The sequence below is a fragment of the Mastigoproctus giganteus genome, chromosome 9 (genome assembly GCF_048544385.1).
Source record: "Mastigoproctus giganteus isolate SK-2022 chromosome 9, ASM4854438v1, whole genome shotgun sequence".
Lineage (NCBI taxonomy): Eukaryota > Metazoa > Arthropoda > Arachnida > Uropygi > Thelyphonidae > Mastigoproctus > Mastigoproctus giganteus.
The window spans coordinates 39,611,232-40,098,818 of NC_143583.1; the positions used below are offsets into that span (position 1 = coordinate 39,611,232).

At 37.8% G+C, this 487,587-nt stretch overlaps 1 protein-coding gene and 1 pseudogene across 1 annotated transcript; both read right to left on the bottom strand.

Moving 5' to 3' along the window:
- Positions 1 to 139,842: 139,842 nt before the first annotated feature.
- LOC150080159 (kin of IRRE-like protein 3) lies at positions 139,843 to 487,356 on the bottom strand. The gene is made up of 14 exons (XM_090381111.1): positions 486,963 to 487,356; positions 299,454 to 299,792; positions 267,489 to 267,599; positions 262,125 to 262,328; positions 222,806 to 223,102; positions 222,012 to 222,302; positions 213,566 to 213,853; positions 182,418 to 182,720; positions 172,000 to 172,128; positions 165,859 to 165,886; positions 163,274 to 163,365; positions 154,791 to 154,927; positions 145,914 to 146,140; positions 139,843 to 140,584 (listed from the first exon to the last, which is right to left on the bottom strand). The coding sequence occupies exons 1-13, from the start codon at positions 487,063 to 487,065 to the stop codon at positions 145,934 to 145,936; spliced, it is 2,529 nt and encodes an 842-aa protein (XP_090237237.1). The 5' UTR covers positions 487,066 to 487,356; the 3' UTR covers positions 139,843 to 140,584; positions 145,914 to 145,933.
- Positions 401,246 to 402,100, bottom strand: LOC150080160 (phosphatidylinositol transfer protein alpha isoform pseudogene; annotated as a pseudogene).
- Positions 487,357 to 487,587: the final 231 nt, after the last annotated feature.

Here is a 487,587-nt window from a genome sequence, read left to right on the forward strand (position 1 = left end):
TATAGGAGCTGTCGAAGTAAAGTTCGTGTGCTTATAAAAGCAGTAATTGTTCCTTTTCACTTGATTATATTAGGTGATTTTTTTTTTTCATGAAAGCTACTTATGAAAGAAAAACATATGGAAAATAACGGGTTGGGTGTGGGTATATACAATAAAATATTAAAAAAAATCAGTTTCCTTTCCCTTCAGTTTACTTCACAGATTTGTTTAACAACCATCTGTTCGTTCCTCTACATATAACAAAACATGGATGACTGTACAATATATGAAATCCCCTAAAAATATTCAAGTTATGAAGTATTGGAATAAGTTGATGATAGTGAAACTAGCGAACTCTAGTGCTGAAAACGTCGCAGTATACCTTAAGAAAATAACTGCGCTTAGAATAAAATCTTTAAAAATAGAAATAGCATATATTTTTTTAATTTTCTTAAAAGGACAAGAGAGTAATAAACATTTTATTGAATTATTTCGAATCACGTGGAAAGCTGTATAATTTTTGACTGCCTAAGCGCCAGAAAAACTAAGAATATGAGGTGTCAGTATATTGTGTGTATTCTGTAGTCGATTTGCCTTTGCTAATGAAAAATCTGAATTTTCTGTTCTTTTTCTGTCGCCTGAGACCGATTAACTCAGCCATGTTGTAAACATAGACCATAAAATTTCCTCGCATCAAGTACAGAATTCCAACTCGGTTTTTTTCCACCAGGTGTGGGAGTACGGTATTTGTAACCGACGTGGTACCCTATATATAAGTTCGTATGTAGCGATATTGAACTAAATTAAGAGAAGACATGCAGAAAGGCCAAACCAAGTAAGATACGAATACAAAAGAAAATCCGTCGTGGGCTGCACAGTTATCAGAATCGCCGTCCTCCCACACCAGTGGAAAATACCTGAGTTCGAATCCCGTCTATCACGCGAGGAATTTTTATGGGCCTTTTTCAAAACGTGGATGATTTAGTCTGTCAGGCGAGGACTGCATGGTTTTATCTCCCGGAAACTCAGGTTTTCCCTTCAGCAAACAGAAAATCGACCACAAAATAAATGCAATTTACAGACAGTATATACGGGGCAATATGGTCTTAGCCGCTGATGCTCCTAAAACCCTACTACAACAACAACACAGTGGAAATCCCAAAATGGCACTCATCACTATATACAGAACCGAAAACTTACCACAACAACAACGTGACCATAATGTAAAATAAACCAACTAACGATCCATCCCTCCACCTCGTCTGAGATCCACAAGCCCTACAATCGTCGGAGATTCACTGTATTTCGAACGTAAAACAAATCAACGAATTGACACAATTGATAAATAATCAACGTGCCGATACAACAGATTTGTATAACGGTGTCCCTTATTTTAATTTAGATTTAAAATTAAGTTATATTTCAAATTTAATTTTAAACTTTTAATTTAAACTTAATTTAGACTTAGTTTTGCATCAGACACCTATTAATTCATCGTAAGGCCATAATTTTCCCGTAATGCAAACATGCCCGGCCCTCTTGGAATGGCTCGACTAGGTGTTGGAAAATGTCCTATAGTAGTACTACTAATACGTTATACAAAGTGCCCAGTAATACCTGCACATTGTCAGGAGGTGGTCATAGCATCGAATATCCTTTTCCAGTAGGTCCCAAACATACTCAACTGGGTTAAGATCGATTAAGTTTGGCGGCCATGGGAGGATGAAAAAATCATTGTCATGTTCCTGAATCCAGTTGACTCTACCGGGCCTTGTAGCATGGTGCGTTGTCTTGTACATGGACGCTGTCTGCGCGGTAGCAAAGTGGTATCGTCACCGTCCTCTCCACACCGGGTGGAAAAGTCCCGGGTTCGAATCCCATCGATGACGCGAGGAAATTTAATGGGCTTTTTTCATTCCGTGGCTAAGTTAGTCGATCTCATGGATAGATAACAAGGATTTTTTCCTCCAGAAACTGGGGTTTTTTTTTTGTCCAGCAAAACAGGCAAATCGACCAGAGAACATACGCAATTTACAGACACAATTACGGATTAATGTAATCAATTATGGGTAACCCTAATATAATAATTTGTACATGTACGCCGGAGTTGTCTGGACACACTGTGATCATGAAGGCGCGTACTTGGTGGGTGACAATAGAAAGGTAGGCTTTTCCAACGAACTGTTGATTAAAATTGATCAGAGAATCCGGGGCATGCCACAAAAACAGTCTCGAAAGCATGACACCACCGCCTGCAGCCTTTCAGACATTAACAGTGCGTCCACGTGCCATGGCCTCATGTTGATATCTCTAAATGCGGATACGCCCATCAGTATGATAGAGTTGTAAGCAGGATCCATCAGACCTGGCAACAGATTTCCTCATATCAGTGGTCCAATTTTGGTGTGGACCTGTTCATGCAAGATACAGTTTCTTGTGTCTAACGATGAGCATAGGTACCGATGGCGACCGTCAACTGCCATAGCCTATACTAGCTAATTTCCGGTGCATAGCTTAAGTGGATATTGGTCTTACTCTTCCTAGGTTGTACTGGGTGGTTAGCCTGACCATTGTGCTGCGTCGCTGTTACGAGAGAGACACGACGGGCGTCGATCACACGTGGCTGTGCCACATTTGACCTTTGTCTGTTTGTTCCACCGCTCACAATTGGCTCTTCACACCACAGAACGGGAGTGCTTAACCATGCTGGCTGTTGTCGAGATACTGGCACCTACACGACTTGCCCCCACAACCATTCCACGTTCGAAGTCGGAAAGATCTCGACGCCAACCCATTCTTCCTTGCGGACATTTAAAAACTGATCGCCACTTTCTACAATCTCATATCAGCCGTTCCCAACTTATGAATCCTATGAGATTTTCTATTTCATTTATTTATTTTTAATTTTATATATTTGTTTTTCATAAATTTTATAAAATTATATGCAATTCAACTGAAATTTTCTCATATTTTTTAATTCAAATTTTAAAAGAATTTAATTTTAGTTTATTATATTTTTTTTTATTATTTAAAGTATTACTACTTCGGAAATTATTAAATAGGGTTGAACGAATAAAATAAAATTAAAGATTTTGTTCTACTTTCAGTCTGTATAATGTATTCTGATATAATGCCTTTAGTTAGCCGGATTCTTCAAACTATGTCTTGGAGTAACTACAAAATTCATTAAGATAATTGTAACCGACGTAAAAATATATTAATTTTTAAAAAATAACTGTTTGTTTAAAATACTTTAAGCTCTCTGCCTTAAAATCACCTCTTCACTGCTATTTGTTCTAATTATACCGCATCTAAGTGAAATAATTACGACAGTGTAGAGTTACTGCAACGAAAATTTACAAGATTGTGAGTTACATTTGTCCTAAATGTTTCATTAATCTTGGTTCCAGACCGCAAACTAATTGTTTTAGTTGCAGCACTGTTAACCCTAGAAATTGTTGCTCTGGGAACATTCCTAAGCATAATCTTAATTTAAAATACATCGCTGAGTAGTTGTAACTTGCAGACAAGTTTAATGGTTACATATTAATATTCATACGGGTGCAAACAGAGAAACACAACACCTGTATTCTAAACGAAAGTACTATTTACCACCATTTTCATCGTTTAGTGTGAATCAAAGGGCGACCTCTATAGGCGAGCTTGAGAAATTATTCTAAAAAATCGCATAAATCTCTTTCTCAAATAAATAATTTTATTATGCCGAAGTATGAAAAATTAAGCGACATCTATCGGTTGATCTAGAGTTTATAAGTAAGATTTTCGATTTGACTTTTCGTTAAAGTTTTATATACCATTTAAATAAGCAAATAGAATTGTTTTAAATAGAAACTATCGAATGCGTATATAATTAAATAAATGAATACTCATATCATCTGCGATATAGCTCTTTGTCCAAACATTAATGAGTTCCTGATGAGATTGAAATCAATTTGCAGGATTTTAGAAAGCGACTTTGTATTGTCTGGTCCATTATAAACAAAATACATTCAACATATGGGCGCTGGTTGTTTGCTCCATTTGCCTGTTTGCTATTTGAGACGCTTTCATTCATAGGCGGCGTTGCTGTCGACGGAATAATACTGCTCTCTTTCTCCTCCTTTCTTCGACCAAAAGGGGTCGTTAACTTCGTGCGCAGCGACATTGAAAGGTCGAAAAGGTAACAGCTGCCGATTAGAAATCCACATAATGGATTTGCGTCCGGACTGTCGCTCTGCATATAATGTTCCATAAAAATCCCTAAAATAGCTGAGGGATTTTCTAGGGGATTACCACGGCAGCGACTCTCCAAACAGCATGCAATGGCTGAGAGAATCTCCATATCTACCCATGATTCTTTCTTTCTTTAGAGAGAAGAGCAACATAATGTGTTTCTTGAACGTATTGCATGACTTGGTTAAAACTACTAATGAAAGCTGTTTATTAAGAAATGTATCATCTATCTGGGATATAAACTCTAAGACCAAAGCCTTCGTTGTCTTGGCGCTGATGTAAGTTAGGCTAGGAAAATCTCAACTCAATTTACCATTCATGTAATCTATGTAACGATACTGCCCTCTTTAAGCAAGTATTAATCTGACAGAAGAAAACATAAGATTCATCTGGTTATTCCGATAAGACATTTTTCTTAAGACATTACAAACATTAAGATAAATGTAATAACATGGATTACCCTTTTACACTCTATTATATTTTCACTAATAGATCAAGGTGAACTTCAGAATGAGGAAATAAATGTTTTGTAGTCTGACAAAAAGAGAAAACTCCAGACAGAATTGAACTCCGGCCTTTACCAAACTAGGTGCAGATCAGCGATCGTAGTCAGTATGCTATCAATAAATGCGATTTCTTCTTCATTAAATATGAACAGAAAATATATTTTTAAAGATGTAAAAATCAGTTTATATTCTATATTCTATATTCAAAATTGGCAGACAATGAAATAAAGGTAATTCAAATATAGGAATAAACACATTGGAACATTTACGCACTCCATTCAGAGTGCATTGCAATTGTACAGTTTTTTTTCTCAAGGTATAACTTTATCTGCTTTCGTTTTACGCCTCATATACAATGAAAAATAATAAAAGATAATAACAGAACATAAAGGCATTTTGGACAATGAAATGGAAGCGTTGCATTTATGAAGTATCGTATTTGATAGTGGAGAGGCGATCTGAGTTTTCCCTTTTTTTTTTTTTTTTTTTGAAATGGGTGAAACTTTCTATAGATGGTAGAGTTCGAGTAGGATTTTGCTCTGCAGTTTCTCTTCTTAGATGCCGCAGGACGTCTTGGGCTGAGCTGTCAAGAGGAAGCACTACAACCCTGCTTCTCATTTAAGTTGAAGCTGCCTGTGTCAGCGTGAAGCAGGTACCACTATTCCTCCTGGGTGTATGAGTTGTTGCAGATGAGCAGTGCGGCTTCCAAAGTTTATTTTATCAGTTTGCTGTTCTCAGGACAGGCTAAGTACGTGTTCCAGAGTTATTGGGGCAGCACAAAAGTGGCAGACTTTTGAGGCATGTAATTTTAAACTTGTGTACAGCAATATTGAGATTGGGAGGATATTGCGCAATGTTGCGAAATATTTCAAATGCGATGCGTACATCTATCGTGCATTCAGTGGAGACTGGATGTCCACATCGGATTTGGAACATTTTGTTCTATACGGAAGATTCCACCAGGAGTTTCATTGTGACTCTTGATGTACGCCCTCCGTAGTCGAGTGGTCAAGAACAGGTCAATAGCTTACGATTATGCAAATAACAGACGTTATTGCATAATCGTAAGTTATTGCCACAGCGCCACTACTCAGCTCTACTGTACTGTATAAAAGCAAAGCAGTCTCTTCAAAATCATACAGTAGATGTTTGCCTGCACTACAGCAGCAATGCCAACAACGTTGCAGAAAAAGGCGCTATTAGTGAAGCGATACTATCAGAACAGCAACAATGCAGATGCGGCTATCAGAGAATTCCGGCGTCAGAAGCGCATAAGGCCCACGTGGACCTATGACTGTTTGTGCTGTCCGCAAATCGATTGCGAAATTTGAAGCGACGGGACATCTTGGTGTTCAACAGGTAGAGGTCGAAAACGAGTGGACTCCTCTCGTGTTGAAGATGTGGCTTTGGCTGTCGTGAATTTATCGAGTCAATCTCCATGGGTAGCACAAGTGTGCCAGCTGTTTCTCGTGAAGTGGACATGCCGTATTCCACTGTAAGGCTAGTAATGCGTCAGCTGTTGCGGTACTCTCCTTACAAGATGTACATGCTACAGCAGCTAAAGCATGGTGATGCGGATATTCGTTTCACATACGCACTTCAGTTTCTAGCGCGAATGACAGTGGAATCACTTGGCCGTGGAACATCCTTTGGAGTGATGAAACCCACTTCTGCTTAAATGGATAACTGAATACGCAGAACTGCCGCACAGAAAACTCTCGAGTTATCCAAGAGGTCCCGTTGCATTCTCCAAAAGTGACACTGTGGTGTGGATTTACGGCTACATTCATGATTGGGCCATATTTTTTTGAACAGGTAACGCCGACTGTACCCCGCACCTGTTCCGTCGCTGGACAGCGATATTACGAAATTTTGGCAAATATCGCAATACCAGAGATGCAACAACGTGGGTGCCTTCAGGATACCATATTCATGCAAGATGATGCGCCACCTCACATCCACCGTTGTGTCCAAAGATTGCTAAGGCAACACTTTACAGACGAACGGGTCATCATCCATTGTTTCCAGACATCTTGGCCACCCCGATCACTAGACCTCGCCCCATGCGACTTTTAGTTGTGGGCTTTTTTGAAGAACCAGGTGTTTCGGGAAGGATGTCAAACTCTGCAGATCTGAAGGATAGCATTAGACGTCATTTTCTGGCTATTCCAGTTGACATGTTACGTTCTGCTGTAGAAAACGCTGTTCTTCGAATGGAAACTGTTGTTGACCAAAAGGGAGGACACATTGAACAATTGTAGCACTGTTCAAGTGATTTGTATTGCTACAGCGCCATATAGTGACAAAGTTTTAACTAATTTTTTCCCCAATAAATGGCGAGCGCATTCTTTATTGTACCTGTTGTCCAAATTTCTCTTCAGTACGAGAATTAGAATTCGCTCCAGAGCCCTCTACATAGGGATACCTTAATTTTAACAATCCTGTACATTGTAATTTTGTCCTCTTTTTGAGGATTAAGTATTCGTTGCTGATAACTATGTCATTGTTACTGCTAAATGCGGAGATTACATAATTGTTAAATAGATTTTATTTATTTGTGAAACAAGACGGAGTTCAACTGAAGTCCTAGGAGCCGCTCTATCCTAAAACATGCTTACTTACTTATCCCTAGTACTATTGAAGCGACTCAACAATTCGGACCAGTTCTTTTGAGAGAAGAGAACTGGACATTTGTGTCTCTCGCTGGACCATGTACACTTGACGGGGGAAATTCAGTTATGGCTTTCCAACTGCCAATCTATAAGACACTGATCTTACAGTGGTTTAGTTTTGTGCCTGATGCTAGAGCATAGAGATCACGAGCCTTTTGGATGTCTTCAAATTCACTCTTGTTGCGTATAAAAGTTGTGACATCATCTACATATGCTGAATGGATTAATTTTAGGCGAATCTCTGGTAACAGCATTCGTCGGACTGGTGTCTTTTTTTTTTGGAATGATTCTATGGCTGGTGTGTAAAATTGTCCAGACAGTGGGCCGTTTTTCTTTTATCCCTCTGAAGTATGGCGGAAAGGTGCTAGTGAGCTGATTTGTATAACAGATGGATTGTTTGAACAATGTTGATTCCATATTCGAACGCTTTCAGAGTTTCAAAAAAGGTAGTTGTGCTCTACTCAGTCGAAAGCCGTTTCCTGATCAAGGCTGTTTAGGGCTGAGTATCCCCGCTGACTGTTTGCAATGGAGATGTGGTCACGGATCGATTAAGGTTTTCGTGTATCAATCGTCCTGGCACAGAGTATGTTTGTTGGTAATCAACATAATATGTAGACATGTATAGTATCTTATGTAAGGAGGAACCTCAGTCAATTCCGTTCAACTCAGTTTGACTCTGGCATGTTACACTGTATTGATTACAGAAGGCCAGAAGGAAAAAGGCCAGAAATGCGTGTAGTGTTATGTTTGTGTAGTATTTCTGTGTGTGTGTGTGTGTGTGTGTGTGTGTGTGTGTGTGTGTGTGTGTGTGTGTGTGTGTGTGTGTGTGTGTGTGTGTGTGTGTGTGTGCGCGCGCGCGCGCGCTGTTGCGTTGTTTAGTTGTTACTGTCCACTTTTTAACCAGGAAGGTGATTACCTGGAAAGCCTGCCTAGTGTCCGTCTATACCACGAGGAGGTGGGCCATAACTAAGCGTGAATCGTTGCAGTCCGTAACTATCCCTTAACTCTGGGATTATTCACAAATTAAAAAAATAATAATAATAAAATAAAATTAATTAATTAAAATTATGATAAAAATAAAATAAATAAAGTCCCGTATTCACTGGTGGAATGCAAGACCATGGATACTGTTCCTCCAGGAAGGAAGAGAGAAAGGGGGAAAAGAGAAAAAAAGAGAGGGAATTAGGGAGAGGAAAAAAAGAATAACTCGGTGGATAATGTCTGTTTCAGCATCATCATCTGCGAACTATGGTTATGAATTCCCCCGCATAGGCTGATCCATGAGAACCAATTCGGTTGTAGTTGGATCAAAGCATCAACAGTCGCCAGTAAGGCGGTTGTCTAGATGCGAGCAGTTGTTTTCGGCGAAGGAAGGCCTTTACAGCAAAGTTCTCCTTGGAGCTTAGCAGAGTTTCTTAAAGGGTTATTTAAAGTTAAAGGATCTTTAGTGTAAGGAATTTCGCTTTTCACCTCCTTCTTTTCTGAAGCATCTGAATCATGGGAATCATGATTAGTCTCTTCTACAGCTTCCAGAAATTCCAGTTCTTCTTCATTTATAGAGTTGCCATTAATGTCTAACTGCTGATTTATTTCCATGTTGGCTGATGTGATGGATGTAATTAAGATCTGGCTGTATGATTTCTGTGGTGTTCTATACTTATTTTCGCCCATGCTGTTGTTCTTGTTAATGATTTGCTCTTTTCCCACCAGTATGTTCGTTGTCTTCTTGTGTCTTGAGGGTTGATTTCGAGGTTCTTGTTTTGGTTGGTATGCCTTCTGAAGAGTCCATTCTGGTCTCTTGTTGTCTTTGATTTATCTTTTTTCTGGCGCCTTTGGTGTGGGAAGGATCTCAGACTGTTCGGGTGTTTCTTCTGTATCCCCATTATCTCCAGCAGTTTGTATATCCGGTCTAACCCCGGAGGGTGTTGCCTGAATTTCAGTATCAGTTCCAGAAGAGTTAGTGATTTGCGGTCAATTATTCTTTATGGCAGAAGAAACATTGAGATGATATATAGAGATATAAAAGGTGTATGTGATTTCATTTAAGTCGACGTTGATGAGTTTAGGGATATTGTTTGCTGCATCGTTATTAGAGAAGTGCATAAATTCTTACCTGCGAAAGCTTTTTGTATGCGAAAATTCCGGTTTTGTGTTTGCTGCAAAGAATGTGTGTATTTTCCTAGTAAAAGATCCGTATTTTAATAAAATTACTCTGAGGAACTGATGAGGAATCTCAGGCGGGAAGTTTTTGATATAGTTTCTTTTGTTGGCGCTAAGGCAGTTGGTGCATTTCAGGTGACGATTACCAATGTCCATCCCCCTTTTGCAGGACAGTGTGCCCACGAAGGATTCCTAAAATATACCTACACGATTCCTGCTGCACAAGAGGCACGAGAAATATGTTTTTGGTGGTATCTTCTCTTCAATCGCTTTTAAGTATGTTCTGAAGGGGTATTTTCCTTGGAGCAAAAATTATATCCGTTTTCAAGGGAAGGTATAGCTGCTGCTTTATTCGATCGTTTGTTTTCTATTGGTGGGGCAAAAGTGTAATTTTTGCAGATGGCAGGCAATAGGGAAGGGCTATTTTTTGGGGTGAGACAAGATAAATAAGGGCGTACTGAAGCAGGCATACTTACAGTGATGTTACTAATCAATAGCTCTCAAGAAGAGGAATCGAACAATATAAGTTTTGACTGTGATTCTCTTGGAAAAAAACGCGAAAGTTAAGGTAAAAGCAGAAGCACATAAACAAGCGGATAGATAAAGAGAGAGAGAGAGAGAGAGAGAGAGAGAGAGAGAGAGAGTGAGAGTATCTTAATATGTATAAAACATTTCCTTTCGTGTGCAATATCTTTTCGGTATACGCCCAAAATGTACTTTTCGTTTATTTTTTTCTTCAAATAACCATATGAAACCGAAATGCCTTAAAAGTGAAGAGTTTTTGTTTTTAGGCGTGCATCCAATCAGAAAACAGCTGCCAGCTGCCGATACACATTTGCAAGATCCCGTGCCCAAATACTTGTATATTTCTGATTGCGCAAACCTGCATCTTTCATCTTTGAGGAGAACTATCCAGACGCCGTCTTCTTCTGAGTGGTTGCACGGAATCGATTTAGTATCTTAAGCTACCTGGGATTGAATGCTTCCTCTCTCTCTCTCTCTCTCTGATGTACGAAAGAAACGAATATTTGTTTCCTCTTAGAGTTGTTGTTGACAAGTCAAAAATAATTAAGTAATGTGTTAATAATACACCAACTACACGATAACACTGTTCAAATTTTGTTGTTACAAATCATGAATTATTACTTGTTGCAAACGATCCCGAAATTTAATTCATTGCGTATATTAACTAACATTTTTTTCGAACTGCATTATAAACCCCGGATAAATTTAATATTATTCTGAGCTGTTATTGATACATTTAAAAAAACAAAGAGGTACTGTAATATTTTCGAGAAGTGGTTGAAACATTTAATTGAATCCTAACCATCAAGATTACAGACTTGCTCTTAAAGAACGCACTCAGCAGGAATTCTGAGTATTTTCAGAAAATTATTGCTGTCGATGCCCTGATGGAATGTTAAGAAGATGCTTGAAACATCTGCCGAACCTAATCTTTTGTATTAGTTTGATAATAATAGATATTCATTATGTTCCCAAAGAAGTACCTAAACGTGTTTATCTATAGAAAGATAAAAGTTCAACTTCCAGTTGATTGGTTGCATAATAACCAGAAGTAGAAAATTCAATTTCGTATAAATAACTTCGGATGAACATGATGAATAAAGGTGCATTCGAACAGGGTAGTTACAGCGATTCAATAAAGTTGAATATCAGAAAAGTTCGAGGATTTGTGGCACAAATATAAATTCATTCATTTCTCTATTGGTACTGCGTGGAGATGCGTTCACACGAAAAACTATTTACTCTTACCGACTCGGGAAGAATTCACAGTTAGGGATCGTTGGGAAATGACGTTTGCTGTATGTAGCGGGCGACCCGCAGCGTGTACCAGTGACATTTCCCGTTTGAGAACCGCACAACGGTTTACACCTTTTGAAGTTTCGAAGTAATTTCCCAGCGAAGGATGAACTGGATGTCGTTGAAAAGGTCTGTGGCTTGTCGTTTTCTGGAATAAATCTTTTTTTAAAAACGAATTATTCTTGCGTTTACGATTTCCATTTCGATTTCTGATTTTGGTATCTTTCAAAACGATAAACGAATTTCTTTGGCAATTTCCATAATCAATTAATAAGGATTGAATTTGTATTGAAGTAAACGTTTTAATAGTATCAGCGTAAGGGATTATTTATTAATTTCAATATTCATCAATTTCGGGTACTTACGATAACAGCAGCGAGTGTGTTAGACATAACTGAGTGGCTTCGGCCTATCTGCAGCTGACGTGAATATATCTTCAATGAGAAGAACAGATTTCCGATATTGTCAGAGCCAAATTCAGTTCGCTGATACGAGCCTTGAAAGACGCAGCCATTCAAAGATAAATACCGCTGTCAAGAATCATTGCCGAGCTGTATAACAGAAGAATTCCGTTTTGTTGTCATAGCTGATAGGACAAAAAATTCTTTAACTATACCCTAGCACCTAGTAGCACTTACTCTTGATTAAACAGGATTGTCAGCGATTTCAGCAATATCTTTCATATAATAAGGAATACGCATGACTAGCTGTTCTTTCTTTTTCATTCCTTCCGCACAGAGTTGCTCAAATGGTGAAAGTTAAAATATTTCCGTTTATTTGAAATGTAAGAACTACCGTGTGGGACTTGTTTCTTTCTAAGGTTGTCGTGCAGTTCCTCTTTTCTAATCTCTCTCTCTCTCTCTCTCTCTCTCTCTCTCTCTCTCTCTCTCTCTCTCTCTCTCTCTGTTCCATTTGCCTCACTTCTTTCCATTTCTTTTTCTGGTTCTCCATTTTGAGCCTTATCGTGAAGCACAATGTCTCTCCCAAGAAAACTCGGGTTTTTCATTCAAACCAAGTAGGCAAATCACAGTAGCCACAATAGCACAGTTGGTAAACTCGCAGACCTACCCACACCGGGAGGAAAAGACCTGAGTTTGAGTCCTGTTGGTGATGTGAGGAATTATTATGGACCTTTTTACAACGTGGCCGAGTTAGTCGGTCTCAGGCGATGGTAGCATGGTTTTTCTCCAGGGTTTTTCATCCAGCAAACAGAAATTTGACCACAGAACTCACAAAACTTACAGACAATAGATACGGAGCAATATGGTCTTAGTCAATGATGCTCCTAAAACACTATTATTACTACAGCCATACAACGTGAGTAATTTATAGACAGTTCCTTCTGATGCTTCGTATACTTACATCCTTTATCACAAAAACACAACAGATAAAGAAAGAAACAACACTTTACACGTCTCTTTCTATTTATTTTTCTTTTCTCCTTCTTTCTTCATCTCTTTCCACCTCACTTTCTTCTCTTTTTCTTCATTTTCTTTCTCCCCATCTCTCTTTGTTCGCCTCTCTTTCAAACCGTCTTTCTTTATCTTTTTTATTTTTTATCTTTCTCTCTTTTTCTATATATATATATATATATACACTGCCCTACCATTATTATCTGGACACCTGCCTTTACACAAAAAAAATAACTTTTATTGTTATTGTATCAGTTAATATTTTGTGCTGAAACCTTTTGCTTTAATGACGACCTTCAATCTTCGCGGCATACCTCAATCAGCTTTTCATAAATGTCAGGTTATATGTTCCTCCACTCGGCCTTTAACGCAGCCACCAGTTCGGCCTTGTTCTTTGGGCGATATCGACCTGCACGTACCCAACGATCCGATACATCCCAAAGATGCTCGATAGGGTTCAGATCAGTACTCTAGGCTGACCAATCCAACTTTTCCACATCCATGTCATCAAACCACTCTGTTACGACCCGAGCAGTATGGCATGGCGCTTTCTCTTGCTGATACCGGTATGGACCTTCCCCCAAGTATTGCCATAACGTTGGAAGTGCATAATTGTCCAGGCTGTCCCGGTATTGCATAACATTCATGGTTTTGTCGATAACGACTAATGGGCCCAAGCCAAACCATGAAAGGAGCCCCATACCGTGACCACTAAACTTCATTGTTGGGAGGATACAATCAGAAGGGAAGGAACTCTTCCCCTGGAATTCGCCACACTCAGGAATGGCCATCAGACTAGTAGTGTGCGAACTCCATTCGTCTATCCATAGAACTGTTTTCCGCTGCTCTATAGTCCAGGATTCGCGCTTCTTACAATCTTAATCGGCGTCTAGCATTTGTTGAGGTGCTCAATTCTGTTTAACTGTTGAGGTAATTCTGTTGAACGTGTCATCTTGCATACCCACTTTTGCAATTGTCTGTTGGAAGCCCACTGTGCATATTTATAGCAGGTTCTGTGACGTGTTGCATGCATAGGATCTGTCTCCCCATCCATGGAGGGGTGTCCGGATATTAATGCAGTCTTCCTCTCTTCATTCTACTTTCCGTCCGTTCCTTCTTTTCTTATCTTCACTCTCCCCAATCTCATTTCGCTTGTTTTATTTCTTACACCCTAGACGCATTACATCTCCCTTTGTATTCGTAGTAAAAAAAGAAAAGGAATTGGTACAACAACAGAAATTTCATCTCTTTGATATTTTTAAGGAATTGGAAAGATTTTTAAAATACCCCACTGGGATACTTCAATCCACAGTAAAAATGGGCCTCGTGGCATGGATTCGATCGGCGAATTACGTTAACACTGTTTACTCAGACATTAATGTTTAATCAGTTGTTAATGTTATTTAAGTAAATAACGTAAATATTTGACTTAATTAGACAACATCGCTGTAATTGCTATCCTGGAAAAACCAGCGTGTCTGTTTTAAGTAACAAAAACAGTCTTGGATATTAAATTACAATGGATTAACTTATGGCAAACACACAGGAAAAGAATTGTTTCTTAAAAAAGCGTAAAGTATTTCCTACTGTAGAAAAATTCTCAAATTATAAGCGTTAAGTTCTAAGGATATAAAGAATACTCTTTGCTTAAAGACAAATAAAGCGGAATAGATCTGCGTGGAAAAATGTGTGGGTGGAACCATTCTTTAAAGACAAGAATGTCCGTTGAACATTCAACTGGTGTTTGGATTCGAAATTGATTTCGATTAAATTTAAGTTGTGGTAATGTTGCCGAAAATTGTTTTCGTGTTACGAATAAAAGGCTCTTCTGTGAATAACAGGAAGCAGAATATTAGGAACTAATAGCGGGAGATTTGGGATTTCAAAAATAATGATTGGTGACCGTTCTCTAGAAAATCTGATTTTCTGTTTTACTCTTTGATAAATGTAACCTTCCGATGGCGTAGCGGAAAGTAATTATAATGTTGATCGAACTCCCCCATAACTCTCTGCAACGACAGATTCCAGGTAATGGATTTCGGATTTCATTAAACCATTAGCTCCGCAGGAGTTTCGCATTCTCTCTCTCTCTCTCTCTCTCTCTCTCTAACATTTTTACGTTTATCTTTGCATTCTTTCTTTCTTTCTTTCGCTCTCTCTGACTTTCTGGTTCGTTCTCTCCCTCTCTCTCTCTCTCGATTTCTCCTTTTACCTTCCCTCTAATATTTTCTAGGACGATCTAATTTTTGTTTCCTATTTTGTTTATTCCTTTTTGATGAATGATAACACGGATGATTATCCGTGTAAATATCGCTGTGCTGATGAAGTTGACCTCAATAGACGTTTCTTAAGAAAAATATATTAAATCGTTGTGTATTTTATTACGCTCAAGTTTATAAAAGTATGCAGTACAAATATTTGACTAAATTCAGTCAAATGGACTGCGTGATGATTCTGTTCGCAGGCTGCTCAGGAAGGAGATGAAGTGGTATAGACAACACGTCTGTGGTAATAGTCCTTGACCAAATTCTGGGGTTATCTCGGTATCGCGAAAGAAATAAACATAAAAAGGACTTGACTCTCAAGAATGGTGCGTCTGGTGGTGGTGCTTTTCAATATCACGTCAAAGCGGCTAAGTTGCAGTGATAGCACCAAAGCAACAAAGGCTATAAGGCGACAGTACATTGTCTTTAAATTGTGTGTATTTTTTGGTCGATTTATCTGTTTTCGTGGACGAAAAAGAAAGGGCTTTTGGCAGAAAAAAACATGCAACCTCGACGGAGACCAACTAACTCAGCGAAGTTGTGAAAAAAGCCTATAAAACTTCCTCCCATCATTGGATAGGATACGAACCCGGGTGTTTTTCACCCGGCGTTGGGAGGACGGTGAAGGTCCATGAGTTATGTGACCCTGACAAGAAACAGAAGAGCCACAAACCTAAATGAGCGAAACGTAAAAGATAATTTTCTTCAAAACATTTGCTTGATTTCAACAGGATGAGTGTTGCAATGCCAGCACTCATCAATTTTGCTGCAATGCCAGACGTTAGCTCTAACTGAAGCCACACTCGCGATCTGACATCACCAGATTCCTCCTAGTGGTGGATGTTCAACTGCAGTAATCTGAAGCTAGAATGGGGAAAACAATTGATCTCTCAGATTTTGAAAAAGGTCTTATTGTGGGTGCACGCTTATCAGGAGCCATCATTCAAAAAAAAAACGAAAGACATAACTGGTTTCTCAAAAGCATCCAGCTCAATTGTCTTTAATGACTGGAAAGCAAGCTGTTCTTCACAAAGGCGTACATATGGCAGAAAAATAATATTTCAAGAGCAAAGCGGTTGCACTCTCAGAAGGACTGTACGGAAATATAAGACATCCAGTGTGAAGCAAATAGCTGCCTTATGTCAACCGCACCATGAATTAAAGAAAAATTGGGTATTGGCAGTCGCCTGCCTATTCAGAAGCCACTTTATGCAGATAAAAACAGAAAAATCGACTTGCAGTGATGCCGAGAACGTCGTGATTGGACAGTGTGTGTGGACAGAGAGTGTGGCGAAACTCTCACGAAGCGATGGATCTTGTTTGCCTTATTAAGACAACCCAGGCATCTGGAGGTGGTATTATTATGGGGAAGCGATGGATCTTGTTTGCTTTATTAAGACAACTCAGGCATCTGGAGGTGGTATTATTATGGGGAATGTTTTGTTGGCACAGATTGGGTTGGTTGATACCGGCGGAAGGCCAAATGTCATCCATGGATTACCTGAATTTTGAATGAGATCATTGCAGCCTGCAGTGTTACACATTTGAAGTTGATGGCCACGTTATGTATGACAATGCTACAGCGCATCGTGCAAGAATGGTTCAGAGAACATGATAAAGATTTACGCCATCTCTCTTGGCCCCCACATTCACCTGATCTTAGTCCTGTTGAGAATGTGGAGATATGCTGGAGAGAGCTATTCGGCAAAGTAGTCCTATTCCTTCAATTTTGTCGCAGCTACGCGATATTTTGTTGGATTACACTTAGTCCAAAACGGACTAAAACACCTTATGAACACACAATAAAGGTTCGTAATTTTTTTTTGGCCAGTGTGTGTATATTTCGATTTATAAACGCTCCACTTCCAATAGCCTCAGTTTAGCTAGCACACCTTTAATTTCATTCAGTCAGGAAAGTGGCTGTCCAGTCCAATTTGCTAATATAACTCAAATCGTCATATAGGATTAGCCGGGAAGAGAAAACGCCATTAATTTGAATGTCTGTTGTTCCATGGCGGGTGGAGAGTACGTCTCATTTTCCTACTGGGAAATTCGTCTGGAATGCCTGGCGTTGTATTCCAAAATTTTCACTGGCTCCCATATCGTTTGTGATGGCTAATTCAAAAGGAGAATTATACAACAACTCCAGAACTTCAGTATGCTTCATGTTGTTTCCCATGTATAATTGTTAAAAACCATGAAACAGTTTAATTTTCTACTAGTGTAAGGAAGGTGGGGGGGGGGGGGTCCATCCATACTTTAATGACTGAGCCCAATTTTCGTTTTTAGTGGTCCTGTTACAAATGAGTTTATTCACTTTCTCCGTATTCTTCTCTTTTTTTCGCTCTTTATTCAAACATCTCCTTCCCTACAGAAATCATTTTCTATTTTTAATTCCGATCCGTTCATCTCCCCTTCCTTTTCCCCTGCTCCACTTGCGCAGTGTATCCTATCAGGGTCAAACGAACGAGCAAACAGAGTCTCCGTTTCCCAGTGATACTGCGAATAGGTAATGTGACTATTAATGCATCTTAACTTGGCTTACATGGCTAAATGGTGTACTTTAAGTGTGCTACTGCGGAGTAAGAACGCGTCATTAAAGAAAGAGAGATACTTATCTGGACCACCCACATCCCAAACATCTCTTCTGACATGCCCAACACGAGTAATGAAAATGAATGTCGGGGTACAGTCATCCATCACTTTTGTCTCCAGAGGTATGGATATCATAGGGAGAAGCGAAGTCCTCTTCATACGCTGCGTTTTAAGAAATACTTTTTTTTTTTTTTTTTTTTTTATGAAACGTCTCTCTACAATGCGCTTAAATAATAATCGAGAACCAGAGGACAGGAAATCTATAGGATAGAAATATTCAATCTATATTATGAAATAAAAGAAATGTTACACACAATGAAAAAAAAAAAAACTAAATCCCAGTCCCGATTATCCGAACCCCTGTAATCCGGCATACATTGGTTTGGTCAATTCGGTTTGAAGATTTTAAGTATTTATTATTTTTATCTTTAACAATGTCTGGATTAGTGTACGTTAACAGATAATTTACCCACATTACTCCAACTTAAGGCAGACTATATACAACTTTTACAAAAGTGCCAGTTAGTCAAGATAAATGAAATTAAACAGAATCCTGTACAGATTTAGCTACACTGATATATAACTCGGAGAAAGAACACTTAAAGTACACCGTAACATTGTTCATAACCGTGAACGCTGTAACGTTTTGTGCTCACGCCCGCTACTTACTCTACCGAATCAACGTTAGTCACTGAGTTAGCATCATTAGCGTCATTTAGGAAGTGACGTCATTTCTGTTTCGCATTTTCGTTACCAATCGGTTTTACTTCAGTCCGAAAAATTTAGGTTCCCTTTTTTTTTCTATTTCTTATTCGTTTATCATATTTTAGCTTATTTAATTATATCCTGTCTGTAAGAAGCGGTAATTCCTCATGCATAATTAGTTGCGGTTTTTATCAGAAAATTCGTAAGTGGTAAAAAAGTCTTAATCTAAATTAGGGTAATCATTAGTTTATCCTGTTTATCTTGTATAATTTCATTTAATTAGCTCGGTTTCGCTTATTGCACACGTTGATAACCTTGTTATCAATATTTTGTAAGAGCGTTGTGTCGATCGGCCGTGTTTTGTAGTAGTTTCAGTTTTTTTCGGATTATGGCGCCTCAATCGTATTCTAAAACGAATGGAAAATTAATAGAGCGGAGAACTGTAATTTAGTTTAGAGCAAAGAGCCGTGTTTAATTTTTGCTAAATTAAACGACTGCGACACTGACATTTCCAACAGCTGAAGTAGTTTCATGTCCATGTTGCAATAGCGAGATGAAGTATTTTTGTAGCTGCAAACTGGTTTATAGAAGGAAAAGTGGATGACAGATGGCAAACGCTCCGAGCACCTACCAAGTTCCAAAGCAAACAACGACAACGCGAGAGAAAGTTGGTTCGCTTTGTACGACATTTGACCAGCAGAATGATAGTAACAGAGTCGAACTTAAACAAAGAGACTGTTAGGCTGATCTTAACTGAAAATCTTGACATGAGAAATGTATGAAACGTCTGCTAGACAAAATCATCACAAAAGATTAAGACCTGGTTCATCTCTTCAGAAAATTTCTTCATTTTCCTTTTCTTGAAAAGCACATACAACCAAATTCAAATTATTTCTTTATATTTGGTACTGTGATTTGGTCAGTTAAATTAATTTTGGTTATATTTGGTTACTGAATTAATTTTAGTTAGATTTTGTTATTAAATTAATTTTGGTTAGATTTGATTAGCTTTGTTTCTATTTCATTGAACTAGATTCAGTCAGCTTGTAAACTGTCAAATTTAAAGTAAGGTAAGGTAGCCTAAAATCGTCCCACCTTGTAGTTTTATGCCTCTTTGGAGAAAAGAAAGAATATTTTTGAAATCTGACACTTGAAATCTGTTTTCCAACACTTAAATCGTAATATGGTTATTCTATATGGTTATTCTATTTTTATTATAAATATAAAAATCATTGAATCATTTCTGATTTTGAAATCATTGGACCGTTTTTGATTTGAAATCATTGGGCCATTTTTATTTAAAATCATTGGACCATTTTTATTTGAAAAGGGAATATTCAGATATTCAAATTTTTACAGCTGAAAGAAACTGATTCATTTAATCACTTTCCTGGAGCGAATTTTGAGAGCACTCTGACTGAATGGATTTTGACAAAGACTTTCTTAAATCTTATCAGAGGTTGCGTAAATCGGACTTCAATGCTATTAAAATGGAATCGGGCTTCAATCCTATGAAGAGTGAACATGATTTCAAAGACATTTTTAGACATAAAACCTTCAAGGAGTGCATATTAAACAAAATCAAACAAAAGAATGACAAATTTTAAATAATTCCTCTAACTAGAATTTACCAAATTAACAAAGATCACAAACAAGATTTTTCTCACTTTCCTTTTTACTGAATCCAACGCATTTCTGATGCACTCAGTTTATACATAAGACCACATTGTTACTATCCATCTGTAGAAGGTGACCGCAAGACCATATTTAGAATAATGTGTTCGGACCTAGAGGCAACACTGAAGAAACACATTACTTCTGAGAGGATTCAAATAAGGGCAACCAGATTGGTGAAGGTTACTAATCGATGTCTATATGAAGACTGTTTTAGAATATGTGTACAACTAAACACCTTGGAGGGTAGGGGAAGGGACCTGATTGGTATATAAGGCACTGAACGGAAGGTGAAATGAACAGTGATGGCATACATTTACCAATAGGAAAAACAAAGACTATAGGTTCAACAAGTGTAAAATCTTAGGATGGATCTCATGAAGCTTTCCCACAGCCTACACGCCAAACATGGGAATACTTTCTAACTCAATAAGAATTAGAATGTAGTCAGATTCTTTTAGCACCAGTGCAATTTAGAGAACTTTCCTTTATTACTTTAAATTAGTTACGTGTACTTTGCTTTGGTGCCTACTGTATATATACGGTGTTATAAGACTCTATTACACGTTCGCTGGATGTAGCTCACAAGTGTACCATGACAAACTTTCTCCATTTGCTATGATTTCGAGGAAGACTGTCTTATGAGAGTATTTCGTCGATTTTTGCAGTAGAAAGTGGGTCCAAGACTTTTGATGACAGTTTGTCACATGTTACTGGTGTGGTATATTGAGGATCAATTCATGTTACCCACCCCTCCCCCGTCGTCGAGAAGTACCAGAAATTTTCATTCCGCCCATCATAAGCACGACAGATTGGAGCAGCACTGCGTATGTAAGCTTTTCTAGAGGCAATCACTCGATTTAATGGATCGACCGTTGTGTGTAGTTTTCCTTTCTCTGAAACTAAATATAATCCAAGTCTAGTCAATGATTTCTATGAAACCCATTTTGCTTTGGCTGTTCCCACTGTTTCTGGGCCCCAAATTTTTGTGAAATATTGCGTTACCTCCTTTGGTATATTACTCTCCTGCTCTCTACAACGAATTCCTTATAAACGAAGAGAAAAGTCAATAATCAACAAACCGTATTTGTTTGCTCTCTCTGGAGTTTCGGGCAATCATTCCTAGTGCGATTACAATATTTTATTGAAAGTTCAGTCGCTGGAGTTTGTACGCTCTTCTGATTCGTCTGCTTGGGGTAATGGTTAGGTTTTCTGTCTGGGGACGGCAGCGAATATCGAGCACAATTTTCGGTACCGATAGTCAATATTTCAAATATACTTTTCGCCAAAGAGCGGTGCACCTTCCCTCCATCACTAAAGATCCGTCCAACGTCATTTGCGTGTATTGAACGTAGAGACGGTGAACTGGCAAGACAGCTGCTTGGGACTGCTTTTATTTAAGGCCATGCTGGTCCAGACGATCGCACCACACTTTGTCACAACGTGTTTAGATATTCATACATCATGCGCTCCAAGTTCCCAACACACTTTAGTTGCTCGTTTTTTGTTCCCCTTCTTCGCTCTTTTTTCCTTGTATTTTATTTTTTTTTTTTTCACTTTCTATCTGGCCTGGTTTATGATAATGTTTCTGTGTTCAATTACAATCCTTCATTTTCTTTTTTTATTAGCTTTCTTTATCGGTTTGTTTAATTTTTAATCTTTATTTTTTATATCTTTCTCTATCTTTTTTCTGTATTTTAATCCCCCTTTTCCTTTCCTCTGTTCTCTTTACCTACAACTTAATTCCTATTTCAGAAATCCGAGAAAGAATTATGAACTCCTACACTTACACAAATCCACTAGGGGATCTTCAGTGCCGTTGAAATTTCACGCCCACAACAATTGCTTATGTGGCAATCTATTACCATTCCTCGCTGGAAGTATGTTAACTCCATCGATCGCGGCATCTCACATTCACAATCGTACTGCTACTCCTCTAAAGCCTAAGAGCATATTTATAGTTGTGTCAGGTGGTGTTTGGATAAAACATAACCGACTATCAACAAAGGGGTGTCCAGATTTTAATGGTAGGGTAATGTATGCCCACACATGCATATATATGAGGATGTGCAGCCACTCTTTAAAAATTTCAGACTTGTGACTATAGTATATATAATATTGTTCTTTTATTTGTGTCCAAGAAATAGGAGCAAAAGGTATTTTGCAACAAAAAACCTTAATAATCATAGATTAAAAATCTTCCTATTTCTTTCCGCATTAAGCTTGCAGCTTACTGCATCCTTTCAGTTTTCCAATATTTGCATCCTTCCACCATAATCTGGATCTTCTTAGACCTCTTTTGCCTTTTGTTGTCCACTCCCTTTTTTTTATAATTTTGTTTCCATTCAGTTGATTTGTTCATTCCATTTTAGTCTTATATTTTTCTTTCATCCAATTATGGGTTCAATTTCATATTCATCTCTCATCGCAGAGCTCCTAATTTTGTCCCTTAATAATTTTTATGTAATTTTACGCAGTACCTTCATTTCTGCAGTCTCATTTATTTTCTTAGTCTGTGTGTTATTAAAAATAGTTTAGACATCCCTATCCTTTATGATATTTTGTGCTTTGCATATTTATGTCAAAGAAGTCTTACAAATTTATATATTCTTTTCTTAGGTTTTTATAGTTTCGAATATATTTAAAATATATTCAAACATCCCCTATTTTGTTGCCAAACTTCGCAAACCTTTATGAACTAGTCTTCTATTCTACTGATGCTACTCTTAATTTATATACTCAAATATTTAAATTTCATTATATGTTCCGTGATTTTTTTTTCTTCTCTCACATTTCTAACAAAGAAATTGTTAATGACTTTGTTTTATTTACTGAAATACTTCACATTACATTTTGCTGCAATTTGTTTAAATGTGCACAGCAATATTCGTAAATCAACTTCTGTTTTTGCGAGGAGTACTGCGTCATCTGCATAAATGATCCTTTTTTAATTCTTTGTTTCCTATTTTAACACCTTTCTTAACTTCTAAGTTTATTTCTCTAATAATTTCGTCCATAATATGAGTGAAAAGGGCTGTATTTGAAGAATTACCTTTTATATTTTGTACTTCTTTAGATAATACATTTTTAACTTTAATTAGTGTTTCATTTTCTGTATAAATTATTTCTCTATTCTAATACTGTTCTTATTTGTATTTCATCTTTCTGACGTGTTTAATACAGCTTCAAACCTTAATCTATCAAATTTTCAGTTAGACAAAACAGGAATATTGGGACATTAAATTCAATTACCTTTTCTATAATATTTTTCAGTATAAATATTGCATCGGTACACGCTCTTCCCTTTCGAAACCCTTTTTGTTGTGAATCCTTGCACATCTTCAAATTCCAAGTTATTCATAAAATATTCTAACGCCATTTTTATGTATAATTTAAATGTAGTATAAAATAAATTTATTCCTTTAAAAATTTCTGGCTTATTTTATCTCCTCTTTCCAGAATAATTCTTGTGATACTTGAGGTCATCGTCGTTTAAATTTGAGATGGTGGGCGGCTGGATGACTTGAAGCCAAGCCGTCGCAAACGGAGGTGGCACGTTGGCTTAATGAGTCACGCAGTGTCGTCTCGGCACTATCAAGCAGTTTCACGAGAAAGAAACCATTACAAGAAGAGCTGTTCAAAGTCACACGAGGGCTACGTCAAACAGAACTGACCGCTATCTGGTTCTAACAGCAAGATGGATCCCTACGATGTCATATCATCAACAGTCTCTTGAGGTTGTTGCAGCCACAGGTGAAAACATTTCTTACCGGACTACGTTAAGAAGGCTCCATTCAAGTGGCCTTCATACAATGTGACTTGGATCCTTGAAAAATGGGTTACAGTTCTGTTCTCTGATGAGTCCCGTTTTAGAATACAAACTAACGGTGAAAGCAGTGTTCACGTGTGTGGAGGAATAATGATCAACGGCCGCACCCCTCTTCATGTTTTTTTATAAGGGTATCCTAACTACGCAGATGTACCGAGAACAGATCCTTGAACATTATGTGCGACTTTTTAAGGGTACAGTTGGCCTAGATTTTAATTTCGTGCAGACTGCACATAGAGTTCAAGTGGGGGAGGAATACCTTGAAACTGAAGATATCCAAAGACTGCCTTGGCCAGCACGATCACCAGACTTAAATTTGATCGAACATGTGTGGGACGCCCTTGGGCGTCTCATTGCACGCTGACAGCCAATCCTCAGTCACTTACTGAACTAAGGTCTACGCTGGTGGAAGAATGGAATTTGCTGCCACAGAATCTTGTAGATAACCTTAATGAGTCACGCAGTGTCTCTCGGCACTATCAAGCATTTTCACGAGAAAGAAACCATTACAAGAAGAGCTGTTCGAGCATGGTTCACCACTGTTAGGCTTGTTTAGCCATTGAAGGGGATCATATGCCTTACTGTGACCATATATCATATGATTCATGTGATCCACGTTTTCGAGCATCTTGTATCGACTTGTGTAATGTGTGTCCTTTTTGGTAATTCTTTTACAACTCCCATAAATGTCCTTGGTACCGTTCCGAAGTTTCTTGCTGTCTCCTTATTTCGTCGTTATTCTATGATACACCGTTATACGAATTTTTTTCCGTCTTCATCGCATGTTGCACGAGTTACACCGCGTTTTCTACGTGTTCTGTTAATTTTGTAGAGCAGCATGAACTGCTCTGCCATCCCCAATATGAACATTCTGCAAAATACACGATGATTTGATTTTGCTAACCATTTTTAAAGATATTCCTCACACTGAGAGATTACTTTATTATATGAACAAGTTTTTGATATAAACAAGGTGGGTTGGTACGAAAGGAAGGTGTATGTGAATGGGAACACAAAATGTTCAAGTGATTTTGAACTTTACTTGGTAGTCTGCGTAAGGAACTCTTATGGCTTTTTTTTTTTCAATCCGTGCCTCATTTAATCGGTCTGAGGCAGGACAGCAAGGTCCCCACAAAAATTTGGGTTTTTGTTGAGCAAAACATGTAAACCGACAAGGGTACACACGTAATTTATGGACATAATACCAATGGGTAGATAAGGTTATTCTCAAGTGACCCTAATATGACAGTTTTTCAATTTATTTCAGTCTGTGCAGTTCGGAAACTGGTCCTATTGAGGATTTTCTCTTACGACTGTGTCTTGAGTGTGTGGAAATTGGACCAGTAACCGAAAAAATCCAGCCAGCGGGATCTCGTTGAAACATCTCGTTGATGCATGAGGCGAACGAAGGCTGATATGACTTGTGTAGACAATGAATAAACTTTCGAACAATAAGTAACCTTTTATTGCCTTTGAATTCAATATAATGGTGCTAAACAACGAAACATTTCAGAAAGCACAATTCGTTATTCCTAATTAAGGATGAGTTATTGTAGCCGACGGCCGAAATGGGTTCCACTCCTGTGAGCCAAAATCAAGAAGGTATAGTAACAGTGGACTCATAAACACCAACAATTGACAATGAAATATTGGAGAATAAACCTAGCCTGGTCTAACGAATCCCAGTTCCTGGTGTTTGATGCTGATGTGAGGACAAAATATGCTGAAAAACAACATGAATCGCATCCATCCTGTAAGATGTAACGTTAACTGCTTGTGGTGGAATGGTATGGGGAGTGTGTTTTCATGGTGCTGTTTGATACCAGTGGAGCAATATTTGGATGTCAAAGATTACCTGTAATTTGTAATTTGTTTCCGACCTAACGCCTCCCTTCTTGGGTGCCGTGGATGTTTCTACAAATGTATCACAGTGTTATAAGACCAGAAATGCACAGAACCGGTCCCAGAAACATCTGACTACTGCAGTGGCGTCTGCAGTCACCAAATCTCAATCCAATCAAGCACCTTTGGGACGAGATCTTCAACAATCCAATTTGCAAAAACAATGGAAATCAATTGGCCATGCTATCGACACCTCGTCGATTCCATGCGACGAAGAATTCAGGCTGTTCTGAGGGCTAAGAAGGGGCCAGCGAAGGACCTACTCGCTGTTAGGTAAGTGTACCTAATAAATGGGTTGCTCAATGTAACTCATATGCAAAAGCTGCGATTGAAATTCATCCAGGATGTTTTACTTACGTAGTCAGCTAGAGAAAAGCTGGCCTAGATATTCATTCAAAGTGGACGTGTGGTAAAATTCTCAGCTGAAAGATGAGAATACTTATCCTGTGGCATTTTTAAGCCAATTCAAGAAATAAAATGTACACATAGAAACTGCGTTCGGACTTTGGAGAATTAGATTTCAGGAATAAACTGTGCTTACATATTGCGTCAGGGAGACATTGATGTGTAATGGCTCGGGAGGTATGTAGGTGAACTGAAATTTGGAGGCTTCCTGTAATTTTAGTTTAGTTACGAAAGATTGGATAGGCTAGCTAAAAGGTTGAATGGCACATGAATTTAGTGGGAAAACACTATTGAAAAATAAAGGAACAGGCTCTGGATGGGCATGGTGCAGATTATTTATATATGGCGATGAATGTAGAAGAATACATGGTGGATTGTAGTTCCTTCACCACACATTTCATGGTTTTGAGAATTTGGACGATATAATACAATTGGTTTATGATGCAGCTCCTTATGCTGCACAATGTTGGATAAAATACTACATTCCTAATTCGTTTAATTTGGAATCATTGATTACTCAGGCCAATCGGAGTTATATACTCAGTATGGACTGGGATCAACTTATATATGATGATATATATTATACCAGTCTCTACGATTCATAATATAAATGTGTAATACAAAATAGGGCATTGCTGGGTACAGTAATGTACATAAACACGTGGCAGGTTTGCCATAGTCTGGCTTGGGACTCTCCTAACTTAATAAATAAATAAAAAACTCTTTGTGCATTGAAAACTGGCAAATTACTTTGGACAGATGGCTAACGATTAAAAGTGCTCCATCTGTATTAATGCGATTTCCAGTTAGCTTCCAAATATTTACTTTAATGAAGACTACATTTTCTCGTCTTATGTTTACAACTTTGTTTCCCAAAATGATACTTTTGTATCTACAAGAAGGTAGAACTGACGGACAACATACATCCAAACAAGCACAGTGTAGAATTTTCTTATTTACAGGGTGATTCCGACTTGCACGTAAAAATTCTAAAGCGGATTCCTAGCAAACCAAACGAACCGAAAATATTCTTAAGAGTATTTTTTCTTAGATGGTGTTGTTTATTTTTTTAAACAATCTTATTTTGATGGCGTCACTCCAATGTCAGCGAAGCGCAAGCAAAATATGATTATATTAGAATACACTGAATAACGTAAAACAAACACGCACACACGTGACACAACGTGCATTCAGAAAACAAAGTTTATTATAAAAAACACAAGAAGTGCCCATCGCAATCACCTCTCTTTCTGCAAGTAGAAAGATATCTTAAGAATTGAAATTGTCATGTATTTTAATGAAGATATTATTTTATTACATAGAACAACTCAGCTACACGACAACGGAAATTGAAAGAATTAAGGCAAGCCCTCCCCCAAAACAGTGCACTTTTTTTCTAATTTGAATAATCAACAGACCAGCATAATGACTGCATTCCACTGTGATTAATTCATTTCCACATCATCGTGCAGATCAAATATGGAAGTGGTAACCTGTAAATCGACAGGTATTTCGTGTTGCTCCCATTTCATAGAGTAGAATTTCTATGAAGCATTTCCAAACACATGACAATATGAGGATGGGCAAATGTTCGTACCTTAAAGCCCAGATCGCTGGATACGTTTTTGTTTTAGTGATTTCAAAATGATGGAGGAAGGCAAGACATTCTTCCCAATTGAGTTCAAGATCAAAATAATGAGTGATGGTAGCAAAGCTTCATTATTGAGAAATTTATACTTTTCAAATTGAGAAAATTGTTGATAGGTTGCTGAATCGTTTGAGATAACAGGAAGGTCATTCGAGTAAACAAAGAATATCACGTGGTCAGCATAGGTTAGAAAAATTCGAGATGCCAGAAGGAGACTCGTCAAATATCTAAAACGATGTTCGGTGTGCTTTTTTTTACTATTACATGTATTTTGAATCTGGAACAGCGTTTCCATAAGGTTGGTGACAGCGGATGGGCAATGGTGTACGGCATATCTTAGCTTATGAGGGAAAACAGTGATTTACTAGGATGGGCAAGATAGCATTTACTGCATTCCAGTTGGACATGTATTGTGTCTTATGAAGGCCTGAACGTTACTTTAGCTTCGCCCAGGGTGCGCTTTGATGATATATTACTTTCAGCGCGTGTGTCTTGTGTTGTTTAGTTGTTTCTGGCCATAGCCAATCCACTGTCACTTTGCTACCAGCAAGGTAATCCCTACTCTATACGGAAATGTAGGCGACAGCAAAATCTTGTCCACCTTTAAGGGGCCAGCTAACAAAAAAATAAAATAATAATAATAATAAATAGCAAATAATGAAACCTTAGAGATTTACAGATAATCATGCCGTTCTTCATTTATTCCTCTGACACTGGAAGTGACACAAAAAATCGGCAGGCGTTAAAAACGTTTAAATTTTCAGATATTAATAAAATTCACGGATAATAATATAACAATGTTTTTATTTTATTAATAATAATTACATATCGGTTACTGAAAATATTGGTCTGTGATGGCTAAAGTAGGATAATTTTTACATTTAAGAGTTCACGACTAAATACACCATCTGTAGTTGTTCCATTACGTGTAGTATTTATCGAAATATCTGATGACCTGTCCAAGTTGAAGAATGTTTTCATAAATGTGCACAACTCTTTTCCAGCCTCAAGAGTTTAATTGTAAAGAAAAAAATTACATTCAATCTGAAAACAACAGGTGGCTTGAAACCAGATGCGTTTTCGAATTAACGCATTTCCGAAAAGTTTTTTTGTATCTTGAAACCTTAATATTTCTGTTTCTAAATTCCTTAGCTTTCCAACGATATGCTATACGTCCACGTCATTGCGTTTATTACGGGAGAAAATTTCCTTGATCACATGTTTATATTTTCCACTATCCTGGAAAAACGACTGCAATTTTAAAAGGTTTGAAATTGCTAAAATGAACCTCCGTGCAAAATTTCATTTAATAGTAAGATCTGAATATTATTTTTTAATTTCTGGAAAAATTTTATGGTTTTTTGAATTCCGTTTGGAATGTACTAATATTTCATCCTTTTCACCCTTTAAAAAAAAAAAAAAAACATCAACAAGTATGTTTGCAACAATACAAGTTACAATAATTCGCTTCTGGCCGAAGCTGGAAATGACGTCACTTCCGTAACGCTTTTCGCATGACGGTTTTTTGTTACAAATCTTTTGGAATAACGCCAGTAAATTCGCTTTTAGCGTCGAAAAAAACAACAAAACTTAGAATGATGGCACCTATATCCCCTATCGATCACGGGTTCTTGTTAACTCGCTTCGTACACAAAATTCTCTCGAATGTCAGTCAAAGATCATAACAGTACTTTGATCAAATGGAATTTTCAATTTAGCGAATCTTTAACTCTCGTCACTGGATCCTTTTATGATCAAACAATGGCCTTGGAGCGCAGACACTCTATATTCTCAGTTGCTACTCTTTCTCTTTCCCAACCCACATCTGCATTCGGTACACTCAAATTCGCTACTGATCATCCATCTTTCCAAAATCCGCTCTGCGAAATTCTTCTGCAATCAGCTGAAAGCTACACTTTGGAGGATTTCAAATCCATGTGAGAATTTCTTTTTCAACTTCTTCAGTTTTTGACGTGTCACACAACACTGCTCGTCACATGTCTTGCGTCAAACAGATGTCAGAAAACTCCTTCGCTAATTGGTTCTTGTATGCTCCAGACTAGAAATCCAACAAGTAGCAACCATTAGAGAGAGAGAGAAAGGAGGGAAAAAAATGAATTTGGGCCCGCCGATACGATTTCAGCTTGTTGCTATGGTAACCCACATTACGACATGTGCTGTTGCAGATCAACAAAGAAACACACTAAGAAAAGCTGTTTTCGCTGTTCTTCAAGCCCTTTTCTTACTTCTTTCTTCTTTTTTACTTTCTTTCGTTGAAATAGATTCTTCGATTGGATGAACGAAACTCGAAATTGAAAAGCTGATGAGACCCTGCAAGTTTCTATTAAGGTTTGCACGTTTCGTGTGACCTAATGAATCAAACTTGTGGGAGAAACTCGAGCAGATATTTCAAATACCGAAATTTTATTAACAGAAGCTCCGAGTTAATTTTTGAAGATAATTAAATTTCATTAATGAATTTCTTTTTTGTTTGGATTCCGTTCGTGAGCCGTCGTGGATGAGATATTATTGAAGGAAACACCCAGTTCGAATAAAGATAGACCCTTCAATTTATTAATGCCGACAGCCTCTCAGTATGTGGGCGGGTGGGCATTAATATAACACAGACGAACATAAACTCTAAAAGTACATCCGAAGTCCCTTTCATTTTATTTTTTTTTTCTGAAGAAATACTTAATCTGAAGCATTCTAATGTCTGGAGAACATCGATTTTTTTGTGTATTAACATCCATTAAGTTGTACTTTGACGAAGGAGAAAAAAATAGAACATTAATGAACATCATCTATCCAAAAGGAAATGTATATACACTAACCGCCAAAAGTATTCGAAGTACCTTTTTTTAAAAGGCCCAAATAATCATGACAACCTGTCCATTGACAGTCGAACTGTCACATGCGAACGGACAGACATGGTAACGACGTCATTTGGAAAACACGGATTTTAATGAACAAAGAAATATGTCCTCAGTGAGAGCGCCACCATCATCATCACCAGGACCATGGCAAGCAATGGGTTCATCAAAAGGAAAGCTTGTGCTGCTTTCACAATGTTCGAGGATATCGTTTAAAATTATATAATCAATAATACTTATTGATTTTTAAATTATCAACAAAAAATGTTAATTTTAACTCGGTAATTCTTTAAAATCATTGATATATAATTAATCTAAATCAAAAATAAGAAAGGGTCCAAAGGTGAGCCCCGTGGTTCTCCAATTTCTGGTTTAAAAAAAATAATAGGCAATAATAATAAAATAAATAATATCTTTAAAAATAATACGTCCTCCCTTCGAAATAATTTTGAAGTCCAGTCCCAGCCTCCATTTCCACGCTGATCCAATTTTCCCGGTAATTTCTGATTAACTACTTCATCAAAGTCAAAACCTTAAGTCAAGGAAGACAAAGTCAATTTCGCCTCCTTCGTTAACATCAGAAATATCTCTTTTTAGATATCAGATACAAAATGAAGTAGTGCGTCCGTGTATTCAAAATGTCTTTCAATATAACCGCGAATAAAATCCTACAAATTTTCTTTTTAAAATGAAATTAATCACCATATTAATCTAGCATTATTTGACAAGGATGAATCTGTTTTTTTATATATAAATTCAGGAGATAATTCAAAAGTAATAAGAGTATTAATAAATTTATTTTTGATGAAATATAAACGAAATCAGGATCTGACGTTTTACAAAATGTTTAAAAAAAAAAAAACATTATGAGATGTCCTAATTAGATAATTAGCCTAAGTTAATGCTTTACAAAGTCGATGAATCAAATAAAGCCTTTTAATTAGCGATCAAATTTTCATTTTATGGTTAACTGAATAATCCTGAAGTTTGGCATTATGCATGGAAATACCAATTATCCTCTCGCTAAGGTCAGTGAAGATTAGCTTTTTTATGTTGTTTCATGTTCATGGTGCGTATTAAGTTATTTAATAATTAGCAAATGAGTTCCCATCAAGCAAGAAATAAACGTAGGAAATAGCATACGGAAAATATGGAAAAATGTACAGTTGAATGGAAGGGAGATCAAAGATGGCTTCAGCAAACGTACCATAACATAGTCGAATATTTTATGCGAAAAATCAATGTTGGAATTAATTTCTCAATAGAGAAAATCATCCTAGGATGAATATGAATCTAATAGAATATAATTCCTTTTTTGTTTTCTCTTCCACGCGAATTATTTGAAGATAACTGGATCCTTGGAACTATCAGCAAGGTTCTAAACTATGCGAGGCTGTGTTTCATTGGTTTGAAACTATACTTTAATTAAGAAAAGAAACTTTTCTTCGATATTTGGACTAATAGTAAACAATACTTCGCCATGGGAACTACATACTTGTCTTAATAGGCCATTAACATCAGTAAAAGTAGATGAAGGAAAAAAATCTTCATTCATAAATAACTACAACTTTTCCAAATTGAGATAATTAGAATTAGATCGGTTGAAGGCTTAGTAAAGTTAAGCACTAAGACCTAACTAGATAGAAAATTAACAATTCATTGTACCTTATTTAATCAAATTACGATCGCATACTAAAGCATTACAACTGTAATTTCGTGAAGTTGCTAAGTGTCCAATAAATAAATAAATAAATAAATAAATGAGGAAATAGCATTACTTTGTAGAATCTTTAGGTCATGACGCTGTAGGAAGTAATTGGAGGTTAACCGAAAAATCCCTATGCTCACACCACTGTTAAATAGACCCATTGTACCATCGTGCTCGTGAACTATATTTCCATCATCAGCGCCAGAATTTTCGTGGTGTTTATACAGTATTGTGGAGGGGGAAGGATATCTGAACGTTCGAATTTGGACACTTTATGTACACTAACTGTACACTTTATTAGGACCATGCCCTAATAGCGTGTTGGACATATTTTGCGGTTTATTGCTCTGACACAACTTCTATAGATCCTAGAGTTTCTTGAGGGTGTCAGGGAAATACTATAGAAGGTAGTCAGCAAACATTTTGCAACTGCTACAGGGACATAGCTAGTTTCATTGGTGGGATGAGCTGGATCGATGTTCACAGACATCCCACATCCAGCTAATCTCACAGATGCTCAATTAGATCGAGACCTGGTTGCTGTACGGTTCTGGGAAGATGTGTGACGTGTAAAGCTCCCTCTCATATTCCTGAAACCATCTTGAAATATCTAACTCCGTCAATATGAAGGTGTACTTTTCCAGATGCATTTGATCTGTGATGGTGATGACTAAGAACAATGTTCTGTCCATTACGCTGTTGGCTAAGAGACCAAGGATATGCTGTACCTGTCAGACACCCACCTTTAGCATACACTTCTCCTATTAGTACACAGCAGACTGGGTCTATTAATCCATTTGGTTTCCTCTGTATTTGAACTCTTCCACTATCTCTGAATATTCCGAATCAGATTTATTAGACTGTATGACTTCGTATGAGTCCACTCTTTTCTCCCCCGACACATCACAGTTGGTATAATCACCGTCCTCCCCACACCGGATGGCAAAGATCTGAGTTCGAATCTATGATGCGAGGAATTTTAATTGTTTTTTTTTCACAACGTGGCTGAGTTAGTCGTCTCAAGCGAAAGTAGCATGACCCCCTCCTGGAAACTCGGGTTTTCGTCCGGCAAAACATCAAATCGAACACAGAACACACGCAATTTACAGACATAATATATATGGCGCAATGGCCTAGTTGTTGACGCGCCTAAAATCCAACAACACATTTGTCTTCTTTTTTAAGGTTTAATTCCGAAATCAAGAGAATGAAAAGTGGGCTCCTACTACCTTAGTCCATTCTCTGCAAAGTTCTCTGCGTGACGCGAGTGCTAATGGACTTCCAGTTTCCTTAACTGTAGAAATCAGTAAATTCTGCTGTCTTTCAACGACGATCTCTTTAAGAATTCGTTGAAAACGCAGCACATCACTTTCCTTGATGTTTGTTCAAATACTCAAATAACACTCGTATCAAATTCGTATAACACCGTCGGATAGACGCCCACCATTATCGATCATACCTCATTTTGAATCAATAAGATCATTTTCTTTCCATACTAGTATTGGTGGAAATAATGTCGTAGTTTTACCCCACACATTTTTATCTTGCGTACTTCGAATTCTATATAAAATTTATGATTAACTCTTAATTAATACATATCGTTGATAATAAAGTTATGGTACCATTATCTATATTTCTTATTCAATCACGAAATATATCGGAAAATTTGGTTACATTGCATACATCGGATTCTTTAAAAGATTCCTTAAAATATTGTTGCATAGTAAAAACGTGTAGCTTTTTCTACTGGCACCATTCGGATTGTTTTAATGGATACTTGGAGGTCAGAACATTCGTCTTTCAAGACAAGACGTTGTTAAAGGAATTAGCTGGCAGGCACATAGGAATGCTACAAAAGCCGGTTCAAAGGCTTCGATATCTTTTGATACACAATCTTTCAAGAGAAAAATACGAGAAATCGAAAAGTCTTTGCCTTGAGGAAATAATACAAATCCTTTAAAAGAGACAGTTTTCTGACGCCACTAGAAATATATATATATATAGAAAGGATGTTTACAATTTCCTGAACGTTCCTAAACAAAAAAAGAACAGAGAAACTTCATTTATATACTGATAATAAAGTTAGACTTAACGAATCACTTGCAATGAAAGTAGTTGAAATCGAGTAAATCAGCATTCGTATTCAGTTGGGAATTGCAGACCCGTTTCTCTTTGCACAGATCATTTAACAGAATTATTAACAAAGCAACATCTTCGTTAGAAAATGAGGTCAGACCGAAGCTGAATTGCTCATACAGAAGATCAAGGTTATAGGCAATAGATTTTGGAGCTGTAGTTGAAACACAATCCGCCTGTCTGTTCGTGTGTGTGTGTGCTCACGACCGGAACCATCAATGATAATGTCGTTCCCCCCCTTCAACATCCGGTAAGAAATACTAATTAGATGTATCACCCTTCCTGGTCTCTGCCCCAGTGGAAATGACTAGCAGAAATCTGGATCTGTTAGTGATACGGCAGCTGTATGTCATGTTAGCGTCAAATGATGGGCCTTCCCATCTGACACCCCCTCCATTGCTAATTACAGCTATTTGATTAGATGAGAGAGGTGAAGCTAATTGGATAATTACGGAAAAGACATTGGTGTAGCGGTGATATTCGTCAATAAACTCTATTTCGGAGAAGTTTATAAAGGAGAATTTATTTTCCAGCATTTGATATCATTAATGTCCTTTGATCGATAAATTTCCTATCAAAATATCACGGCTCGATCTCCTGACGAGACCCCATTATCTTTTAGTCACGTTTCCGTATGAGATAAGATGGAATATTTGCCGCTTTCAAACAAATTAAATGATTGGCTCCCTCAGGATGTATGTTCAACAGAGTTTGGATGAACAGTAAAAATGTCGTGATGGTATTTCAAGTTTATTCCAGTGAACAAAATTGCTTATATATTCCTGTTCGATTCTTGAACCTATCCGATTAGCCATTCGAGGCTGGCTTTAAAATCTTCATTCAGTTTAGGGCTGATGCTGATATATTTTGCCTTTTTCCTCAATATTCTACCAACAAGATATTTTTCTTCTATTGCTTGTATCACTCAAGCAAAGCACTTTCAATTACCTCTTAATTTCTATTAATTTTTTGCAATATGATAAAAGTATTAAAACATTTTGAGCTTTTAAAAGACTAGTTTTTGTTTTGTTATTCCAATTGGTATTTTTTGTGTTTATTTCCACTTTTCGAATTTCATGCGCGCTTAGTCAGTTTCTGAAAGATGGTTTGTGTTGGGTTGCTTAGTACATGCGCAACGGAAGCAAAATCAAGTAATATATCTGTGTTATTTGATTTTGGGTGGCACCTAGACATACATCCAACTCCACTTTGTACATCTGTGATGGAAGTGTAATGTTCGTGTTTGCGTAATAAGTGTAAGTGTATTGTTAGTGTTCTTTCAGGCCTCTTAGTTACCAGGAAGCAGCAAACACCAGGGCGACTGCTGCCTTCCCTAGCCAACGAGGAGGGGTGCCTACTATCTGCGCATAAAAGCACGAAATCCAGCGTCCACTGCAGGTTGTTAAATACCAGCAAAATCCCGTACCCGGGCTGCTCATACCTAGGTACCAGCAAAAAAAAAAAAAACAGAGAGAGAGAGAGAGAGAGAGGCATATATACAGGATAATTAGGCATCTTCATTGAAGATCATATGAGGACTAATGATACCACATAGTCAAACTTGATTAGAATTCTCATTCAAAAGATGATCAACAAATCCCGTCAAAGTCCAAACATGTGCCGAGAATAGTCCATCGTCTCCAATATGCTAATGAGCAAATCTAAAACCAATATTTTTCATTCCAGTTGATAATAATTGCTTTCTTATATTGAAGACCTCCGAAGAAAATTGTTCCAAGCGTGAAAATTTGTCACATTTTGAAGTAGGATATTGTCATGTCCTTCACACAGAGATGGAATATTTCTTTGAGCATCATAAAATTGTCAATGAATGAGTATGTGTGACTATGATTCTTTAGAGCTGCAATGACATAAAGGACTATCCTCAAGGCCAAGTTGGGATAATTTGGTCCTTAAAGAACCATGGCCAGTTACGACGTGCGATGTTGTCATCGATGGGAAGAACCATTTAGTAGTTGAAGCTGACATGGCAAATAAAAACATCAGGAATGAATTTTCTTGTAACGATTTCCTTATGAAAAGGGTTCCCTCGAGATTGTCGTGTTTTGAAATTCAGTTCAAGTTTTTTTCGGCCTGTAGGCTATGCCACGGAAGGTTATATAGAGATCGAGAGGAAGTTCTCCGGTAATAACTTGTAAAGCGTTCGTATAAACTGTGCCGCAGATTCTGTACATTGCAAGAAGCATAATTCTTTGTAAGGAGAGTAACTTTGCCTGAATTTTGGCATTGGTGATTCTGTAGTACTAGACTCCAGAAGCATATGATACAAAGGGAAGGAATATAATATGGGCCGTTTTCTTGTTTAAGCACTAATCGGAGCGATATTCTAATTATTCAGGAGGTAAAATTCTTGGTCCTAATGGACAAATTGCCAGCGTGCAGTTGGAAACTGTCTGTTATCTAGGATTATGTCGAAATATTTGGCCTTAGACACACAAAAGGCATTTGTGGATTTTAGGTGGTCGGTCATAGTTCAGTTTGCCATTGTACGCCATCATCGTTGGTTTTTGAAGAAGAGATTTTTAACTTATTAATATTAGCCCAGAGGTTAAATCATTCAAGATAACTTCAGCACAATCTTGAAGGACTTTTCTAGGCCTGCCGGAAATGTAAATAACAAGATCGTCGGCATAAGCTATGCTGAGACAACGTTCAAAAATGTTTGCTGGCAGTTGTTGAAAAGGATCTACTTGTTCAAACAGTAAGAAGAGCGCATTTTGTCTGCGCATGCACACGTAACATCCGAATCGAAATGAAAGCAAAGAATGGAGATTTAGATAAATATAAAGGTGAGAAGCGTAATTCACTTTCTGTATTCAAAGGACAACAACCACAAATTTATCAGGAGCGTATTGCGATGTATGGGAAACGTTATGAGCAGGGGACAAGTTTCCTTGTGATGCATGGTATTCCAATCCAGATGTGTTGATCAGAATGGTAACAATGCTGGCGTGTGTGGATGGGAGGTGTTGTAATACTCGGCGCACAGTTTCGACTTGGCATGCTCGGACAGCCATTTGTTTGATCATGTATCTTTTTCTCTTTTTTTGCCTTTTCACTCTCTTTATTTTCTTTTTCTCTTTCTCTCTATTTATGTCTCTATCTTTCTGGTGTTCTCCTGTTTTCTCCTTCTCTCTTCTCTTCTCTCCTTTTTCCGTCTCTTCTCTCTTTTTTATACTTGTTTTCATTTTGTTTCTCTTTCTCTCGCTTTCTCTCTCTCTATCCCTGTCTCCTTCATCACTGACTTTCTTAAATCATCTCATTCTCTTTCTCACACACACGGTCATTACTTCTTAATCTGATGAAGCGTATCTAATCACCTTACAAAAACGGAACCCCCTAAATGGTGGTTTTAGTTTTCTCATTCAAGCATCACATCAGACAACGCTTGCTATTGAGTGGAACGATGAATTTTCCCTCTTCCTTCAACAGGATCTTAGTGCGGTCACTACAAACACCGATACTTACCTACGGATGATGGAGAACTTTCGAAGTGTTTTTGTACCTACTAGTGGAGGAATTTTAGTGTCAATTGTTGAAGGAGATGCAACTACTTGTTAAAACAGCGAGAAGAGCACATTTTGTCTGTGAATGCACACGGGACATCAGCATCAAAATGGAAGCAAAGACTGGAGAGCTGGATAAATATAGAGGTGAGAAGTCTAATTCGCTTTCTGTATGCAAAGGCAACAACCACAAAATTTTGGATTCCCTAAATCATATATAACGTACGTGTATGTAAAGTATCATTCTGCTTTCAAGGGCTTGGACAACCAGTTAAAGAATGAAGTATGAATGAATATTCGAGATGCAATTGGAAGGACATTCTGATGTGTTAGAATAAATTGTCAAATCTCATGCAAAATGGGATGAGACAGTTTTTTCCTAATAATAAACACATTATTCAATTCCTTTCATACTTGTTTGACTGACTAATACCATCCAACACTTGTCCTTTTAATATATATTTTATTTTAGAAAAATAAGCAAGCACAGAATGTCAAAATTCCTTATCGTCACGAAATATTTGCCACCAGCTCCAATGGAATAATATCATACAAAGCATCCTAGTTATCAGTTTCCTATGAGGCACGTTTCGTTCGATACGAACTCGGGATCGTTTCGCGAATCTTAAAAGTAGCATTGCTGATTTAGTGGTATACCCTTTGGCAAGAATGCGTGATGAAAAACACCATCAGAATCGTCAGGTCATACTAACATTTCTATCTTACAGACAAAGCATTTTATACACGCTGTCAAGAAGGCCCTAGTTCTAATCTACTATTCATGCAACAGATCAGTTTCTACTACAATTCAAAGCAACTAATTCTCCTCATCTTTGATTATTGTGGCAATTTCCCAGTCTCAAGTATTTAATAAACATGTCTGCCATCGTACTGACTACTTTAGAATCCCACATCATATAGCAGACAGATGTGAGTTCGAATAGACTAAAGAGATTTCGCTCAAGAAAAATATCACGATTGTTAACGGAAGCTATTAGGATTGACGGAATTAACACGATTCCAGCACTGACTGACAACAGGGTGGCACATAAACAATCAGTCTATATGTCACATTTCAATGGCAGTGCAGATCCTTAAGTTGACGACTGGATAATTTTCAAACGGAAGCGTAACCTGAAACTGTCACGAGAACTTAGGAAGATATTCCGAAGCTGATGGAACGTAACAAAAGAATCCTGTATTGCCTGCTAGGGATGCAGGTCGACGATGTCACAGCACAAACAGGCCCTCAGTGAGATGGGTAGGACACATGTCAGCGCCAGTACAGTTCAAGGGATGCATGATATGGGTTAACACAGTCGTGCAAGCCACCAATCACTGATAGATCCTTCTAATTTGGTCTAATGCCCCCGTTCTTGAACAGTAGACCAATGGAAAGCTGCTGTGCAGTGGAGTGATGAGTCGGGATATGGTCTAATAGTCTGAGGGTCATGCCTGAGTGTGGCGGGTGTGCGGAGAAAGTTAGCTGTTGGATTGTATCGGTCCGAAAATGAAGTTTGGCGGAGGCAGCATGTTGGTGTGGGGATGTTTTCATGGTTTGGCTTGGGACCATTCTTTCTTTTGAAAAAAACCATGAAACAGGTCTATTCAGGTGTACTGGACAATAATTCGTTACCTAAGTTGTGGCAGCAAGTTAGAGAACCCTCATACCTGTTTTAGCAAGACGATGCGCCATGCCATACTGCTAGTGCTGTAACGTTGACGTAAAAAAGTTGCACTGGACAGCCCACAGCCTAATCTCAGTCCTATAGAGAATCTCTGTGATGAATTGAATCTTCGGGTGCGTGTGAGGAAAGAATGCTCAAGAATAGAGATGAACTGGTCGCTGCTTTGAAGAGAGAATGGCTGAAAATATTGGACGACATTTACAGAGGACTGGTGAAGTGTTCCATGGAGACGGGAGGCTGTCATAAAGGAAAAAAGTTTCAGAATATGTTTGTAGTTTTCCTATAAATAAAAATTATTTGTCTATATCCTGATGTGCGGGTATTAATGGCAGTACAGTTTATGCATTTCTTTTCTACAGCTGAATGTTCGCGGACCGATTTCCATATTGTATGCGAGCTGAAAAATCTGTGAAACCATACTTCCTACCCCCGAGGCTTTCGTGGGTAGCATAGTAAGTAGAATGGCAGTCCTCCATACACCGGGTGGAAAAGACCTGAGTTCGAATCCCATCGATGTGGGGAATTTTTATCGGCCTTTTTTTCCAACGTAGATGTGTTATTTGGTCTCAGGCTAGAGTAGCATGGTATTTCTCCTGGAAATTCGGGTTTTTCGTCCAGAAAACAGAAAATCGACAACAGAACACACGCAATTTAGAGACATATTATATACTGAGCAATAAATCATTAGTCTCTATTGCTCCTAAAACCCTACCACAGCAACAAAAAGTACCCCTGACATGGGTTGATTGCAGTCTGGAATGAAGGGGAATTTAAAATATCCTCCAGTCCTAGAAGGGGCTGGAACCCAGACCTCTCGAAACGAGATGGAAGACAGGATGTATTGTGCCAACGGGTAACCCTAGAGGTAGCTCAATACACCCCCAATTGTAATCCGAGTATAAATTGCGTAACCTGAGTATAAATCCCGAATTTCTGGCAGAAAACCTTGTATAAAAAGCATACTTTAATTTAAAGGAAGGATAATTTATCGTTGAAACTATATCCGATATTATCAGCCATCAGCTTGGCCTCAAAACAGTTATTTCCCACGTCACGAAATTACCACGTGACAAATAAACGTTATTACTTGAAAGTTTATAATCGATTATTCTAAATTGTTACTAAATTTTGTTTACTCGACGATAAACTTTCGTCGGATATTTTTAAAAACCCAAACACGGAGATTCACTCCACGCGAAACGAGGGTAGACCATATTCGAGTTTGCCTTCTTAATTTACGTGGGAGTTTTCACCCATTTCAGATACGCGTTAGAGTGTAAAGAGATGATTAAATTTGCTCTTTGGAAATTGACTCGACGCCTGAATTAATAGTTGGTAAGTGAAAAGTAAATGGATTGAAACTGGTAAGCGTGGTATAAGACAAACCCCCCTCTCCCCCTTCGCACTTCTTGGTTACTTGATGCAGTTGGTTGCACTTTGTTCGTAAGTTCGGTCTACATTAGGCGATAATGATAAGCAAAACCGATTACCGGATGCAGGGGAGTAAAATATTCACTTATGCAGCGAGGTGAATGAAATTTATATTGTCACACCCTAAATTGGATGAGGGAAATTGTGTGTAAAGTTTCATACGGCGTCCATAGCCCACAGAGGGAATGCGCTTCAAAGAGATCGCCGGTTTTCCATTTTTAATGAAGGTATTGCTGGAAATACTAATCGAACGTGTTTTGGCTACAAAAGTGATCGGATCATCAAGTACGGTGTTAATTATATGAACATGTTTTCAGCAGCGAGATGTAATAAACTTGGCGTCTTACAAGATTGCTTTCAGCAGAATCAAGTGCTGCGGAAAGAGAACGTGCCTTCGGAGCTAAATGGTATTGAATAAGGGCAAAGCTACTCTTGGATGTAAACTCTAAAGGTTTGTGAGCCGTGTTGTTTGGTCGGTAAGGCTTAGCGCCCCTATGCGCATCAGATCTGCAGAGTTCTCATCAGAGAACTGAGCTGTGTTGTCTGACGTCAATTGTAACTTCTGTTTGATTTATTAACGCGTGGCATACTTCCAGCATTGCAGAAGCAAGCGGCGGAATGAACTTTAAATCTGTATATTCGCAGCAAACAGAGATGAATTCTTGGCACATCGATCCTAGAGTATGTGGTCTACTTATCCACATCTGGACTTGTAAACAACTGGGTTTCTGCGCACACATAAACGAATATTGGCAGCAGAGTGCGATTAGATGGCACAGAGACAATCCTAAATTCGTATTTGAATCAAATGTTAGCATATCCTCCCAGACAGTATATGAACCCGTACTCATGACTCTTTAATTCAATCTCAAAATTTGACATCAATTTCCGTGATTGGAATTTTATTTCAGGTTTTATGTTTATTTTGTTCCAAATGCAAACATAATAAGAGTAATCCGGTTAGAATATCTGCAGATGTCGAGCAATACGATATAAATCCAATGCAGGCAAAACATCGAACTAAAAAGAGAACGGGGATAGAAGTTTCATATTTTAGTTTACGCTAAACTTAGTTATAAACATACGATGTAATATATGTAATTGAAATATATATATAAAGACCTGGATTACGTGATGTGTATGAGAAAGCACAGACATGATATCTGCTTAGCTATTAGCAGATAGCAGTAATGAAGCAGATGTTCCTTTTCAAACGACTGTGTGCAGAGGCTTGTTGATGTGTAAACATCTTTGGCGGCGCCTACTAAATTTCGACGGCAGTAAAATCAATTTGTCACGATTTTGCGACGCGGAAATTACGTCATTTAACGTCATTTCCGTTTCATAACAAAGAAAACGCAGTCGGGAGAGGTGATCGCGCAAATGATCATGGAAGGCGATCTTGGATGTGCTCAGAGTCGGCATAAACCAGCTGGTCGCGGAAAAACGTTTATGATTCGGGGCATACCACGTAGTTGGCTTTGGGCTAACCATTGCCACCAGTGGCAAAAACCTTTTGGTAACCAGAGAAATGGATATCTTGAGAGCAGTAACCTTGGATGTGCTCAGAGCTGGCATAAACCAGCTCTAAGCACATCCAAGATCATTGCATTACATGCGCTTCAGCCTAACCAGTTGAAGCGCATGTACGGTAGGAGTTGCAATACCCGTCAGTATTACTGAAGCGGTTGTATATTTCCCTCAAGAGGCCAATCATAAACGTTTTTCCGCAACCAGCTGGGCCGGTCAAGAATATTTGAATCGGTCCGCGATTGGGAGATAACAAACTCCAAATTATACGTATGAGTATAATAATTCGCTTGTCATTGGTCATTCTCATTAAGTTTCAGAAGTCCTTGTTGGTCATCTTCGCATTTTTTTGCAATTGCGCTGAGTCGGGTGAGTGTGTCAAGCTACTGATCCTCATTCATCTTGCTGTTTGGATGATTGTAAAACTTTTCTCTTTTAGCAAAAGCAATCACTGTCATACTACTCAGTCTATAGTGATTTCATTTGAAAACATGAGCATATAAAAGCTTCATTGGCCTGCCGATCTTGACCCCATCATGAACTGACAAGTTATTGAACATTATATCAACAGAAGGTTATTTGAAACATGCAGATGCCTGGTTACTTTTCACAATATAGTGTACATCCGTAAAGAAATTTATAAATTCGTCTCTGGACAAGTGAATTCATTGGACTGTATTGAATTCCTGAGAATTTTAAAAAAATAAAAAAACACTAGCTTCATTATAAATAAGTCTATAGAAAATTTGACGTTACCGAGAACTAATTCTATCAACATCAAATATGAATTTCTTCCATAGCCAGATAGCGCCATCGCATAATAATGGTGGAAACCATGGAAGCTTATATTTGCCAATAAGAAATATTGGCTTTTCTCGAGAACATATGTCCAATACTCAAAACATCTTTATACCATAAAGAAACAAGAATCAAAACAAAAACAAGTAGACTGACAGCGAAACATTTGATCTATCCGATTATAAGTCAAAAGTTCACGAAACCCCTGAAAGTAATTCTTTTCGAATTGGAAATTGCGAACAACTTTAAAAGCCTTATACACGCGAAGGAGATCAAACGAATAATTCTTTAAAATACCAAACAGATAACATTACACAATGAGGAAGGATAAATGTGCACTGTAGAGCCCGAGGTTGTCGAATCATGAATACAGATGCAATGTATATATACAATATGGATGGGCTCCAACAAAAGACAAGGTAAGATGATTCAGGTGTCCATCAAAGACCAACATCGTCTACTGGATCTTGATAACACCACAGAAAAGCTAAAAATACACCACTTGTTTGAAATATTTTATCCTCTTTGAGCCAGGTCTGTTCTTTGTCCTGTTTTCGAAGCAGAAAGAGGGTGGTATAGCTGTTCTTGTAAGATTTGTAACTACTCTTTCTGTACTCAGTTAATAAAAGCATCTAACAAAAGAACTATGACAAAAACAATTAAAAACTAAAAGTTTCAATTAAATAATCGTTGATATTATAGGTTTTGTTTTTAAACTTGATTGTATATTGATTGTTCTTGTCTGGTTAACAATCAATTAAACTATAGGCTGTGCAAGGAATATTTAATAACTCTTAATCCTTTGAGTCCGTTCATAACTCGCAATTTGTTCTTTTTTGACATACTGAAGTTTACTTCCTATATCTTCTGTTTTATAGCTGGAGGCTTGACAACGTTTAATTAACTAAGAGAATCGACTACAGTTAAAAAATAAGAAAGTTTCTGGACAGCAAACTTCTAGAATGATAAACAGATCACCCTTAGGCAAACATGTACACTACTAAGATGAAATAAAAGCTTTCAGTGCTCATTTTTCCATCGCATTATGAACCCTAGTGAAACGTATGGGACTGCAATTCTTTCTTATTGAGAAATAAATCAGTCTTGGAAACGCAAACGCACAACAATTCTTATTGTAACCCAATGATAAATGGTTAAATGTAGTGAAAGTGTCAGCTATGTTTGCGTAAAATATTGCTTTAGTTCGAATTATTTCGGGTGTAACAGAATGGCCTTGTAAGGTATATGGGTAGCTTAGGATCAGGCAAACAGCTTGGAAAATCTGGTGACCTAATAACGGAAGCAAAATCACATCATAAACTCAAGGTACGAATATTTTTTTCTTCTTCCCATTTTTATTTCTTTCTCATATGATTCTCCTTTGGATATTTTCTCGTAGTGGCTGTGTGAAAATATTTTTCTGTCTTTACCCTTCTGGATATGATTTATCTGCTCCTTCTCTTCTTGTCTTTCTCAATCACCTTCAATACTTCACTATGTTCTGTTTCTTACACTCTCTCTTTCTTTTCTTCCTTCAACTGTCACTTGAATAAATTCTTATTGGTGTATTGGATATATTAGAGAGAAAATATAACATTCGCCCCTTCATACATGGTGTTGTTTGAGATACACAACTGCCAATTCAAACGCTGCATTTCGAAATATTCATTCTCTTTCTTATCTGAAGATTTTATTGTCTGCAAGTGTTCCTACTTCCAGATAGCACTTCAGATGACATAAAGTACGTTGTCAGTCCCTGTTGCGAGAGTTATTATCGCTTTATTTCATCTTTCTCTCCGATATTAGGCATCACCATAGCAACCCAAACATTCGACACACTCTCTCAAGCAAGTGTACAATGAATAAACTCCAGTCTCCATCTGATCTCGGAGATCGTGCTTTTATGGATCATTTTCGTGTCGTTCTTTCTTCAACCTTCATTAAAGTCTCCGGAGTATAGCGAATATCATTTACAACTCTTGACACGAGCAGATCTACCACCAATACTTTAATTGAGTTGTCTAACAGATATATTGCAATCTTTTCCGATTTCCTGCTGCCGAATTTCTTCAATCTCCAGACGAAACACTTGTTCAATGTCCTTTATCCAATGCCTCCATTCGGCAAGAAATGGCGCCAATAGAGGTCATATATCTCGAACAACGGAACACGATTGTCAGCAAGTGATTATGTAGCGTTTCCTGAGAGAATTTTAACGATCGGACCACCTTTGCTTGGTCTTTGTGTGTCGTGTGGACACATAAAACAAGAGTGAAAGATTTAATACAACATCAATATACGGTAAAGCTGTTGTGGCAATAAAGCGGTTTTGAACCGCACACCATAAACGTTTCTAATTGTGAAATATATTACAGCGCCACCTGTTGGAATTGTTACCTACTTTATATTAGGAATTTTAAAAACAACATTATTCAAGACACTCTCACTATAAACACTATAATATTTTGTATATTGCTGTATAATAGTAATAAAATTAATTTTATACAATTAGGTTATAAAATAAGACATTTAAATTTCTTCGAGATCCTTTTTTTAAACTTTATTTAAATAACTTCAAATAATGTGATTAAATTCTGTTCTATTTAATTATAAATTAATAAAAACATTAATCTTCCGTTAAAATAAATTTATTGAATTAAATTAATTATTAAAAATAATGAATTAATTAAAATATTTAAAACATTAATTAAAGTTATTTTAATATAAAACTTGCTTAAATTTTCGATATATCTTCTTTTTTTTTCGTTTTATATTGCATTGTTTATTCAATATATTTTTAATTTTCTTTTGTCCTATATTACTAAATTATTAATAAATTTTGATTAAGTAATAATTATGTAATTGTGCCCACGCTGGTGCCCGCAGATTATAATCACTGCTTTCACACAAGAGCTGGAAAAGGCTTGAGATCGAATCCCGTCAATGAAACGAGAAATGTTTATTGGGAAGATCCTACGCTGAATCAGAGGCTGGCTAAAAAATGTAGATCAGTGAAAGAAGCGAAACCCCGCAGTGGTCGAAGTTGGGCCACTCCTTTTCATAAAGGATATTAACAAGAGTATCCAAGGGAAGCTGTCAAGTTTGCTGATGATCTTAAGGTAGAAAGGGTAGTTAACAATTCGAGCTAGATCATGCTGCTTCAAAAAGTAGCATAGTTGGTATAATCGCCGTTCTCCCATACCAGGTGGAAAATACCTGAGTTCAAATATCGTCAATGGTGCGAGAAATTAAATTTTTATGGGCCTTTTTCAGAACGTGGCTGAGTTAGTTATCAGGCGAGGACAGCATGGTTATTTCTCCCGAAAACTCGGGTTTTTCATATAGCAGACAGGCAAATCGACAATAGAATATACATAATATATACGGCGCAATGTGGCCTTAGCTGTGTGCCTAAAATACAACAAAAGAACAACTTCAAAAAGACTTGGATCGTTTCCATGTATGGTAAGAGAAATGGCAACTAAAATTATGCTTATAAATGCAAAGTTATGCATTTGTGGAAAATAAATCCTGGAGTCGCTTATTAGCTAGAAGAAAGAGATCTAAAAGTGGTCAAGAAGAAAAGACTTAGGTGTTACTATTCAACTCGACACGGAATTTTCCTGGCATTTCAAACTGGTGACTATAAAGGCGCATGGTATCCTGTCCATGATTTATGGATCCTTTGCTATTAGGGACTCTATACAAGGCGATGGTTAGATCGTATTTGGAATGTTGTTTTCAAATCTGGAGGCCGCACTAAAAAAGCATAGAACTCCTCGAGTGGGTTCAAAGAAGAGCGACAAGTGTAAATCGATGCACATAAGAAGATGGGCTTAAAAAGCCAATCATCTTCTGTGCATCGAATTGCACTTGTATTTCTGGCAACCAACGGTCTAAGAGGACAGATAATTGAAAGGATTTGATCAATGAATAAGGAAGATATGTTCTCCATCGTACATGATACAAGAACCACCCGGCACAATTATCAAATCTCAGAGAACAAGAGAGAGAGAGAGAGAGAGAGAGACTGGAGCTCATGAAGTTCATTTTTAGGCAGTGGATTCTCGAACGCTGGAATAAATTTCTTCTAAGCTAAGTTGAAATCAAATTCGACGTGAGACGAGGGATGAATGGGATGTAGAATTCCCATTCCCACAATGGAATGGGAATGGTATGATTATTCTGTTTTGTAAAGGATCTGATACTATTAGTGCCCCATGTGTTCTTATATTATTAGTGCCCATGTGCTCTTATGTTGTTGTTGTTGTTGTTGCGGGGTTTCAGTGACATCAGCAAGTTAGGCCATATTGCGTGTGTTCTGTGATCGATTTGCTGTTTCCTGGACGAAGAACTCGAGTTTTCAGGAGACAAAACCATGCTTTTCTCACCTGAGACTCATAAGCTCAGCCACGTTGTGAAAAAAACCCTTAAAAATTATAACAACTGTGGTATAATCACCCACGAGGGCTCATGTACCGTTTAAGATGTGCTGGGATAAGTAGCAATCATCCAATTTGTTAAAGAAACTGTTACCATATAGTGTAATTCAGACTACATTTTCAGTCTATAACAGGCAGGCAGAAGTCGTAACATCGTGCTTACCAATCCATTTATTCTGCCTAAAGCGTTTTTGTTAGACTCCTCAGAGTCATTTAACCTGTATCAAACCCCAGATATCATCTTCCTATTACCGCAAGTTCATAGCGCACTGGTACTCAACATCTACCTTATCATAACCTGACTTTAGAATAATCCTAGGAATATGCTTACCTTCTTCAGACAGTTTTTGATCAGAAGCATCATTTACCCGCCTTGGGGTCTGCTAATTTACCGAAATGACATGGAAACCGAAATTCCATCTGGTATATTTGAAAGGCACCATGTCTCAGTAAGCCCAGCTAAATCAGCATTAGTTGGATTGATCAAAAGCTCATATTCATATAATTTGTTTACCTTTGCTGTATAGACAAATTAAGTTTCATATTTTATTCCTTTTGATAGCTCTTTTAGTTCATTGAAAGTGATTTCCCATGTGGTTCTAGTGCTGGTGGATATTACTTCTATTACAGATTCCCTTTCAACGTTTCGGGTAATTAATGGAGGTACGCAAAAGCTCTCAGAGTGGTTGAAAGTGCAATAAAAAATTGCTGATGCCAGCCTTGCTGAGAAAAGCTCTTCTCTTCATCCGGTATTCCTTTTTTTTGTTTTTACTGAATGTGCTTGAACGTCTCCTTGGACTCCTCCAAGGAGAATGGAAGTGAGGCTTCCATTCCTTTTACAGTACCGCATGGAATCCCACAAGTCTTAGGTCCATCTATTTATACCATTTTTAATAACAATCATTTGTTTGTGTTCCATGATATCTTGAAGTAAAAAAATCATGCATCTAATCAGAGACATAATATTAGAGGCGCGTTATACCTCACGGGACCCAAGGCAAAATGGAATTTGAGGGCTCTATCTAAAGAAAAAGGGGCCCCCATCAACATTAAATATTGAGTGACAGAAGAACATGGAGAGCTGAACTTAGTTCAGTTCTCCATATTCTGTAATTTGATGCCTTGGATTCTCTAAGCTGAGATCTCGGCTTTGGTCAGCCCATAATCTGAAGCAGCTAATTGACGCATTATGTGAGATTATGCAACATTCTACAAATCTCACCTTCCGTGTACAACCAATTGATTGTCGGTGTTAGCGACAGGTCATCGGATGTAATTAGGATAACAAGAGATTAATTTCTCCGTTATGAAGATTATCGTAATTCTTTAATTGTAACCTGTCTCTTTCATAAACAAAATTAATCCTTAATTTTATTACCTTATTCTTGATTATTTTTTAAATGAAATGTGAAGCATACGAAAAGGGCCACAACAAAAAATAAATTAATAACATAAAAATATAAACATTATATGTTTGTTAAAATTATTAAATTTTAATGAATTTAATAATATAATTTCTAAAATTTAATATTAAATATTTAAAATATTAATTAATCAAAGAAATGAATTAATATCAGTGCATTGGTTAGTAATAGCTTTGTTTATTAAACGAAGTAAGTTCTGATAGAAAAATAAGAAACCAATTCTTTTTTTTTTCAGAAGGAAGATAAAAATCATTTTCTGAAGTTCCGGCTTTCATGAAGTTTCTCGCGCTAAATCTGAAGGAAGGAAGATCGGCTCTCATTTAGCCTTGATCATATCCGTGCTGACGTTACAGCAAGCACTCCTCTTAAGAGGATTTCGGTTTACCTCCCAGTTTTATTAGTTGTCGAGTGAACAGAGCACGTGTGAGGATGGTCAAAAGCCCCCGACACGTTATCTGCGTCCATCGAATGTCCCCTCCTCTTGTCTTTCTAAATAACAGTAACCATTTTCTCATTAAGTCTGCACACGGAGAAGGGTGTGGTGCAATGACAGTGCGATAGTGGCTAAACGGAAGGCAAAGCGGGCAGATATTAGTCAGAATCAAGTCGCCTTTCGTATCCTAGCAACCGACAGCAGATACCGATATGATTTCCTCTGGGACGAACAACCCATTTGAAAAAATCTGATATTTCGCGGGAGGACAGCACGTAGTTCAGTGTGAGGAAATTGCAAAGTGGTGGTGGGGGATGGGTGGGGGGTTAGAACTGTGGTGAGGTATTATCGCAAGAAATAAATAACGGCTCGGTGGTTGGGGGATTGTTAAACAAATTTGGCTTTGATAACAGAAACGCATTAGCCTCGACATGTAGACTTTTACACAGGAAATCTCTCTTGGAATCGCTTTAACAGCGGGACGTCGTCAGAACAGTTCGAACAGAAAGATTACATTATCTCTCGTGAGTGATGTTCGAATTGCTTGCCATGCCAACTCCATATTAACTTTTTTTAAGCTGACCAACTGATTCAGTCACAGGCGTGTTCGTTCAGTCTGCATTACCTGCTAAGCTACAAGCATGAACTACTTCCCACTCTGTTACTACATCGTTCCATTCTTTCCCTCTTACTCTTTCATTCTCCTATCGTATTATATCTGTCAGTCTCTCTTTCTTTGGCAACAAGTTCCAGGGTGACTACATAAAAAAACAAAAAAAAACATGAAAGCTGCAAGGGCTGTTTTAAAAGTAAGGCTACAGCTTCCCTACTTGAACCGCTAACTGAGGACATCTTTGTAGTCATCTGTAAAAAAAAAAAAAAAAAACAGGAGGATTGCAAATAGGTTAACCCATTTCCTTGCAACTGAGTTAAAGCCACTAAAGCTGCCAGACAAGCCTCACTTCGTGGCTGCCCATATCCTGATAAGATTTTGGTAAACACTTCTTGAGAACAGATAGATGCTTTCACCCCCTGAGATAAGTTTTAGTATTAGTATTTAGTATTTAGTATTAGTATTAGTAACGGCCGCATGGTGCAAGAAAGCCTATGGCTTATGCTGCACCAGCCAAAAAAAAAAAAAAAATAATAATAATAAAAAAAAAAAATAAAAAAAATAAATCCGAACAAAACAATGATAAAAACAAAAAAATAAAAATAAATAACTAAATAATAATAATTAATAAAATAAAAAATAAATAAAAAGGAAATTAAACCTATCATCCTATGTGCTTCCCTTACCCGAAAGTACTATCCAGATGACCTTTGAATTTCCCCAAACTGTCGGCCTCTACCACCCATGAAGGCAACTTATTCCAGTAATTTATAACTCACTGGCTAAAATAGAACTTCCTGCAATCCAATCTAAACATTTCCCCCCGTAACTTGAATTTATGTCCCCTAGTTCTAGCATCATTTATAATCTTGAAAATTTTGTCCTCATTCATTTTACTGATGCCTCTCAGAGCCTTAAACACCTCAATCAAATCTCCTCTAAGGTGTCTAGTTTCCAAACTCTGCAACCCACATATTCGAAGTCTTTCTTCATAAGGACGCCCTTTTGCCGATCTCACCAGGCGAGTTACCCTTCTTTGCACCCTTTCAAGAAGCTCGATGTCTTTCTTCAGGTGCGGTCTCCATACTTGAACACAGTATTCCAAGTGTGGTCTAACATAAGCCTTATATAATGGGATTATCACGTCCCTATCTCTACTTGCAAAAGTTCGATAGATCATTGATAGGACACCATGGGACTTCCTTGCAACCTGTTTACAATGCTCAGAGAATTTCATGTCTGACCGTATCGTAACACCCAAGTCCCTTTCCTCCAGTACTGGCTTTAGTTGAACTCCACCAAGTGAATAAGTTTTTTTGGGATTACTGTTTCCCAGGTGTAATACCTTACACTTTGTTGGATTAAAGCACAGCTGCCATTTTTCTGACCATTCCTGAAGTCTATCTAGGTCTCTCTGAAGAAGCTCAGCTTGACAGTGATTATTAACTACTCTCCCAATTTTAACATCATCTGCAAATTTAGACATCACGCCCTCTATCCCTTCATCAATGTCGTTTATGAAAATTAAAAACAACAGTGGTCCTAATACTGATCCTTGGGGAACCCCACTTCTTACATCAACCCAATCTGAGGAATAGCCATTTATCACAACCCTCTGCCTCCTGCCCTGAAGCCATCCTTCTATCCATCTAAGGATTTTCCCAGTGATTCCAACCTGTTCCAGCTTATAAAGCAACCGCTCATGTGGGACTGAGTCAAAAGCTTTGCTGAAATCTAAATAAACAATGTCGAAATTATTCCCTAAATCCAGCTCGTGAGTGACCCTTTCGAAATAGCGAACCAGATTTGTTAAACATGATTTTCCCTTTACAAAACCATGCTGAGTATCCTTGAGAATTTCAATTCGATCCAAATGATCCTGAATTCCACCCTTGATCATTGCCTCCATGATTTTCCCTACTACTGAAGTCAGACTGACAGGTCGATAATTTCCAACTTCACTTTTAGAGCCACCCTTATGTATGGGAGATACATTTGCACTTTTCCAATCCAAGGGAATCTCCCCAGAGTCTAATGATGCTCGCATAATTAGCCTCAATGGTTCAATGCACTCGCTTGCCGCCTCTCTTAAGATTATAGGGTATATTCCATCAACTCCAGGAGCCTTACTGCTCTGTAGGCTCGAAAGTTTTTTCATTAAATAATCTTGCGAAATTTCAATATCATTAATTACATATTTTTTAACTTCGCTCCCACAATTTCCCATTGCCACAAAAGGCTTTTCATTTGTAAATATCGATGCAAAATAACTGTTGAGTTCATCTGCAACGGCAGCTGGTGTATTTATTACTATCCCCTTTCCCTTACGTAAAGGTCCGATCTGGTTTGTCCTGCTCTTCTTCGCATTTATATATGTGAAGAATTCTTTATCCCCCCTCTTTGCTCTGTTTGCTAGTGATTTCTCATAAATTGCCTTTGCCTGTCGAACCTTTTCTGTGGCTCTATTACACACCACCTTGTAGCTGTTATAGGCTTCAGTACTTTTTATTGCTCTGTAACCTTTCCATGCCACCTTTTTCTGCTCAAGTAATGTGGCAACTTCACTATTCATCCAACTTGGAACCCTTCTCGTGGAGTATTTTTTTAATGGTATATACGCATTCAAGGCATCTGTGATTAATGTTTTAAAAGCGTACCACAGTTCAATTGTATTCATTCTCTGCGCGATATCTACCCAGTTAATAGAGGCCATGTAGTACCTTAAGGCATCGTAATTTCCTTTTCTGAAATTAAACCCCATTCCTTTGCCTTTTACTTCTGCTACCTCTCTCGTCATCATCCACCGTAGAACTCCGTGATCACTTCCTGCTACTGGTTCCTCTAATGTCAGCCCTGTTATGTCATCTGATTCATGTGTGATGATGAGGTCTAGGATATTCTTTTCTCTAGTATTTTCCCTGACATGTTGATACAAATAACAGTCATCTAGTTGATTTAAAAATTTTGTTCCCCATGTCGAGTTTCCTTCCCATTTACTCCAATCAATTAGAGGCAGATTGAAATCACCCATAATAAGGCATTGACGCTTACTTGCCCATTCCATTTGCATGTAGAGGCTTTTGTCATAATCTTCACAATCACCTGGTCTGTAGATTACTCGTAGTATCATAAAATCTGTAGATTTTATGATAATCGAAGACCTCTGAAATATAGTTTGCGTACAGTTATATATCTAATTGAGGGAATGGAACATATCATATCTTTTTCAAAGGAAACACCCCCTAAAAAGCCTCTGGCTTAAGTTTTCTCCTTCCCTTCTTGCTGTTATCTCCCAACAAGTGTAACACAAAATAGGGATAAATTAATTATCAATTGTCAATATCTGCCACGATGGTCCAGTGCAGGTTGGCAGAACCCCTGACTGTTAAATACGGTCGATCTGTCAACCCGCACTGGATCACCGTGGCCCATTCCCTCAACGTGACTCGTCGAGGAGGCTTCCATCCTGCAGTGTATGGACAATGGCTGAAGATTTATATTTTTTATATCTTATTGGAAGTTTTAAGAGTCTTAGTGTATAAATTTCAAAATATTTAAGCATTAAACTCCCTTTAAAATTGGCAAAAGTAATTTTAAAGACTTTTTTCTGCTGTCATATACACAAAGACACCTAATATTATGTTCAGCTGTCTCCATTTATCATTAATCTCTAAAATAACTTAACTTGGACCGGCTTGTCGGTCTCGATTGTGGTAGGGTCGTTGCTCTTCCATTTTCGCAGCTCGACTGGCTGATTATGTACGCATTCAGAAGGGACGATGCCTCTTCTTCGCTTTCCCCAAGCCACAGAAATAAGCTAAGTAGTAAAATGCTCACAGAGATCCGAAATTAATGAATTCCTTTAAGATCATTTTTATCAGTCCTGCATTTTTCCGACACAGACTGTACATCTCTTTTCTTTGGTCTGGATTCTCTCTCTCCTTCTTTCTTTCGTCGTCATTAAAGTTTCTTTCCCCTAAAGATGCAGTTGCAGCTCGGGAAAAGGTCACGGAATAGAGTTGGTAAATGTCATTTCCTTTCCTTAAAATATTGATTGCGTTTTGATATAGAAAATCTAATATAGAAGTATTTCCCCAGTTCCCTGATCGAGGAACAATGGAAATGTGTTGTTGCCAATTGGTCTTCGGCAACCCAAGTTTTCCTTCTTATTTATTTCCATTATAGTCTGACACAATCAGGCCCATTAAGCATTTAACGCTACAATTAATGTATCCTCTAGGATTACCTTCCATTATGATTAAGAAGTCATTCAGAATACCTGGAATTATCACACAACTTCCCTTATTATTGTCATATTTTATTAAGTTCATATTTATTTGTTCTTTGTTATTAATTTTCTTATATGATTCATCAGAAATATTAACAGTTTTAAATTATAGATCAAATTACTGCTTTCTAGTGTAATTCACAGGATATGACAACAAATCTCTTGTACAACGCTTTCAATTGTGCTTATATTTTAAAAAAATGTTTTGCAGTATGAAAGAATCCTTCAAATTTAATGACACGAGTTACAAGTGCCATTTTTAAAGGATTCTGTCATACTGCATTTATGAAAGAATCCTTGAATTCAAAGAGAAATTTCTGCAATTATAACCCAGACGTAGATAAAAATATATAATTACAGAATTCCTGATTGTAAGACTTTACAATCAGAATTATTCTGAAAGGACAAGATGATCATTATGAATGCTTACAGATGTAAATAAGTTCAGCTGTTTGTGCTTAGTATCCGTTGAAATGTAATCCAGTAAAACGACTTAACCACAAGATGTATAAATCCTCTAAAATCTCGAAAATTTTAAAATCCGGCACTTGCGAATCCTCGAGAGGCCCGGATTTTATTTTAAAAACTAATTGACTAAGCCCTAGCTTTACTAAGAATACGACAACCAAATTGCACATGAATTTCAATTGCAGAAGATTATAGTTCCATCATGTAATTCGTAAGCGAAGTTAGCAAAATCGTTCCTATATTTATGATAACGAGTTTGAATTCAGTAATGAATAATGTGAGGTGAGCAACGTAGTCCATTTTGTTTCTGTTATAATTAATGTACCTTTTGGGTGAGCAGTAAGAACTTTTTATTTTTAATAACCTAAAGAAATTGTACATGGTTCTTATTTATCACATTCATGCTGATCTAGTTTTTTTAACCACTATAAACCGATAATAACTCATATAATTATATAACTATCGTTCATAAGAAGAGGATCCAAAGACTTTGGAACCTCTTCCTCGCAAAAACATCTTAGTGAATTAGAATAATACTCGGCATTGATAGTGGCGCGTCGTTCCAGGAAATCAACCGTGATCACTCATTCTTAATCCTAGGAGATGGATGCTATGGCTTTCCCAGCCGACCTCTGCACTCGAAACATTTTAGGTGATGGAGAAGAGAGATTAACCATTAGAAGGATTCAAACCTCCATTAGCTTCGAAATTCTGCACAATCTCGTGACAGCACCTCACTCTTTCCCCCTTCTGATCCACATTCAGTGCTTTAGGTACCCACTTCGAAAAGACATTCTTCATTCCTTAAAACATTCCACCACAGTGTCGTGGGCTCGCTCAAGGGAGAGGTTGAATGTTGTCTTAATGTGCTTCAATATTATTCTGCTGTCTTGCATGATCAGATCATGAATGGCATCCACATTTGCATGTGTCAACACGGTAACAGGACACCCAATGCAGGGTGCACGGTCTTGTCCACGCTTAAATTCTGCAACGAAGTTTTGACAGTAGTGTATGAAGGACAAGATTTCCCTAATTCTTCATGAATTTCTTTCTGCGACATTCCCTTTAAATGAAGGCACTCAATGACCGCATGGTGCTTGATTCTCTCTATAGTCACCATCTTCATTCACCATCCGCATTTCAACGGCATCTGTAAAGGAAAAGAATATAGTTACAAACACTTGAAATTTTCTGTGAACACACAAGAAGAGTCACAGCACAGATGGTCAATACTGTCTTTCACAAAAACCTTTGCAATCTTTATTGTCAAAAACGTTTTCAACCCCCGATGGTATGTTTATTGAGGTACAGTAATCGGATCACTGAATGGACAATATTTTTGAGATGTGCGTGAATTCGCCGAAAAGAAAAGTTATAGATTTTGGTACTGCGCATATGAAAGCCGTTGCGTTTGAACAGCTCGTTTATTTGTTATCAGTTCACTAAATATACATAATTAAACAAATAAATAATGAATTACTATTTTGCTTATTTTGTTAATAACAGAATATTCACGAAATATTCATTCCATTTCAAGTTTTAATAAAATCCAGGCGCAAATAATCAAAGCACACTGCAAAAGTTCCGTAAATATTCGCCTACTATTTATGTATCAATAGGTAATTAATTATTAAAAAATAAATCGCTTTTACTTTTCACTTCCAGGTCTTAGTAACAAATAAATTGATTTTGCTTTTCACGAACTGTTTTTTTTTTTTTTCTTTCTTTTTCACATTGTCTGTGATTAACAGAAAATGTGAAAAAGAATCATTTAATTTAGGAAAAAAACCGAGCGCGCCTTAAATGAATCATCGGTAACAGTGATGTCACATCCATCCGATCTTTTTAATTTAGTAAGGAGTTGACGAATCCATATTTTATAAACCATCTTAACTCTTTTTCAAAAAAAAATGGTGAATTACTGACAAATCTCCCACGAAAAAGCGTGAGCGATTGAACAAAGTAAACTAAAATGGCTCAAATTTTGACTAAGATATCGTTTTAATAACATTATTATGTATAATAACTTTTAACTTCAATAATGAAATATTCAATGTCTTATTTAACTCTCTCTGTTTTTTTATATTTTTAATTATTAATTACAAATTTATTAAGAAACTTTTTTTTATTTTTTTTATAAGATAGCGCTATTAAAAAGACACTTTAATCCACTTTGTTATCCTGGTCGGTGTTCACCATTTTTCGGCATACATCAAAATGATTTGTAATAGATTATACAGAAAGATTGCATTTTTTTCAATCAACGCAAACAGCCATGAAGTGTTTGAGCCTCAATGGCAAAACAGCAACATATACTCATGAGCCAGAACATTATGACCAACCAGCGTGTAGGAATAACGTCACCAACCGGCACAGCATACATAGTGACGGCACGGTAATGCCTGTTATTTCATCAGTATTAAATAACAGGGATTACCGTATGGGATGAAGACAAGGACCTGACAGAGTTTAAGGGGGAAGGATCTGCAGTCCTAGGAAGGCGGGACCAGCAGCTCAGCAACCGTCAGGCATTTTCAGCTGTTCGAAAGTCGCCGCATTGAAGGTGTGGCGGGAATTATCTGAAGAGGGACACATAATCATCCAAAGTGCTGGAAGGAAAGACAGCCACTGTTTGTCAGTCGTGAGCCGTTGTTGTTCGGGACGTGCTGTTCCGGATAACAACGGCTCACGATCTCTCAATTAACGACAGACTACAACCAGGACGCACAAAGAAATGTTTTCGAGGACATCACACATCGGACGTTCTTGCGGATAGCACTACGAAGTAGGCTACCTCTTCATGTGCCCATATTTACTGACCGTCATCAATACCTCCACCTGCAGCGAGCAGGGGAGCACAGTTCTTGGACAGTGGACGACTGGAAAAGAGCCACCTAGTGTGATGAATCAAGGTTCCAACTCCATCATGCCAATGAGGAACGAATGCGTATTCGAATAGGTGCAGGTGAACAAATGCAACCAGATTGTACAGTGGACGCAAACAAACGGTAGCGGGCTATCATAATAAGGGAGATGTTTTCATTAGCATCACTGGATCCCCTCATCTCCATTAGTTCTTAGAAGGGACACCCGATGGAGCCACTATCTGCCTAAGCCTTCATTTCTACCTTGGGGAGGTAGGTCGGCTGAAGTGACTTTGGCGATTTATTATTATTATCATTTCTTCCCGATTGGGGGTTCCACCTCGTGACGGGTATTGCTACCAAGTACACAGGGTAGTTGTTGTTATATATGGTTAAGGGCCAAACTATTTGAAAGAGGATTAGAACCTGACCCCTACTGTTCGTGCGGTGAGGTTGAATCTTGGAGACATGTCATCCTTGAATGCGGACTGTATACTTCAGACAGGCAGGAATTACTAAATAGGTTACAAAACCTCACGGAGAATAATTTACCTCGCTTGGTTCAGAGATGGGACATCTTTGCTTTGCTTCAGGAATTCTCGGCCAAAGTTTTCAAAAGAAGACAGGAGTTAAGAAATCTATTGCAGGATACCAATTAAGGGAAGTGATGCACATTTGACGACAGAATGCTTCGTGTATCGTGTACTGTCATCTTTATAGGATGTTTCTGGTTTACAGTGCGAGTTGATCTTCCGCTCCTGCATACCCAAATGCAGGCTTGCATTTGTGGATGGACTCTAAGTGGAGATAATGTTAATCTAAGTGTTAATGTTAATGTTTCTAAGTGTTATTGTTAAGTTAATGTCATTCTAAGTGTATGTATTTGCTATTTACATGTAAATAATTGTATAATGTTGCTTTTGTTTCAACAAGTATACATTGTTCTTAGTTGGAATTTTTATTTTTTTTATTATTATTATTTATTTTTTATTTATTTTTATTTATTTATTTTTTTCGCTGGCCTCCAAGTTTGGGCAGCCTTGGGGGCAGGATTGTTGGCACCTATCAGTATAGCACTACTTCCGGTAGGTGCAGGATTTGTGCATTACAGCACACACACAGAGAATAGTTGATCCAGGTGTTGGTTTATCTCTGGTGGCGAAATGGCCTGACATAACGCTCTTTTTTCAGGCTTGTTTTGCAGAAGTTCTGAGCTTTCACAAGAGTAAAAGGTGGAGATGGGCTTATGTCTAGGAGCCACCCTTCATATCAGGACACACACAATCAATGTACAGAAAGACTACAGTATATATAAGAGTATGTATATAAAATCTGTATATAAATATTGTATATAAATTGATTAATATATCTTGAGAATTTATATACAGTTGTGTGTTAATAAATAAAAAATAAAAATATATCTGGTTACTGATGGTCGAGGAACTCTCTGACTACTCTACAGCTGTTCAGGATTGCGACTTTCTGGAGTTCCTTTGTAGGTGTTCGCTGGGAGACCTATTGCTGGTAGGCTGTTATGAAGGGTCTTTGACACCATACCTGTCGTTGACACAATGATCGGGATGGTCGTAACTTGTTGCATATGCCATATCGCTTTGATCTCCTGTCTTAGGTTATGTCCCGTCTGTTGTGCAGAATTCTCTTTTCCGTAATATGGCGCTGTCCCATAAGGGACAGCGCCATAATAACTAGACACCCTAACCCATAAAGGTTAGGGTGTCTAGTACTGTCTGGGGTTCGTACCTGTAATACAGTACACTTTCTTTGATCAACTGCTATTTCTTTCTAGTGAGCCCAATTATAGTTGGGCTCACTAGAAATTTGTAGTTGGGCCCGCCTCCTCGTGGCGTGGAAGGTACTGGGAAGCAACCGTCCTGGTAGCAAAGCGGCCAGAAGCAGCTAACAACACACACACACACACTAGACTCATTTCTGGCCCATTGTACAGAGTCTTGTTATCATCACAAAGAACCATGGCGGAGATGAACTAATGTTTAGGGGTCGCCTTGCGTAAGACACAACACACGTCCACACATGGTATTTCCTTGCTAGCTTCTGGTGTATTATGTGACTGGTCGTCTCTACTAGTGTACTCAGTCTGAGTGATCATCTTCCATCCGCAGTTATGTGATGGATCGTTTCTAAGGTCAGATGGCATCGTCGACATGTGTCAACTGCACTACGGACTCCTTGGCGATGTATTTTCTATACTTTTAGCTGTTGATTACCTGGTCTTCGATGGTGAACATGATCAGTCTCGGGGAAGATCGTTCCGCTCATAAGCCATGTATTGTAAGCTATTTTATCCTTGTGATCTTCATGGAGGTTATTGTAGTGTCTGCCATGGAGTGTCTTCTTTGTACATCTTTCTAGTTTCGTTCTTTCCGTCTGGACGGAAGGGAACTCCTCGCTTAGGTGGAGTAGAATGGAGCGTAGAGTGTATTTAGTGTCAAACGGCACCAGGGGTTCGCCCATCTCCGCGTTGCTTTCATTGTGGGTGTACCAGTTCACTAGGAAGGCCAAAGATTTAAAAGTGTGTGGATCTTTTAAGTATAGTGTTGTGTATTGTTGTTCCTCTGGCCATTTACCCGCTGATCCCCTCCTCAGGCCCAACGTTGCCCACCGTTGCCTGCACTTAGCCCCGTGGAGGCAAACCAGGTACCCAGCAGTTTAGACATTATTTACTCAGGCAGGTCCTGCCACCTAGTTTCCTAAGATTTGAGTGGCGATGACTTAAAACAAAATAAAAAAATATAAATAAATAAATAAAAATAATAATAATAATAATTGGGTAAGCAGCTTGTTTATCTTCTGTGTGTTCCTAGAACTACTGTGGATACATTTATGCTGTGATGTTGTGCCTATTTCAGTTCCCGGATTTTTATCTTATTACTTGTGTTTCAGGCCATCCCCCCTTGTACAAGTATGTCACCCTAGTAAAGAATTCTGTGGTGAGTTAAAAGAAATATTTTTCAGTGTCTAAGAGTGAGGGGAGAGCGCATAGCAAACGACTTAAATATCCAAATTCGTAGCGATAAAACTATCATCGTTACCATTAGAAAATGGACGCCAGTTGTTGTTGTTCCCTTCACTTTTAGAAATAATATTTTGAGTATGGCCTTTGACCCTCTAGTGCGGGGTGGTCAGAGGTTTTAAAGTGTTCTGTTTGTCAAGGGTGGTTTCTGGCAGCACAGAGGATTAAAAGGAATTGTTTATTGTGCATATTAACCTACAGGAAAAGAAAAACTAAATTATTTAGTTATGTTGAGACTTCAATTTTATTTTTCTTGGGTGCCATATTGCCTTCTTCTTCGTAGGATGATCCAATAGGAGAAAAGGTCAAAGTATCGGCGGGATTTCTTGGCGGAATTATTAGAAATAGAACGCTGCCATTTTACTTTATTGGCTCCCTCTACTGGAAGCTGACATTTTATAAAGAAAAATAAATTTCCTCTTACAATACTGTATAGGGGATAGTCTATCTTATAGTGCTAAGCCTAATTACTGATGTAATAGTGTTACTATGGCAACGTATTACAGTTACTCCTCATTGCCAAGGGGTTTGTAGATATCTTACTTATAGATATCTTAACTGTAGTAAGCTGTTAATAACTTTGTTTCTAGTGAACCTAATTTTTTGCCACTTGGTGTGGATACCCCAAGTGACACAACGACCCTCCTCTGCAAATTTGGTGAGTTTTGGTCAATTAGGGCTGGAGTTATAGCCCTTTGTTCTCCCAGTTCTCAAACAGCCCTTCAACTTTCATTTTGGGCTGGTTTGGGCTAAAACTTTTTCACAAACTTTCCTTAATATCTCGAGTTCTACTGGGCCAAATTAGCCCAAATTTGGTATTCTGACAATACTCAAAATTACTTATTTTTTCAAATTTTATCAGCGCCCCTGGCGGTTTTTAAAGATTTTCATTTTTCTTCCATATCAAGAGCTTTGATTGGAGGAGATACTTGATAGAGTGATAATAACATTTCTTTTGACTTAAGAAACTCCAGAAACTAAATAATCTAAACAATGGATGACAATTCTTTATCTTCATCTAAGTCTGTTCCATCAGAAACAGATCTTTCACCCTTACCAGACCCTTCAACTTTTGTAAATAGTGAACTTCTTAAAGGAAATACTTCGGAGCCTCAAGCTCAAATGACTCAACTGTTGGAGAATTTGCCTCCAAGCCTTCCAATGTCTCAACGTTTATCTTCATCACATCTGGATGATTCTACTTCCTTGGTAGAATATGAAGAAACCTTTGACCAGGTACACGTATTAAGAAACAATTTATTGGATTCATTAAAAATGGCTCCCTTGGATTCAAACATAATAATAGACATAACAAAAATTTGGGTTGCAATGGAAAAGATTATCACTGATCTTACGGTACAAAATGAAAAACTTAAGACAAGGCTGGAATGTCAGCGCGTCTCTACACCTCCAACACTTACTTTTGCACAAGTTGCAGCTCAACAAGCACAGGCAACTGCAGAAATAATTAAGACAAAAGTTCCTGTCCCCACAGGTGCCCACTCTAGACACGTAATTATTGTAAAGGCGGATGCTGACAGTAATTTAAAAACTAGTGAAGAGATAAAACAGCTGGTCTCAAATGATTTTAAAGCGGATTTTAAAAAGATCAAAGTAAAATCTGTACGCAAGATAAGAGACAGAGGCATATTAATCGAGACGGCAACCCAGGATGATCTAGAGATGTTGTCCTCTTGTAAAAAAATTTCGGAAAGAAACCTAAAGGTCGAAAGACCAAAGAAACAAAACCCTTCGTTAGTATTATACGATGTAAATAAAGATACAACAGATGCTTCTTTTCTGGAAGACCTTTGGGAAAAAAACCTTAGCGACCAAAATGTTTCAGCTGAGGAATTTAATGATTCTGTAAAAATTAGATTTAAGTTCAAGTCTAAAAATAAGAACAATGTACATATAGTTTATAGTGTTTCTCCTAAAATTAGGAATATATTACTAAGAAATGATTGTAGGGTTTTCTTAGGCTGGACGTCCCACACAACTAAAGATTTTATAATTGTCACAAGATGTTATAAATGCTTAGGGTTTGGACACTCAGCAAAAAATTGTACTCAAACAGAAAATACTTGTGGCCATTGTGGCATACGTGGGCATCGTTTCGAGGATTGTCCAAATAAGTCTGATCCTTCCTGCTGTCCTAATTGTAAGTTGAAAAAGTTAAATTCTTCTCATTCCTATCGTGATCCAAACTGTCCTGAATTCTCCCGCGCCCAGGAGCTTGCCAAAACACGAATTAATTACCTTCAATAGAAAAAAAACAACAATTTCAGAGATAAAAACAATACAATTAAACTGTCAACGCTCGGCTTCTGTTTCAGGAGAATTGTCTAAATTAATTATTGAAAAACAAATCTCCTTATTGGGGTTGCAGGAACCTTATTCCTATAAAGGAAAGGTTAAAGGCTTTCCTTCTAATTGCAGAATAATACAATCGAATACTCATTTTTCAGGTCATGGTGGTGCTGCGGCTGCAAGGGTTTGGGCAGCTCTTGTAGTTGCTTCCCCTAACTTAGTTATAACAAGGATAAACTCTCTGTGCACCGAACATGCTGTCTGTGCCTGCTTGGAGGGAGACTTTGGACAATTCTATGTCATCTCCCTCTATATGCAGTGTTCCCAGGATACCCAACGTATTGATCCTTTCATCGACTTCTTGGAGCTCGCCCTCCACACCTTATCTGGGAAAAAACTTCTAGTACTCATGGATGCTAATGCCTCTTCTTCCCTTTGGTCACATTCTCCCTCGACTCCAAAAGGAGTTCTCTTGGAAGAGTTTATTATATCAAATGCTCTTAAGGTGTGGAATTCCATTTCTGATATTCCAACTTTTGTGTCCCCAATGGGCACCTCGGATATTGATGTTACAATTACTAACTGCACTTTTGGTTCTTGCATTGATTCTTGGACAATACATCCCTCGTGGAGTGGTAGCGATCATAATGTCATCTCCTTCTCACTACGGTTTTCGCACAGCAATATTAGACCTAAAAATATTGCAGGCTTCCCTCGATTCAAAACCTCCAATATTGACTGGACCAATTTCGATAAAAAATTTAAAGAATGTTTTCCCCCTCCTAGTATTGAATATCTTTCTTCATTACACACTCAAACTTTTTTAACAAAATTCTATGAGATTCTCTCTAAGGTCTCGGAAAGTACCTTGCAAAAACGCAAAAGGCATCCGTTTTCTGTTCCTTGGTGGTCCCAGGATCTGTATCCTTTGAGGAAAACAATGAGTAAAACTAGACGTGACTATCTCAATGCAAAGAGATTTCGCAGACCTGCTGCTGAAATTCAACAGTTATATTATATTTACAAGACTTCCAGAAACAGATATTATAATCGCATCTACAAGAATAAAAAAGATTCTTGGGACAGACTTATACAGCAAAATCTAAGCAAAGACCCTTGGGGCCTTGTTTACCGAATTATAGCGGAAAAAATTCATCCTGGCTCAATCTCATTTTCAGTCTTAGGGCCAAATAACCAAGAATCACTTTCTTGGACAGAAACGACGAATATCATACTTAATGAAATCATAAAAGAAGATGTTACAGTTCCTGAAAGTCCTGATCACACTGAGCTCCGCTTGAAACATCTCTGTTATTCCAGTCTTTCTTTTGAAGATCCTTTTTCTTCTGATGAAATCTCTTCTGCAATAAACTCCCTGAACTCCGGTAAGTGTCCAGGTTTGGACTTACTGGAGGTCTCAGTCATAAAGCGAATCTGGAATGTAAATTCTGAAATTCTTAAAACACTTTTCAATTCTTGTCTTTCTAATGGCGTTTCTCCATGTTCTTGGAAGTCAGCAAATCTTAAAATTCTGATTAAAGGACCTAATAAACCTCCACATCTTCCCTCTTCATACCGTCCTATAGCCCTTCTTCCTGGTCTCGGTAAGGTTTTGGAGAAATTGATTATAGCTCGAGTTCTGCCTCTCTATCAAAGTAAATCTCTTTCTGCTTCTACCCAATTTGGGTTTAAAAAGGGCTTCTCCACCGTGGATGCTTTAAGGTACACAGTGGAGAAGATTGCTGCCTCTGAAAGCAAATACATCCTTGGCCTTATGGTCGACTTCAAAGGGGCCTTTGAAACCGTTTGGTGGCAAAGTGTCCTGGAGAGGTTCCGTAGGGCTGGGGTTTCCATACCAATATATAAGTTGATTTCCAGCTATTTTACTGATCGTAACCTTTTAGTCTCTTCTGGCTTAACAGCTGTTCAGAGACAAGTTACAAGAGGCTGTCCTCAAGGTTCCGTTCTTGGTCCCTTTTGTTGGACGATGGTCCTTGATGAGTGGCTTCTACAAGAGCATAACAATATTGATAAGATAGCATATGCCGACGATTTGGTAGTTCTTATCCATGGTGGATCCAGGCTGGTCCTGGAAGAACGCGCCAATGAGGTATTGTCTGATCTCAACTGCTGGTGTCAGTTACATAAGCTTGAGATCTCTACGGAAAAAACTTATCAATTGCTTTTTAAGGGGCGGCTTAATCTTACTAGACCTCCAACTATCAAAATTGCTGAACAATCTATAAAATTAGTAAGAGTACATAAGTACTTAGGAATCATGCTTGATGACAAACTTACTTTTACACAGCATGCAAATTATATATTAAATAAAATTAAAGTTCTTGCAGGTAAGCTTGTGCACATCTCTAAATGTTCATTAGGTATTAAACCATCAACGTTCAAGTTATATTACAAATGTCTCTTTCTCCCCATAGTTTGCTATGCTGCTGGTGTGTGGGGAAAGAACATATATAAAACACTGGTCTTGAAATGGATTTGTCAAGCCCAACGCTATTTTCTTCTTACTATTTCCAGGGCCTGTAGAACAGTCTCCTCCTCTGCTCTGCAGGTTATTACAGGTTCTCTTCCAGTAAAGTATAACATTATTCAAAGTTACTTAATGTATAACAAGAGTAGAGGGATTGCCAAAACAATCGGGCAATTTTCCAACGATTTGGATTTAACGTTTAAGGATGGAAAAACTAGGCTTCATAATGAATTCCTTCTCGCTTGGCAGGCCGAGTGGGATTTGGAAACAACAGGTAGAATAACACATCTTTTCTTACCTAAAGTAGCAATTTTTGATAAAACTCTATGTCCCTGGTTCTTTCCAAGACTTTACACAACCTTCTTATGTACTGGACATGGAAGTATAAACTATAACTTACACAGACTTGGTCTTTCAAATACTCCTTATTGTTCCTGCGGTGCTTTAGAGACAATTCAACATATAATTCTCGTTTGTCCTTATTATTCAGACTTAAGACTCAACTTGCAATTAGTTACAGATGTCTTTCGGGAGAATGAGTTTCTCCTGTTTTTCTCAACAAAAGAAAATTATTTAGCTTTTGCAGAATTTGCTGATAAGGTTTTTAAACGTAGAAAATCTCTAGTCTTTCAGAGACGAACTTAATTTGGTTTTATATGATCTGTTTAAAGTTTTCCAAATTTTACTTGTTCTTCCCTTCTGTCTCTGCAGGACTGGTTATTGTAAATAATTACAATTAAACCCATTTTTTGTTCTTAGTGTTCTTTCAAGTTGAAATGTAAACCATATTACTGTACAGTATTAAGTTGTATCATTGTACATCTATTTGGTCTCAAGGGTTTGAGACTTCTTGTTGTTGACCCTTGGGTTTTTTTTTTTTTTTTTTTGTTGCAGCATTTTCTTTCTAGTATGATTAATTAATATTACTTCTGGCTTGGTCTTAAGGGTTAAGATTCAAGTCTATGTTGTACTTCAAGTTAGGATTTCTTGAAGAACTGTGGATAAGGAAAGAATCCTTAACAATTTGTAAATAACTTAATGACTTCTAAAATGCAAATATAATTTTAGAAGTGCATTTTTAGAGGAAGTGCTGCAATTTTAAATATTGTACATAATTAAGATAAAAACACATCCTTGTAGTTAATAATAGTGTTTACAGGAATGTTCAATAGTATAAATAAGTATTTAGTCTAGTTTGAATTGATGCACAAAATACTTATGGTGCCCATTGTAAGTTTATGACTAGATACTGTTCTAATATCAGAATTGTCGTGTTTGTACTTTGTAAGTTCATGTATATATATCCTGTTGATAAAGTAATGTTTTATAGTGTAAATAACAATCCGGTTTTGCCTGTTGAGGCTTATGTATATGTACATAGTGTTTTGTTCTGACTAATGCTCAGAACTATTAACTTATTTGTTTATAACCTTTTTTTTTTTACTGTATCCACAGTAATCTATTTACTTTTATTCTAATTTTTCCTTTTGAGTCCATAGTAGTTCCTGGCCGCCTCCCCGTGGCTAGGGACGGGAGCCCTGGGGTAGGAACGTTTTTTCCTACTCCAGGGCTGCTAAGTGCCAGGGCCGGCAAACAACACTCAACGATACATACACTACACACACTTAAAGAAACATGCATTTCGTTAGTTGATTTTTTTTTTTTTTTAAATTGCCGGCTTCAGCATATTTGCAATTAGAAGACACAGCGGTGTATAAGGGAAACCTTGGAACCCGCATTATTAAACAAACAATACTTTGAATACTTTGTGTGTTCCTAGAGGTTGTGCTGTCTTTTGATTTATGTCATTAGTCAAGTTAGACTTTTGTAATTGTTTGTTGTTTTGTTAAAGATTGATTGACCAAGGTTATTAACAAATAAAACAGTTATGATTGTAAGTGGCAGATGAGCTACGGCTCAGGTGGCCATTTGGTTTAGCTTGATTAAATGTGTGTTCCTAGAAGTAGAGGTTTTCCGGTAGAGGGCCAGTCTAGTTAGCTGAGTGATTTTTGTCCTCTGCCATTTTATCTAAAACAGTGATTTATCGGAATCTACCAAACTGTCAATGTTCTTCAGCAGTAGTCCAGAGTCCTGAGAAGCTAACAAGATGTTTTTGGATACAAGGCTCCAGAGATAAGTATTTTAATTTAATTTTTTTTTCTAACTCTCGCATGCATAATATAAACTCACTGTGTCGCTTCGACTACTATCTGCCGTCGCAACAAGGTGATCGCTGACCACTGGTCTCTTTGACTGTCTAAGGGCTTTCAAGTATCCTAGAATCTAGACTATTGTTCTCCTCCTGCTATAAAGTGATTTCCTCCCTGTTACCCCTAGCCTTTCGTTTCCAATCCCCGGGAGACACAAAGAAAGCAAAAGCTGACGTTCTTCGCCCAGGAGAAAACAATAAAACCGTATTTCTTGACCTGAATTTTAACTCACAAAAAATGCACTGCCTAAATAAGAACGACAAGTGTGCACGTCATTTTGTTTCTTGCAGTTGGTAAAAAGGAAAACTGAAATCTGCCCGCTTATCCGAAGTGCCTGTAAATCCGTACTTGTACATTTATCAAAACTGACAATCTCCACCATGTCAAACAGCGAACCGGAAAATGAGGAAAGAACATTAACTGTCCCCCTAACAAGAACCCGGGGCCTCTCTACACTAAATGAATCTGTGGATGATCAAGAAGAAAATAGGCCTGACCTTGCCTGCAAGAAACGCAATAGGGAAACTGCAGCCAAAGCGGATGGCGTTCCCACAATGCCATTAGAGAATAGCGTTTCCACAGATATGATAGCCATATCAAATACCGATCAAACTTACCAATACAATCGTGAATCTGAACACCTGTACGCAGAAACTGTAACTGACGAAGTCTTTTCCCTTAGATCCGGTTTGGAAGCTCTCATGGCCAAGCCGACAAGACCCTGGAAGTATATCATCACAACCAGAAACATCTTAACTCTGGCAAAGCTACTAACGGAGAGAATAGATGCGCCGAAAGTGGGAAACGTGATCACTCGCCCCCGGATGATACGACCGAGAATAAAGAGGGAAGAACCAAGTCTCAAGTGCCAACTGACTCAATTGGACTCTCTGGGGAGATTTTTCCCAGCAAATACTGTGAATTATTTTAATAATTTAAATATAGATCCAGAGAAACTATGTACAGACAAAATGTATAGGACAGAAATCTTTGGTAATGTGTATCGGCAAGTATAAATATAATAAGAAGACTAATTTAATAATTTATATAATAATATTTAGCATTTAACAACCATTTGCAATTAATTAAACCCAACTTAACAATTAATTCATTAACCACATATTCTGTGTTTTTTCATCTCCAAATTTTGTAAATAAGTTCATGTAAACATGCTTGTAAATACTATAATGTAACCACACCCTCTAGCCACGTGCTGTCTATGGGTGTCTCGAAAGAGAAATAAACAGATAATAATAATAATAAAACCGGATTACGTCTGCTACTCGCGGAGATATAATAAAGATATGGAGCCAGATGGAACGCATCCTTTTTGATCTTCACGTCAACAACGAGCTGCTCAAAGCCAAAGTGGAAACCTATCGGGAAGAGCGTGGAAATGAAATGCTACAGCGCACCCGCTCTTATCCAGATGCGCTGAGGAATCCTTCAAAAAAGATTACTGAGGCACCCAAGCCAATCCAGATAAAGAAAACGATATTAAAGGAGCAACATCTGATTGTATTAAAACCAACAGAAGACAGCCCCATGGAATCGAGTGAAGCCGTCAAGACGGCCGTTGTACAAAATTTAGCAAGCGACTTAAAGAACACCCGTATCAAATCAATAAGAAAAACCAGGAACATCGGAGTAATAATTGAAACTGCAACGCGACACGAAGCACAGACAATACTGGACAACCCAAAAATTTCCACCATGGGACTCACAGCTGAGACACCCAAAAAGAAAGGCCCAGCAATTATTGTTTTCGGCATCAATAAAAACCTCAAACCGGAACAAGTGGCTGAAGAAATCTATTGTAGAAACCTTCAAGGTGAAAGCGAATTTACCAGCATAGAAGAGGCGATACAACCAAAGGAAAATCCTCCCAAAATTTAAACTGGGTCATTGACCTCTCGGCACAAGCTTGGCAAGTAATTAAGCAGCAGGACAGGGTGGACCTGCCATAGGTTCAAAGAACACATAGCCGTCCCAAAGTGCTTTCGCTGTTGCAAGTTCGGCCAGACTACACAGACATGTACACAGGTCGATTCCACGTGTGGGCACTGTGTCCAGAAAGGGCATAACTTTAACATCTGCCCTAACAAAACTGAAGAACCGGCTTGCGCCAACTGTAAACTAGCAAAAATGGATTACAAGCATTCGATAAGGGATAACAAGTGCCCGGTTTATCTGAAAGCAAGAAGCACACATCAACAAAGAGTCAACTGTGGATCCATATAAGACATATAACTGCAACATCATGAAATTTATGCAGCTAAATGCTCAGCGAGCGCGTGCTGTCGTGGATCAAATAAGAATAAAGGCTGACGAAGACAATACAGACGTCCTGTTCATCCACGAGCCCTATACAAATGCAAGAAAAGTCAGGGGATATCCGCTTACGTACAGAATTATACAATCAGAAGAAGACACTCCGTGGGCGGTTATCCTTGTTAGGAACCCGCACATAACTGCTACCAAAATCCACACCCTCTGTACCCCATGGGCGGTGTGCTCCCAGCTTATAGGACCTATGGGATCGTTCCACCTCGTCTCATTGTATTGTCGTCCAGGCAAAGATATAGCCCCTGCCATCAGGTATCTGCAAGCAGTCCAAGCCCTCCTTTCAGACGGGAAGATTATTCTCTGTGCCAACGTTAATTGCCGTTCTGTAATGTGGCACAGCAACTCGGAAGATTGCCCGGGCAATCACAACGGCCGGCAACTCGAGAACCTTCTCGCTACATCCTCTCTTGTAATCCTTAACAAACATAACAACATGCCTACCTTCAGTAATACCCTATGGGAGTCCACAATAGACATCTCAGCAGCCACAAGATCCATTGCCACTAAGATCACTGACTGGAAATTCCGCGAGGCTTGGACAACTTCCGACCATAGGGTGATTACTTTTACCCTTAAACGCTCAATAGAATAAGCACCTCCGCCTAGAAACAATATCATCCGTTATTTAATATATTTTCTTTTTCACCACGGGGAATTATTATAATTATTTATTTGTTTATTATTATTATTTTATTTTTTATTTTTTTTTTTTTTGCACCACGGGAAATATTTTGTTTTTGTTTTATTTAATTTTTAATTTTTATTTTATTTATTTATTTTTTCCCCTCTCTGGAGTGGGCCCCCAGAGAAATCTGGCCCACCTTTTGGCAACATCAGGTGGTTCAGAGTCTCGTATCGAGACAGTACGTGCTCCATTGGGACTGGCCCACCTTTCCGTGGTGTGGACGAGTACCCAGAATCATCTGTCCAGGTGACTGATGCTTCTGGGTAGCCAAGAGGCCAGAACAGAACAACAGAACACACACACAATACACACAAACCGACGTCACACACATCTGGCCCATTTGTAGTGATACTGTTCTTCACAGAGATACGAGGCGGAGTTGAACTCACGTTCTAGGAGCCGCCCTTTACAAAAACACATGTCCACATGTCCACATCATCCGTTATGCAATTAACAAAGCCGACTGGAACCTCTTTAATTTAACGGTCCAAGCTTCCCTTCAAATTCCTGGAAACACCAATCTCACCAACCTCAACCACAACCAGCATCAGAGGAAAATAACATCAATCATAACCAATGTCTGTGACAAAACAATCAAGAAGAAACACCCTTTCCCGAGTGCTGTCCCATGGTGGTGCAACCAACTGGATCATCTCCGCCATCAGGTTCATACAGCACAGAAATCATTTCAACGTGCTCGTCGTACCTGGCCCCCTCATGAAGTTGATGCCCTACTCAATAACTATCGTAGGCTAAGAAATGATTACATTAGTTTAATTAGAACCAAGAAGAAAGTCTTGGGAGCACCTGGTCTCCACGACTGGAAACAGCACCCCCTGGGGAGTTGTGTATCGCATTGTTACGAACAAGCTCCCCAGGGGTGAGGTCATCTCCTCTACAGTCACCCCGCAGGGCACCACAACCCTCACATGGGAAGAGTCAGTAAGCAACATCTTGGACACCCTGTTCCCGCTAAACACAGATCCTCAATCCAGCCAGCAACAAGAAATCTGTACTGAAAACGCATCCTATAGCACCACTTCTATAGAACAGCCTTTCAACTTAGATGAATTAAAACTTTCCATTGGCAAAACAAAAAACAAAAAAAGCCCAGGGTTAGACTTCATTGGAGCAGAAGTAATTAAGAAGCTTGCAGAGACGCAATCAAATCTCCTTCTCAGCCTGTACAACCATTGTCTGGAAGTTGGACTCTTCCCAGATGACTGGAAAGAGGCCAATCTACGCCTCATTTTGAAGAATCCAAGTAAACCACCAGAGCAGCCAAGGTCATACAGACCCATAGCACTCCTTCCCGTTTTAAGCAAAATATTTGAACGTCTTCTGTTATCCAGATTGGAAAAACACTATAAAAATGCAAATCTCCAGTCCCCAAACCAGTTCGGTTTTCGGGCAGGCCGTTCAGCAGAAGATGCTCTTCGACAGCTCACAGATTCAGTCAAAAATTCAGCCACCAAATACTTCTTAGTAATATCAGTGGATTTCGTCGGGGCCTTTGACTTGCTGTGGTGGCCAAGTATACTACGAAGACTCAAAGAAGCTAGCGTTCCAGCAAATCTTTACAGCTGCATACAGGACTATTTTCACAACAGAAGTGTTACAGTCAGAAATGCCTATCGACAAGTCTCCAGAAATGTCTACAGAGGATGCCCCCAGGGCTCTGTCCTTGGTCCTTTCCTATGGAATGTGGTCATGGACGAGTTCCTGAACCTAGACCTTGGGGATGTTTCCACCCAAGCCTTCGCAGACGACTTGATACTGACAGTAACTGGAAACTCCAGAGCTTCCCTGGAAACAACAGCCAACGGAGCCCTTCCAAAGCTACAAGAATGGGCCAGCCTCCATAAACTCCATATATCTCCTGAGAAAACTACTTCAATTCTACTCAGAGGAACCTTTCAAATAAGCAGGCCCCGCAGATTAAAATTGCTGGTAGAACTATCAAACTGACAACTGAGTTGAAGTACCTTGGAGTAATTCTCGACCCCAAGCTCACGTTTTACCCCATATAGACTACTTTTATCCCAAAGTCAGGAACTACACGGCAATGGTAGTGAGGATCAGCAGGTCTGACTGGGGCCTAAATAGCCGCTCACTGCATATGCTATACAAAGCTGTACTTATTCGCACTATAACCTACTGTGCAGGTGTCTGGTATCATCGTGCACTCATTGTTCATAACCAAAGGAAGCTCACCTCCATCCAGCGTGATATCCTTCTCACTATCACCCGTGCCTGCTGCACAATAAGCAACCCAGCGCTCCAAGTCTTGGCAGGAGTTCTCCCTCTAGACCTGCAGATAATTCGCAAAGGCGTGCACTACCGGCTCGCAAAGGGACTCTCTACCACCATCCTGGATTTCACTACAAACCCAGCAAACACCATCAAAGAAGAAAAAAAAGCGCCTTGCAGTCTACCTTCTTAACGCCTGGCAAAACAGATGGAATACCACCCCCAAAGGTTCCATCACTAAAAAATTCTTACCTGAAATAGCCCAGATCTACCCTAAAGCTCCAGCATAGCACAGCCCAGAGTTATATACCACTTTCCTGATTACAGGCCATGGATCCATAAATCACAAACTTGCCTCTATGAACATCGTGGATGACCCTCGCTGTCTTTGTGGTGAAAACGAAGACTGGGATCACCTATTCTATGTTTGCCCGCTCTACGAGGACCTGCGAACGTTGCTCATATCAATAATACATGCCTTGCCTCGAGGAAATGAACATTTTCTGATCAATGAGGAAGACCAGTACCACGCTTTCTCTGCCTTCGCCCATGATCTCTTCACCAGAAGAAGATCACTGGTACAACATCCTGGAACTGATGCACATTGATCAACACCCTTTTATCATATACTAAACATCTTCACCTAGATTGTGACCCCTTCTAGCTACTGGACTTGACACTCAGGTCGCTTGAATTGTTTCATCCGTGTTTCTCTTGATACGTGATTGTCTTCCCACCCTCTCGAGGGCCCTCTTCTTCCACTTCCGCTTTGGTGAGAGAATTCCCACCCAACCTGTGGAGGATGCCTTCCCTTACATCCTCCGTCGCTCTGTCTATACCTCCTTTCCTTTACCCTCTCCAGTACATCCTGTACTCCCTGAACCCTATTATTATTATTATTATTATTTATTTTTTATTTATTTTTATTTTTACTTTGTCTCTTTCCAGGAAGCTCGGGTGACCTGGAGGAGACTAGCCAGAGAATTATGGGCAGCCTGGCTACCTCCTAGTGGTGTGTGCGGGCAACGTGGGGTCCCATCAGAGGCCCTGCGGCCAAAAGCCAGGACACCCAACAGAACCCAGCATAATACTTCATTTACAACACAAAACATTTTTCTGGCTTTCACAGTGATACTGTTTGTCTCCACAGAGTATACATGGTGCAGATTTGGGAAACCACCGGAGGTGCCTTTCCCCCAACAAGTTCCTAGAAGTAATCTTTCAGGTTAACTATCGCTGTCTTCTGTTGCTCGATGAAGTCTATCGCGCCCCTTCCTCCTTCTTTCCAGGCAAAATGTCAGTTTCTCCACGGCTGATTTTGGGTGGTGTTGGCGGCTCTTGGTCATCATTGTCCTTGTGTTTCTCAGGATATCCTGCAGCTCTGTGGTAGTCCAATCTATGTCCCCATGTGAAGCTGAACGGAGGGAACACAGTTAAAGCCATAGGTGTTTATGGCTTTAACTGTGTTCCCTCCGTTCAGCTTTGCTTTCAGCAGGCTTCTGAGTCTCTGATGGTATTTTTCGGTCAGGAAGGCCTTGATTCCCTTGTACTGTAATTTCTGAGCCTGCATCATCCTCAGGTATTTTTATGTCTCTCCCTCTGTCATGGCTTCGATCTCTTTATCAGTCTGCAGCTGATAGTTTGGACCGACTAATTTCCCTTGATGCAATCCGTGCGTCTTGCGTTAGTCTAGACCAAATTTCCATCCTGATGTCATTGCTGAATTCTTCGGTGATCCGGAGTAGTTGCTGGAGTTGCTTCTCGATTTGCCGCGTAGAGCTTGATGTCATCCATGTACATCAGGTGGGTGAGGGTGTACAGTTTCTTTCTTCTTTGAGACTATATCCGTACTTGCTATATCCAACACAACAACAACAACAACAACAACAACCAGAATGGTTGTTGTTGTTGTTGTTGTGTTGGGATTTAACGATACAGGCTGCTAGGGCCATATAGTGGGCTCAGAGCTCAATCTGGTTATATAGCCCCCTGAAAGATTCCTCTCTGATGGGGATCGATCTGGTTGTGATGTTCTCGACTTATTATTATTATTTGTTGTTGTTGTTGTTGTATAAGAGGCAATATTGGGAATATAAAAAGTAATGCGACCCCTCAGTGGAAATCCCTGGATAGTAGATCAGTAACAATAAATACGTAATCAAACCAGCGTGAAATAAAAATTATATTTGTATTGGTATAACAAAAACAGGACACGTATAAAGCACTTTAACAAAATTCATATGCGGGAAGAGATATTCTCCTCATGTTTTACAAATACGAAGGAGAATATCACTGTCACAGTTCCTTTAGCCTCTCTCTCTCTCTCTCTCTCTCTCTCTCTCATTCCTCATATCCTGAAAAAAAAAAAGTCACTGTTTGAAAATAAAACCATGAAATATTATTATTCTCTGGTGAGTAACCCACAAGCATCATAAATGACCTTGAGTTCGTAGACATTCACAGAGCAATATCCAAAGATGAAATTCTAAACTTGGCAATCCGCCAAAGACAGTAGCCGGACTTTTCTAGCAATCGGACAAGATCGATACCACATGGTGATCCAGAAGTGAAGGAAACACCTCATAAATTTCGGGCTATTCTAAGTAATTTTTCACACATCTAATACATATTATTTACTGTATTACAGATTAGGCAATTTTGTTATAAATCAAGATTTACAGTTATACCAAAATTATAATTATACTCTCCATATGAATATCCATTTTTTTTTTAAGGTCAGCCTTTCAATAATTAAAGCGAATATCCTTAATTGAAAAATAAAATTTAAATATGTTTCGTTTATTATCATTAAGAACAAAACGTATTTTATTATAAATAGTAATGTCTCATTTTGAGCCGCAAAAAAATAGCTGATTGTTCAGAGTCTATAATCAAATAATGTTTACAAGTAAACATCGAAAAAAACCTGATCAAAAACAAAACAAAAGCTACCCTGCCTAGATTTGTATCATCACAAAACTTAGAAATTAAGCCTGATAAACCTTCATCAATATCGTTAATAAATATTTAAAACTAAGAGGACCATTGATAACCATTCTTTTGACTCCATTATTTTTTCCCCGAAACAGAAATCAAGCTTAATTAAACACTTCACCCACCCCATTCGTGAAAAGAACAGACATTTGTACGTCACTAATCATAAGTACATTCTCTGAATCCATGAATTTTTTCATAATGATGGCTAAAGGTTGCTGATCTCTCTTCCTGCATCTTTTAATATACCGTACCTGGAAAGATTTCATCACTCCAAATTTATTTCTTGCTTTCAGTTATTATAAAATAATTTAGCCCCAGTTTACTTACGTATACATTTTTAATGCATTTCTGCGTTCAGTTTGTTTTAGGGACTTGAACTTTACGCACATATCAGAGATGACAACTTATCCAAAAGTCCCCTAAATGCTAGCGTTAAAATATCAGTTTAAAAAAATTTTCCTAATGAATTTTCATGGATAAACTCTTTTAGTATGACATTTTATCTAACGTGTAGCGAGTACTTAGACTTAAATAAGTAAGAAATGTTAAGGAAAGGGTGAGAAACGCATCGTAGGAAAAAATTAATAATAAGGAATGCGCTAAGTAATTTCAGAGAAATTTGTTTGTTCCAATGGAGCCATTGTTAATTCTATAAAATTATTCTTCTGTTGAATGGCGAAAAATGTATTCCAGATAAACAGCCCTGAGAACCTTTCTTTCAAAAACGCACTGTCTATTTGAATTGACGATAAAATTGAAACAAATCAAATTTCCTACTTGAATATTTTGCATATCTTACTGGAAGAAAGTTTATTCAGTCTCGTTTCTGACAATCATCTCAGAATCATTGCAGAAAAATCTTTCTGGTATGAATAGAACAATACACAAAGAAACGTTCTTCTGTACTTATTTAGCAAACTGTAGCTACAGGCAACAGCATCGAACAGATTGCGAACATTTTTAAACGAATTAAATGGAGAGATCGCATTGCTGTAATTTCATCTTATTTGGTCTCATCCATTTGTTCATTTTTAGTCTAGTCAGCAGTGGAAAATTCGCGAAATTTAATTTCCTGATAAATTCTTTAAATTCGTAAGGATGTGCCAAATAAAATCAGAGACTCTTCACTGTTTCGGCGCTGATGTAGTGGCCGTGGTGGTTTGGCAGCGAACGAGTTCTGCTATTGTAATCGAAAGTGAAATCTTTAGAGCCGGGTACAAAAAAGAAAATGTTTTTCTTCGTAGGCTAAAACTTGGCATTCCATAGGAAATGATTCTTTTCCGAACTGCTTGAGTATACAGCAGAGATATCCACTTTCCTCTGATCCGCTTGATTTCAATTTTGGGTTTGCGTTCTCTGTTCTTTCGGGGCCTATTTTATTTATTTATTTATTTTTTATTGGAAATCATTCTGCTCATGTGTAATTGGATTCGTTGCTACCCGGCTTTATTTAGAGGAATAAAAGAAATTGTAAAACGGATTATTTTCCCTTTTTTTTTCCACCGAAGATGAGGGAGGGGAGTGGAATACGGATGGGCCAGTGGAAGAATAAAGATCTATTACTTTTACTCTGGTATAGGGCATCTTCCTCCCTCCCTCTTTTATTCTAAATTGCTTTATGCATGCTGGGAAATATAGAAATTATCCATATTGGATTACTTATTGTGAGCGTCGAAATCTGTGCATCTTATTTGTTTTCTTGAATCTCTTAAAACATTTCTCATATTTCTACATTCGATCTTGATTTTAGATGCGATTTCTAGAAATCCGATGGTACCTAGTTACTTTCCATTTTAATATCAAAGCACCCAGTCGAACGTATAGCAATTTATGTAGAATAGACATATTAAATCAATTTGCCTCGGGGTATTACGGATTTTCATTCATTTCTTAAATATTGAAGAAATTATGATTTTTGAAGATGCATTGAACCCTAAATTATATCACAAAAGCTCTTTTAAAAGAATATACGGATAGTAAAACAGATGTTTAACATTCTTTGGATACGTATTTAAATATTATTCTTTGTTCAGGTGCACAGAGGTGGATGAAAGAGGATTTTATTCAGATATTTCACTTAAAAAGCTGAATTTTTAAATTGTTCGATTATGGTTTCATTTTTTGTGTCGATAAATGTTGTTTTTATGTATCAATTTTTCTCGTTTAAACTCTAAGGTTGTGTTTACCTCTGTTCTTTCTAATACTTTCAGTGTTTCCAATGAAGTTTTTAGTTTTATGTTACTTTTTTTTTCTATTTTGTTCTTGCATGTGATAAAAATTTACGTTGTTTTCTCTTTCGATTCGAAGATTGATTACATTTTAATAATGGAAGTTGGTCAGTATTTTATATTTTAGTTTTATTCATTTAAATATATTAAAATATTAATAACGTTTTTGTCTTTTGAAATGTTATCTTAATTTAGGACTTTTTTTACAAAGTATGTAGACTATCCTCTAAAAAGTAATGAACCCACGTTGATTTTGCATTGACATCCTGCCACTTCAATATCTTGTCAGTCCCAACTGAGGGTAGAGCATATCATAGAGGCCAACTCTATGCCATATTCACCCTCCTAGTTAGACTTTTGGTGACCCCGCGTTTTACTAAACCATTGATCGTAAAACAAAAACAACACTAGTCATTGGCCACTACTCTGTGGACCTTCTGTATAACCATATTTAGAGTGAACAATCGGAAAAATTGTTGCGGACAGCTCTTGAAAATGGCATCCATACAAAAAGACAGAATCCATAAGTTCTCTTTCGCGATTACTGGCTAATACTGTGTTTCTTCGTCCCCTCCCCCCTTCCTAAGAAGTTTTCAGCAAGGACAAAAGATAATAAAATGTATTTCCTATTTCTGTAGTATAAAACAAATCCCTAAATTTGTTTTTACAGAGCATGGAAAATACGAAAGAAAAATTGGGGACGGATTTTAGAAACGAAATCATAATCTACATCCATTATTTGTGAAAATTCTTCAATGAAACCTTTGCTAATACGTTTTAATTCATCTCCGTTTTTTTTTTTCAGCTGAAGATACGATTTCCATTCTCCATTCTACCGATGTCCAAAACGCAATTGTGGATTTTCGATTTTCTCCACACGTTTTCTCCTGTCATAGTGAGCAACCACTTACACTTCCTCTCTTTTCATCAGTGCAAGACAACAGATTGGTATTCTTCATTCTTTTTAAACGGCATATAAAATCTTCTTGTAGCAAGTTGGGCTTATCATTAGAAAAACAAGTCAAGTTCAATTTTCAGATATCATCCGAAAATTGAACTTGACCGTATATAAGAGTACAATGAAAGAGTCTAGTCATTTGTACATTCAATTTCTTTTTCGATAAAACCAGCAATATAGCATGAGGAACTTTCCTATTGAAATATGCATAAGTCTGTATCAAAGAACTGCCAACATCTCAGGGAGCATAGAATTTCGAAAATCTTAAGGTAGGCCTTCATTGTTCCCCGTACAACCACCAACGATTCTAGCCCATACAATGATAAACAGCACATTATGATAATGCCGCACATTATAACTCTGTCTCCTACGAGCTTTATCATTGGCACAGTGTACTCTGGCAAAAAACGTTATCCACGAATCCCCCTACACGCACGCATACCCACCCACCCATCTGATCTGAAAAGAATGTAACGGGCGAGAGTTGCCACTCCATATAAACCCTTTCCACTGCTGTGTGGACCAATTACAGAACTCGTCTTGCACCATGCAAGACGAGTTGTCTGATTGCGTTTGGTGATATTTGGCATACGAACCACCGCTCTCACATGAAAATCGAGGATGTGTGGTTTCGTACATTGTGCTATGTTTAAAGTACTGACCTAAAAACCCCATTGATGCTTTTGGTTCATGTTTAGCAATGTCTGGGGAGACTAACGCACTGCTCTTATTCATACCCTATGATCAAGAGGAGTGAACTTCTATTGTATTCCTGTGCATTGCTAGACGATGATGGTACATCACCAAAAATCGACTTTGGAGAGTTTACACAACTGCATGGATCGACAAGCCAGCAAGGGTAGACAATAATCCACTTCTCGAAATCAGCCAGCTCGGCTGTACTTGCCATGACTAAAACACTTAACTTGTGTGACTCACACGCCTTCCTTATATATTTATCTGAGTCATTTGTTTATCCGGTCCCCTGATTTTAAAGGTGTGTCCATATACTTTTTGGAGGACTGTGCATGAATTCTTAAATTTTATGCTTACAGTTCGATCTAAAAAAATTTATACTTTTGGTTTGGATCGGACATTGTGCCTAACAGCATTGGATTTTATTTCATTCCTTTTAAAATGAGATTTAAGCCACTCAAATTATTAACTCTATCTGTTAAGGATTCTCATATTTACCAATTTTAACTTTAAATTTAACCAATTTGGTTCCTGTAAATGAATAATCCTTAGGTGGTCATTTTTATTTTAAATTGGTAATTTTATTTCAGTTTTACTTAATTTACCATTTCAAACAGTAGAAATGGAATTATTGTTCTCTGTTCAACGACAGTAAAGTGTATCTTCTTTTTCATTGCCATCTCTATAAAGCAGGAAACATATGTATATGTTAAAATATCTCCAGTATGTTCATCTCTGTTAGGGATGAAACGCTAGAGTCTTCAAGAAATAAAAGTATGTTTCACATTTTCTCTTCAAAATGTTGTAATCATTTTTCCTTTAGCTATAAAAGTAGTCTAGAAGAGAATTATCTTCAAAAGTATTCCATAGTGAAAGAAAGTTTATCTACCTCTATATATTTGCATATCATACAAAAGTCTTTAATGTTCTGTTTCTCTGTATGGGGAACGAGATTGATTGAACTAAAATAAGCGATCACTTGGAAGCAACTGATGTCAGTCAAACGTTAGGACATAAACACAAATGTTTATACATCTTTAAATACCATTCAAAATCTGTACGCTACTTACCGGCAGTTCAAAAGAAAACAAACAACCCATTCTGTGCGTGCACTGATGGAATCCTCTTGGGAAATTTCACTGGATCAAAGAAATTTTATTTCTTCCGGGATATCAGGTAGAAAATTTAGAAATCTTAGCCATCTAGGGAATATTACACTTGTCCGAAAACTATTTATGTGTAGGTGAAAAAAGAATTATATATTTATTTACATTTCCAAGCAGTTTCCTGGTGACATAGTTGTTTTGACTGTTGCAGCTTACAGACTGCTTGTTTCGCGTCAGTGCTGATACTAATACGTCAGAAACAGAATGCCATATTATCCGCTTCAAATCCTGCTGTTAATCCTTATAACGGAAGTAATAATCGGATCTCAAATATTATCCTTTGTTCAATAATCCTATTTTGAGTAGAACTGCTGCTAGAGATATAGTTTCGCAAGTGGTATTATGCTTAAAGTAGTTTGAAACCCATCTCAGGAACAAATACCTTTTTAAATCCCTTTCCAGCAAAAATATTAGAAGAGGAGGACTCCATGATTTTCCACTCCCCAATGATTTGGAAGAAGACATCTTTGGAAGCTCTAAAAATTCTTCCAGAGGTGGGAGACTTGCATAGATATCACAGTGGTTACAATTATCGTCATCCTCACACCGGATTGAAAAGGCTTGGGTTCGAATCCCGTCAACGACGCGAGGAATCTGGACTTTCATTTCGTGGTGGCTGAATTAATGGGTTTCAAGCGTAAAAGCAAGATGTTCCTCCCTGGAAACCGTTTTTTTTTCAACCACCAATATAGACAAATCGACCAGATAACACACGAAATTTATGGACAGAATACACTTCGGCAAATGGTCATAAACACATGTGCATAATACCTAAGAACGGTTATGTTTATATCCACTCTACTACCCGTGAGGGTCGTAGAGAGCGGATATAAACTAGAAATAAAATAGTTGATTAAAATAACGCTTTAATTCGTTTCATCTTGTAGTATTTCGCAAATGTCATCAGCATTCAGATTTTGCGGCAAGAGTTAAAATAGCTTTCGTGTGTTATCAAATTTGCCTAAAATCGCTCATTATGTGAAATATAACTAGGAACAGGACTAGGACATTTTTCTACTAAAACAATCGAAGCGCACGAATGCCAATATTAAAATATTACAGAACAAATTTGAGGCGTTGATGTTTTTTCTCCCCTAATGTGATACGATCATCGATTTTCAAGAAGAAATCTAATTTTGATTTCAGTATTACCTAGCAGTCGCAGATTTAAAGAATTTTCAGGGGATTTTTAACAAGTATTGCAATGAATGGTTTAAAAATATAGTGAATTAATTGAATTATTTTCGTTTTCTCTTCTTTTGTACTGATCAAGAGCCATGATTAGTTAACTCCCTCGACACCATGGGAACAGCGAATGCAGCGATACTTTACATTTATTTAATTAAGTAATCATTGCATGAATAATGCACTGAATTAATGCACTATAACGTGACATTTTAAAAATGCGCGCAACTGCAATTGATGCATGGTTTTACTGATATATAACAACGTTAACTCATATATTTAAAACTCCAATTTTTTGACTCGTCTGGCAGATTTGCTTTATATATCTGTCTAACGTGCAGAAAGCTAATTAGATGGAAGGTGAGGTGGTAATAATATAGAAACCGCCGGAAACTAACCATAAAAACAAGATCTAAAAAGATCCTGACTCCAGAACTTCTCAGTCAGAATCCAACTAATTGACAGATGGACAAAAATCCATTTGCGTGAAAATTGAAATATGAAATATCTTGGGTAAATCAGCGTTAAAGAAACGTGCCAACTGTGCACCTTATTTCTATTGAAAAAAAAATCTTTTTCAATGTCTCGTGTGTCACCTTATTTGATCTATTCAGATATAGTGGTATTTCGCATTTTGTTTTTTTTTTTTTTTTTTTGGTTCCTGAGCATTATTGAAAATTAGCGCTAAACAGGGTAGCGATTAATGAGATTCCACCCTATTTGAATTCAATGGAGAATCTATATTTGAAAACACGAATCCGTGTTCAACAATAACTATTGCTAAAATAGAAAATTTGTCAATAACTGCAGTACCCCATATTTTGGTAAGTTAGTGTCTTATTTATTATTTATTTATTCTTATTATTTTTTTTAACTTATACGCTGTTACACAAGTATGCAGTACAAATTGTAGCTGTTTAAAAATCCTCAGCAGTGTACGGTTTTACAGCAAGAGTGTTCAACCATCTTCCTTGCGAGCGCCATTTTTGTTGATTCCAATTCAAGTGCGCCAATTGGACATAGAAATAAGCAATTCAAAACACCATCGTAATTTATAATTATGATCAAATACATAATTAATTATCATAAAACAATTTAAAATAAATATTGAATATTTGCTTTCTATGAACCGAATAGTTTTTAACGCTTTTTATTTCATTTTTGTTTTGTTTTTTCTACTAGTGTGCCTTGCGCTGTTCCAACATTTATTTTGCATCACATCATAAAGAACTACGAATACATACATTTTCAATGCCTCTTTAAATCTCTATTTCATCTTTTATTCACACCAATGCTTTTACATTCTTTAAATGCGATTGCTGACTGTTCCATCCTCTTATTAAAACATCAATCCTCTTAACTGGAAAATTAAATGATCCCTTCCATACGATTCTTATCCATCGAGAAGCTGCACTTCCTGTTTCTTCACACCGACGCCTTATCCAACTTCTCTTATCTCCACTGCACAGTTCAAACCGAGTATATTTACCAAAAATAACTTACCTCCAATCAGCGATCATATACTTTCACTACTGAACTTAACTCCAATAATCAATCATCTCCTTTCGCCGCTTAGATGAGCATTTGTTGACAGTTGGCAGATAAAAGAAGGGAATCCTTGCGTTCACCGATTCTTGCTTCACCCATTTTGAGCCACACACACACACACACACACACACACACACACACACACACACACACACACACACACACACACACACACACACACACACAGACACCACGCTCACAACGTGCTTGGTGTACTGACTTGTCTTCTTTGCCAGAGTTTAGAGTTGAGGAACTGACATTTTTCTTGCACCGTATCAAAAGAGTCTAGACATCGCTCTAATTACCACATGGCATTACTCTACCATAAAACATTAGGATCAATAATTCAACTGCTGAGTGCCTCACGTGATTATATTCACATTCTGCAATTCACCAAAAATAATCTTCAAGAAGCGTCTCTTAATCTGTATTATTTTAAATCAGATTTAGATAGTAATGAACTAATTTTATGTTTAATTTTATAGTTTATACAAAATTGGATTGCAAAACTCATATTGTAATTTCTGCACTGCTACCAAGTTTAAAATAAATATGTATGTACTATTCTACCAAAAGTATCGGGTACCATCAAATTTAGAAAAACGCGAATTTTAATGAAGAAATTCAGATGTGGGCTCGCTTATGGCCCCAAATGTTTTGGTCTACCCATCCACACATCAGCTACAATTGCCTTCGATGATTCAAATATGTGGCTATCTCATGGAATAACAAATTCTGATATGCCATCCTACGAGGGGATGTTCGTACACTTTTCACTACATTGAGAGTGGTTGTCCGCATACTTTTAGCAGCGCAGTGTATCTTATGTATATTTTAAGTCCTTCAGGATAATCTATACAAGTTTAATTAGCGTGCATTTTAAATTTTATGAATTTTAGATGCTGATATAACCATATTAAATCTTTAACCATATTAATTTAAAAATACTAGGGATATTTGTTTTGATTTCAGATTAAATATGATAAAATATTCATTAAATGTCAAAGGAATATATGCTATAGACAGAGCAAGTAATATATAAATATAATTTAGATGCATATTTTAGAGATTTGTATTTCTCAAAACTTCACAAAGTTTTAGAAATCACAAAGTTGGTGATTTCTAAAACAACTCTGCCAAATTCTGAATTTGTGATTTTATTGATGATATCGTGATTGATTAAGTGACATGCAGGTAATAATAGTGCTCACGTTTATGGTGTATACAGGATGCGAACCTGCCATCACACGTTCCCTGCTGCCGGCCGAAAGAAAGGACAAAAATAAATTCGATTAGACACGAACTCGGGTTAAAAATAAAACTTTCTCACGATGCATCCACATTCGTGATCATTAGATTCTTGAAGATGGTAAGGGCCTCCGTTAGAAAATTATTTCTTTTATAGTAATATTTATTTCATGCCATAGAATTCACGTGGCGTATAATACTTGCAGTAATCATCTTCCGGATACTCTTTTGTTTCTCTTTCAAGTGATTTAAATTTTTTGAAACGACCATCTACATTTTAACTTTGTATTTCAAAGTTTTCTATTTTACGAGGTTTATCATCCTGTCAGCACCACAACGCACACACCTGCAGTAAAGAAAATAACATTCTCTCTCTCTCTCTCTCTCTCTCTCTCTCTACTTCTCTTTTTTTTTTTGTTTCCGTTTAAATAAAAAAAAAGTTGTTTGTGCTGTTTTGTCATTTCTAATCTTTCTTCAGATGTTTTGTAGAGTGTCAGCTTGTTTTGTCTTCCATTTCCTCTGTTTTTCTGTAGCATCGTGGTGTGATATCATGATTATTTCTTCTCAGTAGGATGCTCTAGTACCTGCAGCAAGCTTTCGATCTTTGTTGGGCTTTCAGCGTCTTTTTTCTGTACCATTGCGCAGACATATTTCTTCTTATATTATGGACAAGGTATTTGGTTTTTTTTATGGGATATTACCGCACAGTTGCAAAGAACTATCACGTGCAAACATTTTCCTTATTTATGACATAACTGTAGCATCTTATTTAAAGATATTCCAAAACGTTTTCACTAAAAAAAGTAGGTATCATCAATTTATAAAGAAACACAGCTTTTCGCTCAAAACTTTCCCTTTTATTTACACCTAGAAAATTATAATGGATACCTAGCAGAGAGTTTTTTTTTACTAAATAAGTCATTGAAATGATTTACTAAATTCTACCTCAAAAACATCCTTATAAATAAAATATTAACTAACAGCTAACTAATGGTCAACTATCTAAGAGGCACTGAAACTCATTCAATGAAAAAGCGACATTTGAAGAATATTTTGTATCATGGATGCAAATCTTTGGGCTTCCCATTCCCTGTGAAAACAAAGGTTCAACCAACTACTTAACTAGTAACGCTTCGGTTTTCTTAAAGGACCCTCCTACGATCAATTTCTAGTACAATCTTTAATGTAAAAATAGGAGAAAAAAAAGGGGATTACCTCGAATTAGATTGTATTCTTCATCGCTTCGGTACCTTCTTCGTCTAATTCGACTCCGTACGATTTATTTCTGTTTTCTGGGATTAACGGACATCTCTGCGAAGGCCATGAGTCGAATGCTAAGCATAATAACCCAGTGCTTTCAAACGGTTTTCTAAATCGGTCTTCTATTCGGTGTCCAAAAAAAAGGCAGTCAATGTGAAGAATTGGGTATTATTTAAACTCGGAAAGTGTGTAAATTTTAGTTTTGTCACATCAGTAGTTTCTACTCAAGACTATCGGTCCTATTCCTTTGCGAACGTCTTATTGATTTTATTATAGTTTGGTCGTCCACGAGAGGTAGCGAGGTTATTTTTTATAGATAATAATTTTTATTGACAATAGACTATAATTGGTTATAAATAATAGCGAACAGGATTTTTCAACCGTATGGTTGGGATTGAGAAATCCTTGATCATCGTGAACTTCGGAAAAGGGATGATTGTCGGGTACCAGTTAAAAGGTGACAATATTACGTAAACCAATAATCGTGTGGGCTGTTCGCAGAGTGCTGCAGTTAAGGTGTTTCAAGAGCGGAAGGACAGTGGGCAGAGCAGCGGTTGCCGGCCCAATGGCGGGCAACCACACCTCATTGAGTGTAGTGGTGGACGTAGGCTGTTCTGCCTTATGTGAGCCGTAGAGAAACGACTGGGTGGAAAAGTTCCGTCCGGAAGCCCTCTCATGGACTTCCGGACTAAGCGCCCCGTCAACATACCCATGCTTATTACTGCCCATCACCAACGACGCCTAAAGTTTGAATTTGGATGACGTCGTTGGACCATTGACAACCCGAAAAAACATTTGTGGCAGTATGTTGGTGTTGGGGATAGTTTACTGTGAATCGTTTGAAGCTCTTATACCTTTAGGCCTCTCTCTGAATGCTAAAATCTACCTATCTATTGTGGCTGACCAGGTACACACCTTATGATAATTGTCTTCCGTGCTACATTGCCGGTATTGTTAGAGAGTGGCTTGCCGAACACGGAAGTGATTTCCATGCTACTTTGGCCACGGAATTCAATGGGAATCAACTGATGTTCTATGAATACCATAGAACATCCGTTGGATTACGCGGATATACTGATCTTTCATTTGGGTCCTCCACCACGGACTATCGCAGATCTACGGCACGCAATCCTAGCGACATGACACAATATATATCCAGAGGCCTTATACGGTCCATTTTTCTCCGCTTGACTGAGGTACTGGCGAAAGATGTCCTCTATTAGGTAGGTAGTTATAATGCTTTGACTGGACAGTGTATATATATCCTGATGGTACACTTTCATCAACGAACTTCCCAAAAAAATCTGTCCTTCGAACAGATGGGTTTTATTATTCATCGTTAAAAGTTTTAAATACTTTCATTGTTCACTCAATATATCTTTTATAACATATTCTACAAAAAGGCACTTTCCCAATGAGGTATGGTTTGGAACTGGCTCGACGTGGTAATGTTAAGGGATTTCACGCCAATCTCACTCACCTCAAAAATTCTGAAAAGGTAATCCCCTAGAATTTGCTCAGCATTACTTCTGACACAGACCCTCTCACATAGGTACAGTACTTCACAGGAGAAATCTACAAGTAACTGATCTTCTAGATACCATGTTTCGAATCCGTAATACTCCTAATAGAAGGTCAAAGCTGGATCTACTATATCTTGCCATAAAGGCTGCTTTTTGATAGTATATCCACACCAGCCTTACTGCTAAAACATGCCTGTACAGACGTGTTCACCGGAAAATTTGCATATTTTGAAGGCTGCAAAACCGTAATAACTGAAGTGAAAATCCCAACTCCCTTCGCTCGAGATCGGCTCCCAACTGGTGCCAAATTGAAGAGACCTTTACTAATTCCTCCATTCTCTGAATCCCATCAGAGAATATAGAAATTCGCCGAATGCACATTAGCCAGTGGTCAAGCGTGAGGATACAGGAGTAAACATGTTTTTAGTAACCACGGTCCATCTCTGCATAACTAGTAAATAATGTAATGTCCTTGTACCTTTCTAATTATGAACTCCTCTGACCTTATGTGGTCGCCGAGGGGTATAAATAGAAAATTTCTTTTAAGCACTGTCTCACTGTGCAATAAGTTGCAAATTGACCTTGGCCTACTTTATATGGGTAACAGAAGCAGAACTCATCATACTTTCTGAAACATATCCGCAACCCCAATCTCGGACTTCATCTCAATTTGTGTATATTGTGTTGATACCTTTTTCTCGGTGCAAATTACCCTATTTCTATTCCAGCCTTGGTCGCCACTGGAGGCAGCGTATGATGACCCTGCTATGAAATTCAGTGGTCGTATTCTTCCGGTCTAAGCAATTACCAAGAGCTTTCTTTTGAAGTTCATTACCCACAATAGTGATAGCGAACCTTTTCTTGCTGGCTTTCCAAAATCAAGCTGAAACAAAAATAAATACAATGTTTGTGTCGTAGGATAAAAACTGACTAAGATTAGTCAATAGTCTCTTTAAAGATATTTGTTGTATTTTTATAAAAAGCTAACAACACTTGAAGTGACTGAAGAAGTTTTGACACCATTATAGATATACGGCTTTTAATGTTAGATTTTTTTTTTTTTTTATGAAAACCCCAAACACGAGAGGTATTAGACGCTATAGTACTTAGTACCGTGCTTGGGTTGGAGGTTGAGAAGACGAAACAAGATATTTGTTGACATTGGACTTGAACTTCTGTAGACTGTAATTTTCAGGAAATACGTATGAAGGAAGGTTGTTCCAGAAAACGGCGGTTGAATGAATAAATGGGGAAGATGAAAAGTTGGTTCTGTGGGTTTGAAGTTGGACAGTAAATGGATGTTGGCTGGTGGCGGAATGTGTGCGGATAGAAGCCAATTCAGAAGAACAGTGCCCATGGAAATATTTGTAGAAGAGGCATGCAGCAGAAACAGTACGTCTATGAGACAGCGAGTGGAGAGACTCTGTTAGAGATGAATCATTAATTAACCTAACTGCCCTCTTCTGAATGAATCAAGAAGCTTGAGAGAGGTTTTGGGGGCACCACCGCAGATGTGGGAACAATATTCCATGGCAGGGCGGATTTGCGATTTATACAGAGTGAGCAGCTGTTTGGAAGAAAAGTAACGCCGAGAGCGAAAGAGAAAACCAAGTTTTTTAGATGCAGAGCAAGCAATATTTGTAATGTGCTTGTGCCAAGAGAGATTAGAAGTCAGGGTAATCCCCAAAAGAGATATATCATTTTGCCTAGAAATCGGAGTTCCACCAAAGATAAGCATAGGAGCAGAAGAATCCTTTTTGCGAGATATAAGACAAGACTGAGTTTTAAAAGGATTGAAATCAACTAAATTGTCTTTGCCCCACTGCAGAATTACATGGAGATCCGCATTTAAGGAATCGGTAGCGGATATTCGAGAAGTGCAACAGCCATGAGCAGTAATACAGAAAGACAAATGATACTGAAACTGAAGAATAGCGATGATATACTTATAAATAGCAGAGAAGGCACAATTCAAATAGCAGAAGACTACTATAGAGAATTATACAAGCAGCGAGGGAATGATGCCAGCAGTGGGGAAGATGGATCGCAAATTAGTAACACATACGACTTACCCGATATCCTTCCTGATGAGGTAGAAGATGCGTTGAAGAAAATGAAGAATCAGAAAGCCCCGGGGGCAGATGAAGTTACTGTACAGTTGTTAAAAATTGGGAGGAAGAGACATGACACAGAAACCGGAAAGACTCTTCACAAAATACATTAGGAAAGACGTGACACCGTAGGAGTGGAATAATGCAATCATAATTTTGCTGCATAAAAAGAGAGATAAATTGGAAATTATAGACCAATTAGCTTGTTATCCCATATCTACAAGTTGTTCACAAGGGTCGTTACTAACAGAGTAGAAAGAATATTTGATGAGAATCAACAGAAAGAGCAAGCTGGCTTTAGGACAGTATTCTCAACTATGGATCACCTTCACGTAATATCACAGCTAATGGAGAAAGCAAATGAATATAAAACACCATTATGCCTGGCATTTGTGGATTATGAAAAGGCATTTGACTCCATACAGCATAAGGCAATGTTTCGGGCACTGGAAAGACAAGGCATAGGTACTCCATATATTATGATTTTGAAGAAAATATATGAGAGTGCTACCTCCTTTATTAGACTAGACAAAGACAGTAGCAAATTTAAAATCGAGAAAGGAGTTCGACAAGGAGACACAATATCTCCGAAGCTGTTTACTGTTGCCCTTGAGGGAGCTTTCAGAAGATTATGACTGGTCGCAGAAAGGAGTCAATGTGAACGGAGAGTACCTAAACCATTTACGATTTGCAGATGACATTGTGGTCATAAGCCACGATCCCAAAGAATTAGAGGAAAATCTTAATCAGTTATGCACAGTTAGTAAGAATTTTGGACTAAAGATGAATATGGTTAAAAGAAAAGTAATGATGAAAAAATATGCCACAGAAAGGAAAATAATGATTGAAGGAGCAGTAATTGAAAAGGTGGAGTCATATACTTATCTGGGACAAGTTATTAGCTGTAATAATGATAAATAGCTGGAAGTCAAGAGAAGAATAAATTTAGGATGGATAGCATTCAGGAAATATAGTCACATACTGAAGAGCAATATCCCAGTTTGTCTGAAACGTAAAATAACGAACCAATGTATACTCCCCACCATGACTTATGGAAGTGAAACTTGGGCACTCACCAAAAGAATGGAAGAGAAGCTGAGAACAACACAGAGAAGAATGGAACGAATTATATTGGGAATCAGACTGTTAGATAAGAAGAGAAACACATGGATTGGGCAGCAGACTCAAGTAAGGGACATTTTTATCAAAACTAAAGAACTAAAATGTTCTTGGGCAGGACACATAGGTCGAAGAGATCATGACAAGTGGACTGAAAGAATAACAGAATGGTGTCCAAGAGGAGCTAGAAGAAAACCTGGAAGACAACAACGAAGATGGGCAGATGAAATTCATGATTTTGTGGGTAGTGAATGAATGGCCATTGTACAAAACAGAAGGAAACGGAAAATTGCTGGAGAGGCCTTCATCCTATAGTGAACTGAAAAATGGCTGATGATGGTGATGATGATTCGAGACGTTGAAGCTGATTGAGCAGGACAAGGTTTCTCAAAATGGAAAGTGGAATGCAATGTGCTATCATTGGCAAATCTAGGGATAGGATTTCCAGTCAATGGAAGAAGGTCATTAATATACAAGAGGAAAAGAGTGGGGGAAAGAACTGAACCTTGGCGGACACCAGCATTTGTGGGAAGAAGTTAGAAGACAGAGATCCACCTACCATCACCCTCACTGAGCGTAAAGTGCCTGCCTGGCAACCCAAAGGTCACGGGTTCGAATCTCGCCTCGGGTTTGGATCAAAGTACTGCAAAAACCTTGGGAGGTGTATTATGGCCACAGAAGCCAATGTGCCAACAACTAAAAAAAAAAAAAAACACTGAGCGATCAGAGCGAAAACTGCATAACCAATTACAAAAATCAGTTGGCAAACCATAATATAGAAGCGTGTTTAGAAGACCTTTATGCCAAACACGAAGCCTTTGAAATGTCAAGAGCAACTGCTTGGGTTTCACCGAACCTTTTCGTTGAATTTGTCCATGGATGGGTAAAATAAGCCAGAATATCACCAGTGGATCGACAGTGACGGAATCCATACTGGTGATCGTTGATCAGACGGAAGGTTCCGGGGTAGTTTAAGAGTTGGCGGTTAATTGATTTCTCCATTACTTTAGAAAGAGTAGAAGTAATTGCAATGGGACGATAATTGGATGGGAGGGATTTGTCACCCTTTTTAGGAACTGGCTGGATATGAGCAAATTTCTCAAGCAGAAGGAAAAACACCTTTGGAATAAGAAAGTGAAAAAAGGCCGCAGAGAACAACAGTAAGCTTAGGAGCACAGATTTTGAGAACAAGCGGAGAAATACCATCATGACCCGGAGATTTCTTAGCATCAAGACTCGTCAAAATCCTTCTAACATCCTATTGACGGAAGACCACAGGAGGCATTGAATGGAGCGTGTTGGGAATGGTGGGAGGTGTTTTACCAAAATCATTAATACATGAGTTTGAAGAAAAATGGGATGCTAGCAGGTCAGCTTTATCCTTGGCTGACGTGATAAGAGAACCATCTGATTTTGACAGAGGTGGGAGCAGGGATGGGCAAAGTTGCGACCAAAAGCTTTGGCAAGAGACTAGAATCCTCGGCTATCATTAGGGCAAGAAGCAAGTTTTCTACTTTTAGCCTATTAAAATCTAGTTTGTACTGATTAATGACTGCTTTACAATTGTTGCAAGCTTTGGTGTAGGCAGAAAATGAAAGTGAAGAATTGGAGACAAGCCAATTACGATATGCAACGTTCTTCTCTTGAACAGCCTTAGCACATTTATTGGAAAACCAAGGTTTAGATAAAGGACGAGATGTTAAAGTGGAGTGTGGAATAATGGATAATTCCTAAAAGAATATTATTATTTCCGCCGCTAGAGGACTAAGAGTAAGCATGTCTGCTGTATTAGCGCTCCTAGAGTAAATTGGAAATCTTTGCCATTTGTAAGTTGTTAAATTCTTTCTTTTATTGTTGTTGTGTTAAAACTAACTCTACTCCAAAGATTTGTAAAGAAGAGTCACGATATATGCAAAAAATGTAACCTACCGCTGCACGTGCTACAGGTGGTATGTCATGGCTGCAAAAATGGTATCATTATCGATGCTCATTGAAAGAAGCAACTTATAAAGGGATGGCGAAACAAAAGAAACAGCAGTGGAGGTGATGTATATTGTGGTGCGGTATATTGTGCAGGAAAGAAGAGAAGGAAGAAAAGAGTGATGTTTCCTACTCGGCAGAAGAATATCACGATTTGCTGCATTCATCAACTGTAGTAAAAGAAAACTTAGAGGTTACACAAAAGCAGGCGAACACCCTAAATATAGAGGACATACTAAGGAAGCTATCCAGGAAAATCCATCTGCTGGATTTACTAATAGAAATTGTACCAATAAAGAAGCAAACGGAAGATCTGAAGACAGAAGCAGAAGATATCAATTTCATTTGTCTCGGATTCCTTTGACAAAATGCAAAAAATCATAACTGCAGGACTCCAACGCTGCAATCAGCAAAAGAATTGTGGATCTGGAAGCTTCATTCAAGCAAAATGAGGAAAATTCCAACTTACTTAACTTAAGGATTGATTCGATAGAACAACAATTGTTAGCAAATAATGTAGAAATAATAGGTTTAACTGGATTAGCAGGCCAAGATCTAGAGCTTGTTATACAGCAGCTAGGGCTTGCATTGAAGCTACAGCACAATAAAGAAGAAGTAGCACACTATTACATACCTAACAATAAGAAAAAAAACGACAAGCCTACACTAATTGTGAAATTTTCAAATCACGTGGTAAAGGAAAAATGGATTAGAAAGGCAAAGGAGATCCGACTGACAGCAAATGATGCATATCAGAACAATAGAAATATCCCAATCTACATAAATGACCACTTAACAACTCATCTCAAGCAGTTCTTTTGGGAAACAAAACTATTAGTAAAAACTCACAGTTACAAATTTTTATGGTTGAAACATGGAAGGATTTATGTGGAGGGAAACATGGAAGGAAGAATGAATCATCAAGAGCCATAAGAATTTTGAGCTCAAAAGATCTGCAGAATATAAAATAGACTCTTTTATTTTGCATTTTGCATAATTGAAATTTCTTGACATCTAGAACTAAGGTAAAATTAAGACATCAGGTATCAGGAGTCACAGGTTTTTAATTCACCATTACATTTTTTTAAATAATCCGAATGTTCAAGCTCTTATAATTGATAAAAAAACAGTTCTTTCTGGTAGCTCTAAATATCAGGTCGTTAAGAAAAATTTGGTTTAACTTCTTGCAATATATAAATGCAATGAAAGATTATATTTCATGTATAGTTTTAACAGAGGTTAACATAAAAGGTGATGAAATTTCTAATTATAACATACAAGGTTATGACAAGGTCTATATGTTGAGAGATTTGAAAAGGGGTGGAGGAATAATAATATGCTTTAAGGCAATACAGGTCAACCACTTAACTCAGTCTTGTGAAAACTGCTGCGTCAAATTATGGGGAGATAATCCAGAAAACACATTCATGATTTGCGCTTTTTATAGGCCACCATCAGATTCCATAAACAACTTCCTAATAGAATTAGATAACATAATTTTGCAATGGAATGACATACAGACTGATAAGACCATACTAGTAGGAGATTTTAATATTAATTTACTAACAGATGAAACTGATAATGTGTTACTCGAATACTCTGCAATCTTAAATAATTATGGATTTGAATATACCTTATTTGGAATAACTAGGCAACAAATGATGGAGGGTAATAGAACAGTCAGCTCTTGTTTGGATCACCTTATAACAAATATAAAGTTGAAGTATGCTAATTCTTGCATTCTATTAAATCAATTTTCAGATCGCAGAACATGTATACTAATAGTGGATATGTACTCAAAACAACATCCATGAGAAGATATAAAATTAACAAATGTTACGAAGAAAAATTATTTATCGACAGGTAAACTGAAACGGAACATGGAAAACTTGTTAATACAAGAGCAAGCATCATACACAACAAATGTAAATGTTTTTTCAAATAAGATAATACAAATGATATAAACCATTCCAGATTTAATACAGAGAGAAAAGTAAATCAATCCGCTTGCAACATAAATTCTAGGAGTAGCAGGATTAAGCTTAAGAAACCTTGGATGACTAACGAAATAGAAGAATTAATGGTACTTCAGGCAGTATATAAATTGTCCATCAAAGATAGAACATTATCGCAATTATAAAACACTCAGAAATAAATTGACAGGTATGATTAGAAAACAAAAAAAAAAACACTTATTACAATCAACTTTTTATGGATAAGCAGATAACTCAAAAGGATAAATTGAACATTATAAATAACCTGTTAAGTACAAGGAAGAAATTAACAAGGGGAAATCAAATTAAAACACTATTAGAATAGATTTCTGGTACGAACAAACAATATGAGGCTGCAAATATGTTTGCCAAAGCTGTATTAGATCTCAACAAATATTATATTCATTATTGCCAAAATTCCTTTAATCAACAAAATAGTCTTCCTCAGATAGTGAACTCTTGTGTAGTCTTTAACTTCACAATATACTTAGATTCTTAAGATTATAGAACAGTTAAACAACAAGAAATCTTATGGACTGGATTGTATTACAGTAACCGAAGTAAAGAGAAATAAAGAACAGTTCTATGTTCTCTTGGTGGAGCTTATAGCACGGATGTTAGAGTCGGGAAGCTATCCTACAAATTTACTTTCATTTAAGGTAATTCCTATATAAAAAAAGGATCGCCAGATGACTTTTGATTATAGACCAATAACAATGCAGTCAGTTATAAACAAAATAATAGAAAATTATATTTTTCCCATATAAGCAAATATTTACATCAATATGGACTATTAAACAACTCTCTATTCTCATATCAGAAGGGCAAGAGCACACAGACATTATTAGAGAATTTAGTAGACTCTTTTAACTTACATTTAAACGACGATAACTTCATAATGATTTTATTTATAGATTTTACCAAAGCATATGACTTAATTGATATCCCAATATTGCGACATAAATTACTGAAATATGGAATAAGGGGAAGAATCAATCAACTCTTAGCATCTTATTTAACCAAATGAAAAATAACGGTTGAAGTAGAAAATATAAAGGAAAAATCTTATAATGTAAAGAAGGGAGTACCTCAGGGTACACATGCAGGGCCACTCATGTTCAACATCTATATAAATGACATATTCGAAGTAATAAAGAACTCCTTTTTAAAAATCTATGCAGATGATATAATCTTATATACAATTGGAAAGAACCTGACAAAAATGGCTAAAGATTCACAGCAGGATGTAAAAACAAAATTTTTGGTAATTAGACCTCCTCATCTTCCATTAAACTAAAATAATAAGAAAAAAATAAATAATAATAAAATAAAATAATAAAAATAATAATAATAAAATTATGATAATGAAAAAATAGACACGGGGGGATGAACAATCCAACAACCCCATGTCCTACAAACACAAAAAATAATAATAATAAATAAAATACAATACAATTTTATTTTATCAAGAGAATTTGTTCACAATAATAATAATAAATTAAAGATTAAAAAAAAAAGAATTCATATACTGGGAGAAGTATTCAACAACCCCTTGTCCAAATAAACAAACAAACAAAACACATACAGTGAGTAACAACCTGTTAGTAACAAATAAATAACAACCCTAATTTGTAAGCATTAGTCTAACCCAATGTCGTCTTCGTTGGAAAACGGTTACACAAAATTCCTGTAATGCATCAAATTTTATCTGGTTGACAATATAATCACTTTCATTGCCACTACTTAAATTATTAATCTTTAATTTTAGCCTATCTCTATGTTAAGTATATAAACAACAATCATATAATTGATTCCAAGTTTCTAGTTGACCACAAGTGCACAAAGGAGAACTTACCGGGCCAAAATACTCTAATTTATAATTCAATGACCCGTGGCCAGTTAAAATGTACGACATTTCCACAACAGGAAAAAACAATTTGTTACGCTTATTATCAAAATTAAATGTGACCTTAGAGATAAATAATCTAGTCACTTCTCCAGTTGCACTGCTATCCCATCTCTGTTACCAGATATGAACCAGTTCATCAGCATGTTTTTCTCGGCTTTAGCCATACCAATAGTCAATAGTAAGAGCTGGAGTAATGTTCAAGGAGGCAACGTTTTCATCTTTTTTAATATAACAGCGAAGTGCCCGATACACAATATAAAAGTCTAATGGCGAGTGGCCAACCAATACCTGCATGGCATTGGTCGAAACTGTTCTGCATAAATTAGCAACAACGTAAAGCAATGAATGCTGTATAGACAACAATTTCTGCTTAAATTTAACATTTGTAACTCTAAAATACCATATTGATGCCCATTAAGCAACTATGGGTAAAAAGACGGCTTTATAGCAAAAGTTTAAAACCCTCCTTTTTAATCCCCAATCTGATCTGGTCAACTAGCTGAACTGAATTTTTTGACTTTTTCATACAGAAAAAATTAACAGACATAAGACACACAGCATGGCAGATAAATTTAATTATTCGGGTATCCTAAATATAATAGTTTTTTTTTTTTTTTTGGCGCAACTCGCGGTAATTGGAATGCTGGTGACGGGAGTAATGTGTTACAACACAATCGACCTCTGCTGAAAATGGGGTTGCGTAACCGCAGGCCGCTCCAAGTGCACATGCTAACCACGGTTCACTAGCGACAGTGCCTACAATGGGCACGCGAGCATCGAAACTGAACCTTTAATAATTGGAAGACGGTCGTCTGGTCCGATGAATCACGTTTCTTGTTGCACCATGTGGACGGCCCGGTACGTGTGCGTCGTTTACATGAGGAAGTGATGGCGCCTGGATGCACCGTGGAACGAAAACAAGCCGGTGTCGGCGGTGGCATGCTTTGGGCGATATTCATTTGGGATACCCTGGGTCCAGTCATCCATGTGCCGGAAAGTCTGACATCTACCATCTACCTAAACATCAAAGTCAAACTGAACGCACTGGGCATCACAGAAGACTCTGGCTGTACCTGCGGAGAACAGGAAACACGGCAGCATATTATGCATGAGTACGAGTTGTATGACGACCTTAGAAGCCTCCTAATCACAAGGATCTAATGCGTACCGAACAATGAAGAACACCACCTACTAGAAACGCCCGAGGAGTTCATAGCCCTCAGCCGCTATGCACAAGAACTCTTCTCCAGAAGGAAGACATTAATAGGCATCTACAAAGATGGACCAAACTGAAAAACTCCAGGCTAAAATGACAAATAGCGGAGACATATCCAGACAAGTACAACACGAAAACTCAATGACCAAAGATGGGACAAACCCCCCACAAGAAAGAACACCGGACCGACACCATAACACCATGTTACGAAGGAAGAAGTAACAACCACACTTGGAGGGAGACCTGGACTTGTGCGTGTTGTGGTAAGTCAGACCCAACAAGTCAACAGAGACACTGCCGTCACGTAACGATTTGTCACACCCACTGGACTGAGCTCTACTCCAGGAATGAAGCCATCCAGAAACGGGCAACTACAACTACACCAGACTAAACAAATTCAGTGACGCTACAAAGGCGCCATATGACGACCTGTACCGCGGACTAGCGCGGTGCCTTTCCTTCCACACTCCCTGACGGGGGAAGGGAAAGCCCTCCGACCCTCCCCCTCACTACCCTCCTTTCCCTCTGGTGGGGCACGGGCATGCACCACTGCCAACTCTGGGGTCGCCTTCCCTATTGATGCCATATTTCTGTCTTTTCTCCCCAGCCTTCAGTCTCTCTCCCCTACTCTGCCTAAACAGCGTACGCCCCACCTAGCTATCAAAATTTATAAGTACAAATTTACTGCGTTAATATTAACCTATCGGCTTCCATTTTATCCAGCAATTGCCCAATTTCTTTTTTTTTTATATATATATCTTAGCCACTGAAATCTCAGGAAATTAGGTGACAGGACCTGCCAGAGTGAAACTAAAACTACTGGGTTCCTGGTCTGCCTCCACGGAGCGAAGGTGGGGCAACGTTGGGCCACAACAGAGGTCCAGCGGCTAAACGACCAGATGAATAACGGTACACGACACTTCACAAATACACTTTAAATCTCTGGCATTTCAAGTGAACTGGTACACCCACAATGAAAACTATGCGGAGATAGGGGAAACTTCAGGTACCGTCTGACACTAAATACACCTCTCATCTTACCTTACCTAAACATCATTGCTGACCAGGTACACCCTTTCATAGCAACGGCCTTCCTCTCTGGCGGTGCCGTCTTTCAACAGGATAATGCGCCATGCCACATCGCCCGGATTGTTCGAGACTGGTTCGTGGAACATGAGGAAACTTCCAGGTATTGCCCTGGCCTCCAAATTCCCAAGACATCAATCTCATTGAGCATCTGTGATTTGTGTTGGAACAGCAACTCCGATCTACGGCATCTCAACAACGGACCTTTCATGAGTTAAAAGATCTGCTGGTTACGTGTTGGTATCAGATACCACAAGAAATCTTGTGGTATCTGGTAGAAATCTTGTAGCATCCATACCTCACCGGGTACGAGCTATTTTGGCTGTAGGTGGCGGACCAACGTCATATTAGGTAGGTGGTCATAATGTTTTGGCACATCGGTGTATAACGCAGCTTGTCTACTGACCTTCTCATTTTTTTTTTTTTTTTTGCATCATTTGCTGTGTTAAGCTGAATGCCAGCGACCGTGCAAGGGGTCCATTTTCTTAGTTTATGGTGTAATCCGCTCTTGATGACTTCGAGGTGAATGGAGCATACCGCCAGCCAGGATCTGGAAAGCCGGAGAGTTTACGGTGCAGAGAGCATAGAACATTGGATAGAATCTCCAGTTTTTTGCGATTTCTGTCAAGGACAACTCTGTGACACCACACTGCTGCACCATAGCAAACTATTGAAAGAAAGATAACTCTGTAGATGACAGAGAACGCCCCCCCTATTTAAGCCCCCAGTCCGCCCGGCTGATGCGCGTAGTCATGGGTGTGTATTTCATTATCTTAGAGACTAGGTATCGCAAGTGAGGAAAAATGTTAGCTTTGTGCTATCAAGATTCTGAGGCCTCCGGATATTGAGGATGCCCTTAATCAAGAGCACATTGGTTTTTGAAGAAGAGATGGTCAATTTATGAATCTCCGCCAGTGAGACACTAAGGGCCGCCAGGGCAGATTTAGCCTGTGCCTCCAGGGCGGACCGGGTGGGGTCCTCTACCAAAAGAACAAGATAATCAGCGAAGGAGAATATAGTAGTCTGGGAAAAACTATTGGAGAGTCACTCATCCAACACCACGTTCTACAAAGCAGGGCCTAAGATAGATCCTTGGCAACAGCCTCTTGAAATTGGTCTAGTTATCCTGTGAAAAGACATCTTGATGGTTATATTTTCCACTTAATAAAGTAGATGATGACACTCTTGCAGACGTCTGGAGAGCAGCTGGCCTGCATACCCGGCCTGATGACATGGGCCTTACACAACTCAAATCTACTCCACCAGCTTTCAAATATATGTGAAAGCTTTCATAACTTATTCATAACTTATAACATAACGCTCCGTATATATATTATACCTGTAAACTGCATATTCTGTCGACTTGCTTTTTTGATAGACAAAGAACCCGAGCTTCGGGGAGAAAAACCATGCTACCCTTGACTGAGACCGACTAATTGCGACTAGTTGTGAAAAAAAAAAAAAAACTTAAAAATTTCTCACCTCTCCTCATTGATGAGATTCGAACTCAAGTCTTTTCCACCCGCTGTAGTTAGGAAGGTGTCTGTATGCACTGTGCTACTTGTGAGACCCGATTATACATAGAATACTGCATATGGGATATTACGGCGAAACTTTTTCTCCACATCATTGACTGTTCAAAATATAGTGATCCATAACTGAACTAATCTCTGGAGTGCTTCGCAAGAAATGCCCGAATGGAAATTGCTGAGTGTGCAGGGACAATATGCAAATACAATTCCTTTAATCTCACTCTTTTTTTTTTCTTTTTCATCGAAAAGCATCTCACAATCGTCGTCGAACTGTTTTATGGTATTCCTGGTTCACTATTTGACCATACACGAAAAATTCAAAATGAACAATACCTTGTGAGTCAAAAAATACGATAGGCATTATATTCACATTTGATAGAGACTATCTTGCTTTTTTGGGCGTTTAAGAAGATGAAGTCTTCCATTGAGCGGAACGAGTCTTTGCTTCTAGGCCATAGCCATATATTGAATCATTAATTTTTTTAAGTTGAAAGCCACCAGAGGAGAATCCTCTTCGATGGACAAGGGGTCCTCTTTAAACTTTGTGAACTTACTACTTAAACTTTGTGAACTACTACGTGTTTGAATTGTCAAAAATTACATAAGTTTAACTTAAGCAAATAATAAAAATAAAATATAAAGTTAAGTTTATACTTTATTTCATACATTTCTTAATGAACCCTTTTAATATTTTCTTTTATCCGACTCTCCTGCGAGTCCCTGAATATTCACCGGGAAATTATCAGTGACACAGAAAGTCAGCCCAAATGCGAATAAGGAAATCAAGGTAAACACAATTACGTAAACTGACTTCTAACATTGCTAATTTGTTTGCTTAATTTTGACAAAGAATTAATATTTTCATCTCTGGATGTTTTAGTAGCTAATTAGTACTCAAGCCTTGTTTGCACTTAATTTATGTAGAATTAACAGTTTAATATTTCTTGACAGAAAGTCTTATAGCTGACAAGAACGTTTGTTTGGTGTGTCAATTAAAAGTGCTTATGTTCTCCTGAAACATTTTTGACCCTTTAGCGACCCCTAAACGCTCCTTTCAGCTTTCGTTCCTCCCTTAATGCAAGACTACAGTCATTTACATTAACGTCATTGTTTTCTCAGTAATATATATAAAAAAAAGAATTTTAAGTTAATATCCAGCTCAGCGTAATCTGTACAGCAGGTGTCGCTGTCTACTACACGAGCGTGAAACAATGAACCTCAATGGAAGCTGATTACAACACATTTCGAAATAGCAACAAACATTATAAATGCATTTGCAGTCGCTTTGATCAGATAATGGATAATCTAGAAACTGAGACACGTTTCTTTTGATTGAATATAATAAGTCTATCTGTGACATGTTCCCCCATTTTTATGACTCATTTACAAAAACTTGCACCTATAAAATGTGATTTATAGGTAATATCGGCTTATCTGCATTGGGCGTTGGTTATCGGGGTTACCATTAATAGCGATATGTAATTTGAAAGGTTATTTTGTAAGAAATTAGACAATGAAACGTGATCCTGCTCTGTCTGCTTTCTCTCTTTTTTTTTCCGTTTCGAATTATAAAAGAAAAACAAGTGCCATTTCTTTCCTTTTTAAAAAAAAAAACTGAATTTATGGCATGCACACAATCATGTCTAAAGAAAAACTTGAAAATTTGTGTGGGGACCTCCGTTAGACAGAATAAATGTAATATTTTGTCAAATTTATTTATCCGTGCGGTAGGTAATGAGAGACTCATGCCTTTGTTTTTTAAAGGAGTAAAAAGTTCATACGGGAATGGTGGTCTACTCAGAACAAGTCCAGAACAAGCACAGAGGGCCATTAACAAAACGTAGACTATGAATAGGAGTATTTTCACTACAACCCAGAGACCAAACACATGAATCAGCAATAGAATCATTCAAATTCAAATTCTGCCCCACTAAAAAAGATTCAATCTATACATATTTCAGGGAAGGTAATATCAACGTTTTTTTTTCAAAAATATTGCCTCACAACAACTTAGAACAGGAGTCAACAACCTTATTGAGCCCCTTCTCAAATTAGAAGCAAACTGATAGAGTACTGATGGTTTTATGTGATTAATTAATTAAAAAATTAAGAATATCTTGGATAGATTCATAGATAAGCTATCTGAGACTTCTGCTAATGTAGTTTGTCTAGAGAATGCTGAAATTCATCAGTGAAATCTGAAATATTAACGCATTCTTACTAATCCTCATCAAATAAAACTTCCACAAATACATTATTCCAGAAAATATATCATTTGTCACTAACTTACTCCCTACAACGAATAGAACTCTGGTGTCTGAGCCATTGATGAAATGACAATCACATATCTGGACATTCGTTGTCACATATTGTTGGTGTGGACTCTGATTAAACTGCAAGAATATAAAACTGTTTTTTGGATGTGCTGTTTTAGTTTCTACAATTCCGAATCTTTTATTGTATACACTGTGCCTACTTTTTTTGGAAGTATTATCTATTTTTATCTAATTCGAAAATGGTGTCCTTTCTAAGAAAGAAGAAAGGTGTTAAAGTTTAAGGACTTCAGATATTAAGAAAATAGATGCGAAAAGAGACGACTGCACTGGAATACAATAATGTGGGCGAGAAAGTCCAAATACTCGTTACTACCAAGACATATGAATGATACGTTGCACAACTCCATATAGCATGCGTGCTGTGCCTTACCCACGTATGGTTGTGGATTTTGTGAAGTGAATTTCTTATAAAGCAGGCTTCGTCTGTTCACAAGATTATGGCAAGAAACATGAGATCATATAAAGACTTCTGTAAGATTCTTACATTGCAATTTCATTACATTTCAGGCCCTTATCAAATAGTATTAATTCATGATTTATTTTTTTTAAAAATGTGCAAAAAGCAACGGCTTTATGAGCTAATCCAGATAATTTCGTTTTTGTGAATGCGCAGAAAAGTTTTGATTTTTATTGTTCGATTTTAAAATTGGACAATAAAAATAGGACATTTAAAATTGTCGGATGTATCCGATTTTAATTAAATTTGGAATCGCTCGACAGATCTTTCTATAAGGCCTAAATATAAAATTTTCACGAAAATCTGTCAGCTGCGAGTCGAGTTGTTACATGCGGACGGACGGACGAAGGTGAAGATAATAGGTGCATTATGCATATAGGCTAACGAGCCTAAAAAGCTTTTATTTTTAATAAAAAACACTACCTTAGTACGTTTATTTTATTATCATTTTATATAGAATTTCCTTTGCTTCAAAGATAGATTAAATATTCCTAAGTTTAGGAACAATTAATGCTATTTAATCTTTCTTTAATCGAGGTAATTAATATGTCGAGCTGCCCTGTATTGAACTATACCGTAGTTACCTCGGTATTTAATATTTAGATAAGCAAATGGCATTTATTGCACGCGAATGCAATTTTTTTTTTTGCATTGGAAATGAATAAAAAAACATAATTTTTTTTCTGTAATTTCTTTCAACCCAAAGGGTGGTCCCTCCGCCTCTAATGCATAAATTGCTTTCCATATTCAAGAGACATTTTCTCGACATTGAACTACTGGAAATCTATAGATTCCTGATATGAAATACCCACCGCTTTTATAATAGGTTACCTCATTATTATCCTACTTCGAATGCTGAGAGAAAGAGCAAGAAGTATGGTTTATTCAAAGGATTTATTTTTCTTTTCTAACTTCTTTTCTAAAATATTTCTTTTCTAACTTCTGTTAGAAGTTAGAAAAGAAATATTTTCGGAATGGCATGGATCCCTCATTATGAATACTATTTTGTTTCAATGGGTTACGTTAGTAATGCTCTTCTTCAAATACTGAGACAGGACACGACCTATTCTTGTAGTGCGTGACCTTTTGTAATTTTTAAACATTTCAAAAGGAAATTTAGTGCTCTCTAAACCTCTTAAAATAATTACCATTAGCAACAGAAGTAGATTCTTTTTCTACGTTGTCTTGGCTGTTTCTTGCTGATTACTTACCAACCTTAGAAAAAAAGCGTTAGATTACTTTAATTCAATAATTGAATCAGAGAACTGTTATTTTTTAAGTATCAATTTATATATTGTAACTTAAAGAGAAAATCTTAGAGAAAATTTATAAAATTCTGTATTGCGTATTTCGGTGTTTCCCAATCTGTGGTCCGCGCTGGATTTAATAATAAAACAGAGAAATTGTTCTTCTATAAGGGCCAATCCCATTAACATGATGGGAGATACAAATATACCGATAATAGCCATAACTAATAATACACATTATTGTATTTAGAAAAGGTTATTAATATAATTGCAAGTATAGCTTAATATTTTTGTGGGCCTCTATCTCAAATATAAACGTTCTCCTGCAGGAAACAATCCAAAGGATTTGAAGAGATTGCAACTTTGCACACAAATATTACCCCTTTCTATAATTCAGAACTTTGGTGTATTTCAGTTTGACCTTCTTTCCGGTGCGAAAGGAAGGTGGCTCGTGAATATAAGCAGAAATTCATTTGGACATTTTAAAAGGGTTCAACACGGGATCTGCCAGACTGAATCCAATATTAAAAATATACACTAGGTAGCCACTTTCTTAGATACATTTACCTAATATCCAGTATAACAAGCCCCACTTAAACCCTCTGAATAGCCTAGATTTGTGACAGTATTCAGAAAGGTGTCTAAAGAGTGTCACGGAGATGCTGAACCTTGTTGACTGAATTGCTTCCCACGGCGATTCAATTTGCAAATTAGAGCAACTTGCAACAGCAGTTGAGCTTGTTCTGCTTTATCCCACAGGTATTCGACTTAACTGTAATCTAGACTAGACCACTGCAGTAGACCGAATTCACTATTATATTCGAGGAACCGGTTTTGCACAATTCTTTTCTTGTAACATGGAGCATTATTCTGTTTGAATACCTATTCTCAGAGGATTCAATGCAGCTCCATGAAGGGCGTAGACGTACAATGGGCAGAACACAGAATCTCCTTTTGGGCGGATGTTATTTGGTTATTGGCCCCATCTCGATACATCCAAGGAACGGTCATATGAAAACCTCAGTAGAGCTGCAGTTTCCGAAATTGTCTTACCGACTTGTCTGGCATCGACTACCATACCACGTTCAAAGTCACTTAAATCTTTCACTTTGCCCATTTTTGGACTAAATTGCGCATTCATACCATTCATCCAGCAGTAGAAAATAGCCCCAAAATAATAGTAACTTTCAACATCTGGTTATTTCTGGAAGATTTCATGTCCATCTTTAGAATATAGCTGACCGAAAGGATGACCCATCTTCCTTTAGGAGAATTATCTTTGCGAGTCAACCGTTAACCGCTGAATTCTTCTGTATGTACAGCGAAAAAGTGTCAGATCAAAGCAAACTTGTGAAACTCTTTCTTATAACTTTTATTCAAGACTACAGATGGACACCACAAAATAAAGTTACCAAATACAGTTATCGGTGTGGTGTATTTACCTTTCCTTTTACACTCTATCAATAACTTCCCATTCATTGTTGACCAGCATCGATACTGTCAGATATATTCGAGTTAGTTCCTTTTGACATTTCATATTACCGCTTCGAGAGGAGGTAAAAACTCAACGCTGACCTTAAGCTATATACTTTAACTCAACAGAGTACTACTTGACGTACATAACCATATTTCATTCCCCATACCAATTCACACACGTGCGCATAAAAAAGAGACCAGATTTTTTATAACTCTCAAATTCCTTTAGATGATTTTCAACACACCCTGACGGTTTCGATATTTGACAATGAATTAATACGAACTCGCGGTGGAAACTGGTAAATATTTCACCAAAAGTCTTAGAGTTACTGAATCAAATCTGTGTGTGATATTTACTTCTTACATTATAGGCTATCTGTGCTACCCAGCGATTTTCGACATCCCATATTCCAAACGGAAGCGCATAAAACTTTCTAAGCACATATTCTATCTTAACGGAAAGGGAAATCACATCTTTTTGGTAAGTTTACTTAAAAACATTTCATGGAGGTATGACAAGAAATCATATCCATAAATCTCATGCTTGTATCTTTTTATCTGGCATTGCAGTGCATTGTAACAGTGGTAGATAAATAAAACGAAGTATTGCGTGTGTTTTATGTTTACTCTTCGGTATTTGACTTAGCAATAACGAAGTAGTGTCGAGGGCTAGGTGAAAGACAAAAACAAAAGCAAAGTAAAGTAGTTAAAAGTAAAGGTACGGGTTTTAATTTCAGAAATGGTGGCCATGAAAGATTAAGGCACTACATGGCATCTATCAATTGGGGGGACTTGCGAGAGATACAAGTTCTTCGGTAATTATACACACAGATAAGGTTGAGTACCACAGATAAACCACAGACTGATTTTGAAAAAGCACTGGCTAAAAGAGCAAAGGTAGGAACAAGACGTTTTTCATGTTACAAAGAAGAAGATTCGTTGGTTGGTTGGTTTAGAGATTTATTAAGCTCATCGGCAACTATGGCCCTAGTGCCCCACAAAGAAAAAGAAAAGAAACAGATCGTGCCCTTGTTTACTGGGTGTAGGAAACTCTCTGAAAACCTAGGTGATGTTGCTGATGAATTGAATAGGTACTTTGAATCGGTCTTTACTGACGAATAACCCTTCACGTTAAGGAGAATCCATGCGAGTAAAGCTGGAAAGCATGAAATTGACGATACTGAAATTTCAGATTACTTATCAGAAAAGCTTTCCAGCCTAAAGGCAAGTCAGGTTGCTAGAGTTGATCGCATACATCGCATATAAGTTTGAGGTAAAATTGAGGTCTCTGGTAATTTTGAGGGTGGCAACTAAGCAATGCACTGAACCATTGGAGAATGTACTAAACCATTGAACTATTGGAGAGTGTACCAAACCATTGAACCATTAATTACGAGGACACCGTTGTGCTCCGGAAAGATTCCTTTGGATTGGGGGAGTGCCAAAGTATTTCCAATACATAAAGGCGGTGCTAAGAGTTCTAAGAGTGAAGTTGGCAGCTACAACCCATTAAGCCTGATTTCAATGGTAGGGAACATCTTGGAGGCAATGATTAAGAGCACAATCTAGGGACACTCAGACAGAAATAGCTGGTTGGTTTGTTGTGAGGCTTTTTAGGCGGATCAGCAACTTAGGCCATATTGCGCATTATATGATGTCTGTAAATTGCGTGCATTCTGTGGTTTATGTGCTGGATGAAAAACAAGTTTCCTGGAGAAAAACCATAATACTCTAGTCTGAGACCAACTAATTGAGCCATGTTTGGAAAAAGATTCATAAAAATTCTTCGCGTCATTGATGGGATTCGAACTCCGGTGTTTTCCACAGATGTGGAAAAGACCTGAGTGAGTGCTACCCACGAGGGCATAGAAATGGAATTTCTATATCCGCTATATCATCAGTATTCAAATGTCGATTCGGTTTTATGGCATAGGACCTTGTTTCAAAAGAACAGTGCACCATTGACAAATCTCGTTCTATGATAGTTGGTTTGGATGGCACCATGACCTATAGCGTATACAAATAGTAATTAGAGGAGCAATGATACTTGGGAGGAGGCATGTTATTTTAACAGCAGTGGATGTTCGTGAGATATGATTGACGCGAAGGATATCCATGAGCAAATAGAAGACATAATTCGGTAGCAAACGAGATGCTCTACCAAGACAAAATGAACTGTATTAGCATACACTGGCTACCTACAAACCATGTTTCTTTATTTATCGTCTCTCTCTCTCTCTCTCTCTCTCTCTCTCTTGAACTGAGGGAAATAAAGCAAACATTTCACGTTTTCCACTTATTAGAGTAGAGGCACGCAACTGACAACAAGTCACGAAATGCAAAAAATCTAAAGCTGCCACCGCCAAGTGTTATTTTATCCTTAGCGTGATAATGGGTTACGAAATATCACGCGAAGCCCTCGTATAGCGTATTAAATTGAACATACTGCATGTTAGGACTGCAAAAGGTCTTGAGAAGGGGGTGATGAGTTTTTATAGACAGATCGCTCTTCAGATTCGGAAATCGTTGACACGTGTGACTGAAATTCACGTCTGATTTCTGCGCGTTGACTTCCAGAAAATGCTTCGTGTTTCATTAAACGTACGCAGCACGAGGTTTAATAAATGCCTTGTGTAATCGCAAATCCATTCACAGGGGTGTAATTCTGAACGCTTTGCTAATGGACAAATATTCGACATTTTATCTTATTAGGAGCTAGTGTGTGACGTTCTGGTATCTTATTAGAAGCCAGTGAGTGACATTCTAGTATCGTGTTCTGGTCTTGTATAAACGGCTCTCTGTTCTTGGAAATCATGAAGAATACGATTGACTACATGGATGTAACTAACCTATAATTACTGAAAAACAAGAAGTTTTCTGGAATCGATGGTATTCCTTCTTCGACGTGTATTTCATCTGGCAAATGAGACAAACCAGCAGTACACTGCAGACAACATGTACTGATGCCTAATTGTCTTAGTTATCGATGATTTAGTGAGATTCATATAGTATCGTAGTGATAGGTAATGCTAAGAGGTAATCTCGTAATAAGACAAACTAGCCTTCAGAGCAACACAATTTATAAAACATAGTTGACTAGCACCTCATGAACTAAATTTCCTTAACCCTAGCATTGCTTTTTTCCTCGGTTTTCAGACATCACAACAATCAAACCGACCTTATGGCCTTTGTTTCCTTGGAGCAAAAACAAAAATATACAAAAAAACCCCATTAATCCCAAAATAGCGAAAAAAAAAGAAACAGTTGTTTGTTCAGGAACGTTCCTTGAAAATGGAGGTGACAAACTCAGTCCAATTAGCGACTGGCATGTTTGGCCAGTTGAGCTGTTGTAAAAACATGTCATTTCCTCACCACGTATCCATCAGCACAGTACACCTCAGTAGCAATTAGTCATGTAAAGTGTTTGAGGGAAGCTGATTAACGCTGGAAGGTCATAAATCATAACCTGCTTATCAAATTCCTCTATTATATCTAACGTCTGCCTGCAAGGATCCTGGACTCTTCTATCAATGCCCAGTAAATACTAACAGATCAAACGCTTAAGCAAACTCACAGAAAAAACCATCCTCATAATTGAAACATCTTCGTAGCAGTCAAATCTCTCTGTTTCTATTCGATATTTATATCTTTAGATCTTTAAAACAAGGCATCGAAAGCGATATCAATTTTTGCGATTGGTTTCATCAACAATCGAAGAAATTTCGCCAGATAGGTTGACCTCTCTTGGAGACATAATGGTCTGAATGTCTTTATGTTAAAGAATCTCTTTTCACTTTGCGTCAAATTGCCTTATCTGATCATACAAGTTCCATCAAACAGTTTCTATTGAACCTACCTGATATTTAAAATTAACATTCCGAGCTTCTATTACAAATTATTTAAACGTTTATATACTTAGCATCAGGTTTACCTTTCAGATTCCTTTCATAGCTATTCGAATATTACTAATCGCAAACTAAATTACCACGTGCTAACACAGTTATTATGGTAGCCTAAATTTTCATTTACAGGCAACCCACCCCATTTTATTTTATTACAATTTTAGAAATTACAAACAATGGACAAAAAATATATTAGTCGCCTGTGTAATTGATTGATTAATAATGTTTAACCCCTTCATTACCACAAACCACTTCACGAATTTTCCTTGGTGGGATTCAGCTCGACACCTAAGATAGTTTATATACTCCATTCTGGAAATAATTGAACCCTTAATTAGCCACGTTGTGAAAAAGGCCCATAAAAATTCTTTCAGATTTCCTGGATGCTGTTGCTGTGTTTTTACTTTCTGTTCTAGATGATCCCATATGTTCTCCATAGGATTTAAATCTGGTGTGGCTTGGCTGGCCAATGCCCTACCATTCTTTCGTGTTCCTCGTGCCAGTTTAAAACAGTAGGGGCCCTATGAAGGGGACAGTTGTCATACAAGAGTATCGAAATCTTGAGTATCCCTCAAATATTCAGAAAAAAAACGCAACTTGATCATCTAGAACATTTGTACAGGTAGACTGATTCATTCTGATTGGCATTTCGCATAGGCAGTCCGTTTCATAATAGTTAAAACATTGCGAAAGAATCACTGACTCTTCACCACCAGCATGTATAGCACCTGACACATTGGATAAATAGCCGCCTTGTTCTTCCTGGTAACTCGGTGACTGGCATTATTACAGTATAGACAAAATTTATATTCGTCAGATCTCAGCTTACCAATCGTTGAATTTTTATATGCAGCTCTTAATATCTCTTTCGGTGGAACCATACTCCAGATATCCATATTATGCAATTCTCTTCATAATGTTCTCTCAGAAATCTGCTGATAAAGCCCTTGGTTAACGTTTTTGAAGTGGTTCTTGTCTTGGTTTAAATGTGTTTTTGTTTAACAGACGCGATATTCGTCATCAATCACAATCACAGAGCACAGAAGCCCTCGCGGCTAGCCCAGTGATTATAAACATCGTCCTTCCCACATCGGTTGGAAAAGGCAGGAATCCAAATCCCGTCGATGACTGTAGCTTTTTAGGCGCATCAGCAACTTAGGCCGTATTTGCTCCCTATATGATATATCCGTAAATTGCGTGTATTCTGTGATCGATTCGCTGTTTGTTGGACAGAAAAACCAAGTTTCCGGGTGATAAAAAACCATGCGGTCCTCGCTTGAGACCCAATAACTCAGCCACGGCGTAAAAAAGACCCATAAAAAGTTCTCTCGCGTCATTGACGGGTTTTGAACTTAGGTCTTTTCCATGCGGTGTGTGGAAGATGGTGATTATACGAAATGTAATACCTACGAGGACGAATCTTTATGGGCTTTTTTGATAACGAGGCTGCATTAGTCGGTCCCAGGCGAGGATTTCATGGCTCAGAATCTCAACCACAATTCTGCTTCCGATTTCTAGTTGGTTTCTATTCACACTTTTCCTTAAGAACTTTTATTACTGTTCCTTTTGACACATCAATAAATTCAGTTACTTCTTTAACAGGATGTCCTTGAACCTGTGAAATACTATCACTCCTTTATGCCACTCACTACCACCTTTTCTGCCCTTGTCCCTCCCCCATCTTTCGACTACGAAATCCTTGCTTTTTCACTTACAGCTGGTATACCTGTAAATTGAGAAATGGGCTAAGCTTATTCTGTAATTTAAGCGGTATAAATAAACAAGCGTAGAATATAAACATGCGCAATGTATTGTATGCCCTAAATACCTCAAGTGACTGATTTTTTGTCCGGTGTCTGTATATCACAATTTTATAAGACAAATAAGAGAGCAATGAGTATTTCAAGTAAGCTGCTACTGAACTGTACGAGTTGATCTTGTTCTGATTTTTGTTAAACCATCTTATTATAATAAGTACCATTAAAATTACTCTTTTGGGAGAACACCGAAATTTTCAATTGTATGAAACTTTTCGATTGGCCAACCAAGTCGATAGTTCAGTTCAGGCAACCTTCCCCTATATAAAATAGATTAGGAATCCATATGATACCATTCTATTGACTAATGCCTCTTTGATTATAAATATATTGAATTAATTCCACAGAAACAAAATTTATACATGGATTAGGACACCGATTTTTAACCTAAATATACATAGCCATATTTCATCAATAAGTAAAGTTAGAAAGCCACGTTCTCCCGAAAGAATTTTACTATAGTTTGGAAACTTTTCGCCAAGCCAGTAAAGTGACTGGATTCATAACAATGAAATGAGTCTACCTTCAAGAAATCAGGAATGGATAAGAAAAAAAATAGAGTAGAGACTAGTCGAGTATTAAATTGCCTGTTCGTGAGTATTCCTCCTCCACACACACACATACGCTCAGTTTATTTATTGTTTATATTTGCAACGAAGAGCCTGATATAAAATCGATATCTTGTCAAACAAAGATGGGATGGATTGCTGAAAATTCACTTAGGCTATGGAATTTCACATTTTACGACTTTTGTTTTCCAGTTTTTTTTTGTCTTCTCAGGTAGGTAAGAAAGGGAAGGGTGTGGGTAGCGAGTTCCAGCTGCCAGGAAATGGAAGACGTTACAGGTATTACAAGAAACATAGAAAATACATCATACCTCCTGAGCGATGCAATATATTGTCTGCTGGGGTGCCAAATCGGGAGTTACGCCTGTCGTGGAAAAAAAGAAGAATCACGCAAACATCTGCTAGAGTTGATGGTGGAGAATATCGTCAGTCTGCCCTATCAGCTTTAAGTTGTAATGAAGAAAGAAAAGCACTAAATCACTTTGTTCTATAGAAGGCTCGAGGATAAGTGACAGCAGGTTTGACAGCAGAGAGAAAACAGTGGAATTTCTATCGGCAATAGAAGAATTACTTAGTGGATCTATGGGGGAAACACCGCGGGGTGTCTACAGCGTTCTGTGCACTTGCCCACTATAAATAGAAGCGGCAGTGGTCACCAAGGGAGGGACAGTTTAATTCAGTTTGAATAAAACACTCTGCGTCTATACTTTTAGCGAAAATATTTCAACACGTGTGACTTCTGATAGTTTGCATTTTAAGAATTGTTTTTGTGTTTTTGAATTCGTGTAAAACTCAGTATCGTAAAATAAAAGATAACTCTAACAAAAGATAAAAAGTGTATACAGGAGCATCGATTTAATAACTTGTTCCCGAGTATCCATACTTTGCTCTCCAAAAACAGTAAACATAAAACAGAAATTTCCAAAGTTAGCTGGATTCAAATATAAAGGGTTTTTATATGATGACTTATAATTATATTTATTTATAAATTATAATTATGTTTATTTTATTTTATTTTTTTCCATTTTTTTTTTAAATTAGACAATGTTTTCTGCATCTTTTGGATAAAATTCGCAATTTGTATTAAAATATGTACCAATAAAGTTATATTGGTATTTTAGCAGCATTATTAGGAATGGGAATATCTCAGAAAGAATTGTTTCTCCTCCACTACTATGTAACCAAGAATTATTAAATCAACGTTGATTTCTCCAAGGTCCTTTATATCTTTATATTTTGTCCTGGTCATTTTCCCCAAGTCCATCTCAACTATTTCTGATCTGCCAAGAATATTCTACGTAACACGTTTCTTCTATCTACCTCAGTCCATAGGGTATGACCATACATAGTAATGGTTCTTTTGCGTGCAATATCACTGACGTTTCCACAGCATCCATGATCTATACTGCGGAACAGTTACCACTAAGTTTGATTCCAATTGTTCTTATAACCTGAATCTTTCGTGCAGAATCTTTAGAGTTCTTGGTTATACGTTTTGCGATATTACTTTATTCCTGCTGTTCTAAATATTTACTTCATTGACCGATCATGGACGCCTGTGCAGTATTAGTACACTCACTGACCAAAAAATTATAAGCCTTTTAAAACTATAAACAAACCAACAAATCCTTAAAAACAAAATTCTTTGAATTTTGTTTTAAGGATTTGCCTTTGCAGTCACGGAAGAACTGGTAAGAAAATACCACAAAACGTTTGATTCCATGACGTACATATTTCCAATTCGGAAATAAACATGATTATTCAAACTTAGGTTTAAGTGCTTTATTACCATCAAATAATTGAAAACAATTTTTAAGACTATATGCGAAATTATTTGAATACATTATGGAGTTGCGAAAAGCCTAAAGCGAGCTTTTCAATCTAAAAGCTAAATCGGTAATAAAAATAAAATTAAGGAATGGAGAATTAAAATAATACAGAGAGATAACTAATGACCAGAGAAAATCATCCATCATATTGGACATTTCAGAGTGGAGCAATATTGATACTTAACGATTTCCTTTGACAATAATTCCATAAAACTAAACTAACTGAAAATGCTGGAAAATTTCGATTAGAACACAGATAATTACGTGACTGACTGAATTGGTCACTAAGGCAGTCAACTATTGCTTATCCATCACTTATGGGAATATGATGAATGACATTTTTTTTAAACCTCGAACAGGTGACTCATGTTGAATTCCATTAAATCAAAAGATTTAAACTGATAATCCAGTCTAATGGTCAAATTAAATGCACATCCTGACCGAGGAAAGTTTAGGGTTGGTTTATGTTTTTAAAAAAAAAATCAGTTTTTAGAAAGTTGCAAAGTTCAAAGACATTATCAGAAAGAAGGAAGGCCTCTAATAAAGCGACCAGAGCTGTGTGTGTCCCCAGAGCAGTCTTGAGTAAAATGAGGTGGGGAAAATCAATCAGGACAGCTCGCTTCACTGTTTATTGTCGGAAGAGGCAAACGTTAATTTTCTCTTATCGATCAGCCAGCAGTGGGGACCAAAGGAAAGCAGTTAATTGCATCAAGCGCAGCTTACAGAAGGTGATTTTTACTCGAACTCCGAGAAAATGCGTAGGAACGATGTAATAAATAGCACACAAAGGTGCTCATCCAAATTAGGTAGCTTTCGATGCGGATCATTAACTTAACAAATAGTGATTTTCTTTGTGCAGTAAGATGCATGTCTGTGAAATAAAATTCTATTCGCATACCCTTATTTTAGTGTCTGGAATCAAATTGACAGAGGAAAACGGATTGTTCATAGGGTTATAAAGTGGGTGTCAAATGTCTTGGGTCCTTTTGGAAACTTGAAGATATTTGTTCGTTTCGGTGGGCGTAACAAAAGGACAATCGCAACTGACAGAAAACGTGACACCATTTTCAAGTTTGAAATCGGAATAAAACGAATTTATTTTGTCATACTCTTTTATCTTTAATTTTAAAATCAGAACCAGTATCGACCGTCACGCCCCCTCCAACCAATATAATATTTTCACCGAAAGAAATAATTTATAGTATTTATTCCACTACAAATACACCAATATAATATTTTCACCCTGAGGAATAAATAATTTTTAGTATATAAAAAAATAAAGGTTTATTAATACTTTTCTCCATTGTAATGTACTTTTTAAAATCTGGATTAAAAGTAATTTAATTATTTCATTAATTATTATTTCGTTAGTTAAATTATTTAATTAATTGTATAGTTGCAACTTTTTATTTTATTTATATAATAGCAATCTATTTAAATAGGTATCTTCAACATTAAAATGATAAGTCTTCCATTGCGTCAGTTCTTTTTGACATTGAAACTTTGAAATATTTTAGCGTTGTTACTGTAAATTGAAAATGTCACTTTCAAATATAGTAATGTAGAATCAAATAAATCAAATTTCAAAAAAATAAAATGAAGTTTTTTTAATGTTATAAATACAGATAATTTACAAATTGCTTTTCGCTGTAGAAACTAAAGAACACATAATGATAAGATGACCTGAGCTCACTCTGGTTCTGCAAAACACTCAACAAACTATCCACCATACTCAGCAACGGCAAGAACGGATATACCCTCAAAGAAGGAAGGAAGGAACAACCTGTACATCCTCTCTCAACGACTCCAACAGCTACTCCACATCACGGAAGAATTCAGCAATAATATCTAGATGGAATTTGGATTAGAAAAATGCAAGGCCTACGAATTGCATCAGGGAAACCAGTCTACCGAAACTGCCAACTGCAGAACAGTAGAGATATCGAAGTCATGAGAGGGGGAGCACTATAAAAAAGCTTGATCTCCTTGTTCTCTAACAATTGCAGCAGTTAGAGCACAAGGAGATCAAGGTCTAACCAATAGGTTACAGCACAGTGAGTGATGTGAAGACACCAAAGTTTTGTTATTCTTTATTGTGTTTGACGGAGTATAAGTGCAACAGAGATTATGCGAAAAGCCAGAGGCTTGCAGAATCGAGTATTTCAACAAAACTGCAATTTTCAAGTGGTACAGGCCATTAAATAAATCTCGAATCTACGATCCAGCGTTCTTTTCCGGGAGTTCTTCTAAGAGTGGGTTAATTGATGGTGCAAGCGCATACATTTCGAAGCAAGTTTTTTCGAAAAGGAAAGAACATTGGCAGACCTCAGCGATGAATATTAAAATACGGTAGGCCCATTCTGCGAATGAAATGATCAGCCTGTGTATATTATATTTTGCGCATCCAGGATGGCGATTTTGAAGACATAATTAACGAATATTCGTCCTCTCCCCGCTGCCTTTCCAGTTGATAGGCGTTATGCAATATCTCAAACTATATTTATTATTATTATAACCCCAGGAAACTCTGGGCCACCCCGGGACGGCAATGTGCCAGGAGAGTGTGAAATTAACATTCTAAGCTTCGAGGAACCACACGTACAATGCACAAGAGTACGTGCGTGCTCGACCTGACAGAGATGAACTTACAAGAGCTCGAAATAAAAACAAAATTTGCACTAAACAGGAAGAGAAATGCAGCAAGTAAAAAAGTCCAAGTGTAGGTGAGCGTCATAGATTAAATAGCTGGTAACAGTTCTTAAGTATTTCCTTTGTGTAGAGCTTGTCCTCACAGAACTTATCAGAGTGGATGCCTAATTTATTGTAGATCTGAAGGCAATTGGCCGGGAACATGTCCCTAAGGGAATCAATGTTTGTAAGGTTAAGTCGCAGAGGGAGGCAGAAGTCGGGGTGTTCTCCTCTGTCTTCTTTGGCCCAGAGATTAATGGGGATATAGAAGGAGCATCAATTCGACCTGTGATAAGTCGAGCCGTCGTGAGTGCATTTCTTTTCTTGATGAGAAGTCTCCAGGGAGTAGTGCATAGATTAACTTGGAGGATGGATCTCGAGATAGTAAAATGGTGGTGGGCCACCATTTTACTATCTCGAGATCATTGAGGTCCTTTTTAGTGTAAATAAGTGTGTTTAGGGTCAAGCGGCACCAGGAGTTCCCCCCACCCATCTCCGCGTAGTTTACATTGTGGAGTGTTACAGTACGCTGTAAATGCCAGAGATTTAAAAGTGTGTGGGTCTTGGATCGTTTAGTGTCGTGTACCGTTGTTCTTCTGGTCGTTTAGCCGCTGAACTCCAGTTGGGGCCCAACGTTGCCCCACCTACGCCCCGTGGAGGAAAACCAGGAACCCAGTAGCTTATATATACTCTGGCAGGTCCTGCCACCTAATTTCCTGAGATTTCGGTGGCTAGGGCCTTAAAAAAAAAAAAAAAAAACGGGGGACACTTAAGTTTAGAAAAGCCAGAAGAGGTTAATGTGGTTCAGGTTTCAATTTAGAAATCGTTAATTTTGATTAGTTGTGTGGGGTATTAGTCAGAGTAGGGGAAAGAGACTGAAGACTGGGGGGATACAGAAGTATGGGGTCGATAGGGAAGGTAACCCCAGGTGGTCAGTAAGGCATGCCCATGCCTTACCAGGCGAAATATATGGGGTGGCAGGGGAGAGAGGAGACAGAAACACCATCTCTTCCTCCCCCTGCCGGGGAGAGGCAAAAAGGTACCAGGCAAGGGAGCTGGTACAGATTGTCATTTGGCTACATGGCAGTGAGGCTGCATCAGTCGTAGTGTATTCATAAGATCATATCCGGTAGTAGAGTGTCCCGTCCAAGTTGAATGTCTTTGTTTTTGGTTCTCTATCTTCAGTTAGTACATTTGTCAGTTTCACTTAGGTCTCATATTTGTTGGTACATAGGCAGGGTTTCTTGGTTCCAGTGTTCTTCGTATCACTGTAGGAAGTGCACCGTCACTATTCCTAGGCAAGACAGCTGGTACCTTCCACATAATTATCATTCCGGGGTGTGTTCGAAAGGATGTTTGGACTACTACGACGAAGTCCATTAACTTTGCGTTAAAGGGGCCGTATCCAGTTAGCAAGTATGTTGTTTGCAACCCCAGAAAGAACCAAGTAGGCGATTTTGGATAAATTTTTTCAAGTTTCAGCAAGAACTTTTGGTTGTTTCTGCCCACCTGTCCTACCACACCTGAAATAGGTGAGACTGAAGCCGGATCTTTTCTGCCTTATGGTTGTTTGTTGGGTCTATTGTAAATTCCAGAAAAGTGGTGGTTATTCCCTTAGATAAGTAGTAGAGGAGTCCTGTTCTTGAGAGTACAGGACTCCTCTACTTGCAAGTCTAAATCTTGTAGTTGGATTTCAAGATCAAGTGGAAGTACTGCTGCTATCACCTGCAGCGCTGGGTTACTCACCGTTCTGCAGGCGCGGCTGGTAGTGAGCAGGACGGTGCACTGATTTGCATCTAGGATTCTCTTATTTACGACCAAGGTAGTTTTGTCGTACCAGATTGCTGAAGCGTATGTAATTATTGAGAGGAAGGTTGTCTTGCAGTATAGTGCTAATGCTTTTTGAGACCCCAGGCTCGCCCTGTGACCCTAGCTACCATGGCAGAGTAATTCTGATCTTTTGTCTTAGGAATTTGAGATGTAGTTGGAAGGATAAGTTGTTGTCTAGTATGACACCCAGGTATTTTAGTTGACTGGCGAACTTGATAGTTGTCCCATCAATCTTAATCTGGGGTGGTCGTCTCAGTTGCAGGGTTCCTTTAAGCAGCGCCGACGATGTCTTTGTCGATGACATTGTTAAGAAATTCTTCTTGGCCCACTGTTGGAGTATCTGGTAGGGCCTGATTAGCTAGGATTTCCAACTGGGCTCTGGAGTTTGCTTGCACTCTCAAAATCAGGTCATCTGCGAAGGTCTGCACCCCCACCGCTCCTAGGTCCATTCTCAAGAACTCATCAAATACCAAGTTCCAGAGGATCGGGCCCAATACAGACCCCTGTGGACATCCTCTGTGTACTGTTCTTGCAATCTTTTTGTATGGAGTGTTTATCTCAATTTTTCTTTGTGAGAGATAGGTTTCTATGACTTTATAGAGGTTAATGGGCACTTTAGCTTCCCTGAGTCTGCCCAAGACGCTCGGCCACAAGAGTGAGTCGAACGCCCCGGAAAAGTCAATCGATATTACGAGGAAATACTTATTGTCACATTCTTTGACCTTGTTATTAAGTTTCTGAGGGCTTCTGTTGTGGAGGATCCCGGTTTAAATCCAAACTGATTCCCAGCTAAGAGGCCAGCTGCTTCGTAGTGTTGGAAGATTCGTTTGTACAGTAGCTTTTCAAACAATTTGTTAACTACTGAAAGAAGTGCGATAGGCCTGTAGGATTTCGGGCACTCTGACTTCTTAGTCGGACTCTTGATGATAAGTTTGATGTTGGCCATTTTCCGTTTTTTTGGGAATTTCCATACCTCTAGGCACCTGTTGAGCGGGGTCAATAGAGGTTGCGGTGTATATTCTATTACTTTTTTAAGTATTTCGGGTTCTATCATGTCTAGGCTGGGATATTTTCTCTTTCTTATCCGCGCGGCAGCAGCACTGAGCTTCTCCATGGTGAAGGGGGGGGGGGGGCTCCGTGATTTGCGTATTGTAGTTTCGGTTTTCCTGACAGAGATTATTTTGTTCCTGTAGAGTTGGGACAGCCGGTTCCTTGAATATGACATCCAAGATATCCACCGATTGTTCCCAAGTTGTTGCCATTTGCCCTTGTGGGGTTCATGTGGTAGTCACTACCTCCCCCTAGGGAGTTTGTTGATAATAACCCTGTAGAATGTTCCCAAAGGGTACATCATTTCCAGTTGTTGTCACTAAGCGTTCCCAAGTTCGTTCCTTACTCTTCCGGATGGCGTCCGTGTATTGGTTTCTGGCTTCACTATAATGTTGCCTGAGGGCTTCCGGCGCCTCTGTAGCCAGGTGGGAAGGAGCAGCAGTGCGTAGCACACGCTTCTTGATTAGACCGGGGTTCGAACCCATCACCACCAAATATGGAGGATGCGGAAAGGTCAAGGGAATGATCACCGCATATTTGTGGAGCAATATGGCCTTAGTTGCTAATGCTCCTAAAAAACCAAATAACAACAACAACAAAAACCAAAAACCAAAAGGCTTCCACTTCAGCTTCTGGCCACGTCCTGCGCGCTCGTTGAAACTCCTTTCTTCTTTAGGTTACACATTGTGGAGGGCACTGATTTCTGGAGTCCACCAGGGGATAGCTCCAGGTTTCGGGTTCTTCTTTTTGATAACTTTGTTGCTTGTATCTGTGATTATTTCAGTTGTCTTATCCTGCAGTACGTCTGGGTCGGCTTGCGGTTCTAAACTTCCTGGATTGCGTTCCACCGCTTCATTCAGTAGGTTTCTGAAGAGCTCCCAGTTGGCACTGGTGATGGCGTATCTGTTTATCATCTGCTTGGCTGGTGGTGTTCTTGTTAGGACTCTTGTTATCTTGTAGGTTATGGCCCGGTGGTCCGAAGTGGTCCACGAATCTTCGACCTTCTAATCAGTCACGAACCCAGCAAGATTTATTGATGCCAGAGAGATGTCGATCGTGGCCTCCCACAGGGTATTATAATAGGTTGGCAGATGATGTGGCTGGTTTAGAACAATAAATTGGGAGCCCATGAGGAAGTCCTCCAGACGTTGGCCGTTTCTGGTGCCTCTTCTGTCTGGTATAGTACTATGCCATGCTGGCGAACGGCATTTGACATCCGCGCCGATGATAATTTTTTGGTTAGGCAGTGTATTCAAAAGTCGTTGTAAGTAGTTTATTGCAAAGGTTATTTCTTCTCCTAGTCGGCAGTATAGCGCCATCACGTAGAAGGCGCCCAGGGCTGTGATAAGGTGTGCGCATGCGACCCAGGTCGTGCATAACTGCGTGATCCCGGTGGCCGTGATGTTCTGATTTCTAATCAATATGGCCACCCACGGGGTATCCTCATCTGTCTAAATAAGTGCAGTGAATAGTCCCTGACCAGGTCCTTTTTAGGTGGAAAGCAGGAGCAGATGACCAAATTTCAGCTGCATAGAGAGGGACAGGGGTAATGCACCTCAGGATGTGCCGAACAAGCAGAGCTGGATGACGCACACCAACAAGCTCCTGACGCACACCAACAAGCTCCTGACGCACACCAACAAGCTCCTGACGCACTGCCAAAAGGGCTGCTTACATCTTCTGTCTCATCCTGTGAAAGTGAGGCAGGAAGGTAAGTCCAACATCTCAGGTGAGGTCTGGTGAGGTCTATATGGGAAGTTACCCTTTGCACCCTTTCACCGCTAACGAAGATTTGAACATCATTTTGACTCTTTTTTTTGGTTATCGGTAGCTGAGCAGATTTGGATGGGTTCAGATGCAGCCCAATTGTAGCTAGATAGTTTTCCAGTTTCGTTATCTGTGTAGAGGCATGTTTGTTAGTATCAAAAATCTGATGAGGATGATTTGAACTCACGTAGAACTTCAGATCGTCGGAATAAGAAACAAAGTTAGAACTACATGCTAGGAAAAGTTCCAAAACAGATGCGAAGAGGATAGTTGAAAGACCCCCTCCCCCTGCGGGATGCCTTGTGTGACATCCAAAGTTACCTGGATGTCATTGACGGTAACAGACAGATGTCTAGGAAGTAGAATTGACTTCAAAAGATTTGTAGCAAGGTATCTGCCAGACCGAAGTAGTGCTTCAGAATAGTAAAGAGAGCTGGAAGGTATATTCTATCGTATGCTGATTTAATGTCCAGGAAGATGATGTCAATCTGGGATTTGTTGTTGATGGCCTGTTGGATTCTGAAGAGGGTATCTAGAAGATTGGTGGTTGTTGATCTCTTGTGCAAAACAGTATGAAGGTACTCTGGCCTGTGACCAAAGTAGTGCTGGGCAATTGCTGGCTGAATCGCTTTTTCAAAGATTTTAAGTAAAGAGAAACTTATGGAGATTGGTCGCAAATCTTTCGGAGATTTAGGTTCCCTAATCTTCGGAATGAGCTTGACATGATAGGATCTCCAAATTGATGGAACAATTCCAGATTGTAGGATTCGTTTGAAAATGTGAAGTATAAGGTCAACTAAGTATGTGCTGCATAGTTTTACAATGAATAGTGGGAAAGTGTCTGGTCCTACAGTAGCTTTATTGGGCAATTTGTTAATGACATCAATCAGGGTCTCTCTAGATATTTCTATGTCATTCAACCGCGCCGTAAGTAACCAGTCCTCTTGTGAGAGACAGGAACCTGGATCGGGACAATCTGCCTGCAGGAAGCTGCACGGTGCTCATTCCTGTACGAGCTTTTGATCAATGACATAATGATTTGTATAATGTGAAAGCATCCTTCTACCCCTTTTCAACTGATCGAAAACAAGGTTTACAGCTTGACTTTTCTTTTTCAAGAAGTAAGTTCTTTCTTTCTTAAAGGTGGAAAGTTGTGATTTCTGCTATTTCCAGTAGGCCTTCTGCTTCCTGATGAAGGCCAGCTTAGTTTCCTTATTAAAACACCGATTCGAAATGGTACATTCGAATTCGTGTCTTGGCTGCACCACGGAGTGCAATTAACTTCAATTGTTTGGACAAGACCGTGATGACATCCTCTATGGACTCAGAATATAGGTGTCCCCAATCAAATCCGTTCAAGCACTGTAAAACGATGTCCGGCTTCAGATATTTAGTAGAGAAGGCAAACCTAGGCAATTCAGCTGCATACTCATCTGGTAACTCAGGGAAATTTCCCTGTATGGATAATTCACATGCAATTGGCAGGTGATCCGATTGGAATTGGAAATTGCTAGGCAGGAGCTGAATGCCTGGTAGGTCAAGTGCTTGACCTCCTCTAGTAGCCGGCGCCAAGAACCGTGTAAGATCAAAGGTCCGAAGGGTGACCTCAAGGCCCACAAGAGCATCCTCATGCTTAGGCATCGGCAAGTTGAAATCACCCGCGACTACAGTTGGTTGAAGTTCTAGGCGCTAAATTTGTTGCCAGCCAGGCTCAGATCTAGTGTCTTCATCGTGATCTGGGGGGATGTAAACAAGGCAGCATCGGATTTGGATAAGGGGACTCCACAGCGTTTTACGGATTGCATTGTTCGACTGACTTACTCTTGTCCTTATTGGCTGGAAACGACTGCTAAAAAAATATTTCTACACCGCCACCACCACCCAGTCTGCTGTTCCGAGGATTTCCAATGTGCTTGTAGGAGGTGTTAAGAAGCACAAGATTGAGCTGTCTATCCACCGATAGTTATGTGTCAGTAAGATAAATGATATCAAACTCGTCAAGAAGAAACTCGTTATATTCCCCCTGTCCTAAAATTAAAACCCTCTGCTTACTTTTTAACAACTGAAACCTCACTATTCATCATCCACTTGGCATGCGATGGTTAAACCAGTCATCTCGTTAAGGGCAATCGAACTCTAAATCTCATGATACTATCTGGATCATGGGTAATGATCAGATTCCGAACATACGTCCCTAGTACATTTCCTAACACGCTAGCGTACGGTATATAGCAACCAACTAGTTTACGTAAAAACCTTGTCCCTCATGGTGTTTCCCTCCAAATTACTCCAATCAATAAGCTTAGAACAGATTTAAAATGTGTCTTCAAGGACGCAACCGCATTTATTTGCCCATTTCATTTGCATATAGAGAGATTCTGATCATATTCTTCGCAGTCTTCTGTAGCTTATTTTACCCACTTCTATATTTCTTTTCCTTCTTACTACCTCACTCCAAACAGACAAAATGGTAAATTTATATGCTTGTTCTGAATCTGGAATGCTCTCGCACACAGGATGCTTTTTACAAGTATTTATATGAAGTCCATCCCTCCGATTTTACTTATAAAATAAATGGTGAGGTTTCAAACTCACCCCTCTTAACATTGCTATAAACGCAAGCTAAACTAAGTCATTTTGTATCTTACTACCCTAATACATCCCTTAATAATGTTATTCTAACACTAACTTAACGTTGATCTAAAAGATTACTGTCCTCCATACATCCTTCCGACATCTGGAGACTTGGTGGTTTACTTAAATATCATCCATAATCATCCGTACTACCAATAAAACATATATCTACATTGTCCTTCTCGCCATTCACGAGTTTCCTTGAAACCTTAATAAGGTCTTCAATGATATCAGTAAAAAACATATTCCGTTTCTACGCAGAAAACGTGATGTAACTGGTGCAGCTTGTGATGAACAGGGACAAACCGAAGCCTATCTAATTCGTACTGAAGCAGACGGTAACCACTCCCCCAATCTCTAGATTACATGAATTAGGATTATCTCCAAGAGTGGTCTTGGAAAACATGTCACACGCTATTCAGGCGAAGTTAATGACTAATGGAGAAATCACCACATCCATCCCTGACTGAATCATACTCTAGTATTATAGTATTCATTCGACTCACTCGTTTATTAACCATTATTAAAATAATAATACCCCTGTAAGTAGTATCAATGAATATCAAAATGTTACTGATGCCTGTACTTCACAATATAATATTCGCTAAACGTTTTGTAAAGTACTTTACTTATATCCTCCTGGATTTAAAAAAAATAATAATAAATATACCGCATATTTAATAAAAATCAATAACAAAAACAAACTATTGAAGAGTAGATGCGCTGTACCTGAACCTAGAATTTTTCTTTCATTATATCTACCATATTGCTCATGGAATCATGAAGTTAAAAATTTAATCCCTAAATTAATAGGGATACACCTCAATCACATTTCCTCAGGTGTCTGGTTCTCAAACTTTGCATTTTGCCTAACAACAGTGTAATTTCTTCTACATTAAGAAAATCTCACCTTTAAATTGTTGTTGTTTTTTCGCTCAGTGGCCTAATACTTTTGACTGAATGGTATATATTGCACACAGGTATGTGGGAAATGTTTTTAAAGTTTTCAGCATATATCGTATAAATTTGATCAACCGATTTATCGAACTCGATTAAATTAATATTTTCCATGATGTAATTTTATATGAGAACCGAAAGAAGAAGGAAAAGTTGGTGAACGAATATTGCGTGTCTGTCCTAATATGTTACATTCTTTGAAAAGCTAGTGAAGGTTTTGTTGTTCAAGTCATTGCGGAAACGATAGAGGAAGTGTCTATATCTTTCGCTGTAGGCGATATTTTAACGTGTTTTCGGGGTTGGCTTTTTGAAGAGTCTTCTGTTTTTGGTTTAGTGAAACGGAAGTAAAAGCGTCGATAAGCTCTGTCGCTGCTACAGGGTTGTAATAGTTCTTACTCTGGTGCTTTTCACAGACGTACTGTCAAAAGCATTACAGTTCCAGAAAGATCGCAGCAAAGGCATTTTTCAAAGAGAATTCAAATACGACAAAAGGGACGGACTGTGAGGCCACGATTCTGCTCGCTCCATTAAATCTACAGTGAATCTAGTCTGATAGGTTTTGTTTTGTACAGATAATTCCAAACCTACCAACCTTCAAATGTGGGTTGCGTAATAGTTATGAGAAATTTATTTTACAAAAAGCACTTTTCATATTTGTGTTGCTTTGCTTTTTCTATATGGGAGGGAAAAAATTCACAAGGGTATTACTGAAAGAAAGTGAAAGCGTGGACAACAAAAATCTTCTAAATTCTTGGGACAATTTTGTGCTGTAACTACTGAAACGGCCTTGGTTGCATATTTCCTTCATGGAATTGTGCCGTAGGTTTTCCCAAGGATTTCTCTATCCCTCTACGTCGAGAAGTGCAACGGATTGTTGAAAGTTTGGAGAAGAAAACAAGAAACGGTGCTTTGTTTATGGACATTTTATTATGAATTGTGAAACATAAATCATTATTGCGTGAAGGAAAGAAGACATATCTTTGCAATTTGGAAAGTTAGAATGGTTTTAAGCTTCTCCCATTCGATGTACTCGTTTCATCAAGTTTGGTGATGCATCGGCCATGCTTAATTTTGTTTTTAATTCATCAGACATATTATTAATCAGTTTATTTGCAGAATTTTAGTTTGTGCAGTTTTTAACCGTGAATTCATAATTTTCACGCAATGTTACAAAATAATAGCAGCTTTGTAAACAGATATAGATCAGAATGAAGAGTAGATCCAAGAGATACAGAATAAAAACAAGGATGCACATGAGTGCATCATCCCACTCAAGATGTTAATGATATCATCGTTACTCAGTGAAGATCCTTTCCGTAGACTGGAGAAGCGCTAACATCTCCCCATCCATAATGGAGGTGCGAAAGACGTGGTGGCCAATTACAGACCACTTACTGTGATTTTAGTGGTGGGTGAGACAAAACGACCATCTCGACTCTATAGGAACAGTATCCTTAATGGGTCATAGTATGGGTTCATAAGGGAGACGTCTTGCATGACCAATTTAGTTAATTATTATGATGACGTCATAAAACTGTTGGTTGCAAGAAACAGCTTTTACATTACTTTGATTCAGAAAAGCTGTTGATACGGTTACCCATGAAAGGCTATCATATAAACTAAAGAAAATTGTTATTAAGGGAAAGATCCTTCGTTAGATCAAGGTAGAATACACACACAGAGTAGTTGTAAATGGCATATTCAGGGTGGATCAATGCAGAAAGTGGAGTCCCTTACGGATCAGTTGAAGGAAAACGGCCTGGTTCTGATCGTTAAAAGTAGGAAGGGTTGTTAACGATCAGAACTAAGTAAACTTGCTTAAAAAATGACTTAGATTCTTTGCACAAATGGTCTGAAAAATGGCAACTGAAGTTTAAAATTCGGAGTAGGGGAAGGATGGTGACAGCATTTAGAATATTGGGTTTAGATCTGGAGGTCACACTTCAAAAAATACGTGGAACCTCTAGAAAGGGACAACCTGCTTTTTGAGGGGTGCTAATCGATGTCCATATAAAGAACGGCTTTAAAATTTCAGAGAATACAAAGCTTGGCAAGAAGACATCTTAGTGAAGGGTCTTAATAGAGGTTATATATCTCTATATTCCCTTTAGATTCCCTTTAGATCCTTATATAGGCTCTAAAGAGAATCAATAAAATGAAAGAGGGATGTGTATTTTCACTGAGATATTAAAGGATAACCAGTGGGACAAATGCAAAATTTTGGGAGTAATAGAAGACTGGATTTCATGAAGTTTATGCAGCCTGATTCCTTGCGGGTAGCATGATATTTATAATGACCGTCTTCCCTACACCAGGTGAAAAAGGAGAGGGTTCAATTCCCATCAATGACGTGTGCAACTTTTATGGTCTTTTTTCACTCCGTGGCTAAATTGTTGTTGTTGTAATACGGTTTTAGGAGCATCAGCGTCGTAGGCCATATTGCTCCATATATACTATCTGTAAATTCCGTGTGTTGTATGGTCGATGTTCTGTTTGATAGACGCGAAAAACCCGAGTTTCCGAGAGAAAAATCCATGTTACCCTCGCGTAAGACCAACTAACTCAGCCACATTGTGAAAAGGCCCATAATAATTCCCCACTTCTTCGACAGGACTCGAACTCAGGTCTTTTCCACCCGGTGTGGGAAGAATGGTGATTCTACTAACTGTGCTGCCCAAGAGCTACCCATGCTACCAATGGCTTAATTAGTCGGTCTCAGCAAGATTTTCCCCTCCGAAATCAAGATTTTTTTCCGTCCAGCAAACAGTAAAACGACCAGAGAATACCCTCAAATTACGCACATAATTCACAATGGCAGATGAACTAATTTTCGAGTAGCCTTAATATAACACTTTTTTTTTCATCCAATCTACTTACAAAGTTTCTTTCTGTCTGTAAATGTAGCAGGATTTTCCTTTGTCAATTGGATTTTTTGGTTCCAGCTAGGAGGCCAAAGAGGCAATTTTATTAGCGGCTCATCAGACAGCTGATATGCCGAAAATTATGTTCATATTTAGATTTATGCATCAACTTATTATTTGTTTAATGAACAAATTGCTGAATTTGTGATCCGAATGACATCACGTAGGAGATAAGAAAGAGTGAAAATGAAGAAGGCACTCTCAACTACGTGTGGGGTATTTATTATAGCAATGGAAGACTGGTGTTAATACAAGGAAACTTTTCATGAGGATTCCTGGGCTCACAAATAAACTGAGAAGTATCAAGAATTACCTGACTCTGGCGTTTCGTGGATTCCACAACTGTCTTACTTCTTCGGAGATGAATGCAGATATATACATTGAACCCCAGCTATGACTCTTTCGAAGAAGCCGATCCCAAAGAGCTCTATAAGTGGAATCCCTGCTTCACAGGATTTATCATGGGACTAGAAGAAAACAGCACTAAAAGCGGAACAGTGCTGTAAGCTGAAGAATTACAATGAGAGTTTACTGTCTATAAACACAGTTTTTAAATACATATACATATTAACATTACAAAGTGTCATGGTAGCAGAAGTCTATAAAGTCTTCATGACAAAATATTGAAGATAACAGCTGGAAGTAAACAGTTCAACTTTCTCCGAACATCACATTTGTTACACTGAAGAGTAACCATTTATGACAACCTTCTGTCTCCTGTCTTAGCCAGCCAGTGATCGTCGTAGGATCTTACCAGTAAGTGCATCTTCTTCCAGTTTACATAACAGCTTTCCATGAGGAACTTTTCTAAAATCAGCACATTTAATCAAAATTGTTACTTAATGCAACTGTTTAATGAAATCATAATTTGCCAGATGAGTTGGGAATGATCTCCCCTTAAAGAAGCGATGCTAGGATTAATTCAAAATATAATTCTTGTCGTGATCCTTAACCATAGACTCCATGATCATCCCTATCAGAGAAGTTACACTCGTTGGCTTAGAAATACCCAATTTCTCTTTAAGGATCTTTGCGGATTCCTTTGGGGATTAAGGAACCATTAACACTTCTTCAGTCCAAAGGAATCCTCCGGAACCCAATAGAGCTCTCATTAACATCTCCAACGATGTAATACACTCATATGTAGCCATTTAAATTATAAACTGAATATACATTTTTCTCCTATAGAGCCTTGCCTTCTTTTAAATTCTCTAACATTTCTCTAACGATTCTCTAAGATCATTTTATCCTGATTTTACAATAAACTGGCTCCTAACAATTCCGAAAGATTTTAATAGCGTTTTCTTGTAACTATCTTTCGCTCCCATTTTTCAACATATTCTCTTATAGAGCTCACACAAATCGGGGACCCTCGTGGATAGCACAGTTCGTAGAATCGCTGTCCTCCTCACACCGAGTGGAAAAGACCTGAGTTCGAGTCCCGTCAATGACGTGAGGAATTTTTATGGACTCTTTTCGCAACGTGGTTGAATTAGCCGGTCTCAGGCGATGGTACCATGGCTTTTTCTCCAGGAAACTCGGGTTTTTCATCCAGCAAACAAAAAATCGACCTTAGGACACATGCAATTTACAGACAATATATACAGAGCAATATGGCCTTAGTCACTGATGCTCCTTAAATTCTAACAACAACAAAGAAATCGGAAGCACGTAATTTTCTGTCACCGTCCCATAAGTGTTTATTTTGCTCAATTAAACTCATAGCCACACCTGTCATTCATTTTGGCACCTTACGTTTCCAGAACGGGACCATATGTATAAGTTTTAGCTTCGAGGATGAATCCTTTGAATATCTTCCATAGCATATCTGTATCTGATAAGGTACTATAGTCACTCCAGTTAATTGAGCCCAAATAATATTAAATTCCATTATAGCCCCCTCCTATTGAAATTACAGTCTTTACCTTTGGTCACATTTTCTTTAGGTACAGCCAGTCAGAATCAGATATAGGTTATTAAAAATTCCCATCCTTGTACTCTCTCTGGGACAAGTTGGGATAAGTAGCCATCATCCGGTGTGTTCGAAAAACTGTTATCTTATAGTGCATGTCAGTACAAATATTACAGTCTACAAGAGGTAGTTTGAAGTCGCCCATAAGATAACCGTACTTACCAGCCCATACAATCTACCTGAAGAGATTTTTGTCATACTTCTCAAATTCATTTGACCTGTAATACATCCGCAGTGATCTTACCTTTACCGAAAGTCATTTCACACTGACTGAACATTCGCCTTACTTGATCTGACTTCATAACATTCTTGCCACTTTGAGGCCGTATTTGATACGAAGCATCACTCCCCTAACCCTCCGTTTCCGCCGTCTGTCTCACCTGAATACACAATATTCACCGAAATGAAATCCCTGATTTCGTTCTCTGCATGGAACCACGTCTCGATGTTGTTGTATTTTAAGCGCATCAGGGACTCAAGCCATATTGCGCTGTATATAATACAAGGCGCGGATAAAAAGAAAGGAGAAATATTTTTAAATCATTTATTATTTTAAATACAAAAATTTCGATGTTTATCCTCTTCAAAATGCTCTTCAACCGCGCCTATATAGTGATCCATTCGCGATTTCCACGATCTAAGATAGCAGCAGAAGTCCTCTGAAGGTACCGCCTTTAATTGCTGAGTTTTGTTCTTCTGAATGTCTGCTAAGTCTCCAAATCGTTTTCCTTTGAGGTGGATTTTAATTTCGGGAACAGAAAAAAGGCGCCAGATCTAACACTGCGCGTTGCGCCCATAGCTTTCTCACACCCAACAAATTGCACAGCCAATCGTGAGATTGGCTGTGCAATTGTGTATTACAGAAGTATCATACAAATACGATTTATTCTATGTCAAAACTTACTTGAAGTAATATAATCTTTCCTGTTTTAAGATGATTACTAACATCTAGGTCGAAAAGGGAACTTTAAGGAGTACATCTAGTGTTGCTATCAAGAATTCGATTTCTCTCACATTAAAGATTTGATTTCCAGCGGCGTGTAGAAAAAAAGAGTTGTCCATCACAAATAATAATATTCATCGTTATTGGAAAACAAAATGATATCACATTGAATAATATTGGTGTCGGTTTGTTTTATGTCAGTTAGAATCGAGTTTTCTTGCAACAGACATGAAGTTTCACTGGAGAATGAATTTCCAGGCAGTAAACTTAACTCATCAGATCTTATAAAAGAGACAAATTACAAATTTTCTTTTAACTAAAGATTTCAGATTATATCTTTTGAAGATAATCGTTATGTCCTGTCTTTATATTCCTTATTTCTGTATTTCTGAATGAGATAATTCGGACTGAGATGACCGCATAAAGGATCCAAGTCTAAAATATGGAACGTTGGCGCAAAATAAAAAGTTTAAGAGAATAACAGATCTGTAGTTAGTATAATTATCCTTAAGACGTGTTTTTATGAAGTAGCAAAATCAAGATAATTGTTGGAAAATAACTTGCGCTAAAATTAGCATTAGCATTAGCAGAGGCATATGATGCAAGAAAGCAAGCTTATTCAGCATCAGCCAAAAAAAACAAAAAAAAAAAAAAAAACCCACTCCCATTTTACCCCTCCGTTCGTTCGAAATACCTGTCCAGTTGAGCTTTAAATTTGTTTAGGCTATCAACTTCAACAACCAGTGATGGAAGTCGGTTCCACCAACCAACCACCCGCTGGCCAAAGGCAAATTTCCGCACATCTATCCGACATCCGTCCTTCCTCAATTTGAATTTATGCCCTCTGAGGTGATTATTCTGAGAAAGATGAAGGATCCCATTGGCATTGAGCATGCTCAAACCATTCAAAGCCTTATACACCTCTATCAGATCACCTCGCCGGTGCCTAGTCTCCAGACTCTGTAATTTGCAAAACTTAAGCCTTTCTTCGTAAGAGCAACCCTTTGTTCCATTTACTAATCTTGTTGCCCTTCTCTGTACCCGTTCCAGCAGCTCTACATCCTTCTTGAAATGAGGCCTCCAGACCTGTATACAGTACTCAAGATGTGGCCTTACCATTGCCTTATACAAGGGAATAATCACCTCCTTATCCCTGCTAGAAAATTTCCTGTATATCATTGACAAGACACCATGAGCTACTCTTGCAGCTCGTCTGCACTGCTCAGAGAACTTCATATCTGCCTGCACAATTACCCCCAGGTCCTTTTCATTCTCCACCACTGTCAGTGTAGTACCGCAGAGTTGATACGTTGCTCTGGGGTTACTGTTTCCCATATGCAGCACTTTACATTTGTCGATGTTAAACCTCATTTGCCACCTCTCAGCCCATCTGTTCAACCTGTCCAGATCCTGTTGCAGCAGCATAGCGTCAGTATTGTCCTTAACGACCCTGCCAACCTTTGTATCATCTGCAAACTTGGACATTAAACTTGATATCCCATCATCAATATCATTCATAAACACCGAATACAACAACGGACCCAACACTGAACCTTGAGGAACTCCACTAATAACATTAGTCCACGTTGAGCAGTGTCCATTGATTACCACTCTCTGTCTTCTGCCACTCAACCATCCCCTTATCCATAGCAGCAATTTGCCTCCAATGCCACACTGCTCCAATTTGTGCAGCAGTCTTCCATGTGCAACAGTATCAAAAGCCTTTCTAAGATCCAAATATATAATATCAAAGTTATTCCCTGCATCCAGTTCTTTTGTGACTACATCATAGTATCCAATCAAATTGGTCAGGCAAGACCTGCCCTTAACAAAACCATGCTGCGTCTGAGCTATAACTGAATTCTTGTCTAGATGATCCTGCAGTGCTTCTTTAACCAGTGCCTCCATTAATTTACCTGGAACAGAAGTTAAACTAACAGGTCTATAATTACTTGTGTCAGCCTTTGAACCTCCTTTGTGAATTGGGGTCACATTTGCACATCTCCAGTCCATAGGTACCTCCCCTGAGTCCAAGGAAGCTCTCATAATTATGGCTAAGGGTTTGCTTACTTCCTTTGCTGCCTCCTTTAATATAACTGGATAGATCCCATCCACCCCAGGTGCCTTTTTTATGTTTATCCTCAACAATCTCTCCTCCACTTTCCTCTCAGTTATTACAAAATCATCCAGCTCACTGCCAATGTTTACTTTACCTACATCATTCTCCTTCCTGAATAACTCCTCATGCGTGAATGTAGATGCAAAATACTCGTTTAGATTGTTAGCCACCTGAGCAGGATCCTCAACTGTTGAACCATCAATATCCAGTGGACCAATCTGATTCATCCCTTTCCTTTTCGAGTTCAAGTATGTAAAGAACTCTTTTCTGTTTTTCTTTGCATCCTTTGCCAAGGATTTTTCATAGTCTGCCTTTGCCTGCCTAATCTCCTTTGTGACTTGGTTACAGACCAACTTATATCTATCATAGGCTTCCATGTCACCCATTAATTTGTATGTATCCCATGCATTTTTCTTCTCTGCCACATGTCTCATTAGTTCATCTGACAACCATTTAGGCCTAAACCTTGAACAATATTTCTTAGTTGGTATGTAAAGCCTGGTAGCCTCCAAGATTAGTTCCTTGAATGCTTCCCATTTTGAGTTTGCTGTTGGTAACATCATCAGTTGGTCCCACTGTATAGAATTTAAATACTGTCTCAGACCATCATAGTCGCCTTTACGAAAACAAAAGCCCTTCCATTTACCTCAGATAGTAGTTACCTCCTTGAGTAAATCCCACTTCAACACACTGTGATCACTGCCACCTAGTGGTTCATTTATCTGCAGGTTCTTAATGCATGAAGAATCACTACTGATAATCAGATCAAGAGTATTGCTCCCTCTTGTTGCCTCACGAACATGCTGATGTAGAAAACAATCATCCAATAAATCCACAAAAGCCCTGCTAGTGTGCGAGTGACCAACCCACAAATTCCAGTCAATATCTGGGAAATTAAAGTCCCCCATTATAAGACTCTCTGATTTACTGGCCCACTCTATTTCCCTGTACAGTTTCTTATTATACTCATCAGAGTCATTAGGCCTATAGCACACTCCTACTCTCAATTTTGATTTCCCTATGCTTATGTCACACCAAACTGACTCGACGCTGCCCTGTCCATCGATGTCGACTGGCTTCACTTCCTTGGACTTTATGTGTTTCTTAATTAATAGCATGACCCCTCCTCCCCTCCTGTCCCGTCTATCCTTTCTTTAGTTTTTTCCAAACGAAAAATGGGATTCCATCGGTACCCTTAGGGCAATTTTTTAAGATGCTGAAGTACAGAATCAAAATCTGCTTTGGTTATGCAAATTGTCGAAATCAGATCTGGAAAAAAGAAAGGCGAGATGTAATCTGGGTATTGCAATATGTCCCACCTGTACTGTACTGTTGAAATGTGTGAAATTTCGGGTTGTCATGATGAAACACAGTGTTACCATTGAGCTACCCATCCTCTTTATAGAAGCTGCAACCACTCCATTATTTCTCTGTGGAAATCGACATTGATTGTGGCACCAAGTGGCAAGCAAAGTTCCGTATCGATCAAAGAAAATAATGTTAGCATCACCTTCCATGCGATGCGTACAGAGTCAATCATTTTGGTAGGGATTGCTTCTATTGATGACTCATGCTAGTACACCATACGTTACACACAAAACTCACGCGTAGCATGCGTTGTTCCGCTACTCAAATATTTCCTCACCCACATAGTATAGTGGGGACACTCGACACTTATGGTGAGCTTTCTGGCGATCTCCTGCACGTTATATGATGATTAGCCAGTGCAGAGTGAAAAAAAAAACCAATAAAATTCCTGGTCGTTGACCTGATTCAAAACCAGGACTTTTCTATCCGATGAGGAGAGGATGGTGATTATAACTAATATACTACCCGCTAAGACTCTTCCAAATTAAAAAAAACTGTCACGTTAGGGCTACCCGAGAACCAATTCATCTGCCCATGTATAATATGTCCATAAACTGCGTGTGTTCTCTGGTGGGTCTGCCTGTGTTGCTGGAAGAAAAACTCGAGTTTCCGTGGGGGAAACCTTGTCCATGCCTGAGACCTACTAACTCAGCCACTGCGCAAAAAAGCTGATAAACGTTCCTCGCGTTATTAACCGATTCGAACCTGGGCTTTTACCACCGTATGTGTGGAGGACAGTGATTATAAAAACTGTGTAACCCTCGAAGATAATGATGTGACAAGTTGCAATTCGCTCCAACACCACAATTTCAAAATGCAAATTCTGAACTTTTTTATCACACTTCTTAGTGGTATTATCCCCTTCGCTTCGAAACGATTTAAAAAATAAACATTTGCAAAGTTAGCTGGGTATTGCGACTTTCTTCATACTACGTGTCGTAGTAAACTAATTTATAGAACTAATAATAAATTAATAGAAACGACAGACAAATAAATAAACAGAAAAAAAGAGTACGTACGATCATATATCTAGATTAGCGGCCACGAATAGATCTAGCTGATTAATAAATTTATGAATCACGAGCATATGAAGCTCTCCAATGTAATGCTGTGGTACGTTCGTTTCCTTAGAATGCTTTGGAAACATTTCTGTAGGTAATCGATAACTCCTTGGAATTTTTATTAAATTTATACACCGAGCGTATGTTGTGAGACTTCTCTAGCCAAGGTGTATAACGCTTATCAACGGATGCTTCGCTGTCACGAATTGTAAGGCAGCGAATCGATCACATGGTTGCTGGGAGCGTCCAGCACACACACACACACACACACACACACACACACACACACACACACACACACACACACACACAATCTCGCAAGAGTCTGAATATAACAGATGGTGAGAAGCTCAGCCCTGGAAAATGATTTTAGAAATGTAGAAGAGGTCAGATAGTGCGTCTAGCGAACCGATCATATCTTAGAGTTCATTATAATGGGTAGAAATAGAAGGGGTTAGAGTTAATTCCTTTTACCCATAATGCCTTTGAAAAAGAAGTATGCGAAATTAGCATTTCTTGAGGTGAGGTCCATAAAACATTCATACTTTGCTAACAAGAAATATTATTTCTCCACGAATTCATCCTCGCTAACATGAATAACAAAAAAAAAAGGGCGACCTTTTCAGATTATTTTAGTCATGTACGGGGGGGAATAGTCTGTTAGGGAAGGGGGGTTACTTGTGCCAATTTTCGAAACGGAAAATTCATGCACATATACAAGTAGTAATTTCGGAAAGCTCAAATAAGGTTCCCTATTGGATGGATTAAAATACTGGTTGAGAATATATTACCAGCCTTGTTCCGGTAATCTGTTAAAAAGGCGAAGGCATATATCCGGGCTCGAAGTTTGACTTGGAATAAGTATTTTGCAGCTACAAAGAACAATTTATTAAAGAAGGTTATACATTAACTTAATACCAGAAAGTGTCGAGATCAAAGCGTCGCATATTTAAAGATAGCGTTAACACGGCCAAAAAATTCGCTCGAGACATTATAATTAAATTAATGGAAGTAGATCGCGGACCTCGATGTAGCATATAAAAAATAAGAAAATGATTTTTCTTAACCTCCCCTTTATTCTTTTCTTTTCTATCTCTGTATGTCTTTATTCTTTCTTTTCCTCCCTGTCGAATTGTGTTGCGCCATTCATTTTTACACATCCTGCGCCTATCTACGATTAACTCTGTCCTTCTATCCATCTACGCGTATTAATTGATTTATCTGTCAATTCATACGCATCTGGAAATCTATCAACCCAGGAGTGTTTCTAACTGAAATTTATATAACAACTCCACGTTATCTTTGCACTAAAAGAGGACCATTTTTTCGTAAAAATATCTGCCTGTTTTATCTCGTGTTTTCATCCTTAACCTTATTTTATATTGAGATCCATTTATCCAATTACGTGCGAATTTCCGATATTTTGTTCATATAGATTTCCATGTTTTCGTTAGTGGTGTTTCTTTGAAGATTTTCCTCTTCTATGCGACTTTTTGTGGATACTTTCCACTGAATGTTCTCTGAGCACTTAAAACTTTATTAGGATACAAGGTATTAAATACTTACTGAATCTCAAATACCGCTGCTGTTACAATGAAACTGCCATCTGTCTAAAAATATCTCAGCCTATATCCAATGACATCATATGCTCTGTAATTTCAATAACCGTATAAGGGTTGTTTTGCTTTTCATTGGTAACTGTTAACTAAAATTTACTAATCCTTTCTCTCTTTCCCCTGGATACCCATGACATGAAAAGAAAACGCCACTCTATGAGATTTATCTTCAGGGATAAAATCTCATTGGACGATATTTCCTATTCGCAATTTCTGATGAGAAATGAATATCCTAAGATCTCAGATATTCGAGAGACGTTATCAAAGTTTGTTTGTTTGTTTGTTTTTTTAATCTCTGCTCCCTTCGTAATTATTAGCAGGCCAACGAATTTCCAGATCGGGCACTCAATTCTCTACGCAGACAATTTTACATGTATTACAGACGGTGAGGTCTCATCCCCTGCATACCCAATTATCTTAGACTTAGCAACCCTTAGTTATAATCCAGTATGTAAACAGGATTATATTGCGGTGATAAGAAAATGGCATCCAATTATTCAGCACAGACTTCAGTCCACGACGTAAAATGTAAGGTTGAGATCCAAGAAGTGATGCTCAAACTTTCAGCCATTGGGAAAACTTTCGAATCATAAGATATTTAATAACGATGCTCTGTTGCAGTTAATTCACCGAAATGGGCATAGAAGCGGGCATTGCCATACAGTATTAATGTGTTAAGTTGAAGCGGTAGGATAAACAGCCATTTCATTTGATTGTAGCCAATAAAATTTTATAAATGTTGTGCACATGTCTTCTCGTGGGCATAAGAAAACGTTCATGTCATCTTGAGAAACAAGGTGGTAAGTACTTGACGAAGCTAAAAAAAGAAACACTCTTTCGAAGAAGACTTGCAAACTGCCCTCTTCTTCGCAACTCTAAGAATCAAGGAATGATACGTACGTACTCATTTAAGACATCTCTGTGATTTTCTTCATCCTCATATGCGGTCCTTCCATTCGATTTGAACTGACCTGAATATTTAGTATACTGATTAAATTATGAGTTTTCATAATTTAATTAAAATAACTTTAATTAAAAATTTAAATAAAATTAAAATAACTTTAAAAAATGGGTACAACTTGTATGAACTGTAGGACATACAGAGATTATTCAAAATGATGTCACTGACATCATTTTGAATTTGATATCTTTCGATAATTTATAGCTCGAAATCGTGTCTGTAAAAAAACTTTAATAAAATTTAAATATTTAACATTTTTGTACATTTTGTGTCGTCAGTATTTTGTGATATTATACACACATACAATAAATGGCACATAGTTCAGAAAGAGAGACTTTTGCTCTGTTTAATTCGCTCAAAGAATATTACATTTATATACATACCTACAACATTATGATCACATAATTCACTGCAACAAGCAGAAGTAAAAATTAATTATTATTTATTTATTTTTTTTGAATTTTGGTTTGGCTTCATAAAAGTCTTATTTAGATGAAGTAATCAGGAGTCTTTGTTTCTATAGAAAAATTATCTACGAACAGAATATAGTTAGGTCTGGAACGAATATCATTACATGTGATCATTTATTCTATTAAATCTACTCCTATCCTCTTTGATGGAAAAGAAAACTCAGTCTCCGAAATTAATATAAAAGTAGTATACAGAAAAACTCATAAATAAATATTTCTACACAACCAAGTTCATCAAGGCTTTCTCTGCAGTTATGCTCATTGTTTATCAATCCCATCAGTGATACACCCAACGAATCTTTGAAGTCCAAAACTCATAATTAGTATTCTTGATTAGATTTTAATTTTAACTGACCAAAAGATGCAGTGAACAACTTTTGTTGTGTAGAAATATTTATTTTAGTATAAAAGTTTAGTTTACAGTCTGAGGATGCTAAATTGTCAGTAACCTTTTCCAACACATTACACACGCCCATAATTTTATTTACATTATTTCTGTTTATATATTAAAAACAGACAAAACTCTTTGTCAACCCTATAAAACCCGTCCAAAAATTATATCTACAAACCTTAAAGCTCTTTCCTGAAAACCAAACTATATTCTGAAACATAGATTTTTATTGATAAATTTTCGATTTATTATTTATTAACTGATAATAGGAAAAGCCCTTTTTTTTTAATTCTATCTAAACACTGAGACTTGTGAACAAGATCTAGTAGGAGACAACTTACAAATTAATACAAATAACCCACTTCCCAATTTCAAAATTCCAAATAAATACAATTTTGAATGGTTAATACTCAATTGTAGACCTTCAGGTAGCGCTAGTAGGCGTTTAGCAGTTCCCCAGTAGGTCGGAAGAGGGGCTTTTTATCAGATGGTGTATATATATATATATTTATATTTCTTTCTTGATTTTATAGCTAAATATGTAAAGACCTGACATTGCTTTTAATAGTTTCACACAAACGTTATTACAAATGGACAATACAGTTCCTTAGAAAAAAGAGAGGTTTTTCTCTTATGACAATAATTAATCTTATAACACGGTTAGATATCAACAACTATCTCCTGCGTACCCAACTGATGGAAATGACCATGACTCGTTTGTACAAAATGATAAGATGACGTTTTATATTTGTTTTTGTCTTTTTTTTTAATGGGCGTGCATAGATAAAAATGACTATAAAAGTTGTGCTTGAAATAATGTAAACCTGTGAGTTTGAATTTGATGACATCCACAATATTTCTCCCACTGTGAACTCCAAATGTAAAACATGCATTTTTGGTTTAGTTTTTTTTCTTTATTTAAGAACCAGTGGAGAAAAGCTGATGACTTTGAGGTACACACAGACGCTCACAATGCCGTAAAATGACTAGTGTGTATGTGTCGGAGCCTTCCACTTCGTAGGTGGGGGGATGCTTCGTCACTGCCTGTCATACAGTAGCAGCAACCAGACGCAAACGGCTGTGAGGAGAGAAAACGGTAACTATTAGTAACATTATCCAACATCGCCTTGCTCACTTATCATTATACAGTTCACACACACACACACACACTCATACATACAATCACCATGCAGGGGAGAATCAGAGGGTTTCCACCCGGCTAAACATATGATGGAGTGGTGATGGTGAAGTAATTAGTACACTTCAGTTGTCCCACAAGGGGAGAGGAGGGAAACTGTAGGGTTACAATAGGTCGTTCAGCATAATGATTTTTTTGGAGGGAAGAGGAGTGGAGAAATAAGTGGATGTTATGTTCAATGCAGCTTAATGTCAGCAGTCCCTCTATTAATGAACACAACAATAGATTTATTTTTTCCAGTTTGGTATTGAAAAACAAATTTATTGGTATTGAAAGAGAATGCCAACTTGGTAATAGCATTATCAAAAGGGTGGTCGTTTTGAAATCTTGTGGACAATATCAAAATGACTTACGTAAACTGATTTATTTGTTTATTAGCATAGAGATGGTCAGAATGTGTTGTTTAGATTAATCAAGGCGTTAGCCATGATCAGTAATGGAACTAGATGTACATTAAGTACTTGGCATGTATGAACAACCATCCTCCTCCCCATCCCACGATATGCATCATTTCTAAATTATGTACAATCGTAGGATCAAATTTTCAATCTTAATAGGTAGAAACGGAACCTTACAACTTTCTCTCTAAGAGTGACTAATTCAGCAATAGATAGATGAAAAACTCCAGGGTAAAATTTCTTCGATCACCCAGATATCCGTTAAACCAAAGGAGAAGATAACAAGTTTCCTGTTGTCCGAATTATTTAATCGCTAAGTATGTAAAATTATGCAAGTATTTGCAACTGTCCTAAGATTTGTCTTTACAAAAATAGCCCCTTATTTTCTAAAATAAACCGAAGTCGAATATCAAAATAAAGCCCTGTAGTTGGAATCAAATGCGAATATGATAATTCGAAATATTCCACGTAGAACTGAGAATAAGGGCTGATGTCTTGACAGATTATGACAGTTTCATAACATCATCACACCCATACCCTTGTCCACCCGACTGGAACCAGCGGACTTCTGTGATTCATCACTCCACATTACAGATTTTCTCCTATCTATGACCGATATTTAATGTTCCTTGCATCAGGTCAGCTTTCAACTTTGTTGATTGGGGTGATTAATGGCTTTTAGGTTTGCAGAAACGGACGTGAAGATCATACCGAAGTTCCCTACTCACAGTACAGCCGATAGGATTTATCGGATCATTTCCTCTTTTTTTGAGCCTTACACTAGATTCTTATGCTATATTCAGCAGTTCTGAACATTCGTCTAAACCTCAAGGGACTTTTATAGGGTCTGGGAGGGTCGGGGTAAGAAATCACTACCTCTATCACACACACCTTCAGATTTATTATATATTCTTTTAGTTTATTTAGACCAAACCTAGTCAACTCATGGACCTCGTTTTTGGTAAAATGCAACAAAGAATCAATGTTTTTTTTTTTTTTTTGGATTACTCAGGCCTCATTTAGAACAACGATTTAATATTTTTCATTTAGATATTATAAAAGCGTAAATTCCAAGATAAAACAGCATTTTAGTCAATTCAAAGTTATCAAAAAATTGATTGTAACGTAAAGAATATATATAACCATATATATTCTTTACGTTAACTACTATAGTTTTATAACCTGCATGATAAAGAGGAAATAAAATAAAAGTTTTATGGTTTTCTTAAAAACGAAGTGTAGAAAAAAGTGGAGAATCATTGTTGTATATATTAACGTTTTGTAGTTAATGTACTACATTCGTTGGCTGGCCAAAAACTTAGACCCCTTTTGCAACTGGTCAACACTTGTTGTGGGGTTTTAGGCGCATCAGCAATTTAGGCCGCGTATTGCGTCATATATTATGTCTGTAAACTGCGTGTGTTTTGTGGCCCATTTGCCTGTTTGCTGTTGACGAAAACCCAAATTCCGGGAGCAAAAACCATGCTACCCTCGCCGGAAAAAGGCCATAAAAAGTACTTAAGTTATTGACAGGATTTGAACTTTGGCAATTCTACCAACCCACGAGGGCTGGCGTCAACATATAATTAAATTTATGGTATGCAGATATAACTTGTCACATGGTATGATCATAAGTTACTTGGTATCACATAAATACTGTGTTCTTTCCTGGAACTTCTTAGTAACTGGTCAAAGGGAAAATACTTCATCTTTTGTTAAGAAAGGTGTTATTGTTGGAGCACGTTTAACAGATGTACAATTGAGAAAACAAAGCAAATCACTCGTGTGTCGAAAGTAAACATTTCTAAAGTATACAATGAGTGGAAGATGAAAGAAGAATTCAGCTCTAAAAGGAAATAATACAGCAGAAAGTAGATACTCTAAGAACGAGACTGCAGGAATTTAAAGCCAATTGTGCGTCAGAATAGAAGGTCTAGTGAACAGCACATGACCGAAAAATTCAATTTAAGCAAAGATAGATCCATTTCCAACAGAATGTGGTGGTAGTCTAAGAAACTGGAGTATAGTTGTCGTGCGCCCATATGAAAGCCATTTCTTTCTCCAAAAAATCTAGAGATTTGACTGGAATGGTGCCACAAACACCAAGCATGGACTGTGGAACAATGGCATAAAAAATCATTTTATCTGAGAAGTCTCAATTTCTTTGAAGCCACACATCCAGAATGTTTCGTGTCCACGACTCAAGCGGCTGGAGGTGGTATCATAGTATGGAATATGTTCTGGTGGTACGGATACGTCCGATCAAACTGTTAGAAGGTATTGTTTCCTCCAATGAATATCTTCCGATTGTATCAGACCAACTTCACGCTGCAATGTCTCATTTTACTCGGATTGCGATGGAATCTTACAACACGACAACACAGATATCGCGAGTTGTCGTGTGAATGATTCGAGAAACATAACCAAGATTTCCCAACATCTACTCCGATCGCCTAATTCTTCAGATCTGAATGCAACTCAGAATGTCAGGTATATGTTGGAAAGAGCAGTTCGACCTCGCTACAGACGACAATACGGCAGCTAACAAATATCCTGATGGAAGAACGGTCAAATATGGAGCTGGACTTTCTCAGACATCTAGTGAAATCCATGCCAAGACGTGTATGGGCTGTAATTCGAGCAAAAGATGGCCCTACTGGATATTTAATAAAGGTTTCTATTTTTTTCGGAGGTGACTGTATGAAACTTTCAACACTCAGTAAAACGTATTTATGTTTTTATTTTAATGTGATATTATAAAAGTTATAAATATATTATTACTTAAAAATTATTTTTCAATTAATTTTAGTGATAAAAGTGTCCTATATTTAATTAATATTGAGATAAACTTTTTTTTGGAGTCTGTTATAGCGAAATTTGGACAGAAAAGAAAAGATAGTAGGGATCATCTTGTTGTATTCAATCTAACTTATGTGTCTCATAGCGAAGGCTGAAACACTCATCGGAAATGTCTTCTGACAGTCTCTCTACCCACTTTGACTAAAAATATGGGTTTAAATAGCTGCTGAAAAACCGGTCCCAGTAAGATTTGTTCAGAGAGCATCACTGCCTAGAGGGTTATTATGGACATCGCCTATCCGACACAAAGATAATATAACAAATTCTCACAGCCTTCCAACTCTTGTTATTGATCTCAACGGGGAAACTACGACAATTCAGACAAGTATCCCCTAGGAAAAAAGGGGAGAAAACCTTAACATGATTATGAATTATAGTCTCTCTCTTGAGGATGCATTCGCAGTATCGACTTACAATGTAACCGCGTGCAGTACAGTTGAAACATGAAAGATGATCCTATTTTTGGTGTTTATATCTTCCTAAGGATAGAAAAAGAAAAACACTTAACCTCGTTTGTTGTTAAGAGCCGAGCCTTTTTTTTAACTGGAGCTGATAACATTGTTCATTTGAAATAATGAAATAAATCACTTTCTAGAGGAAGCTGGAAAGAGATTACCACTGCAGTGCTGACTCTCAAGCACATAGACGATAAAGAAAAGGTACAATTCCATACCACCAGAACATTAAAAGGCTAAAGTTTGGTTCGTGAAAATTATTTGAAACTTGCTAATGAAGGCTTAAATTAAAAGATATTAGTAATCAGAAATCTGTATTGTACAAGGATGGATTATTTAGTGAACTGAATTTCGTTTCATTTCGTGGGGATTCGATGTGGAAGTATCTGTTATTTGTTTATCACCAGATGACAGTACAGATCTAGTCTTGTTGCATGATCCTTGAGGTGGCACTGTGGATAGCGTGATTGCTGTCTCCCACAAGCACATGTAGTTTCATCCAGTAATAAGAGAGGATTCGAACTCTGACCTTTTAACATGGTTCAATGAAGACGACGATTATTACAGCTGTGATGGGATGATGAGGCCATAAGGAAAAGTATGCGAAGAAATATTCAGTTCGCTTGAAATGTGTAATAGTTTTTATTCTCTGAAAAGGAAAACAGCGAGGTCTCTCCTCGGATAGCGAAGCCCCAAGCCAGGCCTAATTTTGCCTAAAATCAACACTGCCTCGAAAAACTTGGGTTTTCCTTCCTGCAAAAGAAACAAATGGACCAAACTATACATGCAATTTAACCCAGTCGTTTGGCAACTGTCTGAAAAAAAGGCAACGTAACTTACAGTGTGTATGAGGAAAAAGATGCAAGTGTTGTTCGAGCTCTACGGACCACAATTTCAAACCTAATGAAATTCATCGCCAGTTAGAAGTTTGTATCGGGACATCGTGGCAAAATGTCGTTTACAAGTGGCGTCATAAGTTTAAAGCAAGCCGAACATCAGCGATAAATGCTGTTGCTCCCTTCAAACGGCTGTTAGTGATGCGAACATCAAAGCTGATGACGTGAAAATCAAATATGATAGACGGATGACGTTCCATCAAGTTGTAGAATGTAACGCTTGATAGGTCAGCTTGCATCATTGTCCACGAGAATTTGTGATACAGGAAATTGTCAGACGGGTTTACATTGCAGGACACAAACTTCTGTTACAAAGACATAACCAGTCTCCTAGTGACCTCGATAGGACCGTTGAAAATTGAATGTTGGTATACACTTTGGATCGTTTTATTGCAATCAAGGAATAAATTTATGAAATATAAATAAATTGTGGTAGTTAATGTTCCCTTCTAGTATTAATTAAAGTACGAAAGAGTAATTTAAGATAATTAAAACTAAAATATTTAACAATTTTACTTGTAATTGTACTTCGTCAAGCTCGCGTTAATTGAAATCATTGGCGCGTTAATTAATACTTGTTTATAACTGTTGTCTTACTTACCAAAGCTATTCTCTATTATTTCATACATCTGTTTGTCTATTCTTTAATTTATTTGTAGCTTTAGGCAATGTCCATTCTCCCCGCCTAGAAGTTGGAGAATATTGAGCTACTGAGATTTGTTGAGGAAAATATTCGTTCAATGTAGCCATTTGTCGTATAGTTTCTTCAGGCAACTGTGGAACCGTCGGAGAAGGCACGTGTTTGGGGACCGACCTGGTATGGTTACTCTAAAAAGGAGAAAAGAAATAGAAGGAAGAAAATCAAAACCAAACATACAAGATGTTTGTATATTATTACTTCTATAACATATGAATTGTTTGAACAGTTTGTATAACATCCTGGCAATAACCGCACCCCATTTAAATACCTAAGATGACAATCTTAGGTCAAGTCCATCTTGAACTTGACAATCCAAGCACATCTATCCTATTGTATTTCACCAACCACCATTTTTGCAGTGGTTCTCCAAGTGATACATTCAGGAATATTGCAGTGAATCAAAAATCGTTCAACACTGATTCAGAAAAATAAGAGAATGCTCGACAAGTTTTTATTCCCAAGTTACGTAGATGGCATTTGTCGCTTCAGATCTAATTTGCATGTTGTTATGCTGATTTTGTGTTTTTATCATTCTTCTGGATAAATATTTGTTTCAGTATAAAAAGGAAATGAATTGAAAATAAAGAAAAATGCAGGAAAAATATTAGTTCTTCGTTTTATTATAGCTTATTGACTACTGTAAAGAAGGTGGACTGAATCCTTGCTTTTCTCATTTCGTATTTCTATCAACTGTTTTCATAGAATGGCCGCTAGCTCAATAGATAAACACAATCAGTACCGTGTTCGCTTTAGCTGTTTGCTATTCCAGTGGATAACCAAGTCGGAAAACAACACCTAATATTGTATCCTCACGCAATAAGCCTACTTGCTAACATGGAGACTCTTTAATGAAGTCTTTAGGACCGTGTATCAGATTGGAAGCAGAGCTGGCCGAAATGCATGCAGTGAAGATCCGTATGTTTACTCTTATCTTTATTATCATAAGAAAAACATGTTTTGATTGCACTGCCAATGAATATCCTTTTAAAATAAGGAAAAAAGGCATTTGTTATCTAGTAAACAAGTTACCATCATCTAAATGTACTTCGTCAAGTTTCTATTTGTGTGTGTGTGTTCGTGCATTTTCCGATAACAGGAAACAGAGCTGTAATTTCTATTGTTAGAACAAAATGGAACTTCCAGTGTAAATAGATACTCCAGTGCCAAATTGATAAGCTTTTTAGTCACTATGACAACGGACACAACGAGAGGAACCGCGCATTATTTACAATTGAAGTAGCCCACTGCATGTTAAAGAAAGAAAGTGGATGTTTTATGGCACATAATAAAGTGTTGAACAGAGAAGAATATCTAGTAAGTAATCTATCTGCATACTTTTTTCACGAAAATAAAAATAAATAAAATCTTTAAACACACCAACGGTAGGAAAATATTCTAACGTTAGAATTAAGACATTTTAAGTGCAAAATGGTATTAACAGAAGACAAATGTTGGCAAAAATAGTAACTATTATCAAGATGTAACGAGAATTATTTTCGAGTAAATGGTTGGTTGGTTGGTTGCCTGGTAGGGTTTTAAACTCATCAGAGACTATGACCATATTAGGCCAATTTGCATACATATACAATGTGTCTATAAACTGAGTATTTTCTATGGTCAATTTGCTGTTTTCTGGAAGAAAAGCCCTAGTTTCCGTGAGAAACAAACCATACTACCCTTCGGCTGAGACCAACTAACTCAGTGACGCTGTGAAAAAGACCCATAAAAATTCCTCGCGTCATTAACAGGATTCGATCTTAGCTCTTTTCCACTCGGTTTGGGCAGAATGGCTATTATGACAATTGTGCTGACCACGAGGCTTTCAGGAATATATGTTCCTCTTAAATGAGCAGTTAATTAATATATTTTAAAGGTTTAATTAAGAATACAGTTTAATGAAGTTTAATACAGCAAAAGATTGTTTAAATGAATGGCAAATACCCGAAATTGGGGTGGCCTGAATATATTATTCAGGCTTTTATACAGAGTGCATGTTAGGCAATAATACTAGTTGATTAATAGTTAGACAATAATACTAGCTAGAAGAAACCCTGGAAGACAAAGGCGGAGATGAATAGATGAAATTCATGAGTTTGGGGGTAGTAAATGGATGGGCAGTGCTCGAAACAGAAGCAACTGGAAAGTTGCTGGAGAGGCCTTCATCCTGCACTAGATTGAAAATGGCTGATGATGACTAGTAATTCTATGGTGTTCTGTTCTATGGTAGTCTTACGGCCACCATAGAACAGAAACACATATGAGATGAGATGAAACGTATGGAACCCTCTCCTCACCCCTGATCATCGTCGAATGCGAATACTCTGGTATCAAAAACTCGCCGGTTTAACGTTGGAGGGCTGGAAACGACTGTGCTGGTCAGATGTGTCTCAATATTTGTGCAACTCGCCGAAAGACGCCTTCGTGTGCGTCACAAGCAACAAGAGTCCGCGGACCCTTCGTGTATAGTATCCAGGGAGGTGGCGGTTATTGCTTAACGTGAAGCATGTTTTGCTGGCAAGAAATAGGATTCCTGGTGCGCATGGATCACCGTTTCACTGGTGATGTATTGGTGTTGTCTGCGTGGGTAGCACAGTGGTGTCGTCACCGTCCTCCCCACACCGGGTGTAAAGGGACTGGGTTCGAATCCCGTCAATGACGCGAGGAACTTTAATGGGCTTTTTTCACTCCGTGGCTGAGTAGTCGGTCTCAGGAGTAGATAGCAAGGTTTCCCCCCCCCCAAGAATCTGGGATTTTTCGTTCAGCAAAAAGACAAATCGACCATAGAACACACGCAATTAACAGACATTATGACACATAGCATGGCAGATGAATTTAATTATTCGGGTGGCCTAAAATTAATATTTAAAAATAAAAATAGTGTTTGGCGTTTCCTACCTTGCGGCTCCGGGAACTTCTCCCAACTCCGCAAAGTAACTTCGTGATGCAATACAATCTTTGTAAAGGCCTGATAATGTGCATATGTTTTGCAATGTATTGCGTTAATTATTATTATTATTAGTTTATAAACACCCCTGTACAGAAATTATCTAGGAGGGTAGCTCATACATGCATCCAACAACACTTATTAGAGAGTAACATAGAATAAAATCTCACAAAATACATAAAATTAATAAATAAAAAGGAAAACTTTTCTTTTTTATTTATTCAGAAATCAAGGCATACATAGCAAATTATAAAATTACATAGTCATTTACCCTAAGAATTGAATCTGATAGTCATTCTGTTGACCAAAAACGAATATCGTCATTCCTATAAGAGTCTTTTGAAGACCTATAAGGCGTTCAGTACAGATTTTTATGAGTTCATGGGCACTTGAAGTCTTTTGCTATGGAGTACTCTTCTTTCTTGAATTACGTTCTTCATTATAATTGAAGTTTAGTAAGCAGATCCGCTGCAATGAGCTTCCTATAAGTTCTCTCATTACAGAACCTGACCGGATCTATTTTGAAGTCTCTAGAGAGCTCCAGAATATTAGCAGGAAACAGCCGCCTCAATCCGACCGTGTTATTTAAAGCGCAACGGAAACAACGAGAGTAGTGGAGGAGGGCTCCAGGGCGGGGCCTGACCACAAGATTTTCAATTTGAGGGGCATCTAAACTCCCAGTCAGAAGTTGTGCTAGAGTGCAGATGTTACGTAAAGTGGCCATCTGAATCCACATATCTACGTTTAAGTTTGTATATATTATGACTTTTGAAATTGTAAATGGCTTCCCAACAATCCTCTTCAACCACCGAATCACCCAGTATTCCAGGCTGAGAAACTTCCTAATATAAGTATTTGGTGCAGAGGACCAAATTACTGAAGCATAAAGGGATACAGACACAATACCTTTTTTGATGTATTGGGTCACTAGTTGCTGGTTTCGAATCTCAGTTATCTCCTGTCTTACAACCCATATGACTGCAAGAGTTTTTGATCTGGCATTCTGAAAATGCCTTTGAGGCCCTCGTCCCAGGTCACTCCTAGTTCGGTGTATAAGCTGACTTTCTTAACCTGTGGTCTGTTAATAGATAATTCGATTTGATTCTTTATCTTCTTATTAGTTATTTTCAGTTGTGCTCTAATAATGTTATTCTGGCCTGTTGTCCATTTGGCCTTTTAGCCGTGGGCTTAAAGGCCTAAAAGGTCCTCTCTCCGTTGCCCTTCCACACCCATGAGGAGGTGGGCCAGGAAGTACAGTTCAGTGGTCCGGTTGAGGCGAACCCGGGCGTCGCCGAAGTGCCAGGGAGTGGCCCTTCTAAAAAATAGTTATTATAAGGGAGCTCGGGGGAGACAGTTAAATCTGGGATAAAAGATGAAGGCAAAGAAGGTGAATAATAGCAAGAGAACCACCAGGAATTTGAAGTTAAGGAGATAGAGGGGAGCCTCCTGTAAAGGTAACCCATCCTTAATAGTTCTCCCCCATTGGGGGGAAGAACTATTAAGATAGCACACTTGTGTGCAAAACTTAAGAACCAGCACTATTTCTAAAGGTTACAACCACAAAATCAAACGAAACAGCCTGTGGCGATTTGCATAATTGTGGCCGTTCTGTAGAAAGCTGGTGCACATGCAAAAATTTGAATCGTGATGAGAGGGCTCACATAAACGGATAAAAGCAACAGTTATGTGCAAATTACCGAATGGTGCACCTGTTACAGACGTTCTACTGGTTTGATACAGTGCTACAGACAACGAAAAGGCTAGTAGACAACAGCGGGATGATTTTATCAGTGGTCGAATAATTGGGAAGCTCGAGGAAGATCGAAGTGCTAGGAGTGTGGCTGCAGAGTTCGGTATCGCCCATAGCATCGTCTCAGTGCGTGGTCGGCCTTCAGAACGACAGGTACAGTTGTTCGAAGGACCAGTAGTGGTCGTCCACGAAAAACAACGCCCAATGATGACCGCTATATTATACTCCTACAAGCTAAGAGGGACCGACACCTGACAGCTAGGGCGCCTCCGTAGCCAGGTGGGCAGGAGCAGTAGTGCGTAACACACGCTTCTTGATTAGACCAGGGTTCGCGCCAGTTACTACCAAATACGGAGGATGAGGAAAGGTCAGGGATGACCACCGCATATCCCCGGAGCAATATGGCCTTAGTTGATAATACTCCTAAAACCAAATAACAAACAACTGACAGCGGGATCCATTGCAAACCAGCTGCACAGGAGCAGAGGACGCAGGATATCGCGGTTTACTGTGGCCAGGCGACTCTACAAAGGTGGGCTGTTTGCCTGAGGGCCAGTATGCTGTGTCCCTTTAACACCTGCCCATCGGAGACACTGTTTACAGTGATGCATCGAACACAAGGACTGGAAGCAGCGCAATGGGGTAAAGTACTCTTTACTGATGAGAGTACATTCAGTCTTAGCAGCGATTCTGGATGTCAGCTAATCTGGCGAGAGGTTGGAACACGGTATCACCTCGCAAACATCACTGAAAGGGATCGATATGGCGGTCGTGGTGTTCTTGTCTGGGAAGGCGTTATCGGGTTATCTTGGATGGTCATACACAACTCCAGATACTGGAAGGCGCTACTGTAACGGGTGCACGCTACTGTACTGAGGTAATCCTTCCCCATATGCGTCTGTTCCGAGTTGCCATTGGCCCAGAGTTCGTGTTTATGGATGATAATGCCACACCCCGTCGCACTGCAACCGTTGATATGATTTCGGAAAGTGAGGACATTGTTCGTATAGATTTGCCCGCCCGTCCCCCCATCTAAATCCCATTAAACACATATGGGACGCTCTGACGTGACACCTTGCGACAAGTCCATACCCACCAGAAAATGTTCACCACCTGGAGATGGCGCTGACAGAGGAATGAACGACGTTATCGCAAGAAATTATCAACAACACTGTTCTAAGTATGGACAGGCTGTGCAAAACCTGCATCGACATTAGGGGTGGCCATATCTCCTACTGAGGACCACTCTTCCCTTTGTTCCATCTTTGGCAATGATGCATCTGTATCATGGCAGCCAGTGTTATGTTGTCAATTTTGAATGAAGTCCCTCTGTACGTTTTAGCATTAGCATTAGCATTAGCATTAGTAGAGGCATTTGATGCAAGAAAGCAAGCTTATGCAGCATCAGCCAAAAAAAAAAAAAAAACCACTTCCACTTCACCTCTCTGTTCGTTCAAAATACCTGTCCAGCTGAGCCTTAAACTTATTTAGGCTATCAACCTCCACGACAAGGGATGGAAGTCTGTTCCACCAACCAACCACCCGCTGGCTAAAGGCAAATTTCCGCACGTCTATCCTACATCTGTCTTTCCTCAATTTGAATTTATGCCCTCTCAGGTGATTATTCTGAGCAAGAGGAAGAATCCCATCAGCATTGAGCATGCTCAAACAATTATACACCTCTATCAGATCACCTCGCTGGTGCCTAGTCTCCAGACACTGTAATTTGCAAAACTTAAGCCTTTCTTCGTAAGAGCACCCCTTTGTTCCATTCACTAATCTTGTTGCCCTTCTCTGTACTCGTTCCAGCAGCTCTACATCCTTCTTGAAATGAGGCCTCCAGACCTGTATACAGTACTCTAGGTGTGGCCTGACCATTGCCTTTGTTTCCGTTGCTGTGTCGGTGTTGTTTCCTTCATCATTTCTGTACCTCAAGAGGTTCCTTTGGTATGCTTTTCTCATATCCAGGCCACTCCTATGAAAATCTGACTGGTCCTTAAGTTTTGCACACCAGTGTATAAAATGTTTAGGGTGGCAGAGCCCACCAGGCGAGGTCCTGGGAGAGAGAGAGGTGGGAGAATGGATGGGTAAGGCCCGGGTTAGATAGGGATTAAAGTCTTAGAGTCAGAGTGCCCTAAGTGGGTGAACTTAAAAATATTTCTTGATCCATCCAAATTTCATTGAAATCTGACCATTAAAATTCCAACAATTATTATTTCTTTGTCCGTCCGGCCACATCTAATAACTCGCCTCCTCCAGTGATTTTCATGAAATTTTATATTTGGGCCTTTTAGAAAGTTTTGTCTCTCCTTCCTAAATTTCATTAAAATCGGACTAATAGAAATCCGGAAATTACTATTTATTTTTCACACATATCACATAGGTTTTCTCATGTACTGTATATTATAGCTAAAACACTGAATATTACGTTTGTTGCCATGCGCTGACTATAAGCATAATAGTTGGAAGAATGAATGGCCAATGTGGAGGATGCGCAGAAATAAGTTTTCTTATTTAGCGCATAAAAGTTTTTTTTTTTGCTCTTTCTTGTTATAAATCATGAATTATTATTATTGACTCGCCTGAAATATAATGCACACTACGTACATTAATTAAATAACTTGTTTTAGATTATTTTTTAACTAATAGGTCAGAAACTAAGTTGTATTTCTTTTTTTCAGCTGGAAGAGGTGGAGCTTTCTGATTTGAAAATAAAAAAGAATTTGCATTCACTGTTAATTTTTCCTGCAGATACTGCATTCAAATTTTAAGTAATGAAATTCAAACACTGCGCTAATAATAAGAAGAATACGAATACATTTTTAAGTTAACTTTAAAATACAGTTCAGTTCTACTAGAGCTGCGTAATCCAATCGATAAGTGCTATGTTTTCTTACATTAAATTTAGAAGATTAAGTGTTCGGCGGTGAAGCATATCCTGGGGAATGTGGGAAAAGAACTCGTTAATGATAGTGCCCTTTGTTCCTTAATTGAATGGGGATTGTTCTTAAATTTTAGCTCTTTAATATATCCCAACAAAATAAATCAGAAAGGTAATGTCTGGTGATCTTGGTATTCACTTACGGACCACGTAATTTCCAAACAGATTTCATAGTCCACAAAAGTGTGCATATGTCCACGCACATTACGCCGACATTTTTAATCAAATCTCATACGTTGGACTACTTGGTAACTCGTGTATCTTGAAAAATCCAACATCTTTAATGCACGAGTGACTCCGCATGCGAGCCGTGCGTTTCCATCTGTTACCAAGCTTCTGATCTACACGAGAACCAAATAATGTTGTTCCCACAAGTATAACCAGAGATGCAGTTGTATAGGTTTCGCGAATTTAAAAATGCCTTGCAGTTTATATCATCGTTAGTATACAGATGCCCACAATTTTGATCTGTAAATCAAGGTGCGGATCTGCTGATAGACCTTTCAGTGGTTGTGGCTGTTTAAGGTTGTTCTTTTATGGAGACCAACCTCGGTAAAGATAAAAACCTAAATCTTTATAGCAGCTAATAGTATATATCTGAATTTCTACGATGGAAGTATGAAGAACAGCAGGCTTAAACTTAAGATAAAAAGTCATAATTCCAGCTGGCTAGTCAGTAAAGTGACAGCAAATTAGCTACAGTACTTCCAAAAATGTGCGTATATTCTAATTATACGTGTGTAGGGTGCTCAGAAACACAGTACCTGTACGAATCTTCATGTAAGCGCATCCGAAAAATCCAGAAATTGACTCAGCGCGCATAACCCAAACTAATCATTACCTACGTTTATCTTTACATATCTGCCTCCCCCCCCCCCACACACACAAATATTATTTTCTGCATCCCTGTAGTGATGGAGGAGTCTTTTGCGTTCATTCTCTGTTTGTTCTGCCTCTATGTAACCTTAATAATTCTCAATAAATATTCTTTATCGAACAAAATGCATAATGTTATATTAGATATACATGCATAAATGTATAATGTATTATAAAATACATAAAATTGAATGCAGAAGACACTTAGTCGAAATAGGAAATGCAAATACCACTCTACATCATTTAGAAATTTTTAAATCTGCTTACACATGTAACTCCCTTGTATTCAAGGATAGTACAACTTGGAACAGTCGCCGCACTGACTAGTGTTGTTTCTAACATCGCTTCCTCGTTGTGCTCCTGCTTCGCTCTGTCCGCTGTCGATTCGCCTGTCATTTCCACCCCTGAAATAAACGAGATGTTAAGGACTAAATGGTCAGAATTCTACGCAAAGTTAAAATATCACACACAAAAGCTAATGAATAATCTAAATTAGATTCTTCAAAATTATCTCCTTCGTTCTGATTGTCACTTGCATAGCGTGTTTAGCCACCTCTTGTTATTGTGACATTAATGCAGTCTGTCGTTCTTATGACAGGTTTGGTTTCCATAAAGTGGTGTATTGTGTTGTCACGTGATCTCATCCATCTGTGACGAGCGACTGAAACGAACGTTTCGTTCATTTTCCTCGCCACATGCAACCGGGTTATGTCGTATAGTAAAAAGGGGCACTCAAAACCACCAATGCCTAAATGAACACGCAACAACATAACAAGCGAGTTTAAGTGTCACAGTGTCTCTACCAGCCCTAAAGTCAGTTCATCTGACATTATATTGGTAGAGACACTAAAGATAAACTTTGAGAACTTTCATACGCAAATACTCCATCCAGGCATTATCAACAAATGGAAGTATCCAACTTGAAAATTTTCAGATTATTTCTTTTTTCAACTAGAGTACAAAGCGCTTTTCAGATTATCCATAATGAAGGGTAAACTGGATGGAATGACTTCCGTTTGCATCGAAAGCTAATGGATGAAAACAAGCTTAAATAATGGGCATGCTTTTGAGAAAACTCTGTATCAAGATCAAATGGAATCAAATAATGGATTTCCTCTAAAATATATAAACAGGGTACCTTTTCAAGGTATCCTTCGTGTCAGATTGGCATTATATAATATTAAAATTTCCAAAACGGATACTTATATCAGTAATAAACAGCCTTTGCAGACAATTTGCAATTACAGACAATATAATGACGCCTCATAGTTTTAGTTTCCTTGGGGGAATTTTTCAAACAACACAAGGCGTAAGTTTAGAGGTGTTTGGGCCAGATTACCATGATTATATTGCGCCAGTTTATATGATTTATCGCGTATTATATCTGTACAGTTCATCTTTTTGTTGTGTGGGATGAAAAACTCCGAATAACTCGAGGTGTACCATCTTCCCTTCGCAAGAGATCTGCTGAATACAACTCCGATTAAAGAAGCCTAAAGAATTTCTCCAGTCTTTGGACCAGATCTCAAAAAATTAGAACGCTGTAGTGACAAGGAAACTAAGGCAATTTCACAATGAATTATATAGGCTCCCTTTATGTTTGTAAGCTTTAGGTACCCTATCTGTTTTAGGGGTAACTCGAAATATACATTTTCGCTTTTTTTTTTTTTTTTTGACTGATAATGTCTGCTTTATAGTTCGTTCCATTCTACACTCCCACCTCAAAGTCTCCAATGTCCAGACTTCAAATATCCTCTATAAAAGAAATATCCAATATTGACAAAAAGACTTAACCATGGCCTTAGCGTTATCACCAGCCGACACCTGATCCCTAACGGCCACAGTGGATACACACAAGGTAACGGGAGAATGGTGATAAATAAACATGGCCGCCTCGTTCTCTCTCTCTCTCTCTACTGTACGTGTGGTTGAAAGAAAATCCTCACTGAAGAAAAAGATATTGTCAAGAAAACAAAAGAAATTTATTTTATGTGTTTTTTTTTTATCTGTGTGTGTAAAAATTTAAAAATTGACTGACAGCAGAGAAGATTAATGAGCAGTACTCTAATTTTAAACATCAGATTAGATAAGAATCAAACTCATTAAAAATACTCAGGCTAATCACTATTAAGTGTAGCTGAAGATACAGAATTGCAGTTGCCTGATTTTTGTATGATGCATACAAAAAAAAATCTTAATTTCGAAGAATTAAGGCTATTACAGGCAAAGGTAGTTGCCTTTGAGGGCGATTTTACAATTATTGCTCTCCTTGTGCTTGGTTTTAGTAGGATACTAATTCTCCTACGAACATATTTCTTATATGAGCAAGAAAACGGTGTGTTTACTTCAGTACAAATAAGTGTAAAAATATTAATTATAAAAAATAATTTTTTAATTGGTGTAGCTGAAAATGCAGAATTGCAGTTGCCTGATTTTTGTATGATGAATACAAAAAAAATTTAATTTCGAAGAATTAAGGCTATTAGAGGCAAAAGTAGTTGCCTTTGAAGGGGATTTTACAATTATTGCTCTCTTTGTGCTTGGTTTTACTATGATACCAATTCTCCTAGGAACACATTTTTTATATGAGCAAGAAAATGGTGTGTTTACTTCAGTACAAATAAGTGTAAAAATTTCAATCATAAAAAAAAACATATCTTTAATTGATTTTAATTAGTAAAGCTGAAAATACAGAATTACAATTGCCTCATTTTTGTATGATGCATACAAAAAAAAAAATCTTAATTTCGAAGAATTAAGGCTATTACAGGCAAAAGTAGGGGATTTTACAATTATTGCTCTCCTTGTGCTTGGTTTTACTATGATACCAATTCTCCTACGAACTTATTTCTTATATGAGCAAGAAAATGGTGTTTAATTCAGTAGAAATAAGTATAAACATTTTAATTATAAAAAAATATTTCTTTAATTCATTTTAATTTTATTTATATCTTAAAATAATTGTATATCGTTTTTTTTAAAGTTTCTTAAAAGAAACTTGATGTCTTTTTATGCCTTGTTATTTCTTTTATGTTGCAGGAGAATACTCGAGTGTAATTTCTTCTTTAGAAGGAAAGGCTAAAAAAGAAAAAAACTTCGGGCAATGTTTACCTGACGAATGAGTCTATAAATGAACATGCTGCGAACAGCAGTTCTTTCTTTTCACGCTAAGCATTGCAATCAGACACGGCTGAAGAGTTTTTTAACAGTTAGCCCGATACATATTGGTTCAATATTGCTTCGAATCACTTCAGGTGCCAAGTTCACCTTGCAGGCACGAACTTAACAACAAAAGGTATAGGTAATAGCGCTCGTGTAAACACCACGAGATGAACTTCGATGGTATTGGTTAGTGATATGAAGAGGTAACAAAGCGAACAGATATTTAGATACATGGGCCAGCGACTGTTTGGAATATTTCACCACAAGCTGCAAACCCTGTCCTTAGGCGATTTCCTACCTTGTAAAGTATCACGAACACCTGATAGGAGCTATAAAATAGATAATAGCGACGTAGAAAGAGCAAAATAACTTTTTTTTCTGCAAACAGAAAAATAACGATGGTATTAAAACACTTAAGCGAATATGGAAAAAGAATTTGCCTATTAAAATCACACAGAATGGAAAGGACTGTTAAATACTTAACTGGATATAATTTATAACTTTATCTCATCTGTGGCTCGATCTTTTTTCGAAAAATTCTCCTATATCCCACATACGAGTGATATCGTTCAAGAAAGAAATATATTGAAAGTTTAATATGTTCTGCTTTTTTTTATTTTGATAGAATGTGATTGTGATAAACAAAAATTCCTGAATGTTTTAGCCGACATTATGTGATAGTTGACACTTAGAATACTCAAATAATAAAATAAAATGAAGTAATGGACTACAGGACGTTCAGCATTAATTCAGACATTTTAAACTTGATGTCTAAGATTGCTGATGACACAAAAGCGGATAGGCTAATGAGGCTAATCAGCATATGCTACTTAGGAAGATCCAGATATACAAGGGAGATGGGCAATTAAGGATCAATTGTGATAAATGCACGATTTAGGTAGCACTCATCCCAGAATAACATGTCATTTTGGTGGTACCAAACTCAAGATAAGGAAAACGATCTAACATAAATTTTGCAGTCCAACATGGAGTCCTATGAGTATGTTATAGGCCTAATGACTCTGATGAGTAAAACCAACGAACAGTTGTGCAGAGAAATAGAATGGGCCAATAAATCAGAATTTCTTATAATGGGGGATTTTAACTTTCCAGATATTGACTGGAACGCGTCGATTGGTCACTCGCACGCTAGCAAAACTTTTGTGGATTTATTGAAGGACTGTTTTCTACAGCAACATGTTCGAGGGGCAACCGGAGGGAGTAATACCCTTCATCCGGTTATCAGCAGTGATCATTCGTGTATTAAGAATTTGCAGATAAAGGAACCACTAGGTGACAGTGGTCACAGTATACTCATGTGGGATTTACTTAAAGATGTAACTACCAGAAAAGCTAAAGGGAAGGGTTTTTGTTTTCGTATAGGTAACTACAGTGGTCTCAGACAGTTTTAAAATTCTGTACAGTGGGATCAGCTGGTGATGTTACCAACGTTGAATTCTAAATGGGAAGCCTTCGGGGACTTAATTTTTGGGGCTACCAAGCTTTTAAAAGAACTAAGAAATACTGTTCAAGGTTCAGGCCTAAATGGATGTCAGATGAACTAATGAGGCTTATGGCAGAGAATAAAAATGCATGGGATGCATATAAATTATCAGGCGACACAGAAGCCTATGCCAGATATAGGCTAGTCTGTAATCAAGTCACAAAGGAGGTTAGGCAGGTGAAGGCATATTACAAGAAATCTTTGGCAAAGGACGCAAAGAAAAACAACAAAGAGTTCTTTACTTATGTAAACTCTAGAAGGAAGGGGCTGAATCTGATTGGTCCACTTAACATAGACGGTTCGACTATTGATGATCCTGCTGAAGTAGCTCATAAACTGGATGAGTATTTTGCATCAACATTCACACATGAGGAGTTATTCAATGAGGGGAATACCAGAAGTTTATCAAACTCTAACAGGGAGTTAAGTGATTTTGTAATAACTGAGAGCAAAGTGGAGGAGAACTTTTTGAAGTTAAACATAGAAAAGGCACCGGGGACAGATGGAATCTATCCACTTATAATGAAGGAGGCAGCAAGGGAAGTAAACAAACCCTTAGCCATAATTATGAGAGCATCCTTGGACTCAGGGGAGGTTCCCACGGACTGGAGAAGTGCAAATGTATCCCCAATTCACAAAGGGAGTTCAAAGGATGTCACAAATAATTATAGACCTGTTAGTTTAACTTCTGTTCCAGGGAAAATAATGGAGTCACTGGTTAAAGAGGTGATACAAGATCACCTAGAGAAGACAGCAGTAACAGCTCAGACACAGCACGGGTTTGTTAATGGGAAGTCTTGTCTGACAAATTTCATTGAATACTACGATGTGGTCACAAAGGAACTGGACGAAAAAAATAATTTTGATATCATATACTTGGGTTTCAGGAAAGTTTTTGATACTGTTAAACATGGAAGCCTGCTGTACAAATTGGAGCGGTATGGCATTAAGGACAAGTCAATGCAATGTATAAAGGGATGGTTGAGTGAGAGACGGGAAGGAGTGGTAATAAATGACACTGCTCTACGTGGACTAATGTTATTAGCGAAGTCCTCTAAGGGTTCATTCCTGGGCCCATTATTGTTTTGTGTATTTATCAATGATATCGATGAAGGTATATCAGGCTTAATGTCCAAGTTTGCAGATGATACAAAGGTTGTCAGGGTTGTTAATGACAAAAAGACTTAACCATGGACTTAGCGTTATCACCAGCCGACACCTGATCCCTAACGGCCACAGTGGATACACACTGCAACAGGATCTAGAAAAGTTAGGCAGATGGGCTGAGAAGTGGCAACTGAAATTTAACATTGATAAATGCAAAGTACTCCAAATGGATAGCAGTAAGCCAAGAGAAACGTACCAGTTGTGTGGTACTACACTCGGGGGTGGTGGAGAGTGAAAAAGACCTGGGAGTAATTGTGCAGTCAGACATTAAGTGCTCTTAGCAGTGCATACGGGTTGTCAGAGCAGGTCATGGAGCTTTTGGAGATTATAGGAATTTTTTTTGCAGAAACAAGGAAGTGATTATCCCTTTGTATAAGGTAATCGTCAGGCCACACCTTGAGTACTGCGTACAGGTCTGGAGGCCTCATTTTAGGAAGGATGTTGCGTTGCTATAACGAGTACAGAGATGGGCAACAGGATTGGTGAGAGGAACGAAGGAGTGCGCTTACGAAGAATGGCTTAAGTTCTGCAAGCTGCAGCATCTGGAGAGTAGGCACCTACAAGGTGATCTGACCAAGGTGCATAAGACCTTCAATGGTTTGAGCAGGCTCAAGGCTGACGAGATATTTCCGCTTGTTTAGATTACGAACCTGAGGGGGGGCATAGATTCGAATTGAGGAAAGACAGTTGTAGAATAGATGTGCGGAAGTTTGCCTTTAGCCAGCGGGTAGTTGATTTTTGGACCAGACTATCTGTTGTTGTGGAAGTTGATAGCTTAAATAAATTTAAGGCTGAAATAGACAAACATTTGGAGTGACCGGATGGGTGAAATGGGAAGGGTTTTTTTTTTTTTTTTTTTTTGGGCTGATGCTGTGTAAGCTTGTTTTCTTGCATTATATGTCTCAACTAATGCTAATGCTAATATCACATGCAGTTTTGGATCCCTCATTTTCAGAAGAACAGAAGTGGAATATTTATTGCAAGGGTGCTGCAAGAGAAGCGTAGGGAGAAAGTTTGTTTGTTTATTTGGTTTTTAGCAGCATTAGCAACTAAGGCCATATTGCTCCGGGATATGCGGTGGTCATTCTCTGACCTTTCCGCATCGTCCGTATTTGGTGGTGACGGGCTCGTATCCAGGTCTAATCAAGAAGCGTGTGCTACGCACTAGGTAAAAAGAAAAAGCTCCCCACTTAGCTTTCATAGACCTAGAAAAGGCATGCGACAGAGAATCTAGGAGTCTTCTGTGGAAGTGTCTGAGGAAGAGGTGTGTTCCTTAGAGCAATGTCAAGCTTATCCAGGATATGTACCAAGATAGTTGAACTGTAGTACGTAGTTCAGCTGGAGTTAGTGATTCCTTCACTGTTAATGTCGGCTTACACCAGGGCTCTGCCCTTAGCCCGTTTCTATTCATCATCATAGTGGACACTAACCAGAGACATTCAGAACAATGCCTCTAACAGTTTATTCTTGGAAGATGACGTCATGCTTAGTGGCGAGTCGCGAGAGAGAGTACAGGAGAAGCTAGAGAGATGGGTAACAGTTCTAGAGCGGGAACGTCTAAAAGTCAAGAGGAACAAGACAGAATACATGGAGCGCTTTGGCAACCGAGGCAGCTCTCTGCTTTGACAACCGAGGCCTCTCTCAAGACACAATACATGGAGCGCTTTGACAACTGAGGCAGCTCTCTCAGCATTGGAAATGTACAACTTAATAGGGTACAAGTACCTTGAGTCAGTGTTAGACACAAATGGCAGACGTCCGAAGTCGAATAAAATCTGGATGGGCCAAGTTGCGGGAAATGTTTGGTATTTTGAAAGACAAGACGATGAGAAGTAAACTGAAATCAAAAATTTACAAACAGGTGGTAAGGCCATGTATGTTATATGGCTCGGAGTGCCGGGCTGTCAAAAGAAAAGAAGAACGAGCTTTAATGTCAGCAGAAATGAGAATGCTAAGGTGGAGTTTGGGAATAACCCTGAGAGACAGAAGGCGGAATGTAGATGTGAGACATGAGATGAAAACTGCACCCATCAACTTGAAGATTAGGGAAAACAGATTTAGATGGTGGGGACATGTCCAGCGCCGCGAGTTTATCTGCCAAATTCCAGATCGAAGGAGGAGAGGCAGGCCGAAGATGACAATCGAGGGCAGAGTGCTGCGAGATATTCAGGAACTAGGGCTCACTCACTCCAGCTGACTGTGCCAACCGTACTAATTGGAAGTGTTCCATCCATGTTACTGACCCCTAACCGGGACAAACAGTGCGGATAACGTAAGTATTTTAAGAAGAACAGAGATCTGTTGGAAAGGGCGCAAAGAAGATCAACACTATTTGTTGGAGGAACAAAAGGGTTATTCTTACCAGGAAATACTGGAGTTTTGTAAAATGCAGCCTCTGGAAACAAATATCTTTGTGGTGCGGTGGTGAGGTTGTCGGACGTTCCCCTACCACCAAAGAGAGTCGACCAAAATGGTAAAAATATTAAAAAAAAATAACAAGTAATTTTCTCTAGGTCAAAGCCGCTGCCCTAATTCTCAACTTCCAAAAAAAAATCATGGGTGAGTTAATGGAGTGGAAACTGAATGCTGATGGTGTCTTTACTCTTTTTCAGACCACAGTTCAACTATCTTGGTACATATCCTGGTAAGGGGAGATAAATTTAAATTGAAAATGGATGGTTGCAGGATAGATTTGCCTTCAGTCAGGACGTAATTGATTTTCGGAACAAACTCACCTGATTTTATGGAAATGGGTAGTTTGAATAAATTTAAGGACAGGGTGGACAAATTATTACAAGAAATGGAAAATTAATAGCATAAAGGGTTTTTTTTTTTTTGATGGTACTGTAAAAGCTTGCTTGTTTGCATTATTTTGTGCCAATATGCAACTTTAGGAGCTGTTTAAATTAGAACATACCTGGTATGAGATCCGGACATTTATCTTCTCCCTCCGTAACGGTTGTCGTGTCTCTTCTGTCATCTGTGTCATGACGAAGTGGTGTCATTGATCTGAAAGAAATAAAACGATATTACTCACTTCTCAAAAGATTTGTAACAAAATTCGAAACTAATTAACTATATCTATATTATTAATATACAGGCATATAGGTATGTTGTATGAATAGAATACCCATCCACATATCGTCACTGTGACTCTGATGTATCAAATAAATGAGTTTTATGAAATCCAAAAACACGAAAGGTACTAGAACCTCGTATAGTAACGTGCATGAGTTGTAGGTTGAGAGGAGAGAAAGTATTTATTGACATTAGACTTGAATTTCTCTATCTTCGGCAATGAGGCAGGTATTTGATATTATTATTTTAATATGTAAAATATATGCTAAGAAAATTCGTTGAAAATATGGCCAATACATTTTTCGTTTTTTTTTTATTTCGAAGACAAGTTTAACTAGTAAATTGGCACTATGATATACCCAATTTTTCATACACGCTTACAATGACTGTGATCCGACTAATTATGTACCCTTTAGTACATGAGTTCAGATATGGAATCCATTTTTCTCCATCACATATCGATTTTTCGCAAAACATCATACTCTTTATATTTCTGAAATTAAATTTACAAAACTAATGTCATTCAGGAAGTTCTGAAAATGACAGCGCAGTAAGATATTGGTATATAATTGGACACCAGACAACATGAAGCTGTCTGCTATCAAATTATTCTCTGTAGGAGTAATTCTGCACGAAAGAACTTTAAAAATTCACTCTGCTAATTAACATAGTTATTACGTACCGTGATTTGCATATTAAAGTTTACACATACTTGTACATCGCGTTATCAGTTTTCGAGGGTTGTTTATTTTTATTCTCCCAACCTTAAAGAGATATATTTTTGTTTTTAAAACACCCAAAGAGATTGATTTGAAGTTGTATAGTAAAATTCAGGCATACTCACAATATACTGCTTGAAGTTCCTGCATATCCCTTTTAATTTGTTTGTTTTTATGTATTATAAATTCGTTATAAACATATCTGTGCATAGATAGCATAAGATGTGTATAAATATACCGTGTAATTTGTCTCCTTTCCATTTCACTATTTTTAAAAGACAACGTGTTTACATAAAAGGGAGGAATAACTTTGGGCGAACTTTTTCCCTTAAAATTAATAACGTTTCTTTGAAAACTTGAACAAAAGTTTCTACTGACGAAGCGATTAATCTTGGAGTCAGTAAGTGAATGCAGTAGCCGATGTAAACAGTCAGAAATTTCGCGCATCATTAAACCAACATCGTACAGACAACACAGGAGCCTATTAGCAACATGTGTTATTGGAACAAAGTCGGAAAATTCGAAGAAGCGAATGAGCCAAGGATGATGAAAGACTGCTATGGTTAAGTTTATAGATAACTACGAATAACCTACGGATATCCATTCTTCCCCTTTTAGTTGAAGTGGAAAAAAACATCATGAAATAAATCTGTGTATGCCCATAGACAATACAACAAACTCTGCAAAATCCGACACTCTACAGTTCGAATTCTCTAAAATCTAGCACATTTTACAAATTAAATAAACGTTTTACAATTAAAAAAATGTCTTTAAGGATCTAGGAAAAACAGAGTGACAGTTCTTTCTTTATAAAATGTTTGAATGACTATCTTATCTTTTAACCTGAACTGCATAAATAATTAAATTGTCTTAATTGTCACAACACAACGAACTTTACTTTGCAAAGAGTTGCCTTGGTATTGCACTACTTTCAAACATATGGCCCCTCCAAGGTTAATTGGTCATTTTTTAAAATATGACTCCTCTGAAAGCTGCTTCAAGATTAATTGAAATTCAAGGGGAAATATATAGGATGCGGCAATATTTCAAAGAAATATTCGTAGGCACGTCTCACTGCAGCATGCAAGGAATGCGCAGGAGCATTATCGTGGAGCAGGCGCATACCTTTTGAGAGCTTTCCCCGTCTTTGTTTTGGGTGTTTGCCCTTGCAGAAAGAGGAACCAAATTACTAAACTGTATTTCACTTTATCCGTTGTGAACCTTCACTTCATTCAGCTTTATAAAGGAAAAAGAATAATTATCAGATCGAAACCAAAATGTGTGCTTTCTATAGAGATTTCAAGGTAACAAACAAAAAAATTGAATCTTTCTATCACAACTACTACTTCTGGGCGAACGTTTTCTGAACACCCCTCTTAGTTTTAAAGATGTTGTTGGATGTGCGCGACATGTTTGTTTTGCTCAGAGAATCATAACCATTCCACTGCCCATGAAGTTTAATTCCTGCTGGAAGCAGAATCAAATGAAAGGATAATATAATCATTACAAATGTTTACAAATATAAATAAGTTCAGTTATTTGTGCTTAATACCCATTGAAATGTGCTCGTCTGAAACCTCCTTGAGATCCGATACCTCTAAATCTCCGAGGTACCGGATTTTAAATTTCACTGTATAAGAATTTCAATGCAAATTGATATACGAAATTTTGTAATTCTTAATAAGTTTGCAAATATATTACTTACTTATCATTTCCGTGTTTCTTGTGGACTGCTAAAATTAAAAAAAATATATATATTTATTGTAAAAGTAATGATAAATGAAAATTTAAATTACTGATTGATTTATACCAAAAATTTACAAATGTAATTCCAGATTGCAAACACACCATTATTATTAACCACGCTGTTTTCTCAATATAAACTTTGCATACATTTTAGTTCTAGTTTTGTATTGATTAATACTGTTTTGTATTGATTCTGTAACTCTCAGCGTTCTAACCATTAGTTAGGGTCTGTTGGTGAGAGGTCTGTGTATAAATATATAAACAAATAAAAAAAACAAATATTTGCTTTAATATAGATTCCATGCTGCATTTAATTTAATACTATATTCTTCATATTTGCGATATTAACATATTTTAAATTGCAATTTTTACTCTGGTCAGAATGTGTTTACCATAATGTCATCATGTAATTTGCATAATTATGTTATCACTATTGCCAAGCTGAGATTGCTGTTCTTAAGAAAAACATTACATTACCTTTTCATCTTATAATAAACTAGGTTCATTATTCAACTCATATAAAGACACACAAAATTACCACATTAGTGACATGAATAATATTGTGTACCTAATAAAATGTCAACATAACTGTAATGCTACATTGGTAGCACCACCACAAAATACGGTTCTATCAAAACATCAAACACACGTGGGTACTACCACTACAATAGCTTCAGGACGGGACAGTCCAATACCGAATTAGCAACACTGTTCAATCCCACAACCATACCCCCTTAGTAGATTCAGCCATTCCTATTATCAAATTAAAATCCAGTTTTAAAATTTTCCAATACGAAGCCCTATTTATAGAATGGTTTCGCCGCCATTCCACTCTCCAAGTATTAAATTTCAAACTACCCTATAACATAGCACCGGTCTGGAATCTCATGCACCTGAGATTCCCACGTGTATTCAGGAGCATCACGGGAACTTAGTCTTCTTAAATACACGCATTCACTCTCATTCTACCATTGCCAACTGAAGACGTGTAAAACAGAAGCCATTTATTATGGCTATTGGCCTTCTGTTTTCAACCATAGAACTTCACTTGTTCCAATTTCAACATTAACAACCAAGGACGAAGACGTGCACTTCTACTTCCTTGCGAATATTTTAATTCTGTTTTTAAATCCTAACTTATTCACGCTAACTTAAATTTAAAATTATCATCCATTTTATTCTGACATCAATGCAGATTATAAAAAAATGAGTACTATTGAAATGAAAAAATTATAATTCCTCAGAGCGGTTAATACTAGAATATACACATAGAGAATGGTTAGTATATAAAAAAAGAGCTTTCGGCTGAGTAGACAGCCTTCTTCAGTTAAATATATTAAATGACAGTTAGAATGGAGATGTGCACTGCCAAGTTGGTGCGTGAGGCGCGTGGCTAATTGTTTGAGGTTGAAGTTTGTGGCAGTGACGTATGGTGGTGACGCGGCCAGCGTTTGTCTATGGACAGAATCATTGCTTCTGTGATGGGGTTAACTTGACAACCACTGTTCCTGTTCAAAGAGATATCCGAGCATTTTATGTTTAACGATTCCAACCAGGTGCGCCGTAGGTAATGGTGGGACCTGTCCACAACCACGACATCGCGGTGTGGGTCAATGTCGTGGTGGGTTGTCCAGACATGCTCGGCAATAGCTGAGTGTTCCACATCTGCCAAACGGATCGCCCTTTTATGTTCTGAGAGACGTTTCTCGAGCCGACGTCCAGTCTCTCCAAAGTAGCAGCTCGTGCAGTCACGGCAAGAGATGCGATAGACCAAACCGCTCTGCAGAAGGGTGCGGACAGGTGTTTTCACGTTGGAAATGAGAGAACGCAGTTTCTTGCCTGGGAGTTGGATGCACTTTATCCCATGTGATTTTAGGATTCTACCGATCTGTTGTGACAGGTTGGGGTAATATGGGATAAATGCCCTCGTGGATGACTCACCACTGTTGACGTTACTGTTGGTCGCTACGTTGTTGCGTGCCTGTAGGTCACACCTGTCAACGATGTCGATGGGATAGCCACACCTCGCAAGGTCCACCCTGGTTGACCCTGGTGATCTCTGTGCGTCTTTCACCTGCAGAGCTAGAGTGTGTCTAGGCGCGAGTTAGCAAGGTTCGGGCAGTGGTGAGGAGGTGACCCCGTGCGTGTGCTGACCGGAAGTTAGTAAATTGGTCAGCACACATAGGTATATGATAAACTGTCGTCTTCAAGCATGTGTCTTCGCGCCGGACGAGGGTATCTAGGTATGGTATGGTGTTGTTCGACTCCAGCTCAATCGTGAATTTTATGAAGGGCGATAGTGAGTTGAGGTGGGTTAGGATTCGCTGACCTGAGTCTCTAGGGATAACTACGAACACGTCGTCTACATAACGACAACCAAAAGGCGATGCGATCTGGTGCGTGTGTAAACGCACGTCCCTCTAACTCCTCCATCACGATGTTTGCCGTGACCGAACTGACATGGGAACCCATGGCTGTGCCATGCACCTGCTGGTAAATTGAGTCGCTAAACATGATTGCACCCCCTGTTAAGCACAGTCTGAGGGCGGTGGAAATGTCATCAGGTGTCAGTCTGGTTCTGTCGCTAAGGGTTTCGTCATTGTCCAAGAGTTGTTTTGCACAAGAGATGGCAAGTTCCACTGGGATGGAGGTAAAGAGTGATATTACATCGAAAGATGCCATGACTTGATCTTGTGAGATGGATATAGTGCGGATCCTTTTTATGAACTCAATACTGTTGGAGACGGTGTAGGTGGTCTTGTCAACTAGAGGAGAAAGAAGCCTCGAGCACTATATCCACTTCACAAGATCAAGTCATGGCATCGTTCAATGTAATATCACTCTTTACCTCCATCCCAGTGGAACTTGCCATCTCTTGTGCAAAACAACTCTTGGACAATGATGAAACCCTTAGCGACAGAACCAGACTGACACCCGATGACATTTCCACCGCCCTCAGACTGTGCTTAATAGAGGGTGCAATCATGTTTAGCGACTCAATTTACCAGCAGGTGCATGGCACAGCCATGGGTTCCCCTGTCAGTTCGGTCACGGCAAACATCGTGATGGAGGAGTTAGAGGGACGTGCGTTTACACACGCACCAGATCACATCGCCTTTTGGTTGTCGTTATGTAGACGATGTGTTCGTAGTTATCCCTAGAGACTCAGGTCAGCGAATCCTAACCCACTTCAACTCACTATCGCCCTCCATAAAATTCACGATTGAGCTGGAGTCGAACAACACCATACCATACCTAGATACCCTCGTCCGGCGCGAAGACACATGCTTGAAGACGACAGTTTATCGTAAACCTATGTGTGCTGGCCAATTTACCAACTTCCGGTCAGCACACGCACGGGGTAACCTCCGCGCCACTGCCCGAACCTTGCTAACTCGCGCCTGGACACACTCTAGCTCTGCAGGTGAAAGACGCACAGAGATCACCAGGGTCAAAGTGGACCTTGCGAGGTGTGGCTATCCCATCGACATCCTTGACAGGTGTGACCTACAGGCACGCGACAACGTAGCGACCAATAGTAACGTCAACAGTGGTGAGTCATCCACGAGGGCATTTATCCCATATTACCCCAACCTGTCACAACAGATCGGTAGAATCCTAAAATCACATGGGATAAAGTGCATCCAACTCCCAGGCAAGAAACTGCGTTCTCTCATTTCCAACGTGAAAACACCTGTCCGCACCCTTCTGCAGAGCGGTTTGGTCTATCGCATCTCTTGCCGTGACTGCACGAGCTGCTACTTTGGAGAGACTGGACGTCGGCTCGAGAAACGTCTCTCAGAACATAAAAGGGCGATCCGTTTGGCAGATGTGGAACACTCAGCTATTGCCGAGCATGTCTGGACAACACACCACGACATTGACCCACACCGCGATGTCGTGGTTGTGGACAGGTCCCACCATTACCTACGGCGCACCTAGTTGGAATCGTTAAACATAAAATGCTCGGATACCTCTTTGAACAGGAACAGTGGTTGTCAAGTTAACCCCATCACAGAAGCAATAATTCTGTCCATAGACAAATGCTGGCCGCGTCACCACCATACGTCACAGCCACAAACTTCAACCTCAAACAATTAGCCACGCGCCTCAGGCACCAACTTGGCAGTGCACATCTCCATTCTAACTGTCATTTAATATGTCTAACTGAAGAAGGCTGTCTACTCAGCCGAAAGCTCTTTTTTTTATATATATACTAACCGTTCTCTATGTGTATATTCTAGTATTAACCGCTCTGAGGAATTATAATTTTTTCATTTCAATAATATGAATCCGGAGCGCATAGGCCTCTTTCACCAAAAATGAGTACCATAATAAATTAAATTAAGCTACGCTATTATATTGTTTCAGTTATAAATGGTACTTTAAGAGATCTACAATTTTCGAATTGAAAAAAAATTAGGTGATATGCTACATTACAATTCAGGAGCATTTAGTTTTCTTTCTTAAACCCAATTCTCATCTTCTCTGATTAATAGAAGCGAAATATGAATAACGTTTTTGAAATAGCAGTGATATACTTAACAAATTGTTAATAAAAACACGAGGTTTTCAAAAATAAACGAGTGTCATATGCGCATTACATAAACCGAGAACTTTCCTTTTCTGCGCATCCGCCATATTGTCCATTTATCCTCCAATACGCGCATGGCAATAAAAATAATATCCAGTGCTTCAGTTACAAAATATTTGTACAATATATAGATACATTTATATATATAGATTAAAAAATATTTTTCCCCTATTTGTTTCCACATATTCTCTATCTGGTCTCTCCACTTCTTCTTGGGTCTTCCTCTATGCCTCTTCTTGTCCATTTTCATCCCAAGCATTGTTCTTGGTAATCTGTCCAAGTTCATTCTCTTCAAGTATCGAAATCATCTCAAACGTGATATAATCATCTTCTTCCTGAGGTTTTCTATTCCCAAATTCATTCTTATATAGTATTTCTTATTTTATCTCTTCTAGTTTTAGCTAGTGGTCCTAAGCATCTTAATTTCCATTGCTGGGACTCTGCTAGAATCCCTAGAATTTTTATTTCAGAATAAGTGGCTTTATAAAATCGAATATGCATGAAAAAAAAATCAATAATAATTGCCAGATTTATATTTGTCTGATTTTAATGAAATTTGGTAGAGTTTGACGACGAATCATTCTAAAAGATTCAGATAAATTATCGTGAAAATTCGTCCACTGGGAATCGGGTTGTTACATGCGGTCAGACAGACGGATGATGGAGACAGCAGCCATTTTACGCATATGCGAATATCCCTTAAAAATTAACTAACCAGATTTATTTAGAAACTTTATTATGTCTTGTTTTCTAAACGCAAACCAGAGAAGGGTCACATGATTTCACGTCATCACAACTACATTAAGAGCAGAGTATAAAATTTATTTTTTCATGTCCTAAAATTCCTTTCAAATTCATATAATTTCATCGAATTACTTTTCTAATTAACAATAACAAAACTATAAACTCTTTGCGTTTAATGTACATAATAATATATATCTGCAGTTTTATAAATTTTGCCTCTGTGCTCCTTAGTTACGTAATGAATCCTTGATTAATGCTTAGTTTATAATAAAACAGCATCGCAACTAAATTGGATTACACTTAAATCATTCGATATTTCATAATTTCCATTAATTACTTTTGCTTTCACTTAAGGTATTTTTGTTACATTCCAAATGTGCTTAAAATGTCTGTTATAATTAGAAGCAATTATCAACCGTGAGTTATTATAAAGCGTGTGGCAATTAGAAATAAAATTTCAAGCTGTGGAATTAGTTATTTAAATAACTACGAATTAACCCTCGAGATAAATTCAGTTCGAAAAATACTCGGTTACACGTTAAAATTGAATTATTTGTTTCTTCATTTTCTTCGGTAATTTTCAATGTTCTTTATGTGAAACTTATTTTGCAGTTTCTATATATATTTAACCATTTTCACTTGGATTTAAAAGGATTAATATACAGCAATTATTAAAGTTTTTAATAATAACCAAATCTGCTCATATTTTACAAAAGTTAAAATGAAGGAAATAAAAATTGTAGTATCAGAAATTCAACTTGCCTTTTTGAGTTTCTATTCTGCTTCTAGCTTTCATTACTAGAACTATGGTTACTGCTACGGATACGAGTCCCACAACAACACATATTAGCACTATCAACATTGGACTAAAGGTTACTTGCCACACATCCTCTATAACAAAAAAACTGAAAATTAAAAATATACTAACAACACTCCTAATCACATGTAAAACTAATTAAAAATAATAATATTAACTGGAAGTTCAATTCTGGCAAAGAAAGAACCATTTCCAACCGAACTATGCGATGGGAATTGAAGAATCTAGTAGTGGTGGAGGATCTAGGAAGATTACACCGCACTGAATCCTCTGAAGCCATTCATCCAGATTGTCTCGTGTCCAATAGAGGTGGTATCATGGTATGGGTGTCTTCTGTTGGTACGGACTGGGTCCGCTCATACCATTAGACGTTCAGGTAGCGTTGGCACCAATGAACATCTTTCTGTCATATTTGATCAACTTTACCGTGCAATTATTAATTTTTATTCCGATTGCGATAGATTATTTCAAGACCACAATGCAGCTATTCCCCGTGCAAAAATTGCATCTGAATGGTTCGGGGTTGTGGGAAGGTCTGTGACTATATCTGTTATTCGGAATCTGAACTAGGAACAGTTTTCTTTGCTGGTTATTTTTTAATATTCTCTTCACCTCCTTATCCTCCTTTTTACCTCCTTATCGTTACCAAATCTGTCTCCTTTTAGTTTTACAGTAGAGGGGAGATTCGGGGGCAATATAACCAAAAGTAGTCGATAGAACCTGTAGAAACTTTTCTGAATACTCCAGTGATACGAATTATATCTGCAGGGTCGAACAATATTCGCAAATGATATCTATAAGAATAGAATTACTCAATTAGATGACGCTTCAATATTAAATTTAAATCTATTTGCCCTTTTGATTGCTAGCAGAAACGGATCAAGAAATCGAAGTATTCATATTATAAAAAACATAACTCCTTTTATTACAAGATCAAAGAATGCTCCATAAAAATGTTCCAGAAAGCGACTTTATATGGAATAAAAATTTGGCTTCAAAATATCCCTTTGATTTTAGTTGATAAGTCCTTCCTGACCTTCTCTCTCTGAGCTGAAATTCGCACAATGAAAGCGTTCAGCAGACACACCCTTCCAAAAGGATATTTTTTGTGTATGTTAACTTGTCTTTTATGTGTAAAAAATCATCAAAAGAAAGAAAGAAAGATTAATTGCTTTCAACGCATTCCTAAAATTAAAAAGAATTTGGGTACTGTTAAGTGTCCAGCCATCGTTTTTGCAATAAATGAAGGCGCCATCACTGTCGGTTTAACTCTTTTTTTTGTTTTTATTGCTTATGGACTACTTTGGTCACATGAGCAAATTTATATGCCTTCTGGTGTATTATTTTTGTATAAGTTGTGCGGGATGAAAATCTGAAATAACTCGTTTTGACAGAAGGAGTAGGAAATCCTATTCTTTCCGTCTGGGGTCAGCCAACTGCAGAACCAATGGAGAATGCCTTTAAGAATGCCTTTAATCTCTAATGGGATTCTAACCCAGATCTTTTACTGGAAATTATTCGAATTTTCGTGGGTTCTCATTTAAAATGATCGCCTTACAGTTCCTACCTGCTAATCGATAACTGAGCAATGGCTGAAGAATCGCCCATTTTAGTGGCCTTCCTCCAAAGTGTGCTTTGCTGAACAATGGTAGTACTGTCATGTTTCCATTCCATAATAACATCACCAACAGTTGACTTTAATGTTGCAGACTGATAGAAACTGCACGAATCGAGAAGCCACCAATGCGACATTCAACAACAGCTCAAAATTAAGACCCTTAATTCCGACCAATGTCTTAATTTGTTTCTTAAAAAAATGCAGTCGTTCTAAATCGGAAATAAAAGAACGTCTGTAGAATTCCATCTTTTCTTTTCTAGTAAGAATATCAAACAAACGAATCCTTCTATTATTTAATGCGTTTAATTAATTTCGATAAGGATTTCAAATAATTAAAATCATCTCAGGAGGATGAGATGTTTACAGTATAACGCTATTAAAATCGCATTGAGTATTTCAGTACATACTCGTCTTCTAAAATGAAAACATGAAAAGTACAGCTGCCAAGAGCTGGCTCTGAAAAATTCTTAGAACAATAACTACCCGAATGAAGGAGTGCAGAGCTTAAAAAAAAAAGCACTAAACCGACAGAAATCTCCAAAACACTCGCATACCGAGACGAAAGGGAGGATTTCGAAGAAAATACATCAGAACATCGTTTCTGAAAAACTCCAAGAAACAAACAATCTCGCAGAATGCAACCAACCCTATTAAGTAAGAGGATTATTATATCAGAAAACATTAAACGAAGTTGAAGATAATGGACTCGCTTTTTAGTGTGCATCTGTCGATGGTGTATAGTATAAATCTGAAATAGCACATATGGAGTTTCCTCATTCTTCTGTTGAACCTGAAGTAAGTTTAATGGAAGTTTTTCCTTCTACTTCTCTCCTGCGGGGGCTTAACAGGCAAAAAGAAAAAAACTAATCTTTCTGCCTGTTAACTTGAGTTGAGCAATTTCTTACCATTTTTCATCCGGAAAGGTATGTCATTGGTTTTGGTAGCGAGACGACCAATCATTTTTTGCTATTAATTCTTCATCATTTTGTTCGTTTCTATAGTCACCATCTGTGCGATGTCTTGTCGTTAACCTACACTCTGGATTCAGAGTTTTTCTGACCTAAATACAATCGTAACGAAGTGTTCCCTTAACTCATCCCATTATTATGAAGGACATTTTTTTCTGCTCCAAACGGACGGGTCCATTATGGTTTCCTAACAGCCACTTGCTTCCCTTCTGACACAAAACTTTGAAGGAGATAAATTCGTTGACTTTTCAAAAACGTGCCGTCTCCATGAGAACATGGGTATACAAATAGCAATGATGGCAAAGTTACTGTAGATAGCTTTTCCCCCCACCCCTTACTGCTATAGCCAGATTTTATTTATAGAATAATTTTCTGGAATCTAACATCAAATACTATTCTAAAAATATTAAAAAAAATTGAGAAAACCACAGCAGATTCATTGAACTGAAAAAAAAAAATTAAACAGGTATGAGTCCTTCAAAAGTGAAAGATACTCTTAAAAATTTTATAGAACGTAAAAGATCCTTTGTTTCTTTAAGTATATATTTTATCTCGCTCAAATATGGTAATGGTATTTCAAAATATCTTTTAAAATTAGTACTGTTTGATGAGATAAAATGTTACGTGCCGTATAATTATATCTAATTCTGAGATGTATGTTACTGGACCGAAATACCTCCACGCCATTATGAAAAAGGTCTAGTTCGAATCCTGTCTTTGAGGGAGGCACTTTTATGACTCTATCTTTAATCTTAAAATCGTAGCACTCTTAACAGACTACATCCATTAAACCTATGATCGGTCTATTGAACTTTAACTGTGGATAGAATGACTTCAGTCCACCTACATTCCTGAAACCTTTGAGCGATTTTTTAAAGACAGACAAATGTTGATTCTTTGCCAAATGTTCGAATCCTGTCTTTGAGGGAGGCACTTTTATGACTCTATCTTTAATCTTAAAATCGTAGCACTCTTAACAGACTACATCCATTAAACCTATGATCGGTCTATTGAACTTTAACTGTGGATAGAATGACTTCAGTCCACCTACATTCCTGAAACCTTTGAGCGATTTTTTAAAGACAGACAAATGTTGATTCTTTGCCACCCATTTTAAAATGTTCCTAGTCCGATCTATTATTTATATATCGAACTAGAAACGTAATATACTTTGTTCTTATTTTATGCTCTTTCAATAGGTTTGTCTAGCTTAGTGTAAGTCTGTGTTCTTGGCGCAGATAGCATGCCTCAGTTATTGACTTCTGCACCTTCCTCTGCGTACTAATGGAAGTACAAAATTATATTTATACTATCAGAATGAATATTTTCTATTTTTTTTTCAATGAAATCATGAAGATTTACGGAGAAAGGTACACGCACTGGTACAAAATCGCCTTTTAATCCTAAAGCTCCTCTGCGAACCAAAGAAGTCACAGGTTGCCTGAGATAGATTAACTCCGTGACATCTCTTGATGGTATGGTTAAACGAAGTGTATCGTTTCTCTGAAGGATCCACATAATTCTTTTCGAAGAGATTGATAGAAAAGGTGATATAGGCGAACTTACTTCTGTTCGACATCTTATAATTGTAACCAACCTCACCAGATGAAGCAGTTAAAAGACAGAAAAAGTGACAGGAAGTGATTCATCCAGAATAGACATAAACAGAAAGAAAACGAATTTAAAAATAAATACACAAAGGTTCTGTTTAATCTGCGAGAAACCCATGCAATGCCAGAAGAGCTTAATATGAAATATAATAAATTAATTATGAAATAGATGTTGTATGAGCAGAAGGTGAGGAGGAGGGACTATAAGACAAATTGGGTTATTCCATGGCGTTGTCCTTTTTGAGGCGACACGCTTTCAAATTATGGCTAGAAATTCTACCATTTCTATAAATACTTTTCTGGTAACTCTGCCTTTTTGTTGGATCTTTAAAATGTTATTTAACTTCTTCGTTTTAAGTTTTAGTTTAAGAAACAAAAAAAGAAAAGATTGGGAGTTTGATTGGCAGGACGTGTTTACTTATCTTAGCTCGCACTAAGATAACTAGAAAGGCCTGCATTAATTTTCTTTTTTAATGAGAAAACTTCAGTTTGCTAAGCCTACTCCTAGAAAAGGACATAAATCGTGTTGTTTAGTATTAATATCAGATCAGAAAAGGAAGGCTAATCCCAAAATGGCTCTCGTGTTATTGGAGCTCTTTGCATCCCGCACAAGCTGGCCATGGTTTCTTAGCAACGACCACCAATTTATGTTGGTTTCTTTATTAAAACGGTTTACCATGGCACATAGCGACACCAAGATAGTCGTTAATTATTTTGGGAAATCCCTGACGAGGTTGCAGGGACACGCGCTAATCTTGGCGTACATGGATAAAGATGGCGGAAGCTCTTAATTAGGACATATCCGGTTCTTCTCTGTCTTTTCTGAACAGGTCGTTTACTCGGAATACCGGGTCCGTTTTAGAAATATTATGGAGAATGCCTTGGGCACTCTCCACAATATTTCTAAAACTGGAGGGCTGTCGGTAAAGTAGGGGAAAAGAAGGAAGTAAACCTTTATCGCAGTAAGAAATCTGAGTGATGAATTAAATGGTTTTCATTGAAAAGGACTAATATTTCAGGGTCAACTGCTAACATTACCACAGATTGAGTTCAGAATTTAAGGAATTTCTGGGAAGAATGAAGAGAATTGTTGGGGGCATGGAACCAAACATACATATATAGCCCATTCTACAGATAAACATCACGGCATTAAAAAATAATTAAACTTCCAGAAATTATAGAAATTGTAGAATATTAAACTATAATTATAGAATATAAAATTCTAAAAAAAATTAGCAAAATGCTTTAAAATAACTATAAAAAGATGTAAATGTCGTAAGCTACATTGTCAATAACCTGGAGCTGAACAAAACTTAGTCAAAATAGCAGTTTTATCAAGAATGGTGATAGTTTCCATACACTTTGATTGTTTTAATATCTGCTTGAATAAATCACCTTTTTCTCTGCGAGCAGATTAATGTCTTGTCGTCAAAAGCCCATCGATCCCTTGCGACAAGTTTCATGACTGCCTATTTACTTTCTTGCTGACTAGCAGATAAGATTCTGAGGTATCAATAACCTCACTTAGCTGAATTCATCGCTTAGCGGACGATCAGCCATTGACCTAAAGCAAGCGATATCAACAGGCCCGTGATCGATGCTTGACACTCTAAGAACAAAGCTCAGATGACAAAGACTCTAAGGTATTGAAAGTGGCTACTTATTGAGAAACCACGATGTCAACAACGCTCTAAGCTACCAAGTGCTTTACTGATTTGCTGCACAACCAACAAAAAACAAGCCATTCGAGAACTTTCAAGGTCTAAACAGATGGCCCGGAGTGGAATATGATCGATGACATATAACTTCGCTTTTAGAATTGATCCATCAATATAGATAATGCTTCAACTATTAATCATTGTGAAGTAATCCACTTTCTAACCCCCCTCTCCGATATTTACTATATTGCCAAAAGTGCAAAAGGAAGATAGTGCGATATCACGAGGTAAAGAGATGGTAAACGGAGAATGGTTAATGGCTATAGAGCCTTGTTTCCTCAAAGTTCCACGATTGGTTTCATATAAAAGAATACAAAATGGTATTTTTTTAGTTTTACATTGTTTATGAGTTCTCATACAGCGCTAGAACCAGTTTAACCAGTTGACTCATAACTGATTCTGCCAATAGCACATCAAGAGCGAAACATTACTTCCAATTATCGTGACTCCCCGCCTCCAATTAATCATCAACCTCTGACGCCTACTTAATTCCTCCTCGCCAAAATGTGACAATGCTTATCCAACAGGAATTACCAATGGATGGTACCATACTCCATCGAAAAACAAATCTAACATGCCATCCATCTTACTAAAAATCGTGGTGATCTCTCTACGTTTCAGCTTCTCTAGGAAAATGCTAGTACCATATGGAATACATTTTACACTAGTGAACATCGTTTCTGTCCGGATTTTTGAATTTTCTGAAGATCATGAAGAGGAGACATGGCTGGATCGTCACTAGATATTTTTTGGAGCTCCTCTTTTATATCTTCCAATTTTTAAAAACAACTGGTCTAGATTCTATCAGTTTTTAAAAGGAATTTGTCTTCATCGCGATGTCAAGCCCTTCGAGTACTTCATAGATTTCGAAGCGATCTCTGCCAAGTTCAAAAGTCAGTCAACCCGCATCATATGACTGTGTTAAATGTTCCCCCAACTTCAAGATTTCACCCAGGAGGCAGGTATGCAACTGAATTCAATATTCAAGTCCAGCTTCCCACTGTCACAGTCGTCTTTGGACACTTTATTTCTCCTCAGCTCGATTGCTTTAAGGTTCTCATTCTCCTCATATTCATCATCAACCATCGCCGAATATGCGATCAACCCTGTTCTTGACTTTACAATTTTATGTTTCTGTAGCTCTGGAGATTTAAATGCATCAGCGCCATAAATATTATTGTGTGTTCTGTGGTCGATTTCCTGCTTGCTGGATGAAAAACCCTAGTTTCCAGAAGAAAACGAAAACAGAAAAACAGTGAAATCATCGCCAGATACCAACTAACTCAGCCGCGTTATGACAAAATCCCATAAAAATTCGTTTCGTCATTGATGCGATTCAAACTCGATGGAATCGCATCGATGATTCTTCCACCCGGTGAGGGGAGGACGATGCATAATACGCAATGTGCTACTGCAAGGACTTTTAATGCTCTCTCGTTTTATTCTTATCCCTTGTTTAATTTATTTAACAAGATTCTTTTAATATAAATTGATATCCTGGTATTTTAATGTTAGCAGCTGTCCAAAAAACCCATGATGGAATATCTCAGCATGAAAATTTCAATTAAAAATATTTATTTATTCGCTGACTTCACAAATACATCCTAGAAATATATAAAAACTATTTTTGTAACAATGATCACATTAACAGGATTACAGGATCATAATGCTTACAGAATATTGTACATAAGCCTGCCATTTCCGTAAAAATAAAAAAGAAAAAAACGTTTTTTGATATCTTTTTTCAATTGATTAACATAAACAATATATCGTAGTAATTTATTCCGTTTCCACTTCAGGTATTTCTGTGAACTTACGTTACATCCAGCGATAAAAGAAATCAGATATTTTCATTCTCATGATGACGCCAGACATTTAACTACGTTACCAGTTCGGAAGTTACAAATTTCTCTTTAAGAATAATTGATTAAAAACGTACCTTCTTTGCAATGTTATGATCGAAGTTCCATGTTAAAAAAACAACAACAGGAACATATTTGTTGACAACAGCACTTTAAAAAATCCAAGGCAATTAGCCGAATTAGGAAAAATATTAGAATGGGAAAAAATCGATAATAAAAACAAAAATTAGAGTGCACAAACATTATAGCAGGACGTATCTCAAAACCTGCATTAACAGAAATGTATACAGATTCACAGTTTATCCTTGGAGTTGCTATTAACTTAAAAGATTGTTATAATAGCAATAGCATTAAGCGTCTCTGATTATGTTCTAGCATTTGACATCGTAAAAAAGCAGTAAAATGATATTAATGGATCTAATAAATTGGCACCATAGTGTATGCAAATGTTCATAGATATCTGCAGAACTGGTTTGTTTTTACCATCCTATTAAAATCAAACGGTACGACAATGAGTTTTTTGAAAGTTAGCATAAAACTTAATGGAAAAGTTAATATCTTCCTGGACATTGGTTCAGTTATAGCCTGCAAGTCGTCGCCAAGAACAACCAATCATTTATGTGTAGTGAACGAATTATTAGCCATTAATCGCAAAAAGCCTATATGAGTCAAAATTTGCAAGGAATTGCTTTTCTTCTTGGGCCAGAAAGAAAGGAAGCAAAGAGTACCAACATTATGGTCCCAAAATCACTCTTCCGTAAATTTTGCAGTGATTTAGCAATCAGTATTTCTCCAGGTGCGCCTGTTAAATGGTAAACAATGTTGTGGTATTGTGATGGAGTTCAGCTAGTAATGTTTTACATCGTTTCGGTATTTCTCAGGTTTTAAAATTGTCAGAAGTTTAGCTTTCTTTCAACTGGAAGTGTATTTTATGCCCAGACGAAGGTAAATGGGACCTTGTCAATGATATACATGAAATTTGCTAGCAAGGACGAGATGTTATCCCTTTGTATAAGGCAATGGTCAAACCAAACCGTGAGTACTGCATACACATCTGAAGGCCTCATTTTAGAAAGGATGTAGAGCTGCTGGAACGAGTACAGAGAAAGGCAATGAGACTGGTGAGGGGAACAAAGGGATACTCTTACGAAGAAAGACTTACGTCCTGCAAATTACAGCGTCTGGACTAGGCGCCTGCGAGATGATATGATTGAGGTGTTTAAAGCCTTGAATGGTTTGAGCATGCTCAATGCTGATGGGATTCTTCCTCTTGCTCGATTACAGACTTGAGGGGACATAAATTAAAATTGAGGAAAGACGGTTGCAGAATAAATATGCGTAAATTTGCCTTTAGCCAGCGTCTGGTTGATTGCTTGAACAAACTTCCATCTGTCGTTGTGGAAATTGATAGCTTAAATAGATTCAAAGAAGAACTGGACAAACTTTTATAGTGAAATGGAAATTTTTTTTCTTTTTTATTTCTGTCTAATGCTGTATAAGTTTGTCATATGCCACTACTAATACCAGTGCTAATTTCTTCGGACAATAATTTTTTTTTCTTAGCATTATATTAAAATATAATTCATACTTTAGTTATATCATGTGTAACAAACTATATTATAAATATGTATACCTTTTTTTAGATTTCTTTCACAACAACCAGAGAAAACATTATTGCATTTTGCAATCTTTTTAATAAAAATATACGCCGCATGTCAATAATTGTATTAAGGATTGCGTATGAAGACTTTATATATGAAATAAATGAATTTTATTAAAGTAAATCTCTATGGATATAAGCCAATACAGTAAACAAGTAATTATGAAAATTAGCAGTATATCATAATCAACTATGAAAGTAAATCAACTTGTTCAGAGGACCTGGAGGATGCATTCTTTAAACACTGTTGTTTGCATTAATGATGATACTTTTCAAAGCTGATTCTCTAGATTCTCTAGAGGAAACTGCAAATAATATTATTCATACGAATAGATTTTTACGTGTATAAATTTTACGGTACACTTCACTAAGAAAAATTTTAATGTAGTCTAAAGGTATGAAGACAAAGATAGGAGTTGAGCTGAAAAATTGATTGTAGTTAGAGAACAAATTAGCGCATGAGGACAAACAAATCTGATTAGGTATCTCACCCGGGAGCGTTTCCTTATGGGAGACATTTTTAAAATGAAAATTCATTATCAGTGCAGGTTGCTAATTATGAAATAAGCAATCAAGAGCCTTAACAATCTCCAGATGAGAGTATAAAAGACCACATTACACATGGTTAGTTAATACATAAAGAAATCATTTACCTTTACACAGTCTTTAACACGTAGGCCTAATTATTTTAAGAAATTATGAATTAGATAAGAGAACAGGTTAAGAGACTGCTGGCGGTCCCTAACCCTGTCTATTGTGTGCGAATAATTTTTTGCTCCGAAGTTTATAATGAAACTTGAATAAGCAGTCTAATCAACATGTAATTACATTCATGCCAGAAATAATTCATATTCTGAATGATCACCTTACGGTTGTTAGCACTGCTAAATTCTAATTAGAAGCGAATTGTCAGAATTCTGTACTTACCTCTTTGAGTGAGGCTCTCAGGGAGTGATAAGGTACTTGTCCTTAAAACTGTCTCCTTGCTACGCCCTTTGGAATTAGCAGAATAGAGTACCACATCGAAACTGGTGCTAGGAGGCAAATTCTGAGCAACTAGAACGGGCATCTCACTTGACATGTTACTCACTATTCGGCTATCCTCTGACACGTACACTTCCATAACGAAATGCTGAATCAAGCCACCATCGTATCCTTCGACACATTTCACCACAAAGGACTCTTCTGTATGATTACTAACAGAACAATTCTGTACAGAGTCTGGTGGACCTGTAGGAAAAAGAAACAGATGTAGAAAATAAAACGCACGGATAGAGAGGAAGTTAAAAATATTGTTTGATGGATTGTCAGTTGAGAGAGAGAGAGAGAGAGAGAGAGAGAGAGAGAGAGAGAGAGAGAGAGAGATGTACAATACACTCACAGAAAACCTGACGGATAAAGAAATGGAAATAGACAAACGAATATTATAGTATAAGTTAATTATTTATTAGTATTATATCGGATTGGAAATAATGGCGCTTTTTATTCCCATTGTACTTTTATTAAAATGTAAATCAAAATGGATGAATCAAAAAGTCAAGGTAATATAAGGACACCGGACAGAAAATTAGTCATTAGGGCATATACAAAGTATTAAACATCTGAACTTCTAAGCTGGTTTCTTACAGCGCCAAAATTTGAGTATAAGGTTAACTTGTTTTCTCTGATCGGAAACGAATATTGCCTCTAGTAAACGAAAAACGATTTAACGATTTCAAACACAAGAGCTGCCGCAAGTAGTTAACCAAGGACCTCATCAGCCGATTTCTGAGAACACTGTGAAGAGAATTGCATTACACAGATATCTGGTACATCCGAAATAGACCAATGTTAACAGCTGCACATAAAAGATCCCTTGTTAATATGGATTAAAAAGCATAAACACTGGGCTGCCAAAGCCGTGGTGTGATCAGACGAATTCAAATTTTGCCAATATTCTAATGAAGTTATCCAGTTCATAGGAGAAGCAATGAAGCATTTCATCCAGACTGTGTGCAAGGTATCGTACAAGCTGGTAGCTCTCCAGTGATGCTTTTGGGATGTTCTAATTATAATAAAATGGATCTCCTATTTGAATGTCAACCAAGGTGACTCAAGCTGGCTGTAGAAATATTCTGGATAATCAGGTTGCACCTTTTGCTGAACATCTAAGACACACTAAAAATTTCGATATAGTAAAGTGTACTCCAGGAGGACAACGATCTTCTACCGTTCTAAATTCGCAGGACTTTTACTGTTTTAAACTGGAATGAGGAACACCACGGAATTGTAGCGCATTTAAATTGGCTAGCCAAGTCAGCAGATTTAAATGCTACGGAGAACCTATGAGATTAACCTGAACAGAAAGTGAAAACACAACAGCATTCAAGAAACCTGAATGAATTAGGCTCAATTGTTTTTAAAATGGCCTAATAATGATATAAACTATTTAAGGAGTCTAGCTGACTCTGTACCAAGGAGAATCCGTGAAGTTTTTCATGCTAAAGGAGAGGTTACACTTACTAAATTAAAATTACACACGTGACTATTTTTTTGTCTGAGATGATAAGTCAAAACACGCTTCCAGGATCATCGTACATACTATTGGTAGACAATTCTATACGTTTGTTGCCAGTTGCGTAAACTCTGTCTGTTTTGTACAGTCGAGGTCTGGTCATGAGTATTGTTTAACGTTGTTTAAGTTGTCGGATGGCCTTAACAATCTTTGTCAATCCCACTTGTTCTGTCACTCTGAATCTATCAAATCGCTCGTATTCCTTTCTTTGAATAAGAAACGTGTACGAATAGGTGGAAGTGGGTGGAAATATCAAGGAAGCTGTACTCAAGAGTATAACCTTTCTCCATCACTACGCTCCATCTTTTCACCACATTTTGGATACTGTGATAGAAAAGTAATTCAACCGACTTTGGAGCAATCAACAATTGTAAATCAGCTGTCATTTAAATGTCAACCAGGATGAATTAAATTGACTGTACAAATATTCTGAATAATCAGTCTGCGCCTTTTGCTGAATAATTTAGACACTCAAAAGTGTTTTGAGATTATTACAATTCTTACGATCCGGGTAGTGTCGAAAAGATATGAAAGGTGTCTTTAAACCTTTCTTAAAGGATGGCTTTAGTGACTCAGTTATAGAGCGTTTCATTTGGCAATGACAATGTCATTTACCCTTCATTATTCCTTAATATCTCACCTTTCAGGGTGGAATGGTTTTATTCAAGTTAGATAATAAGGCCTGTAACTGATCTCTACCTTTTGAGATGAATCTTCAACTATACCTCTTCTCGTCGTTTACGATAATTCACTCCAAAAATTGCCATTCGCTTACCTTGTCACCCTCCACTTCCAACATCAAATTGGGAAGCGTTTCCAAATTCATTGAGGCTAGTGGAAACACTAGTATGCATTGTATTGAATCTTTGGGCAATTTCCGAGTTAATCCTGGGATATGCTTCCACCAAAATTTGCAGATCTTCAATAACTTGATCTCAATCGGCCTACCAGAACGAGAAGAATTGGACAGACTATCATTCCGAATCAGAACCTTGGATACTATTACTAACAACTCAAGGCATCACCATAAAAGTTACTTATGGTTTTTTGATACATCAATAATTCCTGAACTCAGAGTAGGCAGTGCTGTATATGGACTTCATCTGCCTTCATCATTTATGCTTAATTAATGCAAATTCTGGGAATTTTCCTGGATTTAACAAAAACAGCCCAATGGACCGCATGTGTTCATATCAATTGCAACTACAGTAATTTAGAAATCAGATGCACCATTGAGAAGACCGACTGAAAAGGAATGTGGTGGTTCTCAATACTGGTACGATTGGGTCGATATGTTTGAATTGAAAAACAAATTTTATTATTTGCAGTTTTAGTTTTATAGCTTTATAAAAAAACCACGCTTACATTTAAAAGAGAGAGAGAGAGATAAAGAAAGAGATGGCTAGAAAATTACGCATATGTAGATATGGATAGATAAATAGGCAAATAAAGAGAGCGATGTATTCTACGACTAATACGACTGCTTGAAGTGCCAGTGTAGGATCTTGGACGTAATGAGCAGAGTGGCTTCCATCCGTACCATAATGAATTGGACTAAGTTTACCGTAATGACCAAAAATTAACGGTCATAACAGTGCGACAAGCGTGAAACAAACTTGCCACCGAATGGAAACAGTTTGGTCCCTGGAGTACATCCCATTCAGATTACGTCATACACGTGCCGACACCATAATACCGAAAACGACGACATGTCATCGATATGTCATCTGTCCCCGCACATATTCTCAACCTCGCCGTGCGACGATGCAAATTGTTCGCCAAACATTCGACTGGCTGCCAGATAACTCCCGCCGCTATCCATTTATTTCCGCTGAATCTGTTAATTAATTCTCCCGTACGAGCAGCCTGCATTACTTTATATAAGTAGGGTGGGTTTGTCGAGAAGAGATGCAGGGATCAACGGATGCAGAGCTGCAACTAAGTAGCATCATATCTCCTGTCGGATATTAACCGAAGCGCTAGACAATAAGACCAATCATAATACTCCCGGTTTTCCCTGCATTTTGAAATAATTGCTTCTAATGATGTAAAATCAAACGTCCTCTTTATCTGTCTACCATCCCTATCGTGTTTGTTACGTTTTCAATTCATTTTGTTAAAATTCCAACCGAATGCAAATCCTGGCCATTTATTATTTTATCCCTCCCAAAATAAGCCAGCAAATTGATGAACAACAGAGCTCTTAGAAAAGACAAAAACTCAGTGAAGTGGTTAAGGTCTTTTTGTGTACTTCAAAGCTAGAATGTCTCTTAGTATAGTTAAGTGGTCTTCCAGATACCATTTCAATAACAGAAAAACAATTAATGAATTTTTAGAGTACGACTACAGATACTTAAAGTTGTTCTTTCTTCAAAAATAAAAACCTGCTAAGTCGAAGAAAATATAACCTGTTAAATGACTTTCTAAAAAAAACGACTATTGTCGTAGGATTTTTTTCTTTCTTGCAATTAGAATCTCTCACATTAATTAAGAACCGCCTTCTCGGTTCATCTTAAAAAGATCTGAGTAAAAAAAAAGGTTTTTATAGTTCGCAGTAACTGTAAAAAACACTTTTTTAAAACTTGTGTGGTTAGCTGTTTTTACCGAAGTCTTGTAACGATAAATCATTAATATTTAAGAGATGTGGGGAGTTAAAAAAACAATGGAAAAAGGATGAGAAGTAATTTTATTCAATTTTAGGATATTCGGTTTCATATATCTACGATTTTTCTCCACTAAATTTCCAGAATCATGATATCAAACTCTTTGATGTTTGAACATGTACTACGTGTTTTGCCTACCGTGGCATTTGGTAGATTGGAAGAAAGAAGATGCAACCAGACACAGTTCTGTTATGCGTGCATTCACCGTATGAATTGTATTCTCTGGTGACTCGATCAAAGTACATTTCCATGTCGGATGTTTTCAGAAATACAGAGAACTTTGTGTCTAGTTTCAGTGTTGCGTACAGTGTCCATAGGATGGTGACATGGTAGGTACATTAATATAACCGAAACACCAAACTTGTTCTGGGGAATAAATGTACACCTTGCAGGAAGGAAATCCAAAAAAAAAAAGCCATGTTGATGACTATGATGGGGAAAAAAACAGAGAGAAATCTGATGCCGTTCGTATGACACGTAAGTCATTATTAATATGGATTTCATAACATCAAGAGAAGGTTTAATTTACAAGAAGGCATCGGCAAATTTCAAAATATGCAAACGTTCCTTCAGGATCCTCTCTTTGTCAATTTTACTATATGCATAAATTACAAATATAAGCGCACTCATAATTAAATACAAGTATATATATCAAATATATGCTTGTACAAAAATTATATTACCAAAATATTGGTAACACTATAAACTTCAATTATGTAACGTTTGGTTATTCAAACATTGCAAAGAACAGTGGAGTAGCACAGAGTCAGAAATTAGGTTATTATTAGTTTTATAATGGCTAAAATGATGCAAGGAAATGAGCTTTGCTGCATCTGCTAAAACAAGAATAAAAAATTCAATCGATCGTACCGTAATGGTGTCTGTCAAATTCCTCTTCAAACTTTGCCAAACTCTCCGCCTCAGCTACTTGGCAGGCAATTTAGTTGAGTGATCTTCATGACATCCAGCCTCCCCAAAATTTAATATTTTTGATCCTTCTCCTACTAACGAAAATATATCACCCTCGTTCATATACCACGGGGCCTTCGTAGACTTATATATCTCAATGAGGTTCCACCTAATGTGTTTAAAGATTTATGCCACACTCCTCAGAATCGTTTGTCCTGTGAATACCACGACTGTCATCTTCTCTTTACCGAAAGTCATCTTGCACCACACAGACTCAATGTCTATCTGACCTCAATCTAATTCAAAGCCTTTGCTACCGTGTTGGGAGAGCTATGTTCACACAGATAGCAGCCGCTATTCGCCTAGGCATTGACTCCACTAAACGTGTGAAGAGGTCCTTGGATATCTGCAGCCATTCAGCCTGCAAGACTTTCCACAGTGTAGGAACGGGAAAAGATTGCGCCCATACGCCTCACTTCCCATTCCAAAACATTCCACAGGTGTTCAATTGGATTGAGATTAGACGAATTTGGAGGTCAATCAAGATGGGTGATATCTTCACTGTATTGCTCGAATCCTTTGTGTACAGCACGGGCCCTATGACACGGTGCATGATCGTCTTGGAAGATCTCATTTCTGTCTGGGAAAAAAATGCAACGTGGTAAGATGTACAAGGTCTCCTAAGAGATGCCGGTATACCTCACAAGTGTCTGCGCGGGTAGAACAGTGGTATCGTCACCGTCCTCCCCACACCGGGTGGAAAAGCCCCGGGTTCGAATCCCTTCGATGATGCCAGGGACTTTAATGGGCTTTTTTTTCACTCCGTGGCTGAGTTAGTCTCAGGCGTAGATATCAAGGTTCCTACCCCAGAAACTGGGGTTTTAGTCCAACAAAACAGACAAATCAACCATAGAACACACAAAATTAACAGACATAAGACAGCAGGTAGATGAATTTAATTATTCGGGTGGCCTAAAAATAATAGTTTTTTTTTTGGTCTAGACCTCACAAGAGAAACGTTGACCCATATGCACTAGGGGGTACTAGTACTTGCCAGCAAAACAGCCTCATATTAAGCAATCACCACCACCTGCCTGGTTAGTGGACATCATGCACGATGGGTCCATGGACTCTTGTTTCTGGTGTCACACCACGAAGGCGTCCGTCGGCGTGTTGCAGCAGGTATTTGGACTCATCCGTTCATGTTGTTGACACCATAGCATTCGCAAAAGACGATGATCACCAGTGAGGAGAGGGTGTTTCTTGACCCGCCTGCTGTGGAAGTCTGAGTGTGTGACGCATTGTCATTTAGTTAGTCAGTCTTAGGCGAGGGTAGCTTGGTTTTTCTCTCAGAAACTCGGGTTTTTCGTTCACCAAATAGAAAATCGACCACAGAACACACGTACAACAACGTCGTAATTTGGGATGTTTTTCTTGAATTTCACATATTGTATTGTGATGTCAATTGCGACACAATAATCTGCCGTTGAGCCTGCACCCTTCGCGCATCATGAAGATCCACCTTGCCAAATCCTTTACAGTTCTGTCGGCGGCAGGTCGTTTGATCAGTTCGACACCAATCTTTGTACACCTTAACCACAGTGCGGCGTGAGCAACCGACAAGAAGTGCCGTTTACGATATGGAAGCACCCGACAGACGAGCTTCCACAATCATGCCCTTTTGAAACTCTGAAATCTTTACTACGTTCCACAACTCTACTTTATCACTTTGACTTGCACGACCAAATGCAAATTACAACTGCGCTAGCATAGAAAGCTGTTCGGCTTTTTTAACTACGAGCTATGCGGTATAGTCCATTAGGGATCGGGTGGTCATAATTCAGTGATCACTGTTTATTGATAAATTTTAAAAGACTGGCTTTTTTCAAGCCTGATGATTTTTCCTGAGATGTGACTTCTTGAATTTTTGCGCTTATTTCAATGTTTTTTCGATGCATAAAACAATTGCAGGTCAGCCATTAGAACTGTCAGGGAGGGCATAATTGTGAAGTTGTAGAGGTGTCATTTAAAATCGGAATGAAACACAAAACCAGCTGGGATATGCAAGGTCTGAAGTACAGCGGATTTTGGAGACCATATACAAGTGTCACAAAAACTATCATATATCAGGGCCACCCGAGGATTACCTCATATACGCGTATATATTATGTTCAATCCGATTTCAACAGACCCCTTAAATTCAGTTCAACTTACCAAATATCAACTGATTGATGCAATAAATAGTTTAGCACCTAAGGCCGCATCCGGCGCTGACGGGATTCATCAGTTTATGCTGAAATGCCTGGGTGCATTTATTGTTGATCCCATTCTCTCATTATTCAACAAAATCCTTCATCAAAAATTCTTCCCTCCTATGTGGCATGTCTATCTAGTAAAACCGCTGCCAAAAATACGCTCTGCTTCTCAGCCCAGTCACTTCCGTCCTATTTCTTCTGCATCAAGCCTATTAAAGATATTTGAGAAATCTCTTCTGAAAACGTTAACCACCCAAATAATGCCACATCACCCACCGCAGATCCACTATGCCACCCGGTCAAGATCCACCGCTACAAATCTAGTCACCACCACTACCAAGATCTTCGAGGCATTTGCGCACGATTCGGAAATCAACGTTACTTATATCGACGTCCAGGCAGCATTTGATTCCGTGTCCGTTCACGCGTTGGCAATGCTACTTGAGTATTACTTCATTGGAGGAGACGTGGTCTGGTTTATTCAGACAATGCTTGAGAACGGGACCATTATTTCTCGCGATGGCAATCTGCGCTACACCGGGACTATTACAGCTGGAGTCCCACAAGGCGGGGTCCTCTCTGCTATCTTGTTCTCAGTTGTTCTTCTGCCTTTCCTGACGGGCCGAACTGATATTATCACCTTCTCTGATGATATAAAGCCGTTCACAGAAAATCCAGAACCTCGAGGTCTTCCTATCCGGTTTCGGCCTTCACATCAATCCTGAGAAGTCGAAACAGTTGACCTTCTCGCTCAAGCGCAACCCAACAATGGTGCAACCCAATATAAGAGGATCTGCGATTTCTGCTGTTCAGCAACACACCCATCTGGGCGTTATTTTTGACCAGAAGCTCTCCTTTCTACCACACATAGACCATTTGCAAATAAAGTTCTGTCGACTCCGGTGGATACTTAAGCAACAACTTATGCATGTCCACGACCAGGCCGTTGGGTGCAGATATATTAAGACATGTATCTATCCGGTCATACTTTACGGGCAGAAGTCTGGACCTCAACTGCCACAACGCATCTGAGACGGATTTTTGCGGGCGAATTTTGGCTATTGAAGTGGGCCGTATGGAAATTTCGTCTTTCCCCCTGCACTAAGGACCACCCAGATGGCGACAGCTCTAAACATCAGACGTCTTCCTGCCATTATCCATTAGAGAAGACTCGTCTTTGCTGTAAAAATGATGGTTGGCATTATTTCGGAACCAGACTTCTGGGCTAACTGCGGATGGAAAATCCCAGTACCAAGCCTTCGGGCCAATCCAGTCCTCCAGGCCACCCCAAACCAGTTAAAGTTATCTGACCGTTTCTTTCCTGTGCAAATGCTGCAGTACATACACTCCTTGGATGGTGACCTCTATAAGTTCGCATTGGATAAAAAATACAGGCAGAACTTAATCCATCCACTTCCTTCTCAGGACCGCGTCATAGAACATTAAGAACCTGCTCCCAAGGACCTGTCCATCACTGCCATGGATCCATCACCAGTGTTCCAACTTTCTGCGCCTGCTCAGATGACTCCAGCACTGTAAAAGGACTGCTCCCTGGAGAAAAATTTAACTTGATAACATGATGTTGTGTAAATATTTTCATATGTAAATTTTTCAATTTTTTTCCAGTATTACATTGTATTAGCCTTTACTGTAAACCCCTGTCTTGTAGCCGTGAAGGGTATTGTGTATGGCGTGTGCCTTTTGTATGCAATAAAGAGTTCTTCTTCTTCATGAATTGCATATGATCTCTGGTCAGTTTGCCTGGATAAAAACCAAAATTTCTGCAGGGGGAACCTTGCTACCCTCGACTGAGACACGACTAACTAAATTGCGGAGCGACAACAAGTCCCCTAAAAAGTTCCTCGCGCCATTGACGGGATTGGAACCTGGACCTTTTCCACCCGGTCTAAGGAGAATGATTAGTATAACCATTGTGCCACTGGCAAAACCACATGTAAAATATATATATATATATATAATCTTTATGGTGTACAAAAGGATGTATACAATTTACCCTTCACGGCAGGAATGCCAGGGGCTTCACATTGGCTGGTGGACAAAGGCCTTGAGGACGGGGCCCACATCGAAGTTCGGGGTTCATCCCCCAGGGCCAACAATATAATAAGTTTTAGTTAAATTATTCACAATATTCATAAAAATATTATACAGTATTTTTGACATTATATACAATATTATACAGACATACTTTTTAAATTTATTATACTGCGACATTACTGTGCAGTTTGCCTGGTTGAGTTTACGTCATCAAGGATCCCCCTCCGGTATTTGCGATCCTTGACAAATTTGTAGAGGTCGCCTTCGATTGCTTGGACTGTGATAAACATCTGCTTGGGGAGAAAGCGGTCTCTAAGGGCTAGTCTACTATGGTTGGCTATAAGTGTTGGAGCTGACCTCAGTCCGGGTTGACGGATTCTCCAGCTGCACAGTTCCCATATGTTTGGCTCCAAGATTATTCCAGTGATCATTTTGACAGTTAGGGTGAGGCGTCTTTCCATTATAAGATTTGGCAGTCGGGCAAAGTTAAGTGCGGTTGCCATCGCAGTTGTTCTTTGCTGGGGTGGATGATGAGGTTTATGTGTGATCCAACGAAGGAGACAGTCTTCGAAGGAGTACACTCGCTTGATATTCGTGGGGGGCTACAGATGCCTATATTTCTGACGACGGAGTATACAGAGGTGTATCCGTACCGCCGAGTCACATCCAGATCCTTAACGTGAAGTAGTTGTTGTTTGGTAATCCACCGTATTTTGCAGAATTTTGTTATGAGCTTGTCAATGTGGGGCTTGAAGGTCAGTTTGCAATCGAAAACTACCCCCAAGTCTGTATGTGTATTTACCACTTGAAGGAGAATGTCATCTAGAGAAGCTTGGACTTCAGTGGGTTGGTGCCTCAACGAAAAGACAATTTGGGCTGATTTTGCAGGATTAATAAGTAGTCCAAATTGATGGAGATAGGATTCTAAGTCGTGTAGCTTTCGAGTGATGTTTTCATTAATTTTTGAGATATGTTCGCCCGAGTTAATCTGGGTGTCTAGCTTAATATCGTCAGCATAGCAGATTATGTCTTCTCTCTCTTGAATAAATGGAATAATGACTGCTGTAAATAATGCTCCGGAGAGGACTCCGCCTTGGGGGACCCCCCGCAGTGATTTGTCTTGAGATTATATCTTGATCTGTTGTAAGAACAATGATTCTGTCAGATAGCAGGGTTGTGATAAACCACAACAATTTATTGTAAACTCTACTGACATGGTTGTCGTGCCGGAGTATAAACAGAAAATTTATTTAAGTCAACTTTTATATGGAAGTAATTTTCTAGGAAGTGAACGAGCGAGGGAATGCTGATTGAGTCGAAGGCAGCTTCCAGGTCAACATACGTAACGGCAAGTTCTGCTTTAGCTTCTAGTGCACTGAGAATGCTGCTGGTTATGGATGTTAAATTGGAGACTGTGGATCTTCCGGGAATAGCATAGTGAATTTGTGGGGAAATAGTAGCAAAGTCAATGATCGACCGGTAAGACCGCGCATTTTGGTCGTTTTTTTCCAGAAACAGCTGCAGACAGATTCCAAAGAATCACCCTCTTGGGCAATTCTTTATTAACGCTGCATCTTCAGAGATTCTGCCAACAGACAGTGATATCCAGAAGAGGGAATATCGCAACGTAGGCCCAGTTCTTATGGCGTGAACTTGGACTGTTAATTGTAGTACAAAAAAATTTTAATATCCTCGTAGACTGGCATTTTATTATAAAACACATTTTATTTTTCATTATTGGTCATCGTCATACTTTTGAGAGGAGAGTACATGAATACAACACGATGACTTTTAACGTCCTGAAGTGCATTTAACGATTTTAATAACTGGAATTAACCTAACAATTTTGCAGCAAATGAGATGAACTATAGTATTTGCGTCTCTAATCCTCGTAAAAGAATCCACTCAATAAACTATTCCACTTCAAATAATATTAACAGAGTTAATGAAACCCTTCTTGTTGGCGTGACTTTCATTTTCTGTTACCTTTTTGTTCCTCATGTGATATCCACAGCGTGCTCTGTCCTTTGGTTTATTAAACTTTAGACAAATATTTTAAACACTGCATAATTATAATTTTTATTAATCTTCTACTCTTTTCATTCTTTTATTCTTATCCTTGAAGTATGCCTCCATTGAGCAGAATTCAGACAAAAATTTAAAATAGTGAAAACTGCATCCTGCATAATACAAACTTTTCTTTTGCCAAAACCATCTACAAAACTTCGCGTGAAGCCGACTAACTCAGTCACATTATGAAAAGGCCCGTAAAAATTCCTCGCGAGAGAATCCGAGGAATTTTTATGACCTGTGTTGGAATCCTGCTTTGATGGGATTCGAACTCAGGTCTTTTCCACCCGCTGTGGAGAGGTCGGTGATTATACCAACTGTGCTGCACACGAGGGCCAGACAGACAGAATGTGAGGTAGAAAGAGAAGACAGACAGAGAGATAGAGGGGAGAATGAGAAAGAAGCAGGCAGATAAAGAACAAGAGGGACAAAGATAAAGATAAATAGACAATAGAACGAAATAAAAACAAAAACAGAGAGAGGTCATCTTTTATACATTAACGGATCGAAAATTGCCAGTTTTTGGGTTTAAAATCCTATGCTTACCATCTGAGACCGACAAACTCCATACATAAGAAAAATGATCCTTGTAAATTAAAAGGGCAAAAGAGTGAGTCCGATCATTTTACCATAGCGGCAGTTTTATTTAAGGGGGAACATCTTTAAATTGGACATCTTTAAATGGCTTTGATAGCAGGCTTATTATATATTCTATAGTCTTTCAGTCTGGAAAGTTCACTGAAAACATTCCAGCTGGCCCCTTTCAAATGCACGAGATTAGTTCTGACCTAACCGCCTTTGGCTACTGTCAGAATCTCAGCATTTACCATAACGATGCCTATTGAGCCACCGCCATCAAATCCTATAACTTGATTGAGTTCCAACACAACCGCGGAATCGCCAATGGAAACTAATTTACATACCTCGCTCAACTTTCTGAACTTTCTCTCTTTTTTTGTGCGGCAACAAATGAAAGACATTCAGAATACAAAGTTCCAATAGGATTCTACAAACTTAGCAGTTTAGGCTTAGTCGGAAGAGACATTTTGTCACATGAATCTACATTAGCAGTCCGCCTCGCTCCCTAAACCGTTATGGGTAACGATATTTTGTGCATCCAAAGGCTCGATGCGGATGCGTCAAATGCCAGAGCATCATTCCTGGAGTTGCTATAGCAACCAGCCTACGGCGCGATTACCGGACTTTTGACTGAACTCTTGTAAACAGCTTATCTTTCCGGAGACAATGTCAGATTCTTTCAAAGTTTTGTAATCGCGAAGTTTTTCTCTGCATGTACAGATTGCAGCTATGGGGACTTCCCCCAAGTACTTCTGACAGCGTAAGCCGATGTTAACCCTTACCGCGTGATGCTACGTTTCCACTTTTAGCCATTAAAATGCTCTCTGTCTGCCTTCAGCAAAGAAGAGGTGAGAATGCTCTAATGAAAATAGTCAGCGCGTATTTTTTTTAAAACTCAGTCGCTGCCTGAACAGTGAACTCCAATGTTATCACTGACTCAACGTAGTAAAATGCAGTTGCATCGTACATATTTGATACTTATAAAAAATACAAAATTTGTTTGCAATTTTTTATAAATACAAACATCTTTGTTCGTGTGGTCGTGCTCCAAATGAACACTGCCTAAATGTCACCCCTCTATTATCCCAAAGAAGCCAAAATTGATAAGACCAACCAATTGCATTAACAGATAAGTGAAAGATCAGGCTGTGAGCTCTTTGTTCATTTTTTCTGTGTACCTCACACGCCATGGCATTGTCGTCAGGGTTTTCAGCGATGAGGATATTGGAGAGGAAAATCGCTGCAAGATCTATACTTTTCAGTGATGAGTCATGATTCTGTTTAGATAAAGGCCGGTTTCTCGTATAATATAGTAAGCAAATAGTAATAATTCATAATTTATGTATTTAGTAAACTGTTAACAAAAAACTAACTCTTTTAGATGCATGCTACTTAAAAGGAAAACATTCCTCTTCTGCGAATCTGACATATTGCTCATTCATTCCTTCAATCAGCGCATAAAAGCAAACAATATCAAATGCTTCAACTGAAATATGTATCAAAAAATAAATAATAATTACCTGATTTCTATTGGTTCGATTTTAATGAAATTTTGGATGGCTCGATAGACATTCTAAAAGAGGAAAATATAAACTTTCGTGGGAATCCATTTACTGGGAGTCCAGTTGTTGGATGTGGACTGACAGACTAATAGATGGACATGATCAATACAACAGGCGTTTCGTGCATATATGTAGATGCGTCATAAAAAAAAGAAATCAACGGCTTCTAAGTGAGTTGCAAAAAATGTCAACTACTGTCATATTGTACGAGTATATATGATAAATTTTATACTACGAATTTTACATTTATAAAGTATAAATAAACTATTCCCTGCATATTTGAAAAGCAGATATTTCGGAAGGAACGAAACTACTTAAATATTTACTTTTAATTATAACTGAAAATTCAGAACTTGTTCGCAATGCTGATTGATGTAGTAGTAATTAAAGAATTTAATCCAAGACAGAAAGCATGAATGTGTGTGGGATTTTTGGTGGTGGATGATTGATCGAATCCTTCGGTTGTGTTTAGAACATCGATAAATTGTTGTACAGCCAGGGAAATCGTGACTTACGTAGCGTGAATCTCTCTCTCTCTCTCTCTCTCTCTCTCTCTCTCTCTCTCTCTCTCTCTCTCTCTCTCTCTCTCTCTGTCCTTTACTACTTTAGTAATTCTCGCTGTTCTACCTAATCGCGGCATCAGGTGAGGCAGAAATGTACGTGCAGGCAGCCATGAACTATTATGAATTGTGAATAGGGACAAATTATTAACATTTTACCCATATATAAATGGAATTTCAAAGGGGAAATAAATTACTCCTCATCTCTAGTCCTCTATAATATATAGAGGAATAGAGAGATGTGGAGTTGGAGAAGTCCTGACAAGTTCTTGTACATGTCTAAATATGTTCAGTGAAGTTATCAAATAGTAGGCCCTATTAAGATGATTATCACAAGTTGGAGGTGATGATGATGATGCACGACGTCCACCCTCTTAGTCTCATTCAAAAGTGTCCACCTAAAAAACTAAGGATTTCAATGATTTAAGTTAAGTAGACGAATGCAGCTCTGCATGCAGTTTTTTAAGTTTTCTGCCATTTGTTTTTACTCACGTTTCGTCATTGACTATAATGGCTTTTCTTTAAAAAAGATATTTACACATCGATCCATTACAAAACTTCTAAAAGAAAGACACTTTTTTTCCTAACAAAAGGCCAAAGTTGGGCTTTAGCATCGCAATTTGGTAGCTTTTGGTCAGTCAGTACCAAGCAAATAATGCATGTTAGCTACTGCCAAAAAAATGGCGTCCTATATGGAAAATGCCATTAGCTCGCAATTAAAACGTTGGCCAATTAGCCTTAATGGAAACTGCTAATTACCCCAGTGCAATTCGAAACAAATTATAATGCTATTGCAACTTAATTATCGGGGCAAAAAAAAATGAGCAGTCTCGTGTGCAAATAAAATGGTGGAAAACGGTTTCCTTCACTTGAATATGTAACAAAAGAAGATGCTGCATATATAAATGCAGAAATGTTTCTATTACTAATCGCGAATAATAATAATCAGGAGTAGATTGTTAAAAAGTGAAATATAAACCCATAAAACCCGTGGATATCAATATCCAGAGTAAACTCGGGATATTGATATCCACGAATTGCTATTAAGAGGAAAATCCAAATAACAACTTTTTTCTTATTTTTACCATATACTCAAAAAATAACCTCAGTCCGCATTACGAAAGAATCGGCATCTAGATTAATCCCTAAACCGCAAAATACTGAGAGGAGTACTCCAGTCCATTATTCTAATTTGCAACTCTGCCCAAAATTGCAGCCATACACTTCGTGGCATGGATTTCACTAGGTGACTAACTGAGTTCAGTTGCATATTTAACCATTCTCCCCTCGGGATATATCAGTAGAGAATATGGAGCCTAACTTCCCTGTTATAGATATCTCATTCTCAATTGGATTTAAATCTAAAGAATTAGGTGGACGGAGTAGATGTTGGAAATTTTGAGTCTGTTCCACGTACCACTGATATACAATTTTTGCAATGAGGACTGTTGTGTCGTAGTCTTGAAAGAACTCATTGCGACCCGTTGGTCCGATACTATATTCGTTGTGTATAATAGATATAGCTGCAACTTCTCTGTCCATCTTTGTCTACTTAATTCATCCTGAAGGAACGCTGCTTGGCACTACTCATTAACAAACCTACCAATCTTTACGTCGTTTGCAAATTTTGACATCATTCCCATCCTTTCGTCGATGACATTTATGAAAATGAGAAACAACGGTGGTCCAAGAACCGATCCTTCAGGGACCCGACTCCTAACTTTACACCAATATGAAGAATATAATCACAATCCTCTGCCTTCTGCCCTTCAGCCACCCAGCAATCCATCTTAGAATCGTATCAGTAATCCCAACCTGTTCCAGCTTATACAGAAATGGGCCTTTCTTTGCCTAAATTGAATTTTTCATTTACTGCACACCTATCTTTTTTATTCTGATGCACAATTCATTTTAAGTTTCTGTGGTCTCGTTCTTGGAGTACGGCCTTTCTATCACATTTCTAGAGTTGCATTCTTCTTTTGTCTACCTTCATTGTATACATTTGAGATGGTTTCTTTCAAAACATCAGTGGTTTTCTTTCTTTTTCTCAACCATGGCTCCTGCTAAACGTGCTCCAATAGTAACATCTTTCTGAAAATCGAAAAGCTCATCTGTCATGACCAGGTCCATTAAGAAGCTTCAGGAAAGCGTACACTATTTATCTAATACCAAGGACCCTGTGATCTTACCATGTGAAAACTTACATTTGCATTGCGTACATTTAATAATCTGATTACCTTTTACCTACCTCTCGATAATTCAGATATAGCGGTTGCTTGATAAACACTACCTTACCGTATTATTTAACAGGAGAAACATAAGGGAAAAAATTTGACTCAAACTTCCAAGACGTCAGTTTGCTCCAAAATATTAAATTATGAAAAACGACTTATTGCAAACTGCATGTACGATACTGGAATATATAATGTTATTTCAAATCCCTGCAGTAAGATCATGATTAATAATTCAAAGTATATGCAAAAAAAATTTTTGTTGGAAAATGTGGTTTCATTTCTACAGGGAGAAGATGGCTGCTTATTGTAGTTTCAGGCGCATCAGCAACTTAGGCTATATTGCACAACGTATAAAACGTCTATAATTTGCGTGTGTTCTGTGGTCGATTTTCTGAACAAAAAACCACGCTGTCCTCGCCAGAGACCGACTAACTAAGCCAATTTTTGAAAAGGGCCCATAAAAATAGCCCACGTCATTGACGGGATTCGAACCTGAGTGTTTTCCACGCGGTATAGAGGAAGAACAGCGCTTTTACCAATTGAGCTGACCCCGAGTGCACAGGAGGAGCATTTACACGTTTTTTTATTCACTTAAGAAGGATTACACTGAACAACAAATTTTGGGTCATATCTTGCTACAGGCATGAAATTATAGATTTTAAAGCACTATTTCCGTGCTAAACACGGAAATAGTGCTTTAAAATGGCAGATTGGCTATTGTTTTCGGAAAAAGTATTTTTTTAATATTTATAGAAGGTATTTTTTATTTATTTATTCAGTTTAGAAACACCCCTAGAACAGCATGCAAGCTAGAAAGCTGCAAAAAAGGAACCAACAGAAAATACATTTCTACAGATCAGTATTGATCTGTAGAAGTATGTACAATTGATATTTGACATTTACATAAATATAAGGAACTGGACAAACTGGACTTTAGATAGGAGAGTTCACTGATTCCTCGGATAAAGGGAAAAACCACAGTTGGTTCTTTCATACTAGACATCTCCAAGGGGTTAAGGCGTGGCTCATGCTGGAAATATATTGTTCAGGAAGGAAAGGTTGTTGAATTTCATTCTTAATGGAAACTGAGAATTCTGTCTTCTGTATCGGGATCTGGGCCCACTTGGACAATGGACTCTTTTCCTTTCGAGAGGCAACCGCTAGAGGTCAGCAGCTGACATCCGGTACATAGCATTCCTTGTATGATTAATTGGTCTGGACCTTTCTTTTACCAATATCCATCTGGTAGGTGTTGGGCAGGATGGTGTACACGCGATGCACAATCTCAGTCTGGTAGTTCTTTTCTTTATGAAATCGGTCACAGTCAATGTCCAGGGTGAGGAACATATCTATGGTATTGAAAGGTAGCTACGAACATACCTGTATCAAACATGGGACCTTTCGCTTGTATTCAGCTTCGGGAGCATCCCTTTTCACCATCCAACAATAATCAGCTAACATGGCGACACTCCATTTGCTTTTGTATCTTTGTTCCATCGCTGAGATGTCTTAATGGAAGCGCTCACCGTTTTCGTCGCTGACGGCACCACAGTTAGGTGGGAAGAAATACAGGTGTGAGTGCAAGAAATGCATCTTCATTGACATGTCGCATCCCAGTTTTTGTAAGAAGTATAGTGTTAAGAAGTAATGAGATCTACAAGTTGCCTGTAATTGCCGGCTTTAATATTTCCTAGAACATTTCGAAAGACTTTCCACACTGATTTCTCGCTATCACTAAGAACACATTTAAAAAGTTGCTTTATTTGTGGGGCAATGAAAATGCCTGCCTTAATCTTCTCTGCACTATGTACTAAGTCTTGGGAATTTCTCCTGCAAGTATGTGAATACAGGATCGTTCACTTCCTTCACGGACCTTCAGGAGCGTTCAATGACGTCAGGAAATTTTTCATGAGCCCCAGTTTAATGTGGAATGGTGGAAGCAAAACTTTATTTGGATCTACTAGAGGTTCAAATGCTACATTCTTCATTCCAGTTAATGATTTTCGCTGAGGACAACTCCCCTTCTTGTAGCGCTTATCCTTGGCACGACTCTCCCACTCGCAGAGAAAGCAACAATACTTAGTGTAACCCTTTTGTAGTCCTATGGAAATGGCGCTTACTTTGAAATCACCACATATCTGCCATTCAAAGTTCTGATAGTGTACACCTAAGAGGATGTTCTCCATGTTTGCGTATTTTTTTTTTTTTGACAGCATACGCAAGAGGTATTGAAGGCAGCATGTTTCCATTGTGTAATAACACAGCCTTAAGGCTAACCTTAGAAGCGTCTATAAATAGTCGCCATTCTTCGGGAACGTGCCTGATGTTCATTGCTGCCATTAGACCATCAGCATCCTTACAAACAGTGAGTTCACCTTGTGCTTGATAGAATTTATCATGTTCTTTAGCATTAGCCTTACTTGAGGCATATGATGCAAGGAAGCAAGCTTATGCAGCATCAGCCAAACAAAGAAAAAAAAAAACCCTTCCCATTTCACTCATCCGGTCACTCCAGATGTTTGTCTAGTTTAGCTTTAAATTTATTTAAGCTATCAACTTCCAGAACAACAGATGGAAGTCTGTTCCAGCAATCAATTACCCGCTGGCTAAAGGCAAATTTCCGCATATTTCGAGTACCAAATGTTGTCGCTTTCACAGAACGATCTAGAAGATTCCATTGTTGTAGTCTCGAGGCCAAAAGTTCTGCCTTAATCTTCAGCAGTTTGAGATCTCTGATGAAGTCATTAAGCTCACTTTCTGTGATCTTATGTGGTTCAAAAGGATAAAGGATTGGAAAAATGGTGGATCCCTTGACGTAGACGACTGCTGTACTTCTCCGAGTATATTAAATTCATGTTCATTAGTGTCTTCGTCTTCATCAGTGTTCACAGTGAAGACATTGATGTTCGTCAGTGTCTTCACCGTGAGGCACGGGACAAATTGCACATGATATATTTTGGTACGTCACGGTACACTTTTTCTTCATTGTCATCCCGTTTCTAATAGGAGGTACCCTACAGAAGTAACAATCTGTGACGTGATTTGTTGGCTTCCTCCATATCATGAGCAGTGCAAAAGGCATAAAACGTCCCTATCGATTTACCCTGCCCACGTGACGCTGATTTTTGATGAACAGGTACTGCAGCATATCTGTGGAGCCCAGTTCTTGTCCTGGTTGCCTACTTTGCACCCAGCATACAAGCTGTAGGGCCGACCGGGCTAGCCGGGTGGGTAAAATGGTAACCCAAAGGTCGCGGGTTAGAATCCCGCCTCGGGCTTGGATCAAAGTACCGCAAAAACCTTGGGAGGTGCATTATGGCCATAGAAGCCGATGCGCCAACAACTACCAAAAAAAAAAAAAAAACAAGATGTAGGCCAATTTTATAGTTAAGGAACCTTTCTTGAAGATAACGTGACTTCTCCACATACGCAACAGAAGTCATCCAGACTATTCACGCAATTATGGGGCATATTAACCTTATTAACCTTACGCGACACAAATACTGCGCAAAATGTAGGAATCTCAAAGAGAACAAATCACCCAGTACTCCGTATTCGAGGATTATTATAACAGATTTGAAGGCAGCAACAACTTATCACGTGATGAAGAGCGAGGAGACAGTTGCCGATCAAGTGAGAGAGCGTGGTGGTACTGAAACTGCGGCGTTGCCATGCGTTTTGCCGAGAGCCGTAGTTGATAATGTAGAGTAACTCGCTATCATGAGACTCTGTAATTCGAACATAAGTGCCAATCGACAAACTGTAATGTGATTTCACTCTCCTTCCATATTTTGATACCAACAATATATTGCAGAGAGTACCAAAATGGATTCAAAATATCTAATGGGTAAATCAGAAAGTAAAAGGCTTTTTTTATTAAATGAAAAAAAGTAAAATATGCAAAAATTTTAGTTCTACTTTTTCCACGTAGTTCCCTTTATTCCCGAAATAGATAATCTTCTTAATGCCGTCTTCATAAGTGTAAACAGACCATAATGTATTGAATCGTACAATTTTTAGTTAAAATGGATTTATTTCAGCTTTATCGAGTCTGAACAGAAGTTCATGAAGCCACTACAATGGCAGATAAGTGCACTATTCACATCAGACCCTTTTTTTAAATGTTTATAGAAATGTAATTTTTTTTCTCTCTTGAATTCAGTTTATTGCGATAATGTGGACTTCAGTTTTCTTCTTTTTATGCTAACTAGTCTTCTTTAATTTGAATTATAAATCCCTCAGTGCACACCCCTGGGTTTCATAACCTTGCTGTCAATCTATCGGGAGAACTTACCTTATAAATTCGTTTCTTTAAGTTAAATACTTTTGAGAAAATCTTGTTCGCACTGATAAACAAATAACCACTATCCGCGCTACACGCATTTTGTACAGGCCGACAATATTTCGCGTCCGCCCTTTATAGAGAACGTCGAAGAAAATAGCTTTCCGCAATGTAGCGGAGTTGTGCAGGGTAGCATCCTTCACAGGGGTAGCAATTTTCGCTACGTTGAAGATGGTATCTTATTACATGGGAGAACTGATTGCAGTAACCGCCTACAAAACCAGTCACCATGATATGAAATTTTGGGATGCTCTCGAGATAAGGGCACTTGATGATGCAATAAAATCCACGAGATTCTCCACATTGTTCATTTGCTACAAACAAAGCGAAGAAAACTTCATTTTCTTTCCATTCCTTCCTTAAGGTGATACAATTCGATAATTGACTCTTATGCTTGGAATACAGCAATGGAAAACTATTGTGGAAAAACTAGTGCAATTCTCTAGCTCGTGAACATTTACCCCTTACCGCCTTCTCTGGTATAATGTACTTCTTAAGCTTTATAGCACCGGGAAGGAATTTATATAAGAGGTGGGGGGGAAACAGTTTACACGGCTCGCATCGACTTAAAATGCCTTTGTCGACTTTGTAAAGGTCATCGCTTCGCTGGTGCCGAGCCTAAAAGGAACGCAGGGTATTTTCGCTCTATGAATTACGCAATGCGAGACAGTAATCTACAGTTCATCATTTAAATTCACTCTAAGACTCCACTCATCTCTTACTTATTTCTTTTCTATCGGTGTTTCCTTCTTTGTAGAAAATTCCTGACTTTTGAGATGCAATAATTTGAAATATGGAAATGTAGGAGGTTTTGCAGTGCTGAGTGCTAACACCCGATGTCTTTTTGCAACTTGCTTTTATTATTTATGTACGTTTCATTTTGGCCACGTTTTTAAAAATAATCATTTTTCCTTCCTCTCTTTCTTGTGGACAAGAAAAAAAAATGCTGTTCTGGAGATGAATTGTGAGAAGTGTAGATAGACGATGCCCTAGGGTAGTCGGGATTTCATGCAGTTGTTTACCTAATCTATGAGATAATCACTCTTCGGAAATAACTCTATAGAAGAATTTCGCATTCTGGAAGTATCGATAGAGGGGTTAAATTTCTTTAAAAAAAATTAGCCTCTAACAGAAATGAATACTGTAAAAAAAGAAGCAATTAATTTGTTTGTGCAAGGATTATTATGTGAAAATACTTCAGAAGCACATCGTCCTGGCTGTTTTGTGCCAACCATCAAATATGGAGGAAGATTAACATTGGTTTGGGCAGCACTATCTTGATATTCTTTAGGTGCTATTATCACCCATAACAGAGGAATTACTTACACTGATTAGAACATATGCAAGGGACTTTTGGAAACCATTAAGCCCGATAGTCCCGAGAATTTGCTGATATGATGATCTTTATAAATCTTCAAAGTAGTTTCCCTCATATTCAATATGCCTTTTCCAATGTTGGTCAACTTTCCAACCATCGAACTGAATTGATGCATCCAGGATCATCTCGAGAATATTCAAAGACACAATATTAAGCTCAGTATGATCCAAAGCGGAGAAGTTGGGCGCAGCAATATCTGTTGAATAGCGTGGACTGCCCATTTCTTCAGTCATAACTCGCGCAACTTGCAAGGGATCAATAAGAGCACCTTGTGATGTAGAATCTATCTTAATTTTTATTATTAAGAAAAAAACATCGCTTTTCTGGTGAATACTTCACGTGACAGAAATGTAAGCTTCTGAATAGTAATTGAGGTTGTAAGTGAAAGATAGGGGAACTGATATTGATGCTTTAAGGAGAGGGAAATAAGGAAATAATACGAATGCAAAAACCTCAAATAAATTAAAGAATATAATCTAGAATGAAAAGTTCCTAAAGTCAATACTGAAAACCACGGATGATTTGCTTTCTAACTTCACTGTAGTCCTAAACTTCCTAACTGTACTCCTCCCTCGATACTAATTAATCACTTGATCTCAGTGCTTAGAATTTTAGGTAAAGCAACAGAAAAATGGCGTTCAAGAATCAGAATTAGTGCGTCGTTCAAGTGTGCTACCTTTACTTTACGCCTCACTGGGCCAATTACTAATATTTTGGGCAAATCATCGCTGCCAATGAAAGGTCAGAAAAAGAAGTTTGCCTTTCTCTGAAGAAGGTAATAAACCACTCAACTGCCTCGTCGATTCGCTAATTATGTTGTCTAGAATAAAATCATATCGATCTGGAAATTTTCCATTTACGGCTTTCCTTGGAAAATAAATTAAATTTCCACTTCAGCTCACTCCCCTTCCAGCACATATTTCTCATTAAATCATTCATTTCTAATTATCCGCTGCCCAAATAATAAAAGAATCCAAAAAAATCTGAAACTGCTCACAATTAATTCATTCGTGAAACTTTTGCGTTCCAATACCAGTGCCGGTATATTCCACCAACGCCACTTCTCTTTGATTCTGTTATTTCTATTAACACCTCTCTCTCTCTCTCTCTCTCTCTCTCTCTCTCTCTCTCTCTCTCTCTCTCTCTCTCTCTCATATATAAAGGTAACAATCATCATTTAGTAATATACGGAGGTGAATTTAATTACATGTAAGTGGAAATGCATAACCTTGATCATTAATGTTTTTCTGGTATGATCATTAATGCTTTTCCATGGTAAAAACCGGCATTTGCCAGTCTAGAGCATCCTTTAGAGTTAGGATGACGTATGTATCGCTACAGACGGTCTTTAGAAATCGCTAAAAGACAGAAAATCCAGATGCGACTTGTAAGACAGAATGTTCTCCTCATTCGAGATTCCTTCTCATTCCTGTACTCCTCATTCGAGACTTGTTCCCATGCTCTAAGAAAATAATCTGACCATAGTACTACGTAAAATTACGGACCCCTTTAACTCAAGGAAAAGGTTATACGTGCACAGCAGGGTGGATGTCCATACAGCTGTACTACATTTCGTAAGCATCTTCTTGTCTTGAGTGGAAGAAAGATTACTTCGCTGTTGGTTGTAACCGGCAAGAGTGGTCCTTGAAGCAGACGAAAAAAAGTGTAAAAGTGTGCTCCTAACAGGTATGTGTGTGGAAAAAATACACGGAGCAATGATGCAAGAAAACTCGAGCCCTTTGGTGGCGGGATTCTGATGTGGGCAATGATTTTGTGACACAGTACTGCTTTTCTCGTTGTACATGAGAGCTTCATCAAACCCTGGGCTGCTTGCATTGTTGATGTTGCATCTAGGCAATGAGGGGATGTTTGCCAAACGCACTCCCATTGCACACAGAGAAAGCTTTGTGCAGGATGGTCGGTTGAAGCGCACTAAAAATACTTATAGCACCTTTCTTTAGACCGAAAGTCATCTCGTTCGAAGCAAATCAACGTTTGGGTCATTCGAAAAGAAAGATATTCTAATGTCCATCCAAGGATACCTTTGCAGAAATCCAATGGCGTCTTCGAGAGGGGGGAAATCCTATTCGCCTGTTACTTCTAATTAGAAAAGAACCAGAAACTCTCTGAACACCTGCTTAGAAGAACAGATGGAGGACACGATCGAGGAGAAGTGGCACAAGAAATGTAGCAGCAGCAGCATTAGGTGTTTTCATTTAACTGTAGAGAAAATTCTTAGTCAACAACTCTATCCATATCACATGCAGCGAGGGCAGGCCCTCTCCCAAAATAATTGTCATCCACCAACCGTGTTTCTTTGCAGAAATGTATTGCACATTGTTTTCTCTGCTGTCTACTTTTCACAGATAAATCAAAATTCATAAGGTATGCCTTTATGGGTTTTAAAACACCGCTAATAAACTTCTAATACTAATTTTGGTAATTATACGAGTGTTTAATTTAATAAAATTTTGTTTAAGAAATATTTTAACAAAAATTTACTAATCAAAACACTCACATTACGTTTAAAATAAAGTATCCAGGCACTATAACCTGGATACTTTATTTTAAAGAAAAGTGTATACAATTTAGCCTACTCATTGGCAATCCTATTTCTCCTCTCATGATGAACATTTTCATGGAGATTTCTTTATCGGCGTCACTGGAATACGAATATTTCGGATATTAAACAGAAGAATATGGAAACCTCTATGAACATAACGTGGGAAAAGATAAGAATAAAACTTCTTAAATTGTAGAACGGGCTTATGTATTTGTGAAAAGCCTTTTCTATAAAAATAATTTCGCTGTCATCGGGAATGAAGTAGAACCGAACATTCGTATTCGTTTTTGTGTTAACTTGATACCAAAATGAATTTTATCACTTTTAAAATGAGAGATTTAAACTTCCGGAAGATCATAAAAATGAGAAAAATAGCAGCTGTTTTAATGAAAATTCGGGTCTTGAACTTGGGTAATAATAACTCCATAATAATTCAAAAACTAGTAGAAATTGAACAAAAGACTGGAGGGAAAAAAAGATTTGAAGGTCAACGTCTAGACAGACCTGAAGTTCTCCATGCAGTGTAGACAGATAGTAATAAGAACCAATGTTCTATTGGTGATTTATCAAACATTTACTTGCAGAGATTTGGAGGCCACAATCATTGAATAAGCAAATTGTAAGATTTGAAATGCTGTGTCCAAGTAGGAGACCGCACCTAACAAAAAATTCGAGCTTCTCAAAAATATTAAAAGACAGGCAACTTGCTTGGTGAGATCAAAAAAATGAGCCCACAAGAAGAAAGACCGAATATGGGCTGCAGAGATGATACTAGGTACCTGGTTGAGGTCTATAAGGCTTTGAGAAGAGAACAGTAAAATTAATGGAGGGGAACTGTTCATGGTTATAAATTATACTAGAACTAGGGAGGGGGACATGAATTCAAATTAGAGAAATTCTACTTTTGGTCAGCAATTTGTTAATTACTTGAATGAGTTAGCTGGATGGATAGTTGAGGGCAACAACATGAAGAAATTCAAAGTTCGAGTGGGCAATGTACAAATAAACACAGAGATAGGCATTGTACAAACTGCTATGGGTCTATGACTGGTAGCTTATCTATTGAACATGGTTGAAATATATCGTATCAAAATCAAGAAACTGTTTTTTTTTTCAGCACACTCCAACAAAGAGACAATATTCGTAGAATCAAAGTTAGAACTATCCATAATGTGCCGTTATGCTGGATTTAGTAATTATTATTCGGACAGAACTTGCCGCTTTCTGATACGACAAGAAATTTAGGACACATAAGTTATAAATATTTGTATTTATTCAACTTTAATTCCAAATTCTACAAGATGTGTCTCTGGCTCCCTTATGGTACTGAGAATTTGGGTTAAATATGGCTTATTGTTCGCACTAAAGACCTATTTGAAGTTGTGCCATGATGTGATGATGCCATATATTGTGCCTAATTATATGATCACAAATACATAAAAGATTTCTTTCAATAACCAACAGACACGAGAAGTTTCTGGTCGTTCAAGGAAATCTTTATATCATGCTCCCCGATGCCCAAGCCATCTTTTTTTTTCTAATTATGGCAAATATTTGGTAATAAATTTCAGTGTGTAAATAATTTAAATATCTCTTACCAATCGGTGCTTACAATTAGCTATTCTGAGTTACATGTTCATACGACATAAAAGGTCTTGAAATTTGTTAGGTTGGACTTAAATCTGCTATAGAGCTGTCCTTCTAGAAGCTGCTGTCCTGAAACGTGTATATATGCAAAGTGAAATAAATTAACCCAAATAGCGCGGATGAGGAAGGAGGAACAGACTGAGCCATGTAGCTTTATACCCTGTTAATAACACAGTTACGATGAGAGAAAATACCATTAAAGTCCTTCTCATCTAGATTGAATTCGAACTCGGGTCTTTTCTACATCCCGTGTAAAATGAAAAGAATTGCAATTTACAGAAGGAATACATACTGGTGCCTCATTGCTTTAGTTACAGTGACACAAATAACTATACTAACTGTGCTGTACGATAAGTTTCAGTTTTCTTTTACCTTTTTTCCCCTCTAACTCTCTGTGCCTTTCTGTCTTTTCGATAGTTAATTTCCCAAAACGATACAAGCCATGGTGTAGTGATAAAAATAAATTTAAATAAGGATCACAAAATAGAATTTTATATGAGCAATGGAACCTTTCAAATATGATAAGAAATTCCACTCAGCCTAGCACCAAATGTCAACACTAAAGACAGATCTCTGATCGAATAAAATGGAGGTCTGGGATTAATCTATCCATTTTCTTGCAGGCGAAAGGCAAGTACATGAATTGCGAAGAGAATCTCACGTTTGGAAAGACCTATTTTTAGCAAAAATGGATAATCAACCCACGTTCTTTACAGCGCTGGATCTGATCCAAACCCATTTGATTATGCCAGCATCGGAAAAAAAAAACATTCCTTGGAGATTACAGTGAACAAAAATCGATTTCTTAAATAAAAAAATCACTAAGAAAATGTTTGTGTGAGAAATATCCAAAATGAAACATTACCACGTTTTAACTGATGTACGCAGAGCCTTGATAAGATTTCCAGAAAACTATTATCATTCATGCCATCCCCAGTTATGAATGTTTCAAAACACATCGCGAGTAAAATGTATTTCAGATGCGTCGTCAACAATCCAATGATATGTTACTGCACAACTTTGGTATTTCATTTTATTTTTGAGTACCCCTAGTCATCCATCGAAAATAAATCTGTCTCCTACATGTTTACAAAGTCGTACATCAACGGCAGCAATACATAACATTTAGTCTAAAAGTCATCATAGTTTGCTTTGATCGTCAACATGAGAGAAGACTGTTTACCATCATCAAAGAGCTTTAAAGGATCACATACGGGAATCATGCTACAGTATTAAAGGATAGAGAGACAGATGGATTTTTGCCTTTAGCGATAGTACTGACAAGACTTACCGAAAGCTAATCATCTCCACTAGAGGTTAATGTACCTAATAAAAGAGAGGAGAAGGCTGTGTGTTTATAGCAAACCTAGCTGGCGCACGCATATATACACATCATTTATAATCTTATATGTTTTAACTGGAAAGGAAGGTATATTGGTTAATTTTCTTCTGAGTTTTCAGTTCAGAGGATGCAGTAATGTTATTTTTTGCGGTAATCTAAAGATAAATAGCATCTATTAACCAAAGAATTTTAAATCCCTCCAAGCTTTGCCTAATAAATTAATTCCTTTGGTATAAAGCTTGGGAAAAAGAAATCTAACTTAACGTGTGTACATAGTCGAGCAGTACTTCAGAATCGTATGTGAACGTGAAGGCCGAATTTTGATAAAGAAAATATCCCGATTTATCAGTACCAAATAAATCAACAATTCCTCAAATCTGTTTTCGTGAATAGCTAATGAGAAGAAAAAGAAAATAATTCAATGCCCTTCATCATTAAGCGAATAAAAACTTGAAGATGTTAATTAACGTCTATTGCTCTTGCCCAAAAAATCACAGAGAACACTTGAGTCACAGACGGGTATGTCTTATTCAAGCATAAAAGAGGTTGCTAAAAAAGTGAGACTTCCATCCCGATTGTATTCAAGTAATGTACAAACTTGGAGAACTTCAAAAGAAGGTCGAAGTTGCTTTTTTTCGCGCCTCTATTGATTCGAATAGAATTGGCATTCTGGACGGTGTTTTCTTCAGTGATCAAGTTTGGTTCCACTTGCGTCGCTACGTCAATAGTCAAAACAGCAGGATATAGAGTAATGAAACAGCTCGTGGTTTTTAGTGGTCTCTTCTTTCAGAACGCAGTTGACCAATAATAACGTTCTCCAGGGACTGGTATTCTTGGTTTGACAAGACTTGCTACACTTCCAGTGAAACAGTAACAATGCTGAGAGATTATTAGTGATCGTCTCATTTTTAAAAATCTGTTGTCCCCTCCTTCAAGATTCCAAGATCGTTTATTATTATTTGTGAAGATGCAGAATATCCAGAATAAAATACACAGAAGAAAACTGAAAACAAAAACACAGATGTGCAAACATTACAAAAGGTGCCATCGAATATGATATTTAAAAGAGTTCGCGTATGTGTTCAAGAAGGAGGCAAACATTTTCCATATTTATAATAATTACTTATTATCATTTTATATTTATTATAATTACTTATTGAATAATCTGATAGAAGAAGAATTAATGAATTTTAAATTAGCGATATTTGGTTTTACGGATGATTCAAAGCATCCTGTAATTAATGCAATAGGATTAATACAATGCGATGGTTCCTCTTTAGGTAGGTATCTCTGGAACATGCTGAAGGTGTGGCAGGGATGGGTGAAGGAAAATGCCCACGAACTGTGGATGAGATAAATTGCAGCACCCCCCCTTACGATATATCTTGTAGTAGAGGATTGTCCTATTGCAAGAGTGGCAGCTATTTCGAGCAGCTTGCAAATAATTTCTTGTATGCATGCCTCTCACGTCACTCTTATACCTGTAGCATTCAGGCTCGTCCATAAGGGACTTACTTTTCACCCTGAATAACGTAGCAGACAAATATTTTGCTAGCTGCAAAATAATAATGACAACATAATGCAAAAAGGTATGCAGCTTCTGTAACGCCATTTCCAATTTCTTTTAGGTATTTTATGAAAATAAAAAGATATTCACGTAATTTCAACTATGTAAATATCCTTTTCTTTACATCCCTAAAAATATAAATATTATCTTTATTTATTTGATTGAAAAAGATAAGATATTTGTTTATTTATAAAGTTAATGAAAAATAAAGATGATATTTATCTTTAAGAAATATTTACCTTTTCTTAAAGATAATTAATATCTTTTTATTGATTAAATATTGTTGATATTTAAAATTAATAAATAAACATGCAATCCTTCCATCCCATCTCGAACGTCTTCACTTTCTATTTGCAGTTTTTAATTTTAACGAAGTGCGTATTAAGCTTATAAAAAAATTATTTAGCAGAAATATCAATCTTTTTTTTTCTTTTCTGAAACATAGAATAAGGATAGGAACATAATGAGGAACATAATCAGTAAAATTATCAAAGTTAAACGATTATTAAAAAAGCTAAACAGTAGTTTGAATGGAATCCCCAACTATTCTGTAACCTAAAAGGTGTAACCTTAATATCAAGACCTTTTTGATACCTATTAATACGTAGCTATTAATTTTAGAAGGGAACTATGTGCTCAGGTTACTTGCAGTTTATAATGAAGGATATTTCCCACCTAATCAGGAAGAAATAGGACAGAACTTCAAATATTTCAAATTTTGTAACCCAAAATCGGATGTACTGTTTTTTTTACATATTTAAAATAAACAAGAAGTATTATAATATGATTAAATATGATTGTTATCTGCTCTTAGATTTGCTAATCGGAGTAGTGAATGTTTTTGGAGAAATATACACGCACAGTCACTGGCCAAAAAATTAGAGCCTTGTATTCACTCTTCATAAGGCACCTTTTTCCCAAATTACAGCCAATCACATCTTGGCATGGTCCACTTAGTGTCTTAGCGACTAAAGCTCCAGATTTGACCATTATTCCATCAGATGATTTTTAGATGCCGTAATGTGGTTGGTAGAGTACTATGAAGCCGAACTATCCTTTCAACATAACCCAGACATCGTTAATTGAACTCAAAGCTAGAGAATTAAACGGCCAGGGTAGATATTGAAAATCCTGGGTAATTCCTCGAACCATTAAGTTTAAAATTTTTCCATGGTATGGTTGCGTTGTCGTCTTGAAAGAATCCATCGCAATTCTGATAAATAAATAAATATGAAGAATAGCAGGGGGGAAATAAATTGGCGCGATACTACAAAAAGATATTCATTGGAATTCAATGGTATGAGCGGATCCAGTCTGCATCGACAGAATAAACCGCATACAAATACTACCTCCAGAGCTTGAATGGTGGATTGTTCAATCTGGAAGCATGGCTTCATGTGGTTTACTCCACACTTTAAAAGGTTTCTTATATTTTGGCCAGTGAGTATACATAACCAGCAGGTCATTTTTAAAGTTAATTATAACTCAACAAAAGAGCAATGTAACAACCCACAGAATTTCCACTACAGTAGTACATGCTTAGTTAATTTCACTCGAAGGGTGTGCGAAATTGGAGATTTATTTAAAATGAAAGTAAATTAGCAGATTCCGAAAACTTCTCTTTCGTTTATGAACTATGGAAAACATTTTCCACCACTAATACGATAGCGTTGCGATAAGAGGGGCATTAGAGTGGTTTAGGGGAAAGTGCATTACAGCTAATGACAGGCGGCATGAGTGCTGTCCAACAATACCATTGGCCCAAAACATTTACAGTGACGCACCCGAATAATACCTGCTGGAATGACGGTGAATACGCATGGTTCCTTTTGTATGCCGACGCTATTTCGAGCCCAGCAGAGCAAGCTTCCGTAATCATACTCCGTGCGAGGGATGTAGGTGGCGGTACTGGTGTTGCTGTCGCTCACAAAGGAGACAAGCTCCAAGCTCTCAGCTGTGTTGTTGAACTTCCACGAGAACATCACTTCTTGAGGATCTGCTTCAACTTCGCATTTCACTTTCACTGGTTCGTGCCTGGCGACCCCGTATAGGAATTTCTGCTCAGCTCGGCAAATTGGAGAATCTGAAATGAATGAAATATGTTTTTTTTTTCCTTCATTTTTTTCAAAAATGATATTCTTAAGCTAATACTAAGAATGTTTGCAAATAAGATTTGGTGAAACAGTGTGATTTTCAAATAAATATCATTACGACAAGTATATTTATTCTTTTTTACATAAAACATAAGTATTTGTAATGTGTTATAGATGTTATTATCATTTTTTTAATGTTTTCTTTTTCTTTTCAGATCCGTAATTCATGATGAATGTTCAAGAACGATTTTTTGTTGCAACATCCCGCATCAAAGGAGTGAACTTTTGTGAAATCAGGGAATGATTTTAAAGGAGATTTTATAGTCTTCATCCTACAGACAATGCGATTCGTGCACTGGTGTATAAGTTTAAAAGAAATGAGTCCGTGTGTGACGAGGAGAGATGTTGACGCCCAAGGACAGCACGGGAAAGCGTTGAATCATTTTGAAAAATGTTCGAAGAGGACCCAAAATTATCAGTTAGGGAGCAATCTCGAAGACTGTAAATACTCAAGACATTAGTTCACAGATTTTTGACTTCGTCACCCCAAGCCACACATTTACTTTAGGGAGTCCGTTTGTCATTCTGTGACCTCAGATGTTTTTTGGGAAGTCCAGATACAGCAATTGTGGTTATCGATTTTACATCAATTACGCTGTTATATTGGATTTGATCGACAAGTTCTGCATACATTGCTGCTTGATGTGGAAAATCTTCTTCATGTAGGTCTGCAGGCCTTGGATGTAGTAGTGCTTTTCATCAGCGTCTAACGCAAAAATGGCAAATAAAACCTTCCAAGAAACTTCTCCATTGAATCAAAGGAATTTCAAATCAGTGTTCTGTATTTAATGATCACATAATATCTTTTGGATCTTGAGTACCAAAGGCGTGTGATAATTATTTGTCGATGGATTGGCATTATCTCAGCGCTTACTGCTGCAACCTTCTAACAACAGGGAATTCATCCACGGAGAGTGGAACACGAGAATTATTCGGAATGTATGAAACTGCAACGACATGCTTTCTCAATTGCATCCAGAAGATAACTGGAGTTCCAAATATCATTATCGACCGTGTACAAATCATAAAAGTAGCGTGTTTGTTATTGTGCATTAATATTTGTCATCCCCGGTTATCCCTGGGGGGCAGTCAGCCCATATTGCCGTAAATTATTTACTTCCTACAAACGCTGTTACACGCAGTTCATATCAAAGTTATTGACCCTACTTCCTGCAGTTTGCTCACTGCTAAAGGGCGAATTCTAGAATGGCAATAAAGGAATAAAACCGAACATTGCACACAATAATTTCTAGCAATGAAAGCAAGTGCCTTTTAAAGATCAAGTCGGTAACTTAATTATCTTAACTTCATACAGAAACAAAATTACACTTTTAAAATTCCTAATTATGACGAAATTGGATTTTAGTTAGGTATTATAGCATGCCAGATGATGTTCATGTTTTCACGCGAGCAGTTTATGATATCATATTTATTCTTAGAAAGAGTCACAGATTTCTATTGGCTTTGTAGTAACGTGGATTGTTAATCCACGTAACTATCACAGTCTACTAGATACGATTCATAAGAGAATGGTTCAAAACTTTTCAATTATCGGCTTTAAATATTTCGTTAAAATACACTATTTGGTCAAAAGTATTTCGACACATACATAGTTTCAAAACGAACAAAAGAACTTTTAATTTAAAACTGAATACGCAATAGGGACACCTTTCGCTTACATGCCAGCATCAACCCTGCTGGTCACATTTTATACCAATTTCCAGTAGGTGATTGCTAGAATTCTCTACTGTTTCTTTTTTCTGAAAAGTAGCTGCCAGAGCCGTTTTGGAAAAATACTGTTTTGGTCGCAGCCAAATACGGTAGTCCAATTCTTCCTACAGATGTTCAATAGAGTTGAGGCTGGACTCTGAGTCAGCCAGTCCAATGTTTCGCCTGCCCAAGCAGTTCTCCATCATGATTCTCATTAGCTATGAAGAGCCCTATATAATGTCATATTGACGGATGCTGCGATGGCATCTTGGACCTTCTCCCTGATGTGTTCAGCAGATAGCATCTGTGAGGCACGAGGTACTGTCTCTATGGTTCGTTGAATGTTCCCTGAGTTTGTGAGGTTGTCCATACTTTTTTTTATTTTCCTTTGAGGTATCGCCTAAGGTCTTTCAGCTTTGAAAAACATCCGCCACAGCACATTTTGTGAGGTTCATCCTGGTCTGAATTGAGCACACAGAACGGTTACTGATGTGTGCGACATCAGTAACTTTTTCTGGAACTTTGGGGGCGCGAAAATTTATGAAAAATTTTAAGAGAGGTTCAAAATATAAAAGTTTGGGAACCTCTCTCATATACCCTATATCTTCTAAAGATTGAATACCAAAATTTCATTCCTAGTATCTTTTACACACACACTTGAACGAGAAGTTTTTTCACGAGGTCTTTTCCCTAGTGACTTCTAAGCGATCATGTAGTACTTACTCCGAATGAAGGAAGACCTTAGGGGACGGAAAATTTCTTGTGAACCAGACGACATATCTTCTGCGAATAATTTCCTTTGAGCCCAAGGATAACACTTTTTTTTCCTGAGATTTAAAATAAAATTGTATATACATGATCTTTCGTACTATCCATATTACGAAAATTTCTTTTTTGACCCGCGTACATATATATATATTATAGTTTGGAAACAGGACTTCTGTTAAACAACAAAATAAACCAAAAAGCCACATAAAACCTAACTTTCAAAGAAGAAAAACAAATGCCCGAACTGTAACATAATACTTACAGTAAGGGAAAATACAAAATGACTTCAGAACATGTAAATAGAGAAAATCTAAATGCAAAAGAAGTAGTATTTTCTAGAGAAATGAATTCTCCTGTGACTTATAACTCTTTATTTCCGCATCTACGATGTCACAAACACATCGAGAGAAAGTGAAGATGACTATAGTAAAGTATGAATGACCGAGCGACACACTTGAAGAGCTGAAATGGGAAAACTGAAGAGAAATATGTAGCATCCCTTAGTGCGGGCAATGACCCTTTTCGCTAGAGAAAATAGACGAAACAAACTTGACAGGTTTCTCTTTACCTAAAGATAAAGATTCATTTTTCAGTTGCTCCGTGTTTGGCTCGCAACCTGAAAATGTATTTTATTAAAAAGAAGGAATACACGAAACTTGTACGTTACATTTCTCAAACACCTTTTTAAAAATGTATAAGATTCGCTTTTAAGCCTGGATAAAATATTCGATGCCTTTGTAATCATTTTTTTTTGCTTAGAATTTATTTTTTTTTATTCTTTTTCCCTGCTACAAGATGCTTACTCAACAGCGAGATATAGATCACTTCGATTTCGCTTTTCCTTTACATTTATAATTAAAAAATATGAGCGGATATTCTTAGGTTGAAAACTTCTGATATTATTAATGCCAATAAATGACTTTATAGCAACCATTTGTGTCCAGAGGGCGCCACGTATGTTAGTTTAAGAGGCCTTGCGAACACGAGAGCAACAGTATGAGAGGGAAGACTCTCAGACAGAAAAATCCCAGTGAAAAGCCAAGTGGGGTTATGATGTGACGTAATTTCTACAAACATGCAAAGCCTTTTATTATTTATTTTTAACAGGTCCAAACAGGTTAATCAACTAGCCAACGTCCATCCACTATTAATCTTTAAATTTACCGAACCAGTTAAGTTTTCCCGTTTATTTGGAATTAAAGTTTTTTTTTTTTGTTTTTGGAATAACCTCTTTCTTCTTCTGTATGTATGACGAAGACTTATTAGCCAAAAGTTATGAGATTATATTTTAAAACAAAGCTATACTACAACTCAAATACTATTACTGTCACAATGAAACTGTCTTCTGCCACCGTATTTGCATTTACTCTTAAGTTTGGTACAAGACAACAGTTGTAGTGATGTTTTTGTGTACTGAATAACCTATTTGAAATTATTTAAATATTTTTTGCAGTTTCAAAACAAGTTGGATTCGTCGGTTGGACATTTCGAAATCCTCATGCACTTCAAGAAGATATTTCGATAAAGAATTAGTGGAATTAATGACAAAAAATCTTGCTATCAAGCAACTATCCTATACACGAGATAAAAGTGAATGGGTTAACTATCCACTTTTATCTCGTGTGTAGGATAGCTGCTGCTAACATCCACAATTGTAAAAATATAAAAACTCTCGTTTATATCTCAATCAACAAACAACAGCAATTAATCTGCGAAGATTCGGTGCATGTGCGTTTATTTCTCGAATTCCCCAAGCATCAAATCTCAACTCATTCAATTATTTCCCGTTTTTCCTCCCTCTTTATTGGGCTCTAACCACCTAAACACAGTCAATAATAATGCTAATTGCATAATCCGATCGTTAGCCGCTGACAGATTGCGTTTAACCCGATCTCTGCATAAAGAAAGGTGCAGACGGTTTTGAAATGCGATAAAGTCTGCAATCAGAGCTATTGATTGATCGCATCGTTTCTGCCTGCTTTCAAGTTCATCACATTAAGCGTATAATGGAGACCTTTAATCAGCCCTTGGCAGTTATCAAACTCGCAGGAAAGATCGGAATTCTGAATGAACCGTGTTCATCGCGGATTTCGGTTAACCTCTCCGCTATTCAAGTAGTGATCCAATACGTGCAAGTTATTAGGCCTCTCGTGCACATGCTACATACTCGGCAGTATATAGTTGGAGGTGAATTAATGTTCGATGAAATATTATCCTGCTTTCATAGACAATGACTTGACAAAAGCATTCAGCTTGCTCCTCCTTTTATTTCAATAATTTTACCCTTTTCGCATGCTCTAAATAATAATGTTATTCTACATTTCTTAGATGAAACAATCACAGTTTCCTCTGCATCTAATAAATTGGTTTTTCTTTCCACAATATGTGGAAAGAAAAACCAATCAAATGTTTCCTTTGAAAAGGTCTGTTATTTTTGTCCTTTATCCAGTTATTCACTTCGTAACGTCACGTTTGATCTCTGGGTCAAAGTGGTAAACTCATAACTGTTTGTGAATATACCAGGCATGACAGATGGAAGGGCTAGAACAACTGGCTTGCGCAAAACTTATGATGCGAAACCGATAGAAGATGACCAGCATGAGAAATGTCTGCAGTGGCTTGTGCAGACCAACAGGGAGGTCACAGTGGCGAAAATGACCGAGGGACAGTCCAGAGCACTTTGCAGTAGGCCTGTTCTACATCCCTCCATAGGTCAATATATCTGAGGAAACGACCCAACATCTTCTTCTCAGTACCGCGAACACCGGGGTTGGACAACGGATGACCAGAAGATGTTAGGATCAGAGATCAAACGTTTTCTTTTGCAACACGAAAACAAGAGACAATGAATTCCTACGTGCGTAGTACGGATAGTGAAGGCTGGTGGTTGCAGTGCCTTGGTTTGGATAATAAATAAATAAATAATCGTAATTGTACAAGGGTATATAAGGGTGAATGTTTTGATGGGTTACCGTAGGTCCCCTGATACATGAGTAAGGAGATTCGACGGAAAAGACCAGTTCCACCATAATTTCTGACCACGTTCTTGCTGTTTCCTTTAGGCGATTGATTCTTCCAGCAGATAATTCACGGTAATGCTAGGTCAAATGTGTATAAAAATGGTATAATGAACACTCTGAAGACTTCACTCTCCTCTATGGACTTCCATACTTGAACGACAAGAAACATCAGTGGGATCGAACGTGTAATATGCTATGTGAGACTATCATGAAACACTCTACAGATAGCATAGCGATTCACATCTCCAGATATCTTCAAGAACATTGTAACTTTCATGCCACAATTTTTGTAAGCCGTTTTGCGAGCCACTGGGGGCCTCAATTTTATATTAGGTAGGTGGTTCTATCACTGATATACTAACACCAATAGGTGTTAGTATATCAGTGTCAATAAAATGATAAAAAGAAGAAAGTTTATACAGTATCAACCAAAAAAATAAAAAGAAACACTTCCCACATCACCTGTCCATCTCCTCAAAAAATTTGTCTAGTTCTTCCTTTAATTTATTCACACTACCCACTTCCCACAGATGGGAGTTTATTCCAGCAATCACTTATGCTAGCTGCTGGAAAATTTCTGCACACCTATCCTGCAATTTCCCATTTCCATTTCAAATTTATGTCTCCTTGTGGAGCCATAAGCATTTAGTTGACTCAATTCCATTTAAAGCCTTAAATCCATGTGCACATCTTTCTTAAAACGAAGCTTCTTCCCCCCCGTATGCAGTAATCAGGATGTGGCCTAACCATTACCTTATACACCAAGATAATCACCTCCTTGTCCTTGCTGGAAAAATTTCTGACCTTCGCAAACACACCATTATTATTAGACTTTATTTTAGAATTCACCCATCTGATAATAAACAAATTTTACTCATTTAGCAAAAGGAACTGAACACATCGTGGCTACATATTTTCATAATGTCGGGTACTAACCTCTACAAACACCCATATTGTTGAAACACATTAAAATCTTCACCAAAAAAAGTTAATGATTTTGAAGGAAAACCTTAAAAATAATGAAATGGTTTTTGAGAAGAACGTTCACGTGGTAATTTAAACGACTCTTTTAATATTCCAATCAGCGAAAAGATCCAAAACAAAGCCAAGAAAGAAAAAAATCTTTAAAAAAACTTTGTCGCGCGTCAATAGCTTGGAAAGGGACCGAAGTGAATGAGTTATTACGCATCCGCCAAGAAAGAAAGAAGAGAAAACATTGCTGCCAAGTTGTAAATCAATGATTTTATCGCACACTGAAATGGTCTTTTCGCTTCATGGCGACACGACTCAAACGTGCCTGGCAATGACCACGTTAGGCCTAAAGGCGATCAAAGCGAGGTGAAGAATTTTTCTCATAAAATGTCCGTTTTACTGTGGGCTTAAATGCCAACTGGAACGTCAGGGAACTGCCGTCCAAGCTACCCAGGACACTTCAAAGATCTTTACAAGAAAAGCCTTAAGTAAGTGCAATGTCGAAAGTTAGAAAAAGGACAAGTAGCAATCTCTGAGATCTTCATTTTATTTCTCACTTAAGTTAGGTAACATTTCAATGAAAACTTCGACCAATTCTCTATAGCAGGTTGTCTTTTTCCAACAAGGTTGCAGGTGTGGGCATCGCTTAACCAACAAGCAGATGGATCGCTCGTAGTGGTTTCATCTTTACAATAAGTAAAGATAATTTTCGTACAATCAGCTTCATGACACAGTTCGATTAAGATCTCTCTAATAAATGTAAATTAAACAAGTAGGCTCGTATTTCACACAGAAGGTTTGATCAAAAAGTTCGGTGAATGTTGAAAAACATTAATTTTATTCACTGATAAACGTTTATACTGATAAGTGTGATTTTAACTGCCATGCCTTGGTGACTACTGGAAGATTTGAACCACCCATGTCCCAACAATACACCCAATCAAGGCTCAATCCAAGAGCAAATCACCTGTTATAATTTTTAAAGATGTTTTATTTTATGTGAAAACATCCTTAGGATACGTACACTTGAGATTGTATTTTCAACACCTCTAACAATTTCATAGTAGACGACGAAAACCCCTGGCATTTACTGCCGTGAAGGAAATTTGTCACTCACCATTGTGACACTTTATTTAGTATGGTAGGATAAATAAAGAAAGAAAATCAAAACCGTTTAAATTTTTAAAATCGAACGGCTAGAACCGAAGCTACGAAAGATGTAACGTTTTATGCTCACGTCCGAGTACACGTTAGTGACTGAGTTAGTGTCACCTAGGAAGTGGCGCCATTGCGTCATTTCCGTCTCGAATTTTCGTTACCAATCAGTTTTACTTCAGTCCGAAAATTTAGTAGGTTTCGCCAAAGATGTTTCCACATCAAAAAAGGGTTCTCTCAAAACAGCACTAGACTGACGAGTAACAAATTAAAATATGGTGTACGCATGCTCAACAGATGTCATTTTAAATATGTATATCGATATAAATATAGGGTGTACACAATATTTTATCTACCTCTGTGCGTTTAAGAATTACAAGATTATTCACCGAACTTTTTGATCAAACCTATTATGTAATTTATTCATACAAAATCCTTATTTTCTTCTAGAATTAATTCTTACACTGCACGCGAAGATAGAAAGGGCTGCTCTCTCCATGACCCTCTGTATTGCTTGCAGTACAGGTATATTTTCCCCTATGGATACGTTGTACCTTCTGAAGTACCAGCGACTGATTACTCACTATGATGCCTGATGACGTATTTGTATGGATTTCACGTCCCTCGAACTTCCAGCCAATTTCGGTGACCCAGGGATTCGCTTGAATGTCACACTCAAAATAGACGTCATTTCCTTCTTGGATATGCGAGTGGCGTAACTTACTTCCCAGTCTTAGAGTAAGGTGAGGGATGTCTGAAAAGAGAAAAGATAAAAAGGGTATTTGGAATCGTCAGAAAAATGCAAAGAATAAAAATGGTAAATTCATAAAATAATAATCTATAAATATTGTATTAAAAATCTTAGAACGTGACTTAATTGAGTCGTTAGGACTCTAGCGAGAAAAATGTTTTCCATCATTCGATCTATTTGAATTCATACGCTTTTGAAAAGTGCAATGTTACATAATTTTAGTGCGCATGTGCTAAGCTAAGGCAGAGGAAATGCTTCAGAAAGTACATCTGCATTTGAAATAACATTAAGAGAATTATCTTCCAGTCAAAAACATCCTGTCATCTCCTATTTCCTTTATCTCTCTCTCTCTCTCTCTCTCTCTCTCGCCATGCATCCTATTACAATAACGGCAAAGTCGTTACCTTGTTGATGGCACGCTGAGAAAGTACTTGTCAGAAGGGTGACTGTAAATGCACGTGACTACGGAATTTTTAAGCATGCACGAAGAGAGCGAAGGTACTTACAATAGACAGTCAGCTTCCAGCCGTCCTCAATGGCGTTTCCGTTCACTGCAGGATTCTCCGCTCGACACGATATGTATTTTCCAGCGTCGTCTATAGACGGGACAAAGGTCAACTTACTGGTGGTGATGTTGCCTTCGGAAGAAATCTTTTCTTTCGTCCTTTTCAGCTTCGTGTTTCCTTTCCACCAAGAAATGACGGCTGGAGGACGCGACCCCCCAGAATGACACAACAACTCAGCGGGCTTGTTGGCCGAAAGGGGCCGGTGCTTCTCTTCTATCTGCACTTCCAGAGGAACCACTGGAAATAAAAGTAAACGCAATTTTGATGGTGACCGTGACATGAAATGCAATTTTTATTTTAAAAAAAAAAAACTCTGCGTCATTCTTTAGGCCTAGCGATATCTAATGCACTCTTGCATTAATCCACAGAAATTAATTAATAAAATTACTAACTGAATCTTGAATGAATTGTTATTTTTGATGAAAAGAAAAGATTATTTTGACGCCAGTCACAAATTAAATAACGCATGGAGGAGGGTCGGATAAATATTAAGATGTCTTACAGACAGGAAAGAGTATTGTACGAATCTTATATAACAATATTTCATTTTTTTTTCATATAATTATCAAATTCCTTCTCAAAATTTGATTTGAAAACTTTTATGTACACGATGCTCATAAACAAAAATATTTTACATTTGAACGCTAGTTTTATGGCATCTGAATGAACTCATAACATATTACATAAAAATAGAGAAAAAATAAAAGAAAAAAATACACAGGGTATCCAATCCACCTTTATAAAATAAAAACTTTATTGAGTTAATAGGGAACATTATAAAACCTGAAACCACTTTTAGGTGATTGATAGAGGATATCTTCAAGTTTTTATTCAGCAACAGGGAAATGTACAAGCTGCAGAAGGTGACAGCATAATTGGAGAACTGTAATCATAGTGGAATTTACTAACCCCTATAAAAGAAGAAGAAATGGGGAAAGAATTAAAAAGCAGACAAAAGATAAAAGAGGAAAATAGGAGAAAAGTAGAAAAGATAAAAAGAAAAATATAGGAAAAAAGATAGAAAAGGAAAGAAGTATAAAGACGGCGAGTTAATGTACCAGTCCGTTACATTTTGATTTTTTTTTCTTAAATTATTTGAATTTTTGTTCGTTTTCTGTGATTAATAGAAGAGAAAAGTAAATGTAGTTACTTCCTTATCAATTAATTATTCAGGTTATAACTTTATAGAACATTAAATAAACTCTATAATTTTACTCTCTCTAAACTTAGCCGTTTAGTTTAATTATTCTCTGTATAATCTTTATTACTGTTTTTCCCTGCACTCTGTTTTTAAGTTTCTAAAGGGATAAAAACGGATATATATAAATATATATAGTTTGGAATGGCTAGACAAATATTTTTATAAAGCTCGAATATAAAATGTCATGAAAATCCGTCCACTTGGAGTCTAGTTTTTACATGCGGACGGACGGACTGACATACAGACGTAGGGACATGCCGAAGATGATAGGAGCGCATTCATACCAAAAATATGAAATAAATAATGTCGGTATAAGTTAAAAGAAAAAGACAAGAAAAACTAAACAACAAAACAGAAATGGAAAGAAGAAAAAGAAAGTGAAGAAAAGGAAATAAAAATAGAGAATAAGAAAAGAGAAAGCAAAATGTACTGGGATAAAAGCGATTAGGGATAATATTAATGGTTATTTAACAGATGGGGAAAGGCAAGCAGCCAAGTGGAAGTGAACTGGCGATAACCCCATTAAATGAAAAAGAAAAAAGTTGAGATGAAGAAAAACCAGAATAATAAAGAATATTGAGCAAATTAGGGGAAAAGGCAGAGTTAAAGAACAGTTTCTTTTCAACTGTTCGAAAATCATTACTGCAGTGCGTCGTTATCAAAGAGTCCTTGAGACAACATGGAACAAATTGAACACAGATCAAACGCGAGGTAAAGGATCGGAGGGAAAAACAGAATCCTAATCTCTTGTTACAAGAAGTTGTAAAGTTAAGCTATAGCGCGAGCGAGTCACCCCCGAAAGGGTGATGGAGTTTGCTGTTATTAAACGAAATGGTAGCTCGCGCAGAGAGGCGAAGAAAAATTACAACGACTCCAAGACTCCACGAACCATAAGAAATCAATGAGAAGAGACTTTGAAGAGCTACCAAAGGTAAAGAAGAAGTTAGTTAAATCTCGGATAGGCACGTAGAAAAATTACCGAAGGAACTTAAGGTCACAACTTCGTCTACTTCAAAACAGACGAGAAGCTCAGTGAGAGAAATAAGCTTCGAATTTCAAGTCAGGCAAGAGTGATTAGGGGAAAGAGATACGATTCAAAAAGGCACTCAGCACGAGAGAAGTGTCCACGCCGAGAAAACAGACTCCCAAAGGTGCAACTTTATTCTTTTTCTGATTCACTGGGATCACAAAAAAAAACGATCTTTCAAATACAAAACTTGGTTTCAAAAATGTTTAGCAGAACAGCAACACAATGTTCAATTTTCAAACAGCAAAAAATAGTTTTTTTTTTTTTTAATTTTAAAAATATATATAGTGTACAGCAAAAATATGGATACACGCATATAGAAATGCATAAAATGTTTTATATCATGTATGCATATTTATCAGGATTGATTGATTGAAAAAAAAGAGCGAGAGAATGAGGATGAAAATTAAGACTATTGATTTTACTAGATGGAAAGACGACAGAGAAAAGAGAGGAAGAAATAAATTTGTATGACAAGTACAATAATTCTGGTGCGATATACCAATCAAAAAATGTGTATATTGCACCAGATTAACTCTGGATTTTTACAGTGAACAAGGCAAACAGACAGTACAATATATGCAAATCACAGTCTCCCCCAGAACTCTTTATTTGGTACAAAAACTGCCATGGGCACTGGTGGAAAAGCCTCACTGGACCAGAGTACTTTTCCATGTAGGGGACTTGGACATCAATCCGACCCCTACACAATCTCTAGGAAGTTTACTAGCCTACTATTAACTTCTTAAAATAAGGACTATAGCGCAGTTTGAAAACCGAACGTGAGAAGATGTACATTACCCTCCTGCATCGTTTAATGATCTCTACTTTTGGTCTCTGGAACAACTCCACCCCCATATGTATTTCCTACAAATGTAACTTACAGAAGTGAAAGTAGATAGATACTTTTTTTAATTAAACATGAACGGTAGATACATTTTAAGTATAATAATCTATTTAAATCCATGTACAATTAACTTTGGAGAGAACATTTCCACTTAGGGAAATTAAGACGGTTACTTGGAATTTGATCAGTCTCTTCTTAAGGTCACACGTTGATGGTAATGGACTCTTTAGGGTGATGGTGTAGGTAACCCGCACTGTTTCGTTCTCTATTTAGATGAATGAAAACTTCGTGTCTGCAATGGTGGAATTCGAGCAGAATTCTTTTTCTGCAACTTTCTCCCTAAGTTCCATTTCAGATGGTGTGCTGATATGTTAACAGGAGGAAAGTCGTCCCTGCTTCTTGTGTATTTTAAGTAAAAGTTGTAAATGATGGCCCTTCGCAGCAATGAATAAGAACTTACACGTGGTATCTGTGGTGATCTGTTCAGAGTGAAGCAGATACCAATAGTCCTCCTGGGTGTGGGTGTGGTTGCAGGCGAATCTTGTAGCATCCAGTGTGTACTCGATCATTTTGTTGTTCACAGGAGAGGCCAGGTACCTGAGGTGGCGCAGAAGAGGGAATAGTTTGATGTAAGTAATCCTAAACGGTGTTGCGCGACTGGGATGGGAAGGATGCTGTCTCACAGCCTCCACTGGATGTCTGCATCCAATTTGGAACATTTAGCCCTGAACCGAAGGTTCCACTGGAAGTTATATGGCGGCTCGTCGTGTGTGGAGGACGGTGCACGAAGAACTTTGAAAGCGGACGACGGAAAATTCGTGACTGCGTTGCGTGACATAATTAGCTGATATACTTTTTTTAGGGTGTAGGCGAAAAATGTACCATGGCTTCTAGTGATGTGATAAAAAGGTTTCTGAGGACAGACAGAGAGAGAATTAGAGAGGGGGAAATTTTTCAATTCCTAAAAGAAAATTTCCGATTGCATTTGCAGAAGTTTTTTTGGAGCTGTATATTTCTTGATAGAATCTGGTTACTTCTGAGAATATTTCCTTCGGATAACATTTCACAGTGGTTTCCATCTTGCAGCTGAAGGATGGTGATGGTGGTTGCTTTGTGATATCTACGTTATAGTAGGAAAAGAACTTGATCGGGGGGGGTCAGTTAGGTCTATATGAGTGTGTCTCGATTTCAGTAGGGCTCCTTTTATAGAATGTTCTAACTGAATTCGTGTGGCCTGTAATATTGACTGAAGAGCCTGGCTATCAGGTGGAAGATGCTTTAGATTTTGTTCAAGTTGATGGAGGTGAACACACTTTTGTTGACTCTTCTGATGACTGCAGATTTGCGAGAAGGATTTCAGTCGACTTTGGGCCACCATGATATCTTTGGATTGGGTGAGATTGGATATTCAGTCTTATAGCTTTGAGATATATTCCCTGTCTTGTAGAAATCAATTGCTGAGAGAGAGCGCGATAGAGACTTGTTCTTTTTGTTGTTTTAATAGGGTTTTAGGGGCATCAGTGGCTAAGGCCATATTGCTCCGTTGTCTGTAAATTACGTGCGTCCTGTAGTCGATTTTCTGTTTGCTGGAGGAAAAGCAAGAGTTTCCAGGAGAAAAAAATCATGCTGTCCTCGCCTGAGACCGACTAACTCAGCCACGTTGTGAAAATGGCACATAAAAATTCCTCACGTCATCGACGGGACTCGAATTCAGGTCTTCTACATCCAGTGTAGGAAGAAAGCGATCCTACCAACTGTGCTACCCGTGAGGAAGAGAGAAAAAATATGAAAAAAGTGAGAAAGAGAGAGAGAATTAAAGAGAGCGGTTAAATTTCAATTTTGCGTTTTTTTACTTTATTTGAGTTCCACCTTTTGACATCATGTTGCTGAATAACAATGTTAGCAACAGAAGGAGAGAGAGAAAGAGATATTGTGTGTGCGTGAGAGAAAGAGAGAGAGATAATTAATGACAGCTGAGGAGTGAAGATGAATGAAAAGGTATTTTGCATTCGTTACCTTATTTCAGTTCCACCTCTGACACCATGTTACAGAATAACGACGTTCGCATAATTATTAGGATAACTATTAGCATACAATTATCCCATTCATCAAATTAAGCGCATACCCTGCAGAAGCACGTGATACTGGCAAGCAGTAGGAAAGTGGTCGATAGTAAAATGAACAGCCTCGATTTCCACGCTTCGTTCCCAAGTGGAGGCGCTCCAATTGGACACTTACAGCAACCCCCACCGTCAATACGATACCACCACAGAAACCTCCACCGCTCAAAAATGAGGCTGAAAACTCATATCAGAGAAATACTTACCATGGACAGATCATTGAAAGTAATTATTCTTTAACTGGAAGTGAGCGGGCTCGCGCTTGTTTTTTTGCATCTGTCTATGAGCTCCTAAACACTAATGGGATCCAACTTCAAGGTGGGAATGCGTGCAGGTGTTTGCGGGCATTCATTAAAGAAAAAATGTGAGTGCTGTATTGCGTGCTTGGCGTTCACAAAGAAATGGAACATACGCGGGATTAAAATATTTAGCCCCGAGCATCTTCGTGTTCCGTGAATGGTGAGATATCCTTCTCTTTAAGACATTTCATCTTTGCCTTTTTTTTTTTCTGAGAACGTCTCGCAATAAGTAATACGCCATCGACACTACATTTAGCAGATCTCATTGTTTGGTTTCAAATGTAGAATGCAATTACGTGGAGGTTGCGTCACTGGGAAGAACTCTGGTTACCATGACGACGCCTACAATGGCTTAACTGGTAGATTATTGAATCCGAAATTTTTCCCAGTGCTAAATTTCAATATAATTTTTTTTTGCCTGTTTTTTTTTTTTAAATCGATAAACATTTAATTTCTATAGAGCAAACGTTAATTATAACATTAAGCAGCGAGCGAAGTAATCCGTATTAATGGGCCTTCATTATTTCTGTAATTAAGGATTCCTCTAAATGGGAAACTACTCCGATTCAAACCTTTATTCGGAGGTTGCATTTTAAAGTACAACTTGGTAGGGAAACTTTAATCACAGTGCTCATTACTACAATTATGGTGTGCAGTGGTTAGTGTCGCTGTAATTCTAATTCTCCAAGAGAAACGAAATAACTTGTATTCAATTAATCTTAGATGCAAAGTGTCTGCCACGGAAGAGCGCTTTTAAAGACTTTCTCTGCCATATTGTGCCAAATTCAGCGGAACTGCTCAAACAGGGGAAAACTGTGCATGATTTCCCATATCATTTATGCATTGTTTGAACCTGGTGTGTTGCGACACGCGTTTGATCCTGAGGTTAAAAGCAGTGTGCCATTCTGTAAGCTCTTTTACGAAGGCTGTCGCTGGTGGATGCAAATGCTATGGTATAATTGCATTCCCAACAACTTCGTTACGCTAATAAGGAAAATTGCAGATTACCGGATAAAAATGGACGACTCTAGTACTGTATTGCAATTAGAAATTTAACTCCTTCGATAAGGGGGGGAGCAGGTTAAGAGTTTAAGAATTACAAACACTTTCATGAGAAGGACAGGTCTTCACCACCACCACCATTAACTCATCCACCCACAAATTGTTTAATTAAATTTCAACCATCTTATGCTGTTAATGTTGTCACAGTTGAAATTTCTAACCCAAAAACTACTAGGAGGGGTAAAATCATGATGGATACCATTATTCTCAGTTTTCTTTATGAAATAAAGATAAGCAAGGCCGAATAATCCTTTCAAAGCCTTCTCTAGGTCAAACAGTGTGGACGAACCTAAGTTTCTGGACTCAGTTTACCTTGTCGACAATCGATATAATCACCGTCCTCGTAACACCGGGTGGAAAAGACCCGAGTTTGAATTCCATCAATGATGCCAGTAATTTTATGGGCTTTTTCACAAGGTGTCTGAGGTAGTCGATCTTAGGCAAGGGTACAAAAAACCAAGTGAAGGCATATTTCTTTCTCTCAGAAACTCGGAATGCGATTTTCTTCAGAAAAACGACCACAGAACACACGAAATTCATGGAAATAATATATACGGTGCAATATGGTCTAAGCTGTTGATAAATTCCAAACCGAACAGCAACCTTGATTCAGTCAATTTTAAGAAAACTAGATGTTAGAATGAAAAAAATACGATTTTAATATTTTTCAAAGTAATCAACTTGAGCAGATACACTATTATAAGATCGTTCGTACAGCTGCTGGAAAAATTTCTGAACGCATTTCAACTGACCACTTCCTTTGACATATTTCTGTTGTCCTCTGCACAGTAAAATCGGCATTCTTACAGTGAGTATTTGATTTTGTGGAACAAGAGATAATCCGGGGAAGATAAATCAGGAGAACTAGAAGGAAGTTTGCTCCATAAAACCACACTCTTCATAATTAGTGCAGAATGAAGCCTGGCGTTGTCGTTAACAGACACCACCTCCCTTTTCCTCGAATCGGTGGCCTGTTTCGAGGCCACCAATTGCGGCCCCGAATTGTGGCACCGATTAAGGCAATCCACAACTTTTGCATAATCCTCCTTATTCACTTTCTTACCTGGTCGAGCAAATTTCTTATGATTCCCTTGCTGGAGATGAAAGTGATCAACACCACTTTGGCTTTTGATTTTTGAGAACGAAAGGTTTTGTGACTTAGAGCGCACGCTGATGGCCATTCCATGCTTTCTCTTCTAGTTTATGGATCGTATTCGAAACGCCATGCCGCGTAACTTGTCACGATTGAATCGGGCAAGAATGAACCATCGTCAACTTGAATGGATTCTTCGCATGCTTCTGGTCTAAGCAGGTTTCCTTCATCCGCTAAATAGTAGAGACTGAAATGGCGTAGGTTTTTCATCTTCTGTGTTCGAATTCTCACCTGAAACCTTCTAAACCAGTGTAACGCACATTGTTACCGTGCGCCTATTTTACCAATTGGTAGATTTCGATAGCGCTCTTCCTCAACTTCAAACAAAATTTAATGCTCGCTCTTTGTTCCATCACTTAACACTATGATGATGCCTTTAACAGATCTAACATGATGTGCGAATAACATACGATACGTATTTGACCTTGCAGAGGGATGCAGTCACATAGATCAGCTGCAATGGTGCTATATCATGGGTCTGCGTACTTCGACCCATTTCTGAAACCTAATTATCAAACCTCGTATTCTACGTGATTTTCAAACCTTCATTGAGGTAGATAAATATTATAAAAACATATATGCGAACATTGCTCAAGTTCTTAAGAAGAAAAATTTCTGACAGCAGCTCAGTTGTAAATAGAAAATGACCACAAGGACTTAAGTTAGCGATCGTTGAGAGGAAAAATAATCTCGACACAATCACAATAGCCACTTACCACATCCGTGACATTTAGAAAACGAATTTTCAATTTCGTGACATTCCGTCCTCTCTGGAGATCTTTGTAAACATCAACGGGTAAGACTTGATACAGCCAGGATCAACATAATGCCTTCAGCGATAGGAAGACGAGCAGAACGCTGATCCATGTAGTAATAATTAGCCAAGTCGATATGAAAGCTGGTGATGCATTATAAAAGGAGAGTAGCGTCAGTTGTAGCCTAAAGCATCTTTAATAAACAGTGCATCCGCTATAATCCAAGTAATGGAAATGCGTAACAGGATAAAGCATAAGTTATTCAAGAAAGTTCCCTATTTACTCCCCATGCAACCAAATCTCCCTTTAGTCTTGCATTTTAAAGGAGGAAACGCTTCAAATAATGCAATAAGAGCCCAAAAAAGCTTGTACGCCAACAACCGAAATGATTTTCAGTGAAAATGTCATAAAACTCAGTTTAAATGACACTTAAGTTAGCATTTTTGACCACATCCTAATGCATTGTTAAAAAAGTAACTTTATAATAATACATGGAACCTATTATGGAATATTTTCGAATAAATTGGTGCTGTAAATGTAATGATCTTTACGAGAATGCTAATGGAAAACATCAGCGTGAGCCAGATAAAATAAGTAATTTGGAAAAAGCCCGTCTGAATCAACTGAAATAATAAAATATAAATAGTGTAGTACACGGTAGTATCAGTGTGATATGATTTTAATTTAATAAATTTAAATTAATATTAATGAATAAATTTTAATGAATAAAAAAATACAACTTTAACGTAACTTATAGTGAACATAACTTTAAAAGTTTCACATTTAAATGTTACGCTGCATTTTAGTTAGAATAAGGACACTAATTATAATATATGAAACCCTCCGTAATACAAGCAAACAAACAAGTAATCAGTATAATACTCCCGCATGAAGAGTTATGACAAATGTAAAATATTTATTGAGGAACTATGATAGATGAATTGAGAGGTAAAGATGGATATGGAGAGATGAGGAGGAGGAAAGATGGATATGGAGAGATGAAGAGGAGGAAAGATGGATATGGAGAAATGAAAAGGAGGACTAAGGAGGAGAAGTAGTTGTTAAGTTTGGTGCTTGGACCTACCCTTAGCAGATCACTTATAATGATTATGGACCTGTATAATAAAGTTTACTCAATAAATAAATAAAAAGTCCATCTATTTTTTTTTTTTTTTTTTTTTTTTTTTTTTTTTACTTTTATTAAAGATTTTCTGTTAGTTTCCTGTGGCAATGGATACCACGGACTAATTATGGAGAAAATACTTCAGTTGATTAAAGAAATCCATTTAATAGCATTATCCATTTAATCCACATTAAGAGGCGTTTCTGGAATAAATTCGTTTCTTCCTTGTTGTGGAATATTTCAAATTCACATCAGTATGATTACGCAAATTCTGTAATTTATGGCACAGTTTCAATTTTCGTAACGTAGTGTTAAATATAAATCTATGAAATATAATCATTACGCATTATATTCGCAGTTATTTTATGTATTCAGATATAAAAGTGTATCGGAAACTCAAGAGCAATCAGTAGCAGCGATCAATCAAAAAGCCTATCACACATTAAAATCTGATCAGAATAAAAGTAAAATTTAGTAGTAGGCGCGCAGACATAAACATAGGTTACCAAAGGTTATTATACCTTTCTCTTGTGTATTTATGTAGACTTGAAGACTTTGCTATAGCGTGTAATGGACCTTAATGTTTTAACTCATGCGAAAATGCAGACAAGAGTTGAGTTTGGTAGCTCACACCATGATGAGCTATGAATCGGAAATAACTGAGTTCAGATGTTTATTATGAAATTGCGGAGCGCAGTCTATGTACGGTTAAATGTCTTGAAAAGCAGAAAATACATTACCACTCATTAAAAATATCACCAGACATTAAATTCCGTAGTCTACCACTAATGGCTATGGGTCCCATTTAAACACGCTGCAAACTCAACAGAAGTGTACACCAGCCGAAACCATGATGATGATGTTAAAATATATACTAAGATAAATGCACCGATGATATTAAAATATACACAAAGATCTTTTATTAATGATTGTACATTATTAAATAATAAATAAATATCAATTTACTTCGCGACTAAGGTGTCGAAACTGCATTGAAACTGTTTTATTGTAGCCGATATACAAGCGCAGCACTTAACTACGTCTTGACTTCATAAAGTGCATGCCGATGTCTACGTAAGTTATGCCCAGTACCTAACTCTTTTCCACATTTAACTAGTCACTCCATTTAAACAATATATTTGTTATTTTAATGATTCTATCAATAATATTATTTTTAAAAAGAGCAGTAGAAGTTAAAGATTCAGAGGTTATCTTCAAGTCTTCTGGTAATTGTTGAACCTTATTTTTAACATTTATAAACAACCTCCGTGACATTCTGCGATCCACTCAGACCACAAATATCACAGTTATACGTTTATTATTCTATTTAAATATCATTATGAGAGACAATGCTTTAAATCGTACCCAGTTATTTCATCTTGTTTTGATATAATAATAAATTCAATGAAACTGCAGTTGCAATTTCCTTTAATTTAGAGAAGATGATTTTATTAATGAATTAATGTTATTTTATCAATATCAACATATCAATATGTTGGTCGTTGATTATTTATCTAATATTGCGATATTTAATAACAGATTGGACTGTCTTTCAACGGTCCAATATGTTATTAAAATAAAAGCTTCGAAATACACAGAATATGATAGTTTATTTGCAAACTAATGCAAGTTACACCGATGTTTTAAAGCTATTTTATCTTGCTATTTCTCCTTCGTAGAACCCATTCCATTCACGTAAACAACTAATGTAAGGCACTCATGAAATGCGTGTTCCCAGCTTAAAATCTATATTCTTCGTTTTCTCAAATGGAAACTCCTGGGTCATTTTCATTGCATTGTATTCTTGTGCCTCTTCGATATTTGTCTAATCAAACGTTTGCCAGTATTTTCCTCCAGGGACATCATTTTTAATGAAAAGCAGAATTCATTTTCTTTGATATTATTCCGTGTCATTCGAAAGAAACTCCCCTTGGAGATGGGAAATTTCTTCTTTAATCGTTGACGCCAATAACATAACTGATGCAAGTACAGTTTCTCTAACGTCTCCTGCGTAACCATAGCAACGAGAGGCAACTTAGAATTATTGTCATTCACAGTAGCACATGCCTCTGACAGTATTTACAAAAGGAATCCTTCAAGGCAGAAAATTAATCAAACGCGCATAATGTTTAAATTGGAGAAACAATCAATTTTATCTATTTTAAACATTAAAAATGTATTTTAATATTTCAAAATTGAATACTTAATTATATTTTATCAATCTTATTCCCGAAATAGAACTGAATAAAACGCAAAATAAAGCATTAATTGTATTTATTGTTTTTTTTTTAACTATAAATTATCAAATGAAATATATGCATTACAATAAATTATAATGATTATATTTCAAAAAATTATTATGCAGTTCTATTAAAATTAAGAAAATTAGAATAAATTAATAATTTTAAATAGTATTAGCGAGTAGAAACATATCAAACGTTTACTAATAAAAGGTGGAATGAAAAGTATTTAAAATTAAAAGGAGATGTAAAATTAATCGTTCTACTCAATATGTTTAATTTTGTTCTCTCTCTCTCTCTCTCTCTCTCTCTCTCTCGCACGAGGCGAAATCAACAATCATAGAATCATAGCACGAGAAGAAACAAACAATCATAGCATAGCACGAAGCAAAATGAACAATCACAACAGCACGAGGTGAAAGAATCATAGCATAGCACGAGGAGAAATCAATAATCATAGAAGCATAGCACGAGGATAAACAAACAATCATAGCATAGCATAGCGCGAGGCGAAATGAACAATCACAGCAGCACGGCACGAGGTGAAATGAACCATCACGACAGCACAGCACGAGGCAAAACAAGCAATCATTGTATAGCACGAGGCAAAACGAGCAATCATAGTATAGCACGAGATAAAACAAACAATCATATCATAGCAATAGGCGAAATGAATAATCATAGCGTGAGATGAACGAACGATGCCATAGAAGCAGTACAATATGAAAGGAACAAAAATGAAAAACACGAAATGAAACTAACAGCACGTACAGCTCAACAAAGTGGAAGAGTAGCAATTATAAACATCAATGGCTGAAAATCATTAAACTGACAATGACTGTAATAAAAAATAGACGTTAGCAGACTGAATAAAGGCTCTGGTAGTGGGGGCACTGAATGTGGTTGAAATAAGCCCTGTTTAAACGACAGCTACAGGATTTCACTTTGCCGTCCACATTCACAAAGGATTTCGTTTCTTCTAAGAAGCAAAGATTGCTCTGGTGATAAAGTGAATCCAACCTCTGGGTATCACAAATGCTTAGCCTTTAATGCTGCCGCAGCGACTTTCTTACCGCTAACAAGCAAAAACCTGACTCAACGGCTCATAAATCAAGACAGCCAAGATAAAAGGGAGCTGGTCGTTTCATCACAAACTTTGATAGCACCTCACGCTTGCCGGAAGAGTAAATATGAAAAACATGTAAATAAGTGCGACTGTGTCTGAGACTAGCTGGCGATTAAAATCGATTATATCAAGGCTGGGAACTTATCTAAAGGAACACAGAGTCTGCAGCAAAGAAGAGAAGAGACAGTGAGCGAAGGAGAGCTCAGTGAGAATTCACATGGCAGACGATCATTAGAGATAAAACAATAGCTGAAGTTGTGAAAACAAGTCAACATCCTTGAAAGTGATCCTAGGGGATAAATTCGCTGGAAATAAGAGAAAATTCAGAGTATTATCAAATATACAATAGCTTTTGTTAAACTGGTGCAGCGAATATCATATAATTCGAATAAAAACCAACAAAATAAAATAAAATCGGTTTTGAATATGAAAAGGTACGAATAAGCAGATTAGTAATTGTGTTCTAATATTCACTTTTACTTAAAAAATTAATTGAAGACGGAATACTCTATGAAATATATTGTTTTATTTGTTTATTTCGTTAAATATCGGTAATTAATATTATAAATAAAACTAGAATTAAGTATAAAACTAAACTGAGCAGGCTTGTTATTAATTAAATGGACAAAATAAATTTTAATTTAATTAAAACATAAGTTATACGAAATTATTAAAATACCTAAAAGACAATAATAAATCTACAGCTCTTAGCGATTTTAAAGAAAAATTAATTGTGGTTCGGCGTCGAAAATTCGAGTTTGACTGACTCGCATCGTTTGCATCAGTAGACGCCAGTTTAAAACTGTGTAGGATTTTCCGTCCAATAATTAGCATCAGAGACATCCTGGAATGCGATAGAGAAAGACGTTTATAGCACAGTTGTCGAAATTACTGCGAAAAGTGCGGTCTATTGCCAGTTTGCTGGCACATAAGCCCTTTAAAGCAGCTGGTGTATCGAGGATTTGAAAAGTAAAGGAATTATAGTGAGAAGCCTGTGGTAGCGTGTTTCATGGGATTGCGACAAATTTCCAAGAATTCGGGGCAGGGTTCGTGAGAATATACACGCATAAAGATAATTTTCTTAAATGGAAGTGTAGGTTTCTACTAACTTTACCACTTAAAACTACGGAGAAACTTCATAAAGTCTCAAAGCACAACATCACACACTCTACAGCATCACTGTAAAAAAATGGGATGGGTAGCCTGAATTAGAAAAGAAGAATTGGAACTGGAAGCTCTATTTCTTATTTATCTTTTCTTGTTTACTTCCATGTTTTTCATTTATATTTTCAGCTACGAAACTATTCAAAATTTCATACAGAATCAAAACTGTTTTGCTGGACGAACAACCCGAGTTTCTAGAAGAAAGAACCTTGCCATCTTCGTTTCAGAATGACTAACTCAGCTCATAAAAAAGTCCAAGTAGTAGACAATTATTATATTATCAGCGCAACGCATGCGCTGATAATTGCAAACTATTTACATTTTTAATTCAAATATTATCTGAACTAGACTTACCAAATTGTGCAAGATGAAATGACAATAAAGTTGTTTAATTACAACTCTGAGTATTGGTTCGTATATAAATATAAACCAGAAAATGGAAAAGGACGGCCAAAAATTGTGAGCATCTTTTGTTTACTTAGTTGTCCTTAATGACAAAGTAGAATGTGGAAAGTCTTCTGTCAGCCGCTGGGTGTTTTGAAATAGAACGACATCGAGTACATACCTCGTAGAATCAATCAGTATTTATGTTTATACAGGTCGTCAGTAATCTTTGTTGTATATCTGAACAGAAAGGATGGTCGTAATACAGCTTCATCCAATTCATGTCCACCTGTCAATATATCAGCCTTTTCACTGCTTATCTGCTCACGACAGAACTTGTAGCGTTCTCTGAAAGGACCGATCTTCGTAAAACCACCCTGATAACACGACTTCTCCTGCTCTCTTGACAGCACCGAATCACAAGAAACATCTCTCGGCCACTACGAAACGTATTGAGATAGCGTGTTTGTGTGGGACTATGTGGGAAACTCGTGATAAGGGAGAGGCGAAGATAAATGCAGTGGGCTCCTTCAACAAATAGCTTGTCCGTCCGAATGTTTGAGACAAATGTCAAAAAGTTCTCTTTTCTTTGTAATACGATTCTCTCTGTCCAGCTCGCTCTCTCTCTCTCTCTCTCTCTCTCTCTCTCTCTCTCTCTCACACACACACACACACACACACACACACACACACACACACACACACACACACACACACACGCACACTCTCTCTCTCTCTTTCTCTTCTTATTTTTGTTTTCATTCATCTCTTCGCTCTCTTTTTCAGTTTTTTTTCTCACTCTTCTTTTTCTCTTTATTTTTCCGATTTTTTTTATTTCTATGGTATACTTTTAAATTACGTTAAAATTAAGGTACACTTTTATACCTTAATTTTACCCTAAATTTTAATTTCTTCATTCTAAACTTAAATCTAAGGTTTCTTTCTTGTTCAGTTTGTTCTCCTATATCTATAACTGTATGGGTTGCAAACTAATCCATTTTTTATTAACTCGTATTTAAAATAGTTTTGAATTTTTGTTTCTTTTATTTAATATAAAATATCTGCTTTTGCCAGACAGCGCATTGAAACTGTATGATGTGTTTTGAGAACACATATGTTTATGGAAATAATTTTCTAAGCAACTACTATTTAGTAGTGGCAACAATGCAAGGAAGCAAGTTCATACAGCATCAGCCAACAAAAAAAAAACACTTCCGATATCATCTGTCGATCCCCTCTAACAGCGCGTCTAGTTTTTCCTTCAGTCTATTCAAACTAAACCACCCCTACAACACAACATGGAAGTTTGTTCCATCGATCCTGCAACCCTCCTTCCTCAATTTTAATTTAGCCTCCCCCCCCCCTCATGTGGTGGTGTGAGCAAGAGGAAGGATTCCATCATCATAGCGCTTACTCAATCCATTCAAGACCTTAAACACCTCAATCAATATCTTCGCAGGTGCCCAGTCTCCAGGCGCTGCATTTTGCAGAACTGACACTTTTCTTGGTAAGAGCACCCTTTTGTTCCTTCACCAATCTCGTTGCCCTTCTTTGAATCCGTTCCAGGAGATCCACATCCTTCCTAAAATGACGCCTCCAGACCTGTATCAATACTCAAGATATGTCTTAACCATTTCATTATACAACGGGATAATCACTTCCTTGTCCCTGCTGGCAAAATTTCTCAGACATCAGACCTCATATACCTTCATTAACATAATTGCGTATTTCTATGTTCATAAACCTGCTCAAGGGACACGTGTGATGACTTTTATTATTGTAATGAACAAAAATGTCACCCACAAGAATAAAGGTTGCCGACTTCAGTTCCACAAGACTGTTCCTGTTGTAATAGTGTTTTAGGAGCATCAGCGACTAAGGCCATATTGCTTCGTGTATATTGTCTGTAAACTGCGTGTGTTCTGTGGTCGATATTCTGTTTGCTGGACCAAAAAACCCGAGTTTTCAGGAGCAAAAACCATGGTACTCTCGCCTGAAACCATCCAACTCAGCTACGTTGTAAAAAAGGCCCACAAAAATTAATCACGTCATCAATGGGACTCGAACTCGGGTCTTTTCCACCCGTTGTGGGGAGATGGCGATCCTACCAACTGTGCTACCCACGAGGGCTCCACAAGATTCAAAACAGACAAGGAGACATGCAAACAAATACAAGTGAGATAAATAAATCGCTTTCGTTGTCCAAATACCAATTAAGATTTCAGTGAAGCAATTCAAAATGGCACTGTGAAGTCGGATACGACCAGCATTTTTTCCTTAGTCAACCATATGGGTGAACCTAGCCAACTGACAGCTCTTAAGTTCAAAATATCTCTGTTTCTCCTTCTTTGGTTTGCCTCGCCGATCGATTTCTTCGATTCAAGTCCTTAACGCTTCTAATTAATATAATGCTACTTACATCTGCTTTTTTTTCCTCCGGACTACTCAAGAGTGAAATATTGTTAATTGCTTGGATGTGGCGACTCCAACAAAACAGAAAAACAATCCTGGAATGAGTCTCACTCTCCAGGACGCAATGGCGTCATTGAAATAAGACGAACCACGAATATTACCTCCGTTTGGCTAAGTGCCAACACTTCCATTCAGCGTCGGAGTACAATAGGAAGAGATTTCTCTCGCAACAGGTTTTCATACGAGAGATATTACAGTGGTCGATTGACAAAATGTACAGAGACATGCGCGTTTCTGTATCCTCCTCTTCCGCACCTCACTTTAATTGAGCCAATACTAATTTCGGTGATCAGTTTAGCTCCGATTTAAGTGCAGATTAGATGGCAAAAGCATAAACGTCACCCATTCGTTGAAGGGGTTATGGAAATATAGAGATGTTGCCATTTCTAAAGCATGAAAAAGACTGACGCATGAGCTTGATGGAGTTTATTTTCCTTTAAAAGTGCCATTTCATCTAAATTATCTGAAAGTGTTAATTGAAGTACCTTGCTTATCATTTATCTGTATATCTGCGTATATAGAAAGTAGAGCATAGTGGAAATTTCCATTTTATGAAGGGGTGTCTAGATTGTATCTCTTTTGCAGGAAAAAATTAAATTTCTCATCTATTATTATCAATAAAGTATACATTTTTATAATTTACTGCTTATAAAGTAAATCTGGATTCAATATGTTTACCAATGATTTAAAAATTCATTTGTTCTGGTGATTAGGTACACCTACCCTTTTCATGAAGTGTAACATGCCTTCAGTAACAGCATCATGTGTTCGTACCATGTGCATAAAAATCAGGTGTTCAGATATGTGTGTGTGTGTGTGTGTGTGTGTGTGTGTGTGTGTGTGTGTGTGTGTGTGTGTGAGAGAGAGAGAGAGAGAGAGAGAGAATGGACAAGATAAAAGATTTTTGTGTCTTTGAAGGTGCCATCGTAGTTGGTACTGACTGGTAATCCCGAAAACTGCAGTTCTTCCTTGAGTTTTCATTTCTCAGATGTATCGAGATTGGTAAAATAACTGGATAATATCCAGCCAACAGATCATCCCGTGCTCAGATACAGCTATTTGATGCGAGAGGACAACAGAGAACAACCAAGTACAGCAGTTGTAACCAAAGAAGCATTTTAGAACACACAACTGGTTGTACCTTGTTACGAATGCAGTATCGCAGCAGATAACTGAAATCATATTTCACCGTGTCAACTAAAAACAAGATGGTGGGTTACAGTGGGCTCTGTTTGCTATCTGACGAGTCCCAATTCCTGGTATTTCAAGCTAATGGAAGAACAAAAATATGGAGGAAACAGCATAAATCCATGGACCTATTCTGTAAAGTGTCAGTAATTCAGGCAGGTGTTCCTGCTTTCGCATTATCCACGGTGCATTATCCTGCCGTCAAGAGGATAATGCACCATATCACAAGATCAGTATTGTACAGAACTGGTTCCAGGAATATTAGAGTGAATTCAAACTATTGAAGTGGCCTTCCTATTCATAGATCTCGATCCAATTGAGTACATGTGGCATGTGTGGAACAAGCTATCCGAAGTGGAGATCTGCAATCCAAATTGCATCAACCGTGAGAAGTAATCAATAAACAATGGCCAGCATCACTGCGGCACACTTTTGATGCCTCGTGGAGTCCAGGCTGTTTTGAGGACTAAAGGGGGAGAGACCTCCTTACCACTTTGTAGGTGCACTAATAAAGTGGCCGATTAATGAATGATTTATACGCACCGAGAACTAAAAGGTCTTCTTTCAGAATCTGTAGAAGAGATTCATTCATAAAGTAGTGGTAACATGGCTGTTAAAAATAATGAATTTATTTACACCCATCCAGGATAATCGGGTTGGTTGTAAAATAAGTTTTCCTGGATAATCCGCATAATGAAAAAAAAAAACTCATAAATATCACAAAAATGTATTTACATATATACTGCATTCATATTTATAAATGCACAGCGTGAAAAGATTTGACATAGAATTGCTTTTTTCCCTTGGTTTACCTTCTTTTGAATGCATTCCATAAACTTCGAAGCATAATCTTGTCAGGAGAGGGCTGTGTCTCTATCCTTGTTGTTTCATGTAGTCAGGTACAGACTCATTAAACTTGACACCTTAGCACCTTTTCATGTTTATTGATGAACTGGAGTTTTTGTTGAATAAAATCAACAGCCCTTTCTCATTTTAACAGAGGGCACAACTCGAAAAAAAAACATTAAAATTGCACGTACAGTAGTAAACAGGATTGCTTAAATAAGTCTAGAGCGAATTAATAAAGTACACTAAGGCATAAACTAAAGGTGGGGGATTCAGTTTTTGAAAAATGCAAGGGCTCATTATAAAATCAAAAAACAACACCCCTAATGGATTTCATGTATTTCCGAATGTTATTCGACTTCGAGACTTAGATTATCGCTGCTATAGGGACTCCGGTTAATCAGCAATGAGAATAATACGCTCCCGGATAAAGAGTCTACCGTATTCAACAGTTACCGTTTCTCAGAGTAAATTCCTGGGGTAAACTAATTCTCATTACCACCGCTGCAGTAACGCCTTAACCCGACCACCATTCCATTTCAAAAAAACTGTACCATCTGGACATGTTATGCAGGTGTTCTGCCACTTTTTCAACAACCCCCGCACATAATATATAGCCTTGAATTACGGAATAGTGTAAAAAATAAAAACGAGACAAAGATCCATAAATTATTGTTGTTATTAGTATTCTGGGACTGCTTCACCATAGAGATGTGTGCATTCGAAACACGTTGAGTAATTTTCCAAGCCAAAAATTAAAAAAACGTATCTTTTTGTGCATTTATTTTTGGATCAACTTTCAATTATGCCATTAACTGAGAAATTGCGAATAAAAACAACGCTGGAAGCCCAGCTAGATTAAATGGCAAAAGCGACCCCTTAATACCTCGAGAAAAAGAAGCGTAACCTTCGGTACCGAACTAGAAAAAAGATCTCTATTAAATTACCGGGTTGGATAGAAAGTAGCTTCAAAGCGATGTTTTCGGAAATCTATAAAATGCTATTAACTGTCTATGGAATAGGCTAATTACCTGCGAGCTAAACGTTCTCCACGAAAAGAATGAATTTACACCTAGAAAGTACACTAGACACACAATTAATCATCCTTACGCTTTATATTGCATAATGCTGCGGACTTTAACATGTTTTTGTCCGATATTTACCTTAAACAGAAGGTACAATCATTAAGGCAATGAGAAGGCGTAGTCTATAGAAAATTCCTTTCTTCGGGGAAACCAGAAAAACGCTTTTTTCATTACAGAAGAAAGCAATTTCGACACATCGCGTGTTCATTGTAGGCAAAATACACTCACCCTTGATGAGAAATTTACCAAATAAATTAAAATGACAAGATTGCACCGAAAATTACAATATTGGCAATACCAGCATAGTATTTCCAGCATATCCATGAATAATGGATAACGTCCATGGATAAATGTATCAGAATATTTAATGAAATATCTTGTATGTTAACCCTTTATGCTCTGAAGTTCCACTAGGTTCTTCTCTGACCCGGTAGGTAAACGTGTTTTTGAATGATTTATTTGCACTGAATGACGATGATATTGACATCTCCAGTTCAATTTCCTCCCTGGAAAAAAGATGTCCATCACTGATTGCATCTTCAACAAGGACTAATTTCACTTCAAGCGAAATTTCTCGAAATGTGCTATGGAAATCAACGTGGACAAATCTTAAATCTATAGCTTCCACGCAAAACTTTCTTCTATATCTATGTCTACTTTTGTTTTTCCCAGCTTCGGAATATGGGAGCAGTATTAAGGTATTCTGTTTTCGTCTGTTTCTGTCACCTCCAAATATACCTCCAAACTTGTAAATTTAATCACAAGGTTTTGGAACAATTTAACTCTGATGATTCAGTGCTATAGCAACTTACCAATCCGGTTGTTGAATATTTGATGTTGTTTAGACTTCTCAACAAAAAGTACCCCTTCAAGTCAGGGATACGCTCAAAACGTTGGTTCCATTTTATGTTCTCATAATCCTTCGACAGATTTACACAGGCTCTCTTCACCAGTTCTCATCTCTTCTCATTGAAAACGAGACAGTTGTACCAAGGAATTCTGCTCATCGTTGTTATTAGTTATGCATTTATTACCACCAAAAGGATTATTGCTATGTAAATGGAATAAATTTAAAACAAATGCCTTTCGACCACTAATTAAATCCAATCTGTAATTTAGGAGCGTAGAGGTGCGATCCTACAAATGTATTAAAATCTCATTTCTAATATTTTGCCCGAATAATGCAATACATTTTAAGAACTTAAAAAATAAGCGCTTCTGTGTGTCCTTTTGCTGATTCTGATCAGAATATTAAATCATACGGTTTAAGACTCCCAAAGGACATGGCAGACACGTGTTAAAGATGGTTGCTTGGCAGCTTCTTGGGAATTTTCTCATATACAAAACTGATTATTTTTCGAGTCAATCTATTTTAATTATTATTATTAAAATCAGTTTATTTCCCAAGAAACCTTGGGTCACCCCGGGACGGCTCTGTGCCAGAAGGGTGTGAGTACAGACTAAGGTGCGAGGAACACAATGTACAATAAACAAGGGTACATTCGTGCTCGACCCGAGACTTTTACAGGGTTAAATAAACAATAATGTACAAAATATACAGTAATATACATGATTACATGAAAACAGAAAGTCTTTGCCATATACAAATAGGCAAGTTAAAAATAAAAAAAATAAAAAAATAAAAAAAAAGTCTGTCCAGGAGAAGGGGAGTATTATAAGTTCATAATCTGGTAACAGTTCTTGAGGATTTCCTTCCTGTAGGGCTTGTCTTCACAGAACCTATCAGGGTGGATCCTAAATTTATTGAAGATCCGAAGACAATTGGCTGGAAACATGTTCCTCAGGGAATCAATGTTTGACAGAGTAAGACGTAGAGGGAGACAGGAGTCGGGGTGCTTCCCTCTTGCCCTCCTCGGGCCAGAGATTAATGCGGATATTGATGGAGCATCAATTCGCCTCGTTATAAGCCGTGCAAGCGTGAGAACATTTTTTGTCATGATGATATGTCTCCAGGGAGTGGTGCCTAGATTTGCTTGTAGGATAGATCTGGAGATAGTTAGGGGGGGTGGCCTACCACCCTGTTCATCCATCTAAGCAACCAGTACTCTAAACTAAGATACTTCTGAAGGTATGAGGCAGGGGCAGATGACCAAATTTCCGAAGCATAGAGAGGAATCGGCGTAATACACCTCAGGATGTGCCGAACAAGCAGCGCTGGCTGATGCACACCAACGAGCTCTTGACGCACTGCCCAAAGAGCAGCGTACGTCTTCTGCCTCATCCTGGCAAAGTGAGGCTGAAATGTGAGCCCAACGTCCCAGGTGAGGCCAAGATCAGTATGAGAGGTCACCTTTTGCACCGGTTCCCCACTCACAAAGATTTGGATATCATTTTTGGCTCTCTTCTTGGTTATTGTCAGTTGTGCTGATTTGGAAGGGCTCAGATGCAGCCCTATTGTGGCAAGATAACTTTCCAAGCTCAATATCTGCCTAGAAGCTTGCTGGTTGATATCATGAATCTGATGATTATGATCTGAGCTCACGTAGAACTTCAGATCGTCGGTATAGGAAACAAAGTTCGGATTCTGAGCAAGGAAAGGCTCCAAAACTGCTGAAAACAGTATAGCTGACAGTACACTTCCTTGTGGGATGCCTCTTGAGACGTCAATAGTTTCTTGAAAGTCATTGTGGGTCACAGACAGATGTCTAGGAAGTAAAATAGACTTCAAAATTTGAAGTAAGGTTTCCGCCAGGCCGAAGTAGTGTTTCAGAATGGTAAAAAGAGCTGGGAGGTGTATTCTGTCATAAGCCGATTTTATGTCGAGGAATATGATATCAATCTGTGATTTGTTGTTAAGGGTGTGCTGAATTCTGAAGAGGGTATCAAGAAGATTGGTAGTTGTCGATCTCCTTTGTAGAACGGTATGGAGGTACTCGGGCCTGTGTGCAAAGCAATGCTGGGCAATGCAAAAAAGCAATGCAAAGCAAAGCAATTGTTGGCTGAATTACTTTTTCGAAAATTTTGAGTAAAGAACAGCTGATGGATATTGGTCTCAGGTCTTTAGGAGATTTGGGTTTCTTGATCTTTGGAATGGGCTTAACATGGTAAGTTTTCCAAATTGAAGGAACTATTCCAGATTGCAGGATTTGTCTGAAAAGGTGAAGGAGAAGGTCGACTATATATGGGCTGCAAATTTTGATAATAAAGAGTGGGAAACCATCCGGACCTACAGTGGCTTTGTTGGGTAGTTTATTGATGACATCAATTAGGGTCTCTCTAGTTATTTCTATTTCAGACAAGTGTGCCCTAGGTAACCAGTTCTCCTGCGAGAGAAAGGAATCAGAGTCAGGAAAATCTGCCTGCTGTAAGCTGAACTGTGCCCATTCCTGGACAAGCTTTTTGTCAATGGCTAGGTGATGATGATGATGATTCGAGAGGATCCTTCTACCACTCTTCAACCTGTTGAGAACAGCTTGGTTAAGGACCAGCCTTTTTTTTTTCAAGAAGCAAGCTCTTTCTTTCTTAAAGATGGAATGGTCTGAGGGAAGTTGAGTTTTCTGCCATTTCCGGTAGGCCTTCTGCTTCTTGATGAAAGCCATCTTAGTTTCCTTATTGAAACCCCGATTCGACCTGTTACCACTCCTGGTGATTCTGGCTGCACCATGTAGTGCAATTAACTTCAGTTGTTCCGACAAGAGCATAATGGCATCCTCCAACGGCTCAGAATAGAGACGCCCCCAGTCAAACCCAATCAAGCATTGGAGAATGATCTCTGGCTTATGATATTTGGTAGAGAAGGCTATCCTAGGTAATTCAGCAGAGTACTCGTCAGGTAACCCAAGGAAATTGTTCTGTAAGGATAGTTTACATGTAATTGGCGAGTGATCAGATTGGAATCGAAAGTTGCCAGGTAGGAGTTTGATATCTTTTAAGTTGTGGAAGATTAGGTCCAGTGCTTGACACGCTCTAGTTGGTTGCGTCACTAACCGTGTAAGGTTAAAGGCTCGGAGAGTGGCCTGAAGGCCCTCAAGAGCATTCCCATGCCTGGGCAGTGGCAAGTTAAAGTCACCTGCTACAACAGTTGGAATTTTAGGCATTAAGTTGGTTGCTAACCACGTGAGCAGCTCCGCTCTAGAGTCATCATTGTGGTCCGGAGGAAGGTAAACCAGGCAGCATTGGATTTGAAGAAGAGGACTCCTCAGCGTCAGGGAGACTGCCTCAAAGTTGTTAGACTGGCTCACTCGTGTCCTTATTGGCCGGAAGCGATCGTTGAACAGGATTTCAACACCTCCGCCTCGCCCGTTAATTCTGTGATTTCCAATGTGTTTGTAAGGGGTGTTAAAATGGGTAAGATCAAGCTGTCTATCTGCCGCTAACCATGTTTCTGTAAGGCATATGATATCAAACTCATTAAGCAATAGGAGAGTCTGGAGACAATGAAGCTTGTTTTTTAGGCTGCGAACATTCTGCATAAACCAAAGAATCTCTCCTTCGTTTGAACCTGGTAGCAAGTCATCCTTTTGTAGCTATGGCTGTTTATCTCGCCTGGATCCGCTATAAGCGATCGATCTGCTCCTCTCTTGGAACGGCTTTGTAAGGGTGCCTACCGGCCAGCAGCTAGGATCCAAGACGATATGCTTTGCATTCGCAGGGCAGGAGACGATAAAGGAAGAATAGGTCGGGTGTCTGGTTTTGATCGCTTTTGCGTCTAAGTTGATCCCATGTTCTTGGGCAAAGAGTGCCCTGATACTTTCCACTTTTGTTGCTGGTCCTAGTCTGGAAACAAAAATTCTCTCTCGGGTCTGGACAGCTGAAATATTATATATCTCCTCAAGTCTCCGCGACAGAGGGACCGAGGCAGGTTCAGTAGGAACCGACATATTAGGCTCCTCGCATGGAGTTTTCTTACCTTGTGTTTTCACAGTCAAAACACTTTGAGCGCAAGCCATTTGTGGCTTATGCCTGGGAAATTGCGCAAGATGGTTAATTTGGTCAGAGAGACAGAAGGCATCCGCTTGAGCATAGATCCGCTCCTCCCTGTTTTGGCGTGGTGTTTCTCTCATCTCCATCCTCTTGTAACTGCGCTGGGCCTGGTTCAGAACCTGGCCACCAGGCTTCTCGTGACGTCTTTTGCAAGGTTGGTGCAGATTAGATTCACCAGGAATAATACACTTGTCCTGTATAAAAGGGCTGTCTAATGGCTATTTAAAGCCATTAGAAAGAATCGCTTACATTCCATTTAAAGACAATGTAATAATTTCTTCTGTAATGGGAAAAGATTTGCTATGAATAATAATTAGGTGTACATATTTATATTGTCAGATATTACTCAAGCTCACTAATTGTATATATAATTTAATATGTATATATTATATATCAAACGAATCGATTAAAACCCGAACGATTTAGTAATTTGAATATCCTTTGGAAATAGTCTGATCTCTAGACTTCTTACACTGCCAACGTCATCGCAGGATTAATTTAATTTTAGGCGTGCAATGAGAAAACTGTGTTGATTCTTACACTAATTATCATCTCCCAATCACTGTAAATACTGTCACATGTTGCGTGGCAATTTTATCCAGTGAAATATTCCCAGCAAACAAGAATTTATGGAACTCCAATCCTTTCTTTCTCTCCTTGTTCCTCTAAAAAAAAACTTGGAAAACTTTATCGGAAATCTTTTGTTATTCTTATTCCAATAAATAACCAATTTTCTAGGCGGATATTCGGTTATATGTAAATACACGTTGACAGTTCGAGTGCGCAAGCTTCCTCCTCAGCCTCCCCTCCATCACCACCGCCTTTGGATAGGTGAGAAACAGAGAAAAATCCATCGATTGTGTTTGTTTTGTGTGTTGTATGTACAAGAAAGTTTGCTTTGTTTGAAATGTAGTTCAAAGTTGTAAACAGGCGAAGGAATAAATTCTGATTTTGACCGATTGAAGTTCAGACAGATGTCACTATTCCAGATCGCAGTAAGCAGCTCCATGGCTATCCCCAAAGAGAGAGAGAGAGAGAGAGAGTCTTAGAAGTTTTAATTTTAAAAATATAATTTTACATTAACAAAAGCTAACGATGCCTTATCTTTGAAATTATTTGAAGCCAACTGTAGAAAAAAATAATGTAATTACGTTCATCCACCTGTGCCAATTAACTCGTACCGCGGTTTATCGCTGATTACTCTGCTGGTTACCCAAATAATGGTTATCCAATAAATGTTACCATTGTGTGCCCCTTCGAATGCTACTTCACTGTGTTGCACTACAGTATGCCTGGGGTGCGTGTTAAACAAAAACTGTGTTCAGGAATAAACTCGTTATAAAAATCATGGCACTTTCAATAGAACAGCCTTGTTCTTATTAAAGGGTATTGAGCTGCTTTAATGTCTTACTTTATTTTGTCAAACTCATAACATTATTGTGTATTAGTTCTTAGTTTTCATAACGTATCATTCGACCATATAATCAACTTGATATATGCCCTCATGGTTTTTGATATACATACACCTTTATTCGTTTTATTAGATAAACCAAACGAGATTGTTCAAGGTTTATCCAGTGCTCAGCCTAACTGCAATCATTTATCTTCAATGTTTATTATTTAAACAGTGGTATAAACATTGCATATCATCAAAAAAGCTACCAAAATCTATACAACTATAACATAACTGTTGCGTGACCAAACAAAAGCTTCCGCGCGCGCACAAAACACACACACACACATACACACAGAGAACAAATAGTTCTATCAGTGCTGTTTTCCTTTTGTCTCGAAAAATCTTTTCTTGTAAATACAAAATGTCATAAATCATTGCTGTTTGCTCTCAGATAGAAATTTATCATTTGTTTCCTTTCTTATTTACTGCCTTGGTTAACACAAAATAGCTGGTTTCAAGAAAGAAAATCGTTATACGGTGGTACCGGTTTGAGAGAATCCCACTTAAACCCTTCAGATTGTTGTCTTCTCCTGGAAAATGCTCCAAAATTTAAACAGATTTTGATTCCTTTAAGTTACTTCACTCACATTAATTTACTGCTTATGAAGTTCCGTTTTGGATAGCTATATAACCGACATGTTACCAGCATAACATGTCGGTAACATGTCAATTTTATCACTTTATCTGGAACCAATGCCCTCTTCCATGTACTTAAGTCCTATTATTTGTATTTTCATAACATTGTTGATTTTCTTTATAAATACGAGTCTAAAACGTCCAATGAACAGAAAAATTACACCTCATAAATAAATATTATTTATATTTTTGGCATTTATAAGGAGGTAGCAATCATACGGATTTCAATTTGGTTCACACTATTCGTATTACAGCGCCGCTCATCTTGCTAAAATAATTTTATGGAAACGTAGCCTATAATTAATCATAAAATGTGGCACTTAGATTGGCTAATATGTTTCATTGCATGCGGGTGTAATCTTGATGAGAGTGAAATTTTATTTCTATCATTCATCCTGAATTTTTCTCTAAAGAAATGAAACCATGCTGATGAGATCATCACGGTATTAATTTTTGCTCATTAAAAAGTAATATTCTACACAGACTAATACACAAGGTGCCACGTTCATCTACTATATGTATTGCCATGGCAGATCCCCATTGCGACTAGAAGGGATTACATTTGTTGTCGACGAGATCTAGTGATATTAACTTCCAGATTGTAATTAAATCGACAGATTCTTACTCAAATAACACATATATATATCAAGGCTTCGATCAATATTATTTTAGACATTACAAAGATATTTTATTAAAAAGATATTCTGTTTGCACAAAAATATCATTTACACTAAAAGGATTTAATGTATTTACCTATACACAAAATATCTTTTCGATAGATATTTTGCAGTGTAGTTATATGTAGCATCGGTAATATCTGGATTAAGTTCCAACAACGAGGATACCTTTATTGCCGAAATTTAATCTGATTTGATAAGCCAGGATTCTAGCGAGCAAATTTCCGGTAACATCGCATGGCAACGTCGTAAATGGAATCATGGAATGAAGCACATACGGCCACACAAACAAGCTCTTTCCCACCCTTTATAGTGTTTTCTACATTCTTAACACTATCATTGGGAGATCCGCGTGAAACTAGTCGTAAATATAAAATATATTTTATTATATACCAGAAGCAGTCTTTGAACCAGCAAAAAGCAGTTGATTGTGGAAACATCCCATCATCATAAGCCTCTCGAAGTTTAATCATACATAAAACTTCGAAATGAAGTGTCCTGAAAAGCATGACATACACAATATATATCTATATAAATCCTAATAGGTAAAAAAGGCACAGACATCTATTTTAATACATAGTTTATTTCAATAGCTACTCTTAAGAATTGCATGAGGAACAAACAACAACGAAATATGCGTTGTAGTTCATTTTCCTAACTTGCATTTATTAGATTTTGAGAACTTCTGAATAGGATATCTATCGCAACGATATATCCATTACAATTTATTACCTTTGGAAGCAGAAAAAAGCATATACGGGGAGTAAAGGCTATTAAACTATACATAAAATTAACCAGAGGATATTTATTATCGTAAGAGGCTCTTTTCAGAGAAAGGGATATCTCTTGCGAAGCCTTAAAACCAACCACGGCCATTATGCTGCAGAGTACATAGCATTAGACATGGGTGGAAAAAAAACTAACTGCCAAATTATATTGTGATAACGACAAAATATAGCACGCCATCAAGTGAAGAAAAATACGAGCTGCATAACTTTGATAGGTGTAATCAATCACTGGACAAGAGCAAATCTATTTACAATATTGTGCACCATAAAATTACACTGTCCAAGATACATGGACGTCAGCTGCACACTACACAACACCAAACATATTAAAATGGTTTCAAAAATAGCTTTTCTTAAAGTCACTAACAGAAGGGAATAGATTACAATTTCTTAGGTCGTCATTCTTGAAATTCTAAAAACAAAATGTTGTTAGACAGGGGGGGGGGGGTACTTTCGATCTAGTACGACCATTATTACAACAAAAAAATGCTAAATCTATGCATAAATTGCCACCTGTGGTTACAATAAACAATTTGAGCGAATGCTTTTGGTGTTTCATCATATTTATACTTATTTTCTTCCACATAAAACTAAGATTTTTATGTGGTAACAATGAGCATTTATTAGCATTAGTATAAGCACTAGTAGTGGCAAATAATACGAGATTGCAAGCTATATATATCATCAGCATCAGCCAATATATATATATACAGCATCAGCCAAAAAAATAAAAATTCTTCCCATTTCACTTATCCATTCCCTCCAATAGTTTGTCTAACTGTTCCTTGAATTTAATTAAGCTATCAACTTACACAACAGATAGACGTTGTTCCAGCAATCAACCATCCACTGACCAAAGGTAAACTTCCACACATCTAATCTGAAAACACCTTCCTCAGTTTGAATTTGCGTCCCCTCATGCATGTAGTCTGACCAGGAGGAAGAATCCTATCAGCATTGAGCTTGCTGAATCCAAAGCCTTAAAGTCTCAATAAGATCACCTCGCATGTGACATCTCCAGACTGCAATTTGCAGAAGTTAAGCCTTTCTTGGTAAGAGCACCCCTTTGTCCCCTTCACCAGTCTCGTTGCCCTTCTCTGTATTCCTTCCAGCCGCTCCACATTCTTCCTAAAATGAGGCCTCCAAATTGGTATGCAGTACAGTACTCAAGGTCTGGCCTGACCATTATTTTATACAATGGGATAACCACCTTATCCCTGCAAGAAAAAATTCCTATATATCATTGACAAAACCCCATGAGCTATCCTGGCAGGCTATCTGCATTGCTTAAAGACCTTCATATCTGACTGTACAATTACCCCCAGGTCTTTTTCATTTTCCACTACTTGAATGTAGTACTATACGTTACTCAAGGGTTACGTACCAACTGTGTGGTACTACATTCAAGATAGTGGAAAATGAAAAAAAAAGATCTGGGGGTGATTAACTATCATTAATTAACCCTTATCTAAGGGTAAATAACTAATTAATTACCCTCAGATAGATTAACGAAGTATTAATGATACGATATGGTAATAATAGGTAAATCTTAAAAGATTTTCAAAATGTATGCGATTTTTCATCACTTAACTAATTGGGTACTACCAATTATAGGCCTTCGCCTACTATCCTTTATCAAGAAAGATTTTTTTTAATGTTTAGGACAAGGCTTTTGATAACAAGACGGTATTTTAATAGCTTCTCCATTAAAGAAATAGTAAAGATTTTGATACTCCTAAGCTTACCATTCCATCAGTAATTTTACTTGTACCAGACTGAAAGAAGAGAACAAGGAACACGAACCGGTAGGAAGAAAAATTGTAAAATGCTCAGTGAAAGAACAGCTTTGAAGAATTGATACAGGTTCATGAATGAATGTATAAAACTGTCCCGGAATACTGAATTTATTTATTTATTTTAAAACTGTTTCCAGAAAGAATATAAATTTGTCATATGCAAAATTTAATCATATATATAGTTCGAATCAAACTAAACGTGCTTTTATTTTATTTTATATTACGCTGTTTATCATTTTTAACAAAGATAATTCATAAAATATTGAAAAAATGTAGACCTCGACTATTTTCCGAACTTTTCTCATGTGCTCTTAGAAAAATTGTATTTATTAAAGAATGGCCTATTTTTGTTAGAAAAATAAACCGTAATTTATAAAATTATTCGCATATTTCGAAAAAACTATTTTAAATAAACCAGTGGTGTTAGTTTCTAGAGGGATCTGAGATTCTTCTACGATGTTTCACAAGGAGAAACAATCAAGAAGTATTGTTCTTGATGACTCCTCAAGCACCTCTTTAGTCCATTTCTGACTTAATATTTTTAAAAATTACTTTTCTGGTGCCAATTTATTGCCACTCTAGTCTCTTCAGCCTTCTCTTATCCAGCTGCGATGTTAATGTACCACTTAATGAGAGACATTCGTGCATTGCATCTATTTTACGTGGCATCAATAGGAGAGTTTAAATTGGTGCTTTGATTGCAGCGCATATCAGATATGTGGCAATAAGATGCAGTCGAGGAATTTATTTTTCTCTAGCTGACCCACAAATAGGAGACTACAATATTATTCTTATAATGGCGGGTTCTTAATATGAACACAATGGCTTGGAACATAATACAAATATCAAAGGTCGATTTGATAGTCAAAAGAACATTTTCCTCCAGCAGTGTGTACGCGTAAGTTCACACAGCCAAAATGGTTCACCGAGAACTGTATCGATCGGGCATTTTGGCATGGAAGTGTTGCTTTAAGTACTGTCGGATTTTCTCGATTCAAGCAGGACGCGGTGAAAGGGACTCCCTTTACCCAATAGTCGTCCGCACGGGAGTGAGCAGCTGCTGTAACATCTACGGTTTGTAAAAATTATGAAAACCACTCCGAAGCATTTTTAAAAAGAGGCATCCTGCGGTGTAGTGAGGATGCGGAGTGCTGTTAGCATCACACGACAAGGGGTGGGAGAAAACGGGAGAACTAACAAACTTTACTGTTTACTGGGAACATCGATTTTTTTTCCCCGCGTGTGCGTTCTGTTGAACACTGTCGCAATCTCCGAGTGAACACGCTGAACGGTAGTTCCGCTTCCGGGTAGGGTGGAGAAGGGAGGAAGAGAGGACTAAAGGAAGAGGCTATTTAAAGTCACATTCCGTGCACTTGCAAATCTACGCAAGATTTGCCGCAGTAATAATCTACAAGAGTTAAATAGTTGGACAGAAACTGCATTCTTAACAACACGCATTGGAGTTAACCTTTTGGTGTTCTAGTGAGAATGGGAAATGTAATTTATTAAAAAGAAAAAAACTTCATTGTACTCTCGTTTTCAGGTTCGTTTCGTTGTCCTCCGAATTCTTATAAATATGACGAAGTGTTTATTTTAATAAGAGTTTTAAATACTTCTCTGTAATCCGATACTAATCTGGATTTTCATGTATAAAACTTGAGTTGTTTTGTTCCTTATTCCTTCTACTAAGATCTTCATCAAGAAAAACCAATCTTGATAACCGATTTCTCTCCTGGAAATGAAAATGAGATTGTTTCAAATCAACAAAGTTTCACTGCCTTCGAAAACTTTTCCAAAAAGCTGTTTGATCGATTCCATCATTTTCATGGCTGGCTCAATCCTTCGATAACCACAAGTCTGGAAATTCAATTATATAAATAATTCTACATAACCTACTGTCTGCATTCTTTCTGTCTTGGTCCTATTTGGGCCCCTTCTGATGAACGCAGGACCCACCGCTCTTCAAGCAAGCGTATTTTTTCACAACCATACCTTCAGGATTATGAGCATAATGTCTTTTGATTTCGCCTACACACCACATTGGTGTGGGACTACTGGTGTCAAATATCTGTTTGGTGTGGGATCATTTTGGCGAAATGGGTAGAACTACCGTTCAGCAGCCACCCTACATAAGATACAATACATATATATGATTTACCTTTGATCTCCACCTGATTCTTCGAAAATGACATCCTGATTTTTGAATAATGAAATTAAATTTGTTTTCGCGTATTTTCCAATTATATTCTTAATTTGTTAGTAATTAGAAAATTATTCAGGCGCCATTTTATTGGGAGTTTCGGTTCGTGTTACCAACTGAAACTAAGCTGTAGATTGTGATCAGTAGTTCCAATTATTCCACGATATTGAATGAAGTCAGAGGAATTGCATCTTGAAGAAAGGATACGTAAAGTTCCTTAACACGAAATTTTTATGGTTTTTTTTTTTCTTGGTAAAGATTTTTGGGATTTTCTTTTACTTATGTTTAACATTCGTTGTTTATAAACTGATGAATGGATTATGTCCAAACAACCAGGATTAGTTTTATTTATTTTTTAGATATTCCAGTTTAAGTTAACTGTAATGATAAAATATACACAAATGTAAAATAACTGTGTACCCAATGATTTCATTAAAGTGTTGATATATTACGCCACTATCAATAACAGATATTCTTTCTTCTGTTTTTCTTCAATCAGTTCCTTAAAGACCACAGTTGAAGAGGAACAATAAAACCAGTGTTTACATTAAAGTATTCAGTCAACAGGACTTGTACACAAAACAAAAAACATATATTTTAATTATTTTCAACGCTGATGATAAAATACAAAAAAGAAGTCTGTAAAAAGGATTATATATTTAAAAAAAAAAGATTTTTTTTACTTAATTCACACAGTTAATTATTTTAATTGACTTTTGCTTTTGGTACAGCTCTGTGAGAAAAACAGCTAGTATTTGCCAAATAAAAGAAACTGTAAATTATTGGTGAGCTGTTTTTTTATGTCGTATTTGATAAAAAAAATTTTTTTCGATTTCTTTAACCTTGCTTGTTTTTTATCTTATGTAACTTAATCTTAAATTACTATTAATGCAAATGCCACATTTATTTGCACTGTTAGACACAATGCGTTTATAATAAAGATTATGAAATGAGTTAATACGCCTACTTTAAAACTTATAAGACATTCTGATCCTTGATTCCGATCTGATTGAGTATTAAAAGAGAATATGGGAGAAAGCTGATTACGAGAAAGCACTGGCAAAGAACGAGGATGGGAATTCTTTGAATTAGTGGTCCTTTAAATGGTTGCAGTGGAAGACACATAAAAAGCCAAACAGAATTAACAAGATTTTCAATGATACAGTCAAAAGCGAGCTCGAATCTCTGGAGAATGTCAAGAAGTCGAGTCAAATTTCTCACAGGATTGCAAAGCTACAGGGGAGGATGTTATGTATTCAATTATTCTTGAAAAGGCTGCATATGAGTGTGTCAAACTGTTGTGAATGTTAATGAGCGTGTCACTGGTCTCCAAGAAGATTCCCCAGGACCGGGAGCTGTGCTGTTTCCCACTCCCTAAAGGTTGGGGCTAAAGGAATTGGATAACTATAAGACATTGAGTCTTACTCTGTGGTAAGTCATGGAGTCTATACTGAAGGACACGATTCAGGATCATCTCGGTAAGAATGATATCTTGAATAGATCCGCTGGGATATTCTGTGGATTAACTCAAGACGTGAGGGAATCTGCAAGGTTCTAGAGTTAAATATTTATCAGCGAGGTGGGCACTTGTAGGTAGAAGGAATCTATTTTGTGGAGATGGCATTCATTTGGACAAAAGTGGTGCAAGGAGTTTTGCTAGTATCATTGAGGATACCTTAGGGATTCAGGGAAACTGGCAGTTAGGGAGGAGAAGGATAATTTAGATCCACTTTTATCTGATGATGTGTGTTAAAGTAATGCATGCACTCGCATCAAGAATTTTTTTTGTTACCACAACAGCTGATGTTGACAAGATGTTCTAAGTGTCTCAACGTTTCAAATGCGCGGGTGTGAAAGACAGAGAAACAAGCCTAAATAACTTACTTTAAAGGATGTATTAGAGTAGTAAACTATAGAAGTATGCTTAGTCTTAACTGTGTCTACAGTTATGTCAGGAGTGGTGTCAATAAAATGATTGAGTTTGAACTCCTGGTTAGGACATGTAATGCTGGCATAGCGGGATTAACAGAAACACCCGGAAACTGGGGATGCCGAGTTCCACTATAGTATGTATAACGTATTTGCGAAATACAGGGCAGATAGGAGGTGTAGTGGTATCATTCTTCTTATTAAAATCAGCCTGAGGGCGAAAAGTGCTTTTTCTGAGTGTGAGGTTACGTTTGCCAGCATAAAACCTGTGTGGTGTGAGTCAATTGGAAGCAAAAGTATAATGAGAATAGGAATAATCTAGAAGGATGTTGTTATTAGGTTTTAGGAGCATCGGCGACTAAGGCCATGTTGTTCCGTTTATATTGTCGGTAAATTGCATGTGTTCTGAAGTCGAATTTCTGTTTTCTGTAGGAAAAGCACAAGTTTCCGGGAGAAAAACCACTCTACCTTTGCTTGAGACAGACTAACTCAGCTACGTTGTGAAAAGGACCCATAAAAATTCCTCCCGTCATCGACAGAACTCGAATTCCGGTTTTTCCACCCGGTGTGGAGAGGATGGCCATCCTACTAACTGTGCTACCACAAGGGCATGACGAGAGTCTTTACATGCAAATGGAATTGGGGGGCAAGCAAGTGCGAATGTCTTATTAGGGGTAACTTCAGTCTGCCCCAGATTTATTGGAATAAGTGGCAGGGGAAACTCACCTTGGGGAATTTTTTTTCTAAATAAACTAGATGATTATTATTTGTACAAGTATGTCAGAGAAAATAATAGGGGTGAGAACATTCTTGACCACTTCATTAGTCACGAAATAGATGATATCAAAGGGCTATTATCAGGTAGTGATCATGCAGTCGTCCGTTGTAAGATGAAGAAAGATGTTGCAGTAGTTAAAGGTAATAACTACTACTTTTAAGGGGTTTTAATTTCAGAAGAGTGGACTTTGAGAGTTTAAGGCACTATATGGTATCTCTTAATTGTGCGGATTGCAGAGTGAGGGTGAATACACTTGAATTATGGAATACCTTTAAAGCAATAATCACAGAAGCCATGAACACATACATACCATTAAGAAAATGTTTCCCGTCGATGAGCGAGGAACTTTAATGGGCTTTTTTCGCTCCGTGGCTGAGTTAGTCGGTCTCAGGTGTAAATAGCAAGGTTTTCCCCCGGAAAATCTGTGGTTTTTCTTCCAGCAAAACAGGCAAATCGACCAGAAAACACGCACAAGTTACAAACACAATACAGAAGGATAGTAACAGAAATATATGCTCAGGTAGCTCCAGATTGTTGCAGATCGTGAGTTTATAAATACTTTTATTTAAAAACTTTATTTATAAACACACAATTAACACAGGTATTAGGATAGTAACTTAGCCTGGATATTCATTTTAAGTTAGTTTAACGTAACTTAACATGGACGTTCAAAAATGCAAACCGCTGGTGCCAGTTGCTGATGACTGTGGACACCATTTGTCATCGAATAAGATGATGGATATGATAACTGAACCATTGAATATACGAGTCTATTTTGTGGAGTGATGATAAGCTCCTTGGCCAGATACCACAGTTGACGATTGCATTTAAATCTGGCATGGAGCCAAAAAAAAAAAAGTCTGAATGCAAAATAAAATCTATTCCATCACCTTTTAACGACTGTGCTGGAGGATATTTTGCGAAGTATCTCTGATCCTGTCTGTCACGAGTCCTGGCCGCTAACATAGTGGAAAAGATTTGAATTTCATTCCCAACTAGGCGACAATAAATCTTATTGGCTATTTCTGGTCGAAACAAAATTATCGGGCCTCAAAATAGGGATTACAAATTCGTTTGCGTTTTAACTTGGATAACCCTGTATGTCCCCTTACTTTTGATAGGTATTGTACCTAAATTTGGCCACCGAAAAGTTTCCCCCATTAAGCATCAACCCATATACAAGAAAATGCCGTGTGAATGTTGTAATTGCTTGTACGAAAGGTTTATCAAAGTCTCACAGATCGAGCATCCCAAACATGAAATATACCCATTAAGGAAAATTAATTTCATTGTGGGTTGATTAATATGAACTCGTTCGTGATTAACAGTAAAATTATATAACTCACTGCGCTACTGCTGTGGCCTCAGGTATTACCTGCGAAGTAAATCCAGTATCATAAACAGTTTTATTTATGACATCGCTAAGCTTAAAACGCTTTCATTCATCAATAACTTTGATAAATGAATGGAGTCATTGGGAAGTGACACTCGTAATGGACGGAGGTTTCTCAGTCTATTAAGAGGAAAACATGAAATCTTAATGAGAGAAAGGCTGCGCAGCTATCGAACAACTCTGCTGAGAGTTGTTTTTTGCATGGATCAGAAAATCTGTCGAACATCAAGTAGGATAATAAATAGATTATATCTTATCTTCCTCATAAAGTCTTCTTCGTTTGTCTCTCTTTTTTCCCCTACCGTCTGGAAGGTTTTTCTGGTGAGCACTGAGTTAGTGGGCTAATAACGATAAATTCCAGTGTATCTGAAATAAAATTAAGCTTAAAACACGATAATTGTAAACCGCCATGCTTTTCTCATCTTGTTCATCGATCCATTTTGCTAAAGATTTCGTTTCAGAGTATGATAATTTAATAAATCTTTCTTTCTTTCAGAATCTCGTTTCATTCTCGGCAGTTGCAACCGACGTTTGCAAATCGACTCGTGCAGCATCATATCTATTGTCGGCGTTTAAGTCTTATCTGTGGTTTTTAACTGAAGTTGCAATTAATTGTAATCCTTGCCAAGTGGCACTGTTTGATGATCGGTATCTCTACAAATTATGTTAATGAATTACTTCCTGGTCACGTCAATCGTTTCCTATGGCGACTACATTTTACATTGCTACGTACTTTAATTGTTGCATCTGTTTCGTCTTAGTGTACAGCTCTTCATGTTTACAAATTTAAACGTTTATTCTGATTTTGATCTATCGATTCTTTTCGCTGAATCTGATATTTTCATGTATTTTCACTTCAGCATTTTCTACTTGCGTATGAAGATTCCTCTGTAAATCTAACACAAAGTGGATAGCGTTATCTTTCCCCCCCCCCTTTAATCTTTGTTTTCCTTTCTGTCTTTCTTAATTGCTAACACTTTCTCTTTTTCTCTGTCTCCCTTTTTCTCTTAAACTTTGATATTCTCTCTCATAATCTCCATTTTTCTTTCTTTCTCTCTCTCTCTGTAGCTTTCTTCTAATGTATTTGCGTTTTATTTATTTTTCTCTGTATCTCTGTCTATACTTTCTTGTTCTTTGCTTCTCTCTCCGAACCTATACAATGTTCAATGTTGGTTTTTTTTATACTAATCTGGGTCCCTCTTCCACCTAATGAGGAGTGGTAGAGTGATAGATGTATCATCGTTTTAATAATGCTAAAAACAGATTCATCCTGCGATAAAAATGAGAAATATCTGAAAAAATACGAAGCCTTTTGTTACAATGAGTGTTTTAAACTTCAGCAAAAGTGTAATTTTTCTGGCAAATGATTTAATTTTCAGTAAAATGTTTAATTTTCCCCATCTTGTTTAAATAAGATATCGAAATAACTTTTACAATTCTTCCCATTTTGCAATTCAGTAGCCCACATTAATTATTGTAATCGTAGGCATGTGGGTTGCCTCACGAGTGAACTTGGAAAATAATTATTATAATTGTAGATATCACTCTTGATCGAGGCACTCTCTTACTATCCTACAGGTGTTGAGGATCGGAAATGCCTGCAGTTCCATGTAAGTGTTCTCTGAGATATCTATTGCTGCCAGATTCTTAAGCTCTTTGGCACCATGCCGGTGGTCAACACGACAATCGGGGTAGTCATTACTTGTTACATATGCCACATATCTTTGACTTCCTGTCTTAGGTCTGAGTACTTCCTGATCTTCCTGACCACCTCTATGTCCATCAGTTAGGCCATTTCCATCTTGTTGATGACGGGTATGGCTGGTCTGTTGTGTGGAATCGTCTTGTCTGTTATTATGGCATAGTCCCAGTATAATTTTTGAATAGGGTTCTTTAGTATGGACTGGGGTTCGTACTCGTAACATAGTAAACTTTCTCTGATCAGCTGATATTTTTGCACTAGCTTCTGCTGTATTATCCTGGTCATGTCTGTGGGCGTAATCTGTCTGGTTGATTACATTGCATCCTGCAGTGACGTGCCAGATTGTTTCTTGGGCCATGTTCCATCGTCGTTATGTGTCATCTGTTACTCCAGGGTCCTTGGCGATGTATATCGTGTAGTCATTGATGTTGATTACTTGGAAAGCGAGCATGAATCCTGCGGTCTCGGGGAAGAGCCTTCCGTTCGTAAGCCAAGCGCTAGAAGCCATTACTATTATTATTAGTAGTAGTAGTCATAGTAGTATAGAAATTAAAGTTAGCAGGCTACTCAACAGAATTTCTGTTTTCTTTATTTATGGACATTTTATCCTTTAATTTCTTATAACGACAATCCGTTATAACAAGTTAACAAGTATTTCATTCTTCTCAGTTCTCTTTTCTTTTTTCTTTATTTTAAATTTTATGTTTATTTTTACATATTTATTATTTAATTTTTATTTGCGTTTCCGTACTAAGAATGTTGACCTCTAGAGTTAATCGCCTCTGCGTTAAATTACACGCGCAATGTAAAACGCTTTCAGTTACCAATAGCATCAAGCGATATCAAAAGGAAAGAAAAAAATACTCACGGTGAAGGTCTACAGTAATGGAAGTGGCTGCCGGAGCGGAGATGTTGTTATTGGATGCCTGGCAAGTGTACATCGCTAACAAGTCCTTCCTCTCTAGTGCCGAAATGTAGAGTTCGTTGCGCACCACCCCGTGTGGGGTCATGTCGTAAGTATCGTCGAGTAGCACCGAGTCTTTCACCCACGTCACCGATGGCAAAGGTTTCCCTGTAAGAACACAAAAGGCATTGAATGATGATGTCACAGGCTGTAGCTCATGAGAGGCTGCTCTAGTGTTCAAGTAGGAGTTTGCGTCTATCTCAGATTCTGCTTGTGTCAACTATTTAAGTTCGTCCTAATGTTGCTGTTATACGAGCAAAATAAAAGTCCACTTAAATCAATTTATCGGATAAGTTGAGCTTTCGTGAACGTATGATTTTCATAAATAATTTCTAATTCTTTATGATCTGTCTTAGTTAAGTTTTATTGGAAATAAATATCCACTTTTCTACCATGACTTCTGTAAGCATACAAAGCGAATTCCGTTTGTTCTTGTAAAATATGATTAAATTTAGAAACTGTTCATATGCCAGTTCTGCGGATTTCATATATATGTTAAACTTACCTTATACAAAATGTATCTAGAAAAATCGAAGTGGGAAGAAAATCATACAACTGATATGAAGTGATGTATCGCGACTTGTATCTGATACAAGTTCCGATAAATGTATCCAGAAATAGCTTAAAAGACAGAGAAGTTAAGGGCAATGAAGTAGGTTATTGTTATTTAGGAGCATTAGGAACAAAGGCCATATTGCTCCGGGGATATGCGGTGGTCATTTCCTGACCTTTCCGCATCATCCGTATTTAGTGGTCATGGGCTCGAATCCCGGTCTAATCAAGAAGCATGTGCTACGCACTGCTGCTCCAGCCCACCTGGCTACGGAGGCGCCAATGAAGTAGGTAGAATGCGCATGTAAACTACTCGTGTTTGAAAGGTCTGTCTGATTTTCAGGAAGAAAGTTCGATCATCTTCTGTAAAACAAACTTCGATTTTAAAAATTTCGCGAATTACTAAAACCGAATTTTTAAAGCTGGTTGGTTGTTATTAGGTTTTACGAGCATCGGCAACTAATGCCATGTTGTTCCGTGTATACTGTCTGTACATTGCGCGTGTTCTGAGGTCCATATTCTGTTTGCTGGATGAAAAACCCATGCTACCCTCATCCTCCCGTCATCGACGGGATTCGAACTCAGGTCTTTTCCACCAGGTGTGGGGAGGACGGCGGTCCTACCAACTGTGCTATCCACGAGGACAGAAAATGAAGCACCTTAAACATTTCGATGTTGTACTGAAATAAAAAGTTCTGCTTAAAAGTAAGAATACATATTTTCTGCATCAATTTTTCGGGTTCTCGAATTTCTACTACTTCATTGTATTAAATTTCCAGAAATAACCGGATGCCTACAATATTTAATAACGATCCATTCCTCCTATCCAGCGATCCATCCAGCTACTGATTAAGACCATGCTTGTATGGCTTGAAGAAAATTCCAATTCATCCCAAAGGATTTCAAATGGCTTATGGGTCGTTGTTTTGTACAGTCAAATTAAACTTTGGATTTCCAAGTCATTACACAGCATGGCATTCAATGTGTCAGGAAAAACGCTTAGTGAGAGTGACTAAACCAAAAGAGAGACAACCCCAGACGCACCTTCACTAAATATATTTCAGACGACATACATACTCTGATATATATCATTTTCCTGGCATTCATCAGACCCAAACACGACCCTCTGATTGAAAAACCGTGTACCGTGAATCGTTTACTCCATAATACATCTTTCAAACTTTTCGGGGACCAATTACAATGAGTTATGCAACAAGCAAGTGGACGCTGCGCATTGGGAACTGTGGTATTCGGTTTGTTTGCTACAGGCCTTCCATAAAATCCGATGCAATTCAGCTCCCTACATATCATCCTTGCACTCACACCAGTCATTTTAACCTCCCTGAAATCCTGGTTTAAAATATTGAATAAGGACTACAGAACCTATGTACCAATCTTGTAAGCGCTATCCGATCTCTTTTCGTCAGTTCGTTCTACCCAAAAGTTTCCATTCCATTGATCTTTCTCAAGGATGCACTGTTGTTTTCGTTACTAGTTCGTCTAAATTTGTAACTTTGGAATCTTGTTCTAAAGAAGATGGTAATGCTATTGTTGTTGTTATTTGGTTTTTAGGAGAATTAGCAACTAAGGCCATTTTGCTCCGGGGATATGCGGTGGTCATTCCCTGACCTTTCCGTATCCTCCGTATTTGGTGATGGTAATGCACGGCAAGTTATTGAGACATTCAAAACTCGCCAATTACATTTATAACAAACTGCTCGACATATTGTAAATGTTTTAATAAAACTATTGTACTTCCATTTTTATGCATAGTGTGTCTGGCGTATTTAAATAAGCACTTACTAAAAACTGGATTTTCCGAAAATTGTATAACAGAAGAACATGAGTTACGTGTACCACACGATCGAAATGCTTAAATTATGCATTGAATTTTTTTAAAATTAAATGCTTGCAAAATTTAAACTCCACAAATTGTGAAGGAATTATATCATTTAAAGATAAACGACTTTTAAATCAAATTAAAATTCGTATTCTATATTTGCGTTCGACTTCGATCATGAGCAGACTTTATACTCTCACTGAAGAATGAACACCGATCTTCATTGCCTGGACTCATAATTAATTTAAAAACAAATTCCTTCATCCACATTTCCACATAAACTGCTAATATCTTGTTTAAATTGTGTAGCGTTATCTGAACAGATGAATCCGCTATACATTTAAAAATCTGAGACATCACCACGACAGATGTTTTCCATTTTGAGATCAACTCCAAGTCTCAAAAATGCCTCCTCACAGAGGTGATAGTTGTTGTAGTAACAGGGTTTTTAGGAGCATCAGTAACTTAGTCCATATTGCTCCGTGTATATTGTCTGTAAACTGTGTATGTTCTGAGGTTAATTTTCTGTTTGCTGGACGAAAAACCCAAGTTTCCTGAGGAAAAAACCATTCTACCCTCTCTCCTGAGACCGACTAACTGGGCCACATTATGAAAAAGATCCATAAAAATTCTACGCGCCATTGACGTTATTCGAATTCAGATCTTTTCCACCCGATGTGCCGGGTGATTTTATACCAACTGTGCTACCCACGAGAGCTGTTGGGTAAAAGTTTTATATGGCTTGGCCTATGTGTATCCGAATCAAAATATCGTGATACTTTGTACTGGATATCGGCATAAAAGCTGGCACATCTATTTTTTTACAAGAGAGATTCCAATAAAAGCTAGATGATGGCTATCGGTATTCAATGAAAGACAGGCCCTAGCTTTGTAGATGGATGATTCGGAGATTAGTATTAGTATTAGAAATGGCCACATTGTGCAAGGAAGCCTATGGCTTATGGTGGCTGGCTTACCAGTTATTTTTGCAGCCTTGCTGTCAAGATTTCTTCTGACAAGACCGGTAAAGCTTTCAACAGCAGGTATAGTGTCAAAGCAATGGTACAAAAGTGAAGATGGTGAGCAACTGCAGGATCCGTTGTTCTCTTATTATAAGTGGACTCACATATAATACGGTAGTGTTTCCACCACTTTTTGAACAACTTGTGGACATAGGCTAACAGAGAGAGAGAGAGAGAGAGAGAGAGAGAGAGAGAGAAAGTCAAAAAAGATTTAAACACTAGAGCTATTAAAAGAGAAGACTGACTTCAAAGCTGAAGGAAAAAAATAAAGATAAAGTGCAAGAGAGTAAGTTAAAATAAACATTACATGAAGTTGAACGAAAGAGATACCTGGAAAGAAAGAAAGAAAGAAAGAAAATCACAGAGAGAAGAAAACAAAAGAGAAAAATTAAGTTAGAAAAAAATAAATTCGACAAAGACAAAGAAATTAAAGAATGCAAGGGGGAAGAAGAGAAAGAGAAGAAGTGATGCAATATCATATGGATAGTGCTAAATAAACAACTAAAGATAGAAGGGAAGAGAAAAGTGTATCGCTTCATTAGCGGGATGAAGGAGAAGACAAAGCAGATCCTAACGCATAAGTACAAAAGAATGAAAGGAATGGATTTTACACAACATTTTTATCGGCCGGAGCTCTACTCGACTATTCGTGTTTGGTGTTTATTTTATTTAAATGAATCTCGGCTGGTAAAAGGACAAGCAACAACAAGAAGGAACGTGGATGTGAAATATGAAAGTGTCATCTTTATCGCATGCCTCTATCAAAATGCTCTCCTCCTTCGTTACAAAACTCGCACCAGTTCCGCGTGCTGCGTAAACACCTCCGGCTAGTTTATGGTCCTATTAGTTGATCCTCGTGTTTTCGCGGTTAATTATGTCCCACAAGATAATGGTAGGGAGGCCATCTTCATTTTTCACCAGCGCATCTAATGGAAAATTCACCTCACAGACCCGATCTTTATTCACCTAGCGGACTTACGACAGTTCACAGTGGGACGTCTCCGACACCTCAGGGTGTCTTTGACGTTGTCCCCTTATCAACGGAGAACTGTAATTACCCCACTTCATTGTGTGTACACTCCAGGGAGCCGAAAATCCGCTGGGATCACAGAGTCTGTTAAAGAAACCACTTTAGCTCTCCCCCAAGATGGCTTTTCTATATTGCCTGTGTACATTCTCGATGTGTTTGTTTATGTCAGCAGATTAATAAAAATTATAAAATATCAGACAGCCATTTTAATTCTCAGGATTCTTGGACATCGTGCAAAGCCAGTATGTATATTTAAGGCGCGAATTTCCAGAATTATAACATTTTATAGATATATATAATAGCAACGAAATATTTCAACGTGGAAGTCGAATCAAATAAAGTTGAGAAAGATTACTGGGTTGAATGTTTATTGGTAAGTGCATCCTCCCTGGACTGGGAGAGTTTTAAATGGAAGTTTTGCATCAACACATTAATTGGCTGTTCACTTTTGCTCGGTTCATCCGATCCTTGATCAAGGAATCGGGTTCATCCGACCAGGGAACGGAAAGGAAGAATATTTTCAGATTTTAAGAGTTAAGGGAAGGGGAAAACAAATTCTCAAATTTCACAAGAGTGGGCATAGCTAGTTTTTATTATCTGTTAAAACTTATGCAAGCAAGATAAGGAAACAAAATACATACTTCGGGGAGAGCATCCCTAGAAGGGTATACAGGAATATTTCCATTAAAGGAATGTAGGATTAATGTAATTAAGATGTTCTCAGATGCAACAGTTAGAAATTCGTATCTGTAACTTTACAATAAGTTACAAGTTACTTATTGGAAACTTTACAGTAAGTTACAAGTTTTAATTCCACTACTTACCTCCTTCAACTTCGCATATGAGATGTAGCCTGTCTCCTTCATTGTGAGGTCCACTAACCTTTTGAAGGATTTCTCCATTGCCATCCATAATAATTGGCTTTTTGGGCGGAACTACATAAAACAGAAAGAAATATCATAAAGACTTCGTACTTATAAACTGAGACGGCATAAAATAATTTTACAAGACACTATTCGTGGAAATTTAAGCTAAGGTATCAAACGCATTTAAGCTTGGGGTTACGAGAAAAAATATAAATAAAAATAGGGATGCTCGGGTCACCGAAGTTTGATCATCGCTCTTTTGGATATCAGAAAGCATTCATATAACTAACTGAAAACAATAAAAATTTGACCTCCATGGTCTAATTGACATAGATCTCTCTCTCTCCAATCCATCGCAGAGATACTCAATTGAGGTTAAGATTGAACATCATTAGCACGGTTAAAATTGAAGCTCTGAACAGGCCATTTCCAATGGCTTCTACATCATTAGCACAACCAATATTTTACATATTGCATTGTCTCTGTATGTTCCTCCGTGCACACAGTTCCTCCTAATCTGGCTGGTCGCTAGCGATATAAAAAATTCAGTTTCTAAAATCGGTTGCATTTTGTGCACCACAGCATAGAGTTTAATTAGATTGTAAAAATAAACATTGACCTGAACAATGACCTGGATGACACCGAAATGATCATGAGAAGAGGCTGATATTCGGAAGTTGATTTAGTTCAGGGTTCTGAGGTTACATTGCACGGAATAACAACTGAAATTCCCTTGATAGTCTTAACACATTCGGATTCTGTTCACTCTTTATTACCCCTCGAATAGGAGCACAGCAGACCTTCCTTCATGCATCCACTGGTAGCTTTGATAGCGGTGGAGACAGGCAGATATAAATGTACATTGTTCCATCCTTCGGCACATCTTAGGATAAAAAATCAGCGTGGGTACCTCAATATCGCCTTCCGGTTTTTCAACGGTCTCTTCCCCCTGCTATTTTTTTTCTGTGTTCTTGCGCTCTATCGAGTGCTGCTTCTAAGGAGGGGAGGTGAATCTCCGACGTTTCTTTAAGGAGTTAATATCAGTCGATGGAGCAACCACGACAACATCTGATTACTTCCTCATGTCTCCCAGCTGTCAGCCACATCGAATTCGCGTTGAAGGGAGGAAATGGACGCAGGATGTTGGGGGAGATGGGGGAGAGAAACGTGCTGCATAAAATACCGGCAATATTGTTGCGTAGATCACCTGCATAGAAGATGAAGAGACTTCCCAACTGCCGGTGATTTGTATCATGGCAGCAATGAGAAACGACTTGGTGAGATTAACTGGAACGTTGGCCACTACAGGAGTTTAGAATTTTGCTTGATGCACGAAAACAGTCTAAGATTGAAGAAGGCAACTGGTGGATATTTAATAGCTTGTACTATTATGACATATGCGCATGCAATAATGCTACATATTCGGGTTCTCTGTCCATATGATTCATTGTCTACTATTAAAATTGATAGCAATTCATCTGGATGAAGTTTCATAAAAATATTTGAATAATAAAAATTATTACTAATATTCTTTAACTTGTTATTTGACATCATAATTTCATGATTTTTATCATAATTTTATGCTGTTTTCTAAGTGCAAAATGGGATGGTAATGAAATGATAAGAGGTATTCACGATTGCTAATTTCCAACTGTGATGTCTGATTTGATAAAATATACTGCTGATCTTTCACCGAAATTAAATCATAAAAACTTAAATTTGGCATTAAAAAACATAGTTAAATAAAACACAAAATTAAAGATATAATCTCTTATGTATTCATATTCTTGCCGAAACATTTGGACTTAAAAATATTAAGTCCAAATGTTTTGACAAGAATGAAGCTAGCAAATAATTTCATAAATACTGTTTTCCTGCATTTTCCAACTCAAATCCCAATTACATCCAATCAGTTTTAAACAGTTATGTATTTTTCTTCATTCTCAATGACTTTCTGCCACTTCCTACCAGCATTTCAACTCTATGTTCGAAAAATGTCTTTTGGTTTTAAGGATAAAAGCAGAACAAGAAATATGCAGTAGAAACAGAACATCTCTTTGTAAGAGATGGGTAATTAATTAATCTGCTCTATTTCAATTGGAGTCTAGAAACCAGGGAGAGGTTATGGGGACACCGCCTCAGATGTGGGAACAATGTTCCATGGTAGGGTGGATCTGAGGTTTGTATAGAGTGAGTAGCTGTTTAGAAGAAAAGTAACGTCTGGAGGGAAAGAGAAAACCCAGTTTGTTAGATGCAGAGAAAGCAATATTTATGATGTGCTTATGCCAAGAGAGATTAGAAATCAGGTTAATCCCTAATAGAGATATTTGATCTTGTCTAGAAATCTGAGTGCCATCGAAGATAAGCATTGAAGAAGAAGAATTTTTTGTGAGACATAAGACAGGACTGTGTTTTACAAGGATTTAAATTAACTAAATTATTTTTGCCACATTTGAGAATTACCTGGAGATTAGCATTCAGTGAATTAGTAGTGGATATTCGAGACGTTGAAGCTGTTGGTGAAAGGCATGTCAAACTGGAAGATGGAATGCAATGTGATATCTTCAACAAAACTATGGATAGGATTTCCGGTCGAGGGAGGAAGATAACTACTATACAAGAGGAAAAGAGTGGAAGAAAGAATTGAACCTTGGGGAACACGAGCAAAGTGGAGAACTTAGAAGACACAGAGCCGTCTCCCACAACCGCAAGGAACAGCCAGAGAGAGAGAGAGAGAGAAAACTGGATACCCAATTATAGAAAACAGTTAAATATTCGTAGGATTGAAGCTTATTAAGAAGACCTTTATGCCAAATCGGATTAAATGTTGTTGAAATACCAAGTGCAAGTTCTTGTTTTGCCAAACTTTTCCAATGAATTTTTTCATGGATAATAAACCAGTGAATCGACAGTGATGAAATCCATATGGCGATCATTTATTAGATGGAGAGTTTCGAGATGTAGTAGTAAGTAGAAATGGCAAATGACTTATACAGCATTAGCCATATAAACAAAAAAAGTTCACCCATCCGTACCCTCCAATAATTTGTCTAGTTCTCCCTTGAATTTATTCAACCAATTCACTTCCACAACAACAGATGGAAGCGTGTTCCAACAATCAACTACCCGCTGGCTGAAAGCACGCTTCCGCACACATATCCTACAACCATCCTTCCTCACCCGAATTCATGCCCCTCTTGTGTGTAGTCTCAGCAAGTGGAAGAATACCATTAACATTCAGTTACTCAATCCAGCAAAGCTTTAAACACCTCAATAAGATCTCTCCGAAGGTGCTTGGTCTCGCGAAGCTGTGATTTGCAGAACTGAAGCCTTTATAGGTAAGAGCACCTTTTTATTCCCTTCATTAATCTGGTTCTCCTCCTTTGTATCCTTCCTAAAGTGAGACCTCCAGACCTGTATACAGAATTCAAGATGCGGCCTAACCATAGCCTTATATGAAGGGATAATCACCTCCCTGCTAACAAATTTTCTGTATATGTTTACCAAAACCCCATGAGCTGTCCTGGAAGCATGTCTAAACTGCTCAGAGAATTTCATGTCTCACTGCATAATCACCCCAGGACGTTTTCATTCTTCAATGCCCTGAGCTGATGCTTAACTACCACACATGAGTTACTACACTACCACACAGTTGATGAGTTACTGTGGGGTTGCTGCTACCCATGTGCAGTACAAATGCCCTGAGCTCAATGCTTAACTACCACACATGAGTTACTACACTACCACACAGTTGATGAGTTACTGTGGGGTTGCTGCTACCCATGTGCAGTACAAATTATCTTGCATTTGTCAATGTTAAATTTCAACTGCCATTTCTCAGTCCATCGACCCAATTTTCCTAGATCTAATTCTGTAGCTCACCCTTAATTGACTGTCGTTGACCGCCCTGCTAACTTATCATCCGAAAATTTAGACATTAAGCTTGATATACCTTCATAAATATCATTGATAAATATTAAAAAAAAAATAGTGCCCAGCACTGAACCCTGGGGTACTCCATTAATAACATTAGTCCACGAAGAGCAGTGCCCATTAATAACTACTCTCTGTCTTCTTCCACTTAACCATCCCTTCAACCATAGCAGTAACTTGCCCTTAATACTACATTTCTCCAGTTTGTATAACAGTCTTTTATGTGCGACAGTGTCGAAAGCCCTCCTGAAATCCAAATATATGATATCAAACTTATTTTGTACATCCAGTTCCTTGGTCACTGCATCATAGTGACCTATCAGATTGGTTACACAAGACCGCCCCTTGACAAATCCATGCTGTGATTGCAGTATAATTGTATGTCTGTCCAGATGGTCCTGCATTATTTCTTAAACCAGTGATTCCATTATTTTCACTTGTAATAGACGTTCCAGATGTTTAGGAGTTGGCAGTTAATGGATTTCTCCATTACTTTAGAAATACTAGAAGTAAGTGCAATGGGGAGATAATTGGATGGGAGGCATTTGTCATCCTAAGACTGATCTTATGCCGCATTTTGCTAGTAGTAATTTTACCAAAGTAAATATAAAATAAATCATTTTTCAAAAGAAGTGAAATATTCAAAAAAACCAAAACGTTAGGAATAATGTATGCAACAGTGTTTTACATTCGATTCGAAGCGAGTTTGATTTTTAACTACATGTTTTTCTTTTCTATGATTAATATAAAAAGGTAAAAAAAAAGAATTATCTCGTTGCCAATTAATTAACTAATAATATATAAAAATAAGGAACGGAAAGTTGCTGGAGAGGCCTTCATCCTGCAGTGGATTGAAAATGGCTGATGATGATGATATAAAAATAAACAGTTTCACTTCATTGCTCATACCCAACAACGTAATACTAAATTTAGCATTAGATAAATTACCTTAATAAAATAAACAAATAGAAACAGGAACTTAAATTGTAGAATGCAGTCAACATTTTTGTAATATACTTTACTTATTTCCTGCTAGATTTTAATTGCAGCTTAAAATATCCAAACACTAGCAAAGCTTATAACCGGACGCATGGATGATATTATCCGGACACCCATGATAGAAATAAGTAACCAGGCTAACTGACGATTATCTCTTAAAGCTGGTCTATATAACCTAGCTTGTCTAAGTAGCATGTTTCACAAATTAGCTTGTCAAAGAGACTAGCAATTGACCTAGAGAAGTTCTGTGAATCAAAACCTCATAGATCGAAAAAACTCGAGGAAACTGGATTGATGTAACTATGAGATCCGCTACTCGAGGAACGAACACAAGAGGTCCAGTATATGTCAATGAATTGAATGATTTCAGCTTCTTGATTTATTCTATGTCAAAACTGATTCTTGTATATTTTAGAAGATTATACAGAATGGAAATAACCGGTTGTAAAACGAATCATCCTACTGGATGAATGACTCTGTAAAGGAGTGCATATCGTAATACTGGTTAAACAAATAAATAATAATAATAAACTATTATTATTATATAATTTATTATATAATAAAATCAAAGGCGCGATTAGTCCAGCGATTGTGACGCGGAATCACCAAAGTCATTAACCCAAGTTAGAATCGCGTCTCGAGAAGTATTTTCCAAATAATTATTATGCAATGTGTAGCCATGAGATGGAATTTGTGTTTCAATTCTTTCCTGTGCGAGGAAGAGGAGATATGAGTTCATAGGTTATCCTACACAAAGGTGCCAAGTATATTCTACTAAAAAAGGTCCCGATATGGTAAAAAGGTCCTAAGAATATTCCATACCATTCCTGGGACTTTTAAAAACGTTGGAGCTGCTGTTCTAAATTTATCGCAATGCTTTTGTTGGTGGTATTGGAATCTTATGGAATTATGGTTATGGAATTGGAATCTTCCTCGAAACAAAAAAATAATGAGCTGAACGTTTGGTGTTGATCCTATCTTCTTTCTGGAATAATTCTCGAACATCCGAAACTAATGTAGATTTCTATATTGAGGACCTGGGGGTCCTTTTGAATCAGAATTCCACGGACTAACACAACATATGCTGAAAATTTGGTATCTGATTCTAACTTATCGAATAATGTCTAAACATCCAGAGATAACTGGGAATGTTATTTTCCGAATTTCTGTTTGTCCGATTTTATTGATGGAAGGGGAAGGCGACGACAATATGGCTTTACACAATATGAACACACCATTAAAAACAGTTTTGTTGCATATAGAAGTTTGTACGGAAAAATCAAAACAGCTATATGAATTTTTGGGCATGCGTGTTGGAGGTGAATCCCTTTCTCCATATTTTATGCGTATCAATAAAAACATTATACCAATATATGGACGTTCGAATGTATGTTGCCGGTGACAACAACAACTACTATCAGTAATGTAAATGCAACCGCGCTACATCGATGAGCCGGGAAGATGTGTGATTTGGATTGATCACTCGCTAAAGATACCCCACTAATGTATGGATATGTTGACGTATCCGTGAGATAAGCTTGATTCAGAATTCCTATTATACCCATGGCAACTGGTTAGCAACTGTCCATTTCTGCACTGTGATACGACTAGAAGGATTTAACCGTCTTAATTAAATTTCCACGTTCTAGTGATGACTGTTAATTGGATGTAGGCGGGTTATCTGATGGTCAATGGCATCTACGGTTGCGCACCAAGTTTTTGAATCTTAGATGAATAATATTAATTCCCTGCTTCTGCCAAATTTCATCAGTAGTACAACCCAGTGAAAAATAGGATTTTTGATAGAATGAAAGTGTTTGCTAAATGTTTCCCTTATAAGAAATGAAAGATTTTTAATTTCCTCTTTAAAATAAGTAAATTTCCCATTTTTATTTTGTGCACGGTGAAGATTTCTTATCAAAATTTTATTTTTATGCAAATAACAGAAAGGTAATTTTCAATCTGTTTTGTCGTTTTAAATTTCGGATAGAGTAGTGTGGGTTTCATATATTCGTTATTCTCTCTTTCTCTCCATTTTGTCAGTTGTCAACCCTTTTCGGATACTGCGTTTCTGTTTGGAAGGATTCATTATTTATGAAGGAAATTTTGCAAAACCTCAGATGTTATATTATTAATATTTAAAATGTTGAAATCAATAAAAGCTGTAGGAAATGGTAAGACGAGAGCGCAGTTAGGAAAATATGGAAATGTTCCAGAAAAGTAGACACAAAATTTGGAATTAAAAATAAAAGGAAATGCAGAGTAAATAAACCAGGGGTCAACATACCCTGTTGATGTTTCCACTACTGGTAAATCGTACGGAATAAATTCACTTTATAACTATCAACGTTATTTAATTAGTATCATTGGCAGAGAAAAAAACATGCATGGGGATACAGATAAATTAACAGGTGACACAGAAACCTATGGTAGATATAAGCTGGCCTGTAATGAAGTCACAAAGCAGCTTAGGTAGGCAAAGGCAGATTACGAGAAATCTTCGGCAAAGGATGCAAAGAGTTCTTTACTTATGTAAATTCTAGAAGGAAGAGATTTGAAGCAGATTGGTACCACTTGATATCGATGGTTCAACTATTGGTGATCCTGCTCAGGTAGCTAACAAACTAAATGAATATTTTGCATCTACATTCACAAAAGGAGTTGTTAAGGTTTGAAAATGCCAGAAGGTTCTCACACTGTAACAGAGTGCATAATGATTTTGTAATAACCGAGAGCAAAGTGGAGGAGAAATTGTTTATGTTAAACATAAGAAAAGCACCTGGCGGATGGAATCTATCCAGTTATATGAAGGAAGGCAGCAAAGGAAGTAAGCAAACCCTTATCCATAATTAGGAGAGTTTTCTTGTACTCAGGGGAGGTCCCCAATGAACTGGAGATGTGTACATATCACCCCAATTCGCAAAGGAAGATCAAAAGGCGAAACAAGTAATTACAGACCTGTTAGTTTAACTTCTGTTCTGAGGACATTAATGGAAGTGCTTGTTAAAGAAGCATTGCAGGATCATTTAGACAAGACATCAATTATAGTTCAATTATAGACAAGACTTCAATTACAGCATGGTTTTGTTAAGGGGAAGTCTCGCCTGACCAATTTGATTGGATAGTATGATGTGGTCAAAAAGGAACTGGATTCAAAACTTAGTTTTGATATCATATACTGGGATCTTAGGAAAGCTTTTGATACTGTTGCACATGGAAGACTACTGTAAAATTGGAGCAGTATGGCATTAAGGGCAAATTGCTTCTATGGATAAAGGGATGGATGAGTGGAAGAAGACAGAGAGTATTAAGCAATGGACACTGCTCGTCGAGGACTAATGTTATTAGTAGAATCCCGAGTGTTCAATGTTGGGTCCATTGTTGTCTTCTGTATTTATTAATTATATTGATGAAGATATAGCAGGTTAATGTCCAAGTTTGAAGATAATACGAAGGTTGGCATGGTTGTTAATGACACTAATGACAGCATGCTACTGGAATAGGACCTAGAAAATTTGACCATATTATTGGCTGAGATATTGCAACTAAAATTTAACATAGACAGATGTAAAGTGCTGCATATGAGTAGCAGTGTAACCCATTTATGGACAAATTCAATGGAAAAATTCGGGGAAACGCAAGCAGTTGCTCTTGACATCTCAAAGGCATTCGATCCGATCATGTTTGGCATAAAGGTCTTCTAAACAAGCTTCCATCTTATGGTTTGTCAACTGTTTTTGTAATTGGTTATCCAATTTTCACTCTGATCGCTCACTGAGGGTGATATAGATGGCTCTCTGTCTTCTAACTTCTCCACTAATGCTGGTGTCCCCCAAGGGTCAATTTTTCCCCACTCTTTTCCTCTTGTATATTAATGACCTTCTTCCATTGACTGAAATTCTATCCTTAGTTTTGGTGATGATAGCACATTGCATTCTAATTTCCATTTTGAGAAACCTTGTCCTGCAAAATCATCTTAAATTTCTGGAATATTTGCTACCAATTCCTTAAATGCCGATCTCCAGCTAATCCTCCAGTGGGGCAAAGACAATTTAGTTGATTTCAATCCTTCTAAAACTCAGTCTTGTCTTATATCTCGCAAAAAGGAATCTTCTGCTCCTATGCTTATCTTTAGTGACACTCCAATTTCTAGGCAAGTTGATATATCCATTTTGGTTATTATCCTGACTTCTAATCTCTCTTAGCACCAGCACATTACAAATATTGCTTCCTCTGCATCTAAAAAACTTGGTTTTCTCTTTCGCTCTCGGCGTTAGTTTTCGTCCAAACAGTTCACTCTGTACAAATCGCAAATCCACCCTACCATGAAATATTGTTCCCACATCTGGGGTGGTTCCCCCAAAACCCCTCTCAGGCTTCTACATTGCATTCAGGAGAGGGCAATTAGGTTAATTAATGACTCCTCTCTAACAGAGTCTCTCCACTCGCTGTCTCATAGACGTACTGTTTATGTTGTATGCCTTTTCTACAAATACTTCCATGGGCACTGTTTTTCTGAATTGGCTTCTATAATTCCCTCTCTCTCTCTCTCTCTCTCTCAAAACAGTCCGAACACGTGCAGCCACCAGCCAACGTCCATTTACTGTCCAATTTCAAACTCACAGAACCAACTTTTCATCTTCCTCATTTATTCATTCAACTGCCGTTTTCTGGAACAACCTTCCTTCATACGTATTTCCTGAAAATTACAGTCTACAGAAGTTCAAGTCTAATGTCAACAAATATCTTCTTTCATCTTCTCAACCTCTAACCCAAGCACGGTACTAAGTACTACAGATTCTAATACCTCTCGTGTTTGGGATTTATATAAAAAAAAGTGACCTCAGAGTAATGTGTGAACTGGGTGGTACTACACTCAAGGTGGTAGAGAATGAAAAGGACCTGGCAGTAATTGTGAAATCAGATATGAAATTTTCTGAGCAATGCAGACAGTGCAAGAGTAGCTCATGGTGTCTTGTCAATGATATACAGGAATTTTTCTAGCAGGGATAAGGATGTGATTACCCCCTTGTATAATGTAATGGTCAGGCCACACCTTGAGTAATGCGCACAGGTCTGGAAGCCTCATTTTAGGAAGGATGTAGAGTTGGTAGAACGAGTACAGAGGAGGGAAAAAAGACTGATGAGGGGAATGAAGGGTTGCTCTTACAAATAAAGGCTTAAGTTCTGCAAATTACAGTGTCTGGAGACAAGGCAGCTGCGAGGTAATCTGATTGAGGAGGTAAGGCCTTAAATAATTTGAGCAAGTTCAATGCTGTTGGGATTCTTCCTCTTCCAGAGATTAATCGCCTGAGTGGACATAAATTTAAATTGAGGAAAACAGTTGTATAATAGATGTGCGGAAATTTGCCTTTAGCCAGAGAGTGGCTGATTGCTGGAACAAACTTCCCATCTTTCGTTGTAGAAGTTCACAGCTTAAATAAATTCAAGGCAGAAGTAGATAAACATTTGGAGCGAACGGATGGGTGAAATGGGAAGGGTTTTTTTTTATTTTTTTGGGTGATGCTGTATAAGCTTGCTTTCTGGCATGATATGCCTATGCTAATGCTAATAATGCTTACTTCTGCTTATTTAAGAACAACCACGTAAGATCCTTCGACCAACACATTAATATATTAAAATCTTAACTTACTGTCCAAATTCACTATTCAAAAATTTAGAACCTTTATTCAATATCTAGTAGAGCCAGCTTTTGTCCGAATTACAGTCCATATACCGTACATCGTGGAATGAATTCTACCACGGTGGTCAGATTTGACCATTCTTCCATCAGGATATTTATCAGCTACTGTATTGTGGTCATTAGATAACTGCAAAGCCGAATTTCTCTTTCCAACATATCTTACATATTCTCGATTTGATTGAGATCTGGTGAATTAGGCGGCCAAAATAGATGTTGGAAATCTTGGGAATGTACCTGGAACCATTCAGATACCATTTTTGCACGGTGGATAGTCACGTTGTCGTCTTGAAAGAATCCATTGCAATCCGATAAAAAATGAATCACTGAAAGTTATAGTTGATGGTAACGCAACCCCCTCGTCCGTACCAACAGAACATACCCCTAAACACGATACCACTTCCAACCATTTGAATGGTGGACACGAATGTCTGTATATATGGCTTCAGGAGGCTTAAGCCACACTTTCACCCTATTGTTGGCATAAAAATATATAAATCGAGACTCATCAGACCACCTGTTTTATATCCGATGTTCACGATCCACTACTGCCATTGGCAACACCACTCTAGTCGAATATTTCGACTTTTTTTACAGAAAGAAGTACCCTTCATTAGGCATACAACTACCAAGTCCGAAATTCATAAACTCCCGCTGCATAGTTCTGTTGGAAATGGTCTTTTTTATCTGAATTGAATTTTTCAGTCGTTTCTGAACACTGGACCTTCTATTCTGGCACAGAATTCGTTTCAAATTGCTGCGGCCTTATTCTAGGAACAAGGTAAACCGATTTTCTGCTGCATTTTCTCCTTTTAGAACTGCATTTCGTTTTTCGTCTTACACTCACACACCAGTGATTTTTTTTAACTGTGGCTTCTGCTAAATGCGCTCCAACAAGAACACCTTTCTGCAAATCGGAAAGATTGGCTGTCTTCACCATGACTGGATCTACAACAGAATTCCCAGGAAACTGTACAGTATTTATCCAATTTCAAGGAACTTGTGTTTAACAATTTACATTTTAATACCGTACATTTAGTTATCTATTGATGTCAATTGGAATTTTTAGTCTATGCGCAAATGAAAAGCTTACAATACAAGTAAATAAATAAGTAAAACAGATAGGCTTTCGACAGGGCATAATGACGATTACCAAAGGAGAAGAAGCTCAAACAGAAAGACAGATTTTAGTTACTAAAACATTGCGTCTTTCCCTGTATACGCACATAACCTTTTGAAGTTATTTATAATATCATCTTCGAAAGAAAGAAAGAAAAGATGAGTAAAAAATTTGCGTTTACAAACCATTAAATTTAATGAAACAAAATTACATTGTGAATATTCAAGATTAAGTTTAAGAAAGCTAACTTTGTTTAGAAGAAAAAAAAATCATAAAACTTGCAGCAATTTTTCTTATTAAAAACTCTTTTTACATTAACATTGATGGAATTTGCAAGGCAACAGCTGGGTCCTGATCACATTTGGTCATAATGAGAGAGGGATTTTTTGTAATGAGGTGAGAATATCTATTGGTAATTCGTCTTCCTCTTCGTTTCCTTCCGCATCCAATATGTACCTAAGGAGTACTTAACTAGGAGTCTCTTAGTGTTACCTTTCGCAAGGAATATAAAAAGCGTCTACGAAAATAAAAAAAACTTTGGACATTCCACTCAAAGAGCTGTCTATCACTCATTCAGTTAATTCGTGATTTTATTTCTTTAAAAAGAAAAAAATTGACATAATTTCGATCGATATTTTAAACTAGACAGCGCAGCAAATTAACGACGCACATTAGAATCTGTCATATAATTGGAATCTCTCAATCACCTAATGATGAGGACCTCCTCATCATTACCACCTCTTTAATATATATACCACGGAATACACAACGCATGCACCTTTTTATTGTTTCCAAGGTATATATTGTATCTGAAAACATATGAAAACAGCTGGGAAGATGTAGTTTCCCTATTCTAAATTCTGAAGGTATTTTGTGGATGCTGAAACTAGACATCGTAAGCTTACTCCAGTTCCATCATCATGGAACCATGAGAACCCTTGACCATTGGAACAAAAACGTCGAATTCAACTGGACATCTTTTCGCAACTGGAGCAATCTGTACGCTTCAACATTCGAGTCGGTTCATGTTATATCCATGAAACTACATTTATTAGTTGCATACTAAATTAGTTGCATACTGTATTGTCTGCGCGGGCAGCGCAGGGTCCTTGGGCCATTTCCACCGATACCCGGTGACACGGCCCAGATTCGAATCCCGTCAATGATGCAAGGAACTTTTAAGGCCTTTTTTCACTCCGTGGATGAATTATTTGGTCTCAGACGTGGACAGCAAAGGTTCCTCCTTCCCAGAAACTCAGGCTTTTTGTATTGTAATAAGAAGTGCAAGTGCGTGTTACAGGTGCCCCGAGTTACGTTATTTTTTTCTGAAATACGAAATCATACTAAATGAAACTTGAGCTCGATCATGTGAGACCGAACTCAAACGCCAGTACAATTTAAAAAAAATCAACAAGAACCACGGACTACGAAAGCGATGCTAATTAATGCATACGTTTTTAGATGGCATCACTGTGTGTCGTGCTGTTCCACGCGCTACAAAAAGACGGGAGTCTTTTGACTTTGATTTGTTTCGCAAGATGAAGGAGCCACTCAGTGGTAGACGCTTTCAGACAACATCGAGGAATTTTTAAAGACTTTTTTCACAAAGTGGCTGAGTTATTCTGTGTCAGGAGAGAGTTGTGTTATTTTTTTTCTGGAAACGCATCTTCTTCGTTCAGCAAACGGACCAAATAATATAAGCATTATAAACACAATAAAAATGACACTTCAAAGCCACAGTTTCGTTGTCTGTTTTAGCTGCCAGCCTTCAAAAAACCGAGCAGCTGATAGTATCAGATATGACTCGTATGATTGGGATTCAGTTATCAAAGAATTAAAAATAAAGTTCTTTTTTTTTAACAACAGTCGTTGGCTACTACTTCTTGAACAGCCATTTTATCTATTTACGTCTTGTCCAACAATTTTGGTATATAAAATAATGGGTAATAACATGGATAAATTGCACTGCTCTATGATCCGAGATTTTCAAATAATTCATAATCAAAGAGATTAATAATTTTATAGTTTTCTCTGCGATGTAGATTGCTACTGGTTATTCTATGTCCATACACGAGGATTTTATTCACTTCCAAAATCCGAACTACATTTTCAAAATCATCAATGCCCAGTCGTGCACCAACATCCTGACTAATTTCATGGTGCCTTGACTCTGCTAGTTCTACGGAAATTGGCCCTTCCTGTTCCAGCATGACAATGCTTCATCCAAACAATGCAAAATCCTAGTCAACAATTCACTTAGCAGACCCAGAATCTCAATTTGACACGAATCCCATCGACTACCTTTGAAATGAACTGGGACTCCAGATCAGCGCGCAGCCAGTTCGTCTCTCTTCCAAAATAGAACCGAAGACCACACTGAAGGAATGGACACGAATTCCAGCTGCCTGCTGCAATGAACTAACCTAAGAGTAGTTTATCATTTTCAAACTTGATACGCTACCCTACAAAAAAAAAAAAAAGAAATACGAATTCTCAGTAAATTTATAAAACATAATATTCGTTGATGTTAAGTTTATTAAGGGGCATAACACTTAAGACCAAGGCATGCAGGAAACAAATTAAAGGAAAAAAAAAACACGTTTAAAATATTTATCTTATGGGAAAGCTAATACAGGTTAGCTATTACAGAGTTGAGATTGCTACGTTATGCTGTAGAACTGAATAATAATAATTTTAAACGAACTATAATGGTTGATGGACACAGTTAATTTCCGCCTCATCCCATGATAGTCAAGGGTTCACTGCCAAGCTCTCCTGAGTAATACTCGTGTCGTAGGAAGTTTCTCAAATGCAATGTTGTCATCTATCAAGAGAGTCAAGTAATTTTAGCGAAAATTAGTACCCGTCAAAGCTGATTAACGAAGAGAATGAAAAGCATGAAAAGCATTATTTCTTAATGATTTTAAAAAATAATAAATATTTATACATTTTTAAAAATACACAGTACCATTATCATGCTTAAAGTAAACCTTTCTATCCCCCCTGTTTATTCCATAAATATAATTCTGGGTGTTTAGTAAGCAACTAAGACTAGGAGATGTCAGTATATGATGTGTATTCTCTGGTTAGTTTGCTGATGTTCGAATTAGGGCCTCTTCCACCTAGTATTTAATGCTAATGATTATAACCACAGTGCTATCCATAAGGGGACCGGTGTCATAGTGTGTATTAACACTTTAAATTGATGTACATCTTAGATACCATGATTATTTTTTAACTAAGACATGTTTGGCATTTTTATACGTGATGCGTCTGAAACCTAATGAGAAAAAAATTGTAAAAAAAAAGCGGAAAAAGAATTTATTGCGAAAATCATTAAAAACAGTCTCGTTGGGACGCTACACGTCTTACTCTCTCTTTTAATCGTTCTAAGCATTCTTGAAATTCCGCCAAATTTATCCCCTTTCATCTTCATCTTCAGAAAGCGTAAGAAGTCAGCGTGAGCCAAATCAGACAAACAGGTGGGGAGGGAAGTTGTTCTCAGTAAACGCATTTTGTTAAAGAAATCTTCAAACAATTAACAGGGAATGAGCAGGTGCATTGTCGTGCTAAAAATTACAGTACGACCGATTCGACCAGTCTGGTCTGATACGTCAAATTCTTTGCGACAATCGTGCCATAACTTCTGAATACGATGTTCACAAGTGATCAAAATTACCTACAAACAGTCATTAAAAAGTTAACAAAGCGATGTCTTGTGAACTGAATATGAGTCAATAAGGCGTTCCTCGAATTTCAAAGTTCCATATCGACTATTGTGAGCTCAGGCTGATAATCTTGTCAATCGATCGACCAGGAATGATAGGAAGGAATTTATATTTAAATTTGCCCTCTTATCTTGCCTGGGTACAATTCTACAATCACAAATTGCCATTTTGTTTTTGACATCCCTCCCCCCATAACTTCGAACTAAAACTTCACACTGCCTACGATTAATAACATGTATACGAATATCACGTTTTGTTCCTTTTAAAAGAAACCGACTGTTCTACTCATTTACTTTCTCTCCTGGTAGAAACACCCAAGTTCTATTGTACCTATCCTTATTACAGTTGTCCTAATTATTCGCTTCAAAGATGACACTTGTCCAAGTGTCTGCTCTGATATTCCCTGTCATAGATTGAGTAGTTTAGAATCTCCTCTTTCCGATCTTCTCTTGCTTAAAAGTTCTATACCCCATTCTGTCAAATTCATCTACTGCCTCTGTTGTTCTCCCATCTCTAACAATCAATTGGAATTCATTGACTTGCATTCTTTGAAACTTTACTTTCTCGAGTCCAACTTTCCTAACAATGAGGTAAATTTTCGTTGGCGATTTTAATGTTCACAGCTACAGCTGGCTTCCATTTTCTAGTCACACGGACCAGCTGGATAAGATGTTGAGGCTTTTGCAATTACTAATGACATCTCACAGATTGTTTATTTACCTATCAGAACACAAGACAATCCCAAACACACAGACAACATTATTGGTCTTTTTCTCACAAACAATCCTTCCAGATCCACGGTCGAGGTAAAGTAGTTCTCTAGGCACCTCAGATCACAACAATTTGGTGACGGTCTCTACTCCAATGGAGCCTTTCTATCATAGCATTCTCGGCCTCGTGTTGTTAACCACTTCCTATCATTCCCAGTACATTCCACTCAATGGCTCCTGTGGTCTTCAGCGTCAATAGCATGTCAGAAGAATTTTTAACAATCTTGATAGTAAGAAGGTGCCTCACTTCATCGAGGGAACTCGAACTCAGGTCTTTTCCACCCGGTATGAGGAGGACGGCGATTCTATCAATTGTGCTACCCACGAGGGCGTTCTGTTTCTGCTGCATGCCGTAGCCGAGTTGTCAGGCACGAGTGTACATAAGTACGCGTGCTTTGAGTGACCGACGTTCATAAACCGACCTTCACTAATTGGTTCTCTGATTTAATTTATTCTTGGACATTAACTCTTTTCTTCAGGAATCCAGTCGTCCTCCTGCACTACTGTGACCTTCTGGAAGTAACTCCACCTACTTTCTAAAATCAGTACAAAGAATAGATCTTACACAGGGGGAATGAATCACCTGCAGAAATCCTCAATCAGCAGTACTAACCTTGGTCATGGTATTCTAATAAGATCAAATTTAATATTCTTTACTTCAAGGTCTCGAAACATTCTGTAAAGATATTATAAAAATCCTGTGTACTCACGACTACAAAAGACACAAAATACAGTTGTTTCTTCTTCGTCCTCCTCCTCCTCCTCATTTGTCATTGCAAATGATGGCTATCCAAGATCACTTATCCGATTCCATCTTGGATGGAATCTTTGGTAATACACTTAGCTTGACACACAGTTGCTGCGTCTTAGTTGAAAAGAGAAACAGGTTTTATTAGCGTGAAACCTATTATAGAATAAACAAATTTACAGGCTCAATATATCGGTGCTTCTGGACCTCAATTGCATTGGTACTTATTCTAAACGATGCACAATCTTCAGATATATGACATTCGTTCAAATGTACTTGGATGCGATAGAAGTTGGTTTATTTTATTTTATAATTATATGATAAATGTCTTATTATCCATCCTATCAAAATCTACACACTTTTATGAATATTATAATTTTTGTATAATTTTATTTCAAATGTATCATCCACAAATAGAAATTTTAGCAAATATTATTATCAACATTATATAATTATAAACAAGTATTAGCCTTTGTAAACAAATTAATACGTGCGGTAATTATTATCCAATAGATATAAGAATATTTTTGGATTTTTGTATGTCTCTGCTTTTATATTATGTACATAAACATACGCTTAGAATTTTTCTTCCATTATGTATTTTAGAAAAAGCAGATAGATAGATGCGAATACCATTCAGTCGAACGTTAGAGGGAGAGAGAAATCAAACATTCTTTCGCAGATCCTGCCATTGGGAATCAGTGCTCTTTCTAGAAAACTTAAGGCGATTTAATATCATTTTTCCTAATAATCCGTCTGCAGATTCTGTGCTTAGCGTGCTGATGTTTTTATCCATTGATTCTTTAGAGAAATATATTAACTAATACAGATCTCAAGCTCATTCATAAACCTCTCGGCTGAATTCAAGAATTCTTCATTTTTCGTTTAAAAGAAAGTACATTACCTCGCACTTCTGAGCGCGTTTATAATCCAGAGAGCAAAAACAGCGAAACTTCTATGAAAAATGCGATTAAAAAAATTTAGCATTCGCCCTCGAATTAAATATACGGTTCCTTGGAAGATTTGATTAAGATTCTAATACCACCGGCAGATAAAGTACACACAGATCTGGTGAAAGGTTCTCAAGAAAAATTCCGGCCAGCATCGTCAGATTATTCTGGCACGAAGCCAACATATGGTCTCCGTCTGGCTGTATCGTGTGTTGCCCTCTTCTTTCTTGGTACATTAGACACGTCCCTTAAATCTTCTTTCCCATCTCTCTGCAGTTCTTTTGAGGCCAAACTTTACTTAGATTTCCTTCTTATAAACAACAGAAAGTGGTGTGTAATTATTCTCACCTGATAGGAATAATAAATCGTAGAATTGAGAATTGTTATTGCAAAAATTATATCGAATCCGACATGCAGTAAAAATGAGTATATAATTTAAACTTATATTAGTGAAAAACGAAAATTATTCCCAGTAAAGAATAATCAAATTGATTGTTCAAGGTGTGGCGGTCTACTTCACCTCACTACACGATTAAAAGAGGTGACCTTTAAGTGCCTTTTTCAGAGGAGTGGAGCATGTGGTAGTCTCAGTTTCACAGATCAGGGCTGCAGGATGGGTGTTGCAACCCTTCCTACGTATGCTGCAGTCCAGCGCTTGGATGTTAAGGGGTGCGTTAGATTTCAAGTTGTTGTAAAGCAGTACTGTGTCAGGCCTAAGTTTCCCACCCCCTCTTTGCTTTTATGGCCTTCCTTAACTATTTCACTGTTGTTGTTGCATATCATATGCATATTTTAAAGCAGATTAAGTAAATATTAACTTTTTGTTGGTAAATAGACAAATGCAAGTGCTGCCTATTAAAGGGGAGTTCGATAATGTTGGTTTCCATAGTTTTAAATCACCAGAGTTCCTTGTTTTGAGTACATCACTGACAAACTTTTATGCGAGTGTGCGCTGAGGCCAATGATCTGGATCTATTACCATACCTTTTTGTTCACATAGTAAACAAAATGACAGTTAAGTGACATAGCGTGACTTCACTCTTCGTACGTTAATAGCAATATTGAATTTCTATACGGAAAAAAATGAGATTTTCCTTCGTTATGTCAGACGTTAAACCCCTAACAAAAATTTTATATTGAGCTCAGCAAAATTTCAAAAAGTGGCTTTCAGATGGATCTTCGTTATCTGAAGGCAAATATGAGAAACGATTTTCCAAAGCCATTTCAACAAAAACTAAATCCGTTGTAGATGTTGAAAGGAAAGAAGGAAGATATTTTTGTTCCTTTGAAAGTTAGACGACAATGAGCTGAGGATTGCTTTTTGGCATTTTTGATTGCACTAAATAGAAATATTTTTCATAGGCAGATAATGAGACATATGTCAGATAATATGACGTCTAGACAGAGTATGATTTGCAAGATTAAGTTCTTCGTATCTGCTTAAAATCCTTTCACAAAATGCTCTTTTAGTTAATGCAATAAAATAATCAAAGAAAAAAACAGGAAAACCGCCAGTTAATTAATGATTTGCACAATCGATTTTATATCAGAATTAACTTGTACAAAATAAACACACTAAGGAAGGGGAGTACACGAAATCTACGTTAAACCAAACACCAATGGGATTTCTCTAACAAACTGTTAACACCTTGAACTCACACTTCGAGACTGACAACTAAATATAAGAGAAACACATTCGCTCTTTACCACACTACCTGTTCTCCCATGTGGCACGATAGAGCATTTCACTGTAGCGATGGTCATTTACTGTGGCACTACAAGGCAACCAGACAATCATTAGTGTCGATCAAAACAGGATGTTAGCAAAACCTTCCCTACTCTGGTTCGGAATTAATTTTTGGGAAGGACTAGAATTCGACCCTGGAAACTAACTTAATTGCCCAAAAAGTTTCGGTGGGTGCCGGCAGATTTCTCTAATTGCCCATACTGGAAATCGTTGTCATACAACGATCTTCTTCAAGATGGAAGAAGATTACTGTATGACGATCTTCGAATATATATATGGTTGAGTGTTCCATCTTCTTCGAGGTGGAAGGAAATAATAAATAGCCTTCAACAAAATATCAGAAAAGAATAAAGAAAAAGTATCAACTCGAGTAGTATTCTCCAGCGGTTGAATTATAACACATGGGTTGGCAGCAGCGAATACTCAAGCACGCAATCGAACCAAGGAAGAAGTCTTTTAGAAATTTATCATCTCGCTAAGAATTTCATGTCCGTGTTAAAAGCGGACGTCAATTGAACGGCTTCTGTTTCACTTTCCAAGGAAATAAACGAATGATTGACAGGAGAAGTCATCTCAGACACTTTCGTTTACGACGGCAAGTGTCAAACGCAGATTACATACGAGCATTTGTTTCGGCATAAAGAGGCGTTTGTTGGTCGGAGTTGTCTCTTTGCTGCGCCATAAACACATACGAAGGAACCATGAGGGTGACTTGTCACTCCCGAGCACTGGAATCGCACGAAGAAGACAGGTGCCTCTGTTGGTGTCGGAACGCAGCACGTACTCCTGTTCATGGGTTATGGATTCCGTACGTGACCTGAGCTCTTATTGTCACATGACTTCGGCTTGAGCAGCGACGTGAAATTTTGCAAGGTATTGAAGCGGTGGCTGCTTCTGCGAGTTAAAGATAAAAGTGGACAGAAGTCTGATAGCGAGATGAGTATAAAGGGATTTTTGCATAAGGAGAAGGGAAGGAAAGAGAAAGAGAGAGAATGAAGGAAAATAGAAAAAGAATAAAACGATTCAGTGAGCGAGAGAGAAAGAGAAGGAAATGATTGAATAGAAGAGATGAAAAAGAAAGACGTTGAGTGAAAGATTTACCAAAAAACAATCGGAGATTAAATAATCAGCTATAGCAGAACGATAGATTAAAATAGAGAGAGTGAGCGATGGAATAATAATAATAATGCAATACTGTTTTTTAATAAAACTTTTATTTATATAGAAAATATTTAATAATAACTTTTTAATAATAAAACCAAAGAAAGAGACATAGAAAGAAAGATGAAATAATAATCACAGTTGCACGTGAGAGAGAGAGAGACTAATAAGGAAAAAAAGAGTGATATAACAAGAAAAAGACAGACCGAGAGAAAGATGGTCTAATAAGGAAGAAAAAACAATAATACAGTATAACAAGACAGAAAGAGAGAGAGAGAGAGAGAGAGAGAGTGATAATATAGAAAAACCTAATTTAACGGACTGCGTGGGGTAGGGCCTGTCCGTTAAACTGAAGATAAACACATACTGTCTTCGAAGTTATAAGAAATTGCTCTACTATGAAAGATGACATACTGTGATGTTGTGTACACTGCAAGATTGAAATTGCAAGAGCTTGAAATTTTTCTTAAAGTTTCTTTAACAGTAGAAATTGTAAATACGACTTAGGTACGCCATTCCAACAAGTTTCTTCAATGGTTCACTAACATGTTCACTAAAGAGAACAAAAATGCTACGTAAAGTGCTTTTATTGAGTATACACTGAATAGCCACTTTATTAGGCTTTCTGAGGATAAAGAAGGACTTACCTGATAGTAGGTCTTCCTTTAGCCCTCAGAACAGTCTAGATTCGTTGTGGCATGCGCTCATCGAGCGTGCCAAACGGATGCTGGTACAAGTTGACAACTGCTTCCCATAATTGTTGTAAATTTGGTGGGTGCGAATCTCTACCTTGTCCCATAGATGCACAACAGAATTAAGATCTGGTGGCTAGGAAGGACACTCTTTTTCGGCACATTCTGGCCTTCCTATCAGCGTGAAATAGCAGGAACCGGGATTCGTCAAACCAGGTAATATTTTTCCAAATCTCCACAGTCCAATATTAATGTACCTGAGCCCACCATAACCACATCTTCTTGCTTTTTACTAATAGGCATGGAGCCTGGTTCGGTCGTAGACGGCAATATTCCATCTGTACATTCTGAAATGGCTCTTTGGTTGCCACTGTTGTACTGGGTTGATACTTAACTGACCTTACCCTGCACAAGTCCTGTTGATCTCCGTTGGTCTTTCACATCAACGTCATGTTTTCGACCACTGGATGTTATTAGTTTATTGGACCAATGTCGATGCGTCCGAGACACAGTCGCACGTGAACAATACTTTCCGAGATACTCATACTAGTGTGTATGCCAACTACCATCTTAAATCTTCGTCTTGCCACTTGTTAAAATAAATTGCACTCGTACAGCATCCTGCTTGCCATTCTGCTTTAACATGACATATTACAAACAGGTGTGATATGTATTCCTAATAAAATGGCCACTCAGTGTATTTATTTTTCCCTCAGAAAAGTAACTATTCTTGTGAATCAGTATTTAAACGTGGGTGCCCTCTTAATCATTTATTACATTGTATGAAAAACGTAGATCCAAATGCAAACAGACAGATAGAAACAAAAAGACGAAGACAGTGAAAGAGGTCAAAAAAATACAAGAAAAATGTTATCAAGTAAGATAGAAATATAAATAACACAAAAGAAACGGAGAACAGAAAATAGACAGGAAAAAAAATCCAGCAAAACGGATATTCTTCACTAAAATAACAAATATCGAAGAAAGGAAAGTGCGACATGCACGAGAAATTGATTGCTTATTGACTACCTTGGGGAAGTTGGTTCCCTTCACAAGCGATGTCCGCAATCGGTTACCGAAGTGTGGTCGAAGAACAGGTGCAAGTTCCGTGTGATTGATGATAACCCTCGCAGCTGATGTTGCAACCTGACCTTGACGACACGCGACTCATCAGCGCATCCCTGAACACCTCGCGATCAACAAAAATGCACGTTTCGCTTTGGTTCTTCCCTGGTCAACCACCGGTCAAACCGTTGTCGACACTGAATAACACGGCTGACGGGTAGACAATGGACTCTTTGTAGTGGCAGGAGTGCTCCATCAAATATCAGTTTCCTCCAAAGCGAAGTGTGTACACAGAAGCAGACATTTCTCATGACCCGATCATCATAAAAAGGCCATGAAGAGACCATAACTCAAGTGGTAAAACAACAAACGTATTTCGATTATATTGGAGCAAACCGGAAATTTTATTACTGAATATATTATGCATTAAAAATATAAACTTCCACAGTGCTTTTATTGGCTGACGGTTGCTTGGACAACGAATGACAGTCTAACCAAACATTATCAAGTTTACAATAGATGACTTTTATTGCCTTACTATAATTCACGCAATTATTGCCGTGTCAACATCACCATCTGAACGCTGACTTTGCAAGAAAAACAGAATGGTAGATAGTGATTGAAGGAGAGAAATTTACGAGGGCATCCAAAAAGAATTTTGTAACTGAATACCCTGCCTTACCATTAATATCCGGACGCCCTCCGTTGATAGTTGGCGACGCCCTACCCAAAGCACCACGCGTCAGACACAACCATAAATATGCTTGTAGTGCTTCGAAGAGACATTGCCGCGATCAATGGAGTTAACAAACATCCAGCGCTGAATGATAATAATTCTCCATAAGCAATCAGTCTGTATGTGACATCTCAATGACACTGAAGATCCCCAGATTGACAACTGGTGATGTGATCGCCAAACCTGTAGCACCAGGACAACGCTCCAATCATAGTGTTTGCATTGTAACCGACTGGTTTGAGGGCATAAGCTTCAAAAAGTTGGACTGGCCTGAATCCTGATCATAGAAAGCCACTGTGATGAACTGATAGTCAGGTGCGTGAGTGGAGAGGCTATCCTAGAAAGAAAACTGAACTGCGCCACTTTGAGAAGGTTGAATAGCTGAAAATATCGGACTACTTTTTCACTTTATTAGTTTTCCTGTAAATAAAAGTTAGGAGGGGCGGTATGAAAGTAATGCCTCCTATTTTTTTTCTCAAAAAATTTAATTCCTACAACTATATATTTTACATGAATTAATTAGTCCTCAATCGTTAATAAACACACTGTTATTTTTCCAAAAAAGTCACCATCATTTTCTATGCACTTCTGCCATCTCTGAGTCAGACGCTGTATTCCAATTCTGAACTGCATTCTTCGACGAGCTGAAGAGAGAGTCGGAAGGTGGAAGATCTGGCTATGAGAAGGGTGAGGAAGAACAATGCACCCCAGTTTTGCAATAGCCTCCATCGTGCGTAGATTGGTGTGGGGTCGTGCGTTGTCATGGAGAAGAAAAGAAGAACCTCATTAAGGGTTTTGTCCTGTCGAAACTCTACGGATGCGGGCTTTGCAACATTTTCAAAGTTTCCACTACATATCGATCTGAGTTGGTTGTTGTGCCACGCTCCAAGTCCACAAGCAAGATCCAATCTTTGTCCCAAAACAATATCGCCATGACTTTACCAACAGAATTTCTTCTTGAATTTTGATGGTGCCACTCCATTGACTGTCTTCTTTGTTTTAGGGCCATAATGGTGGACCCAGGTTTCGTCACCTATGACTATGCGTGAAAGAAAAACCTCTCCTTCACTCTCGTAGCGCTCGAGAAGTATATCTGTAACATCCATCATTTTGAACGTGTGCTACACTGAAGAGACCGATCACAGCGCCACTCAGTATGGTGAAACCAGAGACCTCTAGTGACCACTCAGTGACACGCGAAATGATCTACAGCGCCACTTTAGAAAGCAAAAAAGTAATAAATTAGTGATTTTACTGGAACCTTTTGTATTATAAGAGTTGTATTGATTAAGTCTCTTTGCTTGCTGAGATGTTTTACTCGTAATTGTCAGAAGAAGGATCCTAGAATAACCTGTCCGAAACGTCGAAAAAAGAACCGAATCGAACAGTAAGTAAACAATATGATTATAGCTCGAAGAAGTTCGTGGAAGAGTCCATAAAGATGAAGCTTCCGATCTTCAGCGTGTACACACTCTGATCCAATGTAAGCAATGTCACACGTAAGATCGCCACGAACGCTGCAGAAACAACGAGCATGCACAGTCGAGACCCTACGCTACCGATGCTCGTTACTCTTAATATCTTAGCAACTTGCAGCGATGACCGGCCTCTGCGGTGTCGACAGAACGGACTACGACGTGGGGAGTGGAAAGATAATGGCTGGAAGTAGAGGGTGTAGCGCAAAATATTAAATCGTCTCCAGGGGGAGGTTAAGGCTTCGTGCGATCAACTAACGTTACAGACGACGTAAAATTGTAAACACGAAGGGAAACTGAGTGCGTACGCGAACATAAAATGTGTACGTGCTTATATGTGTGTGCTGATGAGATTATGTTCATTGTGTTGTGCTACCAGCACCATACTTTTAAGGGACGGACAAATAGAGTAATAACCTTGCGCTAGCGAAGGTAGTCTAGTGAAGAGTGTATAAATGTACGCAATATCTGGATTCCATCTTCTGGAAAATAAATAAATAAATCAGACATATTAACTGGTTTACAAAATAATTTAAATAAAACAAATAGAATAAATCAAATATTTTTTACGTTATTTGTTCCTGTCGTATACGCAAAATCATCAAAATCAGAAATTGCAATACCGCTGTATTGTTTTTTGTTATTGTAGAAGTTCCCTCTCGGATTTAAAGATAGAAAAGCAACCTCCTTCCAATTGCATTCTCCATAAAGTACGCCATTTGCAAGCATGGTGTGTGTGTGGGTACGTGAGCGAGGTTTTATAAAGAGAAAGAAAGGTGGTGGAGAGAAAGAGAGAATAGCGAAAGAATAGTTTCTCTGTGAACAATCAAGCAATTCAACTAATGGTTTTTCCGAGCTCTGTGTCCCGGAAGCAAAGAATGAGGGCAAAAGAAGTCTCCGATATTGCCTTGTCTTAAATGACTCGTAGTAATTAAAAGCACAACTCCACACCGAAATCATAAAAGAAAACAGAAGATGAACTTAAATGAAATTCCAGATAGACAGAAAGAAGTGAAGAAAAAAAGAGCGGAGAAAAGGTTTTATGAACTACTAAGGCTAATAGCCAAGTGAATTACTTTGTGAACAAATATAGGTTTAGTACATATATCACGTGTCGCAATTATTAGAAGCGATCTCTGTAACCAATTGTAGTTCAAGGTACTGCCTTTTGGTGTCTGTCGCAGTCCCAAATAATGTTAACTTCTAGATGGAGCGTGATAAGCGATAAATATTGATGATACTAATGGAATTTTTCAATACCTTTCGAAAATAACGTCCATTAGGGCGCCATTGTTGTATTTTAATTATTGGAACTGTTGAATTTTCGTTCCATCGGATCCAATCTTCTGTGCCGTGATTTTTGTTCCCAGCCTATCTTATTTTCTTAAAGACATGTCGAAAAATGTTACGCTTATCCTTAGCGAATGGTGTTGACAAGGTGTCACATTGAATTCTGTTCGCTGGCCTTTCGTACAAGGGCGCTTCGATGAACTTGTTTTTTCAATTATCAACGATGCACAATTCTGAAGATGTTACCACTGACTCGCTTAAGGTATGGGCCTTCCAAGCTTCTAATTTCGTTCATATTTTACTAAAATGACAGCCATTGAAAAATTATCATTTATTTTACGTAAGAGCCTTGAGAGGAAAACGTTTTTCCCAGTTCTTCTGCTCTTTGTGTTTAATAACTTTTAACTATAAGTGACAAGAAACTATTGGATTTCTAGCAAAGGCAGTGTAAGCTGCTTGCTTGTTGGTTATCACCTTGACAAGCTCAATATTGAAGAAGGGCAAAATGTACAAATTAATTACATGGAATATTGGAAGCACGCATAAGGGCGATGCAGAAATGGGAACTTGGTAAGGCAAGCAGGATCGATCCAATATAAAAGTTCTCTCGTATTTTTCCATCCTTCTCTTTACTTAACGCCGATAATTGATCGTGGTCAGCCTTCCAATTAGACCTACTAAATTAATGCCACGCAGATTTACAACTCATAAATAATGCATCGAATTATACGTGGCAACATTCATAATTACCAGCCATGACAACAGTTATCATCCTGGAACTCTTGTAGCAACCGTTGCCTTTTACGTTGGCTATCAGAAGTGATTATTGCTCGATCAAAAATATCCTCTTTCGTTAGGTTGACATTCATTTGTATTAGCTTCATAACTGCGCAGATATTAGATGGAATTCGTTCCATCAGAGCCACGTGGCAAACTGGCACTTTATGGTATAAGTTAGTTTCACTTCTACCCCCCTCTTTCATATATCTGGTTTATTGCGTGGGAGGAAATGTCATTTACCATATGTCGATTAGCACAGCTGAATGAAGGATATTTCAATTATGAACTTCGCACTAAGTAAACATTAATAATTTGTTGAAGGGGGCTGCTTATAATCACAAGCAGACTATACCAATTACGTAAAATCAAAGGATTAAATCACTACACTAACTGAAAGAGCAATTTGTTACCTGAAGACCTGCTTACATAGAACTGAAATGACTTTTATTCGCTAATCCCGTCTGTATTCCTCAAATATTATAATAAATTCCGACGTTATCCGGAAGATGCTGATAGTGATAAGAGTTATAACATTCTACTGGGCCATCTTTTGCTTTTAAAACAGCTTCTGTTCTATGTGGAATAAATTCAAATCTTTAACTATCTTAAGATGGATATTGGACTATTTTTCATCGTCCAGTATCTGTTGTAAAAAAATTTAAACTCTATCTGATTTTGGAAAAGGTGTGAATATTTCCAGTTCTTTGAGCGATGAAGGTGGAGGAAATTTGCCTCTCACTCTCCTCTCCTCTCCTCTCCAAATATGCCCACAGTGGCCCAATAACTTTTACATCTGGTGATTGCGCAGGCCATGGGAGATGCTTAACCTCAGTATCATGCTCCTCAAACCAAGAGTGAACACATCTGGCTGTGTATATTGAAGCACACTATCATCTTGAAACATACCATCGTTTGTGGGAAAACCTTTTCACTATGGACAAACCTGGTCACTCAGAACACCAAGGTAATTCGTCTAGGTAATTCGCCCTTTCAGGGTTATGATAAGACCTAAATTATACAAAGATATTGCTGGCCAAACCATTGCTGATCTTCGTCCATGTTTTTCGGTTCGCACAAGACAGTCAGAGTGATGCGTTTCCTTTGACAAATTTAACAGAGTAAAATGTTTTTTCATGAATATTTTATTGTGAACAGTGTTGCCGAAGGAATGCAAATTCCGATTATCCAATAGAATTCGATCTACCATCTTACAGAGCTGCACATTAGGAAAATTATTGATGTCTATAAAAACAACGGTTGGGACTAGATAACTTCATTCCCGTTTTTTTTTTTTTTTTTTTTTTGGGCTTGCTCAGTGGGATAGCCACATCTCAATACTCAGGATGGCAAGCCATCGTCGTTTAAGTGATTCTTTGAGATGGCAGGCCGTTGGATGACTTGAAGCCGGGGCGGTCGCAAGTGGAGGTGGCACATTGGCTTAATGTGTCACGCAGTGTCGTCTCGGTACTATGGACGAGTTTCAGTTTCAGGAGATAGGAATCATTACAAGAAGAGCGCCAAGGTAGACCGAGGGCTACATCAACTAGAAAAGATCGCTATCTGGCTCTAACAGCAAGACGGAACCCAAAAGTCCTGTTATCGACTGTCATTTGAGATTGCTGCGGCCAAAGGTGACATTTCCAATCGGACTGTATTAAGAAGGCTGAATTCAAGTGGGCACTACGCAAAGAAGCCAGTGGTTTGTATCCCATTAACCCCAAACCACCGCAGAGCTCGTCAAAACTGATACCATGAACATGTGACTTGAAGCCCTGACAAATGAGGTACAATTCCATTCTCCGATGAGTTCCGTTTCAGCCTACAAACAGATTCTATACAACGATGAATGCGATACCATTTTCTTCCAACATCAGAGAATGGAACACCTATGGCGGAGGCGATGTTCTCCTGTGGGGTGGAACAATGATCAACGCCCGCCCCCTCTTCATGTTTTTGATAGGGGTATTGTAACTGCGCAGAGGTAGCGAGAACAGATCCTCGACCCTGTACGTGCAACTTTTTAGGGGTGCGGTTGAACAAGATTTTCTTTTCATGCTCGACAACGCTACTGCACATGGAGCTCAAGTGGTGGAGGAATATCTTGAAACTGAATATATCCAACGACTGACGTGGCTAGCACGATCAGCAGAGGAGTTAAATCCGATGGAACATGGGTGGAACACTCTTTGGCGTCGCATTGTACGCCGACAGCCAACTCCTCGGTCACTTGGTGAACTAAGGTCTGTGCTGGTGGAAGGATGGGATTTGTTGCCACAGAATCTTATAGACACCATTATATCAAGCATGGCTCACCGCTGTGAGGCCTGTTTAGCCGTTTGAGGGAATCATACGCCGTACTGATGTCATGACCATATTTTCGAGCATCTTGTATCGACTTCTGTAATGCGACCTTTTGGTAATTCTTATATCCCTTATACCTCGCTGTCTCTTCATTTCATAGTTATTCTATGGTACACAGCCATACCAATTTTTGTCCCACTTCGTCGCAAGCTGCACGAGTTACACCACGTTTTCTACGTGTTGTGTTTGGTTGAGCAATATGACGTTTCTAATCATCACACGTCCAGTTATTGTGCTTTACACCACTACATCCTCTTTCTAGCATTATCATCAATAACGAGTGACTTTGCTATAAATTTCAACTATAAATTGCACGTTAAGTTCTACTATTATTTTTGAGTCAGTATATTTATTTTTCGGCTGTAGTCCTTTTAAGTGTCTTACGGTCTCTTTCAATAATTCGCCCGTTCAGACTTTGTTTTTCCATACTTGGTGAATTCAGACATCACTTTCGATGTAGTTTCTCTGGATTGATTAAAGCAATCAGCAGTTTTAGTCACCAATGCCCCTGCTAATTCTAATACTAATACCTTGATATTGAACTCTCTCGAAACAAAATAGAAATTGCAAAGAGACCGCTATGACAGCCTGTTTCGAAATTTACTGGACCCTCATTAAATAGTGATACGTCCTACCTAAACAATAAACAAAAAAGCCTTTTTTAGATATCATCAATCATCTAAATCAATTTATTCGTACATATTTTTCTGCAGTGTTTCCTTCGAGATAATGTATATGTTCCAATATAATTCAAACAGAAAAAAAATTAAGTTTCTTTTCCAGTTCTTTACATTTTTCTCTCAAAACGGTGTCAGTGAGTTGGCACAACTTCTTATTGATATGGAATGTCCTAAAGAAAGCCTATAGTCGATAGATAGGTGTAGCTGTAATCACAGATAGTGTGGTAATAGAGTGGACTGGGGTGGGGAGGATGTCGTAAGATGTCACGCTATTTCTTGTGCAGTATAATCGACAACTCCTCGGAATGTATTCGTCTGTACCTGACGGGATAACAGAGTCTCGATGAAATGTCCGCTGTATTGTCAATGTACGAAGGGGAGGGAAGGAAATGATAGGGTGGTTGGTCTTGGCAAAGTCGTTTCTCTCGCTCTGTGCAAGTCCATTATTATGCCTCAAAGACTCCATGCGTGACCCGCTGGAGTAAAAGACTCCTCCGGGAAATATATGGCTTTAGACGATCCGAGTCTCAGGGACCACGGTACATGATCTTTCAGATAAGCTGCAGATTTCTGAAGATATGTTTGTATGGAGTGACGAAGTGTTAAGCGCAATCTTAAAGTCAAGTGGCGTCTCACCGTTCAGTCACCATGGGAACAAAATATTTTCCATAAAGAGAAAAACAGAAAATACTGAATGCTCGAGATAAAAATACGATGCAACTGAAAGTTAATTTACTTTTAACGGTCGTATTTTTTATAAATGAATCGTTGACGGTAAGATCGATTTTTCTTTAAAACAAAAATATAAAAATTAATTAATGCAATATAGAAATTCACAAATATAATATATACGAGGGTTGGCAATAAAGTTCCCGCACAGGTTCAATAAAAAGAACGCAAAACGAAGGAGATCAAAAATGGTTTTATTTTTATTCAATATAATCGCCACCCACCTGATTTATTATTATACCGTTCTAAAAGTTTCTGAAAAGAGTTAGCGAAAGCGTCCAAAGAGATGATGTTCAATTCGACGGTTAAGTTTCTCTTTATCTCCTCAATAACCTGAAATCTTATTCCTTTGAGGGCAGCTGTCACCTTCGGGAAGAAGAAAAAATCCTTTGGTGCTAGATGGGGAGAGCAGGGTAGATGGTTGATCTGTAACACTGTCATGTTTCGTCAGAAATGCCTTCACAACAAGCGTGTAATGGGAGGGGACATTTTCATCAACAAGCCACCAACTGCCTTTTTCTGGAAACTGCGACCTCATCCGGGAAATGCGTTTCAATAGTCTTTAAAGCACCTGTAAGTAAAACGCAGCACACTCACTCTCTCTCTCTCCCCCTTCAGGTTCAAATTTCTTGTGAATCACACCCTGTTTGTCGAAAAACATGATCAGCATTGTCTTGATCCTGGACTTCTGTAAACGAAAACGTTTTGGCCATTGGTGATGATTGTGGAGTCCACTGCAATCGCTAACGCTTCAGACGATACGATCGAGGAAATTAGAATTGTCTTGACAAGTCTGAACTAAGCCTTCGCATTATGCCACTTATCGTTGATTCCTCATCCGCAAGACTGCGTGGCACAAATTTTGCACTGACCTTCCTTTTCCCTAAATCTTCATGAAGAATTTGACGATCGTCTCCTTATTCATACCCAACTCATCAACCATCATTCCAAGAGTCAAATGACGATCTCTTGCCACAATTTCCCCAACGTTTTCAACCTGTCAGCCTACTGGACAATCTCTATACCACCATCTGTTGGAGGAAGTTTGAACTAAAACATACCACTTCCATATATTTTCAAACTCGTCGAGTATGACAGCAACAGAGACCGGGAACTTTATTTCCACACCTGCTATAATAATAAAAGCGTAAGATAATAGTAGCGTTTGCATACAATTTTTTTTAGAGTAAAGTTATACAAAACATCTAGATTACTGATGTTAACACAGAGGCAGTGCAGAATGCCTTCTCTTACTTACTTATGATCTCAAGAATCACCAAGGAATTCCTGGATCGGGCTTTTCTAAAGTCGACTCGACACCTGTACTCTCCTTCGTCATCTGCCGTCAAATGATCGAGCTGTAGAATCGCCGGTCGGTCTAAGGTAGTTAAATGAGCTCTTCGTGTGACTTCTTCCCCAGCTGCGTGCCGAGCTTGACTCAGATCTCCTCGTCGCGCATCCAAACTGTACAGAGGTGTTGTTGAGTCGTCCTTGTACCATAATACCAAAGCTACAGCATCGTCAGCAGAGGGAGGGGTGATGTTGCACGGTAACGATGCTTTTCCTCCTTCTACAGCCAGTGCAGTGTCTGTTACTTCTATAACAGAATGAAAAATTAAAATAAGAGGCAATTATATACAAATTATGATGTGAATATGCAATAAACATTAACAGCATGGTTAGTATAAATTATGGTCCCCCCCCATTTTTCTTTTTCATATAAGTGATAATTTATAAATTATTTCTGCATATTAATATACACAAATACTGTAAATTTATAGTACTGACATGCAATCCATTTTTACACTCTTTATAATTTAATATTTTTCCCATGCACTTACTATTGTACTCTGCTTTATTTCAACTTGTGGCCCATTTGAAATAGAACTTGTTATATTATAAATATTGGCCAATATCGTTTCTTCTCTTGTATTCTACTCATTTTCAGAATCTTATTAAAAAAAAACACACCCTTCGATTGTTTCCTTCAGTACTTCTATTAGAAAAGTAGCGACCTGGAGCGAGGGATGTTGGGGGTTTTAGGGACGGATGTCAGTCATCGTGAAACAGGTGGGTATATGGGATGTGTTAGAGTGGCTGGGAATAGGAATAGGTGCATGTATACTTGCATGTATACCAATGCTAGAAGTATAGTAAATAAATTTGATGAATTTGAAGTGTTGGTCAAGATATCAAAGGCGGATATTGTTGGGATATCAGAGACGTGGTGTCACACAGATATAAGGAATGCTGAACTGGAATTTGGGGAGTACAATGTGTATAGAAGGATAGACAGGACAGGACAGAAAGGGAAGAGGTGTTATGCTGTTAATTAAGAAAAACATAAAATCAAAAGAAGTGCATCCAGTTGATATAGATGAACAGTGCACTGTTGAGTCAGTTTGGTGTGACATAAGCACTGCGAAAGCAAAAATAAGAGTAGGAGTGTGTTATAGGCCGAAGGACTCGAATGAGTACAATGAACAATTGTACAGAGAAATAGAGTGGGCTAGTAAATCGGAGTGTCTTATAATGGGGGATATTAACTTCCCAGATATTGACTGGAACTTCTGGGCTGGGCACTCACACACTACTCAGACTTTTGTGGATTTATTGGATGATTGTTTTCTGCAGCAGCATGTTCAGGAGGCAACCAGAGAAAGTAATACTCTTGATCTGGTTATCAGCAGTGATCATTCATGTATTAGGAATTTGCAGATAAAAGAACAACTAGGTGGCAGTGATCACAGTGTACTGACGTGGGATTTACTTAAAGATTTAATTACCATCAGGGGTAACGGAAAGGGTTTTTGCTTCCGTAAAGGTGAGTACAGTGGTCTCCGACAGTTTTTAAATTCTGTACAGTGGGATCAACTGACGATGTTACCAACAGTAAATTCTAAGTGGGAATCAATCAAGGAATTAATCATGGAAGCTACTAAAAGTTTCATACCTATTAAGAAATATTATTCAAGGTTGAGGCCTAAAGGGTTATCAAATGAACTAATGAGACTCGTAACAGAGAAGAAAAATGCATGGGATGCATATAAATTATCAAATGACTCAGAAGCCTATGGCAGATATACGTTAATCTGTAATCAGGTCGCAAAAGAGGTTCGGAGGGCGAAGGCAGATTACGAGAAATCCTTGGCAAAATATGCTAAGAAAAACAGCAAGGATTTCTTTACTTATATAAATTCTAAAAGGAAGGAGATCAATCTCATTGGTCCACTTGACATCGACGGTTCGACTGTTGATGATCCTGCTCAGATAGCAAACAAACTGAATGAGTATTTTGCATCTACATTCACACATGAGGAGTTATTAAGGTTTGAAAATGGCAGATGGTTATCAAATTGTAGCAGGGTGCTTAATGATCTTGTAATAATTGAGAGCAAAGTGGAAGAGAAATTGTTGAAGTTAAACGTAAGAAAAGCACCTGGAGTGGATGGGATCTATCCAGTTATATTAAAGGAGGCGGCAAAGCAACTAAGCAAACCCTTAGCCATAATTATGAGAGCATCCTTGGACTCAGGGGAGGTTCCCACTGACTGGAGATGTGCAAATGTATCCCCAATTCACAAAGGGGGATCGAAGGGTGACACGAATAATTACAGACCAGTTAGTTTAACTTCTGTTCCGGTTAAATAATGGAGTCGCTGGTTAAAGATGCATTGCAGGATCATCTAGACAAGACTGCAGCAATAATTCAGAAACAGCATGGGTTTGTTAAGGGAAAGTCTTGTCTGACAAATTTGATCGGATATTATGATGTGATTACAAAGGAACTGGATGCAAAAAATAATTTTGATATCATATATTTGGATTTCAGGAAAGCTTTTGACACTGTTGCGCATGGAAGACTATTGTACAAATTGGAGCAGAATGGTATTAAGGGTAAGTTGCTACAATGGATAAAAGGATGGTTAAGTGGGAGAAGACAGAGGGTGGTAATCAACGGGTCTGCTCTTCGTGGACTAATCAACGGGTCTGCTCTTCGTGGACACGCTTCTTCATTGTATATTTATCAATGATATTGATGAAGGAATATCAGGCTTAATGTCGAAGTTTGCAGATGATACAAAGGTTGGCAGGGTTGTTAATGACAGTAATGGCAGTGTGCTACTGCAACAGGATCTAGATAATTTGGGCAGATGGGCTAAGAAGTGGCAACTGAAGTTTAACCTTGACAAATGCAAAGTACTGCATATGGGTAGAAGTAACCCCAGAGAAACGTACCAGCTGTATGGTACTACACTTAAGGTGGTAGAAAATGAAAAAGACCTGGGAGTAATTGTGCAGTCAGATATGAAGTTCTCTGAGCAATGTAGACAGGCTGCCAGGGCAGGTCATGGGGTTTTGCCAATGATGTATAGGAATTTTGCTAGCAGGGAAAAGGAGGTGATTATCCCTCTGTATAAGGCAATGGTCAGGCCACGCCTTGAGTACTGCGTACAGGTCTGGAGGCCTCATTTTAGGAAGGATATAGATTTACTTGAGCGTGTACAGAGAAGGGCAACAAGATTGGTGAGGGGAATGAAGGGATCCTCTTACCAAGAGAGACTTAAGTTCTGCAAATTGCAGTGGCTGGAGACTAGGCACCTGCGCGGTGATCTGATTGAGGTATACAAAGCCTTGAATGGGTTGAGCACACTGAATTCTGATGGGATCCTTCCACTTGTTCAGATTACGAACCTAAGGGGGCATAAATTCAAATTAAGAAAAGACAGATGTAGAATAGATGTGCGGAAATTTGCCTTTAGCCAGCGGGTGGTTAATTGCTGGAACAAACTTCCAACTGTCGTTGTGGAAGTTGATAGGTTGAATAAATTTAAGGAGGAACTGGACAGGCATTTGGAGGGAATGGTGTGATTTTTTTTTTTTTGGCTGATGCTGCATAAGCTTATACATTTGCTTTCTTGCATCACATGCCACTACTACTACTACAAACGTTTCGTTCTGAAAATAGTTGGAAATTTCATAAAATTATATTATTAATACAACTAAATTTCCCCACACAGAGGGAATAGGAGGATTTGCCTAAAAATGTGCATACATAATGGTGAAGTATATGGACATAAATGGTTAGTATGTCAAGCTAATCGGAGCAGTAGAACATCTATTGTGGTATTAAAAACTCCTTCTAGGTGAGGTAATTTCAATAACGAACGTTTAATTTATAACATAATACGCTATAACCTTATGATATTTGCAGAACTTTAGATTCAAAATATTACAAGTTATTAACACAAACTCCATCTGTATAAGCGCATGCACTAAACAAAATGTACCACGCACTATATCAAAATTCAGTACAGAAGTACCACAAAAATTCCAGGATATTAACCGTAAAGACCACTGCACCATCAGAAAGATAATAAAAAGTACCTGCTGGATCATGATCACTCAAAAATTGATAAACTCCTCAATGACCACGTTCTCAACGTGGCGCCTCCGTATCCAGGTGAGAAGGAGCAGCAGTGCGTAGCACACGCTTCTTGATTAGACCCGGGTTCAAGCCCATCACCACCAAATACGGAGGATGCGGAAAGGTCAGGGAATGACCACCGTATATCCCGGAGCAATATGGCCTTAGTTGCTAATGCTCCAAAAAAACAACAACAACGTCCAAAACACTAATAATGACTTAGCGATGACCAAAGTGCATACCCCACTTGTAAAGACCCATTACTTCCATGAATTGCCAAAAGGTTCACAAAACCTCAGTGCTTAATTTAGTGAGCCTTCCAGATCATGGAGGTTATGCTACTGGAGTGGTCTGTTTCATTTTCTGTTAGAATAATCTGTCAATAATAACACGGTGACCATTTTTACAATAATCCAATTCACTGAGCTGGCAAACCAACCAGTAATAGATAATACAAGCCCCAATAAAAAAAAAATGAGAAATTGTTCCGAAAAATAAAAATAAATTCGAAAATAATCAACGCCATCTCTCAGTGATAAAGATTAAACTTCAACTCATTTAAAAATCCAATTTTTACAAAGAACTTCAAGTATTTTTATTGATTACTTTTGGCGTTGGAAAATTATTTTTACACGTCTATGCAGTGGAAGAGAGTAAACACACAATCGTCGACTCCTTGTCTTAAAGTTGATATATAAGTTTAAGTGATGGATATGCATTATTAAATCAATCACTTTAGTGACGAAGCCCAAAAAGTAGCGCAAAACATCCGGATGTATCCTCTACAGACAAGAATATTGGTGCACAAGCCCAGCAGCCAAGTTAACGTGTTCCTCTTCTACCAAGGCACTACCTATATTAAAACATCAATCACCAACACTTGGCAGAGGCCGTCCGCGAGTCGACACCATAAAAAAGGCATGTGTTGTAGCCATGTTTCTTGTCCAGTCATCGCATAGCTTCCTAATCAAATCGGCTTTCTCTCCCACAGGTCTACATTTTGACAGAGAGGACGCTTTTTGCGACGACTTCCTATAAATATTTCATAAAATCTGTAGGAGGAGTGTACTGAGGTAATGTGCACCATCTTAATTCTGTCAACATGCATAAGGCAGTAGCTACATTTTACCAAAACTGCTTCAAAATTTTGGAGGGCATAAGAACAGTAGATTTTTTTTTCTTTCGTTAATAGACTTTGTATAAATCTTAACACGGTGGAACCTCCTCTAAATTCTTCTTACAGGAATTTATATTTTATAGTATGTGTACATAAACATAAAATGTACACGCCAAAAAATCTTCTCGTGATTTAAAAGGAAAAAGAAATACACTGGCGCTCGAAAGATAAGGAACAAACACAAACATCAATAAATCAAAACCTTTTTTTATGAAATCATGACTAAAGTTTAGTGGTAAATTCGTTTTAATGTGTCATATTGAATTATTATGACACATTACTGCTGCGGCCCTTTGAAGATGCGTCGAACTGCAATCCCGGACAAAGGGCTGACAACTCCAATCAGTAGACCAATAACCGTTTGTTTTCGTCCATGAAGCTTTATCCTAAATTTACTTAACTATATAACTCTTTCACCTGCTGCACCATCTCGCATCTCACATGCTGTGGATATATCCTGCCACCGGGTTGTTTAAGTCCCCATAGTGCCTACCCAGCGAGACCACATACAGGATCGAAACCGGTGATCTGGATAGTGACTCAATACCAAAGCAACTCGTGGCGAAGTGCCTCCACAATATGAGATCGATACACTAAACAACAAATTTCATTTTCTCGTTCGTTTCTGCATAGAATGGAACTATGCCTACAACGTTTTATAGTTCTCGTGGCATAAAGCTTTTGCCCTAAATTTATCTGAATGGTTTGTAGACAGCAGGAATGCAGACAGATAAAATAATACTACTATTACTGCGTCAGTAGTTGAACTGTTGGAGTAGCAGTAGTATGTGAAAAGGTGGTAATAAAAGAATTAACAATATAGTTCATTTTGTTAATGGTCCACCTCACTGGATCGTTGCTGAGAAATAAGGAGTTTTTATTTTTTATAAGGAAATAACTTTCACTATACAAGTACATTAGCACAAACTTAAAAAATATATAATAGAGGCTTCATTATTTTACTAAATTTCAACGTGATTAATATCCAATCAAAGTCAGAGCCTTGAAATTCTACTAGGAGTGCCCATTATGGTATGGGGATTATCAAAACGGCGAGTAATTTTTCAGCTTGTGTCCTGATGTGTTGATTTCGTCGCTGGCATATGATAATTAAAATCCATTGCTTACACCGAATGATGCGTGGCCGTTAGTCATTTGTTAAGTAACAAATAAAATTCGCCATCTACTGGTCCATTAGCAAACCAAAGTGCAGTAACATTTAATCTACCCTAGTCTTTCCCTAACAAAGCCTGTGGGAATACGCATCATTAGATGGGATCAGCGGAGTAGCTGATCGCAGTAGTTCAATGCAAGGGATGCCACTAGGTTAGAAATGACCTCATTATCGGTATTTGTGATTGATAAACATCACAAAGGATGGCGACAGTGGATTTCGTTAATGATTATGCTGGGAGAACCCCGACTGCGAATGTTTCCCAACGAGGACCACACGCGTGCGGTGGAAATACACCATTTTATGAAAGCCAGACCTAGGGTGAGTAGGAACCCCTTATTCAATGAGTCATAAATGCAGGATATAGAAAAATCAATGAGAAACTTTAAACATCCATTTGGCTCTCAATTAACTCTAGAATCGACCAAGCATCGCATTTCCAGCTATAAAAGAGTCTCCAAATGTTAGTCTACACAACAAATACAGATGAATATTTCTGTGGTTGGAAAAGGCATACATTCAGATATATTCTCAATTTCTGTTTCTCCTACAAGTTTCTTTTAAAGAAATGAAAATACCTGCTTTGAAACATTCACACGATACTAGAATAACACAAGTTCCGTGGATGTTTACTCAACTGCACAGCAAGGGGACAGTGCGAACGTACTCTTATGATCGCGTTTATCTTTCTTGACAAGCGGAGGTACCTGTTACGGTTGGGTAGACTGTAGTTCCATCTTCCACTAAATGGTGCGAGAAATCCGCTCGCCTTTGGGAATTACAAGCCACAATCTTTTAGGGAACAGAGAATATCTCAAGCACCGTTCCGGGATTACTTTTCGAGAAACATTCAATAAAACTGCATCTGTGTACTGAGTATGAAATTCGGTGCTCTGTAATGTGGGGAGTATTTCGTTCCTGGGAAATCCATTGAGGATTTTTGTATAATGATGATCTGCTGAACTGTACGGACCAAACATGTAAACATACACTTGGTAAACTCAGATCTCTTGATAATATCAAATGAATATGTTCTTCGGGTTATTAGCTATGCCACACTGGTAAAGAGTAACAATATAAAGCAAAAATATCGAAATGTAATCATTAAAATGTTGTCATTAATATTTTAATGATTACATCTCGGGGGATGTGAATCTATACAAATATTCATTTGAATCTAGTATGCTATGCTAAAACCAAACAGATATGCTTGATCACAGAAATTAAAAAAAAGAAGAGTCATTCTATCTATCTATCTGAAACCATATCTGAAACATTTAAAATCGACTGTGGACTATATCAGAAGAACAATATTAGCGGAACCTTCAACCAAGCGCAAGCGCCCAAACCCAACCCAGACTATTCAGAGCTATCTCGGCGTCCAAGCATGTCGATCACAACTGATGTCAGCCCAAGGAACCACCGAAACGGCTCGAGCAATTCTCGTTATCAATCAGTGCAAACCCTGCCCAACGACGAAACTAACGCCCTCTATCATGGCGATATTCTGGGATGCTAGACTCCGGTGATAATCTTACAGCGCATAACACACTCACACATGTAATGAGAAGCCAGACATCGCCCAACTAGAATAAGGGTATCGACTTCTCCCATCATTCGAGTGATCTTTCAGAATAGCGTTAGAACAAAGAGAGGAATTTCCGGTTATATACCAGGAAAACCACGATGGATATTCAGGTGAGGAGCCAAGAGCACTTCTGTACAAGGGAACACTTGTCTTAAAGGACGGTAGAAAGATAACTATCTGTCCACAGTCCTTTAAGACAATTATCTTAAATCTTCAACCAAGAAATCAACACTAGAAAGAGCTCTCAACGCGCTCAAATTAAAACCTCCAGTCACACAAGGACTGGAGAGTCATTTAGTGATCACATCGACCTGATACAATCTAAGTTCACTTGTATACAATAGATTTCCAAGCAACAACTCCTCTATGTTATTGACTTAAAGAAGGTAAGAATACATGCTGAATGCAGTTCAGTCTCAAATAGATCATCGCTACGGAATTGTGGCTTTAGAAATGAGTCAACGCCGAGCTGCACCTTCCTCGATCTTCGAACAACAGAATTAGCCAATGCTCTAGCAATATGGATGCACTCGCAGGTAGCACAACGGATACAATCATCGCCTTCTCCACATTCTGCCGAAAAGAACCTGGGTTCGAATCCCGTCAATAACGCAAGGAACTTTTATGTCCTTTTTTCACTGAATTAGTTGGTTTCAGGTGACAGTTGATTGGTTTTTACTCCCTGAAACTGAATTTTCGTCCAGTAAACAGGCAACTCGACTATAAAATACATTCAATTTACAGAAACAATATATTAACGCCTCATAGCCTTATTTACTTTGGCGATCAGCGATCACACGCATACACACAATACTATCGGAGAAAGGAGACTTCTTTTCACAATCAAGATGGCAAACTCGTGCGAAAACTAAGCCAAACTTTTGGGAGACGTACTCCCAGCACTGCTTATAAACATCGCAACAACTATTAGCACATCTCTAACGGTCGCCACCTACAGATTCCTGCAAAAGGAATCTGTCGGAGAGGGTATGAAGCAGATGTTTCACATCCTCGAAAAGATCGACGAGACCTCCAAGAAGTGGTGAGAAATAAGACGTGCAAACTGCAAATACGTGCAACACTAAATATATGAAATACCGTATCCCTGAAGTGTGCCTCTTATCACCAATCATCAAAGCTACTTCGATCCACACAGCCCGCAGGCAGTTATAATTAGTTAATAATTAATTTAGTCAATTAATTATTAATTAACCGTTATCAGTTTTTAAGAAAAATACCCTTAGGGAAAATATTGACTAGCACTTTTTTTTTATTAAGTTTGCTTAAAGTAAACTATTCAGAATTGAAGATAATTTATGTAAATAACTGGGGCTTAATTAATGCACAATTATCCCCAATTTCGAGTAGTTTAATGACGAGAAACTATCTATGATAAGTGCAGTTTTCCTTAATTACCACAAATATCCCTAATTACCAATGCTTAATTACTCTTAGGTGAATAAAAGAAAATTAGTAGGAAACTTAGCGGATTTCATCGGGCGCCCAAACATTACTCGCCTCCACAGAAAGATGCTCTCGCTCTCTGAAATTAAACGTTATACTAACAAAGAATGTCTTTAGGTCTTATTTAAATAAACAATTTAAATAAACTAATAAAAAGTGCTTTGTAGAACCTAATGCAAAATGCTGATTTTAATACTGATTTGATTATCCCAATGATTTACTCAAATGGATCCACTAGAGAAATTTTTAGGGTTAACTACGTTTCTTTAATTTCGGGAAAATCCCTAAAATTATGATTTATATAAAATTTCATACTTATAAGTTTATGTGATTCAATTACTAGCCCTAAACGTTACCCCATTTGAAATACAGGGACACGATATCTTACAACATTACACTTCAGTAGATTCCATGGAGTGAGTTGATAAGTTTCCCATCTGGGAGAATACAATGAACGCAGAAAATTAAAGATCATTAATTAGTTGCATGAAGCTTTGTGGGTGTAATGAATATAAAGTACTGTTTCCACAGGAAAATTGGTTCACTGCACGCTTTTTAATTTCCCTTAGTATATAATATATATATCCCTTATCAAGAACAAAATCAGATAACAATTCGCTTCAATTCCCCAGCAAATAAACTGTGTGTGTGCAAACCAATGTTATTTGTTCTGTTTTGTGGTTGCTACACTATAATTGCACTGCAGACAAAAGAGCAAATTAAATATTTTATTCTTCTCTTTAATGTCAGATGTTTATTCTCCAAAGAGAATTCTCCAAAACAACTTATTGAAAGAGGAATTGATATGGTACATAGTTTTACTTGGTTATTTCCAAAGAGTTGAAACATCAATATGAAAATTAAAATAATTAAAATTAAATTCAAATAGATTGGATCATTTAGTGCCAAAATTACAAAAGACAAACTATAAACAAGCAAAATTGTAATTTTTTTAAATAAAAGTACGTCAAGTGATGTTATTTATTATATGTAAAATTCAAGAGTTGGAAAATTATTCTAAACATAAACATAAAAACAAATAAACAAACAATAAATACAAAAACAAATAATAAACATAAATATAAATCAAACATACATTAGCGAATGAAGACAATATTGAATAAGTCAACTGCTTAATTACCAAATAAGAATAATTTCTATATCGTATCTATTTAAACTTAGAAGTGGTGTTGTTTGATAAATCTATAATTGTTTGTAAAGTTTTATATTTGCTTTCAAAGTAAACAGTAATAAATATGTTGTAAGTATTGCAATAAAACTTTAAAGATTTAGTTCATACAAATGTATTCCTATCTGAAAGATTCAAACAAACCGAACAACCATCTGATTCATTCTTTTAACTTATCTACATTCACTGCAGTGCGAGACGAGTAACGACACTAATGCCACCTAACGGTCTCTTTGTGACAAACTCTCCCTCTCTCTCTCTCTCTTTGCGTTTGATCGATTTATGAAACTAGCATGGAGTGTATCTGTCAGGAGGTTGAAGAGGCGGGGGGAAAGGGATGGGGGGCTTGGTCGAGATTGTTTCCTGAAACTATTCGGTAGCAATATTGACATGTGTTTCAATGAAGATCGGATCGAACTTGCCAATCAAGATATAGAACGAAAAGAGATCGCCAACAAAATATTGCAGATTCCTGTACTCAAGTCGTTTATTGACTGGCCGAAGGCATTCACTGGCCAAACAAAGGCTGCTGGGAAAACATCCCAACGCTCGTTCCACTTTAGAGGAATGTCGACTGATATAGGAAGTAATCAGGTGACGAAGTGATCAATCTCGATTGACAAAAGAATCCAACGAGCATAAGATTTCGGATTCCTATTTGAACATCCAGCAAAGTCATTTAAGTTGTGACTTTTCTCGCTTTCTAAGGATAACAAAGTTGACATTTAATGGTTCTCATGAATTCTGTATATATATATATATATATATAAAACAACATGCCGCCCAATAAATAATCTTATCTCTTACTCTCTCTTAATTATTTATACAGATAACCAAGAATCCCTTATTCGCTTGGGAACGTGCGCTAGATTTGAAGTTAATTTAATTTTATTTTCTATTTGTTAAATGTTTCTCTTCATTTTTTTTTAATCATTCGCGGAACATAATTGTTCTTTTCCCATAGGTCTTGTCCTCGCGGGTAACACCGTTGATATAATCGCTGTCCTCCCCAAACCGGGTGGAAAAGACCTCAATTCGATGACGTGAGAAATTTTTTGAGTCTTTTTCACAACGTGGCCAAATTAGTTGGTCTCAAGAGAGGATAGCGTGGTTTTTTTCTCCCGGAAACTCGGGTGTTTCGCAATTTACGCAAATAATACACGAGGTGTGACAATAAAATTCCTGTACTGGTGCCGTTGCGATCATGTTCGATGATTTGGAAAATAACTGGAAGTAGTATATGTTATAGTTCGAATTTCCTCCAACAGATGGTGGTACAGAGATTATCCAGTAGGCTGATAGGTTGCAAGTCCAGTAACAACCAGTTTCATTAGTATCGTTAACGTTCTGTGTCATGATTTAGCAAGAGGACAACAAATGATTATCAAAGTTTTCTTTAAACTGGGAAAATCTTCAACAGAAACGTATGAAATGCTAAAAACTGTTTATGGTGATGAACCGTTTATTCGTACCAGTGTGTTTCAATGACATAAGCAGTTCAAAGAAGGTTCAGTTTTGCAATGATTTTGCAATTACTGAATGGAAAGTGGAAGAGAAATTGTTGAAGTTAAACATAAGAAAGGTACATAAGGTGGATGGGATCTATTCGATTATATTAAAGGAGGCAGCAAAGGAGGTAATCAAACCCTTAGCCCTAATTATGAGAGAATCCTATGTAAAATGGGAAGTTTTTTTTTTTGCTGATGCTGTATAAGCCTGCTTTCATGCGTTTTTAATAATTAAATCTCCAAGTTGAATTATACAATACTTAACAGTTTAGTCATCGTCATAAAAATATCAAACAACAGTATAAAATAATAAATACAAATACCTGTAGCTATACAAAATGACCAGCGAAAAATGTAATATTGTCTTTTTTTTAATGTTTCAAGGGTATAATTTATTTAACTGTATTAATTATTTACAGATTAAAATATTATATTATAATTCTTTAAATAAATAACGCACGCAGTATTTTATTTTAATATGAGTTTAAATATGACTTTTTAATGATTCGATGGAAAATTTACAGTTCTTTCCATGTAAAAACATCCTGTTAACATTCAAAGAAGGTTGTTATTATGTCTAATTCTAGTTGATAACAGTAAATTTGTAAATTTACTCTTTATCAGTCTTAAAACTCCTCTCAAGACCGTTTTTCGAAAAAAAAAGGGAATATTTTGCACCATAACAGAGGCTGGAATTATCGATCATGCCGAAGCTATTTCGGGACAAGGTCTGAATGCTGTTCCTCATTTCAAGTGATATCCTAGAGTCACTTTACGATGCCCGCAATAAAGTGGAGTGGAATGCAGTAAGTGTAATGGATAAATAGAAAGAAAATATACATCGGTGACTGAGATTTGATGGTTTTCTTGAAATCTGTGTCCACACTCGCTCTCATCTAACATGCATGGTCTATTGATCGACTATTAATGTGGGACATATCATGCATGAAAAATTTTAACTGCTATTTTCAATTGAGAAATAAAAAAATTAATCGCAAAAGCTTAAGAGAGAGAGAAAGGCGAAATTTAAGACCCTTTATAAAATATCTATTTATAAATTTCTGTCCAGGTTTTAACAACCGATATGTAAATGAAAGGAAGTTATGTTTAGGGTTGAAAATGAACCTATAGTTTCATTTTCTCAATGAACTCTTAAAACTTACACAATTTACCAATTTTTCAATGTATTTCCTTGATGCTTGCTCAAAACATTTGAAGGCGAACTACGAATGGATGGTGACTGGTTGCTAACATACTACAAGGTTTCAGTTTTAGTTCGTTAAAACTGAAGAGGTTTTCTTTTTCTCCATTGATGGGCTAGATGATATTCTAAAAATTTTGGTTATTCAGTACGAAGTTTTTCAAGAGCTATAAATACTTCATTTTTTTCGTATAGTGCAGCATAAGTATTTTTTTAAGGAAATCGTACTTGCGATATAGTTTAAACTTGAATAATTTCGCTTATGATCACATCACTGAAACTATCCTTAGAGGATAGTTCCAGTGATGTGATCAGAGCAAGTGTCAGGATAAAGTTATATGAAACAGTAATGTAACCGATATAAAAAAGAAACAGAAATTCCATTTAGCATAATGACCTGCAGCACCAGAGACTCTGCATTTCCTCTGTGGACCATAAGCGTCAAAGTTTCATCTTTAGTGAGATTCCAATACAACAAATATCGCAAAGTTGATTCCTTCCATCTTGAAGATATACCTAGAGATATACTAACTGATCTGCCACCATGAATATCAGTTCCATCAGAATTTCAAAATGTTGAATGCAACCAGAATGGACATCGCAACATGAAGAGTTCTGCGGTCATCATCTCAAGGAAGTAGATGTATAGATCGGTTTTAGAATTTAATTAAGAAGTTGTTTTGGTTATTTGGGTTTTAATTGCGTCAGTGACTATATTGCACCGTATATATTATGTCTGTGTATGTTCTGTGGTCAATTGGCCTGTTTATTTGACGAAAAATCCGAGTTTCCGAGAGGAAACCATGGAATCATGGTTATTTCCTCCATGTAGAAGTAGTAACATTAGTAGTCAATGACGGGAGGAATTGTTATGAGCTTTTTTCTCAGAACAGTGCAGAGTAGCACCAAGGAATGCCCTGGTGTCTTGCCGATGATTTATTGAACAGTTTCTTGTATTATTATTAGTAGTAGTAATGGCAAATGATGCAAGAAAGCAAGCTTATACAGCATCGGACAGGGAAAAAAAACAGTTCACTCATCCGTACCCTCCAAGAATTTGTCTAGTTCTGCCTTGAATTTATTCAACCCACCACTTCCAAAAAGCCTTGAATGTATTGAGTAAGCTGAATATTAATGGTATTCTTCCACTTTCTGAGACTACCCATATGAGAGGAGCATAAATTAAAGTTGAAAGTTGAGGAAAGGTGGTTGCAGGATAAATATGTCGAAGTTTGCCTTTAGCCAGCCGGTGGTTGATTGTTGAAACAGGCGTCCATCTGTTATTGTGGAATTGGATGGATTGAATAAATTCAAAGGAGAACTAGACAAATTCTTGAAGGGTACGATGGGTGAAATTTTTTTTTTAATCTCTTTCTTTCCCTCTTTTTAATTCAACTCTTCTAAGCTAAGTGTACACGTTAATATAAGGAATATGTTGAGATATTTTATTGTCTTTCAATTTAATTTTGTCTACCGGTAAATACGATTTCAACAAATAGCTGAAGATAGTGTGACTCAAGGCGGAATTTCCATTTATGACTCACCGGCGAGTCAAGGAACTTAATGGTCTCTCATCAGATAACAGCTGTTCATAATTCAACTTTTCTAAGTTAAACAGAATATTCATATTATATTTATCATCACAAGTGGCCTATTCGTACTTGCTTAACTGAAAATATTTTACAATGGGCCATTAATATTTGCAACATATTGTGGAATAACAGTTCCGAATTTGAACCAAACTCGCATTCCGCAGTGGGTACAAACATTAAGCTCCAATATCTGGATGCAAAATTTTCAAACTACTGCTCTAATAATTGGTCAAACCCTAGTAGGAATAATTACTTTCCTTGAGAAGGCTACAGCTGAATTTGCTAAACACTTCAATCCACAGTTACAGTCATCGCTTGTAGTTGTAGTTTAGCGAGGAAAACTTACTTTGTTCTTGGAGTATTATTCAAGAACACATACAAGCACAGCAACATGGGATTATATGCCTTACAGAAGCAGTACATATCATTTTAAGAAAATAGATATATTGAGAAGGGCGCAGAGTGAAACTACAAACTACCTCCAAGTTACAGTGAGAGGATTTAAATATAAACTAGGCAAACGGCTGCTCATGCCCCAGAATTTAGCAGCCCTCTCCTAAATTATGTTATAAAAGTATATAAGGTACAGTGCCAAAGCCAGTATTCCTCAGACATTCGCTTTTAATTTATTTAAAATCAATTAGTTGATTATAATTAAATTACAGAAATGCAACGCATATCATTGCCAACGCAAATAAAACAAAGCTATTCTGGTTCACGATACTCAATACATTCTTGCAATCAAAGTTCGCCCAAGTTTCACACAAACAGAAGTCTGAACGTTAACAAACACACTTTCAGCGCATGAATAAGTTAGAAGAGACAGCAGAACTGAAAGTATGACAGATTACAAGTATTTCAAAAACAGTTGCGTCATTAAAAGGAATAAAAACACTTTACGTTTTGGAATTTCTACCTAATATTCATAAGCTGAATCACTGGCTCTATCATTAGCTGTAATCTTTATTCTTAAAATATTTAACTGTTTTAAAATAAATTGACAGTACATCACCTTGCATGTAGGTAGATCTGCCAGTCTATTAACTTAATCTGATCGGATAATCGAAGTTCGGATAACAGGCGTCGCGTCACCAAATGAATCTCAAAAATTCATTCTCGCTCGTCTGTTAACCATATTTTATTATCTGAATAACAGTTTCTTCAAGATTTTCCTTTTCTTAATTAAAAATTATACATTTTTATATAATTATTTTCATAAAGTTAAGGCTGAAATACACAAAATCGGATATAAGAATACTTCTCACTGATGAATATCTGGAAGTTGGTCTTACAATTTCAGTGAAACTATATTAGCACATCTATTAAAGTAGAAACAGCCAAATTTTCACACGAACACTTTTAATTTCGAAATAGGTGCAAGTTTCTTTTTTTTTTTTTACAACAGAATTCGGATTGTGGATCGCTTACTGTATTTTGAGCTGGATTTGACCACCGAAGACCCTACCACCCTTAAGACTCCACACATTTCGACCACTTAAGGCTCAGTACTTATCGAAGCTTTGGTTTTCGCGGAACCTACAGCGCATTGGGTTCAACGGCGTTTCACGTTAATCGTCTATCCTTTTGTGATCGGAGAGAGACAAGCGAAGTTAAATTTTATAAATGGTGCGACCTTGGGCCTCTAATGCAGCTTAAAAGCAGCCCTCGCTCTTAAAAGGTTGAAGACCCCTGGTCTAAGTGAAAGAGAGAAACACTTCATCTTATCTCTTTAGATACGTCCTCTTAAAGAAGATTAAAATTCTCAACCTCTTTAACAGAAGAAAAATCGGTGTTATACCAACAGTTCCCCCAGAGTGTTCCCCTGTTCCTTTACGGGGAAATTATTTTTGGGGAAAAAAGTAATAACCGAGAACTATTTAAAAAAAAAAAACCTTTCAAATGTATTATCTAAAGAGAGGGCAAAACACTTGATATTCAATATTACAACATAGCAGATTCCTTGTGAAAGGTTCTAGTGGTGTTGTTTCTTGGTTTTGTTAACGCTAGAATTCATAAGCCACTGTTGAGGTGGCTGTGGATGGATCATATTTTAAATCTCCCTTTTCATTCTTTAGAATACTTTACGTCCTTCAAGAAGGGTTGCTTAGTGAACAGTGCTCTTCAAACTTCTGAATTTGTACATGTAACTAGAACTGCATTAATAATATTGAACAGAGATTGAAACCAAAGCATGTCTACCAGATTCTAAAATCTCAAATTCATCAATTATTTCGTAATGGATGTATTTTGCGATTTATTTATTGAACAGTCATAATTCTAGTTTCGATAAATCCATTGATATTCTTCTCCACGCACACCATTTCTGTGCACGAAATGACGAGACTCTCTGAATTATTGGAAAACGTAAGTTTTCATTTGTATGCTAGGAGAAGATTCTACAGCTGCTGGCAACCGAGCTTCTGGGGGGACATCCTTTGATTTAGGAAATGCTAATGATGCGATGCTCTTACATCAATAAGAGCTAACACAGCAGCTATTCTAAGTCAACGGCTGGTTTATTATACGGTTGGCTGACAAATAGCGTCATGGAAACAACTGACACCAGAATTATGAATTGGTGGATGGAGGGAGTTTCGCAACTAATGTGCGAGACATATTCCGGGCACATAAGACTCAGAGTGTCTAGCGTGTAGATCGCGATTGGCCGGTTAGTCGTGAGAAATTCATATTAAAGATAGAACATAATTAAGATTATTGAATAAAGGTAAGTTACTAATACAGTAATTTAGCGTAATAGTAAAAATTGCTTTTTTTTAGCCATATCCGGTCCTGCGCAAGGTTTTACCAATGCATCCAGGACATTGCCAATTCAATTTCCCAACCAGCTCACTACAACAAACAAAATATCCAGTGCTTCAGCTACAATATACGGTATATTAATAGCGTATATGATATGCACGAAAAAAATAAAAAATCGAGTTGTTACATGCGGATGGACTGACGGACATGGTGAAAACAATTGGCGCTTTACACATGTATGTTAAAGAGGGTAATAAAAGGATGCTTTTACTAATGAAAATCTGGACATATTTGAAGCACTATACAAAGCTACGTTTCATTACTGCAGTTTATAAAGATTTACAAGAACATATACAGATATTGGCATAAAACGATTAATATTAATTAATTATAATGTATCGGTGCTTGAAATCATTTGAATGATGTCAGCGGTTTCTTAGTGGTTTTCTTATCAATAAAACTTAAAGGATAGCTTACATTAATCAGAATAAAACGAGAGGCTTTGAGAGACGTTTATAACAACGAAAAGTAAAATTACTTAAAACATTTATCAGTAAACCGATCAATATTTCAAAAAACGTTTCTGTCGTTCGTATCGATACAGCACCAGGGAAAGGCAGCAAGGCGTTCGACTATTGTGTCTGTAAATTGCGTATATTCAATGGCAGCCAAGATAAAACTATTCTTCAGAGTAACCTATTTCAGAAGAAATCCTGATCAGAATTGCTGCGTTTCCAAAAAAATGGAAAATATCACGTTCCAAACAAAAAAATATTCTGGGGCAGCTCTCTATATATTTTTTTTTATTAAAAACTGAATTTTTACTATCCTTAGTTTACTTTCTTTTCGTATTTCCTTTTCAGCCCTCAGTATCTGTTAATAACACGGCAACGCAATTTAGTATAAAGGTTCATCATTTGTGTCCAAGATTGCACAAAAGATTTATTTCAGCTTCTGTAAGAAACAGCGCTATCATTCACTTAAACCACTCGCCATTTTGTATAATTCAGCCATTAGTTTTGCTATGATTGGTAAAATTTGCGAGCCCCGTTTGATTTTAGGCTCTATTTGTTACGAAGATACCCACCAAAATAGACGTGAAACACGAAAGAGAATAATTTAGCATTAAAATAAAAGTTTGCCTTTTCAAAATCCAGTCGCTTCCCTCTAGTTACGTTAAGTTGGGAAGTTTTCAACTTTTTCCCCCTAATGTGCACCTCAGAGATAAATGGTTATAGCTGTACAGTTGGTAAAACTATTCATGACTTGGATGGCGAAACTATTCATGAAAGAACCAAAAAACCAAGGCTTAGGATAATATTTCGCTAAATTTCTTTCTCATAGAGTAGAAAATGTGTTGAATATTTTAAAACCTAATGCATGTTCGCGTTTTAGATTTGCGATCCAACACGCCATAAGGGAAAGATACAGCGAGAACTATTTTATGATATGAATCGTAGATTTAAAATATCCCTAAAAATGTTGGAGGTCAGATAAGAGAAAATTACAGGACTACAGACAAGGTTTGCATGATGGCAATGCACAAAGTTGTGTTTAGTATTCTAAAATGGTAAACGTAAGATTGATGGAGAATCCCTATGGATAGGCGGGTGCTTCAATTAAGAATTCCTTATCCACCTTCTATCCTCTCTCTCTCTCTTACGTGAATAGGATGTTTTGCTTTTACTATGACTAGACTTCTAAGCGAAGATCAAAATTCACTGTGTATGGATACTTTTCAAAAGAAAGGATTGCAGACAGAATAGCAAGCGAAAAGATTACATAACATAGAAGTATTCATCCTACACAATACACTTCTCTTTGGCTACATTTCAAAAATCGATGGAAAATTTCGGATCCAAATAAGAGAAAATGATCTCATTTGAAGCAGGATGAGATGAGAAAAACATTGGAAAAGATTTGAAGATAACGACTTTATAAGTCTCCATTTTTCGTGCCTGGCTCTCCCCGAAGTGATTAATCGAAAAAAATGAATTTTACCCCCTTCGTAATATTAAAAGAGAACGTAATACAGACGCAGCTTCGTGGAATGTGATCCGTATGACAGGTGAAGGTTACTTAAAATTCAATTTGTAAGTAGAGAAGGAAGAATCGGTAAGGAGTTTAAAAAAATGAAAAAAAAAAAAGGGATCAACGTTGCGCGCAATTTAGAACTGTTTTAGAAGAGAACACGTTTATGGTGGGTGCTTTATTCGGAAATGGAAAGTGAGAAGGTGATGAGGGACTTGGAGATAAAAAAAATAAAAAAAGGGGACGTTTTGGTGTAATTGAAAATCAAATATGGACGTCGATAAGTACCATTTTATGAAATACGAAGCTAAAATCGGTGGGGGTTTAAAAAAATCGCTTAAATACTAAACGCGCTAACGCTCCTAATAAAAATCTGATTTTACGCCCAATTTTACACCTAACACCACCAAAAATGTGCGGTATTATGAAATATGAATATAAACTATATGTAATTTCAGTTTAAGATACTCATAAGTTAATTTGGGTTGTTATACACGTTGCAACCGCATAATAATAGACACGCGAAGTCGATACAAGATGCTTTCAAATGTGGTGACATGTCAGCACGGCGTGTGATCCCCTCCAACGGCTAAACAGACCTAATAGCGATGAACCGTGCTCAATATAAAGGTGCTATAAGATTCTGTGGCAACAAATCCCATTCTTCCATCAGCGTACACCTTAGTTAACCAAGTGACCGAATAGTTGGCTATCGGCGTGCAATGAGACGCCAAAGGGATTCCTATACATGTTCGATCGGATTTAAGTCTGTGATCGTGCTGGCCAAGGCAGTCATTGGATATCTTCAGTTTCAAGATATTCCTCCAGCACTTGAGCTCTATGTGCAGCGGCGTTGTCGTGCATGAAAAGAAAATCTGGGCCAAGTGCACATCTAAAAAGTCGCACATAACGTTCGAGGATCTGTTCTCGGTATCTCTGCGCAGTTACGGTACCCCTATCAAAAACATGAAGAGGGGAGAAGACCGTCTCCACCATAAGTGTCTCTTTCTTTGATGTTGGAAGTATGGTACCGCATTCTTCGTTGTTTCCAGATGAAATAAAGTCAATAATCTGTTTGTAGGCTAAAAGGGACTCATCAGAGAACAGAACTACTTCACGAGTTACACCACGTTTTCTACGTGTTTCATATTTTACTGATAAGTTGAATTTTGTGCCCAACAGAAAGAAAATTTCGTCACATAAAGTTTAAAGGTTCCGTTTTAGCATGATGTATACAAATTTGGTTTGTTTATTTGTAGTGCAATAGTCAATTTGTTTATTTGTAGTGCGACAGCTCGTGGAATGTTTCATGTGAGAAATCCATCATGTCATTTGGGGGGAATTCACTGAATTTCATGTATAAAAATAAACAGTATAAAAATAAATAACGTGACAGTTTTGAACCCTGTAAGAAAGAAAGAAAAATTCTCTATTATTAGTTCTGACAGACCTATCGTGAAGGAAATATAAAATATTAGATTTCCGCTTTTCTGTGGGGTTTCTAAACTAGCTAATATTATGTTCGTATTTTCATTTTTAATAATTAACTATCCAAGAGGAGCGACAGATATGTATAACTGATTGTGTTAGAATTGAATGATTATAGACAAAACAAAAACTCATAAAAAATAATATCGATAAAAATCATATTGATAAAATAGGGGGAAAAGATTGGAGTGGTTTGGCATGTAAAGAGAATAGATGATGACAGACTGCCCAGAGGAGCCATGGAGAAAGAATGGCTTCTCGAAGTTAAGTTTAGGATAATCGTTGTGATAACGCAATAAATCCTAAGAAGAAGAAGAAAATAATCGCCATTTATGAACGAGATTAACCATATTAATGAAGTATATATTTTTCCAGCTGTACCCACACTGAGCTTAAAGTGAAATCAGCTGGTGACCTGGATCACACAAGTGTGTTTGATTTGCCACACAGCTGTAATTTGAAGAGCAGTTTCGCTAAGTTACAAAACTTACTGATATATTTTCCGAAATACAAGAGACTTACATCAATGGGTGTGTGATATCTCTTATTAGGAAGGCTTTGGAAAGGCAACTTTATGAATGAAATATGGCGTAAAGTTTTTCTTACTACAAACACACACAAGTGCTTGAATACATAATCTACGAACGTACAATATATAACGCTAGTCCGCGCTAGCACAGTGGTTATAATAATCGTTCTACCACGTGGAATGGAAAAGGCCTGATTTCGAATCCCGTCAGTGAGACAAGGAATTTTTATGGGCTGTTTCCCCAATGTGGCTGATTCAGTCGATTTGCATAGTGTTTCTCCCTTAAATTTTCCGTTTTCTCGCAATAAAGCCTAGAAGACAACAAATCTGCCAAAGAATACACAGTTACAGGCACAATATCCCGATGCCTCATAGCGTTATTTCCTTTGGCGTTTAACATACACCTCGCCAACCTTCTCGTCATAAATTTGACTATCTTTCTCTCCGTTTCTCCCAATAATGAGTGAAATGCGAGGTCACTAACACGGTAGCGATGATGACTCAGAAAAATATCTTAAAAAATAATACTTCGAAATGTCACAAACCTTTAAAACTGATTATAATACTCAATTCAAAAAAATTTAATACGTTTTAAAAATATAGTGAAAAGGGCATCATATGCACAGGTGTATGTAGTATATCTAGTTAAATATATTTGTTTCATCTGGCAATTTTGGTCGGTGCTTACAACCCCCTCCATTGCCGTTTATTAAAAAAAATAGCCTGTTCTGAAAAGCTGTTTCCACTCTTAATATTAAATTAATATTTTTAAAGTGCATTTAAAAAATTATCTTTTTTTAAATTGCCAAGCACAATTTAAATTGCCAAGCACAGAAAGTTTGCCACTTGTCGCCTTTGGTTTAGCTGTTGGTTTAGCATTTTATAAGACCTATAAAGAGAGGGAAATTACACTAAAACACGAAGTCAAATATAGAATGGGGGGAGGGGGGTGGATCCTGTTCAGCGAGAGAATAGGCACCGGCACCTTAAAAACATAAATTGAAGACATAAATCACTTTGAGCGGGGTATGACAGTCGGCGCTTAGAAATATCACGGAATTTCACAATTCCAACTTGAGACAGTGCAGGATGAGGAGGGCCCATGTCAATTGGTTGTATGACAGTTCGAGACAATTTGATGAATGACAATTCGATGTATCACATAGAGATCAGAAATTAACAAAATCGATGAAATAAAAAGGTTAGGAAACAAGAGAAATTTTGGAGACTTAGAAATGATATATTTTTATCCATTTATTTTGTATAAAACGATTCACGCAAATGTTTGTCATAGGTAGGTTGGAAACTGAGCACGTGCCTATTTCAGCGTGGCTCCATCCATAATGTAATACCTTTAATCAAGATAAGATTATTTATTTTAACATACCTACTCACTTGAATCCTATTCTTTTCCCAAGCATGAATTGGTTTTGGGTTGGGAAGTTAAAAGAAACTCATTTAAACAGAAGCCATAGGAAAGGAAAGTTTAATGAAGATGGGTTCCTTTTTCTTTTAAGGAGAACTCGGAAGCCTACTCTATTCTAGCAACCTGGTAACTTTGTTTTTTTTAACTACCATCCTTCATACTAAGTGTCTTTTGGTGTACCATCACTTAGTCAGAAGTGTCGAGGACCGTCATGGAACCCTGGTAAAAACGCCTCACTGGATCAGAGTGCTTTTCTACCTAGGGCATTCAGAGTGCAATGCCGACCCCTACACAATCTCCAGGGAAACTTACCCACATACCCTTAACCCATCCACAGTACTAACCTACTATTTAATAAAGACTGTAGCGCGGGTTGCAAACTGAACTTCAGAAGATGCGCATTATCCAGTCGGCATCCACTAATGATCTCTACTTTTCGTCGCTGGAACAGCACCCCCACCCCCATTGTGTATTTCCTAAAAAATCCAACTGACAGAAGTGAAAGTAAATCTTTAACCTGTCCGTGGCACTTTTCTATTAGGACCTCCTTAAAAAAAGGAAAATGTACATTAAAAACCGAAAGTGAACAGTACGCTCCACGAAAAATATAAAATATCAAGAAAGGTATTGTGATCGTTAAATTCACCATTTATAGAACTGCATGTTGAAAAATTTGCATTTCGTCTTGCTTTGCCAACACCGAATTCTCCAAAAGAATTCACTGAATCGTCGTAACCACCAATTATCTTTCACCAAATTGTCATATTCCAAGTTGTCACACACGAAATATCATTCACCAAGTTGAGACAACTTGGTGAGAATTGCCAAGCACCGAATTGTAGCACGGAAATGTCGTACAGCGAATTTTCTTTAAAGGAATTGACGAGATCCCCAGAATGAGACCGAGTCTGTGCAACCAACATCTCCATGGAACACTTTCGACAACTCATGGATCCATTCACCAAAGACTTGAGGTCTTTACGAGAGCTAAAAGAGACACTACTAGCTATTAGTTCGGTATTTGTTTACCTAATAAACTCACCACTCAGCGTATACGCGATGCCTCCAGGCTAAAGGGGAAAAAATTAGTTCATATTAAGGTTGCCCAATAGAAAACCTAACCTCATCCATCCATACATATTACATCCATAATTTGCGTGTGTTCTCTGAATGAAAAACCTCAAAGAAAATCTTGTTTTCATTGCCGGAAACTAACTCAGCCACAGGGTGCAAAAAAGCCCAAAAAAAAGTAGCTCGTTTCATTGACGGGATTCGAACCCGGACTTTGTCCACCCGGTGTGAGGAAAACGGTAATTATAACAATGCAGCTACCAGCGAAAACGTTAGTCTAAGGAACCAGGAGCACCAAACTTTGGGACAGAATTGTACATTCTCTTCTATCATCTATCCATCGACACTTTTGGACGCTTAGGCCTTCCTGACCTCGGTGTTTAATCTGATCCTGTCGATTTACGTTTTCTCAAAGATCTGAAAATCGTCAGATGTGATAAATCAGTTTATATGACACCTTATATGAAATTCTGCGCATACGTCGTGAGCACTAAATCCAGAAATGCAGTAGCAGAACTATCTGCGTTTAATTTAAGTCATCTTTCTGAAGAGCTAGATACATGTCATAAGACTTTTGGGACATTCTATATAAAAATGAACAATACTGAATCTATTCATTAAATATGGAAATAGCTTCGCAACATCACGATATTCCGTTTATCAAAATACATGTTTTCTACAAAACTAGTCTATCCCATCTTAAATTCCCCATCACACGTTTTCATAAATATTAAATAACAATTATTCGAATATCCATGGTAACTTTCATTTAAATATTCAATCTAAGTGACAAAGAGTGACAAACCAGTCTTGTGACTGTTTGCGTATTTTAAATGAGAGGTGCCTTGTGGGATAGAAGTATCTCCGTAATCTGACATATCATAACAAAGATTGATCACTTTGCGGTTTCATTTTCAAAAGAAGTCAACATCTGGCGTGATCCAGTATCCATCTTCAGATTAAATGCGTTATCATTCCATAAAATATGACAGCTGCGGGGATCCCAATAGACACAAACCCATAAATTGCTGATCGTCACCCTTCCTCCATTGTTAACGTAATCATTACCCTTGACAACTTCCACCACTTTTAAAACTAAAACGTCACACATTCATGCATACAAACAAGCTTTTGGACACGCACATATACACGCTTTCGAAATTAAGTAAAGTTTTCTACACAGGCACCCATGACAACAGCCTTTAGAATTCCTCGTTCCATAAATCTGGGCTTAATACAGCGCTGCTAGTTAATACGTAATGAAGTGCCGTAGTTAAATGACATCAGCTCGTGCCGGTTAAAAATATGACAAAAATAATTTTCACACTAGACTCTACTACACTGCTTTTTACGATTACAGTAAAATGTCGCTTTAACGGGTCCTGAATTTAAGATACTACGAAGCCATTGAAATAACTTGTTAATGAATATTGTACCAAAGTCAAGTGAGTCGCATTTAGGTACCCACTGTTATGAATAGATAGTAAAAGATATCAAATTCGTTGGGCTTATAACGTGTGGAGATATCTAGTACATGTGAAACTCGTGCAGAAGACAAATTTTGCTCTGATCTGTACTTGGCTGGTTTCTTATATTCAACTAGATGGAACAAAATCCTCAGTGACAAGGATTTTAGACGTAAAGGGGTTCGATACTTACAGGAGGCGAGTACTCAAAGAGTGCTCAAGAGCTTTTGAAACTAAATATGCTTTATTCAGAGTAACCATAATGCGACATGGAAAAGTTTCAAACTCTTCTACTTCACACAACTAGTAAGAGAAATAAAATACTGTATGACAACCATTTTTGTTCGTAGTCGCACTGGGACTCTTGATATCAGTGGAAAAATATTTGGATGTCACGCATCCTAACATGATATTGACAAAGCCATAAATGTACAGAACTGATTCCAGTAACATGGGTGTGAATTCAACCTCCCCTGTCATCAGATCTCAAACCAATTGAGCGCCTATGAGATGAAGTGGAACGAGCTCATTGGAATAGAAATCCACAACCATCCAGTTTGCAGCAACTATTGGAAGCAATTGAGTCAGCATTGACCAGTGTTTCTGTGACACGCTTTTGACAATACATTGAGTCCATGCCACAATGAATCCAGGTTGTCCTCAAGGCTTGTCTGCTCGCTATCAGGCAGGTGTATCTAATCACCGTGTAGATAAACGATGGAAAAAAACTCTGTACTGATCAACCAAAAGCAATCAGTTGAAGAAATGAACCACGGATTTCATTTGAGCATCCACTCAAATGAAATCCGTGTTTTTTTTTTTACTTTCTTCGTTACGCGCATGCAGCAAAATATTAACACAGATAATACTAAACTGTCTCTTGACTTCATTCTAATTTATAGTTGGTGCGATTTCTGGTTTCACTAAGCCATTATCCACGCCATTATAAATTAAATATTTATGGGGACACTCGCAGACTCCTACTGTTTAAAGGAAAAAAAAATACATTTCGTATATTCTTCTCTACCAGAAGTCGCCATTTTGTTGTTTACATTGCATGCACGCCTTCTTCCGGCATAACTTATTACTAATCATTAATATTTCTTACGCTTTCAAATTCAAAAATGAAGCTAATTTTAATACAACCTCTGTCTGAAAAATTTTTCATGGAATGTCACTACATTCCATGAAAAAAAAAATTGGATCGAATTAAAACTTATTTTTTTTTATAAAAAAAAAATAATAATAAGTTGCAGATGCTGTTGAAACGCCTGCAGAGACTTTTCCGGCCAACATTTAAGACGAGAATTCAAGACATCCCACAATAAAGAGGACAACAACCTCGGTCAGTTGTTATTACGTGAAACTCGACGTCTTCTGAAGAGATGCGTGTTTTTTCTTTTGCCCATTTTTTTTTATCCCTTTGCTTTTTCCCTAGAGAATAAAACGAGAGATTTCTTTGCGCCACCAAACATGGGAGCCATGTTACCTGTTGGCGTCCTATTATGTCTCTCGGCATCGACAAAACCTGTGAACAAATCACAACGCTGGCGTAGCCTTTAATTTGAACTCATTCCTACACACAAGGAGTGGGAAACTTGCTTTACTTTTTTTTGCCACAGGTAATTACTAGAAATAATTGCAGCCAAAGCTATATTTAAGTTGCATTGGTGTAATTCTAGTCTTGGGTCTGTCATTAGAACTAATGCCTGTCGACCACTCGTTGAAAACTTTGAGTAGTTAGAAATTGCCAAAAATAAACCTCCTGATGTTTTATATCACGAAATTTCTTCTTTTAGAGAAAGAAGATTATCTAATTAATTTAGACTCCACTTTAATTAGTGTAAATCATCTCTGGAATACGTTGAAATCGCCTTAATACAGCGTGTATCGAGTGGCTGAGTTAATAAATAAATATTGCAGTTCTTTAGGCTGGTGATAAAGAGCGAATTGTACGTTGAATGGTCTAACGTCAGCCAATTGAGTTTTGTTATTTTTCTCCTGTTCTACGTAGACAGCACTATATATCTCTGATGTTAAGATTACAACACTATCTACAATGTCTATCCATTTGCCACCCGCTATAATTTCCATTATCTGGAATTCAATAATGGCTGGCCAAAACACAAAATAATTTTCGTGTCTGATACTGACTGTGATTAATATAAAAGCGATAAAAGCTTCATAGCGTTGGAGGTAAGTGGTTAGAGAGTTGTTCTTTATGTGGTAATATTTTGCTTCTTTGTTCTGCTTTAATTGATATGAAATGTGGAGGAAAATATACAACGCAAGAACGTGGTGTATAATACGGCAAAACTTGATCACACTTGATCATTAGGCCTAATACACATACAGAAGTAATTAATTTTTATATATTTCGGGAAATGATGGCAGAAAACAGCAAACATCTTTACAATTGTGTTTTAAATGTGATTAACCATAGTCGAAAGATTTTCATCAACAACTCCGCAATTATTATCTTGTCCTCATTATCGCTATGAAATAGAACCAAATCATTTTGATATTTGTTAGCTAAGAAGTTATCTGGTCGCAGTTTTAAAGCGTCGAAAACCCTGGTACACTGAAAGGACAGAATTCATGGGATACCTCGTTCCTGGGCAACGCGACGCTGTCACCCCTCTCGCTAGTGGACGAACCCAAAGCTTGGCAGGTATATAGGTACACGTAGACGGTAATTCGATGTCAGTAGGGATAAATGTCGTGAGTTAACCGATTTTGAATACGGGATGATAGTGGGTGCCCGACGCATGGGGTCACTCTATCGCGGAGGCGGTACAGAAATTGCACTATTCCCGTTTGGCAGTATCAAGAGTGTATCGGGAATACGCCATTTCCGTATAACGTCTCATTGGGGCAGCGCTGTGGGCGGAGATAGGTGGTGGATGAACGTGGCCGTCGACGTCTGTCTCGCATTGCTTCATCCAACCGGAGAGCAACAGTGGCACAAATCACCGCCGACTTCAACGAGGAAGATGCCAGAAACGTCTCGACCAATACGATCAGGCGATCATTAGCCACAATAGGTTATGGGAGCCACCGACCCACGCATTGCTAACACCACGACACAAAACTTTACGCATCAACTGGGCAAAAGAACACCGGCACTGGACCTTGGGTGATTGGCGACGGGTCACTTGGTCCGATGAGTCCCATTTCCAGTTATTTTGAGAGGACGGGAGGGTGCGTATTTGACGCGCACGAAGCTATGCACCCGTCATGTCCACAAGGAACTATTCAGGCAGGTGGACGATCGGTAGTGGTCTCGGGCGTGTTCAATCGGCACACGTTGGGGCCTCTGGTACGTCTAGACGTATCTCTGAACGGTCCAGGTTACGTGTCCATCCTTGCAGACCATCTGCATCCCTTCAGGGTCATCGTGCAAACACAGGGCAATGGACTCTTCTAGCAGGACAATGCGCCTCTCCACAGCGCCACGTTGACTAGAACATGGGTCGAAGAGCATTCCGCAGATTTTAACACCATGAAATGGCCTTCCCGTTCACAAGTCATGAACCCTGTGGAGTATCTTTGGGATGCTGTGGTAAGGTCCGTTCCAGCTTTGGATCCTCCACCCAGGAATGCAACGGAATTATGGACAGCGGCGCAGCAAGCATGGATGGAAATACCTGTGGAACGCTTTCGTAAATTAGTGGACTCAAAGCCTCGCCGTGTGACTGCCCTTATCCCGACGAAAGGGCCTATCCGTTACTAGCTAGGTACCCCATTATTCCTGTCCACTCAGTGTAGATATCAAAAAAGTAGACCAGGATACACACTAATCTGCAAAAGTCAGGAGTCACTTGTAGTTATGAACAAAATATGTATTTATTCAAAGAAATTTAATATATTAAAAAAAAAGTTAGCATTTTATGGAAACTTGGTAGTACCTAGGCTTAGTTTTACCGCTGAACTTCCATTCTTCATCATGTTGCCAGTTGTTCGATCGATTTGGAAATGTTTAATTTCAGCGAATGAATTCCGGGCTATCCGATGATCACCTTAAAAAGATGTTCGACATCTTGATCGCGAGTACAGAGAAAATAGTCCCATTTAAAAAACCGATAAGGCTAAGTTATACTGTCATATTCCAAGAAACTCCCTGGTATGTCAGCTTCTTTCAAAATAGACCAAATGCCTTCCTTTTTGTGAAGAATATTTCGAACACATCTTTTTTTATTGAAAATAGACTTCGTTTTCTTATTCCTGCATAACAGGTTTTTGACCTGAGGACGACGCTATTTTGTTCTGGATAAACACGCTTATTGCATACAGTGGAAAGTGGAACATCTTTGTTGGATTGAATCCAAAATGGTTTTGCGTGAATAACATGCAAATCAAATATGTTTGCCACTTTCAAACAGCTGTTATGTCAACTTGTACATTATGAGTTGCGCGTATTCCACTGCATAAGTTGAATTTGTAGACGAGTAGCATTTGGAATAGTTTTGCTCACAAAACAATTTTTTTTTTTTCAATCACAAAAAGTGAATCTATTCGTTTTTGTTCAGTCGCCAAGGTGGCTGGTGTAGCAAAAAAAAAAAAAAAAAAAGTTGAGCATTACACCATCTCCAGGCCTGGATACTTCCTCCAGAATTTTAATTAAAGTCAATACGACACAATGAGTGACGCCTTCGAATTGCTTTGCAAGTTTCCTGTTCGCCATCAGAGTGAGTGGGTCCTAAATTCGACAATAGCAGCTGGCGTTCAAGTATGCCCTCACAATGTTGGAGAATGTGTTCCTCTGGTTAGCTTAATGGAATTTTTTTCTACGTCTAATAATGTCTTAACAGCGGTAGCCCTTCAGCTCGTGCACACCTCCGCATAGACACTCCAATATGCAACGTAATCGATACCTATACCACATTCTGACCAGCGAAATATATATTTGATGCATTTTAGAAATGGTTCGCATCTTAGGTACTTATATAAAGCTATATTTAGAGTCTGCTACTTAAGTACGCCCTCTGTCTGCAGTCACCAGAAATATGATTTTCATTAGGAATATTTTTGACAAAAAAAAGGGATCGAATAAGAAGAAATGGCAAAGGATAAGTAAGAAATAATGAAGATTGTGGAATTATAACGCATTTCCTAACTTCGGACAGGTGATGGTTATATGCGCGTTCTACTGACAGAATCAATAGAAAAACTGAAGATCGACGGGTTGTTCTATGCGCTTCAATAATAAATTCCTGGAAAGCAGAAAGTGAAAGCCTTCGGTGAGTACGAAAAGTGACAATCCTTTATCTTGGATTTTCAGACTTTTTATTTTACTTCTGACAGTTCTGACACCTCGGAGATAAGGAGCAAATATTTAGAACCACTCTCGAAAGATTTTTACCAGTGTTTGAGTCGCTAGGTGAGCCTCATTCAGTTAGAAAGCATTATTCCATAAACGCGTTTTTGTTTTCGAGACATTAAAAATCGTAAAAGTTCTCTTTAAAAACTTACAGCGTTGGAAATCGAAATGGAATAATGTATATTCGGAAAAATGGTCCTAATACAAGATTCAAAAAAGTCGTTGTGCTTCGTTTCCCTTTCAGAGATTCTAATTTAAGATTCGGAAATGTTCGGCAAAATTTCAATGTCTACAATTTCCGATTTGGCTATTTGAAGTGGTAAATGGGTTTCGTGTAAAATTTTGACTCGAAATCAGTCCCCTCTGGCGCTTTGATGACAACTGACAATTTGTTCTGCTCTCCTTTTGCTGTATTACAATGGGTTCATTGATTTGATCTGCGCATGGGCTGTGGATTACAACCATCCACACTTACCCTACATGAAGACTGCTTAAAATGTCAGGATGTTTATCTGTCCGCATTTTATATGTTTCTGAATGAAAATAATCACAAAGAAGGATGAAAACAGAGGCTGGATTTACCACTAGGCAAAAGGGGCACAGTGTCCAAACTTTTTGGCACGAGAAAATCTCAAATGACTCGATAATGAGAAAAATAAAAGAAAATAAAAGAAAAATAGACAAAGCCGAAAAAGTTGAGGAGAGAGAAACAGGGAGGGAAAAAAGCAAGGAAAAACGAAAAAAATGAAAAAAAAGGAAAAAATTGCCAAAGATCGAAAAAAAAAAGAGAGAAAATGAAAAGCAATCAAAAGAGAAAAATAGAAAAGAGAGAAAAGATAAACAAAACAAATAAATGAAGAAAAAACAGAAATAGAAAAGGAAAGAAAGAAAAAATAAAGGAGAGAGTAAAGGGAGAAGTAAAGGACACAGTGAATGGAGAAGTAAAGGACAACTGAAGGGAGAAATAAAGGTAAAATAGAGAAAGAGATAGATAGACAGACAAAGCGAGAGAGAGAGAGAGAGAGAGAGAGAGAGAGAGAAAAGACAAAATAGAGAGAGAGAGAGAGAAGAGAGAGAGAGAGAGAGAGAGAGAGAGAGAGAGAGAGAGAGAGAGAGAGAGAGAGAGGAGGGAGAAAGGATGGAAGAGAGAAAGTAAAACGGAGAAAGAAAAAAATTACCACACAGAAAAAATAAATACGAAAGAAGAAAGAGATATAAAACAGAGAGAGAGAGAGAGAGAGAGAGAGAGAGAGAGCAAAAATAAATAAATAAAATAAAAATAGAGAAAGCCGAAAAATTTGAGGAAAAGAAACAAGGAGGAAAATAGAAAGGGAAAAAAAGGAAATAATTAGAAAAAGAAAAAGGAAAAAAATAGAAAAGAAAGAAAAAATAAACAAAACAAATAAAAAAAACGGGAAATAAAGACAAACACAGAAAAGAAAAGAAAGAAAGAAATAAAAAACAGAGTGCAGGGAGAAGTAAAGAATAACTTAAGGGAGAAATAAAAGATAGAGAAAGATAAATAAAGGACAAAATAGAGAGAGAGAGAGAGAGAGAGAGAGAATGAAATAGAGAAAGACGAAACGAAGAAAGCAAAAAATACCAAACAGAAAAATAAAGACGAAAGAAGAAAAAACAAATATAAAATAAATAATTAAATAAAAGAAAAATAGAGAAAATCAAAAAAAATTGAGGAAAAAGAAATAGGGACGAAATTAAGAAGGAAAAAGGAAAAAGCTGCCAAAGACGAAAAAAGAAAGAAAACGAAACAAATGAAAAGAGAATAAGATAAAATAAATACAGATAAATAAACAAAACGGAAAATAAAGACTAAAACAGAAATGATAGAAAGAAGAAAGAAAGAATAGAATGAAGGACAACCTGAGGGGAGAAATAAAGGGCAAAGAGCGAGAGAGAGAAAGTACAAAATGGAGTGAGAAAGACGAAACGGAGAAAGAAAAAGAATATCAAACAAAAAAAATAAAGACGAAAAAAGAAGAAAGAAATAAATATAAAACAGAGGAGGAAAAATAGAATGAAGGATAAAACAGAGGACAAATAAAAATTAAAAAGAAGATAAAACAAAAATACAAAAGAAAGAAGGTGGAAATGAAGAAATACGAAACGGAGAAAAAAGGGAGATATAAAGAAATAAAATGGGAAAAATAAATAAAAGAATAAAAAGAAAATAAAGAGAAAAGAGAAACAACAAAAATGCCAACGTGAGATACACACAGGAAAACCCAGAAGCGAAAAAACACACAAAAAAAACTTATTTAAAATAAAAGTAAAGAATATAAAATGACAAAGAGAAACAGAAAATAAAAAGTGAGAAAAACAAAAATGAAAGAAAAAGAAATGAAGAAAGGGGAACAAAAGTAGAGAAAAAACGAAAAGGGGAAGGGAGGAGGAGGGCAGAGAAAGAGAGATGTGGTGACGTGCCAAGCGGTGCAAAATTAAACAATACGAGAACCTCTCGCCACCCTGTTTAAATGACCTTGACTACGTCTCGTGTAATAACTCTTCACGCACCGAAGATTTCGTTCTGATGCCGGGATTTGCCACCAGATGGCTGCCAAAGATAACTTTCATCCGCGTACTCTCATAAGCAAACTTACTTAAGAACAGAATCTTCGAAGCCTTTAAGTTCCTTCCCCAGGCAGGTATTAAGAATGCGTAGACACATTTTGTGGTCGTAAGTCCAAAAACTACTCCGCTACCGCTTCGAACCGAATTAACGACCTTTCCACGGAGAACTACTTTACCTTACATCCTTTTGTACTTCTGCTTTTGCTTTTTGTTTTCTTCGTGGAAAAAATGGAGAAAAGTCAATAAAATTGATTTTATTATAAAAAAGATGCGCGCTTGCCTTCCGCTAGAGAAGTGTATTAAGCCAAAATCGATAACAACCCAAAATTGAAAACCCGGCTTATAAACCACTCTCGGCAAGGCGATGCGAGCTGAGGACAATTTCTACGGCACAGGTCAAAATACGGCTACGTTTTTCTGTAACATTAAACCGAACATTCCGCGCTTTAGAAAAAGGACGCATTAATACGACAACCCCCGTGAATATGCTCGAATGGCGTAATAATAATTTCAAAACCTGTCCGGAGGCTCGAAACTAACACCAGTTATTACATTAACGCGATCAAAGAGAAATCAAATACACACCACCCTCCAAAAGTTAAGTTACAACAATGCATCGTGTTTTTAAATAATTATTAAAGATTTAAATGAGTAATATTTAAGAATGCTATAAGTGAGTCTTCACAATAACTGGTCTGGTCTTGCACTACTTCAAACACTCTTCTTTATGTTAATACAGAGGAACTGATCTATGTATAGTATTCTTAAATATTACTGGTTTACATCTTTAAAAAGGGATTTTTTAAGAATAAGCTGCGCAGTATGAAAAATCTGTCAGTTTACATAGATTTTTCTAAAAGAAATCTTATTTTACTTATCTAAAGTAAGACAATGTCGAGGCAACTTTGCTGCGAGGGTGTAAAATGGAAAAAATCGATCGATATACACTGCCCTATCATTAATATCTGGACACCCTTCTGTTGATAGTTGGTCACGTCCTACCAAAACATCACGTGTCAGACAACTATAAATACAGCCCTACGAGGAAACAGTAATACGATTTTGAATGCACGAAGCCGCGATCGAGAATTAACAGACTTCCAGCGCGGAATGATAATAGGTTGTCGCATAAGCAATCGATGTGCACGTGACACTTCAAGGGCATTGATGATTTTTAGGTCGATCATTCGATATATGATCTGCAAATGGAAGCGAACTGGTGCTCAAACCGTCACAAAATGAACTGTAATACAGAATGTGACTGAAGAGCCCTGCAAAGAATCACCCGCTCAGAAAGCACGTCGATGCTGTCGCAACATACACACCCAAGCACTGAGATACATGTCAGCACCAGTAGAGCGCGCAGGACGCTACATGATATGGATTACCACATGCAGCCGTCCACAAGCTACTAACCAATCCGCCTAATGCCAGACACCGGTCAGCTTGGTTTAAAGCAGGCCGTTCTTGGACCGTAGACCAATGGAAAGCTGTGCTTTGAAGCGGCGAGTCACGATACATGGTCTAGCAGTCTGAATTACCAAAAAAGGTTACATTACAGAAGTCGATACAAGATTCTGGAAAATATGGTCACATGGTTCGTAAACGTCAGGTCCCTTCTGGGGCCTGGCGGCTAACAAGCCAGAGGAACAAGCGGCACAATATATTACACAACACATGACCCACACACTTTTAAACCTCTGGCCTTGACAGCGTACTGTCCTCGATACAAAAAACATACGCGAAGATGGGGATATATCCCTGGCGCCGTTAAACCCGAAAATACTCTGTACCTTGTACGCTGTACATGGCATCAGTACGGCGTATGATCCCCTCAATGGCGAAACAGCCTGACAGCGGAGCTCGATGTAAGGGTGTCTATAAGATTCTATAATAACAAATCCCATTCTTCCACCAGCACAGACCTTAACCCTCCCCCCAAGTGACTGAGCAGTTGACTACCGGAGTACAACGCCTACATGTACGATCGGATTTAAGTCTGGTGATCGTGTTGGCCTCGGCAGTCGTTGCATATCTTCAGTTTCAAAATATTCCTCAACCACTTGAACTCTATATAAAATGGCACCAGTTTCGACAAGCTCTGTGGTGGTTCCAGGTTAATGGGATACAGACCACTGGTTTCCTTGCGTAGAGTCCACTTGAATTGAGCCTTCTTAACACAGTCCAGTTGCAAATGTTTTCACCTGTGGCCATAGCAACCTCAAAAGACAGGACATCGTAGGGTTCCTTCTTGCTGTTAGAGCCAGGCAGCGCTCTGTTCTGGTTGATGTAGCCCTCGTGTAATGTTTGTTTGTTTTGGTTTTCTATGGCGCAAAAACATCCCTCGTGTGACCGTGGCCAGCTCTTCCTGTTTCCTGAAACCGCTTCCATAATACCGAGACGACACTGCGTGACACATTAAGCCAATATGCCACCTCCCCCGGAGACTGCCCGGCTTCAAGTCTTCCAAAGGGTCGCCATCTCAAAGAATCATCTAAACGACGACGACTTGCCATCCCACTGAGCAAGCCATAAAGCGGGAATTAGCTGATGTGGTTGCAACCTGTATTTTTATAAGCATGAATAATTTGCATAATGTGCGACTCTGTAAGGTTGTAGATCGATTTCTATAGGATACTCGGCATTTGCATTCTAGTATCCCTATTATATCAAATATTCGCCATCGGGACTTGTTCCCAATAAAATATTCTTGAAAAACGTTTTGTTCTGTTATTTTTGTCGAGCAGTGTATAAGTTACACGGGTGCTCAAAAGCTATGAAACTAACATAGAAACGTGACACTCGAATGAGAAAAATTTTTTTGAGCCCGGTTTCTTCTTTTCTGTTTTTGAAGAGAAATAAAATCCTAACGGCAACTGATGAATCAGTAAGTACTTACTTCTCTTCTAATTTTGTACGAAATGCTCAATGGAAATGAACACCATTTATTTAAAGATGAAATCAAACCATTTTTATTCTTCACCTGTCGAAGACCACGAAAGTTAATTTTGGTTCTTGTTTTTCACTCAATCATTTCATCGGTGTTATATCGCCGATATCAATTGTCAGGCACTTAGGTTTATGAGAAATGGCTGCAAATAATGGTGGAAGACCTCAATAGAAAAACGACAGTGGTTGTAAGGGACAGTTATCCCCATCTCTCTGATTAACCGAAATTTATCAGTGTTAGAATACGGTCTTCTTCTATAGAACGATGGGTTCTTTCGTGCACAGATCTAATGGAGCAGTCAGAAAAAGCTCGTTTCATTTCTTTTAGCACAGATCTCACTGTGTTTAAGGATGACAGCTCGAAAATAACACCTGGCCAAATAAAATACTCATCCAGTTAAGTACAGTCATCTTACAGCGAACAACAGTAAGGGGTGGTCGTTGATCACTTCTCTTTTAAACAAGGTGCTTGATCAATTACACTAACATACAGAGGAAATAAGTAAAAAAGAAACAAGTGGAGACAAACATACGGGGGGAAAGAGAGAGGTGGAGGGAAGAGCCATTAGATACCCAGAAAAACTGGTGAGATTGCGCCTTTGAGGAAGAGAGAAATAAGAAAGAAATTAGAGAATAAAGAGTGAAAGAGAAATTTCAGGCAGGATAGAGAATTTAAAGAGAAGAAAAGAAACAGAAATTGGAGAGAGACAGAGAAATTACAAAGGAAAAAAGTCAAAGAGAAATTGGGAGACATAGGAACAGGGAAATAACCTCATTTCACCCATCCACTCGCTCCAAATGTTTGTTTAGTTCTGCCTTGAATCTATTTAAGCTATCAACTTTTACAACGAGAGATGGAAGTTTGTTCCAGCAATCAACCACCCGCTGACAAAAGGCAAACTTCCGCACACCTATCCTACAACAGTCTTTCCTCAATTTGAATTTATGTCCCCTCAGGCGATTAATCTGGGCAAGAAGAATCCCATCAGCACTGAGCTTGCTCAAACCATTCAAGGCCTTATACACTTCAATCAGATCACTTCGCAGGTGCCTAGTCTCCAGACACTGTAATTTGCAAAACTGAAGCCTCTGTAAGTTTCCTGACACTGTAATTTGCAAAACTTAAGCCTTTCTTCGCAAGTGCAACCCTTCGTTTCATTCAGTAATCTTGTTGCCCTTCTCTGTACTCGTTCCAGAAGCTCTGCATCCTTCTTAAAATGAGGCCTCCAGACCTGTATACATTACTCAAGGTGTGGCCTGACCATTGCATTATACAAGGGGATAATCACCTCCTCATCCCTGCTAGAAAAATTCCTGTATATCATTAACAAGACACCATGACCTTCCCTAGCAGTCCAACTGCACTGCGTAGCGAACTTCATATTTGATTGCACAATTACCCCCAGGTCTTTTTCACTTTCCACTTCCCTGAGAGTAGTACCACAAAGTTGGTACGTTTCTCTTCGATTATTGCTACTCATATGCAGTGCTTTGCATTTGTAAATGTTAAACTTCAGTTGCCACTTCTCAGCCCATTTTCCCAACTTATCTAGATCCAGTTGAAGTAGCATACTGTCTTTGCCATCGTTAACACCCCTGCCAACCTTTGTATCATCTGCAAACTTGGATATTAAACCTGATATACCTTTATCAATATCATTGATAAATATACAAAACAACGAGCCCAACACTGAACCCTGGGAGACTCCACTAATAACATTAGTCCACGAAGACCAGTGTCCATTGATTACCACTCTGTCTTCTGCTACTCAGCCGTCCCTTTATCCATAGCAGCAATTTGCTTCCAATGCCACACTGCTCCAATTTGCGCAGCAGTCTACTATGTGCAAACAGTACCAAAAGCCTGTCTAAGGTCCAAATATATGATATCAAATTTATTACCTGCATCCAGTTCCTTTGTGACCACATCATAGTATCCAATCAAATTGGTCAGACAAGACAAGATCATCTAGACAAGAAATGAAGTCTTGTCCAGATGATCCTACATTGCTTCTTTAACCAGTGTCTCCATTAATTTCCCTGGAACAGAAGTCAAACTAACAGGTCTGTAATTACTTGTGTCGCCCTTTGATCCTCCTTTGTGAATTGGGGTAATTTGCACATTTCCACTCCACGGGTACCTCCCCTGAGTCCAAGGAATCTCTCATAATTATGGTTAAGGGGTTTCTTACTTTCTTGCTTGCATCCTTTAATATAACTGGATAGATCCCATCTACCCCAGGTGCCTTTCTTATGTGTATCTTCAACAATTTTTCCTCCACTTTCCTCTCAGTTATTACAAAATCATCTAGTTCACTGGCAGAGTTTAATTCACCTCTGGCATTACCCTCCTCGAATAACTCCTCATGTGTGAATGTAGATGCAAAATCCTCGTTTAGTTTGTTAGCCACCTGAGCAGGTCCATCAAAAGTTGAACCATCAATATCCAGTGGACCAATCTGATTCATACTTTTCCTTCTAGAGTATACATAGGTAAAGAACTGTTTTATGTTTTTCTTTGCATCCTTTGCCAAGGATTTCTCATAACCTGCCTTTGCCTGCCTAACTTTGTGACTTGGTTACAGACCAGCTTATATCTATCATTGGCTTCTGTGTCACGTATTAATTTGTATGTATCCCATGCATTTTTCTTCTATGCCATGTGTCTCATTAGTTAATCTGACATCCATTTAGGCCTAAATCTTGAACAATATTTCTTGGTTGGTATGAAAAGCCTAGTAGCTTCCAACATTAATTCTTTGAATGCTTCCCATTTTGAATTTGCTGTTGGTAACATCATCAGTTAGTCCCACTGTATAGAATTTAAAAACTGTCTCAGACCTCCGTAGTCACCTTTACGAAAGCAAAAACCCTTCCGTTTACCCCTGATGGTAGTTACTTCTTTGAGTAAATCCCACATCAGCACACTGTGATAGCTGCCACCTAGTGGTTCATTTATCTGCAGATTCTTAATGCATGAAGAATCACTACTGATAATCAGATCAAGAGTATTACTCCGTCTGGTTGACTCTCGAACATATTGCTGTAAAACCACTCATCCAATAAATCCACAAAAGCCTTGCTAGTGTGTGAGTGACCAACCCACAAATGCGTACAGTTTTTCATTATATTATGAATATATTTCATAATATAATGAACAACTTCAATGAATATATTGTTCATTGAATGCACAGCTCAATAGCTTCAACTTCTCGAAAATCTGCTACCAATTTCTTAAATGTCCATCCAGGTAATTCTCCAGTGGGGCAAAGACAACTTAGTTGATTTCAACCCTTCTAAAACTCAGTCTTCTCTTATATCTTGCAAAAAAGGATTCTTCTGCTCCTAAGCTTATCTTTAGTGACACTCCGATTTCTAGGCAAAATGATATATCTCTTTTGGGGATTACCCTGACTTCTAATCTCTCTTGGCACAAGCAAATTACAAATATTGCTTCCTCTGAATCTAAAAACTTGGTTTTTCCTTTCGCTCTCGGCGTTACTTTTCTCCCAAACAGCTGCTCACTCTGTATAAATCGCAAATCCGCCCTGCCATGGAATATTGTTCCCACATCTGGGGTGGTGCCCCCAAAACCTCTCTCAGGCTTCTTGATTCCTTTCAGAAGAGGACAATTAGGTTGATTAATGATTCATCTCCAATAGAGTCTTTCCACTCGCTGTGTCATAGACGTACTGTTTCTGCTGCATGCCTCTTCTACAGATACTTCCATGGGCACTGTTCTTCTGAATTGGCTTCTATAAGTCCCGCTCTCCCTTTAAAAACAGTCCGAACACGTTTCGCCACCAGTCAACATCCATTTATTGTCCAACTTACTTCAAACCCACAGAACCAACTTTTCATCTTCCTCATTTATTCATTCAACTGCCGTTTTCTGGAACAACCTTCCTTCGTACGTATTTCCTGAAAATTACAATCTACAGAAGCTCAAGTCCAATGTCAACAAATATCTCCAAGCATGGTACTAAGTAGTACAGGTTCTAATACCTCTCGTGTTTGATGTTTTCACACACACACACACACACACACACACACACACACACACACACACACACACACACACACACACACACACACACACAATTGCGAATGAAACTGGAGAGAGAGAGAGAAAAAAAAACTGGAGAGGAAAACAACGAAAGAGAAATTGGAGAGAGGGAAAATAGGGAGAGAGAAATTAGAAGTGGGGAAGTGAAAGAAATTGGGTGGCAGAGACAGAAAAACGGACAGACATACAGACAGACAAAGAGTGAAATTGGAAAGAGACACACACACACACACACACACACACACACACACACACACACACACACACACACACACACACACAGAGAGGGAGAAATTAGAAAGGGTAAAAAGTGAAACAAATTCGGGGGCAAAGACCGAGCAAAAGAGACGGACAGACATAAAGAACAACAAACAGTGAAATTAGAAAGAGAGAGACAGATAGACAAACAGTGGAATTGTTGAGAGAGGGGGGGGACTATGAAATTGTAAAAAGAGAGAGAAAGCCAGTGGAAAGAGACAGTGAAATTGGGAAGAGAGCGAGAGACAGACAAACATCGAAATTGGAGAAAGAGAGAGAGAGAGAGACAAACTATGAAATAAAAAGAGAGGCAGGCAGACAATGAAATGGTTAAGAGAGAGAGGGAGAACTATGAAATTGGAAAGAGAGAAAAATACAGTGGAAAGACAGTGAAATTGAGAAGAGAGAGAGAAAGCCAACGAAAGTGGAAAAAGAGAGAAGAAGACAGTGAAATTGGAAAAAGAGAAAGAGAGAACAGCAGTTAGCTAGTTACATACACACAGACAACTGTGATTGAGAGAAACTGGAGAGACAAAGAGAGCGAAAGAGAAGTTAGAGAGAAAAAGAGAGAAAGAGAAATTGTAAAGAAGAGAGATAAGAGGAAGAGAGAAATTAAAGAGGAGAAAAGAAATAGAAATTAGAGAGAGAGAGACAAATTAGAAAGGAAAAGGAACGAAAGAGGAACTGAAGAGAGAGATGATTAGTGAGAGACAAATTAGAGAGGAAAGAAGCAAAAGAAAAATTAGTGAGAGAGAAACAGAAATAGCCAGTCTAAATCTCCAATTACTTTACAAATGGATGCTGCTTTCAAAACGCAGAGTGTAAAGTATTGATGTGTTCGCCTAAGTCATCTTGTTAGGCGTACTCAAGAAAATTCACAGCCGAGCACGATGACGAATAATTTATGTTCGCTTCCTATTTTACGGCAGCGTGATATTCAAGTGACCTTCCTACCACTCCTACTATCACTCTATTTATTGTTGTAGTTTACCTCGCTGACGTAGCCATAGGAACCCACAAAAACGTCATTATAATAATAATACTGTTTCCGAGTTACAGCAACCCCATTTGCCTCCCCTCCTCTTTGGGCAATTTCTCAACACGTGTTTGCGTCCCCATCAACAGAGTGTCCACTTTTCTGTACTGCACATTAACTTCCTCCTCAATCTAATTGTAATGAAAATTCACTGCACATTGATTATCCTATTCAGTGTCACGGTTTTCCTCCTTAGAAAAGGCCTTACGTCTCTCTCTCTCTCTCTCTCTCTCTCTCTCTCTCTCTCTCTCTCTCTCTCTCTCTCTCTCTCTCTCTCCTCTTTTCCACTTTTATGATATATTTCACAGATTCCCGTTTGGACCTTGGCGCTCTGCTATGCCGCATTTGTTTTAATAGCATTTCGAAAAATTATATCACTATTATAGAAGCTAAGAGAAAAAGAATAAACGTACTCTTCTTTGGTTGACTCCTAAAAGATTTAACAGAAAGGCAATTAGCCTTCAGGTACATTCTTCAAATTAGTAATTGTACGGTTTTATATCGGAGGCACTGCTATAAATCCATGCCTCGATCATCACGACTGCCATTGACCTTCCTGAGAATCTAACTCGAAAAATTACGAGTTCTAAAGACATTTGAGAAATCCAATATCAGTTACTGGTTGAATCAATGGGGGATTTAAACAGAAATTACATAAGTAGCTGATAGCAGTCACTATAGTATTAGTATTATAACGCTAAATGATGCACAGAAGAGGGCTTTTTCTGCATCTGCCAAAAAAAAGGAAAAAATTTCTTTCATTAGTACTTTTGCCATTGCGAAAAAGCCGTCCGTTTCCGCTTGTAACTTTTATCAAATTATCCACCACAGCAAGAAATTCATTTCAATGACCAACAACGCTTCCCGAAAATAAACTTTATATCTAGCCTTATGTTTCTTTGTCCCCTGGTTCTTCCACCTTCTACCAATGCAAATATATCGCCCTATTTCATTTTTCCCAAAATGACTACTTGTCTTGAAAAGGGTCACTATGCAATAGCACTGTTTCTAGACCTATCAAAAGCTTTTGATTGCATAAATCATAATATCCTACTCAACAAGCTCGACAATCTTGGCTTGAGATGAAAAATTAGCCTTCTCCTTGAAGACTACCTTACTGATAGGCCATTTGTCGTTAAAACAAGACAGTCTTTTTTCAGACATTTCTTATTTCTCCAGGATAGTACCTCAAGGCTCACTTCTCGGACCTATTCTATTTGTTCTTTACATTAATGAATTTCTCTCTCATCTTCCATCTTTCCACCTAGTAGCATATGCCGATGACATTTCCATTCTAATTACTGATAAAGACCCTAACCAGCTTCAATGCAAGATCTCTGCCCTGCTCTCTGAAATGCATAGTTGGCTACAAAAGAATCAGGTTATACTAAACCCAGCAAAATCCAAATTTATGGTGTTTAGAACGAAAAATAAACCATTAAATATTGATTTCGAAATAACATACAAAGGAAAACAACTCGAAAGAGTGAATGATACCAAGTTTCTAGGAATCTGGCTAGATGACAAGCTGAGTTGGGATAAACAAATAATCACCTTACGAAAGAAGACTTCGTCACTAGCAGGAATAGTCGCCCGAGCCTCTGCCTGGGTACCTCCTTCCCTTCTCAGACTAGTATTCCTTTCCTTAATACAGCCTCACTTCACATATGGATCATCTCATGGGGTACGACCAGTCAAGATAACCTTACGAGAATCAATTCGATTGTCAATCGATGTGTTCGTTCAATTTTGGGCCTTCCCTGGAATGCATCGGTGACTTCGAGATATAAGGAAGCGAGACTCTTAAGCATCTACCAACTGATACAAAAATGAAGCGAACCTGAAGTTCGCTTCATTTTTGTATCAGTTGGTAGATGCTTTCATTTGTATCAGTTGGTTCGCTTTTTAGAAAAGCCATATGTCAGAAAAATATAAAATAGAGGCGCAAAAACCTGGAATAATCTTCCTGAAAATATCAAAAATGCCATTTCACTAAACAGATTCAAGAAGCTCCTAACTGAACACATCACCAGGGATGTATGATCTAAATCACCTTCCACTCAACTCCTGAACTTTCCACAATGCATACCAGTTGGAAATTATGGAAACAAGTTGAAGGAATCGCTGTCAAAAAGCTTGTAACACTCTACGCAATTATTTCATAATTTTTTATTTCATACTTGTTATTGTAAAAGTGCTCACAATGTAATTATAAGTACTGTACTGTTGTTAATCACGCGACATGTGTGGTTGGTTTACTAAGTCTCTGTAATGGAATGTAGAAACATGTCCGATTTATGATGTATCTGTTAAATAACACCTGCGTAATTTCAGGTCTGGTTTTATTGTTATCTTTTTTCAAGGGGAACACCCCTAAAAAGCCTCTGGCTTATGTGTTCTCCCTCCCTTCTTGTTGTTATCTCCCAACAATTGTAACACAAAATAGGGATAAATAAATTATCAATATCAATATCAATGTCAAGATTTACAGTGCCCACAGTTGGTAGAATCGCCGTCCTTCCAACACTGGGTGGAAAAGACCTGAGTTCGAGTCCCATCTGATGAACTGAGGAATTTTTATGGGCCTTTTTCACAATGTGGTTAAATTAGTCGGTTAAATTAGAGGGTGGAATGGTTTTTTCTCCCGGAAAATCGGATTTTTCATCCAGCAAACAGAAAATCGAGCACAGAACACACGCAATTTGCAGACAGCATACACCGAACAATATGGCCTTAGTTGTCGATGCTCTTATGAAAACAAGAACCCATCTTCTAAGTGATTATTAAATTTTATAGCGAATTAATCTATTAATAAATAAGATATCCAATAAGTTCTATATAAATAGGTGTCTAAAACATAATCTATAATAAAGGTTGTATTTTAACACCAAAAAAGTATCGGGGACCGAAATTACAAGATCCATTACTGGATAGAGTAGTGGTTGTACTGTACTTGGACTTTTGATCACTTTGGTTCTCTTTTGAGCAACATCATATTACAAATTCAGAAGTTCGCTGCACTTGCAAAGCTAAAATTCCTGGTAAAAGTTTAAAATTCAAATTTCCAAAACCCAGTTCTTTAGCGTGAGTGCACACCGAGTAGCTACACTTTTTCCTTAATGCACTTTCTAAACACAACTTTCTGCTGTTTACATAATTAGGAAGTCACTTATCTGGCAGATCATTATTCTTCTAGTCTGAAGACTTTTTTTTTGCATAATTGTAAAAGCGAAGTTATAAAAAAATGAGGAAAAACGCGTTATGTGCGAATAATTGAAAGATTTCTTTCTGTAGCAAAATTCAACTTTCCACTATGACGTTCGTAACTCCTAGAAAACGTATTTCAGCTAATGATAATGTTTGTTCAATATCATAAAGCACTTTTCTACCTTGGTGGACTAATTAAATAGTTGATGATTGTCAACCCCGTGGGATATTTCTTCAGAGAAATGATGTTCGAGAGAAGCCTGGAAACCTAATGATGCAGTCGCTGGGGACTTCTCCACACATATAAAAATAAATCATAGATGGCACTGCTCTACTGATAATGCTCGAAAGGTTTACCACAGATGAACATTGGATACTGAATCACAATTTAAAATATCTGCTTAAAATTTCTTAAAATTATTTAAATATGTTATGAAAATATCATTAGTTATTCTCCACTAAAGATGCGTGATCCTATCAAGAAATCTGAGCATCATCGAAGATAAGCAAGACAGCAGAAATGTTTTGTGAGAAAAATAATCTAAAAATGCATCCACTGCACCCATAACATCACTGTCGGTGGGGAAATGGATGCCATCCAGGTATTTTCACAGGAGCGTACTGTGCAAGCATTGTGAGCCGTTCGCATGAAAACATCAAAGACAAACATCGATGAAATCTCAGAAAAGGAACCTTGTTCCAGCAAGACAACGTGCCTGCTAACAAGTCTGTCATTGCAATGCCCGCACTGCATCAGGGGGATTCTTTTGAAATCTTGGACTGTCTGCCTTTTCTGACGGTAAACCGCTGGAAGAACTCTATCAGCATTCCAAAAAACCAATGCCATTATCTTGCCAGACAGCAGAAGATATCGATTTGGCTTTCTTTGGAGTTAAAAACCTGTTTCCATTATTTGGATCATTGTCTCTGGTTGAAAGTGATGGCCCATGTCTTATCTATGATATTTCCGCATTAATATATGCATTAATAATTACTCTTATTTCAAGATAAATGCAGCCGTAAGAAAAGAGATCAATTATACACAGAGCCTATAAATTCCTAAATAAAACTCGTATTTTGGTATAATTGCTGAAAAATAAGAAGAGTCAGTTGGATTTTCATTACAAACGATTCTAGAAAGAATGCTACATTAATTTAAAAACCTCCATATACTTGGTCATGTTATTCAAAAGAAGAATGATGCCAAAGTTGCCACAGGAATCCAGGAACATGCAGGACAATTTATCAAAATATTGGAACATCATAAGAGTTGAAAATTATGACATAGTGAAAGTATTTCGAACAACACGAAGATAACCAAATGAAGAAACTTGCCTACCTTCTGGAGGATCAGCTGGATAAAAGCAACAAATTTCCCCCAACAACAGAATTAAAATGTTGACGTGTTAGTGCTTGCATATAAGAGAACAAAATGGCGACAGTAAACAGGAATTAACTGTGAAACTTACAGTTTCAAGACAACTGGTAGATGTACTCAGGAGCGGGAAACTTACTGACATTTAGTTGCTTCAGACACTCTATTTCTATGGAAAGTGCGAATAATGCAGTAAGATAATACGAATATAAGAACTGCAAGATGTTAAGACACGGAAATGAATTTAAATAGAGATGAAACAAACTTCCACCATTAAAACAGGTGGAAGTAAAGGACAGAAAATGCATCAAACAGCTTTAGCGTTAGGTTAAGTTGTTTTAAAATATTCATCAAATAAGACCATGAGGTGCATGGCTTCAGCAAGGAACCAAAAAGTCGAACTTACCATTAAAACAAGAGGAAACTTTCAAATTCTTTATTTATTAAAACTTCTTTGAAGTTCTTGTTAGCTTTAGAGTTATTAATATTAAATACCTCGTGGTCAGATATCTTGTAAAGGGTAGGATTAGCATTCGTATTAAGTCATTCGAGAATGGAAATGCAGTATTTGGTAGTTGGTTTGGTATAATTGGAAAAGAGATGCAAGTTAGAATTATGAACATTACAGTTACCAAAATATACTTCTTCATTGTTAGGGACTGGGTTGTTTTAAAGTAGTCGTGTTTGGAATCTCAGACAATTGCTTTCTTTTGCACACTCGTGTCATAAGAGTGACACACGTGTGCAATTCAATTAATTGAACAGAAAAATTACATATCAGTACATCCTGATGACAAATGTAAATGATGAAACGAGCTATAAGTTGGAAGTAAAAACAAGCGGGATACCGAACCCTTGGAGTGATCAGTGAGATGCATGCTCTTTTTAGTTGCAAAAGAAATCCAATATTTCGGTTTGTCGAGAAGAATTTTAACATTTCCAGATCGTGAGTTTGGTATTAATGCTTCTGCTTAATAACATGAACCGCTGACTGTCCTATGCACGGAAAGTAATGCGCAACAGCAAAGAGTATGGCGGACCAGTATGTTCAAGCTATCTCAATGCACAATTATTCAGTCTCTGATAGTTGGCTTGTAGCCGTGAAGGAAGTGGTGTACAGCAATGTGACTTCTGTATACAATAACGAGTTCTTCTTCAAATGTACAGATGCCGTGCCCTCGTGGGTAGCACAGTTGGTAGGATCGCCGTCCTCCTCACACCAGGTGGAAAAGATCTGACTTTGAATCCCGTCGATGACGGGAGGAATTTTTATGGGTCTTTCTCAGACGAGGATAGCATGGTTTTGATCCCAGAAAATCGGGTTTTTCGTCCAGCAAACAGAAAATCGACCTCACAACACACAGAACATAGGCTAAGTTGCCGTTGCTCCAAAAACCCAACCAACAACAACAACAACAGATGTCATAAGTGCGACAATTGTGGTGGAGATTTTTTATTACGTTTTATTCACGCCATGACCAAATTAGGCGGTCTCCGGCGAGGGTCACGAAAGGGTTTACTTAAGCACGTTCATACTCTTCATACTGCAGGCGCCAGATGTCGAAATCTGAAACTGTCTACCGTCCCCCAACGTACACAAACTCACTGAGGGCGCATACCCAAATCAATTGTTAACTAGATAGATCCGTACATGCCCATTCATAAATATGCACACAGGCACTATGCCCTTTGGCAAATATCTTTATTCAGCCTTAATTATAGAACTGTAATATAGTTTCCTCAAGCTTAACCGTAATAAGATGCTTCAATTCAAACGTGTCTTAAGCATAAGTGATTGGGCATTCTATAAATTACATTTTAGTGAACTTGGGATGAAAATGTTTGTGAGCAGAAGTAAATAATTTTGCACTGCCTCAGCTGCGGCCGTTCAGATCGAAGTGTTCACACACACGCGCATCAGACGTGACAAACAGAAACCGATATCAGGATGTAGTGTAACATTCCAAGGAGATGCAGATCATCAATAAAATCAAGTCGGCTTCGTGCTCAATTGCAAGTACAGTCTGTGGACCTTGTCTTGAGGCTTATTTGCATTTTAGTTGGGAATTTAGTCCGGAGAACATCTCAGTCACACACTTCTGCGATGTGTATTCATCTTGCATTTATCAAATATTTTCTCTGTTCGAGAATTAGCTCCTTTTCTCGGCTGACGCTACTTTTATAGTTTTCTCAGAGACACACACAAATGATGAATGATGGGAAAATTCGATTAGCTGTGATTGCCCATCGCGCCCACTCGCGAGTATCGGATCCTCTTGCATTTCATTCTCTCCCCTCCCTCCCCTTAAGATAAATTCGGGAATAGATTAGGTTAGCACGATGCATTTGCAGGGTTCAGTAAATAAATAACAACGTAGCCGTTAAACGCGAGTGATGGAGGCGGATGTGATATTGTCATTTTAATACAATCAGATGTAGGTACATGGAAAAGCGGAACTGTGTCTTCGCCCACCAGGAAAAGGAGAAAGATACGTGGAGGGAATAGTGGAAAGGAAAAATGAAGACACGAGTGAAAAAAAAAAGAGAGAAGAAACAATAAAAGAGAAACAATGAGTAGAGAGCAAAAAGAGGACAGGAGAGGAACAAAGAAATTGAAAACTACTCATAAAATAGGAAAAAATAAGATGAGAATAAAAGGAAAAGAAAAAAAACCGTAAAAATATAAAAAACAGACAGAAATTTGAGAAATAATTACAGATGTGAAAAGTAGGAATAAATAGATAGATAGAGAGAGAGAGCCAGATGAGATAATAATGAATACAGACAGACAAAAACAGGGAGCAAAGAAGAATGAAATAGAAAAAGGAAAGATGAAAACAGAAATGACAGAGGAGAAAATTCAGAGAAAAGAAAAGAAAAATGAAAAGAAAGAGAGCAAGAAAAAACAAACACTAGGAGAGGAAGATGGAACTGAACAGGGAGCAAGAGAAGAAAAAGAATTACGGGAAGAGAGAGAGAGAGATATATAAGGAAGCGACACGGAAACAGCAAGAAAAAGAAAAAGAACCTTAGCTGCTGCGACAACGTCTACCTGAGTTCCAAGCGGGAGATTGTTTTCAGGGATCTCATCACCTTTCGTTGACCTAAGGAAAATCAGTGCAGTTGAAATGTCACATATAGACCGCAGTATCTTGCATTCATAATCGTACTACTGTCTTCTTGAAAGCCTACGATTATATGTATTTATTTATCTGTTTATTGCAAATCACTCAGGTACAGCCTTACAGGCTAGGAGTGTAGATCATAAATACAATTTCTTGTTTATACCATTTTATACTTTAGGTAAATTTCAAACAAATTAAAATGCTTACGATTTTTTTCTTTTAGTACTTGTTTACAAAAGGCAGACTTACTGCTATTCCTTTCCTTCTGCATTACAGTTGTTTATACATTACAGTTCTGGTATTGATCCCATTTAATTTCTGTAATTTTTACGTTTTTCTGTAATTCCTTTACTTTTAGACCTTTGGAAGTCCTTCAAACTTAGTGTCCACATTTTTCGGCCCCTCACAGATAAGACTTGAAGTCAAGGGGCCTGACATAGTCGAGTGATCAATGGCACGCGCTCTTTGAGTGGACCGGGGTTCAAGTCCGTGACTGCTAAACACTATTAATGTTTGTGTTGATTATTTACTGTAAACTCCACTTAAATTGGTTTACTAAACTAAGTATTTGCGGGAACATTCTCACCAGCGCATTCATTCCTTTAAATTCTATTCCAGTTTCTTTATTATTTCTTATGTTATGTTCTCTGGACATCTGATTCCCTGTTATTTACCATTCACTCAGGTTTGGTGAGTCAATTTGTCCGTTGCTAAGTTTTGCAAGAGTACTTAGCTTTACTTTTTGTACTCATGTTTTGGGCTTAAAGTTGAGGTTGATGTCATGAGATTTATATTTGTGTCTGACATGTGGTGGTTGAGTAGGACGTGACCAACTCAAAGGTGGGTGTCCCGATATTAATGGTGGGGGAGCGTAGGAGTAAAGTAAAGGAGACAGAAAGGTGGAAATAAAAAGAAATAACAAAAGAAAGAATGAATAGACCAGGAAAGAGGTCTTTGTTTAGTAGCACAGTTGTTAGAATTGCTATTCTCCCCACACCGGGTGGAAAAGACCTCAGTTCGAATCCCGTTGATGAAGTGTGGAATTTTATGGGCCTTTTTCATAACGTGGATGAGTTAGTCGATTTCAGGCGAGGGTAGCATGGCTTTTCCTCCCGGAAACTCGGGTTTTTCGTCCATCCAGCAGAAAATTGACCTCAGAACACACGCAATTTACAAACAATGTGGTCTTAGTCGCTGATGCTCCTAAATCCTATTGCAAAAACAACTCAGGAAATAAAAATATGAAAATGAGAGGGACAGCAGAAAAGTGAGCAACACGGAAGTATAAAAAGGGAAAAAGGAACATGAAAACAAAGAGATACATAGGAAGAAAAAGAAATTGATGGAGGGAAAAATGTAAAATTAAAATCGGTAATATATATATATATATATATATATATATATATATATAAATAAATAAACGGTAGCAGCCACTTTTCATCACCTACATGTGTAGTTTCCGCATCCTTCAACATCTGTGTGTGTGTATCCAAAGGCTGGTTTGCCTGTTTGCAATGAAATAATGAACAAAAGCCGGGAGGAAAAATCTCTGTCTGAGGTTGGCTAACTTAATTTGGTTCTTTTTAGGGAAAAAAAATGGCCGCAATATTTTCCTGCCATCATCGACAGAAATCTGTACATCTTCGTGTTTATAATTTTAATGTGCGAAACATCTTAGGAGGAGGAGAAATATCTTTTTTCAGGGCCGCATCCAAACAAGGAGCTACCACGTTTGGCGTTTCCAGTCGAGTATTCTGGGCACGAAAACCATTTTATGAAACGCCGCACATAATTCTTCCCCGAGTGAACGCTTGGCTGTTTCTTACTCACTGTTTATCGAAGTGTTAAGCAAAACATTCAAATATTGTATCTACAAGAGCCTTGTAGTTTGACTACAAGACAAAGTGCCATTCTTCTGGTCGAAATTTCAACGCCAACTTTTAATACAGATAAATTTAATATGATATAAAACGAAGGGTTTGCACAAAGCGTGTATTTATTAACCTGGTGTATCAATAAATGCGAAATGTCCACGTGGATAAACATAGATCGCTAAAAGAATTCAAAATTTAAATGGGATTGGATTGAAATTATCTGAAATATGGTGAGAGTGAAATTTAAATGAAAAATTCTTTTATTAAAACTGAAATTAAAGTTAAAACAAAAAAAAAAATCGAAGGTAAAAAAATTAGACGTTTTTTTTAATTGATTTCTTACAATACTCGCTGTATAAATTCAAATAATCAACAGACGTTTCTCATTTCAGAAAAAGTTTAATTTACCTAAAATTAATTGCGCAATTTCGTGATTTTTCTGAAAATATCTGTTCACTAAGAAAGCATCCTCTTAAGCACGTTTTCTCCCACTTGAAAGTAAATAGAAGCTATTAAAACTTTTATAATAATTTGTTCCACAAAAAAACGTAAATTACTTCAAATACTTTTTATATTTTATCCTCAACAGCACTTACAAACAAGGGACGGAGCTATTTAAAACTTTAATAATGAAAATGAGAAACATGAGCTAAAGCAACAATTAACAATCTAGTACATTTCGTGCGCGTGACTCGTGCAATTATGTTAGTTTCGCGAAATTGCAACTCCACATTTGAGCATGCGTCATCGATTTTTCATTGCCAAACGATTCATGAATCGTTTGGCAATGAAAAATTCGGAGAAAAACGTTGATTTTTATCAAGAAAATGTATACAAACAGCAAAAATAGTTTGAAATATCTTAATAAAACTATTAAGATAATAAATTATTTAAAATGCTGATTCTATTTAATTTACTTTTCTTTCGTTGTTTGTTTCTACATTTTTTTATTTTTTTATTTTATTTGTTTCTTCTATCTTGTCGTCTATTTTTTTCATTTTTTGTCATTTGTTTTCTTTTGATAAATTATAGCTTAGTTTTGAAAAATAATATTCGTGACCTCAGAAGCTTTTAGCTTCGATTAAGATACAATCGCTAATTTTATACTTCGAATTATTACTATTGAGAATAAATTCGAATGGTCATTTATTTCGGTTGTATGTCCTAATGATACATAATACCTACGTTTCTGACTCTTGATTTTATAAATGATCTTTTAATGTTTGGTATACATGATTGATGGGCATGCTAGTAGTGTTTTGAAGCTATACTCGAAATTATAATTCTCCACTTTTATCAAAGTAAAACAAAAGAAGTTCATTAAGGCCCATTACGTATAGTTTCCTATGAAATGAATACTGTTTTCAAGCCCAACACAAATGTCCAATATTTTTTTGTATAGAACGATCACTCCAGTAGCTAAATACGATGCTGAAGAACTCAATATCCTTAATCGTTGGCCCGAGGAGACAAATATAAGCCTAAAATAAAATAAAAAGTCAAAATTAAAAAATAAAATAAAATAAAAAGTCAAAATTAAAAATAAAATTAAAAAAGCTAAAATGAAATAAACCAAAATAATACAAAATAAATAAAAAGCTAAAATAAAATAAAGCCTAATAATTAATAGCGTAATAAGTCTGCTTAATGATAAAACGAAGGGTGAATATGGATTCACAATTAGTGACGAAGCAACTAAGGATAGGAGGTGTTGGAATATCAAACCTGGACTTTTTTCTACACGGTGTGGCAGAATTGCAAAATTAGCCACTGTTAGTCACCAAGGTGTAATACAATCGAACAATTCTTTACTGCGTGGCACGGGCCGTTCTCAAGGATTTAATATATTCGCTATATAAAAATATAATGTCTGTTCTTACCAACAGCAATGTTCTTGATAGATGTAATTTGGAATTCTCTAAATCCCTCTTCGATAATTCTTTCTTAGAACATCGTGTCAAGGATTTCTTTAGTTTCTATGTAGAATTAAAACGTCACATGGAGCCATATTAGAAAAATATGGAGGTCTGCAGTGATAAAAACAGGCTAGCGCATTGTCGTGGTGAAAAACCCAAGTGTCGCATCCAACTGATGTGCATACTACATTGTACTTCTTAGTCACACTATCAGCACAATTTGTGGATGCTGGTCCTTATTTTTAAACCGACTAACCCCTTCAAAATATTTTACGGTTCATAATATCACAGTTAAATGTATTTCAAGTGATTCAAATATTCCATTGTCATTTTTCCGATTTCATTAAAAATATTGACACCAGACACATAAAATTTGGAATAGCATGAGCTCTAAACTTGTCCAGCTTGTAGAAACCGTTAAAGAATCGTTTAGGGGGCATAAACCTTTAGAATAAAACAAACAAATAACTTAAAAATAAAACGCTATGCATATAAAATTGAATTGTTTCTATTATCTTTGACTGGAGTTGTATACAAGTATTATCCATCTCTCTCTCTCTCTCTCCAAGTACTAGCCAAAGCTTCATTTACTTTCCATTATCGCTGTAGGCTTGCAACTTTCTTATTTTATGACTGAGCGTAGCCATTTTTCTATCAAACATTGGCAATTACGCCAAGCACTGGCAAAAATTTCTATGCAAATTAATTGAACGGTGTTCAATTTATTTGCTCCTGTCCCCCGAACGAAATTTCAAAGATCAAAAGTGCGATCTTACATTTAATATCCATATTTACATAACCAATTAGCATACTAAACACATTTCTTCGCAGCCTGCGTGCCTTTTTTCTTTTTATTTGTTTGTTTGGTCATAGGTGCTGGAGTGCATCGGTGCGTTTTTATTTGCGAAACACCCGCTGTGCATTTCTACTCTTTTTTTTTCTTTTTCTCTTAAATGCGAAGGAGTCGAAACACACATACAAGACAGCGTGTTTGAAATACAACATGGGTTTTGTAAAAGCGAATCAAAACATGACAAACAATCCCTTCGAAATTTGGTTTTAAAATAGAAAACTTTATCTACCCTTGCAAAGCTGTTTGGATCAGTTTCCCAGCAAATGTTTGAACTTGGCTGAAAGCAATATCCTCGACGTCTTGGATTTCTTACGAGTGAATAAAAGTAGTTAAAATCCTGGATACACTATGATACATAAGAAGAAATCTTTACGTCTCTTAGGTCGTCAATTAGACCTATAGAATTTTTCGGTATCTCATTTACGTTAGGCAAATCCCTTTCTATATCTCTTCCGATTTGCATTTTATGTCCGATGTCTTCCCTGTTAAGATTGAGTACAGAGCTACTTTGCTTTACATGTTTTTCTTTAACCCTCTTCTTTACATTCCGATGAAAATGCCACGTATATCTATTGCAAGCGAGATTCACCATTCCCAATAAACTTGAGGGCTTATTTCTTTTTCTCAGAATTCAATTTCTACATGACTTTGCATATTACTTCACATGATACGCAGGGTACTTTGACAACTCATAAAAATGCGAATAATATCGAGCAAAAGAGTGCTAGAGACATGAAATTTACAAGTAATATTCTTTAATCTATGCATGGCGCTTCCATCTATCGACAACCTCAAATTATGAACTTGTCCATGTAATAAATTAACATGACTCTCGGCATAAAAGAGTGTTTATGGTGAAAAATATTACCTGAAAGCAGATTAGACGGTACCATCAAAATCTAGGCTATGCAAGCTTGTGAAAATGTCCACGGAAACTGAGGATGTGAACGTTGATGATTTATATTCGCACATCGATTGTTGTACCTGAGGAATGTTTAGCACTTGTTAAGGAAAACCTGACAGTCCATATAAATCACCACAAAGGCAACATTATACGGGGGTTTACATGATGCATCGAGGAAATTAAAATAGTCTCCCTTCAAACTGCATACTATGCATTGCGGAAAACGAAGCCATTGTTGTAGATGATTACTGGATAAAGTGGATGAAGATCCTTGCATATTAGAATGGACTTTTTGCCGATAAGGCCAGGTCTCATCTGACTGAGTTTGTAAACTCCCAACTTTTATGGCACCTCGCTGAGGAGGAGATTGTTAAAGCGTGGTTTCAGTACAATAGCTCAACAAGTCATTCTTCACTTCGGTCAGTGGCCCAGCTGTCCCTCTTGTTCGAAGAACGCATAATTTCAAAAGGATTATGGCGCCACACTTGCCAGATTAATCGCCATAAGACTTCTTTTTGCAGGACTATGTCAAAGGTATTGCCCAATCATATTGTGATCAAGATGGTAATAATTTTCAATATTTTTGTGACAAATTGAACATGAAGACTATCACTAGTAAATTTCATATCTCTAGCCCTCTTTTACTCGAAGTTATTCGCATTTTCATGAGTTCACATTTAAAATAATCACGCTATAGAATACGTCACGGACAACAACAGTTTTCAGCAAAAAACTGAATTTAATCTGCTCTAAAACTGTTTAGTTAATTTTCAATAATCTTAAATAACAGTGAGAGACGTTTCGTTAAGAATTGAATGAACTTCATCAGGATTTTATAAATAATTATAAATAGAGGAAGACAAAAATTTTGTTTCTGAATTGGATCAAATGACTTGGTTCTGTTTATGGTGCAAGAAGCAATGTTAAAATAAATTGATAGAGGATTGCTTTTTTGACATCCAGAGATTTTCTTTAAATCCTGCTGGATCGGCGCCTCCGTAGCCAGGTGGGAAGGAGCAGCAGCAGTGTGTAGCACACGCTTCTTGATTAGACCGGGGTTCGAGCCCGTCACCACCAAATATGAAGGATGCGGAAAGGTCAGGGAATGACCACCGCATATCCCGGAGCAATATGGCCTTAGTTGCTAATGCTCCTAAAAACCAAATAACAATCAACAACCTGTTGGATCGTTTTGATGGATTGAACGAACTATGACGTTGGTATTACCTACTCGAATTGGAATCTTTTCACAGAACATGTCACACTGAGACTACATGCAAGCAAATCTGAAGGAGGTAGATATAAGCAGACATCTTCCCCAACTAGTGGATAGCATCTTGGAAGCAATCGTAGAAGGGAATGTAGCATATTTTTTATAGCGATTGGTCATTTTCAGATAAAGTAGCACATCACTATGGAAACGTGAATTTGTTCAAAAGTAAAAAATTGGAGATAGACGCCGCGTTTTTACTATTCAATTTTAAATGGTTTATTTAGTTACTAAAGCAGAAAAACTTACACCTATATCCTACCAATAGACATGTTCAATATCCTAAATAATAGTACACTCTTGTCAACGTTTCGATCCAGCTTTATGTATCGGTTATCAAGAAAAATCCAAGAGAAAGAAAAGAGCCCAAAATAAGTAAATTAAATAAACAAACAACTCCAGGATGCTGCACCTATAGTTAATTGCGAGGGGTGTTCAAAAAGATTTGTATTTGCCCAGAAGTAGTTGTGATAAAAGATGATATTTTGTTTTGTTTAATGCCTTGAAATCCCCATAGCAACCACACAATGGTTAATATCTAATAATTCATTTTTTTTCCTTTGCATCGCTGAATGATGTGAAGTGTCACAATGGATAAAAGGGAATTCAGCTGAGTGATTTGGTTCCTTTTTCTGCAAGGGAAAACATCCAAAACAATCTACAAAGAAAGGGTCACCGTTTATGGATAAGACTGTCCAGATTACAGAGTCGATGCACATTGGTAGAAACAATTCAAATGTGGAAGAACCTCAGTGCATTATGAAGAAATCCCTGGACGCCCATCAGCTGCTGTAAACAGAAGCGAGTATTGTAAAAATTTAAACATTGATCCAGGAAGATCGCCATATTAGCGTCATAAAGCTAGCTGGAGAGCTCCAAAGTAGTGTAGGATCTGTGGAGAACATCATTCATCGACGGTTATATATGAGTAAAGTGTCTGCTAGATGGGTTCCTTCCCAGACCATCTGATCCCTTACTACAATAAGGAAAAGGCACAATGTGCACATGGAATGTTGTCGATGTGCCAAGAAAAGCAAGAGGAATTTTTTTAAGGTTATTCACCATGGATGAAACTTAGATCCATTACTATGAACCGGAAACTAAACAAATGTTAAAACAATCAAAGTAAGCAGAATCATCATACCTCCACCCCAGAAAAAAAAAAGGTAAAGGTGCAACCAAATGCTGGCAGGGTGATGTTTTCAGTTTTTTCGAATCAGCATGGTGTATCACTAAGGGATTACCTACAATAGGGCTGTATTGTGTCTGCGGAGTGTTATTTTAACCTTCTCATAAAGCTACGTGCTTCTATAAAAGAAAAAGATGGGGAAAGCTGTCAAAATGTGTGCACCTGCTCCACGATAATACCCCTTTCATTCTTCGCATGCTGCAGTGAGGTGAGCTCACGAATGTGGATTTGAAATATTGCCGCATCCTGCTTATTCTCCCACCTTGTACCCTTCGATTTCATTTCTTCCTCTTTCCTGCCCTGAAAGCAGGAAAGAGTAAAACACTTTGCTGCTGATGTGATTAACTAATGTATAACAAATAAACCCAATTTGTGCAAATTTTGGAAATTCATTACAGAAAAATGAATGCATTACAAATCCATAGACATAGTTGAGTTAACTAATTAGCAATATGTGCACACCCTTGAATTTTTTCTTAGTTTAATTATTTTGTGTCAGTTTCTTTCCTTTAATTTTCTCTTGACAACGGATTCCCAAAATTGGATCCGAAACGTAGATAAAAAATGCAACATAATTTAATAAATTGAACGTATCTATCGGTAAGGTTTTTTCTACTTTTAGGACTCAGTAAACTATTTAGAATTGCATAAAAAGGGAGTTAAGTGTATAATTTTTAAAACGTTTGACCAAAAAAGTTAATTTTTACCTTTCATTATACTGAAACTTGACTAGAGAGAACTTGTAATTTCAATTCCGAAGTAAAAAAATTTCAAATCAGTTACAGATGTTATAATGGTTAAAGAACTTGACAGAAAGAAAGTCGTTTAGCATTATTCATAATTTGAAATCGTAATGAAGTTCAAAACATGATTTGGAAGAAGCAGCACTATAAATGATTAAAATCATGATTGAATGGAGTTACGAATGTCGTCTGTGCTTCCATCTTGTATACTCAACATAGTTTATAGGTTAGTGTACGTTATTTGCTGGCGGGCATCAATCCCAAAAGACGTAAAATGAGATAACATGGTGCTCTCTCTCTCTCTCGTTTACGCTCTGCTAGGTACAACACACTGTATAAAGCTATTATAAGTCGTATTAGCTCGCCTGTCAACATAGAAACTCAATATCCACAAATGCGGCGCTGATACATTTGTAACCATCCAGCACACACACATCAAGCAATTCCATCGTCGCCTAAGTCTCTACTACCCCATTCTTTTATTGACTTTCTTCTAGCTTTATTCCAGTACGTATTCACGTAAATAAGGTCTTCTCTTGTCCCGCCCCTAATCTAATCTTAATATACAATGTTGCCGGCAGAAAAATCATCCGATAGCGTGCACGAATAGTGAAAAGTGGAATAGGTAAAATGTTGCTGTGGACTTATGGGATTGCTGAGTGCTTTAAAAACACGTTTTACCTCCCATGTCACGACACGGGTCCCGCATACAAGAGTGGAATAATTAATGAGCTTCCTTCTCCATTTCAGCTTATGAACAATTCATTACCAGCGCAATAAAGGCTGGGGGAAAAAACTTGTTTACGAGCAGATAATCTCCAATTGAGTTCGGTACTGGAATTAAAATTACGAAAACATTTTATGGTGCTTCTTGCTCTTTCCACGGCTGACTAGGTAATGTATGCATTTGTGGGAAGGGCTGACCTTATTGATGGGCGCCCTGTTATACTTAATAACGCTAAAGTGGTAAGAGATGGTGGGTAATCTTTTTTACAGAATTTTCGTATAACTTTTTTAGGCTTAATAATCAACAGGCACTCAGATTTCGTGTACGCTGGTAGCAGGAAACATAGTACACTTAAAGGAACAAGCTAATTTAGGCACATCATAAAGAGAACAGCTTATTTTACACGCACTGATTAATCCCACACACGCCTGTTCGCCATTGAAAAATAGAAATTCTATTCAGACCATTACTTTTAAATTATTATTATTATTAATATCAATTTATTTCCAAAGAAATGCCCCTTTACAGTTATAAATAGAGGACACGGGTACGTGATAATAATAAATAAATATTGCCATACTATTTACAATCTATGTACAGAGAATTCAAACTTAAAATGAGTTGATACAATACGTGGCCTAAAACAGCATCTGATTACATAAATACATGATCTAGAAACATAAATACAACAATAAGTGGATAATATAGCATCACCGAAGTTATATGACATACAGTTTGATCAGGGCAAACATATCTGCTAGAGAGGTAGATCTGTAAGTTTTGTCCTTGCACAGCTTCTGAAAGTCAATGGATAACTTATTAAATATTCCCATGGAATTAAATGGAAACATGTTATCCAGAGGGGTCATGCTAAACAGCTTGGATCTGTATGGCAGTGCGATCTTATTTAGCCATTTTAAAATCCAATATTCCAGGGACAGGAACCGGGTTTGGGAGATGGAGGTGCCGAGGACCATATAGTTGAGGGATACAATTGAATTGGGATTATGCAACGGAGAATATAGTTGATGATAAGAGGCGGGTTATGGAAGTGGGAGATCTCCTGTTTCACTGCCCATATAGCTGAATTAGAGGAAAATCTTAATCAGTTATGCACAGCTAGTAAGGATTTTGGACTAAAGATGAATATGGCTAAAACAAAAGTAATGATAAACAAGTATGCCACAGAAAGAGAAATAATGATTGAAGGAGCAGTAATTGAAAAGGTGGAGTCATATATTTATCTGGGGCAAGTTATTAGCTGTAATAATAATAAATGGCTGGACGTGAAGAGAAGATTAAATTTTGGATGGATAGCATTCAGGAAATATAGTCACATACTGAAGAGCAATATCCCAGTTTGTCTGAAACGTAAAATAACGAACCAATGTATACTCTTCACCATGACTTATGGAAGTGAAACTTGGGCACTCACCAAAAGAATGGAAGAGAAGCTGAGAACTACACAGCGAAGAATGGAACGAATTATATTGGGAATCAGACTGTTAGATAAGAAGAGAAACACATGGATTAGGCAGCAAACTCAAATAAAGCGCATTCTTATCAAAACTAAACAACTAAAATGGTTTTGGGTAGGACACATAGCTCGAAGACATGATGGACTAAGAAAATAACAGAATGGTACCCAAGAGGAGCTAGAAGAAAACCTGGAAGACAAAGGCGGAGATGGATAGATGAAATGCACGAGTTTGTGGGTAGTAAATGGATGGCCAGTGCTCAAAACAGAAGGAACTGGAAAGTTGCTGGAGAGACCTTCATCCTGCAGTGGATTAAAAATGGCTGATGATGACGATGATGATAGCTGCATATGTTTTCTTCCGAGTGGTATTAAAATGAGGCAAGAACGTAAGGTGTTTGTCCCAGGTGAGGCTTAAATCTTTATGCTGGATGATCTTTTTTTTAACTAGGGAGTTCCCAATCATGATGTTCAACATCTTTTATATTGCTCTTTTTGGTGATAATAAGTTGAGCAGTTTTGCTTTGTTTATGGAGAGCCCAATCGCGTGAAGGTAATTTTCAAGTTCTTGTAACTGTCGGCTGAAGATCACTATGGTAGACTGGAGAGACTAATGCCATTTTGTAACAAAGAACTTTATATCATCGGCATACGTGGTAAAGTTAGCATGACTTGCGAGGAAGGATTCTAGATATGCAGAAAAGAAGGCGGCACAGAGAACAACCCCTTGGGGGAGACCTCTGGAGCAGATAATTCGATGATTATGGTTATGATCTATTTCATCAGCCACGTAGACCATATAGAGATTTCGAAAATGGTCCTAAGACAGGAATTTCTAACTTAAAAATGTACAGAAAAGCAAGATGTCTATCTGTATACAGAAAATAATAATAATAATAATAATAATAATAATGAAATAAATGAACTATTATTCGTGTTTATTTTTGATTAAACAGTTTCCAGCCAACATAGAGAAGATTAAGAGAACTGGATACGAAAATTACCTAAAAGACGAGAAATACAAAGATCGTCTATAAATTATTAAAAATTTGAATAATGAAATTTCTCTTTAAAGAGAAAATTTTACAGATGTTTTGAGTGGTATGAGCATGATCCTTGACTTGCAAAAACAGCTTCGGCTTCTCAAATATCCACTACCAATTCCTTAAATGCCGATCTCCAGGTAATTCCCCAGAGTGGCAAAGACAACCTAGTTGATTTCAACTCTTCTAAAACACAGTCCTGTCTTATATCTCGCAAAAAGGATTCTTCTGCTCCTATGCTTATCTTTGGTGGAACTCCGATTTCTAGGCAAAATGATATCTCTCTTTTGGGGATTACCCTGACTTCTAATCTCTCTTGGCACAAACACATTACAAATATTGCTTCCTCTGCATCTAAAAAACTTGGTTTTCTCTTTGCTCTCGGCGTTACTTTTCTTCCAAACAGCTGCTCACTCTGTATAAATCGCAAATCCGCCCTGCCATGGAATATTGTTCCCACATCTGGGGTGGTGCCCCCAAAACCTCTCTCAGGCTTCTTGATTCCATTCAGAAGAGGGCAGTTAGGTTAATTAATGATTCATCTCTGACAGAGTCTCTCCACTCGCTTTCTCATAGACGTACTGTTTCTGCTGCATGCCTCTTCTACAGATACTTCCATGGGCACTGTTCTTCTGAATTGGCTTCTATAAATCCCGCTCTCTCTTTCAAAACAGTCTGAACACGTGCCGCCACCAGCCAACGTCCATTTACTGTCCAACTTCAAACTCACAAAACCTACTTTTCTTCTTCATTTATCCCTTCCATTTCCCTTTTTTGGAACAACCTAAGTACTATAGGTTCTAACACCTTTCATGTTTGAAATTTTTGCAAAAATAAATAAAAATAAAAATAATATGCACCTATTTATTGAAGTCGGGAGAACATAATGATCGTCTTTAAGCAGATTTTACAAGTACCGTTAAAAATTAAAAAATCTCTATAAAGTTTTTTATCCAAATTAATTTTGTAATCATAATTTTTTAAAACTAATGGGGATTTTTTTAAACATAATCTTTGAAGTATGTTTAAGGACCTCGTGCATTTCGTTATAATAAATTGAAAAACCAAACAGCTTTTGATGCCAGAAGGACTGCGAGTGAATGCAAATATTTCGTTATTTTTGTGTGAGTGTAATCCGGAGCGTAATTGCCCTCGAGGAAAACGCATTCGGTGTTTTGGTGAAAAGAGTGCGGTCTAATTGGCTGAAAATACTTTAGCGAATGTGTGTTTAGAGCACACACACCCCACTCGCAGCTGTGTCAATCCGCGATAGCAACGGGCCAAGGAAAGTCAATACGACATGTAGACAGCGAAGAAAATCAACACCGCGGGTCGCTTGAAGTGCTCGAGAGGTGTTTAGCTCATTGGACTGAAGTGGGAGGCATCACAAATAAGAGCGTCTCCTTTGCTGCGAAGGTTCTCCGCGGAAAGTGCGCACAATGCGAAATTGACATCGTCTGTATGCGGCACCACGCGCTGTGTCAGTGAGACGTGAATGTAACTCGGTTAATTTGCAACGTGGTAAATGGACACCGGTCTATTAATAGTTTGTACAATGGAGAAGAAACCTGTGTGGTGAACACTATCTCGGCAGGAGATCACATGTCACCAGCTTCGGTACTCTCTCTCTCTCTCTCTCTCTCTCTCTCCTTTTGTTCTTTCTCCTCTATAACCTCTTTTCTCTTTAATCTCTTCCTTTCCCTCCTCTCTCTCTTTCTTTCCTTTTTCTTTTCTCTCGTTCCTTCCTCCCTTCATCTTTCTTTATCGCTGCTTTCTTCGTCTTTCTGTCTCTTCTTTCCTCCTTTCTATTTGGTACCGCTGTGTTTTTTCCCCTGTGTTTCTTCCGCTGTGTTTCTTCCCCTCCGTCTTTCTTTCATTGTTTCCTTCTCTTTCCTCTTTCTTTTCGCCTCTCTTTCTTTCCGTCCACTTCTCTCGTTTCTTTTTGTCTCTCTCTCTCTCTCTCTCTCTCTCTCTCTCTCTCTCTCTCTCATTTCTCTCCTTTTCTTCCTCTCTCTCTCCTCGCTACTCTTTCTTTCCTCTCCTTCTTTCGCCCTTTTCCACTTCCCTTTGTCTTTTTAATTTCTCTCTCCCTCCCCTCCTCTCCCCCTTTTTTCTCTTTCTTAATTTTCTTCCTTCCTCCCTCCCTTCGTTTCATTCTTTCGTTCTTTCTTCGTCATTTCTTTTCGTCTCTCTCTCTCTCTCCTCTTTCTTACCTCCCCTTCATCTTTCTATCTTTCTTAATTCCCTTTATCTCTCTTAATTTCTCTTTCTCCCCTCCTCCTCCTTTGATCTTCGTCTCCCTCTCTCTCTTTCTGATCGCTATTCTTTATTTTCTCCCACTCCTTTCCTCTTCTCTCTCCCTCCTTTTGTCATTCTATCTTCCTCTTTTCGTCTCTCTCTCTCTCTCTCTCTCTCTCCTCTTTATTTCCTCTCTCTCTTCATCTTTTTTAATCCTCTTTTTCCCCTTTCTCTGTCTGTATGTTTCTCTACATCATTCTCTCTTTCTTAATTTTTCACATCTTCCTTCCTCCCTCCCTCGCTCCCTCCCTTCGTCCAATTTCTTTTTTTCTCTCCCCTTTCTCTTTCTCTCTTTCTATATTTCAGTCGTAATTTTTTTCTGTCTTTCGTTTTAGGTGCGTTGACAAATGCATAAACACCAACATGTCTGACTGCACAATTACCTCCCAGGTCCTTTTTCATTTTCCACTACCTTGTGTGTAGTAACACACACTGTATCAGCACATCTGTCTGTTCCCAGGTAGAAACTCAACTCCCCATGAACAGGTTTTAGCGGAAATTTAAATCAGGCCTTAAAAAAAAAAAAAAAAAACATCTGTTCTGCTTTAATCAAGTATTTGAACGAGTAGTTCGGAGGGGGGGGGGGGTTTCATAAAAATTGCCACAAAGCTCGAGGCTCCAATAAAGGTGAGGTAACGTATTGCTGAATAATAAATGATTTTATCGTGGTGTACAGTGTTGTTAATTTATAACTCTTTATTTTCTGAGCCCGTCCAAATTTCATTAAAATCAGACCGACAAAAATCTGACAATTTTTTTTAAGATAGCCATCATAATAAGCGATTTTATTTATTCCTTTAAATGTGAAGTTATACAGGGTGTCTATAAATTACTCACCTGATTATGAAGCTCGATTAAAATTTTATTGTAATAGATATTTTAAACCGGTTTGCTGCACTTAATTAACTCAAAGAATTTCTCATCACACAACGGCATTTCAATGAAACTCCACACGGGCACCACCTTTGGTAGTACGAAGAATGTCAAGACGATGGTACCCGATTTTATTCCAAGCGTTTTGAGGCATCTCTTGAGAAATGATAATCACTGCCTGTTCACTCCAGTTTTTGAATTCTGTGAACTTTTTTGACATACACCTTGTCCTTCACGTAGTTCCATACAAATAAATCCATAGGTGTGATATCTGGGGAAGGAGAAGGCCATGGAATGGGACCATCCCGACCGATTCATCAGTTAGGAAATTTTTTATTGAGAAAATCGCGCTCATGCAAGCCCCGGTGTGGTGGTGCCTCCATTTTGCTGATAGAACACATGTGGCTGCATATCTTTCAGGCTGAGGTCCAGCATACAATTCAATATAGGTAATTTGCGGAGTTCACAATGTTTTCGTGGAACTAAAATAGTCCAATCAACTGGATGAAGGACCGTGCACACCATATGTTTACCAAGGAACTATCACGCTCGTGTTCACGAATTGAATGGGAATTTTCAGATCCCCATATGTGACAACTGTGTCTGTTAACTTTTACCAGATAGGTGGAGTGTCGCTTCATCACTAAAAACGACACTTTCCAGATAGCGTTCGTCTTCGTCTATAGGGTTGAGAACGTGAACAGCGAATTCTTCTCATTGTAGATCGTCGTGAGGCTTTATTTCCTGAACGATTTTCACTTTCTAAGCATAAAGTTTCAATCACTTGCGAACCACCCTGTGCAGTGTTGCTCGTGGTATTTGCAGCTGCAGACTTTACCGGTGGATAGATTTTGTAAGACGTCGGGTAAACACTTCCTGAACATTAGGCCTACCTGCCCTTTTCTGGTGCAGCACACTGCCTGTTTCTTGAAACTGTTTCAACCATCGCGTCATTCATTGTTCAGTAGGTGGATCTTTCTGGAATTCCCATTGAAAAAGTCTCTTTAGAGTCACCAGAGAGTTGATATCCCACAGCTACAATAACACACACACACTGCTTTCCTTTCTCCTGTACTGTCGCCATTTTAATGCTGTACTTTCGCAATGCTTGTTGGGATCAGGGCTGCCAGCTGCATGAGAAAAATCTCATTGAGTTGCTTAGATAACTGCAGCCAACCATTTTAACATCAATGGAGCTTCATAATCCGATGAATAATTTATAGACACCCTGGAATAAGCCCATGTTTCTTATTTATTTTAATCAGGTGAAGATGGCGCCGACCCATTCTTCTGAGTCTCATTTTCTCTGTTTCTCCTTCCATTTCTTTTGCTTTCTTTCTTGTCCTCCTTCTCTATAAATATTTCTGACCTAATTCTATTTGTTTTTAAAACATCGACTGCGCATGTTCTAAATTCGATTCTCTATTCAACCCACTATTACTACCGTTTTAATGAGAAACTGGTGTTATATTTACGACTCTCCGAAAACAATATTTTCCTTCAAGCCGATATCTTTGAAGATACAACTGCAATAATCCAAAGTGTCAGAATAAATTAACTTACTTCAATTAAGGAAATCTAACCATTTCAGTTCAACTGTCACTTATTTTTTCACTCTATTACTTACTCTTCGCTTCTAAAGCGATTTAAAATAAGCCAAAGAAACAAAATCGCATTGTTCCACAGTTCAGAAAGCCATTATCGTGTCGTACCATGAAATATCACTAAAGCACTTACTAAACATCAATGTATGGCTTTGACATGGAAACAGTGATTTTGTTTGCGTGGATCATAGCTCGTATTCGCGGAATGAACCGAAATATAGTAGTTGAGATACGCTGGTGGAATACAGTATCGTTTCAAACAGCGCACAAGGCACACGGACAGCAGACCATAATAATAGACAGACAAGAAATGAATAATAGCTGGTAATAAAATAAATAGCAATTGCAGTATGTATAAGGGTCATTAAATCCATCATTATAAGATGGATCGCTATCAGAGTGCGCACATCCTCGTGACAAATATCGTCACTTTAGGAAGCCAAGGGTTCCAAAGTAACGTGCTGGAAACAAGATTCCCAAATCTGTAGCCCCAACTAATAAATACTTGCCTTCGTCACCATTATAAACATATCATTGCCATAGTTACAGTCGTGGTATTATCATACTTTTTAGATGCGTTAGCATATATGCATGATGTGTACTATCTTTGCCATGTCCGTCTGTCAGCATGTAACAACTCGACTCCCACCAAACAGATTTTCATGAAATTTTATATTTGGGCCATTAAAAAATCGGACCAATATAAATTTCATTAAAATCAGACCAACAGAAATCAGATTATTCATATTTACTTCTTTTTTTTTTCTGTCCTCATGTGAAAACTCGACTTCCAGTGGATGGATTTTCATGAAATTTTATATTTGGACCTTTTAGAAAGACATGTCGGTCCATTACAAATTTCACTAAAATTTCGCCAATAGAAATATGAAAAGTATTACTTCTTTGTCCGTCCATCAGACCCGGGTTCGAATTCCACCAATGACGCGAGGAAGTTTTATCGGCCTCTTTTTTTGACAAAGTGGCTGAGTTAGCTGGTCCGAGGCGAGAGTTGCATTGTTTTTCTTTCGGAAACTCGGGTTTTTCGTCTAGCAAACAGGCAATCGACCACAGAACACACTCCATTTATCGGCATAAATACAAACAGCGCAGCTTTGTCTAAGTTGCTAATGCTCCTATATCACAACAAAGAGATTCGAACCCTGGCCACGTGGTGTGGAAAAATTTCTCCATCTTATAACTGCACTATGTGGATGACCAGATCAAAAGTAATCTGTTTATTTATGATAGTCCCGCGTACCAGCACCTCTCTTCTAAATGGATTAGAATCGAATAAGATGTTTGCGGTTGATTTTGCACCGAGCTGATTAGGAGATGGCACACCACGAAATCCTGATCTATTCCTTGCTTAGTTCATTAGCGAAAGTAGATAGCTACTTCCTGTTACTAATAATTCATTGAGTCCTTGTCTCATCCAAACGCTTCATCCTGGACATTGTACTCGATAAAAGCACCGTAATGTGAGCATACACTGACTGTTTCCTTTTCCCGAGTGTTCTCACGTTATGAGGTCCCCACGGAACCGAGCGAGACTAGTGCATAGGTTTAGGAAATCTTTTAATCTCAGAGAGAATTTTTGGAACACCGTAAAGAGAATTATTTTATTTTTTTAACGTTCAGATGCGAGTAGAGTCACCTTCCAGCAAGCTTACGTAAGATTTGATCGAAACTCTGAAGATTATCGAAATTGCTTTATTAAATCGGAGAAGCAAGAAAATATTCTTCTTTCTTTTTATCCGCTGGTGCATTTTCCCGGATATTTTGAAGAAGAAAATTGCTTCGTTTTTTTTTATTCACTCTCCGCGATTATTTCAGAGATCAAGACAATCTCCATTGCTCTGCCGAAAGCATTCATATTTATTAATTCTGAGCGGATACAAACAGAGAAAAACCTCACTGTTCACTGGTCGCTTTATTTAGAGCGAGGTCCCATCTTAGCGTGAGCAACACGTCTTCCTTAAGATAGATATACGTCTTGATTTCAGTGCGAGTATCGAACTTGCTCATTTAAGGGCTAATGCATATTTTCGTAAATACATTCCTTACCAAAAATTGAGACCCAGTAACAATGTACATGACCTTACATGACACTTTCGTGGCTAGTACAGTGGTGTTTTCATTATGATGATGATTTAATACTAGAAGTAGTATTAACAAATTAAATATTAATAATTAGACTCCATGAATTGTAGAACAGAAAATTTAAGAAATACCATACTTTCTTGGACCATAAATAAAGTGGTAAATGGAACAGGTGGAAGCAGAGATGTATCTTGTATTTCCTTGGTATACCAATAATTAACTTAAAATGTCAAATGCTCATATAAGCACTGTCCAGCCATTATGACCACTTCAGTGAATCGTAGTTCTTTCCTTCCGGGTAACAAACATATCTCGGTGAAGACCGGAAAGTATGATTACTGCGAGTTCGTGGTAAGCTGTGGTCCATAAGAACCACTCTATTGACATGGGCAAGGGACGTGATCTGACGCACTTCGAAAAAGGGATGATTTTCGGGAAACGGTAGAAAGGCAACAGTATTATGAACACTGCGAATGTTGTGGGTTGTTTGCTGAGTGCTGTAGTTAAGATGATCCAAGAATGAACTGATAGTAGACAGAGAATCAGTCGCCGAGTCAATAGCGCGCGCCCACATCTCATTGGTGGTCGTGATGAAGGTAACTGCTCCGCCTTGTGCGAACCAATACACGGAAAAATGGTGGAATGGCTAACCAATGGACTTTAACCATGGGACGACCAGCTGTGTTTCCAAGCCCAAGATCCTACGAACCCTCCCCGTACGGGCCCTGGTTAAGGTACCCATGCTTACAGCTACCCATCGCCAACGATGCCTAAAGTTTTTATCTGAAAGGCATCATTGACGACTAGAAAAAATTGTCTTTTTTCGTGCTATTACTTTCGGCTATTACTTTTAATTATTACTTAAAATTGAGTCGGGCGATGGAGGGTACAGCAACAAACTGCGGACCGACATCACACCAATGTTCGGCTCAACAGAAACAGGCAGGTGGTGGCGGCGGCAGATTTTTGTTATGGAGGATGTCTTCCTGAGAATCTCTGGGAGCTCTCATATCCCCTAGACCACTTCTGAATGCTAAAACCTACTTGTCCATTTTTTCAAAGAGAAATGTGTGCTAACGAGAATTATATTGCACATTCTGCAACTAAATTATTCACCCTTATAGAGCTTCAACTGGCAAAAATCTCTACGAAATTTAAAAAAAAAAATGTCCAGGTCTTGACCTTAGTTGAAAAGGCTAATATTTTTAAATTCCATAAAATGTTTCCTCAGATGCAGCTTAACATGTACAATAAATGCTTTTTGAGGGCTTATTCCCTCATTTTTGGAAATTCGCACTACCAAAAATACTGCATAAACCTGAAAAAGGGCTTCTTGCTCCAGGTATCTAAGGTCTCTTTCAGACACACGACTTATGTTCTAATAATCAATTTTAATTCAAAAAGGATGCTCTTCTGAGGATGCCTTCTCTGTTCTTGTTAACCATTGTAAAAATTCTTCAGCAACATAGGAGTTGGCAATTTTCATCGACTTGGAGTGCGCTTTTGATTCCCTCTGGTGGAAAAGAGCCTCAGGTCTCTTGCTCCAGCCAAATATAACATACAATTATACAACGTTATCACGAGTTAAGATCTACAGATTTATAGTACAATTGCTCTACACCAATTTTTCAGTAAATCTGTTTTCCAGAGGAAGCCCCCCAAAGAATCAGTTCTCCTGAGGCCTCTCTTCTAGAACATTGTCTTGACTGATGGCTTTCCAGAAACTTTGGACACCGATTTAACACTGAATATGCCACGATCTTGTTATTTGTGTCTCTGCAAGATCCCGTAGGATTCTTGAATAGGTTACTAAGCGCAACCCACAAGATCTGTCTCCTTGGGCTTTCATTAACATTTGCTAATATTTACATTAGCATATTTGTTGATGCTATCGAGGCAGTGTTAGGTGAGTCGGAAAACTGTTAGCTTGGGAGAGGGAGACACAGACTAAAAGGTTAACAGTGGCCGCAAGCAGAGGCAAAATTGATTCTTGCATTGCTTCTATTAGAATGAGCAGCAGGCTGGAGAGCAAGGTAATGGAGATTTCCAGGACTTTTGGGAGTCATAGTGGAACAAGTAAATATATGGCAGGGTAACTAAGAGTAGGAACAACTGCATGTATACTTGCATGTTGTTTTTAATTTTCATCAACGACATCGATGAAGGGATAGAGGGCGTGATGTCTAAATTTGCAGATGATGTTAAAATCGGTAGAGTGGTTAATGATCACTGTCAATCTGAGCTTCTTCAGAGAGACCTAGATAGACTTCAGGAATGGTCAGAAAAATGGCAGTTTTGCTTTAATCCAACAAAGTGTAAGGTATTACACCTGGGAACCAGTAATCCCAAAAAAACTTATTCACTTGGTGGAGTTCAACTAAACCCAGTACTGGAGGAAAGAGACTTGGGTGTTACGATACGGTCAGACATGAAATTCTCTGAGCATTGTAAACAGGCTGCAAGGAAGGCCCATAGTGTCCTATCCATGATCTATCGAACTTTTGCAAGTAGAGATACGGACGTGATGATCCCATTATTTAAGGCTTTTGTTAGACCACACTTGGAATACTGTGTTCAAGTATGGAGACCGGACCTACAGAAAGACATCGAGCTTCTTGAAAGGGTGCAAAGAAGGGTAACTCGCCTGGTGAGATCGGTAAAAGGGCGTCCTTATGAAGAAAGACTTCGAATGTGCGGGTTGCAGAGTTTGGAAACTAGACACCTTAGAGGAGATTTGATTGAGGTGTTTAAGGCTCTGAGAGGCATCAGTAAAATGAATGAGGACGAAATTTTCAAGATTATAAATGATGCTAGAACTAGGGGACATAAATTCAAGTTATGGGGGGAAAATGTTTAGATTGGACTGCAGGAAGTTTTATTTTAGCCAGCGAGTTATAAATTACTGGAATAAGTTGCCTACATGGGTGGTAGAGGCTGATAGTTTGGGGAAATTCAAAGGTCATCTGGACAGTACCTTCGGGTGAGGGAAGCACATAGGACGATAGGTTTAATTTCCTTTTCTTTTATTAGTTATTATTATCTGATGATATTTTAAGGAGTCCTTATGTGCTGTGCTGTGTCCTTATGTCATTGGTTGAAAGTTTTGCCATGTGCATAGTGGTAAAGAGATTCTAATAACTTACGGGTATTATAAATTTAAAAACTAAGTTATTGGCTTTAAAAATGTTTCTAAGAAAGGAAAGTGCATCTTCCATTCTATGGTTGTCTAATTAAAATAAATTAAATGAAGTGAGATAAAAGCTAATAGCTGCGCACGAGCGACTTTGGAAATTGTCTTCAGTTAGCTATAGGGGGGAGGGGAGAGCGCGCGAGTTGAACTAACGTTCTGCTGTACATAACATAATACAGTATACAAGGTGATTCAGGAAGAATAGTAAATATTTTGGGAGGATATAGTATCGATTATTCTGAGTAAAAAAGTTCATATAAACATGTGTGTAAGTCTTAATGGGTACGAAGATACAGCTGTTTGAAACTGGCGCGCACAGCTCCCTGAATCCGATGTAACCAAGAGACGGCTATAACCTGACCAAATTCCACTACTATTATAAGTATGCTCCCTTGTCTACAAGGGTTGATTTGTACTTTCAGCATGATGGAGTTCCTGCACATTATACCCGTCTGGTGATACAATATCTAAATCAAACTTTCCCTGAAAGATGGACCGGCCGCGCTGGTCCCGTTCATTGGCCACCAAGGTCTCCAGACCTCACTTCGTTAGATTTTTGTTTGTGGGGATGGTTGTATATATAATCCTGTCGACAGTGGCACCCAGGCTTACGCCTAACTCCACCTGCATCCGATTGTAAGATAAAAAAAATCCTTGTCGCATATAAACGGCCTGAGCGTTTAATGAACAGATGGTTCTGCCACCAGGGAGCAGCCCCAGCATGGGCAAATGCTCCGCCTTCCCCAGTGCTCATCCCTGGAAACGGGAGCCGGGTCTGGCTCTCATCCAATGGTTAATACTAACCTTGATGTTTGTCTTATTTTAGTAAAAACATTTTTAGCAAAATTTTGCAAGGAGTTAAATCTTTCCCTGCTAAGCAGGCACACATATTCATTGCCACTGGACAGTTCGGAATTACTCTTTTTAATTGTAATCTAAATTGTTCGTAAATTAAACAGTCGTGCAAAATGTGATTCCATGATTCTTCACATGAACAGAAACAGTAAGGATCTGTTGCCATTCCAAAATAAAACAATTTGAAATTCAAGGAATCACGTCCCGTCAACAAATACGATTTCTCCATTGCAAGAAAGAACCAAGCATTAACCTTTTTATCTGAGGTAAATGATACCCTAGGTATAAATAACTTAGTTACTACACCAATATTACTGGAATCCCATCTTTCTTGCCAGAGCTCCTGCATCCGATTCATAATCCTTTTTTTCCTATTTTGCTGAACTGCTACACTACAAGTAATCTCCATAAATTCCAATGTAACTAACTCCCTTACGCAAAAAGTAACAAAAAGCACGGTAAGCCACATATAAATCTAGAGGCAAGAACCCGACAAGACTTGCATTGCATTATTAGACACTGTCCTACAAATTCTAAATAGTGCTAAAATAATATGCTTCTGAATTGATAAGAGTTTCTGTTTAAATTTAACTGTAACAATTCTTGAAAACCACACAAATTCGAACTATATACTATAATCGTTGGAGGACCGCCTTATAATATAAAACTAAGGCCTTCTTCCTAAACCCCCAGTCAGTCCTTGCGATACGAATAACGGCAGAAGAAAATTTTTTGATCTTGTCACTAATATGTTCCAGATGGGGCATAAAGGTAAGCCGTTTGTCAATAATTAAGCCCAGATGTTTAGTCTAGGCCACCATGGGAATCCTGTGCCCATCAATTGAAATAATAGGAGGTCTTCCAGTGTCTAATTTGCATTTAAATAGCATCAACACCGTTTTCTTTTATGATATCTTTAATTTATGATGAACTGTCCACTCAAATAAACTAGTCATCACACTCATAGAAATCTCCTGTATCTCTTGCCTGGACTTGCCAGGTACACATATTACCAGGTCATCAACATACGTATCCTATGACACTATTGTTAGAAACCCCTAACCACATATTTAACACTAAATTTCAAAACATGGGCCCCAAGAAGGTGCCCTGAGGACACCCACGAGTAACATTCTTAGAAAACATTTTATGCTTTGACTTGACAATAATTTTTCTGCCTTTTAAATGGCTAGCTATGTCCTTAAACAAACTATTTGGGCACTGGGTCTGCCTAAGGGAGCAGAGCATGCTCTCGTCCCACACGCTATCGAAAGCATCCTCGAAATCAACGTATAGCACGGTTACATATTTGCTAACAAAGCGAGTAATCTAATCAACAAGATCTTTGAGAGCATCCTCAGCCGAGTGTCACAAACCCATATTGACATTTGAGCTGAAATTCAACCATTCGTTTAACCTAAGCAGCAACAACCGCTCATATAACTTAGCCAGGTTATATCAGCGGTTATATATCAAACGTTTAATGAATGCTACTTTCCAGAATCATGGAAAGACAACTTCGAAGTAACATTTATTAAAAACATTTACCAATAAATGTGGAAAGACATCTAACATTTTAATAATACCGTTATTTTCGATTACGTCTAAGCCAAGAGTTTTGTTGATATTAATATTTTGGCAAACTTCTTTCAATTCCTGCTCATTAAATAAATCTTGAGCATGAGAACCTTCATATGTACAGGGTTATTAAAATTAAAGTATCCCTATGTACAGGCTCTGTAGCGAGTTCTAAGGCTCGTACTTGAGAGAAATTTGGACAACAGTTACAATAAAGAATGCGCTCGCCGTTTATTGGGAAAAAATTAGTTACAAAATTTGTAACTATATGGCGCGGTGGCAATACAAATCACTTGACCAGCTCTATAATTGTTCAATGTACCCTCCACTTTGGTCAACAACAGTTTCTATTCGATGAACAGCATTTTCTACAGCAGAAATTAACATGTCAACTGGAATAGCCAGCACATGACGTCTAATGCTCTTTCAGATCTGCAAGATTTTGATATCCTTCCCGATACACCTAGTTCTTCAAAAAAAACCACAACCAGTAGGGTCATCAGAAGTCGCATGGGGTGGGGATCGGGGTGGCCAAGATGCTAAGGTTGTGGGTATGTTCTTCTTCTAGTAAAAAGATCCTGCGCAAACTGCTTATAATTGTCCTCGCTCTCCAGGAGATATTGTTCTTGGTTTATTGGCGAGAAACGTATTCTAGTTATTAAGAGGCAGCAGAAGTATTCGTATAGTTGGCAGTGGTGCATGAAGTGCTCCCACGTCTCTGGCTGTCCACAGTGGCAGTCTGCGCTGGTAGCACAGTGGTATCGTCACCGTCCTCCCCACACCGGGTGGAAAGGGCCTGGGTTCGAATCCCGTCGATGACGCGAGGAACTTTAATGGGCTTTTTTCACTCCGTGGCTGAGTTAGTTGTTCTCAGGCGTAGATAGCAAGGTTTTTCTCCCCAGTAACTGGGGTTTTTTCGTCCAGAAAAACAGGCAAATCGACCATAGAACATACGCAATTTACAGACACAAATACGGGTTAATATATTTAATTACGAGCAACCCTAAAATAATAATTTTTTTTTTTTGTCCACAGCGGCAGAGAGGGGTGTCACTCAATCCGAAACTGGAGGTTTTGCTCTCATTGCGCTGTGTCCCTTGAGTAGGCAAGATGTCAGCAGTCCCGGTGAAAACCAGTTTGGACTTTTGGGAAACACTAGTTGATTATCCGGTATAAATCTTCGGGTGACTTCCCCTTTTGTCGAAGTCGTCCAGCGGGTTTGCCAGGCCTGCTGTAGGTGGGTGAATAGGCGTTTTTTCTCGAGTTTACGATCGTTCGCTGGATCACTTGTGTAGTCTAGGCAGAGGTGATTGCTTTGCCTTTGGATAGATGATAAAGCAACCCACAGTGGACGATCTCCAGGTCCAGGGGGAGAGTGCCCAAGAGGACCTGGAGGGCGTGGGTGCTTACAGTACAGCAGGCCCTCGAGATTGTCAGTAGGACTGAACGTTGAATGGTCTCTAGCTCCCTTTTGTTTACTGCTGTTACCGACTTGTGGAACCAGACTCCTGATGCGTGTGTTATTGCTGGTAAGAAGATTGCCTTATAGAAGAGGGCTAAGGTCCTCTTATTAAGCCCCCAGTCGCGACGAGTGACTCTAGCTATTAGTGCGGAGTATTTTTTGATTTTGCTTCGGAGGTAAGTAAGATGGGGTGTGAATGACAGATTTTTATCCAGCAAAATAGCAAGATATTTAAGTTCGGTGGAAAGCTTAATTGTTGTTTCGTGAATCTTTATCTGGGGAGGCGTTCTGATATTGAGAGAACCTTTAAGTAGGATGGAGCAGGTTTTTGTTGGGGATATCTTTAAGTGGTTTTGGGTGGCCCAGTCTTGTAGGACTGGCTCGGTTTACAGAGATGTCTAGTTGGGTTCTTGAGTCTGCCGCCAGCATCAGGATCAGGTCATCTGCATAGGCCTGTGACCTCACATCACCAAGGTCGAGGTTTAGAAAGCTGTCGAGCACCACGTTCCAGAGAAGTGGGCCAAGTACTGAGCCTTGTGGGCATCCTCTATAGACTAGTCGTGTGGCTGAGCAGTACGGAGCACTGACGGTTACTGTTCTGTTTGCGAGATAAGTTTCTATACAATTGTACAAATTAGCTTGTAGTTTTGCTTTCAGGAGTCTGCCGAGGACGCTTGGCCACCAGAGGGAGTCAAACGCCCGGCAAAATCCACTGAAATGACAAGGAAGTATTTATGGCTGGTAGTGGTAGCTGCTTTGACGATATTCTCTAAGGCGTCCACCGTGGAGCATCCCCTTCTAAAGCCGTATTGGTTTTCAGAGTGAAGGCCAGCCTTGGAGTAATGAATTTCTATTCTATTGCTTAGAAAATGTTCTAGGATTTTGCTTAGTATGGATAGAAGAGCGATGGGCTGGTATGACTCCGGAAGGTCTTGTGGTTTTGTCGGATTCTTGAGAATAAGCCTTAATTTTGCAGATCTCATTTGCAATGGGTTCAACAGCCTTCTTTACGATCTCGGGCTCCAGCATATCTTCTCCTGGAGATTTCTTGTTTTTTATTTTTGCTGCAGCGGTGTCCAGTTCTTCCTTGATGAAGCTGTCTTCTACTTGGGCCGTGGTGTATGTGCTGTTTTCCTTACATAGTAGTATTTGCTCTAGGGGTGCTTGGTGGCGTGTGTTGATGGAACATTGCGTCAAGGATGTTATTTATAGATTCGGACCATGTCTTTGTATACGTGCCTTGTGGAGTCTTGTTGGCTGGGATGACTTCTCCTCTGGGGAGTTTGTTTGTGATTACTCTGTAGACCACTCCTCATGGAGCAGAATTTCCAACTGTGGAGACTAGGTGCTTCCAGGAGCGCTTCTTCTTTTGTTTAATCAGGCTGTGTATTCGTTTCTGCTGCTTGAGATAATCTACTTCCGCTTCCGGCCATGTCCGTCTTGCGCGTTGAAAATTTTTCCGTCGGGTGTAAACCTCCCGTCGCAGTTGTTGGAGCTCTGGGCACCACCAAGGTACGGCTCCAAAAGAAGGTTTCTTCCTTTTAATAGAGTTAATTGAGCTTTCAGTGACTAGGCTTACAATTGCCTTTTGGTGCTGGTCTGCGTTCAGAACAACTGTGCTGAGAGAGTGGGCGGCCATGATCAGTGAATCCTTAAATTGCTGCCAGTTTGCCTTGTCAATTGCAAATCTATGTAGAGGTTGCCTTATAATTGGTTGTCGGCTTACTGACCGGTGCAGTTGGAAAGTTATTACACGGTGGTCCGAAGTGGTCCAGCTTTCTCTAACTGTCCAGGATGAAAGGTGTCGTGCAACGGATCCTGTGGCCAGGGTGATATCAATTGCGGCTTCCCACATTGTACTAGAGAAGGTCGGTAGGTTATTTGGTTGGTTGAGAATTGAGAAAGAACTGTTTGAGAGATATTCTTACAGTCTTTGTCCGTTGTTTGTGCCTCGTCTATCTTGAGTTTCACTGAACCACGCTGGCGACCTGCAGTTTACGTCGGCGGCAAAGATGATTTTCGCATTTGGGAATTCCAGAGAGATGCTTCATCTAATAAGTATCTAATAATCAGGAGAATATCCTCCCCCGGCCGAGAGTAGAGAGAAACTATGTAAAATTCCCCCAAAGGGGTGATGATATGGGCACAGGCTGCCAGGGAAGGCAGTAATGTGGTATTTTGGTAACAGTGAGATCAGAGTTTCTGACCAGAATAGCCGCCCATGGGGGTCTCCCCGTCCACTTGAACGATCTTATAAGTCAACGGATACCCTCTGACTGCCTTACTATGCGAATATGGCTCTTGAAGAAAGAGGATATCGAGGTTCTCCTCATCTGCCTTTTTCCTCAACTGCGCTGTAACTGCTTTAGCTCTCTGGGCATTAATTTGTGCAAATTTTACAGTGGTAGTATTAAATGGTTTAAGGTAAGTTCCCATAATCGAGCCTTAGTTGGCATGTGCTCTTAGCTTTTGTGTAGACAGGGCATTCCGATGCAACAACCTTTCAACGATTCCATAAGAAGTGCGCACGTTTGCCCATAGAAGTCAGCAGTAGTTTGATCGAGCGCATGCGCCCTGGGTTTACGATGTTTTCTTTAAGCTCGGTAGTCTATTATTTGTTTTATATCCATGGGAGACACGTTTAAGGCTAATACGTTTTTTGTTCAGATTCATAGCAATCTACAGGCTCTGTGGATTACCTTAGACCAGGGATCGACAACCTGCGGCTCTTTAACTTTTAGCCCACATGAAGCACAATTTGAAATGGAGTTAAGAGGGCTTAAAAATCAAGGACATGTGGAGTGCAAAGCTAAAATGCCTTAAAACTGAAATTGAGGATTTGGAGAAGCAAAAGGCTGCCCTTGCAATTCTACACAAATGGATGCCGATAGATGAGTTCAAAAAGCAAGACCAAATTGTGTTCGATGCTTACCGGACAAGACATAAATTTGAAAATATCTGCGTTTGGACTTCTTTCAGTTTTTGGTTCGACGAATTTCTGCGGGTAAATATTTTCGAACATGATCTATATTAAAAATAAATCAAGAAACCGTCTAAACAATGCAAGTCTCAGCATGCTTAAAGATTAAAATTACGGCATACTTTCCTGATGTTGAGAGACTCGCTCAAGAAGTTCAGCAGCAAAAGTCACATTAATTAGAAATATTATTAATAAATAATATTTCAAAATATATATATTTTTTTAATGAAACACCTTCCCACTCTATGCCATTCCTTCAAATTCCCCCTCTCCCCCAGCTTGAGCTGAAGTGCGGCTCTTCAGATTCTCTTTTTTTTTTATTAGATCAAAAATGGCTCTTCACTCAAAACGGTTGCCGACCCCTGCCTCAGACCATAAACATATTTTAAAAAATTATTTCGTGACAAGAGCTAGAGGAAGGGAAAACTAAAAGAAGCCTGCAAATAAGGCTTATACGAGCCTTAGAGCTAAGAGGTAAGCTGCAGGATGGAAGCCTCCTCAACAACTCACGCTGAGGGAAATGGACCAAAATCTGCCACGTTGGTCCAGTGTGGGTTGGCAGATCGACCGTATTTAGCAGTCAGGGGCTTGAACCCCGGTCTACTCAAAGAGCTTGTGCTACTGCACTCCTGACCACTCCGGCAATACGAGCCTTATCGGTGGCTATCGTCTTTTCAAAAAAAAAAATTATGCTTTGTGGTATTTTCTCAGATATAACTTCTCAAATTTGAATGAAATATGTTTTGTTTTCTTTAAGCAGAACATGAATTAACCAATAATTAGTCAGTAGTCTTCAGGAGGGAGACCAAAAAACGCTATGGCAGACGTAATCCATAGGAACGTATTACACAGTGGAAAGTAACAATTTGGTCGACCTTCAGCCTTTCTTCAAGAAATCTGTCCTGTCTTTTGATGCTGTTTCCACAACCTTTAAATTGCTATTCTTAGCATGTTTAACGTTCTGAACAGCTTGATTATCCTACCAAGCGCCATCCACAGCTTAGAATCTTCAGAAAGTCTTCATCGCATTGTACATAAACAAAAAAAAAAACCCCTCATTTCATGATTTACACAATTACGTTTGAAAAAAGTAGGCAGCCAAGGTTTTAACTTAATTTGGACATCAGTGTATTTTTACGATGTTTTTACCTCCCTAAACCTCGACGTCCTTCTTCCAATCAATCCAAATACATGCATAAACCACACCAGTATCCATTTACTGTTCAACTTCACATTGACAGAATCAATTTTTCTGTTCCTTTGTACAAGTATATTCCGTACATTTCTGCCCTCTGGGCAAACCTTCCTCCATATGTATTTCCTGAAAATTACAACACAGAAATTTAAGTCCAATATCGAAGAATTTTCTTCTCAATTTCTATCCGCAGTTGGTCTGGATTCTGTTCCCTTAGTATATGAACATCCAGACCATCCGCACGGTTAGTCTGGATGTTCATATACTAAGGGATTGAGGCAAAGTATATAGTGTTTATAAATTCTCTCCTTTCTATGGTAGGTTTGCCTATTTTAGGGATGAAAATCTCCGCACTGTTTGGAACTACCGTAAGAAAATTTATACTGCAGAACTGGAAAATTTACCAAAGTTATGAGCCTTCTGATGTTTTCTAAACAAAGTTTAGAAAGCAAGTATAGATATTGAAATATCACAAAGCGGTACTATTGATTTATTTTGACAGAAATGTGAGAAAACTGTATGGACATGGAAAATATAAAAAAAGAGTGTAGAATGAACGAATGATTTCTGCATAGAAGTGAGCCGTTTCTTAAAACTGAAAATATCAATCAAAAAAATCTAATTTTTCACTCTAAAGAGAAGTCATCTCGTGAAAAGTTATGCAGAAAGTGAAGAGAAAGAAACAATTTACTGATAAAGTAAATTGTTTCTTTCTTTTGTTTCTGCAGAAAGTGATAAAGAAAGAAACAATTTACTGATGCGCCATAAAACCCTACAACAACCAACCAACTATATGTAATAGTACCATTATTTAGGGGCAATATTGCTGTTCATATGTAACAATCCCCTTATAGCACTTTCGAAGGGACGAGACCCAAAGAGCATTATAAACTAGAACCCCCAACCTCACAGGATTGATCATCACAGCGTACCCCCTATTATGATCAATCCTATTGTTTAAAAGCAACGTAAAGATAAAATTCATTGTAACAGACGGTCAGTTGGTGATAAAATGTCGTTTGACAGCCCCCTAATAGCTTCCGATCTGCCTAGAAGAACTGAAAATCCCTTTTGGGGTCGGCAAGCTTTTTCTTGTGGGTTATTTCTGCTCTTTGCAGCTATAGAAATCTTCAAGCGTGCCACTTTAAGAGATATAACCCGAATATAATATATGGGAAATGATCATGCCATCGGCATGCCGCATAAAATCTTACCGGGGGTCACTAGGTGGCACTCGTGTATGGGACAATTACCGATCCCTCGTTTAACACAGTTATTGTTGCAATAACAGAAAGTCATCACAAAAATAAAAACAATTGTATTACTTGGAATCATTAAAAATGCAAACGTGGAAATTATTTTTATGTTTATTGCTTATAAATACAGCAAATATTTATTTACACTTTATATAATTCATACAACCTTTATTCTGACGATATATAAAATGTGAAAGATTTTTTGCCTCAATCTCAAGTTTGCGTGGAATCATTTTCTAGTATCCTTTTATTTTGATTGAATATAACACGAACCGGCGAAATATAGCGTATAAATAAAATATTTTCGATACAAAGCGAAAGGCAATGGTGTAAGCACATCCTTTTTAACCTTTAAGTAAAGCGAAGAGTTCTGTTATTTATTCAAGAAAGAATGAATTCTTAAATTTAATAGATTACTAACCAATGGATTCTTAATACGCCTGCGCCGAGCAGATTTTAAAAGGCATGCGTGGAGAAAACATCTCGCTTATCAGACACACAAACACGAATAAAAGGTGGTGAGTAGCGTGTGCGTGCGTTATGTATTTCCTTGTTCTTCTCAAGATCCCAAAGAAGGTGACACGCATCAAGGTGGATGTTTTTTGCGCCATCTATTCAACTTCGTTGCTTTATGATCCTTGAACTAATTTTTGTTTGTTTCGCAGACATTCAAGAGAACTTCTCGGAGCATGATGGACAGCAAATGTTCATGAACTGTTTCCCAGTGTCGGAGAAGCAATCAGACGGAAAACAAATGCAACGGTACGTCTCGAACCGCGAATTGTCTTTCATGACACAAAGATTAATAACCGTAAGCTACATTGGGCCGCGTCTTCACAGTGGACGTCATCGACCGGATCGTGCGCTTTCAAGCGTTCATTTCGAAACAAAGCAGCTAAAACGCCAAGGCTATCGTGAACACTCGCATCAAAGCAGCTGTCCGCTCCAAAAACAGTCCGGCGAAGTAAAGCTGGAATTTGCTACGAGAAAGCAACAAGACCATTTTTCTATTAAGTTCGCTTACAGAGACTTGAAAAAAAAAGGAGGGGAGGAAGAAAGGGGAAGGGAGAAAAGAAGAATGAATGCCTAAAGTTCTACTTTCCTTTGCTCGTCGCTAATCTATTTTTTTTACTAGCAAGCGCATTCCGAATCGAATTTCTCCTCATTTAATTTCTATTTAATGATCCTTATGATTGAAGAAAATTTTGCGTATTTAAATAAATGCTTTATTTCTTAAGATTATTTTTATTCATTATTGTGAATTCCATAAAAGAAGCTTTTGTCACGATTCTGAACACACCGGAGCTATTTTTAGAATGTATACTGAACTATAGAATCGCTGACAATTAAAAACTCATGATCGAAATCACAATTGTTTTATTGTTGCTTTCCTTCTACAATTCAACAATAGATTCATTTAAAAACTCATGATCGAAATCACAATTGTTTTATTGTTGCTTTCCTTCTACAATTCAACAATCGATTCATTTAAAAAGAAAAATGGCATAATTTCAATTGCAATCATTTCATTGTTGGTTTTATGCTGACAACTAACAATGCGATTTCAACTCTCGATTATCGTCTGCTTTAGATTTGCTTAACATTGCTGATGTCTATCACCAAACCTTTCTGTCTTCTATTGAAAAGTCTATAACAGTGGTAAACAACCGGTGACACGCGTATCCTTGGAACAAATCACTTCTTAGGGCTACTTGGTAATTTTAAAGCAGATATTTTCATTTCTCATTGCAATCACGCGTATCTTATTGATATTCAACAAACATACTTTTCTTGTGTTTGTCAGATCTATGCATTATACAAATGCATCTTTGCTGTCTCGTAATATGTATGCGTCGTACATTTCATATTTACAGTTACATACTCTATTCATTATGTTTTACTGTCGTAGATAATTGAGTTTTTCCATTAATATGAATAGCGTTACGTGTCCCGAGAACATGGAGTTTGTTTTCCTTCAGGTAGTTGATTGATGCTAACCAGATCCACATCAGGAATTTCTTAAACGCCTTTCAATAAGTCAGTGCCAAAGAATGACGGGTAATATTTTGAAAAGCTTGGTCGAGGCTGGCACTTGAAGACGCAGTAGGGAGACTTGTTGTTGTAAGATTTCAGGAGTATCGGTGGCTAAGGCTATATTGCTCTATGCATATTGTCTGTAAATTGAGGGTGTTCTGAGGTTGATTTTCTGTTTTCTGGACGAAAATCCATGCTACCCTCGTCTGAGACCGACTAACTCGGCCACGTTGTGAAAAAGGCCTATAATAATTCCTCACGTCATCGACGTGACTCGAACTCAAGTCTTTTCCACTCGGTGTAGGGAGGATGGCGATTCTACCAACTACCCACGAGGGCAGTATGGAGGGATTGTTCTAGAACAAGCATATATGAAAAAAATACCATAGACTGTCTGGATAAGGTACATGATATCGACAGTAGGGCTGTCAGAAACACTGCTCAAGAAGTTGGGTACTCATGCCCAGAATCGGATTTTTCATCCCGAGAAACAGATAAATTGACCAAGTAATACAGGCAATTCATTTACAGATGGATTTATGCATATAAAGAGTTTGGCTTTTAGTCCCAACAAATATATACAATAGAAAGTCGAACAACTAAGTTCCAGGATTAAATGAATAAAATTTCATCGTAAAGTTACCACATAATGTTATGGCGTCGTCAGGACTTTTGCACACTTGCCAACGTCGATACCATGCTTGAACTTGAAAGCACTCTTGAAAGTCGTTTTCTGTAAGACTTTGTTTCTTGATCATGCCACCTTGAATCGCGCTTATTCATGCAAAATGAATTCCTTTCATGTCTTAGAAATAAAAAAAAAAAAAAAAAAAAAAATTCACAAGTCAAGTCAGAAGAACAGGCAGGGCAGTTCCGTTTGTTTTTATCAGCGAAGAATTACCTGGGATACCTTGCTCGTGCTGAAATTTTGGTTATAATCAGTCTAGAAATCTCTCTGATAAAATGGACGTCCCGACTGCACGTCATTTCGGCCCTAATCTAACCTCTAGTGTTTACCCCAATTTTTGTTTTTATCACTAGGTGGCCTGACCTGCCTGCTCGGGGAAAAGTATGGGCAACGGGGGGGTCCCATTAGGTGCCCAACAACTTGATCTTATATGACTACATTACGGCTGCTGCAGCCTCGCTGCCAGATAGCCAAATGGCGATCTGTACCAGCTCCCTTGCTTGGTACCTTTTTTCCTCTCCCCGGCAGGGGGGGAGGAGACGGTCTTTATGTCGCCTCCCTCCCCTACCACCCCATATACTTCTCCTGGTGAGGCATGGGCATGCCTTACTGACCACCTGGGGTTGCCTTCCCCATCGACCCCATACTTCTGTCTTTCCCCCCAGTCTTCAGTCTCTTCCCCCTACTCTGACTGACTAATACGCCAGCATAAATCCCAAGCAACTAATCAAAATTAAAGATTTCTAAATTGAAACCTCAACCACATCGTTTTTTCTAAACTTAAGTGTCCCCCAGTTTTGTTTTGTTTTTTTAATTGTATTTAATTTTTTTTAGGTCCTTGCCACTGAAATCTCAGGAAACTAGGTGGCAGGACCTGCCACAGTGAAAACTTAAAATTACTTGGTACCTGGTCTTCCTCCACGAGGCATAGTGTAGACAACGTTGGGCTCCACCAAGGGTTTAGCGGCTAAATGGCCAGAGGACCAACGATACATAACGCTACACTTACAAAATCCATACACTTTTAAAACTCTGACCTTTGCAGTGAACTGTTACACCCACAATGAAAGCAACGCGAAGGTGGGGGGAATCCCCTGGTGCCGTTAGACACGAACACATTATACACTATATAGAGGCCCAACGTATGTACAACACATATACAAAATCCACACACCTTTAAACCTCTGGCATTGACACTGTTCTGTTTCACACCCACAATGTATACTACGTGGAGATTAGGGAAACCCCTGGTGCTGCTTGCCAGTAAACATACTCTACACTTTAGGGGCCCAACGAACGGATAAAAGGTCAGAGAAACAACATACCACAACGTTACACAACACAACAATACCCTCTAGACTTTTGTAAAATCTCTGGCCTTCACAGAGTTCTGTGCTACAAACAGAGTACACAACACGGAGATGTGGGATCCCCTGGTGCCATTATCCCCCAAACACTTTATACTTTACTGCATGTTATTTGTCACGTCTATTCAAAAACATGTGATGTGAACATCCCATTATAAACGTAAAATTCTCCGCCAGCTATTGTTTCACCCAAAATTTTGGTGACGATTCTACAAAATTCGTCTCCATGAAACTGAAACACCCTCTCACAAAACACGATCGATTGACACTACACTTTCACACAACACTAACAGGAAAGCTAGAAAACACTTTTAATAGCGAAACCATAGTTAGTATTGACACCCGACAAGAAAATCATTCCTGGCACTTAATTTTTGTTATATTTGATAATCTTCTGTGATAAAACTACTTTCTGTCGACAGAAATTACGTAAATGGTCATTACTGTCAATGCTCGAGTGACAATAATGACCTAAACATGTCTGTTGTACCACGTGCCTCGGCACGTGGTACGAACAGACATAAGAGATGCAGTGCCTCATTCGAGTCATTAAAATTTCATGGGAAAGGCAGGTGACATTATTCATAGGTGCTCGCTTAGCAGAAATATCTTAACCAGCAAGCGGAGTTCACCTATGGATCGATGCAGACAATGTCTAGGATTTGTACTTAAATACCTTGGTTAGTCCGTGGTTACCGTGAGACAAGACCAATAACGAGAAGAACAAGTCCCACCAGAATAATACACAGCGACTGGAATTGCTGATGTCTGTCTTACCAGGTACGCAAAAACCGCAATACAACATTGCAGACAATCATCAAATCCTTCAACGGCGAAGGGATGGAAATCCATTTCGACCAGCAAGTAGGAAGCTCAGAACAGTAGTCTATGCAACCATACCTATCCAGTAAATGTGAACATTATTGTAAACCAGGTTCGAATTCAAGTACATGCTGTTTTTGGGCTCAAACAGCTTCGAAGAAGGGTTCCAACAATTGTGCAAGCCTGGCACGTAGAATACTTCATGATATGCAGCACCTGCAGTGATCCGCATTCGCCGGACACGAATCCTATCCAGAATCTGTGAGAACATCTGGAACAACGCATGCGAGTTAAGCCTCATCGATAAAACACCAGGGCTACCAAGTATACCTACTGTTATCATCGGCCTACATCACTCTACGTGCTATTAGGTAGGATATCTAATATTTCAGTGCAGTAATGTATAAACGGAGTGCAATACGACCTATGAAGCCAAATGAAAAGAAGTTGCTTCTTCTGAACAAAAGAGCACATTGACTGTTCTGTATACACAATAAATTATAAGCAACAGCAGAGGTAATATACAATATGGCGTTCACAGTGATGGGTGTGCACAAGATAGTACAATGCAGTATTATGCAATGAAGTTCAGTAACGAATGGAATAGCTGCAACCAGGAAGCTGGATATCAGTTGTGAGTCTGCCTACAGCCTCCCATCATCCATTGTTTCATAGTTTAGGGGAAAGATATGATCTAGCGTCATGTAATCTACTGAACACAATGTTCAGTGGATTTTGAATATTGTTGCGATATACCCAGTAATGTTTCTACTGAATGTATCTGATGGGAAAAGTCATTGAAACATGGATTCTTTTCAAAGAACAAACTACCTCTTATATTCTTATTATTTAAGAAACTTTCTATGGAATGGCAACCAGGTTTCGCGAAACTTGTTTTTATGTTGTGCGCATAGGCAATGAAGATAACATTATTTATTCATAAGACTAATCTGGTGGACCGAAGCCAAATTTCCTTATTTTTGTTGACATGAAACCATCTGTTTTAAAAGCAATCTCAAGCAACTCATTATGCTCAGCGATCTGCATGTCAGTCTCAACAAAAAGCGACGTTTCTCGTGGCTCTCTTTTTAAACTTAATTCCTCGAGCAAATAATAGAGTTCTCTTTCATTCTTCAACATTTCCTTTTGAAGTATTTCTGCATACCAACTACGAATTCAGGTTTCATCGCTGTATGGATGAAAATTGGAGCCATTTCAGATACTGAGTTCAGTGGTGAAGTTTAGGAATGATATCAAAGGCAGACAAAAACGAAGCTAATTTAAACTTAAGAAGCTTTATCATACTTAGCATTCTCAATACGTGAATATCAAAATAAGACCATTTGTAAGTCATCAAGTTGCTATGCAACAGAAAATGGGAAAGAAATTGCTCTTTGAGTTATGCTAAAGGCAACTTGATGGAAAAAATATGTGTAATCTAAGAAATGTCTACGCGTTATACTTCTTCCAGTATCTTTAAACATCAACTCAGATGTCTACGCAGACTTAAGGGGATCTCCATATAAGACGTAACGTCACGGTTATTGTGGCAGAGGTTATTCAGAAATGTAAATATTTATTACGTTGATGTACTGGGTGATGCGATGTTTGTTGTTTACAAGTAATCTTCAAACTTCCGCTTTTCATAAACGCCCTGAAACAATCCAATGTTCTACAAACGTTGCGGTTATACACAGAGATGCATTAAGAATTCAAAGAATTCGTATTAAGAAACAAAATTGGTTACAAAAATTTATTTAAAACACACACGAGATTTGATTAAAAAGTTCGGGTGTCTTTCTGTCTTTACAGTAGTTCGCAAACTTTAAAGATGGACGCTTGTAGGTCGAAGATGAGCCTCACTCTGTCCACCTTTCAATTTTAATCAAACCAAAGGTTCAATCGATCGTTCGTGATCTCATGACAAATGACCGACGCTTAGGTCTCTGCAAAATTGCTCATTGCAACATTGCAGAGACCCAAGCATGGGTCATTTGTCATGAGATCACGAACGATTGAACCTTTGGGTCTCTGCAATATTGCAATGAGCAATTTTGCAGAAATCTAAGAGACCATACATCCATGAAGAATCGTGGGTGTATGGCTGTCGCCCATAAACAAAGGCCCAGTCTTCTCAATGGAAGATTCTTCTCCAAGGCCCAAAAAAAGCAAGGCTATCTCGATCAAATGTGAAGATCATATTGTATTTTTGACTAAAAGGGCATTGTTCATCATGAATTTGTCCCGCATCAAATATCGAAGAGGAATACCACAAAAGTTTTTCGATGATTGAGTGATGCTGTTTGGAGAAAACGGCACGAAAAGTGACCAAGGAATTGGCACTTGCATACGCAGAGATTTACATATAAGAATTTCTTGCGAAGCACCATCACTCTGGTCCTCATAATCACGGGATTTATCACCTTGAATTCCAAAAATGTTTAGATCAGTGGCAGGCACGATGGTGGTTGTAGAAGAAGATTATAATGAAACATATTAAAAACAATAACACTTATATATCACCAAATAAAATTAGTTTTTCAACATTCACCGAACTTTTTGATCAAACCTGTAAAGATTAGTAAAGCCATGGAACCGACATTTATATGAAAAAGGTGACTTCTTAAATTTTCCAAATATATTTTTTTAAGCCTTAATATGCTTTTACATGAGCAACCCGCATATTTTGGTAGGGCAGTGTACGTTTTCTTCACTTATTCGAAGTGAGGGTCACAAGAGCAGTTTCCAATTTGTTAAATTGAACATTTGCAAAATAGCTCCCTCTAGTGTTCTTTCTTCCACAGTGTTTGTCCAATATTTTTGCTTTTATTACTTGATTTCAGCTCAAGCACCTGCAGTGCCGTTCATGTCCCTCAGAAACAGTCCTAACGGTCCTAACCAGGGACTATGACCCAAAACGAAAGGTGCGAAAGACTTAACTATCTATTCCCGAAAACAAATATATCGTGAGATTGCTACGAAATCGAATTAGTGGTTCTTTCGCAAATACACCTGTGGCTTGTAGTGTATCTCTTATAATTTCTCTTCTAAATGTCAGGACAATCGAAGAAATAGTTTTGCAAAGAGTAAACTCTCTTTCACTCATTCAGAAGTGCACTTAATCAAAGTCCATTCGGCAAATTAGAAAAGTTGCACAATTTACGCGCTGCTCGGTCCTTTTATACTGCTGCTCTATGTTGGAATAATTACAGAATCCTATTGTTCACAAAGATCACAAATAGCACCATCAATCTGATTAAAAACACTTAACCCATTTCAAAGTTTCTCGTTTCTTTTCGTAATTCTTCTAGTACCATTCGTGGCATTTTTAATTACTTTCAATTTATACTTGAGAATTTATACTTATGTCTTTCTGTGCATTAACTCTGTTCTTAAGTTCGCTCTTTGAGAAGCATTTTGATTATTTTAATATTTCACGTTTAAAATTGTGTTGTACGAATTGCAATAATGAATTGATTTCGCCCATAAACGCTAGAGGTCGCTAGGTGAGTTTTCGTTGCTAAATCAAGAAAGAAAAATGTACGCCAACGAATATAAAAGAAATACAGCTGGGTGTCAATTATCCGCAGGGGTGCTAGAGATGCATGCACAGGTACGTACTCTTGTGCTAGAGATGAACATGTATAGTTGATCTATGCATAATGAAAAACAGAGAAAAAACAAAGCAAATCCAAATCCGATACAGCTTGTGATTAGAAAAGGAGTACCTCCCGAAAAAATTTTCATCTCATTCAAGTTACACACGCTGATCCTTTAATTCGTGAAATGGCAGCGCAATGGTACAACCACTCAAGTTGCCAAGAACTGCCTGTAGATGGCAATGAGTGCACGTCCAAGAATACGCTGAATGAGACTGACATTCTGCTCTTGCCTGATGGTATGTAATTCTTCTGTCTTCATCGAATCTCCTAGACGTTTGCAATTTAGTCTGGAGTGGTGGAAGTCCTTGGCTGTTCAGGTGGCGAGTCGTTGTCGATAGATTATCGACATTCTTTAGTGCACCTGTGGCATTTGAAAATTTCAGTTTTCTTCAAAGATTTGCCGTCGTAAACCACTGAGACTTCTCTCACAGTCTCTGTAGCACTCGAGTATAACAGCGAATTACAAAACCAAGATAATAAAACAAGATGTGTTTGAAGGCTCATAATATTTATACTAAATGGTGAAGTTACCATTTAGTATTACTAAGACAAGCTAAAATGAGATCTTTTAAGACAATCTCATTGTGTTCAGAAACTATAGCGATTGACTCTCTCTCTCTTTCCTGATGATTTCTACTTGTTTCTAATTTAATAAGAACGTCTGCGTGGTCACTGATTTGAATAAGTTGCATTAATTTAAAGACACGATGAAAAAATAATTCGTTTTTGCAATTTAGTTCCATTAAATGCGGTTCCCGGCTTCTTAATAACTATTTCATAATTCCTGACTTCGTTATAACTATTTCATAAACGACAGAACTTAATGGAAAACCGAGATGCGCCTGCTTTTAAACCCATTAATTTCAACATACGAAATACAAAACATCGACCCTATAGCAATCCAAAATTCTACTTCATATACTTGAAATTTTTCTTCTCCATTGCAGACTCCAGGGTCATTAGTGTTTGAAAATTATGATGAATGACTGACTCCATACACTACCAAATTACGTTCTTTTCTTAGCAACTTGAAAAGTATGTCTGGTCCTATGTTATTATGCTAAACAGAAGAAAGAAGAAGCTTGCATATTACTGTGTGACATTAACATAATGTTAATGTCGAACAACATGTCCAAGTATTCCCCCCATCAATTAACATAATAACAGAATGAGCTCTTTGTATTACTCTTATTGCAGTGGATAACTTCTTTTTGTAGTTCTACTGGAAAGACCTGATTAGTTCACCGAATCAAGTCATTCATCAACCGATAACTTTATTTGTTGTTTCTGTACTAAATTGGAGAGTTTTTGATTTAATTTTCTACACCAGAAAGAGACGAAACACCGTATATTTCTTGTTAACTCGAGAATTAACGTCAAGCAAAGCTTTTCATTTTAAATAGAGCTTTCTTTTACAGATGAGGCTGAACCAAGTTCCGCTCCTCATACTTAGTAACTCAAAGAAGATAGTAACAAGATGATTTCGAAATTATTTATATCCTAAAATGTACATCCCAATCAAAATGTTATGACCACTCTCGTGTTTTAGCAATCGTTCATTCATACCTGCCTGGTGGCACAAGTGTCGCGATAAGAAACGGTAAATGTGAGCAGGTTCGTGGAATTCGGTCAAATACTTCGTATTTGACCAACGTGATCTAACAGACTTCAAAAAATGGATGATTGTCGGGCGTCGGTTGAAGGGTAGCAATATTACGGAAACTGAGAATTTTGCGAGCTGTTCCAAGAGTGGACGGATAGTGGACGGATCAGTAGTCACTGAGCCAGAGGGAAGCGCCTGCAAGTCATCGACGGTTGTTAGTGTAGGTTGTCCCACCTTGTGCGAGCAAATAGACGGAAAACAGTGGAAAGGTTGACCATGTACTTTAATAATAGGACAACGAGAAGTGTTTCTAAGATCACAATACAAAGAACTCTCCTCCGTGTGAGCCACCGGAGTAGGGGGCCAGTCAAGGTACCTATGCTTATAACCATCCATCACCAACGACGCGTAAAGTTTGCATCTGAACCAGGTCATTGGACCATTGATGACTGGAAAAAAAAATTTGCCTACTATGATGAGTGGACGGTAGATAGACAATACGGCGACAAACTACGGAGAGGCATCACTCCGATGTCCGTATCCAACAGAAACAGGCAGGTGGCGGCAGTGTTTTGGTATAGGAGATGTTTTCCTGGGAATCTCTTGGTCCCTCATACGCCTAGAGCGCACTCTGAATGTTAGAAACTACCAATCCATTGTGGCTAATCAAGTACACCCCCTTCATGGTGACTTCCTGGTCTTTCTGGGTAGCACGGGTGTGTTCCAGCAGAATAATGCATCCTGCCACGTTGCCGGTATTGTTCTAGAGATGTTCGCTGAACACGAAAACAACTTCCATGTGCTACGTTTGCCGCCGAATTCGTCGGATATAAATCCCATAGAACATATCTGTGGAATTACGTGAATTGACAACTTCTACTGCGACTCAATTCAATTCAATTTTCTGATCTTTTGTAACTGAGCATAACCCATCCACGCCTAAGACTTTTGTATAAATCTTAAATAAATAAAATAATAAAATAAATAAATTTTCTATTTATACTCCGGGACGACCAAACGGTCAGAGGAGTTCACAAGATAGACAGAATACAAGAAACAGCACCGTATTCAGTAGTCACGGGCTTGAACCCCGGTCACTCAAGGCACGTGTACTTATGCACCCGCGCGCCTGACCACTAGGCCAGGGCAGCCTTCTATAAAATGGGCCAAAGGCTCTCAACCCCAGACATTCATTCAAGTTACTTTAAATCTCAATGCCTAGGTTACAACCCGTAACCACTAAGAGGTAGGTCCCTACTACTGCATTTGTAATCAATCTGGCTATTAATAAGCTTAGTCTCTAAAACCGTGTACAACGAAAATATTATGTACAATATTTACAATTTCATTATATACACTATTTATAAATAATAACAAAATCACGTACACGCTATATATATACAATTAAAAGCCTCATTAATAAATACCATAAAACTGTGAAAAACTCTTCTATCACTAAGTAAATCACCTATTTGACTGAAACCTCCATCAGAATTTAAAATTCATCTCTAAAATGCTGCTATAAAATAAAATGCAATCAAACACAAAATGCTGGGCGAGCTCCTCCAACTCATAACTACAATGACAATTATTTTCAATTCCAAGACAGGCCAACCTGAACCTAAGACAGGTTCTCCTCTATTGGAATTGAAAATAATTGAGGTCCAGGAGAGACCAGGTTGGCCTCACTAATCAGTTTAGTTGCTTGAGAATCAAACTGCGTCCATTGCCTGCATTCTTCTACTTTCTTTTCGGTGTAAATTTATGGGTGACTCTCCCCAACAAAATAACTATTGCAACGCTCTTTTTCCACATCTTGTATAATTCTCTTCTAAATCTTGTCCTTTCATTCTTAATCATAGAATTTGCATAAATTATATCAATCTTAGAAGAAGCTCGTATCCCCAATATCTCAAGAGAATTATTATTTACGGCCGCATACTCTAATGCTCTCTGAATAATCACATACCGGTAATTATTGGGAATCCCTCCCACCAATTAGTTGTAGAGCATCATTTGAGACAGTCCTCCGGGCTCAAGTTATCCACAATAAGGCAAACCTCCGTGGCAAAGCGAAATGTCTCCCAACAACAATATTAACTGCTCTGTAGCCTCATGCTCCACTCGCAGAAGTAGAACTGGAACAAATAAAAATTTATAAAGCATGTCCAACGACCTTCCTTCATTCCTCAGTCCTTACGAACTATATAGACAATGTTTTTGCACAGAGTCTTTACGAACCTTTGCATACAGTATCGTGAGATATTTAAGAAGACAATGTGTCATCAAGAAGACCCCCAAAGTATTTATCCTCAGAGCCACAAGATACAGCCAGATCTCGATATCGCTGTTGTTGGGTTTTTGGAGCATCAACAACTAAGGCAATATTACTCCGTGTATACTGTCTGTAAATTGCGTGTGTTCTGTGCTCCATTTTCTGTTTGCTGGACGAAAAATACGATGGAATTAAAAACCACGTTGTTCTTGCCTGAGACCGACTAACTCAGCCATGTTTTGAAAAAGGCCCATAAAAATTCCTCACTTCATCGACGGGACTCGAACTGAGGTCTTTTCCACCAGGTGTGGGGAGGACGGTGATCCTACAAACTGTGCTACCCATGAGTGCTCTCGATATCGCACAGTAGGAAAGCGATTTCAAGATTCCTTTCAATGTCACAGCCTTTGATTTGCTAGCAGAAATATTCAACAATGCAAACTTGCCTCCATCACGAACTATCTCAAATCTACGGGATGAATTCCTGGCAACATACTACAACATAACTCCTGCATAGTTTAGAGGCTTTGTAGAATCCACGCCTAGCTGTCTGGCGGCAGTACTGACGGAAAAGAAGACATACCCACTATTAGGTAGATGGTCCTTCGCTAGACAATGTATAAACTCTCTTTGCATAAGGTCCTTTTCGAATTGGCAGTTTTTCTTAGTATTTATCCACTGCCTCTTTGTGATGAATGTTGTAATACAGAAAGTTTTTGTAGAAAGAAAGCCTATTAGTTTCAAAAATGACTCGCTGCCTTGGCCGAAGAGTGTAACTAATGGAGATCAGGATTAGTAGAGGCATATGATGAAATCAATCTTATACAGCATTAGCAAAAAAAAAACCCTTCCCATTTCACCCATCTATTCACTCCAAAAGTTTGTCTAGTTCTGCCTTGAATTTATTTAAGCACTCTACTTCACAAAGACAGATGGAAGTTTTTCCAGCAATCAACCATCCGCTGGCTGATTGCTGCAGATCTATTCCACAACTGTTTTTCCTCAATTTCCTTTTATGCCCCCTAAGGTTTGTAATCTGAGAAAGAGGAAGAATCCCATCAGCATTGGGCTTGCTTAAACCATTCAGGGCCTTATACAACTCAATCAGATCACCTCTCAGGTGCCTAGTCTCTACACCTTAAGCCTTTCTTCGTAAGAGAAACTATTTGTTCCACTCACCAATCTCGTTGCTTCTTTGTACTCGTTCCAGCAACTCTACATCTTTCCTAAAATGATTCTTCCAGGCCTGTATGCAGTACTCAAGGTGTGGACTGACCACTGCCTTGTACAAGGGGATAATCGCCTCCTTATCCCTGCTAGCAAACTTCCTGTATGTCATTGACAAGACTCCCATGAGCTACTCTTTCTGCCTGTCTGCACTGCTCAGAAAGCTTCAACATATCTGACTGCACAATTATCCCCAAGGTTTTTTTCATTCTCTACTACCCTGAGCGAAGTACCGCACCGTTGGTACGTTACTCTTGGATTACTGCTACCCAAACGCAGTACTTTGCATTTGTCGATGTTAAAATACAGTTGCCACCTCTCAGCCCATCCACTCAAATTTTCTCGATCCTATTGCAGTAGCGTAGTGTCATTAACAACCCTGCCAGCCTTCGTATTGTCTGCAAACTTGAATCCATCGCTATCTGGAAATTCATGTGGAAGCAGAATGTATGACCGACTAGTTCCGCCATAGTGTGGAAATCTGATTTAAAATTTCATCACTTCTTTACTGACTAATTTAAAAAAGTTAACCTGGTAAATAAAGAAAATCTAAATACATTCGTCAAGAAAATTAGCAGCTTTACTGGTTGCTGTGGACAAACTGTTGTCACCTCTCTTTATTTTGGAAATCTAATCCTTCTCCGGAAAGTGATATTCATTAAATGGTGTTTTACTGCGCAGCAAAAGTGCTAATAACACTCACAAAGCCTTTCATAGTAGGAGTAGCCTGTGGATTAAGGTGATGGTGGTTTGTGTATGACACGGTCAATGTCTGGGGACCAATTACGGAAGCTAATGAGAGTTTAACAGCCGAGGCGGCCCTGCCAGTGATGCTAATAAGTGAAGCCTACTAGCACACACTTTCGCCATAATAACACACCTTCGTCAGTGGTTTGTTCTTTAAATACCAAGATAGAATGGCCTTTTGGGCCGCCAGCGATGTGCACGTTGAGATGCAATTTGTTAAAAATATTACACTGTATTTCTCTCCGTATATGCTCTCTCTTAACGTGCACTAATTAGTGGATAAGGAATTACCTTTGTTTAAGTCTCCAAAGGTTCGTGAGATCCAGTTTAAGCCTGTTGGCTTATTCGGACTTCAGGATCCCTTCTAAATGTTTCCGTCGCAGGAAGGACAATGTTGTTGTTCTTGTAGGATTTTAGGAGCATCAGGGAGACTAAGGCCATATTGCTCCGTGTGTATTGTCTGCAAATTGCGTCTGTTCTGAGTTCGACTTTCTGTTTGCTGGACGAAATGGTTAAGTTTCTGGGAGAAAAAGCCATGGTACCCTCGTTTGAGACCGATTAACTCAGCCACGTTGTGAAAAAGGCCCGTAAAAATTCCTCACTTCATCGACGGGACTCGAACGCGGATTTTTTCCACCCGGTGTGGGGAGGACGGCGATCCTACCAACTGTGCTACCCACGAGGGCGAAGGGCAGTGGACAGTGTTGCTATTCTCGTACATTATATGAAAGAACCTTGGGTTATGGGTTTTATTTCACTCCACAACCGGTTTAGGGCAAAGGTTGCATGTTCTTTCCCCTAGAACATGTCGGTTTTTCATTCCACAACGCAGCCGAATGATTACCAAATGAACATCACTAATAATGTTCATTATTTTCAACCTCCACGTCGGCAGAAATTAAGCTGAGTCCACCGGTTTCAACTCAAATCCAAACGTGCATCAATGTAATAGAAACATCCTTTTAATCCCCAAAACAAAACTTTAAGGCTATGCCTTCAGATGACTGAAGATACCGTGAATGATGTACCGTATAGCACAATTCTGAAAGAACTTAGGGACTACACTGAATACTACATATTTCTCACTGACAGCGCACGCAGACCCTAAACTGAGAAAGTTGAAATTTAGCTATAATACATTAACATTTATATGAATTAGGTTTAATGAAACATAGTGAAAAGTACTTTCAGTAGATGGGTTACGCAGAGCAATGGCAAGTAACTGCGAAATACGAGAGACAGGAAGCTCAAAATAAGTTTTATCACGCGAATTCAGGCAGAGTGTAATGAAAGTTAATTATTAAGAAGACACGGAATCATTAAAAGAGTTTATGATATTGTAAACAAAAAGAAACCCATGGAGTTGTCGTTTGAATCGAAAAGAGACAATACTGAAACGAATACACCATGATTCGTAGTTTCTTCGCTGGAAGGCAAGACGATTTCGAAAGCATGAGAATAATGAATTTCATTTGAATTCACTCCAGCCTGGGAGGGAGAAACATATTGCTGTTGTGGGGATCAGAATAACATCACAAATCAAATTCCGGAAATATAAGAGGCTTATGGAGAATAATTGTAACTTTTACATGCTAGTTCTCTAATCCATCAGGTAATAAATAATCACCACATTGATTATATGATTAACCCATCTTATAAGTCGAGAAGGACGCTTATTTAAACCGAGAAGTTTGAAAGTCTGCGATATTAGGGGATCGATATGGAAAGAGAGATGAAGGTCATATCAGAATAGGACACCTCATTCGTCGAATATGTCAGTACTTGCAATAAAAGAATTTCCAATATAATAATCAGAGAAGACAAAAGGTCAAAGTGGAATATTCGAGCGGAAGCGATATAATTTCCATTTCTTTTACTTTTGCCGAGGCAGATTGAGAGGGAATCGAGACTAGAATTGAGTTCATCGCTGTCGCTGGAAGAATAGATAACTTTGTAATGCTTAACACCATCTGAACAGAATTCAACATTATCAAATGAAATAAAGTTGATAGATCATTAATGAAAAAATAAACAAAACCGGACGTTGTTGTAGTAGTCGGATTTTTTAGGAGCATCAGCGATTTAGACCATATTTCTCCGTGTATATTGTCTGTAAATTGCATGTGTTCTGAGGTCGATTTTCTGTTTTGTGGACGAAAAACCAGAGTTTCCGGGAGAAAACCCATACTATCCTCGCCTGAGACCGATTAACTCAGCCACGTTGAGAAAAAGTCCACAAAAATTCCTCCCCTCATCAACGGGACTCGAACGCAGGTCTCTTCCACCTGGTATGGGGAGGACGGCGATCCCACCAACTGTGCTACCGAAGAGGGCAAACCGGACGTAAGGGTGAGTGAATCTTTAAGAACACCTAGTGAAACAGAAAACGAAGTTGATGAAGTTAGTACTGTATTAATAATAGTGGAAAATGATGCAAGAAGCTTATGAAGTATCGGCAAAAAAAATAAAAAATTCTCACCCACTTCCACGACAACAAATATATGAATTCAAATTGAGAAAGAATAGTTGCAGGACAGATGTGCGGAAGTTTGACGATGGTTGATTGTTGGAATAAACTTCTATTTGTTGTCGTGGAAGTGGGTAGGAATTTTTTAATTTTTTTCCAGAACTAAAGCCTTTCTTGGTAAGACCACCTTATTGTTCCCTTCACCAATTTCGTTGTCCTTCTCTATACCGTTCCAGAAGATTTATATCCTTCATAAAATGAGACCTGTATAGCCTCAAGGTACGGCCTAACCACTGCCTTGTACAATGGGATAATGAACTCTTTATCTCTACTAGCAAAGTTCCCATACATCATTGACAAAACCCCATGAGCTGTTCTGTAAGTCTTCCTGCACTGCTCAGAGAAATTCATATCTGACTGCACAATTACTTCCACACCTCTTTCATTTTCCGCTACCTTGAGTGGAGAGCAACACAGTTTGTTAATTTGGGATTACTGCTACCCATTATGCAGTATCTTGCATTTTTAAATGTTAAATTTCAACTACCATCTTTCAGACCATCTGACTAATTTTTCAAGATCTTGTTGCAGTAGCTTAACCTGATTACTGTGATTAATAATAACCCCGTGGTATGATCTGCAACCTTCATTAATATCACTAAAAAATATAGAAAACAACAAAGGGCCAAGCACTGACCACTGGGGTACTCCACTAATAACATTCGTTCAGGAAGAAAGTGTCCATTAATAACTGCTCTCCGTCTTCTCCCATTCGACCATCGCTTTATCCATAGCAGTAAATTGCCCTTAATGTCACACTCCTCCAATTTACACATGTATTTTATGTGATTCAGTATCGAAAGCTTTCCTGAAATCCAAATATATTATATGAAAACTATTTTTTGCATCCAGTTCCTTTGTTACTGCATCATAGTATCCGATCAGATTGGTCAGACAAATGAATGCTGTGACTGCACCATAACTGCATTCCTGTCTAGATGGTCCTGCATTACTTCTTTAATCAGTGACTCCATTATTTTTCCTGGAACAGAGGATAAGCTAACAGGTCTGTAATTACTCATGTCCCCTTTTGAACTCCCTTTAAGAATTGAGGATACATTCCCAAATCTCCAGTCCACAGGGACCTCGCCTGAATCCAAAGATGCACTCTCAATTATGGTTAAGGGTCTGCTTACCTCCTTTGCTGCCTCCCGTAATATACAGTCGAAGCTCTTTATAGCGACCCATCTTTTAACGTCCAACACGTTATAACGTCCTATGTGGTTGTTCCCGGCCAATTTCTCATTAACCAATGCTATTTTAGGAACAATCGATATAACGCCCTTCCGATATAACGATCGGTTTCTTATTCCCCTGAGGTCGTTATATGGAGCTGCGACTTTAACTTGATAGATCCTATCCACTCCAGGTGCCTTTTTTTTGTTTAGCTTCGACAGTTTCTCTTCAACTTTCCTCTCATTTATTACAAAATCATTTAGCTCCCTGTTAGAATTTGATAAATTTCTCACATCGGCTTCCCTAAAGAATTGCTCATGTGTGAAAGTATATGCAAAATTCCTATTTAATTTGCTACCAAGACCTGAGCAGGATCATCAACAGTAGAACCATTCATATTTAGTGAATCAATGCGATTCATCCCCTCTTAATGTTTACATAAGTAAAGACGTCTTTGAAATGGAAATTGATGAAATAATCAGCACTTCAACCTGCGTGGAGTGTAATCTGTCTCTAATTTCTTAAAGAATTACAGATTATTCATAAAAGTGTCGTGGTACAGGAGTACCGGGAAAGATCCGAGACCTTTCCCGGAACTCTGAGACCTATTTATAGATGTTTCGTGGTACAAGCCAGGAGAGGTCTGAAAATAATCTGCATTTCTTTAAGAAACTGAAAGCACGTTACTCCATGCAGGTTGAAGTGCTCATTATTTCACTTATTTCCATTCCTTGTTTCCACATGCCTGTGCATCATGTCGCTAAAATAATATTTAAGCAAGGTTTTGTTGCTTTCCTTCACCACAGCCTTCTTTGTATTCTGCGTTAGCTTGTCTAACCTACTTTGTGACTTGATTACAGACTAGGTGATATCTATCATAGGCTTCTGTATCATCTGATAATTTACATGCACCTTTCTTCTATGCCACAAGTCCCATCAGTTCACCTGACAGCTATTTAAATCTAAGCCTTGAATAGTATTTCTTATTTACAATGAGAAATTTAGTAGCTTCTACGATTACTTTTCTGGATGCTTCCCATTTCTAATTTGCCTTAGAAACAACGCCAGTTGGATCCACTGGAGAGAATTCATAAACTGTCTGAGACTACTGTAGTCACCCTTACGAAATCAAAAGCTCTTCCCTCTACCCTGAAAGTAATTGTCTTTCAGTAAATTCCACAGCAATATACTGTAATCACTGCCACCTAGGATGTCTTTTAACTGCAGATTCTTAATGCATGAATTAATTCATTAATTCTCAATGAATGAAGGATCACTGCTGATAATTAGATCAAGAATATTGCTCACAGCCCATGTATTTAATTGTTCCACGATGACCACAGCAGAGCTTGAAATCCCCGACACCTTGCTTTCCAGGCTGTTGCATGTTCCAATAGAAGCGGTTCAAGAATCACTTTCACCTCTGCCTACGGCACTAGTTAATCTATTAATCTGTGTATGCACCCAAGCTACCAGTTTTACCGCCCACCTATCACTGCCTCGATAGCGTCAGTAAATATTCTTGCATCCTTTCTATTTAAGAGTATCCCGTCCCTGATAGTCTCTTCTGTTTTAACAGGGACAAACACAGAAAACACTGTGAAAATTCTGCCCCATGAGCCTTGCACAGTCTCTCCAGGCTCGAAATAATTGATAACACTCTCACCATATACTCCTTCCTATCGTGTTTGGGCAGAATTGCAGACACCTTCAATTTTAATCCTAACTCAAGGCTTTTTCTCAGCATTGCCCTGTACTTGTTAAGTAAATCCTCAGATCTACTCATAATATCATTAGTGCCAATGTGTGCAACACAATATCACTTTTCATACCTTTAAAAGATGATATCTGCTGTACAACACCATCTACATTTGTCCCTTCAATTATTACAGATATTTCATTATTGGTAAGCAATGAATCAAAAAGATCCAGTAAAGAGATCGTAGACCATAAGATGAACGCTTGAAGAGAAAAAATATATAGTGAACAAAGTCAAATTTTTATTATTTTATTTTATATTTCAGTAAAATCATGAAAGATTTGAAGGCAGTTATTAACTGTAGGAGTCTTCTACCTATACAATAACAGGCTTCGCAACTGTCATGATTAGGCCTGATGAAAGTCTTCAATATGGAACCCAGAAATGTCACCAATTATTTAGTAATTTATCGTGTGAGAATTTAACTTAATGTGATACTTTGTACACAATCAAATTCACTTGATAACAAAAATTCATATGGTTTAATTAGTATTACTAATATTTCAAATTAAAATATAGTAAGTTCTCCTTAAAGGTAATTATGCTACTTCTCATAGTCATAGTACCTTGGCTCAGATTCTTTCACATTACTGTATATTTTTTTTACAATCTGAAGAATAAAAATCCAACAGATCAAAATAGAACTACACTATTATGGAATAAAACCAACTTCGAGTTATTCTGACTTGCTGGTCATATCATTAACCATCTGATTATATCTTGAACGGACAGCAGCGGTGCCGAACCCCAAAATTTTATTTAGGAGGTAGGGGCACGTGCATTCCACACTGGCAGCTCATCTAGTTCCCTTTTTGTTTTATCTTTTATTTCCCTGATGTCTTTCATCGTTATACCACACCACCGATCAAGCCAACAAAACACTTGTCGATGAAAATTTAAAAATATACGCTGCTCTGTCCTTTGTATGAAGGGTTCAACTCTGTTTTGTAAACTAGACCACTTGAATTTGAAACCACAGTCACTAACCACAGTCACAATTATATGCACACATAATTGGATTTACTTTTTTCTGCCAGTATTCTTGAAAAGGTCCTCTGCCAGTTTTCTGTGATTTAAATTCAGATGGATCTTCGGTTTCTTTATAATCCCTACTCTCCACAGCATCATTTCCTATATCAATAAATACTATATCCCGTTGTTTCAGTTTCTCAAGTAGTAGTTCGTGTACATTTTTCTGGCCTCCTCTATCTTGGCAGTGCATTGTTTCTATAGAAATAATGAAGTTATTTTTCATGTAACCAGGATTCGTAATGATTGTTTTACAGTACAGATATGCATTCCAGGCTTCTTCATGTATTTCGAGAGATCATTTTCGCGCAAGTAAACGAATGAAAAGCTGGTACTTTGCTAGCTAGATGATAAATCTTATATGTGTCTTATATTGGCCGCTAGTGAAATTGCCCCCCAAAAAAGGTACATTGACAAAAGGTTCATTTTGAGCACTTCAATACCCTCACCACCACCAGTTTCATTTTTACTAGCCTCTGCCACAGAGTACAACTGACCAACTTGATACTCCTCCACAGTAATTGGAAGAATAACACGATACTCTCTTATAATCAGTCTATACTGAAAACTTGCAGGTACTCTCATTGGGGAGGAGAAAATTAACAAATAACAGCAGAACTAATTATGAAACTCAATTTTTTTCCCTAAAACTGATAATAAATAAAAAGGCAATAAATAAAATGATAAAAGTCCATCGCGTCAGTATTAAAGAAAACCACCCCGTTCTATCTGCAACATCTATCTATTTCTCTATTTATCTATCTACCTCCAATGTTGATTACCTCATTGACCTTCACTATTGACCCCATATTTCTGTCTTTCACCGCCCAATCTTCAGTCTCCCTTCCCTCTCTAGCTATCTTGCGACTAGCGTTTGACCCTTGCCAAAACTACACAAGCCCCACACTAAAAAAAAATAAAAATAAAAAAAATAACTCTACCCCGCATAACTTATATCTCTTTCAGCCTGACCCAATTTCTAGCGTTTCTTCCCCCCCCCCCCACTTTTTTTTTTAAGTCCTAGCCACTGAAATCTCAGGAAATTAGGTGGCAGGACCTGCCAGAGTAAATAGTAAATCTCTAAAATACTGGTGTACCTGGTCTGCCTCCACGAGGTATAGTGCGGTCAACGGTGGGTCCCATTTGAGACCCAACGGCTAAAAGAACAGATGAACACCGGCACAAAACATTACACACCACAATATCCATACACTTTTAAACCTCTGGCCTCTACAGTGTTCTGTATCACACCACAATGTATACTACGCGGAGATGGGGGGGAAACCCCTGGTGCCGTTAGACCCTAAACACACTATACACTATATCTCATTGACCTTAAAACAAGATAATTAACGCCTTATAACTTGGATGCTAGGCTAACTTCATCCTTAGACCTCCCACAGCTTGACTAAGAACGCAGGTCTGCTGCCACCACCAAAGAACCAAGAACATCATCTCCTGGACACAGAAGATGAGCACACACACCATTCAGCCGATATGCGCAAAATGCCTACAGCTGAAGAAGAATTGAACTTGCCTTCCACAACGACCGACAAACCAGGACATTTACTTTACCTGACCAAAACTGAAAGGTAAAAAAGGACCAAAACTGTTGGACGGAGTGCAAACTTCAACCCTCCGATTGCACACTGAGACACTGGGTTCGACTCGGGCTCATATCTAGAACTGAGATAAGCAAACTTGAAACTGACTGAAATAACCTTTGAGAAAACGAAACATAAGCCAACCAAGTGGACTGGAAATCCAAACATCACAACCGAACTGAACAGCAGCAATTGCTGCCACATGCCCTATTGCCGACCTGAGCTGGACTGTGGCCCAACACACTTTCATTCCCTTCCCTGGCGGGGGAAGGCGACATGAGGTATGAGGTATGAGGTATATTGAGGGTCTAGCGGCTCCTGAGATTTCTCCCATCTCCGCGAATGTTCTATGTATCGGTGACACAACCGAACTGAACAGCAGCAATTGCTGCCACATGCCCTATTGCCGACCTGAGCTGGGCTGTGGCCCAACACACTTTCATCCCCAACTTCTGCACTGCAGGTTCTTGCAGGTGTATTGCCACTGGACCTTCACGTAGCTTACAGAGGTCTTTGTTATAGGTTAAAAAACCAACTATCAACTGAATTTATGGGTTTGGTTCTGAATATTAATTCAGATATTAATCAAGAACGTAATCGTTTGTGGAATGAAATGATAAATCTATGGCAGACACGCTGGGATACGTCATCTGTCGGATCTGTTACTAGGACTTTTTTCCCTGAGGTGACCTTTTGTGTAAAGCAGAAACCTGTCTGGTTCTCTTTGGACTTATATACATCCTTCCTCTTAACGGGACATGGATCTCTTAACGAAAAACTATGTCGTTTTGGTCTTTCTAGGACGGAAGCTTGTCAATGCGGGGAAAATGAAAATTGGAGCCACATTTTATTTGAATGTCCGCTGTATAACGACTTTAGAGATGTTCTTCGTTCATCAGTTTCTACACTCTCTCATGGGCATGAAACTTTGCTGGTGGGAGACAAGAATTCTTATGTTGCTCTTCAGCAGTTTGCATCCGATGTTTTCACAAGAAGAAGAATTAGTTATACGTCTACGAATAATTCTACTCCTTTGTCTGGTGAAGCTACTCAATAGGGAGCAACATTCCCAATTTTTTTTTTTTAATTTAATTTAATTTTATTTTTTAATTTAATTTTATTTATTTATTTTTTTTTTATTTATTCATTTATTTTCTATTTATTTATTTATTTACTTTTTATTTATTTGTTTATTATTATTATTATTTATTTATTTTATTTTATTTATTTTATTTTATTATTTTTTTTTAACACCACGGGAAATCCTTTTTTTTTTCTCTCCTCTGGAGTGGGCGCCCAGAGGAATCTGGCCCAACTTTTGCCAACATCAGGTGGGTCAGCGTCTCGAATTGAGACAGTGCGAGCTCCATTGAGACTGGCCCACCTTCCCGTGGTGCGGTCGAGTACCCAGAATCATCTGACCAGGTGACTGATGATTCTGGGTAGCCAAGCGGTCAGACACAACAACAGAACACACACATAATACACACAAACATACACTACTTATTTCTGGCCCTTCTACAGTGGTACTGTTCTTCACAGAGATACGAGGCGGAGATGAACTGACGTTCTAGGTGCCGCCCATTACAAAAACACATGTCCACATGTCCACATGTATGTATCGGTGACAGTACTCTGTCAAAGCCACAGATTTAGAAGTGTGTGGGTCATGAGTAGGGTTATATGTTGTGCCCATTGTTTATCCTGCTTACTGGCCGCCAGGCCCCTAATGGGAACCGACGTTGCCCATACCTCGCCACGTGGAGGCTAGCCGGGTGTTACCAGTGAGTCAATTGTACTCTGGCGGGTCCTGCCACTTACTTTCCTGAGATTTTAGTGGCTAGGACCTAAAAAAATAAATAAATAAATAAAATAATAAAAAATTGGAACGACCGCGGTTGATTTTAGTTCACTTAAAGCGCTAATATGAGGTTTGACGCTGAAGGCCTGTTTCTGAAGTGCCTGAAAGGTTGGGCGAAATTTTGTTTTTTGGTGTATTTTAAATTTGGATGTGTAGGGCTATACACTGTGCAAGAGAAAGTGCTGGGAGGGGAGAGTGAAGGCTGGGGGGTGAAATAGGAAGAAGAGGGTCGATAGGGTAGGTGACCCCCAATTATTCAGTGAGGCATGCCCATGCCCCACCAGAGAGAAGGAATGGTGTGGCAGGGAAGAGAGGAGACAGCAAGCCGTCACCTCCCCCACCTGCCGGGTGTGGGAGTAAAAGAATTGCACTGCACAAGAGAGTACAGAGCCTTGGAGGCGACATAGTGGACATAGTGGACATAGTGTTTTTTGTTATGCGGTTCCCGTGGTTTCCCACAAATCCGCGTTAAATACTCTGTTAACATAGCAAAGCCAGTCAGTGTGGGTTATGTGTGAGTAGTGTGTTGTTTGTGTTGTTTGACTGGCCTCTTCGTTACTGGGAGGCGCGATCACCAGGAAGGAGCCTCCCAGCATCCGTCCACTGGCACGAGGAGCCGGACCAGGGAGTAAAAGACATCTGACGGGCCGTCCACACTCCTGCAGGAGCGAGAGTGGGGAGGGCCAAGGAAAGAGCGGAGAAGAGACAGGAAAGTGGAAGACAGACAAGATAGCGAGGATGACAGAGCGTAGGCATCCTCCCAGGCGAAACGGAGCAGGAAGAGTGCTAGGTGCAGTTGTGGGAGTCCTGAAGAAAGACTGTGGGTAGGAAGAAGAGAATAGGTAAAGTTCAAATTAAAGAGTCCAGGATCATCACAATGGAGAATTACGGAGCGGCGTCGACAGGGCTGTCCGCCATTTGCAGTTTCATATCTGGAAGTTTCCGGTGCTGGGTATCAGTTGCTGTCTAGAGGAGGTTATCCAGGAGTAGTGTTCGGGAGTTGCAGGTGATGCCAGCGACGACGAAAGACCTCGTTGGCATAACTGGTCAGTGCACGGAAGGCATCATTAGATTCCAATAACTTGGTTTCTGGCCGACGTGATGTTGTGTGGAGGTCTAGGAGTAGTTGGTTTCTTAGATCTAAGTATACGTTGCATGAGTGCATCACGTGATCCCAGTCTTCAGGTTCTCCACAGGTACAGAGGGCATCCTCGACTAGGCCGAACTCTAGAAGGCGTCTCTTGAAGGACCCGTGGCCAGTTAATAGGAAGGAAGCATAGACGTTAGGGAAGAACCTAGTGGAACGTTGCTTGTTGATGAAGGTTACCACAGGAAGGAAAAGTTTAGTAGTTGCACCAGTTGTGGAGTTATTCCAGCCGGTTTGCCATAAGTTTATGAATTATAGCCACACACGTTTATGTTCCTGTTTGATGTCGGTATCGGTACGGGTTTGAATAGTGAGGAATTCAGCTTCCTTATTCTTCTTGATGGCATGAGAAAGTCCGATAAAAGCGACGTGGAGGTCCAAAGGGAGGCGGCCTGTTAGTGCTCCTGTCCCCTCCTCTCCTCGCTACCCTGTATTTTTCACCTGGTGGGGCACGGGCATGCCCCACTGTTCTGCCTTGGGGTCGCCTTCTCTATCGTCCCCATACTTCTGTCTTTCTCCCCCAGTCTTCAGTCTCCCTCCCTACTCTGCCTATATCACCAGCGACGCCTGACACAATGAAAAATTTTTAAGTGCCCAAATTCTCACCGATTAAGTGAACCCCTTTCGGCTTAACTAGATTCTAGCGTCCATCACCCCCTATTTTTTTTTTTATTATATATATATATATATATATATATATATATATGTTTTTTTTTGTTGTTGTTTGTTTTTTTCATAGGCCCTCGCCACTGAAATTTCAGGAAACTAGGTGGCAGGGCCTGCTAGAGTAAATAATTTCTCAATACTGGTGTACCTGGTCTGCCTCCACGGAGCCAAGTGTGGGCAACGTTGGGCTCCAGCAGGGGTCTAGCGGCTAAATGGCCAGAAGAACAACGATACACAACACTACACTCATACAATAGCCATACACGTTGAAATCTCTGGCCTTCCCAGTGAACTGGTATGCCTACAATGAAAGCAACGCGGAGATGGGGGAAACCCCTGGTGCCGTTTGACACTAAATACACTTTACACTTTACCTCATTGACCAGCTCAAAAATCCATGATAAATATCATGGAACAGGGAATCAATATGATTTAATTTGTCCAAATTAATTCGTTGGAGGTAGAAGGAAAAGAAGAGACTGAAACATTGGATTTTCTGGGAAGAAAATCATATTGGAGATTACCGATAAAAGGATGAAGGTAGGAATTATAAAAATAGTTGCTAGGCTCGCCTTTAGCCCTCTGCTTTTTATACAATTAATATAGGCCTCTTTGAAATCTGATGGGTAACAAGCGTAGCAATTGAAGAGGCTTTGTGAGAATGGGTGCTGAAGGAACCACTTTTCTTGAAGAAAAGTGCAGGGAAGGTGTCAGGACCAGGAGCAATGATTTCTTTAAGAGAAATATCTAACTGGATGTCAACGATGGTGAGGACTAATCTACCAAAGCAGTCGTTCGTGTTAGATTCCAACTGATAAGTAGGGACAGAACGTGGCTATTCGTGGGAATAAAGTTTCGAAAAATGGTAGTAAAAAGATTACCCATGCCGAGCCGTAGAGTACGACTGCTGCATGACAACGCAAGGCTAAAGGCAGCGCATACAACCTCAGAGACCACTAATCATTTTGGGAGGGAACTTTATTATCCTCCCAACAGCCCTGACCTCGTCCCTATCGATTTCCATTTGTTCAGTCCACTTAAACAACAGATTAGCAGCAAACGTTTTTCTGATGGAAAAACTTCCTTTTCACATAGCAGGTTTCCAGAATTTTCTAAAATAAATTCTTTATTTAGGTCAGTTTTCTGCTTACGACCATTTTCATTTACTTTAAGACTTACTGATTCTCCTTCGCACCTTTTGAACGCAGTTAATGTCATCTATAAAATGAACTGAACATGTCTAACATTGTTACAGACACGTTCTCGTCGAGTTATTTCTCTTACCTTAGGCTGATGGGCCATAGGTTCAGGACTCTTGCTGTAGAGTGTATAAATGTCCAAAAGCTATTTGGCAATATCTGTGGTTAGTCCACTTGAACTCGCCTGGCATAACCTTCCGTTATTATCAGTGAACCAGCATTCACCAGAGCTAGCCGCGAATCGTACACCAGAGAAAACACGCAAACTGGTTAATATCTATGCTCGACTTCACTTCTCAGTCAACCAAGGGGAGAAGACTCGTGAGATTAACAATAGCTAGAGTAACCACATAGGCAATGGCAGTAGCTACTGTAATGGAGACGGGAGGATGGGGGATTGAAAAGAACGGGGGGTAAAACACTGACAGAGAGTGATTCATGACACTCGACACCGAGTGTACCAGAAGGTCCTCATTATCGAAGATCAATACCTGTTTGTGTGACCTCTTTGTCGTCACACACATGTAGATGGATGCCCTGAAATGAGAGAGAGGTACAGTCGTCGGAGACCATAGAAACCACACGACAATAGGTGGCACGAGCTTACCGAGAGGTTGAGCTGAACAATAGAGCAATTCCGTCCTTTTGAAGCCTTCGCGTGACCTCCAGAATTTACTTATGAATATGAAGATGGGTTTACTGGAATCCAAAATCATTTCATAGGCAGCACACAATACGAAAACATTTTAAGATAGATATTCGGTCCGCACTAGAAAATTACCCACGATGATTTATTATGGTAATCTCTCTTTTAGCGAGGTGAATGTTCATTTATGCAGAGGAGGAAGATACATTTATAGTTCTTTAAACTTTTATATAAGAATAAAACTTACTAAGAATCTATACTTTATCTTATAAACATTATAACCGTTTTAAACGCATACGTACTGTGGGAATTAACAGCGTTAAAATCTTTGGTAATGGAGTCAGCAAATGAGAGGGAGTTTGACTGTCAATTCACTGTGTGGAAGCACAAAATAATATGCAATTTAACTTGGACGAAATTTGTAGTCAACTTGAAATGAATCCAGAGAAGAAAAATATGAAGAATAAGTAGAATTATAACAATTTAAAACTAAATTTCGATGATATAAATTTAAATTAAGTGTTGCCCTGGGTCACAGTTTAAGAATTGGTACTAATGCTTCTAATAACATGTGGGGCTGTCATGTATGCATGAAAGATGCTGCGATGCAGCGGCAGAGACAATATGGCGTTAACTGTGACGGGTGTGCCCACGTTAGTGACGCAGTCTATCCAGTTTCTTTCATCGCCGTTCTTCTACAGTACAAATTCATCGACGTATGATATATATTGACAACTGCATATGATGCTCACAAGTTTACGACGGATAAAATTGTTACATGAAGAAAGAAAAACACTGGAGGACTTTTATCCACTGACAACTGTGTGAGTTGTAGTGTTTGGTAGAAAAAGTCATCAGGAAGGAACGGAGTACGAAAGTTGATGATGTGGCTAGGGAGTTGCATATCAGTCATGGCTCTTCCTACACTTTCAGAATGAACGGTTGAGTATCTTCTGGTACATCGACCTTATGGCATAACGATTTTCTTTTTGGAAAACTCAGAAATGATCAAGGTATACATAAAAAATCTGGCGAATAGATCTGATAAGTACGTAAACTGCGGTGGTGGAGATTTTTGGAAAAATAAAATACCAGTTATTGGTAAAAAAAAATTCATTTCAATCTGACCCACCTTCGTCTCTTTCATAAATTTACATAACATTTGAATGACCCTGAAACCGTTTTACTGAAACCCGATGAAACAAAGATTGGAAACGCTGTTTCAGAAAAGGGGTTTTTTTATAGATAAAAAGCTCTAAATCGATAACAAAATTTATGAGAGGGCTGTTCAATAAAGAATGATCATAATTTTTCAAAACACCTTTATTAATCATTCCCTGTTCTGATGGTCCTTTTCAAAGTGGTCCCCATTTGATGAAATGCACTTACTCCAACGTTTCTGCATTTCTTCAAAAACATGGCGGAAGCCATTTTTGCCGCCTCCTGACGTCGAAAGGTTTAAAACAGAATATCAGGTTCTCAAAAGGCAATATCAAGACCATCTGTAAAATCTAATATTGGCAGAACTTGGTTATTATTTCCACTTGCAATCGGGACTCACGGGGCCTTGTTTATCTCGTTACCAAAGAACAAATTCCATGTCCTGCTGTTTATTGTTCTTTCCCACCAAAAGGCACCGAAATTCTCACCTGTAAGGACACCATTAACAGTACCTTGAACATTTTGCTTCATTCTGATCGCTCAGAGGATAACTTGAATATTAATCAATAATAAGACTGCTCAAAACACTCCTACACTACTAATTTTGAATCTCAACCATTTACGCAGCTGGAAGTGGACACAGCTGTCCTAAAAATTAATAACACTGGTTGCCCAGGCTTCGATCTTCGTGAAGATATCTTTATTAAGCAATTCTACAAGCTCCGTCTAATGGTTCTTGCGACTCTATACAACAAATATCTGAATGAAAGTACTTTCCTGTTATCTGGGAGACAGCCTTTTTTAATTAATTCCCAAACCTTCCAGCACCCTTTCGTCCTATTGCTCCTGTTATCTCATTTGGCCAAAACACTGGAAAGATAGATTGTTATAAGACTCACTTCTCTTTTCACTAATACCTCTCTAGTATCAGATGATCAATATGGTTTCCGATCTGGATGAGGTACTGCAGAAGCATTCGTTGAATTCCTTTCTCGAGTTCATTCTGCAAGCTCTAATATGTTCTTGCTATTTTTGTCGATTTCTCTGCGGCCTTTGATCTGTTATGGTAGTTTAATCCGTTTGTGCGCTTACGTGTTGCTAACTGTCCTCTTTCTCTTTATAATCTTCTATTATTTCTGAGTCTAACACCGTTTTTCGCTCTGTTACTAGAGGATGCCCTCAGGGCTCTGTTCTTGGACCACTGGTCTGGAACATCGTTCTCAAACGAATGGCTCCTTAAAACCTTTCATTCTACTTGCAAATTGGCTTACGCGGACGATCACATTCTGCTGATCCAGGGCAATTCCCGTGCGTCTCTTGAAACTACTACCAATTTAGTCATGTCCAATCTCTCTCTCTCTCTCAATGGTACACCATAAATAAGTTATCCATATCCTATAACACTAAGATCATGCTGGTTAAGGGTTCGCTTAATATTTCACGGCCAAGTGTTGTAAGACTTCAAAACAAATCATTGTCCGTGGTTTCTTCTCGATTTTTTTTTTTTTTTTTTGGTCAGATCATTAATAGTAAGCTTGCATTCACTAAACACTTGGAACATCTTTCAGAGAAAGTTAAAAAAATTCTTTCTCAATTCTGCATCTCTCCAAACAGTCTTGGGGTATTAACTCCCGTTCTCTAAAGTTTCATTATAAAGTTGTGTTTCTACCAATCTGTTCCTATGGTGCGGCCGCCTGGTTCTGGCAAGTTAAGAAGGTTCAATCCAGATTAAACTTCATGGCATTCAACATCAAATGCTTTTGGCAATGCGTGGGACCTGTAGGACTGTATCACATCCTGCTTTGCAAGTCCTTTAACGCCCCTGCCCCTTGTGACAGAATTAGATTTTTTTTTTCCTTTTGTAATCAAAATTCAACTCATTAAAAGCAAACAAATCTTCAACAATAGTTTCTGAAATTTAAGGGAAAATGTATTATAATTCTAAAATATCTTTTAGTCGAATTACAATCTTAAAAATACATTGGAAATATAGAATTTTCGGTTTAGTATTAATAATGCCAAATGATGCAAGGAAGTGGGCTTTTTCTGCAATAGCACACAAAAAAAAAATATATATATATACACCGATGAGCCAAAACATTATGACCACCTACCTAATATGATGTTGGTCCTCCACGTGCAGCCAAAACAGCTCTACCCGGCGAGGCATGGCCGCTACAAGATTTCTAAATCTGATCATGTGGTATCTGGTACCAACAGGTAACCGGCAGATCCTTTAACTCCTATAAGGTCCGTGATTGAGACGCCGCAAATCGGAGTTGCTGTTCCAACACAATCCACAGATGCTCGTTGGGATTGATGTCTGTGGAATTTGGAGGCCAGGGCAATACATGGAAGTCTTCCTCATGTTCCGCGAATCAGTATCGAACAATCCGGGCAGTGTGGCATGGCGTATTATCCTGCTGAAAGACGGCACCGTCAAAGGGGAAGACCATTGCCATGAAAGGGTGTACCTGGTCAGCAATGATGTTTAGGTACAGTGTAAAGTGTATCTAGGGTCAAACAGCACCAGGGGTTTCCCCCATCTCCGCGTAGTTCACTTTGGCCAGAGTGCTAGACGTCAGAGTGCCCGTTGCATGGATGACTGGACCCAGGGTATCCCAGCAGAACATCGCCCAAATCATGACACTGCCGATACCGGCTTGTTTTTGTCCCACGGTGCATCCAGGCGCCATCACGACCCCAGGTAAACGACGCACACGTTTCCTGTTGCACCACATGGTGCAACAGGAAACGTGATTCATTGGACCAGACGACCTTCTTCCAATCACTCACGGTCCAGTTTCGATGCTCGCGTGCCCATTGTAGGCGCTGTCGCCGGTGAAGCGTGGTTAGCTGGGCACTCGGAGCGGCCTGCGGATACGTAGCCCCATTTTCAGCAGGGTTCGATGTACTGTGTGTTGTGACACATTACTCCCGTCACCAACATTCCAATTAAAGGCGAGTTGCGCCACAGCCGCCCTTCTGTTGCCTCGTACCATCCGGGAGAGCCGTCGCTCACCCCGAGCATCGATGAGCAGTGGTCGTCCAACACCTTGCCGGCGGTTCGTGGGTTTTCCCTCCTCGGACCACTTTCGGTAGGTACTAACCACAGCTGACCGCGAGCATCCCAGCTGCAGTGCCGTTTCGGATATGCTGTGCCCCAGTCGTCTGGCCATTACAATTTGGCCTTTGTCAAACTCGCTTAAGTCTGCTGCCTTTCCCATCTGAAGAACAACACTAATTAACAGAGCTCAGTATCAGATGTTTTTATACCGTGTCGCGACCCGCGCACGCGCCGTAGTTCACCTGCAGGTGCTTGGATTTGCATAACGACTCGCTGGTTATAACGTTTTGGCTCATCGGAGTATATACTAACGCCTCATAGCCTTAGTTACTTTTGTGCTTAACACACACACACACACACACACACACACACACACACACACACACACACACACACACACACACACACACACACAGTCAACCACGGAATTTGACCACTGGTACGAATATATTTCTGGATTCGACGCTAAATTCCTTGAACATTTCCTATGGCATATTTGAATCCGACAGTGTACAATACTCTCTCTCTCGTTAATAACCTGCAAGAAATACCTCATTTCAATATAATGCCCTCCCTTGAAACTTCAGTTCTCGTCTTTACCTTTAACCCCACAGGCTATCTTCTACTGATTCCTCTATTGTCAAATTTTTGATACGGTTAGGCTACTTAATGAGAACCAGATGTAAAATGCTACAGCCCCTTTGCGCTCCCTCAGAAATGTTGGGATAATTAGCAATCTTCAAATATGTTAAAAAAAACTGTTACCGTATATGGCATTTCCGGTCAACATATTCCAGTCTGAAAGAGTCAGTTTGAAGTCGCCAACCATTTTACCAACCATTCAATATGCCTAAAGAGATTTTTTAAACTTTTGAGAATCATTTGATCTACGACATACCCCTATTGTCATTTTCCCTTTACTATAAAGTAATTTCATCACAGCGACTCAATCTGAGTCACCTTGATGTGACTCAGGGAACATTCGTGCAACCTTCAGGAAGTTTTTGATTATCCCTGAATGGCACTGTCTCAGTAAGCCCGACTACATTAGCATTATCTGACCTGATCAAATTCATTTAATTTGTTACAATACTCCTGGCGTTCCCTATAGATAAATTAAGTTTTGTGCTTTATTGCTTTTGATGACCCTAACACACCCCTTGTAGTTACTTAAAAGTGTTGTTCCATGTGATCCTAGATTGCTGATAAATTTACTTCTAGTACAGTTTTCCTTTCAGTGGTTAAGAGTAATTAACGGTTGCACACAAAAGTTCAGAGGATACAAGCAGAGAAATTCTGTCCCGCTGATCTAAGTCGATTGCTCCAATTTCCCTAATTGCCTACCCAAATTAGCCTTTCCCTGAACCTTTAATGCAGTGGTGTCCAACCTTTTCCCGTTCAGGGGCCGTATTAAAAGTTAGATTTGTTTCGCGGACCGCACAGAGTGATTCGAGAAAAAATTGTGTCACATTTTCTATATGTTGTTACTCGTAAAAGGAAGTTTCTATTTTCAAGCTACATATATTAAAAAAATGCAAATTCCCAGCACTTTTATGCGCAACAAATCTATATCAGTGATTTATTTTTTAGATTTTATTAAATTATAAAAATATTACTTTACTTTTGTTTCTGTTTGAAATACTTCACTTTTGTTTTTAAAAAAATACTTTACTTTTGCTTTTAAATGCTCCTTTTAGAAAATTTACAACCTGAAAAGGATCACTGCTTTTCAATATTAAGGTGAATAAATGAATATAATGATAAACCTAAAATTGAAATATTCGAAAATTTTATTAAGTACAATACACAATAACATTTACTGGACAAAACTTAAAATGTAATGAGATGATTCAGGCTGCATATTTTTAAATAATTGTTCAAAATTTGGTTGCAAATTTGTGACGCAAATCTCAATATATAATGAAGATTATGTCCTGATGGTATTTCTCGATAGAGCTCCAGGTCCTGATGGTATTTCTCCACTTGTTCTCAAATCCTGCGCTCCTGAACTTACTCCTGTTCTATGCCACCTTTATTTACTTTCGTATTCCAAAGGTGTTTCTCCTTCTGCTTGAAAATTTGCTCATATCCAGTCAGTTCCTAAAAAGGGTGACAAATCCCTCCCAACCAATTACTTACTTTTACTCTTTTAAAGTAATGGAGAAATCACTTAACCGTCAACTCTTAAACTATCTAGAAACCTTCCGTCTGATCAACGATCGTCGGTGTCGATGCACAGGGTCTATGTTACCAATTTATGGACAAATTCAATGGAAAAGTTCGGTGAAACAAGCAGTTGCTCTTAACATCTCAAAGGCTTTCGATCGGGTTTGGTATAAAGATCTTCTAAACAAGCTTCCATCTCATGGTTTGCCAACTGTTCTTTGTAACTGGTTATCCAGTTTTCTTTCTGATCGCTCACTGAGGGTGATGGTAGATGGCTCTCTGTCTTCTAACTTCACTATTAATGTTGGTTTCCCCCAAGGTTCAGTTCTTTCCCTCCATTCTTTTCCTCTTGTATATTAATGACCTTCTTTCATTGATCAGAAATCCTATCCATAGTTTTGCCGATGATAGCACATTGCATTTCACTTTCCATTTTGAGAAACCTTTCCCTATTCAATCAGCTTCAACTTCTCGAATACCCGCTACCAATCCCTTAAATGCCGATCTCCAGGTGATTCCCCAGTGGGTCAAAGACAACTTAGTTGATTTCAATCCTTCTAAAACTCAGTCTTGTCTTATATCTCGCAAAAAGGTTTCTTATGCTCCTATGCTTATCTTTAGTGACACTCCGATTTCTAAGCAAGATGATATAATTCTTTTGGGGATTACCTTGACTTCTAATCCCTCTTGGCGCAAGCACATTACAAATATTGCTTCCTCTGCATCTAAAAAACTTGGTTTTCTTTTTCGCTCTCTGCGTTACTTTTCTTCGAAACAGCTGTTGACTCTGTACAAATCGCAAATCCGCCCTACCAAGGAATATTGTTCCCACATCTGGGGCAGTCTTCCCAAAACCTTTCTCAGGCTTCTAGATTCCATTCAGAAGAGGGCAGTTAGGTTAATTAATGACTCCTCTCTAACAGAGTCTCTCCACTCGCTTTCTCATAGACGTACTGTTTCTGCTGCATGCCTCTTCTACAGATACTTCCATGGGCACTGTTCTTCTGAATTGGCTTCTAAAATTCCCGTTCTCCCTTTAAAAACAGTCCGAACACGTTTCGCCACTAGCCAACATCCATCCAACTTGAAATTCAGAGAACCAACTTTTCATATTCCTCGTTTATTCATTTAACAACCTTCCTTCATACGTATTTCCCGAAAATTACAGTCTGCAGAAGTTCAAGTCTAATGTCAACAAATATCGTCTTTCGTCTTCTCAAACTCCAACTCATGCATGGTACTATAGGTTCTAATACCTCTCGTGTTTGGGGATTTCATAAAAAAATGCTCATCTGTTTGTTATTCTGTTTCTTTTTAAATATTTATTTGATTTTAAGAGTGAAAAAAACCTGCTTGCAAACATGTTGTTCAGAACAAAGTAGCCATTTTCATGGCATTTTCTTTTATTAGCGGAAAATCTTCAGATGGTTTATTTATGTAGAATTCAAATAATTTATTTTTGCAGTCTATATACTTATTTTTGAATCATATTTTGGCTTTAAGATCAATAATTTCAAGTTGCAATTTGGGATTGTAGTTTTCAACCATAGAAGTAAATGAGTTCTCAAACAAAAACTTATGTTTTTTCATGAAGTTTTATATGAGAAAATCGACTTTCAAACTTGTCAAAAAGTGATTGTAATAACAAAAGGCAACGATTCTTTGGAAATGTGTTTCTCCTTTAGCTCAGTACAACATTCAGAGTGAACTAAATTGTCTTGCTCAACTGGAATTTAAATAATAATAACTTATTCTGAAATGATTTGAGGTCACCAAGCAAATCAAATCAAATGTTCCTTTCCCTTTTAGTTTTAAATTAAGAGCATTTAAATTACTAGAAATGTATGTATGAATTGCAAGATCAAACAGCCACTCCATATTTGATAGTTGTTTTATTGGTTTCCCTTTTTCTGTGTTGAAACATTCTGTGATGTTTCAACAGCCACATTAAAGCCACGTGATCTTGTAAAATTTACAGTTGAAATAACCACATTCATAACGTGTTGGAAATCCAATACTTTCCCATAAAGAGCTTCTTGATGCACAATGCAGCGAATTCCAATCAGAGTTTCAGCTCCGATATCTATCATTTTCTTGGTTATTCTACCCATAAGCCCAATGTTTTTATCAATCATATTTTTTGCACCGCTAGTTATGACTCCTACCAGGTTTTTAATATTTAATCCTAACTTTTCGATAGATTGATTGGCAAAGATTTTCACCTGTAGTTGTTCCGCGCATACTCTGTATATCAGCTAAATCTTCAACTGGTACAAAATTATCATCAATTCCACGTATGAAGATGAGGAGTTGGGCTGTGTCATTTACATCAGCATTGTCATCCAGTGCCACACTAAAATATTTCATTTGTTTTATGTTTTCCAAAAGTTGTTCGAACAAATGCTTTCCAATATCTTCTACTCTTCGCATAATTGTTTATCGAGGGAAACTAATGTCTTGTATCATTATTCGTTTCTCCGGACAAATTTCTTCCACAACTTTTAACAAACAACGCTTAACAAATTCCTCATCATTGAACGGTTTACTTTCAAAAGCGATTAAATGTGCAACTTGATAACTGGCGCGTACAACAGATAAATTTCTTGACCGATACGTTTTCAGTATGTTTTGTAACTTTGAACACTTCTTTTCGCGGCACCCCTTTATGTTGATCATAAGATTTATGATTGGAATCAGTGTTATATTCTTTAAAAATTCACAGTCTTCTGACACACCAGGCATATTACTTTTTCGTGGTAATCAATAAAGAAATAGTCTTCAGTCCACCTTGGTTCAAAAACACCATACTCCAAATCGATTTTCTCCTTTTGGAACATTTTTAATGACGTTTAAGTTCACTTTCCGTGCGGGCCGTATAAAAATTATTCGCGGGCCGCAGGTTGGACACCAAAGCTTTAATGCATCCTCAATGGCATTAGAAAAACCCTTGCACCTCCTCTGTTTAAATGAATACCGTTTTTAGCAAGGCTGGCCAAGCTGAGAAAAACTTTCCCCCATAAACCTTGCAGAATCCCTCAAGCCTAAAGTTAGTTTTGTCGTGAAATCCCTTCTGTCATGTTTGGGCGAGTTCGCGCTGGTAGCAAAGTTGTTATAATCACCGCTCTTCCTACACCAGGTGGAAAAGGCACAGGTTCGAATCCCGTCAACGACGCGAAAAACTTCTGTGGCTGAGTTAGTGGGTCTCAGGCGTCGATAGCACGGTTTCTTCTCCCGTAAACTTAAACACGGTTTTTCATTCAGCAGAACAGACAAATCGACCACAAAACACGCAATAAATTTACAGATATAACATATATGAGTAGATAAGATCATTCTCGGATGAAGTTAATATGACAGTTTTTGCCCTGTTTGGACAGAATCAGACACAAAAACGTTTTGGCCGATTTCGCAACGCTTTTTCAACACGGGTGTATTTCATAACCAATTCAGTTTGTGTAAGCTTTAAATTAAACCCTCACATACATCATTATGTACCCACTAGTCCCATTACAACTGACAAATTTTACATCCTCAATATTTAGCAGTAGTTCTTTTATAAATATTTCAAGCATATCGCGAAAACACCTTAAAATAAATATTGATGAGAGCTGAAACACGGAAATTAAAAAAGCTGGATTCTGTTTTTTCTAACGAAATTACACTTTAACTACTAAGAGCATCGGATGAAGAATTTCCGACAGGAACTGTTTACCAATTCAAATGAGGTACAATCCATTAAATATTTACAATATTTACTTAGTTCGCCCTACTACATTAATGCCATATCCCATCTCAGTTTCAATTTCCTAGCAACGGACGGAACACATCTCTTTGTTCTAAGAGCTTGGAACAAAGAGATGCCTTCCACAGTTACATCATTTGGTCCTCAACTAATCCCCTTGATTTACACCATATTAAGCGAATATGCCTGCTGTTCGGTGATACTAACTTTCCAGATCATTAATCATTTGAAGCATCCGGCTAATTGCCGGTTCCATACCGAGTCAGTGTGTGTCATACACAAGCCTTCCTGGACATATATTGCAATACGAGTATATATATATAATTCAATTCTCTTCACAATCTACTCCGGACACAATCTAATAGCCTTAGTAAATATTAGTTCATCTCATCGGTAACGTATTTCCATTACATATTCCTGCTCGCTAGTGATCTTTGCGATATATAGCATCGTATTTTTCCGATTATTGATATCTGCTGATTACTATGAGGTCATGTTCCGTGAGGTGTAACAGTCCGTTTCTCAAACCATTAGAAGGACATGATCTATGAGCTGATTATAACTTTATATCCAGCGTGTACAATTATCTTTCGTGGTAGTCACAAAAGTGAACTCGATTTGTTGTTTCATATTGATCACTACTTTACAGAGCCCTTACAAATGTCAAACATGGCATAAATGATTATTGGCAATTCTGATGATTATTAATAAATAAGACCTCATATACATATTGCCATCGTTTAAAAATAGACTACGCTATAATATTTTAGAGATAGTGAAGATAAGTACAAAGTTAAATGGATAAAAAATAAAGCTTCCGTTTTAACTAAAAATTATAATAATCCGCCAAATGGACATTTCGATGATATCCATTTCTATACACTAGAACATACAAGGTTTTACAATTGAGTTTTAGAAGTCCTTTGCACGCATGTCAAAGCTCTTAGGGCAATGATGCGACGCATCTAACAGCTGATATATGTGACCGATTCCCTTTATTAGGGCATTTGCGTATTGTGAGTTTGCACTCAGTTGTGTTAGAGCTTCTGTGTTGTCCAAAGCATTGCAATTCTATCAAGTGATGAAACGAAGAGTGAACATTAAATTTTATTTCAAGTTGGGGGAGCCAGTGCGACTGGAACCTACGAATGCCCTGTGCTTCTGAATCTACATTAATATGTAGTAGCACAAAAGGAATTACTTTAAAAAATAAAGCTTTTTAATTCCAACATCTCGTTTTCTTTAAATTGATTCCACTCGGGCACTTAATTATAAAATTTTGAAATATTTTGACCAATTTTACCCATGCAATGGCATCATCCGTTGAGAAGAATAATATCTTCAGGACTTACCATAAATTATAAAAAAGTAGAATAACTATTGGAAACAGATCAATTTTTTGAAAACTTTTGCCGTGTTTTTTAATTAACAAATTAAATTGTGTTCAATAAATAGTTTAATAGCCACATTTGTTAGCTTAATTTTAAATTTGGCTACGGATTTTCTAAGTTACCAATTAGTATTCATAGAGGCTTTTCATCAGTGATTCCAGTGCGCATGTAGCATAAGGTAAATTGCAGCCATTATCAACCTACTGCAGGATGGAAGCTTCCTCAACAATTCATGCTGAGGGAAATGGACCATAATCTGCCACGCTGGGCCAGCAGATCGATCGTATTCAACAGTCAGGGTTTGAACCCCCGTCTACTCAAAGAGAGTATACTACTGCACTCCCGCTCCTGACCACTCGGCTACGGAGGCCTGTTAGTGTATAGTAGTATTAATCGAAGTGTTTTCATTGTGGTAAATAGCTCGAAGACTGACAATTTTTTTTCGTTTTTAGCTAAGAAATTTTATTATCTAATAAAGGTATAACTAATTTATAAGCTCCGAATTGTGTGAAATATTACAAAGAAGGGAGACAAACTACCTACAGTACGGGACCAAGTGAATTAAAAATAAAAATAAAACAGACTGACCATTATGCCCCATCTCGACAGAGGACCACAAAGCCAATAATAGTCAGGGAATCACTTCATTCCAAATGTTAGACAAATCCATATAGAGGCGAAACGATCTAAAGATAACGGTGGTCATCACAACTGTAGAACTAAAATATATGCGCTGCCCTCTATAGCCCAATTTTTATCTCTCCAGTACTTTACAAGTTATCTTAAGAACAGTACATTTCCGGTAAACGAAGAAAATGTCAAATGACTTTTAGTTGGTTAATTACGAAAACGTTCACTACAAAATGATTTTGTAGTTAACGTTGCTTGACGCTAAACCCTCGATAAATAACATAAATTTGATAGCGTAATATGCATATAGTAACGCAAACTACACTGCTGGACAAAATTAAGAGAACGCGTAGAAAACGTGAAGCGGGACAAAATTCATTATGGTGTTGTACCATAGAATAACGATGGAATGAGGAGACAGCGTGAAACTTCGGACAGATAAGGGACATTTATAGGGGTTGCATAAAAATTACCAAAAAGGCCAAATTACAGAAGTCAATACAAGATGCTATAAAATATGGTCACGTGGTATCAATACGGCACACGATATCCCTCCAAAGGCTAAACAGGCCTGACAGAGGTTAACATGCTCGATATAAAGGTGACTATAAGATTCCGTGACAACAAATCCTATTCTTCCACCAGCGTAGCCCTAAGCTCACCAAGTGACCGAAAAGTTGGCTGCCAGCGTGCAATGTGACGCCCGAGGGCGTCTCACAGATGTTCCATCCGGTTTAAGTATAGTGACCGTGCTGAACACAGCAGTCGTTGCTTATCTCCAGTTTCAAGATACTCGCCCATCACTTGAGCCCTATGTGCAGTAGCGTTGTCGAGCATGAAAAGAAAATCTGGGCCAACAATAACACCCGTAAAAAAGTCGCACATAAGGTTCGAAGATCTGCCCGCTCTTGGTACCTCTGCGCAGTTAGGGGACCTCTATCAACACTATGAGGAGGGGTGCGGCCGGTGATCATTATTCCACCCTACACAGGAACACCGCGTCCACCATAAGTGTCCCTTTTCTCTGATGTTGGAGGGATGGTACCGTATTCCTCGTGGTCTCCAGATGAAATGTCTAGAATATGTTTAAATGAGACTCACAGAGAACAGAACTGTACAAAAATGTGGTCCCTCTTCATCATAAGCTGAACGAGTTACATCACGTTTTCTACGTGTTTGCCGACCAATGTAGCTATCATAATACGTATTATTACTGAATAACCTGTAAATAAATAGTGTTATTGTTAAATCCGTTAGTTCAGTGTAAAATTCTATAATTAAACTGAATTTAAACAGAAGTCACGCCTCAGACCAGAAACACCAAAATAGCAGGAGGGCTTTAGCCAAGAGGGATAATTGAACGGGCCAGTTCTCCTACGAATCACTGCGTTACAAAATGCGCTACTTGTTTCGTGTTTGCGGAATAGTCTAGAATGGGACATGACACAGTCAAGGCATTGTGTGTGTGTGATCGGTACAAAGAGTGAGAGGAGATTAAGCTCTAACTCAGCATTCTTAGGGCGTTTCATGGGAGCTTGAAGAACACGATGGGTGTCCTCGAAGAAATTTAAAATGGAAGCCAACCAAGCTCTCAACGCCAGAGTTTACACTCATACGTCAGACAAGACAGTAGCAGTCCCAAAGGCAGAAACCCACTGGTCCCACAGGAGATAGTTATTATTGATGATTGTGTTGTCAGGGAAACAGGAAATATATTGTGCAAAATGATAGGTGGAACAGGAAAAGGGTATGTGACCAAAGTAGATATGTTTTAAGGGCACAAAAGGTGGTATTGTTGTACACAGTGGCACTAAATACGAGTAAGAGTAGGAGTAGGAGATCTCAGGACTTAACAAGTACAGGGCTATGTTGCGAAACCGTTCCGGGTTAGGATTAAATTTGAAAGTCTGCAATTCTTCCTAGACACGATAGGAGAGAGTACATAATGAGATCCTGGAGAGACTGTGCAAGGCTCATCAGGTAGACTTGAACAGTCTGGTTTATACTTTTTAACAAGAGAAACTGTCTTCACCGGGGTGGGATACATTTAAACAGAAAGGGTGCAAGAATATTTGCTGATGATATCGTCGAAATTTTAAAAGTATTGGTAAACTGCTAACTTCGGTGATACGCGGACAAATAGATTAACAAGAGTCGCAGACAGAGGAGTTGTAATTCTGGCAATGATTCCCTTACAACAAGCAGTAGCCTGGAAATCCTTGAAATCCTCAACAACTGGAAAACAGGTTGTGGAGGATTTCAAGGATTGCTTGTTCCGTGAAGACACCCAGTACGGTGGGTGCCCTCACGAACAAGCAAATTATATGGTCAGTATAAGAACATGTGTGGTAAGAATAAGAATAGGTACATGTATACTGGAATGTACATTTATGCTAGGAGCATAGTAGATAAGTTTGAAGAATTAACTACTGGGTAAGTCAAAAAATGCGAACATTGTATCAGAGAAATGATGTCACTCATAAAGGGATGCAGAATTTGAATATGGGGAGTGCAATACCGAAAAACATACAGGACAAGAGAATTATGCTCTTAGATAAGAAACACTTAAATGTAAGGCAGTGCATCTAGCGTGCATGGGTGATCAGTGCAATGCTAAGTCAGTTTAGTGTAACATAAGCACGGGGAAAACAAAAATAAGGGTAGGAGTGTGTGTTATAGGCTTATTAACTGCGATAAGTATAACGAACACTTGGGCAGGCATAGAGAGTGTAATAATAAATCAGAATGTCTTTTAATGGGGGACTTTAACTTTCCAGATAGTGACTGGACCTTGTGGCGTGGTCACTAACACAGCATATTAAAGTGGCAACAAAAGACTGAAGTACTCTTGATCTGATTATCAGCAACGATTCTTCATGAATTTAAGAATCTACAGATAAAAAACCCACTAGGTGGCAATGATCACAGTGTAATGATGTAGGATTCACTTTAAGATGTAACTACTCTCAAGGGTAAAAAGAAGGGAATTTTCTTTCGCTAAAGTTACTACAGTACCATGGTGTTTTCTCCTGGAAACTCGGATTTTATTTTGAAACATTACTGTTTCAAAATAAATGTAAATTCCTCTCAAGATAAATTCAGTGTTCTGCGCTCTACTAGCGTATTACCATCTCAGCCATATTGCACTATACCGCAATAATAAAAACTGCTTTGCTCCTCAAATACGAATGCTGTAACACTGAAACTACCTTCTGGCAGCTGTCTAAAATTATCTTGCTCAGTATCCCATGGCAACACGTGCTCTGTTGCCATATTAATCTCGGTATGCAGACGGATATACCTACCTACACCTCATAGTCTTAGTTGATTTGGCGCTTAACACACTCGCCTGACCTAACTAATAAAATGTACACATTGGCTAATTGGCTACTCGATAAATAGCAAACCTGTACATTACAATATTGTGATAATACTGTTGGATCTTTAACTGCAAGGCGCTCTAGGATATCTTGGGACAGCGCGATTGGAACATTCACTGAGTGGACACTTGATCAGGTAGACCTACCTTCCTAAAAGCGAATAGATCGGCTTTTAACAATCAGAACGAGAACGAGGTGTCGAAAGCGTGCAACAGGGTTGTTGGTCCATGTTACTCAACTGCTTCCCAAAGTCGTTTCAAATCTGATGGTTGTGGATTTCTAATCCGAAGAGCTCGTTCCCTCATCCCACAGGTTCTCTATTGGATCTGGTGACTGGGGGGGGGGGTGACACCGCAGTAAGGTGAAATCACTCTCATGTTCCTGAATCAAGTTTTGTACAATCGTGGCTTTATTATACGGCTCATCTTCCTTTTGGAAGAATCATTTGCAAATAGATGCAGCTAGGAAGGGATACGACTGGTTGCAAACAATTTTCAAATAACCTGTGGTATCTAAATGTTATTCCATGGTATAAAAGGGCTCAACATGCACCATGAAAATACTCCTCACACCATTACCCCGCCAATCCAACAACAAGCTGCAGTGTTGACAACTAGCAGGATTGGACTATGGACTCGTGCTGTTTTTGCCATATTCTGGCCTTTTCATCAGTGTAAAACAACAGAAACTGCGATTTGTCCGACCAGACTTTCCAATCCTTTACCATTGTCATTCCTGAGCGCACTCTAACCGTTCCTTCTTGTTTTTTGATGAGAGGAGTGAAACTCAGTTCGGCCATCGGCGTCCCTTACAAGACACGACGAGTTGTACTTTCTGAAATGCGTCTTTCGTTACCACTGTTGTACTGGATTGTTATTTGACTGACTCTGGCCTTTCTGTTACTCTGGGTAACAGAAAGGCTACAATCAGTCAAAAGTCTTGTCAACCTCCGTTTACCTCTCGCATCAGCTACCATAGAATCGACGTTGGCTGGATGTTGCTTGGTTATTGAATCAATGTTGATACATCCGAGTTTTGCGTAAAAATCCCCAGCAGGGCTCAAGTGTCCCAAGGCACTCATCCTCACATATTACCTAATATTCTATGTGTGATTGTGTTGTATTTGGCACCGACTACCACATCACGTTTAAAGTTATTCAAAATGATTCGTCTTGCTCATTCTGAAGAAGCTCTTCATTTCAAGAAAAGGGTATGTATATCTAATAATGTGGCCATTTGGTGTAGAAAGCACACAACTTTCTTCTATTAAAGAATATACCGTTTGACAGTAATAAACACTCGACATTCTTGCATATCCAAAAGGGATTCCTTCTCTTCCTACATGGCATTAATATTAACTGAAATACCTTGCGATCCAATTAATTTTAACAAACTAACGAACATCAGACACGAAAGAGTTTTGTAACTTTGTATATGATATATCTGGAGGAGTTTTAACTCTAAACTTCCACATAAATTGCATTACTATCTTTCTTTAATTATCCATTGTTTTTGGTTCGCAGTTATATTTCCACGCTGTCACCTATGAAAACGAGACATTACTTTTAACAGCCAACTTAGTATTTCAGTAACGTAATGAATAATCCCCTTTCTTTTTGATACTGTTTTCTACAAACTGAACAAAATTTCAGGATGTCCAATTCGAGAGCAAGTTTCTGATAAAATAACAAACACCTCTCGTATAAGAGCGAGTCAAATCAGAGTGAGAAGAGCTGCATAATAAGGAAACTATTACATTTAATTATATTTGTTTTATAATTAGCGCCTGGGTTAGAAGTGTTTCAGCGCTTCTCAATACCCTCAGTTTTTATACTGAGTGTATTGTTCAACTTTCATTTGACCGTCCCTAGTATCTTTATCAAATGAATTAAGGATGTACCAATAAGGAAAGATTTACAAAGTACAAATTCATTACGTGTGATTTAGGTTCAATGTCTGTGTATTTAAATTATCTGATTTGTTATCTAAAATCTTATATGTGATTGTTATTCTAAAACGTTCCGGTTGTAAGGTTGCTCTTCTTCAGGTAAACGAGAAGAAACTTAGACGGAGCAACTATAGTTTTGATGCTGTTTTTTATTATTTTTGAACTTGGTTCTATATTGAAGAGCCTTATTTTTACAAAAATCTAAAATGATACATTTGTTGACTAAGAGGAAACGAATAACACTATTGAAGTGCGTTTCGCGCAGTTTCTGCCACAAACGCATGAGGAATTTGCTCGTAGCAGAGGCTTAGAAGCAGCTCTACTAGCATACTGAAGTGCAGGTGACAGAAATGAGGGAGTAAGACGAAATGCCTCGCATCGCAAAAGACAGGTGTGTATCTATCAAGGAGGCGTACCGAAGTGTCACCTGGAACGAGAAGGGCTATATATAAAGGCGTGCATTAACTGCCATCTTATTCTATTTGCCACCGTTTCGAGAAGCAGTGGCGTGTCAGCATAGTTGTCTCGTAACCAATACACTAGCTTCGAACACAGAACTCTTCGCAGCTAATTTATAAAGAAACAAGGAAAAGGAATAAATCTTTCACATATCTATACATTAATAATAAAACTTCCTTTTTTCTCTCTTGATTAACATATGGGCTACTGTGGTGCTGTCCAGCTGTCGATATATCAATATGGAGAAAGACAGAGATAAAGACAGGGAGGGAGCGAGAAAAAGAGAGAGAAAATAAATAGCGTAAAAAAGGAAAAAGAAATAGATAAAACAGAATAAAGGAATATAGACAGAAAGAGAGAAACAGAGAGAGAGAAAGAGAATGAAAGAGAAAAAGACAACGAGAGACAAAAGGTAGATGAAAGAAGAGTGAAAGAAAGTGATAAAAGATAAATGAAAAAAAAATTTTAAAAATTGAAAGAAGAGTAAAAAAGAGATAGAAAACGAAATAAAAGAAATAAAGAGAGAGAGAGGATGTGGGAGAAGCAAGAATCAAATAGAAAAAAATAACTAGAGATAAAAGAACTAGAAAAAAGAATAAAAGAGAAAGACAAAGGAAAAGAATCGCCAGGAAAGACAGAAAAAATGCAAAGAAATATTATAAATTTTTTTCTCATTTCAAAAGAAAGAAAAGGATGATAGAGAAAGAAACTGAGAAAGATTATGACAGACAAAAGAGAAAGAAAAAGTGATAACCAGAAAAAAATCGGATAGAGAAATAAATGAAAATAAAAACAATGAAAGAAAGAAAGAGGATGTAGATACGAGATGCAGAAAGAGAAAAAGAATGAAATAGTAAAATAGAGACGATTTTTTTTTAAATAAGAAAGATGGTAAATCCTGTATATTCACACCCTGTTTCACATGCAATGAAGGCATCTCTACCAAAAAAAAAACTTATCTAAACAACTCCCAGAAAAATCTTCTGTTAACTTGATTTTCAGAATCCTGGAAGAAAAAAAAAGTCGACTCCCATACCGACTTAATTATTACAAGGGATAAGGATCCAACTTTCAAACACTTTGCCAAGACCAAAGTTCAAACGTATGTTGAGATGTGGGGTTCAGCCGAAAGCTTGTAGGGGCCAGAAACCCATGTACATCGACTGGGCCATCCGCTCTGAGTAGTTGTGTCTAACAGCTCAATGAGTCTTCAATATTGGCTAATGAGGCGGATGAACAGTGGCAAGGAAACCATTTACAGTACCTAGTGGCGTCCTGTACCCCAACCTTCATCTAATCCTTTGGGAATGAGCATCACTTACTAGAACACCGAAATTCTAACTAAAATAATTCAAAGGTCATAAATACTCCGTCTCTTGAAAGCATCATTCACTGCCTGCGAAGAGATAAGTTGACTCATGCCTGCTCTTGAATTCCTTGACAAACATAGAGTGCCCCAACAAAACGTTCCCATTAAATACATTGTACATATTTAATAAGACAAATGTTACTTCAAAGAAATTTTGTAATGACATAGCTTACAAGAGACAAATATACTCACTGGCCAAAAAGGTTAGAAACCTTTTGCAATTAGTGTCAACAGATAATTAAACGTACGATATGCCAACGTAAGTTATCACATGGTGTGATCAAAGCTCTTGGTATCAGATAAACATTGCACTCTTTCCTAGGGCTTCTTAGTCGTTCCTGTCATGGGGAAGACAGGTGATCTTTCCGATTTTCAGAAAATTGCTACCATTGGAGCCCGTTTAGCAGGAGGTAGAACTGAGAAAACAAAGAAAATCACTGGTGTGTCAACATCAACCATCCTACAAGTATACATCGAGTTAAAGCAGAGAGAAGATCAAAAAACCAGCTCTAAAAGGAAGAAATGCAGAAGAAAGACGGTATTCCAATAATGAGATCTGAAATTGGCTGAAAAATTCAAATTAGGCAAGGAAAGGCTCATTTCAAAACAAACTATGCAGCGGTAGTTATATGTATTATACACTGAGTGATCACTGAATTATGACCACCCCTATGAAAACTGAATGCGACCCGTTGACCACGTGAGGTACGAGAGTGCGCAGTTAGTCGACCAAAGTAGCATAGATAAGGTGTCAGTGGTTCAGTAGGTAGTAAAATTCCGAGCGTGATGGGTAAAAGGAAGGATTTATCGGACTTTGATAAAGGGAAGATTGTGGGTGCTCGACGAGCTGGTTCCTCGATTTCCTAAACGGATGGACTGGTGGGATGTTCGAGAGACGCCGTTGTTAAAGTGCACGGACTGGCGTCAAAATGGTCAAACAACGACCCGACGGCAAAACAGCAAAGGTCAGCGAAAGGTTGATGTTAGAGGTGAGCGCCGGATCCGACGACTCGTACAGGCGAACAGACGCAGCACTGTTGAAGAGTCGACTACCCAATACAACATGGGCCAACCCGGAACAATATCTGTCATGACCATGCATCACACGCTCGCACGTATGGGCTATACCAGCAGACGACCCCTACGGCATCCTCTCCTAACTGTCAGCGTAAAAGACTCGCCTGGTGCAAAGAGCATGCAAATTGGACGTTAAAAGACTGGAAGAAGGTGTGCTGATCGTGAGTTACGTTATTTACTCCACACCGTGGATGGTCGTGTACGGATCTGGCTCAACAACATGAGGCTCTTGATCCATCATGCATGGTATCAAAAGTGCAGTTCGGTGGAGGCGGTTGTATGGTGTGGGTCGTTTCACTGGCAGGAAGGCGCCTCCGTAGCCAGGTGGGAAGGAGCAGTAGTGTATAGCACATGCTTCTTGATTAGACCGGGGTTCAAGCCCGTCACCACCAAATACGAAGGATGCAGAAAGGTCAGGGAATGACCACCGCATATCCCGGAGCAATATGGCCTTAGTTGCTAATGCTCCTAAAAAAAAAAAACCAAACCAACCACTGGCAGGAACTTGGACCCCTGGTGCATATGAAACAACGTATCAGTGGTCTCCGCTATCGTCAACTGCTTGCTGACTGTGTACACCCCGCTATGTTACACTTTTTCCCGAATGGCGATGGTGTCTTCCAAGATGACAATGCGCCGAGCCATCGGGCACTTGTTGTGCAGGAATAGTTTGAGGAACACAGACGACACAGCATTTTCCATTTTCAATACGAGAGCTGTTCAATAAAGAATGATCATAATTTTTCATGAACAACCGTACTGCTTGCTATTTCTAGTTGAGCTGCGAAATTTAAGACTAAACCAAGCTGCATCACACAGCAACTCCGCACTTGACTCGTGCGTACGGTGTGACCTTGACGGTCGATAACGTTTATGCCTGTTCAATTTCGGCTATGTAACAATGAACTTGAGACGAGAGGAACAGTATGCTACTCTCAAATTTTTTTTTGTGTCAAAAAAAAACATCGGTGAAGCGTATGAAATGTTACAAGAGGCTTATACTGAAGCCTCTCTCGATCATTTGCATATGACACGTATTTGTGCACATTGGGTTCCAAAACTACTCCCTACTTCCTACTCCCACCTGAACAACAGCAAGTTCGTATGACGGTTTGTCAGGAGCTGCAACAGATGGTGAGGTTCTGCATAAGGTGGTAATGGCCGATGAGATATGGCTTCATCATTTCGAACCAGAAACTCTGTTTGGAAGTCGACATCAACTCCAAAACCGAAAGAAGGAAAGTTGTTGCAGTGAAGGTTATGGTCTTTTTTTTTTTTTTTTTTTACATTCAAGGAATGGTTATCCGACATGTTGTGCCATGTCATACGACTGTTACAGGATCTTACTACAGAACTGTATTGCACACTTTGTGGGCTGCATTACAACAATGCGAGATTCACATTGCTCATACTGTCATCGAGTACTTAGCCAGCATTAGTGTCAAATGTGTTCCTCATTCGCCCTACAGCCCTGATCTTGCGATTTTTTTATTCCCAAAGTTAAAGTTAAAACGTTTCAGTCGTCAGAAGCTGTAATGCCATCGGAGGCGATTCTCAAATACAAGTCAAAAAATGGCTCCAACCATTTTTTTGAAGAATGGCAGAAACGTCCAGTAAGTGCATTTCATCAAATTATTACTACTTTGAAAAGCAACATCAAAATATGGATGATTAATAATGGTGTTGTTGAAAAAAAAAATATGATCGTTCTTTATTGAATAGGTTGGGTGAATCACTTCTTCCGCTTTGTTTTTCTTTATGTAATAATCAAGCACTTTTTTGCACAGTAATCCTTTTCGCAGTTGTAAACAAATGTGAAATAAAGTTGTAAAACGGACCTCAACCTAATTTAACGTAGAAGCTGTTTTATGCCGGGGATTAAGTGTCCATTTTTATTCATTATCTTAATTGATGTGCCGGGAAAAGGACAAGAAAAAAAATCGAAATACCCACGGAATCGCTGTCGCCACATTTATAACCTGGCTTAATGACCAGTGAGCTATTTTGCAGTTCGGACGAGATTATTGCTATTCAGCGTTTACTGATTCGGCATTCCTATTTGTATCAATAAGTACACAGAAGAGCTTTGATTTGTTTGCATTTTTTCTCTTTCTTTCTCATTCATCCCAATTTTCAGTTATATTCCTGCTGGTCAGAATTGAACCATATGATGATTAATGATCAAAGTATTTAACTTAAATTGACGTGGAATTCCTGCGATTTGGAAAACGATTTGGTCATTACAAATGAGACAACGAATAAAGAGATTTGAGACACGACAGAGGAGCCAGGAGAATACACTATGAAGAAATGGTGTTTAATTACAGAAAGGAGACTGATAAAAGGATAGTTCAGCTACTCAACAGTTCAGATCTGTACCACTCTTCTGAGCGCTCTCCGGTCTCTCCGAACATTTCCTGGCTGTATTAGCATCACGTTTCCAACGGATGATTACGTCAGCTGCTTTTGATGTAGACGTTGCATTTTTGCTGCAATGATTGCCGAACGGGTTGATTTGGCATCTTATGATGATGCCAAATCAACCCGTATTGTAAGCCACTAAACTCTACGCTTCAACGATGATCTGTCGATATTCTGTTGATCTGCTGCCTTCTAACGGGAAGTTGATTTTAAATCAATTCCTGAGACGTGGACATGGTTCATTTTTCCAAAATCCTTGGAAAAATGAACCTTGTATTTGGACCTTGTGGTCCAAATACTTTGACAATATAGTGTATTCATACATATGCGCCTGACCATCTTCTTAAGTTATTTACTTTTCTATATTCATATTCTGCTAGATAAAATTAATGTACAGCTTTTTCTCTTTCTATCTATCAAAAATGACAGAGGCCCGAAATCCTACCGAAGACCAAATTTCGAAATTTCCAAGTGTAGAAGGATTCACAACTGAATCATTCTTCGAGCCTTTGGTAATCTCCTTTCAAACACTAGAAGAAGCACAATCCCATTGACTGAAACTACCAGCCATAATTTCTGTGGCACGTATAATTTTCAAGAAAGGAGTAATATAGGGCCCTCGTGAGAATCACAGTTTGTAGTCACCGTCACAGTTTGTAGTCACCGTCTTTCCACACCGGGTGGAAAAGGACAGAGTTCGAGTCCCGTAGATACTGTAAGGAATTTTCATGGGCCTTTTCCACAAGGTGGCTGAGTTAGTCGGTCTCAACTGAGGGTAGCATGGTTTTTCTTCCGGAAACTAGGATGTTTTTTGTTCAGCAAAACAAAAAATCGACCTGAGAACATATGCAATTTACAGACAATATACACCGAGCAATATAGCCTTAGTCGGTGATGCCCACTAAAAACTCTACTACAACAACTGCAAAGAGTCAACAGGAAAGTTTTCACGAATCATTCATGGGTATGGATATTATATAGGTCCCAAGCATGTAAAGCATAACACTGTTGGTGCCACCAAGTTTTGCAGTGCATATGAAATATGCAGTGCATTTTGGAATACCAATCTGTGATCAAAACAAATTATAAGGGTTCATTTCTGCTGCGGTGGTATCAGGTCAACGTTAGAAAATTGATTCTGTCGTTAATTGCAAATGTAAACCTTTCGCTTTACCTCGAATATGAAGAGAGCGCAGAAACTATCACGATTACTTCTACTTTTGTATAATAGATATATCAGGGTTTAAGGAGTCTGCAGATCGAAAATCTGTGATGCAAAAACTACGCAATTACTGATATAGGATTAAGGTGGATCAGCAACTAGGTCATTCAGGCCTGACGTAGCCCAGTGGTCAGGAGCGAGAGTGCATAGCACGCGTTCCTTGAATGCACCGGGGTTCAAGCCCGTGACTACTAAATACGATGAATATTTGTATTGACGATTTATTGTAAACTCTACTGACTTGGTTGTCGTGCCGGAGTATAAACAGAAAATTTATTTTATTTTTTTATTTTGCGCCGTAAATGGCGTGTTCTGTGGTGTATTTCCTGTTTTCTGGACGAAAAACCCGAGTTTAAGGGAGAAAAAACCATGCTACCCTCGCCTGAAACCGACTAACTCAGCCACTATATGAAAAAGGCCCATAAATATTCCTCGCGTCATTAAGTTGATTGCAAATCAGGTCTTTTTAACCCCATGTGGAGAAAACAGTGATAATATCAACTGTACTGTCCACGAGGGCCGAAATTACTGAATCTGCCATACGTTCGCCTTATAGTGAATGCTACGAAAGTAACATTAACGGAGAAAAGTGGATCGAAAATTACGAAAAAATGGCGATCAAGCTACATTACTTGCACTCTTACTTCGATTTTCTAGAACAAATCCCGGCGATGTTAGTGAGTAGCGTGGAGAGAGATTCCTCCAGGATGTACAGTCTTACTGGAGAAGTACCACCAAGGAAGGTAGGACAAAGCATTAATGGAGCGAGTTTATCTGTTTCTTAGTTTGGGATGATTGCAAAACATTAGGAGATACATTACGTAATATTGAATAATCACATTTCTTTCATCTGTGGGCAAACTGCTTATGTTATGCAAAAACTAAGGTCATATTCGGAATCAGCATACTCAAATTCATAAACACCAAGAAAGGCAAATAAATTTTTGAAAATTTTAATACAATGGCAATTAATTGCCAAAGTCTAAAGATGCTTTCTCATGGTAAGGAGTTGGCCAAAATCGTTCGGAACGCTGTAGCCATTTCCTGGAGGCCATGTCGAAAGAAAGGACAAACTTATAAATATGCACTGCCACTTTAGATAAAGTGAAGTGAAGAAGCCATTAACTAATTAAGACATGGCTTTGCAATCTCACACATATGCAACCTCAAATCGGATATTATCGTTATCGGTCCAAAAAGCAACTCACACCATTCGAAAACACGCACAAAACAAAATTCATAAAAAGCTCCGCCGTATGATGGTTTTTTTTTTCCTTTTTTGATTGGTGGAAACCTTAATGGATATAATATTGTCTGTTCTCCCTCGGAACATAGCCGACTGAAGTTTTCCATTATCATTATGGTTGAGAGTAAACAGCCAGCTTCTACAGCCAAGTCCAATATCAAGATTCAGTATCTGTCAATGCAGTAAACAAAAAAAAAATCTCAGAGGAGTTCGTGACCCCAAATGGGGGGAGGGGGGGGTAGCTGTCCCAGAGTTGGAAAGCCCTGGTTTATGAACTGTTGGTAACTGTTCTCCACTGTCATGATGCTGAAGTAGGATCTCTCTCTCTCTCTCTCTCTCTCTCTCTCTCTCTCTCTCTCTCTCTCTCTCTCTCTCTCTCTCTCTCTCTCATTCTTGTAACAGTCTTTCTCACTCTCAGGCTGTCACATACTTTTTCTCTCTGTCACTTTCTCACTTGGTCTGTGAGTTTCACCTTTCTCGCGCTCAGATTATCACACTTTCTCTCTGTTTCTATTTCTCTCTTTCTTTCTGTATCTCATCGTCACCTTCTCGCACTCAGACTGTCTCTCTCATACACTTTCCCTCACTGTCAGCTTTCTCTTGCAGACACACACAATCTTTCTTTCTGTTTCTTTCTCTGCTCTCTCTTTCAATGTTTCGCTCTGCTCTCTCTCTCTCTCTCTCTCTCATTGCCACTTTCTTTCTCGCCCACATTTGTGACGTTCTTTCTCGGCCTCACTGTCATTCTCTCTCTCTCTTCCATTGTCACTTTCTTTCCCGCATTCATTGTCACATTCTTTCTATCTTTCATTGTTACGTTCTTTCTCACCTCATTGTCACATTCTCTCTCTCTCTCTCTCATTATCACGTTGCTTGTGCTATATCTGTTTTGACTATTGTGGGTGGTTTATCGCATCACATTTGTGATATTTCACACAATTTTTTTGGCTTCAGCGCAGTCTGGTGGCGGCAGTATAAATTTGTTATTTATTGGCATATAACTTTAGCTATATTTGACATGTATTTAATATTTTCAAAATTTTTAGATATATATTCCTTACACTCTCCTTCCTTTTCTACTTCGGTCCTCGTTTATTTATTCGTTTCTTCACTCTTTTTCCATATTGCTTGTATTGTGTGCGTGTGTAAATAAAAGGAGACCGAGATATATATCATTGTCCTCTTTTATACGAATAAATCTCGAGTTTTGTTTTCTCTCTTTTTTTCATTTTGTTTCCTTTTTTTATGCTTTTCTCTTCATTTATACTTGCCCTTTCCTTTCTTTTTCTGTATATCTCATTTCTTCACTCGGACTTTACCCGATGGTCAGTAGAAATGTTTCTCAAAGCATATTAAAAAAAAAAAAGAAGAAGAACGATTTTCTAGAGGAACGAAGACTAGAAAATTCATGTCCACTAATAATAAAAAAAAAATCTTAGTTCCATCCCTTGCGTAGCTGGCAATGGTTTGGACGGGCGAATTGTGTAGCAAGCAATACTCCCTAATGGTAGGCCAGAGATCGATGTCTGCTACTCTTGGTGGAAGCCTCCAGTGTCACATCTACGTGACTTGGTTTTGAGCGAGCAAAAAATAATAATGGCTATGAGAGGGGGTGATGAAGAGGGAGTATCCGTGGAAGGCGGTGAACGCAATATGTAGTAGCAAACGACAAGATGAAGCAAAGATAATAATGGAATAAGAGACAGGCGCGGACAAAGACTTAAAAACGAGGCAAAACATGTAGTTTCAAATGGCAATAATAATGGATATAAACAAATCTCTTTGGTAATAAAGCGGCTAAAGAAACTGTGTTCGCCTCGGTTCGAGAAAAGAAATTGCTGCGCATTATAGGTGATCGTACAATAGCTGTAAGCATTTCTACCGGTCGCCTACTTAGTTTTCGTTTTTTGACGAAAACAAATCACGTGAAGCATTACTCTGTTCGCTTAACATATCCAATTGCTAGTGAGGAGTGCGGTTGAGTAACTTGCCAGATTATAAGATTTACCGCTGATTGATTTCCTTATCCAAATGTTCCGAGAGATAGGAATGTTCAGCCGAGCGTAAACACAAGTCTGACAAAGAAATAGCCTGCCATCCTCTTTCTTTACAATTCTCTCGGAAATTGGATAAACAATTGCCCCGATTTCCAAATTCCCAGTTAAATAAATACGAAAAGAAAGATAAAACAGTATTTGTAATGTTGCGTTCGGCTGTACATAAAAGATATTTCGCTTTTACGGTAGCTGCAGGAATTACGTGAGCGTGGAAAGTGACGTAGTTCACGGTTACACCGCCAGAGGGCTTAGTTCGAGGAAAAACATCCGGCGGCTAGGGAAGGAATTTATTTTAAATTAATATCGAGTGTCTGTTACCAATCGAAAGCATATGACAGATGTGATTTTTTGAAGTTTATCAAAGAGAAATTTATATTTTATATATTTAAATAATTAAATCAATATTATAATATTTATCGTAATTAGTTTCTCCCTTTAGCTATTATTTTAATCCACTCTATAAGCCTAAAGAGGATAGACAGTGATTTCTTGAAACTTTCTGATTAAGTATTTCTATTCTGTTTTAACTGGTACATTTGTAATAAAACAGTTCCCTTCGCAGTTCCATTTATTAAAATCGGGAGCTGCTTTAATATTTTTCACAACATATCCCCTCGGAAAGACCTCCATACCCAACAGAGTCAGATGTACTTCCGGTGGACTACCATTACCCTTTTCAAGTTGCGTGATGGTTAAGAGAGAGAGAGAGAAAGACATACACTACTGTACCAAAATTTTGGAGAGCGCCTATACCACGCAGATCCACCTTCACCGGCCAAAACAGCAGAAGCAGCAGTCCTCCATGGAGTGGATTCCAAGTGCTAAACTGTTGTCCATGGTAATGCTATTTCGTCCAGGTTTGAGAACAGAACAGCCTTTAGATCTGTCATATTCATTGATTGTTGGTGGTGCTTAAACGTACCTCTTCCAGACAATCCTAGTTATTTATATTATATTTTATTTAATTTCTTTCTTTATTTACTTAAAATTATTGTATTTTAAAATAGAAACGTTTTACGAGACTTGTATAAACAAAATTTACATATATATATATATACAAATTTAACTTTACATATATAGGAACTATAATGAAAGGCAATTCACCATCTCACACACATTAGCAATTATTCTCAAATATTCCTCATATGTATGCATAATTTACGATGATTAACACAACCCTTCCTTTCCCTTATTGGTAATCTCTCACACACGATTTATAATTCCAATTATTGCTTCTCTTCCTTTACAAGTATACACATAATTTTACATCAGTTATCTCTTACTTACTACAAATCACCAATGACTATTATTTCAACTATCTATCAAACTACCCATCAAATCAATTACTATTTTCATCACTTACATCAGTAATTCTGCAAATCACTTATTTCTATCAAATCAATCTATCAAGACATATCAAATCAATTACTATTTTTAATCCCCTAACATCAGTAATACTTTCTGAAAATCTTATTTCTATCTTAGTTACTCCCTTAGTTAGCATCTTAGTTACTCCCCCTTTCTAATACAGGACAGGGTTCCCCTTTTCTCACAAGGTCTCTGCACAATATAATTTTTTTTCCTTCACACATTAACTAGAATCTTATCTGTTATATTATCATCTGTTACCACACTGTCTAGAATATAGGTTACCACATTCTCATTTTACTACACAAATGATTTATCCTATTATTAATTCCCTCATATTTTTTTCTTCACCCTTTAGTACCCTTACATCATTTCATGATCATTAACTTTAGCTATAATCTAACCAAACTTGATAACTCATTTGTACATTACAAAGGAATTCATTGAAAGAAACTATCAAACAATTTCCCACAGAGTTTAGCTTATGAGTCTATGAGTTCGGGGTTCAATAAAAACTGGAACAGACTTACGTTCCGAAATGGGCCGCTACTTTAAATTCTTTTGCACTCTAGTTTTCCTCCGTGGCACACAAGCTTCTCACATAAGTTTCAAATCTTTCTGGCGGTCTATCTCTTCTTCTTCGGGGGCTCGTGGACTGGACACTCGTCACGTAGACTTCTCGACTCGCATATCTTCATACCTGGCTCACTCTCGATGGGTTGGGCCCTAGACACAAGCGCAAATTCTTACACGACACAACTTCAGAAATACAGCATGTGATTTCGTTGCTAGGCACGTCTATCACCCGACCACTGGACTCTCTTTCCATACATCTGCAGATTCCTACAGAAAATTTCTTCACAAATACAGCATTTGAGTACGTTGCTAGACACGCTGACCAAACTAACTACTGGACACCCTCCACCTATACTTTCTACTCTAGAACACATGATCCCCGCTCGTTCGCATTTCCAAAAAAAAAAAAAAAAAAAAAAACCTCTCCACATTCTCTCCTGTTTCTTTTTTCTCCCTTTTCTCATATCTCACTTCTCGAACCGAAACTCATCATGTCCTCACCTCCTTTCCATCTTTTTTTTTTCTTCTCCATCTCGCTTCCACGATTTTCGAACTCTAAAACAACTCTCACTCCCACACACACCTTCAAGCCGCAACCCACAACTTTCATCCGAACCCTTTTTCCTCAGCAGTTTGGAACGCCTCTCACAGAAGGTTCAACCAATCCAATACAATACTTAAATTTTTCACTCCTTCCTATTTGCTAAAAAATAACTTAGCACAACCGTTCCCTCGTCCAACAGACCAACCCCTCTTGTAACTTCCTTGTTTTTCCTGTTTATTTAACACCCTTTCAATACAACTCTTTCATCTATGCCGATCGCCTCCCAAAAATAGCCATTTTCGTGTTTACACTTTCCGTTACAATGTGACCCCCCTTACCTAAATCGCCACCTCTGGCTCTGTTTTTCTTAACGCAAACGCCAGACTGTCCAGACGCAGCTTACATCAAAGCTTTCCTTAATACTTGGTCCTATCGTTTCTGTTCTTAGTAAACCTTTCTCGCCTGATCGCAAATGATCACTCCTTTCCTAGTACCGGCCACTGTTTTGTTTACTCTCAGTTCACCCTCATACCATAATTATTCTCACTTTTTCTCTGCCGTTCAAGCATTTAATTCAAATAAAAAATATTTCCATTATTTTTCTAAGAGTGTACTCTTACAATTTGTATCTGGAGACTGTGTGGACCATGGTTGCATATGACAAAGCGGATAACTGTTCTAGCGGGTCGATCAATGGGTTTATGCACAGAGATGTAAATACAAGAATTTGTATTTACATCTCTGTGCATAAACCCATTGATCGACCCGCTTGCTGCGATCTTGTGTTGAAGATTCAACTGTCTTCTCGTTGTCCGTTTCTGTCCCATAGCAAACTGTTTCATAGGTTTGCCATGAATGGGCGAACTCCACTACTGCATGTAAAGATGCTCCCACTGCACGACCACCTACGATCGTGCCTCTTGTGAGGACGCTAATGTCACCTCCTTTTGCTAATGCCTTTCTCGTGATACATTTTTAATGGTTCCACCAAAGCGGTGGAGTTATAGTTCCGCTAAAGAGAGACGCGCGGATATCAGAATGCTGGATTCTCTAATCAATTGGTACGATTGTGCGTAATGAACTTTTAATAAATGTGAAGCCTTTATTATCTAATCTAAACTTAACACACTTTCTCACTTCATTTTGAATTCACTATAAGCTAAATGAAATTAGAAAAATTAGAAAATTATTAATAACAGAGTAATAGAGAGAAAGAACATGTAGAAGGAAAGGACAAAAGTTCCAAACAGCATGAACATCCAACAGTTACACGGTTGGATGCCTTCATCTTTGGTAAATTTGTACCGTAGAAACGTTGTCCTTCGCTTCCTATTAATATTTCCTCCGTGCATACACGGTATTTGTTCAGTGACGTTCATTTCTACATTCTTTTCTGCTTGCAGCGCGTGCGATGTCATGGCAACGCGAAAAATTCAAAGAACACCGTTAGCTGACAGTTTAATTGTAGGGGCTTTTATCATTATGCAGTTAGGAATAACGGGTGTTGCTGCCCGTTTTCTTACTTTTTTTTTTCTTTTTTTTTATTTTTATTAATTCTTTCTTTGATATCTTGTTAATTTTTAAACATCCGAATTTAATCATTCTGTAATACATCATTTTAGCATATGCATTTTTAAAAAGACAAAAATTAACAATACATCATTTTAGTAAGCACAAAACAACCCAAAAAAACAGTTCTGCTTGTCTTACTGTGAACTACCTTTTGTTTGTCAGAAATTACTAAAGAAGACAATTTCCCGTAACAAGCAATTTACTCATTAAGAAATCCAGTAATCGATGCTTGCTAGTAAGGTGGAGAAATAAAAATTTTCTAATTCATTTTCTTAATTTCAGTAAGAAGAGTTCCCATTCTCGTTCTGATTTGAACTTTTATCTCAGTGAATTATTTTATTTATTTATTTATTATTATTTTTTGTAATATTTCATTATATTCCCCATTTCTATTATTTTTTCGGTGTTTTTATTATATAAAAAATCATTTTTTTTAATAATAAATGAATATAAAAAATACGCTGCACTGCCATTAATATCTAGACACCTGCAAATAACCTTTATTTAGGAAAACTAATAAGGTGTACTGAAACCCTTAACCTCCATGACAACCACTAGTCTCCATGGAACGCTCTCCACCAGTTCTTTTGTAAATGTCCTCCGATACGTTAAGAAATTCTGCCTTCAGAGCGGCGACCAATTCAGTTCTGTTTTTTGAGCAGCCTCTCCTCACACGCATTCGACGATCCAATTCATCCTACAGGTTCTCCATAGGATAGAAGGTTGTGGGCTGGCAAATCCAACTTGTCGACTCTCATGGTCCCAAACCAGTCCGTTATAATGCAAGCAGTATAACATGGAGTTGTCCTGCTGATACAGCTATGTACCTTCTCCGATGTGGTACCACAATCGTTCAGGACGTCTAGATGGACTTCAACATTCATGATTTTGTCCAAAACAACAATGGTCACATCATGAAAATAGTTCCAGACCATCATGCTGCCCTTGCCGAACTTCATTGTCTGGAATATTCAGTCCGTCAACTATCTCTGGACATATACCATACCCAGGCAGGTCTGTGAGACTGCCAGACCACATACAGTGACTCGTCACTCCAAAGCAGAGCTTTCCACTGGTCTACGACCCAAGAATGGCGGACCTTACACCAAGCTAGACGGCGTCTGGCATTATTCGAGATGATTAGTGGGTTGTGGGCGCCTAACATTGGTAATCCACATCATGCAGCGTCCAGCTCCCTATAGTGGTGCTGGCATTTGACCTTCTAGCATACAAATAATAAATAAAAGCTCCATAAAACAAACAGTATAATGTTTTTTTTTTACGAATGCTTGAACAACCTTTGAATATTGTATTTAGTTTTTCCCCGATTAATTAAAAAACAACATAGTTTTCTGTATCAATATTGAATAAGAAAATAATTACGAAATGTTCAGATAACTTTTAATTTTCGCGCTATCGAACGAAGACGGCCGAATATGATTAGTTGGGCTATATAATTTATCACGCGCCCTCAACCAATAAAATTCTTTATATAAAATAATTTTTTTGCCAGGGCGATTATGTTTGTTGACCCATGCTTATCACCATGCCACTTTGTAATGTCTCACAATATAAAAATTGTCAATATTTTGATTCAGAATTGATTATGACGATCATTTTTCGTTAATTTATTAAATTTTATTATACTACATTTTCTAATGTATTTATTAAATATGAAAATGGTAAAGAGTAAAATAAAATTTCTATATTTCCGCATTTTTGTGAAAAAAAAGGGAAGGAATTTTTTTTCCAGTTTTTTTTCTTTATTTTCTTCTTAGTACAAAATGAGAAAAAGTTTCAACTATTTCTGTAATATATCAATTCACCACTAATAATTCTGTGATTATGTCAACGTTTTTCTTTTATATCAAGAATTAGAACTGCGAGTATTTTTACAGACATCGGTGGTATTCGCCAGTTCTTAAAGCTGGCCCGAACTTCTAAGCACCATATAATGGGATGTTTTACAGAGCCTCATTAATCATTAATACTACGAAATCCTCGGAGACAAGGAATTAGTCTTGTAAGACCTTAATATAAGAAGCTACTCGGTAGGTGACTAACCATTAACTTAGAAAACCCACAACAGATCCTAATTCCGAAAGAATGAAGTACTTAAGGGCTTGGAAAAGTCTTTATAAGCAACTGCATTTCATATCCGGACCATTAGGAAAGGGAATCGATATAAAGCGGGAAAATAATACCCTCGCGCACAGGAATCAACCCGGGTTAAGCGTTTGAAAACCAAAAGAATAAAAAATATTAAAAAAAAAAAAAAATTGATGATCTTTCCAGATATGTCTGTGCACCCCTTGAGTTTCAAGGAGTTTATGAGTACCCTTAAAACAATTTAGGCAATACATTTTTGCTTTTGCTCTTAAAATTACAAGTACATCTTAAAGGGGACTCTTAGGGAAGAAAAAGCGGTTTGATTAATCACTTTCTTTTGATAATTATTAAAAGTTTAATGAATATTAATTAATTTTATTTCGATAAAAGAAATATTTACTGAAATAATTATTAAAAGGTTCTTTTAATAATTATTACATTTAATTAAATGGCTTCTAATTTTAAGAAAATAAATATAAATTGTTATTATATAATTTACAGTTCTAACTGGTCAACATTAACGTAGCAAAATTTTGATATTTAAATAATTATCTCTTTCAGAATTGACCAATTATGTTAATACTTACATCCGGATTAGAATTGGATCATGGGGACGTACTGCGCTAAATAATAAACATCCACCATTTACATTACCAACACATTGTATTTGAAATCCAAGACAGTGCTGCCACCTAGTGATCTAAAATATGAGAAGGCGATACAAATATATATACAGTAAACGTGGGTAGCATTTGTCATTGAAATTTTACTAAAGTGAAGTAACTAAGTCTGTTGATCGAATGTATTGCCTACAGACTATAAAGCTACCCAGTGAGGCGATGTGATATATTTTAGTGCCAGAGGTATTAACAAAATTCAAGTGAATGAAAAAGAAAAAAAAAAAATTCCCTCACTAAGGTCGATGCTCAGTTGGGCGTCTCTTTTTGAACCCCACTACCTATATTCAAGCGGGTTTCACCGTATGGAAGTACTCGATCAGTTTCGACAAAGAGTTGGACCGCTCGCTACATGGATATGTGGACGATAAATTAGTATTATATATCACAGGCACATCTCAGAAATGGAACTGGAAAAACGTATCGATTTTCAGATAAAGGTAGATCCGTCCAGCCAGACAGGTCCTGAGGCATACAAGGCAAGTTTCTTCACGCTTTTCTAGAATCGAAATAGATTTCTGCAGCAGTTTCGTTAACTTCATAACGTGTAAAACGAGAGTACCAGCCAGTTTCACGGCGAATGAAGACGCGAAACTAACCTTACACTTGGTAAAAAGAAGAAGAAAAAAAAACGCCTTCCCCCATCTGAACTGTGGGGAGGAAAAAAGCACTTTTCAGAGGAACTGAAAAGGTCATATAAAAGAATCTACAACGAGGAATTCTGACGGAAAGAAAGTTTTATCGAGATAACAATGTGCATCTTTGTGATAATGGGGAGGAATGAAAGAGAGTCCATAAGCTTGAGAGGAGGTGATAATTACCATTTAAACGCTAACAACTTCGGTGTAACTTTGAAACCAGAAAATGGTTTTTGATTAAGATTTAAATACGCCTGAAGGAGAATGAAGAACATTCATTTTAACAAACAGGCGACGGTTTTTAGAATAATTGAAGTCTTTAAGCTATGCAAAACTCTTAAAATGTCCAGAGTAGTTACCGCTTTGTTCTGCTACGAAAAAAATAATAAAATAAGAACGTATAAGAATTACTTAAACAAGTAACATAAATAAACACTGGTTGAAGCATACTTCGCTGCTAAATTTGGTTACTTTTATGTTTTATACACTCGTCATAATTGCAATTATTTTCACTTTATGCATTTTAACTTCTCTTTTAAAAAAAAGAGAAGTAAACTTGCATTTCATTATTAATAATTAACTTTGAGAAAAAGGCTAATTTATATTAGAAAACAATCGTAGTTTTGCATATTCTAATATAAGAAATACATGTTTCTATTTACATAGCGTGTACAAAGGCAACTGTAAAAATCTGTGTCGAGAGGGGCTAACAACTCCAGGGCAAATCATTCGTTGTTTAACAGTTATTAGAATTAATAAATATATATGCAAATTCAGATTTTTCCGAGATTTCTTCATATAATAAGACTGGCTGTTTAGTATATGCCAGCCACGTGACGAAACTATGCAAACTTATTATTAAAATGCTAAAAATGTTTAAGCAAATTTGAAGGGGTCGATTGGGCTAGTCCTTAATCTGCAGAGGACCACTAATTCACCTCGTATTTCATCATATTCCGATGCTATCCATGAATCATTTCCAGTGCTATTATTTATTAGAACTCAGAAACTGAAAAACGTCTTTTAATGTTTTTGAAAATTTATTTCATGTATGGAACTACTTGCAAGGTTAATCAAATATTTGGTGCCAAACACTGCAATAAATCCACTTACATGGTATCGCATGGAACGTTGTATATCTCTCCCTCTAAAAGCTATCTGGTAATCTGTTTGCGGTAATTTCCGACTACAATATTTTTTTCTTTCCTATGCGAAGGTTTGTATTAGCTCTTTCGAAGAGCAAAACAAAGAGGTTTTTTTTTTTTCCCAGGAAATATTTAAGTAAAGGTGTGTTTTGCTTTCTCTTATAGGGCTATGTTCGTGCGTGGAAATTAGATTAGCTTGGAAAAGAACGTGTGCTCCTGGCTTCCTGCAGAGAGATTTCTATAAAATTATCTTCTTCGGCTTGCACGGATGATAAAAAAAAAAAAAAAAAAAAAAAACGAAAATTAAAGGCAATGATATTTAAAATTCGGGCCAAGAATAAAGGAATATTTTTGAACAGCGTCCGAGATCTCCTTATTTAGAACTCGATGAAAATCAACAGTGCAGTACAATGAGGTTTAATCTCATTAGAAATCTCGTTAGCAGCAAGGCCCTAAAAGCTTTTCTGTCTGGCAGATTTGCCTAAAAAGTGTACGTGAAAAAGTGCTTATAGAAAATGGATACAAGTACTGAAGAATTAGTTGACCCCATCTCCTGGCAGGATAGAATGCAGTGGCGCCAGTGAGTAACCGTACAAGCTGTCTTTCATTTTATATTCGGAAAACCACTTCTTGCATTACTGAGCAGGGTATATCTCCGTTCCCTCAGATTTAACTCCGATGTTTTTCGATCTTTTGTTCTCAGATGAACTATCTATCCTTAGATCATGGGCAACATGTAGTGCAAAATTGGTAGCTCAGTTCTAGCGGAGGTCTAGAAATAAACTGAAAGAAAATAAAAAGAATGGATGGTATCGGAAAGGAATTGCAGTCGGTCAGCCGAAAAAAAGTTCTATTAGATGAAAGAGAGAATGAATAAGAGATCGTAATTGTTTTAAAATATTTCTGTTGGTCAGGTTTTTTTTTTTTTTTTTATTAAAGCACTCAAAAATTTAAAACTGTTTTTAAAACTTACTATGCGTTTTAAACAATTCGCAACAGAAATATATCATAAAATGAAAAAAAAAATAGTTTACGAACAGTCAATTTATATTTATCAATGATAAAAACTCAAAGGATTAAATCCTGTGTAAAGTTTAAGTATTATTAAGCAAATTCAAAACAAAAAAATATAGATATTAATTAAATAAATCATCACATTTACTTGCATGCCCTCTATGAATGGCCTCCATAATAAAAAATAAATAAATAAATGTTCAGTTAACTCATAAGAATAATATATTTCAAAACTTAACGAAATCTCAGAAAACTTATTTTAGATAGTCTTCATTGAAAATAAATATTCATAAGGGAACGCAATAGGTCTAATGTGGTTACAAAGCCAGTAACAGCAGCATAATCAAAACTCACCACATAACGTATAAATTGGAAGAAGCAAACAAACAACTCGCTAGCGCCACCTCAACTTTAGTCAATAATGCCATCATATTTGAAATAATACTTAAAATCGTGCTATATTTTTATTTAAACGCTTTAATTTTTTTTCAGATGTAAATGCTTTTAAAATTCATTTTTTGAAAAATAATATTGTCAGCTGCTCTAAATATTAAATCATATAGGATTTTGCATTTTAGTTATTAGTAATTCTTCTTCATTTAACGTCTTGTAAATTTTATTGACATAGAAAAGAAGTAAAGACATAACTCCAGTGCCACCTCAAGCTTCAACAATTATTCCACGATCTTTGAAATAATATTAAAATTTTGGAATAGTATTAATATTTTAGTATTAGTATTAGTAATGGCCGCATTGTGCAAGAAAGCCTATGGCTTATGTGGCACCAGCCAAAAAAAAAAAAAAAAAAACCCGAATAAAACGATGATAAAAAAAAACTAATAATTAATAAAACAAAAGGAAATTAAACCAATCATCCTATGCGTTTCCTTCACCCGAAGGTACTATCCAGATGACCTTTGAATTTCCCCAAACTGTCAGCCTCTACCACCCACGAAGGCAACTTATTCCAGTAATTTACTACTCGCTGGCTAAAATAAAACTTCCTGCAGTCCAACCTAAACATCTTCCCCAATAACTTGAATTTATGACCCCTAGTTCTAGTATCATTTATAATCTTGAAAATTTCGTTCTCATTCATTTTACTGATGCCTCTCAGAGCCTTAAACATCTCAATCAAATATCCTATAAGGTGTCTCGTATCCAAACTCTACAATCCACATATTTGAAGTCTTTCTTCATAAGGACGCCCTTTTACCGATCTCACCAGGCGAGTTACCCATCTTTGCACCCTTTCAAGAAACTCGATGTCTTTCTTTAGGTGCGGTCTCCACACTTGAACACAGTGTTCCAAGTGTGATCTAACAGAAGCCCTATATAATGGGATTATCATGTCCCTATTTCTACTTGCAAAAGTTCGATAGATCATTGATAGGACACCGTGGGACAATGCTATGAGAATTTCATGTCTGACCGTATCGTAATACCCAAGTCCCTTTCCTCCAGTACTGGGTTTAGTTGAACTCCACCAAGTGAATAAGTTACTTTGGGATTACTGTTTCCCAGGTGTAATTTCTTACACTTTGTTGGATTAAAGCATAACTGCCATTTTTCTGACCATTGCTGAAGTCTATCTGCGTCTCTCTGAAGAAGATCAGCTTGACAGTGATCATTAACTACTCCATCAATTTTAACATCATCTGCAAATTTAGACATCACGCCCTGTATTCCTTCATCAATATCGTTTATGAAATTTAAAAACAACAGTGGTCCTAATACTGATTCACGGGGAACCCCACTTCTTACATCAACCCAACCTGAGGAATAGCCATTTATCACAGCCCTCTGCCATCTGCCCTGAATCCATCCTGATATCCATCCATCTAAGGATTTTCCCAGTGATTCCAACTTGTTCCAGCTTATAAAGCAATCGCTCATGTGGGACTGAGTCAAAAGCTTTGCTGAAGTCTAAATAAACAATGTCGAAATTATTCCCTAAATCCAGTTCATGAGTGACCCTTTCAAAATAGCGAACCAGATTTGTTAAACTTGATTTTCCCTTTACAAAACCATGCTGAGTATCCTTGAGAATTTCAGTTCTATCCAAATGATCCTGATTTCCACCCTTGATCATTTCCTCCATGATTTTCCCTACTACTGAAGTCAGACTGACAGGTCGATAATTTCTCACTTCACTCTTAGAGACACCTTTATGTATGGTAGATACATTGGCACTTTTCCAATCCAAGGGAATCTCCCCAGAGTCTAGTGATGCTCGCATAATTAGCCTCAATGGTTCAATGCTCTCACTTGCCGCCTCCCAAAGATTATAGGGTAAATTCTATCAACCCCAGAAGCTTTACTAGCCTATAGGCTCGAAAGTTTTTTTCATTAAATAATCTTGTGAAATTTCAATATCATTAACTACATATTTTTCAACTTCGCTCCCACAATTTTCCATTGCCACAAAAGGTTTTTCATTTGTAAATATCGATGCAAAATATCTGTTGAGTTCATCTGCAAATATCGATGCAAAATAACTGTTGAGTTCATCTGCAAATATCGATGCAAAATAACTGTTGAGTTCATCATCATTAAATACGGTTGTATTTAATACTATCCCCTTTCTATTACGTAAAAGTCCGATCTGGTTTGTCCTGCTCTTCTTAGCATTTATATATGTGAAGAATTCCTTATCCCCCCCCCCCTCTTTGCTAGCGATTTCTCATAAGCTGCCTTTGCCTGTCCAGCTTTTTCTGTGCCTCTATTACAGATCTCTTGTAGCTGTTATAAGCTTCAGTACCTTTTATTGCCCTGTATCTTTTCCATGCCACCTTTTCTGCTCAATAATATGGCAACTTCACTATTCATCCAACTTGGAACCCTTCTCGTGGAGTATTTTTTTAATGGTATATACGCATTCAAGGCATCTGTGATTAATGTTTTAAAAGCGTACCACAGTTCAATTGTATTCGTTCTCTGTGCGATATCTACCCATTTAATAGAGGCCATTTAGTACCTCATGGCATCGTAATTTCCTTTTCCGAAATTAAAACCCATTCCTTTGATTTTTACTTCTGCTACCTCTCTTGTCATAATCCACCGTAGAACTCCGTGATCACTTCCTGCTACTGGTTCCTCTACTATCAGCCCTGTTATGTCATCTGATTCGTGGGTGATGATGAGGTCTAAGATATTCTTTTCTCTAGTACTTTCCCTGACATGTTGATACAAATAACAGTCATCTAGTTGATTTAAAAATTTTGTTCCCATTTTCCTTCCCATTTTCTCCAATCAATTAGAGGCAAATTGAAATCACCCTTAATAAGGCATTGATGCTTATTTGCCCATTTCATTTGCATGTAGAGGCTTTCGTCACAATCTTCACAATCACCTGGTCTGTAAATTACTCCTACTCGCATTATACCTTTGTTTCCAAATATCTCACCATACCGATTCTATACTAGCATGTGAAACGTCTGAAACCGGGAAAGCTATCGTCGCACTCAGGCTGCTTCTGATAAGAAGCATTACCCCACCACCCCTTTTGTCTACCCTATCCTTCCTAAATACATTATACAAGCCCTATTGAAACTCATCATCCCCAATTTCCGGGTGACACCACATTTCCTAAGCCCTATTATGTCCGCGTTACTTATTTTAACCAGCAGTTCAAATTCGCTCATTTTATTGACGAAACTTCTAACGTTACTGTATAAACAATTAAGATTTACAAAATTTACTGTTCTTGTATATTTAACAACCCTAACACAACCCTTGAAGTTTTTTAAGCCCTCTTCCCTGATATTAGCTACCCGCTCACGTGAAACGTTTCTGCCCCCAGAACATCTAGGTAATATGTCCAGTTGGGGTAACAGATAACAACTCTTGAGGTATGTGCAAGAGTTACTTTGACCAATATTATCAGATAAACGCGTGACAGTATCACCCACATCCCCCCTGACTAGCAGTTTCCCTGAACCTTTAAGATATCCTCAATAATACTGGCAAAAACTTTTGCACCACCTTTGTTTAAGTGTAACCCCTCTCTACAAAACAAATTCCTTCTACCTACAAGTGTGGGCCAAGCTGATAGAAATTTACCCCAAAAGCCTTGCAGAGTCCTTCAAATCTTGAGTTAATCCACAAGGCTTTTAACATATAATCCCTCCTATCGTGTCTGGGCAGAATTGCAGACATACAGAGATGTATAAAAAGTATGGTCCTGTATTTCTCCAATAAATCGTCAGATCGTGTACGTTTAATGCCATTAGTCCTCACATGAATAATAATATTCTCTTTACCCCCCTTAAAATCTAACAATCTGTTGGTGACATCATTAATAGTTGCTCTCGGCAGACATACCCTGGTTCTGCTCCACCTATCCTTATTACAAAAAATATTGTTTGTTGTTTGGAGCATTAGCAATTAAAGCCATATTGCTGCGGGATATGCGGTGGTAATTCCCTGACCTTTCCGCATCCTCCGTATTTGGTGGTGACGGGCTCGAACCACGGTCTAATTAAGAAGCGTGTGCTACGCACTGCTGCTCCTTCCCACCTGGCTACGAGGGCGCTTCACACAAAAAATATTCTCAGTTTCCCTGACAATAGTCTCCTAATAAAACAAAGTCCTTTTGAACCAGAGTAGTTTGCACTTGGTTTTTCTGTTTTGATGCCCGAATGGGGAGTGCATCACTTGGTAGATTGCTGGAGTCTTGAGTCCCTGACGAGCTCCCAGATGCATTATTCTCGAGGGAAGCACCCGTTTTTTCAGTGACTCAAATTGTTCGATCAGTGCACCAAATTGTAATTTAAGATCGGTGCACTCCTTACATCGATCACAAAGAAAATAATCCCCAAGTGAGCTATGATTTGTCACCAGGTCGACCTTGGAAAACATTCCACAGGTTCCAAAACAGATTAAATCATGACTCACACGCAAATTGCCAACGGCTATTTCCGTGTGAGTCACGATACCCTGTGACGTGTTTAAGGCAGATCTCATAATTACTATTATAAAATTAGCTAAATATCAATGAAAATTAACTTAAAAATGATATCTATAATATTATAAAAATCAAACTGTTACAGGAAAACCTATAACAAAATAATCCAACAATACACTAAATAGTGACAAATGGGCCTGGAGTACTGGGGTCCATAGTTTAACAGATATTTATTTAAAGTATACCCAGTAAAATAAAATAAAATAAAATATTTCCAGAAGCTTTCGGAACTCGTGTCCCTTTCTCAACTGACAGAATTTTTTTAAATACATTACAAGCAAACTGTGGCACGTTACTCATTCGTCATTGACGAATGAGTAACGTGCCACAGTTTGCTTGTAATGTATTTAAAAAATTCTGTCAGTTGAGAAAGGGACACGAGTTCCGAAAGCTTCTGGAAATATTTTATTTTATTTTATTTTACTGGGTATACTTTAAATAAATATCTGTTAATACACTAAATAAAATCAAATATTTAAAAGCAATAATCAACAGTAATCCAATCCACTAAACTGAAGAGCCCTGACGAAGCATGTCCGCTCAACTCGAATCTCAATCCTAGTAATAGTAAGAGAAGTATGTGACGCAAGAAAGCAAGCATATTAGATTATGTAGCATCAGCCAAAAAAAATTGACACAACCATTCTCTCTAAATGTTTGTCCAGTTCCTCCTTGAATTCATTTAACCTATCAACTTTCACAACGACAGATTGAAGTTTGTTCCAGAAATTAACCAACCGCTGGCTAAAGGCAAATTTCCGCACATCTATTCTACAACTGTCTGAATTTATTGAGGGAATAAATTGAAATTTCCTCAATTTGAATTTATTCCCCCTTAGTTCTGTAATCTGAGCAAGCGGAAGAATCCCATCAGAATTCGGCGTGCTCAACCGATTCAAGGCCTTATACACCTTAATCAGATCACCTCGCAGGTGCTTAGTCCCCAGCCGCTGCAATTTGCACAACTTAAGCCTCTCTTGGTAAGAGGATCCCTTCATTCTCCTCACCAATCTTGTTGCCCTTCTCTGTACACGTTCCCTCTGTCTTCTCCCACTCAACCACCCTTTTATCCATTGTAGAAACTTACCCTTAATACCATCCTGCTCCAATTTGTACAGTAGTCTTCCATGCGCAACAGTGTCAAAATATTTTCATTTAACCGTTTTGAACGTATTTAATATTTATTTTTAAAATAAATAATTTTATTAGCTGTTATAAAAATGAAATTATATAAGATTTTGCAATTATTCTTCATTTAAAATATCTTGTAAATTTTATTGACATAAAAACAATAACATAATTTGTGGAGATAAAAGCATAGAGGTTGGAAATATCTGATTGGTTTTGTTCCAAAAGATGAAACATTTGGTGGATTTAGAGACAAAACAATTCGTGAAAGCCAACATATAAATCAATATGTATTGCATGGTGTAGAGTCCAGTAAGTGGGCGGAAAATAATACTTTATGTGTTGATCCCTATTTCTCTGTCAGGAACTGTATAGAGATACTTAGTCAACAGAAAGTGCCGATTATTCCGATTCTAGAAAGTAATGAATGACGAAAATTCACGGGTGAGGCGAGGCTCGATTTAAATGGCAGAAGAATCACACAAAGTGTAGTAATGATAGAATCGCATGTCAGGGTGAGGTTGGTAAATTGAGAAAAACAACTCCCTGACTCTATACAAATGTTTGACAGCGAGTGTCACCAAGATATTGAGTCTCCGTTCCAGCTATAGATTTCCATTACAACTGCGATGCACTTATAGCAATGTCCTGTTTACCAAACTCCGTTATCTGGGAGGCTGCTCATTTATAACTTGCACTTATTCTATACGTGGGTGTCGTGCCATATCGATTAAATTCGCGTGCATTATTGGCCCAAAGCTATCACGACACGAACGAATCTCTAGTGTGTTTTATGTAGTATATGTGTCTTTTACACATTGGCTAAATACTCATGCGCTAACATCGCATGAAAACTACTGTCAGCATAACTGGCTTGAAATAAATAATAATAATCGTTTCAGGAATGTAGGAATGTATAATAATAGGTACAACATGATCATGTGACCGTTGATAAGTGGTTACTTTTGCGATTCTTTATGGGATTACTCTATCTGTAGGGACAAACGGTAAGAAATACAATCATATCTCAAAGGTCTTTATGGGTAGCATTGAGACTACACCTCGCTATCTTGCTCTCAGAATTAGCAATACAATTGCAAGTTGAAATCCTTCCTCCTTTTCAATTCCTCCACGCTACTAAGAATATTACAGGCTCAATGACCTTTCGTATTTTACTATAAAAAGATCGATCTTGGCGAATACATATGAAAAACTGTGTTTAGTCAATGCCAGATGTAACATCCTAATGGTCAAATGCTTTTGTAGAATATATAACGAGTGGAGAACGATTTTGTCGCTAGTGAAAGGACGGAATTATCTATCGAAGCAACAGTCAGCTCAGTATTGATTGTACATTAAAATGTTTGATGCCTCAGTTATGTAATAGTTATATCAGAGGGAGTTCGATCATATTATGAACTGTTTTGCCTGAAAATAATAAATCGATAATGCTTAATATCCTTTCCATAATCCATCAAATCCGTAACTATTTTTAAAATCGCGTTTGCAGCGTCTTCTGTTATACTTTAATTTATTCAGGGGTTACCTCTCTTTAAAATAAAAATATTTGAAATGTAGTTAACATTAATTTAAAGAGAGACAACATGGCGAAAAATTCGATGAATATACAAGATTCTAAAATAACTTAATAACAAATACCTTATGAACTGGCAGTTGGTTACTCTGATTACACAGGTTGATGACTTTGCGTTGATGTTTATACGCTCAATGGGAGATCATTTCGAGTGGCTGAGATCAGATTCAAATGATGGAAAGGCGTTTAAAAACATTCTGATAGCTGAGGGAGGTAGATATCATATTATGAACTATTTTGTACAGAAATAATAAATCGACAATAATCTATCCAACTTATCCAACTAAAACCACTTATAAAGCCTCTAATGGTTTTCCTGGTCAGAATCTAAAACTTACGTACACAGAGTATGGTAGCCCTGTTTGGTTTCTACATATGTTCTAAAAATTAACGGAAAAAAATTCCATAAAATTGTTAAGTACGTTTTCTTTAGGACTAGATTGGATTATAGTTCTAGAGACAATCATGAATGGTGTAATTTCTCTCAGGTGATATCTGTGAACATTTGACGAGATATCTGGGAGGAAAGACTATTAATAATCTCGTTACAGGACAACAACCTATTTGCCAACGGAAATTAATTTCCCAACCTAAAACAACTTTTGCAGTTCATTCCGCAGTTTCCAGGATCAAATCAATGTCCTGGCGCTGACTTAATTCAGGGAGAGTTTATTGTAAAGTTGTATTCGAAATTTCCTAATATTTTGAAGCCACTCTTCAATACACCTTTCAATGTTCCCTCCTTTTTTTGGAAATCTGCATTATTAAAAATCCTACTCAAACCCGGTAAGCCACTTGAGCATTCTAGGTCTTATCGACCTACTGTAATCTCGGTAACGTTAATTTTATATCGTATTGACGCTCTTTTGGTTGAAAATAATAGTTTTTCATCTAATCAATTTAGTTTTCACCGCCGTGTTGGCACCGAGGATGCTTTACATCATCTCCTTAATCTCATTTAGTCTTCTTCCAGCATATGTCCTTGCTATATTTGTCGACTTCGAGGGCGCTTTAAATTAATTCGTTTAATTCTCTTTAAATTAATTCGTGATTATTTTTCGGAATGTTATGTTACCATTGCCTCTCTCTCTTACTAAATAAGTCTTCCATGGATACCCTCAAGGGAGGGTCCATTCTTAGGCTCTTGATCCTAAGATCCTAAGAAATTAACATTAAATCAGTGGTTATTACGGGAATTTAACAACAATACTTCATTTACGAGTGGAGAACGATTATCACCGATGCTGATGATCTCGTCCTTTTATTCTTTGATGATTCTAGATGTCATTTGAATACAATGCTAATTATGTCCTAAATGTCCTCTATTTCAATTAAACTAAAAATCTCGCATACTAAAACTCAAATGGTTGTTTTTAAAGGTACCTTATCTTCTCGTCCCCCTCTGTTCCCTTTGTTTTCACAGTTAAGTAAAAAAAAGGTAAACTACAGTGATCAATCAATCCACTGAATGAAGGATGGAAGCCTCCTCAACGATTCATGTTGAGAGAAATGGACCATAATCTGCCACGCTGGTCCAGTGCAGGTTGACAGATCGTATTTAGCAGTCAGAGCTTGAACCCCGATTTACTCAAAGAGTGTGTGCTACTACAGTCCTGCATCTGACCACTCGACTACGGAGGCAGTTACAGTTAAGTATTTGGATCTAATTATAGATAATAGACTGACATTTCTTCCGCATCTAACTCACCTAAATGACAAGATCAAGAAATTTACCACCCGAATTGTCCATATTACAAGACTAGACTAGGTCTTAAAATGTGGCACTCTTAGCATCCTCTATAAAGCTGTGGTTCTTTCCATAGTTATTCATGCTTCAGCAGCCTGGTTTCATCATGCCTGGCTGCTCACTTTTCAATATATTATGTATATATCTTCATAGGTATGAAGATATGCACATAATAGATATTATATATATACTACAGTATCATATATACTATATACGCTACTATTCATAAGAATATAAAGGACTTTATATTTCTGTAAAGTCCAACTTATAGGACTTTAAAGGAATATTAAGATACATTAGCATTAGCATTAGCATTAGCATTAGTAGAGGCATTTGATGCAAGAAAGCAAGCTTATGCAGCATCAGCCAAAAAAAAAAAAAAAAAAAAAAACCACTTCCACTTCACCCCTCTGTTCGTTCAAAATACCTGTCCAGCTGAGCCTTAAACTTATTTAGGCTATCAACCTCCACCACAAGGGATGGAAGTCTGTTCCACCAACCAACCACCCGCTGGCTAAAGGCAAATTTCCGCACGTCTATCCTACATCTGTCTTTCCTCAATTTGAATTTATGCCCTCTCAGGTGATTATTCTGAGCTAGAGGAAGAATCCCATCAGCATTGAGCATGCTTAAACCATTCAAGGCTTTATACACCTCTATCAGATCACCTCGCTGGTGCCTAGTCTCCAGACACTGTAATTTGCAAAACTTAAGCCTTTCTTCGTAAGAGCACCCCTTTGTTCCATTAGATACAGGAATCTTGTGAATACTGAGAGACAGGAATTGGCAATCTTTCAGGAGTGATATGCCGAGTTCACTCTCTAGGGGCTCAGGTGTTAGACTCATATTATTTACGTCAGTCTTTACAAACAATAAGTGATCTTTGAAAGAAAAAAAAAAGTTAGAGTACGTATTTAAAATAAAATAGGAGAAAAGCAACAGAGCTCTGCTATAAATCATACAACAGGAGAAAAGCAACAGAGCTCTGCTATAAATCATACAACAGGAGAAAAACAATCGACAGAAAGCCAGGCATGCGTGCCCATGTTTCAATTTATATAAATATAAATAAACTCTTTGTTTCTAATAAGTACAGGACATGTACTAGAGACAATAATACTCAACACGGCGGCATGGCCAGGAGTTTTACATTATAAATGAAATTATAAATGAAATTAATTGGCAAAAAGTAAAAAAATACCGTTACATGGAAATTATGAGTTACAAACATGTAAATTATAATAATGAAAAATGAGGACTAAACGTCATATGGAGGAAATTATCCCAGTTCCACAGATGGAATCCACTCGAGGAGCATGTGACGGTATTTGTAGTCGGTAGCTAATTTCTGTAGGTTGACTCTAAGACGGAGCAGTGCCTGGGCAGGTAGGAACCGACTACACAGTTTCAACCAGTTGTATTTGAGGATTAGTGTGGGCTCTGACCTCAAGAATGGCGTAGGATTGTGCCACTGACAGAAATCCCAGATGTTTGGGGCGTTTATCACTCCTGTGTACATTTTTACTGAAGTCATTAAACGCCTGCTGTCAATTAACCTCGGGAGCCTGGGTACATTTAGCTGCTCAGCCATGTCAGTTGTTCTCAATTGAGGGGGTCGGCGATGCTTATTTGTGGCCCATTTCAGGGTCCAGTATTCACACGAGAACACCGGTTTTTGAAGTGAAGGCGACGCAGATGCCCAAATTTCAGCAGCGTATAAAATAGCCGAATAAACAGTGGCTTGAAGATATCTGGTAGTGGTTGTGGCATCGTCGGAATGAAGTAAGTGTTGTTTCGCTTTCCAGCGTAGGGTGTTAAAACGCTTCCGGAGGTATTCTGTGTGAACATTAAATTTCAGCTTCGGATCAAAATAGACCCCGAGATCTTTATGGCAGGTAACAACTGGAATTAGAGTACGTAAAACTAAAGGTTGAATTATTGTTGGTTGCTGTTTCAATGAGTAAGTCATTATTGCAGATTTTGACGGGTTAAGGTTTAATCCAAACATCTTCAAGTAAGTTGAAAGAGTGGTCAAGTTCTCTGTGATGGAAAACGTAATTGCCATTGGGTTTGCAGACGGTGGGATTAAGGTAAGAAACTTTATATCGTCGGCATATATTAAAGCATCATCACGAGGACTCATGAAAGGAATCAGAATCGCTGAGAAGAGAAGGCCGGACAGGACACCACCTTGTGGGACTCCTGCATTAATTTTTCTTGTAAAGTGGGTTTTCTTCAAAGTGAGGTGGACACTTTTATTCTTCAATAAGGCGGTGAGGAAAGCTAGTAGGTCTCCATTAATCCTGAAGAAGAATTGCAGGAGTCTGAGAAGGGCTGTGACGTCTAGGCTGTCAAAAGCAGCTTCAATGTCAGCGTACACTATAGCTAATTCAGATTTAGTTTCGAAGGCTTGAAGAATTGATGTCTGTGCGTCCATGAGGTTTGTTATGGTAGATCTATTTTCGACTGCGAAATTGAACTGTTTCGTCTTCTGTGGCATCAGCTATTTGTTTAATGCTGGAAGGAGTACCTTTTCTAGAAGTTTGAGGAGAGTGGAAGAAGTTGAGATTGGTCTGAAATTTAATTTCTAAGTGAAGCCTCCTAACAAGTATATTTGATAAAACCTTGCCTATCCTGGTGCCAAATTTAAATTATAACATATAATAGATCTCCTGCTTTCAAAAATTTACCGCTGACAACTAAGATCCCCACTTGGAAGGTGATCTCTAAAATAAACTGATCAAGATAGTTTATTAAACACATACCAGGTGTTTGTAAAATTCTTCGACAACTAAAATTCAACAATACACAGAGGATATCGGTTAACTTATCGACAAGAAAATTGGTACAAGGGTCCAGAAGAATATTACAAATAAATCCTGAAAATCTGAAAGTATTGGAACTTCAGTTCGAAATCTATCACAATGTTTTTCTAAGGAGACAAATCTGGTCAATATAAAATCATAATTGGGTCTAAATAATCCAAAAAAAAAAAAAACACCAACATACACTGGTGTTCAAAGAAAGTGCATCACCTAGGAATTTCACATTTCTAACCATTTTTCGCGATGGTATGTTACATTAATGACTAGCATCACAAATAGAAATATAAACAAGAGATATTTATTAATAGTTAAAACAAAGCTAAGTAATATTTGACAGGTGCTCTCAAAATATTCCAAAATGAGCATTTGCAACCTTTATACAACCGTTTTGGTAAACACGACAATTACGACTGAAAATGTTATCAGAAGCCCTCAATTTGCTTCAACTTATTATTTTAAATGGAAAACAAAATGAAAAGATCACCAGGTGCAAATAAATATTCAGTTGAACCGCCTCTGGCCCTGATGACAGCAGCACACCGTCGAGGCATTGAAAAGATCAATTTCTGAAGATAATCAACTGATAGTGCGTGGTTCTAAACACGAATTATGAAATAATTAAAGACAAACACCAGCCAAGGAATTAAAAATTTTTACTATAAAAATAAAATATACAGAAATAAAATATAATGAAATACTATCGGAAGACTAAAACATTACAATAAATTATTTATTGTAATATTTTAATAAATTTATTGTAATATTTTAGTCTTCCGATAGTGTATCACAATATTTCACTATATTTTATTTCTGTATATTTTATTTTTATAGTAAAAATTTTTAATTCCTTGGCTGGTGTTTGTCTTTAATTATTGCAGTATGGAATTTCCCAGCCCCATAGACCTGTTTGAAGATATAACGAATTATGAAGTTCACGAAGGGTTCTAAACTGCAGATTCCACACGATGCCAACAGTTCTCTATAGAATTCAGGTCCGGGCTGTTTCCTGGCCTGCTAACAGTTGTAATGGACCGTTCTTCCAACCATTTTTTCACCTGTAACAAATGTAAACACATTACTGTCGAACCTCTAATGCAGAAACGAAGCTAAAGTAACTACAGAAGTGCCTACTTACACTTTTCGCCCGATGACAAGGAGCAGAATCGTCCTGAAAGATGCAGTTACTTGGCAGGTTGAAATGGTCTCTAATGGTTGGCAGCAATTTGCCTTCCAATATAGCCAGGCATCCATTGGCATTTACGGAACCTTTTATAAACTGCAGGTGACCTACTCTTCGATACGAAATGCACCCCCATATCATTTGGCTGGTAGGAAATTTCATTGTAGACACCGTACAGTCTGGATGGTATTCTTCACCACGTCTGTGGTGAATCGTTTGTCTCCCATCAGAGCCATGCAGGTTGAATTCCTTCTCATCCGAGAAAACAACTGACTTCCACTGCTCGGGAGTCTATTTGACATGCTCCCTACACCAAATTAATCGGGCCTTTTTCATTTTTTTGTGTGAGGAGGAGCTTCTTCTTAGGACGACGGGCTACAAATCCATTTTTGAAGAGGCGTCTTCTGACTGGTACTGCACTTGCTACCACTCCTGTATGTTCTTACCATTCTCTTTTCAACTCAGACGAAGAAGCTTTGCGGTTTTTAAGGCATAAGCGCTTCAAAACGCGGTTCTGTTTTGGCGTTGAGACTCGTTTGCGTCCAGTTCCATTTTTCCTATCAGCAGAAACAGTATTCTTGAGTTTGGAAAGAGATCTACTCACTGTCAACTGATTACAAGACACTCTATAAGCAATATGACGGGAATAACATCCTTCCTCACGTCACGCAACAATAGCACTCTTTCTTCATGGCGTCAACTGCACATAACTCGCCATCCTGACACAAGCAAGGAATGACTGCAACTCTTGCAGAGCGTGCTTATACAGGGTGTTCCAAAAGTGATGGTCAATAATTTAAAGACGAACTGTACAGACTACAATATGCAAAAAAGCCTAGTAAACATGGGTTCTTAAGTGAATCGTTTTCGAGATATTGCACATTTCTAGTTGGGATCCATCACTGACTTGTTTGTTTATCTGCTGATAGGTTATGCTCATTCTCTGCTTTTCCCCTCTCTCAATGCTCTGAGATGTAGCAGGCATACTAGTATTTGTCAAAAGATTGTCAACATGGAAAGAGGTTACAGCAACAAAGAGTATGTGGACATGCACTTCATGTATGGTAAAGCCAACGGAGTGCACTCGAGGCTGCACGTTTGCACCAAGAAGCATTTCCCCGCCGAAGGCAGCCCAACAGGCGCACATTCATATTTTTAATTTTCATAACTGTCACATTTGGTCCGACAAAAATCCTAATGCAATTCACGAGTCACGACATCAGCAGCGTTTCTCATTGAATGTCTGAGCAGGGCTACTAGGAGACAATCTAACTGGACCACACTTTCTGCCAAACAGGCTAACAGGAGAGCGTACATTCAGTTCCTCCAGAATGTTCTTCCAGACCTCCTTGATGATGATAATGTTCCACTTCAGCAACGCCAGAACATGTGGTTTAAGCATTATGATGCACCGGCGCAGTTTTCTCGAGTTGTGACTCAGTATCTAACTAGAAGGTATGGTCAAAGGTGGATAGGTAGAGGTAGGCCTGTAATGTGGCTTCCCAGATCACCAGACTTAAAATCCTATGGATTTTTGTATCTGGGATCAGGTAAAAAGCTTGGTGTACACTTCTGATATTAACACAGGAATTGCAGCGTCGGGTTGAAGGAGCACTTCAGCAAATCAGAAATCCAGGAATGCCTGAGAGGATTCGCAACTCAAGAAGACTACATAGCTGCGTACTGATGCATTTTGAACACCTTTTGTAACATCCGGTAACATGTAACATCTGTAAAATCCTGTGGTGTTGAAACCAAAAATTAAAAATGTATTATCTTATATTTAATAAAAAGCACCCTCAGAAAAGGATTCACAGCTTTTTGCTAAACTAGTGCTCCCATAGTCAGTGGTGGATCTTAACAGAAACTGTGCATTATCTCGAAAACGGTTCATTTGTAGCCCGATGTTCACTCGGACCTTTTTGCTTATTTTAGTTTGTACTTTTCACCTTTAAATTATTGACCATCATTTTTGAAACACCCTGTATAGCTGAACGTAACAGCTGATGCAATATTACGTCATCACCTAAGCGTGTCAATCTTTTCTGATGCAATCTGTAAGGAATATTGCCATATATTTACGTTATTCGGACGACAATTACAATTTTAAGAGGTTGATGCACTTTCTTTGAACACCAGTGTAACATAGACTTAAAATTTAATGTCGATTCGAGTTTTCCTTTTAAGTAATGCTGGAATATCTGAAACTAATTTTTCGGATGTTCCAACATTACTTAGGATAGAGGACAGCTCGACAAATATTCCATCCATTAAGAATCAAGTTCATACGTGCAGGCGGACATACGGACGTGGTAAAGACAATATGCGCGTCACGTATATATGCTAACGCGCCTAATGATTTGTGGAGGAGGGGTTGATGAGAAGGCTATCGAACAGAAATTAATCTAAAACCTTTCCAGGAATTAACTAACAGAATATAAGCTGAAATATTGTGTAGATGCCGTTTCCTTATGTAGCAATGCCTAAACACAAAAATATATTTCCATTTATAGAAAAAGAAAATGAGATTTTGCGAGATAAAAATGCCGAATTTTCTATTAGTCTGATTTTAATTAATTTTGAAATGCTAGCGTGTAGAAGAGCTTTTGAAGAGCGCGTGTCAAGGCCTGACGTAGCCGAGTGGTCAGCAGTAACACGCGCTCTTTTGAATGGACCGGGGTTCAAGCCCCTGATTCCTAAATACGATTAACATTTGTATTGATGATTTATTGTAAACTTCACTGACCTGGTGGTCGTGAGTATAAACAAGAACATATATATATGTAGAGAGAGAAAGAGAGAAGAACACAAATCAAAAGACAACGATATATAGAAAATGACATTAAAAAATCGACTGCAGAAGAGACAAATGAACTGAGAAAGCGATGCACACCGAAAAGAATAAAGAACATTGCAGCATAACCTCAAAAACTGGTCACGTGTCCTTTAACGATTCCTCGCATTCCCCGCTGTTCGGGTGTGATGGGGTGGCATAGAAGGAAGTGCCTGAACAAGCGGCCACGCCTAGACTTCTCTGAAGCCTGTTATTTCTCCATACTGCAGAATGCACGATAAATGTCAGCGAGAAATCAGCAGCATTCCAATAGGACACCCCGTCACTGCTGCCGGACCTCGCGTTGCTCGTTGCAGACACAAACAAATGAAGCTAATTGGACGCATTCTGGCGACAAAACGCGAAAACGAAATGTACAAAGGCAGTGTCCGCGAGTATCGCCTGGCATGCTTCAAAGGTCAAGAGAGCGTACAACGGTTAAAAGACCCAATAAAACAAAGACATCCTGTTCGCTGGCCTTTATTTTGTAGCTCATGTTGGAACGTGCCCACACATGCGCGCCTTTGGATACGACCACAATATTTTATCTCGTCCCTGATGGGTCAGAAGAGCGGACAAGTTTTATCTGAGCTACCACTTAGTTTTACAAGGGGGTACGGATTGAAGTGTCTCCGAGCCAGACGGCATAAAAACGAACTTCGTTCCCAAGTTTCAAGCTCCTTCACCGCCCTTCGGTGACATATCATTAATCAGCTCATAGAGTTTCATAATTAAAGAGCTTTTCAGTCATTAAAAAAATGTGCTGCAAGTTGTTCTATGCTTTCCATTAGAATTATTGATCTCGTAAAATTGTGAACTGGTGGAGAGCTTGCCCGCCTTTTTTAACTTTAATTCGGAGGAGCTCCATTTCTCTCAAAATCTCTTCATCTTTCTTTCTCTCTCCTTCTCTCTCTCTCTCTATCCCTCTCTTTATCCAACTTTTCTCTGTCGCTCTCTGAATATCCTGCTTTCCCTCTCTGACGCTTCGTAGTTCTGATGCTAATTCTAAAAGATGACAAGAGTAAAAGTATAAAGATATTTATGGGGTCTGTTTTTAAAATTTGATGGTTGTTGCAGAAGAACCTTGAAAATCCGGCTCTTTGAATATTTCTCCTAGGATAATCAACCGTAGAAGAACAAAGAGGAAATAGGCTAGCCAGATTTAAAAAAGAACCTCAGGTGACGTATTTATGTATTATCATTATCATTAATTCCTTTATTGCATATTTTAATCTTTACAAAGAGTATGGGGAAGAAAACAAGTACCCATCACAGCCCGAATATTCGCCTCCAGGGGTTAACACAAATCATTAAACATCATATAACAAAGACGCAATATAAAGTTCAGTAAGGATCGTGTAATATACAGAGCAAGTAACATTCACTGAAGTCCTGCCGTATCTTCACTGGTGAGGTCGCTAGTTATCGACAGCAGAAGGGCATCATTGAGGTGATGGTGTCTTAAGGATAAAAGTTCATGGATGAGCTTCATTGTTGAGTTCCTCGAGGATCATTCATGTCCCATTAACAATTTCCGAACACCAAGTTATTTCTGTTATTGATATTTACTAGATATGTCATTATAATTATGTGCTTACAATTTAGCTTTTAAGGCGATTCGATTGCTAAAATTCATATTACATTATTTATACGAGTATAAAATATTAGACAATCTCAACACCAATACCGGAGGCAGCTTTTGAACCAGCGACCTCTACCCACTGGACAAATCCAGCAGTACGGGTTAACATTTTGGCTTAATGCTGGCGACGATCGTTCTGTGGAGTCCCGATCATGATGGATTTACGAGATAATACTCATAAATCCGGCATGATCGGGATAATAAGGTTTGGATCTCGAAATATCTGTCACAAAATAATCAAAAACACCTATTTTTACTTGAAGAAAACAGATGGAATTGCACAATATGGTTCTTCAGAGCGATTAGTGGCCAAGATGGAGCAGCACCACATTTATCAGTCACGGACTTGAACCCCAGTCACTCAAGGTACGTGAGTGACTGGGGTTCAAGTCATTCACTCAAGGTACGTGTACTTATGTACCCTCGCAATAGACCACTCGGCTACAGCGGCCTTCCAGGATGGAGCCTTAAAAAGCAATGTCTACATTCAAGTTTCCAATCGTATATTTTCATCCAAAAAAAAAATCCTGTTTTCGTCAACTTATCAAAAATGTCGGCAACGTAGCAATTGAAAAAATCCGACAGCAGACCTTATCGACAGGCGTCCTCTCTGCATATCTAAATCTGTTTATCATATTTCATATGAAACGAAATATTTCATGAATATGAAACTATAAATAGTTACACGTTGAATAATGGAACCACTTTGAAAGCCTTCTACGAAATGTAACAGTGCATGCTAATATTAAAAATGCTGATGATTGCAGCAGATGCAATCATGTCCGGAGCCGAAGCTTTGAATAATAAGAACGAAAGGGTTGATGGGAGTAGAATGGATGACGTGGTACAGTAGTATTAATCACAGAGGCCGTAAGTGATGTCTCTTGCCTATACCGCCATCACTTACCCTTCCCGCTTTTCTCCAATGTTCCCAAACGAACGTTAACAGTATTTGCGTCACAATGAAGGAAAATAAATCCACGGATATTAAAAGCCCACTCAACGAATTTAATATCGTTGAATAAATTCCCCTAGAAATGAAATTGCTTCTCGTTGTGTGCAAGGAGAAATCAATAATCCTGGATAGGCTATTGTTTAAAATGGTGTCCTAAGAATATCTGAATACGGTTCGCGATTACTTTATTAAACATAGTAACGGGTAACTGGAGCTCTTTTACAGACTAGAGACAAATACAGAGAAAAATCGAAGTTCATTTGAAAGTTAAAATCATTTAAACACTAATCACAGCTGTCTGATGATGGCTTGAAATCTATAACCTCTTCAAAGTCGAAAATTTGAAGGTAGTGAACTGTTCCTTTTAGACTTTAATTATACAGTTAGTCCCCGAATTGAGGAAGCTATTAAGTGATAATTGCCCTTAACCATGAAAAATAGTAAATATTTAGATTTTATCTTAAATGCGTCTACTGGCTGTTGGGACTTGGATATGAATAACCGTTTACTTTCAAAGGAATATATTAGGCCCATGCATTTCTAAATGTAACAATAAAGATATCTAACAGTAATGTATTCAACAGAACTTAATCAATTTTCCTAATATGATAGCCATCGTATATTCTCAAGTTTTGCAGTAAACAAATAATTCTGAAAGGTACCCAGCACGGTGTTTTTCTATGCATACATCTTGCATAAACGATAACCATCTCTTTCTAGGCATTTTCCATCAAATAACTGGCATACGGTACATCCGAAGCAATTTCTTTTGATAAATTCTACTAAAAGTAGTCGTGTTTACAACGTGAACGATGCAGACTGATTTTTTTTTGGAGTGGAGATAAATTGCTACTGTTAAAAGGAAAAAGAAATGCGTAGTTTGTTTACTGAGATCTAAATACAAGGTATTTACAAAAAGATGCAACAATTTTAAAAGCGCGTATCTTCCCATAAATAAATATATTATAATAGTAGATCTGACAGGCCATATGCAAATATGACATAAACTGCACATGAATGGGGTCTTCATAACCCTATTGCGCAGTAATAAAGAAGTGTGGTCTATTGCGGAAATTTCTTTTTTCATTAAACAGCCAACGCTTTATAAGTGCAAAAGGGCAATTTTCATACATAATTCGACACTTTTAAAAAAATTAAATAAACAAAAACACAGCTAACAGGTGACAAGCAGCTAATTCAAATTCAGATTAACAGGAGAAATGAAAAATACGAGGATAATTGGTAGGAAAAGGTCAGTGGATAAAATGAATAAATTTGAACATACGAAAATCTGTTGTTCGAATTTTGCAACGTGTGTACGGTTCGGTCGTTCTTCGTATTAGAGCCAAGAAAACTTAGGCTCTGGGGTTTCAAAATCGTACCTCTATACTGAGTGTATTCCCTGAAAAAAGAAAAAAATCCAATGCCTCCACTTGAGACCTACAGCAGCATTCCAACCGGTTTACATCAAAATTCATAAATTCGATAGAAAACGCTATTCATATGTTCAGCAACTCCAGCATTCAAAGCTATTAAATTCATCGTCTTATATATGGAGTTTTAGTAAGAAGTATGATGAAAAAGCTCGGGGACTAAGCTGATATTTTAGGAAATGATTAAGCTTACTTTCGGATAGATCTCCTTCGAAGTAGCCACTGATTGCAATGTTTTTGCAACTTCTGGAAGATTACTGATAGGCCTCTTTTGGAATTGCTAATACTTGTAGTTACTACGTCGCGCACTCCGAATAATTTTCCAGTCGTTGCATATATGTGAACTATCAAAGGGGCTTTAACCTTGGGAAACAAAAAAAAAATCACAGGGAGCTAAATCTGGTGAGAATGGCCCATGGGGAATCACAGTAACAGAGTGCTTCCAAAAAATTCTTGAATAGAAAGTACCAAGTGTGCAGGAGCTTTGTCATGATGCTACTACCAATTCCTTGAAGCCCAGTTTTCAGGCTGTCTTCTCTGAGCAGCATCGGGAAATAGCCTTAAAACTGGTCTGTAGAGTTCCTGGTTCACTATTTAACCGTGCTGGACAAATTTAAAATCGAACAATATATATATAATGCAAAAGAATGCCTCAGATATAAAATAGATATCTGAGGCATTCTTTTAATCTTAAAATATTTAAAATTTATTGTATGAAACTTTAAATTTTACAGCCTTTCAATACCAAATTGGTTTTGAGAAATTAATAAAAGCTTCAAAACAGTTACGGTATTATAACTCTGTGGTACAGTGAATTGGTGATAATAATAAAAATTTTATAGAATAATTTAATTTTGTTTCAACATTAAATTTAAAACAAAACAAGAAACTAAGTGTTTTAAGTCAAGAAACTTTTATCTTAACGCACTAATACGATAGCAAATACGAGTGTATTTTCACTGATTGTTGGAGAGTTCACCAGTCATCAAATCTTAATACTGTAAATTCGCATAAGATACATTTAAACGAGAAAAAATTTTTTTAATTCTTAAAAGGAAAGCATCTTGAGAAAAGAGGAGTTTGTCTCTACAAATTGAACTTTAAACCTTAGGGGAAAAAAATTCTCATTACAGTAACCAACTGTTTACATTTTATTGTAGTTTCTGTCATATTAGCCAGCAAACTAATTGCACATCATTATATTGTACAAGGGTAAGTATCCAAAATTTAAAAAAACGAACGCAGCGAAATTAGATCATTGCCTAGCAACGAACAAATGATAAAATTCTAAACGGCTGTCTGCTTAACCAAATGAATACGAGAAAGGTAGTTAAAATATACTTGAAAATAAACCACCTTTGAACATTCTGGAGTTGATGAATATTCGGGTAGCTAGAGAGAAGAGGGGTGCTCCAGTACCGATATGATCATCTTTTAAAAGATTATGGTAAAAAGCATAATAAAACATACTGTGTGTTCTTGTTACCAGTATAAATAATGTATTGAGCATGAAGGGAAAAGAAAATTAATACTTTATGTGTGTGTGTGTGTGCAGATGTTGTCCTTTTGGAAAATAGTTTCAATTGGAATGTAAAATAGTTTTAACATAATGTCTTGTCGTCAGCGTACTAACAATAACCAGAGGTGAATGGCTACTGATATCTCCCCATGTCATGATTCCGGGGTGGCTGGGTATGCAGTTTCCTGATTAAAGCTGGATTACTACTGTCCCTCGCATATCCCCAGACCTCTATCCTCATTTCTATCCTCCCAAACGAATCATTTAGACATGCATTTGCAATTGAAGTTCAACATTGACAAATGCAAAGTGCTGCACGTGGGTAACAGTAATCCCCAGACGCACATATGGCCATCACTGGAACCATGCAGAAAAAAACTGACTTGCCACTGAAGATGAAGATGACATAACATCAGAGCCGGATTAAGACATGATGAGGCCCAAAGCCAAAGCATCTCAAGAGACCCCAAAATATGGAATTATAGATTTCTATCCTCACAAACGAATCACGTAGACATGCATTGGCAATTGAAGTTCAACATTGACAAATGCAAAGTGCTGCACATGGGTAACAGTAATCCCAGAATAACATGCCAACTGTGTAGTACCACACTCAAAGTAGTAGAGAATAAAAAAATACCGGGAGATAATTGTCCAGTCGGAAAAAAAGTTCTCTGGGCAGTGTCCTAGAGCATATTTTATTTGGCTAAATAAAATAAATCTGGATCTAAACTGAAAATAAACATAAATCTGACACCGCCATGAACGATACCACGGGATGATGTCAGAGGTATACAAAGCAACGGATAGCGAGAATGCAACCCCACTTCCCTCAATCGTTTACCCCATATTGAAGAGCTTAATCGTGATCTTCAATATACGTGCAGAGAGGACAGGGGTGGTATTACGATATTTACGAAATCCGGCGGATTTTTACAGATCTATTTCCTGTAGCTGCTCCGGGATTCGTTTATCGTTCGGTTCTAACGTTCTTTTAATACCACCATAGCCTTGATGACGTGTTCGAATACCTTCCTGCACCCATAATTAAAAACAGGGTTCCAGTAGTTCGGTCATCACGAACAGAATTTCCCATGTTGACTATCCAGCTTCAGATAAACCAGTGATCTAATCCCTGTCCATCAGCAGTACATAACGTCGCCTTACACAGTAGAAGTTCTACTGAACAGATGCTTGACATGCCCATCGCTTGAGTTCAAAAAGTTACTATGTGTGGAAATTTTCAGTAAATCCAACCAATCCTCCTATGTAGGGTAGTTTCAATGCGAAACTACAATACAATACCAAATGGCCTCAAAATTAGTATTCATAAATAATATTTATAATTTTCCCTTTTTTGTGATTTTACTGGGTCATATAAAAGTCTAGCACATGCGCACAAAGATGATGCCATTTCAAACATTCTGCGCGATGCATCTATGCATTATCTGACCAGAACAGAAAAAGACTGAGTTAAAAGTAGCTTAATATAATACAGTAGTTTCAATATAAGGCTCTTCACAACGTTTGGAATACAAAAAAGTACTTTAAGTTTGTTGAAAAAACTAAAGCGAAATCCTTTTTCTGCTTAAGTTTTCTTCTAAGGAAAAAAGCGTGTCACACACTAAATAAGTTCCTTCAGGTAAGCAGTTTACTTGGCTGCTATTTTGGTCAGGGAAAAAACAGTTGCAACGAAAAAAAGGACTGAAAAAGAAAGGTTTAATAATGAAAATTTACAAGAACGACTCTAGGTGGGGAAGTCCGTTAGTGCGGCTTTAATGTAATCCTACAACAAGAACGTTTATTCAAATAGATTTTGCAAAACTTAAAGAACGAAAAAAAAATTGAGGCTGAAAAAGTGTATAACAAAGGCAAAACAGTTTTTTTAGAATAATCACAATTTATTTTTTTATAAAAAAAACTGTGTTTAAAAGATACAAACGAAATCTTCTTAAAGCCTCTTTCGTAATAATGCTTTTAGAAAAAGTTGGATCTCATCAGTCAGAATGACCTACATTTTAATACAGCCTCGGCATTTTGTTTTTAACCGACAATCACTTAAACGTTCAGATTTTCAGTAAACATGCATAAAAGACCATTGAAAGATAAATGAAGTTTCTGAAAACAGTCGAATCAAGGAGATGAGGGAGGAGAAACGAAGGTAATGATATGAAGACGTAATAAGTCAGTAGGTTACAAGAAAAACACCAGGTTACAGACAAACACCAGTGTCTTGCTAAGCTGCTCCTATTCGAGCTTGAGTACATTTTCCCAAGCATTAAAATCTACAAACAAATCAAATTCGATTTGGACGGAATCTGATTCTATCCATCTTGTCCAAATCATCCAGCATTGCCGAAAGAGAAATGAATTTAAATATCGGCCCACTTTTTTCATTAATATACGAAAATCTATTAAATTGGTGGGAAGAAAACGAAATCATTTATTCCAAATTTTTCGAATTTGTCCAAATCAGGTTTGGCACAGTTGGAACTAAAGTTCCAGTGTAGTCGGTTGACAATTGTCTAAAATTGTTTCTTAATTCAGTAGAGCGTTTAGATCAGTTTTAGGTAACCTAAAGCGCTAAGCATTAGGGAATCCCCTAATGCTGCAGAATTTTGTATATTTGTATTTCAACTTGTATTTCATTTATACCCGAAATATTTGTATTTCAGTTATACCCGCTGTCCATGCCCCAAATTAGTCATTCTCAGGAGCGAGTTTCGTGTTTTTAGTGTCCGTAGTCTAAAGAAGGACCCTAATAATGTATAAGGTTTAAAATATAATTTTAAAATATTTTTAAAATTAAAAATGGCGGCACCAGGAAAATGTGAGTAATTTTCGTGTCCCCCCTCTCTATTTCCGTCGCTAATTGAGCTAAAAATTTCAAAATCACATTAGCTATGCGTTATTCGATGCATATCAAGGGAAAACTATTCCGATTGAAATCTATCATTTACTTTTTGTGTTAAAATTAAAAATCCAATTTTTTATTGCACTTCGATAGCTCGCTTCTTTGTGCTAAGTAACTCTCCTTTTGGTGACAGAAAGGTTGCTAAATAGTTAGTTAATAATTCTATAAAGGTCATTTATAAATTTTGGGACGAGAAGTATTTTTTAACAATTTTCAAAGCTGGAATTGTCCCAGTAAAGAGGTACTCAGAGAGCCAGTGTTGGAAATAGTGTTGGAAGTACCGTGTTGAGGCGGCGGTGGTGGGGAGGAGCCTGCGCATAGTCTTGCACGGTCCTCACCTGCCAGTCGCTTTCCCCCAAGACTTTAATCGCTTCTCCCACCCTTGTCATTCACAACAACTGGAAAGACTGAAATACACAACGTTTTCGTTTTCGTAATACTCTTTTAAGCCAAGCCGGGGCACTAGAAATTTTTTTCAGTTACCACAAAGCTCTCTATTTGAGATACTACGCTAACGACCATTCGTGACTATGGACCCTTCATCCTGAGTGCCCGGCACTCAGTAGTTGACCGATTTATTTATTACTATTATTTATTATTATTATTATTATCCAGAAACTTTGATCTCACAACACAGGCAAAAGAAACTGGTGCCTCTATTGGTTTTTATCATTTTTGTATTCTCTCTCTCTTTATTCATCGGTTCAACTTGCTATTCTCTGGCTATCAAATATTTGCCTTTGTTTTCACTCTCGTACTAACGATATCCCTTCTACATGTGATGCAAGAATCTTTCTTTCTGAACAAACAATTCCTAGGGGTATGTTTTTTCGATGTCCCCACAACTAAATGCATCAATTATGATAATGAATAAAAAGTGGGTTAAGTATATCTTATTAACGATCTAGATCGACTTTACTATATCAGGCCACTTTGTCAGATGACGTTCTCTAACTCTCCGAACATTCCTGCAACCCTTAATTTTAAAAATCTACAGAACTATTTTTTATTTTCTTGTTTTTTATTAAATTGTCATTTCTACATATTCCAGCGAATTCTTTCTTCTAAATTATTTCATGCCATAAGTACCAGTATTTTCCACAGAAGCGAAATCCCCCCAACCACAGTACTCTACTTAAGAATTTTAGAAAATGACGCTTGATATTTAGTGGGCAATATTCTAGATGCACCTACTTAACGGCGAGTAAATTTCTGTTCCCCTTTGGCTTTCAGAACAGCCTGTCATAAACTCAACGGTATCGAAAGCGTTTCACACGGATGCTGGTCCATGTTGGATCAATTACTCCCACAGTTATTGGAATTTCGGTTGTTGAAGTTCTTTACTCCGAACAGCTTGTTCTACTTCATTCCATAGATACTCAATTGGATTGAAATCTGATGACTGGAAAAGTCATTGCACTAGGCTAAATTCATTCTTGTGTTCCTGGAACCAGTTTTGTACATTTCTGGCCTTGTGACATGGAGCATTATCCTGTTAAAGGAATCCGTTCGCAGATGGATACTGGGCAGCCATGAAGGGATTCTCCTGGTCGGAAACAATTTCCAGATAAGTGTTGAAATGTCAGGGAGCCCAATGTGCGCGATAAAAACACTCCCTACACCGCAACGATGCATTATTGATACCTACCAGGACAGATCTACATGGATTCGTGCTGTTTTAGCGTAATTCTAGTCCTCTCAACAAAATTAAAAGCAATATGTGGAATCCATTTGACCAGTCAACATTTTCCAATCTTCTACTCTCCGGTATCAGTGTTTTTGAGTAACCGTGACTGCTTTATTTTGCAGACAGGAGTGAAACCCGATTCGATCGTTGGCTGCGAGTTCCCCATCCTTGAAAAGATACGAAGAATTGTGCGTTCTAAAATGCCTCTTTGTTTACTACTGTTCCACTGATTTGCCATTCGAATACAGTCTTTCTGTTATCCTGTGCAAGTCTTGTCAACCTCCATGGGTCTCTCGTATCAATGACCTATTTCCGACTAGAGGATTTCCACTGGCTGGATGTTATTTGGCCAATCTCGGTACATCCGAGACACAATCATATGTGAAAGCTCCAGCAGGGTTTCATTTCCCGAGATACTCATACCGGAACGTCTGATGCCAGGTTAAAAATCATCAAGAGCAGTAGAAGCTCTCATACGGATTCGCTGTATTGCGCACTTGTATATGCACTATATACCAAAAGAAAATAGATAGCTGTACGTTTCAAAGAAACTTTTTTTTTTTTTTCTTCGCTGGTAAAATATATAATAATGTGTCCGCATCTTTGGCCGAAATATACATAGTGCTTGAATTTAAGATTAGTTTCGTTATTAACATCTTTCGATACGATGCATTACTTTTTTGGTTGGCGGTATTCGATGAGGACCGACAAGATCTAAGTAATACTCTTCTGAGCGTCCTCTAGTCTTTTTCCATCAATTTCTGCAGTCTATCCGAACGTTTCCTGTCTCTAGAAGCAGCAGCAGCAGCATCATGACGTTTTCATTCCTTGATTACATCAGCCTCCGTTGGTCCAGGGTGTTGCAGTTTTACGGCCGAACAGACTGATTGCTACTTTCATGTCTATTCTTGACACGTGTGAAACAGTTACGGTTAATTTTTTTCCCAAATCGTGGATAGCGTGTGCTGATACTTTCAGCAATATAGCGTATATCTTCTTTCTCGGATCCTTGAAAAGACAAAAATATAGTTGCTTATATTTGGAAGAAACAAATCTGTAATTATCTAATATGGTTCGGGTTCTATATGTTTGTTCTAGACAGCTGGGAAACATTCATTTGTTGGTTGCAACCAATCCAGTTTTGTTCGCTATTCTAGAAAATAAGGAACGATGCGCATAGAACAACCTCTCTCTTCTGAGTTGGGGCTTCTAAAGATATGCTGGATTTCCAAAGTAAAAATATAGTTTCCCATGATTTAAACATCTCTATGCTAATAGGAAAGTTCCCTAATACATATTTTTAGCTGAAATAAAATAAAGAAACAAACCAAATGACTTTTTAAATTTAAAAAAAAAGTATTACAAAATACGATGGTTGGTCAAAAATATCTTCTCGATTAATATTTTCACAAAAGTGTCGAAAATTAATATTTAAAAGCAACTGACGTAAAGTCCATGCTAACAGTACTTTAATTCTTATCCTAAAAACTGACTCTTAACATTTACCAGCAGTAGCACAGTTGCTATAATCATCATCCTTCCCCCCAACCACTACCATCACCCCCACCAGGACGAAAAGGCCCGAGTTAGACTGGATTTCGTCAATGACGGGATTTCGATCTCAGACGAGGATGGTAAAGTTATTTAGTACAGTACTAGAAAATCGAATTTTTCAAATTAAAATCACCATCCAGAAAAACAGGAAAACCGACCAGGAATCCATGAAATTTATGGACTTAATTACACATAGGCTGGATGAGGCTGTTCTCGGGCAACACTAACGTGAAATAAATAAAAATAACATTTACCGTAACACATTCTCAATTTTTTTTTCGATAAATCCACCTTATTAAAAAATATCACATTAAAAATATTAATCATTACTGCTGATCAATAAATTCGTTATATGCAACGCCTGAATTTTTAGTTTGGTTATTAGCAACATCTTTCATTAGAATGCATTACTTTATAAAAACTCTTGATATACAATATTTTCCATATAGAATTATTGATGAAAGCCTAATTCTGTGCCAGGGGTTCCCAAACTGGGGTTCGCGAAACAATCCTCTAGAACTTATCAAATTATTCGTTGTATGTATAGCAAATTGATGATTAATAAAGTCATTATATATTTAGGTAAAAATAAAAATAAAGTTCAGTTGTTTTAAACATAAAACTTTGAATTTTCTTTTCAGAAAATTCAGTGTTCATATATATATACTCACACACACACACACACACACACACACACACACACACACACACACAGATATATATATATTTATATAGGGAGGTCCGCGAACTTTTTTTCATTTTTGAAGGGGTCCGCAGATCTCAGTATTTTGGGACCACTGTTCTGTGCAATACTGGTAATCCAAGTAAGGTTCCAGTTTAATGATCAATTGTTAGTTTATTTTTAAAAAAGCCGCAATTAAAACAAACACCTTGACTTCGGTACTGTTTCGGACCAAGTTTTGCCCTACATGGTGACCATGTATCCCGATGTCACTGGACTCTTTTAACAAGACAACGCTCCTTGTCACAAGGCCCACATTGTGCAGAAATGGTTCGATGATAATGTCCTAGCATTTCATATGCTCCTCTGGTCGCCAGATTACTCCAGCATCAATCCTCGAACATTTCCAAGGTGCTTTGGAATGAAACATTCGCCAGTCCACACCAGTGCCTCGCTCCGTTGCCGAACTCTGGAACGTCCTTCTATTCAGCTGGTCCAAGATTCCTGAGAACACTTTCCATGGCCTCGTGGAGTCAATGCCAAGCTGGTTGCAAGCGGTTATCATGGCGAAGAGCCGCTCAACACGCTATTAGGTAGATGGTCATAATGTTTTGGTTATATATACATAACGGTTTTGAGATTATACCTATATTTGTCTTGAGATAACCTTTCTTCACGATAAATTCAGCGCCAAAGCAGAAAATTAAAGGCAGGAGATGTTAGCCTAACCTCGCTCCATCTAATTTTCGCTTGTCTCCATGTTTAAAAAAAAATTACCTATCAGGACAACTATTCGAAATAATTTTTCAACATCAACAAGCATGTTAGTATGTGTACTAAGTCCGGATATCGTTAATACTGGTATAGACTATTGTCTCTATCATATTGGTGATTTTAAGCTCTTTAATAAAGATTTTTCGCGAAAAACAGAGCTGGTAAGTTTACTTTTCGAATAATATGAGGTGTAACTTCGTGAATAATATTGTCACTTATTTAACAATAATCTTATTTTATAGGAAATTTTTGTCACGTTTCTTTTATTTCAAAGGATTATTACGTACACGTACCTGTTTTAAAACATTAAACTCCTATTTTGCAAGAATGTCACGAATTGTCTCTTATTCCCCTAATCCTCATTCGCAAATGATTTATAAATAATAAAAATTTAGAAACCTCTAAAGGACCCAGAGTCTTTGAATTTTCGATTGCTTCTCTGATTATTTTTATAAACGATAATTTAAAAAACCAAAGCTGGCCTCTTTAGTACCGATTAATGCAATTCTTCAACAGTTTTAACACATTGATTTTACTGTAGTTACCAACTTTTATAAATTCGTCAAAAAACACGATATTACCAATCATCCCCCCCCCCTCTATTTTTTAAACTTTAAAAGCTATATTACAAAGATATAATGAGTGCTTTTTCTTTTCTTTCTCTTTAATCTTCATTCGCGGTAGAGTGCTTTGTGAATAATGACATCCAAGCCCTTGCAAGAGAAAACAGGCGCTGACATCTGTTATTCCGGTTGTTTATTTAAGAAAGGAGCTGTTCAATTATTTAAATACTTTCGTTTGTATTTCGAAACTTCTTAATTTAAGCTCAATGTTCCATTAGTGGTGGTGCTTAGTAACTAAATATATTCTGTTTAAGTTCTCTCTAACCAAACAGAGATTCTCAATACGGAAAGCACCAGAAGATTGTTGCTTAGGAGAATCCGTCGAAAGATAAATATTTATTAACAAAATGGCATTGCTGGCAGGACTCATTAAAGGATATGGCAGGCAAGAATAGTACGAAATGAAAATTAGAGATTAATAGAATGCCAGAAGGGAAAAAAAAAAAGATAAACAGATGTAAGCAGGTCTTTCTCCTTCCACTCGAACATGACATCGGCTAAAAGAGATTGTTAGTGTTTTTCGCGTTTAAATAACCTTGCATTGTATCTATTAGAGCCGTTTGCCCCTATTTCAATAAACTTTGCTGGCCAGAAGGCAAAATAGACTTTTGTTTTGTTTAACTGAACGTGGAAACCTCAATGGAAATAGGATGGCCAAGTTTGTTATTTTATCAACAATACTGTCAAATTAAACGTTCCCCATTCGTTCAATTAGTTTAGGATCTGTCCCAAACTAACCTTCTGAGATTTAGATAGAGCGATCGTCTAAAATTTAGACAAGGTGTATTTCTCTTATTAATGATAATAAGGGAAAGACGCCTTGGGTAGCCGTTAGAGTTCTTAATTTGGAGACAAAAACAACTTTTAATATTCTAGAATTGAAGAAAATGTCTACTCCATCAGTTGTTGAAGATACAGTTTAGCCAGCATAAATCTCTCTCTAAGAATAGCAACCATTATTCAAATACCGTTCAATGAGAGTTGTTTAAATTTAGAAAACTCGAACAGCAGACTCTGCAGAAACAAATCACTTCAGGAACTATCCCAAGAGAGAAATTACTTCGAATATCTTTTCCGTCAAGTGATCTTGCTGGGTAAAAGAAAAAAATATATACATTGATTTTTTTTCTTTTTTATCGATCACACTTTCGGATATTTAAAATTTCTATAGAATTGTTCGTATAGGTTTTTCCTGGAATAAGAAAGGCATTCAAATATTCAAACAAATTTCTTAGTTTGGTTTAAGGAACTATTCATAAAAGACAATCGGAAAGATCAAATCACAAAGTCCGACTAAAAAAAAATCCATCAATCTCTAAGTACATAAATTACTAGGCCTTCTCTTACTTTTAATTTAATTATTTTCTGATAACCACATGTGGCATTTGAGAGTGAATCGTTTTAAGAAATATAATCACTGCCCAAAACATTAGAAACTTTATACAATATCTAGTAGGGACACCCTTTCGCCAAATTGCAGCCCATACACGTAGTGGTATGTATTCCACTAGGTGTCTGAGGGAGTGTAACTCCAGATATGAACATTCTTTTACCAGCATATTTGTCAGCTGATGCACCGTGGTCAGCAGAGAGCTGCGAAACCGAACTTCACTTTCTAATATATCCCAGAAACTTTTAATTGGATTCATATCTGATGATTTAGACGGTCAGGGTAGATCCCTGACCGTCTAAATACCCAGAACTCCCACCACACAGTTTGGTTGGAAATCGGTTTTCTTTTATTTGCCTAAATTATTGAATGCTTCAATCATTTTCGGCACACTGTACCATCTATTCTGACGCAAAATTCGCTTTAAATTCCTGCGGTCTCGTTCTTGGAGTCCCGACTTTCTCCATTCATTGTATACTTTTGAGATAGTTGCTTTCGGTACACCATCAAAATTGTAACGATTTTGATATTTATGCCAATTGATATAAAAAACATTTGCATTTATTAAATAAATTAATCGTAAATAATATTATGCTTAAATATAATAATAACTATAGCGCAATGTGCACTACCCAACCAGAAGGATTTGAACGCCATCACGTTTTCAAAAACACGATTTAAAATAAATTAACGAGTGTAAAAGGTCACCTGTTGCTCCAATGTCAGCATCGATGAGCATTCCTCCTTCAGCGAAGTCGACAGTTTATCCGTACAAGAAAAGCACTTATAAATAGTAATTAGATATTCAGGATGAGATCTCTAACATACATCGAAAAACAACTTGTCTTTTTCCCGAGAAACAAAATGATCGAAACATTTTTCAGAGTATAGCCTTACATTTCATTAGAGTCAGTACGGAATTCAGGTATTAACAAAACAAGATTTGTTTTCATCGTGCAGTAAGAAGTCCACTTAATTAATTTCTCAGTAAAGCAAAGAATAAAATAATTGAATAAGAAACTGCTGTCATAAATATGAGGACAATTAATTAACTGACGACATCACAACTGAAGATAGAATATCTGAAGTTGTGGTCGTCGACAAATCCTCAAAGTATACGCGAAGCAACTGTGAAAAGATCTGTTTGTCCAAATGTGATGGATTGCATCACATCCAGCTGCCATAGACTAGGAAGGTTCAGATTTCTGTAATTACAATAAATTGGTAATTGAAAAGGACGTTTCTTTATATTTTGAGATCACTCTGAGAATGACGTCAATATGCATTTCTTGTCAGTAAATATCCTTGCTAAGAGTAAGAAATCTTACCTGTATGCAATAAAAAGCCACTTACATTGTCGGAGAACAAGGTTCTGGTTTTGCTGCTCACTCTAGTGATTCCAGAATATGATTAATGGTAGACGAAATTGCTTTTCCTTGAACACATTGAGAGAAAAATTGATGAAATGCTCAATAGGTGTGAAAAACAAAATATTATTTCATCACTGCAATCTTCCAGTTCTGTTAGTTGAACGAGGGCTTTGATATAATTTGAACTTTTGCTTTCTCTTGTCGTCTGTCAATAGGGGACATATTTAGGAACTACTGGAGTGCCCTCTATGAATGGAAAAATTAACCGGACAAGAAAGATTTCCCTCTCCAGCAGTAACTGAATTCTTGTCAACGTTATACACTCAATCCGCAAGTTTCCTTAATAATTAAGAAGCATTATCTATAGCATGTAGTCAAAATATTAAATATTATTATTAAATCAATTTATCGAACTCATATAATCCCAAGAACAACGACCGCAATTTATACAGACAGGTTTTTTTTTTTTAAATAAGCGATGGCGTTGTCATATTTTCGTTGTATAATAATTTTTATTATAAAAAAATGTTTTCATTAAGTTGATTGGGAATAATAAAGATCGAATATCTTAATTTTTCAATAAACAAATTTATTAAGACGCCTTTTTCTTTTTCTAAGCTATTGATTTTAACTAAGCGTAAGAAACACGATGAGCCTGTAGGAGAAGTGTACTTGTTTTGATCTTTCCTCTAGTACATCCTTGGCTTAGAACAGTCAGATATAATGAATAGAAATAAGATCGGATTTCGGAAGCTTAAGTGCAAGATAAATTAATAAAACAGCTTGATACTATGTTTTTGTTTACCATTTGCATTTCAAGTAGTAGATATATATAGGGAAATTAAAGGAATTTAGAATTAAATTGGATTTTTAAATCTAATTTAATTCTAAATTGGCTACTTTCACTTTACTTTCAGTAGTCTGTATGATTTTCTAAAAATACAATGTGGGGCCCCGAGTCGAACCCTTCCTAGGATAATTATTAATGCATGCATATAACGGAGTTAGTGTGGTTATACTGCTGACTGGCTGACTGTAAACTATTATTAGTTTGTGTTTCCATCCTCTCGCAGGTAGGGATTCAGCTTTCTTTTCTTTTAATTTCCACAAGCTCGCCATCAACTGTCAATGGTGAAAACGTATTCCAATAATTGACAACTCGCTTCCTGAAAGGAAAACTTCCCATTGATTTAGTTTAGCCTATAATTATTCTGCTTAGTTTGAATTCAAGGCATTCGTTGTAGCGTCATTTAATAAACTGAAAAATTTACCTTCCTTTCATTTTACTATCCCTTCTCAGAAAAGTCAATTAGATCCCTTCGAATATGTGATTTGCACCGAATTGTAACCTGGGCATCCAGTTACAAAGTGATACGGCCAGTGTATTTGGAATCTCTCTTCTGGACGCCCATTAAATCATCTCTCCAGATGTGCTGCCCAACTTTGGGTCTTTTCAAGAAGTTCGGTGTCTTTTAAGTTGTCTTTATAATTGGCACAATATTCCAAGTCCAGACTCACAATTGCCTTAAATAGTAGGACTGCGACCTCTCTATCTCTACTAGCAATTGTTCTAAAAATCATCGAGAGGACACCATACACCTCACCAAACTGCACAGAAAACTTCAAAACTGCCTGGACTGTAAGCCTTTCCAAGTGTATAAGTTATTTTTTGGGCTATTATTTCCCAAGTGTGATATAGTTTCCACTTTTCTGACCATCTTTAAAAGCGATCCAAGTCATCCTGAAGGAGCCCTGCTTGACTCTAATTATTAATCACACCCCCAGTCTTGACATCATCCGCAAATTTTGATATCACTCCATTTATCTCTTCAGCGATATCATTTAAGGAAATCAGATACAACAGTGGTCCGATCACTTTTAAAGCTTGTTCAATCTAAAGGATAAGCATTACTCACAACCACCCTGCATTCCGCCTTGGAATCTTACCAGTGATCCCAACATGTTCCAGCTTATAGAGTAACCTCTCATGAGGGACCATCAAATGCTTTGCTAAAATCCACATAATGTCAAAATTTCCTACAACCAGCTCATGAATAAGTATGCAAAAATACTCGTAGGTAGTCAAGTTACTTAAACATGATTTTCTCATTACAAAACCGCGCAGTGCCGTGTTCTCCTGAGAAAACTATTCCTACGTAGATAACCCTATACTGCATTCTCAATCTTCGCCCCTATAATTTTCCTTACTGAAGTCAGACTGACCGGTCTGTAGATAATCTACTCACTTCGTTCTTTAGACAACCTTTCAGAGGCTTCAGAAAAGATTCCCTTGGAATCTTTTCTGAAGCTCTCATAATTAGCCTTAATGGTCATATGCCATCAACCCCGGGAGTCTTAGCTGCCTTCTAGTAAACAATCAATCACCGATGTCCAGCATCTGAGCATATTCTTGTACCACCCGAAAAGACAAGAAAAACTCCTACCCTAAAAGAGGATAGTAACAGATGATGAGTAATTAACCGACGAGAAATACATTATTCGAAAGCTTATACTTTCAATTTATTAATTTACACACACAATATTATTATTTTATATACTATATTGAATTATTATTATTGTAATAACGGAACGCAAAGTAATTATTTTCCTCACATCATTAATATAACGTGTCGCCGAGTAGCTGTCGTACTAAACCGCCACACCTCCATTATACCTTTGGACGAGTTCTAAATCTGCAGTTTATCCACGCGAATCAATCTGGAAGGTGTTTCCTCTCTGCCTGCCTACGGCTGAGGATAGATTAAAGTAGTATTCTTACTTTATCTGTGTGCTTTCACAGCTTTTCGCCACAGAAAAATTCGAGTATTTTTCTGACTTTCCGAAAACACACGTATTGAGCTCTTAATACACAAACTGCTAGATATGTTTTGTTTATTTGTAGTCGTGTTTTGAGTAATTGTAAATAGTTGGAATTGAGTGTAAAGGGTAGACTGCGTGAATGCGGATGACACTGAATAATTCTGAACCAAGGATAAAATCTGGAAAAGCGTAGAATACTTCAAAATGTTAGTCAATGCACTATAAAATACACTGAAGAGGATCATGTGTGGGAAATTTCCGAAGAAATACCTCATACATCGATCACCTATTATTTACCATAGAAAATTCAGGTTGATTCAAAATTCGCGCAACCCAATCAGTAGTTAAAATTTATTAAACTCTTTGGCTGAACTCCAGATTATGGGTACACCTTGTCACCGCGTTGCGGGCATGGTCAAAATCGAGACAGATTCAAGCAAAAGAAGTGTGGGTTTTTTAATAGACTTTCATTTTTGGCTAGTGAAAAAAGGTTAGTTAGTTTACGGCAGTAATTCAGGACGGATTCAAAAAGAAGTCCTTTTACTATCAAATTATGCAATCAAGAAATTATAAAAATGATTATTGGTAGTAAGTAATTACAATACATATTGACGTGGAACTATGTGGACAATACTGTCCTCCACTTCCCCCCCCCTTCCCTCGCTAACATAAAAAAATTCATGGGTATAGAGTACTGGATATTAAGGTGGTTTAACCATGTTATTGGTCACCCTTTAAATCATTTCCAGATCTATAATGTATGCGAACTTTGGTTGCATCCCTCGGTATCGGTTGTTCATGGCAGAAATCTAAGTATCCTGTTTCAACTTCTCGCCGTTCCTCTTGGCTCCCCAAACATCCACAACCTTTTTGCGGACCACAGCTGTCCCGCGTCCTTCGCGATGACGTGTGGGTTCCCAGAAGAAGCTCGTTAGAGAATTCGGCCATGCTTAAAAGGCTTATTCCAGTTTGGAGGGTGCTAACACCCTCCAAACGTACAACACCTTGAGGATTGACCGCATAAGTTCTGTGATGAGAAAGCCTACAGAACACAGAAGGTACAGGTGTGATAGTTTCCAGATCATCTCCTTGAAGATGAAATCTGTGGTAAATTCCACTTTCCCTCTGCCGAGGAGAATATTAATCTGTGTTTTAATTATCATTTGTATGTGTCTATGTTTTTCGATATCTGTATGTGTTATTATTGTGCACGTATTGGCTGTTATATGATACCTACGATTGTCGTATTAATTTATGTACACCTAATATTTTAGTATGTTTGTAGTTTTATGTATGATTTTTATATTTATTGTCTTGTTTATAATGTACAAATGTATATTAGTATATAAATATATATACAAATGTATATAAATGTATAAAGCGGTTGCTTTATAAGCTGGAACAGGTTAGAATCATTGGGAAAATGCTTAGATGGATAGCAGGATGGCTTCAGGGCAGGAGGCAGAGGGTTGTGATAAATGGCTATTCCTCAGATTGGGTTGATGTAAGAAGTGGGGTTCCCCAAGGATCAGTATTAGGACCACTGTTGTTTTTAATTTTCATAAACGACATCGATGAAGGGATAGAGGGCGTGATGTCTAAATTTTCAGATGATGTTAAAATTGGTAGAGTAGTTAATGATCACTGTCAAGCTTAGCTTTTTCAGAGAGACCTAGATAGACTTCAGGAATGGTCAGAAAAATGGCAGCTATGCTTTAATCCAACAAAGTGTAAGGTATTACACCTGGGAAACAGTAATCCCAAAATAACTTATTCACTTGGTGGAGTTCAACTAAACCCAGTACTGGAGGAAAGGGACTTGGGTGTTACGATACGGTCAGACATGAAATTCTCTGAGCATTGTAAACAGATTGCAAGGAAGGCCCATGGTGTCCTATCGATGATCTATCGAACTTTTGCAAGTAGAGATAGGGACGTGATAAACCCATTATATAAGGCTTATGTTAGACCACACTTGGAATACTGTGTTCAAGTATGGAGACCGCACCTAAAGAAAGACATCGAGCTTCTTGAAAGGGTGCAAAGACGAGTAACTGGCCTGGTGAGATCGGCAAAAGGGTGTCCATATGAAGAAAGACTTCGAATATGTGGGTTGCAGAGTTTGGAAACTGGATACCTTAGAGTAGATTTGATTGAGGTGTTTAAGGCTCTGAGAGGCATCAGTAAAATGAATGAGGACGGAATTTTCAAGGTTATAAATGATGCTAGAACTAGGGGACATAAATTCAAGTTACGGGGGAAGATGTTTAGATTGGACTGCAGGAAGTTTTATTTTAGCCAGCGAGGTTTAAATTACTGGAATAAGTTGCCTACATGGGTGGTAGAGGCTGACAGTTTGGGGAAATTCAAAGGTCATCTGTATAGTACCTTCGGGTCAGGGAATCGCATAGGATGATTGGTTTAATTTCCTTTTCTTTTACTAATTATTATTATTTATTTATTTTATTATTTTTTTATCATTGTTTTATTCGTTTTTTTTTTTTTTTTTTTTTTTTGCTGGTGCAGCATAAGCCATAGGCTTTCTTGCACCATGCGGCTATTACTAATACTAATACTAATATAGGCACCCCCTAGCTGACGGCTGTTCAGGGATAAAATAAACCGCATTAAACTGATCTAACAATAATAATATTGAAATGCCCACTTTCGTCTTGAATACTCTCATGGACTCTTTCATCATATTCGATGACACTTTTTGCAATGTTTGAAGGTCTGTATCCTCAATTTCATTCTGTATAATGACTTTCAGTTCCTCCTATGTGGGGATTATTTTTATACACTTTGTCTTTCAAACAAACCCTAAAAATAATAATCTGGCAATGTTTAATCTGGATGAAATTTCTGGGAATCTTGGGGGAAGCGCAAATTTTTAGAAATAAGGCAATCATTGAAAGAGTCGCTCAGTATTGCCACTGTGTGGCAAGTCACCACGTTTTGTAAAACCAACGATAACATTAACTATTGTCGAGTAGCACGATAAACTGCATTAAATCCCGATACACATTTCGATCAACTGTATTCTCTAAGAAGAGACGTGAATCGGCAGCACACCACACCCCAATTGATGATGTAGCGTGCGTTTCGTGAAAAACATGAGGATTTTTATTTCGTATCCTGCTGTTCCGACTATTGGTGTGACCACTCAAGTGGAACCAAGCTTCATCACCTGAAGAAAATATTGTGCAAAATGTCAATTCTATTCGAATTAATAAAAGCAATAAAGGTGAGAAACAAGCAACAGTAATGCAATCTTTTGTTCTTTACCAAAATCTTTAAGTTCACGCATTACATGAATACGATAAGGATGGAGGCCTAACTTTTTAACGGCCCTTTGTAATTATACTTGAATGAGACATACCAGTTTGCGATGAAGTCTTTTCAGTGATTTTGGAGGGATGGAAGACGAAAGCAATAAACGTTGATTAACATCTTCAAGTTTTTTCTTCGTTTAGCAAAAGGACACTCTAAGTATAAATTAGTCACGATCATAACACGCATCCAGTCCCCATCAGTATATCCTAACATTTTGACCAAGCTACGAAGGAAAAAAAAAGCAACAAAAGTCCTGCCATCCAAGGTAGGAAGCGAATCCGGTTTCTTTTCCATAAAGTGTAAAACAACAATCATAAGTGCTTCCGATTTTATAAATCCACCCAGTTTACATATCTGGTTGACGCTAATCTAAATAACCGCACTCTCTATTCTATCAGGCAATAAAATCTAGCTTCAGTAGCAAAGGGAAAGGAAAACTTGCACATATAAAAATGCCTCTAGAAATGCATTTACTTAAAATATACGAAATCCCTTTAAACACCCGTGATCTTGTCCTTTCCCATGTGTACGGCATCATTTTATCTTAGAAAAGTATAAAAACTGTTATCTTAATTATAAAGAAGTGTTTCTTAAAACTCCAGAGAAAAAGTTATTTTATAAAAACACATTAGCATCTTAATGGTAATTACTCTTGTTAAAGACGTCGAGAATACTTTACAATAATCCATATGTAATGAACAAAACGCTGTCTCAAATTAGCATAACTGGATGGGATGAAGTGATTGTGAAGAGTCATAATGTAATTAAGAAATCTATTGTCTGCATTTAAAAAAAAGGGGTAAAGGCGAACTGCTAGTTCTACTTTTTATCTGTTGTAAATTAGAATCCCTTGAACACAATTAAAACCAAAGTTGCAGTACCTTCTCTTATCAATTAAAACTGTATAGTTCATCTCGCAGTTAAGAGAATGTCTCCTCCTAGAATCCACCATCTGTTCATTCTTTTTTTTACCAAGTGAAGTTCACAATTTTTCTATTGTTCGTTGAATGTACTGATAAGTCCGACATCATTTTCTGTTTTTCTTTCGTCATGAAGACATATACGAGAGACACGGCAGAGATGTTCATCTAGAGTTCACTTACAATTCCAGAATCGACTGAAAAGTAAAATTCTCTTCAATTTATTGGAAAAGTAACAATCCCAAACTGGCCATTACAGCGAGATGTATAACTCTGGCATGTCGCAACGAATACTGACGGTAGCTGGCTTAGCTATCGTGCTACACGGTCATCAGTCAACAATTTTTACTACCCCCTATGATACTTTAAGATATTGTTTTATTTTTGCTATATCTCTTGTACTCTATTGCGTTTGCTGTTCTTCGAATCACTCTCTTGTGTCAGTAATTCTCCCTCACACAAATTTACAACCATCCGCGAAGCATTTCCAACCAATATTGCAAATAGACGGTAATACATCATTGAATAATTCGTCTAAAGAGAAAAAAATTAACAGTTTTATAAGGATAGATGTGCAGATCCCAAGTACATCCAAAATGATCCCTAAAAAAATATTTATAAAGATTTATTTAGTCTAAACTAACAAGCTTTCGCCTCTTTGGATTCATTTAACAGTGTTTTCAAAGGTCAAATTCAATTTAAGAAGCAGCCAAACGCAATTAATTACAGAGATACGAATTTTCGTAACAGGTTTCATAAACAGAATACCAGTACCTGTTTAGTTAAACATATCCATTACCTGTTGCCAGGATACAATCTTATAATAATGTTAAATATATAAAAAATTTATAACCAACGATTATAGAGTTCCTTAAACAGCGCAATAGTTTTGTTTCTACTGATAAAGAATTAAATGGAAATAATGAATGAGACGGAAAGTGGTAATTGCCTGTTGCTAAATCTAAAGGGATTCCATTGATTTGGTTGAGCGATAACTCAATAGCTGTTATTGAAGTGGAAATCTAACCTAAGACACAACACGCGCAATTATAGCAATATAATAACTCTGAAAGTGTACGGATAATTGGTGAACGGTTAACAATACCATCTAAAAGACTATTAAAATTTTTCTGTTGTTCAATTTCTAAAAAAATAATGAAAATTATAAAAATAAATACAAAAATTAATTTAAAAATACAACAGTCACTTGTTAATTAATAAAAATTGCATCTATGGATGTATAAACTTCAATGACGATTATTTCCATCCCTTAATTCGAAATGGTAAGAATGGACAATGACTACCAATAATTACTCTGTTATTCGATTAATGCTCAAGGTTCTTACTTGGAATAAAACATTTTGACAAAACCATCACAGGATCGTGAGTTGGGTATTAATTAAATGCACGGAGTCATGCACAGAGGAGTAAAGGAGTAATAGGATATTGTACTTACCTGCAGTTTCTATAAAGCCAAACGCTAAATAAACTCGATAAACCATTAAAAAAACTATAGCCAATAGCGTACGAAGGACGCAAGGCTTTACTCGGGCGATCATTGTCGGTCTTTAGAAGCAACGAAGCCAACGTCTCTCTCTGTTGATTGTGAACGTACCCACACACACACAAGGAGACACAGGCGCCTGAATGAAAACAATTAGGCGAGATCTAGATGGAGGGAGCCCCAATAACAACAACAAATCGATTCTAACTACACAAATCCCAGCGGCGGTTCGAATACGTTGCGCTGTAGATATTCCATCTAGGATGCACTTGTTAAGAACAAACAGGGGTCCGCATAAAATGAAACACCATACACACGGCTACTCCGTATGTGCATTAGCGCTGCAAGTCCTCTTGCCTGCTGCCTTTGCTGCACAATTTCCTTGCGTCCTGGATTTCTTCAGTTCGAATGTTGACTGGAGCAGTCAGCGCCATCTAGTAGAAGTTGGTGTTACTATTGTAGATTATGCGCTTTTTTTTGTTTTTTTTTATTCGCGTTTCCTGTTTTAAAAGTGGATGCGCTTTGAAGGTTATCTTTATCGTTCAAGCATTGGCAAAAATCATAAAAACACTTCGCC

What these genes read in the sequence shown, in the direction of transcription:
- LOC150080159 (XM_090381111.1), bottom strand. Translation starts at nt 487,065, where the DNA reads ATGATCGCCCGAGTAAAGCCTTGCGTCCTTCGTACGCTATTGGCTATA. An exon ending in TGAGAGCCTCACTCAAAGAG is followed by an intron (nt 172,129 to 182,417) that starts GTAAGTACAGAA and finishes TTTTTGTTATAG; the next exon opens with AGGATGTGTGGCAAGTAACC. An exon ending in CAGAATAGAAACTCAAAAAG is followed by an intron (nt 165,887 to 171,999) that starts GCAAGTTGAATT and finishes TTTTAATTTTAG; the next exon opens with CAGTCCACAAGAAACACGGA.